Source organism: Pleurodeles waltl, chromosome 3_1, assembly GCF_031143425.1.
Source record: "Pleurodeles waltl isolate 20211129_DDA chromosome 3_1, aPleWal1.hap1.20221129, whole genome shotgun sequence".
Taxonomy (NCBI): domain Eukaryota; kingdom Metazoa; phylum Chordata; class Amphibia; order Caudata; family Salamandridae; genus Pleurodeles; species Pleurodeles waltl.
Genome location: NC_090440.1, coordinates 350,537,854 through 350,999,603, shown reverse-complemented (window position 1 = coordinate 350,999,603; position 461,750 = coordinate 350,537,854). Strand labels below are relative to the sequence as shown.

The 461,750-nt window shown below is 45.4% G+C and overlaps 1 protein-coding gene across 3 annotated transcripts; it reads left to right on the top strand.

Moving 5' to 3' along the window:
- Positions 1-101,964: 101,964 nt before the first annotated feature.
- CEP152 (centrosomal protein 152) lies at positions 101,965-420,487 on the top strand. 3 transcript variants are annotated; one of them, XM_069222500.1, is made up of 29 exons: positions 101,965-102,458; positions 104,255-104,438; positions 117,282-117,404; positions 151,939-152,048; positions 161,031-161,097; positions 161,197-161,577; positions 173,254-173,410; positions 180,999-181,139; positions 182,569-182,708; positions 183,071-183,271; positions 202,537-202,684; positions 203,165-203,256; positions 213,383-213,546; positions 220,621-220,831; positions 223,157-223,285; positions 252,987-253,117; positions 258,233-258,361; positions 259,741-259,876; positions 265,775-265,954; positions 275,869-276,135; positions 295,078-295,209; positions 332,064-332,714; positions 339,663-339,795; positions 351,000-351,176; positions 369,886-369,976; positions 370,053-370,150; positions 381,998-382,154; positions 387,312-387,415; positions 418,947-420,487. In XM_069222500.1, exons 3-29 carry the CDS (start codon positions 117,315-117,317, stop codon positions 419,975-419,977), a joined length of 5,448 nt encoding a protein of 1,815 aa, XP_069078601.1. In that variant the 5' UTR covers positions 101,965-102,458; positions 104,255-104,438; positions 117,282-117,314; the 3' UTR covers positions 419,978-420,487. The 3 variants fall into 3 exon arrangements, with proteins under 3 accessions (XP_069078601.1, XP_069078603.1, XP_069078602.1); XM_069222501.1 differs by lacking the exon at positions 101,965-102,458 and adding an exon at positions 103,259-103,728; XM_069222502.1 differs by lacking the exon at positions 387,312-387,415 and having other exon boundaries at positions 418,947-419,139.
- The last annotated feature ends 41,263 nt before the right edge of the window (positions 420,488-461,750 follow it).

Genomic DNA, 461,750 nt, shown 5'->3' with positions numbered 1-461,750 from the left:
TCTAAGCCAGCACAGGATGTATGGGTGGACCCTGGTCATGGGGAAGGACCTCAACACTCCCTGTTGCAGTCTGTGGCGGTGTGACTGGTACCTAAACATCACTGCGCTCTGAATCCCCTAGTGCCCTCGTCCCCGTTTCTTACAGAAACAATGTTGTTGGCGTGGGTGCCCGGCTTCATTCAAGTGTGGGTCATGCCTCATTGTCATTAGCAGTGGTAAGCCACTGCCATGGGCGTAGGAAGTGTGGGGGGTTCGGGGGATATATCCCCCTCAGATTTTGGAGGGTGGGAGACACGGGGACGAAGGTGGGGGGGACAAGGGGACAAAACAATTTCCCCTTTTACATCTATTATTCAGAGGGCCATTAGCGCACAAAAGCACTACTTATAATAGCCCTGAACCGACCATCCTCCAATCTGATGGTAACAGAAGGAAGGTGAATCAGGAGGCCCCCTGTGCCCTCTGCCCTTTTGTTTGTCCTGTTTACAGCTGTGGGCAATAAGGGTGCTCATAAGAACAAAGGGCACGAGGAGGAGAAAAGAGTTTTGGATGATTACTGTCTGCATCACCTGCCGCCTTGAAGAGGAGCACTGCAGGAGGCCTTTAAGAGGAGCTGCAGGACAATGAGGAAGATCTAAAGAGGAAACAGAGTCACACTCAGCCTGGTGCCTGCAGGCTAGAAAGGAGACTCTGTGAAACACAATATTTGTATTTGAATAAGATCACACCAGTTGGTGAAACAGTGAAGTCGAGATTGGGCCCAGATTTTACCTTTTCACACAACAATTTAGCTATTAGAAGGGTATATTTTTCTAAGATTTTATCTAGGTAATGAAGGGCTTGATTATAGCATGGCTAACAGGGAGAATCCATATTTCATTTTGGGCCGTTATGCCTAGCATTATTATTTATGTTGTTGTTATCATTACATACTTCAGCATATTGAAGTATATTATCTTTTCTTTATCTTTTCTTCACTGTACTCTGAAACAATCTACCCTATGCCACTGCACCCTACACCACTTTTCTCCACTCTGTGCTACTCTACCCCACTGCAATCTATGCTGTACCACTCCACTCTACATCACTCTACTCTGCAGCACTTTACACTACGCCACTGCAATCTATGCTATTCTACTCTAACCATTGTACACTACACCCCTGCACTCTGCCAGTGCACTCTTCACCACTTTACTCAAAACCAATGCACTCTATGCCACTGCACTCTATGCCAATCTACTCTGCACCACAGCACTCTATTCCACTACTTTCAATGCCACTGTACTCTGCGCCACAGCACTCTAGGCGACTGCACTCTTTGCCACTCTACAATACACCACTGTACTCTGCGACCCTCTAATCTGCAACATTGGACTCTGCCATTGAACTCCACGCCACTCTACTCTGCACCACTGCATTCAATGCCACTGTACTCTGCCCCACTGCACTCTTCTGCACCACAACACTCTAATCTACTCTACTCTACACCACTCCACTGTAGGCACTTCACTCTACTTTGAAATCATCTCCTCTATGACACTGCAATCTACGCAACTCCACTTTATTCTATGCCAGTCTAATCTACCCTGCACCACTCCAATGTACCCTGCGCCACTCCAATCTGCTCTGCACCGCTCTATGCTACTGCACTCTACATCACTATGCTCCACTCTGCAACAATCTACTCTTCACCACTATACTGTACTCTGCAGCAATCTACTCTATGCCACGGCACTCTATGCAGCTCTATTCTACTCTGCACCACTGTACTCTAAGCCACTCTTCTCTACTCTGCATCACTCTACATCACTGCACTCTAAACCAATGCATTCTATGCCACTCTACTCTACACCACTGCCCTTTATGACACTCTACTCAGCACTCTGCCACTGAACTATACTCCTCTCTACTCTGCACCACGGCAGTCTACTCTGCACTGCTCAACTATATGCCACTCTACTGCACTCTACACCAATGTACTATATGCCATTACACTCTATGCCACTCTACTCTGCATAACTGCACTCCACCACTGCACTCTACACCAGTCTACTCTACCTTGCACCACTCCACTCTACCATGCACCACATCACTCTATGACACATCACTCTGAACCACTGCAATCTATGCTGTGCCACTCCACTCTGCGCCCCTCGACTCTTCACCACTCTACACTACTACAATGTATGCTAAACCAGTGCAGTCTTCATCAATGCACTCTACACCACTTTACTCAAAACCAACGCACTCTATACCAATCTACTTTGCACCACTATACTCTATGCCACCTCACTCTAGACCACCCAACTCCACTCTACGACACTTCACTCTGACATTATACTCCATGATACTAGACTCTGACACTCTATTCCATTAAACTCTAACACTTTCTCCACTCTGTAACTCCCTAAACAACTCCCTATACGCCACTCCATTCCACTTTACTCCACTCTATGCCACTCCACACCACTCTATGCCACTTTAATCTACGATAATCTACTCAACGCCACTGCACAACCCTCTATGCCACTCCACTATACAACAATGTACTATGCTCAACAACACTCTACCCAACTTTCTCTATGCTAGTTCACGTTACTTTACTTCACTCTACTCCAAATCACTCTTATTTATGCCTTTGCATTCTATGACACTCTGCCACTCCACTCTCTGACGCTCTATTACACTGTGACACTACTCCACTCTACTACTACTATATGGCATTGGCGCTTGATTAGAGATTCAGATCTCCATTGATTGCCTTGTCACTCATATGAAACGTGAGTCAGATTTATCTTCGCCGTTTTGGTTACAAGCACTCTATAACCCTTTTAACTCAAGCTTAACGAAGGCTTAGGATGATCCTGATACTTTTCGGGGGATCGAAATATCATCAGCCAAAGTACCTTGACTTGAATTTGTGATATTGTACATAAGTTGGCATAAGCATAGGTACTATGAGCTAATGACTTCTTGATTCACTATTTGAGTCATTCATGTAAAAGTGGGTGTATAAAAGCTTGTAAATCATTATTGTGGATGCTAACCTTGTAGGAAAGTAGCCTCTTTCTATCTTGGTTACCCCCACATTTGGCCTGTTTGCCAGTGTGTTTGAGTGTGTCTACTGGGATCCTGCTAATCAGGACCCCAGTAGTTATGCTCTCTCCCTTAAATTATGGTTGTTGCATACTGGTAACCCAGTATTTCACCCACGATTGGCATACTGGTGCCCCCTTATAAGTCCCAATTATATGGTACTTGGGTACCCAGAGCATTGGGGTTCCAGGAGATCCCTATGGGCTGCAGCATTTCTTTTGCCACCCATAGGGAGTCCATGCAAAGGCTTCTGCAGGACTGCCATTGCAGCCTGCGTGAAAAGGTGCATGCACCCTTTCACTGCCAGTTAAACTGCACCAGGTCACTTATAAGTCACCTCTATAGCAAGCGCTCCAGTCCTGAGGGCAGGGTGCAGAGTACCTGTGTGTGAGGGCACCCCTGCACTAGCAGAGGTGCCCCCACGACCTCCAGGACCATTTTCCCAGACTTCAGGAGTGTGGGGATGCCATTTTACATGTGTACTGGAAATAGGTCACTCCCTCTTCCCAGCTACATAATGGTAACTCCGAACATAGGTATGTTTGATATCAAACATGTTGGAATCATAGCCCAAGGCTTTTGCAAGCATTGGTTGTATGATTTCATGCACCCTGGGGGCTCCTTAGAGGACCCCCAGTATTGCCATTCCATTCTTCAGAGGTTTTCCAGGCAGCCCCAGCTGCTGCCACCTCTCAGACAGGTTTCTGCCCTCCTGTTGCTTGAGAAGCTCAAGCCCAGGAAGGCAGAACAAAGGATTTCCTTTGGGGGAGGGGAGTTACACCCTCTCCCTTTGGAAATAGGTTTGAAAGGGGTAGCTTCCTTCCCCAGGCCATTGGAAATGCTTTGAAGGGCACATTTGGTGCCCTCCTTACATATTCCAGTCTACACCGGTGCAGGTACCCCCAGTCCCTGCTCTGGCACGAAACTGGACAAAGGAAAGGGGAGTGACCTCTCCCCTGTCCATCACCACCCCAGGTGTGGTGCTCAGAGCTCCTCCAGAGGGTCCCTGAGTTTTGCCATCTTGGATTCCAAGTTGGCAGCGAACTCTGGGAGCATCTGAGTGGCCAGTGCCAGCAGGTGGTGTCAGAGCCGTCCCCTGATAGGTGCTTACCTGTTTAGCTTACCAATCCCCCTTTCAGGGCTATTTAGGGTCTCTCCTTTGGGAGGTTCTTCAGATTCAGATTGCAAGACTCCTGCAGGAATCCTCTGCATCCTTTACTTCACCTTATCACTGAAGAAACTGCATCTGGACCCTCCAGGAACTCCACAAACTGCAACAACGAAGCAAAGACGAATTCTGCAACTTTGTAACTTCAGCTCCTGCCAGTAACTGCAGCTGTTTCCGGGTTGTGCATCCTCAGAGAACAGCCTGTCTTCAGTCTGCACCAGAAGAATGAATGAATCTCCCTTGGATTGAAGGAGTCACTCCCCTGCTTCAGCAGGCACCTCTCTGCAACGATGACCATCTGCATGGGTCCCCTCTCCTGACGACTCGCATGGATCCTGCATCACGGGTGGTAGACTGAAGTCGTCCCGATGGTCCTGATGTCCTACTGTCCAACTTTGGTGGAGGTAAGAGCTTGCCTTCTCACGCAAGACAGTACCCCGTGCACCACATGTTTTTCAGTTGCCAGGGCGTGTGGCATCCTTCTATGAAATTCTTTGTGCACAATGTAGCTCCGGCCCCCAGCACTCCTTCCTGAGATGCCCAGCTTCCTGAGTGGTTCTCTGGCGGTGTGGGATCCTTTATTTTTTGTGCTGCGTGGGCCTCCTTTTGCAACTCCTTTGTCTCCGTGCTGGGGGACTCCTGTGTGCGCTGGCTGGTATTCTGTGGTCTCTCTGAATTGCTGAGAGCGCCCTCTGACTGCTCCTCCTGGGTAGAGTCCACCAGGTCCCTCCTGGTCCCAGGCAGTGCCATTTTCTGCTAACCATGAGCTTTTCCTGTGCCAAGGCTTGTTGGTGGAATCCAGCGATGCAAACCAGACTGCAATCATCCATCCGGTGTGGGATATCATCTGCACCAACCACGAACCCGCATCCATCTTCTTGGGTGCAGTACTGACTGTTGTTCTTCACCAGTGGTTCTTCTTTTGCACCTTGATTCGGGTTAGCAGGGGCCGCTGTCCTCCCTGGACTCTTCTGTGCTTCTTGGACTTAGTCCCATTCTTCCACAGGTCTTTAGGTCCAGGAATCCACCCTTTGTGTCTTGAAGTATCTTCTGGTTCTTGCATTATCTTCTTTCTCGTGTTCTTGTGTGTTCTAGGAAAGTTACTGTGATTTACTTCTGCTTTCCTGGGCTCTGAGGTGGGTTTTATTACTTACCTTTGGTGTTTTCTAATACCCCCAGCGCCCCTCTACACACCACACTTGCCTAGGTGGGAAACCGACATTCGCATTCCACTTACTTAGTACATAGTTTGTGTTTCCCCTAGGCCCATTTCTAACCATTGTGATTTTCACTAATTGCACTGTTTTCTAACTGTTTTTATTGCTATTGCTGCATACTAGTGTATATAATTGGTGTATTACTTACCTCCTAAGGGAGTATAGTCTCTATGGTATTTTTGGCATTTGTGTCACTAAAATAAAGTGCCTTTATTTTTGTAACACTGAGTATTTTCTTTCATGTGTGTGAGTACTGTGTGACTACAGTGGTATTGCATGAGTTTTGCATGTCTCCTAGATAAGCCTTGACTACAGCCACCCCTAGAGAGCCTGGGGTCTAGACACTGCCTACATTTCACTAGTAAGGGATAACTGGACGTTGTATAAGGTGTAAGTACCATAGGTACCCACTACAAACCAGGCCAGCCTCCTCCAAACCACTGTACTATACAGGTTACTTTTTACATTTTTCTTGTAATTGGCGACATTGGGTCATCCAGATAACTTGTGTAATGCCCGAATACCAGTCTTTCTCGATTTCCCCTGTTGATGTTTTCCCACTACATTTGATCTTTTATATTTTGATTGAATAAATGCATAAAACATTCCATATGCATACTACATTAATATCATTGTTTATGGGAGTGGTGTTGCATTTTGTTCAAGCGACCCCTGTTCCTTTAAAGTTAAGTTTACTGCTCCATTCTAGGACACTCTATTTACTCCATGATACTACGCCACACCAGTCGATGACACATCATTCTCCTTTATGCCATTAACTTTGAGCCATGCTGAATAGTAGTCTCACTAGTGTACAGCATGGCTAAAACACATTGGCAAAGGCAATAGAACTTGCATAGGTGAGACCTATTGACTTTGCCAATGCTTGTTTATAAGGTATGAACTTTAAAGTGACTTGCAATATCCTTATGTACACAGGGGGTATTTTACCCCATATAATAAATGGTCACACCACCAACTTTCCCACAAACCATTTAAAACCTTAGTGCATAGCTTCTGTAATTCCAAGCTATTAAAGTAGAGCAGAAGAAAGAAAAGCAACAGTACATTTTCTGGTTTAAACAGCTGCATTAATTATGCTCTGTGACCTGATCTGCCTTTTACCTTGGCTGCTAGCTCTGGCAGAATGCATTGTAATGTCAGAACTCGACTGTAATAACCCTATCATAGTCATTTTCTGATGTCTTTTCTTTATAATCAGTGAATGTCTTTTCTTTACACGCTGTGACTTGGTGCATCACAAACAGCCGTTTCTAAAGAAATTAGTGACTGCAATTTATACAGAGATTAGAGAATCCATGTTTATATAGCCTGTAACTCCAAGAGCTTCTTCAGTTGAAATGCTCCTAGTTATGACTGATGTGGAGCTGAGCTTCCCAAGATCACACACAGTAGGTTATTAGAACTATGGTTTCCGAGCACAGTTTACAACTATTGTACCTAATCGCTTTTGATCTCTCCAGTGCGGTTCCAATTGGCATGAGGCGAAGGGCATGATGGGTGTGGGGCGCAAAGGGTATGTTCTTCCTTTTTACCCTCCTACCTTGATTTGCTTGGTGCATGAAGATGCAAGGTTAATTAACATGTTATTTTCACATTTGAGTTAATTACTTTGTGAATGTAAATAACAATAAAAGATACTTTCAGACTGTGAGAACATGCCTTCCTTTCTCCCTATTTCACTTCCAATATATATGATTGTGTATATTTATCGGAGCCTGGAGTTCGTAAACAACGAGCGATTTGTATAGGGTTGATTGAAAGTCCCCAAGGCTGTCCCTGTCCCCCCAAGAAATGTATTGTCTCCTACGCCCCTGGCCACTGCAATACGTGTGTTCCACTCTTCTGCTGCCTGCAACCGTTACCCCGCGGCGGGCAGAGTGTGCCCGGCTGCTGCTTGCCTTCTAGGCGCCACAATGCTAAACATAGCCTTAAAAAGTAGCCGCAATTCCCTAAATTGTCTGCCCATCTGTTCTACACAGACCAGCCTGTCTGCACCGCTCAGAGCAGCCAGAGAACACGCCGCAGCCACAAACATGGAAGGCAGCCTTCATCTAAGAAGACGCCGTGGCAGTGCCAGGATCAGACTGCGCCAACTGCGAGGCCTCTTTATTCCGGGCAGAGATAGGGAGGCAGCACGCGTTTAAATACAAAGCCTGGTGGCATCAAGGAGGCCCTGAGCGAACAAAAGGCACCGAGTGGTAACATGGGTATCGGGCGTACCGTGCAGTTGTGCCCCCTTCTGGAGCTAGTCGTCTCTGCAGGTCTGTTATCAGCAAAGCCCAACTGTGCCAACGTGTGGCTACCAGCAAATGACAAAACTAAACTGTAGCAGCCTATGACTAACCGGGCAAGCTGTACTAATGGAGGTGAGCGAGCTAACAATTAACAGGGAGACACGAGACAAAGCTGAGGTTCTGACTTGGCTCCAAGCGCCTGCGCACGGGCCGAGCCACGTGGATACGTGACCTGTAAATCGAGCACCAAACGTAGTGCAGAACTATGATAAAGTATTTTCAAAAATCAAAAAGGTATGTCACCTGCTTAAGAATTTCCTTTGAGTATATCATATTATATCACTGCATTGAGAGGGATTTGTTAAAAGTGATAGCTTTTAAACATGAACTTAAAAACATTCCCTGCACCCCCAATAACGACATTAGTGAATTAACAGGCAGGCCACTTATCATGTGTATCCTATATGTGGCCTATTTTGCATGGAGCAACATTATAGTCTCTTAAATCAAACATGAGACACTTTTGTACAGTGCACATTCTGATGTGAAGGTGCGCTGTCCATGGAGACTAAAAAAAGTTAAATATTTGCCTAGGATCACACAATTTGGACAACTAGCGAAGAAGAGATTGATCCAAGGTTATCTGGGTTCACATTGTTGCACCCAGCCTCAAGTTGGGTATGTATTTCTCTATCTCACATTAAAGGTTACTGCTTTGTCTTTAATTCTTGGAGCTTGAGGTTAGTGCATGGGTCTAACATCAAAGGTTACTGCTTTGTCTTTAATTCTAGGAGCTTGAGGTTAGTGCATGGGTCTAACATCAAAGGTTACTGCTTTGTCTTTAATTCTTGGAGCTTGAGGTTAGTGCATGGGTGGCATAGAGATGCTGCTAAAGGCTTGGCTCGTTTTCGGCTTGAGGGCCCAAGAGGACCTCAATTTGAACCAGAGGCATGGCAACCACCTGTATATGCTAACATGCCACTGACCAGACTGTGCCAGCATGTGACAGACTGATCAGATTGTGTCAATCTGCGATTAAAGGGGTCCAGTTGTGCTGGCCTGTAACTAACAGGTGACACCAGTCTCCTAATATATATATATATCATGTGCTAGTCCTCTACTAATGGACAGAATGGTCCAGATTATAACTAACAGCACACGTCTTTGTCTACTATGTAACTAACTGATCCAGGCTATACTAACCTGTGAATAAACAGATGAGATTGTGCCATGACAAGGATGTGCCAGTTAGTGATTAACTAGACCGACTTGTGCAAGTCTATGACTACCAGAACTAAACTGTAGAAGCCTCTGAGTAACAGGGAATTCATGTGCCAGCCTCTAACAGGACCATTCCGCCCAATGATCTAAACCGTACCAGCCTAAGACAAACAGGACCATTCTTGGCCAACTTGTGCTGAATGATCTAAACTGTGCCAGCCTGTGACATATATGGTCATGTACACCAACAGGCCAATGATTTCAAATAGACTCCAAATTATCCTGCATGCCCTGAGATGATTTTTTTTGCATATTAATAATAATTTAATCAACTTGATACCGCGCATGACATAGGGCACTGCCCTGGATAGACCAGAGCACACTAAACATATCAACGCAAGAATTGTCAGTCTTTTGTGAATTATGTCAACTTTGGAATGGCATAGACTACACACAATGCATCCAGCAGTATTACGAGGACATGCTCTTGGGAGATGGTGTAATATGCCAATAGTTTAACAAGACCCTGCCATGTTTCCCCAGATAAATAAGATCACACTGTGCCAGGTTCTGAGTAACTTGCATGGACACCTCCATATAACTACCCTCATGGAGCAGAGAATCTGGCTGCTGCCTGTCCTTCACGTGATCACCTGTGTTCTGCTGTAGGACTGCTTCGTCGCCACTGACACACAGCATCTAGTCGCAGGTGCCCATGTGCACAGGGTGGCAGGTGTGTCATGTCAGCTACTTTCACTTGCTTGCAAGCCTGAATAGGGATTTACCCAGTGCACCATCTCCCTAATTTTCAGTGAAAATGCTTCACAACACCTCCAGCTAAAACTCTTCAAGGGCATTCTCGTTATGTATTACTGTGTAGGCATCGAGTATTCTTTAAAGTTCCACTCTTACAAAGGGCTAGAGCTGCAGAGAGGTTGGTCTCCATACAGATGACCATAGCTCTCAGTAGGGTGACAGCTCTGTCAAGAACGCAGAGATCTGGTGAAGTCCCTGAGAAGGGTCCGTAGTGAATATGCCTCGTTATAGAGAGCTACTTTTCTCACCTACAAGACAAAGGCTATCAGTATTAGAAGGGCAGAGCTCTGTGCAGGCAGGCAAGACTGTGATTTTAGGGCAGGGGATAGTGCTCTCCAGAGACACCCCAGTCAGATCTCCCAGTGATGCTCTGAATGCCCTGAGTGGGACAAGGAAGTAGAGAGCCATCATCAATTGCAGAAGCTAAATAGTGAAAAGGCACTAAGGCTTAAGAAGACAATTACAGTCTAACTAGATAAGCTTTTAGGTGCTAATGTTCTATGCATGCAGACTGCATACACAAGCACAGGCAAAGCTAATAGGTCTTGCCTTTGGAACCTACTGGCTTTGCCAATGGTTTTAGCCATGCTGTACAACATTAGCCGATACTGAGCACAATGGCTAAAAAGTGAAAGAAGTAATTTGTAGATGCACGCCTACAAAATGACAAGAGCGTGTGTGCGAGGATGGCAAATTTATGACGCTGAATAGCAATATCGTGGTTTCAAAGAACTGTCTTTTATTGGTTCTTGAAACAGTTTATACGATGAGTAATATGTACAAAGTTTATGGAATAGTAGTAGGTCCTCTTGGCTCGTCCTTCTTCTTCCTTCCCAGGCCTCGCGGGGAGCATGGAAACAAGAAAATAAATAGATACGGTAAGTGGGGAGGTTTGTTAAGGCTTAACTGTTCTCGTCTTTCCCTTTTCTCTCTCACTCTCTTTGTCCCTGCCTCCACTGTCTTCTTATTGTCTTACTTCTTTTCGCCTGTGTTGTCCCTCTTCCGACTCTCCTGCCAGACTTCCTTCCTGCCTGTTTCCTTGCGTCCTGCGTTTCTTGCTTATGTACTGTTTTCCGTCTTTCTCCTTCTTTTTCTCTCTCTCTCTCTTCCTCTCGTTTATTCGTTTAGTGTACTTAATCGTAAATCTCTTCCTGTGTATGCTCTATCTTCTTGGTATCGTTTTTCCTATATTTCTCTTCCCTTTCTTTTCTGTATCTGAATGACTGCTATTGTTTTCTTGCCCCGTCCCCTTTTCCCCGCAGTGCTCCCCATCCCAAGTGCCCGTTCACCCTCTCCTTTTTTTCCCTCTCCCTTCTGTCCCCTCCTCTTCCCCGCTCCTTACTTCCCGCCTCCCTTCCCCGTTTCCGTCTCCGTACCTGGAGATGCCACACTTCTCCGGAAGCGTGGCGGCGTATAAGCGGGCTCCCCGGGCCAGCTGTCTCCAAATCTCCTCTGTGATACTCCAGCTCCCGTCGGCTCCGTCTTCCGGCCGTCCTCCTCCTCGATGGTGGTTTCCTCGTCCTCTTGTTCCTCCTTTGTCACTCGTATGTCTCCACTCCCTCTCGCCTCTTCTCTCGATCTCCCTGACGCTCCGCTTTTAACCCGCAGTTGGTCCCGCGGTTGCCATAAGTGACCAATCAAATCGCCGGGGTCTACAGTATGCACCAGGTCGTGTGTGGCAGAGTCAGCACAAGTAAGAGAACTGTGTGGGTCGGAATGGAGCGACCCATCACAGACACTCCCCCTAGAGAGCGTCTGTAGACGACGCTCATCCGAAGGACATCTGGAGAGAAAGTCAACATTGGCCATGAGACGTCCCGGAGAATGAAACACCTTTCCGGTGCTTTTTTGTGAGTTCTTGTTTTCTGGATTCTCCTCCCAATATTGCTGTCTCTGGACTCTTTTCTGTCTTTTGCTTACGTGGGGTTTTAGAGGGCGAGTCTCAGCTATTTCAATATCATAGGGTACTTCCTCCCACCATTTTTTCATCAGATGTTCTTCTCCGGCTTTGTGCAATAATTGTGGAAAAGCTACATAGTCTGTCCCAATAATAATATCTTCTTCAAGATGTGGCAATACTCCAACCCTGAGGATTTCTTCTTCACCCCTCCACTGAAAGCGAATGCTAGCTACTGGGTAATATGACTGATCACCATGGACACAAGCTATCAATACCTGGGTATGGGGTATGGTGTGCCTTGCTTCTACTAGGTTTTGTCTAATGACGCTCTGACTGCAGCCAGAGTCAATTAAAGCTACTTTCTCTTGTCCATTTAGACATATGGGAAGCGTATAGGTAGGCCTAGCCTCCCCAGCCCAGAAAACCCTGCCTTTAGTGACGCCAACTTCCATGGGTTCTTCTATGTCTTTTTTCTGTGGACAAAAGCGGGCGATATGACCCCATTCAGAACAATTATAACATTGAGGACCGCTAGACGTATAAGAGGCTGGAGGTGGATGGGGACTACGAATTCTCTCTGGCTCAGGGGAACTTAGTGGTCGTGAAGTTGCTATTTTCCCTATATTTGGCCGTGCAGGAGATGGTCCAGGGTTCCGATAAGGGGTGGTTTTGAAATCTGGGCTCCTGTGGAAGGCACAGGCTAAGTCAATTGCTGTTTCGTTAGTTAATCCGGGGTGTTGCCGAACCCAATTTCTTGTGGTTGAGGGCAGTGCATCCAGGAATTGTTCTAATACAATCACATCAAACATTTCTTCCTGAGTCTTTTCGGTGGGCCTTAACCAACGTCCCGCCGCGTTTTGGACCCGGTAGTATAAGGCACGAGGATTTTCTTGTAATCCCCATTTCATATGCCGGAACTTGCTCCGATAACTTTCGTGGTCTAGTCCTATCCTTTCTAGGACAGTCTTTTTGATCTCCTTGTAGGGGAGGGTGCCCATGGGATTGATGGCTTGATATGTGGCCTGCAATTGTCCAGTCAATAATGGGGCTATATATTGGCCCCATTTGTCTTCGGGCCAGTTGGCTGTACTGGCCACCCTTTCAAAATTAAGAAAAAATGAATCCGGATCTTCCTGATCCTGGTATTTTTGTAGAACACTGCTCGGCACATTCGGATGTACTTTGGTATGTGCAATGGTCTCTGTTAATTTACTCATGGCAGTTTCATGGACTAGTTGATTGTTGGCCATAATTGTGGCCTCACTTTTAAGGGCCGTCTGTAACGCTTCTCTCTCCTCTTTGGCGTCTTTCATTTGCTGCTCCCACATCAACTGTAGATGTCGTTGTCCTTCTGCGAGCTGAGCAATTACATCCGCCATGGTGGGTTTTTCTTCCATCGTCTTCTCCGTGTGTGTGTGGGGTTCAAATCCCACTTCTGACACCACTTGTGCGAGGATGGCAAATTTATGACGCTGAATAGCAATATCGTGGTTTCAAAGAACTGTCTTTTATTGGTTCTTGAAACAGTTTATACGATGAGTAATATGTACAAAGTTTATGGAATAGTAGTAGGTCCTCTTGGCTCGTCCTTCTTCTTCCTTCCCAGGCCTCGCGGGGAGCATGGAAACAAGAAAATAAATAGATACGGTAAGTGGGGAGGTTTGTTAAGGCTTAACTGTTCTCGTCTTTCCCTTTTCTCTCTCACTCTCTTTGTCCCTGCCTCCACTGTCTTCTTATTGTCTTACTTCTTTTCGCCTGTGTTGTCCCTCTTCCGACTCTCCTGCCAGACTTCCTTCCTGCCTGTTTCCTTGCGTCCTGCGTTTCTTGCTTATGTACTGTTTTCCGTCTTTCTCCTTCTTTTTCTCTCTCTCTCTCTTCCTCTCGTTTATTCGTTTAGTGTACTTAATCGTAAATCTCTTCCTGTGTATGCTCTATCTTCTTGGTATCGTATTTCCTATATTTCTCTTCCCTTTCTTTTCTGTATCTGAATGACTGCTATTGTTTTCTTGCCCCGTCCCCTTTTCCCCGCAGTGCTCCCCATCCCAAGTGCCCGTTCACCCTCTCCTTTTTTTCCCTCTCCCTTCTGTCCCCTCCTCTTCCCCGCTCCTTACTTCCCGCCTCCCTTCCCCGTTTCCGTCTCCGTACCTGGAGATGCCACACTTCTCCGGAAGCGTGGCGGCGTATAAGCGGGCTCCCCGGGCCAGCTGTCTCCAAATCTCCTCTTTGATACTCCAGCTCCCGTCGGCTCCGTCTTCCGGCCGTCCTCCTCCTCGATGGTGGTTTCCTCGTCCTCTTGTTCCTCCTTTGTCACTCGTATGTCTCCACTCCCTCTCGCCTCTTCTCTCGATCTCCCTGACGCTCCGCTTTTAACCCGCAGTTGGTCCCGCGGTTGCCATAAGTGACCAATCAAATCGCCGGGGTCTACAGTATGCACCAGGTCGTGTGTGGCAGAGTCAGCACAAGTAAGAGAACTGTGTGGGTCGGAATGGAGCGACCCATCACAGCGTGTTTTCCCCATTTTGTTTATCAATCAGATTTGAATTGGTATAGAAAAAAAGTAGCGCAAGCAGGTTGGGGGAAGCACCAAGGACGGGGAGTTAGAAGCAGAGAGGATGGGGTGATAAACAGGAGGGTGGGGCTGAAGCAAAAGAGGAGCATGAGTGGGGTAAGCAACATAGAGGGCGCTGGGAGGGAAGCAAGCCGAAAGAGAGTAAAGGGGAGGGAGAGAAAACGGGTGAGAGAGCACAACGCAATTGTTAGACCTGACAGCCTTTGGGTGGTCACCCCTAACTTTTTGCCTGCCTCCCTCCACTTTTGAGATACTGTTTTTGCTGGTTTTTAGACTCTGCACACGTTACCACTTCTAACCGGTGCTAAAGTGCATATGTTCTCTCCCTTTAAACATGGTAATATTAGATCACACCCAATTGGGCTATTTAATTTACTTATAAGTCCCTGGTAGAGTGCACTATATGTGCACAGGGCCTGTAGATGAAAAGCTGCTAGTGGGCCTGCAGCACTGATTGTGCCACCCACTTCAGTAGCCCCTTAACCTTATCTCAGGCCGGCCATTGCAAGGCCTGTGTGTACAGTTTCACTGCCAATTCAACTTGGCATTTAAAAGTACTTGCCAAGCCTAAAACTCCCCTTTTTCTACATATACGTCACCCCGAAGGTGTGCCCTAGGTAACCCCTAGGGCAGGGTGCTGTGTAGGTAAAAGGCAGGACATGTACCTGTGTAGTTTACATGTCCTGGTACTGTAAAACTCCTAAATTCGTTTTTACACTACTGTGAGGCCTGTTCCCTTCATAGGCTAACATTGGGGCTGCCCTCATACATTGTTTGAGTGGTAGCTGCTGATCTGAAAGGGGTAGGAAGGTCATATTTAGTATGGCAAGAATGGTAATACCAAATCCTGCTGACTGGTGAAGTTGGATTTAATATTACTATTTTAGAAATGCCACTTTTAGAAATTGAGCATTTCTCTGCACTTAAATCTTTTTGTGCCTTACAATCCACGTCGGGCCGGGTTTAGTTGACAGCTCCTTGTGCATTCACTCAGACACACCTCAAACACAGAGTGCTCAGCCTCACTTGCATACATCTGCATTCTGAATGGGTCTTCCTGGGCTGGGAGGGTGGAGGGCCTGCTCTCACACAAAGGACTGCCACACACCCTACTGGGACCCTGGCAGACAGGATTGAACTGAAAGGGGACCTGGTGCACTTCTAAGCCACTCTTTGAAGTCTCCCCCACTTCAAAGGCACATTTGGGTATAAAAAGAGGGCCTCTGCCCTACCACCTAAGACACTTCCTGGAGAAGAAACCTGAACCAGAACCTGCACCCTGACAAGAAGAACTGCCTGGCTTCCCAAAGGACTCACCTGACTGTGTTTTGAAGAGGACTGCTGCCTTGCTGTTGCCCTGCTGTCTTGCTGCTCTCTTGTTGTGCTGCAGAAGTGCTCTCCAAGGGCTTGGATAGAGCTTGCCTCCTGCTCCCTGAAGTCTCCTGCAGCTGAAATCCCCATGCAGCGAAAATTCGAGGCGCCGCCTGCCAAGAACGACTCACAGCCTGCTTGCAGTGAAAAATTCATGGCACGCCGAGACCAGAATGACGCAGCCCCGACTTTGTGACAGAATATCGACGCAGCACCAGTGACGCAACCGGAACTTCAACGCACGGCCCTACTGGATCAGCGCAAGCCGACTCAGAACGACGACGACCGACTTTCTGAGAGAAATCGACACAGCGCCTGCCTTGCAGAAGAAAATTCCACGCATCGCCTACCGGAATCGAAGCAGCCCATGTGACTTCGCTCCGGAAGCCTAGGATTCGACGCATTGTCCCCGGGGCGTCTGAAAACCCCGCAACCCAAAGAGGATCCAAGTCTGCGTGCCTTAAATCGACGCAACGACTTCCCTGCTTGGAAAATAACGAAGCGAAACTGACGCACACTCACCGTTTTCCACGCATCTCCTCCTCTGCGGTCCTTTGAGAGGATTTTTCAATGCAAACCAGGTACTTTGCCCTGCAAGAGACACTTGTTGTTACTAGGAGAATTTAAGACACTTTTTATTGCTTTTCCAGTAATATTTTAACTCTAAAGACTCTTGATATCACTTTCAGTGATATCCCTACATTTGCTTATTTCATCTTTAATCGTTTTGACCTGCATTTATCCAGATAAATATTATATATTTTTCTAAACACTATGTGGTGTATTTTTGTGGTGTTATATTGTGGTATTGTATGATTTATTGCACAAATACTTTACACATTGCCTTCTAAGTTAAGCCTGACTGCTCAGTGCCAGGCTACCAGAGGGTGGGCACAGGATAATTTGGATTGTGTGTGACTTACCCTGACCAGAGTGAGGGTCCTTGCTTGGACAGGGAGTAACCTGACTGCCAACCAAAGACCCTATTTCTAACAGCAATGGCAAGCAATAACGTGCTCTTAGCCCTCTGTAAGCTGACAATATGTCTTGCAATAGACAGAGCATGAGCTGTGAAGTAGCAGAGATATAAAAATGGACATATATGCAGACTCCACCCTTTTTTGCACTAGCATTGCGCTCAAATAAACTTCTATGTTCAATTGTACAATTCCATTTAAGAATGCAAAATTGTTAGATCTCTGCAAATTAATTGCAGAAAACACAGAATATAAGGTATGCAGTTTTAAGTACACCTGGGCATGACGTCTTCAAGTCTAGAACACACTACAGCTGAAAAATAAAACTTTTGAGAATGTCTTTATTAGAGCAAATGCCACAATAATTGCTGGTTCATGTGGAGTTAGAGACACATTTTGTCAGCTGTGGTTTTAAACCTTCACGTAAAAGGAGATGGCCCAAGAGAGACGCAAAAGAGGCCCCTCTTCTGTCATAGGCACATATTTCCCAGAATGGCACCAGGTAGTTCAGATCGAAGGGTGTATGTATGGCAGGCTCCCAGGTGAAGGGAATTTCAGAAGATTCTGTCCAAAGTGGAAACACAAAGGAAGCAGTCAACATCCTGAACAGCACCCACTCCGGAGCCCCCTCGGGCCCCTGCCTGTACTACATATACATCAGAGCCAGCGCATCCATCACCCCTAAGCTCCGTAACACAATCAACTGCTCCATCAACAAGGGCACCTTCCCTAAGGACTGGAAAGACACCAATTATGGCCTCTCCTGAAGAAACCTTCGGCCGACAAAATAGAACTAAAGAATTTACGGCCCATCTCAGTGCTACCCTACCCTGCCAAATTACTGGAGAAAGCAATCAATGCACAACTACGGAATTTCATTGAGGCCAACAACTCCCTGGACAGTTCCCAGTCCGGCTTCTGCACCTACCACAGCACAAAGACAGCTCTCCTGGCAGCCACCGATGACATCCGATTAATCCCAGACCACGGCCACACTGAGGCACTCATACTCCTCAATCTCTCAGCAGCATTCGACACGGTCTCCCACAGCACTCTGCACACCAGACTCCATGACATAGGAATCCGCAGAAGAGTCCTGGAATGGATCCACTCCTTCCTCTCCGGGAGGACGCAGAGGGTCAGACTCCTGCCCTACACCTCCAGACCCACATGAGTCAACTGCAGAGTCCCCCAAGGATCCTCACTGAGTCCCACACTGTTTAACGTATACATGGCTCCTCTTGCTGCCATCGTCAGAAGTCACAGTATGAACATCATGGCATATGCCTATGACACACAACGCATCATTTCCCTCACCGAAGACCTGGACACAGCCAAAGGGAACTTCCACTCAGGAATAGTAGCCATCGCCACCTGGATGAGACAAAGCTGCCTCAAGCTCAATCCGACAAGACTGAGCTCATCATCTTCAGAAACGCCACCTCAGTTTGGGATGACTCCTGGTGGCCCACATCCCTCAGCACCCCCCTGCATCGACTGAGCATGCCCGCAACTTAGGAATCATCTTCGACTCCTCCCTATCCATGACCCACCAGGTAAACTCTGTCGCCTCCTCCTGCTGGCACACACTCCACAAACTTCGGAAGATCTTCAGATGGATCCCAGCAGACTGTCATAGGACAGTCACCCACACCTTAGTCACAAGCAAGCTCGACTGTGGCAACGCCCCCTGCGCCGCCACCTCAACTAGGAACATCAAAAAACTTCAATTCATCCAGAACACCGCTGCCAGACTCATTCTGGACCTCCCTCGCCAAGAACACATCTTCCAACACCTGAGGACCCTCCACTGGCTACCGTTCAAGAAACGAATCAACTTCCAGCTTTCCACCCACACGTACAAGGTCATACACAATGCAGGACCAGCGTACCTGAACCACTGCGTCTCCTTCCACATCCCCGCCAGATCCCTCCACTCCACCCAGATGGCCCTGGCCACCGTCCCTTGCATCCGTAAAACCACCGCCGGAGGACAATCTTTCACCTACATTGCAGCAAAGAGCTGGAACAACCTCCCCCTGCACCTAGGCCAAGCCCTTCGCTCACCATCTTCAGGAAGAACCTCAAGACATGGCTCTTTGGTTGAGGCCCCTCCCCCACAGCACCTTGAGACCCTCATGGGTGAGTAGCCGTGCTTTACCAATACTGATTGAGTAATTGATTGAAAGCATCTGCTTCTGAGATGAATCACTCAACAATAAAATAAAATCTGACATGCATGTAGTGACATGGGAACTTTGTGAAACCCTCAACCAATATCACAACAGTAACCTACACACTCTAGTGATGGGAATTTAAAGCATCATATTATAAAGAGTTGAGCCAGTTCAAGCAGTAAAACAACAGTTCTCCTTAATGCATAAGTAGTGTAAAACCTTGTTAGGCATGGCAAGAGACAAAAAATATCCTCTACAGTGCTTAAAGAAGGGACACAGTGTTAAACGCGAGCTCATCTCTTTGTTTTATTCTGAAAAGACACTAATGTCGTCTTCAAGGCTCTTAGCTCTGATCTCACGAGCAACCACATGCTTGTATGCTGAGGCACTCAGACCTATAAATGATTTCTTATTTCCATACGAGGATCGATTGCTGGTCTGTAAAAAACACTCAGCAATACCATTTGTCTTGCATGCAAAGGGATACAATTAGTTTCATATGCAAGAGGAGTAAAGCGAAGATGTGCGTACTTGATATGGATTTCTCCTTATTGTTAGAAATGGGGTCTCTAGTTGGCAGTCAGTTTACACCTTGTCCAAGTAGGGACACTCACTCTAGTCAGGGTAAGAGAGATACACAGCTCAGATAACCCCTGCCCACTCCGTGGGAAACTTGGTACAAGCAGTCAGGCTTATCTCAGAGGCAAAATGTAAAGTATTTGTACATACACACACAGTAACTCCGCGAAAACACCACAAAAGAACTCCACACCAGTCTAGAAAAATAGTCAATATTTATCCAAATCAAACAAGACCAAAACGACAAAAATCCAACATACACAACTAAAGATATCAAATTTTAAATTAAAAAGAGTCTTAATCCATAAAAATCAATGGATGCATTGTTTTAGCACATACAAAGTACCTGGTATGCATCAAAAATAAAGCCTCAGGGGTGAGTGTGCATCGGAAAAGCAAGCAATACATCGATTCCTTACTCGCAAGTGAGGCTGTGTGTTGATTCTTTCTCCGCCGGGTAAGGGCAGCCTCAGGTCTGTGCAGTGATGTTGAAGATTTTGACGAACGCACGGCAGAGGTTCCTCTTGATCCAGAATGTAAGGAAATGGCTCCCTGTTGCAGTTACCCCCCACTTTTTGCCTGATACTGATGCTGACTTGACTGAGAAGTGTGCTGGGACCCTGCTAACCAGGCCCCAGCACCAGTGTTCTTTCACCTAAAATGTACCATTGTTTCCACAATTGGCACACCCCTGGCACACAGATAAGTCCCTTGTAAAAGGTACAAGTGGCACCAAGGGCCCTGTGACCAGGGAAGGTCCCTAAGGGCTGCAGCATATGTTGTGCCACCCTAAGGGACCCCTCACCTAACACATGCACACTGCCATTGCAGATTGTGTGTGTTGGTGGAGAGAAAAAGGCAAAGTTGACATGGCATCCCCCTCAGGATGCCATGCACACAATATGCTGCCTGTGGCATAGGTAAGTCACCCCTCTAGCAGGCCTTACAGCCCTAAGGCAGGGTGCACTATACCACAGGTGAGGGCATAGCTACATGAGCAACATGCCCCATTGTAAGTACAGTTGTGGCCATTTTAAGTATATGGTCTGGGAGTTTGTCAAAAACGAATACTGGGAAGTTTGGTATCAAACTTCTCAGAATAATAAACCCACACTGATGCCAGTGTTGGATTTATTTAAAAAATACACACAGAAGGCATCTTAGAGATGCCCCCTGTATTTTACCCAGTTGTTCAGTGCAGGACTGACTGGTCTGTGCCAGCCTGCTGCTGAGAGACAAGTTTCTGACCCCATGTGGTGAGGGCCTTTGTGCTCTCTGAGGACAGAAACAAAAGCCTGCTCAGGGCGGAGGTGCTTCACACCTCCCCCCTGCAGGAACTGTAACACCTAGCAGTGAGCCTCAAAGGCTCAGGCTTCGTGTTACAATACCCCAGGGCACTCTAGCTAGTGGAGATGCCCGCCCCTTGGACACAGCCCCCACTTTTGGCGGCAAGTCCAGGGGAGATAATGAGAAAAACAAGGAGGAGTCACCCACCAGTCAGGACAGCAGCTAAGGTGTCCTGAGCTGAGGTGACCCCTGCCTTTAGAAATCCTCCATCTTGATTTTGAAGGATTCCCCCAATAGGAATAGGGATGTGCCTCCTCCCCTCAGGGAGGAGGCACAAAGAGGGTATAGCCACCCTCAAGGACAGTAGCCATTGGCTACTGCCCTCCCAGACCTAAACACACCCCTAAATTCAGTATTTAGGGGCTCCCCAGAACCTAGGAAATCAGATTCCTGCAACCTGAAGACGAAGAAGGACTGCTGACCTGAAGCCTTGCAGAGAAGACGGAGACACCAACTGCTTTGGCCCCAGCCCTACCGGCCTGTCTCCCCACTTCAAGAAAAACTGCAACCGCGACGCGTCCCCCAGGGTCAAGCGACCTCTGAAGCCTCAGAGGACTACCCTGCATCTAAAAGGACCAAGAACTCCTGAGGACAGCGGCTCTGTTCCACAAAGACTGAAACTTGCAACAAAGAAACAACTTTTAAAGGACTCCACGTTTCCCGCCGGACGCGTGAGACTTTCCACTCTGCACCCGACGCCCCCGGCTCGACCTGCGGAGAAACAACACTACAGGGAGGACTCCCCAGCGACTGCGAGCCCGTGAGTAGCCAGAGTTGACCCCCCGATCCCCCACAGCGACGCCTGAAGGTGGAATCCAGATGCTCCCCCTGACCGCGACTGCCTGCTTCAAAGAACCCGACGCCTGGTAAAGACACTGCACCCGCAGCCCCCAGGACCTGAAGGATCCGACCTCCAGTGCAGAAGCGACCCCCAGGTGGCCCTCTCCCTTGCCCAGGTGGTGGCTACCCTGAGGAGCCTCCCCCTTGCCTGCCTGCTTCGCTGAAGAGACCCCTGGGTCTCCCATTGAAACCAATTACAAACCCGACGCCTGTTTGCACTCTGCACCCGGCCGCCCCTGTGCCGCTGAGGGTGTACTTTTAGTGCTGACTTGCGTCCCCCCCAGTGCCCTACAAAACCCCCCTGGTCTGCCTTCCGAAGTCGCGGGTACTTACCTGCTGGCAGGCTGGAACTGGGGCACCCCCTTCTCCATTGAAGCCTATGCGTTTTGGGCACCACTTTGACCTCTGCACCTGACCGGCCCTGAGCTGCTGGTGTGGTAACTTTGGGGTTGCCCTGAAACCCCAACGGTGGGCTACCTTGGACCCAACTTTGAACCCTGTAAGTGCTTTACTTACCTGCAAAACTAACCAATACGTACCTCCCCCGGGAACTGTTGAAAATTGCACTGTCTAGTTTTAAAATAGCTTATTACCATTTTTGCCAAAACTGTACATGATATTGTGTTGATTCAAAGTTCCTAAGATACCTAAGTGAAATACCTTTCATTTAAAGTATTGTTTGTAAATCTAGAACCTGTGGATCTTAAAATAAACTAAGAAAATATATTTTTCTATACAAAAACCTTTTGGCCTGGAATTGTCTCTGAGTGTGTGTTCCTCATTTATTGCCTGTGTGTGTACAACAAATGCTTAACACTACCCTCTGATAAGCCTACTGCTCGACCACACTACCACAAAATAGAGCATTAGAATTATCTCTTTTTGCCACTATCTTACCTCTATGGGGAATCCTTGGACTACATGCATGCTATTTCTTACTTTGAAATAGTACATACAGAGCCAACATCCTACACAGAGTAATCTAACATTGTGGGGTCAGCAGTCCAATACTCATTTCTGCCTCTGAAGTAGGCAAACGTCAAAGGAACATCTCTTTTATTGCACAAGACCCTGCCTCTTCCTTGTCCTACCCCAGCCACACTCTAGGGGGTTGGAAACTGTATTGAGTGAGGTCAGGCAGAGCCCTTTCAAGTGCAGGTGTCAGCTCCACTCCAGTCCAGGAAGACTCATAAGGGTATGGAGGACACATCTCATCTCCCTTTTGTCACTGTCTAGAGTAAATTCACAAACAGCCCAACTGTCAGTCTGACCCAGACATGTATTCAGCAGCCAGGCAGAGGCACAGAATGGTTAAGCAAGAAAATGCCCACTTTCTAAAAAATAAGAGTTAATGTTGTATGGTCAATGCAAGGGGAAGTAATCCTAGACTTCCACGGTAAGATATCTATTTGGCAATTAAATATATCCAATCTTTATTGAATTAATTGATATATATTTTATTTCTTTATTATAACTTGTTAATTTTTTGAAAAATGTACAACATATATTGCACATTTTTAAAGATTTATAAAGTTACTTATGATTCTAGGTGCTTCCATTCTTTCACATTCATTACCTACTCTCACTTCACTTCCAACTCTCACATTGCCACCTGACTTTTGAAACTCATCCTCATCCCACATCCAATCTTTTACTTTAGAACATTTGATGCATTACTCTGATTCCTTTTTATCTCTTTTTGCACTTTTGTATATAGAGATGCAGCTCAAATGCCACACCTTGCCATCGTTCAATAAAACAGAATTGCAAAATATTTTACCACTTTTAATGGCTGTAGAAATCTTCCTTCACTTTTTTATATACACCAGGGGGCATATTTATAATGCCTTAGCACCACCTTGTGCCACATTAACATCATTATTTTTTTAGTTATGTGGCCTAGCATGCCGAAATCCCTGTGCCGTATATACAGAGTGGCGCAATGCATGCATTGCGCCACTCTGAAACCCTTTGCGCTACCTTATGCATAATGTATGCAAATGGGGCATTCCCCTGTTAGCGGGAAAGATGGCGTAAGGAAATCTATGAGATTTCCTTTTGCCATTTTTTTATGCCACTTTTAATGCCTGCTGAAGAGCAGGCATTAAAAGGGGGCTTCCATTCTTTAGAATGGGGCCCTATGTGCTCTACAGGTGTAGCACCAATATTTTGGCGCTACTCCTGCAGAGTACATCAATAGTGTCATGAGAAATGACACTATTGCCCCCTATTTTAAATATGCACACACATGGTGGCGGTAGGGGGGGTGCTAAGGCGTGCATGGAAAGTGGCGCTGCACTGAGTGCAGCGCCACTTTTCATAACTCTTCACTCAGGTCTTTTAACTCTTACCAATTCTCCTACCTGCACACTCACATTATTACAGATGTGTTTTATTATCATAATTTCTTTGCACTTCTTTTGAGCTTCACACAGTTTCCTACTTTCCTCTGAGGGTGTCCATTCACTCATCCTAAATTGTAGAACCACCCCACATTATCCTTCATGACAGCAGTGTGACCTCTCATTACCTCAAATGTACTGTACCCCATAGACCTGCAAGGTGTCACCCTATAAGCTCACACAGTACGCTACACTTCCTTTATCCAAGGCAAATTTACTTCTTTAACCAATTGTACTGTGTTTATAGTACTCTATTAAAGCACTCAAAGGCACCATGTCCAGCAGGATGACACATGGAGGTGATAATATGTACAGCACTTTTCTTCTTTAAATATGATTTGAAAACATGTGCAGTAAATTGAGGTCCGTTATCAGTGAGGATTACTTTAAGTAATCCTTCCCTCAAAAACACCTTATCTAAAAAAAACTGACCGTCTGTGCTTCCACTTTAGAAACCACTTCAATATCAGTCCACTTTGCAAAATTGTCAATCAATACAAAAATGTACTTGTCCTCTCCTCCATTATGAACAGGACCTAGAATATCCAACGCTATTCTCCCCCAAGGCATATCTGGGCTTTTGATGGGACACCAAGGAGGTTTGAATGTGATTAGACCCTTTTCTGATTCGTTACATACAACACATTCTCTTACTTTTCTTTCAATGGCTGTGTCCAGCCGTGGCCACAGGTACATGTATTTGACTCTGTTTTTGTTTTTTGTTATTCCCAAATGGCCTTGGTGACACAAATGTAGTCATTTTTGTTTTAAACTTTCTGTTGCAAAATACTTCATCATTCCTAAATAAGAGTTCATGTTTTAATTCCCAGACCACCTGCAAACTTTCTTCCAGGTATGTTTTTTTACTTTCTTTTCATTTACTCTCATGTATACCACACATTTGTTCATCAATTTCAGCCACACAACACTTCTCATCTCATTTTTAGGTGTAGCTTTTATGGAAAGAGGTAATAGGCTTGAAAAATCTGCAATCTTGTTCTTAACCTCCAGTACATAGCACACCTCATAGTTATAATCTAGTAATTGGGTGAACATGCAAAACAATCTTTGAGACACATTCAATAAACCCTTGCTAGTCCAGACCTTAGTCAAAGATTTATGGTCACGTGGAAGGGTAATTGTGAACCCCAAATGTACGCCCTAAAATGTTCTAACCCCCATACACATGCAAGTGCCTCTTTTTCAGTCTCAGAGTGCTTTTCCTCTGTGGGGATTAGTGAGGGGGATGCAAATGAATTAACACATTTGTTTCTCTCCTTATTCACTTGTGTTGACACAGCACCTAATCCTTTACAATAAGCATCTGTTGTTAATGTACTTCTTAACTTTGGGTCAAATCCTTGCTAACTTACATACAACAGAAGTGATATTTGGCCAGTACTGGCCCATTAAGAAGGCTACAAAGAAAGAAGAGGGAAACTGAAGCCAACAAGTAGTAAGCAATGGACAGGTACAAAACCCATTTTATAAACAATAGTGACTCACAATCAAGAGTGCATGTGGTAGCACATGCTCTCACGGGCTCGCCTCTAAAAATCACAAATTACATATGGAGGCTACGGAGACACACAGTCGTGACACACCACATGATTAAACATTACAGATAGCATAGAACATAAAAGCAGAGATGAGCAAGTTATTCATCAGTAAGGACTGTTGATCATTACACATTAAGGCGATATCAGTGTAGATGTGTTCAGGTGATGGGAACGTATGACATGGAATTTATCACAGGGTGTTCTACCAGAATATTGAGATTAATATTGTCTCATTAAAGTGTTGCTATTCTTCACTCAACATATATGAATCTTGATGACATATACATCTTCATTATATGTACAGGTGGAGTTAAGAATAGTAAAGTTATACTTATTTACATATACTTACCTTAACGATATTGCGGTTGTCGATATTTTGGCTATGGTATTTTGGTAGGGTAATATTTTTTCCTTTATGTTCTGACATATCACCTTATCATATTTCACTGGAGCAATAAACCAACCAATTGGCTATATTTTGTCATGTACGTTTTGTAATAAACAAATTTTATTGATGTTAGCAGGAGAAACAAAATAAGCATTGCATCCCGGTCAAGGCCCTATCCCCCACCCATCCACAATGTCAACAAATTACACACAAAAAACACAGCATCCATAGGCTCAGTTTCCACCACAGAGGACAGGCCATAGTAATCCCACCATCTGTCCCAAATCTTCTCGAATTTCTGAGGACAACCACCAGGACTGTAAAATGGTTCTTCTTGTTTGGCACACCAGTCCAATGCCGAATCTCCACAATGTCAAGCTAGGAGGAGGTGGTGATTCCCGGGTACTTGCAATGTCTCTCTTGGCCACCAGATCAACCAGTGTTCTATCTCCCCTCGCACCTCCAAACTCATCAATCAGACCCAGTAGGGCCACCTTTGGGGTAAACGTGATAGGTCTGTCCAGAATTGCAGAGAGAGTATTACATATGCGATCCTAATAATGGGCGATCATTGCCAAACCATGTGGAAAACGTCTGCTTCAGGGGCTGAGCACTGAGTACAATTAGGCTCAGGAAGAATGCCCGCTTGCCAGAGTGTTTGAGGTGTCATGTAGGCTAAATGAAGGTAGTGTAATTGGATTACTCTGAGTCTCGCAAATATAGTGAGCTCCCAAGGTGTGATGCATGCCTCACACCACTCAACCTCCTCCAGCTCCCCCATCCCTCCCACTGCCACCTAAGCAAGTCCAGTGCCTCTAGGACAGTACAAACTAGGAACAATATATCTCAGAAATACCCCATAACGCAGGCAACTCATCACCAATCGCTCCTCCAGTGGGCTAAAGTCGGGTAAATCCAATAAGCAGGCATGGTACTGTCCAAGTGCATGTCTCAACTGCAAATATTTGTGGAAATAAGTGTGGGAAAGTGTATGGTGAGTTTGGAGATCTGCAAAGGAGTACATAGAAGACCGGTGCCACATGTCTCCGCGTACCATAATTTCAATCAGGTTCCAGTATCAAAAACTCTCCAAATGAGTTGTGTTCTTGCCAGCAGCCCCTCCAAAGGTGGAGTTGTTGGGTTAATCGCCCATCCCGGTTGGTGAATCTGTTGGCTGCCCACCATACTAGGAATATCATGCTGGTAACCTCCGGGGTGGAAAGGGGAACAGTTGGCTGTAAAAATAATTCATCAGCCCATCCAAACTGGAGGTCAGCTCAAGTTGGTATGCTGGGTCATGTTAGCCACCAGTTAACCAATTATTAATAACTAGAAGATGAGATGCCCAATAATATAGACGGATGCATACCACTCCCAGGTCACCATTGACCATTGAGTGACTACAGAGCATGGACGCCACTCCAGTGAACCAAGCATTGGAAATGTGGAGAGGGGATTTCCGCAAGGTATATAGGAAATGGGAGAGGATCATCATTTTGAAAAATGCCACTCGACCTGGGATGTTAACAGGGAGATTCTGCCAAGCAGTTGGACTAGTCTTAGTCTCTTTAAGAAGGGAGGGGAAGGCTGAGATGATGTGTGAGCTCTGGCACCATTGTAATGTAGACCCCTAAATATATGAAACTCAGACGCCGAACAGGTATGTTAGACTACCATTCGAGCATTGCATTATCTCCTGTAGGGGAATTAGGAGTGATTTCCCTCGGTTTACCCAGAGTCCCGAGGCACCTTCAAACAGCCTAAGGATCTCAAGGATGTGCAGGCCAGACACAGCAAAATCAGGAAGAAAAAGGAGGACATCATCCGCATACAATGCGTTCCTGTCCTCCATTGACCCGCTCCATCTCCACCCCCGCACCTGAGCGTCACAACAGATTATACGAGCAAGGGGTTCTTTAGCCAGAGTGCTGAGAAGCGGGCAAAGGGGACAACCCCGCCGAGTCTCGCGCTGGATCGGGAATGGGTGAGAGAGCACGCTGTTGATGAGGACCTAGGCTGAAGGTTGCGAATATAGGAAAGCCACCAAGGTATGAAACTGGAAACCAAAGCCCATATGTTGCAGCACTGAATCAAGATAATTCCAATCTACAGTACCAAAGGCCTTTTCAAAGTCGATTAGTAATAAGGCCACTGCCTCTGCAATGTCATTGACGATACAGTGTCTAGTGCTGCTATTTAGGCATAATACCACACTGATCAAAGAAGGGAGGACGAGTTGCAGCTTAGTCACCAAGATTTTAGCACGGATTTTAACATCTCTGTTAATCAGAGAAATAGGGTGATAAGAGGCACAGCTGGCCGCTGGGTGATCGAATTTGTAAACTTGTTCTATTACTATGTGCTGTTGAATTTTTATTATAGACAGTACAAATGGAGTCATCTCGAGGGGCAGCTCTCAGGAGTATTAGGGTTGAGAAAATTCAGAAAACCCTATTTTATGCAACCCATTGTCTTCTGGCAGTCATGAGGGTAGTTGGAGTTGCACAAACACCAACACTTACCTGGCCATTCCGAGGAAGGGATAGGGACAAGCAAAAGGAAGTAGAACCTATGAACACATAAATGATGCAAAACAGCATCAGACACAGACTGCTACTGGCTATCTGTGGCCTGGATGCATTTCCTACCGGAAAGAAACTAAACGACATTAAGGGGGTGATTCTGACCCCGGCGGTCCTTGACCGCCGGGGCCGGGGTCGGCGGGAGCACCGCCAACAGGCTGGTGGTGCTCCGCAGGGCATTCTGACCGCGGCGGTATGGCTGCGGTCAGAACAGGCAAACCGGTGGTGTCCCGCCGGTTTTCCGCTGCCCTGCTGAATCCTCCATGGCGGCGCAGCTTGCTGCGCCGCCATGGGGATTCAGACACCCCATACCTCCACGCCAGGAACAGGATGGCGGTATGGGGTGTCGTGGGGCCCCCGTAAGAGGGCCCCACCCTGAATTTCAGTGTCTGCTTAGCGGACACTGAAATTCGCGACGGGTGCTACTGCACCCGTCGCACATCCTCCACTCCGCCGGCTCCATTCGGAGCCGGCATCCTCATGGAGGGGTGTTTCCCACTGGGCTGGCGGACGGCCTTTTGGCGGTCGCCCGCCAGCCCAGTGGGAAACCCAGAATACCCGCGGCGGTCTTTTGACTGCGCAGCGGTATTCTGGCGGTTCCCTCCAGGCGGGCGGCTCCCGCCGCCCGCCGGGGTCAGAATGACCCCCTAAATCTTCACAGAGCGCCTCCTAGAAACTGAAGACTCAGCTGGGTTATCTTCACATCTTAATATCCTAAAAAAGCAGACTGGAGAAACAACTAATCTCCGAAGCATAACTTGCTAAGCACACTATCTTCATAAGCACTCTGGGATGAAGCAATGATGTAATGTGAGTGTAAAATGTGACACATAACATTACATAGCACAACCTAACATAACATAACTAAAAGAAAGAAGCTTCTTGTGGCTACGTTTTCAGTACACCGGTGACAGTCAGGAGTTACTGAGCCCAAAATCTGTTGATCAGTGCCTGCCACCACTGGTGTTCTTGGGCATAACCCTACTATTGATCCCAAAGCTGGTCGCCAAGTACACCCCTTTATCACTTAACTTTCAGGTAATAGCGGTGAGCAGTCAAAGGGTTACTCAGGGTGGTGGTGTGGAGTTTGAGACTCAGACCTCAATACATCGCAAATAATAATTTGTAAATCACTATACAACCAGTTCTTTAGTGTGTTAAAACAAACATACTTTATTATTGCACACACTACTACAAACTATTGAGTATGAATCACAGAAGGCATTTGCTACTTGTACTAGAGGTACCAATACCCACAGTTTCGGTTGATAAAGTGAATTGGCCATTCACTGTGGAAAGAGATCTGTATTAGGTGCAGATCTTGTAATGAATGTTTCTCAAAGTCACTTGTTAGTTCCCAATAGCCCGCACTCTCCTCTTTTGGGATTAATGTCAGTAGGTTTTCTGTGACAAAAAGTTCTAAGGGGAAGGCTGCGCTTGGCGGTAGCTTTATAAGCAGGGTCACTCTTGCTCTACTAGTGTGCTCCTGCAATGTGAGATGGCTCCCTCACAGTCCCACCCCCACTGATGTGTACAAGCTTTGTACTAAGCACCTGGGCCTGTCACATTTAAGTATCAACAGCAGCAGCATCACTGAAGTGAAGACAGCAGCAAAGTAGTCGTGCTTATGGTCTTGGTGGTCTTACGGCTTGGGTTCTTTCTCAGATCTTGCCACAACCCTTCAAACAAACAAGTGAGGTTCCCACTCTGTGTCACAGAGGTGATGTTCTCATACTGGTGCCGCCTTTTCATGATGCATGTGAGCTCTTGGTCATTGCTCAACTGTGGATAGAGGTCAACTATTTGTGGTGCCTGTCTGCTTCCCAGCAGTAGATGCTTGGCACCCCCAAATTCCTACGTATCAGGACATCGATGTGAGTTGCCTGGGCTATAGTCACTTTCTAGGACTCAGACCTCACATTTGGCCCAGCAGTACAGGTGTCCTGATGTTGCTATGGCAGCATTGATTTATCCTGCCTCATCTCCCTTTCACTTCCTCAGTTCCTCTCCTTTAAAGAAGTGTTTTCATTGTGCAAGTGCACCTCCAGGGCCCGACCTCAGCAGTTGGTCAGGTCTTTCCATTGATACAAGATCCAAGCTAAATCATCAATTTTCCAGATTAATAGCCCCAAACCCAGATAATGGGAATAGGTAGTAGTCACCACAATGTCAGTACTGTAAAATGATTCTCCCAGTGGTCACTTGTGTGGTGTGATGAAGCACATTAGGGACCACGCAGGGTCTCCATTTTAGAATGCACATTTTAGCTTGGCATCTTTTTCTGATTACATGGTTTTGCACATATGCAATAATGTACCGAGAAGACACTGTAGTACATGCAGCCTATTCCTTGTAAGCGTTGCTGCCATGCAGTCTGTCCACTCCGTCCAAGGCTAGGCACACAGAAAGTGATGCCTTTGTATCATAATAGTCCATTGGAGACAGTTACCAAGTTACAGACAAATCATAGCATCAGCTCTGCATCTGTAACAAAGTGAGATATGAACAGTGCATTCATGACATAAACTGCCTCTGTGCTACATTAGGCAAAGGAGCACTTCTGCTGGGATTATCCTGGAACGCAGTGCACTGTGATCGAGATGCAGCCCTGCTAACTCTGACCTACATACTGCAAAGGATGATACTCTGCACTACATCAGATTGTCTTTCAGGGATACACCTTACCCAGGTATGGGGGTTAGACTATCCAAATTGATCTGGCAGACAATAATCCCACTATGCTCTTGATAGTGTAGACAGTAACCGATAGGAGTATAACAACACAGTAACATTATCATGGTTGAATTGTTTATCTATTTTTAACATTCTCATAATGCTAGTTTCCATGCTTTGTTTCATCTGCCTAATAAACGCAGCTCATGCTTTCTATACAAGAATACAATTGTTTCTATAAATGTTTGAAAAGCCATTTTCATATGTTTCTTGTGTCTTACCTAGGGTGTGCAAAGTAACAAGGAAAGGGTAGATTTGTTTTTACGATTTCCTTCTGAGTCATTTTTGAGGTTGCTGATACCATCTGGTACTCTGGTAAGTTTAGGGGTTCAGAAGGGGCACTGTAAGCTAGCTAGGAATTGTATCAACATTTCCTGATGGTACAAATGGACTGAGTCCTTACTTTCTGAAGTTTATGTTGACTTGATAAACAGTTCTACCTAATTCATAGGAACCGTATAACAGTGGGAACCAAGACATCTGGTCAAGAAATCACACTGTCTAGAAGCTTCTGTCCTAGCTCTTGCCCAGGTTGCAGACAGAGTTAACATTTTCCAGCATTTCAGTTATGTGACCCGTTTCAGACAGTTCTGCACTTTTGGTATTTTGAAGCAGCCTGATCCAACCATGTTCTTTGTGTAAAGTGCGAGCATGATGGTGGGTAGTGGAATAGGGAGCATTCAGGTAGGAGAAACCCATAGCAAGGAAGGCAAAGATATGCAGGCAGTCCCATTCAACTACATGTTAATCTGTGGGGGTAGCCCTTCAAGAGAACAATGGGTCAGAAAATGCCTGGGGTAACCTCTCTAGCTTCAACTGGACCCACAATCTGCTCAATAGTCTTCAGTCTGACCCACTGCACTGCCTTTTAGAATGTAATGTCTGAGAAGAAGTCTGTCAGTCACATCTTCTGTTTAGGCTCTCTCCAACTCTCAGTCTTTGGTACCACTTATATTTTCTAGTGCACAAAATGGAAGCTATTGTGGCCACAGCATCAGATACCACTTCTTCTACACACATGCACCACAAATGCAGCATCCATGTCCCATATTGTTGAAAAATATCCCAAGCCCATATTCCATTTTGAGCATTCTCAATTAGCTTGCCTTTGGCCCAGATGTTGTATTTGGCAGAAAACATGAGAGCGGCAATTCATCCAATGACTTTTCTCACGCATAAGGCGACACAGGTCTTCTACATATTCCCTGATATCTAGATTTCAAGGTCTGACAGTGAATATGCAAAATAATTGCATAGTCCAAGTTGATGTATTGTCATCATGCTGGTTCATACTGGTTATATTGTAGAGTAAGTGGAAAGTCCCCCAATGTAGTGTAAACATCAGTGGTCAACCCTATAAAAAGCCTATGAATTGACCTCTGATGGAGTGGGGTCTTCACCCCAGGTTATCGCAAGAGGTCCTGCCAGACTGCTGTACTGCTTCAGCATTCATTCCTATGATGAGAGCCAATACAGAGAGGAGATGAGCCCAGCTGATGTGTGTTTTCCTTCCAAGGAAATACTCTCTCAGGGCTGAAGTCTGATAACCACATCTTTTCTGCTGTGAACAGGTATGCAGTACTTTGAACCCCAAGAAACTCTAGAGGCAAGGCAAGTTAGCTACTCCATGCTCTCAAATTAAAACATTTAGAAGTAGTCTTTAGGTTCCTAGGCTTCCGGAACCATTTCAATCATGTTAAAAATGTTCATATTACTCTTGCTGTAAGGGTCATGCATTAGTGCTGTTCTAATTATATTCTGTGTGGTTAGTACTCATCACTTTTCAGGACTGTTAGTAACCCAGAAAGCCCAGACTTGGCATTGACAAGTATGTCAAGTGAGGTTGTGTGGGCCACATTACCCTGGACTTTCACGCTCAGGTGTTTGGCTTTCCCGTGGGCGGGAAAGCAAAACACTGTAGAGCTAGGCAAGATCCCTAGTTTATGCATTGTGGTGCCCAATAACTGCATTTGGATTTTATATACCTCTGAGTAATCTTTGAATTTCACAAGAGAACCATCATTATAAATACATGGGGATTTCTTTAGTAATCATGGTTACCCCCTATAGGGAACAAGTAGAACCTATCATTACAAGGTTTGTCAGGCTTGACTCTTAAAAGGTTATTCCTCCACTGAGGTTTTATATGTTTTTGAATCTCATGTAGTTATTGAATCGGTTCAAATAAAACGGTGGCTCCTCCAATTGTGATAGGATTAAATTTGCACCAGTTTGAAGAAACTACATTGGCAGCTGGTAAATGAACTGATTAAACTCAGGGCCCTGTTGATTACCTTTCAAATGATTAAGAAAAAGTGATCCACTGTCCTTAGGAGTAGGGTTGGTGAAAATCAATGGGAGCCTTTTGCTGGTCCAATCAGGGACTACTTCCTGTCCCCAGAGTCTTTAAGGCTAGAAGGGGTGGCCAGCCCTTCTGTCTATTAGAAGCTAAGATGTGGAATGGGCTCCCAGCTGATTTAAGAATGCAAAAATCTGAAACGCTGTTCAAAAAGAGGTTTAAGACTATTCTAGTTGTAGAAAAGTAGGACCCCTTTGAATTACCTGCTGGTTAGCGCTTATAGCCAATTCATTGATTCATTCAAGTTACTAAGAGGCAGTTACACAATATCTCAAGAACAGAGGTGTCCCTGATGTGCAGAAGGAGCAGTTACATGTTTACTAGTTACACACACATTGAATGCCTTTATACCATTTTACTCATGGGTGGCTTGTGAGGCTATAGACACTACCTCAAGGCAGGCTTATAAACCCTCAGCATGGCCTGCACACTATAGGGTGTATCGGTATCTGGAAATCCCTTTAACTTACCAAGAACCTCAAAATGACTTTGCTAATGAGTTACCACACTCACTGACTCCGGAAGGTTAGATTGGGTTACCTGAGTAATGAAGAGGCAACTTGGTCAGCACAAGCCGGGTACACACCATTTCCAAATCTTGAGACCCTTCCGCTCACTGATGTTGCAGGAATCTTAAATTATACAGTCTCTTTATGCATTAAACTCTTTCAATATGCGCTATGAACCATGAAGAATAGATCAGCTCTAGCCGTCTGGTAGTAAAGGGTCAAGTTGCTATACAAGCCATCAGTGCAGGCTCCTTCCCCTTCTTATTGGGTGGTGCAGGACCCTTCCCCTTCTTCACAGGTGGTGCCGGCCCCTTCCCACTCTTCCCTGGTGATACAGGCGCCTCCCCCTTCTTCCATGGTGGTGGTGCTGGCTCCTTCCCCTTCTGTGATGGACGTTTTGTATCCTTACCACTACAAGTAGGTGGTGCTACCACTGTCCCCGTGGACTGTTTGGCTGAGGTGCTGGGCTGTGTCCTTGGTACCCTGCCCATACATGCAGGACGGAGGGGGGAGAGGTAGGGTAGAGGTCAAATTGGGAAAGGAAAAGCATTTTAGGGATGGTGGGGCGGGAGGAGGGAGGAGTAATGGGAGTGGAGGATGAGGGAGTGGTTGTTGCGAGTGTATGTCTGCTGGACTTGGGTGCAGGTGCATGGGCAGTATGCTGATGTGAGGTGGATGGCTGTTGGGTGTGTGAATGCTTGTGTTTGTGTCCCTTGGGGGACAGACAGGGTGGAAGAGGACTGAGGGGACATGTGCATGGCTGTGGTGGAGGTGTCTGCCAGTGAGGTGTGTGTTCTGCTTGGTGTGGTGATGCTGGTAGTGGATGTAGATGTAGTGCATGCAGGTGTGAGTGTGGATGTGACTGGAAGGGAGGTGGAGGAGGGAGAGGGGGAGACCGTGGAGGCAGTGGATGTTGTTGTGTCTACAACTGTATGGTGTTTGCGTGAGTGCCTGTGGGATGAAGTGTGGTGCTTGTGTTTCCCTGTGCCACTCTTGTGTGTTGCCTTGTGTGCATGCTCGTCTGTATGTGTGCATGGGATGGGCTGGGGTTAAGGAGATTGGAACTGGGAAGTGGTAGTTGGAGGGGGGACGGTAGGTACAGGGACAATGGTTAATAACAGAGAGAAGGCCACAGCCTGAATCGATCTCTGTTAGGCCACAATGCACCGTGAATGCCCTCCAGGAATGCATTGCATTGTTGCATCTGGGATGCCAGCCCCTGGATGGCATTCACAATGGTTGACTGACCTACAGAGATGGATTTCAGGAGGTTAACAGCCTCCTCACTCAGGGCAGCAGGGCTCACTGGGGCAGGGTCTGAGGTGCCTGGAGCGAAGGAGATGCCCACCCTCCTGGGTGAGGGGGCACGCGCAACTCACTGAGGGGCTACTGGGAGGGCGGTGCTGGTACAGGGGTGGCAGCTGAACCTGCAGCTAGGGTGGTCACAGAGGTGTCCACCACCACCAGGGAGCTCCCACCGGAGGAGGTATCTGAGTCTGTGTCATCTCCGCCGTGGTGCCCCCTCATCCTCTGTCCCACTGGTTCCCTCGGCATCAGTAGACTCTACCTCCAGGGTCCTGTGGGATGCAGCTCCCTCTGTCGCCAGTGCCCCTGCTCCTCCATCAGATGATGCTAATGCACACAAGGACAGGATGACAGAACAAAAAAAAGAAACAAAATTCCAACAGAAAATCCCCCCTTCACAATGCCTTCACACACATCTTCATGCATCCATGCCACATGCATCGTGCCCAAAGTGTACTCACCTGTTGGTCTGGAGGCCCATACAGCAGTCCGTACTGGGGTAGGATTTCATCCACCAGTCGCTCCAACTCCTCCGAAGTGAAGGGTGGGGCCCTTTCCCTGGTCACACGAGCCATGGTAGGTTCCAGACACAGGTCACAGCAGCACACGCAGTGTAGGTCTTCTCCTGTTGAAGGTCAGGAAACAAGTGAGGATTGAGTTAGAAAATGGCAGTCATGTCCACGACAGTGTACACCGTCACCGCCAGCGTACATCCCGATTGGCCACTGTACTCCATAGGGCCCAATATTATCCAATGAGGAATTGCACTGCGGTGCACGACCGCCTACCACCACGATGCCCAAAGTTGGCGGAATCACCTCAATTCCACCTGTCCCTCCATACAGGACAGGCGGTCGCCATTTCGGGGGGGGGGGGGGGGGGAGGTGAACAGGCCTATCGAGAATTGCTGCATCACAGGTTAAATAGGCACATACTTAAAAATGTACACTGTCCCAATACATAAGTGCACGATGTGGACTGCTGTTGTGGTTTAGTTGTTCAAATTGTGACAGCCTACTCACTCTCGTGTCCCTTAGATATCTACCGCTGCAGATAAATAGGAGATGGAGACATATCCCTGTGTACAGACCACTGGTGGACTTAGCTACATTGGAGGACAGGCACATTATTCTTACCTATAGACTGGACAGGGTGACAATCACAGAGCTGTGTGCCCAGCCTGAGCTGATCTCATCTATCTGTCATCCTACTGGGATCCCCCTCTTGTGCAAGTGCTATCAGTTCTCCATTTCCCGGCAACTGTTTTTTTCCAAGTGACTGGGCTTGGCATCAGAAATGTCACAGCCAATGTTCTCATTCGTGCTGGCAAGAGTGTGTCTTCCCTAGTAAAACACATGTGGGGCTACATAGCTTTCCCCCCGGTGGAAGATTTGGCCACTGTGAAGGCCGGATTCTATGCAATGGAACATATCCCCAATATTATTGGGGCGATTGATGGTACACATATTGCTTTTGTCCCCCCCTGCCAGAATGAACAGGTGTACAGAAATCGTAAGAGTTTCCACTCCATGAATGTGCAGATGGTGCGGCTGGCGGACAAGAACATCTCCTACATCAATGCTAAGTATCCTGGGTCGGTGCATGATGCCTTTTTCCTGAGGAATAGCAGCATCCCAAATGTGATGACCCAACTATGGAGGCACAGGGTGTGGCTTATAGGTGAGCCTTGGTCCCCACCCAGTGTATGTTAGCGTATGCCTCTGAAGTTAACCTCATAGGATAGTGTGTGGCTAAATGTTGTCTCTCAATACCTGCAGATGACTCTGGCTACCCAAACCTATTATGGCTGCTGACCCCTGTGAGGACTGCCAGGACAAGGGCTGAAGAACGTTATAATGAGGCACATGGGCGATCAGAAGGATCACTGAGAGGACCTTTTGGGCTTCTGAAGGCCTGGTTCAGGAGCATCCATCTGTCAGGTGGATCCCTGTGCTACTCACCCACAGATAGTAGTGGCATGCTGCATGTTGCACAGCCTGGCCCTCATACGGCATTAACCTTTTCTGCAGGAGGAGGAGACTGGAGATCCCCTATGGCAGCAGTAGACCCTAATGACAGTAAGGATGAAGATGCTGAGGATGAGGACAACAGAACCACAGCTATCCGTCAGTACTTCCAATGACACACAGGTGAGACAGTGCAACTTAACATTTCTATGATTATTGGTGTATTCTGTGTGACTGTGGAATGATTGCATCACCCACTTTTTACCTATACTTAATGTTGCATATGGATTCTCAGTTTATAGGTGTTGGTGCAATGAAATCTGTGTATTGATGTGCTGACTACAGCCAGCTACAGGTAATTATTTCTATGCTCCCACACTGTACAGTTCATTTGCAACGGATATAACTGTTTCCATTAATACATTGTTTCAAAACATGAAATACAAGTATTTGAGTTGTGTTCAAGGGTGTTTATTGTAGGGCAAAGAAATTGAGGGGAAAGTGGAATTGAATGGGGTTATGATGGAGGAAAATCTAGGGTATTGTTCCAGTCTGTTTGTATCATAGGTGCAGTGTCCAAGGGCAGCAATGGCAGTTTAAGGTGTACAAGGTGACAGTGTGGGACACAAGGGGGACAATAAGGAGAGTCTCATTTCCTGCTGGGGGTCTTGGCAACTGTCTCTGGCTTCTGTCTGCGTCTCAGGGAACGTTTTGAAGGGTGGTTCACCTTCTGCAGGGGGAGGGATGCTGGTGGCCTGTGGGTCCTGTGGTGGGGCCTCCTGGCCAGTAGCAGCAGCGGAAATGGAGGGCTGTTCAGTTGACTCGCTAGCGATAGGTGACTGCTGGTGTGCTGTTGCCTCCCTCATGATGTTGGCCATATTTGCTAGCACCCGTGCAATGGAGATCAGGGTGGTATTGATGGCCTGCAAGTCCTCCCTGATTCCCTGGTACTGTCCCTCATGCAGCCGCCTGCTCTCCTGCACGTTGTCAACGATCTGGCCCATCGTATCCTGGGAATGTTGGTAGGCTCCCAGGATCTCGGAGACTGCCTCCTGTAGAGTCGGTTCCCTGGCCCTGTCCTCTCCCTGGCACACAGCAGTCCTCCCAGTGTCCCTGTTGGCCTGTACCCCTGTCCTCTGAACGGTGTGGCTACTGCCACTGACCCCAGGTCCCTGATTGTCTTGGGGGTGAGGTGTGGCCTGGGGTCCCTGTACAGGTGGGCATACTGCTGATTGATGTGTTCTGGGGACACATGTTTGGGTAAGCTGGGTGAGTGCTGTGGTATTGGATCCTGATGGGGGAGGCTCTGTGGTGGACTGTGATTGTGCTTGGGTGACCGACTGTCCAGTGGTCCCTGTTGGTCCAGGTAGGTCCTCCAGATCCTGAAGTCCAGAGTTACTGTTTTCACTGGGGGCATCTTCTGTTGGGGGACTGGATAGTGGTGGCACCTCCTCTCCACTGACAATGGCTGGGGTACCTATGGGGATGTAAGTGATGTACTATGCTTCAAGTGCATGACATTTGTAGATCCCTGGCTTCCCCTCTATCGTTGGTGTTGCCCTGCCACCTTTTGCTTGTGTATGGTGATGTACTGTGGGTATGTTAGTTTCCCTATGCTGTGCATGCTTTAGTGATGGGTATCCATGCAGGGCTGTGAGGGGTGTCCATGCATTGGTATATCATGCAGGGCTTGGCATTGAGGTTAGTCATATGTGTAGGTGCACTGTGTGCAATGGACTGGAGTGAGGGTGTGGGTGTGAGATGGCATACAGGCTTACCAGTGTCCAGTCCTCCGGCAACTCCAGAGAGTCCCTGAGGATGCAGTATTGACAGTACTTGCTCCTCCCATGCTGTGAGCTGTGTGTGGGTGGGTCCACCACCAGTACTCTGTATGGTGAGCTGGTGCCTTGCTGCAATGGAATGTACCTTCCCCTGTAGGTTTTTCCACCTCTTCCTGATGTCGTCCGTTGTTCTTGTGTGCTGTCCCACGGCATCGACCCTGTCCACAATTCTCCACCATAGCTCCATCTTCCTTGCAATGGAAATCTGCTGTACCTGTGCTCCAAAGAGCTGTAGCTCTACCCTAACAATTTCCTCCACCATGACCCTTAACTCCCCCTCGGTGAAATGGGGGTGCCTTAGTGGTGCCATGGGTGTTGTGTGATGTGTGTTGGTGTGAGTGTGTTTGGAAATGTGGTGGGGTGCGTGATGTGGAGTGTGTGAGGGGTGTATGGGTGTGAGTGGTGTGTGTGTCTAGTTGTCTCTATGCTCTTCTTTTCAGTCTCCTGGTAGCAATTGGTGTTCGTAAGGGGTTGTGGGTATTGTGGGTGTGTGTTTTGTAGTTGTGTGGTGTGTGTATGGGTGTCAGGTGTGTGTTTTTGGTTTTTGCTGATGTAGTGTTGTTTTGTATGTGGGTGTCCATTCTGAGCGCTGCAGTATGCACCGCCAATGGTTTACCGCTGTTGAATGTCCACAGTGGTGATTCGTGGGTCATAATGTGGTGGGCGTTGTTTTGTTGGCGTAGCAGTATGGGTGTTGGTACCGCCACTTTATCACTGACCTTTGGGCTGGCGGATTTGTGTATGTGGCAGTATTATGTTGGACTGGTGTGTGTCATAATATGGTGAAAGGATATCCGCCACCGCAGCAGTATGTTGGCGGCCGTTAGCGTGGTGGTAAGCAGGATTTACCGCCAGGGTCATAATGAGGGCCATGATGTCTGATTTCCAGGCATATACCACTCTAAACAGTGAAGATCCTTAAATAAGTGCATTGAATTACAAATAAATGTAGTGTTTTCATCATTATTAGCACTGTTATATACATCAAATCAGTTATTATCCCAGAAAAATATACACTTTTACATAGTGGGTCCTATTTCCACAGTGAGAACACGTCCCATCCCTCAGCTTTCTATTTTTCACAATGTCAACAACTACTACCAAAAAACTTAATTACAACTAACAAACAGATTTATTCAGATTAGTGGAAAGGAAATATTGATGAGAAAAGTATTTGGGCAAGCACGTATTTGAAGATTCAAGGTAAAGAAGCCCTATTCAGAGCATGCATTATACCCAAAGAAAAGATCTGTCTGAATGGAACTATACAGCAGACTACCTATCTGATATCTGGAACCATGAAAGACCTCTATACCAATGGTCAATTTAACATTGTTCACCAATTGGCAACTGCAAACAAAAATTTCCTACTCTGAAATAAATTCTATGATCCAGAATGGAACTTAGACATTTCTCACAGTTCACTCCTGAAGGTTTACCTACATGGCCCCAGGATTCCGAAACATGTCATTATTTCCTTTCCAGAACCCATAGTCCCAAAACAAATCATCCTGATCTCTGATATAATACACTCATACCTGTAGTTGTTACTAGATATAAAATGGGTAGGTTTAGGCAACACTGGTTAGCACATTCCAGACTTTCGGCTGTGAAGGAGCATTTGTCCCTAATTAAAGGAAACATGGATTTTTCGGATTTCTTCCTGGGACCATGCACCACAGGAATTAAAAGGTTTATAGCATCAGGAATATATGCTATTCATAATGAATGGAACAAACACTCAAAGAGGGAAGCGGCAGAAAGAATTTGACAGCTAGAGAAGACATCCAAGCAGTTTTTAGGATTATTAACAATGACATACGCACACTGCAAAAGAGTGTATTCATTAAATAACACATTGTCTTCGGCAATCGATCTCCTTAAATGAGACTTAGGTCTTTTACAAGATGGCAAAGCTCATTTAAGTGCTATAATATAACTCCACTGGGCTTTACAAACTCTTAGATTAGGTTATGTGCCCTAGCAGCTTCTAAATGAAACAGATATTTTTGAGTCCTAAAACTTAACGTTAATGCAGAAACTATGGCTAAGACGGAATCCACCTTCACCTTGGTAAGCACTGAGCAAATGGAGAGAACCCTTTTTTCTGTCTGCGAAAATCTACCTGGTACATGGAGTTATTTCCCTGTAAATCACAAATTTTCATTTTTCGGTTTGCCAGAGATATACATCATTGAGTTGGCACACGAAAATGCACACTATCATCTGTTTTGTTTGTGGACATTTTCTTTCTTCTATGTATGCTTTAATAAAGACAAGCCTTTGTTTATCAGTGTTTCCAGCAAAATCCTCTAGGATGAGCAACACTTTGATGCCTGGATTGAATTGTGTCTTATTAATAACTCCTTATTTCGTCCATCCCTGTGCATCATGCACCATGCAATCTACAGTTTACACTCTATGTTTTAGCATAGGCACTGCTAAAATCACTCGAGATCTTTACTAGGAACTCATATAATAAAATAACTAGATTAAACCTACCCAAACAAATTCAGCAGGAATTAGGTCACACTGGCGACCCCAAATCATAATGAGAAAGCAGAATTACTTGTTTCCATGCCTTAAGATCATTACTTTTATTGCAAAAATACTAAAAGCAGAATTACCTGTTTCTAGGCCTTAACAACATTACTTTTATTGAGAAAATACTAATGCTCGTACATGCCCCGAAACATTTACAATACATTTTATTACTGAATTGTAATGCAATTTGTATATTAACCCAAAGATCACACTAGTCCTAGGGCTACTGAAACATTTCACGTATTTCCAGTGTAACAAAGCTATTTTGTTTAGGGTTGTACAATTGCACATTTTCTGCACTGTGTGGCAAGTGTTCTGAGGATTGGCACCAGAAAGCGTGAATTTCAGTGTAGTAGAGTCAGCACTTATTTCTGTCTTCTATATCTTGTCTTTAAGGACTTTTCATATACCTTGTGGTGAGAAGATCCCGGCACCTATTATTTAGTTCATTTGTAGCATTGACCACACGTTTGTTTTAAGAAAAACATTGCACAGAAATGGGCTCTAACTGTATGAATTTTAGCATTATATGCTTCAGCTACTTGAGCGTGAAAGCTTTGGTCTAATGAAACAGCAATTGCTGTGTATGGTTTTGCTTGCATACTAGCTATTTTTGCATTAAACACATGTTAGGCTTTCTAGCTTTCTCAAAGTGTGTTTTCCTTTACAATAAGCGTGTTTTCCTTTACAGTAAGCTGTTGGAAAATATGGCCCATATTTATACTTTTTGAGTGTCGCATTTATGCCGCTTTTTGATGCAAAAGTGGCGAAAACTTTCAAAATACAATTGTATTTTGCAAGTTTGCGCTGCTTTTGAGTCACAAAATGACGCAAATGCGGTGCTAAAAAAGTATAAATTTAGGCCTAAGGTTCTTAGTTTCCTCCTAAACTGGAAGCCCTAAGAGATCGTCTGCAGTGCTGATAGATGAAAATTTGAAAGGGTGGTGATAACTAAGCAAATGATTAGGCTACTGATTTCTGGAGAAGATACTTGGCCATCTCGGGAAACAGTGAGGATTGTGCTATACGCACATCACCAAGATCATAAGCTCATTAGCTTATTGGCTTATCGGCCAAACGTCTAACCTCATCCTTCCCTTTCTTTCTCTTAATGAGACGATCATACATTTCTGGCAGTACTGTTTCACTCGACCTTGGGGTCTGACATATGCCACCATAGCCTATGTATGTGTAGCAAATTGGGCTACTGGTTGATATTCAAGCCTATTCCTATTAGGATGAATTCACAAGCAACCCCAAATTAACCTTAGGTTAACCCTCTGGTAGCTTGGCACAAAGCAGTAAGTATTAATTTAAAGGTAATTTGTAAAGTATTTATGCAGCACTTCAAACACTAATAAAGTGAAAACACAACATAAGAAAAATCCCACACCAATTTAGAAAAGTAGAGTAGAATTTAATAAATTATTTACTACCAAATAGACAAAAATCCAGTCAGCAGAACTAGATATTTTAAACATTTAAGAAGAAATGGTGCCTAAAAGCACAAAGCCCCAACTGTGACTATCTGGTCATGTCGGGCCAACCACGATGCAGCACCCCTGGATACAGGGGCCAAGTTAGGCCCACTGAACAAAGTCTCCTAAATCCAGGTTGTGGAGCGTTGCAATATCTTGCACAGAGGATGTTTCATGCAGTGGCGGTTCCGATGGGCTGCGATGATATGTCCTGCACTGTACAGCGGCGGTTCTGAAAAGCTGCAGGGATGTGATGTGAGGTCCCCTGCATTGAGTAGGCATTACGCAGTGGTGGTTCCAAAGAACTGCAGGGTCCTGTGTCGGGATGCATCATTCAGCAGTGATTCTGGTGTGGAGCTGCGAGGCCATGCATCACGCTGCATTGATTCTGTCTGGACCACAGCTTGGCCTGGCTGAGCACATTCAGGTCCACCTCTAAGAATTTTGGATTGGGGTGGCACCACTTGAGGGGTAAGACTCACAGTAGACAGAGTTCAGGTGCAGGGTTTAGGATAGTTTAGGCTAGCTTTGAAGTCAGAGATGTTTCTGGAGATTTCAACCCCCAGAAGTGCCTCAAATTTCCCACCAGGCCCTGTCCCCAGCTTATCTGGGGCCACAAAAGACTGGTGTCAAACCCTTTGTGAGTGTGCTCAGGCAGAGGATTTTTGATGCGCACGTGTGTTAAGCGACAGCCCCTCCAGCCAATCAAGTCAAAGATGGTCCATCCTGCCAACACATATTTCCCTTTGTGTCATTGTCTGGGAGCAATACACAAAGACCAATTGTCTGCTACACCTAGTCATATAACCCCAGAACCAGGCTACAGGCGCCAAATGGTGAGGATAAGAAAATGTCAACTTTCTAAAAGTGTCATTTTTAGAACTGTGACTTGAAATATGGCTTTACAATTAAATACATTTTTAAATTACAGTTCTTATGACACCAACCTCAACATTCCTACTTGCCCCCACTTCAAAGTTATAACTTATTAAATTTAAAAAGGTAACCCAATGTTGTCCTGTGAGAGAGGTAGGCCTCGCAGTAGTGAAAAACGAATGCAAGAGTTTTTTCTTTTTACAACAGGGACATGTAAAACATAATCATCCATGTCCAACTTTTTAAATATGCTGCACCCTGCCCGATGGGCTGTTTCGGGCCTGCCTTAGGAATGACTTATATGTATTAAAAAGGAAGGTTTAGGCCTGGCAAATTGTATTTTGTTTTGCCTGGTCAAAATGGCAGTTTAAAACTACTGCACATACAGGCCGCAATGGGAAGTCTGAGACATGTTTAAAAAGAGTGGCAAAATAGGGGCTACAGGCCCACTGGTAGCATTTAATTCACAGGCCCTGGGTACATGCAGTACCACTCTACTAGTGACTTACAAGTAAATTAAATGTGCCAATTGGGTGTATGCCAATTTTACCATGTGTAAAGGAGAGAGCACTTGCACTGTACCAGTTGTAAAGTGCAAAGAGTCACAAGGCCAGCAAAACGAAGATTAGCAAAAATGGAGGAATGAGGCAAAAGGTTTAGGGGAAGATCACCCTAAGACTGACAGGTCTAACAGTATGTATTCTATTGGGTAATAGGGCTACTAAAAGAGGTCAGGGCTCTAGGGCCCTTACTCTTATTCCCATACAGCATTTTGTCCAGTGACAGTGTTTTGTATTTTTTCATGTATAAAGTGTGCAATTACCTGCAAAGACTCATGGTGCTGGAACTGCCATGCTGGGTGGACAGACTGCATAATCTAGAGTTTAAGAAACAGCCAAGTTTGCATTTTTAGTTTATTCCCTCACCTCCTCTGGGCCTACAGCCCTGACCTCATCTGGGCCTACAGCTAACCGCACTGCCTTCCTCATGGCACTGCATAACTGAGTCAGCCTAGAGGTAACACAATACTAAAGAGAGCCAGATGACACTGCTAACGTTTTTTTCAGTTTTTGGAGACAGCCGGGTGGGAGCAGATATGTAGACCAGTGATAACGTCTGCCTGTGTTAATTATGTATCACATATGGACACTGTTCATTTAAATGTGCATAATGTTATCTTGGGCACTTCAGAACGTCTCTGTGGTGCTTTGACGGGAGAAACTACATAAAGATATAGAAGTACCGGATTTAAATATTCTGCTTTTGATATGAAGGTGAGAAGATCAGACTGTCTTTGCAATATGCAGTGTTTGGGGAAAAAGTGCATGTTTCCTTGACCCTAATCTTTCTCATGGAAACCCTGCAGCATATTTTCAAGGGATTCAAGCCACAGACCCAAAACAAAGCGCCTTCAAGTGGATGCTAAAATTCTGTAAACGACGCTTTAATGGTGAGAGGAGAATTAACTTTATATCTTAAATGTAGCTTAATTTGAGAAAGAACATACACTGTGAGCAAAAAGACAGTAATGCACCTTAGAGGCGTTATACAGTCATTTTTTTTTTTTTTTTTTAACAATGTGTGTATCCTCTGACTATCCACTCTTTCAATTCAAACACTGTTGGCGTTTCGAGGGCTGGAATCTGATACGCTGTTATGTTGAAGGTATGCTTTGTTCAGTTAAAAGAGAGAAGTCTGTCTTCTATTTTGACAATGTCTATGTCATGTTTGAACATCATGTACTGATGCCAGAACGGCGTTGTTTCTCTGTTTACACTGATCTTTTGTGTATAAAGAAACGAAAGTGATTTTTCCAGTATTTCAATTTTGCAATATTTAATTATCTCGCTTTATCAAAATGTAGCAAAGTTTGTGAACATTGCCCACTAGACTAATAGGACAAATACACATAGTACATATAACTTCTAATCAACGGCCATTAAACCACGTTATAGTGATCCATGAAAAATTGCTTGGGGGGGGGGGGGGGCTGAAACATTCCTCCAAGCTAAAATACCAAAACACAATGGGAGTGCAGGTGAAGGATGTCTTAAAGGACAAATGTTGAGTTCTGGGCTTCTTAGTCTCTGTCTTTAATGAGATGAAATTTACAATTTTATGCCGACATCCTTTCATGAGGGTTCTGGAAAATGGCAGTTGGAGTAGGGAGCATTTGCCAGGGTTAGATGTCGGTGCCGTTCATTTCTGTTTCTTGGCATCCTTCAGTGAGTGTTTCAGACTCCGGAGAAACAGCAGTTGGAATCGAGAACAATCACCAGGGCTTTACGTTGGGTGCTGTCGATTCCCGTTTGCCATTAAACATCACCTTTTCTACAGTTCTTCCTGCTTGAGCTTATCCTTTGAACCCCACATGAATTGGTGAAGAGGAGAAGTAGGGATGAACGGCACCTTATCAGATCAGCACCTCAAACTACACAAGAGCAGTGTGGTCTCCCTTGCTTTCTTCAACTCCTTGACTGTGGTGTCTTTTTGAAAGTGCCCACTCTCTGAGAGGAGTATGCTATGCGCTAAGGAAGACTTTATTTCTTGAAATTGCAGTTAAATAAGACTTTTTCCTAAAGTTTTCCGCCGCATTTGTGTGTTTCGCGCTCTCCCCTGCTTTCACATGTTCATCACACCCTTGAGTCAGAGCTCGAGACGTATCACGTAAAGCCGCAAGGACTCCCGACTCTCTGAATGCAAAAGAGGGACTCACCCGCAACATTCCTCTCTTCATGCTACGTAGCAAGGGAGCAGCTATTATTCATTTCTTTTTTTTATTGGTTTTTCATATATAGATACTACATTGCATCATAAACCATTACATAACAACACTTGAAAATGGGAGATCACTGCCATACTTAGATGTATAAAATAACGTCGTTCAACGGTTATTGATGTTTCTGAAACAGAAGCATAACATTTCAAGAGCGCAATGAACAAGCACATGTCCCTTCCATAATGGGCCCCCATCCACTAGTGTTTCATGGACTGCTTGTCCTTTTATCACTGGTCATCCCTCCTCGTCTGATGATTCCCCTGTGGAGTGGGTGTCCCCTCCTTCAAATCTAGACAGTAATGTTCCCCATGCATGTAAATCGTACTTTAATTTGTCATCTGTTTTTGTGTATTTTTTTTGACAAATCTCTTCCGCCAATGTCCATTCCTTTACATCATTTTTCCATCGTGCAACGTCACAAAAGTAGTTTGCCAAAAGTAGTGTTAATTGTGAGAACATACACTCCAAATGTTTCCCCTTGTTTGAGTACACATTCCCCAGCAACCCCACTGCCAGGCACCGCCCCAACTGTATACCACATGTGGCTTCCAGATGTTAGAAAACCTCCTCCCAGAAAGCCCTCACCGAAGGGCAATTCCAAGCAAGGTGTATGAAAGCTGCATTATTGTCATGGCAGCGGGGACAATGCGTCGTCTTAGTGGAGTACATCCTATTAATTAGAACAAATGTATGGTGCAAATAGTTAAAATGTGGCAATTTAAATCTGGTGTTGGATGACAACTTGCAGACCAAGGAGCACATCTTGGACCACAGTTTATCTGTAAGTGGGGTCCCTAAATTTATTTCCCATGCTTCCTTAACTTGAAATTGGACTCTCGGACTGTCAATCATAGCAGCTTTATATAGCTGCGATATCAAGTGTCGTGCACCCCCATACTCCAAAAGCGCCTGAAATATCAGATACGGGAGGGGGGCAGTCGGGAAGGTCGGCTGTATTTCTTTAGATATGTTAGCCATGCTAGCATACACAAGTAATTGTCCCTCCCCTAGAGCAAATGTCTCCCTTGTGGTCTCAAAAGAAAGAAACTCATTGGAGAGATAGAGGTCTCTTAATGTCTTACAACCTCCGGCCCTCCAGGCTCCTGTGTACACCGCTGTGGTCAGTATGTGAAACGCTGGTAAGTCCCATAAAGTAAACTCTCTGGTGAATGGGACTATCCATAGTATCATCTTAACTGTTCTCTCCCATAATGTTGCGGTGTAAGTGACTAGGTATGGGACCTTTTCTATGGTGCAGGTACCTAAATGTAAAAGGACTAGGAGCTCCGTGTCCCTCCCCTTGTCTGCCAGGAGTGTCTTCTCCCAATTTGTTTCCATTGCTAATCAATGGGCTGCATGTTGTATATTGGAAACCAGATAATACCATTCTATTTGTGGGACCGCTAGGCCGCCCTCCTGTGTCGGCAAGTGTAGGTGCTCTCGGTCCACCTTGCATCTTCCACGTTTCCAGAGCAGGGTCATGAGTAGCGAGTGTAGGTTTCTAAACACTGCTCTAGGTAGTGTGTCGAACAAGTGTTGTAGAGTGTAGAGGCAGCGAGGGAAGAACACCATTTTTGCAACTGCCACTCTGCCAATCAGTGAGAGGGGAAGCCTGTTCCACAATTGTAGAGGGCTGCAGACCGTCAGTCATTTTCTCTACATTATATTGGGTTTGCTGTTGTGGGGTAGTCGCTATGGTCACTCCCAAATATCGGATCTTTTATGTCTCCCATCTTAGTGGGAGCTTTTGTAGTATACTAGGGTCCACCTGAGCTCACCGTCCCAGCAAGAACACCAGAGATTTAGGGCCAGATGTAGCAAAGGTTTTTACCCATTCTGTGTCTATGGGAAAAAGTGTTCGTACATATGGCCCTTAGCCTGCTTAATTTGCATACTCGTTAAGTCTCCACAATTGTTCAGGAATTGGAGTAGAATAGTTAACGATTCTCTGGATGATCTCAAATAAAGAGAATATCGTCTGCATATAAGGACACCAGGTGATTGGTATCCCCCACCTCTCCGTCCGGTGTCTAAGTTGTATCGCCAGAGGCTCCTTTGCTAACGCAAAGAGCAATGGGGACAACAGACACCCTTGCGCGTCCACCTGCCCACCGAAATCAGGTTCGAGAACAGTCGTCCCAGTTTGACTTTAATCATGGGTTCTGCATAGAGGAGCCGGATCCAAGCTCCAAAGTGAGGGCCAAGTCCCGTTGCTTCCAATAAGCTCTGAATATAGTGCCAGTCAACTGTATCAAAAGCTTTGGCTATATCAACAGACACCACCACCATGCCGTCTCGTGGCATCGCTATCTCATGCAGTATGTGCATGAGGCATCTCAGGTTCATTGTGGTACTCCTTCCCAGTATGAACCCACATTGGTCGACATGTACAAGCTTAGTCATTACAGGGCGAAGACGGAATGCCAACAGCTTACATAGGATCCTAACGTCTGTATTAATCGTAAGTAGTATGTATGAGAATGGATCTGAGGTGTTCACACCAAGTTTTGGGACCATCATTATGCACCCCTCCATCATGGATGGAGGCAATATTCCACATTCCTTGGCTTTGAGATAAGCCTCTAGTAGTTGTTGAGGAACATCTACTTTATATGTACTGTAAAATTCTGCTAGGAAGCCATCACTACCATGCGATTTCCCCCGGGAGGCTATTTAGTGCTAATCTGATCTCTTCTAGCGTGATATCTGCATCTAAGTCTCGTGTCACCTCTTCCTCTAGTCGTGGAAGGTCTAGTGTTGCAAGGAATTCCATCACCCTTGTTGTATGCTGTGTGAGTGGACAGGTGTATACTTGCTCTAAGTGATCTCTAAGTACTGTCAGCAGGTATGCCTGTGTGTATGCATCTCCCCCTTGTGGGTTTCTGAGATGCATAATGGTGTGACGCAGCAATTCTTTGTGCAGGATCCATGCAAGGAAGACGCCTGAGTTATCCCCCTCCAGATGCAACAACTCTCAATGCTATTTCAAGTTGTAACATTCAAGCCTAACCCTAGTCTCCATTACTTGTCTCTTCATGTTGATCTTGTCATCCCTCCATAGTATCTCATCAGGGGGCAATCGCTGTAATGCCGCCAGGTCCTCCTCTTTTTGGGAAAGTTCTATTTGTAGTGTCTTACGTGCCCCGCAGGTAAGTCCTATGTATCGCCCTCTTTTTACTGCCTTCATGGCTTACCACTCCATTGCTCGGCTGCTTGTGTCCTGCCAATTATCCGTAAAGTAATTTTGTAGAGCATCTGGAAGTGTTTCTCAGCAATAAGGGTCTTGCTAAATGCTGGTGGAAAACCTCCAGGAATTTAGAGCCCTTGTGCCCAACCCCCATTCTATCGAAACAACCACAGGAGCGTGGTACAACAAATAGCGTTAGAGGTGCTCTGCCCGAGTCACCCCTGGTGCCAGCTCATCTGATATCAATATTCTGTCCAACCGACTGAATGTGCCATGGGTGGGTGAATGACGTGCACTCACGTTGCCTTGGGTGTTTTTCTCTCCAGACGTTGCAGAGCGACAAGAGTGTCATGACCTCAAATAATTGTGCCGTCATATAGGGTTTCGTTTTATGTTTAGGTGGATGTCTGCCAAAGTCCCCATCCAGGATACAATAAAAATCCCCTGCCCAGATCAGAACACTACAGGGGAAACAATCTCTAGTAATGTACCATAAAACGGACTATCATCAATGTTTGGCCAATAAGAATTCAACCAACCGAATCATAGGGTTATCCCCTAACATTAAGGAACAGCAGAAGTTAGAGCATCGGTGCCTGCCCAGCACTCTGTTGGAGCCTCTGTATTAGCTCCCTCAATGCCCCTGGGAATGTGACTGTCGAATAGGAGCATCTTCGAGGCCTCATCATGTTTAGCCTTTCCCCCTCCCGCACTCAAGTACTGCCCTGCACCTTTAGACTGCTAATAACATATATTACATCATGTTGTCTCTATCTATTCTCTGTGCACAATGGACCTTGTCCTCAGACCCTCCGCTTCTGTTAGCGATATGTCTACTTCCCACCATTGCATAGTTATTCCTATGTGCCCCTTTTCATCTAACCTTCCATTGTTGGGTCAGTTTAGCGTGTGTTGTTTCTGATCTTCTTGTGTGAGACATTCTCAAGGCTCTACATTTGCTCACAGGCCAGGGCACCAGAAGCACCCACTTGGCCAGTCTCATGGTCTGAGCCCAGGTCTCCCTGATCAGAGGGAGGAGTTACAGAGGGGTTTGTTATCCAGTTTACGTATGCGGTCTGCCATAATCATTGTACCATCTTCTCTGATCACCACTCATCCGGGCCCCTCCCCCATCAAGGGAGAACCTCTGAGTAGAGCAATCTCCCTGGGAGCCTTTTCGATCTCCATACTTTTGCTGTGATTTTCTCTGTGAATTCCTTTGTTCACATTGTCGCCCTCTAGGGACTTCTGCCCCGTCTAGCCATGACCATGCCTCTTCTGGGTGTTCAAAAAATGGTGTCTTTCCATCATGGATGACCTTCAGTTTAGCTGGATAGAGGAGCATGTACCTGATGTGCATGGCTCGGAGGCATTTTGTAACTGCAAAATAAGTTTTGCATTGCTCCTGTACTCTGCGAGTGTAGTCTGGATAGACTGCTATGTTTGGCATCCATATTGCAGATTAGTTTGTTCTCTTGCCATTCTAAGTACTGCATCTCTGTCGCTATAGTTTAACAGCCATGCTATGGGAGCCCGAGGTGGGGCACCCAGAGGGGGCTTCGGGGCCAGGGCTCTGTGGGCTCTATCAGAAAGTATTACAATAACCCTTCCAATTTGAGCTCATCTTGTATCCATTGTTCTAAGAATCGCTCCACCTCCTGCCCTTCTGGGAAACCCAGGAGCCTGATATTATTCCTCTGAGAGCATCCCTCAGCATCCTCTGCTTGTCGTTCAAGGGCAGAGGTGAGAGTGGTCATACGTGACATCTGTTGTTTTAGCTGTCTGACTTCCAGCTGCAAGATGGATATGTTACTCTCCGCCTCGGAGACCTTATCCAACACTTTTCGTAGGTCGGCTCTCAGGAAAGCAACCTCCACCAATACCCTGGCAATCGGCCTCTCCAGCGATGTCATCAATCCCTGTATTGCTTCTAGTAGCGCCGCTCTAGAGGATTCCTGTGGAGCCTTCGGCGACTGATCTGGGGAGTCCCGTGCATGCCTAGTGAGCTGTTGCTTTGCCTGGTTGTGTATTGGGTTATAGTATTACCGTTCACTTGTTGCCGCACTCAGTCTCTACCTATGTTGTAGTCTCTGCTTACACTGTCAGCGACAAAGTCTAGAGACCTAAAATCTAAGGCTTGCCATTATATTTCTCTACAAGTGTCTGCGGTAGCACACAGATGTTGGTACAACGTTGATTGTTCCTGGACACCACAGTGCTGGATCCCAGGCATTGCTGCCCCAGGTCTATTTCTGTACTTCCACTGACTCTCTAATGATTATAGTGGTTGTGGTGGATATGGCGTAGGAGGCCCCGGTCTGCCCCTGCATTCGTCGTTCATTGTCTATTGTGCCGCGTCGCACTCCCATCTCTGGTACCAATTTTGGTTTTAAGCATATGTTGCCAGTGCTTTGTAGTCTATACTGTCATACTGGTTGCAAGCCTCCCAGGAAAAAGACCCCCTCTGTTTTCGTTATAGGCAGGCCATCCAGGTTAGTTCCCGAACTCACAGTGTTCTTGATCAAGGAACAGGGGTCTTCTGATGGAGATATAAAACCGCTCTTGGGGTGTTTAAGTTGGAGGCATTCTTCATAGAACAATACTTTTCCTTGGTGCAGGCTTCTGCACTGTTGGCTCAGCTGGACCTCTTCCTGCAGTGACACAGCAAGGTCCGCTGTGTCCCTGGGCCTCCTCTGCCCTGCTTTGGGAGGCCGCAATGCTCTGGCCCCAACTCCAAAACAATGCAGCAGGCGGCGCCTCTGGACAATCCCCAGGCGATAGGCCAGGCACGGCTGAATATGAACTCTGTGGGGGGCGCCGCCACTCCAAGGTCACTCCAGGCCTCAACATGGACCCTTTGTGTGGTCCTCATGGTGCACCAGTCGCACAAGGAGGGCCTGCCGCATCGCAACCAGGAGCCAACCGGTCACTATCCGGTAGCACACCCTTGCAGCTCGCTGCATTCGGAGGGCTCAGTTGCTCAGACAGGCCCACTTTGCCAGACTGTGCCCCATCTCGCAGTGTTTGCCTTTTCGCTTCCCCTCAGTGGAGACCCCTCACAATTGTAGGACTCCGCTCCGCAACTCAGGAGAGGCTATATTTCGGTGTCGTATTCCTCCTCGGGTGCAGGATTAGTCAGGATGTGGGAAGGTGGGTGGGGGAGCTCTCTAAGAGCTTGTCCTGTCAGCCAAGTTGCTGGCCATGTCCCACTATTATTAATTTCTTACTGGAAAAGCTGGACGTATTTCCCATGGTAGTAAATTCACATTTTCTAGCCTTCTTGTTTTAATTGATGCTCTTCCTCAGCATTCACCTCTGCTGCTTATGTCAGACGTTTGTTCTAGTCCATCCTTGGTTATTGCACTTTGGCTCAGCCAATTGCATTGTTCCTCACTTTATGAAGGAAACATGTGCACCCATTGGCTATTTTCAGATACACTTATGGCTGTTCTTTGTGGGCATTTGATGGCCAGAAAGCATCCATCATAGTCTTCAGGAGACATTTGCAAGAACTGTGTTTTAAAATAGCATTAAATTAGGACATGTTCCCTTGGCTTGATTTGCTAATTAGTGGCATTTTGAATTACATTATTCAGAATGCTAATTTAACTGCAGCATTTTTACCTGAACCTGATGCGCAGAAGGTGAAGTGGAAACAATAGTTCAAAACATTTTATAGTTATTTTGTTGCTATTAATGAAAATCAGTTTAAGCCAGCAAGGAAAAAAGTCTTGTTGTATAATTGCTTGGGTCAAGAGATTCAAAGGATCTTTGATCAAATTCCACTTTTAACTCCCTCATCTTCAGCTGTCTCGGATGAATGTATGGAAGTGGCTAAGAGGTTTGAAGATCATTTTAAAGATGATACAAGCATCACTGTTGAAAGGCACAAAGTTTTTTTTATCCAGCGGCAACTTCAGCATGAATTTATTGATAGGTTTTTGCCAGAAATAAGAATTCTTGCTTCCAACCTGTGACTTTTGACGGAAGCTTGGATAGCTACTTGCTGCATCATTTGGTGGTTAATGATTATGATGACAGAGCGCAAGAGACACTTATGTTGCAAACACCCTAGTCTACAAGAAACAGTGGAAATTGCTTGGGGAATTGAAAGATCTGTTCAACGCAGAGCAGTTGGGTAGATTCAAAAACACATCTGATGGAGACAGTGTCAAAGCCATTGTATCAAAACCTAAATGTGGTAGCATGCCAAACACTGATGGCAAGAAAGGTGGAAGGAGTAACTCTGGTTTATCAGACGTGTTTTAGGTGTGGTTCCAAGACACATTTGGCTAATGTTGGTAAGTGCCTTTCTTCAAACAAGACTTGCTTAAAATGCAAAGAGGAGTGGCACTTTGTTAGGGTCTACAAGAAAGTTCAAAAGGTTGTGCTTGTTAATCAGCAAGGTATTGGAACAAACAAAATATCTTTGGAAGACAAAAAAATCCATAGTAGAATTATTCATAAATATGGTTGAATGCCCAAGTAATTTTGTTAAGGGGGATCTGGATTGTGAGGTAATGATCGGAGATATTGAAATACAAGTCTCTGTTGACTCAGTGTCACCGATCACTATTGTCAAAGACAAATTGTTTTTACAGGAGTGGAGTGACGTTGAACTTTGTGCACCTGACATTCGCACTGTAGAAGGTTTTGATATTGATATGCTAGGGTATTTTCCTGACATGATGGTATACAAGGACAGGTTGAGTCACACAAAAGTAAATGTGGCAAAAAAAGGTTATAACACTGTGGGATGGAGAGATCAAGGGCTTTTGGGAAGGTTTTGATGCTGGGCACTGACTGTAACATTTCTTTTGGGGAGGTTCCTACATTTAAAGCAAAATCATTTGACAGAACAATTAGCAAGCACAATGCGTTATTCGAAGACAGGCTGGGCACAGTAAAAGGTTATGAACGCAGGATCATTCTCAAACCTGATGCAGTTCCTATTGGCCACAAGGTGCAGAATGCACCATTGAGTGTTAGAACTCAATTGAAAGTACATTTAAACACATTATGTTCTCAAAATGTCATTGAGCCTACTGATTCCTCTCAGTGGGTTTCTTCCATCGTGGTTGCAAAAAAGAAAATCGGGGACATTATGCTATGTGTAGACCTCAAGTCTTTAAATAAGAACATACTTGTGAATTATCCTCCTCTCACAAAAATCCAGGAAATGGTAGGTCAACTGGGGGTGCCTGAGTTTTAAGGGCAGCTTATCATAAGGCTAAACCAGTCAACATTCTTGCTAATTAACAGCTTATAACACTGCTTTCGGTCTTACAGATTTCCCTGAATGCCGTTTGGATTGGCCTCAGCAGCATCAGTTTTTCAAAATTTGATGTTTAGGGTCTTAAGTGGTTTGAGGAATACTTTACTAGGACGATATCCTCATTTCCACGTATATCGAAGAAGACCATTTGGTTGTGCTGGGCTAGATGCTGGGCATATTACAGAATTATGGATTCACTGTCAAAAAAGAAAAATGTCACTTTTTGATGAAGGAATTGGATTATTTGGGTCATCACATCTCTGCAAAGAGTATCACAACCAAATCAGACCTGGTGGATGCCATAAGATATAGTTCCATTCCTAGTGACAAAGACCAACTGTGATCTCTCCTAGTGTTGTGTGAATAATATTCACATTTCATTGGCAGTTTTGCTTCTCAGAACAGGAATTTGACAAAGAAGGGAGTAGAATTCACTTGGGGAGTAGAGGAGAATAAGGTGTTTGACAAGTTGAAAGCTTTGATTAGTGATGCTCCACCACTGCATCCGTACAGAGATGCCATTTCCTCCATTGTCATGGTGGATGCCAGTGCAGTAGATGTAGGAGCAATTCTGAGTCAAATAGGAGCACACAGTAGCACTTGCATCGAGGTGTCATACTGATTCAGAAATACATTATAGTATGATAGAGAGGGAGGCACTGGCCTATTTTTGGTCTTCTAATAATTTTTCTACCCATCTATGGGGCAAACAGTTCTCCTTAGTCATTGATCATAAGCCTTTGGTATATTTGCTCAATGAAAGGAGTCTAAACAAGGCCAACTAGTTAGACTTTTGCAGAAGATGAATGATTTTAATTTTTGAATAAGTCATATTAAAGGAGGTAAGAATTCTAGTACAGAGTAACTCTCAGAGAAACTCTCAGGAGCATGGAGAAGATGATTGTGAATGCATGGTAGGTCTAGTCGATGGTTTAGTGGGCTCTGAAAAGGTTACTTTACAGGAATGGGAGTGTGGTACACAATCTGACTCATGTCTCAAAGCTATGAGGGATTATGTGACTAAAGGGTGGCCTTGGGAGAACATGTTAAATCATAAATGTATGTCTGTTTCCAAAGTGAAGGACAAGTTGATTATGGAAGGTGAACTTGTGCTTAGGGGGAGTGTATTGATTCCTTCAACTAATTTGAGAACATCTCTAGTTAAGTCTGCCCATCATAATCATGTGGAAATGAGAGGTATGAACAAGAGACATCAGATGGTTTACTGTTGCCTGGGTATGAATACAGAGGTTGACATGTATGTTTCTAGCTGTGTCGAATTGCAGAGAGATCTCTCAACACAGTAAATACTCCTTTATCTCCTGTCGAGTTCATAAGCCACCTTGCGAGAAGTTAGGAATGGACTTTATTGGTCCCATGTATGATTGCTAGAATATCTCAGGAATGCACTGCTGCTAGTGGATTACCATTCAAAGTGGGTTGAGTGCAAGTTCTTGAGAACCCTAACACTAAAGTGGTCATTGAATTTTTGAGGGGCCTTTTTCATAGAGAGGGTGTTCCTAAAACTTTTGTGACAGACAATGGGGTCCAATTTAAATTTAATTTTGGTGTGAAGCATCTCACTATGGCGTTGCACAATCCTCAAGGTAATGGCAGGGTAGAGAGAGTGATGTCCTCTGAAAAGGGTGTTCTAGAGAGCGTGGCTTACAAACTGTGGATTTAACATAACACTTCACATTCCACTAATGATATTGCACCTTTTGTATTGTTAATGGTTAGACATTCTTCTTGTGAGTGATCTCCTGCAGAGGTCGAAAAATCTATTCAACCACTGGCTATGGCGCATTTTATTTTATGAGGTTGAGCTATTTTTAGATTCCACTCAATCCTTCTGGCAAATGGACAAAGAACAGGTGTTCTGTTCAGTCAGAAACTGAATTAGCAATTAAGATGTCTTTAAATCTTATTCTTGTCACAATTGATCTGCGTTCAGAGACAGAGGTCAAAAGTCAGTTTGTCTTCTTGCAATTGCATGTGAGAATGAAGAAAAAGGCAACTGTAAAATACAACATTTGCCAGGATCACACAATTTGAAACCCGTTTTCGTGTCAAGTACATTACAGTTAGGTCGAGTACATTATTCCAGCTACTCGACCTGCAGGTCTAGTAACATTTTAATGATTTTTCGAGGCCTCACCTGCCTGTGTTCCTTTAAAAAAACACAATGTTAATGTCTGCAAACCCAGTACTGGTGATGTAAGTCGGAGGGTGATAGAGGTTCAAGATAAGCGTATGTGTAGGTATTATGTGTTGTACAAAGGCAAAGAGGCAGATTTGCAAGTGGGTGAGCTGGTCAGGATTAGAAAGCTGGGTGCTGTTAAGAAAGAGAGATCAACATTTTAGCCTTGCAGTCGTGTGATTCGTGTTTTCAAACATGCTGATCTGGTGGAAGATGAGAAATGGTGGAGTAAAAGAAAGATAGCTAAGGGCCATGGTAATGTTGTTGGTTCTGGTTCTTTGGTTGAGAGTTTCACAAATTGTGGTGCTTCCTATGAAGTTGTTTGTGCCATGTGTACCTTTTTAGATAAATAGTGGTTTAGTGACACTTGCACTCACTCTGAAGGGGAGTTAGAAGGTGGTCTGGTGCAGGAAAAGTCTGAGGAGGATGCTGCCAATGTGGTTATTCCTGATGCCACCAATATGGTTGTTCAAGCTCTAGATGAATCCTCTGTTGGGATGGTTGCAGATTTAAGAACTTCATTTGAGGCAGGGCCTGATTCTCAAGTGGTCTCTGCATCTGGGGGAGTAGGGCGAAAAGAAGCATCTGAGCTCCCAATGTAGTTAAAGGATTTTGTGTTATAATAAACATGTTTTCTCAAAAGTTTTCCAGATTTACATTTTATGGGATTCTGGATACTTTGAGGTTTTGAAATTTTTCAATTTTACGTTATTTTATTGTTCGGTTTTATGCTGTGAGGGGGAGGGTGTGTTATGTTCTGGTCTTCTTGGTGTATGCCTTTAATGTCATGGAATGGCTGTGTCAATGGTGGTGGGGTGCTGCTGACTGTGCCACTTTCACACAAATATTTGGGCACCTGAATAAATCACTAATAATTGGTGCTTACTGTCACTGAAGTAAGTCTGGAGCATTTATTTGCAGCTCGTGCAGCCGGAAACGTCAAGCCAGGGGTCTTAAAAAGATCGAGTTGTAATGGTTATGCAGCACCCTTGCACCTAGACTGGTGGGCAGGGCGGCACTGTGATTTGGACTGCAGAGATATGAGGTCTGTCTCTGAAGACGCTGCAAGGCAAGGCCCTGCAAATGACCATGCAATGGATGCTGTGGTGTCATCACAGCCCGGCAATCGAGACTGGGGAGTTACAGGAAGGATTTTCGATGTCGGCCAAACAAAATAAATGTTTTAATGACCAACCTGGAACTGATCAAACTTAACATCTGTCCCGGCAGGATCAGCTCAGAGAAGGGTCCTGCAGCTTACTCAGAGCTTATCTAGCAGGGACAGATCCATTTTGTTGTTTCAGCTACAGGACAGAAGCCTCCGTCTGCCTCTTGCGCTCAGTAGAAACATGTAAAATATAATTCCCTCTTTTCGCCCACCCTAAGCAGTTGACAGTCTGAAACATTAATGCCCAGTCTCTGAGAACAAAAGGAGTGAGAGAACGAGAGAGGGGAGGAAAGGCAAAGGTAACAGAGTGAAAGGAGAGTGGTTAGGAGAGAGACCAAAAGAGAGGAAGGGAGAGAAAAAAGGAGCAGAGGAGAATATGGCAAATGAGGGTTTCATGACAAGGGAGGATTTATGGGCAAGAGAAAGTAGGAAGGATAGGTGCCCTGGCTATCCATAGTACATCAGGTACAGTGGCAGAGGGGCCATTAGAGCTTACTGAACTCGAATTATGGTGTATCTTATTACACATCCAGTGCTTAAGCATTTTCCTTGACTGCATCAGGGCCTATAGCAGCTTTGCTAAACCACTATGGAAGAAAGCCAAAAGAGGGTAGTGATGAGAGCGGCAAAAGGGGAAGATGAGGGTTCCCAGGGGGAAAAGAGAGCTTTTCAAAGAGAAACAGGAAACAGACCACAAGGGCGTAAAAGATGAGCAGCAGAGAGAACATTTGGAAGAGGAAAGGAAAATAAAGAAGGGTGGAGGGAGGGTGAGGTCAGTAGGGTGAAGAACAAGAGATTGGGAAATGGAACAAGTGACATGAGGACAATGGGGGTGGAGACTGAGAAGAGAAAGGAAGGAAAGAAAAAAGGAGAGAGGGAAGAAAACAAAGGGAGTGAGGAGCAAATGACGAAATGTAGTTATTTTTAACTGCACACCCAGCGAATGATGCGTAGTATCTTATGTGCGCTACTTTTTTGTGTATAGGTTTTATTGGCATTTATACATCAAGATACAGTAATAACAAATGGACATAGTGATGGGACAACTACATCATATGTTACATCCATCGTCAAAGTGTCGACCTCCAACTCTAAGTCCCCATGCAGGTCCACTCCAACACACACATATCTGGTGCTAAGTATTCAGTGAACATGTAAGAACAGTGCTTTCTCCCCTACCTCCAGCGATGTGAGGTGACAACCCACCCTAACCTCCCTCCACAAGTGGCGACTGCAACACATATCCAGCATAGATCATGGTGGACGCACATCAGTGGGGTCCAATAAGACAATAAGCATTGCAGCCCAGGCTTGCAAATCATCCATCAGCTTGCCAATTTGTGTTAAATCAAGCATCTGTGTATGCTGTCTGGACCCCCTCAAGTATGGCCACCAAGTCCGTAGCCTGCAGAGGTGCTCCCAGAAGGTTGTGCCATTTGGCATGTACTGGGAGGTCAGTGTAGGGCAAAACCTCCCTCAGCGCTCTATATAAGTGTGAAATCAATCTACAACCTCCCCCCAGATTCAGCAAGGCAACCAGAGCATGAGAATCCATGGGAGCCTCAGGGAAAGAGGGCCAAATGTCACAGGCAGTTGCCGCTATTTAGAGTACTGAAGAAACTTCCCCGCGCCCAAACTGAACGTGGATATGGAGTCACCAAATGTGATAAAGCGGTCATCTGGAAATAAATCCCTCAGTGTCTTTCGGCCTCTCTTTGGCCATTTGCTCATTGACATTGATCATGAAATTATCGAAAAGGGATGGAGGACACACCCCGGGGCAAAGGGAACCGTCCTGACCGCTCGCTCCTAGGATTAGCACACCTGTCTCACCACAACCGGCACAGTGGGTGGGGCCCATCATCAGTAACTCCGGGGAAGGAGGGGCATGCCCTCCACCAGTTCTCGTTGCCATCAATCCAATGCACCAATTGTAACTGGGCCGATAGATAATTTAGCTCCATGTGAGGTAGTTTGAGGCCTTCCCCTCCACAGGTGCATCTGAGCATGGACAGGCTCACACGCTTCTTCCCCAAAGCCCATAATAATTCAACAGTTCATTTATCAAGCTCCTGGAACACTGCCCTAGGGATCTCATATAAAAGTACCCTGAAAGACAAAGGCAATGGGGCAGTATAATCATTTTGATGATGGCCATCTTCCCCATCAAGGACAGGTGCAGTTTATTCCACAATTTTATGGATGGTTTCAATCTTTCCAGCACTCTCTCCATGCTGGCTGCCCCAAACTCCGCTGGACTGTGAGTTAGTCTAATCCCCAAGATTCAGACACTTGCAGTCTCCCAGGACAGATCTGTTCAAGGAAGGGCCCCATGGGGGCCTACCAGCTAAGCTACTCATTGGGAACAATTCAGATTTGTTACGGTTAACCAGCAAACCGGACATTTCGCCAAACTCAGTGAGAAGTGCCACTGAGTGACGTAAATAGAATAGAGCATCAGCAGCATATAGGAAGATAACATGCGCCCCTCCCCGATCTGCATCCCTGAACCTTGCAGGGCATCCCGCATCTTACAGGTCCTTGACTCCATTGCTATTGCGAACAATAAAGGAGATACAGGAAATCCCTGCCTGGTTTGACTGTGGGAGGTGAACTGGTTTGATACCATTCCTCCAACCCTCACGCTCGGTTTTGCATACAGTATCTGGATCAATGCCAGGAAGAAGTCTCCAATGCCCACCCTGCACAATACCTCCCACAACTATTCCCAGGAGAAGGAATTGAATGGTTGTTCAATATCCAGGAGGGCCAGCGCATACGTGTCCACCTCAGAAGCAAAGGCGTGCCAGACCAGCGAGAACCACCGTAATTGCAGGGGGTGATCCTGTTCGGAATAAAAGCACATTGGGGCATATGTGGCAAGAACCGTGTCACGAGATCCTTGCTCAAGACCTATTTGTCCACATTCAGCATGGAAAGAGGATGGTATGAAGTGATCTCTGCAATATCCTTGTCCGGCTTAGGTACAAGGCTTACCTCATGGATGCTGGGAGTATGCCCCTCTCATAGGCTTCAGTATAAACTTCAAGGAGTTTCCCGGAAATTGTACCTGCCCTACGTTTTGACAAAACTCTGCTGGCAAACCATTGCAACCAGGAGCCTTTGCTGTCCACAAGGCCCTCATGGCAACTACTATCTCTTCCGCTGGCAACTGTCCCTCTCCTCCCTGTTGAGGATGACATCCTCAGACTCCCCCCCCCCCACCCAGGTAACAACGTTGGTCCATGGAAGAACCGAGCAGCGGGGATGCATACAAGGCCCGCAAATGGCACACATAATACTCAAGAAAGCCCTGTGCATACATATCATCTCACCTATCTTATTGCAGATTCCCGCTAAGGGCATTATGGGTGTCTCATTATGCTGGAGAGTAGTAAGTAACCTACTCGCCTTGTCGCCTTCCAAATGAAAGTACTGTGGATAGTTGGTACGGGAACATTTATCAAAATGGTCCCACATTTCCAGGAGCTCTCGCCTACAATCTGTTAATTCTATAAGATCGGGGGGTCGTTCCACTGGGCTGGCCTCAAGGCTGCCTATTCTCCACTCCAGGACATCCAACGACCGGAGAAGCTGTTGTCGCACCCCAAATATTGCTTTCATATAATTCCCCACATAGTACCACCTTCACAGCGTCCCACTCAATGGCCCTCGCAGCACTACCCCAGTTATCTGTAAAGTAGTGGTCCACTAACTCCTTCACCGTTTTGTTGAATACCAGGTCAGTCAAGGCCTCCACCCGCATCCTCCACAAGTGCATCCTCTGGGCCTCTTTAGACATTCTAAGGGTGAGTGATAAGATATATAACATGCTAGGAGATAAAGCGGCCTCCACAAAGTGGAGCAACACACCTGATAAACAATAATCCAAGCGACTATACGTACCTGTGGCATGCACAAAACAAGAATATGCATTAATATTGGGGTATCTCACTTTCCACACGTCCAGTAATCCCAAACCCATCATGACCTCCTGTAGGGTGTTGAAGCTTTTTTTCGATGCAGGAAAAAAATCCAAAGACCAACCAGCCCAGTAAGAGTAAACAAAGACATTTTATTTATGTGCATGGAGACTACTGGCTTGAGAAACAAAATCCAAGAAGTCCAAATTAAGAAAGTTATACATGATCTTTTATTCCAACAAACCACAAGGCGTGTTCATGCATCTCATTAATTGTCAACATTCACATGTGATCATTTCTCGAACATTGCAGAAGGTATTACCGTTAATTTTTCTTAACTCGGTACATAAGGTCAAGTAAAATACAGTAAGGGAAATTACAAAACATGGCCTAGTGCCTCATAGACAGCACGTACACAGGATAGTACATTTCTTAATGCACATTGCTTCAGCTAGCGTGCAATGATATTTCATGAGGGCTGTTCTGGTAGCAAGCATTGCATCATGGAGCATTCTGAGCATAAAAGCAAATAACAGTAAATACGGTTCACAAAGGTCATGAGCTGTTAAACAAACAGGCCTTTTTATCATTGAGTATCATAGGGCCTAGCAGACCCAAGATGGATTCCAGATAAAAATGCAATTCCACATTGGCACTTAAAATTGCTGGCTTAGTTGACGGCTTTGGGAGAAAGCGATCGATTTCCGCTCCAATACACAGTTCATATCTCCGGCCATAAGGATCTCTGAGCCCAGGTGTTCCATAGTGGCATTCATTGCTGAGCCAAAAAGCCCCCATCATCAATGTTTGTATACATCATCTATCAAGCAGATATCGCTAGCATCCTGCACGCCTGAAAGGATCATATTCCTTCCCTGGGGAGCCAACACAACCCCCTTAGCCATGAAGAGGACTCCGGGGGCCACCCAAATAAACACCCCCTGGCATAGCTGGAATAAGAGGTTGCAAAGATTTGGCCGCTCCATATGTGCCGTAGGCTCATAAGACAGTCCCCCCAGGTATGGGTCTCCTGCAAGAATGCCACTGCCACTTCATAGCGCTGCAGATAGGTATATACCTGCCTTCTCTCGTCAGACCACCCCATTCCCCGCATGTTCCAGGTCATAAACTTGCACTTGGAGGCTATGGGTCACAACTATCACAAAAATATCGAATTCTCTCATTGTATTGCATACTCCGTGGAGCAATTTCAGAGGCTCCCCAAATGTAAAGCTCTGCATTACCAATCACACAGAGAATCTTGATGCCAATACCAACACAATGTTTAAACCATAGCATCCATTAAAAATAGAAAATGGTGCCCCGCTTCCAAAGGCAGTGAGTCCAAACAACAAGGGCCCCCAAAAATCGGGCCAACAGCGCAGCCTCAATCCCAGCTCTGGGTCTGGTGCCACAACTGTAGTGTTGTGCTGTAAGCCTTGCATCTCCTCCGAATGGCAAGGCCAAAGGCACTCTAACCACCAGCAGTGAGACTGACGCCCACAATTACCTCCCCACCAGCAATGAATAGATCAAATCACATTGCAGCATAAATATACAAGAACTTGTGAAAAACCACCTCATGGGATAACCACTCTCAAGGTAAAGAAAAGGTTGCAGATGCAGTTCACCCAACTATACCATTACAAATTACAGTTTAAAGACTTGTTGGTGAATATTTGGTGTAGCTCCCCACATCATACATGTGGTATCACAACAACCAGCAGCACCGGTGCCTTCCTTTCTCCAGCGCCACCTTGGTTTTCATTCTGAACCATCACTTCAGTATCCCACGCCCTCCCGCTGGACCTCGAAGGAATCATGGGAATCTGCCACACAGCTTGAATCCACCAAAGTTCCATCAGGACAGACCAGAATCTTCCCAGTATGTTGGGAGTCCGAGCTCTAATCAGAGTCCATAATGGTCTTCCAATATCTGGAGCTCCTTGTGGGGTCTCAGAGCCACCTGACCTGTTGCTGGGCTGCTGTCTGCGGGGTTCTTGGCCGAAGGGATCAAACCAGTCATTAACTTCCTCTGGGTAACAACAAATAGCACTTTTCACTTGCATTGAACCCACAGCGTCACCAGGAACATTAAACTGTAGGGAATTTTACAGTCCCTGAGTCTGGCATAGTCTTTGCGGAGGTCTTGTACCTTTCTGGTGTAATCCGGGGAAATCATAATATTTTTGTTCTTGAATTGGGGGGCCCCTCGGGCGCGCATGTGCTGTAGGATTATATTCCTGTCACAATAATTAAACAGTCGGGCAATAAAAGCACGTGGAGGTGGCCCAGGCTTCGATACTGGGGCCAATGAGTAATATGCACGCTCAATAGTGAAAAACCTGGAGAGGTGCTAGGGCTGTAGAGTTGATGTTATCCACTCCTCCAGGTACAACTCAGTGAATTGTCACTTTGCCTTTTCCATTAAGCCCACATATTGGATGTTGCTCCTCCTGGAACGCCCCTCCATATCTTCCAGGTGAGCCGTAAGCATCTGTAGCCCCAAAACGGTCTTTCGGAGAATGGCCACTTCCTATTGGAGTTCGACAACCTGTCCCTCAGATTCTGTGACCCTCTCTAAGATTTTCCTGTAGCCTTGAGAAGCAGGCCTACCTCCAGGGCCACTGTGTCGATTTTTGCCATCACGAGTTAGCGGGTCCCTCTAAGCTCCGTCAGCAGGTCTCAGCATAATTGTCTATTTTATTGGCCTGCGCCAGTTTGTGGGGGCTTATCTTTTACCATGATGCCAACTTAGGCTGTAGGAGGCAGGACTCGAGAAGTATGGTCCCTGCAGGTGAACAGCTAGATGTCAGTTTGGTACCCCCTGAATTAACAGATCCCCGCAGTCTCGCCGCACAATCAGACAATGTCGGCTCCAACCTTTGTGCAGGCGTGGACTCACCTCCTGTAGCAGGGAACCTACCTACTGTCCCTTTAGGTTGCAAGCTCCTCAATACATCAGCTGGGTTTCTTACCCAGGGAGCGCAGTTGGGTAGTCGCCAAATGGGAGCTCCAACAGTGCGAAACAACAGCACCCACTAAAAGTGTGCACTGGAGGCACAAATCCACGCCCAACAGGTTCAGAGCCCACAGTCCGGCGTGCTCTCCACCTAGGAAACCCTGGTTTTGGATGTAAATATTGGAGGTGTGGGCCCCAGACATACACCAAAGTTCCAATGTGCAACCTCAAATGGGCTCAAGCTTTCACCAGCGTGTTCACACATGGGGATGGGAGCCTACAGCACGACACAGGGGCAAAACAACAGAGGGCAGCCTGCAGGTACACTCTCTCGCTCAGGCCCGACACAGTCTCATGGTCCCCCACACACGTACCAGACAGCCGAAGGGAGGGCCTCAATGATCCCGAGGCGCATTTGCAAGCCAGTCTTCACTAGGGTCGGGCCAGGTCCCGGCAGTCCATGCAGCGGCCGCACCCCACAAAGGCCTACGGTGAAGGGCACCAACAAAGCTGCACCCACTGACTGATACTGGGCGCCATCAGTCAATCCAGTGGCGGATGTACTCAGTGACTGTCAGCAGCTGTAGATCTCTGTCTCCGTGGTCTCGGCAGAGCCCGCTCCACAAGTCCGTCTTCCCTCCGGGTAACAGAGCCCACCACCGTCCCAGGTCAAAAAGGAAGATCATCCTGGAGTCATCCGATGACTTAGCTGGGCTATTCCTGTAATTATCTGGGGAAATCATCCCAAACCATCCTGAAGTATGTGTATACGGCAAAATATTTAAATGAGCTGACTCTAGAGTCTTCACAGAAACTACTCCAGGATGGGATTCTGATTACTTCAATTGAAATGCGTGATCATCTTTTACTACACAAGGAATACTAATTAATAACTTTAGGATGAGTGTGGATTACTTTAGGAGAATTCTCAGACAACTTCCGGATTAGTGTGGATTATGTTGGGATGACTCTCTGAAAACTTCAGGATGAATGTAGATTACTTTATGATTTATTTCTGACAACTTTGGGATGAGTGTGGATTATGCTAGCATGATTCTCTGACAACTTTGGGATGAGTGGAGATTACTTCTGGATTATTTTCTGACAACGTTAGGTTGGATGTGGATTACTTTAAAATGATTCTGTGACAACTTCAGTACGATAGTGGATTATTCTAAGATGATTCAGTAATAACATCCAAAGGAGTACAAATTACACCAGGTTGATTCTGTGACAACTTCAAAATGGTGACTTAAGACATCCTGGGACCAGGGTAAGGAGGCAGGGAATTCCTGCTAGGGGGAAACTCCAGAAACATTTTCCACCTCAAAGTGGGCACCAGGTATAGAAATATAACAAAAATAGGCCCCTCAGACCCTCTCACTCTTTATATTACTCCAGGACCTGTGGAAGTATCAGAAAAAGGACTGCCTGGATGCCCAGACTCAACTGGACCTGCATGTGCCCTGCTGCTGGCCTCTGCTGGAGTGGTTCCTGATCCCCTAAGAGGTGCTGCTTAGGTCCTGGAGCCTTGGTTGGTGCAACCAGAAAAATCACACTTGGGCCCATATTTGTAACTTTTTTTGACGCAAACTTACAAAATTTAATTGTAGTTTGTATGTTTGCGCCACTTTTGCGTCAAAAAATGACACAAATGCGGTGCAAAAAAAGGTATAAATATGGGCCTTGGTGCTTTGTGCCTTTAGCTGCTACTTTTATGTAAACCCTTAAAATTGCATACCTCTAGTTCTACTGATTGGATTTTTTTGTCATTTTGGTGTCAACTAATTTAATAAATTGCACTCCATTTGTTTCTAAATTAGTGTGGGATTTTTTTGTGTTGTGGTTTCTCTTTATTATTGTTTGTGTGTTGCATAAAAGCTTTACATATTGCCTCCAAGTTAAGCCTGACTGCTTTTGTGCCAAGCTACCAGAGGGTTAAGCACATGCTAATTTAGGGACTATTGTGGTTCACTCAGACAAGGATTAAGGATGTTGCTTGAGAAGGACTCACACTTAACTCGACCAACAACCACATTTCTCACAATGAGCATCCTATTACATACAAATTCAGAATTGTGCTGAACTACTCCATGAATGATTGTCACTGCATTTCCTTCATGCTAGGCCTTCAAGGTGAACCACCATGATGGGTTGCCATCCTCCAAGTTATCCCTACCAAGCATCCTTTCACCGTGCAGAAGAATAGTGTGAATGTTAGTCAGTGGTGAAAAGGGCAAGTGGTGATCGAGTTAAATGATAAGTGGAATGGATGAGAAAAAGCCCTGTGGGTAAGTTTTAGTGGGTGTGTTTTTGTGAGGTAAAGAAATTAGATAGCCTAAGCATTAAAAGATGAGTGACTTAGATTGAGGAACACTGTAAGCAAACGGCTAGAGATAAATGATTGAGGCCAAGGAGTACTGTGAGGTGCTGAATGTCTGTAGATGAGCGACGTATGGATGCTATGAGTGGCTGATGTCTGTAGGTGAGTGCCTGAACGCACAGGAGGCTGTGAGTGGTTGGGATTTTGTAGTTGAGCCACTCAGAGAGAAGCAGTCAGTGTTTGAGTGACAGTAATCCAAACTTTAAAGCTGAACAGATTTGGAGATAAAGGATACATTTTATAGGTGAGTAATTGAGAGAAAAATTCTGAGTGTATGGTTTAGTGTCAACAAGACAGTGAAAGAGGGCATAGTAAGATGAGAATGACAGTCATTTGGCAAAAGGGTAAGGTAAATTGAATGGTGAGCATTTTTAAATAAGCAGGCATGACAAAGGAATACTATGAGCAACTGTCTCTACAGTTGGGGAAAGTAAAAGTAGCTGGGTAACTGAGATTGTTAAGCCATAAATGAGTGGATACATACAGGTTAACATAAGTAGGTAAGTATGTGGAGTCCTGGGGTTGGATTTGAATACTAGGACATCAGTTGCAAGCTCTTGGTTGAAGAATAGGCCCTTTGTTTGTGGGAAGGGTGGTGACCCGAGCTCGGGGCTCCTCTCTCTTATGAGATGTGTGTGTAAAAGCATATGTATGTGTAAGTATGTGCGTCTGTGAGCATATGTATAAGTGAAAGTGATGAGAGTCAGTGAAAAAGTGCATAAATATGGGTGAATCAGAGACAGTGGAAATGAGAGTGATTACATGTGAGTGAAAGACAATGAATAAGTAAGAATGAGTGAGTGAAGGCGTGCAAGTGAGTTTGAGTGAGTGAGATTAGTGAATCTGTGAGTGAGAATGGGAAAGTGAGAATGAATGAGAAAGAGTGAATGGGCGAGCATGATCAGGATTAAGAGCGAGTGCAAGTGATTGTGAAAGAGGGAGTAAGAAAAGGGTGAGTGTGTGATAATCAATGAGTGTTACCGAGTGAATGTATATGAACATAAGAAAGGGATTTTATGATTGCAAGTCAGAAACATAATGCCAGCACTTTCATATTAGAGGTAATATGTGGAATTTGGGACATTCATGGCAAAATGCTAGTATGACATACGGGGGGTAATTTGTGACATAACAGGCACCAGTGGAAAAATGCTGGTGCTGGTAAACCGGAAGAAATTCTTGCCATAATGGGCACCCATGCCAAATGCTGGTGCTGGCACAATAGAGGTAATCCTTGCAATGAGAGGACAACCATAAGAAAATGCTGTCCGACATGCTAGAAGTAGTTTTTGACATAAGGATAACCAACATAGATGACATCAATAGTGTAATACTAGCACAGTGCATATTATTTTTGGCATACAGGGACCCCAATCTCTGGTACTAGTGGGAGATGCAGCTGTAATACTGTCAGCTTTCTGGTAGTACTGTGCATATTCTGCTTGTTCTCCAATTTGTCATCATGTGCTGGCAGAGAAAGATTGATCAATTACCAGCAGAAACATCGGCCGGTTATTCTCCAAATTATGAGGCCCAAGCATAAATTTGGCATAAAAGGAATGCCAGTAGTAGTTTTATTCGGTCAGCTCTTTCTGCTGCATTTACTAGCCCATTTTGCAAACAAAGCATTATGAACTGTGACTGGACCTGTATGCCTGGGTTTAGTCTGATCCTAAGGGCCAGCTCTTCATATCTGGAACTTGGCTGGATGTTTGGCCCTGAATAGCTAAACTGGAAGCCTTGGCCTGCATTTTTGGATGGGTTATGTGGGCATACGCTGGTGACAGCTTAGAAATGGGATAGGAATCTGGGTTTTGTTTAAGGTTACCAGATACCTTCATGTCTGTAGGCCAGTTCCAGGCTTTCCTTTAAAAAATGAGGTGCGTTACTCCAGTGGTGTCAACAGAACGAAATAAAGTCTCTCTCTTTAGATCATGTTGCAAGCCTTCGCCTAGTACCGATTTGGGAGGCAACAGAGGTTTGTACCCCACAAACCTCAAAATTGCTATTAGAAGTAATGTGGTAATTTCACATGTGGCATTGCTGCATTCAAAACAGTCCCAAGTAGTACCAGGAGCAAAACAACCAGCCCCCAACTTGGAGAAATGTATCTTTGCAAAAAGTTCCAACATTTAAGGGGGCAATCTGAGTAGTATAATCGGACTGCCCTGTGTTTGCTGGGCAAAATGTAAGTGTTGGTCTAGTGTACGAAATATGAACAGCCCCATTTCATGTAAACCAGTCATCCTGTTTAGCCAGTACCACTTTGCATTCTATGACTTGTGGCACCTGTCTACCAATCCCAATATGCAAAGTACATGACTGCCTAAGGTGAGAAACATGCACACGGTGCAGACTTTTTTATTATCCATCTTGATATTAGTATCATAAAAATGTAAGCTACTTAAGGCAAAACTTTCGGCTCTAAAATTACCTTTCCCGTCCAAATCCCAGTTCTAAAAGTTTTGCCCATCCACCAACACCTCTCCCCACACCCCCGATCCTTGAAAAATGTGCTTGGTGTTGGTTCCTAGATTCACACTACACACATAAATGCCTTAAGCCTTTAACCCTCCACTGCCAGGCCTTTTTTTGGTTATTTGGGGCAATTTGCGCTCAGGCCCTCATAACTTTTTGTCCACACAAGTTACCTACGCCAAATGTGTGTCCTTTTTTCCCCAACATCCTAGGGATTCTAGAGGTAAAAGTAAAAAAAACGTAAACTTCGCACTTGTATAGCGCACTACTCACCCGTTAGGGTCTCAAGGCGCTGTACGCATAACGCTGTGGAACCCCTCCTGGCTTTTCCCTGTGAGGCGCCCACTCCTGGGCAACCTCCAGGGTGAAGCCAGGCATCCAAGCGCTGTCAGGGCCGTTGTGGAGATTAAGCAAGCTATTGCCCAGAGTTACAGAGTGGGACCCATTAATTAGATTAGGCACTGAGGCGAGAATTATCTGGTCCAAGGGAATTGAGCCCAAGACCCGCCGAGGCGGGAATTGAAGCCTGGTCCCGGGCCAAATCTCTGCATCAGTGTCTGCCGCTCTAACCATTGTGCCACACTTCTCCACTGTACCCAGAGTTTCTGGGTTCCCCTGGAGGAGACCAAGAAATTAGCCAAAATACAGAGGAAATTTTGTTTTTAAAAACCAAAATGGGAAAAAGGGCTGCAGAAGAAAGCTTTTGTTTTTTTCCCTAAAAATTGCATCAACAAATGGTTTGCGGTGCTAACATCACCATCTTCCCAGCTTCCAGGAACAGGTAGACTTGAATCAGAAAACCCAATTTTTCAATACAATTTTGGCATTTTACTGGGACATACCTCATTTTTACTATTTTTTGTGCTTTCAGCCTCCTTCCAGTATGTGACAGAAATAGGTGTGAAACCAATGCTGGATCCCAGACAGTTTAACATTTCTGAAATGTAGCCAACATTCTGAATTCAGCAAGGGGTCATTTGTGTAGATCCTTCAGGGTTTTCCTACAGAAATTAACAGCTAAAATAAAAATATATTGAAATTGAGGTGAAAGAAAAAAAAAAAGTCATTTCAGTCCACGTTTTCTTCTATAACATTTTCCAGCTATGGCAGATTTTTTCAAAGCAATATACCGTTATGTCTGCTGGACTCTTCTGGTTGCGGGGATATATAGGGCTTGTAGGCTCATCAAGAACCCTAGGTACCCAGAGCCAATAAATGAGCTGCACCTTGCAATGGGTTTTCATTGTATACTGGGTATACAGCAACTCACTTGGTGAAATATAAAGAACGAAAAATAGGTATCAAGGAAACCTTTGTATATCCAAAATGGGCACAAGATAAGGTGTAGAGAAGCAGTGGTTATTTGCACATCATTCCAGGGTCCCCATACTAGCATGTGAATTACAGGGCATTTCTCAAATAGACATCTTTTATTTGGAAGGGAAAATGTAGAGAAAGACAAGGGGCAATAACACTTGTTCGGCTCTTCTGTGTTCCCCGAAGTCTCCCAATACAAATTGTACCTCATTTGTGTGGGTAGGCTTAGTGCCCGCGACAGGAAATGCAACATGGACACATCACATTTTTACATTGAAATCTGACATGTTTTTTGGAAAGTGCTTAGCTATGGACTTTGGCCTCTAGCTCAGCCGGCATCTAGGGAAACCTACCAAACCTATGCATTTCTGAAGTCTAGACACCTAGGGGAATCCAGGAAGGGGTGACTTGTGCGGCTCTCACCAGGCTCTGATACTCAGAATCCTTTGCAAACCTCAACATTTTGGCAAAATAAACACTTTTTCCTCACATTTCACATTTCGGTGCTACAAAGTTCTGAAATCTGAGGTAAGCCACAAACTTCCTTCTACCCAGAGTTCCCCCAGGTCTCCCGATAAAAATGGTACCTCACTTGTGTGGGTAGGCCCCAAAACACTACATGGACACATCAAAATTATCAAATACAAAACTACCTGTTTTTGTGGGGGGGGCTCAGCAGCCATCTAGGGAAACCTACCAAACCCAAACATTTCTGAAAACTAGACACCCGGGAGAGTCTGTGGGAGTCCAGGGAAGTGTGACTTGAGTGGATTTCCCAGTGTTTTCTTAGGCAGAATCCTCAGCAAACCTCAAATTCAGCTTTAAAAAAAATCAAATTTTTCCCACATTTCTTTGTGGGATCACTGCACCAGCACAAATTTCCTACCACCCAACATTCCCCTCAGTCTCCCGATAAAAACAATACCTCGCTTGTGTAGGTGGGCCAAGTGCCTGTGTCAGGGAAGAGCCAAAACCATGTCTAAATTGAGGGGGAACCAAAGCAGGTTGAAAAGGGCAGTTTGAAAAAAAAAAAGTTTTTAGGCTGAAAAGTGGGGCAGAATTTTTATCGGTATGGATGAGAAAATGCTGGGTGGTAGGAATTTTGTGATTCCTGCAGATTCTGGAAGCTTACATCACAAAAATCGGGGGGAAATGTGTGATTTCAAGCAAAGTTGGAGGTTTGCAGGACATTGTGGGTAAGAAAATGGTGCAGGGTGCATTTGAAGCACACCACTCTAGACTCATCCAATGTTTAGTTTTCAGGTGTGTCTAGGCCTTATAGATTTTTCTACATGGCAATGTCCCAAAGTCCAAAAACTGCAGCCCCCACCATTCCAAGTGGGACGATTTTGAGAGTTTGACAAGTTCGCATGGCTAAAATGTAACAAAACCCAAAATAATCAAATGTCCTCTTGCTTGCCGTTGAGATAAGATCTTCTAGTGTGTGGGGGGATCGCTTCAGTTGGGGAGGGGGCATAACCATGCCCATACTGGTTGGTAGCCACCAGCCAACTATTTTTTTAATTCCCTGGCATCTAGTAAGCTTTCTGCCCCCCCTTCCCTGGGGAGTGGATCGGGGGTAATTGCCCCATCTGTCCACCGGTGGGCAGAAAAACTTTGTCCCCATTTATTTGGGTTGGGGGTAGGCCATACCACCCTTCTTTTTTTTAAACAATTCCCTGGTGTCTGCTGGGCTTTCTGTCCCCCTTGGGGGCAAATGGGCCTTACAAAAATAGGCAGATCTGCCCCCAAGGGCCAACAGTAATGTGCCCCGTGGGGAGCGACCCTTGCCAAAGGGGCTGCCCCCCCCAAACAAAACACACATCAATCCCTGGTGCCTAGTGGATTCTGCTTTCCTTGGGGGCAGATCGGCCTAATTAAAATCAGAAGTGGCCTAAAATTAATTTGCCCCTCAGGGGAGCGACCCTTGCCTAAGGGGTTGCTCCCCTTATGTGAAATTGGCGCATAAAAAAAATCCCTGGTGTCTAGTGGTTTCTGCCCCTGTTGGGGACAGATTGGCTTAAGAAAAATAGGCCCATCTGCCCCAAAGGTGGGCAGAAATTGCCTAAAATAAAATTGCCCCCCAGGGGGGCGACCCTTGCCTAAGGGGTCGCTCCCCACCTCTAAAACTATTTTGTTTTTATTATCCCTGGTGTCTAGTGGGTTCTGCCCCCCTGGGGGCAGATTGGACTAATTAAAACAGGCCGATCTGCCCCCCTTTGTGAGGGGCCCTTGCAAAAGGGGCCGCTCCCCTCATGACAATTACAACATAGACAATAATCCCTAGTGTTTAGTGGGCATTTCTGCAGCTCAATCGCTTCACGATCTCTGCATTTCTCTTCCGATCGCGGGCGGCCTCCGATTTAGGTCATCAGACTTCACTGAGTGGGGCTGGGGTGGAAGGGGAAGTGATGGAAGGGGCAGTGATTCCCTTTCCATCCCTGCCCAGGTGAGGGGGGGTAGGAGATCCACCATGGGAGCGCTTGTGGGACGGGTGCAGGACATAAGGATTATGTCCTTGGCACCTGAGCAATGCTGCTGAGGACGTAACCGTTATGTCCACGGCACCCAAGGGGTTAAAGTTGATATGCTGTTTTCCAGGTAAGTGTGCTAGTATTTCATCCAGTTTACGGTTTTATTTGCTTTCTGTTACTCTGCCTAATTTTATAATACCATGAAATAGACTACCAATCCCACTATGCAAAAGACAAATGTGCACTGCACGTACGCACTTGGAACACTACTCTTCCACTGCAACCCAAGAGTGAAAATACAAGATTGCAATCTGCATCTCTTAGATGCTTTTTCTATGTTTAGGATTGTGTGATGCATTGCTGCTCTTTTAAGGAACTTTACTTCAACATTAAACAGTTCGAGTCTCCAGGCGTCCGGGAGGCTACACTCGGACAGAAGCGTGCAGCAAAATAGATACTAACAAAAGTTTGGTAAAGGTGAGTGATGGAGGTGGGGGGTGCAGCAGGGCTGGAGAGTTCTCTCTCTTCCGGTGCGGAGCTTGAAAGAGCAACATGCTTCAGGAGTTGAAGTGGGAAATTTGTTTGAGGATTCCCTTTACCTTTTGGTTTCCAGCTGTTACTACTGCACCTGGGGAGAGGAAGAAGTACAAGTCCAAGACCCCCACGTCACCCCGTTTCTGTTATTCTTGCGGGGGTCCATTCCCTCATCAAGGGGTGTGTCCGGCGCAAGGCAAGACATGTTCCAATTGCCAGAAACTCAATCATTTTGCTAAAGTCTGCAAGTCCGTGTCCCGTTCTCGATCACAGAAATTCAAGGCTGTTCATTCGGTGCAGCCGGTCGTTGTCATGGATGATGACGATTTGGATGATGATGAGAATGGTGAAGGTGCAGTTCATATGATACATGCATTGCAGCCTAGTGGGCATCCTCGGAAGCGAGTACCAAGATGTTCAATTTTGTTGGCGGGTCATAAAGTTGATGCACTAATTGATACTGGTGCTTCCATCAATGTCATAGCAACTTCAGTTTTGCAGCGTATTCCTTTCCAGCCCCATTTACGGCCCACGACAACTCAGGTTTATGCGTTTGGATCTTCAAAACCATTGCCGTTGGCAGGGGTGTTTACTACGTTATTGTCTCATGAAAATCAGTCGATACAAGCAAAGGTGTTTGTTACCACCACGGGGTTGTACATGTTATTAAGCTACCGGACAGCAGAACAGCTTAGTCTTATATCCTTTGCCTTTAGTGTTCATTTGGGGACTGTGGAGAATTTGATAACTGAGTTTTAATCACTGTTTGAAGGCATAGGTTGTTTGAAGGATCGTATGGTGCATTTACATATTGATAACTCTATACAACCCGTGGCTTTGAAGCATCGTAGGGTTGCATTCCATCTGAGGCCCAAGGTGGAGGAAGAATTAAAGAAGCTGGAACTCGCTGATATTATTGAGAAGGTCGATGGGCCTACGCCTTCGGTGTCGCCCATTGTGATTGCAAGGAAACCCCGTCAGCCAGGGGAAGTGAGGATTTGTGTTGATATGCGTCTGCCCAATGTCGCTATCAAGCGTGTATGGCATTTGACACATACTGTGGATGACCTTGTTGCTGAGGTGTCAGGGTCGAAATGTTTTTCGAAGATGGATCTACGGGCAGGATACCATCAGCTGCTACTGCATCCTGATTCTAGGAACATCACCACATTTTCGACTCATATGGGTCTCAGGCGCTATAAACGGTTACGTTTTGGGATTTCTAGCGCTGCTGAAGTTTTTCAGGACACTATTTGTGGAGTGCTTGCTGGTCTGACAGGGGTCATCAATGTCAGTGATGATATTTTGGTGCATGCGCCAAGTAAGGAAGTACATCTTGCACGACTTAGAGCCACATTTCAGAGGCTCTATGAAAATGGTTTGACACTCCACAAAGATAAGTGTTCGTTTCTGCAATCAGAAGTGGCTTTCTTCGGATATCGGTTTTCGGGAGATGGAGTGTTGCCTGATCTGGATAAAGTTAAAGAAATTCAAGCCGCCTTGGCTCCCATCAATGTGTCTGGTGTTCGCAGTTATTTGGATATGCTGAATTACTGTGGGCGTTTCATTAAAATTTTGACAGCTTTGACGGCACCTTTGAGAGATCTTATTAAGGCTGGCACTGTTTGGGAGTGGGGGCCTGATCAAGAAGCTGCTTTTCAGGCCACTAAATCGGCACTCTCTGAGTATACCACCCTGGTTTATTTTGATCCTACTAAAGAATCGGAATTGTCGGTTGATGCTAGTCCTACAGGGTTGGGAGCGGTGTTGGCTCAAAAGCAGATGGATGGGGAATGGGCTCCTGTGACATATGCCAGTAGAGCTTTAACAGAGACTGAGCAACGCTATTCACAGATTGAAAAAGAGGCCATTGCCGTACATTGGGGCTGTAGACATTTTCATCTATATTTGTATGGTCAGCCATTTGTTGTGTATACTGATCATAAACCTTTGATTCCGTTGTTTAATGGATCCTCATCTAAGCCTCCACCACGTATCGAGAAGTGGATTTTGCAATTACAAGATTATCATTTTTTGGTGGTATTTCGTCCTGGTAGTTTGAATCCTGCTATTTGTCGCGACATGCTAGGCCTGCTACGTCTCGTGAGGTTGCAGATGCAGAGGATGTTGAGGAATACGTAAGTTTGATTGTGGAACGGTCTCGCCCACTGCCTATGTCTCTTGATGAGATTCGGCTAGCCACGAAGGATGATGAGTGCTTGCAGTTGGTGATATCAGCTGTGGCATCCGGAAAGTGGCATTCCCTTTTGAGGAACTTGGCTCTTCGGACGGCTGCAGCACGTACCATGTTGTCCTCGTTACATAAAGTTCGACAAGAACTGGCTGTGTAACCTGATGGATGCTTGTTGAGAGGACCCAGGCTTGTCATACCTATGGCATTGCAACATTCGGTTGTGGAACTGGCCCATGCTTCTCATCAAGGCATGGTGAAGACTAAGACCAGATTGGGAAGTAAGGTGTGGTTTCCGGGACTGGATGATCATGTGGAGCGGGTGGTACGTCGGTGTATGATGTGTCAGGCTGTTGGTCCTGGTGAACGGCCTCCACCGATTATTACCGAGTCTATTCCTCCTGTTCCCTGGTTTAGAGCAAGTGCTGATTTTGGCAGTTTGCCAGATGGTCGTCACACCTTTGCTGTGATAGATGACTTTTTGAAATATCCGGAGGTGGAAATTATAGATTCTGTTACTGCAGCCCAGGTTATTCCACGGTTGGAAAAGATCATGGCCACTCATGGTTTATTGCAGGAGATTCGTACTGACAATGGCCCTCCGTTTTCCAGCCAAGATTTTGCTGATTATTTATTGTCCAGGGGGATTGTGCATAGAAAAATTACTCCTCGGTGGCCTCAAGCAAATGGAGATGTGGAAAGATTTATGAGAATTTTGAATAAGGTACTGTGTATAGCCATTGCTGAGGGCCAGAATGTGGAATGTGCTGTGTATTCGTTCTTAAGGGAATATCGTTTGACACCGCATATTGTTACTGGAGAAGCGCCTAGTACTATCTGTATTAACAGACCAGTGCGGGATACCATTCCTCATGTTTTGGAATGTAATGATCTGCACCAACAGGTGGGGAAGGCACTGTCACAGAGGAAGGACAGAAATGACGAGATGTCACAGGAGAGGGGAGCCAAGGAACGTGACATCTGTGTTGGTCATATGGTTCTCGTGAAATGTAGAAAAGGGGGAAGTAAGTTTGTATTACCTTTCGAGAAGGATCCTTGGATAGTGAGTGATGTTAAAGGTACTATGATCACTGCTAACCGGGGTTCAGAGTTGATTACACAGAACATTTCATTCTATAAAAAGGTATATGCCTCGGACTTTCAAGTGCCGATAGACATTTCTTCTGGGGATCAAGATTATGATGATGTTACGTTGCAAAGTCCATGTTTGGAGACCAATGATGTATTTCCTGGTGGTGTGCTGTGTCCCGACATGCAAAGCCCTGGTGGTAGTATGGCATTGCATCATGGCACAGGTCAGGGTTTAGGTGATCAGTTGGTTGAGGAAACTGTTACATCTAGGTCCGGCAAGGTTGGTCCGGTTACCTCAAACCCGTGGGGATGGTCCATACAATCTACGCCCTCGTCCACAGTGTTCTACCAGGCTTCGTGATTTTGTAGTGAATTGATTTTGGTTTTTGTATGTTTATTGTCTGATATATGATACATCATTTTGTGAAGACATGAATTGTTATTTTGGTAAAGGAGGAATGTTATGTTTTGTGTATGGGCTCTTCCATCGAAGAATTAGTGAAAGGGAATGGCTTTAATTCCCCCTCTAGTGGTATTCTTCGATGGTAGAGTCCGTTACGTAGTTAATTGTTTAATTAATTGTTTGGCCAATAAATACCCTGGGGAGGTTTTCCCCAGTGTGTGGAGCAACAAATCATTTCCTGGTGGAGGGCGTTTGTTACTGGTATCCTGCTGTAATCTGCTTACTGCTGGTCGCCTCTGCGGCCCTTTTTGGAACACCACACTTGTGTAGGCGTTTGAAATTTGAGAACGGAAAGCGCTGCAGGAAGATGTGCTTTAGTGTGTCTTAACTCACTGGTAACTCATGTGTATGGGGAAATAAATGCATTTACATGTTTTATACACAACTGGCAAGTTAATTTCCCGGTAGCTCAAAAAAAAAAAAAAAAAAAAAAAAAAAAAAAAGAAACTGTGTCATTGCGTAATGTAATCAGTGCTCATATAAAGTGCCCCCTTCCCTTGAGTTCGAGTTACAGCTGTATAAAAACTGCAAAAAATAAAAATAAAAACAACGTTTCCCAGGTCCATACATCTTTAGTTAGGGCAATCCTGTTTTTTTCTTAGAATCCTGGGACTTGTAATCCTGGTTTTATACTGGATTAAATAAGACTACAAATCACAGAATTCCAAGAAATAAATTAAGACTGGACTAACATGTCACACCGTACTCTGGAATGCTTGGCAGCTATGTTTATGTATTTGAAAACAAAAAACAGGACCAAAGTACATTATAAACAAAGAACAGGACCAAAGTACATTATAAACAAAGAAGAATTATAAAGACATATATATACACTTTTTACCAAAAATTTTGGCGTGTGCTGCAATAAAAACAAATTAGAATACATTTAAACAGTTATCTCTGGATGGTAGAAACAACCATAAAACAAGTTCTATGCAATTATAGTGTTATGAGACTGTTAACATTTGCTTCACACCGATTTTGAAAGGAAATCAAAATGCTTTTCTAATATGGAGTGATATGACATTACCATTGTACATGTGACCTTCAGGCTTCAGGGATCTCTGCATCAGGTGCTTCAACCTAATGAGCTTTTTTAAAAAGCGCATATTCAGCACACCTACATTTCTCACCTGATTTGGAATGGGAAGCCCTGCCTGGTACTGATTGACCTTGCTGCTATTAGTAACCAAAATTTCGTAATACAATAGCATACATGCCAAAAGACCAATTTCGGAGGGAGTCTCCTGATTTTTTTTCTAAATTAAAAATCTTTTTATTTTAGCTACCTTCCACCTAAATGTGCCTCTGCTTCAATGTAGCTCAATAGGGGACATAAATCCCCAGATTGTTTTTCCTTTTTCCTGTTTCTAAATGCTAAAATATGTTTTTTTACAGCAGCCACATAGCCCTATGCCTGACACCTTCAGCAGGTCCATGCATTTTAGCTAACAAAAATTGAGGACACGCCCTGGAAATAATCCTTCTCAAATCGTCAGGAGCCAGCTAAGTGTATACAAAACGGTGAGGTCTGTAAAGTATTCAAATACTTATTTTAAAGCATCCTCAAATCATCAGGAACAACCTCACCAGTCACCAACCTCACATAATCATTTTCAGCTCATCCTGAAGTCATCAGGGGTAATTTTACCCCGTGAGGTCTTCGGACAGTCATTTTCAACTCATCCCCAAGTTATCACAAACAATCTCAGCTTGGGAAGTAATCAGATAATCATTTTCAAATCATCCTTAAATCATCAGACACAGCTTTCTAAACTCTGGTGATGACTTTAACAGCTTGATGATCTCTGATGAGGCTAAAATGACTTCTACAGTAGTTGGATGATCATCCAATTACTCTGGGATGGCTTCTAAAGTCATACTGTTTGACTAGGGGTTGCAGCAGGCTAGGACTCAGTGTGGGCCCGCCGTCCAGCAATCACTTACTTCAGGTGGGTCTCTGTGCCGTTTTTCGGGTGGGGGTTATTTTGTGGATTTGAATTGTTGGATGCCTATCTTAGGGGCCAGTTATATTGGGATTATGAATGGATTCTGAGGAGGCTGGTGGGGAACTGTGGGGAAACTGTACCAGGCGGCCATTTTGTCAGGCCGCACCCCTGAGCTCGGTCTTCTTGACTGCATCTAACGTGCACCTCTTGAATTTGGGGAATAAGGGACCAGCAAAGACCACTGACACCTTGTTGTGTGAAAAAGGCCGCTTTATTGAAACAGGTGCACATCACATCATTTCCTGGCCTCATCCCTTACAAAACTAAAACCTCACTATACACTTGATTAGCTAATTCCCCCTCTCCCCTACAAGTGTCCCTCCCACCGCAACTTAAACTGCAAAGATGTACCCCCTGCTTTAGGTTAAATTTACTCCTTTGAGGCTTTCATCCTCCTATCCCGTTTAACTGTAGCTATTAAACCTGTAACTAATTAAACTTGTTACTGAACCCTTAAACTGTGTGCTCCTGCTTACCCGTTCCCTTTCTGTATGTATCGCCGCTGCCAACAGCAATAAAGTTGGCTAACCCATGACAACTTCTCTGCGAAAACCGCCACCAGAAAAATGAAGCTTTGCCTCACCTTTTTCTGTTTCTGAATCTCCAAAATGTCAACCTTCATCCCCCGCATTAATGCTACCCCTTGTTTTGACTACGAGGTAATTCTCTCCCAGGTGTATCAGCAATAAATTAGGACAATGTCCCCGAATCAATAGTTTGTTTAGACACTGTAGGAGCTCTCTCCATCTCATACCCCCTTTCCCATACCAGCAAAAATTAAGTAATGCAGAATTAAATCCTAAATTGGCATTGTGATTACTCTCCTGTGCCTGCCTTTCTGCCCATTTTACAAAGGAGTGCCCCACAATCCAAGCCATAAGAGCTGGCACGTCCGGGCCGGGATCAACACCTGAAAAAACACAAAAGAACTGTAAGCCGTCCATATTTTATAGACAATCCTCTTGTCCCCACATGTAACGCCTAAAGCATTCTGATGTCCATATCCTAAATCTTTTTATACTGCCACTCCCCCAACCCCTTCGCGCTGCTTCCATTGTCACACCTATCCTAAAGGAATGCGTGCCATAACCAGTTGCCTCAACCCCGATACTCACCAAAACCTTCCCCAAAACAGCTACAGCTGATACACTGTTAATATACGACCAGTTAGATGCCTGAAAACGTCCCCCTCTCCTGCTGTCTTCCTCGCTCTCAACCGACCCACCCATCTTAGCGGACACACCTTTTCTGTCGGGGAATAATGCAAATAACCTCCCTTCCTTCCTTTTCCCCTCAAATCTGTCTTTGACCTGCATAACCATACCTTCACCCCCTTTCGTGCCAAGATACTTCTTCCCATCTAATACTGCTGTTCCTTTTGCTGCCTAACAATTCAGACACCCTTAATGGACCAAAAAACATCCAAAGCATCAATGTCAAGAATAAAATCATCTCATCCTCGTCATAGCACGTCATAGGCAGACCTCTCACTACTGCAGTTTCTTCTAGGACCTCTGTGCCCTTGAACCCGAGCCCATCCTTCCAACCTGCGCGCTCCAACCTCGCCTGCTGATGGGGCATATCCTCATAATAACTTATCCATGAATGCAATACCCGCCAGCTTCTCAGCTATGGTCACGCGAGACTGCCTCTTCTCAATTAATGCCATGATAAATTGAATGACATCCTCCGCTCTATCCCGTACCTCCCTCCTCCATTGAGCCCGTTCCCCAAGAATTCCTGCCAAGCCTGACTGTACGCCTGTCTTGTAAACCCTGTCAAGGAATCTAGGACCAGTTGAAGCATCCTCGGTCTCTGGCCTTCCACAGCTCGAGTGGCATCCAGTTCCTGACTTTCTCTGTGGCCGTGTCCAAACCACTGAACCTCTCCCAATGTGAACGAGACAAAGCATCCGCAATGTCATTGCCCACGCCTGGTATGTGCTGTGCCCTAAATGTAACGTCATGCTTCAATATTGCCATACAAATATCCGCATTAGCTCCAATACCTGTGTGTCCCTGGCAGATTGTCTATTGACTATTTGTACCACTGTCATATTGTCAATATGAAACAACACCTTCTTATGTGCTAGCTGATGTCCCCAAAACTTTACTGCCACTACCAAAGGGAAGAATTCCAGAAAAGCGATGCTTCTACCCCCCTCTCTTCCATTCCCTGGGCCATTCCTTTGCACACCATTGACCTTGCCAGTAGAGCCCAAAGCCTGTCCCCCAGCCGCATCCAAGTACACTTGTGCGTCCCAACTGAGCTTTGTTAAGGACAATAATGGTATTCCACTGAATGACTCCAAAAAGACCCCCCCACACAATAGTAAGTCCTCCTTAACACCTGCTGACAACCGAACATGGTGATACGGCAAAAGCCTTGCCTGATAATGCTAGCCCCAATTCCCAACAAAATGTCCTCCCAGCTCTGACTACCCGGCACGCAAAATTAAGGTGCCCTAGAAGCACTTCACTTTTGTTAACCGTCACCTTTTCCTTGCTCAACATGGAGTCCAACAACAACCTCATTGCCAATTTTTTGTCTGTCGGCAAACGCACCTCCATCGTTTCTGAATCAAGCTCAACACCTACGAAGGATAGCACCGTTCTGGGTCCCACTGTCTTCTCTGGTGCAAAAGGGACTCCCAGATCCCCCATGACCTCTTTGAAGTTAGCCAACATGTCCTTGCACTCAGCCGTCCCTGTCTGTCCCACAAAGAAAGTCATTCAAATAGTGCGTCACCCGTGTCTGACCCGTTGCCCATGTGAAAGCCCACTGCAGGAATATGCTAAAACGCTCAAACAAGGCGCAAGATATAGAGCATCCCATCGTAAGAGCCTTATCTACGTACCACTGTCCTTCAAATTGTATACCGAGTAACTGTAAGTCATTCGGGTGCACGCCAACTCAAGTTCAGTTTTTGCCTTTAAGGCACCCCTTCCTACCTTCTCTAACATTGCCATTGCAACATCAATTGAGGAATAGTTAACTGAAGATAACTCCTCTGCAATATATTCATTGACTGAATGCCCTTCGGGTCAAGAGAGGTGATAAATCAAGTGGAATTTTACTTTCTCTTTTTTAGGCACCAACCCTATGGGGGAGACAATCAAGTCAGGCATGGGCCAGTCATCAAATGGGCCTGCCATCCGCCCTTCCCTGACCTCCTTCAACAACCTCTCCTGTACCACTTCCCTTGAAGCTGCTACTGATTTCAAATGTTGTGCCCAGCTCCTTACTCTGGGCCCCTCGTATCCCAAACGAAAACCCCATGTAAACCCCTCCTCCAAAAACCTACTGTTGTCTGTTCTGTCATAGAGGGCCAGCTAGGCCCTCATTCTGTCCACTTTAGTGGGCGTATGCACTTTTCCCTGTAGGTCCTTGTCACCCACGGCTACCCTGGAAGCCTGAGGATTGCTGATCCTGCTAATGCATGATAGAGCCCTGCGCTGGTGCCTAGTTTCCAGTTGCTGCTTGGGAGTGTCCCCCCGCACCACAGCAGTGCACCAATGCATGTCTCCTCACGCACTTAGAACACACGTGCCAAAATCTGCAGTATTCCCTGGAACAGAAGCCTTTCTTAAAGTCCCAGCACATCCCCCCCGTTCAGTCTGTCCTCCTCGAGTGGGGCGCCCTTAAAAAGGGGTGATACACGACCGGCAACCTGCTGGCCGTGAAAATGTTCTAGCCAAACTTGGCTGGACCCATTGTGTGGTGCAATAAATCAGATTCCACCTCCCCCCACTGAATATCAGGATCTACCACCAATTGCACGCAAAATTCATCATCATATTGCGCCCAGGAATAACCCCCATAATTAATCTGCTATTTTCTGATAGTATCCATATATGTGCTACACTCCTCTCTGGGTGTTTTTCACAATATACACTTGCATAAATCAGAGAGGCCGCTGTCCAATTCTCGATCGTCAAGGGAACTTTCGGACGTTTGGCCAACTCACATTCCTCCTCTTTTGATCCTTTTTTTGCCCTTAGTACCCTGTGTAGAAGCTTCATCATCTTCACGTACTCCCCATTCCAAAAAAAATTCCTTTTTCGCCTTCATAAGATGAGCCCCTAGTGGCTTTGAAACCCCCACGTACGCCAGTTTTTTAACCTTAAGCTCTTTGCTTTCCTTGGGCGCTGTCAAATCATCTCTCTGTTCCTGTCCCCCATTTTATGTCAAGAACGGAGGCTCATATTATGCTTCTCTATCTTGCTTTAATTTTAACAGCAGCAGTCAAGAACTACAACTCCCAAAAGGCTTAGAATAAAGAAGCCAATGGGAGCGAAAAACGTAAGTAACACTGCACCAATCAGAACAATGGAAGCTACGTATCCCCAAAGCTTGACTGCGACCAGCCCTCTTTCTTGCTGCTCGCAGTCAAGATAAGTCAAACACTTTTTCTTTCCTACGCTTAATTCTTATATTATATGTATTGTATCTACTTTTGTGACATTTAAGCCTGCGCGTTTGTCTTAATGTAGTTTTTCTGTCATTTGGGTTTATTTCGGCTTGTACAGCTCGAATTGAGGCGGTTGAGTGCTCGCGCGTGTCCCAGGCAGCGTTGCTGCCTCGAACGTTCTAACGGCCGCGTTCGCATTGAACGCGTCCCTTTACCTTTTGGTTTCCAGCTGTTACTACTGCACCTGGGGAGAGGAAGAAGTACAAGTCCAAGACCCCCACGTCACCCCGTTTCTGTTATTCTTGCGGGGGTCCATTCCCTCATCAAGGGGTGTGTCTGGCGCAAGGCAAGACATGTTCCAATTGCCAGAAACTCAATCATTTTGCTAAAGTCTGCAAGTCCGTGTCCCGTTCTCGATCACAGAAATTCAAGGCTGTTCATTCGGTGCAGCCGGTCGTTGTCATGGATGACGACGATTTGGATGATGATGAGAATGGTGAAGGTGCAGTTCATATGATACATGCATTGCAGCCTAGTGGGCATCCTCGGAAGCGAGTACCAAGATGTTCAATTTTGTTGGCGGGTCATAAAGTTGATGCACTAATTGATACTGGTGCTTCCATCAATGTCATAGCAACTTCAGTTTTGCAGCGTATTCCTTTCCAGCCCCATTTACGGCCCACGACAACTCAGGTTTATGCGTTTGGATCTTCAAAACCATTGCCGTTGGCAGGGGTGTTTACTACGTTATTGTCTCATGAAAATCAGTCGATACAAGCAAAGGTGTTTGTTACCACCACGGGGTTGTACATGTTATTAAGCTACCGGACAGCAGAACAGCTTAGTCTTATATCCTTTGCCTTTAGTGTTCATTTGGGGACTGTGGAGAATTTGATAACTGAGTTTTAATCACTGTTTGAAGGCATAGGTTGTTTGAAGGATCGTATGGTGCATTTACATATTGATAACTCTATACAACCCGTGGCTTTGAAGCATCGTAGGGTTGCATTCCATCTGAGGCCCAAGGTGGAGGAAGAATTAAAGAAGCTGGAACTCGCTGATATTATTGAGAAGGTCGATGGGCCTACGCCTTCGGTGTCGCCCATTGTGATTGCAAGGAAACCCCGTCAGCCAGGGGAAGTGAGGATTTGTGTTGATATGCGTCTGCCCAATGTCGCTATCAAGCGTGTATGGCATTTGACACATACTGTGGATGACCTTGTTGCTGAGGTGTCAGGGTCGAAATGTTTTTCGAAGATGGATCTACGGGCAGGATACCATCAGCTGCTACTGCATCCTGATTCTAGGAACATCACCACATTTTCGACTCATATGGGTCTCAGGCGCTATAAACGGTTAAGTTTTGGGATTTCTAGCGCTGCTGAAGTTTTTCAGGACACTATTTGTGGAGTGCTTGCTGGTCTGACAGGGGTCATCAATGTCAGTGATGATATTTTGGTGCATGCGCCAAGTAAGGAAGTACATCTTGCACGACTTAGAGCCACATTTCAGAGGCTCTATGAAAATGGTTTGACACTCCACAAAGATAAGTGTTCGTTTCTGCAATCAGAAGTGGCTTTCTTCGGATATCGGTTTTCGGGAGATGGAGTGTTGCCTGATCTGGATAAAGTTAAAGAAATTCAAGCCGCCTTGGCTCCCATCAATGTGTCTGGTGTTCGCAGTTATTTGGTTATGCTGAATTACTGTGGGCGTTTCATTAAAATTTTGACAGCTTTGACGGCACCTTTGAGAGATCTTATTAAGGCTGGCACTGTTTGGGAGTGGGGGCCTGATCAAGAAGCTGCTTTTCAGGCCACTAAATCGGCACTCTCTGAGTATACCACCCTGGTTTATTTTGATCCTACTAAAGAATCAGAATTGTCGGTTGATGCTAGTCCTACAGGGTTGGGAGCGGTGTTGGCTCAAAAGCAGATGGATGGGGAATGGGCTCCTGTGACATATGCCAGTAGAGCTTTAACAGAGACTGAGCAACGCTATTCACAGATTGAAAAAGAGGCCATTGCCGTACATTGGGGCTGTAGACATTTTCATCTATATTTGTATGGTCAGCCATTTGTTGTGTATACTGATCATAAACCTTTGATTCCGTTGTTTAATGGATCCTCATCTAAGCCTCCACCACGTATCGAGAAGTGGATTTTGCAATTACAAGATTATCATTTTTTGGTGGTATTTCGTCCTGGTAGTTTGAATCCTGCTATTTGTCGCGACATGCTAGGCCTGCTACGTCTCGTGAGGTTGCAGATGCAGAGGATGTTGAGGAATACGTAAGTTTGATTGTGGAACGGTCTCGCCCACTGCCTATGTCTCTTGATGAGATTCGGCTAGCCACGAAGGATGATGAGTGCTTGCAATTGGTGATATCAGCTGTGGCATCCGGAAAGTGGCATTCCCTTTTGAGGAACTTGGCTCTTCGGACGGCTGCAGCACGTACCATGTTGTCCTCGTTACATAAAGTTCGACAAGAATTGGCTGTGTAACCTGATGGATGCTTGTTGAGAGGACCCAGGCTTGTCATACCTATGGCATTGCAACATTCGGTTGTGGAACTGGCCCATGCTTCTCATCAAGGCATGGTGAGGACTAAGACCAGATTGAGAAGTAAGGTGTGGTTTCCGGGATTGGATGATCATGTGGAGCGGGTGGTACGTCGGTGTATGATGTGTTAGGCTGTTGGTCCTGGTGAACGGCCTCCACCGATTATTACCGAGTCTATTCCTCCTGTTCCCTGGTTTAGAGCAAGTGCTGATTTTGGCAGTTTGCCAGATGGTCGTCACACCTTTGCTGTGATAGATGACTTTTTGAAATATCCGGAGGTGGAAATTATAGATTCTGTTACTGCAGCCCAGGTTATTCCACGGTTGGAAAAGATCATGGCCACTCATGGTTTATTGCAGGAGATTCGTACTGACAATGGCCCTCCGTTTTCCAGCCAAGATTTTGCTGATTATTTATTGTCCAGGGGGATTGTGCATAGAAAAATTACTCCTCGGTGGCCTCAAGCAAATGGAGATGTGGAAAGATTTATGAGAATTTTGAATAAGGTACTGTGTATAGCCATTGCTGAGGGCCAGAATGTGGAATGTGCTGTGTATTCGTTCTTAAGGGAATATCGTTTGACACCGCATATTGTTACTGGAGAAGCGCCTAGTACTATCTGTATTAACAGACCAGTGCGGGATACCATTCCTCATGTTTTGGAATGTAATGATCTGCACCAACAGGTGGGGAAGGCACTGTCACAGAGGAAGGACAGAAATGACGAGATGTCACAGGAGAGGGGAGCCAAGGAACGTGACATCTGTGTTGGTCATATGGTTCTCGTGAAATGTAGAAAAGGGGGAAGTAAGTTTGTATTACCTTTCGAGAAGGATCCTTGGATAGTGAGTGATGTTAAAGGTACTATGATCACTGCTAACCGGGGTTCAGAGTTGATTACACAGAACATTTCATTCTATAAAAAGGTATATGCCTCGGACTTTCAAGTGCCGATAGACATTTCTTCTGGGGATCAAGATTATGATGATGTTACGTTGCAAAGTCCATGTTTGGAGACCAATTATGTATTTCCTGGTGGTGTGCTGTGTCCCGACATGCAAAGCCCTGGTGGTAGTATGGCATTGCATCATGGCACAGGTCAGGGTTTAGGTGATCAGTTGGTTGAGGAACCTGTTACATCTAGGTCCGGCAAGGTTGGTCCGGTTACCTCAAACCCGTGGGGATGGTCCATACAATCTACGCCCTCGTCCACAGTGTTCTACCAGGCTTCGTGATTTTGTAGTGAATTGATTTTGGTTTTTGTATGTTTATTGTCTGATATATGATACATCATTTTGTGAAGACATGAATTGTTATTTTGGTAAAGGAGGAATGTTATGTTTTGTGTATGGGCTCTTCCATCGAAGAATTAGTGAAAGGGAATGGCTTTAATTCCCCCTCTAGTGGTATTCTTCGATGGTAGAGTCCGTTACGTAGTTAATTGTTTAATTAATTGTTTGGCCAATAAATACCCTGGGGAGGTTTTCCCCAGTGTGTGGAGCAACAAATCATTTCCTGGTGGAGTGCGTTTGTTACTGGTATCCTGCTGTAATCTGTTTACTGCTGGTCGCCTCTGCGGCCCTTTTTGGAACACCACACTTGTGTAGGTGTTTGAAATTTGAGAACGGAAAGCGCTGCAGGAAGATGTGCTTTAGTGTGTCTTAACTCACTGGTAACTCATGTGTATGGGGAAATAAATGCATTTACATGTTTTATACACAACTGGCAAGTTAATTTCCCGGTAGCTCAAAAAAAAAAAAAAAAAAAAAAAAGAAACTGTGTCATTGCGTAATGTAATCAGTGCTCATATAAAGTGCCCCCTTCCCTTGAGTTCGAGTTCCAGCTGTATAAAAACTGCAAAAAATAAAAACAACGTTTCCCAGGTCCATACATCTTTAGTTAGGGCAATCCTGTTTTTTTCTTAGAATCCTGGGACTTGTAATCCTGGTTTTATACTGGATTAAATACGACTACAAATCACAGAATTCCAAGAAATAAATTAAGACTGGACTAACATGTCACACCGTACTCTGGAATGCTTGGCAGCTATGTTTATGTATTTGAAAACAAAAAACAGGACCAAAGTACATTATAAACAAAGAACAGGACCAAAGTACATTATAAACAAAGAAGAATTATAAAGACATATATATACACTTTTTACCTAAAATTTTGGCGTGTGCTGCAATAAAAACAAATTAGAATACATTTAAACAGTTATCTCTGGATGGTAGAAACAACCATAAAACAAGTTCTATGCAATTATAGTGTTATGAGACTGTTAACATTTGCTTCACACCGATTTTGAAAGGAAATCAAAATGCTTTTCTAATATGGAGTGATATGACATTACCATTGTACATGTGACCTTCAGGCTTCAGGGATCTCTGCATCAGGTGCTTCAACCTAATGAGCTTTTTTAAAAAGCGCATCTTCAGCACACCTACATTTCTCACCTGATTTGGAATGGGAAGCCCTGCCTGGTACTGATTGACCTTGCTGCTATTAGTAACCAAAATTTCGTAATACAATAGCATACATGCCAAAAGACCAATTTCGGTGGGAGTCTCCTGATTTCTTTTCTAAATTAAAAATCTTTTTATTTTAGCTACCTTCCACCTAAATGTGCCTCTGCTTCAATGTAGCTCAATAGGGGACATAAATCCCCAGATTGTTTTTCCTTTTTCCTGTTTCTAAATGCTAAAATATGTTTTTTTACAGCAGCCACATAGCCCTATGCCTGACACCTTCAGCAGGTCCATGCATTTTAGCTAACAAAAATTGAGGACACGCCCTGGAAATAATCCTTCTCAAATCGTCAGGAGCCAGCTAAGTGTATACAAAACGGTGAGGTCTGTAAAGTATTCAAATACTTATTTTAAAGCATCCTCAAATCATCAGGAACAACCTCACCAGTCACCAACCTCACATAATCATTTTCAGCTCATCCTCAAGTCATCAGGGGTAATTTTACCCCGTGAGGTCTTCGGACAGTCATTTTCAACTCATCCCCAAGTTATCACAAACAATCTCAGCTTGGGAAGTAATCAGATAATCATTTTCAAATCATCCTTAAATCATCAGACACAGCTTTCTAAACTCTGGTGATGACTTTAACAGCTTGATGATCTCTGATGAGGCTAAAATGACTTCTACAGTAGTTGGATGATCATCCAATTACTCTGGGATGGCTTCTAAAGTCATACTGTTTGACTAGGGGTTGCAGCAGGCTAGGACTCAGTGTGGGTCCGCCGTCCAGCAATCACTTACTTCAGGTGGGTCTCTGTGCCGTTTTTCGGGTGGGGGTTATTTTGTGGATTTGAATTGTTGGATGCCTATCTTAGCGGCCAGTTATATTGGGATTATGAATGGATTCTGAGGAGGCTGGTGGGGAACTCTGGGGAAACTGTACCAGGCGGCCATTTTGTCAGGCCGCACCCCTGAGCTCGGTCTTCTTGACTGCATCTAACGTGCACCTCTTGAATTTGGGGAATAAGGGACCAGCAAAGACCACTGACACCTTGTTGTGTGAAAAAGGCCGCTTTATTGAAACAGGTGCACATCACATCATTTCCTGGCCTCATCCCTTACAAAACTAAAACCTCACTATACACTTGATTAGCTAATTCCCCCTCTCCCCTACAAGTGTCCCTCCCACCGCAACTTAAACTGCAAAGATGTACCCCCTGCTTTAGGTTAAATTTACTCCTTTGAGGCTTTCATCCTCCTATCCCGTTTAACTGTAGCTATTAAACCTGTAACTAATTAAACTTGTTACTGAACCCTTAAACTGTGTGCTCCTGCTTACCCGTTCCCTTTCTGTATGTATCGCCGCTGCCAACAGCAATAAAGTTGGCTAACCCATGACAACTTCTCTGCGAAAACCGCCACCAGAAAAATGAAGCTTTGCCTCACCTTTTTCTGTTTCTGAATCTCCAAAATGTCAACCTTCATCCCCCGCATTAATGCTACCCCTTGTTTTGACTACGAGGTAATTCTCTCCCAGGTGTATCAGCAATAAATTAGGACAATGTCCCCGAATCAATAGTTTGTTTAGACACTGTAGGAGCTCTCTCCATCTCATACCCCCTTTCCCATACCAGCGAAAATTAAGTAATGCAGAATTAAATCCTAAATTGGCATTGCGATTACTCTCCTGTGCCTGCCTTTCTGCCCATTTTACAAAGGAGTGCCCCACAATCCAAGCCATAAGAGCTGGCACGTCCGGGCCGGGATCAACACCTGAAAAAACACAAAAGAACTGTAAGCCGTCCATATTTTATAGACAATCCTCTTGTCCCCACATGTAACGCCTAAAGCATTCTGATGTCCATATCCTAAATCTTTTTATACTGCCACTCCCCCAACCCCTTCGCGCTGCTTCCATTGTCACACCTATCCTAAAGGAATGCGTGCCATAACCAGTTGCCTCAACCCCGATACTCACCAAAACCTTCCCCAAAACAGCTACAGCTGATACACTGTTAATATACGACCAGTTAGATGCCTGAAAACGTCCCCCTCTCCTGCTGTCTTCCTCGCTCTCAACCGACCCACCCATCTTAACGGACACACCTTTTCTGTCGGGGAATAATGCAAATAACCTCCCTTCCTTCCTTTTCCCCTCAAATCTGTCTTTGACCTGCATAACCATACCTTCACCCCCTTTCGTGCCAAGATACTTCTTCCCATCTAATACTGCTGTTCCTTTTGCTGCCTAACAATTCAGACACCCTTAATGGACCAAAAAACATCCAAACCATCAATGTCAAGAATAAAATCATCTCATCCTCGTCATAGCACGTCATAGGCAGACCTCTCACTACTGCAGTTTCTTCTAGGACCTCTGTGCCCTTGAACCCGAGCCCATCCTTCCAACCTGCGCGCTCCAACCTCGCCTGCTGATGGGGCATATCCTCATAATAACTTATCCATGAATGCAATACCCGCCAGCTTCTCAGCTATGGTCACGCGAGACTGCCTCTTCTCAATTAATGCCATGATAAATTGAATGACATCCTCCGCTCTATCCCGTACCTCCCTCCTCCATTGAGCCCGTTCCCCAAGAATTCCTGCCAAGCCTGACTGTACGCCTGTCTTGTAAACCCTGTCAAGGAATCTAGGACCAGTTGAAGCATCCTCGGTCTCTGGCCTTCCACAGCTCGAGTGGCATCCAGTTCCTGACTTTCTCTGTGGCCGTGTCCAAACCACTGAACCTCTCCCAATGTGAACGAGACAAAGCATCCGCAATGTCATTCCCCACGCCTGGTATGTGCTGTGCCCTAAATGTAACGTCATGCTTCAATATTGCCATACAAATATCCACATTAGCTCCAATACCTGTGTGTCCCTGGCAGATTGTCTATTGACTATTTGTACCACTGTCATATTGTCAATATGAAACAACACCTTCTTATGTGCTAGCTGATGTCCCCAAAACTTTACTGCCACTACCAAAGGGAAGAATTCCAGAAAAGCGATGCTTCTACCCCCCTCTCTTCCATTCCCTGGGCCATTCCTTTGCACACCATTGACCTTGCCAGTAGAGCCCAAAGCCTGTCCCCCAGCCGCATCCAAGTACACTTGTGCGTCCCAACTGAGCTTTGTTAAGGACAATAATGGTATTCCACTGAATGACTCCAAAAAGACCCCCCCACACATTAGTAAGTCCTCCTTAACACCTGCTGACAACCGAACATGGTGATAAGGTAAAAGCCTTGCCTGATAATGCTAGCGCCAATTCCCAACAAAATGTCCTCCCAGCTCTGACTACCCGGCACGCAAAATTAAGGTGCCCTAGAAGCACTTCACTTTTGTTAACCGTCACCTTTTCCTTGCTCAACATGGAGTCCAACAACAACCTCATTGCCAATTTTTTGTCTGTCGGCAAACGCACCTCCATCGTTTCTGAATCAAGCTCAACACCTACGAAGGATAGCACCGTTCTGGGTCCCACTGTCTTCTCTGGTGCAAAAGGGACTCCCAGATCCCCCATGACCTCTTTGAAGTTAGCCAACATGTCCTTGCACTCAGCCGTCCCTGTCTGTCCCACAAAGAAAGTCATTCAAATAGTGCGTCACCCGTGTCTGACCCGTTGCCCATGTGAAAGCCCACTGCAGGAATATGCTAAAACGCTCAAACAAGGCGCAAGATATAGAGCATCCCATCGTAAGAGCCTTATCTACGTACCACTGTCCTTCAAATTGTATACCGAGTAACTGTAAGTCATTCGGGTGCACGCCAACTCAAGTTCAGTTTTTGCCTTTAAGGCACCCCTTCCTACCTTCTCTAACATTGCCATTGCAACATCAATTGAGGAATAGTTAACTGAAGATAACTCCTCTGCAATATATTCATTGACTGAATGCCCTTCGGGTCAAGAGAGGTGATGAATCAAGTGGAATTTTACTTTCTCTTTTTTAGGCACCAACCCTATGGGGGAGACAATCAAGTCAGGCATGGGCCAGTCATCAAATGGGCCTGCCATCCGCCCTTCCCTGACCTCCTTCAACAACCTCTCCTGTACCACTTCCCTTGAAGCTGCTACTGATTTCAAATGTTGTGCCCAGCTCCTTACTCTGGGCCCCTCGTATCCCAAACGAAAACCCCATGTAAACCCCTCCTCCAAAAACCTACTGTTGTCTGTTCTGTCATAGAGGGCCAGCTAGGCCCTCATTCTGTCCACTTTAGTGGGCGTATGCACTTTTCCCTGTAGGTCCTTGTCACCCACGGCTACCCTGGAAGCCTGAGGATTGCTGATCCTGCTAATGCATGATAGAGCCCTGCGCTGGTGCCTAGTTTCCAGTTGCTGCTTGGGAGTGTCCCCCCGCACCACAGCAGTGCACCAATGCATGTCTCCTCACGCACTTAGAACACACGTGCCAAAATCTGCAGTATTCCCTGGAACAGAAGCCTTTCTTAAAGTCCCAGCACATACCCCCCGTTCAGTCTGTCCTCCTCGAGTGGGGCGCCCTTAAAAAGGGGTGATACACGACTGGCAACCTGCTGGCCATGAAAATGTTCTAGCCAAACTTGGCTGGACCCATTGTGTGGTGCAATAAATCAGATTCCACCTCCCCCCACTGAATATCAGGATCTACCACCAATTGCACGCAAAATTCATCATCATATTGCGCCCAGGAATAACCCCCATAATTAATCTGCTATTTTCTGATAGTATCCATATATGTGCTACACTCCTCTCTGGGTGTTTTTCACAATATACACTTGCATAAATCAGAGAGGCCGCTGTCCAATTCTCGATCGTCAAGGGAACTTTCGGACGTTTGGCCAACTCACATTCCTCCTCTTTTGATCCTTTTTTTGCCCTTAGTACCCTGTGTAGAAGCTTCATCATCTTCACGTACTCCCCATTCCAAAAATAATTCCTTTTTCGCCTTCATAAGATGAGCCCCTAGTGGCTTTGAAACCCCCACGTACGCCAGTTTTTTAACCTTAAGCTCTTTGCTTTCCTTGGGCGCTGTCAAATCATCTCTCTGTTCCTGTCCCCCATTTTATGTCAAGAACGGAGGCTCATATTATGCTTCTCTATCTTGCTTTAATTTTAACAGCAGCAGTCAAGAACTACAACTCCCAAAAGGCTTAGAATAAAGAAGCCAATGGGAGCGAAAAACGTAAGTAACACTGCACCAATCAGAACAATGGAAGCTACGTATCCCCAAAGCTTGACTGCGACCAGCCCTCTTTCTTGCTGCTCGCAGTCAAGATAAGTCATACACTTTTTCTTTCCTACGCTTAATTCTTATATTATATGTATTGTATCTACTTTTGTGACATTTAAGCCTGCGCGTTTGTCTTAATGTAGTTTTTCTGTCATTTGGGTTTATTTCGGCTTGTACAGCTCGAATTGAGGCGGTTGAGTGCTCGCGCGTGTCCCAGGCAGCGTTGCTGCCTCGAACGTTCTAACGGCCGCGTTCGCATTGAACGCGTCCGTTTTTCCTCTCACCTGCGTACTCGGCTGCTTCTCTTCTTCTCAGCTGGCCGCGTATTGTCGTTCTCGACGCCTGAGTGTGAGGGCCATCGCAAACAGCCCCATACCTCGTCCGCGAGGTTTCCAACTCTCCGGTCTCCTTTTCCCTCGCTGCTAAGCACTCGGCCACGCCTCCTAGGGCGTGTTTATTGATATTTTCAACCGGCCCACAGTATTAACTGTTTCTTCTCAGGCTTTTGCCTCGCCTAATACATTTTGCCATACCTTTTCGCCCCCTGGTGGTTTTAGTCAGTATGGAAGGTCAAATTCCTTTTTCTGAAATTTCAGGCAACAAAGATTTTGGAGCCTTTATTAATGAGGCTATGACAAAGGCTATGGCAGCCACTATGTCTAAAATGTCAAAAAATATTGAGAGTTCTGTTCAGAACATGTTTTACAAATCCTTCATGGCCCATTCTGCGGGGGATAGCAGAAAGAGAAAAAACAAGGATTTGTCACGACAAAATGATGGCGCTTTATTGACTGGTGAAGTCTCTTCACCCATGACTTGAAATGCCTCCCGGGCCTCCTTCACAGGAGGGGAATGTTGAACAAGTATCTGGTAAACGTAAGTCCAAGACAAAAAATACTGTACCAGCGCCAAAACAAATCGTAATTTCACATATTTCGGATACCGACGATGATGTCGGTGATATGGATGATGGGGATGATGATTCCGATGTGTGGGGTTCGCTCTCTCAAGCTTCCCCCCCTAAAAAGCCTAAATTGGATATTTCAACCCCCTTTTCTGCAAAAATTGTTCTAGACTCGGATGGTAACCCCATGTTTGACCCTTCCTATCTCCACCATCCCAATTCCATAGAGTGGACTCCCGCGGCCCATGTGGGTCAATACATAACGTCCAGGTTAAGGCTTCCCCTGGACAAGCAGACGAGAGCTAAAATGCGATCAGAATGTCCCAGACCTTCCCTCTCTTCTAATATTACTACAACCCCTGCGATTGATGAATCTCTCCTAACCTTTTTCTCTAAATTTGGCAAAGACCCCCGCAAAGGGGTAGACAAGGCCTGGTCAAATTGCCAGGACAAACTACTAGACTTAGTAGGTCCGTTGGCTCGTATTTTGGACTTGGCAGAAGCAGCCAAAACAGAAAATACCGACATCGACCCCTCTGAACTGTCTCTCTGGACCCAAAGGGCCTTTTGCTTGTTAGGCAATGCCAATGCGGCCATCACTCATGAGAGAAGGAAGGGGCTTCTACTCAAATTGGATCCCAAATTATCCAATCTGGCTTCCAGGGATCCTGGAGTGAAGGCTGGAGGTCATCTCTTCGGGGACTCATTTGTTAAAGACCTTGGAAAGTTCGTGGCTACCTTTTCCTCAATTGACAAGGCACAACAGAATATCAAAAAGGTGTTTAACCAACGGGTTTTCGCCAGGGCCGGTACAGGCAGGAGCCGCTCTACCGGCCGTTTCACTCACCCTCAGGGAACCAGAGGCTCCTCATACGCATACTCCAATTACGGATACCAAGCCTACAAACCCCAGTTTTACCCTCAAAGAGGCAGGGGCTACAGGGGCCGTGGACAACGCGGTTTCAGAGCCAACAAAATGCAAGGTAAGCCTTACCTCTGGCCTTCCTCCAGTGGGAGGAAGGCTAAGTTACTTCATTCAAAATTGGCGCTCTTTAACTTCCGATCCATGGGTTCTGAATACAGTTCAGGGCTATCAAATAGAATTTTATTCCCAACCTCGTCAGGTTTATTTTCCCCCTCCGCTGATCTTTTCAAAAGAAATGTCTCTTCTCATCTCAGAAGAAGTGAATTATCTTCTTTCCAAAAACGCCAATCAAATTTCGACGCCAGACCCCTCCGGGTTCCTCAGTTCACTATTCTTGGTTCAAAAGAAGAACAAAAAATTCAGACCAGTCATAAACCTAAAATTTTTCAACCAGTTTGTCATATATCGACCTTTCAAGATGGAAACAATTCTCCATTTACGGGATATACTCTTCCCTCTAGATTTCATGGTACGTCTAGACCTTCAGGATGGGTACCTTTCAGTTCCCGTTCATCAGGACCACCGAAAGTATCTTCAGTTTCGTTGGCTCGGGCAAACTTACCATTTTTCTTCCCTTCCGTTCGGTCTATCGTCAGCACCATGGTGCTTCACAAAGCTGATGAAGCCAATAATGGCGCATCTCAGAGCTTTGGGCATCAGACTGTTGATTTATCTCGACGATATCCTTATCTTGCATCAGAATCGCGAGACCCTTCTCTCCCATCTACAATTAACTTGTTCTCTTCTCTCCCAATTGGGTTTTCTTGTCAACGAAGAAAAATCAAGCATGGTCCCTTCTCAAAGAATTCAGTTCCTAGGATTCGAAATAGACTCCTCTTCTTCCTCTCTTCACCTTCCCTTACAAAAAGTAAATTCTATCAAATCAGAAATCCGAAGAACTCTTCGAAACACTCACATCTCTCGGAGATCTTTGGCCAGGATCGTGGGCCTCTTGTCCTCTTCGATTCAGGCCATATTCCCAGGCCCCTTGCACTATCGAGCCCTCCAAAGATTAAAAATTCGTCACCTCAGAAAAGGCCTAGCCTATTCGGACCTGGTTGTTCTAGATCAAGAATCTCGCCTAGAGCTTCAATGGTGGATAGACCATTTAGAAGCCTGGAATGGCAGAACCATCTTTCCGTCAGCCCCAGATCTTGTGTTAGAGTCCGATGCAAGCCTGGCGGTTTGGGGCGCCCGTTGTGGACCAATCTCGACTGGCGGTACATGGTCACTAACGGAGTCCAGATTGCACATCAACTTTTTAGAGATGCTTGCAGGTTCCTTTGCAATAAAGAGTCTGGCAAAAGGCAGGGTTCAGTGTACCATCCTCCTCCGTATGGACAATGTTTCGGCTGTCCGATACATAAACCACCTAGGAGGAACCAGATTGAAGCCGTTAGCAGACCTGGCAAAAAGCCTCTGGGGATATTGTTTAGACAACGGGATTTCCCTCACGGCAGAATATCTCCCCGGCTCCCTCAAACAAACAGCGGATTGGCATTCTCGTTTCCTCAGAGACTACAGCGATTGGAGACTTCATCCCTCAGTCTTCAAGTCTATCCTTCTCAAATGGGGACCCTTCAGTATCGACCTTTTCGCCTCTCGCCTCAACGCCCATCTTCCCCACTTTTTTAGTTGGCGTCCGGATCCTTCAGCATTGGCCTCCGATGCGTTTCTGCAGGATTGGTCGCAGACGGTCAACTATGCTTTCCCTCCCTTTATTATGATATCCAGAGTTCTGGCCCAGGTCAGGCGTCAGAAGGCAACCCTGGTCTTGGTGGTACCATTTTGGCAATCCCAAATTTGGTTTCCTCCTCTCCTGGAATTGGCAATCGATTTTCCCCTTCTGCTCCCCTCCTTTCCCTCCCTTCTCCTAGACCCATTAGGGAACCCTCATCCCTTGGTTCTCAACAAAACTCTCGTCCTTTCAGGCTGGAAAGTATCGGGCCTTCCCCATCTACCATCCCAATTTCGGACGAAGCTACTCACTTCATCAATAAAGCCTGGGCCCCCGGCACCAGGAAGGGATATTCTTCCGCCTGGTCTCTTTGGTCGAGCTGGTGCATGGCAAGGGACCTCGATTCCGTTTCAACAGATGTAAATTATATAATTAACTTTCTAGCTGCACAAGCTAGCGAAGGTAAGTCTTATAGGACAATTAACCTATATAGGTCTGCTATTTCCATGCATCACACTTATGTCAACGGAAAACCGGTGGGTGAACACCCTCTTATTTGCCGATTGCTAAAGGGAGTAAAATTTTAAATTCCTCCTCTACCTAAATATTCAAGATTATGGGATGTAAATGTTGTTTTGAATTGGTTTCTCTCTTGGCAGGATAATTCTGATCTATCTTTAAAAATGCTTTCAGCAAAACTTACTATGCTGCTTTGTTTGGTGTCCATTAAGCGTTTATCAGATGTTAGAGCACTTGACATTACGTCCCGACAGTTCGCCCCTACGGGGGTCCTATTTTCAATTACAAAACGTACTAAAACTAATTTACGTACAGTTTTTTACCCATATTTTCCCGATCAACCTAAGCTATGTGTAGGACAATGTCTTAAGTGTTACGAGGAACGTACAGCTAATCTCAGAAAGTCCTCTGTTTCCCAGTTGTTAATTTCTTTCCGTAAACCACACAATCCCGTGTCTGCTGCAACTCTAGCCAGATGGGTTTGTTGGGTTATGTCCCTGGCAGGGATCGATACCTCCATTTTTGGAGCTCACTCAGTTAGAGGAGCCATGGCTTCCAAGGCCTTTTGGGTTGGATCCAGGTTAGAGGACATTCTGAGATCCACTGATTGGTCCAATGATAATGTTTTCAGAACGTTTTACTGTAAACCAGTTCATACTGCTACATCAATAGTGATTAATATGCTTTAAAATAGCATAATATGAGCCTCCGTTCTTGACATAAAATGTAGATTTTCCTAGTAATTTATGACGGAAAGTCTTAATTTTATTAAAGACACGGAGGCGAGTATTATCCCGCCTCAACAAGGAGATGCTTCTGATTTTTCTCTGGTCTTTCCCTCCCTGCAGCAATCTCCGCTCCAACTCCAGCCTCTACCTGATCAGAAGGTGGTTTTGTCAAGCAACAACATATCGCCTAGACAACCGGATCCTCTCCAATGCAGCTCCGTTACTACCTACCGGATATCTTCCTCACTTTGTTTATGTTTGGACCTGATCCAGGACTTTTGTTCTTTGTCTTTAGCAGTTGCCATAGTCTTGGTCATTTTACCGTTGTTTTCTCCTAATTACTAGCCTTCTCGCATCAAGAAAGAGGGCTGGTCGCAGTCAAGCTTTGGGGATACGTAGCTTCCATTGTTCTGATTGGTGCAGTGTTACTTACGTTTTTCGCTCCCATTGGCTTCTTTATTCTAAGCCTTTTGGGAGTTGTAGTTCTTGACTGCTGCTGTTAAAATTAAAGCAAGATAGAGAAGCATAATACTCGCCTCCGTGTCTTTAATAAAATTAAGACTTTCCGTCATAAATTACTAGGAAAATCTACATTGCCCTCTATAACCTTCCTCATCGATTTGTTGTGAGACAAGTCCGTTGTTTGTGTCCCTGCACCCCCTTCTCCCCTGTTGCCACGCTGTCGCCTATTTTGTCTTCCTGAACTTTTCCCTCTGTATTCATCATCTGATTGCCTTTTATTTCTGTGCCTACCGCTGTGTCTTTTACATACTTCCCACTGTGCAGTCTCAATCGTCATTCTTGCCACTGTGCCATGTGTGAACCCCCAATGAAACCATGATCGCCTGTTCTGGCGCACCCGCACTGGTCTTACCTGGCCTCAGAATCACCACCTGTGCTGGAGCCCTCTTCTTTGCCACCTGTATTGCTCTAGCATACCTTATACGCTCCGGTGTTGCCGCCTCTGACGCCTGCCAGCCCTGAAAAATAGGAACTGAAGAGCCATGTGAATAGCCTCCCTCCCTCCCTCTGCCCACCATTGTTGTTCTTTCCATTCCTGTCGTTTATCCTAAACCAATTCACCCTCCTCCAGACTGTCCTCCTCATAGTCAAGCTGGACTCCGTCCTCATCGGTTTCATATGTTGTAACTGTGGCAGAATGTGCTGCCTGCCACTGCAGCCTTGGATATAACATGCCTCTCTCTCTGTCAGTCTCCTGATGGGGGTGGGCTGTACCATGCCCCACCTCCCTGCACCCTGACACCTGCTGGTCAGGAGCCGTACCCTGCTCCCTCACCCGGTGCGCTGCTGAGGTCGTACTAGGTCTTCGTGCGGCAGCGATATTGACCTCCATCGCTGGTGTCTGGCTGACCATCCTGGGCCACACCTTCTCTTACCCTCAGGGTCTTGGGGCCGTACCGGGCGACCCTGAGTCCTTGACTTCGCTGCTTCCCGGTGTCTGAAAAACATGCATCAAATCTATTGTACTGGCTGACTTTTTGCACCATGCAAAGCGTGTCTCTTCCTGTAATCCATTGCTGCGTATAACTCTACCCATCGCATCTCCCCCCCTTTCCGAACTATGAGGCCGCTCCTCTTTCTTCTTTATGTAAAATTTCAACTGCTTTGTCCCCCTTTCCCTGTTTTCCCCTGACCTCACTCCCAGCTCAATGCCCGGATGCTGATTTCCCCTCTCTTCCCCTTCCTCACTGCACTCCAATGCCTGGATATAGCCTTGCACCCCACTGCCAGGGTATGTATTCCCATGCATTTGTAATATATTTAAGGCCAGATGCTCTCTTGCTGCCCCCTGCACCCTATCCAGGCATCCTTCCCTACTCAAAATACTCACCTCTCCCAGCCCCTCTGCCTCTTCCTCATCGCTTTGCAGGCCCCCACCCCTCATAGCTATATCCACCCTTCCCCCTGCCCTATGAAACCGTTCTATCTGCCCCGCCCCCCCAACTACCTGCCCTTTGGTAACACCCCCACTGCATAAAATCCCTGCTTCATTCCTCCTTCCTGTACCCCCCTTCTGGCAGCCCCCACTGTCACTCTACCCCTGGGGGCCCTGTACCTGGTATTTCCTGCTGCTCCCTGGACCCTTTCCCATCCACACACGCATTCAATTTCAGCGAGCAGCGTGCTATCGGTGCTGCTTGCTGCCCGTTGACATTTTCCCCCACCAGGAGCCCTCCCGGCCATACCTGCGTCACCAGGCCCCTTCCCCCAGGCCTCCCCTCGCACACCTGCCCTTCTGCTAGGCCTGGAGAGGCCCAACACTGCCTGGGCCACTTTGTTGGCGGGCCCCCTCTTCAGCCCTCTCCGGCCTTCCTGCACCGCCGAGGCTGCTCTGTGTGTACACGAGTGGCCTCGTACACTCACCTCGTCCCCACCAGCATGACAGCAGCAGGGCACACACCTGCACTGCTGTCGCTACCCCTGCAGACGCCCTCAATCAAGAGGTCCAGTCGTCCCGCCTCTAACAGCAGCTCCAAGGCCTGCGTCACTCGCACATCTCCTACCACAGCCATCACAGTAAGCACACTATTCTATTGCTGCTAAATATATAATTTACAGCCTGCGCAATGACAGCTATAATACCTACTGGAAAAAACGCTTGTACACTATTGTCAGCCAGACAAAAGGTGGCACGCACCCAAAAATGGGCACCTATATACCCTAGCGCCCAATGTAGCCCAAAAGGCCCAATATGCAGCCATGGGTTGCTCCATTCCCCAAACTAAGGCGGCGGGGTGGGGAACCTCCCTGTGGTCGGCTTCTCCCCCAAGTCCCCTTTGCTAGCACTCTAACAGTCCAGGCGTCTGAGATATTTGCCAGTGGCAATGGAGAATCCAGTAGTTCTTAGAGTAAAGGCTAAATCTGCAGGAACGCTCGTTGGTGGACTTTCTTTACAACAGGGCTACTATAGTGATGGAAATGCCACTGATGGAGTTTCAGGTTATTCTCTCTAACAGGTGCAAAAAACACAGGCTGTCTAACATTGCCCATTTGAGCTAACCCACGTACTCCTTACCTCTGTAAGCAGGAAAGGCTACCAGTTTATTGCTTGCTTTGCCTGTGGCCCTCAAGATCCACCGTATTGCACTCATTTTCCAATGCACTAATTACCTGGGTATAATTGCAGCAATACAACTGACCCGTGAGCTGCACTGGAAGAATCTGTGCTCCATGTCAGCATTGCCGACTTTATATATATATATATATATATATAAATAAACCGTATCAGCATTTCACGAATGGTGTATTTAGTTTAATGCCTCTTTCAGACTATCACGCTTCGGAAAAGGGATTAGTTTCGGAAAATAATCTCCTTTTATTCATACAACTGCCTTGTTCGCTCATCACAAGGCGTAGCTTGAAGTTCCACACATAAAGTATTGAAAGGGACACTGCAAACATCTTCAAAGCCGGGGTTTGATTTCAAGCAATGCTGGGTTAGATTTTCTGATAAAATTGTGTTTACATTCCAAACACACAACCCACTAGTTTAACTCGCTGGTGCAACAACAATAATGCAAATCGTATTACCACTTTTGTTCACCAATCAAAGTCGACCGCCTTCCCGCGGCTTCCCGCGCCGCGTCAACCCTCTGGCAACCGTTGCTATCTACGCGAACAAGCCAAAGAGACTCAGTAACAACAGCGCAACCGAACCTCTGTGAACCGGAAGTGTCATGCTTTCATTGAAATACATTACATGACTGTTGCGGAAGGAAAGTGCATTCTCTGTCGAGAACAGGCAGCCATATTGAATAGGAGTGCCTGCCGTTGAGTTACTGTTACCGTAAGTGTTTTCAGTGACGGCTTATTAACTAGTTTCCTGCTCCGTCTACTGTTCGTGTTTAGCAAATAGGCCCTATCTGCTTTGATCTTCTACTCAAAAATTATCTGCAATGGCCGTGAAAAGGATTGCCATTTTAAGTATAACCAACTGGAAATCGAACTAATGCATGGCCACTACTACATTTGTTTTACCTTCTTTCAATTAGTAAGGATAGAACGATATCAAGATCCACCTTCATTAAAAAAAAATATGTAGGTACTCCTACTGTTTTTGTGTTGTAAGGAAGCATACTGTGTGTAAATATCTGTCAGAACGCAGCATAGTTGCTATGTTTTAGTACTGATAATACTACTGTTTTTGTGGCACATGTATGATGAAACGCATTTTAGGACAAAGCGCTGTTTTTTCTTATTCTTCAAGGCATTTAATTCGTGATCTTCAAATCTGAAATGGCCGACGGATTTCCAGGTGGCTGCAGGAAGCTGGGATGCAGCTCACTGATGTATTCTTTCTTTTTCTTCTATAGCGACATAAAGCGCTGCGCCTGTTCGGTGATCTTGCTGGTGATTGGTCGAGGTGGCTTCCCTGTTTGCTCTGTCCTGTCCAATGGACTCTGAGATGGGTTTTGACTGTTAAGAGGGAAGAGAAGACTTCGATGTTCGGGCAGCTGCAGGTTTTTGTATTGAATCATGAATTAAGAGAAACGCAAGGTAAGAAATAGTTTTAATTTAGATCCATTCAATGTGAGCTGGACATTAACGCTAGGGGTTTTACCTCCGTAATCGAGTTGCCTTCTAGGTAATACAACACTCATCAGGGTTTACTGTATCCCTATGCTTGCAGATTCACATTGAGTTCCTTGTGATGCAGGTAGATTACTCTTAATCTCAGTAGTGTTTATGTGATCAGCCAGTGACGAAGGAAAGTTTGTGTAGAAACCTTCAATGAGTTGTTCAATTCAGCTGTTCGTAGCAGGCGCATATTCCTCCAAGTTGCTTAATCGGACTTGCATATCAACCTGGGACTACAGGGTCCTCTACAGCAGATGTATTATCCCATTGACCTGTCTTTCTTGAATAATAACTTGGTGCTCTGCAGCAGCCATATTATCCTTATTAGCCACGTGTAGACTTTTTTTTGCATGTACTGCACATATATCTGCAGGCGCTTGCTCACCTAGGCTATTTCAGCGTGCCCTGTTGTGCTCAGATCTTATTTTTCCATGTGTTCTTCGTGGTTGGCGAATAAATATATGTGGTTGAGGCAAGTGAGTTTGATTACCTAGTTCTACAGTGATCATCATAATTAGGAAAACTTGAATGTGAATTTCATGATGAACCGCTTTTTCGTTAGTTTATGGCCTGAGACTTTACATTGGATAATAGGATGTGAATGTCTTTTCTAGTGGGGTTTGTTAGTCTTTCTCTTTGCTGTGGACTTGTTGTAGTGTATGTGTTGTTGAGACATTGGTCCTACTGTAACTCCGCTTTCCTGGGAACTTAAAAAATATAATTTTTGATGTGTGGCGCCTTGTAACATCCTAGCAAGTCTACCCTTCTTTTATGCCGGGTTGTAGCACCCTTCCTCTCACCTTCCACAACGGACAACTAACGACACACTGCCTCTCTTTCTCTGAGCCCCCCTATGCTCTCTCCCCTATTAGTAGCTGTTCACAGTCCGATTGTGTAGGCAGCTGGTACCGACTGAATAATACCCTCATTCGCCGTACATGCGCTGGTGCTCCCAACCGAAGGTTTAGACAGTAGAGGGCTAAGTGATGAATGCGCTCTACCACTTTTGAGGAAGAAGGGTATCATTGTTGTCCTGGAAAATGTAAAGGCGTGTGTTTGTGTAATTCAATGTACATTTTTTTTTAGACTCTCTTCCATTTGGTATATTCTACGGATTTTAAGGAATTATATCCTAGACTCAGATGTTGTATTTATATAGCGCTTACCACCCCTGACTATGGGTCGTTAAGTGAATACTCTACAAAGTACACTGATTTGCAGAGAGTGGGCTTTGTATTCACCCCCTCCCGCCGTTGGATTGGTTTGGTAAGCCCTCTTCAGTCATTGCTTCCTTGAAGTATCATTTGCATATAAGCTCACGGGAGAATTGTGCATCTTGGCAAAATAGTCAATCACCACTATCACACAAGTGATGCAAAGTGAAACCAGATAGCCATGCACAGTATAGTTTAAAGCCCTTTTCTCAAAATATTTCAAACTGGGAATGGCATTGAGAAGGAACCGCAATGCCTGTGCCTTCCCCCTGTCCCTCTAATCTTTGAATCATTTCATTGTGAGAAAAAAATATTAGAAAGAAAGAAACTAGCATAACTGTATGATCTGACCTCAGGGCATCATGGTTATGCAAAGGAACCCTGATATGGCTTGTCTCAAGACAGTGTAGGTTGGGGGCTACTCATAGATAATAGACAAAGGTCTAAGTACTTGTGCAAGCAGGAAGATTCAACATATGGAACACCAGCAAAAGTCATATACGTGGTTGGTTGCATCTTTAATACAGGTTCACTGAGAGGCAGTTTTAAAAGACAAATGAGTATTGATTTTATTTGGTACTTATGTTGATATCATACATTTTGCTTCAGATTTGTTACAATGCACATGCGTTGCATGTTGTAAATTCACAATTCAGTGCCGCATACACAGTTTGGTCAAAACGCGTTGGAGAAACAACTCTACAACTGACAATCATTGAGAACACCTTCATTAATTCTCAACACATTCATAATTCACATTTGTTGCAAATGACTTCAGAGAAATGTAGCATACAACTTATCGTCATGAGGATGGGCAGAACTCTAAAATTCAGGCCTAATACTAAGACCTCTGCAATAATAGAGTTCCTGCAAACTACAAACACCCTGGGTATTAAAATAACTTTTTAAGGCATTATTTTGCACAATTAAGGATTTTTTTATGTAGTGATAAAAGTGATTTTTTTTAATAGCGCAAAAGCATTGTGACTATGTAGATTTCAGATAAAGAATTGTGGGTATGCAGATGTCTGGTCTTGCCTATGCTTGTCGTCATCATCAAACGTTACAGTACCTACCTTTTTATTATATTGGTTCATCACACATAATTTCAATAAGAAATGTGATTCTTTAAAAGTGTTGTTAGTATAACCAGCTCCTTATTGCTGTGGCAGTGTGTTGTAATCTGAAGTCTCAAGAATGTTAAAAAAAAAAATGTCTTTCACAGATACTGAAATATATTTAGAGATAGTGGTAAAGTTGACTTAGTTATATAAATGTTGTGTGTTAGGAAAAAGCTGATACCAAAAGCCTTTCACTTCACATAGGTCAGACAGTTCACCTTACAAAATCCTGGAACTCTGCAGTTACAAGGAAAATATTTCCATTGCAAGAAGACAAACTGTCATTTGACCTCTATCTCTGAACACAGAGAAAACGTGACAAGAATAAGATTTAAAGCATCTTAATTGCTAATTCAGTTTCTGAATGAACAGAACACCTGTTCTTTGTCCACTCCCCAGAAGGGTTGAGTGGAATCGAAAAATAGCTCGACCTCATAAAATAAAATTCATCAATGCAAGTGGTCGAGTAGGTTTTTCGAGCCCTGCTTTTGTTTATGTTCTCCTGGCCATTAAAAGTTCAACCAGTATTTCTTTATTCGTATTTTCAATAGCAGAAAGCAAACTAGCATTAGTCATCATCGAGGAATATTACATGTATAACTGTGTGTTTAATATAACCACATCACTACCTTCTTTCATGTCATCGAGGCTGCATATACAGCTCGCAGTAGAATCAGTTATTCTTAATACAGGTAATTGTGTCACCTTTGTTATCCACTATCTTGAGGGAAAGAGGCTGAAAAATATATCGTAATCTAGCACCATATTGCACAGTGCAGTACAAAAAGTATTAAATATAAATAATCCTCAACATGTCAAACAGTCCCCCCTCTACCCCCTATTCCCACCACCTTGTTCCCAATCACCTTCCTCACTACCTTTTAAGAAGACACAAGCTGACCACCACTCCAGGTGCCAGCTAACCCTACGATCTCAGATTGGCACTCATGGCATCAGGGAGTAATATTGCCCATTTGTCCCATATCTCTGCTCCTTCTTGGTCTGTCCCCCGTTGTAGTTCCACTAGAACGCTCCAGTAATGCTTGTGTCATAGCCCCCTGGAGAGTAAATCATACAGAACCTTAGCGTGTCTGTAGGCTTTCCGCATATGGGCTTCCTCTACTCTGGCCTATTCCAATAAATCTTTTCGACATTCCTCCTGTGCGAAAAAGTCATCCTTTTAGCATGTTCACCCCAATTTTTTCTGACTGATACTGGTGATAACGGGCTCTGACTGTGCTCTGGGCTCTGCTAAACAGGCCCAGGGCCAGTGCTCTGATTAAAAGGTATATGGTAGTGTCACAATTACAGTTGGCAATGACAGACCCTGTAAGTTCCTACTAGGTAATAGGGTGGGGTGGTTAAACTACTTATAAGTCCTGAGTATATATTAGGGCAGAACATTTTAGAGAACCAGTAGATTTCCTGCACTGGAGTGTGCACTCCTTTGTTGCCTGCTGTCATTTTTATAGGCAGCCCTGTTTTGCAGACTGTCTTTGAAAAGTAAAATGTGTGCAAATTCGACTTTGGATTTAAAGTACTTCCCAAGTGAGAAACAACCTTATTTTTACATATGTCACCCCAAGGTCTCCCCCTCGATGCCCCAGGGATGAGGTGCCATGCAACTTAAGCAGGGAAATTATAAAAGAGGGTTTATATGCTCCGGTGAGGGAAAAACTGCACCTCTCATTTTTCCTAATTGTAGATACTTAGCTCCATAGGATAAAATGGGAATATTTTTCATAAGCATAAGTATGGCTAGGAGGGAGCTAAATGTGCCATGAAAGGACTCGAATGGTAATGATAAATCCGACAACTTGTTATTGTAGAATTTATCATAACTAGTACAGAAAATTAATTATAATACTTTCTTTTCTGTAATCCAAATTCCAGCTTGCTAGTGGCCTCTCCCGATTTGTCAGCCCTTAAAGGATTAGCAAGGCTGCTATGATGAGGTGATAAGTGGCCTGAACTGAGCAGAGGTTATGTGATGGGGGAGGTTGGCAGATGCTGAGGCCATGCCAGGAAAGGCCCTGTACCCCCAGATAGATTGCAGGCCCAGGAAAGGAATTTGTAGATGTCCAGAGGGCGAGTGATAAATGAAATGAGCCACATCAGTGGGTTGGTTTAACCAGGTCTTGCTCCTCTGGAAGAAAATCATCTATCTTGGATTTTTAAAGTGCAGTGCTTTATGGGACAAGAAGATGCCACACTTTTGAGAAAGTTGTCATGCTTTTGGGTGCCAACCTGCGGCCCATTGGACGAGAGTGCCTCCCGCCTGTCCCCCAAGATGACTGAATAAAAGTGGGTGATCTCCATTGCAATTCAGATCTGCTGCCTGAAACCACAAGAAGAAGAAGGATTGCCCTGCTGGAACATTGGTCTGCAACCCAGAGGACTGCACACTGATGTACAGCTCATGTTGCACACTGGGACAAAAGCCCAAAGAACGTTGCCTTGCTTAAAAAATGAGTTAGGAGTGGACTCCCTAAAAGCAACAGGTTAACAGAGGTTGCCTGCACCAAATTTCACAAAAGTGCATCCAGTGGACTTTTAAGGATTTGGTAAGGTGCATTGTGGAAATTGTAGTCCCAAACTTCCAAAGACCATCTCAGAGCTTCTAGACTATTGGAAGTGTGTTTTGGACATTTTGCACCCTCAAGAGGAACTTCAGAAAGAAGTTTGGATCAACTTTTGGGTAAAAACTCCATAAGTGGATCAACTTGCTGTCCTGAGTCAAGTAGACTACCTTCAACCATGACCCAGCCAGGATTTCAGGCTTGTCCTGGTGAAAGCTCTGGAGCTCCAGACTTCCAGGATTCGACTGGAGCCTTGCGGAATAGCAGTCTGACCAAGTTGCATCAAAATCGACTTGCTGAAGAGGACCGCACGATGTTGAGAGAGAAAAGTTTCTAAGTTCGAGGGTAAAATTGTGACCGAGGACTCCCGCTCTGTGTATTCGTGCAGGGCTCCATCGTGATAGGCCTCACACTTTGACTTTGTCCCCGTCAAGCATGTTCCGATGCCCTCGGTTGACACTATTGATTTCCAAGCAGTAGAAAGCACATTTTTTATTGAATTTGTCATTTTGGTGTCATTTCAAAGTTCAAAATGTTTACTATTTGTAAAAATGGGTGTGGACTTTTATTGTATGTTGTGTCTTACTTATTTGCTGTATTGGTGTATTTAAACGCTTTATATATCTGTCTCCTAAGATAAGCCTGCCTGCTGGATGCCAAGTTATTAGGGGTTGACCCAGGGGCTAACATGGCCCTAACATTGACTGGAGGTATTATTGCTAGTTGTAGGTGCGTACTTAACTTTACTGATAACCAGCCTCCAGCATCCTCTGTTCGGACCCATTCCAATAAATCTTTTTGCCATTCCTCTTGTCTAGGGGGTGTAGGATGGAGCCAACCAATCGCAACACGCCTCTTTACGAATAATAACCCCAACACTGTGAAGTGGCGACTTAATTTTTTTCGTTGGGTTATCGGGGAGGAGGCCCAGCACACATTGTTAGATTGTGTATGACACCTCCCTATGTGTTTCAAAATCCTGGTCCAGTATATCATAATAACCAGGCATTGCCGCACCACGCCAGCCCCACATTTAGGACAGCTTGATGACCTGGAGGGGTATATTGCGTGTAGCCTCCTTGGGGAGAGAAAAGTCATATACACTATATTAAATTGAACCAGTTTAATCCATGCGCTAATGGAGTACCTGCGTACTGCTATGTGTATCTTCGAACAATCCGTAGGTGCAAATGGTTCACCACTTTCGCCCTACCAGACTTCCTCTATACAAAGTGTGCAAGTCTTCTATCGCCTGGAGCGTGCCGTAGATTTATGTAACAAACGTACGCCCCCCTGCCATAGAGAAAAGCATCATCAGCGTCTGCACGGGCTCAGGGGCCTCAGTAAATGTTGACCAAAGGTGTCTTGGCATGGCTGCTATTTTGGCGTACTGGAGAAATTGTCCCCTCCCCAGACCAAATGTCTCTACCACATCCATCAAAGTTATAAAGCGACCCGACATATATGGATCTGATACCATAATGTATCCTCCCTCCTGCCATCGGTCCAGCTTCCATTATTCACGACATTTGTTCAAAAGGGCGCACTATCCATATTTCTAGTTCTGGAGCATATGGCGCTCTGACCAGGACCCAGCAGACTGTCCTATCCCACAACAGGCCCATCTGCCGGACCATGTGCCGGAACACACCAGGTATTGTACCTCTACGTATCAGCAGCACCCTCAGTTAGTTGCCTTTGTGCATGCCTTCCAGTGGAGGTCTTTTCCTATTATGTTCTCCATGAAGTCAGTGTATTGCATGTTGCAGATGGGTCACTAGGTAATAGAGCTCCAGGTCTGAAACCTTCATCCCACCCTTGTCCCATTCCCTCTGGAGGATTCAAAGGCTTGCTCTATTACATCTGCCAGCCCACAGGAGTTCCACCAATAAATCAAGTTCTTTGAACACCTTTCTCTGAATCTTGTACAATAGTCCCCTGCAACACATACAAGCAACAGGGCAGCACTACCATCTTTATGACTGATATTTTTCCCGTTAGGCACAGTTCCAGCTTGTTCCAGAACACTATGGAAGAGCGCAAATTTCCAATCACGTGCCCCAAATCTAGGTCATACGTTTGCTGTTCCCTGTGTGTGATGTTTGTACCTAGATAATTACAACTATCTATCTTTCACAGTATCCTCACTTTCGGCAACCGAGGTGGTGCCAGGCCCTGCATTTGTCCCAGGGGCTGCAGTGCTGACTTTGCCTTATTGACTCGCAGTCCAGAGAATCCCCAGAATCCAGACATTTAGTAATATTGGGCAGGATATGTCCGGTTGTCGTAAATCAGCATACAACAACACTCCTGTGAGTCATGTTCCTGACCATTGGGCCCCATAGACCCAGGGTCTGCGGAGTCGACGTGGCAAAGGCTCCAAGGTGAGAGGAAATATTTATAGGGATAAGGGGCATCCCTGTCTGGTGCCCCTTTGTAACAGAATTTCCAGCAGCAACATATTTGCCTGTTTGTATACTTGCCCTTGGGCTACCATAAATGAGCTTTAGCCATCTGATGTAGTTTTGCCCTTGCCCCATCTTGTCCAGGACCTGCCATTCACATTCCCACCTCACTAAATCAAAAGCTTGCTTTCTGTTTAAAAAGGTCAGAGCATATTGATCCGCTGCTATAATCGGGGCATGCATTACATGTGTCAAACAGCAAAGGTTTCGCAGTGTATTTCGGTGTGGTATAAATCCAGATTGATCTGCATGGACCAATTGAGGAAGATACAAGAATAGCCTGGATGCCAATACAAGACTGACGATTTTTACATGTAAGTTTAGCATGGATCTAAGCCTATATGAACTTTTCTATAGTATATCTTTTCCAGGCTTTGGAATTAGGATGGTGAGCACTTCTTTAACGGTATCTGGGAGCACCCCCCTCGCCAATGCCTCATTGTACATCAATATTAAATGGTCTACCAGTATCCCGGCAAATATTTTATACACTTCCGCTGGTAGCCAAACACCGCCCGACGACTTTAGCATTTTTCAGCGTATCTATAGCATTAGGCTTTTCCTGTCTCAACAATAGTGCTCCAAACTGTTCCCAGTCCTCAGCTGTGAGGTGTGGCAGCTGCAGTTCTTTCTAAATATTCCGAAAGCCTGTCAGAGCCCTCCTAACACTCTGTTGCAGTATAAACTTCACTTAGGTGAGCCGCAAAAATGACTTTGATCGCCTTCTGGGAAAAAAACACATCTCCCTTCCAGTGCCAGTACGAGGTGTATCGGTTACTCTGATGGAATCAGGCATGCCAGTAGGCGCCCTGCTCTGTATCCCAGCTTCTTCGTCAGTTAAGTGGGTGTGTTTCTTTAGTTGATCCCGCAAATCACACACCTTGTGACTCTGTCTATCCCATTTTCCAAGCCTTGTCAGGTCATCAGAGAGCATCCTCTCCAGTCGTTCAAAGTCAGCCTTGTGACGTGTTATGTCCCTTTCTAACATACAGAGTATTCTGACCATGGTTACCATGCATACCCCCCACAGTACCACTTTCATGGTGTCCCACTCAGTCGCCCTGTGGCCTGTGCTGTTCGAGTTTTGCTCATAATATTGTTCAATGGCCTCTAATACCATTCCCTGAAAAGCTGGATCCGACAGGGCCTCTGCATTATGTCTCCATAGTAGTATTCTTGGCATTTGCAGCTCCAGTATATAGGTAATCATTAACAGGGATTGATCGGATATGTAACAGGCTAAATAATGTGCCTCCATCACTCTGTGTGCAGCCTCTGATTGGATTAAAAAGTAATCCAGCCTGCCGTATGTTTTCTCAGCTGGAGTGTATCATGAGTACTCAAGGGCCCGGGTATGGCAAGCTTGCCACATATCACAAGTCTCAGACTAGCCTCTGCCTGCACCAACGCCGCTGTCATTCGTGGTTTGATGCACTGACGGGATGCGGGCTCTGTCCATAGAGCCATCTAATACACAATCAAAGTCCCCTGTCATTACTACTTCAGCTTTTAAGGAACAATCGCCATCATCAAAATTGGGTGCATACACATTAATAAAGCAGAATTTGTGTGCCTCTAACGTTTCCTCTAGTAGTATGTACCTTCCATTTCTATCAATCTGTGTGCATGTGTTCTTAAACGGAGTGCCCGGGAGCATCCATATCAAGGCCCCACTGGCATATCTGGAATAGAACATGGTATACACATGACCCTTGCACCGCTTCTTAAAATATTTAAGTTACTCTTCCCACATGTGGGTCTCCTGCATGAATGCCACCGCTGTACCATATCTCCTGAGGCAGGCATAAACCCTGTTCCTTTTCACCGGGTCATGGAGACCCCTGACGTTCCAGGTCAACAGTTTGTATATAGGTCCCATTGGCACAATAGAGCTTCTAAAATATTAGTATATATTGGGTCCCCTATCTCCAAGAGGCCAGAGGGTAGCTCGAGATATCAGCAGGTGTTGGAAGCAATCCCATCACAAAACACAAACTGTATCAACTTTCCTCTTGAGTGTCCCACCCCAGTCCCTCCTGTGGTTAGACCAGTGGACCACCGCTAACTCATCAAGCAGCCGCAGGAGACCTCACACCCCTCCCCAGTTGCCCTCCCTTCCCTCAGTCTGTGTGCCTATTGGCACTTGGTGTAGATCCAATTCAAGTGGCCAAGACCTCCACGAGTTACAAGCCCCAATTGACTTTCAGCAATCCTCATCTACCTCGTCCCTAGTTCCACCTTGCCAAGAGGTGATACAAGCCTACAACCTATGTTGAAGAAAGATAGCAAAACATGTGTTCATTTAACATTAACATTTTTAACCCTATTGCATTGCCTAAAACACCCTATCTCAAAGTTATTGACTTTGTTCTCCCCCCTATGCCTTCCTTCATTGCCCAAGCATATTATTAGTGTTCACCTCACCCCACTTAATTTCCATAACACTGTGTCACTGGAATATGAGAAGGGATTCTGCATTTCCAAGGACTGCAGCGTAGCCTTAATGTCCTATCCAGCTCAACTAGAATGTGTTCTCTCTTCTTCAAGCCTGGAGATCCCTGTCGCTTCGCGGGCTGTTGTCGAATGCATTGTGATCATCATATGCCACCGTTCCTTGGCTCCTGACCACCCGGTAGCCGCTTGTCACGCCTCAAGCCCAGGAACTCCAGCCACGGGGCTGCTGTCATTGGTGTGTCATATATGTGTATTTTTCCTTCATACTGGATGCGCAGACTGGCCGGGTACATCAAACTATACTTTATTTTGTGTTCCTGGAGTTGTCTCTTAACCAGTAGAAAGGTGTTATAAATATACCTTCCTCGTATAATCTGGGTAAATCTCTATTTGCTTATCTTCATATCTCGGAGGGCTGTGACCACCCACATGTTGCAAGATTATGTCACGACCTCTGTAATTAAAGAGTCTGGCTGTGAGTGTCTGGGTGGCGCCCTTGGGCACGGTGCCCCTATCTTTGCTCCATGTGCTCTTTCTATTGAAAAGAATTTTGAGAAACATTATGGCTGGAGCATATTAGTGATTCATTTTTCTAGGAAAAGCTCCGCGGAGGGACCCTCAGCCCTTTCTGGAAAACCAATGAAGCACCGGTTCACGTCCTTCTGCTTCCTCCACACACTCCTCCGCATGTGTCACGCTACACTTAAAGCCAGCCACTGTGGCCTTGAGGTCTTTAATTTCCAAATTGAGGGCCACCACGTCTTCCTGGGTGATGGTCACCATTTCTGCCACCGTGCGTAGGTCGAGGCGAAGATGATTAATGTCCATAGACATTGTTTCCATTTTGTGTTTCAGCGCTTGCCTAGAGCCCTAGATCGCCACCAGGATTTCAGCAGTATTTTGCGGATGATCGGCAGCTCCCTGAGTCACATTTGTCTCAGGCCCTTTCTCTTGGGGGCCTGGTCCAGGGACCCTGTATTGGACAATCAGATTAGCTTGCACTCCCATTGACCCTTTATCCATCATGATGATGGGCTCACCAGTGGTCGTCTATGCATTAAAATCAACAATATCGCCCTCAGTTTATCCCTTTTTGGTCTGCATCGCCACCAAGCACAGTCCCTCTCTGATACTAGAGTTTATTAAGGTTATTCACTAAATGTTCTTTTTGGATCACAGTTATTCCAATGACTGTTCACTCAAGTCCATTTTGGGATAAATTCAGTATCATTTCATGCATCCAAAGTATTTAGTATCCTCTGCATTTGTATTTGCCGACTGTTTTCCCCACTGCAGGCCTCTCGGTTTCCTCCGGTCAATCAGAGGTTCTCTTTTAGCGTGTGCCTCACCAGCTTGGCTTCGGCCCTGCTCCTCAGGCTCTCCCATGTATCATCTAAGTCATCTAACCCAAGGGCCAGGGCCCCAGCGGTGGAGCAGCAAGAAAGATCCAGGACAGTGACACCTACCATGGGGTAAGGCGTACGATGCATGCCCTGCAATCGTCCACTTTTATGGCGCAGCACCCATTGAATATACGCTGTTGTGCCCCTGACCTCTCACATTATGGGCCAGAACGATCTCCGCCTTTCTCGTGGGCCTGACCTTTCTCCTGATGTTACTGTATTTTACCAGGGCTGCCGCTCCGGTCCACTTAAAGTATAGCGGCCAACCCCCCTTCTCTTTCGATATCGCTACTTCTCCCCAGTCACTACGCCCATTCTTACAGGCAGTCCCAGGGTTACCTTCATATTGCTTTCCTGCTGCCTACTGGGCTCTTTGTGTAGTCTCCTGTGACAGTCCACGGCGTCCCCTCCAGGGCTCAGTGTCTGCACGTGGTCTGCCCTCTGTGCCGTAATAAACAAAACAATGAATGGCACCTGTTCCCCTTTCAGGAAACTCGCATGTGTCTCCGAATCACAGTGCAGCCAGTCACATAATATCATGGGTGAGGTTGCCTCCTTCTGTCGGTGCCCCCGCTTCGCCTGCCCTTCTACAAGATGCCGACCATGCACCCCCCAGGTACCCGTAGTCTCCACGCCGGATCGCCTCTCAATCGCTGCCGACACTCAGGATGCCGCCATCTTATGGTTGGCTCAGTTTCTATTCCGTTGTTTAACGGCGTGTGAATTCCTTATTTTCTACGCCTATTACTGTTTCGGCACACCGATGACGCCCCAGCCGGGATATTATTCTTGTAGCATCCCTGCAGGAATGCTTCCAATCTTCCCCATTCAGTTATGCTTAAGTGTGGCTCCCTTCGTCTCACGAGGCTGCGTCTCCCTTGCAGGCCTTCCACAGCATACCTTTGTGCTCAGGGCCAGTTTACGGATTTTCAGAGTGTGGTGCAGCACTGGAGCTTAGATCTATGCAGCGCCAGGTTGTTCAGAATTTCCCCGCCACAGGATTCTGCAGGATTTTCTCCTCTTGGATGGAGCTTCAAAGCGGCAAGTCTTTTCGGCCATCTTGGTTAGGTGCGCCCCAGATTTTTGCATTTATGCAAAGTAGTTATTACATCTGCATGTTTATCAGCTTGCATCTTGGGAGGTCTTACTGAGAATATGAGGAGCTAATAAAAGCCTGCTTTACTTAATCTCACCCTTATGAATACACACACAGATTGGAAAAACAACTGTTTATCCTGCATTTATACACACTTATAGCGACACTCTTCCAAAGACATACTTCAGTTAACTTCCTTATTGAATAGTTGCTCTTTCTCACTGATCAGATATCAACATGCAAAATCCTAAATAGCTGGGTATGTGATGCCTCCGAACTCTCAGACTTTGCTATGAAAAAAAGATTAAAGAACTGTTTCTGTTGCTAAAACATAATCACAGTATCAAAGAAGGTAGTTTATTTATTTAATATATACATTGCCTTTGCAGATGTTTGTATTTCTTCTGACATTTGTTTTTTTCCCCAACAGACTTACATTAAAGATTTCTCCTAAAACACCACAATGTCTCTGGATTTTGATAGTGGGGCCCTTCAGACACAGCATGCTGATGAAGAAGAATATGATAACGAGGACTACGCCAGAGACCAGGAGGTAAACATATTTAAACTAACTTTTTATTTTAATTTGTTAGTTTAGTAATCTTCCATTAAAGTATTATTTTTCAAATAGATAGTCTTTTAGGTAATATGAACCTTGCTTTTTTTAAATCAATTATTTCTTTCCTCTGTGGGTTTTCAGTCAGACCACAGTGTTTCCTCTTTTTTTTTTTTTAAATAATTTAGTTTTGTCTGTCTTTTTTCAGTTTCACATTCACTGTCATTACCATATCACATGCATAATCTGCTGCTGAGAATGTGCAGCAGTAATATAACTGGAAGCCATATATATACCAAGTAACAAACATAAGACCATGAGTAATCGGCTGCATAAGATAAGGCACAACCAATTAACAAAATAAGCGCAGTGGTGCATATTGCTACTTACCCACTACAACCAGTAACTAGAACGGTCTGGGTGATTCGTCAGGAGCAGGCTAGTCCTTTTTTTCCAGTATGAGCTGTGATTTCCTACATGCATTTATTTACGGTATGTAGATAAATAATTCTTAATCTCATCCTCTCATGCTGTTCCATTTTTGCTAGACTACTAATCATTGGGATATTTCCTACCTAGATCACTTCAGACGTGCCCTCTTCCCCTTGTATTGCTGCAGTGCACCCAGGTCTGACTTAATTTTTTTAATTGAGATCTTACCCACTAATTTGAAGCTGTTTACCTAGTTGGTTTTGCCTCCATAATGAGGATAGAGAAAAACAGAGGGAGCTAGAGTGAGACCTGGAAACACTCTCCCAAACCCCTTGTGCCATAGCCCCTTCACCTCACTGTAGATAGCCCATCCACACCCCTTAAGGTTTTTGAACTAAGGTTATGTTTTTTGCTTTCAGTATAAAGCCTGATGTATTATGTTTTCCCTTCTTCCCTTCTTTACACAAATACTAGTCTTCTAATTACGTTACTTATATATTCATATATATTACACATGCTGAAATAGTGCCTTTGTAATGTAATTAATATATATATATATATATATATATATATATATATATATATATATATATATATATATATGTCATAACAACTGTGGTGCTATTTGACATCTATACCAAACATTCCCAAAAAAATTAATCCGATTTGGGTGTTTGCATGGGAAGTTCCTTGCAAATCTGTCAAACGCGGAGATAGAAAAATGGGTATTAGGGTAAAAAAAAAACATTTGCTACATAAACTCCATTAGAAAGTTTTGAACTGCATTACAAAAAAAAAAAAAACTGGACAGTGAATAGGATATGCTCGGCTTGGTGTCAATCCATTCAGTTGTTTTGAGAAAACTGGTTTTAGAAAAGTTTTTTGTAGGCCCTAATTTGAGCCACCCTGTCAGTCAACCAGAGATGTCTGGGATGTTACTCTGCACTTGATCCCCAAACTCGTGTCAAGGATCATTTGCAGACCCAAATTTTAGGAAATACTCAAATCCTATTGGATTAGGGTGGTTTTTCTCCTGTCATCTATTTTTAATCCTGGGACCCAAGCCGGAGGCCATGGGCCAGATTGCTATGATTACCCAGCCGCAAGAGAAAATTGCAGGACGCAGTCTGACCTGTTCAGGTACCGTTCTATCACACAAAAAGAGCCTTTCCTTTGCTAACAGGAGGCACATCCACCATTTTGTGAGGAGCAGGAAACTAGAATCGGGTGATGCTACTACTTACAGCTTAATTTGGCTCCACTTTAGCACTTCCAGAAGGAGAGCTTGCTGGACCATCCACTAGAACTCCACTGGAGGAGGAAGATGAAGTGCAGTGCCCAGGACAAGGTGACAAAGTAGTCTGCCAAGTAGAAGTATTTCACCCATCCTGCTTGCGAGCAGAAGCTAAATGTATGCAGGATTCCCTGCAATCTCTGGGAAGAAAAACGTAGCAGGGGGCAAAAGGATAGTAGTCCTTTGGCAAGTCAGCCATGTACCAACACGTAGTTGAAACATGGAAAGGTGTATTGAGGCGGCAAAAGGAGAAATGGCATGCTAAAGCACAGTAAGGTGAAACATTGGCAAGTGTTTTGTGGAAGTGCTGGAAAAAACCGCAGGAGCCCAGTCTGCACATCAAAGAGACCCAATGCACGTTGGTCTTCTCCTTGCAAGCCGTGATCACAGATCAGTGTACCGGCACATTTGTGGATGATGAAACACTGTTTCACTAGCATGTGGCCCTGGGTGTCTTTTCTATTCAAGAGGAGGTGTGTGTTCTCATCTACAGCAGGATGTCACGGCAGGTACCACCTTCCTTTGCACCAGCTCTTCTCTTACTCCATGGCAATCCACGTCAGCCATCCTTTAGGGCCTGGTGTCGTCCATGTGTCTCCATTTCTTTACGGTCCTGTCGGGGTTTTGAAAAGAAGATGCGCAACTGCACATCCGATTCCGCAGTGATTTATTGTCTCATTGAGTCACTCGTTTTTTTGGTGTTGCTGGAACGTGTTAGGGGCAGTACAATGAGATTGATCCAGAATAGGTCTGCTTGAGGCAGTCGTTGTGGACTAGGGGGAATAGAAAAACCTCTGCATATTCGCAGATTTCAGTAGATAATACACTCTAGGAATGTCATTGATTAACAAGAGTAAGGGAAATTCATCAGAGTTGCTCTACCTTTGCCACCACTTAGCGATCTACATTACAACCCAGCTAACAAGATGGCTCAGTGAGTTAAGTGCTTGCTTCTGTGATTATTGTGTGTCATTGGTTTGAAAAATGTTCATGCTTCAAAGGACGATCAATTGAGTACCAATAAAGTGCTCAACTGTAACACCTGCTTACGGTAGTCAAAGCAGCAAAATTATGGGATTCACTACCCGCAAACATAAGAGCCACTGACATAAAAAAATAAAATCCTGCTTTCAATCTTTGTCACATCCCTCCTGTCTCTGGTTGATCCCAAGCCCTTCTGACTGCAATGAATCCCCAAACATCCTTCTCAAACTTTCACCTCCTTGCTTATTCCCCTTTGAGATCTATTCCTGTTATCCTATCCCTACTCTAAACTCCACTTAACACACAAGAATTTCAAGAGCAGGAGCTTAACGCAATTAATACAAAAATCAAGCTTTTACTTATCTATTAATCATTAACATCTAATCTTGAGTTGTTGAGCAGTGTGCTACTTGCTGCAAGGCACTTCAGTGCTTCGTCAGCAGGAGTAAACGCTATATAAATACCATTTACGATTACAATTACCGTACACCTGGGCCACCCTGCCAGGGTCAGGTCAACGAATGTCGGAAGATATGTTTTGTTTGAAAGAAGATATAAAAATGGAAAATAAAGGTAAAGGTGTTTTTTCTCTTTTTTTTTCTTTTTTCTTTTGTTAAGTATTCAGGGGTGGGCAGGGCTAATGGGAGTATGTTTGTATGTGCTTACATAGATATGTGTGTGTTTGTGTATGTGTATATATATATATATATATATATATATATATATATATATATATAAATATATATATGCACTATGCTAATCCTTGCTTAAAACTGCTAGAAAAACAGACATTTCAGGTGAGCAGTATTCGGTGATGTTGTAGAGTTCCCCATATAAAGAAGCATCTCTGCTCCTAAAACTTGGGAACTAACTGGAGTCTCCTTCCTCCTTTTTTGCACACACATCACAACAGACCTCGAAAAATGATAGAAATGTTACCACACCTGCTGGTCTAGTGATTTGAATAATGTACTTGATTTAACTGTAATGTGTGCGATCCATAAACTGGTCTCAAATTGTGTGGTCCTAGGCAAATATTTTATTTCACTGAGTCACCTTTTTTCTTCATTATCACAAATGAATGCACCTTCAAATATGAGTTTAGCATGTCAACTGTACAAAAAAACTTTTGTTTGATTTTATAGACTAAACTTTTGCTCCTTGTATAATAAGAATCTAGCCCACATATAGGGTGCACTTGACCACTGATTTGCCTCTTAGTTTACATTGTCATGGGGAAGCAGGAATGTTTCCCAGTTCATGTTTAAAAACTCTCACTTTTAATAAATATATTACTAAAGCATGAGTTTGTACGGCACAGTTTATCAACAGCACACTTTCCATTGAAATCCACAGGCTTTCCCACTGACATGCAGGTTTACTGATAAAACTATAGTGTAGAAATGATAATTTGTGGAAATCGGGTTTCCGCAAATGTTTAGCATTTGCACATCACCAAGTAAAGTGTTATGTTTGTTTTGATTCTATTAAAATCTTTCCTAACTGCTGATACATTTTAAAATAGTTGTACATTCCATGTACTATGGAAATACCTGAACACAACAGAGTTGTTCTTGCCCTTTAATTTAACACTCATACAGATGATAAAAAAGAAGCAACTTAAACCTTTCTAAACATTTAGCTGTTAGAGAAGTTACCCTTTTCAGTAGCAGAAACTCTGTCAGCTATATGGCTATCCATGAGTTTATCTTTTTACCAATCTCTACCTTTCAGTTTACATCCTGTTTGAAGCACAATCAAGATATGAAGCAATATGGGACAGTTTTGTGTACGTGTCCTGAGTTGGCGCATGTAATGCATCCATGGCTAATATGGAGTGTTATCTGAAAGCTGCCCCAGTCCCCCTGATTTGCCCAGTTTTCTGCTTACTCTTGGATGGGAGTTATTTGGTTCCTAATGATCAAGGTTGTTGTGGGATGAAACCAGGTGTCCCATGTGTGGTGATGGTCTCCAGGGTCGTAACCTGCCATAGCAATGTGTTATTTCTGCCCACACATGTAGTAAGAAAGAATACCGTATAGCCTTTCATCCCTATTTTTTGTGTGAATTTTGATAAGCTGAGTCGACTGCAAGCCTTATTGTTTCAGAAGGACGTTGCTTTAACATCTGCTAGAGCAGTGGTTTTCAATTTTTTTAATTCTGCTAATGTGACTTGTTTAGCAGCTTCCAAATGTCTTGACCACCATAAATACAACCGTATTTTTTCAAAGCAAGTCAATAAGTCATGTCATGGAACTGTCCAAAATGGGGCATCACCAAGATATCATGCGTGGGCCCAGCCCTAATAGAGGTTGTCACCATGGGAGCAAATGCCGTCCAGCCAAAACTAATAGTGTGAAAGAAGTGGAAATTCAAATGTAGGTATTGTTGCGGATCTAAGGTGTAAATCAGAGATTTTGCAATTTTGGAATGAAACTGTTAACGCGTCCGTCTATGCTAATTTATACACATCAGGACTCGTTTTAGGTCGATGAACCTTTTGACCCAGTGGTGAGTCTCCGTAGGACGAGATTTCCAAACATCAATTTTATTTCACAATAACGAATCTTCGGCGCATTTATTAATTCTTAGACTTAAATAACCACACCTTGAAGGAAGATTTTGTGAATTTATTCCCTATTGATTACAATCTAATATTAAACGTATTAATCTCAAAACCAAGAGGCATAAAACCATAATCACAGAGTGGCAATTATAATTAACTTTCAAGAATGCGATAATCAGAATCATAGGATAGATATAACAGCAGAGATTATACCATAGTGCATGATAAACATCGGAATATCAGTTCAGCATAGCTTCATGTCAGTCACGTCAGTTTCGTCAGTCAATCGAATACCTTTTCTAACCTCAAATTAGCATTAGCATGTTGGGCTTCATGCGAAAACAATTTAGAACATTAATTTAGAAAAACATCTAACTAAGATACTTAATGAAACATACAGCAGTTGGTACCTAGAAAGAAAAGCATAGAGATTCTGTTAGCAATAATATTTACCCTCCTCAAGCTAAGTCAGCATGCAGGATCAGTCTTCGTCGTCAGGACATTAGTTGGTTCACCGTCAATCTAGCTAAAGAGAATCATGGGTCACTCTCCTCATATGGAGGACAGTGTAATAGGGCAGTCTATGGACTGTAATATTTTGTCTAAGTCTCAAATCACCAAATAGAGTGACAGCGTTTCTGGATGCAATCGATGTCATCCCTTCCTAACTGAACTTCGTCCTCCGTGTCATGAGTTTTTATCCCCTTTTCTTAACCCATTCCCCCAAAATTCTATTGGTTAATAACTACACCCCATCATTGGTAACCAATCAAATTATTCATTAAGTAATGCATTTGTCATTCCAAGATATTTTCTCATCTTCCAATTGGTCTTTATATTCAGCATTTTCGTAGGTGGGACGTCTGGGGTTACTTCACCATCTTGCCACACGTCTCGGGTCAGGAGTTCTTCTCCCCTCGTCTCATTGTCCTTGAGAGTGTCCATTACTGTTTCGAAGCACATATCTTTATACTAAAAAGCTATTAGAATGCGGATGGGAAGTTTTGTTAATGTTGCCTTTTAATACAGAAGAGAACAATAGCCGGGTCATAGTTCTTTTTGCGAGTCCACATACAGGAAAATAGATTTTAAATGAGAGTTGCACAGCTAGTTCGCGACTCATGCTAACTTAAGACACACGATTTTAATGAATGCAGTTCAACTCATAATACTACATATAGCTGAAGATTATTATTTAGTTTAGCATTAGCGTTCATATATGAGCAAAACTTATACCTTTATTTAATATATTCTAAGAATGTTTTAGTCAAATGTAAGCATTTCACGTCTATAATATATGATATTAAAACTACGCTCTCTCACTAACAAATAGTTTAAAATTACTTTGGTGTGTTGTTTACATTATTATCACTCTTTTGAGAGTATTTATGATGTGAGAATAACAGTTGGACAGCTGGATAGATAGATAGCACAATCTGTTTCGGGAACTGAAAATCCAAACAATAAATTAAGATGCCTATGATTCTGTACATAATGTGTCACATTTGTTGCACTTCAAAGACAGGGGTCACAATGTCAGACAATTTGACGCGTATCTGTGGATTGGTGTTTACAAACTCATCCTGAATTATGTGACAATCTTGCAGGGGTACATGGAGTGTGAAAGAAAAGGCTGGCTGTAAGATGTAGAATTTTTCTAACACACAACACAATTTGAAAACCTGTAAAGGGCCTGTACACATTCAGCAGTTAGGAAAGCAAAAATTAAGCACATTTTTTGTAATTCTGAAGTGAGATGGAAGCAAAGATTTTAATAGGATAAGAACAAATCAAGTCACTTTACTTGGTAACTCACAAATGATAAATATTCACTGCAACCCGATTTACACACATTATCATTTGTGTGCAGTATATATTTATCAATAAAACTGTACATCTGTGCCAATTTCATGGAAAATATGATATCTGCAAATGGCAGTGTACTACCACACAATGCTATAGTTACATTAAAAAACTTCTGCCTCATGTCCATCAAAGGTAGGTGGGTCGCAAATCTTTGTGGTTTGAGAAGCACTGGTTTATACCTTTGCATTTATTTCATGTGTATACATTTAAAATTAAAAAAAGTATTTCGTCAAAACCAGCATTGAAATTGTTAAATTTCCACAGCTGGATGGAATTAAATTGAAGTGCCTTGTACCTATTATGAAAGTCGTTTCCGTCTGTAAAGTAGTTCTAACACGAATCTGTGAGGCAGTGTTTTTGTCATGCCAGTTTAGCTCACCTGTGCTAACGAACTGGAATTTGAACTTTGATGGAGTAATAAATGGGTACATTTGTTTTTATTTGCGAAATTGTGGTAAAAAAGATGTTATTGCACCCTATTTATTATTTTCTCTGCCATGTATGAATGTTTATACACGCCCTCGCACATTCTTTCTCTCAAACCCGCTCATCTTCACTATCTCTGTCTCTAACGCGCAAGCTTGCTTTTTTTCACACTCTCACGCAGTCTTACTCTCTCGCCCACTCACTCAGCCTTTAGGCTATTCTTCACAATTTCAAGATGTACAAAATGAGCCTAAGTATTCACCAATACAAATCTCGTATGCTCAGTACTGTCATTTAATTTTGTTGCACAATTTCTGATGATAATCTAAGTGGGTTCTGTTACATTTCTGGCGCTTGCATTCGCATTGTGGCTAATGGTGGGCAATAAATTCCGCTACGGCAGCGGAGTTCACAGAGATTAGCATGTTGTTCAACAGAAATGCCTTTAACTGCCGCATAGCGGAGTTTACCGCTCAGCTTCCTAGAGTGGTACCCATCTTCCTAATAAACATGCAGCACAACGCACACAAGGGTATTGATGGCATGCCTGCAGCGTCATCACCCATGAGTGCTTCCTTGTGCTGTGCCGAACCTCCTATGAAAATGGCACCAAAAGAAAGTAAAACAGCACGTCACTCTAGGGACCACGAATCACGGCAGCGAGAGTAGATGGGTAGAAGGCTAGGGTGGGCCACGAGACAGTATGTGGAGATAGTTGGAGGAGTGTGGAGGGACCTGGGGCGTCCTTCCGAGTGCCTGCATCCATTGGCTCAGAGCAATGGTCGTACAGCCAGGTCCCTGATCCTCTTGGAGGGGTTGGCTCCTCTGGGATCTTTCTGGGAGACGCTTCGAGAGTCGGCTCGCCTCAGAACTCACTCTGTGGTAGGAGGAGCTGTACATGTCTCAGAGGAGGTTCGGGAGCCCAGGAATCCATTTATCATCATGTCCTGCGGGGCAGTACGGTTGCTGTGAATCCCGTGGTGGCCCGGCCTGCACCTCTGGTTGTCCGCGGTGTTGCTCTGCGGGACACGCAGCCACGCTTGTCCAGCTCCTTGCTGCTGCTTCGGGCAGCTGGTGGACAGCAGACAGGAGGTTAGCCCAGGTACCCGGTGGACAGTTGTGAGTCTCTTGTGAGTTTCGGGGGCAGCTAATATCACAAAGATGCGCTGTAGTCAGTATTTTAATTGAGGCAGGTGTATGAGTATGGTTTAGTCACTGAAGTGTAGAACTCCGCAGAACATTGCAGAGTGTTCAGGCAACTCCTCGGAATTCTGCAGAGAGTCCTCAACACCCTTCCCACCCTCCTAATTGTGGCTCGGGTGGCCATCCCTCCACAGCCACGTGGAGAGAAATTCACAGAGTTGTTTGTGGTAATATTGCACTGTTGTTTTGAGAGAAGAATGCTCTGTTCTCTTATCAGTAATCATATGGTAACTTTAAAAAATGTTGCCGAGAGTCACAGACCTGTTGATGGAACACCCCTAAAAGGAAATTGCAGTGAAATTAAATCTTCATGTTTAATAGCTAGAGATACTTCTAGGTATATCTGCAGTCTGAGAGAGCGAGATTGGGAGACGGCGAGAATGCCAAGGGCTGATGAGAGAGGGGAGGGTTAAACAGCAACAGTCGTATGGAGGGGTAGAAGGAGAAGTGAAGGGGAGAGAAAAAACGTGCGTTTCAGTTCATCCTGTGACTCGGCTTATGTCTAAGGGACAGATGGTATATGGTGTGACGCTGTCAGTGATAGAGGATTAAGGTTTCAGGCAGCAGCAGGCCTGGAAAGAGCAGGCTAGTACCTCCTGACGGCCTTTTTATGTACGTATATGTATTGTATTGAGGAACGCATGCGACACAATAGATTTTTAAATTTTATCCAAAATTAAGAGTCGCATTTCTTATCAGATGTCTTACCATTTCAGCATCCTTATATGGCAAAATAACCTGCTAAATGCAGTGATTGAATTTTTTCATGTGTCATTTGTTCGCCCCAAGAAACTGTCTCACTAGCAAACAGTGCACTGCATTGAGTCACTACTTTGATCTCAGTGATTTTTAATGCTAATTCTTATTTCAGTGTTTTTTCTGGGTAATTGGATTAACCAGTCTAATGTGCCACTTTAAAGACATTTGTAATGAGACGTTAAGTTAATCTTGTCTGGGTAAGGTGCTGCTGCCAGTGTCATATGGTAAAAGAGCAGCGAATAGCATAATAGGCTAAAGCCCCTTTCCTGCTAGCTTCTTTCCACTTGACTGTATCTCGAATCTCTCCAATTTCTTCTTAACAAAGGTCGTTGGGTTACGGCTGATCCGTAAATTGTTATTGCAGATTGAGTTACAGCTGCACCTGCTGCTAATTTTTGTTCTGATTGTATGTTTCTGCTCCTTTTTTTAAATGCATTTTTTACACAGCAAGATGGTTGTGCTGTGGCTCAGAAAACATTTCTGAGGGAACAAAAGGATCAGCAGTCAAAGAACAAGGATTATCGATCCCAGTAGGTCTGGCCTTGGCAAGCTATGGTGATGGTTAATTTTATCCATGATCTATTGCTAGCATATGCTACAGAAATAAAAAAAACTCAAAACATACCACCACCTAAACATGGCCCCTATGCTTATAATAAATGTTTAACATTTTTGAAAAAAATTACTATTGGATATCATTTTAATACAACTGTCCCGTACAGCCTAATGCACATCACAGGAAATATGTTTCTTATTGGTAAAACGTAATGGTACTTTTGACTTTGAATTATTGTAATTTGTAACCCAAGGATAAAAATAACCAAATTACAAATAAGCATAAGCAAAGCCAGTAGATCTGGCTTGCATTTTGATAACTGATGCAATTGAAGAATTTGGGTGTTGTGCAGTTCCTACTTTGGTAGGGTGACTGCGTGTTTTAGGGCTGCAGCACCACTGCATGTGGGTGACTGAGTCAGTCCCACATCATCAGGAAGCTGTTGGCCTGATTCCTGGCTTGCCTGCAGTGCCTCACAAATTCTAGAAGGAAAGGTGATTTGTGGCATCATAAACCTGACACTCTGACTCCTCAGGGAAGTTGTGGTGAACATATCGTACTCCTTTGGCTTAGTCACTCAGACTCGCTCATGCCAAGGTGAAATAAGAGATGCAAAATGGATTTCAGTGTATTTATTGAAGCCATTGCATCCTATTATAATAAGCTAGGCTGTGATAATTAGCTAGATAAAACATAATACAGTAATCGTAGTTACAATCAGTATGAAGAAGAGCAAGAACGCCCGCCATCTTTGTATGATCCTAGAAGTGTAAAGATTCCTACCTACACCCTATGTCTAAAATCTGAGAGCATAGCAGTGGGACCCTTCTGCCTATCCCAGTCTAGGAGAAGGACCCTGTCCCTGTATCTGAAAAGGCTGCAAAGGCACTGCCTGTTGTCTGGATGGCAATCCTCTCAGTTGGCTGAAGAGTCGGCGCTAGGGTCAGCGAAGACGTAAGTGGAATGGTGTTCGTATAAGGGTTTGTGTATAGGCTGTGTATCAGTTTTTTTTTATTATATAGCTTGTATATATGCAGTGTTTTGTTTTTGTTTTTCTCCTTTTTATTTTTTACCTTTTGTTGTTTTGTTTGACCCTTCGTGTGTTCTGGAAGAGGTAGGTGTATCATGCACAAGCTCTTGTCTCTAAGGAACACTGCATATGTCATCATGGGAATCTAGGATTGTGTGGATTTTAGGAGGGAGAGACAGTAGGAGACAAGGAGCTGAGATTACATGCATGGTTTCCTTTGTCTGTTGTTGCAGCAATAAATACAACTTAAAACAAGGCTGGAGTCAAGTGTATTTGTGGATCATAACAGTATCTATTTGAAAGGTGAGGGATATGTGGGTAGAAGGATCCATTTGAGAACAAGTAAATTACCTTTGGTAGTGCTCTTTCTGGTGGATACTCTGTTTTACCGCAGATTCCTCTCTGTCTTCCGAACTCTCCCTTCCATTTTATGGTCTACTTTCCCATGTACTAAGTCCCAGTTTAGAAATCTACTCACTGATACCTTTGACTATTGTTTGGCTTTGCGTCTGGTGCATGGGCAGAGTTGCGAAAGAAACTGATGTCGACGTGGTGAGGTGATGCCTATACGTGGCTCGATTATCACTTCCCGGGCATACCAAAGTCATTGAGAAGCTCCACATTGCCATCTACCGGGGCACAGGAGCATTGCGGTTAAAATCTTCTATATCAAGTCTGACCCCTGGGTATATTCTAAAGATGACGTATCTGTAGTTTAGATTTTATGGCTCTGACTACTCGGAGCTCCAAAGCAGAGGTGCCATCGTAGTTGTTAGATCATACACTTTTCCTGCTTATTTTACAGTAACATGTTAAGACTGAAAAGTAAGAATTCACATACCTTATGTACTGAATTTTTTTTAAATATCAGTTATAAATAGAAATTGACAGCCCTTAAGACCCTACGTTAAGACTTTAGGGCTCATCACTTCTTGATGCAATCAGCAAGGAAGTAAATTACCCCTTTTGGATCAAAAGAGTTTCTAGCTTTTGTACCCACTGCGTTTTTGCAATTGTATTGTCTAGCGTCCGAAATTTGAACATTTTGTATGCGCAGTGTTAAATAAATGGACATTGAGCAACTTATCACGTTTGCTTTCACGGAAATCATGCAGTTCATAGCTTTTTCAAGCTTATGTAAACATGTTACTCAGTACTCCGTTTGCCTTTACTGTGGGCTTATTTCTGTTTATGTAAGTTTTGTAGATTGAACTGTAGTGAAAATATAGTAAATCAACTGCTATCACTAAATGTAATGACATAAGGCATAATGTCCTATCACTTGAGTCAGGTTTGTGTTCTCTTATGTTTTAAACGGCTACCCCTTCAGGTAATTGAGGGGCATATAATATAGCTTTGCAGGCCACTGTAGCGGGCTATACCGACCATTAAAGGAGCCAATCCAGTGAACAGGGAGTGTGTCTCTGCCAATAGTGTGGGCTCAATGGCGGATGCCCCGGGTATGTCTTCTGCAGGAACATATGCCGCGGTTGGAAAATCAGCCACTATAGCATTCCAGGCGTTAGCTATAAGGTATTTACGGTGACGTAGGCTGTCTTCCCTGTTCATGGCGATACTCTTGGTTTAGAACTATGCTGTCAGTGATTACGTCCAGGACGTTGGTAGTGGGGTCCGGTGACTTCCACCTGCGGGTTATGAGTCTTTTAGCTAGAAGGAGGCCGAGAATTATGAAACGGGATGTGGCCTTATGGTTTTTACTTCTCTTATACAATCCTAGTATGCAGGTCTCACATGTAGTGAGTATATTGCGTCCAGTGCAGAGGGAGAGTAGGTGCCTCACTTCTAGCCAATAATGACATATTAGGGTGCAGGACCATAGCATATGCGTAAGGTTCGCATCTATCAGGGGCACATAGCATCCGCTCAATAAGTATTTATTGATCCTGGCGAGTGTGAGGCTCTGTGTACTATGTATAACTGTTTTAAATGGAAGCGGTCGTTACCAGGGATGTTAGTGGGGCCCTCCAGTATAATTAACCACTCTTTGTCCAAGCATGGCCTGCCAAGATCCCGCTCCCAATGGGTGTAGAGTGACTCAAGTGGTGGTGTAGTGTGATAGTGCCAACAAGTAGGTCTGCATGTGCGTGGTACACCCTGATAGCTAGATACCTGAATGTGGTAGGTTGCCAGGGAATAGGGACCCCAATCAGTGTTAGTTGCATGACTGGCGTTCCCGGATTTTTTGGGAAGAGGTACGACTTGGCCAAATTGACACGTAGACCAGAGAGTTCCGCATATGTGCTGAGGGTACGTGTTTGTGTATTGGCACCAAGCCCATGTCCTTAAGGTATATAAGGATATTGTCTGCGCAGAGTGAAATGGCATGTTTCCCATCGCTCAAAGGTATGCTCCATTCATTGCCCGCCAATGGTTCTACTACCAGAGAAAACAATAGCAGAGAGAAGGGGCAGCCCTGACGAGTACCTCTGTGGATTGCAATTTGATTAAATAGGAGGTGCTCCGTTTTTACTCTTGCAGTCAGCAATGTATATAGGAGACGGATCAGGCGTAAGAAGCAATCCCTAAATCCATACCTCGGCAGGTCCGCAATTGGGAAAGGTAATTCCAAAGAATCAAAGGCCTTTTCCAGGTCCAGAACCAGGCATCCTGATCTAGGCCATCACTCCGGGGCATACTACTAGTACCCTAAAGAACCTCCGCAGATTTAAGGAGGCAGTGCGGGCTGGTACAAAACCATTTTGGTCTGTGTGGACTAATGCGGCTACTAGGGGAGCTAGCAGATCGGCCATTATTTTCACCAATATTTTATAGTCTGAGTTGAGTAGAGCTAGCGGGCGGTAAGTGCCGAGGGTGGTGGGAACTTTCCCCTGTTTTGGTATTGAGATGAGGAGTGCCTCTCTCATGGAAGCAGGAAGACATGTGGTTCGTAGGGCCTACTTGTAAAGCGCTTGGAGGCGGGGGGCCAGTAGGAAGTGCATGTTTTGTAGAACTCTATGGGAAGCCCATCAGGTCCCAGCGTCTTGCTAGTGGCCAAGGCACAAATAACCTCTTGTATTTCTAAGGCTGTTATTGGTTCATCCAACTCCAGACATTGCACCTGCGTTATGGTGGGCAAACGTACCAGCTTCAACTATGAGGCAACGCACTCTGGGGTGACAGGGGTTGTAGTTGTATACAGTGAGGCATAACGAAGGATCTGCCAGGCGAGGAGGGTACCTGCTTTGCCTGCTGTTGCTTGTGTCTTGGCCGAGTGGGCTGCATAATTAAGTGTTCTAGTAGTGTTAAATGTTCCTGTCTGTACTCCCTGATACACGCTGCCTCAGTTTCAAGGTGTATTAGTTTGGATCCTATATCAAGGATGTCTTTGTTTAGTTTCCGACATATTTTCCAGGCAATGCCCTCTCAATGTCACCTTAAATACATTTTACTCCGCCAAGCGTGTCTCCACTGTGCTAGTGTTATGCTCAAAGTAAGCGTTCATGGCAGTGTCAACCGAGGACCAAAATGGCGGGTCTTCCAGCGCTGTCGGCTGCAAGCACCAGATTGGAATGGGAGGTCGCTCTGATGTCTATGCCAGATTTAGGTATTGAGGGTTATGGTCCGAGTGTGGCCTAGATATTCTGTATTAATGATGTGGAATGAGGTAATTCATCCCAACCAGTCTGTCTGTTCGGACATGCAGGTGGTTTGGTTCTGAGTAAACAGAGTACACTCGGTTAGTGGCATTGCAGGAGCACCAGACATCTGTGAGTTGCCAGTTCCGCAACCAGTCTTGCAAAGTTTTGGCACTGGAAGCAGCTGCTGCGCGGGGCAGGGGTGAGAATGACCTGTCCAGATCTACATCCAGCACACTATTAAAGTCTTTCCCCAAGGAGCCAAGGAATGCAGCTCCACTGAGGTGGCACCTCAGAAAGGAAGCTTGCTCGGTGTTCGGGCACAGACTAACTCTATCATTAATCAGGGGCCATCCAGTCTGCCTCTGATCAGTAAATGCCGGCCCTTTGCGTCAGTTGACACCTCCTCAGCCACAAAGGCCACCCCTGGTTGGACCCAGATGAGTACCCCTCTAGTGTAGCAGGAGGAACCCGTAGGAAATGTGTGCGTGCCACCTGCACTGCAGTTTGGCACCTCTGGCTGTGCCATGTGTATCTCTTGCAGGAATGCTATGTGTATAGAGTGTTGCCTAAGGTAAGAAAAAATAGCAGAGCGGTGTTTTGGGGATTGAATACCTTGCACATTCCATGTTGCTATTTTAATGTGTGTCATCTTGCTCGCAAGTGTTGAGGAGTGTTAAGGAGTCGCTGCTTTGGGGCCTGGCTGGGAGGGGACCATAAGTTGTGCTGTCTAAGTGGATATCCCCGGAATCTAACTTGTGCGCAGTGTTAACTTTAGCAAACAATGCTAGCAATAACAAGAAGAAAGGCACAGCTGTACGCAGTGGTGTGCATCCGTCGAAACTTAAAACATCAAATTTCACACTATGAGAGGTGTGAAGGGAGCGTGCAGGTGATAAGGTGTTGTGGTTACCGATGACTCAACTGCCCCAAGTTGGTAACAGTTCATGCACGATGGAGAGGTTCCCGCTCCTCTGACAGCAGCGTAGGACCGCGTGTGATTGCGCAGGAAAAGAAGTGGGTGGGGGGGCTACCAACATGTCGCCCAACAGTTTGTACCCATTGGTTCTCTGTCTGCAGGAGAACAGCTGACTACCATGGAGTTAGAAGGGACTGGGTAATTTGTACTTAGAGGTGGAGTGCTTCACGCCACCATGTCGACTGTTTGCGGTGTCACTACTGACAGCGCTTCTGAGTCAATTTGTGAAGGCCAAGTGGACGCGGAGCTTTCGTCCCCAGGGGACCAGGCTATGCCATCTTCTGCACTGGATTGATGTCCCGGGTCAGCCAGAGCAGCAGTCTGTTGAAGTGCTTGACCCGTTCTTCAATCATTTGCTCTAGGGTGGGCAACGCTCTGGGAGACGGGGGCAGTAGATCTTGTTTAAGGCCGCGGCGGTGACCACCCGGTGCTGCACTGTCTGTCTCCAAGGGCAATGACTGCTTATGGGGTTTCCCTTGTCCAGTGGATTCCATCTATTCCCATATGGATTCCGGGGTGGCGAAGAAGTGTGTTGTGCCTTCCGATACTATGCTCAGCCGCGTTGGAAAGAGGAGTGAGTATCACATTCCCAAGCCCAGGAGGTGGTGTGTTACAGCTGAGAAGGAGCTGCGTTGGGGTCGCTCTGCCACTCCATAGTCCAGGAAGAACATAAGTCGTGCGTTATCAAATTTGAGCTCTGGCATCTTTCTGGTTTTGTTGAATATGTCTTCTCTGTCTCAACTAGTGGCCTAGGACTGGACCCGGGTGGCAGTTTCCGCACTGGCACCCTGTGTGCACGTTAGATGGAAAAGTGCTGTGATAGGACAGATGCTGGCTGTGTGGCAGTACATTTGCATCCCATTTCCTAGCAAGGCTGAGGGTGTTACACTATATATGCAGTCAGTCCTACAGCAGAGCAGAAGAGGGCCTGCTTGCTAGTGTCGTCAGAGCAGCAAACTCCAAAGCTTGAGCAGCCCTGGCCACGTGGCACGAGGGGGTCAGCGATAATGACCACACCTAGGTGGTGGGCCATGGGTGCCTTAGTCCAGTAGACAGCAGGTACTCAGTTGTGTCACTCTGCTGCCTCTGTGCCGCATCTCTAGCAGTGGCAGCAATGATGCACTGTTCATGTGAGCATCGCCGGAAGGTGGGGGGTCGTGCACCATGTTGCCCTGCGCGTTCGACAATACAGCTGGGGGCATTCATCTTCATTATTTTCGTGCCAGCTGAGGGTCTGCAGCCGAGGCGACTGCTGGGTGGTGGGGACACAAAAGCAGGGTGGCAGCTATGTCACTTGGCCGAGTCTGTAATGGTCAGGTACGTAGTCTGCCAGTATGGTACTGCAGGTCGAGCATTTAGGCCTGACAGCGCAGTTGCCTGTCCCTGGGGGATGTCTCTGTAATGTCAATTCAGTGCGGGCCCTCCTGGTATCGCACAGGGATTCTGCTACATGCGCTGGTAAAGCCTGCAGTCGCTTGGCTTTGTGAGGCCTCCACACGAGTCGCCAGAGCTAGAGGGGATGAAGGGGAGTCGTCCTTTGTATAGGGATAATGGCCACCTCACTGGCGACTTCCACAGGGGGACTTGGGTTACGCTTAGGTGGTTCATCCTTAGATGCGCCGAAATTGAGCCTACCCACAGGTCCCACACCATGCCTGTCCGATCCAGAGATTCAGAGTACCTCCCATTCGGAGCCCATTGCGGTATCACCAGTTTCAGGTTTGTGTGGCTCACAGTACATGTCAGGCTCACAGCTGCGGCTGGGATCTCGTTTCTGCAGAGCGGTGTCCCGTGTTGACTCAGTGGGGCGGTAGTTCCACTGCCATCTTACTGCACACGTCGGTTCTGCTGGATCCAGGCTCAGCTTGTTGCTGGGGCAGTCAAATGTGCTGGGGGGGTGTTTAGCAGCATACTGTCTGTCTTGAATGGGTATAATTGTTAGATGATGGGGCTGCTTGCAGAGAGCTCGTTGGCTTACGTCCACCATCTTGGCCTTGCAAGCCACGCCCCGTGAATATTGTACAGGTAATCACGCCCAGGGCCACGGCTGTTAGCATTTGAACATTCACAGCAAGCGCTGTGAAAAGGGGCTGAAGGCAGCCCCTGGTACTCTAGGCTTGGCTGAATTGCTTTTTGTAGTTCAGCCAAATCAGGGAGACCCAGGGGCTGAGCCTCATTCACCACTCCCTCCTTCTGAAGCCCGAGTGATCACAGGCGGAGAGAAGGTGAAGGCTGTGTGTGTCCTCCTGAACGGCCTCTGCCTTTCGCTTGATCTATCTAATTCATATATTTTTGAGAGGCAGGGGAAAGAGAAAGGCAGATGCTATGTATTAGGACATTGAAATGTTGAGAGCACTCCACTGCTCCTCCACTGTCTTCAACTGAGCTGTCAACGTTCCAGTGTTCTAATACTTCAGAAACTGTGTTTTGTTTTAAGTGTCTTAATTCTCTTTCCTCCTACCCGTCACTTTAATTGTTCCACCTTCCACCTTCACAAAACAGGGCTCCCCCCGATTTGTTTCATCCAGTCCTGTGATCTGTGTCTCTTTGGACTCCTAGACCTTCTTGAAGATCGTGCCTGTGTCTAAGGAAGAACACTTGGAGAAAATGTAGCCAGAGGAGTACGTTTTGGTGTCTGTGTGTGATGAGGGACTCTAGATGTTGAGTATGTTTGAGAATAGTCCGAACCTGGACTCTGATGAGGTTCACCACTTTTTCTGACGGTTCCAAGCCGACACTGGAGATATGTTAGTGACTGGAGACTGTTCCACAACTGAGAAGTCATGACTGCCTGAAAGCTGCACAATGGAAAGTTCTGAGGAGTGAGAGAGGCTTCTTGATGTCAGTCTAGATCATGGGTACTCACAAACATTTTCCCAGGGGCCACAAAGTTTGGTCTGTGGTGTGACCGAGGGCCGCACTGATGCTAGAAGCGTGGCGATCATAGGTAGAAGGGGGCTCTGGATGGGGAGGGGTTGTAGCGTTCTGGTGGGTGTAGGTGGCAGCAAAGCATATAGATCTAGTGGCTGAATCGCTTAAAGTGAAACCATAAAACCTGGCATTAATCCCAGCATCCCCACTTTACCAAATTGTGTGATCCTAGGCAATTGTTTTATTTCACGTTCCCTTCATTTTCTTCATTACTGAATGTAGGAAGACCTCCAAATGCATGACTTCAGTATGTGCGCTGTGCGAACCCTTCTCCTGTGTTTGATTCAATAAACTATGAAGTTGTTCATGTATAATAGCAAATCAGGCCAATCAAAGAGTGCAGAAAACAACTGACTTGGCTCTTAATTCACTATTGGCATTGTTATCAAGGTGTGGGTCAGAATGAATGTTTCTGATTTTATGTTTGAAATCTATTGTTCTTAAAAAAAAAAAAAAAAAACGTCTCCATGCATTGATATAATCGAATGTAGTAAAATGAAATGGTCCTGCGTGAATATAAAATACTCTTTTTGAATTTTTAAAAACCCTTATCATAGTTGCAGACATTTGCTGCACGATTTCTTAAAAAGTGAAAGTGTTCCTGCAGTTAAGCCGTTCAGGACACATTCCTTACTTCCTTTTGTTATCTTTAATAATGTTTAAATAAAGTATTGCCTGTTGAGTCGAGTAAACAGCAGCCTAGAGCTACTGCTGCCCTGGGGGCCGCATGTAAAGGTCAAAAGGGCCGCATGCGGCCCCCGGGCCGTACTTTGAGTATCACTGGTCTAGATCTTTCTGTTTGACAGGCAGCATGCTGTATTTTCCCCATGGTCAATGAGTATCTCAATGTAGATGTTTGTGGTAGTGCTATTGGTGGAGCATGTTCTGTCGACATCTCCCTAGGTGGCGGTGAATGATGTCAAACGCGGACACTTTGATGTATGCTTTGACTTCTATCTTCGATGACAGCAAAGGTTGGTGTCCCGATGTTTGTGTTCTGTGCGACACCGGATGAGGGGACACTGAATGTCTTGACTTCGATCTTGAAGTTTTTCTAGTATGTTGTCTTGATGATGATGGTCTCTGGGTCGACAGGACTGTCAGTGAGCACCTCAGATGGTGATCTTTCCGACGCCCTGTGCTTCGACTTCAACTGAGAGCCTGCAACTGACGGCAAAAACACAGGTATTCCCACTGAAGTCGATTTCCCATGTACCAACAGCACAGGGGAACTACACTTTTCTTGTAGTTTCTCTGATCTTCCTCTGTGTGCGGATTTTTCTTGAGAGGAGGGCTCTGTGAAGGAAGATTGAGACTTCCCAAAGCCACTTGAAGGTCTCCTCTCTCCTGAAGGGTGTCCAACTTAATTTTCTCCCAGTCCTTCAGAGTTCTTTTAGAAAATTTCTGACAGTGATAACGTTTCTAGACGATGAGAAGAAGGAAGACAAACAATGCACACCTAGTGTGGATCAGTTTGCACCATTGTTTTGCCACATGGAGGGCACTATATGAAAAGAGATGCCATAACGTGACTGATAAATACTTTTCAGTCAGAAAAATAGTGTAGCCTCTTAAAAATTGTAGGAAGCTGGCCTGGTGTGTGGTGGGTACCTATGGTACTTAGACCAGGTCCAGGTATCCCATCTTAATGAAGTGTAGGCAGTGTCTAGAAGCCAGGCTCTCTAGAGGTAGCTGTGGATGAGCAGCCAAGGCTTATCTAGTAGACATGCAACGCTCATGCAATACCACTGCAGTCACACAACACTTACATACATGAAAGGAAACACTTAGTTGTACAAAAATATAGGTACTTTATTTCTGGAGCAAATCACCACAAAGTGCTAGAGAGGTAACCCACCCTTAGTTGGTAAGTAATACACTAAATATATACACTTGTAATCAGAAACAGGCATAGGAAGGGTTAGAAAAAAAGCGCAAATAGCAATAACCAATAGTGACCGTAGGGGAGGGGTGGAGGGGGGCACAGATCATATACTAAAAGAATGGAATGCGAATAGGGTACCCCCACCTAGGTAAGTAAAATGTGTAGAGGGGAGCTGGGAGTACTAGAAAACCACAGAGGTAAGTAACACAGTACCCCCCAGTGATCAGGAAGGCAGGAGTAAAACACTGTATTTTCCCCAAACCACCCAAAAGGAGGAAAAGAAGAAAAAGAGTGCACCCAGAGAAGACTCCAAAAAAACCAGTGGTGGGTTCCAAAAGAAAGAAGATCTGTGGAGAGAGGGGACAAAGTCCAAGTGTCACAGTGGAGTCCAGGAGGAGCAGGAGCTACTACCCACCCAGCTGTGGATGCAGGAGTTGGTCGACTGTGATGAAGGACAGGTCAGCAGTGCAGACCTAGAGCCAGAGTACCTGATGGATGCAGATAAAGCCCCACGCTGGAAGGAAGATTGCAGACAGGTGTCGGTGCAGGAATTCCACCAACAAGCCTTGGCAAAGGCAAACTCGTGGTTAGTAGAAAAGTGGTGCTGCCAGGGACCAGCAAAGGCCTATGAGGACTTAACCCAAGAGGAGGAGTCACAGGGGACCCTCAGCGTCACAAAGAGTCCACAGGACCAGAGGCAGCACCCACAGGAGTTTCAAAGGATGGGGACACAGGAGTCGCAGAAGAAGCCCACGCAGCACTACAAAAGAGGATCCCACGCCGTAGGAGAACCACTCAGGAGGCTGTCCTTTGCCGGATGGAGTGCTGGGGTCTGGAGCTACACGGCGCCTGAAGATCCCTTGGAGGAGATGCAAAGAAGCCTTGGCAGCTGCAAGAGACGCAGTGAACAGGGGTACTGTCCTGCGTGGGAAGGCAAAGGCTTACCTCCACCAAAGTTGGACAGCTGGCAGAGAGGACCAAGAGGACTACTCCGGATCACCACGCGTGATTCAGGATCCACGCAGCTCAAGATAAGAGGAGATCCTGTGCAGCCGGTCGTCGCTTGTTGTAGGTGCCTGCGGTTGCAGGGAAGTGACTCCTTCACTCCAAGGGAGAGTCCGTCTTCTTCTTGTGCAGACAGAAGAGTTGCAGTCTTCTGAGGATGCACAGCCAGGGAAATGTGGCAAAGCTGGTAGGAGACGTGTAAACAAAGTTGCAGACAAGTCTTCTTCGTTGTAGCAGCATTTGTCGGTTCCTGGAGGGTCCAGTCACGGTTCCAGTGGCCAGAAGTCAAAGCAGAGGTTGCAGAGGAGTCCTGCTGGAATCTTGCAAGCCGAATCTGAGGACCCACCCAAGAGAGAGATCCTAAATAGCCCTGAAAGGGGGATTGGTTACCTAGCCAGGTTAGCACCTATCCGGAGGGGGCTCTGATGTCACCTGCCTGGACTGGCCACTCCGAGGCTCCCAGAGTTCCCTGCCAACCTTGGAAACATAATGGCAGAACCCAGGGACCCTCTGGAGGAGCTCTGGGCACCACCCCTGGGGTGGTGATGGACAGGGGAGTGACCACTCCCCTTTCCATTGTCCAGTTTTGCGGGGCCCCTGAACCGGTGTGGACTTGTTTATGCATGGAGGGCACCAAATGTGCCCTTCAAAGCAAACCAGTGGCTTATGGAGGCTACCCCTCCCAAACCAGTCACACCTATTTCCAAAGAGAGAAGGTGTTACCTCCCACTCCCAGAGGAAGTCCTTTGTCTGCCTTTGTGGGCTTGATCAGATCAAGCAGAAGGAGGGCAGAAACCTGTCTGTAAGGCTGGTGGTAGCAATGCTGGGGGTCCTCTAAGGAGCCCCCCAGAGTGCATGGAATCCTACTTCCAATAATTGCAACAGTATTGGGGTATGATTCCCACATGTTTGATACCAAACATGTCCAGGTTTGAGTTACCATTATGTAGCTGGACTTAGGTAGTGACCTATGTCCAGTACGCTCATAAAATGGCATCCCACACTCACAAAGTCCAGGAAAATAAATCTGGAGTTTGTGGGGGCACCTCTGCTAGTGTAGGGGTGCCCTCACACACAGGTACCTGCACCCTGCCCTCTGGGATGAGAGGGCCTACCATAGGGGTGACTTATAGTGACCTGGTGTAGTGACCTGCACGTAAAACGGGTGCATGCACCCGTTTCACGCAGGCTGCAATGGCATGCCTGCAGAACTCTTTGCATGGGCTCCCTATGGTTGGGAGAATAACTGCTGCAACCCATAGGGATTCCTTGGAACCCCATTGCCCTGGGTATCATATACTAGGGACTTACATGGGGGGACCATTATGCCAATTGTGGGAAGAAAAAGTTACCAGCAACTACATTTAGAGCAGATAGCATAATCACTTGGGTCGTGGTTAGCAGGATATCAGTGAAACAGTCAAACACACTGACAAACAGGCCAAAAGTGGGGGTAACTAAGCTAGAAAGAGGCTACTTTCCTACAAAAATGTTGAATGAAGTGAAAAAAAAATGTCAAAAACCTTTAAGCTCAGTACTCAAGAATCCTCTCTAAAGGAGCTGGAAAAAAGAACTGACCTAACTGACACCTTTGGGACATGATGGGATACAAGAGGTCCTGGAGTTCTTAAAGGCACAGTGCCAGCATTCTCTTGTTACACTTTTAATGTGCATTTCCTTACAGTTTTCTCTTCAATAAAGGCTTAGTTCGCATTTTATGCTCTCTCTTTTCTGATTTACAGAAATCCTTGAGCCAGGTGAGATTTTAATTTTTCAAAAATCGAATGTAAATTAGGTATTTTTAGCCTTTAATATGGGCTGCATAGATGTATGTAAATACATGGGTCTATATTTGTTTCTAAAATTCTAGGTACACTTTTTATGATATATATAGTACTCCGAGGCCCCCTCACATAGGTGGGAATATTCATTGCTTATGACTTTGATGAGGATCCCCCTGGAAGAGAACTAGGATTACAGCTAAGTAACTTATCCTTACTTTCAAGCCAGGTAGGTTAAAGAAGCAATTGTAACCTTAAAAATATATATATATTTTAGATTTATTATCCCTTCGAGCTTGAGTTGGCACTTATTTGGAAAGCACAGCATTAATAGTAACTTCCTTAAGTAGTGTCTTTATGAAATAACAAGTCAATACATCACCTTGCATTTCTAATATTTGCTGAACTGTTGTACAACTTAAGGTAGGCGTTTCCTCTTTTAAATGAAGGTCTGTGGTTAAAAATAGAACCTATGACTAATGCACATCATACATGTGCATAGACAGGTTTTAAAGTCTTCACAATACGCCTCAAGTTTTAGCTGTATGTAAAGTGCAACGTCTTAGGCGTGGTAATGTTTAACTTGCTAGCCTTCTAAATTCCTCACATTCTCTTCCTGGGCTTCAATGGAGTTTGCTTTTGGTTTCAGCCGCGTGCTCGCTTGCTATGTTCCCCGCTGCTGCAAATGAGAGCTTTTCTCGTTTTAAGAGTCGGTGCTTCTGTTTTGAGTTCTTGTAAATGCTACCGGCAGTAAGGCTTGTCAGTTGTCGTGAAGGTGTACACTCAATTGCTTGTGACCCTTCTAAGGTCAATTGCTACTCCAAGCTCGCAGCTCACGAGGAACTGGATATCACAATTTGTCTTATCATCGGATAACGTGACCATAATGTTGGTTTTTGTTTTCCCGTATTGAAAGAATCCTCAATTTTCACTTGCGCACACGAGACGCCATCACAACAATTTGCAGCTTTTCATATACATTTATTGTTTGAGGACGAACATGTTTTCTCATAAAGCAGCCTCATCTCTTAGCCTTTTCTCGGAAATCCTTGCTGAAGCTTTGGAGGAGGATGTGAGTTCAGTGTTAGTCTCACTAATCTACGTAAGTATTGAAAATATTGGCCTTTATATAGTATTTTAGAAATCTTACGTGCCCGTAGCAGACACAGTTTATTCTGAAGTAATATTTTACTCCAGTATATTCATCGCATGTGCTCTGTCTCTTCACTTTATTTTTGTGACTTGCAACAGCTCAGCATGATCGCAGTGTGATCTTTGTTGTATTTGAAAGTCAAATGTTTAAGTTGCATTGCACTAGATTAATAATATGTTGCGTTACATACAGTTTTATTTTACGTTATATGTTAGAGGGGCCTAGGTTATTTATATCTCATCATTTTGCAGCAGCTGTGGCAGTTGAGATTTTAGGATGTGTTCGCATTTATGCCACCACTCAATTCTGTGCAGGATGTTTCAGGTTTGAAGCCGCCTGTTTACAGGATCATTTCTAGCGCGAGGTCGTATTTTCCACAAAATAGCATTTTTAGGATATATTGCATTTATTGCTGTGTTTTAAAGCTAACCGTCAGATGGTAGACTGGTCGTTCAGTGTCTGAACTTCGAAACAAGCTGAAGTCTTTGGTACACAGCAGGTAGGCACGAGGGTGAAGAAGGGAGACGGGCAGATGGGAATCAACACTTTCCCTCGATAGGAAGGTGTATAAAGAGCTTTGGCTTAAGCCAGATAATTGTCTCACTTCTAAGAACAGTTAGAAATTACAGAAACAAGATTTAACATGCAATACACAGGGAGTAAAGATAAACTGGCATTTAGAATGCACCCTGACTTCTTTACATTGCGTCTCGTGTAAGATGAGTTTCGTGTATATAGGAATAAGCTTTGGTGGAGATTTTGGTTAGACTAGAGTTAAACTAGATGGAAGTTCCCTATTTTAGCCAAACTGGGACCTTCAGATTCTGTTGGCTTGCAGATGCATAATTAAAGGTTTTTATACAATGCTATTGTAGTTTTCCGTTTGTGAAAGTATGAAGCCTGTACGTATGAGGTGCAGGGAGAAGAGAACAATTTCTCAAAAGCGCCCAAAAAACTGCACAGGCACACACACACCTCCCACCCCGCTTTAGTAAGAGGCAAGTAAGAGATGATTAACAATTGAACACTGAGCTTAACATTATTTAAATTATTTTTCTTATTCAGTCATCTGTTGGTCTAATTTCCTTATAGTCATGGCCTTCACATAAATGCTGCTCTTTTTAAACCAGAACATCCCAGCATAATTATGTGGGTGTATAATACTGTTTCCTCAGAGTGGTGTGACGTTGACTCTTGGTACCTACATCTTACCTTGAGCAGACTTTATATCCCTTTGCCAAATCTTTTTCATGACATAAAATACCAGTGCCCTCGTAATCAAAAATGATTATATATAATAGAGACTTCTAGCTGCAGATTCCTTACCTTTGAATTCTCCACAGATATCAGACTAGATCCCAGAAGATTTTTCGTGAGCAGTACTCCCGCGCTGGTAGGTGGCGTCAATCAGCTCCACATCCGCTGCTGGCGTCGCCCACTCCAGAAGCGACATTGCAATAGCGATTTGGGCGCCGCATTGGTGTGCTGGTGTCTGTTCTTTTCTTTTCGTGCCAGCCAATGCTGATCCGAGAGAAGAGCTGCCGCTCAGTCATTTGTTTAACTGGATTTTTATACTTCTTGTCGACAACTTTTGAGGTTTCGCTTTCTGGTGTGTCGAGGATTTTGTCGCGCAAGACTGAATTTAAGCCGTGTGGAGCCTTCCACTGGCCAATGTCGGTGACGGATATGTGGTGTTTGAAGCGCAACCACAACCCGAAGTCGTGCTCCGATTGCCAGGCCAGCATCTGAAGGCTTTGAGGAACAGACCCTAAAGGTGATGGCAGCGCAGCATGCAACTCTGCACAGATCAAAGTTCCGGTCAAGGGAAAAGTCGCAGAACTGGTCGCAGAGCCCAAAGTCATCGTCATCGCATTCCAAGTCCTCGGGACAATCAGGTAAGTAGAGGCGGGAGAAGAAGAGCAAGAAGTCAAAGCGGTCTTCAACTTTAATCAATCAATCAGGATTTATAAAGCACAGCTGATCACCCAATAGGGTATTCAGGTGCTTGCAGGGACTGGAGGTTTATTCGAACAGCCAGGTCTTGAGGGCCATTTGGAATTCCGGAAGTGAGGTGATGGTCCGTAGGTGTGTGGGGAGGTTGTTCCAGGCTTTTGCTGCAACATGAGAGAAGGAGCGTCCTCCACCTTTGCTTCGGTAGATGCGGGGAGTATGGGCAAGTCAAAGGAAGACAGAGCGTAGTGTTCTTGATGGTTGGTGAAAATTCAGGTGGTGGCTAGTGTACGAAGGTCCTTGGTTGTGTAGAGCCTTGTATGTGTGGGTCAGCAGCTTGAATTGGCATCTTTTCTGTATGGGAAGCCAGTGGAGTTTCCTGAGGAAGGGTGTGATGTGTGTTGGTCGGGAAAGGCAGAGGATTAGTGGCTGCAGCGTTCTGTACAGTCTGAAGTCTCTGTAGGTGCACAGCGATTCCCAAGTTGAGGGTGTTGCTGTGTTGCAGTTGGCTGATGAGAGTCTGTGTCATGGTGCATCTCGTGTGTAGAGGTAGCCACTTGAAGATCTTACAAAACATGCATAAAGTGAGGAAGCAGGCGGAGGGGATGGTGTTGATCTATGAGTTCATGGTGAGCTTGTTGTCAATGATGATTCCAGGATTTCTGGCGTGGTCAGAGGAAGTGGGTATGGGTCCTAGGCCTGATGGCCACCAGGAGTAATTCCATGTGTTGCTGCTGTTGCCAAAGATCAGTACTTCTATCTTTTCTGTGTTCAGCTGCAGGCAGTTCTTCTTCATCCAATCAGCAACACTTGTTATGCATCTGTGGAAGCTGGTTGTGGTGGTGGAGTCCTTGGTGAGTGAGAGGATGAGTCGGGCGTCACCTGCGTAGGAAACTATGTTGAGATTGTGGGATCTGATGATGGTGGCCAGTGGGGTCATATATGCTTTGAAGAGCGTGGGGCTGAGGGATGAGCCCTTGGGGATACCGCAGGTGATCTTCTCGGGTTCGGAGATGAAAGGTGGGAGGTAGATCCCATGGGTTCTTCTGGTGTGGAAGGAGGTGATTCATCTGAGCATGTCCCCTTGGATACCGATGTGGTGGAGTCTTTTGATCAGCATGTGGTGGGAGTGGGGAGATTGGCCGGTAGTTTTGGGGTTTGCTGGTGTCAGCAGAGGGTTTTTTGAGTAGTGGTCTGACTTTGGCGGTTTCCAGGTGTTGACAGAGGTGTTGAACAGAGTGGTGAGTTCCTGGCTGATTCTTTGGTTTCCAAGATTGAAGATGTAGTATGGTCATGGGTCGATGGGAGCTCCAGAGTGGATGGATTTCATGGTGGAGGTGATGTCCTGGGTGAAGAGGATGTTCCAGGTAGTCGCTATGTGGTTTGTGTCGATTACGATGGTGGCGTATCTGTTGAGGAAATCCGTAGGTGTGGGTTGGGGTTCGAAGTTTCTGTATATGGTTGCGATCTTGTCATGGAAGAAGTGGGCAAGGTTGTCACACAGTTCCTGTGAGGGTGTGATATTGTTTTCGCTGGCAGCCGGGTTGGAGGATTACTTAATGATGTTGAAAAGATTCTTGGTGTTGTTGGCGCTGGTTTCAATGCGTGTGGCAAGGGCTGCCTTCTTTGTTGCTCTCAGCAAGCGGTGGTACAGGTTGAGGTAGGTCATGAAGGATGCTCTGTCTGAGGTGTCCTTGCTGGCACGCCATTTCCTCTCCAGTTGTTTGCTGTCTCATTTCGCTGTTCTGAGTTCTCGGTGTACCAGCTGGCCTTTTTGGAGGATTTTCTCTGGCTGTTGCTCTTGATGGGGACGATGCTATCTGTGCAATTTATGACCCAAGCATTGACGTTTTTCACTCCCTGTTCGAGGTTGGTGGCAGTAGCGGAGTTGGAGGTGTTGAGGGCGTCCTCCCAGCTGGTCTCTAAGATTTTGTTCCATCTCCGATGGGGAGGCGCTGGCCATCTTGGAAGTGGAGGTGCAGGGGCTGGAGATACTGAAGTGGGTGATGGAGTGATTGGTCCATGTGAGTTGTGTAACATGGCTGTATTTGACACAGTTGCTGGAGGTGAAAGTGCTGTCTAGTGTGTGTCCTGCATTGTGTTTAGGATCGTGGATCATCTGGGTCAATCCGAGGCTGCTCATACTGACGAGGAGGTGTGCAGTGTTGTTGTTGGGGTCGTCGATGTGGAAATGTAGGTCACCGAGGAAGATGTAGTCCTTGGAGTAGAAGGCTAGGGGCTCAATGCAGTCTGTGATGGTGTTGCCATGTGGAGCTTGAAGTTGAGATGTTCCATGGGGGAGGTGGTGTTGTCAGTGGTGGTAGTGCACTGTATGGTCTCTCTGTGGATGATGGCTGTTCCTCCTCCTAGCTTGTTGGTGCAGCCCTGGTGAGTGATGTTATATCCATCGGGGATTGCTGTGGCAATGTCTGGGGTAGGTGTGGGGTTGAGCCAGGTTTCGGTGAGGAAGACGATGTTGGATGCAAGGGTGGCGATAAGGTCCCATAATTCGGTGGAAAGCGAGTGTTGAGAGGGATGCATGCGAGTTGGTGTTTTTGTTCAGGTGATGTCTGTAGTGTGTTCGGAGTGGTGCTGGTAGGTGGGATGGTGTGTGTGCCATGGCAGGTGAAATGGCAGTGAGTGCAGGTAAAGGGTCCTAATGTGGAGTGTGGGTCAATGCGTTGGCAGTGTTTGTTGCGGCGTCGAGGGTGTAGAGCTTAGCGATGGTGTACCTACGGGGGCTGAGAGGGCCAGGGGTTGTGGCGCTGGGCGTGGTCTAGGCGCAGACAGACGCAAACTGGCTTGCTTTTGGTGCACCTTTGGCGCTCCAGCTGCCTGTGTCTGCTGCACGGTTGTGCTGCGGCCTGCATTACGTAGGTCCTGGGGTGGGCAAGGCTTCTGTTGGCAGGAAATACAGTGAGTGGGAAAACCCGGTTGGGAATACCCCGCAGGAGAACCTAGGCAGCTGCGGTGTCACTGGATCGGTATGGAAAAGCAGGAACTGGAAGCACAGGCAAATGGCGCGCTAGATGTCCAGGTGCCTCTGTTCTACCCATCCATCGGCTGACACAATGAGGGAGCGCCAGCATTCTCAGCCTCGTTCTTCGTAATGTGCGCCTCACCCGGCTCTGGGCTTCCCCGACTTTCCAAGAGCTGGCGCAACCCCTGCCCAACTTAAGGAGTTTTATGAGGCCATGTGCCTCATTTTTAGGCAGTCTGACCCCTTTGGCTCCACTTTTGGCCCCATGGAGTTGGAAGAGGCCCCATCTGGTTCCATGCCTGCGGTTTTGGCCTCTGCTCCTATGGACCTCCAAGGATCCTCTCTTGGATCTGGACCGACGCCAGTCGTGCTATCTTGTCGTTCCCCTGCACTGGTCACGAAGTCAACACTTCACGGCCATGCCATTCCTACTGTAATTCCCGACTCTGACACAGAGCCAGATGGGCATCACCTGACACCGACTCTGGCAGAAGCCTTGCCTCGTAGATCAGAGCCTGTGCTCTATTCACTTGGGCTAGGCCTCGCGGAAGACTGTGAGGGGTTGCTTGACCCTTTATACCAGCTCTATGAGGAAGAAATGGACTGGCGTGAGGATCTGGGTCAAGCCAGTGGACTGGTCACCTCTATAGGTACTGGTATACCTTCTCCCCCTACCCTGGCTATGGAGGAGGGAAATTCCTATGCAATGGTGGTGAGGAGTGCATCTGAGGTCCTAGACCTTTAACTGCCTTCCGTGGCAGACAAAACTAATCTCTTGACAGAAATGCTACAACCGGGAGCTTCAACATCTGAACCCCCTATTCTGGTTTAAGTACGCACTTCTGGGCATCCTTCTGGGGTACCTGGTCCAAAACCCAGCACAGGGGCTCCTGTGGATAGAACGATTGCCAGCCGCCATCGCCCTGCAGCTGGGGACTCAACCTTCCTTAAACAACACCCTACCCCTGAGAGTTTGGTGGTCCAATCCTCCACTTCCTAGGCACTTTGCCTACCGCTTCCCCAGGTAGGGAATCCAAGAGGCTGGACTAATTTGGGAAGAATATGTTTTCTTCCGCCAGCCTGGTATTGCGGTCCATGATCACTGCATGCCTTTTTGGCCATTATTCCCTCTCTCTGTGGGACAAGGTGGGGCAGGTGTCGCCACAGGTCCAGAGAGAGGCCCAGGCGTTACTCTTGTCAGGCTGTTGCCGATGTGAAAGATGCGGCAAAGTTCATAATTCATTACAGAATTGACACAACCAACTCGCTAGGCGGACTGGTTTCCACTACAGTGACCCTGAGGCCCCATGTCTGTCTGAGGACGTCTGGCTTTTTGGAGTATGTCCAAGCTTCCCTTATTGACACGCCCTTCAATGGCATCCATCTCTTTGAAGACGAGGCAGATTCTGTGCTCGAGTGCTTTGAGAGCTCTTGGGCTACAGCCAGGTCCATGGGCCTCACGGCGGCCCCAGGTTGCCTCCCAATCTGCCTTTTGTGGCTGCGCAAGGGGTCTCCAGCAGTGCCAGTTCCCGCCCAGCCATCGTGCCAATTTCCGCCCTGCCACGCATGCTTCCCAGCCTCTGTGTGGATAAGGACGTGGTACCCACTGACCTAGTGGGTCAGGTGACCATTGGTTTGGTCCGTACGCCCTCACCCCTCCCCCCACCCCCACCCCACCCCTCTAGCCAACTGCAGCAGCCTCTAAACCCTCCTAGTCTCCCCCCTTTTTCACCCCAGGCAACCAGTTGGCAGTAGGATTTGCCTTCACCTGCCCCACTGGCAGTCCATAACCGCGGACTGGTGGGTTTTGCAGATTGCCTGATGGGGCTGCTCCCTCCCCTTCAAGACTACTCCTCCCTTCATTTCACCATTTCATGACCGAATAACAGAAGGTCATCTGTCCCTTCTCTGTGAGGAAGTTGCAGCTCTTTTGGCCAGGGGAGCTACAGAGAGGGTTCCGGTGTCAGAAGTAGTCTGTGGTTGTTGTTCCCGCTACATTCTTGTTCCCAAAAAGGACAATGTTTTTCACCCTGTTTTAGATCTATAAGCCCACAATCTCTTCCTCAAGAAGGAGAAACTCAAAATGTTCATGTTGGCTCAAGTCCTTTCTGCCCTGGAACCAGAAGGCTGGATGATAGCATTTGACTTGCAAGACTCTTATTTCCACATTCCCTTCCTGCCTGCCCACAGACGTTACATGTAGTTTATGGTAGGCCACGAGCACTTTCATTTCACTGTGCTTCCCTTTGGCCTTACGAGAACCCCTCGGGTGTTCACCAAGGTGATGGCGGTGGTTGCAACTCATCTGCTGAGATCAGGAGTTCCAGTCTTCCCCTACCTCGATGACATGCTGTGGAAGGCAGACTCACCCCATGCTGTCATCTCCCATCTACGGACTATGTCGAACCTCGATCATTCTTTGGGGTTCACTATACACATGCTGAAATCACACCTGACGCCCTCTGAGCCACTCCTTTTAATCAGAGCTGTTCTGGAAAAGGTGCAGTTTCGGACTTATACTCCCAGGTGTTGATTCCAGGATTTTCAGGCAATGATACAGATGTTTCAGCCTCTATCCTGGATTTTGGTGAGACTGACTCTGAGTCTGTCGGGACTCATGGCCTCCTGCATGTGACTCATGCTAGATGGCATATGTGGGCACAGCAGTGGGACTGAAGTTTCAGTGGGTGTTGCATTAGTGGAATCTCTCGGACGTCGTCCAGATCTCAAAGGGAACTGCAAACGTTCTGCAGTGGTGATAACAAACCGCTCCCCTTTCCTCCCAGATCTGACAGTAGTGACAGATGCATCACTCCTGTGATGGGGCGGACATCTGGGAGAGGTAGAAATCAGAAGACTCTGGTCTCTGGCAGACTCCGGACTCCACATCAACCTGCTAGAACTCTGAGTGATCTGACTAGCATTGAAAGCCTTTTTACCCACCATCAAGGGAAGGCTATTGCAGGTGTTCAAGGACAACACCACCACCAAGTAGTTTTGCTACAAACAGGGCAGGGTAGGGTCGTGGACACTTTGTCAAGAGGCTCTGTGCCTCTGGACATGGGTGGAACATCAGGGCATGTTCCTGAAGAGTCAGCACCTGGCAGGCTCTCTGAACGCCATAGCAGATTAACTCATCCGAAGATGCCTAGCGGATCACAAATAGCGGGTTCACCTGGACGTGGCACAAGGTCTCATTTAGCAGTGAGGAGAGCCTTGGTCTCTTTCACCAGTAGGGAGTGCCTTGGTTAGATCTGTTCACTTCTGCAGAGAACGAGCAATGTTTTGTGCACTGGAGTTTGAGGCAGCTCTCTTTCTCTCTCTTTTAATCTCAAGTTGATCTCTGGCCTCCTGTAGGCCTTTCTGCCTACACCACTCTTGCCCAGAGTTCTCAAGAAGATCAGGAGTGACAGACACCATTCATCCTTGTGGCTCCATACTGGACATGGAGAGTCTGGTATCCCGAGCTACTGAGCATGACCATCGATCCTCCAATCAGACTGCCCCTTCACAAGAATCTTCTAACGCAGCAACAGTGGACAGGGCTTCACCTGAACCTGCCCACTCTCCGCCTTCTTGCATGGAGATTCACCAGGGCAGGTGACACCTTTTGGCTTTCCTCCTGAAGTCTGTAACGTCATCTTGGCAGCCAAGCATCCATTCACCAATACGCCTGCCGTTGTTGAAATTTGTGACGTAGTGTACAGAAAAGGCTCTTGATCCTCTTTCTAAGGTTTTACTTTTCATTCTTTCCCTTGCCCAGCAGGAGTCTGCTTTGGGAACTCTTAAGGGCTATTTGCCTGGCATTTCCGCCTTCTTGCGATTGTCTGATCAACTATCTTTGTTTAAGTCCATAGGACCACTGCCTGCTCTGAAAAAATGTTTTCAAGGCCATTCACATAGGGGGAAGTGGTCCCATGGGGACCCCTTCCCTTTTGCGAATGGGTTACCACCAGTGCGACACTGTTGGTAACTGCGATTGCTTTGCGACTGTGTTCGCGGTCCCAAAGCAATCCTGCATCGTGCTTCGACTCGCAAATAGGAAGGGGAACACCCTTTCCTATTTGCGACTCACAGTCCCGTTTTGCGGGTCGGTAACCAGGTTACCGACTCGCAAAATGGGAATGGGCATCGCGATGTGGGTTTTGCGCGTCGCAAACAGCGATTTTCGCTGTTTGCGACGCGTAAAACCATTTCTACATCTGGCCCAAGGTACCAGCTCCTTTCCCCACCCCACTTGAAAATGAACAGAGTCTTTGGTGGGTTTACCATTTGGGTTTCAAAGCCCTCATGGAGCCAGAAGGCAAGCGTTCCAAAAAGTAATCAAGTGATATGCATAATTAATTGCTGATCCCATATAAATGTCACTGCCTCATATAAAATAGATTTGACCAAATATGTGAAATTCAACAAGCTTTTACTTACCCACTACTTTCATACATATTTGTGGAATACCCAAAGCCTCGCTTGTGCTTGGATTGGAAACCTGTGTTTTGAAATTACCAACACATCTTGGATTATTTTCAATTGGTTTACAGTTGACTCTTATCTTTCCAAGCTGTTATACACTGGCAATATGATGGCACTTATTAAAGCCATGGAAAATTTGTGCTGGCTTTCACTCCGATTTGGGACACTTATTTTGTTAAGAGGAAACTATGATAAGAAACTGTTGTGCAGACCTGGTGGCCAACATCCTACAAAGCAGAACTCCAGTCTGAAAAAAAAAAAATAAGCAGAGTACATGTTGAATTGCATTGAGGCTCCTTACTGCTTTTTTCCAAGGAGGTGTAGGACAAGCACATTGAAAGTGCTTGGGCTTTGAGCAGCCTACCTTGATGTTATAGTGGGGACCTTGCAGGGGTCAGAGACCACCCACTCAGTGAATGTGACGTTACTGCATTACCTTCATTTTTGGGGTAAATGTATGTAACAACAAACATTTGGGCCATCACAGTTGTTGAGGCATTCTTTATTTAGAAGAAATTAGATGTTCTTCTTTAATAAGTAGGTTTCACATAGAAATGAAATAGAATCAGTTTATATTTTTATACACAGTTGATACATATGTTCATGCAAGTATTTCGTATGGTTTAGAATACGTTGTTGACCAGGTTGTGTAACTAATTCCAATCCCTCTGGTTCTTTACATCAGCTCAAACAGTTGTTGACTGACCTTCCCCATGATATGCTGGATGACAGCAGAGACCTTTCGTCACCAGAGTTGAATTCCTCTGATTGTAGTGTGAACGAGGTACCAAGTGGGTAAGCAGCATCATTACATTAGATTATTATGTGTGTTGATAGGTGAATGATGTAATTAGGAAAAGGTAGCCATGAGAGGCTGTATAATATCGATATTCGATTATTGTTATTGTATATAAATGCTGTTTGTAGTATTTGTAGCTGTTTGTTCTGAAAACTTGGTTTGCCTTTGATTACATATTACAGAGTTACCTGCTTAAGAGTCCTAAATGCCTTTTTGCCTGTCTCAAACGTTTGGGATAACTCACTTACTGTATGCATCATTTCTGCTCTTCTCTACCATCATCTTGCATCTCTCAATCCTTCTCATTGATTCCCAGTATTGGTCCTTGTATACCTATCCCAGAAGGATAAACATTAGAGCTATTATTAGCACCTTGGTGTGCTGCCATCAAAGATGGTTTGTTTGTTTATCTTAAAAGGTAGAAAAACACCTGCTTTCCTCCGGCTCACCATGCATCCATACTTGTTCTTACTTCGTCTCCATCCATTTAATATTTTCCTTAATGATGATTGGATACTTAAAACATCTTTTTAACTAATTGTATTCATTTGAACACACTTGCAATGATGAAAGAAGTCATTTTGGCCCAGTCAGTATCTTGCTTGAACCTACAACTAAATTTGATCAACATTTAAACTGGTTGTTCGAAACACTTCCTTGTGCTTAGAAATACAAAGCGCCAAATTTACAAAAATTCTCCAAATTTAGGAGGTGTTTTCTGAAGTCCTCCTTGCAGGTACAAAGGGTCCAAAACACAAATCCAAGGGTTTAGAATCTCCTTGATAGTTCTTGGAAAGTTGGACCACAATTCCCACGATGCACCTTGCGAAATCCTTAAAAGTCCACTGGATGCACTCCAGGCTGGGGACTCATGCTGGGGATGATGCAGGTGAAGGTCTATTTACCTGTAGCTGCAGGGAGTCGTTTTTATAAAGCAAGGCACTGTCATCAGGGCTGTAGTACCAGATTGTGCAGCAGGTGTAGTTCACTCAGAAGTGCAGGCCAAGGGTTCAGATCCAGATTCCAGCAGGGCAGTCCTTCTTGCTTTTGTAGTTTAAGGCAACAAATCTGCCCTGGACATCAGACCCCAACCAATAGAATGCTGAGTGACACCCAGATGCATGACTACTTCCCCCAAAGTGTGGCATAACCCTGTCCCAGAAAGCACTATTCTTCCAAAATCTATGATGGCTGACATTTCAGCAGAGCAGTTAGAGCTGACTAAACCATCCCCCAGTGTGGCTCCTTTCCATAACTCTCCTCCTAGCATCTGCAAATTCCTTCCTTAACCCCTTAGCTGCTGGGCCTTTTCCCCCCCAGTGCTGAGCCCTTTTTTGGCTATTTGGGGTAGTTCGCGCTTAGGGCTTCATAACTTTTTGTCCACATAAGCTAACCACGCCAAATTTGCGTCCTTTTTTTCCAACATCCTAGGGATTCTAATGGTACCCAGAGTTTGTGGTTTACCCTGGAGGAGACCAAGAAAATAGCCAAAATACAGTGAAAATTTAGTTTTTTCCCAAAAAATGGGAAAAAAGGGCCGCCGAAGAAGGCTTGTGGTTTTTTCCCTGAAAATGCCATCAACAAAAGGTTTCTGGTGCTGAAATCACTATCTCCCCACCTTTCAGGAACGGGCAGACTTGAATCAGAAAACCACATTTTCCAACACAAATTTGGCATTTTACTGGGACATACCCCATTTTTACTATTTTTGGTGCTTTCAACCTCCTTCCAGTTAGTGACAGGAATGGGTGTGAAACCAATGCTGGATCCCGGAAAGCTAAACATTTCTGAAAACTAGACAAAATTCTGAATTCAGCAAGGGGTCATTTGTGTAGATCCTACAAGGTTTTCCTACAGAAAATAACAGCTGAAATAAAAAAATATTGAAATTGAGCTGAAAACAACAGCCATTTTTCTTTATGTTTTACTCTGTAACTTTTTCCTGCGATGTCAGATTTCTGAAAGCAATATACCGTTTTGTCTGCTGGACTCTTCTGGTTGCGGGGATATAAAGGGCTTATAGGTTCATCAAGAACCCTAGGTACCCAGAGCCAATAAATGAGGTGCACCCTGCAGTTGGTTTTCATTCTATACTGGGTATACAGCAATTCATTTGCTGAAATATGAGGAGTGAAAAAGAGGTATCAAGAAAACCTTTGCATTTCCAAAATGGGATCAAGATAAGGTTTTGAGGAGCAGTGGTTATTTGCACATCTTTGAATTCCGAGGTGCCCATACTAGCATGTGAATTGCAGGGCATTTCTCAAATAGACGTCTTTTTTACACACTCTCTTATATTTGGAAGGAAAAAATGTAGAGAAAGATAAGGGGCAATAACACTTGTTTTGCTATTCTATGTTCCCCCAAGTCTCCCGAAAAAAATGATACCTCACTTGTGTGGGTAGGCCTAGCGCCCGCGACAGGAAATGCCCCAAAACACAACGTGGACACATCCCATTTTTTCACAAAATACAGAGCTGTTTTTTTGCAAAGTGCCTACCTGTGGATTATGGCCTCTAGCTCAGCCGGCACATAGGGAAACCTACCAAACCTGTACATTTTTGAAAACTAGAGACCTAGGGGAATCCAAGATGGGGTGACTCGCGGGGCTCTGACCAGGTTCTGTTACCCAGAATCCTTTGCAAACCTCAAAAAGTGGCTAAAAAAACAAGTTTTCCTCACATTTCGGTGACAGAAAGTTCTGGAATCTGAGAGGAGCCTCAAATTTCCTTCCACCCAGCGTCCCCCCAAGTCTCCCGATAAAAATGATACCTCACTTGTGTGGGTAGGCCTAGCGCCCGCGACAGGAAATGCCCCAAAACACAACGTGGACACATCACAGAAAACAGAGCTGTTTTTTGCAAAGTGCCTACCTGTAGATTTTGGCCTCTAGCTCAGCCGGCACCTAGGGAAACCTACCAAACCTGTACATTTTTGAAAACTAGAGACCTAGGGGAATCCAAGATGGGGTGACTCGCGGGGCTCTGACCAGGTTCTGTTACCCAGAATCCTTTGCAAACCTCAAAAAGTGGCTAAAAAAACAAGTTTTCCTCACATTTCGGTGACAGAAAGTTCTGGAATCTGAGAGGAGCCTCAAATTTCCTTCCACCCAGCGTCCCCCCAAGTCTCCCGATAAAAATGATACCTCACTTGTGTGGGTAGGCCTAGCGCCCGCGACAGTAAATGCCCCAAAACACAACGTGGACACATCACAGAAAACAGAGCTGTTTTTTGCAAAGTGCCTACCTGTAGATTTTGGCCTGTAGCTCAGCCGGCACCTAGGGAAACCTACCAAACCTGTACATTTTTGAAAACTAGAGACCTAGGGGAATCCAAGATGGGGTGACTCGCGGGGCTCTGACCAGGTTCTGTTACCCAGAGTCCTTTGCAAACCTCAAAAAGTGGCTAAAAAAACAAGTTTTCCTCACATTTCGGTGACAGAAAGTTCTGGAATCGGAGAGGAGACTCAAATTTCCTTCCACCCAGCGTCTCCCCAAGTCTCCCGATAAAAATGATACCTCACTTGTGTGGGTAGGCCTAGCGCCCGCGACAGGAAATGCCCCAAAACACAACGTGGACACATCACAGAAAACAGAGCTGTTTTTTGCAAAGTGCCTACCTGTAGTTTTTGGCCTCTAGCTCAGCCGGCACCTAGGGAAACCTACCAAACCTGTACATTTTTGAAAACTAGAGACCTAGGGGAATCCAAGATGGGGTGACTCGCGGGGCTCTGACCAGGTTCTGTTACCCAGAATCCTTTGCAAACCTCAAAAAGTGGCTAAAAAAACAAGTTTTCCTCACATTTCGGTGACAGAAAGTTCTGGAATCGGAGAGGAGCCTCAAATTTCCTTCCACCCAGCGTCCCCCCAAGTCTCCCGATAAAAATGATACCTCACTTGTGTGGGTAGGCCTAGCGCCCGCGACAGGAAATGCCCCAAAACACAACGTGGACACATCACAGAAAACAGAGCTGTTTTTTGCAAAGTGCCTACCTGTAGATTTTGGCCTCTAGCTCAGCCGGCACCTAGGGAAACCTACCAAACCTGTGCATTTCTGAAAACTAGAGACCTAGGGGAATCCAAGGAGGGGTGACTTGCGGGGCTCGGACCAGGTTCTGTTACCCAGAATCCTTTGCAAACCTCAAAAAGTGGCTAAAAAAACAAGTTTTCCTCACATTTCGGTGACAGAAAGTTCTGGAATCTGAGAGGAGCCACAAATTTCCTTCCACCCAGCGTTCCCCCAAGCCTCCCGATAAAAATGATACCTCACTTGTGTGGTTAGGCCTGGTGCCTGCGACAGGAATAGATCACACAACGGTCAATGTTGGTCCTTACGTGAGGCAGCTGTTGACCCTGGGGTGATCCATTCCTGACACAGACACTAGGTGTAGGCACTCAAGTGGGGTAGTGTTTTTATCAGGACAGGTGAGGAGTCACTGGGTGGTAGGAATATTGTGGATCCCAGCATATTCCTGTAGTTTGTGTGACAGAAATGCGAGAAACATTTAGTTTTTTTTCAACATTTCAGCTTTGCAGGGTATTCTGGGTAAGAAAACTTTGGGGAAGCCACACAAGTCACACCTCTGTGGACTCCCCCGAATGTCTAGTTTCCAGAAATGTTTGGGTTTAGTGTGTTTCTCTATATGGCTGCCGAATCCAGGACCAAAAACACAGGTGCCTGCCTTACAAAACCAGTTTGTTTTGCCATGGATAATTTTGATGTCTCCACAATATGATTTGGGTGGTGGAATTTGGGGCTGAACTAAATTGGGGAGCTCCCAAGAGAGCACTCTCTCTCTGCTTGCCGCCACATTCACCTGCTCTCTGGGTTGACCTAACCCACTATTACCCAGTTGCACAAACAGCTTGCGAAGGGACAGCAGGACTGTCCTCATCACCTCCCTCATAATGTACTGGAAGAGGAGTTATCGAATGGGACTCCTCTGACTGAAAAATCACTCCCAGAGTCTGCGCCATTGTCCTATCCCTCAGATGCTGTCTCAGTATCTGATGTCTCAGTCTCTGATCCTATGTCAGAGCGGTCCTCTATAACCCGAGTGTAGGCAGCAGTCATCCATCAAGATGCCATCTCTGCTATTGGCTAAACTGTTGCTCTAAAACACTAGCCTACGTAGACAGTCACAAAATCGATGGTGTGTGAGATACGTGCAACAGTAGAGGCCACCTTACCTGCGCTTCTTCCCTCAATCAGCACGTACTTTCAAGACACTCAAAAAACACCTTGTCACATACCATTCGTCACAGTCTTTAGCACCTCCTGCGCCCAGTCCAACAATCATTATTGGTGCTCCCACTCCCTCCTCCTCGGATTCCCTCATTACCACCCAGCAAAAGTGCCCTTCATCTCTCCATAGACTTTGCTAATGTACTCAGCTATTTACATAAAATACAGATTTGCTCTTTGCAGTAGGCATATAAACCTTCTGCGCTTCTTTATGGCACTAAAACTGCCACTAGACAAGTCGGACCCTTTTCCCCCCAGGGAAACCACACACATATTGACAAAAGTGATATATATATGACAGCCAATCACCTGAAACTCAACTCAAGCAAAACCGAAATAATCCTCTTTGGCCCACACAAAAACACCTGGGACCCCTCATGGTGGCCCACCACGCTAGGCCCTGCACCCACCCCCGCCAACCACGCACGCAACCTCAGCATCATCCTAGACTCCTCCCTTTCGATGACCCAACAAATCAACGCTCTCACCTCCTCATGCTTCAACACACTCCGTATACTGAAAAACATTCAAATGGATCCCCACAGAGACCAGAAAAACTGTCACTCACGCACACAGCAGCAGGCTTGATTACGGAAACGCCCTCTACGCCGGCACCACTCTAAAACTCAAGCGCAAACTACACGCATCTAAAACTCAGCAGCACGACTCATCCTCGACCTCCGCCGACACGAACACATCTCTCCACACCTCAAATCCCTCCACTGGCTCCCCATTGACAAAAGGATCACCTTCAAGATCCTCATGCTCGCACACAAATCACTCCACAACACAGGCCCTGCCTACCTCAACGAGAGTCACCTTCCACACCCCCACACAAAACGTCCGCTCAGCTGACCTCTCTCTCGCCTCTGTCCCCCGCATCAAACACACCACCACCGGGGGCAGATCCTTCTCCTACCTTGCACCCAAAACCTGGAACGCCCTCACAACCCACCTTCGCAAGACCCAAAACCTACTTCTTTTCAGGAAGGGCCTCAAAACCTGGCTTTTCGAACAGTGAACCTCCCAGCCCCTTTCCCTCCCCCCGCCCCCCCCCCCCCCAAGCGCCTTGAGACCCTCACAGGTGAGTAGCACACTTTATAAATCTATTTGGTATATATAGATCTACCTCTATATATATATATATATATCTATGTACATAGATATATCTATAGATATATCCATGTACATAGATATATCTATCTACATAGATATATAAATATAGATCTATATATAGATCTATTTTTTTTAGTTGTTGTATAGTTTCCTTGGGGGCCAAAATGGCCCCCAGGGAAACCCTACAACATCTATAAAAAAAAATTGCCCCCACAGGGGGTCACCCTGCCGACGGGCGACCCCCTGTCATTTTTTATTTTTTTTTCATTATTTAAAAAAAAAAAAAAAACAATCCCCTGGGGGGAGGGGGGCGCGATCGCGCCCCCCCCCCCAGGGGGCACCTACCTTTTTTTATTTTTATTAATTATGCCCCCGGGGGGGGGGCGGCCCGTTTTCCGAGGGGGCCGCCCCCCCAAAGTGAAATCCCTGGCGTCTAGTGGTGTTTCCTGGCCCCCGATCGCAGCTGTGCTGCGATCGGGGGCCAGGAAACACTTTGAGAAGGCCTCGTAAGAAAGGGGAGACTCTCCCCCTTTCTTACGAGGCCTTCTCAAACTGTTTCTGGCCCCCGATCGCAGCACAGCTGCGATCGGGGGCCAGAAACAGTTTGAGAAGGCCTCGTAAGAAAGGGGAGAGTCTCCCCTTTCTTACGAGGCCTTTTCAAAGTGTTTCCTTGCCCCCCGATCGCAGCTGTGCTGCGATCGGGGGGCCAGGAAACCTGAAAGTGTTTCCTGGCCCCCGATCGCAGCTGTGCTGCGACCGGGGGGCCAGGAAACACTTTCAGGAAGGCCTCGTAAGAAAGGGGAGTGTCTCCCCTTTCTTACGAGGCCTTCCTGAAAGTGTTTCCTGGCCCCCGATCGCAGCTGTGCTGCGATCGGGGGCCAGGAAACACTTTCAGGAAGGCCTCGTAAGAAAGGGGAGACACTCCCCTTTCTTACGAGGCCTTCCCGAACGTGAGAAAGGCCGTTTTCCCCATCAAAGCAGGAAGCGGCCGCAAGGCTGCTTCCTGCTTTGATGGGGAAAACACCTTTGCAACGTCAGTGCGCCGACGTCACAAAGGGGCGGGTGGGGGGGCGGGGGGAGACACGGAAGCTTCCGTGTCTCCCGGGGGGGGTTTAAAAAAAATAATAAATCCTCGGGTGCGACGCACCCGAGGATTTATTGATACCCTTCCTGGTGTCGGCCACTGGTCGTGACCCGCACCAGGGAGGGTGTGTGGGCGTCGGCCAGTGGCCGACGCCCGCACCTATCAGGTTAAGCCTGGTATCTGGCTGAGGGATCCAGAAGCTGGGGGTTAGGTGATGTTACATTCCCTCCTGTCCTGCTCCCTTTTGAGGCTGTATGTTTTATTATCCCTCCCCTGCTCTGGCATTCCTGCATAGCCCCAGAGCTGGCCTTCACCAGATAGGCTCTCCCCAGGACAGTCACTTATCACTTAATCAAGCAGCTCTGCTAATCCTGTTATCACTGACAATCAGAGGGGACCTTCAGAAGGCTGGATTTTGGCTTACAGAAAGGAAAGCCTTATAACTTATTTTCTGTACAAGTTGTGATAAATTCGCAAATGTAAAATTGCTGGAGTCCTCGAATGACTTTTCTGCACTTTTCCTTACTATACTATAGCCCCCCCAGAGTCCCCCCGGGATCATTTGAGACCCCTCTGATGAGTCTGGTACTCAAATTTCCTCTGGTTAAATGCTGTGCAGTGTCCCAGAATCTCAAGCACTTTGAGTCTGTGGCATTTTAAGATATGAAGTTCCTTTCCTAGACAACTTACTTCCATGTGAAAATACCTTTAGGCAGATGCATAAATTGGCTTCAGGTCATATGCCTCAAGCCATTGTCTTGCAATGACATAGTTTGAGAACCCATCACACTTTTGTTCGAAAACATATTCAGATTTCACTTGAACTTTCAGGGAATCGGCAAGACTGCCTCAGATGCAAGCTTTAACAAATCTATAATAAACAGGCATTAGCAAAGTCTGTACAACTAGGTTTAATATACCACAGTATGTAGTTCTAGCACATTAGTGGAGTCATACTGGAGGGAACCAGCAGAATAGACTGAGAGGGCCATAGTTACAAAATATTTTCCCATACTGTTCAGTGCCAGCGCTCAAGTGGAGGTGGAAGGATGCATCAAAATAGTCAATATCATTAGGTGAGAGAGGAATACTCCACTGAGCTGAACTAAGATGTGATTGACAGTATCGAGCCAATAGATGAAAGAGGCTGGCTGAAGAAAAGGGTGGTTCAAAATCCCACTCTATATGTACTTCTTATTATCAGTCTGTTTCTGTGTTAGATTGATACTTTTTGATGTGGGGCTGAATTTTCAGCTACTGGCATCTCCCACCTTGAGTGGATACAAAAAGTCACAAAAACAGTGGGGGGTGTTATATACATGGAACTATGTGATGCTAGCGAGCAGTTGCCTCATTCAGCAGTAAAGTATAAATAACCTCACCCCTGACAAACAACCCTTTGATCTACATCCATACTAGATCTTGTTGCATTTCATTTTATTTTTAGTGTTTGTTTGTGCCTTCAGTGTTCAACTGTAATAAATGTTTCATTTTTATTATAACTTTGTAAAACTTTAAATATTTTCTTTATTAGTGGCCATCAGCCGTGGCAACGTGAGACAAGTTGGAACAAACTTAAACCGATAGCCATATCCCAAGGAGTAAGTTATGTGCCATTGTTGCATTTGAAGATCTAATTTATTCTGCATAATTAAAGGGGGTAGACATAACCTTAAATTCCTTTTTCACTCTTTGAATAGGCTTATGTTGATGATCACAGTGATGCTCCTTATTGCGAACCACACACACACACAGATCTCAATGAACCTGGCCATCATTTTGGACGCCATCTGGATGTTGAAAAGCATACCAATGGCTGGAGTGACCACCAGAGTGAAGATGAAGAGGGCTCAGTTTATGATATAAATTATAGCTATCCCAGGAGGCGTTCCAAAGAAGATCCTGAAGGAAATGCGTATGATGCTGTTCATGACTACAGGGCAGAAGATAATTACCAACAAAGTGCTATATTTCATCTCCCTGAAGATTTTCAACCTTACACAAATGGCCTTAGCGATGAGTTTGTAAAATCACAGGATGAATTGTCTATTTTTCCTGATATTCAGAGGGAAAATCTTCAGGTATTTCAGTTTATTGTTGTAATTATTACATCTTTTCTTACAATGTTATCAAAAATTGCAGTTTTTCTCCAAAAGTATTCTTTTTCCTTTCCTCACTATAGTCTTTACTATTAATAATTGTTTGCCATACCACACATGTCTTTCTTGAAATAACTTTTAACAGTAATAATCTTGTGAATAGTGGTGCTGAAGGAATATAAGTTGCACTTTTTGTCCCTAGGGTATACTTGGGGGGGGGGCTATATCTAATGGATACAGCAATCCTTTCTAGGTAGAAGATCACACTTTTACATCTCCCTAGTTAGCAGGGCACTCCCATTATTCTCGCATACAGACCCGAAAAAACGTTCCCACCACCTGTTGTCAAGAAAATACCATCAAGTAAGGAATCTTGCCTGTTGCCAGCTACAGTTTTTCAAAATGGTCTATTATCATGCTTCCTATGTGCTCCAATCAACTCTTACAAGGTGTGCCTATTCAGTGCTTGCTTAATTCTGATTGTCTATAATTATCCCCTTTCCAGCTTCGTAACTCCTGATCTCCAGGTGTACTTGGAGTGATTACACCAGCTTCAGTCCTATTGGGAATGGAGCTCTCATTGGAGCTGTATTGTTTCACACCATCAGTACTCCAATTTGAAACAGTACTCCCATTGGAGCGCTGTTGTTTCTATCATGTGGGGCTCTTTTTTGCTTCATTTAATTTCCTTCTTACCAGAAAGCATATCCTGCGTTAACTGAAGGAGAAAGGGACCCAGTGTTTTGTTAAATACCTGCAGTTGATCATTCAGTTTGGAGCTTGTCTCTTGTTGTCAGTAGCTCTCATTAGGCTTGTTCCCATTCGGTGTGCATGACAGCATCAGTTTTCTAAATATGCAAATCTTTGCTACTGCTAGGGAAGAATGTTTCTGATGGATACAGCCACCTGTGGATGCCTCACCTTATGAATTCTCCCAATGCGCCAGCATTCAATGGAAAATCTTCTTCCCAGCTCTCCACGTCGACAAGGACGTCACAATTGCACGGCTCCGCATGTGACTCCATCTGACGTCAACGTGACAATAAGAGGTCCTCGCCGGCGTGCTGATGTCAGTTCCCTTTTTTCTGTGCCTTCAACGCTAACGTTTTTCTCCTAGCTCTTGTCACTGTTTCGAAGGTGTTCTCTTTTGTCTCTAGTTACAGTGTCTCCTCCTAGGAAGTAGGGGTTTAAACCTTGTCGGGAGTGCGGGGGTCGGTTACGGTCACGATGATTGCCTTTGGTGCTTAAGTTCAGAGCATGACGTCCTGCCAAAGCATGAATCCGAAAGCGCTGAAGGAGAGAGAAGCCAAACTCTTTTTGGCTAAAGCGAAGAAAGGGCACAGAAGTGATCGGAGATCGTCTTCACATACTTTGTCGAAGAAGCATAAAAAGTGACGCCGACACGACTCTTGGCGTCGTTCGACTAGAGGTCGCTCACGGTCCAGGTCTCCATCTAGACGGTGTCGTGCGACGTGGGAGGTTAGTCCGACAGTGACTTCACAACCTCAAAGCCCTCAGGCTTCTCCGGGGCCATCGGTCTTCGAGGTGGTTGCGCCTCAAGAGAGTCCTCGATTTTTCGCCTGGGGTGCAGGATTCTGATGTCCAACCGGCACAAGTGCCGCATGAAGATCAGCGGTATCCTGCCTTCCCGGCTCCGGGAGCAGATCCAGCGGCAGTTTTGAATGACATGTTTAACATGTTAAATGCTATGTTCCCTGCTGGTGCACCGGCTGGTCCCACGGGTCCTTTGGCATTTACATTGGGCTCCCCGGCCCCTTATAAGTCAATGCCGTTCATGCCCTTTTACCTGGCTGAGCGTGCCGGTTCGACGCCTATGACTTCGCCTAAAAGGCCTACGGCGCCAATGACATGGCCTTATAGTCCTGCGGTGCTGATGACATCGCCTTATAGACATGTGGCGCCGGCGATGTCACCTCATACACAGTCGACGCGATGACGGAGCCTCAGGTGTCCATGGTGCTGATGGGATCAGCTCTGGTGCCGGATGGATCCGGTTTGGATCGTAGTGTGTCTCCTTCTTCTCCTGGTCCGCGTCTATCAGTCCTGAAGCAAGTGTCATCGATCTCGGCTAACTAACTCTATGTTGACGCTGAGGTTGGAGGCCAGGTTGAGGTCGCGCGGAAGAGCACTGAGGCTTTTAGAAGAACAGGAGTATCAAAGACAGCTACTAGAAGAAGGAGAGATTGCTGAGCCCTTGGGGGAATATCAGGTCCTAGACTCAGCCAGTGGGCTAGACACTTCCCCGGAGTGGGATCTTTCATCTCCAGGGGATGTTACAAAGGAAGTGGCCTCTTTCCATTCTGTGGTCAGGAAGTCGGCAAATTTCATGGATCTTCCGTTGCCAGCTGCTGAGGTTAAAACAAATATTTTGACCGAGGTCCTGCATCCTTCTTCTTCTTCAGCAGAACCCTTGCTTCCATTTAATGATGCTCTTACGGAGCCTATTTTAGAGGTATGGAGGAAGCCTGTGTCATCCCCAGCTGTGAACAGATCTGTGGCAAGACGGTATAGGGTGGCTCCGGGTGATCCGGGATTTTTGTCAGAGCATCCCACTCCGGCGAGTTTGGTAGTTCAGGCCTCATGTTTGACACGTTCTGCACCAGGCTCCTTCCCTGTTATTTCTTCAGACAGAGAGTCCAAGAGAATGGAGCAGTCGGCCAAGAAGACTTTTTCTTCCTGCAGTATGGCCCTGAAAGCGGGAAATGCTACTTGTGTGTTAAGGAGATATGTCCACGCCCTGAAGGACATGGCTAAAGCTATGGTTCCAGACTTGCCGCCGGATATACAAGGGCAATTCGGTGAGCTCCTGGCAGACGCTCAAGCTGTGCCCTATGCAGATTATCCAGTCTGGCCTGGATTCTACAGACTCAGTGGCCAGGGCGATGGGTACCTCAATCGCTACCAGAAGGCATGCATGGTTGAGGTCCTCTGGCTTTTCTACGGATATCCAGACCACTCTATTGGACCTGCCTTTTGATGGAGAAAAGCTGTTTGGAGCTAAAGCTGACTCTGCCTTAGAGCGCTTTAAGGACAGTAGGGCCACAGCGAAGTCTTTGGGTCTGCAGGCTTACACTACTACCCCTTTCAGGTCCTTTCGGAGGTTCTGGGGGTTTGGGCTTGGAGCTGTTTATCGTGGGAGACCCCAGTCCACAGTCCAACAGCCTGACAGCCTCCCATATAGATAATTTAGAATGCGGGGGAGGTTCGGACAAGAGTGGCCACCCAGCAGCACCCTGCATCATCCTCTTACTCTGTGAGACAACAACAAGGGAAGCAGCCCTAGTTTTCTGCCCATTTTGAACCACACTTCTCCTGTAGGGGGAAGGTTACGTCTTTTTCTCCGCAAGTGGGATTTAGCCACATCAGACTCCTAGGTTCTAAATATTGTGAGGAAAGGATATGCCCTTCCTTTTTAGGAGTTCCCCCCCTCCATCCCTCCCCGTTTTGTTCAGAAGACCATCTCCTGTTGTTGCAGCAGGAGGTTCAAATCCTGTTATTAAAAGGTGCAGTGGAGTTGGATCCAGAGCAGGAAAGGGGTCAGGGTTGTTTACAAGATATTTCCTGATCCCCAAGAAGGATGGTCGATTGAGACCTATCCTGGATCTGAGGATTTTGAATTGGTTCCTCAAACAAGAGAAATTCAAGATGCTGACTCTAGCGCAGGTACTTCTAGAGTTGAACAAAGAGGATTGGATGGTGTCTGTCGACTTGCAGGATGCTTACTTTCATATCCCTATTCTCAAGTCGCACAGGAAGTATCTCCGGTTTGTGGTGGGGTCTCAACACTACCAGTTTGCGGTCCTTCCGTTTGGTCTTACTTCAGCAACTCGAGTCTTCACGAAGGTGATGGCGATGGTTGCAGCAAGTCTCAGAAGGAAGGGAATATCTGTATTCCCTTACCTGGATGATTGGTTGATCAAAGTCAAGTCTCCAGAGCTTGTGCTGCATCACATGCAGATGACAACTCAGTTGTTGTTCAGTCTGGGCTTTTCGATAAACATGCCCAAGTCTCACCTGGAGCCCTCTCAGCGCCTCCTGTTCATAGGGGCAGTACTGGAGACAACATTGAATCGTGCCTATCCTCCGTCTTAGTGGATTCAGGACATTCAGGCGTTGATTCCAATGTTTCTAAATGGAGCGGTTGTTCCAGTCCTCAAGGTCCTACACCTGCTCGGTCGGTTCGCTTCTTGCATTCTGTTGGGCACTCATGCACGCTGGCACATGAGGGTCTTCAGTGGTGCCTCTGCAGGCAGTGGTTTCAACACAAAGGGGATCTCGAGGAGTCGATATCGATCTCCAGAGACTCTGCAGCGAGCTGTGGACGGCAACCTTTCCCAAGGAAGGGCTTTTTCACTGCTGCCTCCGGTGGCCACACCAATAACGGATGCTTCCACTCTAGGGTGGAGAGCTCATCTGGGGGACCTGGAGATCAAAGGTCTTTGGTCTCCAGTGGAACAGACTTTTCATATCAATCTGTTAGAATTGCGGGCGATACGTCTGGCTCTCAAGGCCTTCCTCCCGTCCCTTTGCGATCAGTCAGTTCAAGTCTTGATGGACAACACTACTGCGATGTGATACATCAACAAGCAGGGAGGAGTGGGGTCGTACCTTCTCTGCAGAGAGGCTCTACGGCTCTGGTCCTGGGTTCAGGACCATCAGGTTTGCTTGGTAGCGAATCATCTGGCTGGAGTTCTCAACGTACGTGCGGACAGTCTCAGTCAGCATATCTCGGCCGTTCACAAGTGGCGTCTTCATCCGGATCTGGTCCTTCACATCTTTCGGATGTGGGGTTCTCCGCAGATAGACCTGTTTGCCACTCGGGAGAACGCGCACTGCCCGTCGTTCTGCAGCCTCCAGCATACGGTGCAAGGAGCTTTGGGGGATGCGTTTCAGATGTTTTGGTGCAACCAGTTTACGCGTTTCCCCCCACACCCTTGATTCCTCGGGTTCTGAGGAAGATTCGCCAAGATCGGGCTCAACTCATTTTAATAGCTCTGGATTGGCCGAGAAGGGTGTGGTACACGGACCTTCTCCAACTCTCACTGTGCCCTCTGCTTCGTCTCCTTCTCAGGGCAGATCTCTTCTCGCAGACGCAGGGGCAGGTTCTACACCCCCACCTCCAGAGCATGCCCCTTCATGCCTGGAGATTGAATGGGGCAATCTGAGTTCCTTCTCTCTCCCACCAGAGGTAGTGGATGTTATTTTATTGGCCAGGTGACACTCCACTAGACTGTTTATGCCGGCAGGTGGGCAAAATTTGTGGCTTGGTGTGGAGAGAAACAAATTGATCCCTTGAGAGCCCATCTGTCTGATGTTCTGTTGTTTGCTTTAACTTTAGCACAGAAGGGTTGTGCACTTGCGACTACCAAAGGCTATTTGTTAGCACTGTCAGCCTTTCTTTGCCTCCCACATCCACCTTCCTTGTTTAAATCACCTATTGTTAGGTTTTTGAAAGGTTTAACAAATAAATTTCCTCCTACTCTGTTTATAATGCCTCCGTGGGATTTAAATCTGGCTTTGACTTTTTTTAATGGGTTCACCGTTTGAACCCGTGCATTCTTGTCCTTTAAGATTATTAGTCTTTAGCACAGTTTTCCTGATAGCTATTACGTCTGCTAGGCGTGTGATTGAGCTTCAGGCTCTTAGTGTTAAACCTCCCTTTATGTCATTTTTTTGTTGACAAAATGGTGCTGAAAACCAGGGCGGCTTTCCTCCCTAAAGTTGTCACTCCTTTCCATATGGGGCAGTCTATTACCCTTTCATCTTTTTACCCTCCTTCTCATCCTTCGAAGGAGGAAGAAAGACTCCATTGTTTGGACCCCAGAAGGGCTCTCAGTTTTTATATTGAAAGAACAAAGGACTTTCAGTTGGAGGACCAACTCTTCGTTGGATATGTAGGAAAGATGAAAGGCAGAGCTGTCTATAAAAGAACCATATCCAGATGGGTCATTCTTTGCATTAAGATCTGTTACTCGTTAGCAAAGAAGGTTCCTCCTGAGGGTATTAGAGCTCATTCTACCAGGGCTAAGTCTGCACTTCGGCCTTGGCTAGAGGTGTTCCAGTGGTGGACATTTGCAAGGCATCAACTTGGGCTTCCCTCCACACTTTCGCGAAACATTATTGCTTGGACTCGGAAATTAGGAGGGAGGGACAGCCATTTTGCACGTTCTGTGTTGCAGGATTTTACCGGTCAGGCACCCACCTCTGAGTGCGGCACTGCTTTGGGACTCTATTCATAAGGTGGGGAATCCACAGGTAGTTGTATCCATCAGAAGAACGAGTTACTTACCTTCAGTAACGCTTTTTCTGGTGGATACACTAGCTACGTGTGGATTCCTCACAGTCCCACCCGCCTCCCCGTTGCCTGTCTGGTCATACCAAGACTTCTGTATTACAAGTGTATATATGTTTTGATAATTTCATATATAAATGATTGTTGTATTTGAGTTACATCATTATGGTTTTATGTATGTATTAATTTGAGCTATCATGAGGTCGGTTTTCACCTGTTCTCCTCACAGGCACGTAAAAAATGTGTGAAACGGACGTCGGCGAGGACCTCTTATTGTCACGGTGATGTCAGACGGAGTCGCGTGCGGAGCCGTGCAATTGTGATGTCCTCGTCGACGTTGAGAGCTGGGAAGATGATTTTCCATTGAATGCTGGCGCATTGGGGTAATACATAAGGTGTGGAATCCACAGGTAGTGTATCCACCTGAAAAAGCATTACCGAAGGTAAGTAACTTGTTCATCCATCCTTTTGTATGTGCGTTAATCCCTCTGATGTCTTGGATGTCATGCAATTTTGTAATCTCTAGAGAGAGTTTGACGTGCAGCGTGTTGTATCATTCATGGTACGCCAGATTACTTGCCATAAGACATTTAGATTTGGTAGGCGCAGAGGATATGTATTATGTCGCCTCCCGGTCTGGCTGTAGTCCAAGCAACAAGAGCTAGATGCAACATTTGCTCTGTTTAATTTAAATGAAGGAAAAAAACAGTCATGGGGAGTTATGTAAAAACTGGATTTTTAAATTGCCTCTGGTAGTCCTTTATCATGGATTTTTAGTGTGTGTACCTTTTACCTCCACCCCAACTCTTCTTTTGTGTGTTGTTTCTACCACATTTATTTGAGGAACCATTCATTTTAGGATATACTTCCCTGATTAATGTTTCATAGAAGCCACAGATTAGTTTTTCTGTAGCAACCCCATTTTAGCAGATACTCTAACAGAGTTAAATCTGGTAAGGTGAGAGATGTCTTTCCTATTTTTCTAGATAAACAGTGTTGAAATTGAAGGTTTTTCCAGTGTTGTGCTCGATTAAGGTTACATTTGTTTTGAAGCTCACAAAATGCTCTAATAGAGCCTTTTACTTGTAGATTAATGCTTATTCCTCCGTTGAGGAGCTTGTCAGTGTTCAATATCGGAGTGTTGAGATGCAGGAAAACACTTTGTTTCAGAGGTCAAGGCGCAGAGAACCATATATGGATTAATCATCATAATGTAAAACTTATCTGGATCTCTGGTAGACTGTTGTTTTCTGTATACTATATGCGGTGAGGAAGCTGCTGCTCAAGTAAAAAACCTATTCGAGCTGCAGCAAAATCAACTCGAGAATCACGGAATGAGCTTTCATCTGTAAACATCAGTGCAAGCAATGCAGCGTGCTGATTTCTGTCCATTGTTTTGGAAATTTTTCATGTAACTGTGGAGTTCCACCCACTGCTACATTAGGACTTCAGTAACTTTAGAAGCATGGTTTGTGACTCGTAGTGATCTGATTCTTTTGTATTAGCATGTCCTTTCCTAAACCCATCTCATTTAGTAGCAGGTATTCCCCATTTTCCCACCACTATCCCTGGTCCCTGCCACATTTAATACTAAAACACACACCTACATGTGCAGTTATCTCTGCCACCATGGCAGACATATCTATACAGAAAATCTATGACAGCTGAAGAGCTCTGGCTGTAGGTTTGAGAACTGAGTTGTATTGCTATAGCACTATTTTTACATGCTACAGTCTATGAATTGAGTCCCAAATCTTCTTTGAATCTAATGACAAGCCCACATTTCTTCTGAATTTCTGCATGGGTGAATTTTGAAGTTAGATGTATATAATGTCAATCCTGTGATCTTTTTTTTTTGTTTCCATACTGTGCGGAAATCACTTAATCTCTGTGAAATTTTAATTTATCCAACAAGGGACCTAGTGTGTCTGAGTTCCTTGCAACCAGCTAATTCTTTTCTACCCATGCCAGTATCCTTACACAGTGACATTTCCCAACTAGTCTGGCAAGCTTTACCTATATATTTTTTAAATACATTTTTATTGTTTTTTTCCATTGCCATAATAGAACAGATGAATGAAGGAAAAATAGCAAATTCAGCTGAGTATCACTATCCTGTTTTCAGGATTCTGTGTATGGTAAAGTTTGATGACTATTCACTCTTGCACTGGCTGGGAACATGCGCATAGCTGTCAAGAGTCTACTCATCAAGTAAGATCTTGTTGGTTATGAGCAGTACTCAAACTTCCTAGATTTGCATGGGGAACTACAGCTTTCTGCAGCCCATACAACAGGTCATATTTGTACACCACACATTTATTCTTGAAGTTACCTGTTTCACCCTTCCTCTGTTATATGTGGTATCATCTTCCCACAGTCAATCCCAGATCTCCAAAAAATGTATGATTTGTGGTGTGGTTTACTAATCACAAACTCCCAATAGCATCCACATAGTCCAATATTGATTGGGATGGTCAATACTTTGTAGTATCTGATCAATAAGACCCCTGAAAAGACCTGACATTTTGAGCATTACCATATAATTTGATAGAAACCATCCTTGTGACCACAACTGTAAATACATAAGCGAAAGGGATCCTTCCCTAAAGCATGACCTGTGTTCTAGTATATTATATTTTGTGGAGAACCTTTATCTGCTTTCCTGGGGTTTACTAGGGTTTCGTCCTGATCTGAGACTCCTAAAGGGCCTGCATTGGTATTCCATTAAGCATGTGGTCAGGAAAGTACATCTGAGGAGTTAAGTGGTTTATAAATCAATAAAACTTCTGCCTTGGTCAGTGGCTTATTGAAGACCATTTTTTTACAGAGCATTCCACTAATAGAAACATATGTTTGACCTTTCCATATTGAATACAGTACAAAGTTATTCAAAGGTCATCAGTCTCCCAAAGCCACATCATTTGGTTACACCCAGTGTGTCCCATACTTGGAATCCTTCTAGGCCAATTGGCTCACTCCTGTTCTTACAAACTCATAATGAGAACTGTTTGGCTCTCACATTATCACAATCCCACCATTTGAGTAACACCACGCAAGAGTGATGAATCTTTTGTGCTCAGCCAGTGGATCTGGTATCTTCAGTCCATAAATGGTTTGTGAATCCACACTGACATCCCCGATACAGCTACCACGCGAGAAGTGGCTTCTGGAATTCAAACGTGCTGGGAGTGGACACTGGAAAGAGTGTAGTCACCCTCGGGTACAGTAGCCATTGGCTACTGCCATCTGAACTCTGTAACGCCCCTAAATCCAGGATTTACGGGCTCCCCTGAACCTAACTCGTCAGATTCCTGGCAACCTCAAGAAGAAAATCGGACTGCTAAGCTGACCCCCAGCAGAGAAAACTGAAGACACCAGCTGATTTGGCCCCAGCCGTACAGGCCTGTCTCCAGCTTCTGAAACTCTGCTACAAAAAAGCGACACATCCTGCAGGACCAGCAACCTCTTAAAAGCCCCAAGAGGACCGCCTGCACCCCAGATGATTAAGATCTCCCATGGACAGCGGCCCTGTCCAGAAAGAAACTCCAGCCAAGGACTCCAGAACCGCCCCTGATCCTTTCCCACTATGCACCCGACGCCCACAGCTCGTGTCCACGTGGCCCAACAGACTGGAGCTGGTCCCCAGGCGATTGACACCCCCCCCCCCCCCCACCTGTCCAACACAGCGACGACTGCAGCCTAAATCCGAAGGACCCCCATGACCGCAAGAGAACTGGACGAAGATTCAGGACGCCTAAAAGTACCCCTACGGCCTTGGGGAATCCATTCACCAGTCCTGAAACGTTCAGCAGGCGGCCCCCCTCCTTGTCCACCCTGTGGGTTTCTGGAACCAACCCCCTGGAAGTAGCCTGCAGCATCTATGTGACCCCTGGGGTCCCCCTATTGAAAAGCATTAGGAGACCAACGCTGTTTTTGCACCCTGCAACCGGCTGCCCCTGTGCCGCTGAGGTTGTGTGTGTTTGGTGGTAATCTGTGACCCCACCCCCCAATGCTCACCTCAATCCCCCAGGTGTGCCTGCTGAAGACATGGGTACTTACCTGCAAGCAGGCCTGATTGTGAGTGCCCCCAGTCTCCATAGGACTCCATTTTAAATCCTGCATCATCTTTGACCTCTGCACCCGGCCAGCCCCGTGTTGCTGGTGGTGGGTGTTTGGGGATAACTTAAACCCCAACCTGTGCACATCCTAACCCCTGGAGACTGGAAATGTAATCTTGTACTTACCTCAGAACTGTACTAACTTTTCTTCCCCATAGAACTGTTCCTGAAAATTGCACTGTCAACTTTTAAAACAGATATTTACTATTTTCTTGAAAACTATTTAACTTGCCAAATTTAAACAAAGTGATATTGATATATATGTTGGATACTTACTTGCAAATGTACTTACCTACAAACTGCATCTTGTGGTTCTAGGAATAAAGTAACAAAATATATTTTTGCTGTATAAAAAGAACTATTGGCCTGGAGTTAGTCATTGAATGTGTGCTTCCATTATTTCATGTGTGTGTACAACAAATGGTTTGAACTACCCTCTGATAAGCCTGACTGCTCAACCACACTACCACAAAAGAGACCATTTGTATTATCTACTTTAGCCTGTGTTAAGCCTCTGGGGAAACCCTGGACTCTGTGCACACTATCTCATTTTGATATAGTATATACAGAGTCCGCTTCCTACACGCTATCATTAAGAACCACCAATTAAGAAGCCAGATAATAATTACACATGCCTGGCAGTGCAATACCTCCGTCATATACTCCTCTACTTAATGTCATATGGGAATGAATAATTAGTCTTTTGGGGAAGGTGGTGTGGCTACCATCTTAGAATGGTCTTATTGCAACACTGGACATTCAAAATACATGACAGCTATCTTGGAGTGGTGTAATGGAAACATGTTGCCTGCACCACAACAAGATGGCGGATGCAACCACTTGACTTGGTACATTCTGTCAACGGATTAGTCACTTTGGTCCTTAATTCAAAGAATGATAAACCAGAAATGTATGCACTTTCTGTCTGTTTCTGATGGCGGAAAGACTGAATTACTAATCTACTGCAAATATTGCATCACTGCTTAACAGTGGCGAGTGGAAGCTCTAGATATTACAATTGCATGTGTTTGTTGAATAATCTAGTTCCAAAGAGTGTTGAAGTGTAAACGGTAGAGTGCGCTTTTAAATAACATGACTGTGCTTGTTTTCATTTAAGGAATATTAAACCCTTGAACAATTACTTTAGTCTAGTTTCTTGTACTCCTTTTTTTGTATCTTATGTCATGTTTAAGGCTTTTCACTCTTTCCCTTCCTTATAATCTACAGCATCTTACTGTACCTGGCTATGCGAAGCACCATAATGTAGAGTCCTTTCAAGTGAAATACAATCCATATCAAGTATCTTTACAGCATAGGACACAGGAAACCAGAGGAGATGAAATCATTGAAGAGATGCAAAAAGAATTCCTGAACTCTGGTGATAGTAAGTGTTTAAATATTGTACTCTTTAACAATACCAAATATGTCTTGACTGCACATTCCATAAATTATTATAATGTATGCAGTGTTGTGTATTTGAAGTGTAACATGTAGAGGTCCTGTAGTGTGGAATAGTTGAGAGCAACTTTGATGTTTTAAGGTAATCTACAAATGCGCAAAACAAATGTCACACCGTTTTTTTTCTGCTTTCGTTAAGAGGAGCTATCTGGTGTGTACCCTTAACATATAAGGTACTTGAAGGCATGGCTTTATTATGATTGCATTTGAATGATGCACACAGCATTTCATTCTAGTGATTACATGTTATTACCAAAACAACACCGAATGACATAATGGACTTGGAAACCAAAGTCTTTTTGGGCAATTTTTTAATAAATTTAGCAACAATGCAAAATAAATGTGTTCCATTAATAGACTGATCAAAGAGGGATTTAATTGTAAAAAAGAAAAAAATAAGTTCACAACTACAGAACAAGAAGTCATTGGAGGACCCGCAGGCTGGTTTCTTTTTGCCAGTTCTCTGTATGGGGACACCTAGCACCAGATGTATGTGAAGACTTATTGCTAAAAGTGCCCACAAGTTGTGCACCTACCTTTTGTCAGCCAGTCTTTTAATTTTGAGAGGTGACCTATGTACCAGTAGGTCACATTGTAAAATCGCTAGTTACAGGGGGTCACAGATGACCTGCCTAATGAATATTATGCAAGTCACTATTTGTGATCCCTTGTAATTGGTGGCTAGAAATACACAGAGGTTGTCCAGCAAGTGTCAGCAGACCGCCATCCCTGTGTTTACATTCCTGACTTTCTTTGTACATCTGTCCATAGTCCATTACTTCAATCAATGTGTTCACAGTTTAAATTTCTTTCGCTCATCATCATTTCTTCTCAGTGATGTGTAGATAAGCTCAAGTGGCAGATGTTTGACTCCAGAATTGGTAAGCATGGATTTCTTGACTCCTGGACTGCAATAGGTTGCTGCGTATACCAGTATGGAAGGGAAATGCACGGCAGCCCTAAGCTACCAAAGAACAGCCCTTTGTCTTAAATTTTAAGCCTTTGGATATCATGATAGCGTGCTCTATTTAAGATTCAGCACTGGCGTAGGTTAGCAGGAGAAACTATCAGTAGACAATCTGTTCCTCCTGTTCTCCTATTTTGCGGTTTGAACTTTAATTAGGTTGAAATAAGATGCTGTATTGTGGGCAAAAAGGAATTTCTTTATTGTATATTAATGTAACAAAAACCTTCTCTTCTGTCCTGGTCAAGAACATTTTCTTGTCACTTTTCAGGCCCACCTACCAATAGCCATAGGTACCTTGGCTTCTAAATGTGTCTTATCCCATTTTACATTTGACTCAAATTCTCATGTTGTATATAATCTTTCTGGGTCCCAAATTCAATCCACTTTTGGTAGACTCATTGTGAGAACAGTAGCAGATTAACTCCCCGACAAGAATATGGCTCTGCCAAACAGTTATCACTGTGGTATTGTAATTATGTATTACCGTTGGTTGTATGAGATTACATCCACTACCAGTAAATTCGACTAGTGGTTGTTGCTGCTGGCTGCATTTCATTGTATCATTTACATGTTGGTGGATGCTGCTTACTCCCCTAACACACTGGTGGTTTTTGAGAGAATACTTTCCTTGAAGTAGAGGCCCTCATGGGTTGTTTGATACTATGATTATGTTTTGTCTTAGCCTTACTCTGTAGATAGTCTTTTCAGTGACATTTTCTCAGTATTGGTCAGGTTAGCAGTAGTAGAAAGCTGTATCTGACACCACAAGGGCTTATAAGTATGTTCACTCCCTCAGATTTTCTCTCACTGTTTGAATGTATCCTCTTCTTCCTAGTTTTAACTCTTCTGTGACTATTCAGGACAATTCAGTGCATTATCAATATTCATTCTGTATATTTTCCTACATTAAGGCACATGCATCACTTGTAAGAAAGTGGGGTGTTGTACCGAAATATGTTGGAATGCTTAATCTTGCCAATAGCCCTGAAAACTTAATTGAAAGTAGGGGAAAGTGGATGATGGAAGTTAATCCGAGGAGGTTGGTGATAACCAGTCTAAATGCATAGAACTGTGGTGATTTTGTCTGGGAGGAGTAACATTGTCATTACACATGAAGCAAGAGAGATTGTCTCACTGATGTACAGCTCCTCCATGGCGATTATCTTCTTGAATCGATCCTAGTTTATAGTTACGTCCTGGAGCCTCGAATTGGTGGATCCTTCCATTAAGCGATTCTACTGAGTGGTGCTGTTTAAAGCTGCACGGGTATACAAGGTTGCAAAAAGTAACCTAAAGTTTACTCAATCTCCTGACTTCATCTCCTGTCGCTAATCTTGCTTTTAAAACCTTCATTGCAAACCTTTTATTGACAAAGAACTCATCGCTTGAGCATCCCTTGTTGTTGAAGCGCTAGTGTAAATTCTGGACTTGGAATGCAGCAGTTCTTCAGTTGATCAATTTGGTTATTGCTAGGTTGTCCTAGAAAGTGTGTAGTAGGTGTAGGCCCTTCTGTACCATTCCAGATGCAGAAAAAATTGCGCGTTTGAGGGAGAAGCAGAATTTTTTTGTCACCAAAATTGGCCTACAAATACTCTCTCTTCAAATTTATCAGCATCCTATATGGCACTTATCCATATATATGACTGATCAGAAGACAGCTAATACTAAGTGCATGGCAATCTATCCTTGTTTTATTTTGCAGCATAACGAATTGCTGAAGTAGAAAGGTTATAACAGACAATACCCCTCAAAAACACCTTTAAAGATATGGTATCGCGATACAATATTCTATGATGTAAACACACTACTTAAAAAAAGTTTTTGATTGCTCCATGGAATAGAAAATTGAACTAAGGAATAAAGTGGCTAAGGACATTGTCCCTCACGGAAGGCCATTGCCTTTTCCTGACTTGTTATACCTTTGGTTTAATTTCATTTCAACTGGGGGCAAAAAGAGCCAGATTGCCTTTTGTCGGATCTACATATAATTGTAATCTGACTATTCTTTAAAAAAGGCAGCTTCAGTTAGGCATACCTTCTGTTTCTCAATTACACTTCTCTCTGTAAAATACTGTTATGGGATCACTCACCTACACCAAGGGATTATAGTACTCTTGAATAATCCCAGATGGAGAGCTAAGATTACAAACCATAGGTTTTCCTACTCTGGGACATAGACATAGACATAGACATTTGCATGAATGTACGCCTAATAATTTCTTGGGAAACTGCCTTTCCTGCATGACCTTTCCTCCAGTTACAAGCTGCATCACTGTGGACCTATTAGGCCCATGTAAATAGAGGCATTGCCGAGAAGCCTATTGACTGTCATTGTGAATGCCATTTCTGTTAAAGACTTCTAGCCACAGATTCCTCACCTTTTGAATTTTTCACAGGTGTCAGACTGGATCCGAAAACATTTCTATAGTATCTCTGTGTGCCGGAAGGTGCTGCCTTGCAGCTCTGCAATTACACTATTCTGCTCTGAAAAATGATGTGTGGGACCTATATAGGCATCACTCCCACACGCTAACATCAGTTCCTTTTCTTTCCAAGCCATCAGACACGAATCCTCTTGTCTCAGAGACTCTTACTGCGAGTTTTCACAAACTGTTGTGTGTGCAAGGGATGTCACCTTCTAAAGTGACAGGTTTTAAGCCCTGTAGGGACTATCACAAACAGATGTCTGTGACTGATCCCTTACAGGTGTGCCTGTGGTGTTGGGTTGAGCCACAACTCCAAGACCTGCGAAGATTGCACTTCGAAAAAAACCTGTGCACTATCACTGAACACAAGGCAACGTTGTTGCCATGCATAAGAAAGCACAATGTTAGAACTGCTCTAGTCACAGTCCAAGGCTTGGTCCCGAATCAAAAGCTGACGGAGCCGCTCTGGAGCAGGACATCCTTGCCTTCCAAATGGAACCTTTTACTTACTTAGCACTACCCCCTGATCATATGCCTAATTGCTCGACCACACTATCCAGACAGAGAGCATTTGGGATGCCATTTGTGCCTCTGTGATATCTCTGGGGATTGCTTGGACTCTTTGCACAGTGTACCTCATTTTGGTCTACTATATAAAAAGCCAGCTTCCTACAATGTCTATCACTTACGTATACAGGAAAAAGGTGCCTTTTTGTAAAAGAGAGAAAATTATTTCTTCAACTGCACCATACAATGCCGTCTTTGGAACTTCCCTGAACAGTCTGCCTTTCTCAAAAATAAGAAAAGAAAAGTTAAAAACAAAAAACAAAAAAAATGCAGATAGTACTTCAGTCTGGTCTTATGCCGTTAATAACGTTTGGTACCAGTTAGGCGTAGTCCATTCTGATCCTAAGCTTATACACCTTCACAAGACTTTTAAGACTTTACAGGACCAAAATTAAGTATGCAAACATTATGACAAATTAAAAATTCTGTAACTAATATGTAAGTTTGAATCCTACTTTAAGAATAAAGGTTGAGTGGATACCTAATTGGTCGAGGAACAGGACAATGACATCTAGCTTTCAAAGGCTCCAGTCTTGCTGAATTTTTAATAGTGGAAAAACAATGCCCCTTGCAATCTAAATTACTTACTTTAGTGGGTTGGCTAGGTATGTCTCAATTAGTCGACCTGCAATTATTTGACTCACATGCATAATGGCAAGAAATTCTTTGAGGCCTAAAATGTGTCCCAGTCTTCTTCAGTTGAGCTTCAAGAATATTTAAAAGTCTGCTCTCTGCAGTGATTTCCCATTTACGCCTGAATAGAGTGCACCTGTAGTCTTATCTGGATGACTGGCTAGTAGAACAATAAAGGAGGTTGCAATGTTTACACATTAGTCTTTTTCAGAAATACTTATGAAGTCTTTTGCAAGGTACTAAAGATTTAGTTTATAAGAGCTCTCCTGGATCTTCTCTCAGAATTGCCTTGTGCAGCTGAAGCAAACTCTGAACTACTTCAGTTCAAGTTCTCAATTCTCTGCACCATAGTTTTGGGTGCTTTTAGCCTTCCTGTTCTCCTTAGTCAATGTCAGCACCTAGTTGTAGAGTAGAATCAGTAGTGGTGTTATTAAGGACTGCTTGACAAGGAAAGGTCACAGCTATTTGGATCTAATTTAAAACTTTAAATTCTCAGTTTTTATCCCTGCTGCGCTTTCAAAATTGTCACTTGTAAACCTGAACCATAAGTAGAAAGAATGATTTTAGAATTTATTTTGCTGTTTAATGTGTTAATTTTTTCTTACCTGTATGCTGGCATTTTTGGAACTTTAAGTTCTGACCCTTGCTTTTACGTAAAAGGTTTGAAAATGATGAATTGCAGTATTCACTGTCCAATAATGGAAAGTTAAGAGCAGTACGTTTGTTTAGCTGTGCACAAGCTCATTCATGCTGCACTCATACAGCAAACAAATATCAAACCTAGACTTCACATACCGGCCTTTGTACAACAGACATGTTCCATGCAGCTAAAGAAACTCTTCAATCAACCCTGATCAGTTCACCACAGAAAGAATATTGACAACTTCAAACTCCAAAACACTTCCTACAACAAAATAATCATTACTTATATACTCAGTAACCTCACACACAGTAAATCTACACAACTACTTCACCTAAATACAAATAAACATGCAACACAGGTGCCACCAATGTTTGCTTATATTGAAATGCATGCTCAAGATAAGGGCTTCCAATCCTACCTTTGAAATAGAAGACAACCAGATAGCTGTATAACTTGCAGGCTTCCCACATCTCTGAGACTGCAAAGCTTGTGAGTCTTGCAATCTTAGAGTGACTGCGACTCCATGTACCAGACTTAATCTGAATACTAAAAACAAACTCTACATCCCCTAGAGGTTCTGTACTCCAGCCTGACACAAAACACTACAAACACAAATGCACAGCTACATGCTTCCTACTCCTGCAGTCTTCATGGCTTTCAAACGTTGCAACCACTGTGCCAGGCAGACATTATAGTTGTCAGGGATCTCAAATAGCACACCCTGACACACATGCGCAACAGACAACTGAATAACTGCAGGCTTCCCATGCCTGCAGCTTTTCCACATGCAATGCTCGCAAGTCTTGTGTTAAATCCAAAGACTTGAAAACCATACCCTAGACTGACAACTAATATTACATGTACAACAGGCAACTACATGACTTCATTTTCCCGACATCTGTAGACTACAAGATTGACATGCCTTGTACTACCGCAATCGGCTAGGGGCTCTCTACCTCAAACCCAATCCAGTCTATGGGCTCCATCTACCGTGACAAACAGCATCATTAGAAAACACTGTTCATCTCCAGGCTCCCCACACCTGCAACTCTTAACACCCGTAAGACTTGCAAGCCATACATCTAAGCATTAGACAAGGGTTTTGTTGTTCATTGACAACAAAACCAACCAAACAGGAAAAGATAACTGCTCACAATTTACGGCCACTTCATGCATCAATGGTCTACACATCCTCCTGCTGCTTAGCTGAACAGACAGACACAGACTGTCAGCACATAAAATGTAAGTCTCAGTCAGCATTAGAGCACCTGAGAACTAGATTACAAAACACTTGTCTAACTCAAAACGTTCAAATTATCCACGTAACACTACATATTATCCATCCAGTCAAAGCACCAAACAGAAATAATGTGCAAGTCATGTACTCATCTCAAGCACCTGTCATGGAAGCATTGAATACAATAATATCACCTATTTAGCAATCCCTAAAAGGTTCAGAGCTCCAAAGACTGCAAAAACATGCAGCTCGCATGAGCCTGAACCTTCACATCACAACCACATCATACCAGCACTGAAAGTACTGCATCAGTTTCAGGTGTAAATTACAATTACATTTAAGGTCCTCTGCATTGTTCACAAACCCCATGGAGAAAGGGCCAACGTATCTACAGTTGTTTGGTTTCCACTAGGGAAAAAAAGGAATGTTTCCTCTGCATCTCTGTCCCTCAATACCCACCTTTCAAATTATTTAAAATTGACCACAAATTATTTTGGGATAGTGGCCCTCAGCAATGGAACATCATCAAAGCCAGTCAAGTCAGATTGTGTGGTGCTGAAAGCTAAAGTTCTGGACTTGCCTTTTTTTCTCTCAGAAAAGGGGCCACTGTTAAGGAAAATAAGATCAGTCTACTTCAAAGATCAGATTAAAAAAATCTCACCCATGGCTAATCTTGACTTTTTTCTTCAAGACTTCCAGCACTCTGAAGTATTCAAATGTTACCAAGTTGAGCTATCCAAAACTTTCAAATAGATTAGCAAATACTTTTGTTTAGCTTGTGAAGCTACCAAATTGCGGTAACCAAGATACTCTCTCTGGGTTTTCGTTTTTCTGTCTTCCTCCTCCAAATGAGCGCTGGTTCCAGTGTCTAAACCCGCAGGCCTATGAAACCTCTGGAGATACAGGTTCTTGGAGGCAGTTTGTAAGTTTATATGTAGAAATTGATATTGAATGTTTAGCGAAAACAACATGATTTATAGTGTGACTGATTCCATTGCTGCCTTTCGGAGGATAATCTGTTTAAAAAAAAATATATTACAGATTCTGCTGACACGTTGCAAATTGCTCAACTGCAAGTTCTCTACAAAGCAAGAGGGAGGCAACTAGAAGAAATGAATGGAAAGCTGGAGGAGAGCGGCCGTGAGATGAGATGTCTTAATCATCAGCTTGCAATGATAAAAGGTGATTTTGTTTTTTGTTCAAATTGATTTCGAAATGATTAAGCTTCCACTCCTAAACTAGCAAAAGCTTATGGAGCTGAAGTTCGCAGACAATCGACCATACCAAAATAAAGAGATATTAATATAAATGTAGGTCTGTAGATTTTGAAAATGACAAAAGATTGTTCTCAAGCTATTAGATTGGTAAATAAGCTGTGTGCAGGCTTTTTGCAAAACATATATGGTATTTAAGCAGGAGTAGACTTTTCACCAGAATGTTTCACCTAACAAAGATGATCGATTAAAGTATTTATGGATGTCTGTTACCTTAGTTAAATAAATTCACCCCCCTCACCCCACCCCACCGGAGCTTTCTTAGGTCTTTGCTAAGACACCAGTAAAAAACAAATCCATTGAGGATTTCTCGTTGAGCTGTAGGAGTATGTCCATATCAGCAAGTGACTTCTTGTTTCACCTGGAGTAGAAATGCATGCTACCAGCCAACTACTTGACACGTGCTTGATCAATGCACAATCCATTTTAAAAGACCTGGGGTGTTTGTTCCTCTTGGATAAAGACTTGAGCCCATCCTGACCTGTCATCATTGAAAGCATTTTGCTAAGAACATGGAGGTAATTTAGAACTCTGAAAGTCTGACACCTCAGTTCCTTACCAACATAATATAACTATTTCTCTTACTTCTTGGCCCCCTTCACTCTGTCTTTACCATTATGACGGTAAGAAAGAGCCTCTTTTGCATCGAATGTGAATGTTTGCGATCATTACATAATCCGCCTTTCTGTTCCTTCAGCTGAGCATGTGTTTGGGATGGGGATATAGAGAAAGTATATTCTTCCCTTTTTGCTTAATGTTTTCATGTGCATCTGCTGGAATACCTGAACAGAGTGATGTGGTAACAAGTAACTGTAGACCTGAACATTTGCCTTTGTAATGTTGGCCTTTATTTATACCCTCACTATGGTTGACCAGATGATGACTTTTTGAAAGAGATTGTTAATGGGGGATAGTGCCTCTATTTCTGGTCCTGTAGTTTACTTTGTGACAAATTTGTGTGTGAATGGGCCAGACATTTCCAAGAATGGACGCTATGAGATAATGAAATTGTTAAAGTCCCGCCACATCATATCGTCTTTATTTGGTTGTTTATTCCTGTTGACATTAACTTTCTAACTTATCTTCAATCAATATCTTGTATAAAGTGAATCTTTTAATTGTATTATTTCAAATTACTTTTTGCACTGTGTCTGTTCATGGGTAGCTCAGGTTGACTGGAGAAAATGAGTTTGATAATGACTGCAGACGCACATTGAGGACATCGATTTTGTTAAAGACAGTTTTTACCATATTTCATGTTGTATACGCCTATACTTTGATCAAAATATAAATCTGAATATGCATATAAAGGAGAGTTTATTTTTTTGTTTTGAAAGCTGAAAAAGATGGCTTGGCCATGAGCCTTCAAGAGTCTCAGAAACTGTTTCAAAATGGAAAAGAAAGAGAAGCACAGCTTGAAGCTCAGATAAAAGTATTGGAAGCTAACGTTCAAGCTTTAACTGCAAATGAAGAACAGGTACTAAAAGTAGTAGCAGAAAACCGTACTAACAGTATAATAAAAGCTTTTGATGGTTCCGTTAAATATGTTGTGCTGAGAACGATGATGCATTATGAGTATATCCTCTGATTGTTTTTTAACAATCCTTTAATATTGAAGCATACTAAAGAATGATATTTCAAACAGGTATTGGGTAGCAGCGTTTTGGAGTTTTGTAATTACCTGCTTTCTGTTCTTTAAAGTGTACATTTATTTATGAAAACCAAAATAAATCACACACTAACATATAAGCTTGATAGCACAGTTTATGGTTTTTAAAATGATTAAAATGGTCAGTTATCATTTCAATTATGTCCTGAATTGATCATAAATGTTTTCAGATATGCAAAAAGCTAAAGACGTCTGAGATAGCTTTGGAGGACATGCAGCGGCAGCTTATAGATCTCCGCCGATCTGACGCCCTTAAGAGAGCCAGAGAGCAACACGAGTCTTTCATCTCATCACTTAAACAGAAGAACGAAGAGCAACTTCTGCAGTTACAGCAGAAACTGGATGCTGCAAACACATCGCTGCAAGAACAGGTTTAATATTACTTTTTTATCATATAATGCTTTTAGCTGTGTGAGAAGGCCTGTAGAGTTTGGAAAATTGTTACAATGGCCAATATTTTATGCCCCTGGCACTTCATTCATAGAAAATACCAGAGGGAGAGAGATCAGATTCCCCAAAACTTTGAATATTTAAATCTAAACTCCTAGAAAACCGTGAGTATGAGGCATTGACCCCTTCCAAGCTTTCTGCTTATGTCACACCACCATTTCCCCACCCTGCAGTACCACCCTTTCCCCACCCTGAAGGAGGGGTTGTTTCAAGTGAATGACAATTCTCAAATTAAGATGCACAGAGAATCTCGATTTCACTAAAGACAACTGAGGCTATCAATATGCATACATCTTTATTGCTGGCCCCTCATGCAGCCCTTTTAAGAACATAACCACATTACTAAGTAAAAATATTCCATTCTGGAATCATGGTGCAGTATATATAACCGTGGCAACATCTTTCTTCCTCTTTTAGGCTGCATCGTAATCAACAGGAATGAATTCCAACATTGCCCCTTGGTTTGGTCCAATCACAGACTGTTTCCTACAGGAAATTAATAATATTCTCCCCATAAGTGTATATTTGAAGACAAGTATTTTTTTTTTTTAAACAGACAGTATTTCACTCATCCAAATTCTTCATTTTTCTTTAAATGTTCGGCTAAATAATTTACCAAATCTTTCACAGTAGTCTCCACGTGATCCAAACACCTTTCCATGCACCAACTACTCCAGGTACTCTAAACTCCCTTGTATCTCCTCCTAGTACCTGGTGCTGATGTCTCATCCAGTAAGTACTTAGCCCTTCCTGAAAGGCCAGAGAATCTTCTGGTGCCCCATATATCTTCCATACAAGAAGGTTCAGCTTTCCGTCTACTACCAAGGGATGTTCCTTTCCATTTGGGTACACTAGTAAACCCTGATGTACCGGTATTAAACAAGGTTCCTCTACTGCAGTGATGCCCAAAGTATGGCCCAGAAGCTGCTTGCGGCCCTCTTGACCTCTACATGCGGCCCTCCCTGGTGAACAGCAGCATGGGCTGCTGGTTACTTGCTGACCACTAATATTCAGAAGCAAATGTTAAACGTGTAAGCATTTATTTGCAGGCTATCTGTAGTTATGAAGTAACTAAGGTGGTGTCCTGCACCACTTAACTTTAGGAACACCTTTATTGTTATAAACATCTTGCAACAAATGTGTAAAAATAAGATTACGTTAAAAAAAAAAAAATATATATATATATATTTCATTAACATGAAGAAATGTTTTACCATACCACTGCATTGAGAGGTATTTTTTTAAATCATAGTTTTCAAACATGAATTTAGAAAAATGTGTGCATCCCCCAACACCCTCACTACAATGCCAATACTGCACTAAGAGGAACACCAGTTGTAATGTGGACCTAGGCAGAGGTTGCCAATATATATGGTCAGCATCATAATCAAACACAGGAGAATGTTTTGCTCAGCACACTCTTGTATGTCGTGATGAGAGACGCAAAGTGAAAAAAAAAGTCTAGCTTCGTGCAGTATGGTCAAGGGGAAAGCAAGGATTGACCCAGGTTTTCTGGTTTAACATTGTGGAATTCAGCCAAAAGATGTACATGCTTTGCTTCCCCTAATACCACCTTACACAGTCCCTGATCCACCAGGACCCTCCACCATCACCCTGCAAGAATCAGTGTGGCCCTCAATCACATCACATGCCGGACTTTGTGACCCCTGGGTAAATGTTTCTGAGCATTCATGCTCTACTTCAAGCTCCACTACTCCTGACGAACAAACTTGTGAAATCCCAAAGGGGGTCACTAAAACTAACTTGCACCCCTCTTTCTGAACCACCCATAATACTCTCTCGATCATCGCAAGCGGCAGGAAAGCACAAGCCCCTTCTGTCAACCAATCCTGTACAAAAACAATCCACTGCTACGGCCTCTGGGTCCAGTCCCTAACTGAAATACCGTGCCACCTGACACATGAGTCTGCTTGCAAATAGATCCACTTCTTTAGGCCCCCAGAGACCTTGTACCTTCCTGAAAATCATTGGGTTTAATTGCCACTCGCTGAAACCTGTAATATTGCATGAATTCCAGTCTGCCCTCTGATTCTGCTTGCCTGGAATGTGTCTTGCCTACCAAATAATCTTGTGTTCCCAGCAGAAATGTCCTTCCAGAAAGATCTTCCAACTGCTTTGACTTCGAACCTCTCAGACGATTGATACAAGAAACTGCTGAAACATAGTCCATGCGAATCTGTACAACACTGTTCCCTAAATATGTTTTGAAACTCCTCAAACCATTCAGACCTGCCATCAACTCCAAACAATTTATGTGTAATTGTTTCTCTTTTCTCTTCCTGGCACATTTGCAAAAAATAGCTTTGCCATTCCAAATCTCTAAACTGTTCACCACCACTTCAGATCTGTTTGCGCTTCCTGAGACACTCATTGAATCCACATACCATAAACCCTTTCTTAAACTTGCTGACTTCAACCTCTGAAGAGACCTGCAGTGCAGGGGCCCTGGAGAATATTGCTTGGATAGAAGAGGACAGGAGACCAATAGTCCTTGCCAAGTCCCTGAGTGTTACTGCCTCCTTTCCTAGGCTGCATCTTACTTCCTTCCTTATCTTTTTTCATCATTTTTACCTGAGGGAGAAGTAACTGTGATCGTAGAGTGTCTACCGGAAAGCTCCGAAATTCCAAAGATTGACTTGGTACCAAGACTGACTTCTCTGCTTTCATAATGAACCCCAGGTTTTTAAAAGTTCTCTTGTCTTATGTAGATGGTCTAATAACTCTGTGTTTTCCTGACTTATCAACAGGGTGTAGTCTAAATATGTTTGTTGAGTCCCTCTTTCTCACTTAAAGGCCACCACCAGGGTTAAGACCTTGGTAAAAAAAAAACATGGACCTGAGGACAACCCAAAAGGAAAGCAACAAAACTGACATACTTCATGTCTCCATTTGAATGGGAGATACCTCTCTGAAACCGTTTCCATAGGAATCCTGACATTTGCAATCTTTAAATCCAGTTTTACTAACTAATCCTTTTCCTGAAGTGTCTGTAAACAAAATACTTGTTTAGCTCTCTTAGGTTTATCACTGGGCACCAGCCTTTGTCTTTCTTTTTCACCAGAAAAATTGCACTAAAAAAAACATCATTTGAGTCTCCTACTTTTATTATTCTGCCCTTCTGCAACATTTGAGCAACCTCCACATCCATTCTCTCCTTGTCGAAGACAGTATCTCGGGGTTGAGAACCCTGAATAGGAGTTTCCCTCAAATCTGTCTTTAAATCTGTTATAGTTTCCAGAATCCAGGGATAGTTTGTCGCTTCTCCCCATGTGTACAAATAGTTTTAGCCTTCCAGCTACTTTTACTTGGGAAGAACCAGTACAAATTGTTCCATGTATCTTTCATATCCTGAACCTTGAGATCTTGCTGTTCCCCCTCTGGTTCTAGATCTTCTTCTCTGCGGGTAGAAATCAGATGAGGTTTGTAAACCTCTGGCGTGTTCTGGTTTTGCTTGTTAAAGTGGGTCCTTCTAACTCCTTGGCCGGCAGCCAGTCTCCTTCTGTCGGCCCTTCAAAAAACACGTGTGCCAAACACACGCCTCATGTTATATTGGACCTTACTTAGTCATGAAAGTGGACACTTACTTGCCCAAGGACTTAAGGAAGTCGTGTCCAAAAAGGAGTCCCTCAAGATCGCCATCGGATTCTGTATTGGCCAACTCCAGCGAGCTCTCATATTAATGGCTTTTTTACTTTCAGCTATCTAGCCTGCGTTGGCATTGTCCAACATACAGACCACCCTTTGGGTCCAGCCCTTGAATATCTCCACGTCTGCTTCCATGTTATTAATGTGTGCCTCTTATATGTGCCATAGGGCCCAGGGTGTCCAAAGGTCTGTCCTGAGATTGCTTAAGACACCTCGCTAGGCCCTTTCTGGGGTCTTTATCTGATTTGAACAAGAATGTTATCAGGTCTGAATCTAGGTTAGGTGTATGCCACACCTTATCATCTGTAATTGGCCTAGGGCATTCATCCCTCATCAGATTCCGAAGCTGTCTCAAGGGGTTTCCTTAAACACTATTTTATACATTTTGCTACGTTTTTCAGTGACCACCACTAAGAACTTCATGGGCATTCAGACTGAACATATCCTCACCAAAAGGATCGTTAACTGGCTTAGTGGATGAAGTGCCCTGTAAGTCGTCGTCTAAACTCTCAAAGGTATCTAAACCTTCATCAGGGTCAAAGATTAACTCATCAAACCCTTTGTCATTGTTATTGACAGCGAACATATCATCCACGCTGAGTGAGACTTTGTTCTCTGTTGTGCTACTGAGGACACCACTCCTTCCTCTGCTGCAGTGGACACCACCATCTCCTGTAGCGCTGAAGCTACCTTAGACTCTTGTAGCTTAAAAGTCGAGGACATAGGATCATCCCTCCTTGTCCTTGACCCAGTGTTCAGTGGTCTGCTCAGATGTTGTGCCTCTGTTAAGGCTTTTTTTTTGTCTTTTTTGGGGTTTGTGGATCTATCTGGTGTGTATTCATCAGCGACAGAGTAGTTCTCCTCTTCTGAAGCAGTGCTCATCTTCCTCTTAGACATAGGGACCTCCACTGCTTCTTTGATAGAGGCCTTTATTCTCTCTTCAAAGTACCTCTTAAGCATACCTCTACCTAAATATTTAGAGATATACACTATACATAATAAAAACGTAGGCCTGAAAAACCACTAAATATTACCTACTAATAGTCTACAATTTAAAAAAAACACTAAATGATAACCAATATTCTAAAGTTAATATTAAATTTGTAGTGAGTATTAACTAATATTATTAAAAAACAACTCAAGCCCAAATTTGTAAAGTGGCACTAGCAATCAGCTGACAGCCTAAACTGAGTTAAGATGGTTAAAAGCAACTGGTGATCACCTTTTAAAACAATTTCATTGAGGCGTTGCCGTGGCAACCAGATAAGTTACAGTATCCCAATGGCAGCTGGATTCCTCTCCGATTTTTATTACTTGACACTTTTTAAAAACATGAATGAAGGGCTCACCGCTGCGGCCGGGTTTGGATGGTTGCACACTTTAGTATCCTCTGCGGCCGGACTTGCCACCTGCCAATCATGCGCACTTTAGATCCTCACCGCCAGGCTTGCTGCCTGCCAAGCATGCACCCTTTAAATGCTCACCGCCGTGGCCAGTGGCACTTGTTTAAAAAATATATATATATATACTGCCAACTGTTCCTGCTCCTGGCTGAGTCTCCTGTTTGAGTTACCAGGGAGCTGGCTGGGTGTGTTATTTACCAGGGGTGAGATGAGTCACAAAGATCCTCAGTCCAAACTAATGCTGCTGCGTTGCTCAGTAGCAGTGGCATGATAATCATAACATGTCAGCCCGATAAATCAAAACTTGCGTGTTTGAGCATGCCCAGGAGCATTGGCAGATTCTGATAGGAAGCGTGGGTGGATGCCAAGGTGTTAAATAGGAAATCATCCTCTATTGGCTCTGAATACATTGCTACGTTGTGGAACGTAGGTGCCCTGGATAGTACCTGCGTATATGCAGTACTGTCCTCTGGAGGTGACGGCTTTGCTGGATAACAATCCGGACTGTTATCCGATACTGGTGCATCATATAAGTCCCATGCATCAGCATCATCCTGTGTCATCCCTGTATGTGTGGGCGACTGCATTGGAGGTGTTCCCATTGGAGACAGTTGTGGTGAGTGTGGTGGGGACGGTTGTGGTGAAAACCTTGGTGGTGGGGATTTCTCTCTAGCCACCTTCGCATTAGGCTGCATTTCTGTTTCCTGAAATGCCAGTTTTCTTTTGGACTTGATTGGAGGGAGAGTTTGTATTTTTCCAGTCTCTTTCTGGATATGCAACCTCCTTTGTGTATGGTCCGGTTCGTCCATACTTATAACACTTCAAGACGTGGTTCCCTTACTAAAAAAGGAGGAATACATGTCAACATTAGATCTCAAGGATGTGTATTTCCACATACCCATCCATCCTTCCCACAGAAAATACTTAAGGTTTGTAATGCACGGCATACACTATCAATTCACAGTGCTACCGTTCGGGATAACAACAGCCCCAAGGGTATTTACAAAATGCCTAGCAGTAGTAGCCGCTCACATAAGGAGACAGCACATGCACATATTCCCATATTTAGACGACTGGCTAATAAAAAGCAACACTCAACAACAGTGTCTTCTTCATACGCAGTACATCATAGAAACTCTACACAAACTAGGGTTCTCTATAAATTACCAGAAATCAAATCTGCAAGCATCCCAAATACAACAATACTTGGGAGCAACACTCAACACACAAAAAGCAATTGCCACTCCAAGTCCACACAGGGTCAAAGCGTTCCAAAATGTAACATCAAGCATACAGTCAAACCAACACTACCCAGTAAGGTTTGTAATGAAACTTCTAGGCATGATGTCTTCATGCATAGCCATTGTCCCAAATGCAAGATTACACACGAGGCCCTTACAACAGTGCCTAGCAAAACAATGGACACAAGCACAGGGTCAACTTCAAGATCTAGTGTTGATAGACCGCCAAACACACTTCTCGCTTCAATGGTGGAACCCTATAAATTTAAACAAAGGGCGGCCATTCCAAGACCCAGTGCCTCATTCTGTTCTAACAGATGCTTCCATGATGGGGTGGGGAGCACACCTCAACAAGCACAGCATACAGGGTCAATGGGACAATCAGCAAAAACAACTTCACATAAATCATTTGGAACTGCTAGCGGTGTTTCTAGCATTAAAAGCATTTCAACCACTGGTAGCCCCCAAACACATCCTTGTCAAAACCGACAACATGACAACAATGTATTATCTCAACAAACAAGGGGGGGACACACTCGTCACAACTGTGTCTCTTAGCACAAAATATTTGGCATTGGGCAATTCACAATCACGTTCGCCTGATAGCACAATACATACCAGGCATTCAGAATCAGTTAGCCGACAATCTCAGTCGAGATCACCAGCAAACTCACGAATGGGAAATTCATCCCCAGATCCTACAGGATCACTTTTTCCGCTGGCGAACTCCAAACATAGACCTATTCGCAACAAAAGAAACCGCAAAATGCCAAAACTTTGCGTCCAGGTACCCACACCCTCAATCCAAGGGCAATGTACTATGGATCAGTTGGTCAGGGATATTTGCTTATGCTTTTCCCCCTCTCCCACTCATTCCTTATCTGGTCAACAAACTAAGTCAAAACAAACTCAAACTAATACTCATAGCACCAACCTGGGCTCGCCAACCATGGTACACAACACTGTTGGACTTATCAGTAGTGCCCAACATCAAATTACCAAAAATTCCAGATCTGTTAACACAACACAAACAACAGATCAAACACCCAAATCCAGCATCGCTCAATCTAGCAATCTGGCTCCTGAAGTCTTAGAATTCGGACATTTAAATCTTGCACAAGAATGTATGTAGGTCATTAAACAAGCAAGAAAACCTACAACAAGACATTGTTACGCAAACAAATGGAAAAGATTTGTTTGCTACTGCCACCCTAATCAGATTCAACCACTACATGTCTCCACAAAGGACATTGTAAGCTACAGAAGTCTAATCTAGCATTCTCTTCCATTAAAATCCATTTCACTGCAATCTCTGCCTATCTGCAGATTACACATACAACATCACTTTTTAGAATCCCAGTCATGAAAGCATTTATGGAGGGACTAAAAAGAATCATACCCCCAAGGACACCACCAGTACCTTCGTGGAACCTTAATATTGTATTAACACGACTCATGGGCCCACCATTCGAACCCATGCATTCTTGTGAAATGCAATATCTGACTTGGAAAGTAGCCTTTCTAATAGCTATCACATCACTTAGAAGAGTAAGTGAGATACAAGCATTTACTATTCAGGAACCCTTTATACAAATACATAAACATAAAGTGGTTCTCTGTACAAATCCAAAATTCTTGCCAAAAGTCATATCACCATTCCACCTAAACCAAACTGTGGAACTCCCAGCCTTCTTTCCGCAACCAGACTCAGTAGCCGAAAGAACCTTACATACATTAGACATAAAAAGAGCACTAATGTATTACATTGACAGAACAAAACAATTTCGTAAAACAAAAAAATTGTTTGTATCCTTCCAAAAACCTCATGCAGGTAATCCTATATCCAAACAAGGCATTGTCAGATGGATAGTTAAATGTATTCAAACTTGTTATATTAAAGCAAAAAGGGAATTACCTATTACACCAAGAGCACATTCCACTAGGAAAAAAGGCGCCACAATGGCTTTTCTTGGAAATATACCTATGACAGAAATTTGTAAGGCAGCCACCTGGTCTACTCCTCATACATTTACTAAGCATTACTGTGTAGATGTGTTGGCAACGCAACAAGCCACAGTAGGACAGGCTGTATTAAGAACATTAATTCAGACAACTTCAACTCCTACAGGCTAAACCACCGCTTTTTGGGGAGATTACTGCTTGTAAGTCTATGCACAGCATGTGTATCTGCAGCTACACATGGCACCGAACGGAAAATGGCACTTACCCAGTGTACATCTGTTTGTGGCATGAGACGCTGCAGATTCACATGCGCCCTCCCACCTCCCCGGTAGCCTGTAGCCGTTCTTAGTTGAATGAAAATTGTAAATATGTAAATAAATATTCTTTTGATACACATTAAGTACATACATAACTACTCCATTGCATGGGCACCTCTAGTATACTCACAACTCCTACCTCACCCTCTGCGGGGAAAACAATCTAAGAGGGAGTCGACGCCCATGCGCAATGGAGCCGAAAGGGAGGAGTCACTCGGTCTTGTGACTCGAAAAGACTTCTTCGAAGAAAAACAACTTGTAACACTCCGAGCCCAACACTAGATGGCAGGATAATGCACAGCATGTGAATCTGCAGCGTCTCATGCCACGAACAGATGTACACTGGGTAAGTGACATTTTCCATATATGTATAGTAGCAGTATATAAAGAAAAGCATCAACCAAATAATTTATTAAAGATGTATAATGGAAAAGAGATTAATGTACTTATCTGTTGAAGGAGCAACCAATAAAAGAGAGGAATATTGCTGTTGCCATGGTCATACATATTGTACTGTGATTCCAGAATAGAATATTTTTACTTTGTGATATGTTCTTTAAAAGGCTGCATGTGGGGGCAGCAATAAAAGTGTCTGCATAATGATAGCCTCCAGTCTTGTAATGACATTTTATATTTAGGGCAGTTTTATGTTAAAACCCTTCTTGATCACTCCCATTTTGTCCTTGGCTCCTTTTCATTAGAGTTCTCATATCTTTTTTACCACTGTCCTTAAAAAAAATATTGAAAACTGCTTGCTTGACATTTAGCCTCAGATCTCAATTTTCTTGCCCTGGAATTTCTTGGGTATTCATACAAGGCACAAATATCCAAAGTTCTGTGCGTCTTTGGACATTTGAAGGCACCTGGTCTGTTTTCTTTGTTATAAAAACAATTTGGTAGAGCACTTAGGGGAAGGTTTAAATTTTTCCAGACTGTATTGTTTTTGTATGGTGTGATCAATCTACCTGCTTTTTCGGGGGTGAGGTGGTAGAGGAAGTAAGAGATGTACATGAAGTTGTCAGGTTTTGGCAAGAATCTAAAAGCTCTGACTAGCTGCAGGCTGAGAGAGTAGTCTGGAAGAGGTAGAACAGCATGGTGTTCATATAGTTAAGGCAGTGTAGTTCTGCATTCCGAGTGCATGAACATTACTAGGTCTCCCAAAAATGCAGTCAGCTAGGGCAGCATTAAAAATCCTCCATTGGCTGGCTATAGGCCATCGAGTACAGAAGCTGTATGAGAAAGGGTGTGCCTAGGTGTTATAGAACCATTTCTGTGCCGCCCTGAGCATGAAAGAAACGCAACAGTGTTGGTTGATGTGAAGTCCAGATAGTTTGAGGTAGTTTTCATGAAATGAATCACCATTGCTGTGCTTGGAGAGATATTGAGAAGAGAAGGTATACATTCTAAATTGATCCCTGACAATGGCACTCAACTTACTTCCATTGACATGCAAAAGTTCCTAGGTGTATGGTTGCGTGAGAGGGGGACAAATTTGGCTGAGGGTACAAAATAGAATATCAGGGAGTCAGCAGTTGATTGAGTTTGGTGATTGGGTGAAGGTAAAGCCTGGTGTTGTGAGTGGTGGTCTGTCCAAATTTAGAGTCCCTTATACAGTGAAGAAGGAGGGTGGAAATTGGATAAAGTTAGAAAATGGTCAGACATGGAACCTTAGGAGAGATGCTCTGTTTCAGAAGAATCGGAGAAGTGTAGTCAAACCTGCAGAGAGTGTGTAAAGTTCCACTGGTTGGTTGGTGATGGATGATAATGACTTCCGTAAATCTCCTGTGTGTGATGGGGTAATGCAGCTAGTTCAGGTTGCAACAGTGAGGGCACTGGTGTGCGTACAGCTTGAGTGAGCAGGCAGTCTCTAACCCTGCATGGTGGGGAGACCATGTGTGGAGTTAAATCGTTTTCCATTTATACTTTTTCGTTTAGTGTCTGTGTGGAGCGGAAGGGTTTACATGTTTGCTTCATGTTCTTTGTAATGTTTGTTGGGATATTTTGTCTTGTTTTTGTTGTGGCTTTGGAAGGAAGGGGATGTATTATAATGAGGGATCCCATTTAAAGTGGGACATGGTGTAGAATGTTGTACATGCCAGTAGTGATGTACTTGGCTTCTGGGTGGTGAGGTCATGAGGTTCTGTGGCGATCTGACATGACAAGCACAGGTTGTTCATCTGTCACACTTTAAAAGAAGACCTTTAAGTGTTGTGTCCTGATTACAACAGTTCTTTTGGCTCTACAGGGCTTTGGAGACAACTTCTTCTTGAGCAGGACATGGCAGGCACAGTCCCTTTCTTCACTACCCACCAGGTGCAGCAGGTGCAGTTCTTGTTGGTGCAGCCTCTTTTTGCTGGTCCCTTGGTGTAGCAGGGCAGTCCTACTGACTCGGTCGAGATTTGAGATTTTGGTGCCAGGGATACCCCTCTTATGTTGGGAAAAATTGCCCTTAGGGCAGGATGTGGTTGATAGCCAATGGGCTACAAGGTTCCCTCCCACATAGTGACCATTTCCTGTGGAGTTTTTTGCATCTAGTTGTCAGAGGATGCACACTTCTGGGCACTCCCAAGATTATGAGACTCCTCTCTTGGTGTTCAGACCTCCCTAGCTTACCCCTGGGGTGTGGCTACCTCAGGGCTACACACCTCTGGGAAAACTGGTTTGGCAACTGGTTCCCCCCACCTCTGCATCCTGTGCCAGCCTGTCCACCTCAACAATGGGCCAGCCCCCCCGGAGTCCCACATCTACTCTTCAAAGGTGGCTTCACCTTTGAAGCTTGCCTTTTGAGGCTAACACCTAAGTGACTTCCTGCAGGAGGGCGGTGACACCTCCCTGGCCTGCAATCCCTTATTGTTCTCCTTCCTGAGTCATTGGCCCATCTCTGCAGGAGGGCAGAAAGCTGTCTCATGGAACAGGCTCCATGTGTGCCCGGGAAGGCACAGGAGTTTTAAAGGCAACAGAGTGGTAGCTTTGATAAAGCTGCATACTGTAATAAGTTACATTAATTTTGACCTGAGGTACCAGTTGAGCTTAATGTAATGAGTTGTTTGATACCTTGAAGTGCCTTCTTTGGTCACACCATTCAGGAGTTAGCACAGCTGAGGGATCAGTGTGGAACCCTGTACTCACCAATTGGGCGATCAAGTCTTTCCACACTAAAACTGTTGTTTCTCTGTTTTACTGTCAGGACATATATAATGCATGTCATACCTGTGCCATGTGCTGCACCCAACCTTTAGAGCTCGGTCAACCTGCCAGAGTGGTAACTTATACAGATGTGCAGGGGAAGCAGTGTCTTTGCCATTGCTTTCAATGGCAGAGTCGGGCTAGCAGTGCAGTACTGCCTACCAGTCTGCAGTGAGAGACTGGGGGACTCTTTATACTTGGGGGACCCCTAGGATGGCACAACCAGTGCTGCAAGCCCTGGGATACCCCTCTAACATAGATGGCTGGGTACCAGGGTACCATTTTCTAGGGACTTACTGGTAAGTTAGCCATTTCTAATTGAGGTACAACCAATTTGTACACTTTAGGGTCAGGGCACTGGAACTGAGGTCTGATTAGCAGGCCTCAGTGCACTCTCAGAGTCGAAAAACCAACAGCATCAGTCAAAAAACTTGGGAGTGACCAGAAGAAGGAAAGGCGTGAATTACCTAATATATTAAAAGGGAACAAACAGAAAGAAGGTCCAACACAAAGATAGACATAACTCTAGGATGCCAGATATGTAGAGGAGTGGGGATTAGGAAATTATTACAAAAAAGGTAGACATGAGGACAGTTAGCTCTCATCCCTTATCCTGCAGATCGAAAAGACGATGGAGGTGAAGGAGTGAGTGAAAAGCATCATTCTTGAAGCTCATTGACTGGAATACTACACGCTGTACATCCTTTATCAGGTGTAACTCAAGGGACAAGTGATTGTAGAAGTCTGAAAGCAAAGAGGCTCATTATTTGTTTGAGTAAAAGACATCGCACATTGAAGAATTTGATGGTTCTCACTGGCACCCAGCAGCCAAGTGACAAAACATTACTAATGCAACACAGAACTGTCAACCTCCATTTGGCTACAGTCAAAGTTTCATCTGAGGTCCAAGCTAAAACAAAATCTGCAAACTATTATAGCCCCCTTATCTGATGCTATTTGCTATAACCAAACAAATGCCTGTCCTGTCAAGATTTGATACATTAAAAAGAGAAAAAGTCCCTGGGGGAAATGACAAACTAGTCAACACACACTTTCACTCCAATGACTGTTCTCAAATACATCACATACTAGATTACCCAATCAATCACTCCAATGATCAATCTCAAATAAAGGAATCAGCAAAAATCACAAAATCATGCTACCCATAACAAATAAGATCTGGTGGAAGTATCTCTATATCGTCATACTTCGAAAAGTATGGATTAATTTTTAAGTTATTGCACTGGGGTACATGTGGCACTGCTCCACTTTATGATTGTAAGATGTCATTACCAGTACCAAGTTTAACCATTCAGCCTTAATTCTCCTCTAAAATCTTTCCAAACTCATGGTGACAGGGGTAGCCTATCTGTTTTTCATTTATATTGCCACCCTAACTGGTGAGTAATATGGACACCATCTCCGCCAGCATCCATTTCTCAAACAACATTTTGAGGAAGTACTTTTTCGTTTGACTTTCATTGTAGTGAAACATTCTCGTTTGCTGCCTTTTCAGACCCACAATCATTATGGGTGGTCTTGAGCAGATGTTTAAGGAAAATGAATTCTCAACATTGGTCAGAAAGTGTAAATTATCAATACTTTGTGGTTTCTTAGACCCGAAGTCATCCCAGCTTCACATGGTTACATATTGAGAGCAAGAGAAAGAATAAGAATCTGCAAAAGTCCAATTACAGACAAACTGAAACACAATCTGGCCTGGCTTTTACTAAAAGCCACTGCTCTTTGGCATCCCAGATCCAGAGGTAGCGTAAATAAATATGTTACATAAAATAGAAATGTATATTCCTGTGCCTAAGAATATTTCATAGTGTTTTGAATGTCTCAAATTTGCCAAGATAGCCCTGTCATGATGTTTTACATGAACAAACAAGAGGAAATACAATCAAACAATCTTTGCTGATTGACAGGTTTTTTATGAAGGCAAACCAAAAGTAAATCTCCTTACTAGCAACTCCTGAATTCGGGAGACCTGAGGGAACAGTTTAGTCTTGCTACTTTCAAAAATATTTTTGGCTAGATCTCTGTGGATTTTTTTCACCTGGTTTACACTGTTCCATGCTTGTTGAAGAATTCTTTGCATTCCTTTTGACTGAAGAGACTGAGATGTAAAAATAAGTTGTTTGCTCACTGTAGCAACTGCGTTATTGTTCAGACCTTTCAGCCCATAGACCAACATGCCCTTCTCTTTTTATCTCTTCTTCACATCATCTAGTTTTCATTCACAGCAGGAGAAGAAGAGTTCTGAGCTAAAAGAAGCTGTGTGGTTGATAGGACAGCACAGCCTGAGAGTGTTTGTAGCCTTACAGTTTTCAGGTGTCTAGCAGATTACATTCTTTAGTTTTATATTGGTAGGGAACCTGCTGGTCAGTACCCTCCAGTGAGAAGACTATTCTTTTTTCATATAGGTGAATACAGGCATGATCATGGCAAGTGACAATGTTGTTTTTGTTTTTTCTCCTTTAAAGAAGTTAATCACGTGTGGATCGAAACTCAGTTCTGTAAAGCTGGTATTGATGCTTAAACACTTTTCTGCTTTATGTTATCAAGGGTGTGGAATTTTATAAAATATCTACTTGTCCATGGGACAGGTTGGTTCATAAATCTACTTGTACTGTAAAAAAACTAGTTGTCTCGTTGGTGCCATGTAGTGTGGCGACAAATTATGGCAGCAATCTCATTATATTAGAGCTCGGTAATAGCCTCTCTGATTATGCCAGGGCTCATACAATTGTAGGGCTTGAATACTAGAAATTCCCTTATTTTGCACCTATCAGTAGATTTAAATACTAGGGCTGGAGATAGGGGTAAGCAATAGTTCCAGGGTTGGAATGCCCTTTCGAGTCTGCCCAAACCAACTAACCTGCATGTTTTAGGGTTTTTCACAAGCTATTCTCTACTCTTTTCCCATACCAAGAAAGGTTGGAAATTTACTCCTGATGTGGGCAGAAGTAAAACCTCTTCCAGGGTTGGGAGGAAGTGATTGGAGGGAAAGTGAACCTGTAAACGCTCAACAGATTTTCGCATGAGCGAATCTACACATGAGTATTTGCTTGTGAAATAATGTAGTTCACAAATATTTTCTAAGAGTACGATATCATAGCCTACGTCTGTAAATTCTTGTGAATTAATGCAAGGACATATACCATGGGTAACCTTTTGTGACTTTGTTTTTAGATTTAGCCACCTAATTGTTTTCCAATACCTTTTGGTTTTATTAAAATTCTCTCTCTCTCTCTCTCTCTCTCTCTCTCTCTCTCTCTCTCTCTCTCTCTCTCTCTCTATCTCTATTTATCAACTAGTATCACTGTGAATGACATGATTTTCCTCTTTTCCAAGGAGCATGTTGGAACTTAAAGTAGTTTGATTCAGTGCCAGGAACTACTGGGCAATGTGTGCTTTTTTGTGACCCAAAAATATTTTTGCTTTTTGCCAATGTTTGTTATGATGGTGAGGGTCCGGCAGCCCCCACAACAATAACGTTTTACAAAAACCCTATCAAAACAGAATACGCTATGACAAAACCAAAAGGCTGACTGACAATGTCAGATCTATTGGCTTTGCCAATGCTTGTTTTTGTCACGTTTCCCATAATTATATTGAAATTGATTACACTGATTTGTCTCTTAAGAATTGGTTTTTGGAAATACTAGCATACACATTTTACTAAATGATACTTCAAAGAAATGGTACCTAAAATGTCACAGTAGTTTATCAGAATGTTTTTTTCATAGTTGTATTGTTAATGGGCATTTTATTAAGAATTACTCTTGCTTTCAAGCTTTCATGTTACTGCAAATATTTGCATCTACCCAGAGAGCACTCTGGAAGCATTATATGTACCCTCTGATTGTTAAACTTTGAAAACATGTCACAGTTTTTATGGTGGAAACACTGTCAGTAGTGGAGTCCGAGCTTACAACATTTTGTTAGTGCTCACCGTCTTAATAATAAAGACGTGGCATTAATGAACCATAAATACAAGTTTGGACAGCATTAACATATGGACACAAATATTACCTTAATTGCAGACAATGCCCTTCCTTGATCCACAATGTCGTATTCTAAACTTGCAGCCAAAGGGTTGGTGCAGTAGGGGGTTGGGCCTATTTGTCCCAAGGACAAAATAAATATGAAAACTTGTTATCCTTGACCTCAAAAAATATGTCTTGGATGTCAGGCAATAGGAATTCCACACTCCTGTGCTATGTATTTACTCTTGGTGGGTGCAAGAAGAATTGTGTTAAAATGTACGTTTTTATTTATTTCAGTGTCCTGATGAATTTTTAATTTAATATTGACTGTGCAGTGAATATGCATACTCTGATAAGTCACATTGCAATATACCTTATGACTCCTCTGTTGACTAGTTATCTCAGATCTAACCTTTCCCCCTGCCATTTACCTTACCTACAGACCATACTATATTTCAGGGTACCACCTTCCAACTGTCCGTCCTTTGAAAGGTCCCATCACACCTTCAGACTGGCCATAGATCCCTAGCCTTGGCTTATTTACACTATTTAGGAAAGTGCCCCTTTTTGACACTGTCTCCCCCACTTTTTACCTGGTATTTGATAACATTTTGACTGAAAGTGCACTGTGTTCCTGCTAACGAGGTCCCCAGTGCCAGATCTCTTTCCCTAAGACTGTGCAATTGTTTCCCAATTGCAATACCATTGCTCCCCCTTTAAGTCCCTAGGAAATGGCACCCAAAGGGCATGGGTACCAAAGAGGGTCGCCAAGGGCTGCAGCATGTATTGTGCCACCCTCGGAGACCCCTCACATAGCACATGCAGACTGCCATTGCAGGCTGCTTGTCTTGGTGTAGCTAAAAGTGAAAACACAACATGGCATACAGCCTGTGTGCCATGTCCCCCAACACTGCATGCAATATACGTAAGTCACCTCTACAGCAGGCCTTATAGCCCTAAGGCAGGATGCATCATATTATATGTGAGGACATATCTGCAAGAGCAGATATGCCCGTACTAGGTCTTGGTTGATTCTTAGACATAGTGAGTGAACAGGGAAGCCATTTTAAGTACATGGGCTGGACGCTGGTCACTACGAGTTCCCCAGCTACATGACGGCTTCACTGAAAATAGGGATGTATCAAACATCTTGTATTAATAAACCCTTACTGATGCCAGTGATGGATTTATTAAGATATGCACCCAGAGGGCACATTAGTGGTGCCCCCTGAAAACCTACCCAAACCTACCAGAAGTTTTAGCCAGCCTTCCACCACCAGACACTATTCTGACCCCCTAGGGTGAGAGCCTTTTCTCTCGGGCGGAAATAAATAAAGCCTTCTCTGGGAGAGGTGTTTACACACCCCACCCCACCCAACAGGATGACGTGCAAATCTCCATTCAAAGGCAGGGGGCTTCAAAGAGGTCCACTGTCCTTGGTATGCAGATCTGGCTGCACTCAAAGGAGAGATGCTGACCCTCCCTGCTTCAAGGCCCATTGGGCACCTGGAGAGGTGGGAAATTTAGTATTCAGAGAGTTGTGTTCACCCCTCAGGTCAGTCTCACCCCTAAGGTGTGCTGCCTGATGTAGACACAACATTTAGAAATATGCAGTCTTGGTATTGGCAGATTTAGGAACTCTGTGACAGGGTTAAGTCCACTTCCCATAGGAACTGGTCATATGGGGGGGCATAGATACCCCAGGGGTAAGTAGCCCATTGGCTAATACCCTACACTCGAACTCCTGTAAATTCAGTATTTAGCGGGGCCCCGGGTACCAGAAAATCAGATTCCTGCTGACCTACGAAGAAGGGCACTCAAGAGCTATGAAAGCAAAGACAGAGGAGGAAGCACAAGACTTTGCCCCAGCCCTGCCTGCTAGTCTGCTGATTCCGTCACCAAAGTTGACTCATCCTGCAAACTATTTTGCCTCCAAAAGTCTGAGAAGGCTGTCTGCCTTCAACGAAGACCCAGGACCTTCGGTGGATTAGCAGAGCTGCCTCCCTGCATCTTGCAGGCACCCAAGAAACATGGGAGGACTCCGGACCGCAAAAACCCGACACTGGAAAGCACCATGGCACCTGTGCCACCTAGCCCGAGCTGAAGTGGGCTGACAGTACCAACGTGGTCCCCCCAGCCCTCCAGAGACAGAGCCCACCTTGGATATGCCCACTGTGGTCTCCCGGATGCCACCTGCAACCTCTGCCTGCAGGCCCCCTTAACCGCAAGTGCTCCTGTTGGAGAAAGCCCGATGCCTCAGTACATCTATGAACCTGCCGCCCCAGTGTCGCCCGGTGTGACCTGTTAGTGTGGTCCTGACCCCTGCCCAATACTAACCTTAAATCCTGGAGATTGGTCCTGTACGTCACTGTATTGTACCTGTTTGCCATATTTGATTTTCTTCAATAGGTTAACATTGTATCTTCCAAAGGTTGCACTGTTGACTTTTCAAAACTGTGAAGATTTTTCTTACAAAACGTGCTTACCTGATCGTATTTATTCTGGTGCCTAAGCATATGTAAAGATATTTGTTATTTTTGTAAATTAATATGGATCTCCTTATTGAGTTGTGTGTCTCATTTATTGACTGTGTGTGTATTTGCAGATGTCTAGCACTCCTATCTGATCAGCCTAAGGCTTCTCGACCACACTGCCCCCTAAAGAGTATCTTGGGACTGCTAGAGCAAGCCCTTTTCCACTAGTAAGGGACCCCCATGACTTTTTGAACAATATACCTCATTTTGATATATCATCTAAAGAAGCAGCTTCCTATACACTAGTACAACATAGTGTACACAGAATTTCAAGAATAAAGAATGCAAATTGGTACACTACCAAAACCACAAAACTACGTGTCAAGATTGGGCCTAAACATAACACTGAAAACTCCACTCCCAATTGAGTGAAAGTTGCATCTAAAAGTCTTGTGAAACATGTTTAAACTTCTGAAACACGGGCCCAGGATGCATTGCAGAAGCTAGGCATCTCAGCAGTTCCAAGCAGGTACACATTATTTGGGAACCTCAGTTCAGGCAGCTTCATCATTGTTCCAGTAATTTGAAGCAATTCCATAAAGTGAAGGGCACAGAAAACTACAGAAAATTAGGCTCTGGTCAGCATTTTACTGCACAGTAGGCAACAACTGTGTAATGTTAGAAAGAGGACCCATTTTGTCTCCTTGCTGGACTCGACTTTCCTAAATCTAAGCAGTTCTATCCATCTGTATGTACTTACATAATGTATATGTATACTTGTTTGTTTTATCTGTTAAAAAAAAAGATTGATAATGAATACTTTGAATTCTCTATGTAACTTACGCAATACGTGCGAAAGCCTTGAATTCAAACATTCTTATTGCAGATTATTGTTGCTGACTTGAAGATTTTTTACTTTCTAACACATTTAATTTTTTTTAGAAAGAGCGTTGCGCTTTCCTTGAAGACCATGTGACACAACTTGAGCGGAAACAAGATGAAGGCAAATTAGAAAAAAATGAAATAATCAACAGACTAACACGAAGCCTCGAAGAAAGTCAAAGGCAGTGTGCAAATCTCCTTCAGACAGGTGAGGGACCATTTTGAAATATATTTTGTTTTGTACACCCCTGTTCTTCCAGTGCTCAACACAGTGTTATGACATGGATTTCTGATTTTGTTTTCCATAAGATAGTTTTATTCGTTTGTACATTTCATGGGAACATTATTAAAAGTTGTTTTTCCTAGTTCTTCACTGGCACAGGGTCCTTGTCTCATGTGACATATTATGATGCAGAGATTTCTGTAGCACACATTCTAGCATTAGAGTAGCCGTTCAGTGCTGCCAAATCTGGTACCCTCAATCCCTATTCTCAATAATTCTCTCAAGACTGGAGACTGATTTCTGTTTTTAGTGACATTTGTTGTATTTTAATCAATGTTTGGTTTTAGCCTGAATGGATTTATGGTCCCTTTTGTACCAGTGGAAATTGTAGTTTTGTCATGTAGCTGTGTGAAATATTGGGTTTAGCTTGCTATAATCTGATTGTTAACTTTAATTTATCCTTAGGCACAATACAAGAGACGACCCAGTTACGGTTCCAGATTCAGCAAGCCCAGTCTTCGAAGATAATTAATGAAAACATGAGCAAGGCTTTACAGGTTACTTCTTTTAGTCTGGGGTATTTTGCATATTAAATGTTGCATCCTCTCTGTTCAATTGTAGTTGGTCTTTATTATAAAAAAAACAAAACTACAACACTCCTGCGTTTGCTAACAGCATAGAACTAGAATTTTGGAAATCTTTGCAATATCAGCCTCCTTCATGTGATCTTCCGGCATCACTTCCATCAATAGCAGTCATGCCTGAGATGTTCTTTAGCAAAGTTGAAGTTTTTCTTTGGGTTTGAACCACATACATTTATTCTAAATAAAATGACTTATTGGTTTTGTAACTTCTTTACAATAACTCTCAAGCTAAGAGCCGTAAGTTGTGTTGATGGGCTACACGTTTTAAGATCAAGGGTGCTCAGGTTTGGTTTAATAGAAACCGCCATATTGAACATGTAGGCACTTCCTTACCATTTTTTCATTACAACTGAAGGTTAAGCATGTTAATGCACAATTGGCACATTTTACATTTAATGAGTGTTCTACCGAACTGCCCCTGTTTGACACCAAGGAAAATTTCTGGTTAGTCATATATTTGTTTGAATCACAATGTCTTCTGGATTTTAAAGATGGCCTTCGTTCTGTCTATCATCTCAGTTTTTCTGATAGAGACTTCTAATTGCAGATTCCTCACCTTAGAATATTCCCCAGTGGGGGTGTTGCCAGCCAAGATGGCTGTCAGGACGTGCCTTAGGAAGCTTTGTCTCCCCAGTTCAAAATCCTTCCATATCCTGAGCCCAGCAGACCATCCGTTGACAACAGGTTGTGCCGCTTTCTCTCAACGGCATACTGGGACACTCATGACAGAGTCTGCTTCAGCAGGGGGCTGTGGTGGCCTGAATACTCACAGCTGCACTGTGCTACAGGGCCTTTCTGTGAGCACTGCATAAGGGGTGTTGGAGACCCTGGTGGGGTCAGCCCCCTGCCCCCTTTTGTTTCTTGACGACTCCCAGAGGCCGGGTTTCATTTGCCGAGGCCTGTAAGGTTGTGAGCTACTTTCACTGCGGCCTGCCTTGGTTTGTGAGCCAGCCTTCCTGCCGCTTGCAGTTGGAGGCACTGGAGTACTGTGAGGACCTGATCTTTCGGGCAACTTCTCAGTTGGAGAGCACACGGTAGTGGTGCCCCTGGACGCTGGTGGGTTGTCTTCTGCCCCTGAGGAGAGGCTGGGATCACAATCTGCTCACCTCGACCTGATCGGGGGCTGGAATCTGACTTGGGTGGCTGGGAGAGGCAGCGAGGAAGAGGAAAGTTCCTGGAGACAGGTGTTGTTGCAGGGAAAGATGCTCCCATTGTGAGGGGAACGCAGCGCTGGACATAGTGATGAGGTCCCAAAATTGGCAGCAATCAGCTGTGCTATTGGCCTGATAGGTCTTCCCCTGGAGGAGGTGGGGGGAAGTGACTGTATCAGGGTTGCCACTGGGGATAAGGAACCCCTGTCCAGTTTGGCTGCGTGGGCAGAGAGCAAAGGCCCTACACCACCGATTTGCTGAGGTCCCTAACATCGGGGTCTTGGACTGCCTCTAACATTTGGTCACTATTCGAGACACGATTTCCCAGGAGGAAGCCACTGGGGTGCTGGTGGTTCCTGCACCATGGCCCAGCGGCTGAAGTGTGGCAGCTGGAGTGAAGCTGTTTTTGGTGGACTCTTTAACACTTATGCAGCTCTGACCTGGGACGCTTACAGCTATATCTTTTCCTTGTTGCGCTTGACTATGGCAGTTCTGTGTGGCGCTTGTCCCAGGGTAGGGTGATCCTAAGGGGACTATTTCTACTGAGCAGCCCAGGGAGCATTGCGTCCCGTGCACTTCACCTCTTTTCCTCATAGTATGGGGACAACAGACCCCAAAGACAGCAGCAAGGGAATACTATCACTCAGTACTCTACTTCTTGCCAGTCCATTCATAGACTCACTCAAGAGGAGTCACTGACCACCACCATCCCATATCCAGAGAGTCAAGGGGAGCCCTCACCTGGAGGCGATTCAGCAATCAAGGGCTGCCTTTGAGGGTCAAATAACTGGGGTATCTATTGAAGTTGATCTGTTGAGAGCAGACCTCCGCAAGGTTGCTGATAAGGTGGAGACTGCAGAAAATAACATCACTACTCTACAGACCTAGGTGCAGGGACATAAACAACAGGTTTCTCAGCTGCAGATGGTCTTCCACACCCTGGAGCATTGAGTCGAGGACATTCCTGTAGGAAGAACATGTGCTTGCTGGGCTTCCCCGAGGGGATGGAGGGATCAGTTCTCTGAGTGCTTCCTGGGCCACTGGTTGAGGCACACACTATGCCCCTAAACATGTCTGAATTCTTTGTTATTGAAAGGGCGCACTGGGCACGGGTGCCTGTTCCCTCACTGGGTGCATCTCCAAAGGTGTCCATCGCTAAGATATTGAACTGTAGAGATGGAGACTCGATCCTCAAGGCTGCTTGAGATGCCTCTGTACCGCAGTTTGAGAACTGTAACATAGCAATCTACCCTGATTACACTCAGAAGGTGCAGGAGAGGCGCAAGTCTTTTCAGGCGGTGAAGAGGAAATTGCACACTGTGAATCTCAGGTACATGCTCCTCTATCCTGCCAAACTCCATGTTATCTCATTGGGGAAATAGCACTTCTCTGACCGAGAACGTCTGGTCTTGGCTGGGCATGTCGGATGTGCATTCTGGGCGTACCCTGGGTGACTCTGACTCCTTCTATACCCGGACTGGACATTGATGCTGGTGTGCTGGCGGTGCCGGGTCGCCAAGGGGTCAACAAGTGGAGGCACTGGCTGTATTTTGGTCTGGGATGATGGCACGATGGGTGCCGCTGAGCATTTTGTTGATGCTGGGATGCAAATGTCGATTCACTATTGCAGTTAAAAAACAATGTCCCCATCCTCCAGCTCACATTCTAGAGGTGCCTGGGTGCTATGCAAGTGTGGCTGTTAGTGTGCGTGGCTGAGTTAAGCTTGGAGGGTTGCTTTTTATGTGGCATATACTTGGTGTACGTTAGAGGTGTGATACTTGAATTTCAGAAGAGAGGGGGGTTTCTTCAGGGTTGTGTTTGGTTTTGAGAGGGTGGGTCGGGATGCTTTTTGTCTTAAAGCATTGATTTCCATTACTTTAATATTGTTTTGGTTGCTATGGTTTTATGTATTTTGGGGAAGCTAGGTGCCAGCACCACTGGGGAACGTAAAGCTCTTGCACCTAATTTCTCTTGACAAACGTCTGCAGTTATTTTACATATTGCACTCTGCACTTTGCTCTTATCAGCTATCTGAGCAGCTGGCTGTACCAGCATTATCAACAAATGTAAAATAAAGCCAAGTCTTTGTTCCACGTGTGAACATTAGGACTTTGTGCCTAACTTTTGTTGACAAAAATCAGCCTCTTCTGTAAATATTGCACACTAATTTGTATTAGGTTGAGCTTAACAGTGCACTAGCGCTGCTCTTTGACCTGTTGTAATGTACTCTGTGGGCTTTCACCATGCCCATCTCACAGTGATCATCTTTATTCGTTCCTGGTACTGCCTTTCAAAATTCCCTTGATTTCCTAGGTAAATACTGGAGGAATCTATGAATGCCAGAGCAAACAAACTCTGCTATCGATGTCTCACAGACCACGAATGGCATCTGAATCTGGGGGTTGCGCATGGTCTTTTCCAAGAATGGGGAGAACCTTGGCTTGATTTGTTCGCCACCAGCAAGAGCGTACAGTGTCAGCATCTTTGCTTGTTGGAGTTTGCAAAACAGCTATTGCTAGGAGATGCTTTCTGCTTAAACTGAAACTCAGGACTCCTGTTCGCATTTCTGCTGATATCACTCCTGCCCTGAGTCATCAAGAAGATCAGGACCGACTGGGCCCAAGTCATCCTGGTGGCTCTGAACTTGGCTTGGAGAGTTTGACATCCAGAACTCTTGGGCATGAGCATTCGTCCTCTGATCAGGCTGCTCTTTCTGGAGGATCTCTTGTTGCAGCAGCAGGGCAGGGTCTTGCACCCAAACCCGCACACTTTTCATCTTCATGTCTGGAGACTGAGCTACAACAGTTAAGTGTTGTCATTCCAAAATCTGTGATATCATTCTGGCAGGTAGAAGTCCCTCAACACCTATTGTGGCAGGTTTTCTTTCGGACTTCCTGCTTCTGTTCCCCTCTACCCTTTGTGTTATTCTCCAATAGTACCTAAATGTAGTGATAATTTAAGTGTTCCCGTTTTGAGCCCATGCACAGCTGCACAGCTGCCCTTTGAGGCTACTGACGCTTAAGACAGCTTTTTAGTGGTGAGCTGTCAGCCAGGAGGGCAAGTGAGCTTCAAGCTCTTTCTGTTAAACCTCCTTACACCAGCTTGGTGGTGACCACATTCTGTATCAGCCAGAACATCATACTGCCAACATTTTTCACTCCACCTCATCCCTCCAAGTAGGAGGCAAGGCTTCATTGTCTGGACCCTAAAAGAACCCTCTTTTACTTTGATCACATAAAGAACTCAGAGTGGGGACGATCATTGGGTTCACTGGAGCGAAAAAAAGCAAGGCAGTGCAGAACCGACTATCTTCTGTTGGATTGTGATCTGCATAAAAATCGACTATGCGTTGGCTAAGAAACAGCCCCTGAAGGGTTGCAGGCTCATTGCCCCAGAACCAAAGTGGTCACTACTGCAGTAGCGTGTGGAATGCCTGTCCTGGACATCTGTCAGGTTGCTATGTTTTCAGTCAGGTCCGTCGAGATGGATATTTTGCCTGTTAAGTCTTTCAGGGCTTTTTGGTTTAAGTCAGTTCATAGATGAACCTCCGGTGAGGTATTGCTTGTGTATCTATTCTAAGGTAAGGAATCTGCAGACAGAAGTGTCTATCTGCATAACAAGTTACCTAACTTTGGTAAAAAAAAAAAATTCTGGTAGAGACTATCTAACCACTGGTTCCTCACTGATCCTCCCATCCTCACTGCTCTGCAAAATGTCTCTTCACCAATTAGGGCTTGTTAGTTTATGCACACTGATCACAAATCAGTCATGGTTTCCCTTTTTTGGCATGAAAATAGCCACTAAAGGAACTTATGATATCGCACTGGGGCAGCACCTATAAGGGCACTACACACATTACTGCCAACGCTAGCGACGTCAACGCAGCACTGCTCGACGCCACCTACCTGCGCTCACATGTACTGCTCAAGATTTTTTGCATCTGGTCTGACGTCTGGGAATCTGAAGTTAGAGTGTCTACTAGAGAAAGCTTTACCATAGGTAAGTAACGTGCTTTTGGCTTCATGGCGTAGTGTAGTACTCTTCTCTTCAACCTGGCACCCAGAGTTAAGTTAACGCTCCGGATGGTGGGCTTGTACATTTACTGCCCACTGTGCAGCTTTATTATTTTGCCTGTGAGCTGCCAGCAAGCTAGTGCCTAAACATTCTCAGTGGGCCTAGCTAGCCTTATGTCCACCGTGTGCTTTGTGACCCAGTTCACATTAGATGTGATTCAAACTCTTTTGCTTCTCTTGCGGTCTGTCTAGTGCACTGTGTTCTGTCTTGGCCTCTGCTGGGAGTCTTTTCTTATTTACACGCCCACCCCAGAGGAATGGAGACTTGCTCACTGTGTCCTCGCCAGGCAGGACGCAGATGAAAAGGACTGACGGCTTTATTGCTCTGCCGTGGCAGAGGTGAGTCCGTGACCGAGGGTGCTCTCTTCTGCAGCGTGGGGCCTGAGTCAGCAGCTCTGTTTCTTCAGTGCTGTGCCAGAGAGGGCCTCTCGACAACCGTGTAAAACACCACCCCGTCGCTCGTTGCCTGTATGTGTGCGAGACTTGAGGGAGCTATGTGCGCTCCGAATGTTGGGCCCGTGGTCCTCTTCACTGGTGGAATTTGGGTGATATGTGATGGATTGGTAGGGTATGTGACTTACTGCACCACAGGCAAGAACTAGCATACCCTTTCTCCCCACCAGACCAACCAGGTTGCGAACCGTTTCATCTAAGTCAGAGATACTCAAAATAAAGCCCGATGGCCGCGTGTCGGCCTTTCCGACCTTTACATGCGCTCCCGCCCCCTGAACAGCAGCACCGGGCTGCTGTTTTGTTGACTGGGCCCTAACATTCACACACACGTTGAACAAATGGGAAGATATTTATTTATTTATTTATACGTTAAGTGTAGTGAAGGGAAAGAAGGTGTCTTGCCTCACTTACCTTTAGGGAACACCTCTATTTTTAAACAGAAAAATACGATCTAGTCTCTTTAAAATGCAAAAGCGTTTTACCTTGATACATCAAATTATGACTGGATTGAGAGGCATTTATTAAAAGTGCTAGTTCTCAAAAATGAATTTAGCCAACATGTATGCCTTCCCCTGCCCTGACATCAGTGCTAATAGCAAACTAAGACCCAAGGCGGTTATCGTGTGCACCCTCTGGGTGGCCTAATTTGTTATTACACAACATGTGTTTATTCAGTCAAGCACAGAGACGGTTTTGTATATGTGACAATAAAGAAAAAAGAAGCAAAGTGAAATAAAACAGTTGCTTAGGGTCGCACAGCTTGGTCAAGATAGGAATCCTGGATTGATCCCAGGTTTTTTGGTTTCACTTTGTCCACTTTAGCTACCAAATGGGTAACGTTTTCCCTTTCACGTTTTATATTAAAAGTTAATACTTTGCCTTTAATTGTTGGCCCACTAGGTTAGAGCGTGGGAGCGGCAGACACCTCAAGGATCCAGGAGAGCCTTGACTGTGCCAGACCCAGGCAGTTGACTAAAACTTGGCTCGACCTGTCAGTGGCTCTCCCACCTCTTTTGCCAATTAAGGGGACAAATGCTTGAAAAAAAGATACGATTTGACCTTAAAAATAACCCCAGGGCTCATTGTCTGCACTTTGTACATGCTTTGCTTCCCCTTTGCCCACCACACGACCCTCCGGATCCCCACGCTGCTGGCATCAGTGCAACCTTTTGTTATGCCATAGACCATATTCAGGGTCACTAGAACTATGCGACAGGATTGATTACATTATGAATGCAAGAAAACGCAAGTTATGTGACCTAACACGGTACATTTTGTTATAGTATTCCTATTACTTTTGTCAGTTTGCCACACATTGAAACCGGCAAAGGTTTCACCTCATTGGTACTTGTTTAACATCCAAATTCATTAAAAAGCAACTCAAAGATGACCAGCCAACCTTTGCATAGGGCTTTCCACTGCGCGGCAACATTGGTCACCACAATTTCTGTAAACTTTGATCTGTTTGACCTTATCTGCAGATTGTGTAGCAGATGATTAATTATGTGGCAAATGCGTCAAGACCATAATGATGCGGAAAGCCCCGCAGCCACAGAATCGCATGATTCCAGTGCCCCTGACCTACTTTTATGCCCCTGGCGAAAAGTTTTGCGAATATCCATGTTTCACATCTTAAATCAAATCATTAACATTTATAAAGCGCGCTACTCACCCGTGCGGGTCTCAAGGCGCTAGGGGAAAAAGGGGGGGGTTATCGCTGCTTGAACAGCCAGGTCTTTAGGAGTCTCCGGAAAGCGGAGTGGTCCTGGGTGGTCCTGAGGCTGGTGGGGAGGGAGTTCCAGGTCTTGGCCGCCAGGAAGGAGAAAGATCTCCCACCCGCCGGAAGATCTTGCGGAGGGTGAGGAAGCAGGCGGAGGACACGGCGTTGACTTGCTTGGTCATGGAGAGAAGAGGGTCCAAGATGAAGCCGAGGTTGCGGGCGTGGTCTGTGGGGGTCGGTGCGGTGCCGAGGGCCGTGGGCCACCAGGAGTCGTCCCAGGCGGACGGGGTGTTGCCGAGGATGAGGACTTCCGTTTTTTCAGAGTTCAGCTTTAGGCGGCTGAGCCTCATCCAATCTTCGACGTCCTTCATACCCTCTTGTAGGTTGGTCTTGGCGCTGGCGGGGTCCTTGGTGAGGGAGAGTATAAGTTGGGTGTCGTCGGCGTAGGAGGTGATGATGATGTCGTGCTTGCGTACGATGTTGGCGAGGGGGCTCATGTAGACATTGAAGAGTGTCGGGCTGAGCGATGAGCCTTGAGGTACGCCGCAGATGATCTCGTGGGTTCTGAGCGAAACGGAGGGAGGTAAACTCTTTGGGAACGGTTTGCGAGGAAGGAGGCGATCCAGTCCAGGGCCTGGCCTTGGATCCCGGTGGAGCCGAGGTGGGTAATTAGGGTGCGGTGACAGACGGTGTCAAAGGCAGCCGAGAGGTCGAGAAGAATGAGGGCGACTGTTTCACCGTTGTCCATCAGGGTTCTGATGTCGTCTGTGACTGAGATTAGGGCGGTTTCAGTGCTGTGGTTGGTTCGGAACCCGGTTTGTGAGGGGTCGAGCAGGTTGTTGTCTTCCAGGAAGGTGGTCAGCTGTTTGTTGACGGTCTTCTCTATTACTTTGGCTGGGAAAGGCAGAAGAGAGATGGGGCGGAAGTTTTTCATGTCGCCCGGGTCAGCCGTAGGTTTCTTTAGTAGAGCGTTGACTTCGGCGTGTTTCCAGCATTCGGGGATGGTAGCAGAAGAAAAAGAAGAGTTGATGACGGTCTGGAGGTGCGGGCGATGATGTCGTCGGCTTTGTTAAAGATGAAGTGCGGGTAGGGGTCCGAAGGGGCGCCGGAGTGGATAGAGTTCATGATGGATTTGGTTTCTTCCGTGTTGATGTGGGTCCAGTTGTTGAGGGTGATGGCTGGGGATGCGGGTTCGGTGGTGTTTGGTTGGGTCTGGTGTCCGAAGCTGTCGTGGAGGTCGCTGATCTTGCGATGGAAGAAAGTGGCGAGGGATTCGCACAAATCCTGTGACGGCGTTGGCGCTGGGGTTGGAGAACTCCTTGACGATGCTGAAGAGTTCTCTGCTGTTGTGGCTGTTTTTGTCCAGTCTGTCGGTGAAAAAGTTCCTTTTGGCAGCGCGGATCATGTGGTGGTGTTCGCGGGTAGCGTTCTTGAGGGCGGTCATGTTGTCAGCGGTGTGGTCCTTGCGCCAGGCTTTCTCAAGGGCGCGACAAGTTTTCTTAGATTCTTTGAGGGTGTCAGAGAACCAGAGAGGTTTTTTGGTGTTGGTCTGTCGATGCGTGCGTTTGAGGGGAGCAAGGTTGTCTGCGCAGTTGGAGATCCAGTTTGTGAGGTTGAGGGCTGCGTCGTTGGGGTCGGTGGTGAGGGTGGGTTGGTTTGCGGCGAGTGCGGAGAGGAGTTGCTCTTCAGGGATCTTGTTCCACTGTCGACAAGGGATGGGTTGAGTGCGGAGGTGGCGGGTCTCGCGTCAGAATGTGAAGTGGACGCAGCTGTGGTCGGTCCAGTGTAGGGCGGAGGTGTGGCTGAAGAAGACGTGTTTGCTGGCGGAGAAGATAGGGTCGAGCGTGTGTCCGGCGATGTGGGTGGCGGTGTTCACCAGTTGTTTGAGGCCGAGGTTGGCGAGGTTGTCGAGCAGGGTGGTGGTGTTGGGGTCGTTGTTTTGTTCCAGATGGAAGTTGAGGTCGCCTAGGAGGATGTAGTCCGGTGAGGCGAGGGCGTGCGGGGAGATGAAGTCGGCGATGGCGTCGCTGAAAGGGGCGCGTGGTCCGGGAGGACGGTAGACGAGGGATCCTCTGAGGGTGGTCCTCGGGTCGGTGCAAATCTGAAAATGCAGGTGTTCAGCGGCGAGAGGGGTGTCTTCGGTGGAGGTGGTGACGCTGATGGAGTCTTTGAAGACGATGGCGATACCTCCTCCTGCTTGGATCCAACTAACATCGAGTTAAAACCCATGCGATTGGGAGTCTCCAAAGAGAAAATTAGGCTCATATTTGCTTAATTGGAACTGGTGGGTGTGGCTAAAAAGAGATGGGGATGTGGCAAATAAGAGATGTTAATGAGCAGGGACTCTGCCGAATGACATTTCCGAGACCATCCGTTTTTTCATCGATTAAAATGCTAGGGTGCAGTTTCCTGTTCTGGCACACGATGGCGCCCGGGTCCTCTAATCTGTTAATGGAAAACGGCTACCAGAGGCGACCATGCACGTCTGACAAATTCAGGCACTTGTGACTGTTGATACTGGTAAACATTGTCTTTAGATGAGGTGAACGCTGTGTTTCTGTGATCTTTTCCATTCGCTTTGTAACCTTGATTTCCAGCCCACGACAAACTGTACACTTGAAATTGTGTTGTTTTATTTGTAGGAAGAACTTACTGAACTGAAGGAGCAAGTTGCACTGTATGAATCCGCTGCAAAGTTAGGGGTGTACCTTAATGGCACATGTGGAGAACCAGAAGTTCAGCTCTCGGAATCGTATGTGGACTTAGGCATTCAAAACGTCAACTGGAAAAAAACAAGATTCCACAGGTATTTCCATTTAACCCTTTCAATCTTGTGACTATTTCTGACTGATTGTGGCTGATTGCTTTTGGAGCCAACCCTCGAGATATTTTCAGCTCTTCATTGTGCGGCTTTCCCGGTTGAGCCACGCAGGTTATGGTCATAGTCCTGATTTCCAGTTACAGATGTCTCAGTATTTTTAACTATTCTTCATGCTTATCACAGTGTCAGGATAACACACTTTGCAGAAGGAGCGCAAAATGACACCTATTTGGTGTCGGCAGCGGGTACCTTAGAAAGCAGTGGGCCTTCAGCAGCAGTAACCTGGGTCTGACCCTCATGTCCATCAGCTGAGACGAAAGACTTGGCCTCACGCACCCAAGCCTGGGAATGGAGGATGCTTTAAACATTCTAGCTGGCGTGCTCATTCGGAGCTGCCGTACATCACCAAGAACACGTGTGCTTGGTTTGCCTTTAGTTTTAGAACTTCCTTATTTCATGGGCCATTGATCAAGATGTCGTCAGTTAGACTACAGTTTCCTTAGCTTAGACTTCACCCTTTGGCGAAGAGTAGTTGCTGATTATTAAAAAAACAGGACTAGAGGATGTCTTACTATGTGATTAAAAACAATTTAATGTTTATCCTACATGGGGGTTTGGGTTGTCTCCTAGGAAGTTATTTAAATGACTTGAGAGCTGTTCCTGTTGATATATATTTCATTGTCAGCTACTGCGTCAACCTCTAGACCAATGAATAACTCTTGTCTCCTTTGTCGCCTATATGCTTGATCATCTTGTACTTATCTTCCCTCTGGCTTGCATGCATAACGTCTTTGTCTCGCTCCTCTGGTAAGCCTCTGTGTATGTTCTACTGAGATGATTCAACTTTCTTTATACCTACTCTTTGGATAATTTTTGTTGGACAAATGCTCAAGATGGACCCTATATCTTTTGAGAGCTTAGTTAATTTTGTTTTGTGTGGCATCATGTGCTTTTGATGACCTTGAACTATTTATTTTGTAACCCGAAGTTAAACTTATGTAAATATGAATGAAAAACATAGGTAATTGGGTTGCTGGTTGAAGGGGTGTAACCCTACTCTAGCAGGAGGCTGTGATGCGAATTCCTGTGTTGTGTTCGAGGATGCCACCAACGAGGGGCTGCCAATGTGAAGGACTTCATCAAGGATGCGTCATGCAACGACAGATCTTGGGAAGCTGCAGGCTGTGAGGAGATGAGTTGCACTGCGTCGGTTCTGCTCACAGGACCAAAGCTAGGCTGCCAGAGGACATTCAGGCCCACTCCCAAGGGTTCAGGACTGGGGAGGCACCCCTTGAGAGGTAGGACTCACAGCAGATAGACTCCAAGTGCTGGATTTAAGGTGGTAGAAGACTTTTCTGTCCCTGATGCTCTGATCAGGAGGCTAGTCATCACTGGAGTGGATTGGTCCTGGGTTCAAGATGCAGGTCCAGTCCTTTTCACTCTGGCAGAAAGGCAACAGATTCGCAGTATGTAGTGTTAACTCCAATCCAACAAGCAGAGAATTTATTAAAATACAGCAAGGCCAGCTACAAGGGTACAAAGGGCCCATGAGATCAAGTTAACATACTCTGACTTCAAACCATTGCAGTGAAAGGTTCTAAAGCAGAACATTACCAGAACCAATGACAGAGTAATTAGTGAATATATATTTCAGCAATAGAAAGTAAAGACATCTACAACAGCAGATACTACACATCTTTCCTCTTTTTTTACCATATAAACCGCTACAATTGCACAAAGACAAAACAAATACAAAAACTAGACAGTGACAGATAAACCACAACAAAAGAAAACAGAATACAACAAAACTATTAAAAAAAAAAAAGCAGCTTAAGCTAACCACATGCTATAGAGCACAACAAAGGAATGTTTACTTGGTGTGTTTTCTAGGAACTTTGATAACACACTCTTTCTTGAATGTCTCTTGACTATTCCCAGAGACAGACATTTGCTTGTCATCTACAGAAGTCTGCTAGTAAATTTCATCATCACTCTTATCTACTTTAGCTATCCTTGCCACATTCCATCATTGACCATTGAAAACTCGAATTCTATCAATAATGCTTGGTTTGGGTTTATCACCTTCTGATGTCAAAGCATGGTCCAAGTACTCAACAGCATTCAACCCAAAAATGTAGTTGTCATCTCTAATGTTGACCCCATTGGATAAATAGATTAAACATTTCCCACATATTTATCATGAAATTCTTTGGTCTCAGCAGATATCAAAATGTCATTTTGAAAAATAACTACATTTGGAACATTCTCAAACATTTTCATCATGCTCTTCTGTAACACAGATGCAGCTGAGGCTGGCCCAGAACGCATGCAGCAAAACTTGCGAGCTTCATCGGGTGTGAGAAAAGCTGTAAGGTGTTGGGACTGTTCATCCAACACTACTTGATGATATGCTGCCAGAAGATCCAGTTTTGAAAACCATTAGAACCGACCTACAGCATTGATTAAGTCTTCTATTTGTGGCAAAGGGACCTTTTCCACCCACATTGCATTGTTTACGGATCTTACATCAATGCTCGGTGGCAATTCTCCAGATTTTTTTCTTAGCAAAAACTACTGGAGAAAGCCACAAAGTGGCATCCACAGGTTCAGTAATTCCATTATCTTTCGTTTTTCTTCAAATTGAGGTATTTCACCTCATACACTGTGGGGTACATTGTGTAATTTGTGCTTAACTGGTGCAACCCCCGTTGACATTAATTTTATGTACTCAATTCTTGATCCTTCCCATTTATCTTTCAAAACACTTTTGAATCTTTCTTTCCAATTTATATGAGTGACAAAGTTGATGTGACAGGATGTTTAAGTATTGGTCTAATCATTAAACCGAAATCAGTTTGGTGCAACTACCCTAACACATTAATGCCTTTATGGGCTACATAAACATTTCCCATTAATGGTTTTGGTATTAAACTAATATCCGCCCCAAAATATCCAGCTAAATCAATCCTGTTACCTTCAAATGCGGTGCTGCTGACATCTGGGGGGTCGAAGACCTTTATCCGCCCAAAACTCCTTTTACTTTTCAGGGGGAATTCTTGTTATCCTTGTTCCAGAATCAAGTAACAATGGTTTAAAATGTCATCAATTAAAATAGGTATGTGTGGATCACTGTATTTAGTGTTACTCTGCACACTCCCAATTTCAACACAATCAACAGAAAACACCAACTCATCCACTTTATTACTGATTTTTACTATAGCATCCTTAGCTTGATTTTGCACACGTCTTACTCCCACATGTTTACCACCTCTACATACCTTCTCAAAATGTCCTACTTTTTTTACATTTCCAACATTCCTGAGTGATGGCTGGCCAATTCCTAAAATTTGACAGGTGAGACAAAGATCCACACCCTTAGCATGTGGGTTTGTTTGAACTACGAACTGACACTTGAATGTTGTGAAGTTGACTGGTTGTTATGTGAATTAACATGAGATTCTACCCTTGGCACACAAATGTGGGGAGTCTCCTGTCCTATCTGTTTGGAGTTTTCTAAAGTTGTTTCAATACCTTTTAGCAATATCCATTGCTTCATCGAGAGATGGATTCTTACACACCAGTAATCTTTGTTGTATCTTTTTAGAATCACCTAGAAACAATTTGATTATGTATAAGCTGGGAAGTGAAACTTCCAAGCTCAGTACGTAGTCGGCATGTTTATTGCTGTGATATACGAATCAATGGACTCACTGGGTGCCTGTACACGTTTAAAAAAAAAAAAAAACACTTGTGGCAATGCAGAAATTAATTCAGTTTTCACTCAAAATAGATTTCCAGTTGTTTGACTGCCATCTCAGATTCATCATATTCTTCATCCTCACGACAAACATACTCTAGTAAGTGATCAAACACATTCTGGCCGTGGACACCCTCATAATAATACAATAAATTGGGTTTCTGATCTGGTTTAAACTTCAAACCTTCAATCAATAAATAACACCTAAATATGCATTACATGTTATAAACGAGAGACTCCTTTTTTAGAGGTGGCTATCCTGGATCCTGAAGGAATGGACTAGGAGGTGTGACCTCTTGCATAACTGAAGTCACAGTTGCCAGAAACATGAATATGGAAAACATAGACTGCTGAAGGCAACAACAACATTTAAATAAATGCACACAAAGCAGTCTACCTAAGGCAAGTTAACAATACAGTGAACAATACAAGAGAAAGTAAGTTTTGTGCAGAAAGTAAAAAAAAAAATGCTAAAAGCTTCAGGATGCCAATGGCCCAAGACCTCCAATATGTTGATGAGTGCCAATCACTGACTGCATAGTGTGCTGATCACTGTAGTAAGTAACCACAAGATCTGCAGGTGGCACTGTATGCGCAATTTCAGAGCTAGGACAGATTTGCTATAGCAACATTGCCGTAAACCATATAGCACATGAAAGCAGAGGAGACTCCACCTTGAAAGATAGGTAAGATCTGTCCTGCTCCGCATTAATCCTCAAACGATCCAAATTGTGAAGTGCCGATACACCTAGGGCGCAATGCAGCTATGCTGATTTCACACAGCGGTGCACCCGTTGCGCTGTACGCATATGTCTCTCTGTACATTGCACAAAGCGGTATGCGTGTGAAGAACGGGCTTGTCGAGAACTATTACACACTCCACCGTGCTGAAAACAGAAGCCGATCTGTCCGCACAGCTATGCGTGTGCAGTGAGTAAGCATGTAGGTTGTTAACAAGCGCTTCCAGTTCTTGCCACTATGAGCCCTTCGTGTGGGGGAAGCACCAGCTGATGCACTCAAGCGGTTTGGAGCCGTAACCTCCTTTGAACTGCCACACTCAAAAAATTAAGATAGTATCAAAGTGTGGATGGCCAGGAAAGTAGCTAAACAAGGCTGCAGTACACCCAACAGTGTGTACACCGTCGAAAAGTAACCAGTAAAGGACGGAGAAGGATCACTGGCCCTTAAATAAAACGGAATACAGTACATTAAAGAAGCACAGCCTAGTAGAAGTAACCAACTCGTCGCTAAAAATGTAGTATTAACTCTTATCCGACAAACAGAGATGTATTTGAAGAATTTATTAAATTACAGCAAAGCCAGCTGCAAGGATACAAAGGGCCCAGGAGATCCAATTTACAGAGACTGACGTCAGACCAGTAAAATGAAGCGTTCTAAAGCAGAACATTACCCGATCCAATGAAAGAGCACCAAATAAATGCATCCTCCATCAATAGAAAGTAAATGTCGCTATAGCAACAGATGCCACAGAGTCCTTCTTGCAGAGCACCACAGCAGTCCTTTGGAGTTTTCCACAGGTCCAAAGGTGTGCTGAAGGGTTGGATCTGAGGGGCCAATATTTGTACCTGGTGCCAGCTTTGAAGTAGGAGACGGTTCTGGGGGTTCCACCCCCAGAGGTGTCTGGGACTTCCTGCCTCCCTGCACTGTCCCCATCTTGTCTGGGAGCACAAACAAGTAGTGCCAAACCCTTTGTGGATGTACTCATTCAGAGTCTTTGTGATGTGCAAGTGTGGCAGTTGACAACTCATCCCCCTGTCAAGTCAGAGCTGCCCATCCTGCCAGCACCTTTTCTCCCTTTCTCTCACTGTCCGGGAGCAATTCACAAAGACCAATTGCCAGCTATACCTAATCATGTGGCCAAGGATACAAGCTGCAGGCACCAAATGGTTGTGACAAGAAAATGTAAACTTTCTAAAAGTGTCACTTCAGAATTGTGACTTAAAATCTGGCTTTACCATTGAAGAGAGTTTTGAATTAAAATTCCTTAGACCCTGTAATCACTATTTCTACCTGCTTGCAATTTATCAATTATTAAATGTAATGAGGTAACCCAATGTTATCCTTTGGGAGAGGAAGGGCTCGCAGTAGTGAAAAACTAATTTAAGAGTTTTTCACTAGCATGAAATGTAAAACTTAAAAGTACATGTCCAACTTTTTAAATTCAATGCTCCCTGCCCCCTATATGTATTAAAAAGGAAGGTTCTGGCCCGGCAAAAGATTTGACCACGTCGAAATGGCAGTTTAAGCTGCTCACACAGGCTTCAGTGACAGACCTGGGACATGTGTAAAAGGCTACTTAAGTGGGTGTCACAATAAGTACTGCAGTCCCACTCGTAGCATTTAATTTACAGGCCCTGACTACATGTAGTACCACTTTACCTGGGAATTACAGGTAAATTAAAGGTGCCAATTGGATGTGTGCCAGTTTCACCATGTTTAAAGGAGTGATCACAAGTAGTTTGGTTTGCAATAGTAAACTGTGCTGAGGCCTACAGGCCAACAAAAAGGAGGGTTAGAGAACAGGAGTGTGATGACAAAGTCTGGGATGACCCTGGAGGGAGGGGCCAAGTCCAACAAAAACAATTTCGGAAAAGGATATTGCAAAGTAACTGCCCTTCATGGCAAGAAAATATGGGCCTGATTTAGAACTTGGTGGACGAATTACTCCATCACAACGGTGAGGGGTATCACATTTACCGAAATCTAAATCTCATTACATTCTGTGGGATCTATATTTCAGTAGACAGGACATCCGTCACATTTGTGATGGAGTAACCCGTCTGCCGAGTTCTAAATCAGGCCCAATGTTTTGAAAAGTAAAATGAAGCCTTCAAATTTAGTCATCTTGTTAAGGTGAGCTTGAACAGATGAACAGCCCACAGTTGTCGAGCAGAGACAATATTCTAATTCTACACTGCTTAGCTTGTACAGGTTTTTGGACAGTAAGATTTGCTGATGGAAGGAGTGTGTTTTAGATTGTATCCCTAGAGACTAAGGCAACATTTTATAGCCATCCCAAATCATTACCTGTCTGTGGGCAAGATGTTTTATAGTTCATTCTTTTCTTCTTTTTTAATGCTATAATCTGATTGCTGAAGCTGCCACAGACCTCATCTTTTTATTTCAAGATTTAGATTTTCTAAACACAGGGACACAATTTATTTTTTTTGTCCATAAAGTCATTAAAATAGCAGTGCAAAAAACATCCGAGGTTCCATTAAAATACAGTTTTTAAATGCATATTTCTATTTGTTGAGTTATGTTTTTCACTTTTTCTGTAGTACTCTGCGTAAAAGTGGTCCCCCTGTGAACCTTACGAAAGATGAGATCATAATGGAGCTTAAAGTTGAGCTTGAACGTTCGCTTTCCAGTAATAAAATGAAAAGAAATCAAGTTTCACAATTGCAACAGACACTGAAAGAACATCAAGATAAAATAGAAGAGCTCAAGAAGCAGTTGGAGAAAACTGAACGAACTGTTAGGGATTATGAGGTTTGTGAATTTTAAATGCTTTTAACAGAACAGCTGTGTTGTATCGATATTTCTATAGCGCTTACCAACCCCTTGCATAGCCCAAAGCACTTTCTGTATTGTGGAGTAAGTCGTAACTGCATGTGCATCAGTCCACCTCTCAAATTAACAATTTATGTATCTCTATTCTAATCCACCACTAATCCAATTACAATTTATCTAGCATCTTGTGTAGTGCCCTGGTACAGAGAAAGTATCTGCATCAGACTTTTTTTGTGGATTGTATTCTAGATTCAGTTTTAATATTGCTACCACAGTGACTATTGTGTAATGGTCGCTACTTTACTGAGTTCCAGGAAGCTCAACTGAACCTCACTGGGGTATGGGTATTTCTGTTATGAAAGGTTGGCTTTTCAATAAAGGTAAGAAGAAAAATGGACATCCATGTGGAAAGGATGAGCTAATGGAGAAGCAACAGTGGGCAATAAAGAGTGCTGGATAATTGGAATGTAAAGTGAACATATGTTAAGATTGTGGGGCAGGGAAGGTCAAACCACATACATGAAGCCACCATTTATATGACCTTCAGAGTTGGTAGGTTTATGAAGGGAAATATAGAGTGTCTTTAGGAAATACTCCAACAGTAATGCAATCACACGCACATTGTGATGCATCATCCTACAAACAAATACAGCAGTTTGGTTTTGCTCTGGTACCACAGTTAAGTGTGTAGTTACAGTAAGTAGTTGAAGCTTGGGGTTTGGTGACTATTCTTATGCGGATAATACTATTTTGAAATAGGTTTCATTCTCATTATGTACTTCTGGGAGATTTTCTGTTACTTTTTTTACCCGTTGATCCATAAGACCCTCAAACCCTTAAAATTGGTGCTTGCAATTGGAAATGTGTACCAGTATCTGGCAGCTACTGAAATACATCCAAGAAATAGAAAACAGCCTGCCTAGTTCCATGGCTGTTGGTTTTCGTGTGTGTTTTTTGTTATATATTAAATTCTCACAATCATTGTGATGGCCTTCTAGCTAAATATGAATCAGCTGTGGGCAAAGAATACAGTGTGACTCAGGAAAGTCTTATTTGTATTCCTTTCTTGTGTCTATTTAGCTCTAATTTCCCTTTCCTTCGTACAAGGTCGGTTCGGTTGGTGAGAGCTGTAAAAACAACTTAGGGCCCTAATTAGAGAATGGTGGTCTTGCGACTGCCAAACTCACAATGACAGTCGGACCACTGCACTCCTGGCAGTCCGACTGCCAGACTGCAACCCTGCTAGTCAGACCGCCAGGAGGCCGCCGCCACCTCCAGGATCACGGATCCTGACGGTGAGGCAGTGGTCGAAGTCGTGGTCAGCCTCAGGGGCCCTGAGTTTAGCACTGTCGTTCTGATCATGACTTCCCTGTCTACCAGCTTTTTCATGGCTGGGTCCCCTCCATAAAAAGGTTGGCGGAAAGGCAGTGCTGCTTGCCCCCCTACTCAGGACCCTCGGAATGGACACTGTCTGCTAGGGCAGACAGTGCGCATTCCAAGGGTGCTTGGGGCACCCTCTGTACAACAGCATTGGCCACGGCTCCCTTAGGAGCTGAAGCCAACTCCGCCATACTGTATCCACTGGGGTGCTGGCGGAAACCTCCTAATACGGAAGTTTCCTCCGGTCAGTCTGGTGGAAATAAATTTAATCGGGGTGGGGTGGCCTTCAGCTCCACAGTGCTTTTCTCCCCAAGGGTCTGGTGGGCCAACAGTCGGTCCTCCAAACTCATAATGAGGCCCTTGCTGTGGAAAATGTGGCTTTTCTTCTTTGGAGTGCACCGTACTTTACGAGGGGTGCCTTCACCCATAATACAAGCAAGGATAATGACATCCTTGACCCCCAGTGAAAGATGGTCTTAATTGGAGAGCAGTGGCCCCTCACATGAATGAGATGTGTTATGTCATGTTGTGTTGATTTGTATAGCACACTAATCACCCAAGAAGGCATAACTATGATTCAGCAGATGTGTAGGTGTGGGATCCCCAAGATGCCTATACAAAGATCGGGTCTTCAACTTCTTGAGGAACTCAAGAAGTGAGAAGGAGGTTCTTTGGCCCATTGCACTTGTTGCACTGAAGATACCTACACCCCTGGTTGAGCCTTGGAATTAGGAAGTTTCAAGCTCTTTCTTAGTATTTCGATTCAAACAGTTTTGAAATCTCAAAATGGAAGTGCAAATTATTAATCCTGGTATTGACATTCAGTTCAGTTTTCCACTGTTGTGTATCTGAAATACTTTGTTTTATTTGTTCTACATAACAGGATTGTAAATGGTGTCAACCATTCATTTTTACTTTTTATAGGTTAGAGCTGATAGCATGGAAAAACATTTGGACACCTTATGGGCCTATTCGTCTGCCCCTAATGAAGGCCTGAATGAAGACATTCAAAAACTAAAAAACGAGAACCTAGCTTTGCAAAAGCAAATAGAGGTAATTTTTATAAATGAGTTCTTTTAAAGTACATTTTGAAACAAATGTGGCGTTGTGCATTTTAGTTTTATTAATCTACCCATGTGTTGTGGAGCTTTTTTACATTAAATATATGGACTTGTATTGTCCATATTGCATCACTGATTTCTGTCACCTTTGAAAAGGAATTGCAGATTACATAATATTATCAGCTCGTAGGTGTTGTGTAGCACTTGACTCACTTCTTGAAATTTCTGTTTAATACACCCTTCTTCAAATGTGTTTTATCAAGTTTGTTTCAGACCTCCTCATGTACTTGCCATCTTATGTCTCTGTTCAATCGTGCCATTTAGGTGTTAAATGCAGTATGTATGCCAGTCTCTGAAAATGTGATCTTTCTTCTTCTTATCCTGTTTTTGAGAACAGAGGCTAACAGTGCATCAGTGAAAATATGATTGTTGTTCCTTCCAATGTGGACAATTGGTACATATATTTTTTTTATCTTTGTGCATTTGGCTTTATAGACTTTGAGGGAGTTATGTGTATTGTTTTCTTACACACTGGTGAGAATTCTATCGTCCTCTTTGGTAAACCGATGAACACTTTCCAAATGTTGTTTTTGAAATGTTCTTTTTGCCTGACCCTTCTGAGAAATACATGCAGAAGCTATGCTTCCTGTTTGCAGTGTGTCAGTGGCAGGGGGAGCGACCCTTGACCCAAGGGTAGGTCGCTCCCCCTGCCGCTGCAGCTCCTCCAGGTTCCTGAGTTCCTGAGACCCACCTCACAGTAAGTACCCCCCCCCCCCTCCCAGCCCCTCGCTCTGCCCCGCGCTACTCACCCTCTCTCCTGCTCCTGCTTCTTTTCTTCTTCTCTGTTCTTCTGTTCTTCCTCCTCGCTCCTCGTCTGTAATCTTCTTCTGTACTCTTCTTTCCCCCGTCTTCACTCTTCTTCTCTTCTTCCTCATCATCTTCTGTGGTCTTCTGCCCTCTGTTCTTCGTTTTTCTGTATCTTCTTCTGTGTTCTTCTGTGTTCTTCTGTGTTCTTCTGTGTTCTTCCGGTCTTCCTTTCTTCTCTCCTTCCGGGCTTCTGATCTTCCTTTCTTCTCTCCTTCCGGTCTTCTGTTCTTCTGTTCTGTTCTTCTGTTCTTCTTGTCTTCTGTTCTTCTTGTCTTCTGTTCTTCTTGTCTTCGGCTCTTCTGCCTCCTCCGTCCTCTTCTCCCCGCGCCTGCCCTCCTGCTCCTGCCTCATCCCCCTCCCCCACTCGCATCCCCCTCTCTATCTCTCCTATCTAACCCGTTCACTATCTACCTCCCTCACTCCTCCTATCTCCCTATCTCCCTATCTCTCTATCTCTCTATCCCACTATCTAACTCCCTCACTCTCCACCTCCTCCTGTCTCTATCTATTTACCTATCTATCGATTTCCCTATCTATTTTCTCTATCTATTTCTCTATCTCTCCCCCCCTCCCTCACCCCCTCTATTACCTATCTTCCTATCCTCTCACTCTACCTCTCAACCTCACCCACCTCTACAACCCCCCCTCCCCTATCTTCTCAACCCTACTCCTATCTTTCTCCCTTATCTCCTAAACCTCCTAACACTCACCCCCCTCCACCCTTAAACCCTCCTCCCCCAGCTCTTCTCACTCTACCTGTCCCCCCCTCCCTCGCGCTTTCCCGCCGCGACCTCCTGCACGCCCCCGCCCCCAGCTCCCATTCGCCCCCACCTGACCCCTCCCCCCCCTCCTACCTCATATGGTGGCCGCTGCGCGACAGTGGTAGCGACCCTTGACCCAAGGGTAGGTGGCTCCCCCTGCCGCTGCAGCTCCTCCAGGTTCCTGAGTTCCTGAGACCCACCTCACAGTAAGTACCCCTCCCTCCCAGCCCCTCGCTCTGCCCCGCGCTACTCACCCTCTCTCCTGCTTCTTTTCTTCTTCTCTGTTCTTCTGTTCTTCCTCCTCGCTCCTCGTCTGTAATCTTCTTCTGTACTCTTCTTTCCCCCGTCTTCACTCTTCTTCTCTTCTTCCTCATCTTCTTCTGTGGTCTTCTGCCCTCTGTTCTTCGTTTTTCTGTATCTTCTTCTGTGTTCTTCTATGTTCTTCTGTGTTCTTCCGGTCTTCCTTTCTTCTCTCCTTCCGGGCTTCTGATCTTCCTTTCTTCTCTCCTTCTGTTCTTCTGTTCTTCTGTTCTTCTTGTCTTCTGTTCTTCTTGTCTTCTTGTCTTCTGTTCTTCTTGTCTTCGGCTCTTCTGCCTCCTCCGTCCTCTTCTCCCCACGCCTGCCCTCCTGCTCCTGCCTCATCCCCCTCCCCCACTCGCATCCCCCTCTCTATCTCTCCTATCTAACCCGTTCACTATCTACCTCCCTCACTCCTCCTATCTACCTATCTCTCTATCCCACTATCTAACTCCCTCACTCTTCACCTCCTCCTATCTTCCTATCTCTCTATCTATTTCCCTATCTATCGATTTCCCTATCTATTTTCTCTATCTATTTCTCTATCTCTCCCCCCCTCCCTCACCCCCTCTATTATCTATCTTCCTATCCTCTCACTCTACCTCTCACCCTCACCCACCTCTACAACCCCCCCTCCCCTATCTTCTCAACCCTACTCCTATCTTTCTCCCTTATCTCCTAAACCTCGTAACACTCACCCCCCTGCACCCTTAAACCTCCCTCCCCCAGCTCTTCTCACTCTACCTGTCCCCCCCCTCCCTCGCGCTTTCCCGCTGCGACCTCCTGCACGCCCCTGCCCCCCAGCTCCCATTCGCCCCCACCTGACCCCTCCCCCCCCCCTCCTACCTCATGTGGCGGCCGCTGCGCGACAGTGGTAGGGACCCTTGACCAAGGGTAGGTCGCTCCCCCTGCCGCTGCAGCTCCTCCAGGTTCCTGAGTTCCTGAGACCCACCTCACAGTAAGTACCCCCCCCCTCCCAGTCCCTCGCTCTGCCCCGCGCTACTCACCCTCTCTCCTGCTCCTGCTTCTTTTCTTCTTCTCTGTTCTTCTGTTCTTCCTCCTCGCTCCTCGTCTGTAATCTTCTTCTGTACTCTTCTTTCCCCCGTCTTCACTCTTCTTCTCTTCTTCCTCATCTTCTTCTGTGGTCTTCTGCCCTCTGTTCTTCGTTTTTCTGTATCTTCTTCTGTGTTCTTCTGTGTTCTTCCGGTCTTCCTTTCTTCTCTCCTTCCGGGCTTCTGATCTTCCTTTCTTCTCTCCTTCCGGTCTTCTGTTCTTCTGTTCTTCTTGTCTTCTTGTCTTCTGTTCTTCTTGTCTTCGGCTCTTCTGCCTCCTCCGTCCTCTTCTCCCCACGCCTGCCCTCCTGCTCCTGCCTCATCCCCCACCCGCACTCGCATCCCCCTCTGTATCTCTCCTATCTAACCCGTTCACTATCCACCTCCCTCACTCCTCCTATCTACCTATCTCTCTATCCCACTATCTAACTCCCTCACTCTCCACCTCCTCCTATCTTCCTATCTCTCTATCTATTTCCCTATCTATCGATTTCCCTATCTATTTTCTTTATCTATTTCTCTATCTCTCCCTCACCCCCTCTATTACCTATCTTCCTATCCTCTCACTCTACCTCTCACCCTCACCCACCTCTACAACCCCCCTCCCCTATCTTCTCAACCCTACTCCTATCTTTCTCCCTTATCTCCTAAACCTCCTAACACTCACCCCCCTCCACCCTTAAACCCCCTCCCCCAGCTCTTCTCACTCTACCTGTCCCCCCCTCCCTCGCGCTTTCCCGCCGTGACCTCCTGCACGCCCCCGCCCCCAAGCTCCCATTCGCCCCCACCTGACCCCTCCCCCCCCTCCTACCTCATATGGCGGCCGCTGCACGTCTGCGCAGCGGGCGCGCCACTGGCGCGCCAGAGGCAAGCCCGTCTGCGCCCGTCCGCGCCTGGCCCGCGCCCAGCGCCACGACCCCTTGTCCCCAGCTCTCCCAAGCCCAGCTGACCCGCTACGACCCCACCACCCTCCACGCCCTCAACCCAGGACGCTCCAACACCTGCTTCCAAGCTCACCCCAAACGCACCCATGGACCCTTCGCCTGCAACTCCTGCAAACGCACCTTCCACCACGCAACAACCACGACCACAAGCCCACGCGCCATCAACCACCTCAAGTGCATCCTAGTCAACGCTCGCTCCGTCCACAAACACGCCATTGAACTCTGGGACCTCCTGGACTCCATAGCACCGGACGTCGCCTTCATCACGGAGACCTGGATGAACGCCTCCTCGGCCCCTGACATCGCCACTGCCATCCCCGAAGGCTACAAGATCTCCAGAAAAGACCGCACCAACCAGGTAGGAGGAGGTATCGCCATCGTCTTCAAAGACTCCATCAGCGTCACCACCTCCACCGAAGACACCCCTCTCGCCGCTGAACACCTGCATTTTCAGATTCGCATCGATCCGAGGACCACCCTCAGAGGATCCCTCGTCTACCGTCCTCCCGGCCCACGCGCCCCTTTCAGCGATGCCATCGCCGACTTCATCTCCCCGCACGCCCTCGCCTCGCCGGACTACATCCTCCTAGGTGACCTCAACTTCCATCTGGAACAAAACAACGACCCCAACACCACCACCCTGCTCGCCAACCTCGGCCTCAAACAACTGGTGAACACCGCCACCCACATCGCCGGACACACGCTTGACCCCATCTTCTCCGCCAGCAAACACGTCTTCTTCAGCCACGCCTCTGCCCTACACTGGACCGACCACAGCTGCGTCCACTTCACATTCCGACGCGAGACCCGCCACCTCCGCACCCAACCCATCCCTCGTCGACAGTGGAACAAGATCCCCGAAGAGCAACTCTTCTCCGCACTCGCCGCCAACCAACCCACCCTCACCACCGACCCCAACGACGCAGCCCTCAACCTCACAAACTGGATCTCCAACTGCGCAGACATCCTTGCTCCCCTCAAACGCACGCATCTTCAGACCAACACCAAAAAACCTCTCTGGTTCTCTGACACCCTCAAAGAATCAAAGAAAACTTGTCGCGCCCTTGAGAAAGCCTGGCGCAAGGACCGCACCGCTGACAACATGACCGCCCTCAAGAACGCTACCCGCGAACACCACCACCTGATCCGCGCTGCCAAAAGGAACTTTTTCACCGACAGACTGGACAAAAACAGACACAACAGCAGAGAACTCTTCAGCATCGTCAAGGAGTTCTCCAACCCCAGCGCCAACGGCAACGCCGTCACGCCCTCACAGGATCTGTGCGAATCCCTCGCCACTTTCTTCCATCGCAAGATTAGCGACCTCCACGACAGCTTCGGACACCAGACCCAACCATACACCACCGAACCGGCATCCACGGCCATCACCCTCAACAACTGGTCCCACATCAACACGGAAGAAACCAAATCCATCATGAACTCTATCCACTCCGGCGCCCCTTCGGACCCCTGCCCGCACTTCATCTTTAACAAAGCCGACGACATCATCGCCCCGCACCTCCAGACCGTCATCAACTCTTCTTTTTCTTCTGCTACCTTCCCCGAATGCTGGAAACACGCCGAAGTCAACGCCCTACTAAAGAAACCTACGGCTGACCCGAGCGACCTAAAAAACTTCCGCCCCATCTCTCTTCTGCCTTTCCCAGCCAAAGTAATAGAGAAGACCGTCAACAAACAGCTGACCACCTTCCTGGAAGACAACAACCTGCTCGACCCCTCACAAACCGGATTCCGAACCAACCACAGCACTGAAACCGCCCTCATCTCAGTCACTGACGACATCAGAACCCTGATGGACAACGGTGAAATAGTCGCCCTCATTCTGCTCGACCTCTCGGCTGCCTTTGACACCGTCTGTCACCGCACCCTAATCACCCGCCTCCGCTCCACCGGGATCCAAGGCCAGGCCCTGGACTGGATCGCCTCCTTCCTCTCAAACCGTTCCCAAAGAGTTTACCTCCCTCCGTTTCGCTCAGAACCCACCGAGATCATCTGCGGTGTACCCCAAGGCTCATCACTCAGCCCGACACTCTTCAATGTCTACATGAGCCCCCTCGCCAACATCGTACGCAAGCACGACATCATCATCATCATCACCTCCTACGCCGACGACACCCAACTTATACTCTCCCTCACCAAGGACCCCGCCAGCGCCAAGACCAACCTACAAGAGGGTATGAAGGACGTCGCAGATTGGATGAGGCTCAGCCGCCTAAAGCTGAACTCTGAAAAAACGGAAGTCCTCATCCTCGGCAACACCCCGTCCGCCTGGGACGACTCCTGGTGGCCCACGGCCCTCGGCACCGCACCGACCCCCACAGACCACGCCCGCAACCTCGGCTTCATCTTGGACCCTCTTCTCACCATGACCAAGCAAGTCAACGCCGTGTCCTCCGCCTGCTTCCTCACCCTCCGCATGCTCCGCAAGATCTTCCGCTGGATCCCCGCCGACACCAGAAAAACCGTGACCCACGCCCTCGTCACGAGCCGCCTGGACTACGGCAACACCCTCTACGCCGGGACCACAGCCAAACTCCAAAATCGCCTGCAACGCATTCAAAACGCCTCGGCCCGCCTCATCCTCGACATACCCCGCAGCAGCCACATCTCTGCACACCTGAGACACCTGCATTGGCTCCCTGTCAGCAAAAGGATCACCTTCCGACTTCTCACCCACGCACAAAAGCCCTCTACGACAAGGGACCGGAATACCTCAACAGACGCCTCAGCTTCTACGTCCCCACCCGCCTCCTCCGCTCCTCTGGCCTCGCACTCGCTGCTGTCCCTCGCATCCGCCGCTCCACGGCGGGTGGGAGATCTTTCTCCTTCCTGGCGGCCAAGACCTGGAACTCCCTCCCCACCAGCCTCAGGACCACCCAGGACCACTCCGCTTTCCGGAGACTCCTAAAGACCTGGCTGTTCGAACAGCGATAACCCCCCCTTTTTTCCCCTAGCGCCTTGAGACCCGCACGGGTGAGTAGCGCGCTTTATAAATGTTAATGATTTGATTTGATTTTGTCACTGGCTCGAGTACCGGTAGATTCTGTTATACAAGAGTGTTTTGATAATACATATTTATTCTTCTAAACGTTGTTTGAAATGGAGGTAGCTTTTACTTGACCACAAATGCTGCCTGGTGTCCTGCTATCCTTCAATACCTTTGTTCATAACTGCTTGCAGGTACTGAAATGCAGAGTTGATTTTTTTTTTTTTGGGACACAGTATACTGAAGTCAAACACTGCAAGGTCCCCTCCACATCTGTCGATAGCTTTGTCTGCCTAGTTTCCCTCTTTCCATCTTGTTAGAAATTGCCTACATGTTTGGGAGACAGTGTTTTTCCTGTGATAGCCCAGCTATCAGGTTGTATCCTCTACCAGTATAAATACGTAAGGTGCACTTTTCCATTGAGGAACCGCAGGTCAAAGAGGCACTATTAAAAGTAGAAGACAGAGCCCTCAAACACCCAATGGGTGCCATGCTTCATCTTAGGGTCTGCTCCTCGTCGGGCTGGCGCTGCAATGTCCGACGGACCTCTCAAGGGGGCTCTTTGCCAGAGATCGTTTGTGAAAAAGTGCTGTTGTTGTATGCATGGGTAGATTCAGACCTACAAGGAGAAGTGAAAAGCTGGAGACAGGAGATTAAAATTGGCTCTAAACCCAAACACCAATTTATTAATTCCTTAGAAAGGGTCTAGGTCAAGGTTAAAAACACAGGGAGTGGTCAGGGGGATAATGTTCCTGCACTCTATCAGAAAAGATAGGGAAACGGGAAATTGATCCTACCCTAAATGATGGTCGACATGTTTCACGCTATGAAGTCCCTAACAAATCTATTGGCTTTTCTTCAGGACCGAAAACAAAAATAGAAACTCCTAAGCTTCACTAAAGGACTCAAATTAAGTCAGAGGTAGGTGAAAACAATATAATTTACATCAAGAACTACATAAAAAACACGAGTTTATGACCTGTGGAAACAAGGGAAAAAAGAAATACACCCATAAGTAATAAAGATGAGGGTATGCCTCAACACTATTACAATTGACTTCATTTTCAAATGCACCAACCTCCACCACAGCATAGTCACTACCCTTTTTTCCAACCACTCCCCATGATGCCCTTCTTGCCTTTTTTAGGCCGAGGCCAGGGCAGAGTAAGAGGCAGACGCAGAGGAAGAGGCAGTCACGTCAATTGGGCCAAGGAAGAACCACAGATGTCACCAGGAGCCGAGGGAAAACCAGACAGAGACAATCTAGTGGTCAGTCTGACACAAAGATCCCTCTCCATGGAAGTGCATGTCTCAAACAAAAGGTTGGGTTTTGTACCGACCCCTAGAGAGGACTTTTTCCCTGTTAATTGCGAGTTGTCTCAATTTTTCAGGAAGATCCGTTTGCATGTTTTCTTTAATGATAGACCCACTGAGTCTTTACGAGAGGATTCTGGACTTAGGAATCCTTCCACCCTTACCCAAACTCCCCCACCCACAAGCAGCGCCATGCCATGTGAACTACTCGTGTTTGAAAAAGCAGTCTTATCTGATGTGAATAAGTTGGGTCCCACGCGTTCCTTTATTTATACTTAACTTTGGGAGGATGTGCACTGGACCAGATTAAAAATCTCTCCCTATCCTTCTGTTTTTCCATATATCCTCTACCAGTCTTTCACCCATTGTCTCACACCATGTCTGTTTTCTGTCTCCATCGAAAACCTTTATTTTCCAGTCTCCCTTTCATCAAGCGGTTTTTTCTAGGTTGGTGATAACATTTTTATTGGCAATGGTTAAATTGAAATAAAAAAGCTTCCCTCTTCAGCCTAAGATCTAGCACAGCAGTTTGCTTTTGGCAGCTGAGCAGGAAATCATGATTAGGGAATTTCCAGCTGGTGAGTCCCTGACATCCCACTCTGTGGAGAAGACCAGGTCAGGATGAGAATTCTGTTGTACTTGAAGGCCTGAACGTTACTGCAAGGAACTCATACTCATGGCATGAAGCCAACTGTTGTTTGTGGGTAAGAGGGTTTCAGGATTAGACATGGTATATGTTTGAGATTTGCCTCTCGGTATCAGAGTCCAGTTTGGCACTCATTTTCCGGGTCCTGTAACCATCCATTTGGGATGGCAGTCCACTAGGCCCAACAATTTGCAAGTAGCTCCTGACAAGTTGGTACTGATTTGACAACCTGATGTCCTGCAGTAGTGAGAATAACACCAAATGAATTTGGAGCAGACTATAGCCAAACATGAGGGAGAACAATAGGTCCTGTGCTGAATCCTTTCAGTTTGAAGTTGAGAGAAGATACATTTGTCTGGGTATCATCTGGGTCTTCCCGGTTGTCCAAAACATTCCACACCTCTCATTGGTTCTTGAGCATCACAAAAGATCTTAAGGTCACAATTTAGAATCCTGGCAAGACAAACCTGAGCCTTCTGTTTGATAAATTGAATATCATTAATTGTGTATTAGTAATACCTGTTATTTACAAGAGAACTGGGGTATGAAGCATTGTTTGAAAATAAGTTATTCTCTGGCACTCTTGTATGCATCATAAAACACTAAATTAAGATAAATGTAGCTATATTGGATTGTATGTGGAAACGTATTAAACTTGGAGGCAGCACTTTGATCCTTAAAAGTACCTGACGGACTTGCAGCTCATAATGGATATTTTAAAACACAATGTTCTCCAGATAGCTGACTAGTGGTACGAGATGGGCAACATGCTCCCAACTCAAATAACAACACAGACTCTTCTTGACAATCCAAAGACAGTATTTACCATCTGTCGCGACAGGGAGAAAAATACCACAGGCTGCACATCAGCCCGGTCAAGCTATCTCTGCGTTTTTTCTCAAATGCCTGGCAATACAATACAATGCTTTATTACACATAATAAATAATAATAAGTAATTTGCAAGTTACAGATTCAAGATGGAAAAACACTTAAAAACATGTGAAAACATTATCCTGAATTACTGAACCAAACCATTACACATACTTTTGACAATGCTGTATGGCAGGGCATTGTTTGGCCTAAGTATGCGTGGGTGTTTCGTAGTAGGTGTAAGCTGCTTAGAGTGCGTGCTGGCAGCATTGTGTGCCTGAGGTCTCCGTGTGCTTAGAATTTAGTGTTTAATGGCATGTGTGACTGTCGACACACATTCTCTGCATACTTCTGCCACCTAGTGTTGGGTCCTGAGGTTGCATGTTGTTTTTGTTCGAAAAGTCTTTCGAGCCATGAGGTGTAGTGACTCCTTCTCTTGCTGGTAATGTGCATGGGCATTGACTCCATCTTCAGGTTATTTTCTTCTGCCGTTGAGTCCGGTTGTGCTTTCAGGTACTCCAGTTTGAGGCCGTATTAGGTCTTTTTTTCTGTTCGGGAAACCTCCATGCCATCTGAATTGTTATCGAATGCAGTACTTCTTTTTCCCTTGCGTTCTGTGTTTGAAGAAAATTCTATAAACTCAAGAAGTATGGGGTTCACTTATAAGATGGAACCGCTGGAAAAAGATTTCCCTAGGGCTCCTCAGTCTCGCACTATAAGTACCGTATTGAGTGCTGTTTAAAGTTATGTGGTAAGGTGAAGAAAATTCTATCCGATTGACTCGTCTTGATTAAGGCCCTCAAGGCCACGCCTATGGGCCGCCCTTTTCTTCATTCGGCACCTCGGATACTGAAATCATGTGGAACGGATGCCCTTCCATTTCCAAGTGTCACCTGAAATTTCCGAGGATCGACCTCCACGAGTTTTGCAACATTTGTCTATCGCCGGAGCATTGAGAAGAAGACTGTGAAGCTTGCTGGTCTTTCTGTTAAAAAAAGACTGTGTGATCCGAGAGCTTGGCGACAAGAGATGCAGCTGCAAAGTTTCAAGGAGACACCCAACATCTTTGGTATCCAGGATACCATACCATATCAGACACCAAGCAGCAGCAGGAATTCAGGAGGCTTCAGCTCCTGAGAAGGAGGCTTTCTTCCTTCAAGTCTTGGACTAAGATGCCAACATCACGCTTGATATGCAGGAAATTCTGGCAGGTTAACCAACAGTGAGTAAGACTCTCACTGCTCCCCCCACAAAATCCACAAATATGGATTATCGAGCCGCCACTGCTTATGGACCATGGCAGGCATAGAAAAAGTGTATCAGATGCCCTGCCTTCGGGCTTGGCACCGGAACTAAAACATAAGCCTTCCACCTCGGTACCGACTCGAACACTACCAGCCTCGGTACCGAAACCTTCTAATCACACTCAGCACAGACTGTTTCGGCATGAAGAGACTTGCTGCCTCTGCTCCAACCACTTCGGCACTGAAAGTAGATTGTTTCCGTACCGCAGAAGCTCACTGTCCATGCAGCTTTGGAGCCAATATCATCCCCTGAGCTCATCCAAGCAGTCACAGCTGCATATACAACGACACATAGGGAGGGTACTGTTTAAAGCGGTGGTTATTATCCCATCTTAGAGGCAGCTTTCCTTCAAAGAGGCTATTGATCCATACTTCAGTTAAACAGAGGAGAATGGAAAAGGACTTGGTAGATATCCATCCACCTCTACCTACTTCTTCACCACCAGGTAATCCACCACTAACTCCTTCTTCTCCACAATCTCAGAGTGACCCTCTTGACATTTCTCCACAGGGCTCACCACATTCTTTTCATTATTTACAGGACACAGGGGATGACAATCTTCCCCTACATTCAGACACAGACCCTTGGTCTCAGTATGATGTGGACACCTACATAGGCACTGACACAGACGTATACCCAGCTAAACATTCTCCACTGGACGCGTACCACTTCATTTCAGGAACTCATTGGGAGGGCAGCCACAAACCATCATTTGCCTCTTCACAAAGAGCCCATTGAGGATGTGTTAGAAATGGGGTCTTTGGCTGGCAGTCAGGTTACCCCCTGTCCAAACAAGGACCCTCGCTCTAGTCAGGGCGAGTCACATATACTCCAAAGTATCCTGTGCGCCCCCCCCCCCCCCAGTAGCTTGGCACTGAGCAGTCAGGCTTAACTTAGAAGGCAATGTGTAAAGTATTTGTGCAATAAATCATGCAATAAGACAGTATAAACACCCCAGAAATACACCACAGGTTTAGAAAAATATAGAATATTTATCTGATTAAATGCAGTTCAAAACGATCAAGATTTGATAAGTACACCTTGAGATATCACTTTAGAAAATGATAAAAACAGTCTTAAGTTCTTAAAAGTGATAAGTGTCTCTTGCAACCTGGTTTGCGTCTAAATTATCTGCAAGGGACCACAGAGGAGGAGATGCGTGGAAAACGGGGAGGTGTGCATCGGTTTCTCTGGGGGCACACAGACGATGCATCGTTATTTTTCACCCAGCCAGGGCCTTGCGTCGATTTCCTGTGCGTGGACTTGGATCCTCTTCGGATTGCAGGGTATTTGGACGCCCTGGGACAATGCAGAGAAATCCTGGGCACGCAGGACGCAGTGACAGGACCTGCGTCGATCCTGTGGGCGATGCAGGGAAATTTCTGTCACACAGCAGGCTCTGCGTCGATTCTTCTCGCAGGAAGTCCGACAGCATCATTCCAGCTCAGCTATGCGTCGATCCAGTGGCCCGTGTGTTCGCGTTCCTGTCGCAATGCTGGCACAGCATCGATCTCCACTCGGGGAGCCGGGCTGCGTCGTTCATCGTTCGGTGATTTTCTCACCTCGATGCGGGCTGTGCGGCGATTCTGGTAGGCTGTGTGTCGAAATTTTGCAGCACAAGGAGTTCTTTACAGAGATTAAGGGGGTCATTCTGACCTTGGCGGACGGCAGAGGCCGTCCGCCAAGGTACCGCCGTCAGAACACTGCACCGCGGTCAAAAGACCGCGGCGGTGATTCTGAGATTTGCCCTGGGCTGGCGGGCGGCCGCCAAAAGACCGCCCGCCAGCCCAGGGCAAATCAACCTTCCCACTAGGATGCCGGCTCAGAATTGAGCCGGCGGAGTGGGAAGGTGCGACGGGTGCAGTTGCACCCGGCGCGTATTTCAGTGTCTGCTAGGCAGACACTGAAATACTTTGGGGGGCCCCCAGGGGCCCCGCGGCACCCCCTACCGCCATCCTGTTCCTGGCGGGAGAACCGCCATGAACAGGATGGCGGTAGGGGGTGTCAGAATCCCCATGGCGGCGGAGCGCGCTCCGCCGCCATGGAGGATTCTGACGGGCAGCGGAAAGTCGGCGGTACACCGCCGGCTTTCCGCTTCTGGCCGCGGCTGTACCGCCGCGGTCAGAATGCCCGGCGGAGCACCGCCGGCCTGTTGGCGGTGCTACCGCCAACCTCCGCCATGGCGGTAATTACCGCCGGGGTCAGAATTACCCCCTAAGTCTTTTTGAGGCCCTGTTTAAGTACCCAAATGTGCCTTTGAAGTGGGGGAGACTTCAAAGAGTGGCTTAGAAGTGCACAAGGCCCCCTTTCAGTTCCATCCTGTCTGCCAGGGTCCCAGTAGGGTGTTTGGCAGTCCATTGTGTGAGGACATGCCACAGTCCTTTGACATATAAGTGTCAGGCCCTCCACCCTCCCAGTCCAGGAAAACCCATTCAGTATGCAGATGTGACTGAGCATCCGGTGTTTGGTATCGTCTGAGTGAAATGGACAAGGGAGCTGTCAACTAACCCAACCAGACGTAGATTGTAAGGCACAGAAGGATTTAAGTGTAGAGAAATGCTCAGTTTCTAAAAGTGGCATTTCTAGAATAGTAATATTAAATCCACCTTCACCAGTCAGCAGGATTTTGTATTATTACCATACTAAATATGACCTGGCTACTCCTTTCAGATCAGAATCTACCACTCAAACAGTATATGAGGGTAGCCCTAATGCTATTCTATGAAAGGAGCAGGCCTCATAGCAGTGTAAAACGAATTTAGGAGTTTTACACTAGTAGGACATATAGAACACATGTTCCTGTCCTGCCTTTTAACTAAATAGCATCCTGCCCTATGGGCTACCTAAGGCCTACCTGAGGGGTGACTTATATGTTGAAGGCTTGGCAATTACTTTTAAATGCCAAGTCGAAGTGTCAGTGAAACTGCACACACAGGCCTTGCAGTGGCAAGCCTGAGACATGATTAAGGGCTACTTATATGGGTGGCACAACCAGTGCTGCAGGCCAACTAGTAGTAGTTAATTTACAGGCCCTGGGCACATATACTGCACTTTGCTTGGGACTTACAAGTAAATTAAATATGCCAATTAGGTATCAGTCAATGTCACCATGTTTTAGGGAGAGAGCATATGCACTTTAGCACTGATTAGCAGTGGTAAAGTATGCAGAGTCCTAAAGCCAGCAAAAATGAGGTCCGAAAAAGAGGAGGAGGAATGCAAAAGGTTTGGGGGTGACCCTGCAGAGAGGCCGTTTCCAACAGGATGATTTCCTTTTTGAGACACTCACCACCTCACATAAATCCACACAATACCTACCTATGTTGAAGGGTACGTTGAGGCATGAAAATTATATTTTCCAAGACCCAACTAGAGTGCGCATTATTACTCTACGGGTAGAGAAAAAACACATGACTTCCCCGCCTGACCCAGTTTTTATTAAGGGTCACATTCAGCTGACTGCCTGATCTTGTACAATGCCAGAGAAAGAGCGAATTCCCAATCGGCTCAGGATGCTCCATCTCCTGAAAAGGAAACTAAGCTCATAGATGCTTCTGGCAAACGTGTTGCTGCAGAAGCGGCCAATCAGTGGCAAGTCACCCACACATAAGCCTTACCCGCCAGGTACGATTGTACCCACTGGGACGAAATAAAGGAGCTTCTCCAGTACCTCTCAGAGTAGCATAAGAAAAGTGGTCAGGAAATTGTCATTGACGGGCAGTTTATTTCCAACAACTCCATCCGCTGTGCTTTAGAGTCCGCTGACACAGCAACAAGAGGAATTAACACCAGTGTCCTCTTATGCAGATACTCGTGGCTACCTGTTTCAGACTTCAAGCAGGAGATACAGCAATCTATATTAAATGTAACTTTGATAAGGAACACCTGTTCCGGCCCACAGGTCGATCAGGCGTTGGAGAAAATGAAGGAGGACAATGAGATGACAAAGTCCATGGGGGCGTTACAATCTCCTACCTCCTGTAGTACTTTCCATAGTCCTCAATTTAAATCAGCCTCTAAGCCTTCTACATCCAAAGCCTCACAATCATATACCAAGGGACAACAGCACACACCATCTCCCAGAGGTTTTTACAGGGGTTCCTATAGAAGGAATAACTACAGAGGGAAGGGAAAAACGCCTTTTCCTTGAGCCTCCTCCACTGCCACCAAACAGTGACTCACTACACCTTCCCTCCGATTACCAAACACCTGTAGGAGGACGTCTTCAGCTCTTTTTACACAATTGTCAAAAAATCACCATGGATCAATGGGTGTTGGATATTATCCAACATGGTTATTGTTTGGAGCTTAATTCTACACCTCCAAACATTCTCACTCACAAATTCTCACAAGAACATCTCACTCTCCTCAAACAGGAAGTGCAATTCTTACTTCTCAAAGGGGCAATAGCGCCAGTTCCCTTACAACATCAGGGAACCAGGGTGCATTCACTATACTTTGTCATCCCCAAAAAGGACCGCTCTTTAAGACCTATATTGGATCTCAGGCCATTAAATTGTTACATCAGATCAGAACACTTTCACATGGTCACACTTCAGGACGTAATACCATTGCTGCAACAAGGCAGCTTTTGGTCAGCACTAGATCTAAAAGCTGCTTACTTTCACATTCCCATGCACCCAGCACATCGCAAATACCACAGATTTGTGATGGAAGGACGTCACTACCAATGCAAAGTGCTTCCCTTCAGAGTCGCAATAGCTCGAAGAGTGTTTACAAAGTACCTTGTAGTAGTAGCGACTGACTTGCGCAGGCAGAAAATCCATGCCTACCCATACCTAGACAGCTGGCTCATCAAAGTCAGCAATCTCAGTCAATGCTCGCATCATACCCACGTCACAATAGACTTACTTCATCAATGAGGTTTCACCATAAACTTTCAGAAGTCACATCTCAACCTACTTTAGATAGAGCGCTTTTTAGGGGCAATTCTCAATGCTCAGTTGGGAAGAACATACTCAAATGCAGCAGGAAAAAAAAAAAAATCAAATACAGCTTTCTCATTTTCGTCCCAACCACACAGTCAAAGTAAAATTAATCATGAAGCTCCTAGGAATCATGGCTTCTTACATTGGAATAGTACCAAATGCTCGTCTTCACATGCACTCGTAACAGGAATGTCTTTCATGCCAAAGGTCTTTGGCACAGGATCAATTCGGTGATTTAGTGTTGCCGGACAGCCGCACCTTTCACACTCTGCACTGGTGGAACAAAACCAACCTGTTAAAAGGGCAGCCATTTTTGGACCTTGTTGATTCTGACCACAAAGGCCTGTCACACAGGGTGGGATGCTCACCTATAGTACCTCACAGTCCAGGGTCTCTGGGATTACACACATCAAGCCCTGCGCATTAACTTTCTCGAGCTTCTAGCTGTTCACTAACACTCAAAGCTTTTGAGATTCATGTCACCAAAACTGTAGTTCTCATACGCAGACAACATGGCAGCCAATTACTATGTGCAAAAACGGGGTGGACACATTCTCTTTAGATGTCTTGACTTGCACAGGCTCTTTGGTATTGAGCAGTTTGCCACAATATATACTTTTTAGTGGAACACCTCTCAGAAACACTCAGCAATGTTGCCGACCTTCTCAGCAGGATGCAGTAACAAGTCCACAAGTGGGACTGCACCCCTGAGTCCTTCTCTCCTACTTTCAAAATTAGGGAGTTCCAGAAATAGACCTCTTCGCAACAGAAGTAAACGTGAAATGCCCAAACTGCGCATCCAGGTTTCCACATCCTCATTTCAACTGCAATGCTTTATGGATGAACTGGTCAGGGATATTTGCCTATGCTTTCCCACTTCTCCCTCTTCTTCCTATCAGGTTCAGATACTCAGGCAAACTTCTCTCACACTCATTCTAGTGGCACCCATATGTGCCAGACAACCATGGTTCACCACTCAGTTAGACCTTTCAGTAGTACCACACCAGAAGCTTTCCCTCGACACGGACCTTCTCACTAAGAATCAAGGTCAAACAAGACACTCCAATCCTAAGGAGTTGAATCTTGCAATTTGGCTCCAAAATCATAGAATTTGGTTATCTATACCTACCTCAAGAATGTATGGGTATTCTTAAGGAAACACATAGACCAACTACTAGAGCACGTTATGGAGAAAAATGGAAACATTTTGTGTACTTTTGCATTGCTCAAAATAGGGATCCCTTCAAGGTATCACTCCAAAATATCATCTTTTACCTTCTTCATTTACAGAAGGCAAGCCTAGCACACACTTCCATAAGGCTTAACTTATCAGCTATAGCTGCTTACCTTCAGACCAGACACACTCAACACTCTTCAAAATTCCTGTCATTGACTACCCCCAGTGCCTTCTTGGAACCCTAATGTGGTCCTCACTAGACTTATAGGCCCACCATTTGAGCCACTTCACTCATGTCCTTCACTGTTCCTATCATGGAAATTGGCATTTTTTGTTGCATAACCTCCCTGAGATGTGTTAGTGAGCTCAAGGCATTAATTGTACCGGAACCTTTTTTCCAAATACATAAGGATAGGGTGGTTCTTCGTACCACCCCTAACGTTTTGCCCGAAGTAGTATCTCATTTTCATATTAATCAAACAATTGAATTGCCAGTCTTTTTTCCTCAACCAAAATCTGTTGCTGAAAGATCTCTACACACATTAGATGTTAAAAGAGCACTAATGTTCTATATTTATAGGACCAAAACTTTTAGGAAGTCCTAGCAATTTTTTGTTGCTTTTTTCCCCACCACATAAAGGCAATCCTGTTACTAAATCTACAATAGAAAGATGGATCGTCAAATGCATCCAAACTTGCTATGCAGAAGCTAAAAGGCCACTACTTATTCCACTTAGAGCACACTCAACTGGTAAAAAAAAAAGTGCATCTATCCCTTTTTTAGGTAACATTCCCGTAGTTGACATATGCAAAGCAGCAACCTGGGCTACACCATATACTTTCACTAAACACTACTGTCTGGATGTCTTTGCACGCCAACAAGCTAATATAGGCCAGGCAGTGCTACGTATTCTTTTTCAAAATAGTACAACACCCACAAGTTAGCCACGGCTTTTAGGGAGGTACTGCTTTTCAGTCTTTGCAGAGCATGCATATCAACAGTCACACATGCCATCAAACAGAAAATGTTAATTATCCAGTAAGCATCTGTTTGAGCATTGTAGTGCTGTAGATTTACATGCGCCCACCCACCTCTCCGGTCACCTGTGGTTGTAGTAGTCTTTGCTACACATTAACATGCATGGGCTTTTTCAATCACTTTATATTGTACATCACTCCATTCCTACACCAACTTCGGAAAAACAGTCTGAAGATGGAGTCGATGCCCATGCGCAATACGAGCAAGAGGAGGAGTTGCTATACCTTGCGATTCGAAAGACTTTTCGAACAAAAACAACTTGCAACCTTCCGGACTCAATACTAGATGGCCGAAGTATGCAGATGCTTACTGAGTAAGTAACATTTTCCTTCTTCCCTGCACCCATTGTTTAATCAAGCACCTGTGTGCTCTCGGCTAATTCGATTCTAAACCTCTTGTCCAATCAGGTCACAGTTTGTTTGGAAGCACGGAGTGTGGAACAGGGAGACTAGTGTGCTGATGTCGTAAATGCTGAGTCAGTGAGACATGAGTTGGCTTTTAACTAAAAACTCTTTCAGGTTTCCTATCCCACTACATCCTTAAGAGAACTTTTCACCTTATTTATGTCAGTGTGGGACTTGGGTCTAAACTGGTTTTTAACGATTAACAGCTGTATGGTTTCTGCTTAGGTATGATGTTGCGCGATATGCATGTGTTTCATATTTGTTATGTCATGTTTATTTTTTATATTTCCTACAACACAAGTCTCTTCCCAGTTATCCTCCACCACCTCCTCTTTCACTTGTGTTTTTCCAAAAACCTCGTCAGGTCCTTAAGCCACTGCAGTTTAATGTTTACCCCAAAAAACACTAGACTGTCTTTGATAACTTAGCTACTGCTCTTGTGACTTCCACAAGAGATTGTGCAACATCTTTGTAAGCTGAAAAAGGGGTATCCCTAGGCTTGGGATATCTTTGAAATAATATGGCACCAGAGAGAACATATGTGCTAATTAAGTCTATTTTATCCATTCCCTTTTGTGATATCTTAGGTTAGCTGATCATATCTAGAGTACCCTGTTTTAGGTTTATACTTATAATAACTTTTAAAACCCAAACAAAAGGGAAACAGCCATTATCAGTGTAAATATTTAAACACTGATAAACATCTGCACAGTCAAAAACTAAAATGTCATTGAAAGAAAGCAACACACAAGAGAATGAGTCCCTTTTATTTATTTATGAAGGGGCAAATACAATGTAACTTTGTTCTGCAAGGTTAGCACCAAGAAAGACCAGTATAAGATTATTCTGCTTGACTTTGTTATTTTAGTATGTCACTAAAATATTGTTTCATTTTCCTTGATTTCCGCAAGTTTCATGTGCTTGGATTAAAGGTGTAGGGGTTAGAAGTAAGTTTTAGGTTGATCTAATGGTTTTTATACAGTGCAGTGAATCTGGGAATATTCAAATCATTTTTGATCTTTGGGCAGTGTTTAATTATTCCACTTTCTGTCCTGTGGCCCACAGAATGGGGTTTGACAACTTGTATTAGGAAAAAAGTAAAGACAGTGCTTAATTATTAATGTGTGCATGCACAAGAGTATTTGCAGGTCCAGTGGGCTAAACAATGCTTATAATTTTTGGGGCCCCATGAATGAACACAAAACTTGATTTGGCTTTTTAAAGTTGGAGCCCAGCTGCTGTTTTCTCTCCAGCGGAATTACAGGGAGTGCAGAATTATTAGGCAAGTTGTATTTTTGAGGATTAATTTTATTATTGAACAACAACCATGTTCTCAATGAACCCAAAAAACTCATTAATATCAAAGCTGAATATTTTTGGAAGTAGTTTTTAGTTTGTTTTTAGTTTTAGCTATGTTAGGGGGATATCTGTGTGTGCAGGTGACTATTACTGTGCATAATTATTAGGCAACTTAACAAAAAACAAATATATACCCATTTCAATTATTTATTATTACCAGTGAAACCAATATAACATCTCAACATTCACAAATATACATTTCTGACATTCAAAAACAAAACAAAAACAAATCAGTGACCAATATAGGCACCTTACTTTGCAAGGACACTCAAAAGCCTGCCATCCATGGATTCTGTCAGTGTTTTGATCTGTTCACCATCAACATTGCGTGCAGCAGCAACCACAGCCTCCCAGACACTGTTCAGAGAGGTGTACTGTTTTCCCTCCTTGTAAATCTCACATTTGATGATGGACCACAGGTTCTCAATGGGGTTCAGATCAGGTGAACAAGGAGGCCATGTCATTAGATTTCCTTCTTTTATACCCTTTCTTGCCAGCCACGCTGTGGAGTACTTGGACGCGTGTGATGGAGCATTGTCCTGCATGAAAATCATGTTTTTCTTGAAGGATGCATACTTCTTCCTGTACCACTGCTTGAAGAAGGTGTCTTCCAGGAACTGGCAGTAGGACTGGGAGTTGAGCTTGACTCCATCCTCAACCCGAAAAGGCCCCACAAGCTCATCATTGATGATACCAGCCCAAACCAGTACTCCACCTCCACCTTGCTGGCGTCTGAGTCGGACTGGAGCTCTCTGCCCTTTACCAATCCAGCCACGGGCCCATCCATCTGGCCCATCAAGACTCACTCTCATTTCATCAGTCCATAAAACCTTAGAAAAATCAGTCTTGAGATATTTCTTGGCCCAGTCTTGACGTTTCAGCTTGTGTGTCTTGTTCAGTGGTGGTCGTCTTTCAGCCTTTCTTACCTTGGCCATGTCTCTGAGTATTGCACACCTTGTGCTTTTGGGCACTCCAGTGATGTTGCAGCTCTGAAATATGGCCAAACTGGTGGCAAGTGGCATCGTGGCAGCTGCACGCTTGACTTTTCTCAGTTCATGGGCAGTTATTTTGCGCCTTGGTTTTTCCACACGCTTCTTGCGACCCTGTTGACTATTTTGAATGAAACGCTTGATTGTTCGATGATCACGCTTCAGAAGCTTTGCAATTTTAAGAGTGCTGCATCCCTCTGCAAGATATCTCACTATTTTTGACTTTTCTGAGCCTGTCAAGTCCTTCTTTTGACCCATTTTGCCAAAGGAAAGGAAGTTGCCTAATAATTATGCACACCTGATATAGGGTGTTGATGTCATTAGACCACACCCCTTCTCATTACAGAGATGCACATCACCTAATATGCTTAATTGGTAGTAGGCTTTCGAGCCTATACAGCTTGGAGTAAGACAACATGCATAAAGAGGATGATGTGGTCAAAATACTCATTTGCCTAATAATTCTGCACTCCCTGTATTAAGATACACGTGTTTTAAAGCAATAAACTATTCATAAGAAAGTAAATGCGATGCAGAAATGCAATATAAACTGAGTTTGACTTGCATTACTTTGCACCCACGCAGTCATTTTCTGTATTTACTATAGGACAAAACTTGCTGATCAGGTAGATTAGCAGCCCAGTAGATAAAACGCCTGGTAATTCCAAACGCTTTGAATGTCAAAAGGATCTGAACTGATAACAGAGATAGCACAACTCTCTTCCATATATAGCGTGGTTATGCACAGGAAGACCTCTGGGTGCGACACTTCTCCCATTTTCAACTCGGTAATTGAAGAAAAAAGCGTTCTGCTATTCTTCCACTTCTTATTTCTCACAGAGTGATTACTCGTGTCCAATAGTTCTGGATCACCTGTTCATTTTATTTAGTCAATATTTTCTTTGAAATTACAGCCAACATGTTTCTCTCCAGCAGTTCAGCCAGTGAGCTTTCTCAAGGCAGACAGTAAAGTTGTTCTAATCAAAGTTAGAAGTATGTTCCATTTATTCAGCATATTCTTATGTATCATTACATTGTGTACATGTTGCGTACCAGGACACATTTATTTTCCTAATTTAAAATGCTCGTATTTCTATGATGACATGTCCCCACGCAACAATGGGAGACATTCTGTTGAGGGAGCCAACTTCCATGTCTTTGGTGATTATACCCAGCGGTGAATATGTTTTACCCAAAATGCTTCTGGCCACTTGTTAGAAATTGGGTCTCTATTTGGCAGACGTCTGCATCCTATCCAAGTAGGAACCACAATCCTAGGCAAGGTAAGTTAGTTACACTGCCTAAATTAACCTGTGCACATCCTCTGTATTTTGGTACAGAGCAGTCAGGCTTAATTTAAAAGGCAATGTGTAAAGTATTTGTGCAAAACGCACACAGACACACACACACACATACACACACCTGTCCATGCCAGTTAAAAAAAAAATAGAGAATATTTATCTCAGCAAAAATAGTAGATATAAGAATGTTTAACAATTAATTAGGAAATAGTGCTTAGAAGTCACTAGTAGTCAAAATGTTACATGAGGTTGCAAGGGACTGGTGCAAATCCAAAGTTCAGGCCGACTGCAATGGAGGGTAGGCCGGCTACAGAACCCATTCAGAGTCCGCTAAAACGTCTGGAGCAATGTGTTGACGTTGAGTGCATGATGTGTCGGTACCGATTCTCGCAGTCGGGTCCCGTGTCGAACTTTGTTGAAGTGAATGGGATGTGTCGTCGAGCCGTGCAGGCTGTGGATCCAGTGTTGTCAAGCAGACTCTGCATCGCTGTTGAAGAACAATACAGCACAATTTTACACACACTCAGGGAGATACGTCAGCTTTTGCTGCAATCAGCTGCAGAACCCACTTCAGAGGCCCATTACTTGAGAGGGGCACCTCATTGAAGGGTGCGACTCACAGATGGCAGAGTACGGCAGCGCCAGGAGAGTTGCAAGCAGAGTTTGCTTAACCGAGACTGCAGAAGAAGAGGGGGCAAGCCCTTGGAAACACTCTGGGTTAGCAAGATGAGTCCAGTCCTTGTCCTCAGCAGGGACGAGATCAGCAGGCAGCAGGGCAGTTCAGCAATGCAGAGAAGCAGTGTATGGACTGACTGTTCCAGGGAAAAGTGGCTATCTTCACAGCACAGCAGTCTTTACTCCAGCAGAGCTCTTCCCAAGTCCAGAAGTGTACTGATCTGGGGGTATGGGGTCCAGTACTTATACCCAGTTGATCCTTTGTTGTGGGGGAGACTTCAAAGAGGCCTTTGTAGATCATAAGGTCCCTGACTCCTGATACTTTCCAGTAGGGTATTCAGCCCTTTGCGTGAGGAGAGGCACAGAGCTCTTTAGATGTATATGTCAGCTCCTCCCTCCCATCTAGTCCAAGAAGACCCATCAACCTGGTGATGGGCCATCAGGATGCAAATGTCACACCCAAGCTCCCTTTTTTGTGTGACTGTCTAGGGGAAATGCGCAAAGCCCAGCTGTCATCCACTCCAGACTTGTATTCATAGACAGGCAGAGGCACAGAATGGTTACCGTAAGAAAATGCCAACTTAGTAATTTGCATTTTCAGAGTTACAATTTAAAATGCAACTTCACCATAAGCTGTGATTTTAAATTGTGAGTCCAGAGACACCAAACTCCACATTTGTATCTTTTCCCAATTGCAAATTACACTTGCAAAATGTTTTAAGGCAATCCCAATGTTATCCTATGGGAGAGCTAGGCCTTGCAGTAGTGATAAACAAATGTAATAGTTATTCACTACCGGGACATGTTAAACTTTAAAGAACATATCCAACCTTTTTAAATACACTGCACCCTGCCCTTGGGGCTAACTAAGGCCTGCCTTAGGAGTGACATATGTTATAAAAATAAAGGTTTGGGTCTGGCAAGTGGGTGCACTTTCCAGATCAAAGTGGCAGTTTACAACTGCACACACATGCTCTGCAGTGGCAGGCCTGATACATGTTTACAGGGCTACTAAGTGGGTGACACAATCAGCACTGCCGGCCCACTAATAGCATTTAATTTACAGGTCCTGGGTATATGGTATACTACCTTACAAGGGACTTGCAGGTAACCTAAATATGGCAATTGCTAGACACCATTGTTACCATGTTTTAGAGGAGAAGCAAATACACTTTAGCACTGGTCAGTAGTGGTAAAGTGCGTAGAGTTCCAAAGCCAACAAAAAGGTCAGACAAAGGGGAGGAGGAAGTCAAAAGGTTTGGGGTGACACTACAGAAAGGGCCATTTACAGCACCACTTCACACCAGTGACCCTCCTACTAAACTAGATGACGTGTTATATCAATGTAAACATCCTCTATGTGAACATTATAAAAGGTTAGCTCCTAAACTTCAACTTTGTAAGTGCTTACTAGTCCTTGCTGTTTTATTTTCCCAGCCATTGATTAATTCACAGTTTCAATGCACATGATCTTAACTAACAATTCATAACCCTCGATACCCTCTTATTCTTCAAGCCAGAATAATCACCATCATCTCTTCCAGTTATTTCATCCTGAAATTCAGTTGAAATATGAAACCCAGTAACATTTACCCAGATGCTTATGCCTTCCAAATTTGATTCTGCAACATCCTTCATGAAGGCACAAGTGTTGTTCTTATGAATGAGGACTTTATATAACGGGCTGTGTTGCTATGGTAAATGAGGGTGATTTGCCATTGCCTAACTACGTGTTGATTGTGGAGGAGTGCAAAAAGCTGTAGGAGGCAAAGGTAGTGGTTGGATGTGCTCACTATCGAACCAATCTGGGCATTGCTAGTCCTTTTAGGTCAAGTGTGACTTTTGATCTCATTTGTTTTCAGATTGGGGGTATAATTGAGGCAGAACGGGGTCCAGAGTTCAAATGGCCATCAGGGTTGTGTGGTACCTTCGCAATGAAGTGCAAAAGGTCAGTTTTGCTTCTCTGAAATTTCTAGAAGTTTCTTCCTATGAATGATTCAGTGGCAGAGAGACATTGTCCTAATGCCTAGTTTCAGTGCTTCCTGCTGATGATCAACAGTGTCATCAGCTCAGGAGTGAAAAGGATGCAGGGAGAAGCACTGGCGAATGGAGGTAACTTACAGTGCTCTTCGCAAGACCAGACGGGAGAAGGACAAACCTGATTTAAGTCATGAATACAGGCTTGAGAGGAAGCCTGTGACCCTTGCTAAGCCTGAGCTGTTGCAGAGCAGTTGCTTGTATCCAGTAGTATAAACGGAATAGAAGTACTGGCAGTCATATCTCATTTCCAGGTGGTTAAAATGTGCACAGTTTCATGATTGTTGCTTTTACCATGGGGCAAGAGCCATCTTTTTAAGGATCTCTGACTGACAGCTGGTTTGTAGTGTTTAAAGTTGTTAGGTTGATGGTGATTGTCTTATAGTAATTAAAGAGGTTATTCTTTAGTGTTTTTTCTGTGTTATGCCCTTCCAAAAAACTGTGAATAACAGGTTTCACAAAATTATGAATCTTGGGCTGGGGTGTGAAAAAGAAGTGCTTGAGTGAGGCTAACGTTGTAATTCCTTTTAAGGACTTGTCTATGAAAGCATTTATGAACAAAGCCAAGATGCTTGCACATTCTTTAATACAGTTGGTGGTTAAGACTTTTGCCCCCTGAGGATCTGTTGCACACACTTCAACAATGCCATTTGTGGCGTGTAAGAAGAGAGGTGTGGATCAAAAAGGCACTGGCTCTAGTTTAATTTCTGTAGATGTGATTTGAGGGTGTGCTTTGTGGGTGCTAAGCTGTTTTGTGGTGAAGATTTTAGTACATTTGTTGAGGAATACTTGGTGTTATGGCACAGAATTGTTTGTTCTAGAAAGTAGGTTCATGTTATGTTATGTTATAAAGATTTATTTAGCGCCAAACTGCCAACGGCCTCGTAGCGCTTACATGCACCTGTGGAGATGAATAGGAAGAGCCATCAGACAACAGCTTTTTTGTGCTGATACGTTAGAAGGAGAATTTATATTTTTCAAGTTACACAAATAACACTGGTGTAGCCACATTATAATCTGCTTTTACTGCCACCTTACACTAGTAAATGATCATCCTCAGAAAAGGGAATTGTTGTTAGACCCATCAAAAAGTCAAGCAGTTTACTGGATTGACACTTTACACGCATGTCTGCAATAAACTCATTTAGCCACTGAGATTTCTTACAGCCACGTTTTTGTATCTGATAAATACCACTATTTCTTAGCATCCTCTTAATGAAGAAAGGCTTAGTCAGCCTCGTCAGATTTCAAACATACAACATTGAACTTTCATACAAATCTCTGCAGCTGATGCTGTGAGATACTTAACTTTCCCATCCTTTAAAAAAAACTCACTCTCCGCAGGATACTGATCTGTAACTTTCAGGTTTCATACATACCTCTACTCTTCAGGTAGCACACAGATAGCACTGTTCCTATTTCCTGGAATGTCACCCTATCATATGGCCTTCATTTTTGTCATCTTTAGAAGAAAGAAAGTCTTCCCTGGGCAGCTCCATGAATCCACTGATTTGTCTTGCCAACATAAAACAAGTTCTGATTCTGTATTTCTATGAAAGGCAGTTGCTTTGGAATGCTACGTTTTAGTCGTGTTATTGATGTGTGGGAGATGGCGGTGGGGGATGGGTTTGTTGCCGATATGAAAGCAAATTGAAAAGAGGAAGTGGTCAATGGCAGAGGGGCAGCTGTTACAAAGAGCTGTAGCTACTGAAGCTTTGAAAAGTGTAGGGAAGAGAGAAAATAATTGAAGGGACTTGTTTCAGGTATGGCACAAAATCTAAATCAGTGACTACCTTAAAGTTTGTGTCTAGGGCAAACACGGTTGCACCAGAGCGTGTGTAGTCCAAATATACCTAGTAAAGAAAGCTGCCAGTCTGCAGACCTGACATTGGCAGGTAGTGGGATTTATGTCTAATCTTGTTCTCAGACGTTTTTGCAAGGTGGATTGGCAATGCATCACCCCACTGTAAAGGTCAGGTGATTTAGACGGGGGCGAAAACACAAGATTAAAATAAATCCACAATACTATTTGTAAGGCGCAAAGAGGATATATTTCTAACTAAATTTGATCATAATCTAATATACTTGTGAACTTTTAAAAATTATTCACTCCTTTTTATTTCCTGTGGTTATGGAAAATAAAATCACTCTTTCAGCTAGACTATGTGATGATCTCTCTAATTTCTCCTACAAGAAAATTCAAACAATATATATTGTCAGTTTACAGGAGAAGGGACACTCATTAGCTCTAATGCTTCTAGTTTTGCCCTAGGGCCATCTTTATCAGTTCTTGATCCCATATCTCTTGAGAATTCGGCCAGTGAACTAGCTAAGTGTAAATCTAGATCCCCTCTTGATCATTGTCTCCCTTACATTCTAAGTCTTGCATCCACTGCAGTGTTGAATAATATCTTGAATAATCCACTGTAAACTGAGATAGTCCGTAGGAACTGGAAACAAGCCTTGCTGCTTCTCTTATTAAAAAAGCCAAAAGCTGATCCAACTGTTTTAAGCAGTTTTAAACCACTCTCACTCCTGCTAACTGCTTCCAAGATGCTGGGGAAGTTAGTCAATAGACAGTTGACTTATTTTTTATACTCTAATAGCCTACTGCATGATTCTCAATCAAGACAAGAACTTTAGCACCAAATCTGTCCACCGTTGACATCTACTACAAAACCTCTTTGTTAACGGGTTCCACAGTGCTCCAAGTTATTTCATATGCAGATAAGACTTACCTTCTTATGTCTTTTCAGGAGAATAATGAGGAGACTTTTAATTTTTACACAATGCTTGAGAGCTATAAGTGAGTGGATGGACAACAGATGTCTCAAATTAAACTCATTTGGGACAAAATGCTACCCATATCCCAGTAGATGGTGGCCAGTTGAGCTAGGCGCTTCCCTTTTACTTCTTCCTTCATGAAGAGATATGGGTATCAAATTTGATACTAGTCTTTCATTAAAACCGCAGATCCAGAATATCTCTGTTCTTTGTTTCGCCAAACTTAAGTCTTGTAAACAAATGTTGCAGTTGGTCCCTAAATATACCCATAAGATCATTGTCTGTACTACTGTAACATTTAGATTAGACTACAGCAACAACCTGTGCTTGGACCTTCTGGCCAATCTGATCCAGTGGTTCCAGTTTGTTCAAAATGCAGCTGCACAGCTGATCTTTAAAATACATTTTCAGCAATCGGTCACTCCTTATTTGAAACTTTTGCCAGTGACTAAGCATCTTCAATTTAAGATACTAACTGTGGCCTACAGAGCCTAAGCCCGGAAAGACCCTCTGTATTTGATGAATAGACTCAAACCATGCTATCAGTCTACAGCCCTTTGATCCAACATCCTTAGCCTGTTGCAAGTCCCCAAAATTTGAAAAACTAGAAGAGGGGGAAGATCATTTTCCTATCTTACATCCAAACCATGGAACACCCTCCCCTTCCTAATCCTTCTTTAAAAAGAATTTAAAGGTCTTTCTTTTTAATGAATTGCTGGTGATCTGACTTCTCCTGGTAGTACTGGAACGCTTTCTTGGAAGCAGCTGTGCGTTGTACATACGGATTATTATTATTATTATTATTATTACACACAGTTTCACATAGGTTGACTTAGGGGCTTACATTTATTGCTAAAAAGAGGAAACAAAATGGCTCAAGTTATGGAAAATATTTGTGTAGATGACATAACGCCCAGCCAGTGGATGCAGTTCCACCCACACCTCACCAAAACCAGATCAATGTCCTTATAATTGCAGTGTGGGAATGTGGATTATGGTGTCCTTTATGAGCTGAAAACATTGTTTGTTGGGTACATTTTGTTGTGAAATTAACAGCGTTAGTTAGAAGTATTGGCATAAAATCACCCAAAACCACAGAGCTCTGCAAATGTGAACTCACATTCTAAGTGCTCATGATAGATCGGTTTTTAAAACCTTGTTTTACTCTGATGACTGCCATTGAAGCCTCCTTTCTAGTATTCAGCACAAACCAGTCTCTTAACTTTTGCAATGGTATCCTGTATTTCAGCACTGCTGTGTTGTTGGTTTGAGTGAGAATAAACAAGTTTACTTGCATCAAAACACTCATGTCCCAGGGACAGTGAGGCAATCCACCTGCATCCACATCCAGCTTTTATCCCAGTAAATACATTTTCAGGCTATAAATGAGCTGCTTTATGATGGGAAACAGATATGATAAATTCTGTTTTTTGCATCATTCATATTTACTTGAGCCTGGTTACAACATGGGCACAATTCCATGTTTGATTTTCACTGTTTTCAAAATCGCTGGCTTCCTTCTTAAACCATCCCTAAACATCTGTGTAAATCCACAGCATGATGTTTGCATCTAATTCACAGTTAATAAAGGCAAATAATACAATTTTTCACACTAAAAGTGAAGTGTGCCAAATAGACATTGGTGGAAGGAAATTGATCATTGCTCTGTAGACAAAGCTTATACTTTGGCCAGCATACCCACTGCCCACCACAATGCTTAAAATATAAAGCTTATTTTATGCTCTTCATTTTTTTATTCAGGGTTAATTCTGCTTCCTCATTGTGCAGATAAACATTCCTTTTCTGTTCCTCTCCATGAACCAAATATGTAATTTGCCTTAGGAAGACTGTTTAATCTATGTACTTTGTGAATGTTTTTCAGCATTTTCAGTTGATTAATGCATCACTTTTTCACTAGAATCATTTGAGTGGTATCGAAGAACTAACTCAAAAAGAGGAAAGCCTGAAGAACAAGAACCAAGAGTTATGCAATGAAATGAGACAAATGATAGAAGATTTTGACCGTGACAAGCAAGACGCTATTGACAGGTAACATTGCCATGTTTATCTGCTAATTAGTAAAACTAGAATCTTGTTTTTGTACAGTGGAATTTTTTTATTTCTTTTTCGGATTATTTACGTATTGCTAATGAGAAGAAAAACAATCCAAGCTGTTGATACTTTTAGCAATACTATGATGAACTAAAATGCAGTTCTTATTTCATATCGGGCAATTTTAGTGCATACCTTCAGTGACTAAATAATCTGGTCAGTATCTGTGTACATCTTAAAATTTGTTTTTACCCATTTCCAAAAAGCCATTCACAAGGCACCTGTTTTTGTCATTTTAACAAACCCATTCAAAGATGGCTATTGTGATTTGAATAATTTTGTTAAAATACTAAAAATGCATTTAAAGATTTTTGCTGTGCTGTTGCGCTCACCTCCAGCGCAGGTATCTTTGAATATGTTTGTTACAATATTACAACTATATTGAGATGGCTGCTGTGGATGCTCGAACATTTATGATAGGTAGGCTATCTATCTAACACAAGAAAGCATTGGCAAAGCATGGCAGGGTCATTGCCAAGAACTATTAGCTTTGCTAATGCTTGTTTAAAATGGCCATCTCAAACCTCAGCAGAGAAAAAAGTAGAACAGGCGTTTGGTCTAAAATTGAAAAAAAATTGAACAAAAAGGCATTCAAACATCTTGTAGCATCTACAGTCTACCGTTTCTTTAGGGAAACAGTTCCTAATTTCCAAGGTGATGAAGGAAGGTAGTTTATAATGAAGAACTAGGAAGTATCTCATTCTTTGAGGGCGATGAAGTAAGGTTGTTTATAATGAAGAACTAGGAGGTATCTCACTCTTCTTTATAAATGGATTTTATCAATGTATAGACCAGTAAATGGAATGGTAAGCTCCTTCTCAGCAAATAGTGACCCTTAATCAAAGAAAGTTGGGTAGGCAAATGGATCTCCTTAGAGCAGAGATAGCCACTGTAGCTCTAATAGAATGACTCTAACATTTACCAACCAAGGTTTGATACATTTTCTGATATGAAATGGAGTTGCAGTTTTCCTTCTTTTTTGCTATGCAGATCCGAAAGAGCTGACCCAGTTTGAAGAGCTCTGTGGTTGACAAAGAGCCACCTCATTTTCATGACCTTTGTCTCCAGGCAATTCTTTTCCTCTGTAACCCCCCTTCCAACTCTTCATAGATGCTGGTAAATGGTTTTTAGTTTTGACAAGTTTGTCCTTTTGATTGGTCTTGTGTAAAGCATCTACTGCACTGATTCAGTGTTTGTACTTGCGCTACAAAAATACTGCAATAATTAAACAGCACTAGGGTCTAGAAAATAGGTTGCATTACCAAGTGAGTCTGTTCCCTGTACAGACCACCAGTTAGCAAGAGACTAGCTTTCAAAACTGTCTAGTGCATAATACGATTATCCAAGGGAAAATGACTCCTGTAGTTATCTGAATATGGCTCTCTATTTTAGTGTTTCTTCCTTTTGTAGTCAGCTTACTAAAGGATTCAATTTACTAAAAATCAAATTGAACCTCAAAAGTGGGAGAGGGTTTGAGGATCTAGCATCTTCAGAATGCGTTACTGGCTTTAAAGCAGCTTGAAATGTGTTATGAGCAATGTATTAATCTCCTAATTGACCATTGTCTCCTTATTTTTGTACAGATGTTGTATACAAGACTAAATATCCATCCATTTATTGATCAATTTTTAAAAATTTAGATGGTTAACTAGATTTTCAAGGATGTACTTTATCCGATATGGACACCGGGCCATATCCAGTCCATGCTTCATTTAACAGTTCATTGTTCTGCAAGCAGTGGTGCTGTTCACCTACCATAATTTTCTATGAACTCTCTGGTATGACCGGGAGATTAGCTATATGGCCAAAAGTCTCATTTTGAAGTGGATTGAACAATGGTTTCTTAGAAAGGGCTAAATGTATATCCATCTTCAAGATAGGTATTCGTTACACTATTGACTAACATCAGTCTTAAACTAGATACCCGCTGAGAACAACACTATTAGTAATCATGCATTAATGAAGTGAATTGAATATTTGTACTACACAGTCTTTAATAAATATAGATGTTACACACCAAAAATAAGAATGGTTACAATTTGAGAAATAGCCCTCGTCACCAAAGAAAAGTCAAACCAGTTTTACAGATGTTGAACCTCTGTTTGCAATTTTGCTTTTATTGAGACTTGAACATTTTATAGTTACCTGTTCATCCATTGTTAACATAAACGCTCAGTTAACAAAATTAGATTATGCTTATTAGAATTTTCCTGAAATTCAATCCCCGGCCTGTCCGTTAGCAAATATTTCTGAAATTTTATGTACCCATTGTGGAGAGGATCCTTCGAAGATGAGATGAGTTTTATGGTTGTATTTACTATGGAAGGAAGCTCACAAAAAATCAAAGACATTGTTTGTGAATGTTGGGCAAAGTTAATTGTAGGTGCATTTTTCACTGTAGGAAGTGTTATGAACAAGCGGTAGCAGCAAGGTGGAAATCAATGTTCATTATACAAGATGGATGTATACTAATGTGTATATATCTACATGGCTACTACCAATGCATACGTTCTTTATGCACAACTGGTGGCTATACAGAGTGATGTAAATTTCATCTTGGCATATTTTTGTTAGATTTCTCTAGATTACAAGTGAACAACAAAACATCTTCTCACCTTCCTTCCCAGGAGTCTACAACCCTTCATTTTTCTGGTTGTTCATGTTTAAATTTAGACAATGTAGATTCTTTAAGGCTACTATTGATCTTGGAGTGTATTTGAAGAATGATTTTGTAACTAAAAAACTAATCTAACTAAAAAATGAGGTAAGGCCTTAAGGTTGACTGAGCTGTTGTCTGAGAGCCACACTCCTTGCCCTAGTCTTAAAAACCCATAGGATAGCCCCTGTACCACACACCAGTCGTCATCACAACACCGCTACTTAATCACTAAGATCTGCAAACTTATGTCTGATCACTGAATTTATCACATCCCCGCACAAATACCCGCTTTCACTCATTCTACCCACTTATCCCTTTCTACTGGAGCTTGAATTCTTCTAGAACCCAACTATGCTCAACTTACCCTCTGTTAAGTAGGTCTTCTAAAGCCACCTCATAAACCAGGAGCACCACAAATGCTCTCTAAATGTCATGTTTACTTGACTCTCTCTTCATGTTTAGCTCATGAAAATTTAATTTCAAATTAAAATGTATTTTGTTCTCCATTCATTGTCACATACAATGGCAACACTGCCCACACCTCAATTATTTGCTTTCTTATGTTTGCCTACAGACAACATTAGCTTCCTGGAATATCGCATATCATAAATTATTATTACAAAGTACAATAAAAAATACAGATCAAGAAAGTGGAATTTGAATAATTCCCCTTTCATCTGTTTTTCATTGTTTGTCAATGCTGCTGTTTGGATGGGCTGTCCATCAATTTTATGGCATGTAGTGTATGTTTACATTTGTGTTCCCATCAGGTTTTGGTGGTAGGGCATCAAGTAGTCCTTTTGTTAGACAGAAAATACAGCATGATTTGTAGTTCTAAAGCCAGTGTATGTTCTTTGTTGTAATTACTGACACAATGACATTTCAATTGCTGATTTGTGTTTTTAGTTTTTTTGGCTGTAAAAGTAAGTGTTGTTTGAATACCTTAGACTGTCTTAAAAGTGTAGTGATATTTATTAACCACCCTTGTGTTACTATGTTTTGCTATGCTTGCGTGATAATATGTTGGTGGAGATTCCGTTTTGGACCCTCGCAGTCCCCAGGACCACCACCACCTCCCCGGTGCTAACTCGCACCCTCGCCATGCACTGCTAATTACCCTAGATATTACAGCAGTTGTGCCAACTTCTATAATGTCAATACAAATATCAATGAAACAGCAGTGAAATTATTGAAGAAACAATTGTGCATGGCAGGGGCGAGAGTTATAGTTATTTGAAAGAACTGTAATTAAAACTGCAGAATTTCTATGGTTTTGTACGATTAAGTTCAGAACCTAACTACAACGCCCCTGTAACCTTTGGTTTTTTCAATGTGTAAATATGTATATATATGCTAAGTGCTACATTAAGGATTTTGTTGCGCAAACAACCATACATTCAGGTGCCTCTTTGTGTTTTAGAGGAAAGAGAATAGGAAAATAAATATATATTTAAATCTTTCATGACCAATTCCTTGTTGATACTTTAGATACACATACATTGTGCTTCTGAGTTGCACTGGCAAAACAGAGGACATGAATATGAAGAGTTCTTTAATGAATTTGAGAGATTTGAGTGACTTTTGCAATATAGCACCTGACCAAACATAGCATTTTAAATTCCACCCAGCCCAGAACTCCACCATGAATGTCAAAGTTTTGTTTTCTTCTCTTTTTGCGCCTTTACCCTATTTCATGAATGAAAACATTGTGAAGTGTTGTGTGACCAAACGTTTGGCAAAAGTGTATAAAATAATTATCCCCATAAGTTGTTCTTTATGTGCACTCTGAATTGTAACCACTAAATGTTCCCTTATTTTACAAGGTGATCTTCACACTTCAGCTTTGTTAAAACTACATTTCATAATGGTTTTCTTGGTATTAGTATGGCTTCAGAAGAGAGGGGTACTGCATTTTGTTTACTGACTTTGCCTCTTCGACTGTGACTCCTACTTGACATAGCTCCTTATATAACAAGCCTGCCCAGCATGTTTTGTTTATGTTGATTGTGTCTAGAAAAAAATAAACAGTCAAAGCTAGGTCTTCTGAGAGGTGAAGATGAGTAAAGATTTGGCTCTTTCTCTTTAGCTTCATACCTGGTTTATATTTCAGGGACTATCTGCTTCATAAAATTTGCCATGTATTTGGTATGCTTGGTTGTTAGTGGAGTGTCATACCTTTTTCTGATGGCATAATTAGATAGATCAAGTAAACAAGCATGATAGTTTTTAACAATGGTTTTAGTATTGAAAAACTGATTATTTTGTATTATAATTCTTTTCAGCTTCATATTTCAACATCTTGCAGAATTTGATAACGGTGTATGTGTTCATTCACATGTTCTATTTCATTTCCTTTTGATTTTTACTTCATTATCTTTCTTATCTTTCGGTAGATGTGAAAGAACATATCAGCAGCATCATGAGGATATCAAAAATCACTTCCAGAAGGAGCTTTCCAATAATTTTGAGGCCGAAAAAGAACAGCTTAGACAGTTATTTGAAGAGCAAATGTTAAAGCTACAGTAAGACCTTCACTGCTTATTATATTTTGCTATTTGATTTGTTTTCCCCATCAACATCATGATTATGATTGAGTGATAAACTTTCAAACTGCACAATATTCCCTAAAGCATTTTGGAGGTAGGACTGCTGAACAGTGCCGCATCAGTTAGCAAAACATATGGGCCTTACCGCTCCAGTGTAAGGTTCAGCAGTTTGTGATCTGCCCAAGAGCAGTCAGTTCACCATTTCATACCTTCATGGGTAGGGCTGAAATGGCCATACCTCAACAAGCACAGGTAAAGAGTTGCATTGAAAATTGCAGCATTTTGTGTTTATTTTGGTTGGTACGCAATCTAGTAAATTAATATAAACCATCTACATGATCTGAGTCGTTTTAAGATTCCAACTTCCTGCTGGTTGGCATCAAATTGTCTTACATCTTGCTTGAGTTTGTGGTAAAAACTTCAGAATTATTTATATTAACTCTCCTGTGATCTTTGGAAGTATCTGTGGATTCCTTCGGAATAATATTATGTGCACCTGGAGATACCTTTTAGGAAATGTTCAAAATTTAGCAACTCATTTAAAAAAACCTTACAAGAGGCAGAAAACACTCCATTAGAACAGCATTCACCCCAATGCCCGGCTGTAATTTTCCAGTTGATAAAGCATTGGAAGTAAATTAAAAGAAGCTTAAGCAGTTTAAATGGAAGCAATATGATCACAACACCATCTTCTCTGTGCTAGTCAGTAACAGTACGGAACATCAGTTGGTCAAGTAGAGCTTACACTACTGCCATGACTCGTGGATCTTTGTTTTATTGAAAGAAGACATCAGACTAGTGAACCATTCTGACCAAATGTGCACATTTTCTCCATACCTTAGATGGATATCAAACCTATGATAGGGTGTGCTGATTCATCTTATTTGTCAACCAAAACGTATCTTTGTGTAATATGAAGCATCCCCTATTGCATATTTTAAATTTCTCTGGTTTCATGCATCGTGGCCTGTATATAATTTAAAGTTTGCTAGTCACTCCCTCTTTATTGACCAGCAACAACTATAAGCCTGACTCCATTTAACTTTATTTTAATGTGATCTAGAAATGAATGTTTTATTTACTTCGAAAAATGAAATATTTATTTTCCACCAGAAGCACACAAAATATTATCTGCTGTTTTGCTCTGTTATTTCTATAGAATGTTATTATAGAATATGATTGTCTGTACTGCTCCATATGGATTCTCATTTTTAATAAATTCTGACCATGCCATAATTTTTTATAACTCATAAGACAAAAAAGACATATCAGAGCACCAGTGTTGTGTGTGCTTTTTATTATTATTAGCAGCAAAACTGAAGTCTTTCTTTTTTTTCTTGATTTTTATTTCATAGGGCTCGGCTTCATGAAAAAGATCAAGAGCTCACTACTGTGCAGGAATGTTACATCACACTCTGCAAGGAAAAAGATTCATTGGAAGATACTTTGAAAAACAAAATGTTGCATGAGTTTACAGAAACAGAACAAAAGGTATAGTCATTCATTTTGTTGAAGCAGAAACCTGAATACGCAGGCTATTCCTTTTGTAGGCTTGGCGGGCAGATAAGCTTACTCCTGGACATGATAGGTAGTAGGTTTGAAGCTCCGATACACCACAGAGTCACAGAGCTAACAAAAGAGTAATTGCAGAGCAATCACACATTAAAAGCAATGGGACTCTCTTAAGTATAGGCAATGTTTAACAGTTTAACTCGTGACCCCCAACATGAATTAAAAGGTTATTTTCCTTTAGTGCTTCTTGATGGCACTGTAGCAGTTTTATTTTGCTTGTGCTCTATCTCTTTACATGTCAAACAACTTGGACACCAATAACCTATACATGTCACATGGGACAGGGTTGTAGTTTGTATATTATTGGCTGTACTTGAAAATCTTTGAACCTCCATCCATTTGTTGTGCAGCATTTATGGTCTCTGTCCAGTAGAACTAAAGGTGTCACACTTAATCAACATTGTATAAAGTATGCTATTGTGGCCCCTATAACAAGTTTCAGTTGAGTTGGGAGATGGGAGGGGCAGTGGGAACAGGCACAGTCCAGCCTCTGCCCACCCTCTCAGACCCTACGATAGTGGCAGATCATGCTCGCTCCAGAGAAGCCACAGCCCCTCCATCCCCTCTCCACAGACTCCTTCCCTGCTTGTCTGCTCAAAATCCACCCCGCCCCACCTCCACAGGCCGTCTCATTAATATTTACCTTTGCTTATATATCTGCACTACATTCCCTGGAATGGGGAAACCTAGACTCCTAGGACAAGGTAATTCTCCCTTCTGGTAGTTTACTCATGCGGAGTTACCGAGGCCGGAATTGTTGATTTTCCTTGCGTACTTAACTGGGAACTCTGAATGAGATTATGGTGTCTGCACTTTGTCCTTATTTTCCATCTGTCTTTGGTACTAGAAATGGGAATGGGTGATAACGTAGTCAGTTGAAACCCAGGCGGATGAGAGTGTACTTAAAATGTCAATAGGATCAGTAATTGTAATTAAACATATGCAAATACTCTCTGAAGTCAAATGCAATATGATACTGTGTGGCACCCATTGAATCAATAACTGTTTAGCTTTAGGCATTGTGTCAGCGTCAGACCTCATCAACGTATTCAGGTCCTGGTGGTACACATAAAACACAGGTCCTTCGACCCTTGCTTAGAACCTCTGACGGATAGCCCAGGGACACTGGGTGTGCCAGTTAGTCACAGAGCTAACATCCTAGACACCTCAGGTTTGATGCAGTGCTGCCCATTTTCTGAAGTCCTGTATGCCTTGCTCTTTATAGCAGGACTCCTCGATCGTATGCACTGGAAACTGGAGTCAAGCAGGGGGTCAGAGGAAATAGATCAGAAGCTGATTCACATATTTCTAGAGAAAGGTTAATATCCTCCACAAACTCAGCAGTCCGAAGTATTGCTACCATGTGTGCCACCCAATAGGTTGTAAAGCTTCAGCTGATTCACATGGACACCCTGTGGGTCTCTCTGGTGGCTCAGTGTATGTATTACGTTATACATCCTCAAGAGCAGCGTGATGAATACCCTTGAGAATTAGGACTTCCTAATCCTCCAGGTAAACCTATATGGGTAGCTATGTGGCCACATCATTCCTTTAGGACCTACTGGCTTTCCAGAACGGTTCTTCACTTTATGTATAAACAGGGTTATCCTGTTCCTTGGGCCGGGAACACAGTCTGCCACATAAGGCGTGGTGGAGCTGGAGGTTCTTTACTGAATGTCCTTCACCAATGTAACAGGGCACAGTGTCAAAGCTACAATTAAAATTAGCCACACCTTAGTCCATTTTATACCATTTGCCCATAGATGAAAAACAAGCCTGGTGCCAAAATGCCTCACTTCATCCTCAACTGCTTCTTCAATGTACTCATCATGCTGTTCAGCATTTTGATGAAATGCTCCACCAGCCCATTTACTTCGAAGTGATATTTAATGAAGAAGTTCAAATTTATTCAAGATTTGTTGCACATGGCCTACATTTAGACCCCCATGAGGTTTGCTCTTCTGTTGGAAAGCACTATCCTTAAGAATGTAGCAGAATAATTGGCTAGGAATGCTCTAGCAACTTCAGCAGCTGTAGTGGTTCACTGAATGGGAGCCAGGATACCATGGTCCACTACAATAAGAATGTACTTGCTTCCTGAGATTTTTGGATGGAATAGGTAGCCACAAATCTTGATCTTCATCCACTTCAGTAGAATCCCAACCATCCTCAGTGCTACAGAGAGTGCCCTAGCCGCCCCTCTAGGCTAACCAGTAACATTACAAATCTGGCAAGTCCCTCCATTTCTACAGTCATGCCAGCCAAAATGTAAAGGTGATATAGCATTTCTTTAAAGGGGCATCTTCAGATTCCATCTAGAATCAAATTCATGAACCAGTGGTTCACAGTACAGTAGACCATCTATGTATGCAATGTTAAAGTAACTAACAGCTTCATCCTCTACAAGAGTAGAAGGATTCCTCAGCTTTAGGTGGCTCACTGACTCTGATTCCTGGATACCTGCAGGGTGTTGATACTCCTCCCATGTTGCTGCAGGTAGTTTTGAACTCTGCATTGTTGATCTTACTGAGTTCTTAGTGGAAGGCCATGATATTTTCTGCATGGCCCAAGATTAAAACATTGGTGAGAGGTAATCACAGTGAAGTTTATGATCAAAAATGCAATCTTTATAATATAATATTTTTCATATTTTCTTCTCCTGTGTTGTTTTATAATTTAATTCAATTCAGAATTCATAGATGTTCTACTGTGTGTGTAGTTTTGTATTTTTCACTAATCCATAAACTACAACAATATATACGTTTATAAGATTGAAAAGGCCTCCACCTTTTTTTTTTCCAGACCTAATTGTGTGAGTAAATTTACATAGTTTGTTTCTTTATTCCATTGCAGAAGTGGTGCATTTGCATGACATTGTAAACAGAATATTGAATTTCCACTAAAATGTTTGAAAGGGGAAGAATGATGTCACCAATTTTCTTTCTTTCTTTTTCTGCATGTAGCTGGAGTTGCAGAGCAATTCCTTTTTGGGTTGTGACACCTAGTTTTTAATTTTACTGGGAGCTCACCTACTGGAAATCTTGAACTCTAACACTGGGACACTGCTATTCAGTGTCCAGTAAATGTGCTCTGTCGCCTAAAATTTGTTGAAATCGGCCCACAGCCTGATTTACACATTTACGTTTTCCTGGGAGGCCATAGTAAATTGTGCAGAAATACTGTTGGCATGGAAAGTTGAATGCCATTTTTGAACTGCAGCACCTATTGTGCTACTCGGTACAGAACACACGTCATCAGGCCTACCCAGTATAGCCTGAGAGCAGCAGCTTACATCTTGCTGCACATACCTGCTACAATCACCCTTTTGGGAAGTAAGAAATCCTCATTTTAAATATTACATAAGTCACCCTTAAACGCACCCTACCCTCAAGGTAGGGTGAATGCTATTTAAGAGTGGAACAGATGTGACATTAGAAGTGAATGTGACTAGGCCCAAAATGAGTCACTGGTCCTGTTGTAGTTGGTACACAGGAAAAGTAAAAGTATATTTTATACACTAAATAACAACTTTTGGCCTGTACCAGCTATGTACTCCATTCACAGGCTTAATTGTTATATCTAATAAAAATCTAACTTATGGTAAAATTGGATGTTTATTAAATATAAGGGAAATGTAACTTTTAGAAGGCTACCTTTACCTTTCCCTAACTGCTGATCTGTTTCCATTAGCTTTCCTGCCACTGCCAGCCAAGTCCTTGGCTGGAAATAGGTGTGACTGAGGTGTAAAAACTGCTTCCAGAGAAGATACAATGTCCTGGGAGTGGGATAGTGATTTCTTCCTGTGCCAGGAAGACCAGTTGGGGTGGGCCCAGGAACTTCAATAATTTAACAGGGGCCTGTCTTGTCACAGGCAAATGTTCAGTAACTCTTGGAAACCCCCAGCGTTTGTCCCTCTAGTTAGGCTGGCACCAAGCCCAGTGGTAGGAAGCTACCTCTGGAACCATTTCTGGTTGTCAAAAGAGGAGGGGACCGCTTATTACCCTGACAACACCTGATGGGAGAAACGATTTGGATATTGAGAATATGGGGCACTGATGGATTGTTTGCAGTAGGGTAAACGGGAACTGCTGAAAAAATGGGTAAGGTTGCCCCCCCTGGGAACTTTTACCCCATTGGTTAGAAAGTGTTCAGAAGTCACGCCCACTCACAAGCTCGTGCCAGGCATAAATGTGATACATCAAAGCACCTCCTCAAAACTCTCTTTGCACCTGGGGAAGATCAGAAGAGGATTTGATCTACTCCCTCTTGTACCAAGGACAAAGAAGTGGACACTAAGGGGGTCATTCTGACTTTGGCGGGCGGCGGACGCCGCCCGCCAAAGTTACCCCGTCGAAAGACCGCGGGGGTCATTTCGACTTTCCCGCTGGGCCGGCGGGCTACTGCCAAAAGATCACCCGCCGGCCCAGCGGGAAAGGCCCTGCAACAATGAAGCCGGCTCCGAATGGAGCCGGCGGAGTTGCAGGGGTGCGACGGGTGCAGTTGCACCCGTTGCGATTTTCACTGTCTGCAATGCAGACAGTGAAAATCCTTGTGGGGCCCTGTTAGGGGGCCTCTGCACTGTGCATGGGCAGTGCAGGGGCCCCCAGGGGCCCCACGACACCCGTTCCCGCCATCCTGTTCCGCCGCCATGGAGATTCAGCCCAGCCAGGGGTATTCCGGCGGGAAACCGCCGGATCCCCTTTTCTGACTGCGGCTTTACCGCCGCGGTCAGAATGGGCTCTGAAGCACCGCCAGCCTGTTGGCGGTGCTTCCGCGTCCCTCCACCCTGGCGGTCACAGACCGCCAGGGTTGGAATGAGGCCCTAAGTCTCAGTTGGCTGGTGACCTGTGTGTGGTTGGCTCACCTCAACCAAAAGGCCATCCAGAATTGTTCTATAAAGTTCTATCCTGACCCACCCAAATGTGGTTATTTGGGCACCAGAATAAAGTTTGTAAACTTTGAAAATCGTTTCCTTCAGGACTTCAAGGGGACATGCTGGAAGAAGTATCTGGCCAGCAGTTGCTGAGCATCTAATTGAAGTTCAGCCCCGTTCCAGTCAAGGCTCTCAGCACCTCTGAAAATAGCAATAAAATTCTGTTCTGCTTTTAAAATTTTCAGCAAGAATCATCCAAAGCTTTTCAGCAGTACCCCAATCTGGGAAGATTTTTTTTATTATGTCCTTCACATTCTGCTTTGGGACATAGAAATATTTGTTTTTTACTTTTTCACTTCCAGACTTTCACTGGGACTAATCTGCTTGGTGAACTGACCATTTCTCCGTTGCTTCCGCCCCCAAATCACACTGAGGTACTGATTCCCTAGACTATCAGTGACGCTTTGTGGTTTTTGGCACTATTTTCACTTAAGTTTTGAAAATTTCATATTTTAGATTCCTCTGTTGGATTTTTGTTAGTTTGGTCTTTACTCGCAACATTTTTCTCTTTATTGTAAAATTGGTTGTGGAATTTTAGTTTGTTTTGTGTGGCTTTTTTACTATGTATTCACTGCTTAAATATTTTACGCATAGCCTGACTTCTTTGTGTCACATTGTGAGTGATTAAGCACCAGTTTATTTTATTAAAGTTGTGTGACATGTAGCAAGTGGTGGCCTAATCATTTGAGGTGGCCACCCCAAAAAACAATTCACTTTCCTACAGCTGACCAAGTTGCTATATGGAAGGCATGCATTAGTGTAAATGGAAGGTTGTTTACACCCTGATGTATTACATTTTCAAACTGCTTTTGTGTAATGGATCATTTAGGGCGTATCTATAAAGGAATTCATTAGTAATGGCTTTTATTATTTCTTGTGTTTAGCTGAAGGAACTGCTGTTAAAAGAAAAAGAAGAGACTATCAGAACACTGATGGAGAAACACCAAAATGAGCTGGCCTCTGCAAGGAGTCAGTGGCTTAAAGACAAAGAAGCTGAACTGAAGCTGGAGGTTGAAGCTCAAGTGGCAATAGTCAAAACACTTTGGCAGGAAGAACAGACAAAGGTTGTTTTTGTCCTTGATACAGTTTTCAGAGTAACTCCTTTGCATTGAACAGTGCAGCCATAACACTTCTTTATGAAAGACTGCTTGCAGAAAATGTTTTGTCTGAATGAAATTTGGCTGTGTGAAATCCTGCACAACAAATCCTCCTTGTTTGAATTCTCCTGATACCACCAGTAAAATTCAAATGTGAGTAATGAAAATGACCAGTAATGAGATTTTACATAATCTGACATTACACATTTCTGTTTTCTTCCTGCACTAAGTCTGAACTTTTTAAAGCAATCAGCAGTCACAAGATGTTCAGGCAAGCTCTCTTCTTTACAACTCAGCTCTTTCTCCTGCTGCAGTTAACTTTCAGAATCACAACTGATTATTTTGAATGCTCTTGTCCCTTCTTTCTTAGTCAGAAGGTTCCTGGGCTAGAATCCCCTCCTGCAATTTGATGTTGGGTCATTTCCAACTAGCCAAGTCATAGAAACGGTTGAGTCTGTTGTCAGCTACAGTGTGGCTCACCTTGCAGTGAGGTTGAGCCAGCGCACTTCTCCATTTTAACGTCAGCAGCATGGACATAGCTTCATGGCTTATATCCATTTACCAAATCCATTTGTGAGGTCAAATAAATAGCATCCTTGTATGCATCCATTTTACATCTACCCAGCCTTACTTATTAACTATTAATTTATTAAACTGTGTCCTTGCAAAGAATTCAAATCAGTATTTGTTGTACAGTAGGTCACTGCAGTAAACGTATGCTGCACCACTGAATAGAAAAATAACCTCCTATTAATCTTTAGAGTTGGAGGTAATCACTATAGGTTAGCAGTATTGGTTGAGAAATGTAAGTGTCCAGATGCTTAGCTCAGTACATCCAATTAACACATCCCCTGGCAGCAGTATGCTGTCTGCTGATTGGAAGTAGTAAGGGACTTTTAAAAACCGAATTCTGAAACAAACCATCAAATACTGCAGCAAGAATCAGAACAATTAATGCATCATGGGCAAAAAATATCATCACTAAAATCAGAGTGGCCACAGGCACAAGTCTGTCATGCCCACAATCGGCAGTTGGCAATGGGAAAGACTGTGCTCTCTTCAAGATCTATAGGATGATGTCTGCTATATCTGAATCCGCTTGACCGTTTCCTACCATGGTTGGCTTTCTGTATGCAGACAAACTATTTTTTTTTTTGCTTCACATTTAAATATTGGATCAGATGCCAGTTCTTAAAAATGTAGTGGATGCTTCCATATTACAGAAGTAGTCTTGTCAAACAAAATATCTCTGGTTTCTGATGGATAGTTACTTGCAGATTCCTCACTGTTAGAATATTACCCAGCCTCCAGAATGGATCTGGAAGTTTACACAGCCATACTCCAGTGTGCCACCAGATGGTGCCATGCAGCTCCACGTATGAGTGGAGCCTCTGATAAGCGCCACCGCTGTGCGACAACATTGGCTCCTTTCATTCCATGCCTTCAAAAGTGGTTCTGGAGTTCTGTTCTCTTTTCATCAGTTGGCAAATCCCTTTCAAAATATTTTCCTGTGTGCAAGGGAATGAAGAATTATGATCCCACTGATGACTACATGGTTCAAACTATGCTGTGATGTCGACAACAAATGTCAGTGACGGACCCTATGTGCCTCTGTTGTTTTGGCTCTTGGGTATCACTATAAGTAGTGCAAACAATGTGCCCTCATGCACTTATAGGGGACCCCCGGTCCGTGAAGTGAATTTGTAAGTCGCCAAACACTGGAAGATGTCTTGAATCTTGTGCAAGTCCGGCTCCCACTCCTAGTCAATGATGTTGACTTGTTCCTATTATTGAGGCTCCTCTTGCTATAGATCATTTTTGTGGTCAAAGTTGGACACTAAGTTGAAGTCCAAATCTAAAGAAGGAGCATAAGAAGTCGAAATGGGACATCCCACAACTTTCTGTGAAGTGGAGGGCGTCAGAGTACCAATCCATATTGCTCCTGGTCCCCATTTGAGGAGCGAATTTCACAACAGGCCCCGTTGCACCCCAAATTTCCGAGGCAGTCTACAATACTGCAACAGGTCAAGTCTTTCAAGGAGGCCATGCTGAGTATTTTGGACTCTCTTCTCCGTGCCTTCGGCTCCCTCATGGGCCTCATTTCGGATTACCCATGGTGATTATGCCCGCTGCACTGCCTGTATATTAACAAACCTGCCTCAGGTTCCTCATGACTCTGGTGCTGACTTCCATTCTGGCTCAAAGATCTGGTGCCAGAGATCAAGCTGCTGCTGACTCCGGTTTTCAACCTCTAGCCAAATCTGCTTTGACCCCACCCACGGTCACATCCTGACTTTATTCCAGCACATTTGTTATCAGTCAGCTTTGATTCAGATAAAACACTTCTTCTTCCACAAGTGTAACAAAATGCCTTTTTTTGTATTGTTACCCCCAAAGTTTTGGAAAGGTTCTGCTGGGTTTTCAACCTCAGAGTACACTGTGGCTTGACAACCAAACCTCAGTGCCAGTGCTCTGACCCTTAACGTGTATGGTTCATTTGGCCTATACCCAATTGGCACCCTAACTTACTTTTAAGTCCTTCATATATGTTACCAACGGTACCCAAGGCCTCTCAGGGACTGCAGCACTTGTTGTACCACCCTGAGTGAGGCCAGGTAAAACTAAATCTCAGTCTACCACTACAGACTGGAAGGAAAGTTTAAATCTGCTAACTCAACTTTTTCATTTTACATACCAGCAAAGCCAAAGTCCCTTCTTAACGTGTTTAAGTCACCCCTACAGCAGGCCTATTGAGTCGTAAGGCAAGGTGCAGCATGTTAAAAAGTAGAACACGTTTGACATGTTCTCACAGTAAAAACCTGCCATTGTCATTTTTACTTTGAGAGAGATTGGTACCCCTATTTGGCAACTACAGAGGTACGCGCAGACAACTCAGCTGTGCTAACTTCTTAATGGGACTACCAAAGTTGCTACTTCAGGGAATCGGGCAACTCGTTACATAAGCCCAACTTGATGCTCAAGTCGAAATGAATGTAACTTGCAACCACATGCAACTTTTAGGAAGTTTCTACTCTGTTGTCCACTTTTCTACTGGCCATTTGCTATGGATGGCCGCAAGACAGCCTTCTACCCACCTGGGGAAAAGTGTCAGTGACAGGACAGGTCACAATAAAGTCCTGACGCTGGAGGAGGTCTGAACTCCTCCTGGCAGGGGGTCACACAGGGATGTTGGCCCAGAAGGCAAGGTCTAAAGGGGAAGTCACCTTTGAAGGTTAAACGGTGAACACACTAGAGATCTATTGGAGGGACAAGTTGGTGTCCGGGACAGAGAAGGGGAAAACACTGGCCAAACATGTTTTCCCATGGACATATAGCACACAGGTCGCCACACCTACCTAGCTAACGAGCTATACACATAATGGGAGAGGTCCTGACATCTTGGGAGTGGGCAGCATAGAGCACTCTGGGAAAGGTCGATCCCACACTTCACAGAAAGTTGTCATGAGGGGGAGAGGACCTAGTAGCCCTGTGGATAGTGACCGCGGCCTCCACTGATGGCCCTTTCTGGGCATAAAAAATGCACCTTTGGCACCTTGAACTCAGATCTCTATTGACTAGAGCAGAGGACCTGCGAAGAACTGCCCTGATGACCCTGGAACCAGAGAAGAAGAGTCTGCACTGAAGTTATACTGGCTCTGCCGCTCCTTGGGGTAGTGAAGGAAAGGGTTGTGCTTGCTGTGTCCTGCTTGTGGAGAAGTTGTCGCCCAAGTATAAGCAGAGACTCAGAGTCAGTTTGCTGACTTACTGTTCACAGCACAGATACACGGAAGCTGAAAAGGCCAAGTGGTCCTTGGAGTTGGTAGTGTGTTACGCAGTGAAGCCTCACAACCACACCGTATAATACCTGCCATTTAATAACAACAAGGCCTTCCTCGGAGGCTTCATTGCCTTTTTGGCTCAGATTTAGATCAACCCGATAATGATGATGCAAATAACTTACCCCTACATTTGGTAATGATGATACTATCTATATGAACTTACAGGAGTCCAGTGAGCTGTCTACTTCTCCTGATATGGGGTTGGTTTCACAATGCAACCTTTGCCAGTCTTATCTGAGACCATATTTTCATGTAATGAAGCTCTAACCAATACCCTTTTGGGCACTGGGGCAAATCCTTGCTCTTGCCCACTGGTGAACAGGCAGGTGGAAAGGCGTCACAGACTGGCACTAGGAGACCCGGGCTTTCTTTTGCAGCACCTGACTCCTGAGAGCTTGGTGGTCCAAGCTTCCAATAGTAAAGTCAACTCTATTACTCTATTGTGTTCCCCAAGCCCCTCCACACAGTTAGTTGAAAAGGACTGAGGCATTTGGGAAGTGGATGTTCTCTTCTTCCAGCATGACTTTGAGGTCAGTGTGCCTCATAGGACGTTAGAAACACGCCCTCTGGGATATGTCCAGCAAGATCTTGCTGGCAGTCCCGGAGGAGTTCTTGAAGTTAACTACTTTTCCCCTTCCTTGACGACTGGTGGATGCATCCCTGCTGGGCTGAAGGGGACATCTGAGAGAAGTAGACATCAGAGGAATCTGACCTCCATTGGAAACCTAGCTCCACATAAATCTGTTGAAGTTGTGTGCCATCCATCTGGCAATGAAGGCCTACCTGATTTTCCATTAAGGGAAGTCCAGTGCAGTTTTTCACGGACAGCCCCACCAACGTGGTACTGCAAAAAAGCAGGGTCGAGTGGGGTCCTGTGCCAAGAGCTGGTGGATCACGAAATGCAGATGCATTCAGAAATGGTGCAGGCTGTCTTCTGACAGTAGGGTGAGCCTTGTCTGAATCTTTTACAGCCATTGGGAACACAGTTTCAAAACTTTTGCACATAAGAGTACCTAAGAATGCTTTCTCCAGAACACACACACAGGTTATGGTGAAGCACAGGACTCCTCTACTGAATGCCTTTCCGCTATTTCCTTACATGCACCAAGTTTAGGAGGAGCCATCCTGGTGGCTCTGGATTAGACCAGGAGAGTGTGGTACTAGGAGCCTCTGGGCATGAGCATCTTTCCTCTGATCAGGCTACCACTTCAGAAGGATCTTCTGTGCAGGGTAATGTTCTGCAGTCAAGCCTGTGCAAGCTGCACCTCAGTGCGTGGAGACTGAGTGGGGGCACTTGATTGCATTCTATCTACTGTCTGAGGTTGTGGATGTCATCAACACAGCCAGATGTTCTTTTTTTTAAATTTAATTTAAATAAATCTTTTATTGGATTTATAAAATGTATGTAACAACTGTTAATGACAGGAAATCAGCAAGTATTGTCATAGTCGTAGAAGGTGCCCAGTAGTTTCAATTATACATTACATACGGGTATACGTGTATATACATTAAGTCTTTATACATATAGCAAGTCTTGCCATTTATTAGTAAATCCCATATCCCCGATAGTTCTGCCATGAAGTCCATACTTTGTCCCATTTTTTGGGGCAACCTCTGCTTTGATAGATTGTACGTTCAGCAGCCATGCATCGATCCATATCATGTAGCCATTCACGTATTTGCAGCAGTTCCCGTGTTCCCCAGTTGCGAGCTATGTTACTTTTAGACGCTGCTAGCCCCAGTGATAACCATATTTTGTTGTATCATGGAGGTGAGGCCTTTCCCTACACGCTCCTAGTGCCTCTTCCCTTTTAAGGCTTGTAGATTTTCAGGGGTATTATTGAACAACGTTTTGTATATAAGGAAGACCGCTTTAGTGCTGAGGCATTCGGAGAGGACACGATCCTGCAGTACGGTACCTTTCAGTATGTTGGCAACAAGAGCGTGTATTATTTGAGGGTATGTGTAGTATTAAGTCGGTGCGAGGTGGAACTGATCGGTCATCTCTCTCATAGGTTTGGGTGCGTCCCCCTACCATACATCTCCTAGTTTATTAATATCTATCAGTTTCCATTTATTAAAGCCTTGTAGCTTGCCTACTTATGAAAAAAGGCCGCTAGACCAGAACAAAGTCATTTCTGTAAGTTGATTTTTACTGCCTAGAAACGCGGAGGCCTTCGGACATATGGTTATCACCGCCATGGTATGTGTGGGTAATGATCGTGCCCGGGTTGCCTTATGGAGTGCACCCTGGTGGCCCTCTTCGCAACATGCATACCTATCAGTCCTCACTACTGATTCCTCGTGCGGGGCAAAGACCCAGTCATTAATTACTACTAGTTGGGTGTAGCTCAGTAGTATTTTTGTATGTCAGGCAACCCTATGCCTCCATCGTATGCCTCCTCTGGTAAGTTTCTGTAGTGCAATACGAGGTAGGTGCCCCAGAGCAGCTGCTATAAGGCAGCCTCCGTCCTTTGGAAGTACTCATTGTGCACCAAATATGGGACATTTTGTAGGGCATAGATCACCCAGTGTAGGGGTTATCATTTTAAATATTGTCTCCCATCCCAAAAGGGAGAGCAAAAAATCTTTCCAGTGTCAAACATCTGCCTCAAATCTTTCCAGGACCGATACTAGTTTGCCCTGATAAAATATCTTGGGGTCTCCATTGATGTAGACTCCTTAGTATTTAGAGCCCTCCTGTACTATGGACATGTGTATCGAGGTGGGGCGAATCGTCATGGGACCCGTCACTAGGTATATAAGGGACTCTGCCAATTCATAGTGTTTCCCAAGTAGGTGTTGAAGGTACTAAGGAGCTTAATGATTCATGGGATTGTGAATGCAGGGTCTGTAACATACAATAAGACTCCATCTTCGTATAAAGATATACGCTCCTCCCATCACCCTCCCCATGTGATTCTCTGTATCAGTAGGTCTCCCTTAATCCACCCAATTTAGGGGCTCTAACACTAGAGCAAACAGTAGAGGAGAGAGAGGGCATCCCTTTCTCGTTCTGCAATGCAGTGTGAAGGCCTGCAATGTAACTGTTAACTCTTACCTGTGCCTGTGGTTCTTGGTACAGGAGGTGGACCCAGCCCAAAAATGAAGAGCCAAAGCCGAAATGTTCCAGCACTGCGACTATGTATTCCCACTCAAGGGTGTCGAAGGCTTTGGATGCATCAGTGAAGATGACCAGTGTAGTTATGTCAGGGTCTTATGCACCTGCTAATATTCCAAACAAGCACCTAAGGTTCAACCTGGCGCTCAGTTGAGGCATAAAGCCTGACTGGTCTGGGTGCACAAAAGTAGTTGCCACCTGCCTGAGTCTATTGGATAGGAGTTTAGCTAGGACCTTGGCCTCCACGTTAAGGAGGGAGATTGGGCTGTATGATTCACACTGATCCGGCGGTTTACCCGACTTGTGGATCACCACTATGGTCGCCTGGTGTTGGTCTCTAAGTAGGATCCCTGTGTCTTTTGCCTCTGTCCACATCCTGAGGAGTGGAGGCACTGTTTTACTGGCTAATCCTTTGTATAATTCCATGGGTAAATCATTTGCAACCATTGCTTTTCCGGATGAGTGTGAGCCTATAGCTTGCAGTATTTCAGTTTGTGTAAAGTTGCGCTCTAGCATTTATTTGTGGTCTGTCGAGAGGGGAGATGTTGCGATTTCCTGTAGGAATTTGAATATTTCCTCTGTAGGTACAGATAAGTGAGTGACATAAGGTCTGGAGTAGTAGGACGCAAACTCCTCTCCTGTGTCTTTAGCCCTTTCCTTCACCTCTACGCTCTCTGTAGTGAGTCGGAGGACCCAGATACGAGCCTGGTCTCTCTTCTCTAGCCACGCCAACAGCTTTCCGACTTTATTTCCCAACTCATAGATACTCCTCTCCGACAGAGTATGTATTGTGCATGCGGTGTCGGTGTCAACTTAGTTAACGTCCACCATGTTGGGCTGCAAGCCACACATCCATCAGCCAGGTGTCCTTGTACAAACTTTGTTGATGCAGGGTGTTCTGAGAAATTTATGGTCTGGTGTTGTGTGTGCAACACAGACCACCTGCAAGCCAAACTGTTGGCTATTTTGTTTCTTTTATCTTTGGCCCTGCAAGGTCTTGCAGCGAGCTCCATTAAAGATTATTATTTGTCAGGCCATTTGCCATTTGCCTGTCCAGCTGTCCTTTTATGATGCCACAGTGGAATCTTAATTTCGGCCTGATGTTCATGTGTACCCTCTCTGAGCCACTGCACAACTGCTCATTACGTCTTCTGATTCTCAAAGCCAACTTCCTCATTGCGATCATTTCAGTTTGCTGCATGAGTGAGCACCGGAACAACTCTCTGCAGCCGCCATACACCACCTTTTCCCAGACCAACTGGTATTGACAACTGGGGCAGCCGTTTTGCCTAAAGTCGGCATACCTTTTCGCATTAGGCAAGCCATCACTCTTTCAAAGTTCTTTGCCCCACGTCTCCCCTCGAAAGAAGAGAAGAGGCTCAATTGACTGGACCCCAGAAAGCCTTGAGCTTTTATATAGATCACACCAAAGAACATCATGTGGATGATCAGTTTTTGGTGGTGTTCTCTGGGCTAGAAAGGTAAGATGGTGCAGAAAAGAACTCCGTCCATGTGGATAGTCCTCTGCATCAAGACCTGCTACGCATTGGCCAAGAAGAAGCCTCTGGAAAGCCTATGAGCTCATTCCACTGGTGCCAAGGCTGCTTCCACTATTTTGGCCGGCAGAGAATCTGTTTATTTAAAAAAAAAAACCTCCTTAATGAATTTGTCCCAAGCACACTGGAGCAGTATCTCCCCTTGCATTCATAACATATGACAGTAGGCATAGAAGCAGTACGAGTCAGTCTCAACATCACATATCTCCAAAATAAGGAATGGCAGAGTTATCATGTCCAGGCCCACAATTCCCTTCTTCCCCACCCCTTTGACATTTATTGACTCTGTTACCCCCTAATTGCCCCCATGTACTCCCGTAGGATTTCTGTCGCCCATGGCTTGTATGGTCGTGGCTCCATGTATATCCCATTCCTCCGCCGAGCCTTTCCATATTTTATAATTCTTTTTGGGGCATCCTCATGTCTTGTACATGATGATGAGATGTGCGGTCCAATAGTAGAAGTGGATGTCGGGTGTGGCTATACCCTCTTCGAACACCGGTTGACAGCACTTCTCCAGGGAGATGCGCAGAACCACTTTTCCCCCGTAGCATTGCTCTCAGTTGTGCATTCACCCTCTTAAAAAAGGGCTTAACAGTTGGAAAAGGGTGGTTTTGTATATGATACAGAAGACGCCGTTGTGCAACCATCTTAAAGATGGCCGAGCGACCCAGCAGGGACAGCAGAAGAGCTCTTCGGAACTTAGCGTCCCTTGCCAGCTGCTCCAGCATGGCACCAAGTTCCTCTCAAAGGAGCTCCTTGCATCTCTGGTGACAAACACCCCCAAGTATCGAAACCCATCAGGTTGCATCGAAAGTCCAGATGCCAATATGATATCAGTCGGGCAAGAGGCAAGAGTCAGTTGCATAACTCCACTCTAACCTTTGAAAAAAAACAAATATATATATATATATACACACACATATATGCTTTGCTTGTATGTTTGGAAGTGTGTTTGCTATTAGTGGTTGGACAAACAACATTTTTAATTTCTGAATTTCTTAAAAGAATGATTACATGTAAATATGTTGGGTTGCAGGCAACTGACAAATTTTCCTAGTCTGCAGTGAAGTAGTCTTTAATTGTAAATTGATTTCTTAATTAGGTCTATTTTATGATACTATTTTATTTGATTCCAGCAGCACATACAAGCTGCTGTTTGCAGTCCTTCATTTTCAAATGCACACTATAAACTGCATGTGCTTAAGTTTATGAATCTGTATGTTTCTGTGGTCTCGTGTGCATGATTTGAGTGTAGCTACTTCATCAAAGGCTTACATACACATTTTAAAGTTAATTTTATTTGTATTAATAACCCAGATGTTTACTCTTGTCAGTAATATTAACTTTATAATGTCTATTCAGGTAATGGAAGAAGCCGTTCACAACACAGAAAAGGATTGGCAACAGAGGCTGAAAGGAAAGGTGGAAGAAATTAATAAGCCAGTTGTCCTGGAGCACAAAAATATTGAAATTCAGACAGAACCAAATGAGGCCACTGATTCATCAAGTAAAGAAATCATTGAAGAGCTGCAGCTTAAACTTCAGAATTCCTTGCAGGAGAAGGAGAAAGCTGTTCGACAGGCTGTGCTTGATTTGGAGATTCAGCAATGCGAGAATATTAGCAAACAGGTACTTAAGCCATGCATACATCTTAGATTATTCTTATAAACAAAGCATGTTACCTTCAAATTCTAACAACCCCTCGTAAACCAAACGTCTCAGGCATTATTAATGTGTTTGTTCATATATGTTTGTCTTCCAGAATATGGCATACCATAGAGGTATTTACCTGAATTGCCTAGATTAATGTTATAAATTATTCTTTGTTCAATAGAAAGCTTTATTAGTGGCACCTTCCACTGGATTGATTATATGAGGAACTATAAATCATTGGTCAGGGGCCACAGCTTCATAAGTTTTCAAAGTAGACCCCTTGGTAGTCAGAAATGTGTTCTCCTCTTTACAAGTTAACTGTTTGACCTAGATTCATTCCAAAGATAGATAAAGGAATCTCCTGGGGGAATATGATATAATATGACTGTAGAAGACTGGGTTTTTGTTGCAGTATCCCCACCCATACACTTTTTGCCTGGTATTTGATGGAACCTTGACTGAAGTGCACTGGTTTCCTGCTAGCCAGGTCCCCAATGCCAGTGATCTTTCCCCAAAAATGCACAATTGTTCTCCCCATTTGGCAATACCTTTGGCACCCCTGTAAGACCCTAGTACATGGTACCCCAGGTACCTGGGACATGGAGACCAAAGAGGTTTCCCAAGGACTGCAGCATGTATTGGGCCATCCTCGGAGACTCCTCACTTAGCTCTTGCAGACTGTCATTGCAGGCTGCGTGTCTTGGTCCAGCTATAAGTGAAAACATGACATGGCACACAGCCTGTGTGTCATGCCCACTAACACTGCTTGCAGTATATGTAAATCACCCCTACAGCATACCTTTCAACCGTAAGGCAGTGTGCATTATATTACTTGTGTGGTCATATCTGCAAGAGCAGATATACCCCTGCTATGTCTTTATTGATTCTTAGACTTATAGTACGTGATCAAGGAAGCCATTTTAATTACATGTTTTGGACACTGGTCAATGTGAGTTCCCCAGCTCCATGATGGCTTCACTGAAAATAGGAATGTTCGGTACCAAGCATCTCATATTAATAAACCCTCAGTGATTCCAGTGATGGATTTCTTAATACATGCACCCAGAGTGCACGTTATACTTGCTCCCTGAAAAACCTACCAACAACTAGTGTGCTGGCTGACTGGCCTAAATCATCCTGCAACCAACAGACACGTTTCTGACCCCCAGGAGTGAGAGTGTTCGCTCTCGGGCAGTCAGGAACAAAGCCTGCTCTGGCAGGGGCGTTACACACCCCTCTCAACTGGATGACCTGTGAATTAGCATTCCAAGGTAGGGGGCTTCAAAGAGCCCACCGCCTTTGGAATGCGCATCAGGCGAATCTGGACGAGATGCTGAAGAAGGGCCCATTTGGCACCTGGACAGGCAGGAAAATTAGTAGTCAGAGAGGGTTGCACACACCTTCGGTACAGTTCCACCCCTGAGGTGAGCTACCTGATGTGGACATAAGATTTGAAATTCTGCCATCTTGAAGATGGCAGAACTAGGAACTCAGAGACATTGTTATGCCCACTTCCCACAGGAGGTGAACATAAAGGGGGCATAGTGACCACAGGGGTAAGCAGCCCATTGGCTACTACCTTACATGCCCCAAACACCCTTAAATTCGGTATTTAGGGTAGCCCCTGGCACCAGAAAATCAAATCCTGCCAACCTGAAAGAAGATGGACCCTGAAGAATCGCAAAAGCAAGAACAGAAGACCAGCAGCAGGCTTGGTCCGAGCCCCACTGACCTGCCCGCTGTCCTCAACAGTTGCACCAAACACGACTTTTCCTGCAACTGCCCATGCCTCCAAAAGCCTGGGAGCACTGCCACCCTCATCCAAGGCCCAGGAACTCCTGTGGAGTAGCCGAGGTGCTCCCCTGCATCCTGCACGTATCCCAGAAGAACTGTAAGGAATCCGGACTGCCAAAACCCAACACCAGAAAGCACGAGTGCTCCCTAGCCCAGGTTGAAATGGGCCAGCGGTGCCAGCGTGATCTCCTGACGTTCTAGAGACCAAGCCCACCTTGGGTTTGCCAACTGTGGACTTCTTGATGCCACCTACAGCCTCGTTGTGCGGGCCCTCCTCTACCACGAGTGACCCACTGACAAAACCCTGACACCTCAGGACATCTCTGCACCCAGCCGCCCTGGCCCGAGGAGGAGAGGACCAACAGTGTCCCTCTGTCTCAAAGCATCATGAAACCCTAGCCCCCTTGTTGGTTCAGCTGGACTGGTGCCCCAGTCCCAGCTTGCAGCATCTTTCTAACTGGACCATTCCCCATAGGATAACAACAGAGCACCCGATGCTGAAAAGCACCTCTGCACCCGCATGCCCCAGTGCCTCCTGAAGTGACCTGTTCATGCGGCCTTGGATCTTGCCTTATACTTACCTTAACACCAGAAGAACAGTCCTGTAAGTTGTTGCTAAGTGCCTGAATGCAGTATACGATTCTTTTCCCATAGGATACCACTAGGGTACCTGACACTTAAAAGCACCTTTGCACCCAATGCCCCAGTGTCTCTTCGAGGTGACCTGTTGGTGCTGCCTTGGACCCTGCCCCATGCTCACCTTAAGTCCAGAAGACTGGTCCTGCAAGCCACTGTAAAGTACCTGAATGCAGTAAATGCCTTTCCTCCATAAGATAACATTACCGCTTCAGAAAGTGCACTTTGTTGATTTTTCAAACCTGTAAAAGCAATGACTCGAATGGTACTTACCTGATTGCGATTATCATGGTACATAAAATTATATAAAGATAAGTGTTATTTTTATAAATTGACGAGGATTTTCTTATTGAGTCGTGCATATCATTTATTGACTGCATGCATGCAGCAAGTGTCTAACACTCCTCTCTGATAAGCCCAGGGCTGCTCGACCACAGAAACCCCTAAGAGAGCACCTTGGGGTTGCTAGAGCAAGCCCCTGTCCATTTGTAAGGGAAACCCTGGACTCTTTGCACAGTATACCTCATTTCACCACAAAGAGCCAGCTTCCTACAATGACCATTTAACGCTCAAATGACATGCATCAATTTTAATGAATATTATCCCTATGCAGAATGACCAATTAAGAAGTGAGGAGGCTATGAAGACAAGGAGTCTGAAGACCCGAATGAGGTTGTTATTTTACGTGATGCTGTATTCCATATCAATCTTGTTTCTTGGGCTACTTGAAAATCTAAATTAAAAATGTGATACACTGGTTTCTGATCCTGTTGAACAAGTGAGCACTGTTATCATGGGTAATCCACCATGCTGTAAATCTGAATCCAATATCAGGGACTAGTGTGAACTTTGAGGATGTGTCTCTTCCCATTCCCTTCATAATCATGCACCTTACTTCCTTTCAACCAGCCTCGTAGTGTTTTGACTGAAAAGTCTACAAAATCTACCCAGGACTGAGTCGAGGTTTTGTGACTCTCCCTAAACTTAATTCTGTGCTCCTCGGTAGTGAGTCCAAATCCCTCAATCTGATCGAGACTTCTAGCTGCAGATTCCTTACCTTAGAATTCCCTTGTCAGCTTCGAATCCGAAATTTTTCTACTGAGCAGTACCCTGCACACGCTGTGGGGTGACGTCGTCCGGCTCCGCGTGCGTTGTCTGGTTCCGCGTGGCATCTTCAGTGTCGTTGGAGCCGTCTGTGACATCACTGTCTTCTATGTAGGCACCACCCCAGTGCGCGTGCGTCAGTTCTTTTCCTTCTGCGCCAGTTAAGCGCAGATCTGGGAAGAGCTACCCTTTTTTCAATGGTTTTGTTGAAACTTTTTGATTGTCTGAGCGATGTCTTTGAGAAAGACGGGATTCAAACCGTGTGGTGCATGTCATCGCACCATGTCGGTTACAGATCCTTGAAAAGGACCACGATTCGAAGTCGTATTTTGACTATCAGGCCATGGCTCCAAAGGCCTTAACAGAGAGATCTCTCAAGCTTCTAGCGGCCCGGAAGCCGTCTTCCGTTAGCGAGACTCCGAGGAGGTCACAGTCCCGCTCTAGGAGGAGGTTGCAGCACCGCTCAAGGAGCCCCAAGTCATCTTCATCGCATTCGAGGTCTCCGGGGCATTCAGGTCAGAGGCACAAGAAGAAGAAGAAGCCCAAGTGGACTTCGACTGCGACATGCCCCTCGGCCGACAAGGTGTCCAGGGAACGCTGACGTTCCGAGCGCCGCTCCGCGGAGCCATCGCCAGGGCTGACTCCTCATCTTCCCCCTTTTTCGGGGACCATAGCGACCCCGCTCAAATTAAAGAATTTTACGAGGCTATGCGCCTTGTTTTTGAGCAGGATGCACCCTTGGGTGGGTCTTTGGGCCCCGCAAGGGCAGGAGGGGCCCCGTTGGATTCGACGTGGGGGACCTCGGGATCCGATAGCGGATCCGGACTGGTATCTCACAGTCGACCTCATCCGGTGCCGGGCCCAACATAGACGCTCCACCACCACCGTTGCTCACTGGTGGTGGTAGCACCATCCTCATTCCGGATGATCTGGAACCGGAACGACATCGTACAACACCGATTCTGACTTCGATGGCGCCGATTAGGCCCAGATCAGTGCCTGAGGCATATTCAGAACAGCCAGGCACAGGAGAGGAGTGGGAGGGGTCTGATGACCCTTTAGAATAGGGATTGGTGCATGAACAGGACAGGTATGAGGATCTAGGGGAAGCCAGTGGACTGGATACTTCTCCAGGTGCTGGCATTCTCTCTCCTCCTGCTGTGGCTATGGAGTATCTTATGCCATGCTGGTGCGTAGGCCACCTACGGTCTTGGACCGAGACTTGCCTACGGTACCAGTCAGGACTAATCTCCTGACAGAGGTGCCTCAGCCGGGGGTTGCTACATCGGAGCCAATGTTACCATTCAACAAAGCACTCACGGATGTCCTTCTGGGAGCATGGTCCAAACACAGCACAGGGGCTCCTGTGAATAGGACAATCAGCTGCCGCCATAGACCTGCTCCCAATGACCCTAGTTTCCTCACCCAACACCCCACCCTGGAGAGCTTGGTGGTCCAAGCCTCCACTTCCCGTGGTGCCTTCACTTCCGCCCCTCCGGATGGGGAATCTAAGAGGCTGGTCCAACTTGGAAAGAAGTTATTTTCTTCCTACAGCCTGGCATTGAAGTCAGAAGATACCTCTTGCCTATTGGGCCGTGTTTTCCATACTTTACGGGATACAGTGGCACAGGTGCTGCCCCAGGTCCCGGAGGGTGTACAGAACACACTCACCCAGGCTGTCAAGGATGGGAGAGATGCAGCCAAGTTTACTATCAGGTGTGGCTTGGAAACAACCGACTCGCTGGGCAGGGCAATTTCTTCTACAGTGGCCTTCCATCGCCATGCCTGGCTACGTTATACTGGCTTTTCAGGGGATGTTCAGTCGAGTTGGATGGACATGCCTTTTGATGGCTCTTGCCTTTTTGGCAGCCTGTCTTTTGTCCCTTTTGAGGCTTCTGAAGGGGCGCGGTACCACGCCACCCACAAGTTAGCCACCGTCCTACGGCTTCACAACATCCAGTGCGAGGACGGGGTTGTGGTACCATCAGACCCAGAGGGTCTGGCCAGCGGTCAGCCACCACACAGCTCCCCTCTTCCAGCAGCGGCCAAGCCCTCCTAGTATGGTTCTGCAAGACCATGTCCGTCCGGTTGGAGGGAGGATTCAATTTCATCTCCCTCACTGGCAGTCCATCTTTTGGCGGCAAGTCTGGCAGAGGAGTTGATGAGAAAAATAAGGGGGAGTCACCCTCCAGCCAGGACAAGCCCCCAAGGTGCCCAGAGCTGAGGTGACCCCTTCCTTAGAAAATCCCCCATCTTGGCATGGAGGATTTAGCCCAATAGGATTAGGGATGTGCCCCCCTCCTCATAGGGAGGAGGCACAAGGAGGGTGTAGCCACCCTCAGGGAAGGTATACATTGGCTACTGCCCTCCAGCCCTAAACACACCCCTAAATCTAGGGGCGACCCTGAACCCATGACATCAGATTTCTGATGACCTAACAAGAAGAAGGACTGCTGACCTAAAACCCTGCAGAAAAGAAGGATACAACAACTGCTTTGGCCCCAGCTCTACCGGCCTGTCTCCAGATTCAAAGAACCTACAACAACAACGCATCCTGCAGGCTCAGAGACCTCTGCCGACTGAGAGGGCTGCCCTGCAATTCCAAAGGACCAAGTAACTCCTGTGGATAGCGGCTCTGTCCAAAGCAACAAGAAGAAACCATCTTTAAAGGGACTCTCACCTCACTCCTGAAGCCTGAGTCCCCACCACACTGCACCCGACGCCCCCGGCCCATGTCCAGAGAAACCAATGCCGCAGAGAGGACCCCCAGGTGACTCCAATGCCGTGTCCACCCTGAGCCGACCTCCATGCACCCCTACGACGGCGCCTGTGGAGAGAATCCAGAGGACCCCTCTGACTGCGACTGCCTGGTAACAAAGACGCCTGGAAGAATCACTGCACCCGCAGCCCCCAGGCCTGTGAGGAACATACTACTGGTGCAGGAGTGACCATCTGGCAGCCCTAACCTTTGCCCAGTCGGTGGCTGGCCTGAGAAGCCCCCCTGTGCCCTGCCTGCATCGTCCGAGTGACCCCCGGGTCCCTCCATTGATTTCAATACAAAACCCGACTGCACCCGGCCCCTGTCCCGCTGAGGGTGTATTTTGTGTGCCTGTTTGGGACCCCTCCCCAGTGCTCTACAAAAACCCCCTGGTCTGCTCCCCGAGGATGCAGATAGTTACCTGGTAGCAGACTGGAACCAGAGTACCCCTAGTCTCCTTAGTCTTCTATGTTATTTGAGCCCCTCTTTGACCTCTGCACCTGACTGGCCCTGTGTTGCTGGTGCTGGGTGTTTGGGTTAACTAAAACCCCCAATGGAGGGCTGCCTATGCCCCAGAGACTGAACTTGTAAGTGCTTTACTTACCTCACAAACTAACCTGTACTTACCTCCCCCAGGAACTGTTGAATTCTGCAGTGTCCAATTTAAAAAAAGCTTATTACCGTTTTATGCCAAACTGTGTACATTACTGTTTTGATTCCAAGTTCTATCTATACCTATGCAACGTACCTTACATTTATTGTACTTACCTGCAATCTGAATCTTGCGGTTCTAAAATAAATTAAAAAAATATTTTTCTATATAAACACCTATTTGCCTGGAGTTAAGTCATTGAGTGTGTGTTCTCATTTATTGCCTGTGTGTGTACAACAAATGCTCAACACTACCTTCTGATAAGCCTAACTGCTCGACCATGCTACCACAAATAGAGCATTAGTATTATCTATTATTGCCTCTGTCAAGCCTCTTGGGGAACTCCTGGACTCTGCACGCTATCTCTTACGTTTAGATAGTATATATAGAGCCAACTTCCTACAGGGGATCATTTGGTCTTGCTCCACGAGGAAGTTACGGCTCTCTTGGCCAAAGGAGCCATAGAAAGGGCCCCAATGTCAAAAGTAGGCAGTGGTTGTTATTCCCGCTCCTTATGATTCCCAAAAAGAACATGGGTCTTCGCCCTATCCTGAATCTCTTCCTCAAAAAGGAGAAATTCAAGATGCTCACTCTTGCTCAGGTCTTGTCTGTCCTAGACCAAGGAGACTGGATGGTGGTGTTAGGCTTGCAGGATGCATATTTTCACATCCCCATCCTGCCTTCCCACAGGCATAACTTGCGATTCAAGGTGGGCCACAAGCACTTTCAGATCACCTGCTCCCTTTCGGTCTCACCAGTGCCCCTCGGGTGTTCACAAACGTGATGGCGGTGGTGGCAGCTCATCTGCGCAGGTTAGAGATTTCTGTCTTCTCCTACCTGGACTACTGGCTGTTGAAGGCTCCAATGCCCCAGGCTCTCGTCACCCACTTCCAGACGACGGTGAACCTCTTGCATTTGCTGGGGTTCACTATAAATATGCCAAAGTCACACCTGACTCCCTATCAGAAGCTCACTTTCATCGGAGCTGTTCTGGACACAATGCAGTATCGGGCCTAACCTCCCGAGCAGCGAATCCAGGATATTCAGGTTATGATACCGATGTTTTTGCCTCTATCCTGGATTTCGGTGAGACAGACTCTGAAGCTGTTGGGACTCCTGGCTTCCAGCATCCTATTAGTCAAGCATGGCAGATGGCATATGAGGGCTCTACAGTGGGACCTGAAGTTTCAATGGACACAGCATCAGGGAAATCTTACCAACATGGTTCAGATCTTGGAGGGAACTGCAAGGGATCTGCAGTGGTGGTTAGTGAACTGCCATTGGGTCAAGGGCAGACTCATCTCCTTTCCCCCAACCAGATTTTACAGTAGTGACAGATGCGTCACTTCTGGGATGGGGCGTCTATCTGGGAGAGTTGGAGATCAGGGGTCTCCGGTGGAATCCGGACTCCATATCAACTGTTTTCAGCTTTGGGCGATCCGGCTAGCATTAAAGGCATTTTTTCCTGTTGTGAAAGGGAAGGTAGTGCAGGTGTTCACAGACAACACTACCACAATGTGGTACTGCAACAAGCGGGCGGTGTGGGCTCATGGACCCTTTGTCAAGAGGCTCTATGTCTCTGGACTTGGCTGGAACATCAGGGCATAACCCTGGTGGTTCAACACCTGGCAGGTTCTCTGAACGCCAGAGCGGACAAACTCACCCGGCGATGCTTAGCGGATCACGAATGGTGTCTCCATTCGGAGGTGGCACAAGGACTCTTTAACAGTTGGGAGAGCCTTGGTTAGATCTGTTCGCCTCCGAAGATAATGCGCAATGTCAGCAGTATTGCGCATTGGAGTTTCAAAGGCGGCTATCGCTAGGCAATGCTTTTCGTCGCAAGTGGACCTCAGGCCTCCTGTTCGCCTTTCCGCTCATACCACTTCTGCCCAGAGTTCTCATGAAAATCAAGAACGACTGGGCCCAAGTAATCCTAGTGGCTCCGGATTGGGCACGATGAGTCTGGTATCCAGAGCTTCTCAAAATGAGCATCAATCCTCCAATCAGGTTGCCTCTTCAGGAGGATCTTCTGTCGCAGCAGCAGGGGAAGGTTCTCCACATGAACTTGTCAACTGTGCGCCTTCATGCGTGGAGATTGAGCGGCGGCAGTTGATGGTTTCAAAGTCTGTGATGTCATTCTTGCTGCCAGGCGTCCCTCTACTAAGAAGGTTTACGCCTGCAGTTGGAAAGGTTTCTTCGCTTGCCTGATCTCCTATTGTACAGAGATTCTTAAAATGGCTTGTACATATGTTTCCACCTACTCCTTTTGTTATGCCCCAGTGGGACCTTAATCTGGTGCTCACTTTTCTTATGTGTGCTCATTTTGAGCCTTTACATAATTGTCCTCTCCGGCTGCTCCCTATCAAAACAGCCTTCTTAGTGGCAATCACATCTCCCAGGAGAGTGAGTGAGATGCAGGCGTTATCATCGAAACCGCCGTATCTCACGATATATCCTGATAAGGTAGTCCTCAGAACTCGTGCCTCTTTCCTCCCCAAGGTGGTGTCCCCTTTCCATCTGGGTCAAAATATCACCCTGCCCACCTTCCTTGCTCCACCGCATCCCTCTAAAGAAGAGTATTATTGTTCTACCTTGACCACACAAAAGCGTTCCAGCTGGACAACCAACTCTTTGTGGGGGTACGTTGGTGCAAATAAGGGGCGGGCCAGTCCAGAAACAAACCATTTCACGCTGGATTGTTCTCTGCATTAAAGTTTGCTATGCTTTGGCTAAGAAGCAGCCTCCTGAGGGCTTGAGAGCTCACTCTACCAGTGGGAAAGCTGCTACCACGGCATTAGCTTGAGGCATGCCGCTACTAGACATCTGCCAGGCAGCAACGTGGGCTTCCTTGCACACGTTTGCAAGACACCACTGCCTGGATAGCCAGGTTAGAAGAGAGGGGCATTTTGCTCGCTCGGTCCTGCAGGACTTCCTATGTGAAGTATATCTTTGCAGCCCACCGACAGGAGTTATAGCTTGGGTATCTATTCTAAGGTAAGGAATCTGCAGCTAGAAGTCTCTATCAGATGAACAAGTTACTTACCTTCGGTAGCGAATTATCTGGTAGAGACTCTACCTAGCTTGAGATTCCTTACACCTACCCAAGCCTCCCCGCTCTGCGGATATATATTATATTTTTAAGATTTTTACCCTTTCCCCAGGGCATGTCTCTCTGCTCAGACAATCAGAAGAGGGAAAAAAAAAGATAAAAGTTGGTTCTTCCATGACTCTGTGCTTCTGGCGTGGGAACTTGTAGAAAAGAACTGACATACGTGCGCCGGGTGGTGCCTATATAAAAGATTGTGATGTCACAGACGGCTCCAATGACTCTGACAACGCCACACAGAGCCGGACAACGCACGTGGATCCGAACGACGCCACCCGACGGCGCGCGCAGGGTACTGCTCAGCAGAAAAATTCCGGATTCTAAGCTGACACCAGGAAATTCTAAAGTAAGGAATCTGCAGCTAGATAGAGTCTCTACCAGATCATTTGTTACCGAAGGTAAGTAACTTGTTCATCAGGGTATCCTTCATGTCCCCCTCACCCTCTTGCATGGTGTTAGGATCCTCTGTGATGTGGGCGGCTTCAAAGTATGCAAGTAGCTCCTGGAGCTGTGTATTGGTAGGGGTTCACCCAGTTTTTATTTTGCTGGCCTTGCAGAGGTTGCTTAGCTGCTGCACAGTGTGTTGAAGGTAAGGGGTCAGGTTGAGTTCGTTTACGCTCTCCTCTGTGCGAGACATGCTTAAAGTAGTTGGGACCTTTTTAGGAATCTACAGAATGTTTCTAAGCAGTTTTTTCACGCCTAACTATTTAAGAGACTTTTAAAAATTTCTAACACAGTTGAACTGGGGGACTTACAACAGTGCAGATTAAAAATTTGGAAAAATTGAAAAGAATAGAAAAATATTTTTAAATTAAAGTCAATTGTGAGTTTCTTCGTGAAAACACCTATTGACAGAGTGGTATCAGCAAATGCAAAGTCTTCTATCCCCCCGCTGACACAAATGTAGGTAGCTGGCTATCTGTGCAGTGTACCAAATGTAGGATTACACTATGCAGTAGTACAGGCGACCTTTCTTTGTTTACAGGAGTAATAGTAATAATCCCTGAAACTCTTTTGTAGCAGTGTGGGCGAGCAGTTAGGCTTATCAGAGGGTGGTGCTAAGCATTTGTTGAACACACAGAGTCAATAAATAAGACACACAATCAAGAAGGAACTCAAGACTAATGTTTAGAAAAAAAAGAAGATAAATACTGTTGCAGTTGTATTGATTTAGCAGCTACGTAACACTTTTACTCAAATGCACTTTTACGCTGTAAAGATTCCAAAGTATTTTTACTGCAAATGGGTCCTTGTACACAATTCTCGAGAGTCCCATGTGGATTGCTGTGTGCTAGACATGCAGGGTCACAAGCAAGCTAGCAGTATAGTTTTACCTGCCCTGGGGCGTCCCAGTACAGTTGTGCTAATTTAGTCGGGTGTCTTGCCTGACTTGTATGGTTGGCATCGAGGGGGGCTACCTAAAAAGAGACTGCAAGGGGAGGGCTTGGGGGTAAGTCTAGGAGCTCCCTGACGGAGGTCTCAGTAGGACAGGGGCCCTAGGAGCAAGGGAACACCGTTGGTTGTTGTTGAACCCGGCTGTGGAGCTCAGATGCAATGGATCTTTTGTTGCTTCTGCGTCAAGGCGCCCACTGTTCTTTGGTGGACCTGCAAGAAGAACAAAACAAGGCAGCTTGACTCCTCTGGATGATATCCTCTGCGATGCTGATGTCCCTCAACAGCTGGTCTTCAGATGCAACATTGGAATCCGAATTGGACTTCAACAAGCCTTGGATGTCGCAAGGGGTCTAGTACCCCAGATATTGGTGAGGAAGCTCTGGTTGGTCCTGGTGTCTTCTCACTTGGTGGGGAGACAGGACTAGCCTATTGTAGCACTGTGACCTTCTCCTGGATGGCTGCTGCTTCGGTGGACCCGGTGGTCAGCAAATTGGTGAACCAGACTTTGTGGTTGCACAAAGTGGGGAACTGGCTCCTCCACTCCAAGGGAGATGCTGAAGGCAAAGTGCTGGAGAACCTCCGAGGCTTTTGGAGTCGAGGCAGTTGCAGAATGAGGCAGGGATGTTGCAATTGTCAGGACAGAAGCAGGCAGGGTTTCATGCCAAAAGTCCACCAGTAGTCCACAGTTCTCTCTTCTTTGGCCCTTCTTTGTCTTCTTCTTCTTGGGTCAGGCAAATCTCTTCTGGTGTCAGGGGCCCACCTAATTACTCAATTTAGGGGTGTGGTAGAGTAGTAGCCAATAGGCTATTTATACTTGGGGTGACTACAACCCCATATATGATCACTTCTTGTGGGAAGTGGGCATAACCCTGTCCAGAATTCCTATCTCCACCAAAATCAAGATGGTGGAACCCTTCCTTGAGTGTCCACTTAAGATAGCCCACCATAGGGGGGTGGCTAGCACAGAGATGGAACACACCTACTTCATAACTAATTTTCACACCTCTCCTGGTTCCAAGTGGCCCCAGGGCAGAGTGCAGCAACTCCCAGGACTGAGGAAGATGAGGTCACATACCAAAGGCAACAGGGTTTTGAAGCCCCTACCTTGGTGTGCAGATTCACTAAGCATCCTGCTGGAGTAGGTGATAACACCTTCCTCCGGAGCAGGAAATGTTTCTGGCCTTTGAGAGAACAGGCTGTCACCTCCAAGGGGGTCAGAAACATGTCTGGTGGCAGGCCGGTCGGTACCAGTCAGCCAGCACACTAAGGGACTAGTAGGTTTCAGGCGGCACTGCTAAGGTGTCCGCTAGATGCACATTATAATAAAGCCAAGGCTAGCATCAGTCTGGATTTATTAAGACGAGGTGTGTGATACCCAATACCATAGGTTTCAGTAAAGCCATTATGTAGCTGGCGAACTCGTAATGGCAAGTGTCCAGTACATTCCTTAAGATGGGTTCCCTGTTCACTTGCAATATCCAGTAAATGAAGTAGGCATCACAGGAGCATATGTGCTCATGCAGATATGTCCCCACAGCAAATATAATTCCCTGCCTTAGAGCTCTGGGGCCTGCTAAAGGGGTGACTTACATATATTTAGATGGGGCATTGCAGACAATTGGTGTGCCATGTTGTGTTTTTTTCTGGCATGCACCAGGACCCACAGACTGCAATGGCCATGAGGGTGGCTCAATACATGCTGCAGCCTTTTGGGATCATCTCCAGTACCCAGGCCATAGGTACCCGGTGTACCATTTACCAGGGACATACAGAGGTATACGAGTGTGTGCCAACTGTACACATTTTACTTTTTTTTTTTTTAGAGAAAGAGCACTGGCACTGGAGACTTCATTGGCAGAGACCCAGCGCACATCAGTTGAAAAACCTTAGCACCAGTGAGCAAAAAAGTGTGCACTTTCCTACACAAGCACAAGCCCATTGGTGCTGCATACGGTTCACGGTGGGCTAAGAGCCCTTCTAGTTTGCTGTGCTTTTTTTGGGCCGGTGAAGGACGTTCAGTAGCATATGCCGGCGTTGCAGTGGGATTTGAAGTCCCACTGGGCAAGGGTAATCTCTTCTATATGGTCCAGATGTCGAAAGAGACTACAAAAGATCTGCAGTGCTGGGTAACGGACCGCAGATGAATCAGCGGCAGACCCCTATACCCCTATAGTTTCCCGAGCCAGTGGTGCCTAATGCATCACTTTTGGACTGAGGTGACTGCCTTTGAGTGGTGGAGATTAGGGGCCTCTGGTCTCCGGTGGAGACTTGCTTCCTTATGAGTCGTCTGAAGCTGAAAGCAATGAGCTTCGCATTGAAAATGTTCCTGCCCTTCATCAAAGGGAAGCTGGTCGAGGCAGGTGTTCATGAATGTTAGAAACTGGGTCTCTAGCTGGCAGAGGTATGCATCCTGTCCAAGTAGGGACCACAATCCTAGTCAGGGTAAGTAACAACACAACCTAAATTATTCAATGCTCACCCTTGGGTAGCTTGGCACAGAGCAGACCAGCTTAAATTAGAAGGCAATGTGTAAAGTATTTGTACAGTAACTCATGCAGGAAAACAGTGAAAACACCATAAAAAGACTCCACATGACGTTAGGAAAATGGATTATGATTTTATAAATAAAATATAACCAGAATGACAAAAATCCAATGTGTAGAAGTCAAGATATGAATTTTCAAAGAATAAATGCAAAATAGCGATTGGAATCAAATAGTGCTCTGTTTGCTATAGGTCGTGCTGGACCGGGGCAGAGTTAAAGTTTGGGCCGACCACAATGGATCTCAGGACAGCTACAGAACCCATGCAGACCAGCGGGAACAAAATCCCTTTCCTTGTCTCAATAGCAAGATTTGCGGTGAAATGTGTCTATCAAGCCCCTACCGGGATGGAGGTGCGTTGATCTGTCTTACACAGTATTGGCTAAGTATATGTTCCAAAGACGAGCGCTGGAGATGAGATGCGTTGGTTTCAAAGTGTGATGCTCCAGGTTTTTCCTCATCGAAAGATGTATCAATCTCGGTAGATTTCTGCAGTGGCAAAACACGATTCTAATGCGTTGGAGCCTCGAGGCAATACATCAGTTTCGAGAGCGATGCGCCGATTCTACTCTTACAACCAGGTCGATGCTCCGGTTTTGATACATGCAGACAGGAGATGCATTGATTTCTGTGATGGAAGTCTCTGGGTCCACTTCCAGTGAACCAGGCACAGGAGCAGGGATAAAACCTTTGATGTCCCTGAGTCTCAAGCAGACGGAGGCAAGTGAACAAGCCCTTGAAGATCGCTTGTGGTACAAGGCAGAGTCTAACTCTCCAGCAGGGTCAGAGAGAAACAGGTAGTAGGGCAGTATAGCAGAAAAGCAGTCTTTCCAGATCAGCAATCCAGCAAATTAAGAGTCCTTGCTGCAGCACAGCAGTTCTTCTGACAGAGTCCAGTTGTAGGTCCAGAAGTGTCTGGTTTGGTGAGGTCAGAGACCCAGTACTTATACCCAGTTGTGCCTTTGAAGCAGACGACACTTTAAAGAAGGGTCTTTGAAGTGTTAAGAGGCCCTTTGTTCTCAGCCCTGGCTCCAGACTATACTAGGAAGTAATCAGTCCTTTGTGTGAGGACATTCACTTCCTATTCAGGTGTAAGTCTCAGCTCCCCCTCCACCTTACCTGCCCAGGAAGGGCCATCAGAATACAGATGAGAACTCAGACACACCTAACCTTCCTGTGCTTGTGGATGTCTAGAGGGAATGCACAAAGTATAGCTGTCACCCACCCCAGATGTGTAATAGAGACAGGCTTCAGACACATATATAGCTGTAAGAGCAGACAAATGCCCACTTTCTAAAAGTGGCCTTTCTGAAATAGTAATGATAAATCAGATTTTACCCAATAAAGAGGATTTATCATTACCATTCCATTGATATGAAACACAATACAGCTACTCCTTTTTGATCAGGAATTACAGCTTAAAAGTGTATTAAGGAATTCCCAATGCTGGCCTATGAGAGGAGGAGGCCTTGCAATAGTAATAAAACAACTTTGGGAGTTTTTCACTTCCAGGACCTGTAAAACTTAAAAGTACATGGCCTACCTTTTACTTACACAGCACTCTGCCCTATTGGCTAACTAAGGCCTACCTTAGGGGTGACTTATACGTAATAAAAAGAGCGTTTTAAATGTCATTTCGAAGTAACAGTAAAACTGCACACACTTGGTCCTGCAATGGCAGGCCTGAAACAGGGTTGAAAGACTACTTGTGTAAGTGGCATAATCAGTGCTACAGGCCCACTTATAGCATTTCATTTACAGTGCCTGGGTATACGGTATACCACTTTGCAAGGGATTTACATGTAAATTAATTATGCCAATTGGGTATGAGCCAATACTAACATGTTTAGGGGAGAGAGCAAACGCACTTTAGCACTGGTCAGCAGTGGTAAAGTGTACAGAATCCTAAAACCAGCAAAAATGAGGTCAGGAAAATGGAAGGAGGCAGGCAAAAAGTTGGGGAAACACCACCCTAAGGCTGTCAGGTGTAACAACGGACAATGCTACTGTTATATGATACTGCAACAAGGAGGGCGAAGTGGGGTCGTGGACCCTGTACCCGGAGGTTTAGCGCTTCCAGACATGGTTGGAACTTCAGTACATTTTCTTGACCATGCAGCATCTGGCGGGATCTCTCAACACCAGGTCAGACATACTCAGCTGTCAGTTCCTCATGGATCATGAACGGCACCTCCACCCAGAGGTGGTCCAGGGTCTCTTTGAGTACTGCACCTTGGCTTGATCTGTTCACCATGGCTGAGGCTGTGCAGTGTTCGCACTTCTGTGAGTTTGTTGGAGATTCCAAAGCGGCTCTCGCTCTGAGACGCATTTCATCTATGCTGGAATATGGGAATCCAAATGATTTCCCACATCTGCCTTCCCGAAGTTGTGAAAAATATCAGAACTTAGCAGGCTTAAGTCATTCTGGTGGCTCCGGATTGGACCAAAAGTGTGGTATCCTGGGGAAGAGCATCTGTACTCTGATCTGGCTGCTCTTCCGGGACAATCTCCTGTCACAGCAACAGGGTGGATTTCACACTCCAAACTGCACACTCTCCATCTTCATACTTGGAGATTGAGCAGTGAAAGCTTAGGGGCATCTGTTTTCCTTCCGAAATCTTTGTCATCCTGGCAGCCAGCCATCCTTCAACATAAAACTAGAAACACTTGCCATTAGGACAAGTTTGTGGCTGTGCAGTGGCCCACTTTCTGTACCCTTGTCTGAAGAGAAGGCTATGCTTTGGGTACAGATAAGGGGTATCTTTCAGGCTTCCTGGCTTTTTTGGTGTTGCTGGACCAACCCTCCCTGTTTAAGTCCCCCGTTGTAATACGTTTTCTGAAAAGGTCTTCAGCACGTTTCCCACCAAACCTTTTATTATGCCCCAGTAGTTTTAATCTATTTGATGTGTTCCCTATTGAACCCATGCATATCTGCCCCCTTTGACTTCTGATGATCAAGATAGTCTTCTTGGTGGCCGTCACATTGACCAGGAGGGTTAGCAAACTACAACCTCTTTCTATTCACCCTATATACACCAGCTTCTTCCCAGACACACTGGTTCTCATGCCTCTTTTCTTTAGAAGCTGATGACACCTTTCCACATCGGCCAAAGGATCATGCTGCCAGCTTTTTCTGCTTCGCCTCACCTCTCCAAAGAAGATGAGCGACTTCACCATCTGGATCCTCAAAGGGCACTGTCCTTCTATTTTGATTGCACCAAAGAATACTAGGTACTGGGTTAACTCTACATCAAGATCTGCTACCTACTAGCTAAGAAGCAGCCCACTTAGGACTTGCAGGCTCATTCCACCAGAGCCAAAGCTGCGTCTGTTGTGTTATCTCGTGCAGTTCCTGTCCTGAACATCTGTCAGGCTGCTATGTTGGCATTCTTGCACACATTTACTAAACATTACTGCCTTGACAGTCTGGTCAGTCATGATGGGCACTTTGCCCTTTCAGTCCTCAAGGACTTTTTGGTCTAAGCCAGTTTGCGGGCCCACCTCCAGGAGGTATTTCTTTGGTATCTATTCTAAGGTAAGGAATCTGTGTCTGAAGTCTCTATCCGGTGAACAGGTTACTTACCTTTTGTACTGCCGTACCTTGTAGAGACTGTATCTACCAGCAGAATTCTTTACAGACCTTTCCATCCGCCGTGTTCTGCAAACTACACTTTTCATCTAACAAGGTCCTTGTAGGGCCTAGAATCTGCACACTGGTCAAATAACCTTCTGATGTGGCTCTGTGCCCCTGGCGTGGAAATAGTCATGAACTGAGGTCAGCACGCTGGAATGGTGCCTATATAGGCACTGCGGACGCTGCCACCAATGCAAAGATGCTCAACTGCCCCTACCAGTACCCAGAGAAACTATTCAAGATTATCCAGTCTGATCCCTGGGGAATACTCTAAGGTAAGGAATCTGCAGCTAGATAATCTCTACCAGATGCTTTACTAAAGGCAAATAACTTTTGGATGCCTGTAACTGGCAGGTCAGAAAACATAAAATAAAGTTTTGCCCAATGAAGAACCAATTCCGTTTTGAAAGCGTGACCAAACATCTGCCCATTCTGCAATCAGCCCCTCTTGTCTAGCTCCTTTCTCCTATTTCTTTTCTCTCACTTTAGCCTACAAATGAAGAGAAGGATAATTGGTCAGTCATAGGAAAGAAGGGAATGTTTAGGACTGGCCCTTCAAGAATCGCTATGGGGAGTAACTTTAAATAATTGGTGCATCCACTCTATTTTCCTCCAGAGTTGTTTGAAGATTTCAGGACCCTGGAATCATGTTTGGTAGATGGGGAGAGGGAGGTGTTTAATAATGTTGCTCATATAATACCCAGCCATCATAGTCAAGCATGTTCTATAATTAAGACTTACCTGAAGTAGTCAGCATATCTAAAGTAAAAATCAAGTTCATAAAGCTCATGTGCAGTTTGTCTTCCATAAGTATACTACTTCTGTGGTGCACTTAACAGGATATTCCTGTTGAAAGGTGGACACATTTTTACCAGTGTTAACGGTGGCCAGAGGAGGGATGAAGCAGTATAGGAGAACTGTCTCAAGGCCCTGACTTTCCCTATCACAATGCCCATGATGAGTAGGACTCATAGAATGAAGATCTCCAGGAAGTAATGTGCTCAGTCTATCCTCCTTAATGTAAATCTTTATGTCATACTTGAAAGGTTTTGATTCTGAGTTTCACAGTTGCTGCAAAATCATTTTACTGTGACCAGATATTCCTCTCCAGAGTCAGGGTTACTAAATTCTCCCTCATTTATAGACATGAATTTTACCAGAAGATAGGCCATTGCATTAGACTTGAAAAAACATTGTCTATCATGAAAACAAACAGCAGCAATGTCATAACTTATTTTTTTATATTTCATAATATTGAGAATTCAGTTTTCAAATGTATTTTTAATTTAATTTTAGGTAGAAGCAGCTGTCAATAATGCCCACGCTCGATGGTTACAAGAATTAACTAGTCTTGCAGAGTATAAAGCAGCTGTAAGAGCAGAACAAGAGAAGTGGGAGCAAGAAAGCAAACTTACTGTAGCAAATCAGGTAATGTGAAGTTTATGGTGCCTAACAAACTACTATTACACTATGATATTTTGAAATTCTCATGAAGGTGGTGCCTTTTGAAAGGCAGTCACATACATTGGGGTGTGCTGTTTTTTTTTCTTCCTCTTAGCCTTGATTGCTTTGATTACCCACCTTTAAGGTGCTAACTAAAACACTGGTATTCAGACTGTGGTTATTGGTGACACACACAGTTGACGTCTTGGTCCATTCAGGCCAGAAAGATTTTGAGGACCTCTTGTTTCTTGTTGTGTCCCTGTTAACAGGAGGACTAGTCTTCTAGGTTTTCTCAGGTCTCAGATAGCAGTTTCAGTCCTCTTCTGATCTTCCACAGGACCAGAAGTGTTTAGAAGTAGGTGTCTAAAGATGTCACATTTATGCCTGACGCAAGCTAGTAGGTAAAAATGATCACTGGGTATGCCCTAACCAAAGGGTTAAAGTCTCCTGAGTCTAACTCTATCCACTTTGGTTGTTATGACATGTTACTTCCCTCCTTTGATGTGCTCCCCAAAGTTTGTGTAAACCCAGAAAACCTGAGGTCTTGACACTCAAGCAGGGTCTGACACTGTTATGTTAACAAGAGGCACACTCTGATGGCAGATGGTCTGGCTGAGGGAATGGATAAAAGAAGGTTGCAAGTCTGAGCGTTAGCTACATCTGCTTGTGATAGGGTAGGCCTCTTTAGAGTTAATCAAGTATTTGGTCGTGCCCATGGGTCATCCTGTCAAGGGCAGACCACTACCTCCCCCCAAACCAAAAGGATTTTGTCCCTGTCCTACTGGCAGATTCACACCTCCTTCACATCGATTGAAATATAATTATTGGCTAGTGTCAGTAGGAGATGAAAATGCAGATTTACTTTTCAGGGACTTTAGACAGGGCAAAGGTAACTATTTAAAAAGTCCTTTTTTCAAACTATTTATTACAAATCCAACTTCAACAGTGAATTGTGTTTGTAATAAATATTTTGAAAAGTCCAAAAATGTAATTTGTAGCTCCTTTCTAGGAATGGAGTTAAAATGTATTAGACTTAATATTGTTCCCACTTCTTTCATATGGAACAGCCTTCTCTCCCACAGTGAAAATAGCTTTTAGGGCTTTTTCACTACAAGGACATTTCTAACATAAAACTTTTCCATGTCCCACATTTAAAAGGAACGTACCCTTCTTATGAGCAGTAAGGCCTACGTAGGGGTGATTAATATTCAAAAGGAATATTTAGGCCTATCAAAAGGGTTGTTTTGATATCTTGACAAGCGGCAGGCCTCCTCTCAAGTTTACTTAGTCAACAGTAGATGATTGTAAAGAAATGGCTCCCTGTTGCAGTTACCCCACACTTTTTGCCTGATACTGAGGCTGACTTGACTGAGAAGTGTGCTGGGACCCTGCTAACCAGGCCCCACCACCAGTGTTCTTTCACCTAAAATGTACCATTGTCTCCACAATTGGCACAACCCTGGCACCCAGGTAAGTCCCTTGTAACTAGTACCCCTGGTACCAAGGGCCCTGATGCCAGGGAAGGTCTCTAAGGGCTGCAGCATGTCTTATGACACCCTAGGGACCCCTCACTCAGCACAGACACACTGCTTGCCAGCTTGTGTGTGCTGGTGGGGAGAAAATGACTAAGTCGACATGGCACTCCCCTCAGGGTGCCATGCCAACCTCACACTGCCTGTGGCATAGGTAAGTCACCCCTCTAGTAGGCCTTACAGCCCTAAGGCAGGGTGCACTATACCACAGGTGAGGGCATAGGTGAATGAGCACTATACCCCTACAGTGTCTAAGCAAAACCTTAGACATTGTAAGTGCAGGGTAGCCATAAGAGTGTATGGTATGGGAGTCTGTCAAAAACAAACTCCGCAGCTCCATAATGGCTACACTGAATACTGGGAAGTTTGGTACCAAACTTCTCAGAATAATAAACCCACACTGATGCCAGTGTTGGATTTATTAAAAAATGCACACAGAGGGCATCTTAGAGATGTCCCCTGTACTTTACCCAATTGTTCAGTGCAGGACTGACTGGTCTGTGCCAGCCTGCTGCTGAGAGACGAGTTTCTGACCCCAAGTGGTGAGAGCCTTTGTGCTCTCTGAGGACAGAAACAAAAGCCTGCTCTGGGTGGAGGTGCTTCACACCTCCCCCCTACAGGAATTGTAACACAGATCAGTGAGCTTCAAAGGCTCAGGCTTCGTGTTACAATGCCCCTGGGCACTCCAGCTAGTGGAGATGCCCGCCCCCTGGACACAGCCCCCACTTTTGGCGGCAAGTCCAGGAGAGATAATGAGAAAAACAAGGAGGAGTCACTGGCCAGTCAGAACAGCCCCTAAGGTGTCCTGAGCTGAGGTGACTCTGACTTTTAGAAATCCTCCATCTTGCAGATGGAGGATTCCTCCAATAGGATTAGGGATGTGCCCCCTCCCCTCAGGGAGGAGGCACAAAGAGGGTGTACCCACCCTCAGGGCTAGTAGCCATTGGCTACTAACCCCCCAGACCTAAACACACCCTTAAATTTAGTATTTAAGGGCTCCCCAGAACCTAGGAACTCAGATTCCTGCAACCTAAGAAGAAGAGGACTGCTAAGCTGAAAAACCCTGCAGAGAAGACGGAGACACCAACTGCTTTGGCCCCAGCACTACCGGCCTGTCTCCCCACCTTCTAAAGACACTGCTCCAGCGACGCTCTCCCCAAGACCAGCGACCTCTGAATCCTCAGAGGACTGCCCTGCTCTAGAAGGACCAAGAAACTCCAGAGGACAGCGTCTCTGTTCACCCAAGACTGCAACTTTGTTTCCAAAGGAGCAACTTTAAAACAACTGCGTTTCCTGCCGGAAGCGCGACTTGTGGAGAAACAACACTTCAGGGAGGACTCCCCGGCGACCACGAGACCGTGAGTAGCCAGAGTTTCCCCCCCCCCCCCCCCGATCCTCCACAGCGACACCTGCAGAGGGAATCCCGAGGCTCCCCCTGACCGCGACTGCCTGACTCCCAGATCCCGACGCCTGGAAAAGACTCTGCACCCGCAGCCCCCAGGACCTGAAAGATCGGAACTCCAGTGCAGGAGTGACCCCCAGGAGGCCCTCTCCCTTGCCCAGGTGGTGGCTACCCCGAGGAGCCCCCCCCTTGCCTGCCTGCATCGCTGAAGAGACCCCTTGGTCTCCCATTAATTTCTATTGGAAACCCGACGTGTGTTTGCACACTGCACCCGGCTGCCCCGTGCTGCTGAGGGTGTACTTTCTGTGCTAACTTGTGTCCCCCCCGGTGCCCTACAAAACCCCCCTGGTCTACCCTCCGAAGACGCGGGTACTTACCTGCTGGCAGACTGGAACCGGGGCACCCCCTTCTCCATTGAAGCCTATGCGTTTTGGGCACCACTTTGACCTCTGCGCCTGACCGGCCCTGAGCTGCTGGTGTGGTAACTTTGGGGTTGCTCTGAACCCCCAACGGTGGGCTACTTTGGACCCAAACTTGAACCCCGTAGGTGGTTTACTTACCTGCAAGAACTAACAAACTCTTACTCCCCCTAGGAACTGTGAAAATTGCACTGTCTAGTTTTAAAATAGCTATATGTGATTTATGTGAAAAGTGTATATGCTATTTTGATTATTCAAAGTTCCTAAAGTACCTACCTGCATTACCTTTCATTCAAAGTATTACATGTAAAATTTGAACCTGTGGTTCTTAAAATAAACTAAGAAAATATATTTTTCTACACAAAAACCTATTGGCCTGGAATTGTCTTTGAGTGTGTGTTCCTCATTTATTGCTTGTGTATGTACAACAAATGCTTAGCACTACTCCTTTGATAAGCCTACTGCTCGACCACACTACCACAAAATAGAGCATTAGTATTATCTCATTTTGCCACTATCTTACCTCTAAGGGGAACCCTTGGACTCTGTGCATACTATTCCTTACTTTGAAATAGTGCATACAGAGCCAATTTCCTACATTGGTGGCAGCGGTGGGATACAAGACTTTGCATTTGCTGGACTACTCAGCCAATACCTGATCACACGACAAATTCCAAAAATTGTCATTAGAAATTGATTTTTGCAATTTGAACTATTTTTCTAAATTTCTAAAAGTCCTGCTAGGGCCTTGTGTTAGTCCCTGTTAGCATTTCTTTTAGAGTTTAAAAGTTTTGTGAAAGTTTGAATTAGATTCTAGAACTAGTTTTAGATTCTTAAAAAGTATTCCAACTTTTAGAAACATAATGTCTAGTGCAGAAGAGAATGTGATGGAACTCGACCTCAACCCTTACCTCCATCTTATGATGAGGGAGCTAAGGTCTCTCTGCAAAATAAAGAAAATCCCAATTGGCTTAAGACCCTCCAAACAACAGCTCCAGGAGCTTTTGGCAGAGTTTGAAAAAGCCAACCCCTCTGAGGATGACACCCCAGAGGATGAAGCTAGTGACTTGGAGGAGACTTCCCCCCCTCCAGTCCTGCATAGGGAGAACAGGGCCCCTCAAGCCCTGTCTCCAAATATAATAGTCAGAGATGCTGCTTCCCTCACAGGAGGGGCCAGCACCTCTGAAATCACTGAGGATAGCCTCAGTGAAGAGGACCTCCTGTTAGCCAGGATGGCCAAAAGATTGGCTTTGGAAAGACAGATCCTAGCCATAGAAAGGGAAAGACAAGAGATGGGCCTAGGTCCCATCAATGGTGGCAGCAACTTAAATAGGGTCAGAGATTCTCCTGACATGTTGAAAATCCCTAAAGGGATTGTGACTAAATATGAAGATGGTGATGACATCACCAAATGGTTCACAGCTTTTGAGAGGGCTTATGCAACCAGAAAAGTAAACAGATCTCACTGGGGTGCTCTCCTTTGGGAAATGTTCACTGGAAAGTGTAGGGATAGACTCCTCACACTCTCTGGAAAAGATGCAGAATCTTATGACCTCATGAAGGGTACCCTGATTGAGGGCTTTGGATTCTCCACTGAGGAGTATAGAATTAGATTCAGGGGGGCTCAAAAAACCTCGAGCCAGACCTGGGTGGATTTTGTGGACTACTCAGTGAAAACACTGGATGGTTGGGTAACTGGAAATGAAGTGCATGACTATGTTGGGCTTTATAATTTGTTTATGAAAGAACACATTTTAAGTAACTGCTTCAATGAAAAGTTGCATCAGTATCTGGTAGACCTAGGACCAATTTCTCCCCAAGAATTGGGAAAGAAGGCGGACCATTGGGTAAAGACAAGGGTAACCAAAACTTCCACTGGGGGTGACCAAAAGAAAGGGGTTACAAAGACTCCCCAGGAGAAAGTGGGTGACACTAGAAACAAAGAAAAAGAGTCCTCTGTAGGCCCCCAAAAACCAGAACAGGTGGGTGGGCCCCAAGACACAACCCAAAACAAAGGTGGGTACCAGGGTAAAAACTGGGATGCCACTAAGGCATGGTGCCATAACTGTAGACAGACAGGGCACCACACCAAGGACACTTCTTGTCCCAAAAACAAACCCCCTAGCAAAATCCCAGGGGTAACCAGTGTAGCCATTGGGAATGACTCCTCAGATGAGGAGGTCTTCATAGCCTTCAACTGGAAAAAGGGCCCAACAGGTGAGTTGGAGATTCCAGAGGGAAGTAGACACTTCCACCACCTACTGGTGAATGGAATCCCAGCCACTGCCCTGAGAGACACTTGTGCCAGTCACACTATTGTGCATGACAGGCTGGTGTTCTCAAACCAGTACATCACAGGTGAGACTGCCAGAGTAAGAGTTAGCCCAGACAGGGTCACTGATAGGCCTGTGGCTTTTGTGCCCATAGAAGTGGGTGGGACTTTTAGCTGGAGAAGGGTGGTAGTCAGTACAGACCTCCCCCTTGATTGTCTCCTTGGAAATGACTACCCAGAGGTTAGTCAGAGCCCAAGAGAGGAACTGGTCCAGTGCCAGTCCTCTCCCAAGGATTCTGGAGGTGCTACCCCTGCAGTAACTGCAAGTAGGCCCCAGAAGAAAAAGAAAATAAAACAGAGTAGGAAAGGTGGACAACCTTTAGCCAAGGTTCCAGCAAGCCAATGAGATTCTGCTCCAGTAGGGGAAAACTCCAAAAGTGGCACTGGTACAGTCCAACCTGACCCACAAGAATTCCTGGCTAGTCAGGCAACTGTTAAGCCTGAGTGGGTGGCTCCTCAGCTAACAGAAGAAAGAGTGGAAGAAGGGTGTTTACTACAAGATGTGGTAACCCCCCACTCTAATACAGCAGACAGCCACCCTGAACACAAAGAAGCCTGTAACTTAGCTCCTTCCCTTGTAGGTGAAGAGCTAAAGGTGTGGTTCTGGGCACTGACAGCTGTCAGTGGCCTCTGCTGGGTGTTGGCCTTTATGGCTGCACTATCCTTGGCATGGTGGTCTGACCCCATGCCAAATAGCAAGTTAGACCCCCTGACCCTGTTGGTCATGGTGGGGTTACTCCAGCTCTGGGTAACCTCTTTGGGTAAGTTAGGGGTGACCCTGGCTAAGATAAGATTAGCAGAGGTGGATACCTCTAACCCCAAAATAGAGAGAATGGGTGGAGACATTAAAGACACAGAGAAGAGGCAATTGAGACTAGGTCCTATCACTGTGGAAGTGGGTCAGTTCCCCAGAGGGAATGACCTGAACAGGAGGATGTAAGGCAGAGTAGGCCCTGCAACAAACCAGCCTATTTCCTCTACTCTTCCTCACCTGACAGACTAGGAAGACTCTCCCAGCTTTGGCTGAGTCTCCTGGCCTGTGGGCTGGGGGGGGGGGGGGCTTGTGTAAAGAAATGGCTCCCTGTTGCAGTTACCCCCTACTTTTTGCCTGATACTGATGCTGTCTTGACTGAGAAGTGTGCTGGGACCCTGCTAACCAGGCCCCAGCACCAGTGTTCTTTCACCTAAAATGTACCATTGTCTCACCAATTGGCACAACCCTGGCACCCAGGTAAGTCCCTTGTAACTGGTACCCCTGGTACCAAGGGCCCTGATGCCAGGGAAGGTCTCTAAGGGCTGCAGCATGTCTTATGCCACCCTAGGGACCCCTCACTCAGCACAGACACACTGCTTGCCAGTTTGTGTGTGCTGGTGGGGAGAAAATGACTAAGTCGACATGGCACTCCCCTCAGGGTGCCATGCCAACCTCACACTGCCTGTGGCATAGGTAAGTCACCCCTCTAGTAGGCCTTACAGCCCTAAGGCAGGGTGCACTATACCACAGGTGAGGGCATAGGTGCATGAGCACTATACCCCTACAGTGTCTAAGCAAAACCTTAGACATTGTAAGTGCAGGGTAGCCATAAGAGTGTATGGTATGGGAGTCTGTCAAAAACGAACTCCACAGCTCCATAATGGCTACACTGAATACTGGGAAGTTTGGTACCAAACTTCTCAGAATAATAAACCCACACTGATGCCAGTGTTGGATTTATTAAAAAAATGCACACAAAGGGCATCTTAGAGATGTCCCCTGTACTTTACCCAATTGTTCAGTGCAGGACTGACTGGTCTGTGCCAGCCTGCTGCTGAGAGACGAGTTTCTGACCCCAAGTGGTGAGGGCCTTTGTGCTCTCTGAGGACAGAAACAAAAGCCTGCTCTGGGTGGAGGTGCTTCACACCTCCCCCCTACAGGAATTGTAACACCTATCAGTGAGCTTCAAAGGCTCAGGCTTCATGTTACAATGCCCCAGGGCACTCCAGCTAGTGGAGATGCCCGCCCCCTGGACACAGCCCCCACTTTTGGCGGCAAGTCCAGGAGAGATAATGAGAAAAACAAGGAGGAGTCACTGGCCAGTCAGGACAGCCCCTAAGGTGTCCTGAGCTGAGGTGACTCTGACTTTTAGAAATCCTCCATCTTGCAGATGGAGGATTCCTCCAATAGGATTAGGGATGTGCCCCCCTCCCCTCAGGGAGGAGGCACAAAGAGGGTGTACCCACCCTCAGGGCTAGTAGCCATTGGCTACTAACCCCCCAGACCTAAACACGCCCTTAAATTTAGTATTTAAGGGCTCCCCAGAACCTAGGAACTCAGATTCCTGCAACCTAAGAAGAAGAGGACTGCTAAGCTGAAAAACCCTGCAGAGAAGACGGAGACACCAACTGCTTTGGCCCCAGCACTACCGGCCTGTCTCCCCACCTTCTAAAGACACTGCTCCAGCGACGCTCTCCCCAGGACCAGCGACCTCTGAATCCTCAGAGGACTGCCCTGCTCTAGAAGGACCAGGAAACTCCCGAGGACAGCAGCTCTGTTCACCCAAGACTGCAACTTTGTTTCCAAAGAAGCAACTTAAAGACAACTGCGTTTCCCGCCGGAAGCGTGAGACTTGCTACTCTGCACCCGACGCCCCCGGGTCGACTTGTGGAGAAACAACACTTCAGGGAGGACTCCCCGGCGACTACGAGACCGTGAGTAGCCAGAGTTGCCCCCCCTGAGCTCCCACAGCGACGCCTGCAGAGGGAATCCCGAGGCTCCCCCTGACCGCGACTGCCTGACTCCCAGATCCCGACGCCTGGAAAAGACTCTGCACCCGCAGCCCCCAGGACCTGAAAGATCGTAACTCCAGTGCAGGAGTGACCCCCCAGGAGGCCCTCTCCCTTGCCCAGGTGGTGGCTACCCCGATGAGCCCCCCCCCTTGCCTGCCTGCATCGCTGAAGAGACCCCTTGGTCTCCCATTGATTTCTATTGGAAACCCGACGTGTGTTTGCACACTGCACCCGGTCGCCCCCGTGCTGCTGAGGGTGTACTTTCTGTGCTAACTTGTGTCCCCCCCCGGTGCCCTACAAAACCCCCCTGGTCTGCCCTCCGAAGACGCGGGTACTTACCTGCTGGCAGACTGGAACCGGGGCACCCCCTTCTCCATTGAACCCTATGCGTTTTGGGCACCACTTTGACCTCTGCACCTGACCGGCCCTGAGCTGCTGGTGTGGTAACTTTGGGGTTGCTCTGAACCCCCAACGGTGGGCTACTTTGGACCCAAACTTGAACCCCGTAGGTGGTTTACTTACCTGCAAGAACTAACAAACTCTTACTCCCCCTAGGAACTGTGAAAATTGCACTGTCTAGTTTTAAAATAGCTATATGTGATTTATGTGAAAAGTGTATATGCTATTTTGAGTATTCAAAGTTCCTAAAGTACCTACCTGCATTACCTTTCATTCAAAGTATTACATGTAAAATTTGAACCTGTGGTTCTTAAAATAAACTAAGAAAATATATGTTCGATGGCATCTGTCGCTGTAGATACACATGGTATGCATGAGCTCGCCATCTGGTGTTGGGTCGGAGTGTTACAAGTTGTTTTTCTTCGAAGAAGTGTTTTCGAGTCACGGGACCGAGTGACTCCACCTTCTGTGCTCATTGCGCATGGGCGTCGACTCCATCTTCGATTGTTTTCTTTCCGCCATCGGGTTCGGACGTGTTCATGTCGCTCCGAGTTTCGGAACGGAAAGATAGCTGAAGACGGAAGATTTTCGACGGTATCGTTGCGATCCGGTTACAGATAGACACATACGACGACGCGTTGAACATCGAAGCGCTTCGGTGCCCTTCGGGGTAGATTTCGGCACCCCGTCGGGGCCTAGTCGGCCCGACCGCGTGGAGGACAACGCCGATGGATCGGACCCCGTTTCGATTCTGCCCCGAATGCCACAACAAATATCCTTATACGGACCTGCACTCGGTCTGTAATCTGTGCCTGTCACCCGAGCACAGTGAAGAATCCTGCGAGGCCTGTCGGGCGTTCCGGTCCCGAAAAACTCTGCGCGACCGTCGAGCGAGAAGACTGCAGATGGCGTCCACGCCAAAAGAGCGTCGACAGTTCGAGACAGAAGAAGAACAGGAGGAATCCTTTTCCATCCAGGATTCAGACTCCGACGAGCTACACTCTACAAGAACTGTGAGTAAGACGTCGAGATCAAACCCTAAAAAAGGAAAGAAGGCCCAGGGGACGCCACTGCCAACCGGCCATGGCTCCACCCAAATTCTCGGTGACCAACAATCGGCACCGAAAAAGGCCCATTCAGTGTCGAGATCGTCCGACTTCGGTCGAGACACCGGCACGCAGCCTCCTCGGGACCGAGAGAGTGCTAAACAGAAGCATCGACACCGAGAGTTCGGTGTCGACACCGATCGACGCCGAGACAGTGGCGCCGAAGACCATAGAGGCCAAGAATTTTCGGCACAGAAAAAGAGGAAGGTTACCTCGGAGCCGAAAAAACAATCGACAGGGCTTTCGGAGCCGAAAAAAGCGACATCAGACCCTGTTTCTGGCTCCTATACCGAAGAGCATTCTATGTCTTCTCAAATGAAGAAACATAGATTTGAACAAGAACTGCAATCCACTGACGTGGATCACACGCAAAAGCGTATCTTTATTCAGCAGGGGACTGGGAAGATCAGTACCCTTCCACCTGTCAAACGAAAGAGAACGCTTCAGTTTACTCCTCAGCAACAAACAACACAAAAGGTAACACCTCCTCCCTCGCCTCCACCTGTAACTCCGGCTTCGCCAACTTACACCCCGTCACATTCGCCAGCTCACACCGCCATGAGCCACGACGACCAAGATCAGGATGCGTGGGACTTGTACGACGCACCAGTGTCTGATAACAGCCCAGACACATACCCAACTAGGCCATCACCACCGGAAGACAGCACAGCCTACTCACAAGTGGTGGCTAGAGCAGCTCTATTCCATAATGTGGAACTACACTCGGAACAAGTCGAGGATGATTTTTTATTTAACACCCTCTCCTCAACCCACAGCTCCTACCAAAGCCTGCCGATGCTCCCAGGCATGCTACGCCATGCAAAGGACATTTTTAAGGAGCCAGTTAAAAGTAGGGCAGTGACGCCTAGGGTGGACAAAAAGTATAAGGCGCCTCCTACGGACCCTGTCTTCATCACCTCTCAGCTGCCACCAGACTCTGTGGTGGTAGGGGCTGCCAGAAAACGGGCAAACTCGCACACTTCTGGGGATGCACCTCCCCCAGATAAAGAAAGTAGGAAGTTCGATGCAGCCGGGAAGAGGGTTGCTGTCCAAGCAGCAAACCAGTGGCGCATCGCAAATTCACAAGCGCTGCTAGCGCGATACGACAGAGCCCACTGGGATGAGATGCAGCATCTCATTGAACATCTCCCAAAAGATCTGCAAAAAAGAGCAAAACAGGTTGTTGAGGAGGGTCAAAACATTTCCAACAATCAAATACGCTCCTCCATGGATGCAGCAGACACGGCCGCAAGAACCATTAATACGTCGGTTACCATCCGTAGGCACGCATGGCTCAGAACGTCTGGATTCAAGCCAGAAATTCAGCAGGCAGTGCTTAACATGCCAGTAAACGAGAAACTTCTGTTCGGTCCGGAGGTCGACACAGCTATAGAAAAGCTCAAGAAGGACACTGACACTGCCAAGGCCATGGGCGCACTCTACTCCCCGCAGAGCAGAGGATCTTATAACACCTTCCGCAAAACACCTTTTAGAGGAGGGTTTCGGGGTCAGGCCACACAAGCTAGCACCTCACAGTCCGCACCGCCCACCTACCAGGGACAGTACAGAGGAGGTTTTCGGGGCCAGTATAGAGGGGGGCAATTTCCTAGGAATAGAGGAAGATTTCAAAGCCCCAAAACCACTACCAACAAGCAGTGACTCACACGTCACTCACCCCTCCCACACAACACCAGTGGGGGGGAGGATACATCAATATTACGAAGCATGGGACAAAATAACTACAGATACATGGGTCCTAGCAATTATCCAACATGGTTATTGCATAGAATTCATGCAATTCCCTCCAGACATACCACCAAAATCACAAAATTTATCAAAATACCATTCACAACTTCTAGAGATAGAAGTTCAAGCACTACTGCAAAAAAATGCAATAGAATTAGTACCAAGCACACAAATAAACACAGGAGTTTATTCACTGTACTTCTTGATACCAAAAAAGGACGAAACACTGAGACCAATTCTAGACCTCAGGGTAGTAAACACATTCATCAAATCAGACCACTTTCACATGGTCACACTACAAGAAGTGTTACCATTGCTCAGAAAACACGACTACATGACAACCCTAGACCTCAAGGACGCATATTTCCATATACCAATCCATCAATCACACAGGAAATATCTAAGGTTTGTATTCAAAGGAATACATTACCAATTCAAAGTATTGCCTTTTGGTTTAACAACCGCTCCAAGAGTATTCACAAAGTGCCTAGCAGTAGTCGCTGCACACATCAGAAGGCAGCAAATACATGTGTTCCCGTATCTAGACGACTGGCTAATCAAAACCAGTTCGCTCACACAATGCTCAAACCACACAAATCAAGTCATACAAACCCTCTACAATTTAGGGTTCACCGTCAACTTTGCAAAATCAAACATTCTGCCAAGCAAAGTACAGCAATATCTAGGAGCCATAATAGACACGACAAAAGGAGTAGCAACGCCAACTCCACAAAGGATCCACAATTTCAACAGGGTCATTCAACACATGTCTCCAAACCAAACAATACAAGCAAGAACAATACTACAGCTCCTAGGCATGATGTCCTCATGCATAGCCATTGTCCCAAACGCAAGACTGCACATGAGGCCCTTACAACAGTGCCTAGCCTCACAGTGGTCTCAAGCACAGGGTCACCTTCTAGATCTGGTGTTGCTAGACCGCCAAACTTACCTATCGCTTCTATGGTGGAACAGTATAAATTTAAACATAGGGCGGCCTTTCCAAGACCCAGTGCCACAGTACGTAATAACAACAGATGCTTCCATGACAGGGTGGGGAGCACATCTCAATCAACACAACATAAGAGGACAATGGAACATACATCAAACAAAACTGCATATAAATCATCTAGAATTATTAGCAGTTTTTCAAGCACTAAAAGCTTTCCAACCAATCATAACCCACAAATACATCCTTGTCAAAACAGACAACATGACAACGATGTATTATCTAAACAAACAAGGAGGAACACATTCAACGCAGTTAAGCTTGTTAGCTCAAAAAATATGGAAGTGGGCAATCCACCATCAAATTGGTCTAATAGCACAGTTTATTCCGGGGATCCAGAATCAGCTGGCAGACAATCTCTCTCGAGATCACCAGCAAGTCCACGAATGGGAAATCCACCCACAAATTCTGAACACCTACTTCACACTCTGGGGAACACCACAAATAGACTTATTTGCAACAAAAGAGAACGCAAAATGCCAAAACTTCGCGTCCAGATACCCACACAAGCAATCCCAAGGCAATGCCCTATGGATGAACTGGTCAGGAATATTTGCTTACGCTTTTCCTCCTCTCCCTCTCCTTCCTTACCTAGTAAACAAATTGAGTCAAAACAAACTCAAACTCATTTTAATAGCACCAACGTGGGCAAGACAACCCTGGTACACAACACTGCTAGATCTGTCTGTAGTACCACACATCAAACTGCCCAACAAACCAGATCTGTTAACGCAACACAACCAACAGATCAGACACCCGGACCCAGCATCGCTGAATCTAGCAATCTGGCTCCTGAAATCCTAGAATTCGGACACTTACAACTTAGCCAAGAGTGTATGGAAGTCATAAAGCAGGCCAGAAGGCCATCCACTAGACACTGCTACGCAAGTAAGTGGAAAAGATTTGTTTGTTACTGCCATCATAATCAGATACAACCACTAGAGGCAACTCCAAAACATATAGTAGATTACTTGCTCCATTTACAAAAAGCAAAGCTAGCCTTCTCTTCTATTAAAATACACCTTGCAGCAATATCTGCATACCTGCAAACTACATATTCAACTTCCTTGTATAGGATACCAGTTATCAAAGCATTCATAGAAGGGCTTAAAAGAATTATACCACCAAGAACACCACCTGTTCCTTCATGGAACCTAAACGTGGTTCTAACAAGACTCATGGGCCCACCCTTCGAACCCATGCACTCTTGCGGAATACAATTCCTCACCTGGAAAGTTGCCTTTCTCATCGCCATTACATCTCTAAGAAGAGTAAGTGAAATTCAAGCGTTCACAACACAAGAGCCTTTTATACAAATACATAAAAATAAGGTCGTCCTACGACCTAATCCAAAATTTTTACCAAAAGTTATTTCTCCATTCCATCTAAATCAAACGGTAGAATTACCAGTATTCTTCCCACAGCCAGATTCTGTGGCTGAAAGAGCACTACATACATTAGATGTCAAAAGAGCATTAATGTACTACATTGACAGAACGAAGAACATCAGAAAAACTAAACAGCTATTTATTGCATTCCAAAAACCTCATGCAGGTAACCCAATATCAAAACAAGGTATAGCCAGATGGATAGTTAAATGCATCCAAATCTGCTACCTTAAAGCAAAAAGACAACTGCCCATTACTCCCAGGGCACATTCAACAAGGAAAAAAGGTGCTTCAATGGCCTTTTTAGGAAACATCCCAATGCAAGAAATATGTAAGGCAGCCACTTGGTCTACGCCTCACACATTCACCAAACACTACTGTATAGATGTGCTATCCGCACAACAAGCTACAGTAGGTCAAGCTGTATTAAGAACTCTATTTCAGACAACTTCTACTCCTACAGGCTAAACCACCGCTTATGGGGAACTAACTGCTTACTAGTCTATGCATACCATGTGTATCTACAGCGACAGATGCCATCGAACTGAAAATGTCACTTACCCAGTGTACATCTGTTCGTGGCATCAGTCGCTGAGATTCACATGGACCCACCCACCTCCCCGGAAGCCTGTAGCAGTTCAGAAGTTACCTTCAATTTTGTACATTTGTATATATATTACTTAATCCTTTAATAGGTACATACTTACATTTTTCATTGCGCGGGCACTATTACTATAGTACAACTCCTACCTCACCCTCTGCGGGGAAAACAATCGAAGATGGAGTCGACGCCCATGCGCAATGAGCACAGAAGGTGGAGTCACTCGGTCCCGTGACTCGAAAACACTTCTTCGAAGAAAAACAACTTGTAACACTCCGACCCAACACCAGATGGCGAGCTCATGCATACCATGTGAATCTCAGCGACTGATGCCACGAACAGATGTACACTGGGTAAGTGACATTTTCATTTTCTACACAAAAACCTATTGGCCTGGAATTGTCTTTGAGTGTGTGTTCCTCATTTATTGCTTGTGTATGTACAACAAATGCTTAACACTACTCCTTTGATAAGCCTACTGCTCGACCACACTACCACAAAATAGAGCATTAGTATTATCTCTTTTTGACACTATCTTACCTCTAAGGGGAACCCTTGGACTCTGTGCATACTATTCCTTACTTTGAAATAGTGCATACAGAGCCAACTTCCTACAATGATGATGATCATCAGTGGATGATGAAGTGGGTGCTGCAGTTCGCTAGTGACATTTAAGTTACAAACCATGAATACACATTGGTATAATATATACAAGGATCTTATAGGTAACATAAGCATGCCAATCAGATGCATTAGACCAGTTTCATCATGTTGAAAGGAGGAGACCTTTACCACTGATTAGTTCTCTAGCTGGGAAAAACTGGCTTTAGAAAAAAAAACTAGGGATTACCCTGCAGAAAGGACAAAGTTCCATCAATGGCCAAAAGTCAGATAGTTAATAATTAAAAGAAAATGAGTATTATGCTAAAGACATGTATTTCACAGTCAACTACCTGACTGCCAAAAATGGGGGATAATCCAGGGATTAAGAGGCCAGGCTAAGAAGATGACGTTATTATTGTTGTTCAACCCAGTAGGTCCCAATGTCTGCAGTCATATGTTATTCTTGAATTCTTGCTCCTACCCACTTTCACCCTGTATAAGGTATTCGTGGCAGTAATGACCGGAATCTGCTTAAATAACTCTTTTAAATCTATGTACCATTTCAGCATACAATTATCCTTCGTGTGACACCCTTGTCCACGTTTTGGAATTCACCCTCACCAGATGTGTTTTTCCCACACTGAATGGTGTGGATCATGTTCACCTTCTCTTGCACTCAAAGAATGTCTAACCTGCAACTTAGACATAATTGTTTGGATCTTTTTAGGTTTGCTTAAGCTTTCTCATAGATCTCATGTCAGCACAACATATAACGCAGGATACAGAGCAAGGCATTGGGTCTAACCAGTGGTTCCCAACCTTTTGACTCCTGAGGACCCCCAATGAATCATTACTGGAAGCCGGGGACCCCCAGCAATTTGTACGATTTAATTTTCAAACATTAAAACAGTAATTCGCAAAAAGTATAACAATTAAACACCAAACAAATATTCAAATTACTAAAGATAAAATTCTTTTCTATTGAAAAAATATGCAAAAATCTAATTTTATAGGTTTGGCAACTACCTTTTCAATGTTTGGTTTTATTTAGGGAAGGTGAATTCTTAGGTCAGATTCTACATTTCCAGAGCGGTTTCTATTTTTATTTTCTAGGTATGCAAGATCTGAGAAAGCTTTTTCACATAAATAAGTGAAGGGGAAGGGAAGTAAATCATAAGGGCCTCTCATCTGTCCCTAGCCTCTCTGTCACATGTACTTCATTTGTTTTATAGCACCTCTCATACCACTGTAGGGTGTCAGGGCATTTTACAGGGGACTACAAGGTGTAGGATTCACATGTCATCCACACTGCTAGGCATTTTCTAAGAGTGCTTGGTCTGGAGAAGCACAAACTTAGGATTCAGAACACAGCACAGTGATTGGTGATGACGTTAGCACAGTGCTTAATTTGTAAATAAAAACGTACCAGTGCCCAAAGAACTCCTCTTAAATACGTGGCTGCTGCAATTAAATGTGGGAACATGGAATACTGAGGCAGCGTAAGCCTGAAGTCATCTCGGGCCTCTTCAATCCATATAAAGCCACTCCTTGCCACTTCAGCTCACTCTAGCACCTTTCTACTTTCTCCCTTTGTGATGCTTTTTAGTTTTTCCCTTCCTCCGTCTTTCCCATATGTGTCTTTTGCTTGCAGTAAATGCTTGAGGCAGAAGAATAAGTCCCGGCCCTCAAAAATAAGTGCCGGTGCTCAGCACCGGAAACAACAAGTATAAATGAAGCACCGCGTTAGCAATAAGAATGTATTTGTACAAAGCAAACCTTTTTTAGCAGCATAAGGAAAATGAAAGACTAGGTAAAAAACAACTTTCTAATTTGTGCCATGCGGTTTACATGCAGCTCTTTAATGGCAGTTCACAACCCACTGCGCTAGATTACGATTATGAACTGCACAGTAACAAAAGAATCTCCTTGACAAAAGCAGTAACCCACTGTGCCATGCACATAAAATACTGTTCTTTGCATGATACACATTCTTTGCAGCAGGCATATTAACCATATGCACTACCTTTGAGTCAAAACTGCCACTGCACAAAACTCCCATCTGTCTCCAGCAGATACATTAATCACGTGAGTTAGCTTGACAGTTTTATTTTTGTAGTACAAAGAGCTTTGCAGTGCGTTTAAAAATGCTCAACAAAGGAAGTAATAAATATGAAAACGGCACGCAGGTGTTTGTCAGAGGCCCCAGCTGGAGAAGTGCCTTCCTCCCAGCCCAGGCCTGCGGACCCCCTGGGAATGTGTCACGGACCCCTGGGGGTCCGGGGACCACAGGTTGGGAACCACTGGCCTAACCTTTTAGGGAATTAGTCTGTTGTAGTGAGCCCCATTTAAGCATTTGCTTGACTGGTTGTTTGTCATGTTATGGTATCAGTCCACAGCATTTTGCTGATGCCTGTCTTTTTTCTGTGGGCTTTTTATTTTGGTGAACAGACTAAAAGTTGCATGCAACTAAAGATCAGTGCTCCTGCTCCACCCTGTCCTGGATCCCCAGGATGGTGAGGAATTGCAGGCAAGCATTTCAAGTGTAGTTGCAGATGCTGGTTATAGCTCCAGTTTTGAATCTTTCATTGATTCACATAGAATCATTTCCCGTTGTCAGGAGTCAGTCAGTAAACTCAAAATAGCAGCACAAGGCACTGACAGGTTGAAATAGTCCAGACAACACACACTTTTTTAGCACTGCCACTTCATTCTAAAAGAAGAACCCAAACTTCAGCCAATGAGATGATGGCTCTCTCCCTTCCAGAGGTCTTCCTACGTCAAATTTTTACCACAGATCACGTTGAAGGGAGTTCCTGAGCATTGATCTTGCTTTAAACCAGATAATTCTATCTTGAAACTTTTCCTGATACTGTAAGTGTATATTTCCAGTACTACTGTCTCTGAAAAAGGGAACAACATACAGAAATCCAAGAGGAGCCTTTTTAAAGCCTATGATTCCTTTGGGAACAAAGAGATTTTTAGATGATCCTCACAAGAGGTGTGTTTACTGCCGCTACCCGGATTGTAAGGCTAAGGACTGTAAAATCCGTTGAATGTTCTCTGCCATGGCTCTTAATGACCGTGAGGGGAAAGGCTATTACGCTGGATTCAGAAAAACAAGGCTGCTTCTAAACACCTTTCTTCAGGTAATGAGTCTGGGGTCCACTCTTAGAAAGTCTTGGGAGAAAAGGTGTTACAAATAAAGCCCAAAACAGCTCGGGCCTCAAAGGAGAAATCTTCACAGAAAAAGTCAACCTTAGATGAGCCTAAGAAAAAGAAACACAAAAACGCTCAGAAGAAGTAGACAGTACTAGCTTCACCAGACAAGAAGCAGAAAAAGAGGCAGTCTCCCAATATGACTTCCCCATCATTACCTTTGGCAAAGAAATCAAAGACAACTCTGTGGTCAATGATAAGCCTGTTTACTACGTCATATTCCTGCCTCACCAAAATGCCTAATTAGACAAGACTAGGTAAAAAAATAAGTCTAACCCATAAAGAGTACTGACAGCATCCCAATAAGAAAATATAAAACAAATAGCGTCTTGGGAGGAGAAGAATCCTTAAAAAAAACAAAAAGCAACACCCACAACAATAATCTCCAGATCCCAAAACCCAGGTGGTAATATACAGTATTCATGCAAACTATTACTAGATACTGCAAATTCAACATTGTATGATCATAGTTAGGGTCACATTGACAAATCAGAAATAGCTACGTAATGCTTTAATACTTTAGTACTGACCCAGTTCTTGAGGTAAGATAAATCTTCCACCTGCTTCCTCAGCAATTGTACATCACAAAATGAAGCCCTTCTTAAACTGTAATTCATAGATTATTGTTCTCTGGCATGTCTACATCAGAACTTCCACTAAAAGTCTTTGGGTATGTGAAGGAAGCTTCATTCACAATACCCACTTTCTAACATAGTTGTCCACCTGTGATGTCATTCACTTGAAGCTCTGCTAAAATGATGGATGAGATGGCTTTAAGTAGGTCGCTGATTAGGAAGGATAGTTAGGAGCAAGACGAGCAGAATACCAGAAACTGCATCCGTTTAAAATAAATGGTGTCTCACGTCAAAAAGTGTCACAATTACTGCAGTTTCAAGTGTAACAGCATTATTTCATCAATTACTCCTCTATGCATCATGAAAACCCTCAATTCTCACACAGTATTTGCATATTTTGCACATTTAAAAAAAGCTACTACAAATCGAAGACTGGATGGTCAAAGGCTTATTCATAGTCTCTACAAATGACTCAATAGCAGTCCTTATCGTACTTTTCAAATCACTAGGCCTCAAGCTCAACTGAGCCAATTCTTCTCCAACTCCGTCTTGGAAGATTCACTTCTTACGAGCAGTAATAGACACCAAGAAGGTGAAGGCATATATTCAACAACAGGCAAACAACTAGCTCTCACTGCACTAGGAAGACCACTACTGAAGCAATACAGAGTGAAAGTACACCTCCTGAAGTATCTTCTAGGCATAATGTAATTTATCATGCGTAGCGTTAATACCTTTCTGCCCACTACACAAAAGACCCATCCAGGAGGAATTTGACAAACAATGGGCTCAGGTTTCAGAATCTTTCATAATACCAAAAAAGAAACATGCACTTCCCTTGTGGACAATGCAAGAGAATACAGGTTGAGGCCTCACATTCCTTCAACACCATCCTCAGTTTGTGGTTCTCTTAGATGCCTCGATGGGTGGACTGACTGACTGACTGACTGACTGACGGACGTATGGATGGATGGAAGCATGCATGAATGGCAAGTTCACCTATAGGATCTGTCGGACAGATGTGCTGGATATGAAAGTGGTCAGGAGAACACTGCAGTCTTTTCTCCCTCTTATCCAGAACTCAGAGATGTGTATCTGAACAAATGACACTACCCTGATATTCTATATAAACAAACATGCTCGTAGATCTTTTCATCTGATGCTTTAGATGATTTACCACCTAATTGCTATAACGGTAGAACATCTCCCAGGAATTAAGAACGACCAAGCAAACTACTTCAGGAGAGCACTGAAAGCCTGTCATGAGTGGCAGTTGAATAACACAATCTTGAAAAAAAACATTTTTAAAAAATGCATTTGATGTCAGGGAAACACCAAGGAAGGACCTCTTTGCCACAAAAAAATAACAATGAAAAATTTCACTCTGACAAAAGCAGGCATTTACAAACACTCATTGGGGAATGCCCTTTCATTCAGATGGTGCAAGGTGTTTGCCTACGCCTTTCACCAATTATTCTACTGCCGAAAAGTAATAGCCAAGATGAAATGGCAGAAGTACCAGTGATACCCCTAGGGGCAAGTGCAGGCCTATTGTCCTGATGTCAGGACCAGAACCTCCATCAATACCCGCAAGATCCTAGATTTACACCTTGTCTCCTGAGTTTCATGAGTTTAGAAACTTTGACAACACAGAACACTGCAGAAATATCTTAGTGCAATCCAGACCTGTATCTACAAACAAGATATATGTTCTAAAATGGAAAGGTTTTCCATCTGGTGTGCAACCAAAGATTTCCATCTTTTTCACCTTTTCACTTCCAAGCCCACCAGATACTTCTGTACTTACTGGAACTAGCTAGATCAGGGCCATAGCATGCGCCAAATCAGGTCCACCTGGCAGCCATTTTGCATTTTAAAAGATGATCTAATGAGCCATAGTTATGGTCACATAGGATTGTGAAAGAATTCCAACAACTGATTGAGAGTGCTTTACAATAAATGTGAGATGCATTTGAATCAATTCACTAGTCAAGCTTTAAATATCTCAGTTGGAAAACTGCAACTTTGCTAGCCATAACATCTGCAAGAAGAGCTAGTGTTATTCTGGCCTTTACCATCACACAGCCTTTCTTACGGTTCTCAAAAGATAGCCACTTGAAAACTAATACAAAATGTATACCTTAAGTGCCAACTGAATTTCATCGATATGGGCCTATAGTCCTCAAAACGTTCTTTCATAATCCAACAGATGAGGCAGAGAGGGTTTTAGATTCACCAGACATTAAAAGATGTATCAGATTCTAACTTGACAGACCAAAAAAGTTTAGAAAGTAAAGCATTGCCAGTCACAAAGCAGGGAATCTTCAGATGAGTAACTGCAACAGTAGCATTCTGTCACATGAAAGCAGGAAAAGCTGTTTTATGAGTAATCAATGCTGTTTCTTCTAAAAGTATGGCAACACTCGACGCAGTTGACATTTGATGAGGAGCAATGTGGAAAAACAAGCACACTTTCACAAAGCACTGTTGCTTGGAAGTAGTTGCAGACAGATGCAGAAGGTGGGACAGGCTATTCTATACCGTCTTTTAAAATAAGTCTACATATTTTCTTTATATATAAACAATTACATGGTTAATACTAGTTACTATTCCGTGTCAAGCATCTATGAAAGATTCAATGCTGTTGAAAAATATTTCTTGCCTGTGACTATGGCCTGCCAGCATTGGCAATTTTTCACAGTCCCATTAGAGCCCCCGTCCCCAAATAGAGATTCACCTCAAAAGTTAAATGTATTTCCAATGTGCGAGAAATCTGTGGTGTAAAAACCTCTTCATTGGTAAAGCAGAAAGCATTCTCGCCTCATTGGCGGGAGTGTGTTTCTTTTAGATTTTGCTGGATATGCTAACAAAGTGAGCACTATCTGGGTCTTTCCAAGATGTCATTGCCTTGACTGCTATTGTAAAGTTACTGAGTGACCTCCACTCAGACAGTGAGGAATGATTCAAGCATGTGCATCTATGTACGAAAGGTAACAAAGTTGGAGAACCACAGTTGCAGAAAGATAACTTTTTTCTTATATGATGATAAATGGTGTCCATCCAAGAATGGGGGTTTCAAATGATAATAATACAAATTCTATTCTACGATGGCTGCCATTTTCCCTTAATGTAATGTTAGACATTAATGCTTTAGCCACTTGTGCCTTTTTACCTTCATGCCCATTTGCCCAGAGCAGGGAGCTGAAGGAGGGACTTGATGACTTGTAGCACCCTCTCTGCTTTCTCTATTGTTCCTAGCGTTTAACTACCCAGCCTCTGCTGTGTGTCCCTGGTCTACTAATGCCCCCGGGCTATGACTTTGCACCCTGTATTGTGTGCCCCATTTTGCTGCATGTTGGTGCTCAGCAGGGCTCTGGGTCCACCTCCTGAATTATGCTTGGGACCAGCACTGCACAGCTGCACTGGCCAGAGCACACAGTTAATTCTCAGTCAGCTGCTGCCCCAGATCATGTTGAGCTGGAAGGTAAATGATTGGGAGATGCAGAGGGAGGCAGCCCTCATCCACTACCTCTGCGTGGGAGATAAGTATGGAGGCAGTGTGGGTCTGGTGCTGAGGCATTTGTGTGTGAATTGTGTGCTTGTGTGAGTGAATCAGCATATGTGAATGAGTATAAACTAGTGTGCAACTGTGTTTGCTTACAAATTGCTTCAAACTAGTGGTGCCAACTCCACAACCCGAAATGGCTTGCTTTGTTCGCAGTGAACTCTGTCATACTTGCTGGAGGTGCTGCAATGTTCACTTTGTGCCCTACCAAGCCTTATGCATGTCCTTCTATGCATTCTGCAGATTCCTGCATGCTCACTGTGTATATTCTGTACTCACTTATAGCTATTCTAGTGTAAGGAGACAGTGAAGTGGTGTTGGTGCTGTATCCTTCTCCTCCCTGCAGTCCTTCCAGTGTCTGTGGCTAAACCTGGGGAAGTGGTCACTAAATGAGATCTGAGTTTACGTTGGTTAATGCTGATGGACTGTCCTGCATGAGTTGTGTTTTGTAATTATTTGCCACCTGATATTTTTATGCTTTGCAGTCTGGAGGTGAGAAAAATTCACATATATTTTGAATCTTAGTTTGCCACTATTTCATCATTCATGTCAGATGCAGATTCCCTCGATGGTGTATTAAAAAGAAGTTCATTTTGTAGCACCCCATCTCCCCTTCTAGCTAATCTGATGTTCTAAGGTGTTTCAGAGCATGGAAAAAAGGCCTTTTGTGAAGAAGTCAGGATATATGTGAAACGTGACTCTGTGACATGAATATTTTGCCAAATGATTGTTACAGGTAAGTAACTTTATTCCTTATTGTCGTGCTGGACCGCATACTGTTTTTCAGATATCAGTCATCATAGGAGGAGAATGGGTAAGAGGGGAACTCCACAAAGATAAATAAGCATGGGTAAAGCCAATAGCTGTGGACTGCATTTTGACTGGTAAGCCAGACCCATTAGATTTGCCACTGCTTGTTTGATCTGTTATTCTTCTGTATTGCCCTAGAACACCTAACTGCACCTGTCCTATCAGGGGGTCACCATTAATGCTCTGAGCTGTCATAGGCTGGACCAATAAAGCCCAATGTCTTTTTTTTCTTATTTGCATTCTGTAAAAACTTACCCTTATAATAATAATGAACTAGAAATTAAGTTATCAGCTTCCATGACACTTTGTTTATAACTCAAAAACAATTAGTGAGAATTGAGAATTCAATTCAGATTATATACTGTGAATATATTTGAGCTGACTTGATTATCACTTTGCAAGAAACAATTACATTATTAAAATAACATTCTCTACTTGTCACTTAAAACTAAATAACCAAAACCTAAAAAGGGGGAAACATAGACGAGAAAAAGCATGATAATTATAAAAGGTGCTGCAGATTTTAAGGCTATGCTGCATCCTTCCCTGTCAAAATTGCTCCACTCCCATTCCCCATGTCCCTTCAGCCACCTCTGAAAGTTATGTTTATATTTTTCAGCTTCAGGGCCTGGCTCTTCTGAGCAAAAGAGCCATGGAGTTTGATCCAGAGAGGCAAGGTAGGGCAGAGATGCTAGTTACATTACTTTCTTTTTGTGTCAGAAGAATCTGGTCTCCATTCCGTTCTGGAACTTTGCGCACTGAACACATGCCTCCGCAAGTAGAGGTTCAAAACACCATCTCTAAACCTGGAACACTGGACAGTGTTCCACAACTTGCATGGTGTGTATTTTTCCTGTGGGTACAAGAAAGGTATCTGTGCTCTTCCATCCTCTATCATTTCTCATTGCTACTGTTTGGATTTATGTCTGCATCTCAAGTATTCACAACGTGATTTTGGTAGTTATTACAAATCTTCCCTGTCTTGGAATGTCTGTATTCCCATAACTTTTGGTTGCTGACACCTGTCACTCGGCTAATGTCGGACTGCTTTTGAGTATGCTTTCCTTACTCTTCTACTTGAAGTTTCCCATTAAACCTTCCAAGTAACACTTAGCAGTCCCCCCAGCATCTCCTCTTCATTGGATACTGTCTCCTTTAAGGGTGTAACTGCACCCAACTATTTTTCTGACATTCAGGTTATGATCCTCATGTTTCAGGTGAGAGCTTTTCTTTTTGTATTGACAGTCTTACTCGTTCTGGGCCTCCTTGAGTATGGTGCCTTATGCTCAGTGGCACGTGTGTGCCCTTTATTGACTACGCATGTCTAGTGGAAACAGCCTTGGTAAGTCCTCAAGTGCAACATCTGGATTTCCCCATAGTTGGCTTGGGATCTCTAGTGGTGGCTGGTCATGGATCACTTCACATGTCCTCCACCAGTAGTAGCTATGGTAGGGACCAATGCCTCCTCCCAGATTTGAAGCTGTCCTCTTGATGCGCTGGAGTTAAGAGAATTTTTGTCTCCCTTGGAAGTCTCATATTAATTTGCTCAAGTTGTGTGAAATGTGACTTGGCCTTCAAGGCATTCCTCCATCTGTGGTTGGCCTGTTCAGGTTCTGAAGGGCAATTTAACCATAATGTGGTATGCCAACAAGCAAGGGGGCGTTGGCTCATGTCCCCTGTTCTTGAAGGAACTGAGGCTGAGATCTTGAGCTCAAGCTCACAGTATCTGGCTGGCCATGAAGCACTTGGTGTGTGTGCCATAAAGACGCTGCCTGACAATGTCAGTTTATTGCCATCTTGCTGACTAGGAGTAGCATTTCCACCCAAATGAGGTGTAAGCTATGCCACCCTTTTGGGTGCTCCTTTCATGGACATTTTTTTCTTTGCCCGTGATAACAAGCAGTGGCTGCAGTTTTGTGTCCTACATTTTCTGCTGCAAAAGCCCTGGATGATGCTTTTCTTCTAAGGTGGGCCTTCTCCATTAAATGTTTGCTCCCTTCCCTGTAATTTCTTGGGTTTTGAGGAAACTGTGTCAGGAATGTGTGCAAATATCAGACTTTACCATGCATGCATTTACCTTGTGTGCATTATAATGCATTGAGCTTTACAACACGTCCTAATACCATTCAGATCTTTACCACGCATGCCATTACAATGTAGCGCATTTGTGGTGGTGGGGGGGGGTTTATCCCAACCCCTTTTTGAATATTTTTGTTTTATTTGTTCTGTTTTTGGGGAAATTTATCCAATCCCCTTTTAAAAGCCCCTTACTTTTCTTTACCTATTTCCACCCCTCCACCTTAAGCGCCCCTTAGCTCCCTTCAAATCTACCCTCCCCTGAACCCTAAAAACTCCATACTTTCTTTAAGAAAACTTAGCGCAGTCCTGGGTGTGGCACAGAGCTGTCAGGCTTACTCAAAGGAGTAAGTGTGAAACATTGAGAAGTACCAAAGCAAGTGGTAAGTGAGAAATACAACATCATAAAACGCTGACACCAATTTATAAAAATAGTTTATTTTGAGCTTTACATAGACACTAAAATGGCAAAAATCTTTTTGGGGAACCAAATATGTAATTCTTGAGAGGTAATTAAAATACTTTATCTTTAGTCATTTAGATGCAGTAAATTGTTGCAAGAGGGTGGTAGCTAATGGGCTAAAAATCTAGTAAGTATCCTCCTGGACTAGCCGCAACAGCCTGGGGCCAGTCACAGGGACCACTCAGGTCCAGAGGGACAGTATGTCTGTCGTAGTCAGCAGTCTTAGATTTCTCACTGTACTTTATTGCATTAATTAACAAGATTCAGCCAAGAAGTGATTGTGATGCTGGGGATAAAGGGTGGTAAGGATGTGCATACGTTGAAAGGATCCTGAAGTGATGCAGTGGTTTTTCCTGGAGCCACACCATGGTCCTCCTCTTTGGCCTCGAGACTCGATGTCCACGTTGCAGCAGGGGAGTCCAGTTGCTACTAGTGGAATGGCCTTCCAATTACAGCAGGTTCAGTGGTTGCTTGCAATAACCAAATCATTTTCTTTTGGCACCAGGGTCCACTTCAACTTCAGCTATGGGTCCCACAGGATAAACGTTAGGAAGCTCAAGATGGATTTACACATCTTTCACTTCGTCCAGCGGCAGGCATGTGTTCCTGGCAGCATTTCTGGCACCTGGGCTTTCGATGGGTGCAGGTTTCTCTAGCTTTTTGTGTCCCAAAGATTAATAGGAGGCCAGCCACCTAGCCCTTGGAGTCACTTGTTCCGTCCTGGCACAGGTGGAGCTCTTTCCAGAAATGAGCACAGCAGACACGTCCTCTTTACTGATGCAGTCCAATCCAGTCTTAGGTGCACCCTCTCTTTGCTGGGTCCAGTGATCAGCGGAGCCGTCCTTCTTCTGTCTTCTTCAGTCCAGTAATGATCTGAGGATTTTGCATCAGCTATGCATGCCACTTTTATGCCACTGTTTCCTTTGTGGGAGGGGAGAACTCACTAACCAGTGGGGCAGTATTTCCCATGAGGCAACCCTTCCCACTTTATATCACTTACTGGGGGTTTGGCCACCAAACTATCCTAGGATACCCCTCAGTATCTTTAAACCAAGATGGCGTATGCCTTCTTCAACTGTGAGTAGCCCTTGTGTATACTCAGCATAATGAGCCATTCCTCCTACAATACTGGTTATGCAACTGGTTTTCCCCATCCGGAGCAGATGCCAGCCTGTCTGCCTACAAAAATGAGTCAGCAGAGAAAGGTATGATTGCTGTTTGCTTCACTGAGGCAGTAGTCCCTTTGAAGATGGGCCGTCTGTGCCCTCTGCTCTGTAGTCATCCTGCTGGAGGAGGTCACATCTCCTCCCCTCAGCAATTCTCCTTGTTCCTGGAAGTGTACCACACTTCCTACCAGGGGACAGCATGTTATCCTAGGCGGCACCTGCTGTAGATAGTCACACAATGATACCAAAAGTTTGGGCAACAAAGTGGTGACTTTCTAAAGTCCTCCATCTCTTAAAAGATCGCTTTAATCCGATCTCAGCAATGGGTTGAGTTTAATGCAGCAATTAATGTGATACCTTTGCGTTTTTCACTGTCTGGGCATCTTAAACACAAAAGGAACGTGCCCTTTTTAATTATCAAGCACCCTGCCTGTCGGGACATCAATATCTTCCTACGGGTGGCTTACTAATATTAAAAAGGACAGTTTTGAACTGATAAAAGAGTTTATTTCGCTGTGCTGGGTTGGCAGCAGTGTTGGAGTACGCAAGTGACATTTACCTTACTAGCCCTGGGTACCTCTTGTACCATTTACCAGTGACTCAAGTAAGTTAAATGAGACAGTCAGGCATTGGCCAATTGTACACACATAATTTGGGGCTCAGAGCACATGCCCTGGGGCTGGACAAGAGGCCCCAATGCAGTACAGAGTGGTGAAACCAGCATCAGTCCAAAAACCTGGGGTGGGGGAGAGGTTATTCATACAAAAAGAGGTCGTTTACTACACTTCCCTTTACCTCTGGGTCCCTGACCCCCTAAAAACCTCTTACCTCGCTTTACCTCTACCCACCAGGGACCCCAAATACCCTCTTAACTCACTTTACATCTACTGAACCCTAAAAAAAATTAGGTCCCTCTAAATTCACCCACTCCCCAACCCCTAAGGCCCCTTTGAAAGTTGTACTACCAGGATGAGCAAAGACGGTAGCAGCACACTAGTGTAACTGCAAGTTGGAGGATAGATGCAACCGTTTGTTTAAATGCCTGCAGATTCTAAGCTACAAGACCTGTTTTTTTGTGCTCTCAGTATAAACCTATAGAGATATCAAGTGATTGCCATAGCTCGCATCCCCTGCATGAATGCAGCTGCTCCTGACGCCTTTGATACTGCTGAGCAGGTTGTCTCTAGTGGCTGCACAGTCAGTGGTTTTTGTATTCTGGGCCTCAAAGCTCTAATCTTGCTTTGCGTCAGGTGGGTCTGGGTCCATGGCTTTTACAGTGGAACCAGTGCTCTCCATTCTCCTGACTCAGCTGTGTTCATCTGCTGTCTCCTCTCCTCTGGGCTTCTCAAGATGACGGGACATGGAAAGCACACCCCTGCAGATTGTGCCTTGATATAGAAGATAACACAAATGCTCCAGCCACGCCTGCTTCTTCCTGAGGTAAGCAGAGCAGGATCAGCGTGTGAGCCAGCACTGGTGGTTCAAGCAGTAAGGGAAATACTTTGGTTGATTTGGTTGAACAGAAATATCGAAAGCTTTCTTCATTGTAGTGGCTTTATGAATTTACAGAGTACTAGCCACAATATTATCTGTTGTGGAACATGCTTTTTTAAATGCTGTTTGATTAAATGGTAAAGGACCATTATTTGACTCCCAGGTGATGAGTCGGTTTAGTAACAAATTAGCAAACAACTTACTATCTGCATCGAAGAGCACAGTGAGGCAATAGTTTCTTGGGTCGTTTTGGGGCCCTATTTGTTTCTTTTTATACTTTCAAGTACCCACCTCAGTACAGTAGTCCCAATGAGAAGGTAGCAGAGCTGAAGTCTCCGCCTGTTACTCTGTACTTGCGACTGGGGCTTCCAGCCTTTGCTGCAGTAAAAATGGCAATTTAGGGGGTTATTCTAACTTTGGAGGAGGTGTTAATCCGTCCCAAAAGTGACGGAAAAGTGACGGATTTACCACCAGCCGTATTACGAGTCCATTATATCCTATGGAACTCGTAATACGGCTGGTGGTATATCCGTCACTTTACCGTCACTTTTGGGACGGATTAACACTCCTCCAAAGTTAGAATAACCCCCTTAGTGTTTTAGTGTCGGAACCTGTAAAAGACAGGTTCTGCTCTGTAATATATTGCACCCTGCCTTAGGGCTCACGAGGCTTGCATTATGGGTGACATATACAACAAAGAGATGTTTGGGGATTTGCTATTATCTTAAATGGCAAAGTTGAGTTAACATCTAAAACAACTCTACCAGTCTGCAGTGGCAGTCTGTGAGACATACTGTACTTTGTCATACTTGTGGTGGCGCAAACAGTTCTCCAGTAATGCTTTAACTTACAGGCCTTAGTTACCCCGGTACCATTTACTAGAGGCTTACAGGGAAGATAAGCTATGCCTGTTGGGTGTAAGGCAATTAACCATTTTTACAACGTTCAGAGCACATTCATTAGCAGGGCTCTGGGCATTTCAGAGCCGTTATTCTAGTGCCTAGTACCTGATTAGCCATCATTATTCAAGTTCCCTGTTGTGATGCATTTCCTAAAAAGACTTGGATAAATGTTTCCCTCTTCCCCTCCTATTAGGTCGCAGTAAGACCTTATCTGGTTCTTAAGTTTTTGACATCCAGCCATTTGAGCCTATGCACAGTTGCACCCTGAGACACTTGACTCAAGATTGTCTTTTAATCACTTCTGCATGTCACTTTAAAGAATTGCAGTCACTATCATCTAAGTAGCTGTATACCAACTTTTTCCCTGGCAAGTTGGTTCTTTGGACTCTTGCATACTTTTTTTCATGAAGTAATGTTATATGCGGCAGCCCATGACGCTTCCTCTGTTTTCTTTTCAGTCACAACCCTCCAGGAAGAAGGAGAGACTACACAGGTTGAATCCTAAGCAGGTCCTGAGTTTCTACTTTGATAGAACTAAGGATCACCTGGAGGAGGTTCATCTCTTTGTCAGATGTGCCGGTTCAAACAAAGGAGGAGAAAGGCAGTTCAAAAACAGACGTGACCAGGGTGGATTGTCCTTTACAATAAGCTCCCTCTGGCTGAATAAAAACCCTTCAGAGATCTTTGGGCTCATCCACCTGATGAAAGGCCACAATTACAGTTCTGGCTTGAGGTGTTCCTATTTTGGACATCGGCCAAACTGCTACCTTCACCAGACACTCCTGTATTGATTCTTAGGTCCACAGGGAGGGTTAACTTTCTTCAGTTTCATTTTCCTGGAATGCCAATCTTACTTTTGGAAGATTTTGCTAACCTGGTATTTCAGGAGTTGGCACTCAATGAAGAGTTCATTGGTAGATAAACTGACTGCCATTTTAAAACTTCACGCCATGGCTCTAACTACCACTCATTTTAACATTGTCTTCCTACCTCTTGCCCATGGAGGGTATTTTAGAAGCTTAACACTTGATTAAATTAGGTACTGTTTACAACTTCACAGTGAACGGATTGCCTTCAAAGCTAAAATTTCCTAGGCAGTTGTATTCCAGGGCATAGTTAAAATGATGTGTAACTTTGGGGCTTGTTGCATATGTATTGTTGATGTATAGTCTACGCTTTTGAACTTAATCCAAAGCTGAATGGTAACGCAGCTATTTCTGATGGCTACTTCTAACTGCAAATTCCTCACCTTTTGAATATTCTCCAGGTGTCAAACTGGACTTGAAAAACTCGTAAAGCAGTACTCCTGTAAGTTGGTAGGTGGGGCCGTATGACTCGGCACCGGCTTTGTTCCGCTCCCAAAATGACAAATGCAGCTCATATAAGCATCACCCTTGTATGATGATGTCAGTTTTTCTTTCCACGCCTGCATAATCTAATCTTGAGCTGTACTTCTTTGGTCTGTGATAAGAATTTGTTTTCTGAATTTTTTTCAAAAATGTGCCAGTGTGTCTGGGCTCTGTCCCAGCCTAAAAAAAAAAAAGGTTTAAACCTTGTAAACAAATGTCTGTGACAGATCCGTGGTGTTTGGGGTCTGGCACGACTTCAGTACCTGCAGAAACTGCATCCAGATGAATGCTATTCGAGATGAGGAGGTGAAACTTGTTGCAAAACATTGCAAGAGTCCGTGCAGCGATCAGTTGAAGTCGAGAGGAAGGTCCCGTTTCCATGACAGTTGTACATCCTAGTCAGAGTGTTCGGGAAAGTGAATTCAAGAAGTCCAAGTGGGAATCAGCCAATAATGCCATCTCCAAAGAAGGAGCAAGAGCTTGCCACCCAATCTCGCTCTCTAACTCCAGTAAAGCCAATTCAGAGTCTGCTCTTGATGCACTCTAACTTTCCGAGTCCGTCAGCGACGTCGCAGCAAGTTAAGGGATTTAGGGGGCCATGTTGCACTTTTGTGGTACTCTGCCATGTCGTCTTTGGGCCCCAAGGATCTACAGGGGCCACAAGTCGGACTTCTGTCACTGGGTTCACCCTTGGTGTCACCTTTGGCTCTCAAACTCACCTCAGGTTCTGCTCCGGTCTCTGTGCCGTCTTCAGTCCTGGCACCAGACAATGTCCCCGTTTGACATGGATGCTAGTGTCAGATTGAGAGCTGGATTGTTCTTGGTGTCAGCCGACGTTGGGCTTTGAGGCCAACGGGCCATAACATTTTGAAAGTCCTTTTGTCTCTGATACCTTACCTGTACCGCACAGTTGTGTACATACACTACACCACATTTCTTTTACTCGGACCAAAGCCAGAATTCCGGGGGCCATGGGGGCAAATGTGTCCACATTATGATGAAGACACTTGGTACGAAGAGCTATAGAATACCAGTGGTATGGATAATTCATCAGATACTGGGTTAGTCTCTTCCCCGGTCCTGGCATGGAAAAGAGTGCATCTTTTAAGGTAGAGATTAGATGGGCTGCAGAGATCCTTGATCTGCAAGTTCCAACTATAGAAGCTAAAAAACAGCATCTTTACAGAAGTACTTCAGCCTGACCAGGAACCTTTGAAACCTCTCTTGCTCTTTAAGGAGTCCCTTACAGATGCGCTCTTAGGTCCTTGGGCAAAACATGTTCCAGTGAACAGACAGGTCGCTTATCGCCACAGACTGACTGCAGGCTACCCCGAAATTCTCACATAGCATCCAACGCCAGACAGCTTGGTGGTTGAGGTGTTCACTAGTAAGGTCAATCCTAACTCCTTTCCTACAAGTCCTCCAGACTGCAAATCAAAATGTAACATATGGAAGCATTTGGCAAGCCCATGTTTTCTTCTGGAAGCCTTACCCCTACATTCAGTAAATGTTTTCTGTCTCCTTGGGTGCTACAAGAGTGACCATAGAGAGGGGTCCTGCCTTTGAAGCACGGTCCCAATGTTAGTTCTACTAGTTCCTTGTCCCAAAGAAGTGCTGAAGTCTTCGACCTATTTTAAATCTTCGCCCTATTAATGTGTTCCTGAGAAAGTTCAAATTCAGGATGCCCATGTTCTCTTTCCCTGGATCCTGGAGGCTGGATGCTAGTGTTGCACCTTTATACTGCTTATTTCCATATCTCCATCATGCAGACCTACAGGTGTAATCTGCAGTTTACAGTAGCCGGGACCATTTTCAGTTAGCAATGCTTATTTTTGGCCTCACCATTACCCCTTTGGTTGTTCACAAACATGATGGTGGTGATTGCAGCACATCTTCGAAGGTTAGCAATAAAAGACTTCCCCTACCTTGATGACTGGTTTTAGAGGCGAGCTTGCTTCAGGCAGTCATGGACCTCCTGCAGCTGATGGCCAACTTTCTAACATTATTAATGTTCACTACCAATGTGCAAAAGTTACACTTTTCTCCTTCACAGAAGCTTCTCTTTATCAGAGCCATCCTAGATATTGTGCAGTTGTGGCTGTCCCCCATACCGTAGGGTCTAGGACATATAGGCTAATATTCAGATTTTTTGTTTCGCCTCTTTCCTGGATTCCTGGTGGCCTCTTGCATCCTGCTGGTCGAACATGCCAGATAACATATGCAGGCCGTGCAATGGGATCTGAAGTCCCAGTGGGCAAACCAACAAGGGAGCCTATTGGATTCCATCCAGGTTTTCGAGGAGACTGCAAAAGATCTGCAGATTGTCACTGCTCCACTGTTTGGACCAGCAGCAGACCTCTCTTCTTATCCTACCAAGAGCTGGCAATGGTGACTGATTCATAGCTGCTGGGTTGTGGAGGCCATCTTGAGTACAATTAATCGTAGTTACTCTAGTTTGGGAAAGGAGAATGTAGTATTTGGAATTCCTGGGCATGAGTATCTGCCCTTCGATCAAGCTGCCACTTTGGGCAGATCTACTGCCACCGCAGCAGGTCAGGGTCATCCTACACTCGCATCTTTCACAAAATGCGGTGTACGCCTCATGCTGGGACAAGTTTGTGGCTTAGTGTGGCACCCATCCAATAGACCTGCTTCAGGGTAACCTGTGAGAAGTCTTGTTGTTTGTTTAGTTTGGGCCAGCAAGGACTTGCAGCGGGACTTTATCAGTCCTTTCAGCGTTTTTCTGCTTGCTGGATCATCCCTCTTTGTTCAAGTCACCAGTTTTGATGAGATTTCTTAAAAGTTTGCAAAATATTTCGAACAGAGCCCTTTGTAATGCCACAGTGGGACCTGAATGTAGTTCTTGCCTTTTTAATGTGTACCCCTTTTGAGCCAATGCACAGTTGTTCACTGTGTCCCTTGATTCTGAAAATGGGCGTCTTGTTCCACTCTTGGTCCAGCCGCCTTGCACAATATTCTTTCCAGAGAAACTGGTATCGAGAACTCAAACATTCTTGCCGAAAGTAGTAACATATTTTCTTGTCAGGCAGGCTATCACCCTTCCTGCATTCTTTGCCCCTCCTCATCCCTCAAAAGAGGAGGAAAGATTGCATTGGTTAGATCCCAAAAGAGCCCCCTGTTGTTACACTGATTGCACTAGAGACTACCAGGATGATCATCAGCTCTGTTGGTATATCGCATGTCAAAGAAAGTCACGGTATTGCAAAAAAGTCCATCTCTTGGTGGTTAGTGCTGTTCATTAAAATCTGCTTAACATTACTTAATAAGCTGTCCCCAGAAGGGTTGCAGGTTCATTCCACTCGAGCCAAGGCTGCTATGTGAAAGGTGGAGTGCATGTCCTACATATCTGTCAGGCTGTTAAGTGGGTATCAGTGCACATGCTTGCAAAGCACTACTGCCTTGACAGTCAGTTCTATAAAGATGGCATCTTTCTTGTTTGGTCTTGCAGGACATTTTTGGCCTGAACCATTCCACAGACCCACACCTATCACAGATTCTTCACCTACTCACAAGGTAAAGAATCTGTGGTTGCATAAAGTATCCACCAGAATGAGCATTACAGAAGGAAAGCGACTTGTTCTATCTGATAGCGACGTCTAGCAGCAGATTCCTTACCAGGTGTCAGAATGGATCCGGAAGATTTTTCGTGAATAGTACTCCTGCATGCCGGTTGGTGACGTTGATTGGCTCCACGTGCGTTATTTGCTGCACCTATATAGACGCCACCCAGGCACGCTGATGTCAGTTCTTTGCTTTCCGTGCCAGCCAGCGCTGATCCAGAGAACAGCTACCCCTACAGTTGCTTGTTGACTGAGCTTTTTTCAATGTTTTGTCAAATTCTTTTTTGAGGTTTTCCTTCTGGTGTGGCAGGAAGGTGCTCCAAGAAGCCCAGCTTCAATCCCTGCGGCACCTGTCGCCAACCAGTGTTGGTGACAGACCTGCACCATGTCTGCCTGTGGTGTTTGGCACACAACCACAACATGAAGTTGTGTTCAGACTGCTGCTCTGTGAATCCAAAAGCCTTGAGGGAGCACTCCCTCAAGCTCATGGCAGCCCGACGTCTGACGTTCGAGGTCTGGCTCACCCCAGTGTGTCGTCTCCTACCTCTAGACTACGGTGGACTTCCTGCATTCACTGGGGTTCACTATAAACATGCCAAAGTCACACCTAACTTCCTCTCAGGTGCTCCCTTTCATCGGGGCTGTTCTGGATACAGTGCAGTTTCGGGCTCATTCTCCCGAACTTCAAATTCAAGATATTCAGATTATGATACAGATGTTTCAGCATCTATCCTGAATTTTGTTGAGACAGACTTTGAGGCATTGTGACTCATGGCCTCCTGCATCCTGGTGGTTACACATGAGTAGTGTCATATGCAGGTTTTGCAGTGGGACCTGAGGTTACAGTGGCTGCCTCATCAGATGAATGTCTCCGACATGATCCAGATCTCGGAGGGGACCGCAAAAGATCTGCAGTGGTGGCTAATGAACTGCCATTGGACTAGTGGCAGGCCCCACTCCCTTCCCCAACCAGATCTAATCGTAGTGACAGATGCATCACTCCTTGTATGGGGCGGCCATCTGGGCGAGGTGGAGATCAGGGAACTCTGATCTCCAGTGGAATCCAAACTCCACCTCAACTTGCTGGGGCTACGAGCGATCCGACTGGCGTTAAAATCTTTTCTACTCCTTATCAAAGGGAAGATGATGCAGGTGTTAATGGACAACAGCACCGCCATGTGGTACTGCAACAAACAGGGTGGAGTGTGGTTGTGAAGCCTTTGTCAAGAGGCTCTGTATTTCTGGGCATGGCTGGAACATCAGAGTACACCCCTGGTGATTCATCTGGATGGTTCTCGGAATTGCAGGATGAACAAACTCAGTCAAAGATGCCTAGTTGATCAAGAATGGCGTCTCAATCCGGAGATGGTGCAGGTTCTCTTTCAGCAGTGAGGAGAGCCTTGCTTAGTTTTTTTGCTGCCAAGGACACGCAATGTCAGCTATTTTGCGCGCTGGAGTTTCCAAGCCACCTCTCGCTCGGAGACGCTTTTCAGCCCAAGTGGAGATGAGGTCTCCTGTACGGCTTTCCACCAATACCACTTCTGCCCAGAGCTCTCAAGAAAATCAAGAACTACCAGGCCCAAGTCATCCTTGAGGCTATGGACTGGGCACAAAGAGTTTGGTATCTCGAGCTACTGAGCATGGTTATCGATCGTCCAATCAGGCTTCCCCTTTGGGAGGATCTTCTTTCATAACAGCAGGGGAGGGTTCTCCATGCAGACTTGTCCCATTTCTGCCTTCTTGCGTGGAGATAGAGCAGTGGCAGTTGCCAGCTTTTGCCTATATAGGTACCGGGGATGTCACTTTTGACGTGGCCGAAGTTTGCAGAGCCGATCAATGCCACCTACTGGTGTGCAGGGGAGTACTGCTCATAAAAAATCATCTGGACCCAGTCTGACGCCTGGGGAAATTCTAAGGTTAGGAATCTGCAGCCAGGTATAGTCTCTACCAGATAAGGCTTTACTGAAGGTATGTAATTTGTTCAGTAGATAATGCAAGTGCTTACAATGGCTTGTTTAATGTAGAACTATTTTCTCTTACATGTTATACAAATTATAATCCATGCACTGGAAACATGATTGCTTTTAGTGCATGAGAGTGTTCTTGATGTGGAGTGATGATTTGTGAAAAGTTTCCAACTCAGGAACAGTGGAGATTGAAGTGCTTCACAGTAGAGCAATCTTTCTGTTGCTTGTCAGTGGTGTATAGGTGTATCAGAAGATAGTTTACACTATATAATCATTCTGTCCTTGAGCCTCACTTCAGGCACTGCTGACACGTAACCTGACAGTTTGGGTCAAGGGTGTGGTTGTACGTTAAGCCATATTTTATTCTTTCAGATATCGGCGGTTGTAATGGCAGCTGAAGAAAAGTGGAAAAAAGAACATCTGAGCCAACTTCAGAATGCCGATAATCCTTTAGTTAATGTGAAACAGAAGGAACTGGAAGCTAAGGTTACTTTGCTGACTAGAGAAATAGAATCAAAGAATGAAGAACACACAGCTCGACTAAAAGCAGAACTGGCAAAAGCACGAGCTGAGTGGAACAAAGAAAAGCAAGAGGAAATTAACAAAATGCATGCACAAAATGAAAAGGATTATCGGACCTTTTTAGACAGTCATAGAAATAAAATAAATGAGGTACTTGCACAAGCCAAAGAAGACTTTGAAAGACAGAAAAAAGAATTGCTTAATCAGAAAAAAACTGAAATAAAGGAAAGCATTGAGCAGAATCGTAAACAATGGGTAACTCAGGAAAGCAAGAAGCTACAACAACATGAGGAAGATATTTTAATATCAATCCAGTACTTCTTGGACCTTATTCACCTAGATTTAGTCAAAGGATCCAATGACAGATCCACTCTGAAAGAAGATACCCCAACAGTGAAGCTTAGTATCCAGTATCAGGAAAAACTAATGGACTGTCTGCGGAAGGCCTGTCAGGAAATTGTTAGTAGGAGTCTTGAAAATGCTATGCAACACTGGAAAAAGGTACATCTTATCTCATTCCTTCCTTTTCTCATGCTCTTTCCCCTTCCTTTTTTCTTTCCTCCTACCCATTCATGCTAAGAAAGAAGGTACTTTGAATAATAGTTACAAAATGGCTCAGAAGTCCTTGTATGCAAGGTTTAAGGTACATATTAGATCATTTGAATAGAAAATACATTGAGCAATAAACAACAAAAATGCAAGCAATGTTTAGTCTGTGAATGAATTATCTAAATACCATTCAATTGATGGTATAGTTGTGTATCTAAATTTTCAAGTAACAGAACGCATGGCATCAGTGATAATCTCTTCCGTATGAAAGCTTTAAGAATTCTGAGAGAATCTTTCTTGGTTTATAATAGCCTTAGCGCGCGCTGCAGTGGGCTATACCGGCCATTAAAGGCCCGCTCCAGTGTTTAACTAGGGAGCTGGACTTTAATTGCCAATATAGCCGGCTATGGTGGGCTTTAAGGCTATTAGAACATTCTGCCACTAGAGGGCAGAATGTTCTATTAAATAAAACAAAGTCCTCATGGACCCCGAGGGGACTGAAATCTCAGCTGTTGCTGTGAACAAAGAACATTGGAATGTTGACACTCTGGGATTTTACCAGCCAGTAAAGCCCTGAGCACTCCATTGTCTTCAATGGAGCTCGCAACATTCCAATGTTCTAAAAAAGAACACGCCTCCCACCCTTCCCTTATTCTTTCTATCAGGGTCTGTTTACGAGAGCTGAGTGGTAAAGTTAATAAAAGAAGGGTTGGGAGGTGCCACCATGGTAGATGTTTTTCAATATAAGAATCCTTTTACTGGTTTGTTTTAGAATCTAGCTTTTGAAAAGGCAAGGGTTGAACTTGCAATGTCAAAACAGCCAGATTCAATCTGACCTGAATATTTTACCTTCCTCTTCTTTTCAGACTCCTTTGGTCATTTAGCCACCCTAACTCCAAGATGTTCTTAATCGTTCTCTTAGCAACTCCTTAGTGGGCTAAGGTCAGGGAACATCCTATGCCTATTGTCCAACATTTTAGCATAGAGGGTATTGATGCATGGTCTTTTACACTTTCTCTGCTACCAGTGAGGCACTTGAACAAACATCCGCTTTCCGACCAAGGAAAGGGTGCGCAGTTTTTATTCTGATTTAAAGGGGACTTTGAAAACATTAGTTTATTAGTCTAGTCTCCAAACACTACAAAAAAACCTGTTCATCCACAGCGTAATAGAGGGTAGTTTTATTACCATGGAAGAGAAGAATGCTTTCCTATAAAATCTTCTTCCACACCTTCAGACAAAAAAAGGCTGAGCACCCATATTTACACTTTAAGTAAACTGTACAATAATAGTGACATGGCTTACTGTCATGCTGATACACATGTTGTTAGGTGCAGTTTGTTTGTGGACCAGTTTGTTCCTCTCATTCCACAAACTGAGTTTCTATTAGATTGGGAAAAACAGACACACATTAGTAATAGAATAAATAAGCTAATATAATATCATCTGTGGTCATTAGAATGAAGGATAATCAGGAGTGGAATGTTTTGATGAAGTATTTTTCGGCACATCTGGAGCGGGGAAGGACTTATCTTGTATAGAGTCTGACATATATGCTACTTCTTGCCTTCTCAATTACCACACACCTCTTACTTTTTTCATGGGCATAGATAAGTATGTGTCTGACAAAGATGGTATCTTGTTCTACTTCACAGCATTTTTCTGTCTCTTTGCTGGGCCTAGGTAAAGTATCCTGACATTTTGACGAAGATGCCATCTTCTTTAATATTTGCAAGCACTTCATTTATGCTTTCTTCTGTTCATTCCTCCTTCTAGGGAAAATAACTAGTCACAATGCTCAGCCAAACTACCCAGTGTTATCGGGAATACTCTTTCCAAGTTTCTTGCAAACGATACTCCATTTCGTTTGGGTCAGTTTTGAAAGTCAGTGTTGTATAGGTGTTTACCAAGTCTCTGGGATTGAGAGCCATTAAACGTCTAGCGTTTCTGTTCGCTTTTACATATGAATAATTTAACCTGAGAGCTAAATAACAGACTCACTTGTCATACATAAATCATAATACCAAAAAGAAAAAACTGTTGTTTTTTAATGATGTTTCAAATTAATATATTTTCCCTACCAAATATGATTCCATGTTCTGTGACAAATACTCTCTGAATGCAACCCAAAGCCACAAGGCGACAGGAAAACTAACTCTCTCACCAAGTATAACAAGCAGTGTCAAAGCCAATAAGCCTGCCATTGGGTCCCAGCTTTTTGCCTATGGCAATGATTACGTTCTTTTCTCCACTTAAGGTGACATATAGTATACAAAAAGTGATGGATGGAATGCTTGAAATAATCTCAGCCACTGGTAGTTACACGGGCTGCATCCCAATGTGCAGCTGTTGCTTGCAGCTCCTGAGCATCAACATATTTTTTCTTGCTGCTATAACTTTCACATTCTGTACCAGAACTGCATCGTCCTGCCACTTAATGGGACTGCCAACACAGCAGCCGCCCATGAAGATGTCACTGTGCTCCTACAGGTCAGATCCATCCTCTCTCCAAGTGTCTGGATGCCAGAACTGACCGGAGCCACAGAGCATCAACTCCCAGGTCACTAGACACCTTGCAGCAGCCAAGGCTTGTTTTGTCCAGTCCGGGTACCAACGCTGAGGAAAACCAACTGCATTTTGAGGGGCTTGGCAGAGACCCACATGAAGAGTGGTCCAGCTGACCTGCTTGCCCCTCTACCGCAGAACCCAAGACAAAGAGTGAGTCCCTGACCGTCGCCATATGACACCTCAAAATACCTGTGTGCCAGCATCCCACAGTACCAGTTCAAGGGAAGTGACGGTGCCCATGATGGACACAAGAGCCGAGCCCATCCTTGAGTCTGGCCAGACTGGACTTCCAGTCGCCCCCTGCAGCCTTTTTCTGAAAGCCCCTTCCAACTGCGAGTGGCTCTTGCACACAAACCCACTACCAAAGGACACCACTGCACCTGGGCTCCCCAGCCTGACGAGAAGCACACCAGCAGTGTCATTACATGCCTGAGCGTCTCAAGGGTTGAGCCCCCCGTGGGTTCCCCTGGACTAGCCCCCCAGTCCCTCCTTGCAGCCTCTTTCCAACCTGAACGATCTCTATTAAAGTGAATGGGACACCTGACGCCGTAACACACCTCTGCACCCAGATGCGCCAGGGCCCCATGAGGTGACCTGTTGGTGGGGCCTTGCCCCCTACTTACCTTAAGTCAAGTAAGTCACTGACAAGTGCCCAAATGAAGTACATGGTTTTCCCCTAAGGATAATATTTTCAATCCAGAAATTGCACTGTCAATTTATGAAACTTTCAAAAATGAATATCTCAAAAAGTACAAGATTCTGATGATCTTGTTATCTCATGTCATATAAAAATAAGTGTTATTTTTATAAATTGGTTTTGGATTTCTTGTCCTCTAATGAGCCTAACTGCTGGCCCACACTACCACAAAAAAGGGCTTTTAGGGTTATTTTGACCACTGTCCGACAATAACGGTCGCCCTAGACTATCTGCATAGTGCCCCTTTACATTGGTACACTACATAGATAGCCAGCTTCCTACACCCAGCACCAGGGGAACCTTTTGAATTCCATTTTGATGTTGGTGGAGACTACAAAAGATCTGCAGTGGTACCTGCTTGACTGCTTTTGGACCAGTAGCATAACCCTTGCCCTTTCCCTCCCACAGTTTACAGTGGTAACACATACTTCTCTTCCGGGTTGGGCAGGTCATATGAAACAGATGGAGTTAGAGGACTTTGAACTCCAACAGAGACCCACCTCCACATCGACTGACTGGAGCTGTAATACATTAACTTGGCTTTGAAGGCCTTCCTGCAATGCGTCAAGAAGAGCCTGGTTTAGGTTTGCACAGATAACACCATTGCCATGTGGTGGCAAGCACGGTGATGTGGGGTTACGGGTTCCATGCCTTGAGGCTTTTGGGTCTTCGTCTCTTGTTGAATCATCACAGCATTTCCTTGATAGTAAACCTCCTGGTGGGATCTTTGGAAGCCAGAAGGGACTAACTCAGCTGGCAATGCCTAGTGGATCAAGTATGGCAACTACATCTGCAGGTGACACATAACATCTTCCACCAGTGAGAAGAGCCATGCCTTTATCTCTTCGCCAACACAGAAAATGGGTAGTGTCAAAAAATGTACACATTGGAGTTTTCAAGAATGCTCTCTCTCTGAGACTCATTCTGTCTAAGGTGGAGCACAAGATTTCTTTATGGCTTCCCACCACTACCTTATGCCCCGAATTCTGAAGAAGATCAGGAACTACCAGGATCAAGTCATCCTGGTAGCTCTGGACTGGACCAGGAGAGTGTGGTACCTTTAACTTTTGGTTATGCGTATCTATTATCTGATTAAGCTGCTTCTTCGTAAGGACCTTCTGTCGCAGCAGCAGGGCAGGGTCTTGCACCCATGCTTGTGCAATTTAAATATCTATGCTTGGACATTGAGTGGCATCAGTTGACTGCTTTTGTCCTCCTTCCGTAGGTAGTCGGTGTTATTCTAACAGCCAGATGTAATTCCACTGAGTCAGTTTATACTGGGGCAGATTTGCCGCTTGGCGTATTAACAGTTGCAGGCATCAAAGCAGAACTGTTGGATGCTATCCTTTTGATTATTGTTTGGTCCACCAAGGACTTCTAGTTGGCACTGTTCAAGTTTTATTTGTCAGCCCTATCAACTATCTTGAAGTTGCGAGACCATCCATCTCAAATCAGTTGTTGTGGTGTATTTCCCTTAAAGTTTGGTCCATTTGTTTCTACTGAAACCTTTTGCAATACCACAATGGAACCTCAGCTTGATCCGTATTTTCCTGATGTGCACATCCTTTTGAGCCACAGCACAGTCGTTCCATTTCATCTGCTGACTCTGAAAACTTTATGACAACATCAGCGTGTTGCATGAGTGAACTTTCTTCCCTGAGAAGCTGGTGCTCAGGACCAGGGTGGCCTTTCTTTCTATGATTGTCGCGCTTTCCATGTCAGATAATCCATCACTCATCCAACATTCTTTGCCCTATCTCATACCTCGAAAGAGGAAGAGTGGTCCCATAGCTTGGACCCCAAGAGAGTGCTCAACTTCAATATAGATCATACCAAAGCCAACTGAGTGGATCACAAGCACTTTGTTATTCTCCGGGGCAAAGAAAGCGGTATAGAAAGTGACCTTTTCCAGATGGATACTTCTCAGTATTAGGATCTGCTACACAGTGGCAGAGTATTAGTCTCTGGAAGGGTTGAGGTCCCACCCACCAGGACCAAGACTGCTACCATTGTGCTGACATGTGGAGTATCTGCCCTGGATATTTGTCAGACGGTAATGTAGGCATAAGTGCACACTTAAAACAAAGCACTATTTTCATGACATCCATGTCAGATGGGAAGGGCAGTTTAGCTGTTCGGTCTTGCAAGATTGGTTGATCAGAGCCATTCCACAGACCCTCCACCTTGGCACATACTGCTTTGGTATTGATTTACAAGGTGAGACGTCTATGATTAGAAGCATCCATCAAAAGAAAAAGTTGCTTTCAGTAATGCTCTTTCTGGTGGATACTCTAACTGCAGATTCCGCACCCCTCTCCCACCTCCCCTTTCTATGGAATGGACTCTTTTCCATCTAAGAAGGGCCCAGATCTACACACTGGCGCAATTGATTAATGCTGCGGTCCAAGGGCGTGGACACAATTGAAAAAGGAACTGACACTAGTGTGCACACCTACTGGCATACATGGGCTGTGCTGAAAAATCTTCTGGATGCAGTCTGGTGCCTGGGAATATTCTTAAGCTGAAGAACCTGCATTTAGGGTATTCACTGTAAAGATTGTTACAAAGGTAGCATATTTATTTTCAGCATAGTAGATGTACGCAGTCATTCACACAGTTTGCCTTAATTTTTAGTTCATACTAGGAGAGGATATGGTTAGCAGACAACACACAGTGGGCCCAATAAAGTGGCGGTCTGGGAAGAAGCTTACAGGACCAGAGGAACTTTGGGTAACACATACCAACAGATGCTGGCGTGCTCTGAGAGCAGCAGAGGATTCAGAGCTATGAAGCTTCTCTGAAGCTGTGGGGAACAGTGACAATAGGTGTGGAGTATTTTATGAGTGCGGAAACCTTTCAAACACTCACCCCCAATCACAGATCTGGGTTTAGTCCGTTGTTCTTTTGCTCCCCATGCCATCTCAGTTTTAACCCAGCCATACGAAAATCAGTCTTGACCTGGCCTGGCAGTACAGGCTGCACTGTGCCCATGGGGAACAGGGTCAAGACTGATTTATATATGGCTGGGTCCAAACTGGGGTCACACGGTGAGCAAAAGAACGATGGATTAAACCCAGATCTGTGACTGGGGCTGAGTGTTTGAAATGTTTCAGCACTCCATCCATCAACCTTTTTTGTTAGTATTTTATTATTTGAACTTTTGCAGCAGATAGTTGAGGAGTATCGGATGCAGGGTGCTAATGGGATACAGTGTAATACAAGATGGATCAGACGAGGTGGAAGAAAGGAAAAGTCAGACTTGCAGAGTGGAGGATAAAATAGGACCTGATGTTCGCACATCAGCTTACGCATGCATGGCATCAAAGAGACAGAGTGGATGATCTGATCCAAGTGCAAAGATGGTGCAGATATAGGATGAGAGAAATCCTTCTTTCTCATGGCACAGGGTCCATACCTTGGGATCAGTGGTCTACTTCTCTTTTTAGGCTACCAAATGCCGTCAGTTTTTAGATAGCCACCAATTGTGATGAGTTAGTCTAAAGTACCAAAACTGAAAGGTTGATAGCCTTAACACCATAATGAAGGGGAACAGCACAGGTAAACATAAGTAGCAAATTTTCTATTTTTTTAACAAAATTAATGTGCAGCCTTTTTCATCTTTATGATATTTTCAGAAAAATGGAGTGCATCATACCGATCAAAGAACTGGAGCAAGAGACTATCACAGAACATCTCATGCTGATGAAATACAACACAAATCTTGCACACGTGAAATGAAGATCTCTGATTCATTCGACATTGAATCTGGTACTTTACCTCTTTCAAGAGTGCCTGTTTGTATTATTTTGTCATAAGCAATGTTAAATATTATGTCCCATATTCACTTTTTCAAGGAACCAATCTACAAGTCATCTCACCCATTGATTAGCTTTCTGTTTCAGCCTTATGGTGGAAAACAGGATATGTATCTGAGCTGGGGAATCCATGCCTGCACTTTTTCTAAAGATTTTATCTGATTGTTCAAATTTTATTTACAGTCAAAACTATAAAAGCTTTTGAAAACGGGGATGTGTATGCCCCTGTACACAACTTACTTCTTGGTCCTGTTATAATAACAGTAAAGAAAACAACAACTGTGCTGCTTCTTTCTGCATTTAATTGTAACAGGTTATAGCTGATGTGTGGTATTTCATGTACATATTTAGAAATTGCAGAGAAGTCATCCCAAGCATCCTCTCTGGCTCATTTCTTGCAGCAATAACTTGGTGCTGTTTGAGCCTACTTCTGGAGGTGACCACAAGGAGCTGTGACCTAACACATTGTCCCTCAGGGTCATAACACTGGCTGTGTTAAATTCTTGAAGGACTTCTTTACCTCTTCCTTTGATTTAATGGATTATTTTATAATTTGATGAATGCTCAATCTGGCAAATTTGTGTGGATATTATGGACTCACTAAGCAGCTGTTTGGCTTACTTTAAGACTGGTCTCGCCTGCATATTAGTCTCTATTTTCCTAATATTTCCTCATGTTTAATCTTTGTCTTCTTCTGGAATGGTCTTTGACTCTTTATCATCTCCTTTTTTTTAGGTTGGGCGCGCAAGCGCTTTGACCTGTTGTAAGTACTGTGGGCTTTTAACCATGCCCACCTCACGCCCATCACTTTCATTTGTTCGTGGACTTGCCTTTCAAAACTCCCTTTGGTGATTGCTTTATGTTTGTCCATCCTTGGGGCAGTTTTGTTACCGCCTTGCAAACTGACCCTGTTACATGGATAATTGCATGATTGCCGATATACTTCAGCATGGGTGAGCTATTTTTTTTCTTCTTTTGTCTCTCCCCTTTGTGCTCCATGACATCCATGGCCCTCACAGTGCGAACAGCCTCCATTGGCAGTATTGAACAGCTGGTCACATTGTTCACACTGTTACCTAATCGGAGTAATTTCTTTGGCTCTCCCCTTCACGCTCCATAGCTTTCTCCAAAACACTTATCATTGTTAAATGCTTTACTAAAGAACACAGAAACCCACAACATCCTACAATATTCACTGCACTCTGGAAAATTCTCCCCATAATGCTGTACGAATATCCTTCTTCAGAACATTTTCGCTCATAACTCAGCGTGTGGTGGTCCTTGGACAATGGGACCACCACCAAAACATTTAGCATGACCTGCTCTTTCTGTTTATGGCATCTCTGGGTCCCACACTAGGTTAGTGGGGGCCCAAAAATAATAACCCCTCCCACCATTCAGTCCATTTTTAAGCTCTCTTATGGCTGGAACTTTTGTTTTACAGCTTAGAGTAGTTTGTGTTTTAAGGTCTTAGTACTATTCTATGCCTGTAAATGTGTAAGGCACTACACCCTCTAACGGCTAAATATAAGGTTGCACTACATTACTTTGTGCCATTCTATTTGCACGTGGTTATGTCCTCTAGCGGCTAATTCTATGTTTACATGACTATGGGGGTCATTCTAACTCTGGCGGGCGGCGGAGGCCGCCCGCCAGAGTTCCCCCCTCCAGAATACCGCACCGCGGTCAGAAGACCGCTGCGGTTATTCTGTGTTTCCCGCTGGGCTGGCGGGCGACCGCCAGGAGGCCACCCGCCAGCCCAGCGGAAAACCCCTTCCCACGAGGAAGCCGGCTCCGAATGGAGCCGGCGGAGTGGGAAGGTGCGACGGGTGCAGTTGCACCCGTCGCGAATTTCAGTGTCTGCTGAGCAGACACTGAAATTCTTTGTGGGGCCCTCTTACGGGGGCCCCTGCAGTGCCCATGCCATTGGCATGGGCACTGCAGGGGCCCCCAGGGGCCCCACGACACCCCATACCGCCATCCTGTTCCTGGCGGGCGAACCGCCAGGAACAGGATGGCGGTATGGGGTGTCTGAATCCCCATGGCGGCGCAGCAAGCTGCGCCGCCATGGAGGATTCAGCAGGGCAGCGGAAAACCGGCGGTTTTCCCTTTCTGACCGCGGCCAAACCGCCGCGGTCAGAATGCCCTGCGGGGCACCGCCAGCCTGTTGGCGGTGCTCCCGCCGACCCTGGCCCGTCAGAATGACCCCCTATGTTTCTTACAAATTATGTTCTTGTTGTGGTTCCCTCTAGGGGCTTTTCTGACCATCACAGTCTAATTCTAAACGTTTATTTCTGATAAATGTTTTTATTGGGTTTATATCATAATTGTATTTATTTTAATCATCTCTCCTTATTGCAAATATGACCATGATTCAGGCCAACTTAGCATCCTTATTACGCTATGACTGTTTGAACACTCTTGATATGTTTAGGTGACCCTTCTAGGTTATTTCTCTCGTTACTCCTCCGTGGCTGCCTTGTTTTGGGAATTGTATTAGCCAGCCAGCACTCCGATGGTGGGGTGGTGAAAGTTGTATTCTATTGGAATTAGCATGGCAGATTTAAACTAGGTTAATAAATGGCAACATTTTCATTTTCTGGCTGCAAATAGAGGAAGAAGGTAAATGGAAGAGCTTTATTTATATGCAGGGCTACTGGAATTATGTGGCATGAAAAGACCAAATTATGAGGCTGGGTTGACCAACTTATGTGGCAAGAAAAGTCCAGTTATGAATTTACAAAGCCAACAGCTCTAACTCGAGCAAATGCAAGACCCATTGCATTGCAAGTGCTTGTTTAAAAATATGATGTATCTGATAGAGACTTCTAGCTGCAGCTTCCTTACCTTAGAATTCCCTGGTGTCGGCTTCGAATCCGGAGTTTTTTCTGAGCAGTACCGTGCACGCGAGCCGTCTGGCGGCGTCGTTCGGATCCGCGTGCGTCGACCAGCTCCGCGTACGTCGTCAGCATCGTTGGAGCCATCTATGATGTCACGGTTGTCTATATAGACGCTGTCTCGGTGCGCGTACGTCAGTTCTTTTCCTTCTGCGCTGGTTAAGCGCAGTTTTGGAAAGAGCTACCCTGCTTCGACGGTTTGTCAACGCTTTTTTGGCTGTTTGGAGTCATGTCTTCGAGAAAGACAGGATTCAAGCCGTGTGGTGCGTGTCATCGCACCATGTTGGTTTCGCCACGCCCGTCGACCGTCGAGGCGTCTAGGGAACGTCGACGTTCCGAGCGCGGTTCTGCGGAGCCGTCGCCAGGGTCGACTCCGTGTCTTCCCCCCTTTCCGGGGACCGGATCGACCCCGCTCAAATAAAAGAATTCTACCAGGCTATGCGTCTTGTTTTTGAGCGGGCTGTACCCTCGGGTGGGTCTTCGGGCCCAGCGGGGTCAGCAGGGGCCCCTTCGGATTCGACGCCGGCGGCTTCGGCCTCGGCACCGTTGGGGACCTCAGGATCCGTTACCGGATCTGGACCGGGGCCGGTCTCACAGTCTGCCTCCTTCGGCGCCGAGTCCGACGTCGACGATTCCGCCACCGGCGCCCACCGGTGGCAGCCCCATCCTTATTCCGGATGATCCGGAGCCGGACATGCCCTTTGATGGCTCTCGCCTTTTTGGCGAAAAGGCAGACTCCGCGCTTGAGAGGTTCAAGGATTCTCGAGCCACGGCCAGATCCTTGGGCCTTTCAGCGCCGGCACGACAGCAGTCTGTCTTTCGCCCCTTCCGAGGCTTTGGGAGGGGCGTGGTACCACGCCAGCCACAGTTTAGCCACTGTCCTCAGGCTTCAGAGCATCCCGGAAGAGGACGTGGTCGTGGTACCATCAGACCCAGAGGGTCTGGCCAGAGGTCGGCCGCCACACAGCCCCCCTACACTGCGCCCAAGCCCTCCTAGTGGTTCTGCGGGATCATGTCCGTCCAGTTGGAGGGAGGATTCGTTTTCATCTCCCTCACTGGCTTTCCATCACCACGGGCAAGTGGGTCCTGCAGATCATACGGAAGGGCTACTCCCTTCCCTTCCAGTCTTTGCCTCCTTCTATCCCTCCGACAAAGGAATGGCTGATGGCGGACCATCTAGCTTTGCTCCGTGAGGAAGTTACGTCTCTCTTGGCCAAGGGAGCCATAGAAAGAGTCCCGATAACAGAAGTAGGCAGTGGTTGTTATTCCCGCTACTTTCTGATTCCCAAAAAAAACAAAGGCTTTCGCCCTATCTTGGATTTAAGGGACGTCAATCTCTTCCATAAGAAGGAGAAATTCAAGATGCTCATTCTTGCTCAGGTTTTGTCTGCCCTAGACCAAGGAGACTGGATGGTAGCGTTGGATTTACAGGATGCATATTTCCATATTCCTATCCTGCCAAGCCACAGGTGTTACCTGCGGTTCAAGGTGGGCCACGAGCACTTTCAGTTTACCGTGCTTCCTTTGGGTCTCACCAGTGCCCCTCGGGTGTTCACAAAGGTGATGGCGGTGGTGGCAGCTCATTTGCGCAGGTCAGGGATTTCAGTCTTCCCCTACTTGGACGATTGGCTTTTGAAGGCTCCTACGCCCCAGGCTCTCGTCACCCACCTCCAGACGATTGCGGACCTCTTGCATTCGCTGGGGTTCACTATAAATGTGCCGAAGTCACACCTGACTCCCTCTCAGAAGCTCTCTTTCATCGGAGCTGTTCTGGACACAGTGCAGTATCGGGCTTATCCTCCCGATTAGCGGGTTCAGGATATTCAGGTTATGATTCCGATGTTTCGGCCTCTATCCTGGATCTCGGTGAGACAGACTCTGAGGCTGCTGGGACTCATGGCTTCCTGCATCCTGTTGGTCAAGCATGCCAGATGGCGCATGAGGGCTCTGCAGTGGGACCTGAAGTTCCAATGGGCACAGCATCAGGGAAATCTTACCGACGTGGTTCAGATCTCGGAGAGGACTGCGGAAGATCTGCAGTGGTGGTTAGTGAACTGCGAGTGGGTCAAGGGCAGACCCCTCTCCCTTCCCCAACCATATCTAACGGTAGTGACAGATGCGTCACTTCTGGGATGGGGCGGCCATCTGGGGGAGGTGGAGATCAGAGGTCACTGGTCTCCGGCGGAATCCGGGCTCCACATCAATTTGTTGGAGCTTCGGGCGATCCGGCTAGCATTAAAAGCATTTCTTCCTGTTATGAAAGGGAAGGTGGTGCAGGTGTTCACGGACAACACTACCGCAATGTGGTACTGCAACAAGCAGGGTGGTGTGGGGTCGTGGACCCTTTGTCAAGAGGCTTTACGTCTCTGGACATGGCTGGAACAGCAGGGCATGAACCTGGTGGTTCAACACCTGGCAGGTTCTCTGAACCCCAGAGCAGACGAACTCAGCCGAAAATGCTTAGAGGATCACGAATGGTGTCTCCATCCGGAGGTGGCGCAAGGACTCTTTCAGCAGTGGGGAGAGCCTTGGTTAGATCTGTTTGCCTCCGCAGAGAACGCGCAATGTCAGCAGTTTTGCGCGTTGGAGTTTCCAAGGTGCCTATCGCTAGGTGACGCTTTTCGACGCGAGTGGAGTTCAGGCCTCCTGTACGCTTTTCCGCCTATACCACTTCTGCCCAGAGTTCTCAAGAAAATCAAGAACGACCGAGCCCAAGTAATCCTTGTGGCTCCGGATTGGGCACGGAGAGTTTGGTATCCAGAGCTTCTCAAAATGAGCATCGGTCCTCCAATCAGGCTGCCTCTTCGGGAGGATCTTCTGTTGCAGCAGCAGGGGAAGGTTCTCCACCCGAACCTGTCAACTCTGCGCCTTCATGCGTGGAGATTGAGCGGCGACAGTTGATGGTTTATGACCTCCCTCCCGAGGTCTGTGATGTCATTCTGGCAGCCAGGCGTCCCTCTACTAAGTCGATCTACGCCTGCCGTTGGAAACGTTTTGTTTCATATTGCTTAGAGAGGTCTATTGATCCTCTTTCTTCTTCTCTGTCTAACATCCTTTTGTTTATTTTGTCTCTCGCCCAGCAGGGTTCCTCCTTGGGGACTCTCAAGGGCCATCTTGCAGCCTTATCGGCTTTTCTTCAGTTGCCTGATCAACCATCTCTGTTTAAATCACCTATAGTACAGAGGTTTTTGAAAGGGCTTGTACATCTGTTCCCGCCTGTGCCTTTCGTTATGCCCCAGTGGGATCTTAATTTGGTTCTTACCTTCCTTATGTGTGCTCCTTTCGAGCCCTTGCATAACTGTCCTCTCCGGCTGCTCACTATTAAAACAGCTTTTTTGGTGGCAATTACATCTGCCAGGAGAGTGAGTGAGCTGCAGGCTTTATCTTCTAAGCCACCTTATCTCAAGATATATCCTGACAAGGTGGTGTTAAGAACTCGTGCCTCTTTCCTCCCCAAGGTGGTGACCCCTATCCATCTGGGTCAAAATATCACCCTGCCCACCTTCTTTGCACCACTGCATCCCTCTAAGCAAGAGGAGCGTCTCCATCGACTGGAGCCAAAAAGAGCGTTATCGTTCTACCTTGACCGCACTAAAGAGTTCCGGGTGGACGACCAACTCTTTGTGGGGTACGTTGGTGCAAAGAAGGGTCGGGCAGTACAGAAACGATCCATTTCGCGCTGGGTCGTTCTCTGTATAAAAATATGCTACGCTTTGGCGAAGAAGCAGCCTCCCGAGGGCTTGAGAGCTCATTCCACTAGGGGGAAAGCTGCTACCACTGCGTTAGCACGTGGCGTACCGGTGGTGGACATCTGTCAGGCTGCAACGTGGGCTTCTTTACACACGTTTGCGAAACACTACTGCCTGGATAGCCAGGTGAGAAGAGAGGGGCATTTTGCCCATTCTGTCTTGCAGTACTTCCTAGTATAAAAAAATAAAAATAAAATCTCCTTCAGACCCACCGCCATGGGTTATAGCTTGGGTATCTATTCTAAGGTAAGGAAGCTGCAGCTAGAAGTCTCTATCAGATGAACAAGTTACTTACCTTCGGTAACGAGGTATCTGGTAGAGACACTATCTAGCTGCAGATTCCTTACACCCGCCCAAGCCTCCCCATTCTGGGGAAATTATTTCTCATGTTGATATGTGTGTGTGTGTGTGTGTGTATCAAAAAATTTCATGAAGCAGAAACATGGGGCAACGCGTTTCAACCTTCGCGGTCTAACTTTGTTAGACATGTATTGTAAGAAGGGCCAATGAAGAAGACCGCGAAGGTTGAAACGCGTTGCCCTATGTTTCTGCTTCATGAAATTTTTTGAATAAATGAAGACCATCATATTTTTGTAAGGAGTGCCAGACTTTGATTTTTATATATTGTGTTTTTGGAGGAATTTAAAATGGGTCCTGTGCCCATTAACTGAGCACCAACCTCGACAGGCGAGCCCTGGAAGGAACACAGGATTACCTTTGGCTGATATATATATATATATATATATATATATATTTGATTTTGGCAACTTTTGCCTTTCTTATAGGCATGAACGTGTTTTTATTCCAAACAGTCAAAGAGGTTAAATGCATATTGGTTAGTTCTTCCATGACTCTGCGCTTCTGGCGTGGGAAGTTGTGGAAAAGAACTGACGTACGCACGCCGAGACGGCGTCTATATAGACAACCGTGACGTCATAGACGTCTCCAACGACGCTGACGACGCACGCGGAGCTGGTCGACGCACGCAGATCCGAACGACGGCGCGAGCGCAGGGTACTGCTCAGAAAAAACTCCGGATTCGAGGCTGATGCCAGGGAATTCTAAGGTAAGGAATCTGCAGCTAGATAGAGTCTCTCTACCAGATACCTCGTTACCGAAGGTAAGTAACTTGTTCTTTTAGTGTATATACTTTAGCTTGTTTTCATCTCTTAATATTTTTCTTTCATTACTGGCTCCTGTGTCAAATGTGTTTGCTCCTTGTTCCGAAGGTTGGGATCGTTCCTTTCTCCCAAGATGGTTACTCTTGCACATCTGCCCTCTTCGGTTTAGATTATGCTCATCTTCCTCATTCATACCTTCATTTCTTAAAACAACTCTGATATCTTAAACATGGTGTACTAGTAAACATCCATCAGTTGGTTTGAACATGCTTTGCAGTGTTCTGTCTTTGATATGGTATTATTGCAGCTGGGTGACAACACTACCTCCTTGCTGCACAGATATGCTCTTTCAAATCCCGTAACCTCTTAATACCTGGAGCTTCTTAGCAATAGAGTGCCATCTTGCCAGCATAAATGTTACAAATGGGGTCTCTAGTTGGCAGTGGTTTGCACTCTGTCCAAGTAGGGACCCTCACTCTAGTAAGGGTAAGGTAGTCACACAGCTAAGATAGCCCTTGCTCACCCCCTTGGTAGCTTGGCACGAGCAGTCAGGCTTATCTCAGAGGCAATGTGTAAAGTATTTGTGCACACACACACAGTTACCCAGTGAAAACACCACAAAAGTACTCTACACCAGTTTAGAAAAATAGCCAATATTTATCTGAGTAAAGCAAGACCAAAATGACAAAAATCCAGCATACACAATCAAAGGTACACATTTAAAAAAAAAAAAAAACTGTCACTAAGGCGTTTAGAAACACAATAGCTCCAACCAGGGCTATCACAATGTCATGACTGAGTCGATCCCAACAGTCCGACACCGCTTGCAAGGGAGTGCTGACCTGTCACAAAGTTGCATGTACCCTAGGTACAGTGCTTTTAGAAAATTATGAAGCAAAGATGTTGCACTGATTTGGGGAGGTGAGGTGTCTCTGGAGCTGGTGCAGCATCAGTTCCTTACTGCTACCCGGGAGGTGAGGCATCAATTCCTTACTGCTAGGCAGTGGAGGTGAGGCATCGGTTCCTCACAGTTGCAGGGGAGGTGATGCGGCATCAATGGTAAGGATCTGATTCCTTAAAATTCAGCAGGGTCAATGAATCCAGCAGGTCAAGACGTGAGGCGTTGACTTTGCGGTGTCAGGATTACACTATGGGCCACAGGTGCTGCGGCGGAGTCGGAGTCAGGTGTCGTGGGCGTCGGGGACAGAGCACTTAGGACTCACGCTGTGGCGGGACTTTGGGGGTACTGCAGTGTCGTCAGTCCTATTGCATTGGTTGCGGTTGTTGCACTCAGCAGAGACAATGTCTCTGGTGCAGGCAGCGGCACAAAGTGGACAGTGACACTAAGGCTGATCCTTTACAAGCCAAGATGTCAGATGTTACTTTGTTTGTTTTGTCTTTGGCCCTGCAAGGCATTGCAGTGAGCACAATTATATGTTGTCAACTCTTTCAGCTTTTCTACATTTGCCCAACAATCCTTCCTTGTTTAAATCACCTATTTTTAAATCACCTATTGTGATGAGGTTTATGAAATGTTTTACACACACAGTGGAGAGGAGCTGCGATTCCGTGATATGTGCCATCAACTCACCCCAGCAGACTTATTCAGCTTTTGTGGCCCTGTACTACGAACAGAAAGTCATCCAAATGACTCTTAGAGTCTCTGCTTCTGCTTCTGCTTCTGCTTCTGCTCTGTCTCTGCTTCTGACTGGGCTCGGGGGATTACTTCTCTGCGAGCATCACACAGCAAGCACAGTCATTTGTTTTGGCAGCTCAAGGAGCAGCAGATGCAGTCTAAATTCAGTGCACACTTTTCTTCACCACTTTCAGGGTCAGCGGAGCAGTCCTTCTTTGATCCTTTTATCCAGTCAAGCGAAATCGGAGTTCTACGTGCCCTGAATGCCCCTTGTATGCCCAGAAAGTTCCATTGGATAAGCTCCTAGTCACTAGCCAATGGGCTTCCAGGTTCCATCTCACTTGATGACAACTTCCTTTGAAGTGTGGCATTTTATCTATCCCAGAGTGTTCTATTCTGCCCAATCCCAAGATGTCGGGACCCTTCTCTGTGGAGCTCAGTAGCCTCCATAGAAGTGTGGCTACTTATGAGCTATCTCCCATGAAGAGAGCGATATAGCAATAGTTACCCTCTCTCTGTTCCCATACCAACCTGTCTATCCAAACAAAAGTGGAACCCCTCTCTAATGTGTTTACAATTTGTTCTACAAAAGAGCCTTCCCCTTTAAAGCTTGCTTTTTGGGCCAACACCCCGTGTGGCTTCTGCAAGGAGGAGGTAACAACTACTCCAGTGGCAGGCCTCTATTGTTACCTGTCCTGGGAGCCATTGACACCTCTCCTCAGGGGGGCAGAAGGCTGTCTCGTGGATAGCCTTTGCACATGGCCATTGGAAAACTGGGCAACAGAGTGGGGACTTTCTAAAAGGTGCATGTGGCCCGACTTGATGCTAATCTGGGCATCAAGCCAGGCTTAATGTAACGAGTTGTTTTGATTCCTTGATGTACCCAGCTTTCTAGTACCATTCAGAAGTCATCACAGCTGAGGTGTTCATCATGTAACTCTGTACTCACCAGTGGGTCTACCAGACTCCCTTCCAGTGAAAATTACAATTATGGGGTTTTACTGCCAGAACATAGTACACACATGTTCTACTTTTTTAATATACTGCACCCTGCTCTAGCACTTGATAGACCTGCTGGGTGTCTAAGACACATTGAAAAGGAAGTTTTAGGCTTTGCCATTGATCAAAATGGCAAGGTCGAGTTAGCAGTTGGAAACTGTCCTTCCAGGCTGCAGTGGCAGACTGGGAGCCATGTTTTACCTTGTCCCATTCAGGGTGGCAAAATCAGTGCTGCTGTCCCTTTGGGGTTATTCTAACGTATAGGCCGGTGGTTCACCCGCCCATTGAATGGGGCTTAGAAGTAAGTTAGCTTGAGTCAGTTGGGTATGAGCCAGTCAATACACATTCAGGGCACTGAAGTCTGGCTAGCAGGCCTCAGGGCACTCCAAGTTGAGAAGCCAAGAGCATCTGCCCGAAACCTTGAGAATGACCATACAAAAAGAGCCTTTTCCTTCCACATTTCAACATAGTTTTTATTTGAGCTTCCAGAATCTGTGTAACTTGCTCTAAAAATATATCTCAATTTATACATATTTGTCCAGTTCAAACGAATGTTCCAATGTGTTTATTCTTTGTAGCCAAAATGTCTTGAATGCCAAATAATAATGCATTATGCTTTCTTGTTTTTAACTGTTTGAAAGGCATATATATCTGTTCCTGAATATTTGATCTTGTTAAATAACATGTTCCCTTAGAGTTATATATGTACAGTTTATGTTCTTCATGTCATTGGTTTCCTTTTTATCATTCTATAGATAACGGTGGCTCAAAAATTAACCTGGAGTCTCAGGCTGACTGTTGTGAACACTGTCTCCGAGAACTTGAAAAATCAAGGTCGGAGTGTCAAGAACTGAAAAGTAAACTGGAGAAAGCATGTAGACATCTCCAGCGTGCAGTAAAAGAGCACAAAGTGAGAGGAGAGCAGATTAGAGGTATACATTTTCTTTAAAAAAAAAAAAAAAAAAGTAATGTTTACAGAGGGGACTCAAATTATTATAATGCAGCTGTACTGCTCCCACCTTGATTTTGTTTTGCAAAGCTGAGAATAGAGCACAATCTTGATATATTGCATATTAAGACTGTTTCACAAAACTATAACTACATCTTGGGTGATGAGTTTAACACTTTTGCATATTCTTTCAGAAACATGTGAGGCTAGACAATTTGTGAGGGGCCTAACGGGACAAAAGAAAGCATAACTTATTACAAGCACACATGCACTCTGCTGAACACCTGTAAGAAAAACATACAGACACAAACAATAAGAAACATTCTCCAAAGATTCAAGCTGTTTCACAAGGAAAAGAGTGAAAATGTAAACCCAAATCAAAAATTACATTTCTGAAACATTCTCAAACATGGGACAAATAGCATGTGACAAAGGTGAAATGAACTTTTTCCTATGTTCCTGGAATCTCCAACTCAAAGCAATGTGTTTTGTATGCCAAAATGATAAAACTATGCATCCTGCTTCTCTGATCATTTTCCTGGAATCCGAGTTGATTATGCGCCTACTCATTTACTTTCATGATCAGTAACTCACTTCTGTTCCCTTTTTCACCCTGATGTTTACTTGAGTCAATACTGGGAATTGCTGTTCTTGATTCTTCTTTTGATTTATACCCAGTTTTCTCATTAGCCATTTTCTTTCTAGCACCTCTTTTCACATATCCATGTAGTAACTTCTTCTCCAGTGCACTTCCACCTGACTTTACCCTAGTCACAATTTCCTTGAATTTGCCTCCATACTTTTCCCGTATTTCTGGAATTCACTTGTGGTAAGGTCTGAGTGGCATATAGCTGAATTGAAGAGATCATTATTCCTCCAAGCCATCCATAGCATGTCTTGTTTCATGTTGTGGATAGTTTCGCCTGGCTTCCATAGGCTACGTGGTTTTCAACGGTGTTCTCATTGGCCATTCATTAGAAGGGTTTAATACCATCCTTATATCCTTCCTTCACTCGTCTCCTCCATTCCTTCTGGCAAGTGCAGTCATTTGAGGCAGCTGTCCTTACCCACTGCTAGCTTTCTTTTGGCTGCTCGTGCTGTGTTTAGGTTTCACCCTATGAGCAGCTTTAGCAACATGTTGGCCGACTTTTAACCAGTACTATTACAGTGGGCTTTGTACCTGAAATGTACTTATTAATCAGTGGTTTTTTTGTCTACCATAGATATCTACTTCTGATTGGATTACTTACCTATTTTCTGTGTCCTGCACAGAGCATTTCTGTCTAATGTTTTGAATTGACCAGTAGTTGCATCCTTCCTTTGCCGCAAAGCCTTCCATTGCACTGCACAGGGGGCTATTTTTGCTCTATCTCCTTGCTGTTATTTGGCACACCGCACCCTTGCTCTTTTATTTTTCCTGCTCTCCCCAGCCCCTTAAGTTTTCCTTCGGTGCTACATTTCACCCCTTGCCACTAGTAAAGTGGCGGGGCATCATCTTTGAATGGTTTTAAATCCATTAAAAGATGAACGTGCATGTGCATATGCAGCAACCATTCTGTAATGAAGGTTCTTATTCTTTATGAAAAACTATTACAAGATGGTTTTATGCATGCATTTGAAAAGGTCTTTCATAAAGCATCAGAAAAGCCATTACCACTTTCTGCCATTTGTGTTGCTTGCAGCCATTTTGGACTCACAAAATAATGCTGATTTTAGAGGGACCTCTAAAGACTCCAGGTTCTTCTGCCATTTTCCTGACTAAAGTGGGACCTCTCTCAACAACCAGGGGCTGTATTACATACAGTGCTCTGTGGACAAAGGGCATGAGGTATTACAGAAGGGGCTTGTGTGCCCCCTAATGTAATACTGATAGTACTGGAGCTACATGTGTGCAAGCACTATCTTGATAGGGTGCCTCTCATTTGCATGAGGATATGGTCCCATGCAAATGAGGGAATTACTTTGCCTCAGGACCCGCACCCTATTACGAACAAGGGCCCAGAAGCAAACAGGCGTTTTTGGAGGCGAAGGGACAGTGCGCCATAAAAAGGTGGTGCACTGTCAGTACAGTCCTCCCTACCCCGTCCCAAAAAAAGGCAACTGTAAGGAAATACCTGTTTTTGTATGGCCACCCCCAAGTTTTTCAAATAATGCTGCTGGTTTTTCGACTCAGATTGCACTGAGGCCTGCTAACCAGTCCCCAGTGCCTTGAACCTAAAGTGTATGTTGAATTGACTATACCCAATTGGAAATGGCTAACGTATCTGTGAATACCTGGTAAATGATACCCAGCACTCTGGGCATGTGAGTTAGAGGGGAACCCCAGGGCCTGCAGCACTGGTTGTGCCATCATGGAAGTCCCTCAAGTAAAACAAGCCCCCCCCCAGTCCACAACTGCAGACAGGTAGAGCAGTTGAGCACTGCTAGCTCAACTTTGCCTTTGAAAGCCACCACTACTCCCAGACGTGTGTAAGTCAGCCCTCTTGCAGGCCTACTGAGCACTAAAGGCAGGATACAACCTAAGACGCGGGCAGGACATGCACTGTGCATGTCCTGGTAGTAAAACATGCAAAACTGCCATTTTTACTGTATAAAGGCTTGGTGACCCAATTGGCGAGTGCAGGGTACCAGTCCAACCCATTAGCTGTGTTAACTCCTGAATGGTGCAACCAAAGTATCAAACAATTCGATACATTAAGCGTGACTTGTATCTCAAGTAAAAATTTATGTAACTTGTTGCAGTGTGCAGTTTTAGCAAAACTGCCACTCTGTTGCCTTCAAAATGTTTGTGCCTTCCAGGGCACATACAGAGCCTGCTCCACAAAGCAGGTTGTCGCCCTCCTGGAGAGAAGTACCAACTACTCTCAGGAAGGAGAACAATAAGGGAATGCAAGCAAGGGAGGTGTTCCTCCTGCAGGAAGCCACTTGGGTGTTGGTCCCAAAATGCAGGCTTAAAAGTGAAGGCGCCTTTGAAGGGCAGATGGGTAACTCCAGCAGGGAGGGCTGCCCCATTGTGGAAGTAGACAGACTGGCTCAGGAAGCAGAAAGTGGAAAGCAGTTGCTAAACCGATTTCCCCAGGGGCAAGCAGCCCTGAGGTAGCCACACCCCCTGGGGTGGGCTAGGGAGGTCTTAACACTGGGAGAGGGGTCTCACCATCTTGAGAGTGGGCAGAATGGTACATCTTGGGATAGCCAGATAGCACACTCGACAGGAAGTGATCACCAGGTGGAAGGGATTCTGGTAGCACATTGGCTACCAACTGCATCCTGCCCAGAGACACTTTCCAAGCATAAAGTGTGCACCTCTGGCACTTCGATCGCAAGTCACGTAGAAGAAGGAATGAAGGAGGCTACCCTGCTGTACTGAAGAACCAGCAAAGAGTGGCAACACCAAAGAAGACCTCACCTGCTGCATCTGGTGGCTAGCGAAGAGAGGGACTGTAAGGAAATGCCTCCTTGGCATGGTTACCCCCTGACTTTTTGCCTTTGCTGATGCTATGTTTTGAATTGAAAGTGTGCTGAGGCCTGCTAACCAGCCCCAGCACCAGTGTTCTTTCCCTAACCTGTACTTTTGATTCCACAATTGGCACACCCTGGCATCCAGATAAGTCCCTTGTAACTGGTACCCCTGGTACCAAGGGCCCTGATGCCAGGGAAGGTCTCTAAGGGCTGCAGCATATCTTATGCCACCCTAGGGACCCCTCACTCAGCACAGACACACTGCTTGCCAGCTTGTGTGTGCTGGTGAGAACAAAACAAGTAAGTCGACATGGCACTCCCCTCAGGGTGCCATGCCAACCTCACACTGCCTATGCAGTATAGATAAGTCACCCCTCTAGTAGGCCTTACAGCCCTAAGGCAGGGTGCACTATACCATAGGTGAGGGCACCAGTGCATGAGCACTGTGCCCCTACAGTGTCTAAGCCAAACCTTAGACATTGTAAGTGCAGGGTAGCCATAAGAGTATATGGTCTGGGAGTCTGTCAAACACGGACTCCACAGCACCATAATGGCTACACTGAAAACTGGGAAGTTTGGTATCAAACTTCTCAGCACAATAAATGCACACTGATGCCAGTGTCCATTTTATTGTAAAATACACCCCAGAGGGCACCTTAGAGGTGCCCCCTGAAACCTAAATCCAACTACCCGTGTAGGCTGACTGGTTCTAGCAGCCTGCCACACTCGAGACATGTTGCTGGCCACATGGGGGGAGTGCCTTTGTCACTCTGTGGCCTGTAACAAAGCCTGCACTGGGTGGAGATGCTATCACCTCCCCCAGGCAGGAGCTGTAACACCTGGCGGTGAGCCTCAAAGGCTTACCCCCTTTGTTCCAGCACCGCAGGGCACTCAAGCTAGTGGAGTTGCCCGCCCCCTCCGGCCACGGCCCCACTTTTGGCGGCAAGGCCGGAGGAGATAATGAGAATAACAAGGAGTCACTGGCCAGTCAGGATAGCCATTGGCTACTAACCCCCCAGACCTAAACACGCCCTTAAATTTAGTATTTAAGGGCTCCCCTGAACCTAAGAATTTAGATTCCTGCAACTTACAGAAGAAGAGGACTGCTGAGCTGAAAAACCCCTGCAGAAGAAGGAAGAAGACACCAACTGCTTTGGCCCCAGTCCTCCTGCCTTCTAAAGAAACCTGCTCCAGCGACGCTTTCTTAAGGACCAGCGACCTCTGAATCCTCAGAGGACTGCCCTGCTTCAAGAGGAACAAGAAACTCCCGAGGACAGCGGACTTGCTCCAAAAAGACTGCAACTTTGTTACAGAGGAGCAGATTTAAAGACCCCTGCAATCCCCGCAAGAAGCGTGAGACTTGCAACACTGCACCCGGCGACCCCGACTTGACTGGTGGAGAACCAACACCTCAGGGAGGACCCTCCGGCGACTCCGAGACTGTGAGTAACCAAAATTGTCCCCCCTGAGCCCCCACAGCGACGCCTGCAGAGGGAATCCCGAGGCTCCCCCTGACCGCGACTGCCTGACTCTAAAATCCCGACGGCTGGAAAAGACCCTGCACCCGCAGCCCCCAGCACCTGAAGGATCGGAACTTCAGTGCAGGAGTGACCCCCAGGAGGCCCTCTCCCTTGCCCAGGTGGTGGCTACCCCGAGGAGCCCCCCCCTTGCCTGCCTGCACCGCTGAAGAGACCCCTTGGTCTCCCATTGATTTACATTGCGAACCTGACGCTTGTTTGCACACTGCACCCGGCCGCCCCAGTGCTGCTGAGGGTGTACTTTTTGTGTGAGCTTGTGTCCCCCCCGGTGCCCTACAAAACCCCCCTGGTCTGCCCTCCGAAGACGCGGGTACTTACCTGCTGGCAGACTGGAACCGGGGCACCCCCTTCTCTCCATTGAAGCCTATGTGTTTTGGGCACCACTTTGAACTCTGCACCTGACCGGCCCTGAGCTGCTGGTGTGGTAACTTTGGGGTTGCTCTGAACCCCCAACGGTGGGCTACCTTGGACCCCAATCTTATCCCCGTAGGTGGTTTACTTACCTGCAAAACCTAACAGTACTTTACCTCCCCCAGGAACTGTGAAAATTGCACTGTGTCCACTTTTAAAACAGCTATTTGTGTTTTATGGTAAAAGTATATATGCTACTGTGATTATTCAAAGTTCCTAAAGTACTTACCTGCAATACCTTTCAAATGAGATATTACATGTAGAATTTGAACCTGTGGTTCTTAAAATAAACTAAGAAAATATATTTTTCTATAACAAAACCTATTGGCCTGGATTTGTCTCTGAGTGTGTGTTCCTCATTTATTGCCTGTGTGTATGTACAACAAATGCTTAACACTACTCCTTTGATAAACCTACTGCTCGACCACACTACCACAAAATAGAGCATTAGTATTATATATTTTTGCCACTATCTTACCTCTAAGGGGAACCCTTGGACTCTGTGCATGCTATTCCTTACTTTGAAATAGCACATACAGAGCCAACTTCCTACATTGGTGGATCAGCGGTGGGGTACAAGACTTTGCATTTGCTGGACTACTCAGCCAATACCTGATCACACGACAAATTCAAAAAATTGTCATTAGAAATTGATTTTTGCAATTTGAACTATTTTTCTAAATTCTTTAAAGTCCTGCTAGGGCCTTGTGTTAGTCCCTGTTAGCATTGCTTTTAGAGTTTAAAAGTTTGAATTAGATTCTAGAACTAGTTTTTAGATTCTTAAAAAGTATTCCAACTTTTAGAAGCATAATGTCTAGTACAGATGTGAATGTGGTGGAACTCGACACCACACCTTACCTCCATCTTAAGATGAGGGAGCTAAGGTCACTCTGTAAAATAAAGAAAATAACAATGGGCCCCAGACCTTCCAAACTACAGCTCCAGGAGCTGTTGGCAGAGTTTGAAAAGGCCAACCCCTCTGAGGATGGCAACACAGAGGATGATGATAGTGACTTGGAGGGAGATTCCCCCCTACCAGTCCTATTTAGGGAGTACAGGGCCTCTCAAGCCCTGACTCCAAACATAATAGTCAGAGATGCTGCTTCCCTCACAGGAGGGACCAACATCTCTGAAATCACTGAGGATAACTCCAGTGAAGAGGACATCCAGTTAGCCAGGATGGCCAAAAGATTGGCTTTGGAAAAACAGATCCTAGCCATAGAAAGGGAAAGACAAGAGATGGGTCTAGGACCCATCAATGGTGGCAGCAACATAACTAGGGTCAGAGATTCTCCTGACATGTTGAAAATCCCTAAAGGGATTGTAACTAAATATGAAGATGGTGATGACATCACCAAATGGTTCACAGCTTTTGAGAGGGCTTGTGTAACCAGAAAAGTGAACAAATCTCACTGGGGTGCTCTCCTTTGGGAAATGTTCACGGGGAAGTGTAGGGATAGACTCCTCACACTCTCTGGAAAAGATGCAGAATCTTATGACCTCATGAAGGGTACCCTGATTGAGGGCTTTGGATTCTCCACTGAGGAGTATAGGATTAGATTCAGGGGGGCTCAAAAATCCTCGAGCCAGACCTGGGTTGACTTTGTAGACTACTCAGTAAAAACACTAGATGGTTGGATTCAAGGCAGTGGTGTAAGTAATTATGATGGGCTGTACAATTTATTTGTGAAAGAACACCTATTAAGTAATTGTTTCAATGATAAACTGCATCAGCATCTGGTAGACCTAGGACCAATTTCTCCCCAAGAATTGGGAAAGAAGGCGGACCATTGGGTCAAGACTAGGGTGTCCAAGACTTCCACAGGGGGTGACCAAAAGAAAGGGGTCACAAAACCTCCCCAGGGGAAGGGTGGTGAGACAGCCAAAAACTAAAATAGTAAAGAGTCTTCTACAGGCCCCCAAAAACCTGCACAGGAGGGTGGGCCCAGAGCCTCTTCACAAACCAATTTTGGGTACAAGGGTAAAAACTTTGATCCCAAAAAGGCCTGGTGTCGTAGCTGTAATCAGCCTGGACACCAAACTGGAGACAAGGCCTGTCCCAAGAACAGTACCACTTCTAACTCCACTCCAGCTAAAACTGGAATGGCCAGTCTCCAAGTGGGATCAACAGTGTGCCCAGAGCAAATCAGGTGTCACACTGAAGCTACATTAGTCTCTGAGGGTGGGGTGGATTTAGCCACACTGGCTGCTTGGCCTCCTAACATGCAAAAATACAGGCAGCAGCTATTAATTAATGGGACAAGTGTAGAAGGCCTGAGGGATACAGGTGCCAGTGTCACCATGGTGACAGAGAAACTGGTTTCCCCTGGTCAATACCTGGCTGGACAAACTTATCCAGTCACCAACGCTGACAATCAGACTACAGTGCATCCCATGGCTATGGTAACTTTAGAGTGGGGAGGGGTCAATGGCCTGAAACAGGTGGTGGTCTCCTCAAATATCCCAGTAGACTGTTTGCTTGGAAATGACCTGGAGTCCTCAGCATGGGCTGAGGTAGAACTGAAAACCCATGCAGCCATGCTGGGTATCCCTGAACTGGTGTGTGTCAAGACAAGGGCACAGTGCAAGGCTCAGGGTGAAAAAGTAGAGCTGGAGTCTGGAAAAAGGGCCCAGCCTACCAAGAGAAAAGGAAAGTCAGCTGGGAAACCAGCTGCAACACAACAACAAAAAGAGAACCTCTCCTCTCAGGAAGAAGTTCTGCCTTCTGAGGGAACTGAGCCTATGGAGTTAGAACCTTATCAGGTTGAGCTCTTAGGCCCAGGGGGACCCTCAAGGGAGCAGTTGTGTAAGGGGCAAGACACCTGTCCCTCTCTTGAAGGCCTTAGGCAGCAAGCTGCTGAAGAGTCCAATGGCAAGAAAACTGGAACACATAGGGTCTATTGGGAAGATGGTCTCCTGTACACTGAGGCAAGAGATCCCAAACCTGGTGCCACTAGGAGAGTGGTAGTGCCTCAGGAGTTTAGAGAGTTCATACTGACCTTAGCCCATGATATTCCCCTTGCTGGGCATTTGGGACAAACCAAGACGTGGGAGAGACTAGTCAGCCACTTCTACTGGCCCAATATGTCCCAGAAAGTTAAGGAGTTTTGTGTCTCCTGTACCACCTGTCAAGCCAGTGGTAAGACAGGTGGACATCCAAAGGCCCCCCTCATTCCACTTCCAGTGGTGGGGGTCCCCTTTGAAAGAGTGGGTGTGGACATAGTGGGTCCACTTGAACCTCCCACAGCCTCAGGAAATATGTACATCCTAGTAGTAGTGGATCATGCTACTAGGTATCCTGAAGCTATTCCCCTTAGGTCGACTACTGCTCCTGCAGTAGCCAAGGCCCTCATTGGTATCTTTACCAGAGTGGGCTTCCCTAAGGAGGTGGTGTCTGACAGAGGTACCAACTTCATGTCAGCATACCTGAAACACATGTGGAATGAGTGTGGAGTGACTTATACATTCACTACACCCTATCATCCACAAACTAATGGCCTTGTTGAAAGATTCAACAAGACATTAAAGGGCATGATCATGGGGCTCCCAGAAAAACTCAAAAGGAGATGGGATGTCCTCTTGCCATGTCTGCTCTTCGCTTACAGAGAGGTGCCTCAGAAGGGAGTAGGATTCTCACCCTTTGAACTTCTGTTTGGCCACCCTGTAAGGGGACCACTAGCTCTTGTGAAAGAAGGCTGGGAGAGACCTCTTCATGAGCCTAAACAAGACATAGTGGACTATGTACTTGGCCTTCGCTCAAGGATGGCAGAGTACATGGAAAAGGCAAGTAAAAACCTTGAGGCCAGCCAACAGCTCCAGAAGTTTTGGTATGACCAAAAGGCTGCACTGGTTGAATTTCAACCAGGGCAGAAAGTCTGGGTTTTGGAGCCTGTGGCTCCCAGGGCACTTCAGGACAAATGGAGTGGCCCTTACCCAGTGCTAGAGAGGAAGAGTCAGGTCACCTACCTGGTGGACCTGGGCACAAGCAGGAGCCACAAGAGGGTGATCCATGTGAACCGCCTTAAGCTCTTCCATGACAGGGCTGATGTAAATCTGTTAATGGTAACAGATGAGGATCAGGAAGCTGAGAGTGAACCTCTCCCTGATCTTCTGTCATCAAACCCTAATGATGGCTCAGTAGATGGAGTGATCTATTCAGACACCCTCTCTGGCCAACAGCAATCTGACTGTAGGAAAGTCCTGCAGCAGTTTGCTGAGCTCTTTTCCCTAACCCCTGGTCAGACACACCTGTGTACCCATGATGTGGACACAGGAGACAGCATGCCTGTCAAAAACTAAATATTCAGACAGTCTGATCAAGTTAAGGAAAGCATCAAGGTGGAAGTCCACAAGATGCTGGAATTGGGAGTAATTGAGCACTCTGACAGCCCCTGGGCTAGCCCAGTGGTCTTAGTCCCCAAACCTCACACCAAAGATGGAAAGAGAGAGATGAGGTTTTGTGTGGACTACAGAGGACTTAATTCTGTCACTAAGACAGATGCCCATCCCATTCCTAGAGCTGATGAGCTGATAGACAAATTAGGTGCTGCCAAATTCTTAAGTACCTTTGACTTAACAGCAGGGTACTGGCAAATCAAAATGGCACCTGGAGCAAAACAAAAGACAGCATTCTCCACACCTGATGGGCATTATCAGTTCACTGTAATGCCTTTTGGTTTAAAGAATGCCCTGACACCTTCCAAAGGTTGGTGAATCAAGTCCTTGCTGGCTTGGAGTCCTTTAGTGCAGCTTATCTTGACGATATTGCTGTCTTTAGCTCCAACTGGCAGGATCACCTGGTCCACCTGAAGAAGGTTTTGAAGGCTCTGCAATCAGCAGGCCTCTCTATCAAGGCATCCAAATGCCAGATAGGGCAGGGAACTGTGGTTTACTTGGGACACCTTGTAGGTGGAGGCCAAGTTCAGCCACTCCAGCCTAAGATCCAGACTATTCTGGACTGGGCAGCTCCAAAAACCCAGACTCAAGTCAGGGCATTCCTTGGCTTGACTGGGTACTATAGGAGGTTTGTGAAGGGATATGGATCCATTGTGACAGCCCTCACAGAACTCGCCTCCAAGAAAATGCCCAAGAAAGTAAACTGGACTGTAGAATGCCAACAGGCCTTTGACACCCTGAAACAAGCAATGTGCACAGCACCAGTTCTAAAAGCTCCAGATTACTCCAAGCAGTTCATTGTGCAGACAGATGCCTCTGAACATGGGATGGGGGCAGTTGTGTCCCAAACAAATGATGATGGCCTTGACCAGCCTGTTGCTTTCATTAGCAGGAGGTTACTCCCCAGGGAGCAGCGTTGGAGTGCCATTGAGAGGGAGGCCTTTGCTGTGGTTTGGTCCCTGAAGAAGCTGAGACCATACCTCTTTGGTACTTACTTCCTAGTTCAGACTGACCACAGACCTCTCAGATGGCTGATGCAAATGAAAGGTGAAAATCCAAAACTGTTGAGGTGGTCCATCTCCCTACAGGGAATGGACTTTATAGTGGAACACAGACCTGGGACTGCCCATGCCAATGCAGATGGTCTTTCCAGGTTCTTCCACTTAGAAAATGAAGACTCTCTTGGGAAAGGTTAGTCTCATCCTCTTTCGTTTGGGGGGGGTTGTGTAAGGAAATGCCTCCTTGGCATGGTTACCCCCTGACTTTTTGCCTTTGCTGATGCTATGTTTTGAATTGAAAGTGTGCTGAGGCCTGCTAACCAGGCCCCAGCACCAGTGTTCTTTCCCTAACCTGTACTTTTGATTCCACAATTGGCACACCCTGGCATCCAGATAAGTCCCTTTTAACTGGTACCCCTGGTACCAAGGGCCCTGATGCCAGGGAAGGTCTCTAAGGGCTGCAGCATATCTTATGCTACCCTAGGGACCCCTCACTCAGCACAGACACACTGCTTGCCAGCTTGTGTGTGCTGGTGAGAACAAAACGAGTAAGTCGACATGGCACTCCCCTCAGGGTGCCATGCCAACCTCACACTGCCTATGCAGTATAGATAAGTCACCCCTCTAGTAGGCCTTACAGCCCTAAGGCAGGGTGCACTATACCATAGGTGAGGGCACCAGTGCATGAGCACTGTGCCCCTACAGTGTCTAAGCCAAACCTTAGACATTGTAAGTGCAGGGTAGCCATAAGAGTATATGGTCTGGGAGTCTGTCAAACACGGACTCCACAGCGCCATAATGGCTACACTGAAAACTGGGAAGTTTGGTATCAAACTTCTCAGCACAATAAATGCACACTGAGGCCAGTGTACATTTTATTGTAAAATACACCCCAGAGGGCACCTTAGCGGTGCCCCCTGAAACCTAAATCCAACTACCCGTGTAGGCTGACTGGTTCTAGCAGCCTGCCACACTCGAGACATGTTGCTGGCCACATGGGGAGAGTGCCTTTGTCACTCTGTGGCCTGTAACAAAGCCTGCACTGGGTGGAGATGCTATCACCTCCCCCAGGCAGGAGCTGTAACACCTGGCGGTGAGCCTCAAAGGCTTACCCCCTTTGTTCCAGCACCGCAGGGCACTCCAGCTAGTGGAGTTGCCCGCCCCCTCCGGCCACGGCCCCACTTTTGGCGGCAAGGCCGGAGGAGATAATGAGAATAACAAGGAGGAGTCACTGGCCAGTCAGGACAGCCCCTAAGGTGTCCTGAGCTGAAGTGACTCTAACTTTTAGAATCCTCCATCTTGCAGATGGAGGATTCCCCCAATAGGGATAGGAATGTGACCCCCTCCCCTTGGGAGGAGGCACAAAGAGGGTGTACCCACCCTCAGGGCTAGTAGCCATTGGCTACTAACCCCCCAGACCTAAACACGCCCTTAAATTTAGTATTTAAGGGCTCCCCTGAACCTAAGAATTTAGATTCCTGCAACTTACAGAAGAAGAGGACTGCTGAGCTGAAAAACCCCTGCAGAAGAAGGAAGAAGACACCAACTGCTTTGGCCCCAGTCCTACCGGCCTGTCTCCTGCCTTCTAAAGAAACCTGCTCCAGCGACGCTTTCTCAAGGACCAGCGACCTCTGAATCCTCAGAGGACTGCCCTGCTTCAAGAGGAACAAGAAACTCCAGAGGACAGCGGACCTGCTCCAAAAAGACTGCAACTTTGTTACAGAGGAGCAGATTTAAAGACCCCTGCAATCCCCGCAAGAAGCGTGAGACTTGCAACACTGCACCCGGCGACCCCGACTCGACTGGTGGAGAACCAACACCTCAGTGAGAGGACCCTCCGGCGACTCCGAGACTGTGAGTAACCAAAGTTGTCCCCCCTGAGCCCCCACAGCGACGCCTGCAGAGGGAATCCCGAGGCTCCCCCTGACCGCGACTGCCTGACTCTAAAATCCCGACGGCTGGAAAAGACCCTGCACCCGCAGCCCCCAGCACCTGAAGGATCTGAACTTCAGTGCACGAGTGACCCCCAGGAGGCCCTCTCCCTTGCCCAGGTGGTGGCTACCCCGAGGAGCCCCCCCCCTTGCCTGCCTGCACCGCTGAAGAGACCCCTTGGTCTCCCATTGATTTACATTGCGAACCCGACGCTTGTTTGCACACTGCACCCGGCCGCCCCAGTGCTGCTGAGGGTGTACTTTTTGTGTGAGCTTGTGTCCCCCCCCGGTGCCCTACAAAACCCCCCTGGTCTGCCCTCCGAAGACGCGGGTACTTACCTGCTGGCAGACTGGAACCGGGGCACCCCCTTCTCTCCATTGAAGCCTATGCGTTTTGGGCACCACTTTGAACTCTGCACCTGACCGGCCCTGAGCTGCTGGTGTGGTAACTTTGGGGTTGCTCTGAACCCCCAACGGTGGGCTACCTTGGACCCCAATCTTAACCCCGTAGGTGGTTTACTTACCTGCAAAACCTAACAATACTTTACCTCCCCCAGGAACTGTGAAAATTGCACTGTGTCCACTTTTAAAACAGCTATTTGTGTTTTATGTGAAAAGTATATATGCTACTGTGATTATTCAAAGTTCCTAAAGTACTTACCTGAAATACCTTTCAAATGAGATATTACATGTAGAATTTGAACCTGTGGTTCTTAAAATAAACTAAGAAAATATATTTTTCTATAACAAAACCTATTGGCTGGATTTGTCTCTGAGTGTGTGTTCCTCATTTATTGCCTGTGTGTATGTACAACAAATGCTTAACACTACTCCTTTGATAAGCCTACTGCTCGACCACACTACCACAAAATAGAGCATTAGTATTATCTCTTTTTGCCACTATCTTACCCCTAAGGGGAACCCTTGGACTCTGTGCATGCTATTCCTTACTTTGAAATAGCACATACAGAGCCAACTTCCTACAGGGACCTGCTGTGTCCTGCTCAGGGAGAAGACATCTCCAGAGCCTAGTTAAGCCAAGAGAACTCGAAGGGCCACCTGACTAGCCTTCTGTTTGCAGTACAGAGAGAGACAACAGCTTAAGAAGCCTGCTGGGGCAAGTTGACTGCCCAAAGTCCTCTCGCTGCTACCACCGCTACTGCGCATCTCCAAGGACCAAGAGCTGATGCACAAAGTTGCACCAGAGTACACTGAGCCCAGAAGTGTTGTCATAGATTTACTGGGACCCTCAGAATGCGAGTTAATCAATGCAGGAAGTATTGGCCTGTGACCATGGCAATAGGTGACTGGTAGTCCATTGGCGACTGGACTTTGGACAGGCCGTAGAAGACTTCATGGGACATTGACCCTTCAACCAGGACCCCATGACCATTTTTGTGGACTGGGGCATCCCTCAGAAAGCACTGCATCGTATCCACAGCATCCTTAGAGCATCTTCATAATCCTTCATCCCTTGCATCAGGACCACTCCTTTGGAATTCATTGCAAAGCAAAAAAAAAGTGCCTGCAACAGCTGAAGGAATACTTCCCCTGTAGAGAGTTTACTGTTCTTGAGGACCTTGCTCGTTCCCCTAACTAGCTCACTGCGGGAGTTGGCTGACCGCATTGACACTTTCTACGTTTTCTTTGAAAAAGTTTCCAAGTGCCCGATTTGTGACTTTGCCAAGGCTTGTTCATGGTTGAGTAAAATTGCTCTGATTTATTATTTATTGTAACATCTAAATCTCCAGAACCCTCTGGTGGATCTTTTTTGTTTAAGCGTCTTATTTCACATAAAAAATACAGTCTATTTTTATAAACTGTTGTCGGACTTCTCAAGTGTTGTGCCAGTTTCTTAAATTTTTTTGGTAGTGTTTAAATGCTAAACAGTTGCTCCTCTGTGTAGGCCTTACTGCTCAGTTCCACACATACCCAGGGTTGAGCTGAGAGTTTACCAGATGCAACCTACTGGACGTAAAGGGGTTGATAAGTGTATTACATGGTGAGTTTGCGCAACCAGACCATATAATGTACCCTATTACCTCACAGGAGGGCACTGCAAAAGATTTGCAGCGGTGGCTAACAAACATAGATTGGGTCAATGTCAGATAGCTCTCCCTTCCTCAACCAGAGTGGACTGTAGTGACAAATATTGATTGGGGTGGCCACAACGGAGAGGTGGAGTTCAGACGCCTCTGTCTCTGACGGAATCCACATCGGTCTTCTGGAGCTTTGGGTGTTCTACCTAGCATTGAAAGCCGTACTTCATTCGCTGAGGGAAAGGCTGGTGCAGGTGTTCACGGACAACACCACTGCCATGTGGTACTGCAACAACAAAGGCAGGGTGGGGTTGTGGACTCTTTGTCAAGAGGTGCTGCACCTCCGGTTGTCGTTAGAATACCAGGACACGTCTCTAGTGGTTCAACATCTGATGGGCTTTCTGAACAGCATGTTGTGTAGCCATTTTTAGCTATAGTTTTATACACATTATTTCAGCAAACTAGGCCTGCCACTGTGCACTTTAACCTAGATATATTTTATTTAGCTTTGTTATATTTTAACATTAGCCACATTTGCGGTCTTGTTTTATTTTGTCTATCTAGCTGTTCTTCTCCTAGGTCAGCACTGCGTTCTTAAACAAAACATTTCTTTTACTCTGTGCTTTTCTTGAGGATGCAGTAAGATAGGTTGCCAGCAAAAGTGGTACGCTTTGTCTCCAATGTTCACAGAAACGTACACACTGTTACGTGGGGATTATTATAAAAACAATACTTTGACCCATGTGCGTTAGAGGGAGATTCCAGCCAGATGACCCAGACTGTATGCTGATTGCTCCGCTACAGCTGCTTATGTAGACTCCAGGCCTCTTGCTCAGGTATGATGGATGATGTCTTCCCAGGGGGAACTTGAAAGGCAGAATTAGAGCTTAACATGCTGTGCTCTAACATAGATTAGGTAGGAACTATCCCTACAAACCTTAGTGGCAGTATGGTAGCGTTATTCTTGTGTTTTACTCTCCTTGTCACAATTTAAACCTTATTGTGCTTCATCGTCCTTATTATTGCAATACATGCTTTATCTAAGATGCAGTTACTTCAATAAAACCTTACTGAACTTTACTCTGCCTCTGATTGTCCTTGCATACGTGAGACTTATGTAACTGAGAGAAAAGGATGAGATCTGAGTGACCCCAATTTCCCTGAGGAGTCATGTATGTCATGCGCCCGGTTGCCCCTATCATCCCTGCTCTTGGGTGGAGATGAAGCACGGCTAGTTGGCCGAAACAAACCTGGATTAGGTGGACAGGTGTCACATGGTGCGGGATCAGACTCAGTCCCCCGCAGGACAAGTGATTCTGCCGCCCGAATCCAGTAGTCTCATTAGGATAATGAGAACCTATGCGACAAGCAGAGTGGATAAACTTGCCCATCAATGCCTAGTGGATCACAAATGACATCTCCTTCCGGAGGTGGTGCAAGGCCTCTTTCAAGAGTGGGGAGAGCCTTGGTTAGATTTGCCACCACTGAGAACTCGCAAAGTCAATAGTTTTGTGCGCTGGAGTTTCCAAGGCAGCTATCACTCTGAAACACTTTTCTTCATGAGTAAAGCTCCGGCCTCTGTACGCCTTTCGTCCAGTACCACTCCTGCCAAGAGTGCTCAAGAAGGTCAGGAATGACTGGGCACAAGTCCTTCTTGTGACTTTGGATTGGGTGTGGAGAGTTTGGTACCCAGAACTCCTGAGCATGAGCATCGGTCCTCCGATCAGGCTACCTCTTCGGGTAGATCTCCTGTTGCAGCAACAGGGCAGGGTCCTGCACTCAGACCTGCGAATGCTCCACCTTCATGGGTAGAAATTGAGCAGACACAAATGACAGCTTTTCACCTTCCACCCGAAGCCTATTATGGTATTCTGTCAGCCAGGCATCCATCCGCCAAGATGGTATACATCTGCCATTGAGACAAGTTTGTGGCTTGTGGTTTACAAAGAACGTTGATCCCTTATCTGCACTCTTTCACAAGTTTTCTTATTATTCTTTCTGTGGCCCAGCAGGGTTCTGCTAGGTTATCTCTCTGCCACCCCTGCCTTTTTAGGTTGCCAGACTTGCCATCCCTGTTCCAATACTCTATTGTATGTAGGTTTGTGAAAGGTCTTAAACTCATGTTTCCAACAATGCACTATGCTATGCCTCAGTGGGACCTCAACCTTGTTCTGACATTGCTAATGTGCACTCCCTTTGAGCCGCTACACAAGTGTCCACTCAGACTTCTCAACATCGACGGTATTACTTGTGGCATTAATATTGCCAGGAGAGTCAGTGAGCTGCATTCACTGTCTGCTAGCCCTCCATATGTCTTGTTCTTGTCAGACAAACTGGTCCTTCGAACTCCAGCATCTTTCCTGCAGAAGCTGGTAACTCCATTCCATGTAGGCCAGTCCAGTACCTTATACATTCCACTGCATTCTGTTAAAGAGGAGAGACTCCACCGCCTAGACCCAAAAAGAGCGTTGTTGTTCTATCTTGATCAAACCAAAGTGCTCTGGGTGGCATATCAACTCTTCAGAGGATAGAAAGGGAAGGCGGTGCAGAAACATACCATCTCACAATGGATAATGCTCTGCATGAGAATGTTCCACACATTGGCCACAAAAACAACCCCCAGCGGACATGCATGCTGATTCCACCAGAGCCAAAGCTGCAGCGACGCGTTAGCTCATGGAGTCCTTATCCTAGACATCTGTTGGGCAGCAATGTGGGTGTCTCTGATGACGTTCACAAAACACTACTGCCTAGACAGACAGGTCCATTGTGACGGGCTTAGCCCACTTGGTCCTGCAGGATTTTCTCATACAATCTGTTTTGCAGCCCCTGTCCAGGAAGGTATTGCTTGGGCATCTATTCTAAGGTAAGGAATCTGCCACTAGAAGTCTCTATCAGATGAACAAGTTACTAACTGTCTGTAATTTTGTATCCAGTAGAAACTCTGTCTAGCAGCAGATTCCTTACCGATCACCCCCTGAATCCCCCCACCCCAAACTCGGCGAACACCTTACAGTGATAGGGGGAATCCCCTTTAAGGAGCCTAGACATGCACACCAGTCAGTGTTCATGTGGCTCTGTGCTTCTGGCAAGGAAAATCGTGAAAAAAAACTGATGTCAGAATGCTGGGGTGGTGCCTGTATAGGCTCTGCATACATCACTTTTGGCACGGACGCCGACGACCAACGTGCACAGGTACTGCTCCACAAATGTTTCCTGATGCAGTCTGCCACCTGGGGAATATTCTGAGGTAAGGAATCTGCGGCTAGATAGTTCGTAGCATATAAGGCTTTACAGAAGGCAAGTAACTTATTATTTTCGTCTAGTATGATGACAGCTACTATTAGTTGAACTGCTACTGTAGGTATCATGATGATTACTGCTTCTACTGGGCCATTACTGAGAGTACTGCTGCCACAATTTACCATATGGTTAGTTTTTTTGTTATAAGGCTGTGTATATTTTCCTGGGCATGTAAGTCATTTATATCAAAGTGTTCTAGGGTTGTGGGGGAACACGTGTCCCTTGCTGGTGAACAGTAAAAGCCACTTTTCTCTTACTTCACTTCTGATGACTATGTTCACTGCCCTTTCACTCAAGAAAATGGAAAACCACCTAAGACGTTTAGACGCAGTTACAAAATCTGAGATGTAGAGAAGTATGACTTAATTATTAACATCTTTAACAATGTTCTGGTGTACAGCATCCTGCCTGGAGAGAGCAGTTGCTTTGTGTACTATTGCTGAGAATGAAGGCATTTGCAAGTTCATGAAATGTAGAATCCACTATGCTCTCTATGCATCATTTTTGGGATGTTGCTTGCAGTCTCATTAGCTATTAATGTTTAGTATAACACAATCTAACCCTTCTGTAGATTAATTATTTTTTCCCAATAATGAAATAAGTACATTTGCTTTTTAGAAAATGAGACCATTATTGAGGCTTTGAAAAATGAAAATTATGAGGTGCAGAAGACAATTGGAGACATGAATGAATGTTTTGGGACAAGCAGGTATGCATTATACGTTTTAGCTCTGAAGTAAATGTACATTAATGTTAATTTGTCATTCATTAGTGTGTCATTTTAGTTCACATTTAGAAGGAGCCGGTGGAAATGCATCCTGTTGTGGAAGGGGCTTAGAAGAAATGCGCTCTCAATATATTATTGCTGTAGACAAAATCAGAGGTGAGTATAAATTGATGTCCTATTTTTCATTAGAGGTACATACAAACTACTAAATTTTCAATATTCCCATTAAGAGTATCTTCATTAAAGTCAAACATTTTGTTTGTTTTATCTACCTATCTGGCAAACCACATATAAGTTTCTTTTAAAGACCACAACATAGCAGGGGTTGTGCTGGAACAAGAGAGGAACAGGTGGGGAGAAGTGAATGCAGGGTAGTAACAGGAGGTGGGTGAAAGAGAGCAGTGAAGAAGAGGAATATAAGATAAATATAAAGCAGAGCTGGGGATGTCATTGCTATTTAAGTTAATGTGCGGGGGTTGAAAGAGCAACATGGAGTGCAGGGGGTAATGTGGGGCAGGAATTTGAATGTGGTAGCAGCACGCAAGGAAAAGGGTGCAAGAAAAGACATATACTCTCCTGGAACACTGAAAGCAAAAAAAAGAACGTAAATTCTTAAATCATAAAGGGAAAGGTTACAAGTCAACCAGTGAGATGGGTGTTAATGAAGCTATGTTGAAGGAGAGGGACAAACACAAGTAGAGGAAGGAACGTCCTTGAATAAAAGACAAGCCACAGAGAGTGACATAGTCGATCTGTGGTAATTATGGGTGGACTCAAACCCATTGTATGTTTCGGTATGGTCCTCAAAAGAACTTTTGAGAACAACCATCTAGAAGCTTTCTGAGGCAAAACCTAAAGAGTGAGGCTTTCATCATAACTGTTATGGCAGAAATTGTCCTGGCATGAATTATCAACTGTACATTACTTTGTTTACCAACTAAAAATAATTCAGTAATTTATGAGCTGTAAATGGAATTCAGGTGTCATTCTTCAAAGCATAGTCCTTATCAATAAATGTCTCCTTTGGAGCCTCAGCCAATTTCTTATCTACCTAATCCCTGGGTGAAGCTTCTTATGTAGCTAGTAAAGATTGGCTGAAATCGTTAGAAAGGAATCAACATGAACAGTTCAAGGGGCTCGGTATTATCACCACTAATAGGGTACTTTCTCCCCAACTCACATGAAAAGAGCAATTTGTCTACTTCCTCTTCATCTTTTACCACTCCATCTCTGCCAGCCTTGTGAAAGGTAGAGATGCTGACAGACAGTCCTTATATTGTCTGAAATCTACTATGCTACAGCTAGTTCTAGTTCAATATCTTGTGAATTGTAGGAGCCATCCATTCTTTTTATGCACTTGACCATCCACTTTAGACACCACTATACCTGTGATGGGAGATCGGGAGATCCTTTATGACACAAGTCATCTCCAGCTTTGCTCCTAAGAGCAGTCAGCAATGTCTGGGTGTTTGGCACTCCAGGATCACAGCTGGTTTCTTCCCCTGGAGATTCTATCCTTTTACAGAGGCAGACATTATCCCACTCTGAATAGGTCAGCAGGCTTCTAGGTCCTAGACAAACTAGCATATAGAAGCATGCCTATGTAGCCAACAAGCTATGCACACTTCGTGTGATATCCTCTCACCTCAAGAAGAGATTGGAATTTCCAGAAAGTGAGTTGCTTTGGATCTCACTTTTCTGCACATTGTCCCTACAGGGGATGTGGATCCACTGTCTGAGGTTTCAGAACCAGTTTGTGATGGTTCTATTTCAGAAGTAATTTTCAGACTGCTCCTCAGACACAGCCTTCCTGCAAGGTGATGGCTCTCTCGGCGGGGCAAAGGAGCTGGCTCCAAGCAATTGAGTTGGAGTGGCCAAAACAAGGGCCTAAGGAAATGTGTAGGATATCTGCACCTGGCATCAACCTTGCTGAATCAGTAATCAAATACAGATGGGGGGTTGTTGGGACCTGCCTAGTCCTGTTCTCAACTTTCTCCCCTTGAGCAACAGAAACACCAGTCCTTCTCACCCCTGCCATCTACCAAAAGGCAACCAGTGTGTGAGGAAGTACTAATCAACAGACATTTGCTGACAAGGTCTTCATTAAATGTGTAAAGACAGCCCTGTTTCCATCCTCCCTCACTTCAGTGTCTGGATCTCCAACCTCCAGCTATAGGAGTGCAGTGAATGCACTTCCATTGTCTGGGGAAGCTGTTTCTCCATCCACCTTGTGCCATGCTGAACTGAGGGATGTCCGAAATGGATCCCACTGGTCCCAGGACTCTGACTCATACCACACAGAGAGTCTGTAGGGAGTTGGCTCTGTATGCACTATTTCAAAGTAAGGAATAGTATGCACAGAGTCCAAGGGTTCCCCTTAGAGGTAAGATAGTGGCAAAAAGAGATAATACTAATGCTCTATTTTGTGGTAGTGTGGTCGAGCAGTAGGCTTATCAAAGGAGTAGTGTTAAGCATTTGTTGTACATACACACAGGCAATAAATGAGGAACACATACTCAGAGACAAATCCAGCCAATAGGTTTTTGTATAGAAAAATATATTTTCTTAGTTTATTTTAAGAACCACAGGTTCAAATTCTACATGTAATACATTGCATGAAAGGTATTGCAGGTAAGTACTTTAGGAACTTTGAATAATCACAGTAGCATATATACTTTTCAAATAAAACACATATAGCTATTTTAAAACTAGACACAGTGCATTTTTTCACAGTTCCTAGGGGAGGTAAGTAATTGTTAGTTCTTGCAGGTAAGTAAACCACCTACGGGGTTCAAGTTTGGGTCCAAGGTAGCCCACCGTTGGGGGTTCAGAGCAACCCCAAAGTTACCACACCAGCAGCTCAGGGCCGGTCTGGTGCAGAGTTCAAAGTGGTGCCCAAAACACATAGGCTCCAATGGAGAAGGGGGTGCCCCGGTTCCAGTCTGCCAGCAGGTAAGTACCCGCGTCTTCGGAGGGCAGACCAGGGGGGTTTTGTAGGGCACCGGGGGGGACACACAAGTTAGCACAGAAAGTACACCCTCAGCAGCACGGGTGCGGCCGGGTGCAGTGTGCAAACACACGTCGGGTTTTCAATTGGAATCAATGGGAGACCAAGGGGTCTCTTCAGCGATGCAGGCAGGCAAAGGGGGGGCTCATCGGGGTAGCCACCACCTGGGCAAGGGAGAGGGCCTCCTGGGGGTCACTCCTGCACTGGAGTTCCGATCCTTCAGGTCCTGGGGGCTGCGGGTGCAGGGTCTTTTCCAGGCGTCGGGATCTGAGAGTCAGGCAGTCGATGTCAGGGGGAGCCTCGGGATTCCCTCTGCAGGCGTCGCTGTGGGGGCTCAGGGGGGACAACTTTGGTTACTCACAGTCTCAGAGTCGCCGGGGAGTCCTCCCTGAAGTGTTGTTTCTCCACAAGTCCAGCCGGGGGCGTCGGGTGCAGAGTTGCAAGTCTCACGCTTCTGGCGGGAAATGCAGTTGTCTTTAAGTTGCTTCTTTGGAAACAAAGTTGCAGTTTTGGGTGAACAGGGCCGCTGTTCTCTGGAGTTTCTTGGTCCTTTTAGAGCAGGGCAGTCCTCTGAGGATTCAGAGGTCGCTGGTCCTGGGGAAAGCGTCGCTGGAGCAGTTTTCTTCCGAAGGGGGGAGACAGGCCGGTAGAGCTGGGGCCAAAGCAGTTGGTGTCTCCGTCTTCTCTGCAGGATTTTTCAGCTCAGCAGTCCTCTTCTTCTTAGGTTGCAGGAATCTGAGTTCCTAGGTTCTGGGGAGCCCTTAAATACTGAATTTAGGGGTGTGTTTAGGTCTGGGAGGGCAGTAGCCAATGGCTACTGTCCTTGAGGGTGGCTACACCCTCTTTGTGCCTCCTCCCTGAGGGGAGGGGTGCACATCCCTAATGAGTGCCCTGGGGTATTGTAACACGAAGCCTGAGCCTTTGAACCTCACTGCTAGGTGTTACAGTGCCTGCAGGGGGGAGGTGTGAAGCATCTCCACCCAGAGCAGGCTTTTGTTTCTGTCCTCAGAGAGCACAAAGGCACTCACCACATGGGGTCAGAAACTCGTCTCTCAGCAGCAGGCTGGCACAGACCAGTCAGTCCTGCACTGAACAATTGGGTAAAATACAGGGGGCATCTCTAAGATGCCCTCTGTATGCATTTTTTAATAAATCCAACACTGGCATCAGTGTGGGTTTATTATTCTGAGAAGTTTGATAGTAAACTTCCCAGTATTCAGTGTAGCCATTATGGAGCTGTGGAGTTCGTTTTTGACAGACTCCCAGACCATATACTCTTATGGCTACCCTGCACTTACAATGTCTAAGGTTTTGCTTAGACACTGTAGGGGCATAGTGCTCATGCACCTATGCCCTCACCTGTGGTATAGTGCACCCTGCCTTAGGGCTGTAAGGCCTGCTAGAGGGGTGACTTACCTATGCCACAGGCAGTGTGAGGTTGGCATGGCACCCTGAGGGGAGTGCCATGTCGACTTAGTCATTTTCTCGGGATTCCCTCTGCAGGCGTCGCTGTGGGGGCTCATGGGGGGGTCAACTCTGGCTACTCACGGTCTCGCAGTCGCCAGGGAGTCCTCCCTGTAGTGTTTGTCCTCCCCAAGTCGAGCCGGGGGCGTCGGGTGCAGAGTGCAAAGTCTCACGCTTCCCGCGGGAAACGTGTGTTCTTTCAAAGTTGCTTCTTTGTTGCAAAGTTGCAGTCTTTGTGGAGCAGAGCCGCTGTCCTCTGGAGTTCTTGGTCCTAGATGCAGGGTAGTCCTCTGAGGCTTCAGAAGTCGCTGGACCCTGTGGAACACGTCGCTGGAGCAGTGTCTTTAGAAGTGGGGAGACAGGCCGGTAGAGCTGGGGCCAAAGCAGTTGGTGTCTCCGTCTTCTCTGCAGGTTTTCAGCTCAGCAGTCCTTCTTCGTCTTAGGTTGCAGGAATCTATCTTGCTGTGTTCTAGGAGCCCCTAAATACTCAATGTAGGGGTGTGTTTAGGTCTGGGGGGTTAGTAGCCAATGGCTACTAGCCCTGAGGGTGGCTACACCCTCTTTGTGCCCCCTCCCTGAGGGGAGGGGGGCACATCCCTAATCCTATTGGGGGAATCCTCCATCTGCAAGATGGAGGATTTCTAAAAGTCAGAGTCATCTCAGCTCAGGACACCTTAGGGGCTGTCCTGACTGGCCAGTGACTCCTCCTTGTTTTTCTCATTATCTCCTCCGGCCTTGCCGCCAAAAGTGGGGCTGTGGCTGTTGGGTGGGGGGGGGGGGGGGGGGGCAACTACACTAGCTGGAGTGCCCTGGGGTGCTGTAACAAAGGGGATGAGCCTTTGAGGCTCACCGCCAGGTGTTACAGTTCCTGCAGGGGGAGGTGAGAAGCACCTCCACCCAGTACAGGCTTTGTTACTAGCCACAGAGTGACAAAGGCACTCTCCCCATGTGGCCAACAACATGTCTGGTGTGTGGCAGGCTGCTAAAACTAGTCAGCCCACACTGGTAGTCGGTTAAGGTTTCAGGGGGCACCTCTAAGGTGCCCTCTGGGGTGTATGTTACAATAAAATGTACACTGGCATCAGTGTGCATTTATTGTGCTGAGACGTTTGATACCAAACTTCACAGTTTTCAGTGTAGCCATTATGGTGCTGTGGAGTTCGTGCATGACAGACTCCCAGACCATATACTCTTATGGCTACCCTGCACTTACAATGTCTAAGGTTTTGCTTAGACACTGTAGGGGCATAGTGCTCATGCACTGATGCCCTCACCTATGGTATAGTGCACCCTGCCTTAGGGCTGTAAGGCCTGCTAGAGGGGTGACTTATCTATACCTATAGGCAGTGTGAGGTTGGCATGGCACCCTGAGGGGAGTGCCATGTCGACTTAGTCTTTTTATCCCCACTAGCACACACAAGCTGGCAAGCAGTGTGTCTGTGCTGAGTGAGGGGTCCCCAGGGTGGCAGAAGACATGCTGCAGCCCTTAGAGACCTTCCCTGGCATCAGGGCCCTTGGTACCAGGGGTACCAGTCACAAGGGACTTACCTGGATGCCAGGGTGTGCCAATTGTGGAAACAAAAGTACAGGTTAGGGAAAGAACACTGGTGCTGGGGTCTGATTAGCAGGCCTCAGCACACTTTCAAATCATAACTTGGCATCAGCAAAGGCAAAAAGTCAAGGGGTAACCATGCCAAGGAGGCATTTCCTTACAATACCCTTTTAAGTTTTGGCCCAATTGTCATCATAAATTTGCCAAGAGAGATCCCCACGAGGTCTGCAACCTTTGCCTGCAGAGGGACTACTGAGGCTTGCTCCATATTCATCCTGAAAATCTTAAGGCACAACGCCGACAAAGACTCAAGCACTACACCATGGGGACTCAGAAGCAAGATTCTCTTAGAGACCTTGGCCGCTCAAGTGACGACTAGGAGAACGTGGAGAAGGCTGAAACAACAAAAGAAGGAGAAAAGGCAAGAGTGCTGGAGACGGGTGAACTGTCGACACCTAAAAAGAAAAACAATGCAGATAGGTGAAACTAGCCAAAAATGTTTGAGCTCGAAAAGAAAAGGAGGCTCAAAGCAGAAATGGCTGCCCTCACACAAAAAAAGTTCGACCGCTCCGTGAACAAATTCCGCATCCCCACCAAACCATCGATGATTATGGAATCAGGCGATAATCATTCGTCCTTGGATGCGTCAGCAACTGTGGAACCCCACAATGAGGAGCAGGAGGAGTTCCTCGAAATCGAGGGCACAGGGTATGTGCTGGCCTTCGATGAATCCAGCCTTTTCAACTAAACATGGCAGGATCTCTATGCAGATTCACCTGAGGAGAGGGGGTAGACAATTATTGTTTGAGGCCATCATCACCTGATGACCTGGCTATGTATAACAGCATCATAAAAAGAGCAGCAGAGACCTGTATGGTCCAGACGGAGGGGGCATGCTTCCTCTTGGAAAAACTGCTGCCAACCCAAAAAGCAAACTTATACCTACCCATGCCACCTAGCATCCTTGATCAAGGTAGGGAGGCCTTTAAAGAACCAACCAATGCAAGGTTTTAGGGAACGAGATCTGGCACTGGGGACCTGTTTAGCACTGACCCAGTGCACTTTCAGTCAAAACTGCACCAGAAACCAGACAAAAAGTGAAGGGTGACCATGTCAAAAAGGCACTTTCTTACATGGCCCCTCTCCCAGACGAAAGCTAACCTTTCCAGGGGAGTCTTCGTCTTGTAAGTGGAAGAACCTGGAAAGGCCATCTGCATTGGCATGGTCACTACCAGGTTTGTGTTCCACTGTAAAGTCCATTCCCAGTAGGAATATGGACCACCTTAACAGTTGGGCGTTTTCACCTTTTATTTGCATTAGCCATCTAAGAGGCCTGTGGTCAGTTTGAACTAGGACCTGAAACCAAACAAGTATGGTCTCAGCTTCTTCAGGGACCAAGTCACACTGAAGGCTTCCCTCTCAGTGCCACTCCAACTCTGCTCGCTGGGGAGTAACCTCCTGCTAATGAAAGCAACAGGTTGGTCATGGCCATCATCATTGAATTGTTATAGGACTGCTCCTGTCCCCGATTTCAGAGGCATCTGTCTGCACAATGAACTGCTTAGAGTAATCTGGAGCTTTTAAAACCGGTGCAGAGCACATGGCTTCTTTCAGGGCATCAAAGGCCTGTTGACAGCTGACTGTCCAGTTTACCCTTTTGGGCAACTTTTTGGATGTGAGTTCTGCGAGGGGTACTACAATGGTGCCATGGCCTTCACAAATCTTCAGTAATACCTAGTTAAGCCAAGGACTGGCCCTGACTTGTTTCTGGGTTGTTGGAGCTACCCAGTCCAGAGTAGTCTTGATCTTGTGTTGGAGTGGTTGAACGTGGCCTACACCAACAGTGTGTCCCCAGTATACAACCTGACCCTGCCCTATCTGGCACTTGTTTGCTTTGGTAGTGAGGCCTGCCCTTTTCAGAGCCTCATGGACCTTTCTGAGGTGGATCATGTGATCCTGCCAGGGACAGCAATATCATCTACATATGCTGTATTAAAGTCTTCCAACACAGCAAGGACTTTGTTCACCAGCCTTTAGAAGGTGGCAGGGGCATTCTTCAGATCAAGGGGCATAACAGTGATCGGATAATGCCCATCAGGAGTGGAGAATGCAGGTCTTTCTTTTGCTCCTTGAGTCAGGCCTATCTGCCAGTACACTGATGTGAGATCAAACATACTCAGATATTTGGCTGCTCCCAATCTGTCAACAAGCTCATCTGCTCTTGGAATTGTGGGGACATCCGTCCATGTTCACTGCATTGAGACCCCTATAGTCAACACAGAACCTAATGTCTTTCTTTCCACCCTTGAAATGCTGTTTGGGGACTACCACGACTGAGCTGGCCCAGGGGCTCTCTGAGTGCTCAATTATTCCCAGTTCAAGCATCCTGCTTACTTCCGTTTTGATGCTCTCCTTGACATGGTCAGATTGTCTGTATATTTTGTTTTTGACACGTAAACTGTCTCCAGTGTCCCCATCATGGGTACAGTAGGTAGTTCTGCCAGGGGTCAAGGAGAAGAGTTCAGCAAACTGGTGCAAGACCTGCCTGCAGTCAGTCAGCTGCTGGTCAGAGAGGGTGTCTGAAAAGACTGCTCCCACAACTCAGCCATCTTTGGAGCGGCTCACTCTCAATTTTCTGTCCCTAATCTGTGGCCATGATCATGGTCAGTTCAGCTTTAGAAAGACTGGGTTCAAACCGTGTAATGGGTGTCATCGTACCATGTCGGTAATGGATCCACACTGAGTTTGTCTCTGGTGTTTAGAGAAGGATCATAACTCCACTTCGTGTTCCGACTGTTGGGCCATGGCTCCGAACACCTTGAGGGAGAAATTCCTTAAACTTCTTGCGGCCCGACAACCATCTTTGGTCGGCGTGACTCCGAGGAGGCCACGGTCCTGTAGTAGGAGGAGGTTGTGGCACTGCTCCCGGAGCCCCAAGTCCTCTTCCTCGCATTCGAGGTCATCTGATCACTCAGGTAAGGGGCACAAGAAGAAGAAGTCCAAGTGGACTTCACCCTGCCCGCCGACCGACGAGGTGTCTAGGGAATGTTGATGTTCCGAGCGAGGTTCCGCGGAGCCTCCACCAGGGTCGACCTTGCGTGTTCCCCCTTTTCTGGACAGAAAGGAGTGCAACAATGAGAGTGCAAACCCCTCAATCCATGAATGTTCCAACTGGTCAATCAAAATTTCATGATTGCCCATATCAAACGCTGTGAGACAGATCAAGAAGGATAAGGGCAGCAGATTATTTCCATGGCCACTATTAATGCACATTACGTACCATGGCCTTTGAGAAACCCAAGTTGTTATTCTCCAAGAAGGCAGCCAGCTGCACGTTCATAAACTTTTCAACCAGCTTGACTTGGAATGGCAATCTGGATATAGATCAATATTGGGTCTAGCGGATTCAGATTAGGTTCTTCAACAGGACGCCACAGGATCAGTCCAATAATTTATTCAGCAAAAACAGTGCCTCTTCACCACAGGATGTCAACACATTTCGGCTACATGCCTTACTGCAGGCAGTCCTCCAACTCACACCCACCTTTTTAAAACACATGTTGTCCCTCTTCTCTGTTTACTTTCCCCATCCCACAGAGCAATACCCTGATTCCCTATCTATGGGGAGTGCCATCTTCGAATGTCGCACCAGTGGTTTATCACATTCAGTTTTTAGGTTGAGCATGGCAGCGTGCAAGCGCTGCTTTTCTGACGTGTTGGTATGTGTCTGGGCTTTTAACCATGCCCACCACACTCCCATTACTATCACTCGTGCATGGGCTTGCCTTTTGAATATCTTTTCCTTTTGTTTGTAAATGCTTTTCGTTTGTCCCCCCTTTGGGGCGGTTTTCCTTTTGTGTCTCTCCTTGGCGCTCACGGCGGCTGCGACGCTTTGAATCGGCTCGCTTATGTCAACTATTATATTTTTATTTTTAGTTTGTGCTGCAAGAAAAGTCCAGTTAGGAATTTACAATGCTAATAGCTCTAACTCGAACAAATGTGAGACCCATTGCATTGCAGATGCTTGTTTCACATGCAATGTAATCTATCCTATGTCTCTAATTACCAATCTGTATAGCCTGTTCCAAATATCTCTAAAACATACTAAGGTTGGTGCTAAATTATACACTACATTATCATAATATGTGAATAAAAACATATTCATAAATACATTTCCATATATGACCCCTACAAGGACTACCTGTGTGCATCTGAAGAGGTTTCTATTGTATTGCACATACCCATTTCCAATGTTATCCCCATGATAAGTCATATTTCCCATGGCGATAAGTAAAGTACTTAGTGCAAATAAATGTACTATATTTGCATACTCACTGCACTGCTGACACTGACAATGTTCCCACCCTTATCCAAGGGTTTTATAACAATAGAATCATTGTTTCTCAATGCATTGATTTCAATCCAGTCCTTGGCAGTGACAGTTCCTCTACTTTTGGTTCGAGCTCCAGTACCTAATTTATTGATATCTCCCACCACTAATTCATGGAAGATGTCCACTAGATTACCAATAGGCAATTGAGGATTACATTTACTGGACGGTTTAAGATGACTGTCAGTAGATATGTCTGTAACGAAATGCGTTGAGTTGCTTGCTGGTATCAACCACCTCTTTTCTCTGAGATGTTACACTTTGTGTTGCCCCTGTTTCCAATTCATGATATCCAACAACTCAGGAATGTCCCCTATGGAGGAACCGGAGTATTTAATTTCAAATATATTTCCTTTAGTCATTACATAGATAATTATTCTTCTTTTCTCTAGGACAAGAGTTGTTTCTACGGCAAAGAGCTGTAGCTCAGTGGCATTGCTGTTTACTCTGGTCCCCCAAGGACCGAACATGGTTCAGATCCCACCATGAGAGTAAGTAGTTTTTCTGTTCATATTGTCTGGTGTCTTCCAACATATTTTTTGACCCTGTGCCATGGGTACCTCTATTCTCATGCTTTTCAAGCCTTTATGACCTTACTTGCCTGTGGTCCTCCCACAGTTTTTTTGGTGTAGATTATATTCTTACTCACCTAGATTCCTAGAGTGTCAAGTCTCTTTTCTCTTGTTCTAGACTGGTTTGGTCTAGTCAAGGACCTTTAGTAGGATCTGTTCACAGAAACTCCTCCGGGACGGTATTGTTTGGGTATCTATTCTAAGGTAAGGAATCTGTGGCTAAATGTCTCTAACAGATGAACAAATTACTTACCTTTGGTAACGCCTCATCTGGTAGAGGCTGGATCTAGCTGCAGATTCCTTACCAACCCTCCCATCCTCCCCAGTCTGCAACCTGATTAAAGGATGAGGGCCTCCCCTTGAAAAGTACCCTAGAAATTCACAGCAATGGTTAGTATTCATTGTGGCTCTGCGTTCCTGACAAACTGAGTTCTCTTTATATCTCAAAGATCCCTTTCTTGGCATTAAGTGGCCTTCAATAGGAGTTCGTAATAAATTGACACGAAAATGTCTCTTTTTTTGGCAACTTGTTTCCATAGTGGCTCTGCGTTTTTGGTGGGGAAAATAGTCACAGAAGAAACTGATGTCAGTGCGTCGGGTGGGGCGGTTATATAGACTAAGTCGATGTCACGTCCGGTGGACGATGTCAGTTTACAGTCGCACAATGCCCTCGTCTGATGCGCAGAGGTACTGCTGGCAAAAATGTCCAAATCCAGTCTGGTGCCTGGGGAGAATTGTAAGGTAAGGAATCTGCGGCTAGATCCTGTCTCTAGCAGATAAGGCATTACCAAAGGTAAGTAACTTGTTCTTTATTTTTTTTTATGCATTTACCCAGAGAGTGAACCATTACATTTTTGGGTGGAATTGTTCACCCTTGTACCTTAAGTCTTCTGTCAGTCTTCATTTATTTTTAAGTCAGCCTTGCATTTGAAGTATTAATTTTGTGGAGCGCTATGGTGTATGTTTCTTTCTTAATTAATTTTAATTTGAGGTATTCCTTTCTTTCTTACATATGTAGATGATATGCTTCGTTACATCCAGGAAAGTAGAGAGAGAGCTGCTGAAATGCTCAAAGCAGAGGTATTAAGAGAGCGTCAGGAGACAGCCAGAAAAATGCGTAAATACTATTTGATCTGCCTACAACAACTTTTAAAGGATGACGGGAAGCATGAAGGGTGAGTACTATGTGTTGGAAAAATACCCACTTTCTGGCATGGTTACCCCACTTTTGGCCTGTTGTCAGTATGTTTTCGACTGTTCACTGGGATCCTAATAACCCGGACCCCAGTGATTATGCTCCCTCCCTTTAAACTTGGTGGCTTGCACCACACACACCCCACATTTGGCATACTGGTTCCTCCTGATAAGTCCCTAGTATATGTTACATAGGTACCATTGGCACTGGGGCACCAGGGGTCCCCGATGGGCTGCAGCCTATATTATGCACCCCTGGGGAGCCCACACAAAGTGTATCTGCAGGCCTGCCATTACAGCCTGCGTGAAAGGGTGCATGCACCCTTTTCACTACAGTCACCCCTACGGAAGGCCCTCCTAGGCCAAAGGGCAGGGCGCAGGTACCTGTGTGTGAGGGCAACCTTGTATGATCAGAGGTGCTCCCACGAACTCCAGCTCCATTCTCATGGACTCCATGAGTGTGGGGACGCCATTTTACGCGTGTACTGGACATAGATCACTACCTATGTCCAGCTACATAATGGTAACTCTTAACCTAGGCATGTTTGGTATCAAACATGTCGGAATCATACCCCAATACTGTTGCCAGTATTGGAAGTCTGATTCCATGCACTTTGGGGCCCCCTTATGGGACCCCCAGCATTGCTCCTACCCACTTTTTGGGGCTTTCCGGACAGCCCAAGCTGCTGCCACCCCTCAGACTGGTTTCTGCCCTCCCGCTGCTTGAACAGCTCAAGCCCAGGAAGACACAACAAAGGATTTCATTTGGAAGAGGGGGTAACACCCTCTCCCTTTGGAAATAGGTGTTACATGGGTTAGGAGGGGTAACCTCCCCTTGCCACTGGTATGCTTTGAAGGGCACATTTTGTGCCTTCCTTGCATAAACCAGCCTTCACCAGTTCAGGGACCTCCAGTCCCTGCTCTGGCACGAAACTGGACAATGGAAAGACCACTCCCCTGTCCATAACTGCCCCGGGGTGGTGCCCAGAGCTCCTCCAGAGGGTCCCTTGATTGGGCCATCTTGAATCCACGGTGGGCAGAGGCCTCTGGGAGCACCTGGCTTGGTGACCAATCCCCCTTCCAGAGCTATTTAGGGCCTCTTTCTTGGGTGAGTCCTCCGATTCGGCTTGCAAAATTCCAGCAGGAGGACTCTGCAACTTCTACTACAACTTCTGGCTGCTGGAACTGCGACTGGACCCTCCAGGAACCAGCAATCTGCTTCCACGACTATGACTGTGCTTGCAACATTGTTTACACAGCGCCTTCCAGCTTCTGCAACATTTTCTCGGCTGTGCATCCTCTGAGTGCGGCAAATCTTCGGCCTGCACAAGAAGGAATATCCCTTGGAGTGAAGGAGTCACTCCCCTGCATCTGCAGGCACCCACTGCAATGACGTTGGCTGCCTGGATCTCCTCTCATCCTGAGCTGAGTGGATCCTGCATCATGGGTGGTGGTCTGGAGTGGTGCCCTTGGTCCAGTCTACCATCTGTCCAACTTTAATGAAGGTAAGCCCTTCCCATGCAGGACAGTACCCCCGTGCACTGCGTCTCTTGCACCTTCCAAGCTTGTTGGCATCTCCTCCAAGGGATCTTCAGGCTCAGTTTAGCCCCAACCCCCAGCACACTTCCCTGCGACGCACAGCCCTATGCATGCTTCTCCTACAGCATGGGACTCTTCTTCAGTTGTGCTGCGTGGGCTCCTATGCGACTCCTCGGTCCTCCTCCAGTGGGTCTCCTGTGGGAGCTGCCTTTTCTTCTGTGACTCTCTGCCCTGCTGACAGTCCCCTGAGACTCCCCTCTGTGGGTTGAGCCCTCTTGGACTTGCTGTTCCACAGCAGCTCTACTTTTCTTCTACTGCGACTCTTGCCTGGGCTTGGTTGTGGCTTTTCCACACCACAGACACACTGCAATCTTTCATCCGGCGTGGGACATCGACTGCATCCTTCAGTAACTCTTCACCAGCTCCAAGGATGCATTGGCGACCGTCTTCACCCTACTATCGACCAACTCCTGCAACCAAAGACGGATGAGTAGTGGCTCCTGCCACCACCGGACACTTCTGCGACTTCTGGACTTGGTCCCTTTCTTTTTCAGGTCTTCCTCTTCAGGAATCTACCGCTGGTTTCTTGCAGTCTTGTCTGGGTGTTGCATTATCTTCACTTTCAGTCCTTTTGGTCGTTTGGGGAAAATAAAGTAACTTACTAATTTCTTCCCAGCCACTAGGTGGGGACTGTGGTACTTACCTTTGGGGTTTCCTAGTTCCCCCAGCTCCTCTCTACAGATTCCACTTACCTGGGTGAGGGTCCTACATTCGCATTCCATTTTTTTAGTATATGGTTTGGGCTCCCCCTAGGGTCACTATTCTATTGCTATTGCCCTGTTTTCTACTGCCATTTATGCCTATTTCTGATTACTAGTGTACATATTTAGTGTGTTTACTTACCTTCTATTGGAGAGTAGCCCATCTAGTACTTCTGGCAACTGTGTCACTAAAATAAAGTACCTTTATTTTTGTAACACGGAGTGTATTTTTTCATGTGTGTAAGTGCTGCGTGACTACAGTGGTCATTGCATGAGCTTTGCATGTCTCCTAGCTAAGCCTTGGCTGCTCATCCACAGCTACCTCTAGAGAGCATGGCTTCTAGATACTGCCTATACTACACTAAGAGGGGATATCTGGACCTGATATAAGGTGTAAGTACCTCAGGTACCCACCACACACCAGGCCAGCTTCCTACATTGGGCAGTACTGGTAGTGGGAGGGGAAGCCGTACCAGTAAGCCGTCCTCTGTTCCTAGAGGGTTGGTTGAGAGGGTAACTAAGAATTGGGGTTGATCCTCCTCTGCTCACTCATGTCTCCTCGATATCTGAGGGGGGACACAATGTTCAACTTTAGGTGAGGGTTCTCTAGACAGGGAGATCAGGCCACTGAGACAGGAGGTGGTCAAGCTGAGGCAGCAACAGCTATCCCTAGATAGGGAGGCCTTGGCAGTAGAGAGAGAGGAGCAGGGTTTGGGGTTAGCACCCCATGGTGGCAGCAGTGTTAGTTTCAGGGAACCTAGGGTCAGGGATGAGTCTTTTGACTCCGAAAACATGAACAAGGTTGACCCCCCCCCCTTTGGAGGTGGGCCTGTAAGGTTCAGAGGGTCCCCAAAAGACAGTGGGCAGTCAGCGAAGAAGATGCAGACAACTACACAGTGCTCAAAACAGCCCTTCTGGGTGGGTTTGGGTTAACCACTGAACAATACAGGATAAAGTTCAGGGAGACGAGGAAAGAGTCCATCCAAATTTGGGTAGATTTTGTAGACTGTTCTGTGAGAGTTCTGGAAGGCTGGTTGTGTGGGAGCAAAGTCGGTGATTATCAAGGCTTATACAACGTTATTCTGAGAGAGCATATTTTGAACAACTGTGGACTTTGATCTGACCTCCCCCTAAGAATTGGGAAAGAAGGCAGACAAATGGGTCTGCACCAGGGTGAACAGAAAAGCTCACACAAGGAGTGCCCACAAAAAGAAAGATACAGGTAAGCATCAGGAGACGTTGGGCACAAAACCAAAGAGTCTTCATCAGGCCCACAAAAATTCTCTGGGGGTGGGGGCAAATCCTCTTCCTCTAGCTTCAAGAAACCTTTGTACAATGTCTGTAAAAACAAAGGCCATAGGCCAGCAGACAGCTCCTGCTCTAAGAAAGACACCAAGCGAACCACTGCTACCATCCCCACTTCTACTTCTACTTTGAGTGCCCCTAGCAATAGCAGTAGTGGTGGGACTACTAACAGTAGTCAGTCTAAGGGTGTAGCTGGGCTCACTTTAGGGACTGTAGTGGGGTCTGGGTTGGTTAGAGAGACCACTGAAGCAGTATTAATCTTTGATGGGGGCATTTACTTTGCCACCCTTGCTACCTGTCCCCTTAACATGGGTAATTACAGGCAGCATCCTCTGATAAATGGTATTGAAGCTGAGGCTTACAGGGACACAGGTGCCTGTGTCACTATGGTAATTGAAAAACTGGTGTCGCAGTGAGCAACACCTTCTTGGTCACCAGTACCAAGTGACTGACGCCCATAACAAGGAGTATAGGTGCTGCAGAAGTTCTGGCATCCAAAATCATCCCTATATCATTAGTATGTGCTGTAAGATTTACGCTCTAATGCAGGATCGAAAGTCTGATTGGTGCTTGTTAAACACATATTATCCTCACACTGCAAAAAGTGGAAGAAGAGAGATAGGGCGATAATCAAAAAGAACATTTAGTTCAAGTGTTTCCGTTTTCAAAAGCTGCGTAATGCAATTTTTCAAAACTGAGATGCAAGTTACTCTTTAAGGAAGTTATTTATTACACTTCATGGTATTCCAGGGAGAAAGAAGGGGGCCACCTCCATTAAAATACTGATAGGACAAGGGTTGAAATAAGAGATAGGACAAGGGTTGAGATAAGAGGCTGATCTGATCATGGACATTTGGAAATCCCCTTCTTAGTAACAAGGCTAAAGTCAGACCACTCTTTCCACAGGGGGGTGTCTTGTTCTAAACTTCCCGTCCGAGCCCCTTTAGGTGTGAATGTCAATAAAACAGAAGCAATCTTGGTCTGAAAGAAATCAGTCAGATCTGAAGTGAACATTTGTGTAGGAGGTAAATGATAGGTGCTTTTTACTAAAGACTTACATGCCGCAAAAGGTTCTCTAGTGTGATTATTAGCAGACAGGGTTTTATTGCGACTCTACAGGTTTTCAAAAGCTCTTAAACATTCTGAGATCCGATGTGTACGCCCAGCTTCAGAATAGTAGTTTCTCCAGAGCCTCTCAGGCTTTTTGTACTTCCTTTTGCCTGAGATAATTCTTCGGTATACCAGGGAGCCAACAGTGTTTTGCGATATGTAGTCCTATTTTTAAGTGGCAACACCTCATCAAGAGCCCTTCTGATCCAAGAATTAAAATGCTCCATAGACACATACGCTGTAGTCTGGCTGGATATTTGGCTTAACATCTGCTGATTAACTTAATAAGAGCACATTGTGGTGATTTTGTTCTTCTTTTTCTGTATTTGTCGGTCCATTACATTGATATTTAAGAAAGAAACTGGGATTAAAGGCTTATTGAAATACCTATCTTTGACTAATACTTACATCATTTCCTAACAGTGCTGAGAAAAAAATTATGAATGCTGCCAGCAAACTTGCTACCATGGCCAAAGTGTTAGAAAGTCCCATGACTCACAAACCGCACAACAGACATGCACAGTCAGGTAGGTTTTAAGGATGTATTTCACACTTTTTCAGGATTGATGACATTCAAAAAAATATATTTTATCAGTGTTCATTCTGGCAAACTTACCACAGTAAGATTCATGTGTTTCTGTTACTATTTAATGACTCATCTGAAGATCCCTTTTGAAATAATGTTGTTCACCAGCATAATCTACCAGCTCAACAAATACAGGTTGCAGCGTGATTCTTTTCTGGATTCTTTTTCCCACCATCTAGTGGTTGGGTCCAGAATTGTTGTTTATGTATTCATTTTTTTATTATTATATTTTTTTGTAGTGGTAGTCTGCCACCATCTGGGGATGCGGCCGTCCCTTTGTGAGATCAGTCATATGTCCAGTAAGTCCCTGTGCATGGTCACGGTTAAACCCAGCATCTTTGGCATGTTTCTCCCTTAACTGCTTTGCCTTCAGTCTTCCTCTTTTGCTGCTGTAGTTGTTTTTGCTGGCTTTAGGACTCTGTGCACTTTACCACTCCTAACCAGTGCTAAAGTGATCATGCTTTTCCCTTAAAACATGGTAGAACTGACTAAAACCCAGTTGGCACATTTAAGTTACTTATGTCCCTAGTAAAGTGGTACTACATGTACCCAGGGTTTGTACTAGTAATGCTACTAATGGGTGTGCGGCACTGATTGTGCCACCCACTTAAGTAGCCCATCAAACATTTCTCAAGTCTGCCGTTGCAGCCTGTATGTGCAGTTTTTAAACTTCCATTTCAGCTTGGCAGAATAAACCTTTAACCAGGACTAAATCTTCCTGTACAGCCCAGAGGGCAGCATGCAGTGCATTTAAAAAGTAGGACGTACTTTTAAGTTTTACATGTCCTTATACTGAAAAACTCCTACATTTGTTTTTCAGTTCTGCAAGGCCCACCTCTCCCATAGGATAACATCATCGTTACTTTATTATCTTCAATAAGCTGTATTTTCCAATTAGGAACGAGTAGAAAAGTTGAGTGTGGTGTCTAGAGAATTATAATAAAAAGCCCTCTGGGCTGCTGTGTTGACCTGCTGTTCCTTAGCCTGGGTGAGAAAGTCTGGACCTGCATCTTTTGAACCCAAGACCCCAGTGAATCCAAGGACTAGTTGGCTGGCCTCCTGACCAGTGCCTCAGGGACAGAAGACTCCAGCAATCTGGAGCCCAGCACCTGGCCTCTGCCAGCTCTGAGTCCTAATCTGCCAAGTGGTGCCACCCCAGTCCTGGACCCTTGGAAGTGGGCTTTAAGGTGCTCTGCCAACCCGTCTGTGGATGCAACAGAACTGACGCATCTGCTCTGCTTCTCAGCACAACAACAAGCAGAAATGATGCCTCGCCTCTGCTGCATGGACTTTTTCCGACGCAAGGACTTTGCATCACAGCCCCATCGGAACCCCTGACGCAGGCCCTCGCATCTCAAGGCTCTCGTCAATAGCAGCATGACGCCAGACTCAAGATTGCAAGTCCTGCAGCTACTGCAGTGGCACACCCTCGACATAGGACATTACCATGCAAGCCCCCTTGTTGATGGCATCCCTGATGACAGCGTGGAAACTTGCATCGCAGCTTCGCAGCTCCTCGGAACTGATGCTGCTCGACGCAACGTCAACAAGGGCCTCACATCACCTTGGCTGTACAATGCATCCTAGACATGGGACTCCACAGCCCTTCACAATCAGGATTTAAGATACTCTTGTTCAGTGGGCCTAGTTAGGTCCCTGTAATGTGCAACCGTGGCTGGGGAATTATGGTGGATTGGGTTGGGGGGTTGGAACCATCAAGGGAAATGGAGACCACCTTATTTATGTTCTGCCTTAAGTTCCACTACAAGTTTGCTCAAAAGAACAGCCCCTACGTCTGCAATCTCTGCTTGCCTAGGGACCAATGTACCAAAGGCTTCAATATGTGTGCAGAGTTCCAACCAAAGACACTCAGGAACAGAGTTGGTCACACTATGCAATGATGCAGACAAAACCGAAGCAGCAACTTTCCCTCAGCAACCTCAGTCTGCCCAGTGATGACAGCAATGAAGAAATAGGTGGCGGAAAGGGAGGAGTCTAGAGTCAAGGACATCGTCGACAACTTCGAAAAAGAAAAGCCATGAAAAAGGTGCAGATGAACAACAAGCACAAGAAAGTCCTCTGATTCATTGTGAGCCAGATACACTATCAGTTCATGATACTCCCCTTTGGAAAAATTCAGCTCCCCGTGTGTTTACCAAATGACTGTTCGTATTAGCAGCATATTTGAGAATGCAGAGGATGCATCTCTACCCCCACCCAGACGATTTTCTGGTAAAAGCAAACTCATTCAGCCAATGCAAAAGGAGCACATGAGCAGTACCTATATACCTTCACAAAATGGGATTTTCACTCAACTTGGAGAAATCTTCGCTGACAACAGCGAGGGCAAAATACATTCCTGAGATCAAGACTCCATTCCCAGCTAACATATTCTCCACTACAAGAAGGATCCTGGCATTGTCTGAGCAAATGTGCCTGTACCAGAAGGGGCACTCTCTGACAGGAGAACTGTTGGGAAATGTATGGGCATGATGGCCATTCTGCTAATTATCCAAACAAGACTACACATGTGACCAGTTCAGGAGTCGTAACAGAACAAATTATCTCAGGCAACTGGAAGTTGGGAAGACTTAGTGGTTATTACAGTTAAGGAAGAAAAAGAGATAGCATGATGGAACTTGTGTAGCATAGCAGTAGGCAGGTCTTTTATACCACTAACTCTCTGTGTGACAATCATCACAGATGCATCATACAAGGAGTGGGTAGCAAACATAGGGAATCTAAACATCAGGGGTTTGTGAAAACTGGAACACATAAATGTGTTGGATCTGAAGCCAGGTTTCCTGGTGCTTAAAGGCTTTTATGCACAGGTAAAAAGAAAACAGTACAAATCCAGACTGACAACACAATTACAGTGTTTTACCTCAACAGTGGTCGGATTGTTGTATAGCTATTTTAGCCATGTTTTAGGCACGTTGTTTTATGTTAACTAGGCCTGCCGCTGTGCACTTTAGCCCTGTTACATTTTATTCAGCATTGCTTTATTTTCCGAGCAATAGCAACCGGTGCGGTGCTGTTCTATTGTCTTTATCTCTTTGTACTTTCGCCTAGGAAAGCATTACGTTCTTAGTAGGACATTTATTTCACTTTGTGCTTTCTCCAAGGCTACAGTCAGATAGGGTTGCTGTCAAACGTGGTATGCTGTGTCTCCAACATTCACAGAAAACACACACTCATATGTGTACTCCCAAGGGGGGGAAACCCGAAGGGCCGATTAGGCTTGCTACGCTGTGCTCAGACATAGTTTAGGTAGGAAAAACATATACATCATCCCTAGTGACAGTGTAGTATGACTATTTTTGTGTTTCACTCTCTTCGTCACTTGTTTGCTTTTATTGTGTTTTATCATCCTAGTTTTTGCAATACTTGCCTTTTTATCTAAGATGCAGTTACTTCAATAAATCCTTATTGAACTATATCCTGCCTCTGTTGTCTTTGCCTGTATGAGACTCTTTGGTAACTGAGAGAAAGGACTGGGATCTGATTGACCACGATTTCCCTGAGGAATCTTCTTGTCATGCGCCCGGTTGCCACAATCATCTTGGTTAGAGATGAGGCACTACTAGTTAGCCGGAGAACCAGGATTAGGCCAAAAGGCATCATAGTGTGGAATCATACCCACCATCCATGTGATCCTGTCTCCCAAATCCAGTAGCCTCATTAGCATAATGAGAACCTATGCGAGAGTATATGCTGTCAAGTTTGGCCCAAGACATTATGTAGTGGTCCATTCAAAAACACATAACACTAGGAGCAATACACTTGCAAGCATACAAAACGTAGAATTAGTCAGACTAAGCAGACAAGCCAGCGCCTTACATGAATGCAAATTAAAATAACCAATATTAGAAAAGGCTTTTAGAGAATGGGAGGTACCAGAGTTAGACGTTTTTTGAACCCCAGAAAATGCAAAACGGCTAGACTTTGTTATCCAAGTACCCACACCACCTGTCACAAGGAATGCTCTGTTGATAGACTGGTCAGAAAACATTGCATACTCATTTCCTCCAGTATTAGTGATACCATTGGTGACTAAACAAGTGCAAGCAATTACCTGTAGTATTACTTTTGCAGCTTGAAGAATTTTCTGGATTCACATGTGACACTTCCACTTCCCCAGAAATGGTGTCTTAAACACAAACAATGTTTGTTATTTTTGCACAGCATACAGTAATCCCAAAGATAGCCGCCAAGGAGAAAAAAGAATCTGAAGATGGCCACTGTGCACAGGGTCTTCAGGGGCACACTTCTGATGTCACAAGGGACATACAGGATAGTGGCTGACAAAGTCCGCAACCACAGCCCAAAAAAAGACAGCTCTGGACAAAACCACTAGATGGAGAGTTAATGCACAGCATGTCAGTCCAGAACATTTCTCAAGCAGGTTGAGGAACCTATTTGTTCCTTCAAGCTGCTTCAGATGCTTCTCAAGACTCACTATCTGCTTCAAACATGTCTCGGCTCCTGTCCACGGACTTTGGCATGAGGCTGTAGCACAACCGCACACCACTCATCCTTGTTTCTGAGTTCCTAGATTCTGATGGATCCTTTTAACTACTCTCTTTAAGACTATACCCAGGCTAGATCTGCTTTTTAGCAGGGCTCCTGCGAGCTGGTATGTGGCATCATGCAGCTCTGCAGTCACTATTTATCGCTCCTTAAGTGACAGAGCATAGTTGCATAAAAGTGCCAACCTATGTGCTGATGCCCGTGTCATTACGTTTCTCAGTATGGGACCTCTTAGGCACAGCGTTGAACAACTAGTTGGGACAGTGTGCTGGATTGTAACTTGGGACCTTATTATATGTTGAAGAGGCCACTTCACGGAATGGAGCGGGCAGAGGGCAGTGAAGACTCTGGGGTCTGGAAAAGTGTTCACCAGCTGTAGCGTTGCCAAAGGTAAGTAACTTGTTCTTCTGATGGATACTCTTAACTGCAGATTTTGCAACATGGATCTTTCCTGAATTCATATGCTGTCCATTATTTTGCCATCTAGTGGTTGGGTCAAGACTTGTCTTTGTATACCCCCTATCCCCCCCCCCCCCCTCCCCCCTCCCGACACCCCCACCTCCCACCCCACCCCAATACCTAAGAGTCATTGACCATTGGGGTTCTATCCATCCATCTGTGACACGAGAAGACTGTCTCAGAAGCCACTTTGCATAGTTGCCATCTTCAGATTCCATTTCTCCTTCACTATTTCGTCTGGCTGCAGAGTGAGAATGCAGAACACGCTGGATGAAAAATCAAGGTTTCATCTATGGATTTTCACCCAAACATTAAAAATCCTGAAAGAAAACCAAAAATGAAACACTGTCTTCGCAGGAAGAGGTTTTCCACTGTGAAAAAGAACTGTCCGTTAGAACTACATTAGCCATGTGGACTGGAGAATGCACATCGGGTTGGAGCATACACCCTTTAAATTTTGCCCAAGGGACAGCTACAAGGTTTGTAACCCTTGTCTACCAAAGGACCACAGTGAGGAGGGCATTGCCGCAAATGCTGACTTTTAACCAAACCCAAGATACTGAAGACAAGGGAGAAGTAGAGGTGGGATCATTGCACCATGGCACAATCACTGAAAACATTGCTGAAATACCTTGATCTGTCCATCAATGAGAAAACCTTCTATAAATAGGAAGTACAAGTAGTGGGGTCTGGCGTCACAGAGGTTCTCAAAACCAAGAGGTAGAAGGTGCCGAATAAGTCATCAAAGGACATTGAGGTGAAGAAGTGCCAGGTAACATCACAGGGGTGCCATGGGGCCGAGCCAAAGCATTTAGAATTAAGATTCCTGAAGACTACTCCAACACCAAAGACAACAGTGATCAAGGGTAAGCACAAACAAAGGGAACCCTACGGATCGAAGTCAGAGTACACCATGAGCTGTAAGCTGTCAGAACCAGCGCATTTTAGGGCCACAGAGCTCCAAGACAAAGAGGCCTCTGCGCCAAAGAGGAATAGCTCGACGCCGAAAGAAACAAAGGCTCAAAACCCAAATGGGGGCCCGCATTAAGAGAAAGAGAGAGTTCAGTGATTTTCTGAAGACGTACCTCATCCCACAAATCCCTACACAGAAAAGGATCAGGAGGTGGACCAGGTGGGTCTTGAGCCTCTGAGAAAACCTGAGCCCCAAGAGGATGAAGAGGAACTCTTCTATGAAGAAGAAGAACCCCCTGAAGAAGGAACATTTGAGCACGTTTTTCTGTAAGGTCCAGAAGGGTGGCAGGATATAGAAAAGAGATTCCCCTGAAGAAGGTGTGGACACTTACTCCTCCAGTCCCTCTTTTCTGAATTACATTGCAGTGTGCAGCGCCTTGGTGAAAACGGCAGCAGACGCATACGAGTGGTCAACTAGAGGAGTAACAGATGGAATTGTGACTCTCCTACCACCACAGAAGAAAAAACAGTTCCTCCGAGTGCTACTAAGTATCCTGGAACAACTAGGAGAGCCCTTCAGGGAACCAGTGGCAGCCAAAGATTTGATAAAAGGGTGAAGAAGAAAATGTAAACACTCCCCCAAAGATCCATCCTACATTGGAGGCTATGTAGGGGCATACTGCATCATCGTGGCCACTGCATTCTAAAAGGGCTATGCTGCCACTACCACGGGCCCTCCACTAGAGAGGGAAAGCAAGAAGATTGAGATGGTGGGTCAACAAATGGAGAATCCTGCAGCCATCCAATGGCACATAGCCAACTCTAACATCGTCTTTAACAAATCTGGCTGCTAGCAATGGAAAGAGATGAAAGAGCTGATGCAGCACCTCCCAGAGCAGTACCAAACAGGGCAGAGAGGCTCCTCCAAGAAGGTAAAGTAATCTCCAACACATGACTGTAGTAATCACTGGATGCGGTGGAAACAGCTGTATGAGGGCACCACCTTAAGGAAACATGCACGGCTAAGAGTCTCAGGACTTGGGAAGAAGATGCAGGCATCTGTCTTAAATATGCCCTTAACGGGTGAAAACTTGTTTGGCCCAGCAGTGGACAACTTACTGCAGGAGATGAAAAAGGTCAACAAGATTGCAAAAGGCCATGGCACCTTTTTTAATGCAGGAGGGCCTTCTAAGGAGGGTCGGCACAAATAAGATAACCATCAGAAGGGGAATAGCACAATGAGCCACCCCTCACACCAGTTTTGTGCCATAAACCAGATCACAAAGCGTACCATCTCAATGGCACTACCTGAGTGGCACTACCTCAGCAGAGCAAGACAGCCCTTTTGAGATAGAGCTAGGGAAAGAGGTGCTGTGCCGTTGAGAGAAGGGCATACAATCATCTGACTTACCATCAGACCCACCCTACACTGAGCATCTGTGGGGGTAGAATCAAAGGGTTTTTGCCGAATGAAGAACAATTGCGGGCCACAAATATACTCTAAATGTGATCCAGCTTTTGTATTGAGTTGTTAAGATACCCAGCACACAAGGACTTCCTAAGCAAATATATAATGGAATGGGTCCCAAAAGACCAGGAAAGCCAAGGAATCTACTCTGTTTATTTCCTAGTGCCGAAGCCAGACAGTACCTTCAGACCTATTCTGGATGTTCATGCCCTAAAGACACAAAAATCCAAGATGATTATACTGCAACAGGTCATCCCAAGCCTGCGGATGAGAGACTGTATGGTAACCATAGATCGTAAGTCTGCCTACCTGCATGTGCAGATGAACAACCAATACATGAACTTCTTGAGACTCCCCATGGGCAAGGTATATTCAATTAAAGGTCCTAACCTTTGGGATCAAATCTTCAACAAGGGTATTCACAAAGTGCCTTGTGGTAGCTGTGGCACACTTGAGAAGATGAGTTTACACATCTACTATTACTTAGATGACTGGCTAGTAAAGGTGAGATTATTCACACAGTGCCAGCTGATCATCGACAAGGCCAAACAGATACTCCACAGATTAAGGCTTTCCCTAAACATGGAGACATCATCACTAGTGCCAGAGAGGGTGAAAAGACATTTGTGGAGGCAAGGCTAAGCTCTGTAGAGGTGAAGGCCTTTCCAGTGTCGAAAATAATTGTGGCACTAACAGCGCAAACTGGCCTTTATCAGAAAGGACTGTCTCTGACATTGAGGACTCTAATGGGCATCATGCCATTGTGCATTCAGTGGTGGAGTACAGGAGGCATCAAAGTAGATGGGGCTTTTAAACACCATACCTCCTCAGTGACCATCACAACAGACTTATCCCACACATGGTGGGGGTATGGGGACAAAGGGCAGACTAAACATCAGAGACCCATGAAACAAAGAAGAGGCAGTAAAAAATGTAAGTATTCTTCAAGTGATGAGTCTCTTAACATTAAAGGCCTTCCAGAGACCTGTCAAGGGAAGAAGGATCCAGGTACAACCAGATAATACAACCACAGTGTTCTATTTCAACTAACATGGAAGAACATGGTCACAAGTACTGTCCCATTTAGCACAGGACATTCAGAGATTTGGAGATTGGACATTTGGAGATGGGCCATCCACAGAAGGCTAACCACCTACACCTGTCCACCTACAAGGAGTTCAAAGCACTGAGGCAGACAGGCGAAATAGGCAAACAAACTCCTCACCCGAGTCGGAGATAAAACAGCAAATAGTAGAAGACATTTTTCACAAGTTACCTTTTTGGAACACAAGCCTTCACGTCCAGGTACCCACACCAAAGGTTATAGCCGAATCTCCTGTTGATAGACTGACGTGGGAGATTTGTATATGCTTTTTCCCCAATTCCAGTTATCCCAGTGGTGTTACACAATTAGAGATAGGTTCTATAAGATTTATCCTCATCGCCTGTCATTGGCCCAGGTAGGTATGGCTCTCAGATCTGGTGCAGACGGCACAAGGCAGGATGATGTGACTTCACCTCACTAGGACTTCTTAATGCAAAGGGGTCCAGAATACCACCCAGAGCCAGCAACCACCGGCCTGGCTGGCAGCATGGTGCCTGACGACTTAAGAATTTGGCCACCTTGAGGTCTGTAATAAGCCAGAAGATACAGGACAAGCAGGTTGTACAGTACAAAAGGGAGCAGGTTCATAAACTCCTGTGGCAGATAAGTTAGTTGGTCACAAGACACACAGTGGTCAAGTACCTCATATAGCTGTTGGATGAAGCTTCAGCATATGCTTCTCTTAAGTTTCACCTCTCTGCCTTAGTAACCTATACGTGAGTGCTCATATGATGAAGTTTCTACAGTACTCAGGTGATTGAGAGATTTGTGAAAGGGGCAAAGATGGTAGCCCCACCAGCGCTTCTATCCCTATGCCCACAAAGTCCTAACATAACTCCTAAAGTCCCCATTTGAGCTGATGTATAAAGCAGGCCTCAAATTCTTCTTGATTGCCATCATGTTCATGCTGAGAGTTAATTGCAGGCACTCACAAGGAAAGTGCCGTACTTGCAAGTACACAAGAACAGAGTGATAATGAGAGCAAACCCACAATTTCTGCCAAAGGTCATCTCACATATCCATGTCAACCAAGCGATACAACTTCTGGAATTTTTACACAATCCTAAAACTCAGGCAGAAAGAACCCTTCACACATGGGCGGTAAAAAGAGCAGTAAGGTACTACTATTTACAAGAAGCTAGACCAGTCAGAAAACAAACCAATTCTTCATTTTTTTTCACACCATCAAACAGAGGCTCACCAGTCAGCAAAAGGACCATTGCAATATGAGTAGTCCAAATGTAGGACGCTGGCTCTTTTTATTGTGCACTAAAAAGCAGTATACTGTGCAGAGAGTCCAGTGGGTCCTCAAATGGTTGGCCGAGGCAAAAGTAGATAATACTAATGCTCTCTTTTTTGGTAGTGTGGGCAAGCAGTTAGGCTTACCTGAAGGTAATGCAAAGCATTTGTTGTATTCACAGAGACATAAATGATACACACACTCAGAGAATAAATCCAAGACCAATTTAGAAAAATAACACTTCCTTTTATATATGTTTTGAAACCGAGAACTTTGTAAAAGAGTAAGTACTGCTTTTGTTGTTATTTCCTACAGGTAAGTAAAAAGCTCAAAGCTGTGCGCCTTTATGTACAATGCGTTCCTCTGGAAGGAAAAGTCAACAATGCATAAGGGTTAGTACAGTCTGTTTTAGGGTGCCCAAGGTCCAAAGTACTACCAGCAGTTCGTCGGGAGCTCCCTGAATTCCCCCGGGAGCAGGGTGCTGGTGAGGTTGTTGCTTGGTGCTATGGAGAAGGGGGCCAACTGGAAACAGGCTGCAAAGCGAGATTTGGGGACAAGCCCCAGAGCTCCCAAGAGGTCTTGGAGCAAAGGGGCACAGACAGTTCTTCAGGATCCCGGTTTTGGCAGCTCAGATGCAGAGTGGATAGGGAGGTTGGGCTCTGTGCGCCAAGATGCTCCTCGCGGTCAAGATTGCCGGGCCACTCACAAAGTGGATCTCAGTGGTGCTGACGTCCCTCAGCAGCTGCTTGGTCCTGGTTCAGTGGGAGTCCGAAGCGACTCTCACTGTTGGTGCTGGGTGCAGGGTGTCCAGTACCCCGGGGATTGGGGCTGCACGGCTCCCGGTGGTCCTGGTGTCATCACACTCAGTAGGGAGATGGTCCTAGTCTCCCAGAGCACTGGTACCTCTGGTCGTCTGCAGCATTGGTCCGGGCCAGGGAGCTGCAAGGCAGTGGATCGGACTCTGCTTTTTGATGCCTCTACTCCAAGGGAGACTGGCAGTGATTTCTGAGATGCTGACAGGCTACCCGAGGTTTTAGTAGTTTTCCAGCTTTGCAGGACGAGTCACTGTGTCTCAATTGTCAAGAGAAGTGCAGGCAGGAAGGGTTTCGCACCAAAAAGTCCACAGCTCTTCCGCTGTTCTCGCCAGGCAGTATCTCTTCTTCGTCCTTCTCTTCTCTTCTGTAGTATCTGAGTTCTTGGGTTCAGGAGTGCTACCTAAATACTAAATTTAGGGGCATTACAAGGAGTGCCAGGTAGCAGCCAATGGAATGCCTACCTTTAGGGTGACTATATCCTCTGTATGAAAACTTCCACTGGGAATTGGGCATAACCCTGACCCTACAATGCTAATTCCATGCAAAACAAGATGGAGGAATTTGAAAAGTGGTGTCCACATCAGCTGATCCACCCTAGGGTAAGACTGGCATGATTTGGGCACACTTCCTAATCTTACTAATTTTCCGCCTGTCTTGCTGGCAGGAAGTGAGGTCAGGACAGAGATGTGGTCTTCTCTGCCATCTGGAGGAACCGGAGTCACATAACAAAGGCGGCTGGTCCTTTGAAGCTTCCCATCCTGGAATGTCCATTCTGCCTGGAAGAGGTGATTACACCTCCGCCCAGAGCAGGCTTTGTTCCTGGTCTCTGAGAGCACTGGCTCTCACCTCAGGAAATCAGAAATCTGGCTAGGGTGGCTGTGCTGGTTTAGACCAGTTAGTCAACACAGTAGTACACAATAGCAGTCGGGTAGGTTTTAAGGGAGCGCTTCTAAGGTGCCCTCTGGGTACATGTATTAATAAATGCCTCATTGGATTCAGTGTGTGTTTATTAACGCTAGATATTTGAAACAAAACATCCCTTTAAGAAAAGCCATCATGTAGCTGGGGTATTTGTATTGACCAGTGTCCAGCACATGTACTTAAATGGCTTCCCTGTCCACTTACTGTGTCTAAGAATCAACAAAGACATAGCAGGGGCATATCTGCTCATGCAGATATGTTCTCACGTGATATAATGCACCTTGCCTTAGAGCTGCAAGCCTTCTGTAGGGGTGATTGACAAATATCCAATGAAATGGTACAGGACCTGGCACAGGGGGATATGCGACTGGTTGTATTTTCACTTTTGTCTGCACCAAAGTGTGCGGCCTGCAATGGTAGCACGGTGTGTGTTTGTTGAGAGGTACCTCAGTGTGGCACAATTCGTGCTGCAGCCCTTAGGGATCTTCTCTAGTACCCCAGGCCCCAGGGGTACCATTTACTAGGCACTTACAGGGAGCGCTAAAAGTTGTGCCAATTGGGAGAAACAACTGTACAATATAGGGAAAGAGATCTGGCACTGAGGACCTGGTTAGCACATGTTAGAAATTGGGTCTCTAGTTGGCAGAGTTAAGCACCCTGTCCAAGTAGGGATCACAATCTTAGTCAGGGTAAGTAACAAAACCAACCTAAGTTGTCCTGTGTTCTCCCTCCGGTAGCTTGGCACAGAGCAGACAGGCTTAACTTAGAAGGCAATGTGTAAAGTATTTGTGCAATAACTCATACAATAACAGTGAAAACACCACAAAAGTACTCCACACCAGTCTAGAAAAATAGATAATATTTATCTGACTAAAATAAGACCAAAACAACAAAAATCCAATATGTGCAAGTCAAGATATTACTTTTTAAAGGTTAGGAGGCGTCTCAATCCTTAAGAATCAGTGATTATACCCTTTTAACACACAGTACCTGGATGCATAAAAAATAACGACGCAGAGGAGGAGATGCGTCGGAAAGTAAAGTGAAGCATCATTTTTTTTTTTCCATGCGGCAAGTTGATTTCTGGGCGCCCAGCCTTGGGTCCTCACTGCGATGCTGGGATTTGTGGGACAATGTGTGGAATATCCAAAACATGTTGGGAAGAGGCAAGAGGCGCACTGCGTCAATCTGGGAGATGATTTTTTAGCCGCGAGACAGGCGCTCCATCGAATGTTGCAGGCATTGCTTCAGTTTGTCTGGTGCTTTGGATTTTCTCCTCAGATTAAGTCTCTGATGGTTCTGAGACTTCAGAACAGGTAAGCTCAGTCCAAACCCTTGGAGAGAACTTGTGGGGGGAAGGCAGAGTCTACCAGCAGAGTCAGGGGCCAGCAGGCAGCAGGGCAACAAGCAGGAGAGCAGTACTTCCAGAAAAGCAGTCCAAATGAGTGCTTTGGGCAGCACAGCAGTGCCTCTGACACAGTCCGGTTGTAGGTCCAGAAGTGTCTGATTTTAGGGGGTCACAGACCCTGTATATATACTCATATGTGTCTTTGAAGTGGAGGAAAACTTCAAAGAGTGGTTTTGAAGTGCACTAGTTCCCCTTTCAACCCAGCCCTGTCTGCCAGGAGATCTGTGGGGGTGTTATCTGTCCTTTGTGTGAGGGCAGGCCACTACCATTTGAAGTGTAAGTGAGAACTCCTCCACCCTTCCTGCCCAGGAAGACCCATCAGTATGAATGCACATGCAGCTGAGTGTCCTGTGTTTATGGCTGTCTGGGTGGAGTGCACAAGAGGAGCTGTTGAGCCAGCAGAGACCAGACATGGATTGGAGACAGGCTGTAAGGCACAGGGAGGAGTAAGTGCAGAGAAATGCCTACTTTCTAAACGTGTCATTTCTAAAAATAGTAATGTTAAATCCAACTTCACCAGTAAACAGGATTTCTCACTACCATTCTAACCATGCCAAACATGACTCCTCTCAGATCGGAAATTACCACTTAAATGTATATAAGGGAATTTCCAGTGCAGGCCTAGGAGAGGAGTAGGCTTCACAGTAGTGAAACATCACTTTAGGAGTTTTTCACAACCAGGACAAGTGAAACTTACAAGTACATGTCCTGCCTTTCACTTGCATAGCACCCTGCCCTGTGGGCTACCTAGGGCCTGCCTGTGTAATAAAGGGAAGTTTAAGACTTGGCAGGTAGTTTTAAATGTCAAGTTAAAGTGGCAGTGAAACTGTACACACAGGCCTTGCAATGGCAGGCCTGAGGCATGGATAAGGGGCTGCTTATGTGGGTTGCACAGTCGGTGCTGCAGGCACATGTAGTGCACTTTGCTGGGGACTTATAAGAAAATTAAAAATGCCAATTGGGTATGAGCCAAGCACTTTAACACTGGTCAACAGTGGCAAAGTGTGCAGAGTCCTAAAACCAGCAAAAATGAGATCAGACAAATGGAGGGAGGGATGGAGGAAAAAGGTAGGGGGAAGACCACCCTAAGGCTGTCAGGTCTTACAGCAGGAATTCAGAGCTCTTTCAGTCAAAATCTCATTCGATACCAGCCAAAAAGTGGGAGCTAACCATGCCAAAAAGGGTGCTTTCCTACACCAAACAATCCACAAATGCTCTACAACAGAGTCAAAGAGCACACTCAGCAAGGAAAACAGAGGCCACACTACCAATCATAGCCAATGTCTTCATAAATTATATATGTATGGAAGCTACACAGTCTTATATACACACTTTCACAAAACAGTATGTTCGATGGCATCTGTCGCTGTAGATACACATGGTATGCATGAGCTCGCCATCTGGTGTTGGGTCGGAGTGTTACAAGTTGTTTTTCTTCGAAGAAGTGTTTTCGAGTCACGGGACCGAGTGACTCCACCTTCTGTGCTCATTGCGCATGGGCGTCGACTCCATCTTCGATTGTTTTCTTTCCGCCATCGGGTTCGGACGTGTTCATGTCGCTCCGAGTTTCGGAACGGAAAGATAGCTGAAGACGGAAGATTTTCGACGGTATCGTTGCGATCCGGTTACAGATAGACACATACGACGACGCGTTGAACATCGAAGCGCTTCGGTGCCCTTCGGGGTAGATTTCGGCACCCCGTCGGGGCCTAGTCGGCCCGACCGCGTGGAGGACAACGCCGATGGATCGGACCCCGTTTCGATTCTGCCCCGAATGCCACAACAAATATCCTTATACGGACCTGCACTCGGTCTGTAATCTGTGCCTGTCACCCGAGCACAGTGAAGAATCCTGCGAGGCCTGTCGGGCGTTCCGGTCCCGAAAAACTCTGCGCGACCGTCGAGCGAGAAGACTGCAGATGGCGTCCACGCCAAAAGAGCGTCGACAGTTCGAGACAGAAGAAGAACAGGAGGAATCCTTTTCCATCCAGGATTCAGACTCCGACGAGCTACACTCTACAAGAACTGTGAGTAAGACGTCGAGATCAAACCCTAAAAAAGGAAAGAAGGCCCAGGGGACGCCACTGCCAACCGGCCATGGCTCCACCCAAATTCTCGGTGACCAACAATCGGCACCGAAAAAGGCCCATTCAGTGTCGAGATCGTCCGACTTCGGTCGAGACACCGGCACGCAGCCTCCTCGGGACCGAGAGAGTGCTAAACAGAAGCATCGACACCGAGAGTTCGGTGTCGACACCGATCGACGCCGAGACAGTGGCGCCGAAGACCATAGAGGCCAAGAATTTTCGGCACAGAAAAAGAGGAAGGTTACCTCGGAGCCGAAAAAACAATCGACAGGGCTTTCGGAGCCGAAAAAAGCGACATCAGACCCTGTTTCTGGCTCCTATACCGAAGAGCATTCTATGTCTTCTCAAATGAAGAAACATAGATTTGAACAAGAACTGCAATCCACTGACGTGGATCACACGCAAAAGCGTATCTTTATTCAGCAGGGGACTGGGAAGATCAGTACCCTTCCACCTGTCAAACGAAAGAGAACGCTTCAGTTTACTCCTCAGCAACAAACAACACAAAAGGTAACACCTCCTCCCTCGCCTCCACCTGTAACTCCGGCTTCGCCAACTTACACCCCGTCACATTCGCCAGCTCACACCGCCATGAGCCACGACGACCAAGATCAGGATGCGTGGGACTTGTACGACGCACCAGTGTCTGATAACAGCCCAGACACATACCCAACTAGGCCATCACCACCGGAAGACAGCACAGCCTACTCACAAGTGGTGGCTAGAGCAGCTCTATTCCATAATGTGGAACTACACTCGGAACAAGTCGAGGATGATTTTTTATTTAACACCCTCTCCTCAACCCACAGCTCCTACCAAAGCCTGCCGATGCTCCCAGGCATGCTACGCCATGCAAAGGACATTTTTAAGGAGCCAGTTAAAAGTAGGGCAGTGACGCCTAGGGTGGACAAAAAGTATAAGGCGCCTCCTACGGACCCTGTCTTCATCACCTCTCAGCTGCCACCAGACTCTGTGGTGGTAGGGGCTGCCAGAAAACGGGCAAACTCGCACACTTCTGGGGATGCACCTCCCCCAGATAAAGAAAGTAGGAAGTTCGATGCAGCCGGGAAGAGGGTTGCTGTCCAAGCAGCAAACCAGTGGCGCATCGCAAATTCACAAGCGCTGCTAGCGCGATACGACAGAGCCCACTGGGATGAGATGCAGCATCTCATTGAACATCTCCCAAAAGATCTGCAAAAAAGAGCAAAACAGGTTGTTGAGGAGGGTCAAAACATTTCCAACAATCAAATACGCTCCTCCATGGATGCAGCAGACACGGCCGCAAGAACCATTAATACGTCGGTTACCATCCGTAGGCACGCATGGCTCAGAACGTCTGGATTCAAGCCAGAAATTCAGCAGGCAGTGCTTAACATGCCAGTAAACGAGAAACTTCTGTTCGGTCCGGAGGTCGACACAGCTATAGAAAAGCTCAAGAAGGACACTGACACTGCCAAGGCCATGGGCGCACTCTACTCCCCGCAGAGCAGAGGATCTTATAACACCTTCCGCAAAACACCTTTTAGAGGAGGGTTTCGGGGTCAGGCCACACAAGCTAGCACCTCACAGTCCGCACCGCCCACCTACCAGGGACAGTACAGAGGAGGTTTTCGGGGCCAGTATAGAGGGGGGCAATTTCCTAGGAATAGAGGAAGATTTCAAAGCCCCAAAACCACTACCAACAAGCAGTGACTCACACGTCACTCACCCCTCCCACACAACACCAGTGGGGGGGAGGATACATCAATATTACGAAGCATGGGACAAAATAACTACAGATACATGGGTCCTAGCAATTATCCAACATGGTTATTGCATAGAATTCATGCAATTCCCTCCAGACATACCACCAAAATCACAAAATTTATCAAAATACCATTCACAACTTCTAGAGATAGAAGTTCAAGCACTACTGCAAAAAAATGCAATAGAATTAGTACCAAGCACACAAATAAACACAGGAGTTTATTCACTGTACTTCTTGATACCAAAAAAGGACGAAACACTGAGACCAATTCTAGACCTCAGGGTAGTAAACACATTCATCAAATCAGACCACTTTCACATGGTCACACTACAAGAAGTGTTACCATTGCTCAGAAAACACGACTACATGACAACCCTAGACCTCAAGGACGCATATTTCCATATACCAATCCATCAATCACACAGGAAATATCTAAGGTTTGTATTCAAAGGAATACATTACCAATTCAAAGTATTGCCTTTTGGTTTAACAACCGCTCCAAGAGTATTCACAAAGTGCCTAGCAGTAGTCGCTGCACACATCAGAAGGCAGCAAATACATGTGTTCCCGTATCTAGACGACTGGCTAATCAAAACCAGTTCGCTCACACAATGCTCAAACCACACAAATCAAGTCATACAAACCCTCTACAATTTAGGGTTCACCGTCAACTTTGCAAAATCAAACATTCTGCCAAGCAAAGTACAGCAATATCTAGGAGCCATAATAGACACGACAAAAGGAGTAGCAACGCCAACTCCACAAAGGATCCACAATTTCAACAGGGTCATTCAACACATGTCTCCAAACCAAACAATACAAGCAAGAACAATACTACAGCTCCTAGGCATGATGTCCTCATGCATAGCCATTGTCCCAAACGCAAGACTGCACATGAGGCCCTTACAACAGTGCCTAGCCTCACAGTGGTCTCAAGCACAGGGTCACCTTCTAGATCTGGTGTTGCTAGACCGCCAAACTTACCTATCGCTTCTATGGTGGAACAGTATAAATTTAAACATAGGGCGGCCTTTCCAAGACCCAGTGCCACAGTACGTAATAACAACAGATGCTTCCATGACAGGGTGGGGAGCACATCTCAATCAACACAACATAAGAGGACAATGGAACATACATCAAACAAAACTGCATATAAATCATCTAGAATTATTAGCAGTTTTTCAAGCACTAAAAGCTTTCCAACCAATCATAACCCACAAATACATCCTTGTCAAAACAGACAACATGACAACGATGTATTATCTAAACAAACAAGGAGGAACACATTCAACGCAGTTAAGCTTGTTAGCTCAAAAAATATGGAAGTGGGCAATCCACCATCAAATTGGTCTAATAGCACAGTTTATTCCGGGGATCCAGAATCAGCTGGCAGACAATCTCTCTCGAGATCACCAGCAAGTCCACGAATGGGAAATCCACCCACAAATTCTGAACACCTACTTCACACTCTGGGGAACACCACAAATAGACTTATTTGCAACAAAAGAGAACGCAAAATGCCAAAACTTCGCGTCCAGATACCCACACAAGCAATCCCAAGGCAATGCCCTATGGATGAACTGGTCAGGAATATTTGCTTACGCTTTTCCTCCTCTCCCTCTCCTTCCTTACCTAGTAAACAAATTGAGTCAAAACAAACTCAAACTCATTTTAATAGCACCAACGTGGGCAAGACAACCCTGGTACACAACACTGCTAGATCTGTCTGTAGTACCACACATCAAACTGCCCAACAAACCAGATCTGTTAACGCAACACAACCAACAGATCAGACACCCGGACCCAGCATCGCTGAATCTAGCAATCTGGCTCCTGAAATCCTAGAATTCGGACACTTACAACTTAGCCAAGAGTGTATGGAAGTCATAAAGCAGGCCAGAAGGCCATCCACTAGACACTGCTACGCAAGTAAGTGGAAAAGATTTGTTTGTTACTGCCATCATAATCAGATACAACCACTAGAGGCAACTCCAAAACATATAGTAGATTACTTGCTCCATTTACAAAAAGCAAAGCTAGCCTTCTCTTCTATTAAAATACACCTTGCAGCAATATCTGCATACCTGCAAACTACATATTCAACTTCCTTGTATAGGATACCAGTTATCAAAGCATTCATAGAAGGGCTTAAAAGAATTATACCACCAAGAACACCACCTGTTCCTTCATGGAACCTAAACGTGGTTCTAACAAGACTCATGGGCCCACCCTTCGAACCCATGCACTCTTGCGGAATACAATTCCTCACCTGGAAAGTTGCCTTTCTCATCGCCATTACATCTCTAAGAAGAGTAAGTGAAATTCAAGCGTTCACAACACAAGAGCCTTTTATACAAATACATAAAAATAAGGTCGTCCTACGACCTAATCCAAAATTTTTACCAAAAGTTATTTCTCCATTCCATCTAAATCAAACGGTAGAATTACCAGTATTCTTCCCACAGCCAGATTCTGTGGCTGAAAGAGCACTACATACATTAGATGTCAAAAGAGCATTAATGTACTACATTGACAGAACGAAGAACATCAGAAAAACTAAACAGCTATTTATTGCATTCCAAAAACCTCATGCAGGTAACCCAATATCAAAACAAGGTATAGCCAGATGGATAGTTAAATGCATCCAAATCTGCTACCTTAAAGCAAAAAGACAACTGCCCATTACTCCCAGGGCACATTCAACAAGGAAAAAAGGTGCTTCAATGGCCTTTTTAGGAAACATCCCAATGCAAGAAATATGTAAGGCAGCCACTTGGTCTACGCCTCACACATTCACCAAACACTACTGTATAGATGTGCTATCCGCACAACAAGCTACAGTAGGTCAAGCTGTATTAAGAACTCTATTTCAGACAACTTCTACTCCTACAGGCTAAACCACCGCTTATGGGGAACTAACTGCTTACTAGTCTATGCATACCATGTGTATCTACAGCGACAGATGCCATCGAACTGAAAATGTCACTTACCCAGTGTACATCTGTTCGTGGCATCAGTCGCTGAGATTCACATGGACCCACCCACCTCCCCGGAAGCCTGTAGCAGTTCAGAAGTTACCTTCAATTTTGTACATTTGTATATATATTACTTAATCCTTTAATAGGTACATACTTACATTTTTCATTGCGCGGGCACTATTACTATAGTACAACTCCTACCTCACCCTCTGCGGGGAAAACAATCGAAGATGGAGTCGACGCCCATGCGCAATGAGCACAGAAGGTGGAGTCACTCGGTCCCGTGACTCGAAAACACTTCTTCGAAGAAAAACAACTTGTAACACTCCGACCCAACACCAGATGGCGAGCTCATGCATACCATGTGAATCTCAGCGACTGATGCCACGAACAGATGTACACTGGGTAAGTGACATTTTCATTTGTGGGTATCTAAGCAAATAAAGAAGCACAGGTGAGACAGAGAGTACTAAAAGCACTTGTTTGCGTACACAAGCTCATTTCAAACCAGCCTCCGAGGAGGGGTTAATACCACTGCATAATTAATGCACAGTATGTGAATATGGCAAATATGTTTTCTCCAAATCAAAATGGTTACTTACTTGTCGGAGTAGTTTTGCAGCATGAAGTATTTTCTGGATTCACCTGTGCCCCTTCCCCCCTCTCCAGAAATGATGGAGGCTGTGGAGCACCAAGGTCTCTAGAAAATCTTGTAAAACTGGAGTCACAACAAAAACAAGAATCTCCAAAGGGAATAAAGAATCTCTAGATGGCGATTACGCTAAGGGTCTCAGAGGGCAGGTGTCTGATGTCTCAGAGGGATGGGCAGGACATAAAAAGGCTGTCATTGCCCAGGCAGTATAAAGGGGCTACAAAAATAATTACAGACCCAACCACTAGATGACAGAATAATGTGCGGCATGGTAATCGAGAATACTCTTCAAGCTCCAAAACTACTAATACATGTAAGTAACCATTTTGTTTTTTACCTTAAAAATAGATAACAGTAGTACCCCTCAAGGTGATGGGCTAAGGAGTGGAATCAGATAAAAAAAAGTCCTGCAGTACTGAGGTAGTGAAGTGCCCCTCCTGCTGACCATCACTATGAAGTCAATATTGTCTGATGAACATATGCACTAGTGACCACATTGCAGGCTGGCAGATGATTTAAAAAGGCACCCCTCATGCCACAGCTGTCCTAACAGTCTTGGTCCTGTGTGGGTCATGCCGTGCTCCAGTCGCGGTGCGCCTCTGCTAACGCACTGCTAGTTTGAAGCATAGGATGTGGCGTGTCTGCATTGGGACCTACCTTGGGGGAGGGTGGTTGGGCAGGCATGTGCAGCCTGGGTGATATCACACTGATGGTAAAAGAAGCACCATTTTCGCTGGGTTCCTCTGCATCCATGGCAGGTGACTCCATCTTGTTTTTTTTAAAATGCCCTATCCAAAAGGCATCTTTCATATTATTTTCCTATGGGTAATTCCCAATCCAAGATGGTGGCCATTTTCTTCCTGTGGTGTGCTTCCTGATCATTTTAACAGTATATAAGGCTGCCAGACCTTGTCAGGAGTGTGTCACAAACATCCTTGTTCTGTATATACTCCTCCTATTTAGTACCTTGTGTTCTTACTGGTATTCCTGCTTTTTTGCCCCCTATTCCAGGCGAGTCTTCTCCATTGTTTCCAGCCCTTCTGGATTCCTTCTTGGAGATTTTTTTCCCCCTGTGGCTTGTCCTCCTCCAGAAGTGGTTCCTTTTCCAGGGCATTTGCTAACTTGGGATCTTCTCCCTGTTGGCAGGGTGGCTTTGAGAAGGGATCACCCTTTCTTCAATGTTGAAGTCTCTAGGATCCGAATTCGGCCACCATGATCTGTGTAAGTTTGTAAAATGTTTTGTTACCCAAATATTGAATATTCGGCTGAAGATGCCTTATTTGATATTTGGAAGGGATCCCAAGATGGGATGGCATATGTTACTTGCTTCAGAAGACTGGCAGCAGAAACTGAATGGGCTGAGCGATCTCTTCTCATCTTGTTTCGTTGGGTCTGAAAGAAGAAATCAAAGATGAGTTCATATATATCCTTCAGCCAGCTTCTCTAAACAATGCCATAAAAACAGTATTACATATCAAATTTCGACTGAAGTGACAGAAAAAAGAGAAGCGGAGTGAGCAAGGCGGGTATTCGTCTTCCACACCTATGCCAATGTCTGCCACCTGAACTGAAATACCCAAGGCCACAGAGCCCCCAGAGGAACCAGTGCAAACCAGGTCCATGCAATGTCCCTTGCCTGAAGAAGAGAAACAAAGGTGTCACTAAAAGTGTTTTTGCTTATATTGTGGAGAATGAGGCCATCTAATAAGGAAGTGCCCAGTTCGCCCTTCCAAAATATTGGGAAACGCCTAAGTCCAACACTGGAGAGGAAAGCGAGCTTGGATGTACAACATCTTCCTCAAATATCCATCTCAAATTTTGTTCCAGAAACTGAGGCGCAGTTGTTTCTCCTACCCATAGCTTTGCATTGGGACCCCGGAAACATGGCGTCAAGGACGGCCTTGTTGGGCTGAGGTGCCACAGGCATTTTATAGACTCTACTTGGGCATCAGCAAATCAGATTCCCAGGGGGCAAAAGGATAAGGCTGAGATCATCCACACAGGCAACGGTACCCCTTTGATTTCTGGCCCAGTCATTGAAAGTTCATCCAAGTTACGCCCGTCAATATTTAGTCATTAAGAACAAATATGATTGCGTCACTATTATCCTGGGTCTCACCTGATTGGGTTTACATAATCCTTATCAGAACTGGGCAACCCGTACCATTTCCTTGATTTCAATATATTGCAACCAGAAGTGTTTGAAGATGTCAAGAACCAGTAGACTGTGTCATAGCAGGCAAAAACAAACAATCGTCCCTTGTGGCTACCATAAGTACAATTCCAGAACCTTATAAGGAGTAAATCAACATATTCTTGTCACCCAAAACCAAAGAGTTGCCTCCACACCGGGTGTATGACTGCAATAGATCTAAAGCCTGGGTACTAGATTCCCTTCAGCCAGGTCTATTCTTTATCAGAAACAGAAAAATAAGTTCTACACCAATATTTGTAGGAAAGTTTAGAAAATGGGCTCATCACACCTCACCCAAGCCGCTCTTTTGTTCATTGTTCCCTAGAAATTGAGGGATGTTAGACCCTGTATAGTTTTCTGGATAACTATCAAGAATCAATATCCGCATCCGTAGTTCCGAGGCATTTTGGAAGCTGTTTGTGGATCCTGTATATTCATCAATTTGGATTTTTAAGTGGCGTATCATTTAATACGAATAAAAAGAGGCGAAGAATGGCACACAGCCTTCCTTACCCCATTTGTACACTTCGAATTCAGTGTGATTCCTTTTAGACTCTGCAATGCCTCTTCTGTATTCCAAAGATTCATTGATAGTGTTTTTGTAGACATACTAAATCTATTTATCATAGTATATCTGGACGATATTCAGATTTTTCTTTACAAAAAAATCTAGCCATCACGTGTTTGAAGTACTACACAGACTTCACAAGAATCATTTAACCTGCAAATTCAAAAAGTTAACCTTTAAAGCGCCAGAAGTAGGGTATTTGGGCTTCATCATAAACTCAAAAGGGGTTGGCATGGATCAAAGTAAAGTCACAGCTGTACTCGACTGGCCATCTCCATCCACCGTTAATGCTTCTTGCTTATTTTTATCAGCAATTTACCAAAAGGGTGAGTGGTTGGGCGGGCGAGTGCAGTCTGGTTGATATCACACTGATGCTAAAGGAAGCACCATTTTGCTGGAGTTTTCAGCGTCCTGGGCAAGGGGCGCAATCTTGGGGGTTTTTAAATGCCCAATCCAAGATGTTATCTTTCATATTATTTTCCTGTGGTTAATTCCCAATCCAAGATGTCAGTTTTCTTCCTGTGGGTTGCCTCATGTTCTGGGTCATTTTAACAGTATATATGACTGCCAGACCTTGTCAGGAGTGTGTCAAACATCCTCGTTCTGTGCATACGCCTCATAGTTAGTTCCTAATGTTCTTAGTAGTCTTCCTGCTTTTTTTACCCTTATTCCAGGTTGGTCCTCTCTGTTGTCTCCAGCCCTTCTGGATTTCTTCTTGGAGGTTTTTGCACCTTTGGATTGTCCTCCTCCAGAAGTAGTTCCTTTTCCAGGGCATCTGCTTGCTTGGGATCTTCTCCCTGTTGGCAGTGTGTCTTAGAGAAGGGGTCGCCCTTTCTTCAACATCCAGGTCTCTAGGATCAGAAATCAACCACCACGATCGGTGATCGACATCATGCTGGAGTGGGCTCACAGGCCTTCACAGTAGTTGTTTCTTGGCCACTGCATAACCGAGTTTGATGGAACAGACTATTCGCCTTGGCAAGGTCCTCTTTTGCACTGTATTCTCTTTCTTTGTCCCGTAAAAACCCACAAAAAGCAGATCACCTATTTGAGGTTTTTTGAGCAATCAATGTAAAAACTCAAAGTCCTCTGTTTCATGTCAGTGTATTCTGTCCTCCTCCTTTGAGGGGGCAAGACCTTAAAAAATAAAAAATACTGCGAAGTTTGATAGATTGGCCAATGTACATGGAAGTCACAACCTTCTGTAGGAAGGCTTCTCTGGTCCTCAGTACCAATATGTCTGGAAAGAATGTGGTTTATGGCAGATGCACCCAAAGTGCCTGTTGTTCACTCACTCGACGAACTGACATAATTGCAATTAGGAAGACAGTCTTTGGAGTTAAGGGAAATAAGGAACTGCTGTGCATTGGGCAGTTTACATACACCTAACCATTAAAATAACCATATAGTAGCAGCATCAACAACAGAAGCAACATCAGTATAAGCTTAGTAACGGGTACTCAGAACATGGAAGAGTAATAGAGTTGTGCATTATAAATGGGTAAATGAAAGGAAAGTCACACCCCTATTCGTTCAGGAACAGGCAAAAAGATTAGTCTTTAGATTCTTAAGGGAAGAAGGGAGGCATGATTTCCAATGCTGAGCGATTTTTAGTTCCAGGCTATATATAATGCAAGGATGAGGGATCTTTTCTGTGCAAGAGATGAGCTTCAGGCCTCAGTCAGTCAGGATTTATTTCCTTCGAAGTCCTCCTAATCTGCCTGAGATGCAAAAAATGTCAGAAAGGTATGTAGGGTTGTTTCGATGTATTACTTTCTAAGCAGAAGCTGAAAGGTGGTCATTATATTTAAAGTCAGTCATGGGTGTGATTTAGTCAAGTGTTTGTATTGTATGATCATTTATAAAGCGCACTCGCAGGAGGTTGTTAGTCTTTTCTTTGGGCTGAGAAATGTTTTGAGAGGGGCTAGAGCAGACCGTGGAACACCTCGTAAGATTGCATTCCTGAAGTCAAGTCCTGAGAGAAACATGCAATGAATATCTACTTTAGCGTAATCTGTAGACATGGTGTTTGATCTTCTTGACAAAGTGGAGCATGCTATTTGCAGGTTTAGTTACTTTGCAGATCTGAAGTATGAGCATTAGTGTGGTATTCAAGATAAAGCTGAGTGATTTTATCATAATTGGGTGGCTAGAAGAGAAACCATAAAGTTTCAGGGATGCCGGTAGCTTTGCATTTGTGACTATAAAAGAAGAGGGACTAGGTTTTATTTAGGCTGTGTAGCAGGAAGCTTTCTGACATCCACTTTTGTAGACTATTCAGGTACGAGTATTGGTAAATATTTTGAGGGATATTTGAGGATCACCTGCATAATGGTGAAGGGATACTGTGCGTTTCCAATGATCAGACTTCATAGCTTCAGTGATTGTGGCATTGAATGAAGAGATGCTAAAACTCTTGCTGTGGAGAAACCCTGGACAAAGAGGTGGCCTTAAGGTTTGTAAAGAGCTTTCTCCTGCTGAAAGCAACTTGCCCCATTTTAGACTCACAGGCTCACTGTGAGAGTTCCTCTCCTGTTGTGAACTCTGTGCGGGAATAAATCATACTACTTGAGCAGTAGGATTGGTGCTAGACAAAGAACAGTCAGGTTTGAGTATGGGCTACCTACGAAAAGCAAACTACTTTATCCCTTTTAGGAACTCAGACAAGTATAAATGGACATCAAAACAGCCTGGAAAAAAGAACGAATTCCTTGCTGTTTTTGTTGAAATATTACTTTGTCTTCTGCTGGAAAATTTAGTTCTCCTTACATAATGCCCGAGTCTCTACAGCAAGAACTTGCTGTAAGAACTGTGGAAGAGTTTTCTGAACAGATCCGTATAGGTATTTGGGCCCACATCTACTTTGCAGAGCCTGCTGTGCAATGTGGCATATATAAATTGCATGTGCATGGAATCTGCCAGAGCTCTTTAACCAGAATACACCTTCTGACCAGTAGACTGGTGAGGTACTAGAAAGACTTGTTCCAGTGTTGTTGTCGTCTTATGTGGCCTGTCATCTCGCACATTACTTTGGAGATTGTGCTCAGGCTGAACTATCAAACGTAAACTAAGGTTACAAGTGTGGAGCTAAGTCACTACCATAGGCAGTCACCCAAATTACCTTAATGGACCACATCTGAAGTTGAGATGGTAAAAACAGATTTTGTATGGCTCATTGTTGTTACTTCATGTGGTATAATTTAATAGGAAATGAGGAGAGTGCCAAGCTAATGCCTTTACCAATGCTTGTTTGTAAAGATTTTTTTTTTTAAGTTAAAAGAAAACATACTTCAGAATACTGGAGGAAAATGAAATGCATAACTTAAGGGTTTGCATAATTTTACACCAAATTCAATACTTTCAATCTTTATAAAGAGCTCGGGCTACAATTAAACTACTTTTCACTTAGGGGATTGAAGAGAATTTAATAGGAATAAGAACGTTTTTTTTTAAATCTTGCCTCAGCCTGATTTTCTTCCCACGGGTCTTTGAAATCAAACATGCTCCTGCCATTAGGTCCTACGCAGTAGCCATTGGAGCTTATTTGTGGCCTCCTGAAGAGTAACTGAAAAACAGTCATGTACTTACACCCTCTGTCTCAAAAGCCAGCCAAGTGAGTGCAGCAGCTGTCCCCTCCACATCACCATAAAAGCCTTTGTTTGACAAAATCTGAGATTTCGTGCAAAAGGGGATAAAGCAAACAATACTTAAGATCTGCTTTTCAATCATACCGCCTCAGAATCTATAAGCCGCCTTCTTTCTAAGGAGTGACCAAAGAGGTGGAATGGTCCCTCCCTATATGCTCCTCTGTTTTTTTAAAAGAATCTCTAGCTGCCACTCAGAGCCTTAAATCTGGCTCACCAGTGGACCCCGGCCCCACTAGCTTTCTAATTAGGGGTGCAGAGGTACACAAGTTACTTAATGATTCTCTTTCCGCAGCAGTGGTCCCTACAGGTTGGAAGCAGCCTAAAAGTCTTCCCTTTTGAAGACTCCATCAGCCGACCACAGCACTCGATGCAATTATAGGGCTATTTCCTTTCTCCTGCCACTGTCAAAGATCCTAAACAAATTTGTGCACAGGCAGCTTTCCTGTTACTTGGAGACAAATTACCACTTGCGTCCCACTCAGTCAGGCTTCAGGCGGAATTTGAGTACTAAACAGCCCTAATTGAGGTAGCTGAGCAAATCAAATGCGCTTTGGATATGGGGCTAAGGCTGCTGATTTTGTTAGATCTATCAGCAGTCTTTGATACAGTACCTCATTCATCACATCTGGGATGCCTCCGGATGACTGGAGTAAAGGGGTTGGCACTTAAGTGGATGTCCTGCTTTCTAGGAAATGGAGAACAGGAGGTTCGGTTACCCCCTTTTGTCTCTGGCAATAAGACGATAATAGTTGAGGTCCCTCAGGATTCCACCCTCAGCCCCACTTTGTTCAATATCTACCTTACCCCTCTTGCCATTTTGGTTAAATCGTTTGGTGCTAAGAGTACATCTTACGCAGAAGATACTCAGATTCTCTTCTCATTCTGTGAAGGTGTTGATATTGCGCTTGATTCAGTCAGGCCTTTTGATTCAGTCAGGCCTTTTCTGACTGCTGCGTTCACCTGGATGCATCAGAAACAGCTGATATGTAATGCTGACAGGACAAAAGTACTCTTCTCTGGCACTCTGACTTCTATCAATTGGCCGCCATGCTGGCCGGAAAGCACCCCCCTACCGGTTTCTCAAACAGAGGCTGTTAAGAACTTAGGAGTTGAGTTTGATGATTGTTATCCTTCCAGCCGCAGATCAATTCTGTGGTTGGAAAGTGTTTTGGGCTCCTCTGAGCACTAGAGAAGTTCATGTTCTTTTTTTTGTTTTTCCCAACCAGGAAACACGTTATTCAGGCCCTCATTACTTCTCGGTTGGACTACGCCACTGATCACCTTCATACTTTGCACTTGCTGCCTGTTAGGAAAACAATTCTATTCAAGACCCTGGTGCTGACTTTTCATGCTCTACATCAGATCGCCCCAAGCTACATGCCCAGCGGAATCCAGTTCTACTGCTTTGCTAGGAACCTGTGGTCCTCAAATAGGACCTTAGTGAAGGTCTTAGATTCTCTTGGGCTAGGACCAGTGAGCGTTCTTTCTCCTTCCTTGGTCCTTCCAAGTGGAATACACTTCCCTTTAATCTTCAGCAGTAGAGCTATGAAATTACCTTAAAAAAAAAAAGAAAAGGTAAGAGCATGGCTTTTCGCCCTGTATTTTAACCAAATTGCTGTGCCGGGACACCTTGAGGGTCATCTGTGCTATTTACAAATCCCAGTTATTATCAACATACCATGCTAGTTGCTGCGCTTCTATAGACACGCTGGGAAGGGCAGGACCAGCACAGAGCACGGGAAGCAAGTATTTGTGGGAGTGAGAAGCTACACACAAGGGAGAGAGCAAGAAAACAAGTGCACTGTTGTGGAAATCTCAATGAAAAAGAAAAAAGTAGTTCCAAAAATGTGAACAGTGAAAGGATACAGTTCAGACAGTCAAAAAGATGCAAGAGGCTGTGCTCCAGGGGAAGGTAAAAAATTTGAAGCAGAAGGCAAGCCATTGAATAAGAAACAAACAAATTAGAATGACAAAGCCAACCATAGTGGTAAGTAATGGGTGAGCTCTAAGCCTGATGTACGTTTTTGTGATGGTTCACAAGGGGCTTTTACCTACAGATAGCAAAAAGCTGTCTGAAGGCGAGACAGTAACAAAAAGTTCCCTGGTAGATGGGACCTAAAAATCTGCATGCTTACGCTAGTGACTCAGTGCTCACCCTGTTGGTTGCTTCTTGATGTCATGTCGATTTGTGGACCGCCCTATTCACACCTACCCAAGCACCAAGATACCCTCAAGGGTGAAGACATGTGGCCTGCAGTATTATTCAGATAGCCAGGTCTTCAGCTTCTTGTGAAACTCCATTACCGAGGAGGAGGCTCTGAGGTGTTGTGGGATGTCATTCCATGTTCCGGGTGCAATGTAGGAGAACTGGCGACCTCCTGTTCTGCTTTTGTGAAAGTGGGGGGTTTGCACAAGTGAGAGTGAGGATGAGTGTAGGTGTCTGGATGGATTGCGAAAGTGTTTCCAGCTGTTGCGGTATGCAGGTCCATGGTTGAGTAGGGCTTTGTAGGAGTTCATGAGGAGTTTGAACTGCCTTCTTTTGTGAATGGGGAGCCAGTGCAGCTTCCTGAGGCGAGATGTGAGAGCAGCGGGGAAGGTTGAGTGGGAGCCTTTCTGCGGCATTCTAAATGGTCTGAAGTCTGTTCAGGAGCTGCTTGAAAATTCCGACGTACAGAGTTACCATAGTACAGCCTGCTTTTGTTGATGCTTTTGTTGATGCTTGTGTGATGGTTCCTCTGGTGTTCTGTGGCTTTTTCGCAGCATCTGCTGGATGTGGACGCAGGCAGCGCTCACTGTGTTGACCCTTGCTAAGATGTAGAGCTTGCCGTCCAGGAAGATCCCAATACTTCTAGCGTGTTCGGTGGGTGTAGGTGCTGGTCCTAGTCCTATTTCTCTCGGCCATTAGGTGGTGTCCCAGGGGAAGTTCCTGTTTCTGAAGACCAGTATTTCTGTTTTGTCGGAGTTAAGTTTCAAGCAGTTGGTTCTCATTCATTCTGCTATCAAGGTCTTGCCGTTGGTGAAGCTGGTTCTGGTGGTGGGTGTCTTATGTCAGGGAGAGGATGATTTGGGTGTTGTCTGTGTAGGAGATGATGGCGAAGCCTTGAGATCTACTTCTGTCATTGAGCAAGGCTGTATATACATATACAGAGGTATGGCTGAAGGATGTTCCCTGGGGCACTCCACTTATAAGGTTCTTGGCCTGCGATGTGAAAGGTGACAGTCTGACTCTTTGGGTTCTTCCTGTGAGGAAGAAGCTGATCCATTTCACCATTGGTCCTTGGATACCGAAGTCTTCTTCTGATGAGTGTGTTGTGGGAGACTGGATCGAATGCCACTGAGAGGTTGAGCAGGATGAGGGCAGCTGTTTCTTCTCAACCTAGGATGGCACTGATGTTGTCAGTGGCTGCGATGAGTGCCATATTTGTGGTGTGGTTCGTTCTGAAGCCTGATTGTGTGTTGTCCAGGGGATGGAGCGTCTAAAGATGGCTTGTGAGTTGTTGATAGCCTCTCTACCACTTTTGCTTGGTAGGGAAGCAGGGAGATAGGGCAGTAATTGGCCATTTGGCTTGGGTCAGTTAAAGGTTTCTTGAGGAGGGATTTGACAGCAGCATTCTTCCAGACTTCTGGGAGGGTGGCAAGAGGTGGAGGAGCTCAGTATATGGATGAGGGTTGTGCCGATTGGTGATGCTCCAAGGTTGTAGATGTGGTGGGTAATAGGTCTGTTGGGGCCTCAGAGTGGAAGGGCTGCATGATTGAGGCAGTTTCTTCAATGGCGAGGGTCTTCCATTCAGTCAGGTGGTTGTCTTGATTGGTGATGGACAGGTTGGCGATGAGTTCTTTGGGGTCTGGTTTGTGTGCGAAGTTGGTGTAGATGTTGGCGATTTTTCAGTATAATTTGGATAGGTTGGCACACAGGTCTTGAGGGGAGTGGTGTTGACACAGGCCTGTAGGTTTGGTGAACTCTTTGATTGTGATTTCTTTGCTGCTGTTGAAGCTGTTTTCAATGTGTTTCACTAGTTCTCTTTTCTTGGTGTCTTAGTTGCTGATGATATTGTCTGAGTGCAGCTTTGAAGGTGAGTGTCTCGGTGGCTTTGTTGTTGGCTCGCCACTTTCTCTCCAGCTGATTGCATTTTCTTGATGTCCTGAAGGTCCTCTGTGTACTATCTTCCTTCCTTGTGCAAGGGAGTCGTGATCCATTTGTGGATGTCCTCAATGTTGTCCATTAGGTTGAGTTGGTCCAGGCAGAGGGCGTTAAGCTAGTCTAATTCTGAGATTTTGCTCCAGCTGCAACTGACTTTGGCTGGTACGTTGGCTTGAGGTGTGTTGATTTGGAAGTGGATTATGGTGTGGTCCGCGAGGTGGTGAGGTTGAGTTGTACTTTATGCTTTTGAAGGTGGTACAGATTGGTGTGGATCTGGTGTGGGTTCTATAACAAGCTGGGTTTGTCCGATGTTAGTGTCATTGTACATTGTCTGAGTGAGTAACTATGACTTCTGTCTGTGGCTCAGTGGAGTTCTATTTCATTTGGCGCGTTTGCACTGAAAGTAGCTTAAAGTAGCTATTTGCCTAGTTATTTTATTTTATAAAAGGCTGTAAAGCTACATATTTGGATAATTATTCAGTAATATTTTGAACACAAGATTGTCCACTTTATGTTGCTATGGACAAATGAAATATATGTACCTTTTCTAATAACATTTCTGAATCGTACCAATTATGGAATCTGTTTACTTCTTTATAGCAAGGTCTCAGAATGGAGAAGTGCCACCTGGAATCCTGAGAGGAGCAAACAGTAGTAAAGTGCCAACTCCGGTGAATGGAGACAGGACCTCAACAGAGCAAAGTGCTTCGAAATTCATCACAGACAAGGAGAAGGTCATACCTCACACCACTGAGCCAAAATTAAAAGGTGGGGTGACTTTAGAAGTTAGATCAGCATCTCACGAAGAAGCAGCACTACTGCTACGAAATGAAAAGGTCTTGAAAGATGGATTTGCTCTTGAAAATGGAATAGAAATGTCTGAGGGTGGAGCGAAAGCAACGGAGCAAAATCTAGCACATTCTGGAAAAGCAGCATCACGGCATAAACCAGCATCGTGCATCTCAAAGGGGAAGCTGCAAAGCATGCATGCTTTTACCTGGCTTGATGGGCTTTCAGATTCTGAATCGGACCATGCATCATTCCAGATACGTACTAAGCAGGCCAATTTGAAGATATGTTTACCCAACCACCTTACAGCCCATGCGGCAGCCACCTCTGAGAGAAGCCCAAGGTTTGATATTCAGGAAACTCCGGTAAGGGATGAAAATCGGCCAAATGACTGGAGCTTGTCGAATGAACATGTGAAAGTGGACAGTAGCTCAATGACTCTGATGCGCCCTGTTCAAAAAGAGAATTCTGTGAAGAGAGCAGACGCACAAGCGCACCCTTGTATTCCCTCTGGGCAGTGTTCAGCCGGTTTCCTTTCTACCCAAGATGAAAGTGTAGATCTATTTGGCAGGCAAACTCTTACTGAAAGCAGCCCAGTGCATGCAACGAAGAAAAACACCATAAACTGCAGTAACGAACATCAAAGTGAAATTACAAGACGCGATCATCTCCACCACAATTCTCATAATTTAAGAACAGATTTCACAAAAAGAAGCAATTCCAAGCCGGTTACAGAGGTAACAAAAAGCTTCAAAACACATTCCAGGAGATTGCTCTTTGATGCTGGCTCTGGTCAGCAAGACAGTGGGTTTGATAGTCCACTGACCAATTTTAATTCCTGAAGATACAATCAACCAGTACTTTTACTAATGAAAAGGGTTATTACCACTATGTTATTTTGCTACTTTTGTATGTGGTTTTTGTGTGCATGAAAAACATGTTTACACTATTTCAAATATTTATACAACCTGTCTCTGTATATGTTTCTCGTTTTTATGCATATGTATATTAGTGTGAAAGAATCTATTTTTATACTTTAAGATCATTCTGATGTGCGTTTTTGTATTGATATATTTAAATAAAAATTATTTTATCGGAGCATCCTGTAATGTTAACAAAACTGATTCTCGAAGCTCACATCAAACGTCAAAGCAATAATAAATAGTAAGGGATTGGTAAACTAGAAGTACTCTTAATTTAAGCCAGAACTGGCAAAGCCACTAGGTCAGACCTTGGCATGCTGGTTTGATGGTCATTTTTTTATTCTTTATTGGACGCATATGCCTCAAAATAAAAGGAAAGAAGCAGTCTAAATATGCAGCCCATATTCTTGCATGAAAAATATTACGTAAAAAAAGTCATATGTCAGTTTAATTCAAGATTTGTTTAATTGCACATTAAAGGAAAATGTTATTTTTATTGATGCAAAAAAAAAAACAACAGTTGGTTTTGATTTGCTATAAACTACAGACATAGTTAAAACACACATGTGTGGCTAAACCATAAACAAGCATTGGCAAAGCCAATAGGACTCGCTTATACAAGAGCCATTGGCTCTTGTGTTTTGGCCATGTTGTATTCCAGTGCAGTTGCTGTTAAGCATGGATAAAAGTTAGTTGCATGGAGTGTCCTAGAGTTGAGCGGGACGGTGCTGTTGTAGAGTGGATTTTTTGGAGTAGAGTGGAGTGTCAGAGTGGAGAGGGATGGAATATGCTGGACTGGGTTGTAAAAGGATTGAGGTAGTCTGGTGGATTGAAGTAGAATAGGGTTAATTGGATTGGGGTAGAGTGAGGTGGAGTAGGGTGGATTGCAGTGAGTGGACTGGATGGGGTTGATTGGAGTGGGGCGGGCTAAAATTGGGGTGAAGTCATTTGGACTGAGATGGATTGAATTGGGGTAGATTAAATTGGGTTAGGATGGGCCAATTGAATAGAGGTGATAGGACTAAAGTGTGATAGATTGATCTGGGATCGGGTGTGGTGGATTGGACCGTAGTGGGGTGATTTGGAGTGGGATGGAGTGGATTAGATTGAACTGGAGTGGGACGGATTGGATTGGACTGTAGTGGGATGGGGTGGATTGGAGTGGGTTAGATTGAATTTACTGGAGTGGCGTGGATTGGACGAAAGTGGGGTGGGCTGGATTGGATTGGAGTGGGGTCGGCCCAGTGGACTGAAATAGGGTGGACTGAACTGGGGTGGGATGAATTGGATTGACGTGAATTGGGGTGGATTGGAGTGGGGTGTGGTGGATTAGATTAGAGTGGTCGGGATTGCAATAGATTGGAGTGGGGTGGGGTGCATTGGATTAAGTGAGGTGGATTATATGGGGTGGGTGAATTGAATTGGAGTGGGGTGAATTGGGGTGGAATTGAGTGGGGTGGTTTGCATTGAGGTGTGGTGGATTGAATTAGAGTGAGGTGGATTGCATTAGGATTAAGTGGGGTGGGTTAGATGGGCTGGGATGGACTGGAGAGGAGTCGACTGGAGAAGGGCGGACTGGGGTGTGGTGAATTAGATTAGGGTGGGTTGTGTGGATTGGACTGGAATGGATTTGAGTGGGTGGATTATGGTGGATTGGATTGGGGCAGTTTATTTTTGTATTGGAGTGGGGCAGGTTATTTTTGGATTGGTGTGGGGCAGGTTATTTTTGGATTGAAGTGGGGCGTATTGTTTTGGATTGGAGTGGGGGGGATTGTGGTTAATTAGATTGAATTGGGATGAGTGGGACTGAATTGGATTGGAGTAGACTGGATTGGGGTGGATTGAAGTGGGGCTTTTTGCGGTGGGGCAGATTGTTTTGGAGTGGAGTGGGGCAGAATGGAGTTAAGCCGATTGGAGTGTGGTAGATTTTTTGGATTGGCGTGGGATAGGTTGTTTTGGATTGGTGTGAGGAAGATTGCAGTGGGGCGTATTGCAGTGGGGCAGATTGTTTTGAATTGGGGTAGAACATATTGGAGTGGGCAGATTGTTTTGGTTTGGAGTGGGGCTGATTGGGGTAAGGTGAGGCAGATTGTTTTTGATTGGAGTGAGGAAAATTATTTTGGACTGGAGTTGACGCAGATTGTTTTGGACTGAAGCAAATTGGAGTGGGGCAAATTGTTTTAGATTGGAGTGGAGCAGATTGTTTTAGATTGGAGTGGAGCAGATTGTTTTAGATTGGAGTGGAGCAGATTGTTTTAGATTGGAGTGGAGCAGATTGTTTTAGATTGGTGTGAGGCAGATTGTTTTAGATTGGTGTGAGGCAGATTGTTTTAGATTGGTGTGAGGCAGATTGTTTTAGATTGGTGTGAGGCAGATTGTTTTAGACTGGCGTGGGGCAGATTGTTTTAGACTGGCGTGGGGCAGATTGTTTTAGACTGGCGTGGGGCAGATTGTTTTAGACTGGCGTGGGGCAGATTGTTTTAGACTGGCGTGGGGCAGATTGTTTTAGACTGGCGTGGGGCAGATTGTTTTAGACTGGCGTGGGGCAGATTGTTTTAGACTGGCGTGGGGCAGATTGTTTTAGACTTGAGTGGGGCAGATTGTTTTAGATTTGAGTGGGGCAGATTGTTTGGGATTTGAGTGGGGCAGATTGTTTGGGATTTGAGTTGGGCAGATTGTTTTTTTATTGGAGTGGGGCAGATTGTTTTGGATTGTAGTGGGGTACATTGGGAGTTTTTAATGTATTGGGGTGGGTGGTTTGGCTTGGGGGGTGGGGTGTTTGGAGTGGGGGTGGAATGGATTGCTCTCAGGTCAACTGGTTGTAGTTGGGTGGATTGGGCAGGGTGGAATGAAGTCAGGGGATTGGATTGGAGTGGAGTGGATGAGGGTGTACTGCACGATTATGTGTTAAAGCATCATTTCAGAAATGACACATAAGAAACAATGTCGCTTTGCAATATTTAGAACAAGATAGTCATCTTCTTTTGCAAACAGCACCCATGAGCAAAAACAAGAGAAAATAATTATAGAAAATAAAACTTTGCAATTTCGTTTGTCCTGCTAGGCAAGTTTTTGCCAGTCACACACCTTCTGTTTGTATGGCACTAGAAGTTAAAAAGAAATACCTCAATCATGTCGGGAGCAGCAGAAGGGCACTGATTAAACTGAATTAATCAGTGCTTGGCCAACAAATGGTAAGCAACAGGTGGGCTCAAAGCCCTTTTTAGTTAACAACAGAGTCTTGCAAGCGAGCTGCATGCGCTAACGCATGCATCTCGCAGACTCAATCCTAAAAAGGATAAAGAATAGAACGGAAAACATTGGCAAACTAAAGTATTGACTTACAACCTGTGGCACTGAAGTGCACTTCTTTTTAGGCAAATGAGCTCATGTTATCAAACAAAATGTCATCACTTATTGCTAGAGCACCAGTGGTTGGAGTAGGCTGACTTATTGTCCCATTCTATATGCTGTGGTGGGTAGAAACTGCAAATGAAAGTTTAATAGACTAATTGATCAATAGGGTTGACCCAAAGCCTCTGTGTTCATGTAAATTAGTATGCATGTTTTGTTCGACTTTTTCATACCATGAAGTTTGACATATTTAAAGCTGCCCTAAAGCCAGACCTAGAAAGAAAAAAACTAGTTTAATCCACTATACATGTATGTTCTTAGGTTTGAACTCCTATACATGCAGCCACCATTAAAAATGTCTGCTGTAAACGTTTTAGAGTGTAATCCTTTGCTGTAAAAGCTTTAAAGCATGAAGCTCCAGATCAGACTTCCCAAAGCCCTCTGTCTGCTGTTTCTGATCGATACTTATAACCACAGACTGCTCACCTTTTGAACATTCCCCAGGCATCAAACTGTATCCAGAAACTTTTAAGCAGTACTCCTGCTCACCTGTAGGTGGCACCACGTCCAACTCATGCGTACTGACATCTGTTTGGTTTTATCCACACCTTCGGATGTGGATGTGGAGCTACTGCTTAGTCTTTCAGACACCATTTTTTAAACGTTGTACATAATGTTTAAGTGAAAATGTCAATCCCCTACAAACAAAATAATTAGAGCCATGTAGGGATTGTCCCCAACAGTGTATGTTATGGACCCTCATGGAGTATGTTTGTACTGCTCAGTGTCACAGCACTATTCCAGGCCTTGCCAACACCGCGTCGCCAAACACTGAAAGACTCCAAGATTTTTAAAGTCACTCCCGTAGCAGATTATCATTGAAGTTGTAGTCTTCGGATGAGTTAAAGAAGCTGCACAAAAAGTCCAAGAGGAAATCCGCCACTTCCCGCACTTGTGAACTTCAAAGAGGGCATGAGGGTCAGTGTTCCACCAGTCGCAATCCTGATCTTCTTCTGAGCCTATCCAGAGTCTGTTCCCAATACACCCTCAATTTCAAGGTCCGTCTGCAACATCATAGCAATTACAGACCTTCAAGGGGTCATGCTGCACACTTTACTTGTTCTCTCGGGTGCGCTTAGGGGCCACAAGGATCAAGAGAAACCTCCAGTTGGGTTTCTGCCAGCATGTCCACCCTCGGGTCCATCTGCACAGCTTGAATCTGCATCAGGTTCAGCACCAGCTCCAGTGCCACCCTCTGGGCCGGTTCCCTTTGCGTCAACATCCACGTTGAAGGATGATTTGAAGCCTATTGTGCTTTCCAAATAGTGCTATCTGACTCGGAGCAGAATCCACCATGACCTCAACTGAGCTGTGCCCGACTCCCACTGGAGCCCAGCCAACATGCAGGTGTTGACTCAGACAGTGATAGTTCTGATGAAGGGTATAATTAGGTCCCCCAGTATGTTGAGGAAACTGGTATGAAGAACTCCAGGATGTCAGTAGCCTGAACACTTCTCCAGATACTGGCTTTGTGTCTCCTTCTGATCCTGTTATAGAAGAAAGCACCTCCTTAGCCTTCGTTATGCAAAGAACAGCAGAATTATTAGACCAGCAACTTTCAACCATGAAGGTGAAGACCAATGTTCAGACTGAGATACTCTAGCTTGGTCATGCCCCTACTGAAACTTTACTACTATTTAATGAGACCCAGAAATATTCCCTTTTGTTCACTTGTGAAAAACCATGTTCAGGACCACCAGCTAATATGCAGGTCGCTCAATGTTATCATTCAAATCTAGACGACCAAGCCTTTCTTACACAAAATCCTCAGGCATCCACCAGTAAAGTTAATCCCAGCGTCTTCCCTACAACGCCACCTGATCACGAATCAAAGAGAATAAAAACACTTGGAATTTTAATGTTTTTTCCTCTATTATCCTTGCTCTGCACTCAGCAAAAATCAGCCGTCAAAGTGGCCGAAGTTTTACTGGCAGAATTTTACTTCGGGACGTCCCAGACCCAATCTATCCTGGATGGCCGTGAAGCTGCAAAATATGTGATCTGCTCTGGCTTGGCCATGACTCACTATGTAGATCGATCAATGTGTATAAATGTGTCACTTCGCCATGCCTGTATGAGGTCTATGGGCTTCTCTCTAATGAACATGCCATTTGATGGTTGTTGCCTCTTTGGGAACAAAGTGGATTCGGACCCAGAACAGTTCAAAGAAAGCAGCTCCATAGCACTTTCCTTGGGCCTTTCTGGCCCCACCTTATGATTCCACTAGTGCCCTATCCGTGGCTATTGTCGGGGTTTTCACTTTTGAGAACGACGGGCCTGTCCAGCAGCCTACCAAGCCTTACAGCTATTTCGTGGCTGAGGTTGCGGTTCACAAAGACCCTGCCCAGGACAGCCGGAACAATGTGAAGCTCAGTCTATTGTCCCACCTGCATCCACATCCGCAAAATCGCTTTAGTGCATCCTTGCCAGCACACTGCCTCCTTGTCGGAGGCAGGAACCAACATTTCCTCCCAGGGTGGCAAGCCCACACTTCAGATAAGTGGATCCTCCAAATTGTACATCGGGCAATTCCACTCTGTCGCACCTTCCACCACAATCAGGTCTGCTGATAGAGGACCACCTGTTTTGCAGCAGGAAGTGCCAATCCTTTTGCCCAATGGGGACATACAGAGAGTTCCAGCCTAAAAATAAGGAACTGGGTCTTAATCCCTCAACGCCTTGTGCTGAAGCTGGGCGGAGGCCTTTGTCTTATTTTAAATCTCAATGCCATTGATGCCTTCCTGCGGAAGTACAAATAAAAAATGCTCACACTAGTCCAGGTCCTGTCTGCTCTAGACTCCAGAGACTGGCGTTGGATATGCAGCACACTTATTTCCAAATCCCCATCCTGCAACGCCACAGGCGCTACCTGTGGCTCACAGTGACCAGGGAACATTTTCAGTTCACAGTACTCCATTTTTGCTTCTCCAGTGCTCCTCAAATGTACCCAAAAGTAATGGTGAAGGTCGCAGCACCTCTTCAGAGGTCAGGGGTACTAGTCTTTCCTTACTTCGACGACTAGCTGCTGCAGGCGGACTTGCCCCAAGCAGTCATCAACTACCTTAAAACTATGGTGACCTTTTAACACATTGGGATTCATTATCAACATGCCAAAGTCACACCTGACTTCCATTCATCAGAGGTATCCTGGATATGATATGGTTTCTTGCCTTTACCCCAAAGTGGAGAGCCCATGGCTTTCTGGGTGTGATCCCGATAGTTAAGCCTCTATCCTGAATCTCAGTGCATATAGTTCTCAGGCTGTTGGGAATGGTGGCCTCCTGTGTCCTACTGGTCAAACATACCAGGTGCCATTTGTGTGCTGTGCAGTGGGGTATCAAGTCCCAGTGGGCACAGCACCAGGGAGAATTTGTCAGATTGTATCCAGATCTCAGAGGAGACTGCAAAAGATCTGCATTCATGGCTACAAGGCCGCAATTGGATTAGTAGGAGATCCACTGGTATCCAGCAGAAGTTCAACTGCACATGAATTTGTTGGAGCTGAGGGCGATTTGATTGGCGTTGAAGGCCTTTCTGCTTGCCATCAGTGGAAGACTGATGCAGGTGCCCACTTACAATACCACCACCATATGGTACTGCAATAGTACAGGCTGAGTGAGGTCTTAGGTCTTGTTTTAGAAGGCTATATGTCTCTTGAGGGAGGTGGCTGGACCACCAGAGAGTTTCGCTGGTCGTGTACTACCTCCCTGGTGGGATCTCTAAATGCCTGGGTGGCAAGTTCATCCACCAGCGCTTAGCAGATCATGAATGGTAGTTGCACCCAGAAGTGGTTCAGGGCATCTTACATCAGTGCGGAGAACCCTGGCTCAGTCTTTTTGCCACCGCCAAGAGCACGCAGTCAGGATATATGTGTGTTTGATTTTCCAAGGTAGTGCTGTTTCTCTCTGTCTCATATAGAGTGGAGCTCAGGGCTCCTGCCAATGTCTCTCTTACCCTGAGGTTTTAGCAAGATCAGTAACGACTGGGCCCAAGGCCTCCTAGTAGCACCGGATAGGATCAGAAGGCTGTGGTACCCAGAACTCCTGGGCATGAGCATCTGTCCTCTGATCAAGCTACTGTTTGGGAGGATCTTCTGTTGCAGCTTCACAGCAGAGTACAGCACCCAGGCCTGCACAGTTTACTTCTCCATTCTTGGAGATTGTGCAACAGTAGTTGGCCTCTTTCGACCTTCCTCCTGAAGTTATTGATGTTATCTTAAGGATGAGGCATTCCTTCACAAAATCGGTGTTCTCCAGTTGTTTGGATACATTTGTGGTGTGGTCAAAAAATTGTCCCTCTACAAACCCAGTTGTCTGAGGGTCTGGTGTTTGTTTTGTCCATGGCTTAGCAGGGGTTTTCCTTGGCCACTGTGAAATGCTATTTGTCAGCTTTTTGGTGTTTTCTAGGCCATCCTCCTTTCTTGATGTGCATCCCTTTTAAGCTGCTGCACAGTGGGCAATTAAGACTCCTGACAAAAATGGTCTTTCTCTTCTTGTAGGAGAGTACCCTCTTTCTTGGCATGGTTACCCCAATTTTTTGCCTCATGTCAGTGTGCTTGGCTGTGTCTTCTGGGATCCTGTAATCAGGACCCCAGTAGTTATGCTCTCTCCCTTCCAAATTGGTCACTGGATACTGTTAACACAGTATTCCACTCACAATTGGCATACTGGTGCCCCCTTATAAGTCCCTAGTATATGGTACCTAGGTACCCAGGGCATTGGGGTTCCAGTGGATCCCTATGGGCTGCAGCAGATCTTTTGCCACCCATAGAGAGCCCATGCAATAGCTTCTGCAGGACTGCGTGAAAAGGTGCATGTACCCTTTCACTGCCATTTACACTGCACCAGGTAACCTATAAGTCACCCCTATAGCAGGCCCTCCAGCCTGAAGGCAGGGTGCAAAGTACCTGTGTGTGAGGGCACCACTGCACTAGCAGAGGTGCCCCCACAAGCTCCAGGACCATTTTCCCGGACTTCGTGAGTGCGGGGACATCATTTTACGCGTGTGCTGGGCATACCTATGTCCAGCTGCATAATGGTAACTCTGAACATAGGCATGTTTGGTACCAAACGTGTAGGAATCACACCCTAATGCTTTCGCAAGCCTTGGTTGTATGATCCCATGCACTCTGGGGGTTCCTTAATAGACCCCTAGGACTGCCATTACAGCCTTCTGAGGTTTTCCTGGCAGCCCCAGCTGCTGCCACCTCACAGACAGGTTTCTGCCCTACTGTTGCTTGAAAAGCTTCCAAGTTAGCAGGGAACTCTGGGAGCATCTGAGTGGCCAGTGCCAACAGGTGACATCAGAGCCCTCCCCTGATAGGTGCTCACCTGTTTAGCTGACCAATCCACCTTTCAGGGCTATTTAGGGTCTCTCCTTTGGGGGGTTCTTCAGATTCGCATTGTAAGTGTCCAGCAGGAATCCTCTGCATCCTCCACTTCAACTTCTCACCAAAACTCTAAAAACTGCAACTAAGAGGCAAGATGCCTTTTGCAACATAGTATCTTCAGCTCCTGCCAGCAACTGCAACTGTTTCCCAGTTGTGCATCCTCTGAGGACAACCCGTCTTCAGCATGCACCAGAAGAGCGAAGGAATCTCCCTTGGGGTGAAGGAGTCACTCCCCTGCTTCAGCAGACACTGACTGCAATGACGACCAGCTGCCTGGATCCCCTCTCCTGCTGCGCTCCGTGGATCCTGCATCATGGTAGTGATGGACTGAAGTGGTCCCGACGGTCCTCACATCCAACTTTGATGGTGGTAAGAGCTTGCCTCCCCAAGCTAGACCGTACCCCCGTGCACTGCATGTTTTGCAGCTGCCAAGGCTCCATGACGTTCTTTATGCATCTTGTAGCTCTGGCCCCCAGCACACTATCCTGCGATGCACAGCCTCCTGAGTGGTTCTCCGGCGGCTTTGTCGTAGTGCTGCATAGGCCTCCTTTTACACCTTTTTTGTCCCCGTGCTGTGGGACTCCTGTGCGTGCTGCCTGGTCTTCTGTGGGCTTTCCGAGTCACTGAGAGCCCCCTTCTTCTCTCCCTCCTGGGTAGAGTTCACCTGATCCTTCCTGGTCCCGGGCAGTGCCATTTTCCGCTAACCGTGAGCCTTGCGTGTGCCAAGGCTTGTTGGTGGACTCCAGCAACGCAAACCATACTGCATTCCTCCATCCGGTGTGAGACATCACTTGCACCAACCAGGGACCCGACTTTGTCTTCTTGGGTGCAGTACTGACTGTTCTTCTTCACCGGTGGTTCTTCTTTTGCCCCTTCATCCAGGTTAGCAGGGGCTCCTGTTCTTCCTGGACTCATCTGTGCTTCTTGGACTTGGTCCCCTTTTTCTACAGGTCCTCAGGTCCAGGAATCCATTGTTGTTGTCTTGCAGTCTCTTCTGGTTCTTGCATAATCCTTCTTTTCGTTTCTTTGTGTGCTCTGGAAAAGTTACTCTGTTTAGCAGAACTGACTGTGTTGGCAGTCGGCACAAGTGTGGTGCACTGTGCCACTGATGGACATGCCATTTGACGCTACCCGTCTCTTTGGAGATGTAGGAGGCTGGCCTGGCTTGTAGTGGGTACCAATGGTACTTACACCTTGTGCCAGGTCCAGTTATCCCTTATTAGTAGAGTGTAGTAGTGTTCTAGCAGCTTAGGCTGATAGAGGTAGCTATAGCAGAGCAGCCAAGGCTGAACTAGGCGACATGCAAACCTCATGCAATACTACTTATATCATATAGGTACTATATCATAAGAAAGACAATACTCATAGTTACTAAAAATAAAGGTACTTTATTTTAGTGACAATGTGCCAAAAATATCTCAGAGGATATAATCCCTTAGGAGGTAAGTAACATACACAAAATATACACAACAAACCAAATCAGGTAAGTAAAACAGTCAGAAAGTTGTGCCAACACTGTAGAATACAATAGGATGCAATAGGCCCAGGGGCAACACAAACCATATACTCCGAAAGTGGAATGCGAACCACGAATGGACCCCTAGGCTAGTGTAGTGTGTAGAGGGTCGCTAGGAGTGTAAGAAAACACTAAGGTTGTAAAAGATACCCCACCCCAAGATCATGTAAAGTAGGAGTAAAGTACTACTATTTCCCCAGAAACACACTAAAGATGTGATAAAGGATTTTGCAAGGACCACAACAGACTGCAAAGCACTGAAGACGGATTCCTGGACCTGAAGACCTGCAAAGGAAGGGGACCAAGTCCAAGACTCACTAAAGTGTCCAGGGGGGGCAAGAGCCCACTAATCCCCGGATGAAGGTGCAAAATGACTGCCTCTGGTTGGAAGAAGCTGCAGGTTTTGCAACAACGAAGGGAGGTAGGAAGTTCTTCTTCCTGCAGAAGATGTCCCACGGCGTGCTGGAGGATGCATAGTTGTTTCCTTGGCAAAATACTGCAAACAAGCCTTGCTAGCTGCAAGAGTCATGCTTGGGCAAAAAGAGTGCTGCCTGGGCCCAGGAAGGACCAGGATGTCGCCACTTGGGGGAGGAGACAGAGGGGGCCCTCAGCAACGTAGAGAGCCTTCGGACAGGAAGGAAGCACCCGCAGAAGTCCTTAAACACGGGTTCAAGACGTCTGAACACAGCGGCCGTCTCAACACTGCAAAGAGAGTTCCCACGACACCGAAGATCAACTCAGGGAGCTGAGCATCGCAGGACGGAGTGCTGGGGACCTAGGCTCGGCTGTGCATGCAAGATTTCTTGGAAATGTGAACAGAAGTCCTTGTAGCTGCAGATGACACAGTGCACAGGATTACTGTCTGGGAGGGGAGGCAAGGACTTACCTCCTCCAAATTTGGACAGTTGGACCACTGGACAGTCTGGGTCACTTGGGTCCACCACCTGTGTTCCAGGGGCCACGCTCGTCAGGATGAGAGGGGACCCAGAGTACCGGTGAAGCTGAAGTTTGGTGCCTGCTGGAGCAGGGGGAAGATTCCGTCGACCCACAGAAGATTTCTTCGTGGCTTCCAGTGCAGGGTGAAGGCAGGCAGCCCTCAGAGCATGCACCAACAGGAAACAGTCGAGACAGCCGGCAGGATTAGGCGCTACAATGTCGCTGGTAACCTTCTGGCTACTTTGTTGCAGTTTTGCAGGCATCCTGGAGCAGTCAGCGGCCGGTCCTTGGCAGAAGTCGAAGAGAGAAGTGCAGAGGAGTCCTGCTGGATTCTTGCAAGTCGTAATCTGAGGAAAAGCCCACTGGAAAGACCCTAAATAGCCCTCAGAGGAGGATTGGCCACCTAGTCAGGTAAGCACCTATCAGGAGGGGTCTCTGATGTCACCTGGGGGCACTGGCCACTCAGAGGCCTCCAGAGTGCCCTCACACCTCTGGAAACAAGATGGCAGAGGTCTGGGGCACACTGGAGGAGCTCTGGGCACCACCGCTGGGGTAGTGATGGACAGGGGAGTGTTCACTCCCCTTTCCTTTGTCCAGTTTCATGCCAGAGCAGGGACGGGGGTTCCCTAAACCGGTGTAGACTGGTAGACTGGCTTATGCAAGGAGGGCACCACCTGTGCCCTTCAAAGCATTTCCAGAGGCTGGGAAAGGCTATCCCTCCCCAGCCTTTAACACCTATTTCCAAAGAGAGAGGGTGTAACACCCTGCTCTCAGAGGAAATGCTTTGTTCTGCCTTCTTGGGACTGGGCTGCCCAGACCCCAGGAGGGCAGAACCCTGTCTGTGGGGTGGCAGCAGCGGTAGCTGCAGAGAAAACCCCAGAGAGCTGGTTTGGCAGTACCGGGGGTCCATAGTGGAGCCCCCAGAATGCATGGAATTGGCTCCCCAATACCAGATTTGGAATGGGGGGGGTTGACAATTCCATGATCTTAGACATGTTACATGGCCATATTCGCAGTTACTATTGTGAAGCTACATATAGGTATTGACCTATATGTAGTGCACACGTGTAATGGTGTCCCTGCACTCACAAAGTCCGGGGAAACGCCCCTGAACTCTGTGGGGGCACCTTTGCCTAGTGCAAGGGTGCCCTCACACATAGTAACTTTGCACCTAACCTTCAGCAAGTGAATGTTAGACATATAGGTGACTTATTAGTTACTTAAGTGCAGTGAAAATGACTGTGAAATAACGTGTGCGTTATTTCACTAAGGCTGCAATGGCAGTCCTGTGTAAAGGTGTGTCTGAGCTCCCTATGGGTGGCAAAAGAAATGCTGCAGCCCATATGGATCTCCTAGAACCGCAGTACCCTCGGTACCTAGGTACCATATACTAGGGAATTATAGGGGTGTTCCAGTATGCCAATTGAAATTGGTAAAGTGGTCACTAGCCTATAGTGACAAATTTAAAGGCAGAGAGCGCATGAGCTCAGAGATTCTGATTAGCAGAACCTCAGTGACACAGTTAGGCACTACACAGGTATACACATTCAGGCCACAAACTATGAGCACTGGGGTCCTGGCTAGCAGGATCCCAGTGAGACAGGCAAAAACATACTGACATACATGTAAAATTGGGGGTAACATGCCAAGAAAGATGGTACATTCCTACAGGAGATAAAACAGACTGACCTTAGAGAACTTCAAGGAAAGCAGCACTACAGTGCACTCATTATGCACCCATCTGGCAGTATCCCCAACAGCTTTGCCCCTTTTGAGGCTTCACAAATGGAACCCACAGTGTCAGTACTTTTGTATGCTGGAGTTCCCAAGAAGGATTTTGTTTTGGAGAAGCACTCCACCTAGAGTAGAGTTCTGACTCCTAAATGCCTTCTTGCGTCTGCCCTTCCTACCCAGAGTTCTGAAGAGGATCAGGAACGACTGGGCCCAAATTATGGCAGGTTTCTGCACCCTGGCCTGTGCAATCTACACCTCTATGCATGACGATTAAGCTTTTGCAGCTGACTGCTTTCAGCCTCCCTCCCGACGTGGATGTTATTCTAGCAGTCTAGCATCCATCTATGAAGGCTGTTTATGCGGGACTCTGCTATAACTTTGTGGCCTGGTGTAATTCCTTGCATACAGACCCATTACAAACAAAGCTGTTGAATGTTTAGCTTTTTGTGCTCGTTAGCCCATAAAGAAATTGCTGTGGGCACTGGTTATGTATTTATTGGCCCTTTCAGCATTTTTTTGTTTACCAGATCAACCTCCCTTATTTAAACCAACTGTGCTTCCTCAAAGCTTTAGTCCATATGTTCACACCAAACTCTTTTATAATGCTCCAGTGGGACCTTAATTTGGTTTTTATGTTCCTTATGTATACTCCATTTGAGCAGATGCACAGCTGTCTCCTGGATCTCTTGACCCTCAAAACATCCTTTTTCATAGCAATAACTTCAGTTAATCACGTGAGTGAGCTACAAGCTCTGTCTATTCAGCTACTATACACATCTTTTTTCTCAGACAAACTGGTGTTGTGGACTAGGGCAGTATTCTTGCTGAAAGTTGTGACACCTTTTCATGTCTAGCAATGTATCCCCTTCCTGGCATGCTTTGCTCCGCATCACTCCTGGAAGGATGAGTAGAGAAACCCTTGGACCCCAAGAGCATTGCGCTTTTATTTTGATCATACCAAGGACCATCAAGTATGATCAAGGATGATCTGCTCTTTCTGGGCAGTTCACTGGGGCAAAGAAAGACAAAACAGTGCATAAAAGGACCAAATCGAGGTGGATAGTTCTCTGCGCCGATATCAGCTACACTGTGGCTAAAGCGCAGCCTTCAGAAAGACTGAAGGCCCATTTTACCAGGGCTGGTACCACTGCATTGGTACGTGAAGTGCCTGTTCTCAACATCTGTCAGGCTGCGTCGTGGGTGTTTCGCACGTTCTTGGAGTACTACTGCTGTGATTGCCAGGTCTGACGGGAAGGACACTTTGCCATCCAGTCCTGCACAACTTTTTCGTTTGAGTCATTCCACAGACCCACCAGATTTGAAGATTCTGCTTTGATATCTCTTCACAAGATGAGTACTCTGTGGTTAGAATTATCTGTCAGAAGAACAAGTTACTTACCTTCAGTAACACACTTTCTAGTAGACACCCTATTTGAATATTCCTCACCACACTCCCTCTTGCTCATTCTGTGGAATGGACTCTTTATTTCTACTAATGAAAATCCCAATTTAGAGAACTGCACATTGTTGCAACATATCACTAGTTAAGCTCCATGTCCTAACAGCATGGACACAAACAAGAATTAAACTGACATCAGTGTGCAAGGTTGGCACATATATGTGGAACAGGCATCACTTTCAGGACGGGATGGAGTAGATGCAGAGCCACACAATGCCACCTGTTAGCACACGGGGACAGTGCTGAGAAAAATCTCCAGATCCAGTTTGCCACCTGGCTGTCTTCAGAAGTTACTATTTCAGGGGAGAAAAGGGGGGATGATCTGCTGCTTGATATATTGCAGTTTGTTCCAGAACAACTACATACATAAGGCTAAGCAAAAGCCAGAAAATCTCGAGATTGTCAGCTGCAAAGGGTGTCACAATTAGAGTAGCTTTTTCTTCTGTTTTTGGGCTTTCTAGATGCGTCAGATGAAGCCCTCTTTAGAACTGTCAACAAGAGTGCTGGTTCTTGAATAAGGTAGTCTTGGAATACAACTCTTGATATTATGTTATGTTGTTCAGAAAACACTGACATGCTATAAGGGCCGATTGGCACTAGTAAAGGTACAGAATGGCTGAAATTGAACCTCAAGTTTTGTAGAAAAGAACAAGACACAGACATTTTCATCCTCATACATAATGATTTCCTGATGCTTGTAGAAAAAAACTTCAAGAAGACTACCTCTTCCACTATGGTGACTACAAAAAGTCAGCTGATGAGGTGGGTCTACCTCCTTGCTATAGCACCAGTACACCTTCAATAGGACGACTGTCATGCTTTAGGACACATCGCCAGATTACAATAGATTTATTCTTGTATGTTTAGTTTCAGTTTGGTTTCAGCAGTCTTAGACGATGGCAGGACCTTGCTTTAATGTCCTTGTTCTGTCTGGCTAGGGCAGAGAAGTTAATTAGTTTTGTAGAAAGGTCTGCTCTCTCATCATCTATTTGTATGAAAATGCTTTTCTTCCCGGGTACAGCTTATTTCTGTGGGTTAAATAAGATATTTGTTTGAGACCTGTACTCTTTCCCTTGTTAAGGGCATTTTGTAGGCAAATTGGTGGAATTTAACAACCAAGGTTATGTTCCTGCTTGTGTTTTCAGGACCAAGCATAGTTGAAGTTTTATCTGTCTCCTAATTTTGATTAATAATGTTTGAGCAGTGGTTATGGCAAAGTGTGCTTCACAGTCTCTCCACGATGAAGTGTTTTAGTATAAAATGTCTATCAGAGTATTTGAGCATAGGTTTGTAGGACACTTGCTTTTATGCCCTGTCCTGAGATCCACTTTAGAAGTGCCCAAGGCAATGCAAGATTTTTGGGATGAAGTCCATACCCCTCCTAACCCACCTATCCCGCCGTTTACTAAGTTCAAGTCAGTGATAACTGCCTGTCTGAGCGAGATACACTAGAAATACACTTTTCCTTACTTGGAAGCCTGACTAACTCATGCTCCTTTGATAAAAACATTTCTTAATTGCTTTCATCCGATATCATCCTTGCTCTTTAGTAATTCTGACAAGATTATCTCCTTGTTATCTAGACTATATTGCAAGAGCAAGTCAGAACATCCCTACAAATAAACTTTTTCGTTCACAAGAGTTTCAACCTTTCTAGAAATTACCTGTTGTCTCATGATGTCCTGCTATCAAGTGGTTCTTTGTGCTTGATGAAGAACTCTGCCAGTGACAACCTTGACTGGTGCTTCACCTAAATAAGACGGAAGGATCCTTTGTCCAATCAGGTCCACATCAACCACAGATGTATATACAAGATTTGAAATAATTTGTGTTTGAGATAAAACCTTATGCTAGACAATTCTTTTCTTTGACCCATATTGGAAATTCTCTGTAGTAAATGATCGTCTCACAGAGACTTATAACTTCAGATTCCTCACCTTAGAATCTTCCCCAGGCAGCAGACTGGATCCAGAACATTTTGAGCAGTACCTCCAAGCACTGGTAGTTGGCGTCTGGTGGCTCTGTTTTGATGTCCTCCGCGTCGTAGGTGGTATGCGCAGTGCCTATGCAAGTGCCACCGCTCCACTGGCATGAGTTCCTTTCTTTCTATGCCAGCAGTGCAGATCCAGAGCGCTACCTTAGTTATTTTTAGACCAAAATGTTTGAGCTTTTGCTTCTTAGTGTGCTAGGGACATATCTCTCACTAAACCGACAGAGTTTAAACCATGTGAGGAATGTCACAGACAAATGTTTGTCTCTGACCCACATGTGGTTTGCCTGTGGTGCCTGAGGTTGGGCCACGATTCCAAGGCCTGCCCCGACTGTAAGTCCATGAGTTCAAAGACGATTCACGAGCAGGCATGGAAGCTCCTGGTGGGGCGGCAGAGGAAGGCTCCACAGGAATTCCGGTCCTGCTTCTGAGGGAGAAATCGGGATGTTCTCAGAGCCGCTCCCTTAGGCGATTGTATTCCCACTCCAAGTCCTCATCATCAAAGACAAGTAAGTCAAAGCACCACAAGAGGAAGACAAATTGCTCTTCATCTTCCCCTAGCAAATGACATGCTTCTAGGTTCACCCTCAATGCCAGCTGGGCCCTCTGGAAACATACCCAGATCTGAACCAACCATGGTGCTGTTTGCACCTTGTCTACCCATGGAATTGCCGTATTTCGCTGAAGTGTTGGATGAGGAATAGAGGTATGGCTTCTTTGAAGATGACAATCCTACTGGTGAGGGGTGGGCGTGTTATGGGACTGCTATAAGGAGCTGAATGATGATAGTGGCCTAGACATCTTTCTAGACTGTGGCCTGATTACTTCTCTGGGCCCTGCTTCAGTGAAGGACATATCTTTTGCTAGAGATGTGCAGGGTAGCAGAGGTCCTGGGATCTGTAGTTGCCGTCCGTCGAAGTCAAGACCAATGTTTTGATGGAGATGCTTTATCCCTGGGGAACGCTCTGCAGAGCCCTTGTTCCCCTTTAATGAGGCCCTTACTGATGTTCTCCTGGGGGCCTGGGTCAAACCCTGCATGGGGGGGTCCTGTGCACATAATGATTGCCAGCTGGCATTGTCCCATCCAAGGAAACCCAGCCTTCCTCTCTGTGTTCCCACTGCCCCAAAGCTTGATTATGCAGCCCTTGACAGACATGGGCAACCCATGCACGTTCTCTAAAACCCCACCAGATAAGGAATCCAAGAGGCTGGAAAACTTTGGGAAGTGAATCTCCTCTTACACCAGATTGGCACTGAGGCCAGTGAACACTGTCTGTCTTGGACCAATATTCCCATGCCTTATGCTATTCGATTGTGCAGCTACTGCCCATGCTGTCCAAAGAGGGCTGAGCCATCCTGAACCAGGTGTTAGGTGATGATCAGCACATAGCAAATTTGGCCTTTTAGTGTGGGCCGGACATCACCAACTCACTCAGTAAGGCCATGGCCTCAATGGTGGCACTCCGCCACCATGCCTCTTTAAAGTCCACTGGGATTTCAAGGGATGTCAAATCATCTCTGGTTGACATGCTCTTTGACTGCTCCCACCTATTTGACAACAAAGCTGACATGGCACTTGGACGCTTCAGGGAACACAGGGTCACAACCAGATACTTGGGCCCCCAGCAGCAGTCTTTCGCCCTTTCCGTGGCCACAGTCAGGGCTTCCTTGGGGGTCCGCAGCATCAGCCTTACCCCGCAGCTTGCGAGCATCCTAGTCTTTTCGTGGCTGGGGACACAGATCCCATGAAGGACACAGGGCCCACTCCCACCGCACTTTGAGTCCTCCATCCTCCAGCTGCTCAGCCTCCAATCCTCTTTAATGGGCCCTCAATCCAAACAAATATCCAGTTGGCAGCAGCATCAAGCACCATCTGCCCCAATGGCAAGGGGTAACTTGCGACAAGTGGGTGCTCCGATTCATGCAGCAGAGTTATGCCATTTCATTTCTGGAAACTCCACTTTACCTGTTGTGTGCAGAATGGTTTAATGCTCACTTTGGCTCAGGTTTTGTCTGCCTTAGGCCCCTGGGAGTGGATGATAGCACTGGCCCTTCAGGATACATATCTCCACATTCCTGTCCTACAGGCCCACAGACGTTACTTGTGGTTCACGGTAGGCCATGAGCATTTGCAGTTTGCTTTGCTCCCTTTGGGCCTCACCAGTGCCCCTCAGGTATTCATGAAAGTGATGGCAGTAGTTGCAGCACGCCTGGCTGTTGAAAGCGGGCTCTCCCCAAGCAGTCTTCATCCACCTTCAGACTACAGCAGACCCGCTGCATTCGCTGGCGTTCACTATCAATATGCTAAAAGCATGCATGAGTCCTCAGATGCTGCCTTTCATCAAAGACATTTTAGACATGGTGCAGTTCCATGCCTATCCTCTGGAGCAGAGAGTGCAGGACATTTGGGCTAGGATCCTGATGTTTCAACTTCAGTCCTGGATTTTGCATGCTGAGGCTCCTCTGTCTGATGTACACATAAATCCTGCTGGTGAAGTTTGCTCGATGGCATATGCAGGCTCTTCAGTGGGATCTGCAGGCCCAGTGGGCACTGCAACAGGAGAATCTCTCCGACCTGGTCAAGATTTTGTAGGAGACTGCAAAAGTTCTGCAGTGATGGTTGGCAAATTAAGATCAGTTCAGCAGCAGACCCCTTCCTATTCCAGAACTGGCAGTGGTGACCGATGCATCACTTCAGGGTTGGAGAAGCCACCTGGGTGACACGGAGACCAGAGGAATCCGGTATAATCTCAGCTCCATATCAATCTCCTGAAGCTGAGAGCTATCCCCTTGGCATTGAAAGCCTTCCTCCCATCCATCAAGGGAAGACTGGTTCGGGTGTTCATGGACAACACTACTGCCATGTTATATTACAACAAACAGGGCAGAGTGGGACTAGGAGGTTCTGTGCCTCTGGATTTGGTCGAAGTGTCAGGACATTTTCCTGGTCGTGCAGCATCTGATGGGATTTCTAAACACCAGGGTAGACAAACTTAGCCTCTGATGCCTTGCTGATCATGAATGGTGGCTACAGCTGGAGGAGGTGCAAGGTCTCTTCCAAGAAAGGAGAGAACCTTGGCTAGATGTATTTGCCACTGCTGAGAATGCGCATTGTCAGTTCTTCTGCGCGTTGGGAGTTTCCAAAGCCCTGGTTTGGAACACAGACTCTGTGTACCTTTCTGCCAATACAGCTCCTGCCTCAGGTTCTCAGGAAGATCAGGACCAACCAAGCCTAAGTCATCCTGATGCCCCTGGACTGGGCAAGGATAATTTGGAATCCCAACCTCCTGAGCATGAGTCTTCCTGTCAGACTGCCCCTTTAGGAGGATCTCCTCTTGTAACAACAGGGCAGAATTCTGTACCTGAACCTGTGCACGCTCCCCCTTCATGAGTGTAGATTAAGTGGTGACAGTTGAATTCCTTTGAACTTCCTCCTGAAATCTGTGATGTCATCTTGACAGCCAGGCATTTGTCAATGAAGACCTTTTATACCTACCATTGGGACAGATTTGTGGTTTGGTCCTCATCCCATAAAGTTGATCCCCTTTCTGCCTCCTTGAAGAAGATGCTGTTGTTTGTGCTGTTAACCCGGCATGGTCTTGCCTTGGGCAACATTAAAAGTTACCTTTCCACCATTTGGGCTTTCTTGTGGTTGCCAGATCAGCCCGTCCTGTTCAAGCCACCTGTTGTGTCTCATTTCCTTAGAGCTCCGGATCTGTGTCGGAAGGCCTGGGAAGAAAGGAACTAAAATCAGCACACGGTGGTGGTACCGATATAGTGGCCCGATGTCACATTCGTGGTGGAACGGATCCAACATGGAGCTGCAAGTTAGCACCTACTGAGTGGCAAGGGAATTGGTACTGAAAAATATCCAGGTCCAGACTAGCGCCTGGGAGTATTCACAAAGTGATGAATCTGTGATTAGTGGTCTCTATTAGAACCCAAATGGTGCCAACAGGTTTGACATTGTCTGGAGGTGGTGTACAACTGATCGTAATGAACCCACCTTTAACAGCTAGTCGTCAATGTAGGGGAAGACTAGTATCCTCAACTTCCGAAGGTATACTGCAACTACCACCATCACTTTTAACACTCAAGGGTCAATGGTGAGGCCAATATGGAGCACTGCGAAGTGGAAATATTTCTGGCTGATCTTGAACTGCAGGTAAAGCCTGCGGGGCACTCAGACGCGCATATGACAATAAATGTTCAGCAGGTTCAAGGACATCATCCACAGCCTGCCTCCAGGGATCTGAATTTCCTCCTTCAACATCCCACGTCAGGAAGCCTAGTGGTGCATGCGTCCATGAGCAGAATTAATCCAAATGTGTTTACGGCCGCCCCATCTGATAGAGAATCAATACACATTGAAGTGACCGCCGAATGCATGTTTTCTTCTACTAGTCTTGCCCTTTGGTCAATCAAAACCAGCTTTCTTCTGGGAAGGGACTCGGGCACACATTGTGGCATAGAGTGGCAGACACCTTGGTGGCTATTCCTGAGGACATTTGGCCAACCTTACATACTCTTATCTGAGATGGCTAAGACATGGCAAAGTATTTGACACATTCAAGTCTGAACACTACAGACTGTCCAGTTAGGACAGTTGGGACCAATGTGGTGCTTAGGCACCGCGCCTGGATTAGCTCCAGTGAACTTTAATGTCTCTGGGTTTTTTAGAACAAAGGCAGATTTAGCCTTGGAAAGATTTAAAGAGAGCAAAGCCACTGCCCACTCTTTAGTCCTAGCCCTGCCTGCTCGGCAGTTCTCCCAGCATCGTTGTCCCTTTCAAGGCTTTGGGAGGTGATCCCAGTAGAGACAGTGGCATAATGCACCACCTGCAACAACAAGCCTCTAAGGCAAAAGATCATGACAACAGCATCCAGAATACCAGGGGGAACAATCTAACCAGATACCAGCACCTCCCCTCCCGTCAACTGCCACAAAACCACTTTAGGTCATCCTTGGCCACACACAATTACCCAGTGGGAGATCCATCACCTTTCACCTCTCCGGGTGGAAGAGCACCACGACCGACCAATGGGTGCACCAAATTGTGGAACATGGTTACTGCCTTCCCTTCCTGTCTCACTCCACACATATGCCACCCACACCGCATAACATTCCGGAGAATTACCTGTCCATTCTCTCTTGTACAATGGAGCTGTAAAGAGGGTGGTAGCTTCGCAGATCAGGACTGGCTGTTACTCCTGTTATTTCCTTCTATCAAAGAAGGATGACGGTCTTTTCCTATCCATGATCTTCGCCCTCTGAAACTTTTCCTCCAGAAGGAAAAGTTTGAAATGTTGAACCTGACCCAAGTTCTGCCTGCTCTGGACCCAGGAGACTGGATAGTGGTGTTGGATTTACAGTAGTGTATTTTCACATCCCCATCCTGAAGTCCCATAGACACTACCTGCAGTTTCACGTTGGCCAGTAGGACTTTCAGTTCTCCGTGCTCCACTTTAACCTTACCAGTGCACCTCAGGTGTTTATAAAGGTGATGGTGGTGGTTGCATGCCATCTGCGGAGCTTGGGAATACAAGTCTTCCCCTACTTCGACGGCTGGCTACTAAAGGCAGGGACCTCAAACAGTTGTAAATTACCTCCAGACTTCAGTCGATCTGTTGACATTGTTGGAAATGTCTGTCATTATGCTGAAGTCACATCTGACTCCTTCACCCATTCATCAGAGCCATCCTGGATACAGTGCTTTTCCTAGCCTTTCCTCTGCCTCTACCAGTCCAGGGCATTCAGGCTATGATCCTGATGTTTCAACCCTTGACCTAGGTCTCAGTGAGAGCAGCTGTGAGGCTTCTAGGCCTCTTGACCTCCTGTACCCGGCTTTGGATCATGCTGTGTGACAGATGTGTGCTCTGTAATGGGTTCTGAAGTTCTAGTGGGCTCGCCACCAAGGGAGTTAGATTTCATCCAGATGTCAAAGAAGACTGCAAAAGATTTGCAATGGTGGCTGCTCGACTGTTATTAAACTGGTGGCAGACCCCTCTCCTTACCCCACACAGAGCTAACGCTTGTGACGGATGACTCGTTGCTGGGTTGATGAGGTCCTTTTAGAGAGGATGAAACCAGAGGACTCTGGCCTATTGCAGAGTTGGGCCTTCACATCAACTTGCCAGAGTTACGAGCGATTCATATTGTAGGTGCTCCTCCTAGACATTAAGGGGGAACCGGTTCAGGCTCTGAGACAACATTTCATATGGTACTGCAAAAAACAGGATGGTGTGGGGCCCTGGGTCATGTGCCAGGAGGCTCCACATCTCAAGTGGCTAAATGCTCAGGGCATCTCTCTGATATCCCAATACCAAGATAGACAAACTCAGCCAACTTTGCCTAATGGATCACAAGTGGTAGTTAAACTCAGAGGTAGTACAGTGCATCTTCTAACAATGGGGAGATTGCTGGCTCGATCTATTCACCATCTCAGAGAACTCACAGTGTCAAAGTTTTTGCATGTTGTAGTTCCAAGGACCATTTTAACTCAAGGACACTTTTAGCCATGACTGGGGCTTCGGACTCTTATATGCCTTTCCCACATGCCTCTCCCACTCAGAGTGCTGAAGAAGATCAAGAAAGACCAGGCCTAAGTCGTCCTACTGGCCCTTGACTGGGAGAGGAGAATGTTTTAGCCAAACCACCCGGCCATGAGCATCCGCCCCCACTTCGGCTGCATCTTCAGAAGGACCTCCTGTCATAACCTGTACCTCAACCTGTGCAAACTACACCTCCATGCATTGAGATTGAACTCTGGAAGTTAATGGCTTTTGATCTTGATCCCAAAGTGATTAATATCATTGTGGCAGCCAGACATCCTTCCATCAAAACTGTATATGCTGCATGCCAGGGAAAATTTGTTGTCTAGTGCTCTTCCCGTAAAATTCAGCCTATACAGGCAAAGTTATATGACATTCTACTGTTTTGTCTCTCAATAGCCCACCAAGGCTTTGCTCTGGCAACAGTTAGGGATTATCTTCTGGCCCTTTCAGCTAATTTCTGCCAGGCGAGTGAGTGGACTGCAGGCCTTGTCTCCACAGCAGCCATACAGATCATTCTTTCCGGACAAACTAGCCCTCTGTCCGAAAGGAGCATTCTACCCTTTCACGTAGGACAGTCCATCACTTATCTGGCTTCCTATGGTTTCCCCACCCCTCCAAAATGGAGGAACAGCTGCACCATCTTGAAGTAAGAGAGCCCTGAGTTTTCACATATGATCCAGAGACCACTGATTGGATGATAAGATTTTCAAGGCCTTCTCTGGAGCAAAGAAGGTTAAGGTGGCAGAGAAACAAACCGTCTCCAGCTAGATTGTCTTCAACATCAGCAAGGCAGCTACATAGGTGTTCCTTTCACGAAACACTAGTTCCTGGGCCACCAGTTCTGGTAGGAGGGGCATTTTCTGTCCTGCAGGTTTTACTGGTCTGAACAATTCCATCTAGGTTGATACTGCTTTGGTATCGCTTCACAAATTGTGGAATCTACAGTTAGAAATCTCTATCAGAAGGAAAAGTTACTTTAATTCATTAACACCTTTTCTGGTAGAGACTCTATCCCACTGCAGATTCCTCATCAACCCTGTCATCCCCCACCTTCCTGTTCTGTAGAAGGGATTCATGTAGTCAACTTAAGAAGATCCCATTTTAGAGAACTGCATGCTGGCAAATTCTTATTCCTGTGCGTTCTGCCTCTGATGGCATGGAAAGAGATCAGAAAGAAACTGATATCAGCGTGCGGAGTTGATACACATATAGTAACCCCAATTTCAAAACGCGTCTGGAACTGATTCAAAATTGAGCCGCATGACACCACTTACCGACGTGAAAGGGAATTGACATTGAAAAATCTCCAGTCTGGGGATATTCACATGGTGAGGAATCTGTGGTTAGATAGAGTCTCTACCAGAAAATGCTTTACCGTAGGTATACTCTTCATGATTAATGAGCAGAAGACCCATCAGACTTCTTCACAGAGGTTGTCATTCATTGGAGCTGTTCTAGCAACAGTGAAGTTCAAGGCCTTGCCTCCTCTGCAGAGAGTCCAGGACAGTTAAACTATGACCCCAATGTTTCAGTCTTTCTCTTGGATCTGGGTGAGAGCATCTCTGAGGCTTTGTGGCTTCTTACCCTCCTGCATTTCCTGGCCAACTACACCATGTGGCACATGTGAGCTGTACAATGGTATTTGAGATCCCTTTGTGCCCATCACTGCAGAAATTTGGCAGATGCTATCTAGATTTCAAAAGGGACAGCCCACAATCTGTAGTGGTGGCTGCTCAAGTGTAATTGGACCTGTGGCATGCCTCTGTCCCTACTCTACCCGGAGCTGATAATGGTGACAGATACACCACTACTGGATTAGGGAAGTCATCTAGAGGGGGCTCAATATCAATCAGTTAGATCTGCTGCTTTTTAGGCTGGCATTGAGGGCCTTCATGCCTGCCGGGCATCAAGGAGAAGCTGGTGCAGGTTCTCACTGACAATACTACTGCCATGTGGTCATGTGATGCTGCAACAAGCAGGCCAGAGTGGGTTTGTGTGACCTGTGCCAGGATCCACTTTACCTTTGAAGTTGGTTTACATATCCCTGATTGCAAACTACCTGGTAGGATCCTTGAATGTCAGAGTGGACAAGCTCAGTTGGCAGTATCTGGTGTATCAGGAATGGTGTTGAAATCCCAAAATGGCACAGGGTACCTGACAGTGAGAAGAACCCTGGCTAGATCTTTTCACAACTGTTGAGAATTGGCAGGGTCAAAGGTTTTGCACGTTAGAGGTTCTGCAATTGGACTCGCTTGGTCTTGCATTAACAGCTGGAACTGAATACTGGTCTCTTGGAAATACTGGGCCCACGTCCTCCTAGTAGCTCTGGATTGGGCAAAGAGGAGTGTGGTATCCAGAACCTTTGGGCATGAGCATCTGTCCTCTGATCGGCCTCTCACTTCGAGAGACTCTTCTTGCAGAAACAGGGCAGGTTCCTGCAGATTAGGCTGAAGCAATGGACTGCATTTCATCTGCCACCCAAACTGATGTTCGTCATCCGTGCCGCCAGATGTTCTTCTATGAAGTCCATTTACACCACGCTATAGGGAAGAATTGTAGCCTGGTGTAGTTTGCAAAGCAGCCCCTTAACAAGCCAAATTATCAGATGTTCTTCCACTTATTTTGTCTTTGGCCGAACATAGCTTTTCAGTGGGCAAAGATTATTTGTCTGCCCTTTCGGCCTTGTTACATTTTCCAGGCCAACCATCCTTGTTTAGATCACCTGTTGTGATGTGGTTTCTTAAAGGCATGGCCTCCCCTAACATTTTGCCTTCTACTTCCCAGGTTGCTTCTGTGTGCTGGACTCTGTTTTTGCTGTTTTTGTTTACTCTGGATACTTTACCACTGCTGACCGGTGCTAAAGTGTAATTGTTCTCTGTATAAATTGTATGTGTACATTGGCTTATCCATGATTAGCATATTTGATTTACTTGCAAGTCCCTAGTAAAGTGCACTAGAGGTGTCCAGGGCATGTAAATCAAATGGTACTAGTAGCCCTGTACTCATGGCTCAGACCTGCCACTGCAGTGTCTGTGTTCAGTTTTAAACTGCCACTTCGACTTGGCAACTGTACCCACTTGCCAGGCCGAAACCTTCCCTTTTTATACATGTAAGGCACCCCTAAGGTAGGCCCTAGGTAGCCCCATGGGCAGGGTGTAGTGTATGTTAAAGGTGGGACATGTAGTTATGTGTTTTACATGTCCTGACAATGAAATGCTGCCAAATTTGTTTTTCACTGTTGCAAGGCCTATCTCTTTCATAGTTTAACATGGGAGCTGCCTTTAAATATTATTAAAGCGCAGATTCCCTTTGGGAGCAGATAGACATATGGAATTTTGGGTCTCTGAACTCACAATTTAAAAATACATCTTTTAGGGAAGTTGGTTTTTAGGTTGTGTGTTTGAAAATGCCACTTTTAGAAAGTAGGTATTTTCTTGCTTAACTCATTCTGTGACTCTGCCTGTTTGTGGATTCCCTATCTGGGTCAGTTTGACAGTTGTGCTGTTTGCACCTCTCCTCTAGACAGTGACACAAAGGGAGCTGGGGTTTAGCCTGCATATCCTGGTGGGCCATCTGGGCTGAGGGAAGGGCAGGAGTGGTCATTTACACCTGAAGGGCTGTGCCTGCCCTCACACAATGCAGTCTCCAACCCCCTGGTGTGCCCCTGGGGCCGGGCCTGGGAAAGGCAGGATCTTGAAAAACAACAGGGACTTCCTGTTGAAGTAAGCCTACTTCAAAGGCAGAGAGGGGTATAAGAAGAGCACCCAAACCCCCTGAAACACAGATTACTTCTGGAACCAAGAGGAACCTCTGCCCGGGATAAGAGCTGGAGAAGTTGGAGGAGGAGTACTGTCCCTTTGCCTGTGACTGTGCTTTGCTGGGTTGGCCTGTAGTAGCTGCTTCTACCTGAGAGAGGACAAAGACTGACTTTTATGTGACGTCCCACTGGTGAAGAATCTCCAAGGGCTTGAACTAAGCTTGCCTCCTGTTGCTGAAGTCTCATGGACAGCAAAGACTTCTCTCTCCCAGCACCTGGACTTCCTGCTGAGAGTCCTGCCTGCCAAGTGGTGCCCTTGAAAGGTGCAGCTGGTGGAAAAGGACAAAAATCCATGCAAAGACGCCGTGCGGGGAAACGTTCGACGCACCACATGGCTGCTAAAGAACACGCCGCTGGCCTCGCGGCTAAACCTGACGATCCACCTGCATTGTGGCTGGGAGATCGATGCAACGCGGCTGGAGAAATGATGCGCAACACCTGCTGCAGCTGCTAACGACGCAGGCCGCCACGCAGCGTGGTTTCTTGACACCTTGAGACCGGATTTCAATGCAACATCGCTGGGCGTGGAAAATCAACTCAAAGCCTGCCCAGACCTGAGGTGGCCATCCAGGATCTCTTGCAGGAGAGAAGAAACGACATACAATGACCCACCTGAAGGAGGAACAACGCACGTTCTCGCTTGCGAGTGAGAAATCGACACATTGCTCACCTTTTCCGACACACGCTGGCCCGTGCGGCTTTATTTTGACGCTACCCAGGTATTTATGTGCAATAACAGTGTTCACACTGTTTTCTAAGGATTAAGACTTATTCTTTTTAAAATTCATAACTTGACTTGTGTATGTCAGATTTTTATCGTTTTGGTCTTGTTTTGTTTAGATAAATATTATCTATTATTCTAAACCTGTGTTATGTCATTTTGTAGTGGGTTCACTGGGTTACTGTGTGTGTTGGTACAAATACTTTACACATTACTTTACACATTACTTCTGAAGTTAAGCCGGCCTGCTTGTGCCAAGCTACCAAGGGAGCGAGCAGGGTTTAACTCAGGGTGATTCTCCTTTACCCTGACTAGAGTGAGGGTCCTTGCTTGGACAGAGGGGGTAATCTGACTGCCAACCAAAAAACCCATTTATAACAGTCTGACACATGTTCCCTCCCAAACCATAGTGGGACCTTAACTTTGTCTTGACTTCATGTGTATGCCCTTTGATCCATGCACAGCTGCTCGTTGAATCGTATGACTCTAAAGGCTGTCTTCCTCATTGCGATCACATCAACTTGTCATATGAGGGATCTTCAGGCATTGTTGCTGCAACTGCTACCACTTAGTTGGAACATGGAGAGCCTGTCCTTGATAACTGCCAGTCTGCAAAATGGGCATTGGTGCACGCATTCTCTAAGCTGTACTACCTTAACAGTCGGGTTTGACGAGAAGGGCATTTCACGCTTTCAGTCCTGTAGGAATGTTTTATCTGAGTCCACTCTGCAGACTCTCCACCTTCAGGATTTCATGCTATAGTATCTATTTTAAGGTGATAAAACTGCATTAAGAGGTATCCATTGGAAGCACAAGTTACTTACATTGGGTAATGCTCTTTCTGAATGATACTCTAACAGCACACCCACATTCCCGTTCTGTGGAGTGGCCTCTTTTTAACATCTAACAAGGTCCCAAGTAAGAAATCGGCATTTCACAATCATGTCTATCCAAATCCAGTGTGTCAACTGAAGAATATACTAAGGGTGAGGATTTGCAGTTTGAGAGAGAAGCTGCCAGAAACAGCATTACTGGCGGTAAGTAACTTGTTCTAAAGCACATCACTTAAGCCACTGATTCCTTGCTGCCTTTTAATGATGCATGTTTTCATTGATCCCATGTTAGTGGATTGGAGCAATCCAGCTTCCACACTGGCTGCCAGTTGTCTGGTTGTGTGCTCTTATCATCATGATCTTAGGGACCTAAAGTTCTTGACAGCACAACTGTATCTTGAGAACCTTGTGGCACAGGCATCTTTGTGTTCCAAACAAACTCCTGAATGTTTTCCTACCTCTCCACCAGACCTGGAGTAAAAAAAAAATGAAGCCATGGGAAAGAATATTGTGTTTGTTCAAGTAATGAAGCTTGCCTTTTGCCCTAGTATTCCCATGCTTGATGGATCAACTGGTTGTTCCTAAGCTCCCTCACAACACCTGTGATCACTTTACAGAGTTAGTGCCTGATGGAGAGGATTGAGCTGGTGGTTGCCCATGGGGGGCACCTATTTTTTTTGGGGGGGGTACTTATTTCTTTGCATCAGGCATTTACTGGGAGCAAAAGACATATATAGGAAAGACGGCGGAAGAGAAAGACGGAAAAGCGTCACAAAGGGAGAAAGCAGAAAGCTGCGAGAGTGAGCTGAAGGGGCCAGGAGTGGCTGTGAATGGATTAAAGAGGCCCGAGATGGCTTTAGGATTACTCTGCCTCAGTATTCTGTGCTCGCATATTTAATTGCAGCAGCCAAGTGTTTCAGAGAAAAGCTTTGGGCACCGGCACGTTTTTATTTAAAAATTAACCACTGGAAAGGATGTAGCAAAGCAAATACTCCACTCTGTTGTGGACACAAAAGGCTTGCTACTTCTGGATATGCTCAACAGCATTTTCAGGGGACATCCAGTCCACTTAAATGGGCATGCACTTTGGTTGCCCCGTCTCTTTGGCAACGAGGTCATGTTGCTGTTAAACAGGAATGGGCTTAGCCTCCCTGGAATAAGAGTTTCATCAACAGTATTGCAGTTTCAGGAATTATTTCCTATGCCTGCCTTTTTCAGGGACACCAGCCTTCTCAGTCTGTTCAGCTACCATGCAAATTCTTTTGCTATCACAAATAACATGATACTTATGGCTCATTTAGGGTGGTCTTCCCCCAAACATTTTGCCTGGATTTTTGCTCTGTTGGCCTTTACGATTTACCACTGCTAACCAGTGCTAAAGTGACTGTGCTCACTCCCCTAAACATCGTTTGATTGGCATATACCTGATTGGCATATTTAATTTACATTCAGGTCCCTTGTAGAGTGGTATCCCAGGACCCGTAAATTAAATGATACCAGTGGGCCTGCAGCACTTATTGTGCCATACAATTAAGTGGCTCTTTTAAATATGTACCAGGCCTGCCATTGCAGCCGGAAGGTAGTGTCCCACTGCCATGCCGACTTGCCATTTAAAACCCCTTGCCAAGCCTTAAACTCCCCTTTTACTACATAAAAGTCACCCCTAAGGTAGGCCTTCGGTAGCCCATAGGGCAGGGTGCAGTGTAATTAAAAGGTAGGACATGCACTTTTTAGTTTTACATATCCTAGTAGTGAAAAACCCCAACATTTGTTTTTTCACTACTGTGAGGCCTACCCATCCCATAGGATAACATTGGGGATTCCTTATTAGGTTTAATACGTTGTAATTCCTAAACGAGAGGTGGTAGATGGGTCATGTGTGTTTTATCTATGAACCTGTAATGATAAATCCAACTTACCATTAAAGATGGTTTATCATTACTAGTTTGAAAGTGCCACTTCTAGGAAGCTGGCATTTTCCTGCCCCCAGCCCTCTGTGCTTGCAGCCTGCTCTAGGTCACATGACTGGGTGTGACTGACAGTTGAGACTTTGTGAGTCCACCCCAGACAGTCACACAATAGTGGGATTAGCAGAGCCTGAATGGGCCATTAACTGGCGTGGTGAGGGGCAGAGCTAAGCACAGCCCCACTTGCACCTGAATAGGCTGGGCTGTGCCACCACACAGTAGGCTTATCGACCCTGCATGTCAGTGCAGCCAGCTAGAAGCCAGGGGAGGCAGGAAACTCCTGGAACTTCAAAGAACCGTTTAGTAAATGTCTCCTAACTTCTAGGATCAGGGCACCAGGGTATAAAAATAGGACCCACACTTCAGTTCACTACTGGACCTGCGGAAGGACTCTGAGGACTGCCTGCTGCTGTGCATTCAGCTAGACTGCTCCTGTACCTGGAAGGACTGCTTTGCTGCCTGTAACCTTCAGAGGCAAACCCTGCTGTGGAACCCTGCATCTTCACCTTCACCCAGCACTTCAGAAGTGACTCCAAGGGCTAGTTAAGCTGGCCTCCTGTTTAGAGCCACAGGGACAAAACAGGCTTCCACCATCTTGAACCTGCACCTGGGCCCAGCCTGAGTGAGTCTTGAACCCCTAAGAGGTCTCCATTGACTCTTGGGCCCTTGGGTGGTAAAGGTGCCCAGATGGGTGTTTTATTTTTGCAAAACTGAGTACTTGCTATTTTGAACCTTAAACTTTACAATTTCATAATTCAGGTTCAACTAATTAGATTTTGATGGTTTTGGTGTCATATCATTTATTAAAATGCCCTCTGTTGTTCTAAATTGGTTTGGGATTTTTTTGTGTTGTGTTTTCACTTTATTACTGTTTATGTGCTGCATAAATACTTTATACATTGCCTCGAAGTTTAGCCTGACTGCTTTTTGTGCCAAGCTACCCAGTGTTAAGCACAGGTTAAATTAGTGACTCAACTGCAAGGGATTGTGGCTATTGCTTGGCCAGGACTCACACCCCAATCAACCAACAATCCAATTTCTCAAACTCCGTGTTGCATAACTTCAGGACCTAAGGAGCCACAGGACTCTCCAGTCAGGCTACTGCTGATGGGTCTGCTGCTGACACTGTCTACCCCCTCTTGGCAAGCTACCAGACCTTTACTAATTGCAGTACTGACCACTAGGCTGGCATCTAGGTCCACACCAGTTCCATCCGTACTGCTGCTGGTGCTGATAGATCTTGGGCAGACTTCATTTTTTGGACCCTAAGACTCAGTCTCAACCAATGTTATGCTAAGAGATCTCAAAATTACTACCAGTTATATTTCTACCCAACTCTGAGTCGCTACCTCTGCGCCACTGCCAGCAGAGAATTAATGCGCTCTTTGACTCTGACACCCACTCCAAGAGGCGCCCTATGTCCCTCAAGATACTCATCATGATGGGAAGGGGACAGATTGCTTCCCTTTCAGTATGCTTATGATACACTAGTCTTTCTAACAAAGCATCAAATTTGGGAGGGGGCCCAATTGTCTGAACCTCAACATGTAAGGACATCTCACATTCCTTTTTGGCCAATCCACCAAACAGGGAATACAAATTAATTGATGCCTTTTGGAAGAATCTGTTCTCTTCGGACAGTCTAGCACTTAGATCTATCAGCGCAGTTTTCTTACTAGGCAGGATGCACACATGCCTAGTGGGGCACACCTAGGGATATTTTTCTGGTGGTCCCATAGGGTCTCGGGCGTCTATATTCCATACTGTTCATAATGGCCAGTGTGTTCCAAGTATGTTCTCCATTCCAGCCTGTATACAACTAATTATATTGGCATGGCACTCCTGGATGAGGTCAAGCAAATGTTCTGATGATGTGCAAGCGTCACTCTTGGATATGCACTTTTATGTCTCCAGTTTCTTCAGGGAGAAGACTCATCTCGCACCGGAAAAATTCAAAGACATCTATACCATGGCACAATCCCTTGGCTTATCCACACCAGCAAAACATTATTGCCACAAGTTCAAGAAATTTAGAGCCTATTCCAGGAGGCTAACTCATAGCCAAATATCAACCATCACGCATGTTGCAGTGATAGCATCCCCCTAATTCATCCTCCCGTTTCAAGCTGCTTCAGTGTGATTTCTACAACACATTCCGGGCCGGCAGAAGATCCATCACTTCAGACAGGTGGGTTTTCACAAACCTTCCAAAGGGGTTATGGCCTACCTTTTACTTCTGTCCCTCCCCGCCATCCTGCTGCCACACCAGAATGCATTTTGGGAGAACAGTCTGGAATCTTGATGCAAGAGGTAAGTCTTTTGTACTCAAAAGGTACCATTGGGTGGGTTCCAATTTCGGAGAGAGGGATCCAATAGTAACTCTTGCCATTTCCTTGTTATGGAGGACACTTTTATTCTATTCCTTTATTCACTGACTCCCTTTGTGAAAAAAGACAAATTCAAGATATTTATGCTGGCCCAGATTCTTTCAGCTCTGAAGGCAAGAGCTTGGATGGCAAAATGCATATTTCCATACTCCCGGCTTGCATTCCCACAGGTGTTATCAGCACTTGGCAGTGGTCGCTGCCTATATTCAGAAGTTGAGAGTTCAAGTATTCCCATACCTTGATGACTGGCTTCTTAAGATGTGCTCGCTGGAGTAAGTGATGGACCACCTCCAGATGATGGTTGCATTGCTGACATTGTTAAGATTCACTTTCAATGTGCCAAAGTCACACCTAAGCACCAAGCAAAGGATCCCATTTATTGGGACAATTCTGGGCACGGTGGTGTTCAATGCCTTTTTTTTTACTGCAGTGAGGCCAGGACATTTGGCATATGATCTCAGTCCTGGGTCTGGTGGGGTTGGGTCTGAGGCTTCTTGGTCTCATACCGCGATGACTGGCTGTTAAACACAGCCTTCAATCCATGGTTTCTGTTGTTCAATCTGATGTTTTCTCTCATCCTCTCAAAATCATATCTTCAGCTATCTCAGTGACTGCTGTTTATCGGCAGAACTGGACAACCCTCTACCTCAAAGCCTTCCTGCAGCAGATGCAGGACATTCAGGATATGGTTCCATGTTTTCAGGAGTGAGATTTTCCTCTGGCTCTGACATGCTTGAGTCTTCATGGACTTTTTCTCTTCCTCCATCTTTCAAGTGCCTCATGCTCACTGGAGCATAAGGTCTCTGAATTAGTGCCTGCTCTTCCAGTGAACCCAGCACAGGGCTATCCTTTTGGTCAGGGTTCAGATTTCCCAGGTAGTTGCCCAGCACCTGCTAAAAATGGGGTTCGTCAACATGCAGTGTAAAGTGGGCTCAGGGTCCCTATGTCTGGAGGTGCTGGGACTGTGGTTGTGGGCACAGGTTAACAGTGTTTGCCTGGTGGTGACCCATCTGGCTTGTTTCCTGAAGATGGGAATAGACAATCTCAGTCAGCGTCACTCTGCAAGGCATATTCATCCAGTAGTAGTATAATTCATATTCAAAGTCTAAGGCACCTTCTGGGGGATATTTTCCACTACCTAAGAAAACAGTCAGTGCCCCCAATTCTGCACCCTGTAGTTTCCTTTGAGGATTATTCCTGGGAGGCAAACTCAGTCACTTTACCCCCCATGTCCTTAATTTCCCTTATACTAGCAAAGTTACATCACAACTAGGCACAGATGATCTTGGGTGTGCTGGATTGACCCCTGAGGTTGTGGTACTCAAATCTGATCTCCCTAACCATTTGCTCACCTCTTCTCCTGAGATCTGACTTCTTGTTGCAACAGGACAGTCTGGTCCTGCACCCAAACCTCTAGATCCTCCACCCTCATGCAAGAATACTGAATGGTGCAATGTGAGTTCCTTTGATCTTCCCTCAGAAATTGTCTGTCACCCTGCCAGCTTTTTACCCATCCACTAAATCTATCCACGATGGGCACTGGCAGTACTCGTTTAAGACTTCTGACATTGATCACAGTTTTCCTCATTGCTGTGAGGTTAGCTGGTTGCGTTTGCAAGCTGCAAGCCTTGTTTCTTCAGTCTTCATTCACCACATTCATCCCGGACTTGTTCGTCCTGTGGACAAAAGCATTTCTTCCTAGGGTGGTGACTCCCTTTCATGTAGGCTAGTCCATTACCTTGCTAACATTCTATTCACCACCTGTTCCCACCAGGAAAAGGAATCTTGTAGAGGCATTAGCTTTTACATAGGCAGAGCCAGTGAGTTTTGGGTGGATTACCAACTGTTCTTATGGCACTCTCAGTCCAAGAAAGGCAGGCCAGTTCAGACGTGAACAATTTCCCATTGGTTCATCCTGTGCATAAAAATCTGTTATGGCCCCACCAAGAAAGAGCCAGAGCTAAACATGCCTATTCAGCACTTTGTGCAGAGCTGGATATCTGTTGGCCAGTGACATGGACATTGGTGCACACCTTCAGCAGACTTTGTTGTCTAGACTTCAAGCTCCACCAAGATAGCCACTTTGCCAAGTGGTTTCTGCAGGTCTTACTGGCTTGATTGTTTTCTTAGACCCACCACCTGCGAGGTACTGCTTTTGTATCAATGCAGTGAAGAATCTATTGGTAGAAGGATCTGTTGCACGTATGTGTAGGACTTTCATGTAATAATGTGTGTTACCTGGAAGATAGGCCTGATTGTAAATCAATGTGACTATTTAATACTATACAGTGCATGTAATTGGCATAGGGCCTAGCAAGGTCGATTAACTGAATGGTAATACTAACAGATTTGTGCTCAATCGCCATTTTCTCATTAGGAAAATCTGTCTTGTGATTGAGTTCAAACTAATAGTACAGAGAAGAAAAACGTTTCATTTTGCTTTCTGCATGTCTTGCAACTACGGCTGCAAGGGAAGATGACAATGTAGAGGTCCATCATGGAAGTAAAAAGGAAAAAGTAACATTAGTTTCCATATGCTTCTGCAAAGTGATTTTGTTTGTATATTTTTGAGCAAAGCAACAGCAGGACAAAACCCCTACACACTCCAAGAGATATAATTGATTATAAAAGAATATAAGGCATTGATGCAGGGTTGGGCACATAAACTGGTTGCTGAAATGCTGAATTCAGACTACTGACCCAATCACGACATAGGGTATGCGGGGAAACTATCCATGGCTGTAGGAAGTTGGCTCTGTATGTACTATTTCAAAGTAAGAAATAGCATGCAGAGTCCAAGGTTTCTCCTTAGAGGTAAGATAGTGGCAAAAAGAGATAATTCTAATGCTCTATTTTGTGGTAGTGTGGTCGAGCAGTAGGCTTATCAGAGGGTAGTGCTAAGCATTTGTTGTACACACACAGGCAATAAATGAGGAACACACACTCAAAGACAATTCCAGGCCAATAGGTTTTTACATAGAAAAATATATTTACTTAGTTTATTTTAAGAACCACAGGTTCAAGATTTACAAACAATACTTTAAATGAAAGGTATTTCACTCAGTTATCTTAGGAACTTTGAATCATCACAATAGCATGTACAGTGTTGGCAAAAATGGCAATAAGCTATTTTAAAATGGGGCACAGTGCAAAATTCAACAGTTCCTGGGTGTGGTAGGTATTTGTTAGTTTTTCAGGTAAGTAAAGCACTTACAGGGTTCAAAGTTGGGTCCAAGGTAGCCCACCGTTGGGGGTTCAATGCAACCCCAAAGTTACCACACAAGCAGCTCAGGGCCGGTCAGGGGCAGAGGTCAAAGTGGTGCCCAAAACGCATAGGCTTCAATGGAAATAGGGGTGCCCCGGTTCCAGTCTGCCAGCAGGTAAGTACCCGCGACTTTGGAGGGCAGACCAGGGGGGTTTTGTAGGGCACCGGGGGGGACACAAGTCAGCACAAAAAGTACACCGTCAGCCACACAGGGGCGGCCGGGTGCAGAGTGCGAACAGGCGTCGGGTTTCAATGGGAGACCCAGGGGTCTCTTCAGCGATGCAGGCAGGCAAGGGTGGGGGGGCTCCTCGGGGTAGCCACCACCTGGCAAGGGAGAGGGCCACCTGGGGGTCGCTCCTGCACTGGAGGTCAGATCCTTCAGGTCCTGGGGGATGCGGGTGCAGTGTTGCCCAGGCGTCGGGTTCTTTGAAGCAGGCAGTCGCGGTCAGGGGGAGCCTCGGGATTCCCTCTGCAGGCATCGCTGGGGGGATTAAGGGGGGGTCAACTCTGGCTACTCACAGGGTCGCAGTCGCCGGGGAGTCCTCCCTGTACTGTTGGTTCTCCGCAGGTCGAGCCGGGGGCGTCGGGTGCAGAGTGGAAAGTCTCACGCTTCCGGCGAGAAACGTGTGGTCTTTAAAAGTTGCTTCTTTGTTGCAAAGTTGCAGTCTTTGTGGAACAGGGCCGCTGTCCTCGGGAGTTCTTGGTCCTTTTAGATGCAGGGTAGTCCTCTGAGGCTTCAGAGGTCGCTGGACCATGGGGGACACGTCACTGTTGCAGTTTTTCTTGAAGTGGGGAGACAGGCCAGTAGAGCTGGGGCCAAAGCAGTTGGTGTCTCCGTCTTCTCTGCAGGGCTTCAGGTCAGCAGTCCTTCAGGTTGCAGGAATCTATCTTGCTTGGTTCTGGGGGGCCCTAAATACTCAATTTAGGGGTGTGTTTAGGTCTGGGAGGTTAGTAACCAATGGCTACTAGCCCTGAGGGTGGCTACACCCTCTTTGTGCCTCCTCCCTGAGTGGAGGGGGGCACATCCTTAATCCTATTGGGGGAATCCTCCATCTGCAAGATGGAGGATTTCTAAAAGTCAGAGTCACCTCAGCTCAGGACACCTTAGGGGTTGTCCTGACTGGCCAGTGACTCCTCCTTGTTTTACTCATTATCTCCTCCGGCCTTGCCGCCAAAAGTGGGGACGTGGCCGGAGGGGGCGGGCATCTCCACTAGCTGGGATACCCTGTGGCGCTGTAACAAAGGGGGTGAGCCTTTGAGGCTCACCGCCAGGTGTTACAGTTCCTGCAGGGGGAGGTGAGAAGCACCTCCACCCAGTACAGGCTTTGCTATTAGCCACATAGTGACAAAGGTAGTCTCCCCATGTGGCCAGCAACATGTCTAACTAGTCAGCCCACACTGGAAGTCGGTATGTTTTCAGGGGGCATCTCTAAGATGCCCTCTGGGTGTATTTCACAATAAAATGTACACTGGCATCAGTGTGCATTTATTGTGCTGAGAAGTTTGATACCAAACTTCCCAGTTTTCAGAGTAGCCATTATGGTGCTGTGGAGTTCGTGTATGACAGACTCCCAGGCCATATACTTTTATGGCTACCCTGCACTTACAATGTCTAAGGTTTTGCTTAGACACTGTAGGGGCATAGTGCTCATACACCTATGCCCTCACCTGTGGTATAGTGCACCCTGCCTTAGGGCTGTAAGGCCTGCTAGAGGGGTGACTTATCTATGCCATAGGCAGTGTGAGGTTGGCATGGCACCCTGAGGGGAGTGCCATGTCGACTTAGTCATTTTCGCCCCACCAGCACACACAAGCTGGCAAGCAGTGTGCATGTGCTGAGTGAGGGGTCCTCAGGGTGGCATAATACATGCTGCAGCCCTTAGAGACCTTCCCTGGCATCAGGGCCCTTGGTACCAGGGGTACCAGTTACAAGGGACTTACCTGGATGCCAGGGTGTGCCAATTGTGGAGACAAAGGTACAGGTTAGGGAAAGAACACTGGTGCTTGGGTCTGGTTAGCAGGCCTCAGCACACTTTCAAATCATAACTTGGCATCAGCAAAGGCAAAAAGTCAGGGGGTAACCATGCCAAGGAGGCATTTCCTTACACCCCACCCCCCCAAACGAAAGAGGATGAGACTAACCTTTCCCAAGAGAGTCTTCATTTTCTAAGTGGAAGAACCTGGAAAGGGCATCTGCATTGGCATGGGCAGTCCCAGGTCTGTGTTCCACTATAAAGTCCATTCCCTGTAGGGAGATGGACCACCTCAGCAGTTTTGGATTTTCACCTTTCATCTGCATTAGCCATCTGAGAGGTCTGTGGTCAGTTTGAACTACAAAGTGAGTACCCAAGAGGTATGGTCTCCGCTTCTTCAGGGACCAAACCACAGCAAAGGCCTCCCTCTCAATGGCACTCCAACGCTGCTCCCTGGGGAGTAACCTCCTGCTAATGAAAGCAACAGGCTGTTCAAGGCCATCATCATTTGTTTGGGTCAAAACTGCCCCTATCCCATGTTCAGATGCATCAGTCTGCACAATGAACTGCTTGGAGTAATCTGGAGCTTTTAGAACTGGTGCTGTGCACATAGCTTGTTTCAGGGTGTCAAAGGCCTGTTGGCATTCTATAGTCCAGTTTACCTTCTTAGGCATTTTCTTGAAGGTAAGTTATGTGAGGGGTGTCACTATTGATCCATATCCCTTCACAAACCTCCTGTAGTAGCCAGTCAAGCCAAGGAATGCCCTGACTTGAGTCTGGGTTTTTGGAGCTACCCAGTCCAGAATAGTCTGGATCTTGGGTCGGAGTGGCTGAACTTGGCCTCCACCTACAAGGTGTCCCAAGTAAACCACAGTTCCCTGCCCTCTCTGACATTTGGATGCCTTGATAGAGAGGCCTGCTGCTTGCACGGCCTTCAAAACCTTCTTGAGGTGGACCAGGTGATCCTGCCAGCTGGAGCTAAAGACAGCAATATCGTCAAGATAAGCTGCACCAAAGGACTCCGAGCCAGCAAGGACTTGATTCACCAACCTTTGGAAGGTGGCAGGGGCATTCTTTAAGCCAAAGGGCATAAGAGTAAACTGATAATGCCCATCAGGTGTGAAGGATGCTGTCTTTTCTGTTGCTCCTGGTGCCATTTTGATTTGCCAGTACCCTGCTGTCAAGTCAAAGGTACTTAAGTATCTAGCAGCACCTAGTTTGTCAATCAATTCATCTGCCCTTGGAATGGGATGGGCATCTGTCTTGGTGACAGAATTAAGTCATCTGTAGTCCACACAAAACCTCATCTCTCTCTTACCAGCCTTGGTGTGAGGTTTGGGGACTAAGACCACTGGGCTAGCCCAGGGGCTGTCAGAGTGCACAATGACTCCCAATTCCAGCATTTTGTGGACTTCCACTTTGATGCTTTCCTTAACTTGGTCAGACTGTCTGAATATTTTGTTTTTGACAGGCATGCTGTCTCCTGTGTCCACATCATGGGTACACAGGTGTGTCTGACCAGGGGTTAGGGAGAAGAGCTCAGCAAACTGTTGTAAGACTTTCCTACAGTCAGATTGCTGTTGGCCAGAGAGGGTGTCTGAATAGATCACTCCATCTACTGAGCCATCTTTAGGGTCAGTGAAGAGGAGATCAGGGAGAGGTTCACTCTCAGCTTCCTGGTCCTCATCTGTCACCATCAACATATTCACATCTGCCCTGTCATGAAAGAGTTTGAGGTGGTTCATATGGATCACCCTTTTGTGGGTCCTGCTAGTGCCTAGGTCTACCAGGTAGGTGACCTGACTCTTTCTCTCTAGCACTGGGTAAGGGCCACTCCATCTGTCCTGAAGTGCCCTGGGAGCCACAGGCTCCAGAACCCAGACTTTCTGCCCTGGCTGAAATTCAACCATAGCAGCCTTTTGGTCATACCACATCTTCTGGAGCTGTTGGCTGGCCTCAAGGTTTTTACTTGCCTTTTCTATGTACCCTGCCATCTTGGAACGTAGGCCTAGTACACAGTCCACTATATCTTGTTTAGGCTCATGAAGAGGTCTCTCCCAGCCTTTTTTTACAAAAGCTAGTGGTCCCCTGACAGGATGACCAAACAGAAGTTCAAAGGGGGAAAACCGTACTCCCTTCTGAGGCAACTCTCTGTAGGCGAAAAGCAGACATGGCAAGAGGACATCCCTTCTCCTTTTGAGCTTTTCAGGGAGCCCTATGATCATGCCTTTCAATGTCTTGTTAAATCTTTCTACAAGACCATTGGTTTGTGGATGGTATGGTGTGGTGAATTTGTAAGTCACCCCACACTCCTTCCACATGTGTTTCAGGTATGCTGACATGAAGTTGGCACCCCTGTCAGACACCACCTCCTTAGGAAATCCCACTCTGGTAAAGATACCTATGAGTGCTTTAGCTACTGCAGGGGCAGTAGTGGGCCTAAGGGGAATTGTTTCAGGGTACCTAGTGGCATGATCCACTACCACTAGGATATACTGGTTCCCTGAGGCTGTGGGAGGTTCAGGTGGACCCAATACGTCCACACCCACTCTTTCAAAGGGGACCCCCACCACTGGAAGTGAAATGAGGGGGGCCTTTGGGTGTCCACCTGTCTTACCACTGGCTTGACAGGTGGCACAGGAGACACAAAACTCCTTTACTTTCTGGGACATGTTGGGCCAATAGAAATGGTTGACTAACCTCTCCCAAGTCTTGGTTTGTCCCAAATGCCCAGCAAGTGGAATATCATGAGCTAAGGTCAGAATGAACTTCCTAAACTCCTGAGGCACTACCACTCTCCTAGTGGCACCAGGTTTGGGATCTCTTGCCTCAGTGTAGAGGAGTCCATCTTCCCAATAGACTCTATGTGTTCCAGTGATTTTTCCTTTGGTCTCTTCAGCAGCTTGCTGCCTACAGCCTTCAAGAGAGGGACATGTTTCTTGCCCCTTACACAACTGTTCCCTTGTGGGTCCCCCTGGGCCTAAGAGTTCAACCTGATAAGGTTACAACTCCATGGGCTCAGTTCCCTCAGAGGGTGGAACTTCTTCCTGGGAAGAGAGTTTCCCTTTCTTTTGTTGTGTTGAAGCTGGTTCCCCAGTCTTCTTTCCTTTCCTCTTGGAGGGTTGGGCCATTATTCCAGGCTCCAACACCAATTTTTCACCCTGAGCTTTGCACTGTGTCCTTGTCTTGACACACACACCAGTTCAGGGATACCCAGCATGGCTGCATGGGTTTTGAGTTCTACCTCAGCCCATGCTGAGGACTCCAGGTCATTTCCAAGCAAACAGTCTACAGGGATATTTGAGGACTACTACCTGTTTCAGGCCATTGACCCCTCCCCATTCTAAAGTTACCATAGCCATGGGATGTACTTTAGTGTGATTGTCAGCGTTTGTGACTGGATAAGTTTGTCCAGTCAGGTATTGTCCTGGGGAAACCAATTTCTCTGTCACCATGGTGACACTGGCACCTGTATCCCTGAGGCCTTCTACACTAGTCCCATTAATTAAGAGTTGCTGCCTGTATTTTTGCATATTAGGGGGCCAGGCAGCCAGTGTGGCTAAGTCCACCCCACCCTCAGAAACTAATGTAGCTTCAGTGTGAACCCTGATTTGCTCTGGGCACACTGTTGATCCCACCTGGAGACTGGCTATTCCAGTGCTAACTGGAGTAGTAGTAGAAGTGGAACCTTTCTTGGGACAGGCCTTGTCTCCAGTTTGGTGTCCCTGCTCGTTACA

What these genes read in the sequence shown, in the direction of transcription:
- CEP152 (XM_069222500.1), top strand. Translation starts at nt 117,315, where the DNA reads ATGTCTCTGGATTTTGATAGTGGGGCCCTTCAGACACAGCATGCTGAT. An exon ending in ACTACGCCAGAGACCAGGAG is followed by an intron (nt 117,405 to 151,938) that starts GTAAACATATTT and finishes TCTTTACATCAG; the next exon opens with CTCAAACAGTTGTTGACTGA. An exon ending in TGCAAATCTCCTTCAGACAG is followed by an intron (nt 202,685 to 203,164) that starts GTGAGGGACCAT and finishes ATTTATCCTTAG; the next exon opens with GCACAATACAAGAGACGACC.